Here is a 576716-nt window from a genome sequence, read left to right as displayed (position 1 = left end):
GTAATTAAACCATTACTTAAAAAGCCATCACTTGAGCCAGCTATCTTAGCTAATTATAGGCCAATCTCCAACCTTCCTTTTCTCTCAAAAATTCTTGAAAGGGTAGTTGTAAAACAGCTAACTGATCATCTGCAGAGGAATGGTCTATTTGAAGAGTTTCAGTCCGGTTTTAGAATTCATCATAGTACAGAAACAGCATTAGTGAAGGTTACAAATGATCTTCTTATGGCCTCAGACAGTGGACTCATCTCTGTGCTTGTTCTGTTAGACCTCAGTGCTGCTTTTGATACTGTTGACCATAAAATTTTATTACAGAGATTAGAGCATGCCATAGGTATTAAAGGCACTGCACTGTGGTGGTTTGATTCATATTTATCTAATAGATTACAATTTGTTCATGTAAATGGGGAATCTTTTTCACAGACTAAGGTTAATTATGGCGTTCCACAAGGTTCTGTGCTAGGACCAATTTTATTCACTTTATACATGCTTCCCTTAGGCAGTATTATTAGACGGCATTGCTTAAATTTTCATTGTTACGCAGATGATACCCAGCTTTATCTATCCATGAAGCCAGAGGACACACACCAATTAGCTAAACTGCAGGATTGTCTTACAGACATAAAGATATGGATGACCTCCAATTTCCTGCTTTTAAACTCAGATAAAACTGAAGTTATTGTACTTGGCCCCACAAATCTTAGAAACATGGTGTCTAACCAGATCCTTACTCTGGATGGCATTACCCTGACCTCTAGTAATACTGTGAGAAATCTTGGAGTCATTTTTGATCAGGGTATGTCATTCAATGCGCATATTAAACAAATATGTAGGACTGCTTTTTTGCATTTACGCAATCTCTCTAAAATTAGAAAGGTCTTGTCTCAGAGTGATGCTGAAAAACTAATTCATGCATTTATTTCCTCTAGGCTGGACTATTGTAATTCATTATTATCAGGTTGTCCTAAAAGTTCCCTGAAAAGCCTTCAGTTAATTCAAAATGCTGCAACTAGAGTACTAACGGGGACTAGAAGGAGAGAGCATATCTCACCCATATTGGCCTCTCTTCATTGGCTTCCTGTTAATTCTAGAATAGAATTTAAAATTCTTCTTCTTACTTATAAGGTTTTGAATAATCAGGTCCCATCTTATCTTAGGGACCTCATAGTACCATATCACCCCAATAGAGTGCTTCGCTCTCAGACTGCAGGCTTACTTGTAGTTCCTAGGGTTTGTAAGAGTAGAATGGGAGGCAGAGCCATCAGCTTTCAGGCTCCTCTCCTCTGGAACCAGCTCCCAATTCAGATCAGGGAGACAGACACCCTCTCTACTTTTAAGATTAGGCTTAAAACTTTCCTTTTTGCTAAAGCTTATAGTTAGGGCTGGATCAGGTGACCCTGAACCATCCCTTAGTTATGCTGCTATAGACTTAGACTGCTGGGGGGTTCCCATGATGCACTGAGTGTTTCTTTCTCCTTTTGCTCTGTATGCACCACTCTGCATTTAATCATTAGTAACTGATCTCTGCTCCCCTCCACAGCATGTCTTTTTCCTGGTTCTCTCCCTCAGCCCCAACCAGTCCCAGCAGAAGACTGCCCCTCCCTGAGCCTGGTTCTGCTGGAGGTTTCTTCCTGTTAAAAGGGAGTTTTTTCTTCCCACTGTCGCCAAGTGCTTGCTCACAGGGGGTCGTTTTGACCTTTGGGGTTTTTACGTAATTATTGTATGGCCTTGCCTTACAATATAAAGCATCTTGGGGCAACTGTTTGTTGTGATCTGGCGCTATATAAATAAAATTGATTGATTGATTGATTGAAACAGAGTGATTCTTAAGTAGCACCAGTGTAGTGTTACTTTTACGTGAATCTGATTAGTGCAGCGGATAACTGAAAAGAATGCTTCAAATGGTGATGCAAGCACCAAATTTGGCACACATACTCCTTAGACATTATTCTTTTAAAAATGCTGGGTACCCACGTGAACTTTCAATAGGCGGCCAAGAAGGGGTCAATTGAAGTATTACACAGGGGTCAAAATTTAAAAATGCTCCAATCATATTGAAAGGTATTCCATATTATTTGTCTGATCATAAAGATTTCAAAAAGGTATAGTTTGGACTATCTGTGAATGAATGGTCTGGAGCTATGGGGTAAAAACAGCAAGAACACTGAGAAAGGTCAATTTCAGTTTGTACAGGGGTCAAAAGTTAAAGTTGCTCCAGTTTTGGTAAAACGTGGTGCAAAATACTGGTTGAGCTAATATGATTAATAAATGGAATAGTTTTCACTGTGTTGCGTGCTTGGTTTGCAAAGTAAAGGTTAAACAATATCAGCATCCATTGGATTCTATGACATGTGACATATGCTACCCTGTAAAATGATAACTAAGCATGATACATGATGCAAACTATTCCTTTTTAAAACCATATTCACCCAACTAATAATTTGCATCACTTTTTACCAAAATTGGAGCAACTTTAACTTTTGACCCCTGTACAAATTGAAATTGACCTTTGTCACTGTTCTTGCTGTTTTTACCCCATAACTCCGGAACATTCATTCACAGACAGTCCAAACTATACCTTTTTGGAATCTTTATGATCAGACAAATAATATGGAATACCTTTCAATATGACTGGAGCATTTTTAAATTTTGACCTCTGTGTAATACTTCAATTGACCCCTTCTTGGCCGCCTATTGAAAGTTCACGTGGGTACCCGGCATTTTTAAAAGAGTAATGTCTAAGGAGTATGTGTGCCATATTTGGTGCTTGCATCACCATTTGAAGGATCCCTCAGTAAATATTCACTTATCTGCTGCACTAGATGCACGTGATCACAGATTTGTTAATGGTCATTTCCAACCAAAGCCAACGGCTTTCTGCAGATGTGCAGGACAAATCTGGTCTTCAGGCATGGCCGCTGATACCGCAGTCTGTTCGCCGTAGATTCCCGTTACTTTAGATTGATGTTATAAAGTGAAAGCACGTCTAGACTGTAATTGTATACACAAAAATAGCTTGCCCTAATGATGTCAGCCACATGTTTGAGAGTTTGCTTGTTTTTTAACTTTCAACAGCTGGCTGTGACCGCTCAAAGGAGAGGGTTTTACTTTTTTCTTTTCTTTTCTTGGAGAAAAATGTAGTCAAAATTAGGCATTCCACACTGCAAGGATTTACTCACAGGATGACATTGTACAGCAGATCTCCAGAGCTGCACATGGTTCAAATCTTGGTCATTAAACTTTGAGCTATAGAGATCAGGAATGCTGCCTCCTGGCTTCCAAAAAAAAACCCTTCAGGCTACTTAAACATTTATCATTGATCAGAATGGACAAGACAACAAACCTGATCCTCCAGAAATGTTAAATCCATCTTTACAGACTAAACTGTCCTGTGAAAGGTCATTAGAAAGTCAAGTGATCTGGAGGTAAAGATGTTACTTCTTCTGCAGTCATGCTCTGAATAAACCCCTTCCAGCCCAGTCTCACATTTTTTTCCGTGCCCCCGTCACGAAAATGAGGCACTTTTTGTGACACGGTTTTTTATTTGCCATTTATAATCCTCCCATTCTCCTAACTGTAACCATAACCATAGTGTGAGTGTCTACACTCCCCAAACCCTGACCATAACGCCCCCCCAAACCCCCCGTCACCCCACATTTCGTGTCCCCATCACGAAAGGGCCCCATTTTCGAGACACGTTTTTTTTTGTTTTGCTATTTATAATCCTCCCCTTCTCCTAACTCTAACCATAACCATAGCGTATGCGTCTACCCTCCCCTAACGCTAACCATAACCCTAACCCTAACCCTACCCTCCCCTAACCCTAACCATAATTCCCCCCAGGAACCCCGTCACCCCACATTTTGTGTCCCCGTCATGGAAAATGACCCATTTTTGTGTCCCCATCACAAACCCATAGATTAATGTGCTTTTCGTGATGCCGCCATGAACTGCAGAGACTGGGTTTCCCCTCCATCAGATAAAATCCTGAGCAGAATTCTTGGCACCCCTTATTTTAAGGTGCAGAATTTAAAGTACGTTCAGAAGTAAATGGAAAATAACTTTTTTTTTTTTAATAATAGCAATAAAAAAATGATTTCATGCACTGAAATAAAAAAAAAACCTGATCTTTCACGGTCCATTTTCTTTAAACATGTCATTTACCTTTATCATTAAGACATACAACCAGTATTGTATCTGTGATAAATGTGTATGGAGTGGACAGTTCTCTGTGCAAGACTGAGATGAGTGAGGGAAGCCACCAGACAACTTTAAAGGAGTTACAAGCTGAATAAACTGTGCAACGTAGATAAATACTCAATCTAAAAAGCTACCATTGCAATTCCATTCCAATGCCATTATAATTCTTGTCAACTAATTTGCTTCCTGTACCTGTAACAGGTAGCTTATGATGTCCTACTTTGTAAAATTTTAGCTGTCAAATTGTCGCACACTGACAGCATAAAGTGTTGACCGGGGTTTATGACATTACAGAACTGGCACAATAGACTTTTCTCCAAACAACTCCTCAAAATGCAGCCGAGACAGATGCAGACGTGCTACATTTTCTGATCAAAGAATGGACACTAACTCTTTCACCGAGGGAGCAGACGGATATGCATGCTGCTAGCCAACTTAAACAGGCCCCACTGGGAAGAAAAGGGTTTTGCCCCGACTGCCAGTTAACAGTAAGCATGCTAATATGCTAACGGTTAATATGCCAATCACAATTTCACTATTGGTGCAGGGATAGGGCCTAGGCAATGAGTTATTTAACAAAGGTCATGTTTGACCTTTGGGATCAATATGGACAATAAACAGAACTGGAGTTAAAGGGGGAAAAATTTATTTTTAGACGCTAATATGTCACAGGCTAAACAGCTATACAGTGTAATGGTGTGGAGCCAGCTAATACCCTCGAAGTAAATTGCTTCCCATTCCTACTTAATAGGGAAAAAAAATTTATTATAAGTATTTTTTGTAGCGTAGAGAGGATCCATACGGACACACTCATGGGCACATTTACCTCAGCAAATATCAAGAGATCTTTTTACGCTTTTTACGCTTCGTATCTTAGCCTCCTTGTGTTTTGGTGACACCAATGGACACCACAAGTTAGCTGTGAATGATATGTTCATTCTTCTTGGTGGCAACAGTTTTGCTGGGTTAAGGGTACATTCATTGACAATTAATACAGTACTAAGCATTAATTAAGTTAATTAACACAGCTAAATGTGTTAGTCATTTAGTAATCATGTTTAGCATCTTTATCATGATTAAATACGAGGTCTGTCCGTAAAGTATAGGTCCTTTTTGTTTTTTCAAAAACTATATGGATTTCATTCATATGTTTTTACGTCAGACATGCTTGAACCCTCGTGCGCATGCATGAGTTTTTCCACGCCTGTCGGTGACGTCATTCGCCTGTGAGCACTCCTTGTGGGAGGAGTCGTCCAGCCCCTCGTCGGAATTCCTTTGTCTGAGAAGTTGCTGAGAGACTGGCGCTTTGTTTGATCAAAATTTTTTCTAAACCTGTGAGACACATCGAAGTGGACACGGTTCGAAAAATTAAGCTGGTCTTCAGTGAAAATTTTAACAGCTGATGAGAGATTTTGAGGTGATTCTGTCGCTTTAAGGACTTTTCACGGTGCGAGACGTCGCGCAGCGCTCTCAGGCAGCGTCATCAGCCTGTTTCAAGCTTAAAACTTCCACATTTCAGGCTCTGTTGATCCAGGACGTCGTGAGAGAACAGAGAAGTTTCAGAAGAAGTCGGTTTCAGCATTTTATCCGGATATTCCACTGTTAAAGGAGATTTTTTTAATGAAAGACGTGCGGGCGGATTGCAGCGTCGGCTCGCAGCCGCCGCGACGCTCCGCCACAGAAAAAACACCTCTGTTGGAAGCCTTGAGGACAAGTTGGAACATCTCCAGCTGATAAACAATTTCTCATATACTCACTCCACTGAAAGCCATTACAAATGGTTATCAACACGGAGGTGTTTTTCCTGTGCCGCCGCGCCGCATCGGCTGCGTCCCGACGCGCGGACCCGTCCGCACGTCTTTCATTAAAAAAATCTCCTTTAACAGTGGAATATCCGGATAAAATGCTGAAACCGACTTCTTCTGAAACTTCTCTGTTCTCTCACGACGTCCTGGATCAATAGAGCCTGAAATGTGGAGGTTTTAAGCTTGAAACAGGCTGATGACGCTGCCTGAGAGCGCTGCGCGACGTCTCGCACCGTGAAAAGTCCTTAAAGCGACAGAATCACCTCAAAATCTCTCATCAGCTGTTAAAATTTTCACTGAAAACCAGCTTAATTTTTCGAACCATGTCCACTTCGATGTGTCTCACAGGTTTAGAAAACATTTTGATCAAACAAAGCGCCAGTCTCTCAGCAACTTCTCAGACAAAGGAATTCCGACGAGGGGCTGGACGACTCCTCCCACAAGGAGTGCTCACAGGCGAATGACATCACTGACAGGCATGGAAAAACTCACGCATGCGCACGAGGGTGCAAGCATGTCTGACGTAAAAACATATGAATGAAATACATAACAGTTTTTGAAAAAAATAAAAAGGACCTATACTTTACGGACAGCCCTCGTATATGCATCAATACATTAGTTAAAAGGAACACCCTTAATAAATCATTAATAAGTGGTTAAGCCCTAATCCAGTTAGTGCTTATAATTAATCTATCCTTATTGTAACATGTAAGCGTTTAATGATACAACAATGCCTTTAAACTGAATTGAAAAACTGGATTCTGAAAACTGGTTTTGAATGATTACGCCCTATAATTGAGTTATATCACAAATACGTTGCACACTTCCTGGTTAATGGTCTTTGTCTGTTAATTAAATTGTGCACAGCAGCATGCATAATTTCATTCTCCATCCTTAATACCCCCCCAATCACTTATGTCACAGCCCGAGAACTGATGAACTAAACTGCTTCTGAGTTGACTATAATTAAAGTGGATTGTTGGATAATTAGTTTGGTATAATTTCCAGGACGGCACTGATCTGATTCTCACCTTTGAACTGGAGGGCTCACCACCAGTCTGACCTGCTCTGCTGGATCTACGTATGGGGTCAGCAGCCTGGAAAGGTCATTGTACTTTGATTCATACTTTGATTCATCTTTGATTTCAGAGGTTGTCTGCAGCGTTTTAACATATGAGCATTCATCAGTCTTGTTGTCATGTGTAGGTTTTGTAAATGCTATTAACAGGTTATTACACTGATAATACCTTGCTGTTCAGATGCTGAGGCTTCATTGTTTTAAACGGGTAATTTTCATCCACACACTGAATTATTCCATGTTTATTCTTTGCAGAGAGTGACATAGTCAACATTTTTCCAGACGCTTTTTTCTGTCACTTTGCAAGAACGTTTTGTTACTCACTGTCAGTTATCATTGTCTTTAAGATATCCTTTGATTTTGCTTTTTGTAATGAAAACCCTAAAAAATAAAATAAAAGTTAAGCCAGCACTCAGCAAAGTGTTTTTACTATTGAAGTACATGCAGACACTGACATGGTGACATTACATGTGCACTTTTAATGCAGAACACAGGTTGTTGCAGTTCCTCGTAGTTTCGGTTCTGAGGTTTAAAAAATGTCATTCAGCCAACAACAGCATATTTCTTTTAAATCAGCTGTTCGTGGACATGAGCCACAGTGACTGCACAGGTAGCTACTAATGAGGTGTTGTCACAGTAACCCCGTGAGTCTGTCTCGCTCTTGTTTGCATTGGACTGTATATCCAGGAACACCTTCTCAGAAGTTTACATTGTGGCTATATTTAGGCTGGATGTATAAGGTCACAACAGTGAGCTCTTGACACCTGGCTTCTAGAGAATTCTAAGTTTGAAATTCATACGAAGCGACAATGCATCACGGCACATCCGCTGTCGCTGTTATTAGCCATTCACATTCTGACAAACAACACACTATTGCAGAAAGAGTGCATCCACATTAAGAAAATCTGTGCATGCATTAGCCATTTCACAGAAATTGGATCCTGGAATCCTTTCACTCTTTTGAAATATGTTGTATTCTGAGAAAACACAAGGATAACGCCACATCTGGACAACAGCAAGAACAGCTACTCATCTGTTTCTGAGGCTTAGCTCAGGGGCCATGGTTAGCAGCACAGGAAAGACGTTTCTTTGAAACTAAAGAGGATGAAGGATCCTGCTTGTATGTTCTTGATTTATGCGTAGCCAGGAGCTCCAAAGGACACAGTGATGTAACAGGAGGGATATGCACCTAGAGGTCCTACAGGCCATGAGAACAGGCCAGTTTGGTTAAGTCAACACTTTAATACGTCCAAACCAAAATCAGCTATGTGACGCAAGGATCGGTCGCCAAGGTGCATTTATTGGGTCCGTTAGAACGATTACTCAATTTTTAGATTGTAATTTGGGGACTTACAAGAGGCATGTGATCTGCCGAGTTCCCCTCTTGGAAAATGTGTTTGTCCATAACTATATTATCATAAAATGCTTCTAATCTAAATGTGAAATAATTTACAATAAAAGGTACTAAACCTTAAACACAAACAACAACTAAATAAACAACCTGTGTGACTATGGCTTACCTTCAAAACATAACGTGATGTTCCACAGACTCTGATATGTGTCTGGTTTTGGTCTACCTGTTACACATGGAGACATTTATTCTTAAAGAAATAAGCACAAAATAAAGTTAAATATGCCAGATGTTTACAATGAATTGTGTGTGTGTGTGTGTGTGTGTGTGTGTGTGTGTGTGTGTGTGTGTGTGTGTGTGTGTGTGTGTGTGTGTGTGTGTGTGTGTGTGTGTGTGTATATATATATATATATATATATATATATATATATATACACACACACACACATATATATATATACATATACACACACATGTGTGTTGTGTGTTCAAAATAATAGCATTGTGTTTATAAAAGTGAGTAAAGCTCAAAATCCTTATGATAGCTTTTATTTCCATGCATTTGATGCATTGGGAACACTGCACATTCTATTCCAAATCAAAACATGAAGAAATATTGATCTTATTTGTTATTACTTTACAGAAAATGAAGAAAAAGGAATATTAGGCTTTTCAATAAATAAATAAATAAATAGCAGTGTCTGCATTTTTCTTGACAAACTCAAACATTTACTGTATAAACTGAAAAATGCTTGAAGATTTAGCTTCCCTGTTAATCACTGAACTAATATTTTGTGGTATAACCACTGGTCTAAGAACTGCTTCACATCTGTGTTGCCTGGAGTTGACCAACTTCTGGCACCTGTGAACAGGTATTTTTTTTAGCCCAGAACAATTTGTCTACATTCCACAATTCCTCTGCAATTCTTGGTTTTGCCTCCAGAAACATCTTTTTTTTTTAATGCCACCCCACAAATTTTCAATTGGATTAAGGTCCCAGGATTGGGCTGGCCACTCCAGAACATTAATCTTGCTGGTCTGGAACCAAGATGCTGCTCACTTTCTGGTGTGTTTGGGGTTGTCGTCTTCTTGAAACACCCATTTCAAGGGCATTTCCTCTTTCACATAAGGCAACATGACCTCTTCAAGTATTTTGATGTATTCAAACTGATCCATGATCCCTGGTAGGTGATAAATACGAAGTCTGTCAATAAAGTATAGGTCCTTTTTATTTTTTTCAAAAACTATATGGATTTCATTCATATGTTTTTACATCAGACATGCTTGAACCCTCGCGCGCATGTGTGAGTTTTTCCACGCCTGTCGGTGACGTCATTCGCCTGTGAGCACTCCTTGTGGGAGGAGTCATCCAGCCCCTCGTCGGAATTCCTTTGTCTGAGAAGTTGCTGAGAGACTGGCGCTTTGTTTGATCAAAATTTTTTCTAAACCTGTGAGACACATCGAAGTGGACACGGTTCGAAAAATTAAGCTGGTTTTCAGTGAAAATTTTAACAGCTGATGAGAGGTTTTGAAGTGATACTGTCGCTTTAAGGACTTCCCACGGAGCGAAACGTCGTGCAGCGCTCTCAGGCGCCGTCGTCAGCTTGTTTCAAGCTGAAAACCTCCACATTTCAGGCTCTGTTGATCCAGGATGTCGTGAGAGAACAGAGAAGTTTCAGAAGAAGTTGGTTTCAGCATTTTATCCGGATATTCCACTGTTAAAGGAGATTTTTTTAATGAAAGACGTGCGGACGGATTGCAGCGTCGGCTCGCAGCTGCCGCGACGCTCCGCCACAGGAAAAACACCTCTGTTGGAAGCCTTAAGGACAAGTTGGAACATGTCCAGCTGTTAAACAATTTCTCATATACTCACTCCACTGAAAGCCATCAAAAGCTGCCTGGATTTTACAAATGGTTATCAACACGGAGGTGTTTTTCCTGTGCCGCCGCACTGCGTCGGCTGCGTCCCGACGCGCGGACCCGTCCGCACGTCTTTCATTAAAAAAAATCTCCTTTAACAGTGGAATATCCGGATAAAATGCTGAAACCGACTTCTTCTGAAACTTCTCTGTTCTCTCACGACGTCCTGGATCAATAGAGCCTGAAATGTGGAGGTTTTCAGCTTGAAACAGGCTGACGACGGCGCCTGAGAGCGCTGCACGACGTCTCGCACCGTGGGAAGTCCTTAAAGCGACAGTATCACCTCAAAATCTCTCATCAGCCGTTAAAATTTTCACTGAAAACCAGCTTAATTTTTCGAACCGTGTCCACTTCGATGTGTCTCACAGGTTTAGAAAAAATTTTGATCAAACAAAGCGCCAGTCTCTCAGCAACTTTTCAGACAAAGGAATTCCGACGCGGGGCTGGACGACTCCTCCCACAAGGAGTGCTCACAGGCAAATGACGTCACCGACAGGCGTGGAAAAACTCATGCATGCGCACGAGGGTTCAAGCATGTCTGACGTAAAATCATATGAATGAAATCCATAGTTTTTGAAAAAAATAAAAAGGACCTATACTTTATTGACAGCCCTCGTAGACCCGCCACCATAGTATGAGAAACATCTCTGCATCATGATGTTTGCTTCACTGTCTTCACAGTGTACTGTGGGTTGAATTCAGTTTTTGGGGGTCATCTGACAAACTGTCTGTGGCCCCTCAGCCCAAAAGGAACATTCTTGCTTTTATCAATCCACAGAATGTTGTGTCAGTTCTTTTTAGTCAAGTCAGTGTGTTGTTTGGTGAATTGTATCCTCCTTAGGATGTCTCATTTTTTTCAACAATGTAACTGTGGGGGCTTCTTGCTCATAGTCTGGCTTCACGTTGGCGTCTTCTAATCATTACAGTACTCACAGAAAACTTCAGACCTTCTTTGAGCACCCTGGAGCTGATCATTGGCTGAGTCTTTGCCATTCTGGCTATTCTTCAATCAATTTCAATGCTGGTTTTCCATTTCCTTCCACATCTTTCTGGCTTTGTTGCCATTTTAAAGCATTTGAGATCATTTTAGCTGAGCAGCCTGTCCTTTTCTGCACTTCTTTATATGTTTTCCCTTCTCCAAACAACTTTTTAATCAAAGTACGCTGTTCTTCTGAACAATGTCTGGAACGACAACCAGCATGTACAACATTTGCTGCCTTCATCCTTAATAAGGGCCACCTGTTTGATGGAAAGAAAAATGCAGATTCTTTTTTTTCCCATCAGCCTCATGCAACTTTTCTTCACTTTCTGTAACATAATAGAAAATTTGATTAATTTTTCTTCATGTTTTGATTTGGGAAAGAGTCTGTAGTGTTCCCAATGCATTTGCGTGAATGGAAATAAAAGCTACTGTATTTTGAGCATTACTTACTTTTTTAAACACACTGCTATCATTTTAAACAGACAGACAGACAGATAGACAGATAGATAGACAGATTTGTAACATGGCAAATAGACTGCACTTATATAGCACTTTTCCATCTGAATCAGAAGTTCAAACAACTTTATAATGATGCCTCACATTCACCCATTCACACACACACTCGAACACCAGTGTCAGGGTGCTGCAACACAAGGCACTCAATTCCACATCAAGATTACCTTGCTCAAGGGCCCTTAGTGATTTTCCGGTATGGTGAGAACAAAGGATCCTCTGGTCTCAAACCTAACCGCCCCGTGCAATCTATGGACGTTCTGAATTAATTTCCACTTACACTTCACATTGTAAAATTGTTAATTTAAACGGTTAGCGGAGGCATTCACTCTGAGTGCTGCTCCATGGATGGATGCAGTCCTTGTCTTCAGTTGTAACAGCAGAGCTCCGATCCTGTGTGAGTTCTGAGAAACGCCTCGCATTGGCAGACTGGCAGCTGACTGCACTCTATAGTTTAATCTTGTTAGGGATTTTCAAAAGTGCTGCGTCCACTCAGATCTGCAGATAGCAGCGGCACACTGCCTTGTGTGCAAAATTACAATTTTTTTTTTGGAGTAAATGCTTCAGCGCCTTGTGATAGAATCACTATGATGACCGCTCCAAGATGGCAGCCGCATTTCTTGCACCTCATCAACCAATGCGGCGTCTGCTCCTCTTTAATAATGTCCAGTGGTGGGCACAGATAACCAAAAAATTAACTTCGATAACAGATAATCAGATAACTGAAACGTTTTTTTTTTCTCCGTTTTATTTACTGTATAAAGGGACCATGTACAATAAAAACATAAATGTTTCCATTTGATGCATTGTACCAGAGTTAGCTTAAAGCTAATTTACATCTGTTTTATCTTTGATAAAGATAAAACAATAAACCACCCAAAAATGTATTGGAAGTTACAGATAACCGATGAATTCCAGTATTCTCTCTGGTACACTTGCAACTACTAACAAGCTGATTTTGAGTTTTAACACCACGATCACTTCTGGTAGCATCAAAAGCGACAACAGACCCAAACAATGAGCCAGCACTTCTGTCTTTGAACATTTTGCTCCCTGCTGAAAGCTCCAGTTTACTACACGGCTTCAGCACAGAAACAAGCTGAGAGGAGCCACGAAGCTCAACTCTCTACTCAATCACAACACTGCTGTCAGGCGGAGGTCTTGGAAAATAAACCAATGCTGAGTTATGGTTTGGTGTATAAATCAAATGAATACTGATAGAATAACTCCACTAATGTCAATTCTGTCATTTGTACAAAGTTAAAATATAACATCTTTTAATGTTGAATAATGCACTAATTCTGAAGTTTTGTAACAAACACAGACAGATTGCAAAGGATTCTGGTAAAATGTGCCTCCGCTAACACTGATTTGGTTGAGTCATTCATTATGTAAACCAACAGGTTAATGTGACGTGTCGTGTGTTGGTGTTTACAGATAAATGTGCTTTTGTAAAATATTCCATTTTTTTATTTGTAAAAACAGGCATTTTCAAAAAAAAAAAGCCAAGTTGTAATTAGATAACCATCTGATATAACCAAATCAAAAATAAATAGAACACTGCCATGATCTACTGGTGCCAGATGATCAGTACTTAAGCTGGGTTTACACTGTGCGAGTTTTGGCCCTTTTTCAGCTGATTTTTTCATTCATGCGAGATTTTTTTGGATCACACTGAATTTCAGGTTAATCGCGTGTCCTGCATCGTTTAGTATACATGGAGTAACGAGCTGCGTTTAACATCTCACGACCACCTCCTGATCGCCGATCGTATGGTCAGATGAAAATCAAACCTGTTTGATATTCTGGTTGGCTGTCGTGAGGGTATCCCGCTGCCAAGAGCTACAAGCATCCAGCCTCTCGCACTGTGCCTGTGCAAACACCGCAGACCTGTCTTGTAATTTTTTTTTTAAACTTTGATGTCTCCCATCGAGTTTTTGTAAAAAATTATATAAAAATTATCAGACAAAAATTTATCGCAAGATAATTAGTCCGATAGTGGTTTAAGATAATCCAATAATGAAACCATTATCTTCAATAATTATCGGTTATTGGATTATCGGAACTGTGCCCATCACTGATAATGTCTATGTTCATCTAGGGTCGGTTTGTGGCTTTTTACGGCTTTTTACAACAATGTTGTCCGCCGGTTTATGGCCTTTTCTCCACAGGGGCTGAATTTTTGTGCCATTTCCGTTTTGTGCCTCCGTCTACCATAGAGTGAGCTTTGTGAATGTGGCACTCCACTCCTATTAAATTATTGATTATGTTTTGAAGCACATAAATAGCAACTCTTTGGACATTAAAGAGGCACTTGTCTCAAAAAATTAGTTTCCGAGCTCAATTTTCTGAATCACAAATTGAACAGGCTAATCATATGCAGATAATTGCCCATAATTACTGTATCATTTTTCATGGCTCTATTTTCTGCATTGTAACACCAACATACAAACATAAATTAAAGTTTTGACAGTTCTGTGTCTCTTTCAACTTGCAAAGTGCGTTGAGGAAGACGGTTCCAATCATGGCTGGAATTACAAGAGGTACAACTCAGACTGTCAAACTGTGAAACAAATGCTCGACTCTGCTAAAGGAAAACATACAGAGCCCACAACATGACTCAGATGTGCAAAAGAAGACTTGTATCTGATCCCCCCAGCCCCCCGTTATATCCTATCCAGGAATTTTGTCCAGTATTGGGCCCGTGCCATTCCAAAATATCAGATGTCACTGTATAATTCACACACTGGTTCAGATTCATATTCCACCAGAACAGCTTCATAAATCTCTGCTGTGTTTGTTCACACAGACAGATCTGTCCTAACTTAGTAAACCACGTGCCACAGCAACTGCTCTTTCCAAGAAACTTTTTTTCCAAGTCACCCGCCCCATTTATAGAGTGAATTAAGAGATGCAAAGTTATCTTGTGTTACAGAACATACTCTATATGCAGCGATATACCAGGTAGTGCTGCCTCGTTGATACCCGGCAGCTGCTATCACATATGTGGTACCACACACTCATCCAAGTGCTTCTGGGTATTAATGGATAGGAGTCATGTTTGTTCATCAGAACTTGCAATCACACATACGCAGGAGCGACGCAGATTCCTCCTCCAAATGTGTCAGCCCACGTAGTGTCCAGATCTTTCCTCACTTTGCAAGCCGTAGTACGGCCCCTGTGACGCCACAAGAGCCCAACTGAATGACATAGAATCCATAGACTGTATATGGGCATTTATGGGGATTGGCTTACTTTTGTAGGCACCCTCAAGTGGCCATTCAAGGAACTGCAGTTTTGGCAATTGTGCATTGGCTTCATTTGTCAGAACCAGCTGAGCCTGTGAAAATATGGGTTTCTAGAGACCTCGAAATGAAATCACCCCGGGTCCAGCGATCTTGGAACCACTACACAAAATGTATGAAAAATGGTGAAAAAGCTCACTTTTTTGTTTGTTTGTTTAACTTTTCATGTCATTTTTACCACTAAATTGCATGTCCCCTACAGAAAGCACGCTGTGCTTTGTAGCGGTTCCAGAATGTAGTGGCTCTGAGATCGTATCGGTATCGTTGTTACAGAGGTCGTTTGTTCCCAAGGTCTCCATTTACCCAAATATGCCATGTGACAAAGGAGTGACAAACATCCCATGTATCCATGTTCACTTCCTGCTCATGCTCTTTACGTTGTTGTTGCATCCAGTGTTGCCAAGTTTTGCAAGACAAACATGAAACCATAGCTAATATTAATAAAATAAGATTTTTGTCTGATTTTCCTAACAAGGAACCAAAAATGCACAACTCACGATTTAGACCATGGGGAGAAGTTAAATAATACACTTCTGAAGGCTGTAACCAACTGGTGCGGTCCTGAACATCTGCGTGGACTTAATAATACTCTAAAAATTTGATGTTCCTCTGTACTCTTAAAAATGTTTTTTATTAGTATGACCTAAGCAGAGGGTCACTCCTTTGAGCCTGGTCTGCTTGAGGTTTCTTCCTCAAAATGATCAGAGGGAGTTTTTCCTTACCACTGTCACCTGTGTGCTTGCTCTAGGGGTTGGTAAGGTTATAGACCTTACATGTGTGAAGCACCTTGAGGCAGCTTTGTTGTGATTTGGTGCTATATAAACAAAATAAATTGAAACTGTACGTCACAAATCATATTTCCAAAAACAATGCACATCACATTTTTGAGATGATGTTCCCTCCTCCCAGGGGAACCATACTGCATACTTTGTAATTAAATAATTAAAACACTTCTTGAAGTAAACTACCTGCCTGCCAGTGTATTTTTAACGTCAGACGTAGCTGCATGTAAAGTGGAAATCTTGCATTTGAGTTTTGTTGACAATGTTACAGCATCAGGATTGTCTCATATTCTGCTTTTAAAAATGCTGTTTGGTCATATGATTGAACTTCATGGAAACGCTCCCACTGAGCGCACGCTCTGTTAAAAGGCTGCATGTGGCTGCTGTGATGTGGGCCAACACGTGTGACCACCAGTAATGGCGTGTTGGCGGATGACTTCATGGCAGCTCATGAAAAATCCAGTGACGGGCAAACAGCAAAAAGTCCGACCTGGTTGTGAATGGAAGCTGAAAACCAAGACGAAAGAATGTGGGGGGCGCGTCAACACGTCTCCTTCTGATCATCACTAAAACAGCAGCTGAGGAACTTCCTGTCAGTAAAGTGGTGGGTGCGAGTGTTGGTGTTGCGCGCCACATTCAGCGTTAGTCTGGTCCTGAACTTTTTTAAATCATGTGGGCTCTGGAGCCGCTTCAAATAAACAAGAACAGAGTTACTGATTAAAAACTAAGCTCACTGCAGGCGTATGGACTGAATGATGGTGTCCCAGTTCACCTTAACAAGTCACTGCAGTGTGATGTTGGACTGAGAGGCTTCTGCTTGCAAAGGTCCTTTAAATCTTTCATTTATGCAAGAAACCTTTTGAAGTGAAAGTAACCTGCGCTGGCCGTGCATTCATTAAAAAAATGCTTTTCTCCTCAAGAGTTCACCAACCGGATACAGAGTCATACACAATGATCATAAGAAGGAACCCTGCGCTGCACGATCAGGCTCTACAAAGAGCTTCAATAAGGACAAAACCCACTTTCCCCCATAAATACCTGAATTCAGCCACTTAATGATGCCTGCACTAATGGCCCCCAACCAAACTAAGTAGCCTCGATTGTCGGTTAATTTATTGGAAACAAGCACCGTGCGGAGATCAAACAGGTCGCTCTCGTTTGTAGCACCTTCGCTGCAATGAATTTGCTGACCCCACAACCTTCTGCATATTTCCGTAAAGGGGCATGAGAGGCCGGAAAAGAGGAGCCCTAAGGGGCAAAAGGGTTTTAGCGCACATCAGGTTTGCGTTTGTACAACATTTGTGCAGCTCAGTAAATCAGCTACTTAAGACATTTTCTAGACTCACACAGTAGCTGAGAAAATGTAACTAGAAGACAGATATCCCGAGTGTTGAAGCTGTGCAGGAGATGTCATGTTTACCCTTGAAAAACGCACTGAAGGTGGAGAATCCATAATGGTAAATGGACTGTATTTATATAGCGCTTTTCCATCTGCATCAGACGCTCAAAGCGCTTTACAATAATGCCTCACATTCAGCCCGATGTGAGGATGCTGCCATACAAGGCACACACCGGGATTAAAGACCTTGCCCTTAGTGATTTTCCAGTCAGGCTGGGATTTGAACTGAGGATCTTCTGGTATCAAGACCAATGCCTTAACCACTATCAATCAATCAATCAATCAATTTTTTAATATAGCGCCAAATCACAACAAACAGTTGCCCCAAGGCGCTTTATATTGTAAGGCAAGGCCATACAATAATTATGTAAAACCCCAACGGTCAAAACGACCCCCTGTGAGCAAGCACTTGGCTACAGTGGGAAGGAAAAACTCCCTTTTAACAGGAAGAAACCTCCAGCAGAACCAGGCTCAGGGAGGGGCAGTCTTCTGCTGGGACTGGTTGGGGCTGAGGGAGAGAACCAGGAAAAAGACATGCTGTGGAGGGGAGCAGAGATCGATCACTAATGATTAAATGCAGAGTGGTGCATACAGAGCAAAAAGAGAAAGAAACAGTGCATCATGGGAACCCCCCAGCAGTCTACGTCTATAGCAGCATAACTAAGGGATGGTTCAGGGTCACCTGATCCAGCCCTAACTATAAGCTTTAGCAAAAAAGAAAGTTTTAAGCCTAATCTTAAAAGTAGAGAGGGTGTCTGTCTCCCTGATCTGAATTGGGAGCTGGTTCCACAGGAGAGGAGCCTGAAAGCTGAAGGCTCTGCCTCCCATTCTACTCTTACAAACCCTAGGAACTACAAGTAAGCCTGCAGTCAGAGCGAAGCGCTCTATTGGGGTGATATGGTACTACGAGGTCCCTAAGATAAGATGGGACCTGATTATTCAAAACCTTATAAGTAAGAAGAAGAATTTTAAATTCTATTCTAGAATTAACAGGAAGCCAATGAAGAGAGGCCAATATGGGTGAGATATGCTCTCTCCTTCTAGTCCCCGTCAGTACTCTAGCTGCAGCATTTGAATTAACTGAAGGCTTTTTAGGGAACTTTTAGGACAACCTGATAATAATGAATTACAATAGTCCAGCCTAGAGGAAATAAATGCATGAATTAGTTTTTCAGCATCACTCTGAAACAAGACCTTTCTGATTTTAGAGATATTGCGTAAATGCAAAAAAGCAGTCCTACATATTTGTTTAATATGCGCTTTGAATGACATATCCTGATCAAAAATGACTCCAAGATTTCTCACAGTATTACTAGAGGTCAGGGTAATGCCATCCACAGTAAGGATCTGGTTAGACACCATGTTTCTAAGATTTGTGGGGCCAAGTACAATAACTTCAGTTTTATCTGAGTTTAAAAGCAGGAAATTAGAGGTCATCCATGTCTTTATGTCTGTAAGACAATCCTGCAGTTTAGCTAATTGGTGTGTGTCCTCTGGCTTCATGGATAGATAAAGCTGGGTATCATCTGCGTAACAATGAAAATTTAAGCAATACCGTCTAATAATACTGCCTAAGGGAAGCATGTATAAAGTGAATAAAATTGGTCCTAGCACAGAACCTTGTGGAACTCCATAATTAACTTTAGTCTGTGAAGAAGATTCCCCATTTACATGAACAAATTGTAATCTATTAGACAATATGATTCAAACCACCGCAGCGCAGTGCCTTTAATACCTATGGCATGCTCTAATCTCTGTAATAAAATTTTATGGTCAACAGTATCAAAAGCAGCACTGAGGTCTAACAGAACAAGCACAGAGATGAGTCCACTGTCCGAGGCCATAAGAAGATCATTTGTAACTTCACTAATGCTGTTTCTGTACTATGAGGAATTCTAAAACCTGACTGAAACTCTTCAAATAGACCATTCCTCTGCAGATGATCAGTTAGCTGTTTTACAACTACCCTTTCAAGAATTTTTGAGAGAAAAGGAAGGTTTGGAGATTGGCCTATAATTAGCTAAGATAGCTGGGTCAAGTGATGGCTTTTTAAGTAATGGTTTAATTACTGCCACCTTAAAAGCCTGTGGTACATAGCCAACTAACAAAGATAGATTGATCATATTTAAGCTCGAAGCATTAAATAATGGTAGGGCTTCCTTGAGCAGCCTGGTAGGAATGGGGTCTAATAAACATGTTGATGGTTTGGATGAAGTAACTAATGAAAATAACTCAGACAGAACAATCGGAGAGGAAAGAGTCTAACCAAATACAGGCATCACTGAAAGCAGCCAAAGATAACGATACGTCTTTGGGATGGTTATGAGTAATTTTTTCTCTAATAGTTAAAGTTTTGTTAGCAAAGAAAGTCATGAAGTCATTACTAGTTAAAGTTAATGGAATACTCAGCTCAATAGAGCTCTGACTCTTTGTCAGCCTGGCTACAGTGCTGAAAAGAAACCTGGGGTTGTTCTTATTTTCTTCAATTAGTGATGAGTAGAAAGATGTCCTAGCTTTACGGAGGGCTTTTTTTATAGAGCAACAGACTCTTTTTCCAGGCTAAGTGAAGATCTTCTAAATTAGTGAGACGCCATTTCCTCTCCAACTTACGGGTTATCTGCTTTAAGCTTCGAGTTTGTGAGTTATACCACGGAGTCAGGCACTTCTGATTTAAAGCTCTCTTTTTTAGAGGAGCTACAGCATCCAAAGTTATCTTCAATGAGGATGTAAAACTATTGACGAGATACTCTATCTCACTTACAGAGTTTAGGTAGCTACTCTGCACTGTGTTGGTATATGGCATTAGAGAACATAAAGAAGGAATCATATCCTTAAACCTAGACTTTAAAAAATAAAATTGCTTACTCTACATTAATATACGTGCTTCTCATAGGATTGTCTGGCCTGAGGGAACTGATTCTGCAACAAATAATGGACTAACAGCAACCAACCAATTGTAACTTTCAAATTTTTTAAAATTCAAATCATAAAAATAATTGTGAGCCATTGTAGCTCTCAAAAGACACTTTTTATAAATCATATGGGGGTTGGTAAGGTTAGACCTTACTTGTGTGACGCCCCTTGAGGCAACCTTGTTCATCATATAAATGGAAAAAAAATTGAAATTGACAGATAATTTATTTTAACCATCTGGGACCATGGAAGTGCCAACGCATCCAAATCATTTTTTCATTATGTTTCATTATGTTTCTATTAATATCTCAACTTAATATCTAACTTCATGAAGTTACAAATTGTTAGGTCTCGAACCAAGTGTGTTGCGAGATGATATTATTCACAGGCAATCAAAGAAGCGCAAGAAGCTCACTTGGTACTGCATCGTGTGCCCCTCTCTGTGCCTGAATGACTGCTCTTTTTTTGTCTCTGAGCTTCTTAAAATTTACCAGTGAACACTCACAAAATTGCTAAGGATCTACACTCAAAAATATAAATGCAACACTTTTGGTTTTGCTCCCATTTTGTATGAGATGAACTCAAAGATCTAAAACTTTTTCCACATACACAATATCACCATTTCCTTCAAATATTGTTCACAAACCAGTCTAAATCTGTGATAGTGAGCACTTCTCCTTTGCTGAGATAATCCATCCCATCTCACAGGTGTGCCATATCAAGATGCTGATTAGATACCATGATTAGTGCACAGGTGTGCCTTAGACTGCCCACAATAAAAGGCCACTCTGAAAGGTGCAGTTTTATCACACAGCACAATGCCACAGATGTCGCAAGATTTGAGGGAGCGTGCAATTGGCATGCTGACAGCAGGAATGTCAACTAGAGCTGTTGCTCGTGTATTGAATGTTCATTTCTCTACCATAAGCCATCTCCAAAGGCGTTTCAGAGAATTTGGCAGTACATCCAACCAGCCTCGCAACCGCAGACCACGTGTAACCACACCAGCCCAGGACCTCCACATCCAGCATGTTCACCTCCAAGATCGTCTGAGACCAGCCACTCGGACAGCTGCTGAAACAATCGGTTTGCATAACCAAAGAATTTCTGCACAAACTGTCAGAAACCGTCTCAGGAAAGCTCATCTGCATACTCGTCGTCCTCATCGGGGTCTCGACCTGACTCCAGTTCGTCGTCGTAACCGACTTGAGTGGGCAAATGCTCACATTCGCTGGCGTTTGTCACGTTGGAGAGGTGTTCTCTTCACGGATGAATCCCGGTTCACACTGTTCAGGGCAGATGGCAGACAGCGTGTGTGGCGTCGTGTGGGTACACAATTCTTGGAAGCTGAAAATGTCCCAGTTCTTGCATGGCCGGCATATTCACCGGACATGTCACCCATTGAGCATGTTTGGGATGCTCTGGACCGGCGTATACGACAGCGTGTACCAGTTCCTGCCAATATCCAGCAACTTCGCACAGCCATTGAAGAGGAGTGGACCAACATTCCACAGGCCACAATTGACAACCTGATCAACTCTATGCGAAGGAGATGTGTTGCACTGCATGAGGCAAATGGTGGTCACACCAGATACTGACTGGTATTCCCCCCACAATAAAACAAAACTGCACCTTTCAGAGTGGCCTTTTATTGTGGGCAGTCTAAGGCACACCTGTGCACTAATCATGGTGTCTAATCAGCATCTTGATATGGCACACCTGTGAGGTGGGATGGATTATCTCAGCAAAGGAGAAGTGCTCACTATCACAGGTTTAGACTGGTTTGTGAACAATATTTGAGGGAAATGGTGATATTGTGTATGTGGAAAAAGTTTTAGATCTTTGATTTCATCGCATACAAAATGGGAGCAAAACCAAAACTGTTGCATTTATATTTTTGTTGAGTGTACCTACCAACTCCTCTTATTGAGATTTGTTTGTCATCGTCAATTAGGCTGTTGTGCTTCTAGTATCAGACTAACCTTGATGTTTCACATGACTGGTGATACCTTCTTCTTCTTCTTCTTCTTTGTCTTTCGGCTGTTCCCGTTAGGGGTCGCCACAGCAGATCGATCGTTTCCATCTCACCCTGTCCTCTGTATCTTCCTCTGTCACACCACCCACCTGCATGTCCTCTCTCAGCACATCCATGAACCTCCTCTTTGGTCTCCCTCTTCTCCTCCTGCCTGGTGGCTCCATCCTCATCATCCTTCTCCCTATATACCCTGGGTCCCTCCTCTGCACATGTCCAAACCATCTCAATCTCGCCTCTCTGACTTTGTCTCCAAACCGTCCCACCTGAGCTGTCCCTCTGATATGTTCATTCCTAATCTTGTCCATTCTTGTCACTCCCAAAGAGAACCTCAACATCTTCAGCTCTGCCACCTCCAGCTCTGCCTCCTGTCTTTTTGTTAGTGCCACTGTCTCTAAACCATACAACATAGCTGGTCTCACTACTGTTTTGTAAACTTTCCCCTTCACTCTTGCTGATATTCTTCGGTCACAAATCACTCCTGCCACCTTTCTCCACCCACTCCACCCTGCCTGCACTCTCTTCTTCACCTCTCTACCACACTCTCCATTACTTTGAACAGTTGACCCCAAATATTTAAACTCATCTACTTTCACCACTTCTACTCCTTGTAACTGCACTATTCCACTGGGCTCCCTCTCATTCACACACATGTACTCAGTCTTGCTTCTACTGACTTTCATTCCCCTTCTCTCCAAAGCATATCTCCACTTCTCCAGACTAGACTCAACTTGCTCTCTACTCTCACTACAGATCACAATGTCATCTGCAAACATCATAGTCCATGGGGACTCCTGTCTGATGTCATCTGTCAACCTGTCCATCACCACTGCAAACAAGAAAGGACTCAGAGCTGATCCTTGGTGTAATCCCACCTCCACCTTGAAGCAGTCTGTCATTCCGACTGCACATCTCACCGCTGTCACACTATTCTTGTACATGTCCTGCACTACCCTAACATACTTCTCTGCCACTCCAGACTTCCTCATACAATGCCACAACTCTTCTCTTGGCACCCTATCATAAGCTTTTTCTAAGTCCACAAACACACAATGTAACTCTTTCTGTCCTTCTCTGTACAGTATTCTCAGAGCAAACATTGCATCTGTAGTGCTCTTTCTCGGCATGAAACCATATTGCTGCTCACAGATCTTCACCTGTTTTCTAAGCCTAGCTTCTACTACTCTTTCCCATAACTTCATGCTGTGGCTGATCAGCTTTATGCCTCTGTAGTTACTGCAGCTCTGCACATCACCCTTGTTCTTGAAAATAGGAACCAGCACACTTCGTCTCCACTCCTCAGGCATCCTCTCACTTTCCAAGATTTTATTAAACAATCTGGTTAGAAACTCTACTGCCATCTCTCCTAGACATTTCCATGCCTCCATTGGAATGTCATCTGGACCAACTGCCTTTCCACTCTTCATCCTCTTCATAGCAGCCCTCACTTTGTCCTTGCTAATCTCCTTTACTTCCTGATTTACTCTCACCACATCATCCAGCCTTTTCTCTCGCTCATTTTCTTTATTCATCAACTCTTCAAAATATTCCCTCTGGCCAATCGGTACAAGTCCTTTTCTCCTTCCTTACTATTCAACTTCTTGTACAGCTCGCAATATGCCTTTTCCTTTGCTTTTGCCACTTCTCTTCTCGCCTTACGCCGCATCTCCTTGTACTCCTGTCTACTTTCTTCATCTCTCCGACTATCCCAAAACGTTTTCGCCAACCTCTTTCTCCTTATGCTTTCCTGGACATCTTCATTCCACCACCAAGTCTCCTTGTCTTCCTTCCACTGTCCAGATGTCATACCAGTACTGCCCTAGTTGTCTCCCTCACCACATCTGCAGTACTTTTCCAGTTGTCCAAAATTGCTTCCCCTCCAACTAGTGCTTCTCTCACCTGCTCGCTAAATTTCACACAACAGTCTTCCTCCTTCAGCTTCCACCATCTGATCCTTTGTTGAGCTCTCACTCTCTTCTTCTTCTTTACCTCTAAAGTCATCCTACAAACAACCATCCTATGCTGTCTAGTGACACTCTCTCCTGCTACCACCTTACAGTCTGTGACTTCTTTTAGCTTGCATCTCCTATAAAGAATGTAGTCCACCTGTGTGCACCTTCCTCCACCCTTATATGTTACCCTGTGCTCCTCCCTTTTCTTAAAGTAGGTATTCACCACAGCCATTTCCATCCTTTTTGCAAAATCAACTACCATCTGTCCTTCCCCATTCCTATCCTTGATACCATATCTACCCATTACTTCCTCATCACCTCTGTTCCCTTCACCAACATGCCCATTGAAGTCTGCTCCTATCACCACTCTTTCATGCTTGGGCACACTCTCCACCACCTCACACTCCAGAAATCTTCTTTCTCCTTCATCTCACAACCTACCTGTGGGGCATATGCACTGATGATATTCATCATCACCCCTTCAATTTCCAACTTCACACTCATCACCCTGTCAGACACTCGCTTAACCTCCAACACACTTTTAACATACTCTTCCTTTAAAATGACCCCAACACCATTTCTCTTCCTGTCCTCACCATGGTACAACAACTTGTACCCACCGCCAATGCTCCTGCTCTTACTTCCCTTCCACTTGGTCTCTTGCACACACAATATGTCTACCTTTCTCCTCTCCATCATATCAGCCAGCTCTCTCCCTTTACCAGTCATACTACCAACATTCAAAGTCCCCACTCTCATTTCCACCCTTCTAGTTTTCTTCTTCTCCCGCTGTTCGTGGCAATGTTTTCCTCCTCTTCTTCGTCGTCTTCGCCCAGCAGTAGCCCAATTTCCACCGGCACCCTGTTGGGCAATAGCACCGGTGGTGGATGTTGTTAACCCGGGCCGCGACCGATCCGGTATGGGAATTCGATTCTGAGTCTGCATAGTTGGGTTGGCTTGTTTTACACCGGATGCCCTTCCTGACGCAACCCTCCTCATTTATCCGGGCTTGGGACCGGCACTCAGAATGTACTGGCTGCACACCCCATGTGGCTGAGTTGTGACTGGTGATACCTATAGATGGCTTAATATTCATCTTGGCAAATTATTCTAATTATTATTAGAATAACTAACTACTATTAACTAACTACATACTAACTAACATACTACATACTACTACTACATACTAACTATAACTAACTACAAACTAACTACTATTCTAATTATTATTCTATTCTACCAAAGCATGTTTATGTTAAAGAAGCTTCTCATTAATCCAGGTTTGAGATATCTAGAAATTCACTTAAAAACAACTGCACTTCTTGTTTCTTTACATTCCCATCTATCAAATATGGGGAAAAATGTCCAAGCATAGAACTGAACTTAACTGCATTCCAGAATGACCTTTTAGTAGCTTCTGAACAAACTAACAAAGGGTTTGTGTCCACCTGGTTAATGCTATGTGTTACAAATAATAGTTATCACAGATTTTACTGACATGAATAAACGTACCTTATGACTTGGCATCTGTACCGTTACTTAGCCAGGTGGCGGGAATGAGAAAAGCCAAGGTCTTACTGTAATTTCCTTTAAATGGCTCCTCCAACCAACATAAGAGCTAGAAAACAAAGCCAAAGCACAAATTCAGCAACAAATTAAATGCAAAAATAACGATCACTGTGGCCTTACAACTGTAAGCTAGCTACAGTTTATGACAAACTGTAGCTAGCTTACCAAGTTATGCTACTGCAGCAACAGCAACCATACAAACAAAAATATATTATTTTACACCTACATTAAAATCACTTAATGACACTTTGAAAAGAAAACCCACTAGCAGAAAGAATTCAACATCTCTGTAAAACTTTTAACCATTAAGGTGGTTGAGTTAACATGACCTTTACCTTCAGTATTTTGGAAACAAGTTCTTCTTTTTGTTGCGTATTTACAATTGGCAAGCCAGTTTAAATTTGTATTACTGCCTCCTACTGGCCTGGAGTGCAGAATGGTGCAAAACTCATGTCAGTCTTGCATCAAGAAGCAAATTATTGCTAACCTTAAAATCCTTTACAGGCAGCATGAAATCATTTGTTGGCATTTTGAAGGAAACTGAATTTTAGAAGTATTTGCCATTGCCACGACCAAAATCTCCTATCATCTGTCACTGATGTCGAGCAGTGAATTATACACCTGAGTTTTGGTTTGATCTCTGTGTTGTTGTTCTTCTCCACATTGTTCTGTGTCTGGTCATATTCTCCGTGTTATGTCTCTCGAATTATTCTGTGTTATCAGGCTAATTCTCCCTAGTTGTAACTATTCTGTTGCTTTTGCTTTGATGTTTCTTCCATGTTAATTTTGTATAGCTTAACTTCTTGTTTCTTGTCTTACGGGTCTTTGCACATCATTGTTTAATGGGGAGCAGCACGGTGGCTTAGTGGTTAGCACTGTTGCCTCACAGTGAGAAAGTCATGGGTTCAATTCCCGCCTGGGGCCCTTCTGTGTGGAGTTTGCGTGTTCTCCCCATGTTTGCATGGGTTTCCTCCGGGTGCTCCAGTTTCCTCCCACATCCGAAGACATGCGGGTTAGGTGGATTGGAATCTTTTAAAAAAAAATTGTCCATAGGTGTGCAAGTGGGTGTGAATGTGTTTGTTTGACTTTCGGAGACATCGTTTAACCAGCGTTCAGCTTCGATCGGTCAGCCGCTCCACAAGGCATCATAACAACGGATTGGTTAGCAGCTCCGTGAGGCGTCATAACATCCGATCAGTCAGCCGCTCCGTGAGGTGTCATAACAACCTGGAGTGACTACTTACCTGGCGGGTGGGCACCCACAGTCGAAGTTTGCTATTCGCTCGGCTGCTATCTCTCTCTGGCCGGTGTTGGGGTTCAGCACTCCCCTCACCAGGATCACACTGACGAACAGTCTCTGAAAGAAGCTCTGCAGCAGAAGCTAGTCAATCTTCTGTTTTTTGCTCAGACTCGCAGACTGAGTGTTTCGCTTTTTACTTTTCGCTTTTTTGGAGAACACACAATGCTTCACAAACACGGTAACTGGCCCTGTTTGTAATGATGCCAAACACGTGAGTGAGAGGCTCACTTACCGGAAGTCTCGGCAGCACAACTTGAAAATTGTCCATTGCTTACTCACCTTTAACTGTCGTTAGAGTGTTCCCTCATCATCAGATTGCATGCATTGATCCTGTTCTCTCGCGTTATTGTTCCAGTTGGTTTCCTCCAGTGTTTTTGCCTTTCTGTTACTGACCTTTTGCCTGTTTTTGGATAACCCTCTCCTGTCTCCCTTTGAAAGACTTGTCACTGCACCTGTTGGACTGATCACCTGTGTGTCTGACCTGCTGCCTGTTTGTCTGCTGCTCAAGAGTGCCAGCAATTTTATAAATGAGCTTCTGTGCTCAATAAGCCTGTTTTTACTTTCCTTCTGTTGTGGTTCTCTGCACTGGGGTCCACTCTTCTGAACTGTTGCCATGTTTGTTTTGGGGTTTTCATTGCCCTCTAGTGGGTGTTTTGCTCTATGGATGTGGGCAGTGACAGTTACATGGTTTAAAACACAAGGATCGATTTATGTGTTTATAAATGCATTCTGCACAGCTGTGCTTTGCATTTAGCCGTGTTAAGCTGTCAACAAATTATACCAAACTGTTAAGCGACAAACACACTCCTCTGCACAATTCAGACAACATGGATATGCAAAATATTTTGACAGTTTCAGTGTAATACTAAGCATCATCATCTCTATTGCAGTTTTCTCGTAAAGGTGGCATCTTTTTAATTCTCTAAATGCATTTATATACTGTATATACGTATATAAAAAAATACTATGTGACAGATAAATGACTACAAAAACAGATAGAATTAATGCATTAAACATTGTAAACCAATTTCTTATTTTTGTACTTTGTAGCACAATTATGTTAACATCAAAACAATAAAATGATTCAGCTTTTAATATCCTCACAAAAATCCCAACTTCAAAATACACAACATTCCGTTTGGGTGCAGATTGATGGTGTAACCACATCTGTTACTGCACCATCTGGACAACAATACTGTATTTTTCTGGCATCCTGCTAAGGGTTCTATAAAAATATGACAATATGATAATAAGATAAGTACAGGGATTTACCTAATTATTAACCACACTCCCTGATTTATATTCCAACCGATCTGTTTGCTTCTATGCACCAAAAATAGAAGACAGTAAAACACCAAAAATTGTTGCTGACTTTTTAGCACTCTTCATGTTTTCTTAATTTCCCATTCGTTTTTCCAAACAGGATCAAACAAACGCTAAGAGTTTGTGAATGCCAAATATGATGTGCAGCGGAAACTCAGCGTAGTGGGATTCAAGGAAGCTGCTGAGTGTTTGATTTCCGAGTGGGATCCTGTAGAAAGGTCCCTGATGGCTGGCAGAAGGAGATTGATTGTGACGTACTGGGGTACTGTGTGCTGTCTAATAGAAATACTGTTTAATGTGGAAGAAGTCAAGGTTAAAAGGCTCGTGCCACCGTGGGAGCACCTGACAAGAAGCCTCTGCGGTGCCTCACAGACAACAGAGCGGCGCTCACCGTCTTTAAACATCGTTGAGCTGTCATTTACGGCGCACTGCCCCACAGGCTCAAACCATGAATGCAAAATAGAAGGAAATTCACCACATCTCTGCCTTTGCGGAATAATTCTGCTTAAATATTTATATTTGCAAATCTTTGCTGTCACCTGCACATGATGATCCAACAACTAACCAACAACGTTTTGTTTTTAGAAAACCTGGTTGAAATATCACACTATAATTTGACAAATGTTTGCCTGTTTGTTCCCCTTCCAGGTCTTTGGCCCCATTTCCACCATGGATGGTTTTGGCAAAAGTCAAGGTCATTGGAGTGAAACGTAAAAATTCTTATTTGCATGCCAATGCATCGAGGGGTTCTGGAATTGCCCAGATGGGATCAACTTTACCCGTGGTTAATCATTTGAGTAACTGAGGTCAATGGTCAAAATTTAAGTTTGTCACTCTGATTTACACTAAATTTGGCAGACATTTAGAGGTGGATTTCAGAATTCCTCAGGCAAGGTCAAATGTGCTAAAAGTGTATATGATCTTTGGAGTGATTTTTTTTTCTAATATCTTGACGTGGTGTACTTGGTACTGCAGATTAATAAATATATGCTAAAATACCCTCGGCTATATGAGAATATAAACAGGAAACAGAATGTGACCTTTTGACCTCTTAAAATAGGTCAAGGTTAGCCATCTTTGAACTTGTCCAAGATCTGTGACCCAAGAATTTTCCCTGTGAATTTGAAGACCCAGTAGGACAGGACTTATGCTGAGCACAGACAGACGGACGATCAGACAGACAGACAGACAGACGGACGGATGGACGGACGCAAGGCCTTCGCAATACCCGATGGCCACATTTTGGCCAAATGAATGAATGAGCATGAAAACTGGTATGAAGGTATCGGGTCTGAAGCAATAAAACTCTGATCCATATTTGTATGTGCGCTGACAAATAGACACGGTTTTATCTCATCTCCACTGTCAATAAAACCCAACCACAAAAAAACACAAGGAATACCCCGGAGAGGTCGAGATCAGTCCTGTACCTTAAGACCCACTGAGCAAATGGACATTACCAGAAAAAAAGTACTCTAACACAACAACAGCAGGTAGTTGTTCCACAGTCAGGCTGGAAAGAAAATACCGCCGGCAGGCCTCAACACACATCAAGCATACCTAAACAAGCATCATCCGCCGCTGCGACCCGACGCATTGAGCGAGCCAAGTGGATGATGCCTTCTCGACTGTACGCTCTCTCCATTTGCCTGGCTGAACATCTTACAGTGAACGGCGCTGCTCATTGACCTGAAAGAGTTCATAAATCACCCTGATACCTTCCAGACGTGGAACTCCGTGATGTTAAAAAAGTCACGAAATGGACCCTTCTCTAGTTTTCTTTATAGAAACACACTTTCAAACATGGATTGCTACTGTATTGTGATGGGAAGACAGTTACAGCAGAGAACAATAATAAGATTTCGTGCTCAGTGATAGTATTCTATTAAACTGAGCTACTCGGTGATGAGATGGATGGATGGTTGTGGGGTGGGGGGTGGGGATATGACATTTTTCCTGAGAAAGGTAATTTACTGTCGCTGAAAGATGGCATGTTTCACTGTAAACATTATTCTGAGGTGAAGTTGATTTAAAAGCTCAAATGTGTTTCCTTTTTGTTTGTTTTTTATCATTCTCAGCACAGCTCCACCAGATGGCCTAGAGGCTAAGGTAAGCTGCTAACTGTTTAACTGTCCATTTAAAAAAGTTTCTTTACATTAACTGAAGTGATCATACGCACCATTTACCGCCGTATGGATCCTCTTCCCTCTGCCAGACGCTCCCAATGACATTTTGCGCCTGTTCAACTGCGAGATAAAGCGATTTACCGTGAGCGTTTTTAGCGGACGTTGTTAACTTATGTAGATTTTTTCATTTTTAATTTCTGCATTTTCCTCCAAATTGCAGCATTGGAGTATGTTGCACTTGGGCTCATTTTGTTGGCACAATTTCAAATGACATGAATATATTGTAATGCTTTTGAGAATAGCAGCTATAAAATGCCCTCGGAGGGGGCGGGGCCAACTTGTGGGCCACACTGGTTTCAAGGGCTCAATTGTCTTTAAGATTAATTAACCTAATCATTATTATTTGTATATAAAGTGATAATTTTCGATTGGCTCACACCAGTCAATCCTACACATCCAGTACATCCAGCATGCACGGCAGAAGGTCACGCAGCCTGCAAACAGGCCAAGTCTGAACTAAGCTTGTGTTAATGACCCGCAGCACAATTAACACTCTGCAGCTCAGCAGGTCACTGCGGGGATTCGGAGGTGTTTATTGGCTGTTGGCTTTGCTTCTTTAGCGGACCCTGTTGTGTCCAGCTGATCATCTTCCAGACAGGAGCTGGAGGCTGGAGGTGCTCCAGTCTGACACATGCAGATTACAGTGGAGCCCAGCAGACATAGAAGGAGCCTGACACACACACAGCAGCACAGAGGCACCGACAACACACCAGCGAGGGGAAACGGCAGCACAAAGTCATGCTGAAGTGCTGTTTTCATCTTCATACAAGGCACATGGAATATTGGTATATATGTATCGTTTATGGTTAATTAAGGTTGTGGTGTCATGTTCAAAATCTTACATTCCACCACTTAAAGAAATACAAACACATCTGACCAACATTAATAAACAAAAATAATGTATTTTACAATTATTTTAGGTTTATTGGAGAGCCATTTTAACTGGGTGTAATGTCACACTCTGCTTCTCTTCAAAGAAACAAAGAGCAAGTAAAAATTCAGTTTTTATTTATTTATTTATTTATTTTAGGGGTGTAACAATTCACCAATATGATTGGGAAATCATTACAGTAAATTATACTAGCGCATTGCCTGTGGGGATCCATGGGCTCTAGATTGGGTAGTGTTTATAAAATAGGTAGCTGACATTATTCAAGGGTGGTAATAAATTATGTGAAGTATCTGTAATGACTTGGAATGGTCTATTGTTCACTGTTATTACATTATATCCATAATTTCTCAAAAAATATTAGTCCTATCAACATTCTGTTTTGGTGGCATTCATCCTCGATCCAAAAGACATAAGCGTGGCAAACAGCAAATGACAGCTCTCCCCAGTTTCTCCGTGTTCAAAGGTACATACAAGTACACAGAGGCCACTTGTAAATAATTTAGTTAGTAAGATGTCCCTTTGTAAAATATCTCTACGTCATTAATAAATAACAGAACAGGAATGATGTGTCAGGAAAGAAGGAGTGCCGTTGTAAATCCTGTGTACATATACATGTGTGTATATTTTTATGTTCTGGTTAGGTTTAGTTTCTGGGTCAATCTGGAGTTGTCTGAGTATGTAGGAAATTTTTACGTAAAGTAAGTGTGTATGTTAACTTTGTAAAAAGGGGCATTTTACTGGTGCTTTGCCATAGAGTTATAATGTAACTGTGTTTTTCCCACTTACAAAATGGCAAGACAGTATGTCCACATTGTGAGCGTCAACATGGCAGGACAACATGCTTCAGCACAGCAGCAAAAACCTTTCGAAGATCCTTGTTTTTTATTCTAAGGTAAGCACTTTTGTCTTATTGTAATTTATCATGGAAAATCAACATATGTACACTCAATGGTAAAATGGACTGCATTTATATAGTGCTTTTCCATCTGCATCAGACGCTCAAAGCGCTTTACAAATAATGCCTCATATTCACCCCGATGTGAGGGTGCTGCCATACAAGGTACTCACTACACACTGGGAGCAACTAGGTGATTAAGGACCTTGCCCAAAGGCCCTTAGTAATTCTGGTCAGGCTGGGATTTAAACCGAGGATACTCTGGTCGAAAGCCCAACGCTTAACCACTAGACCAACACTGTTATGTGTCGACGTGGGTTGAGGAGCGGACCTGCGTCTGACGGAACCCAGCGCTAAAACAACCAGAAAGCGGTTCCAATAACAAAACAATTTATTTTCCCCCTTTGGTGCATAACAAAGTGTACAAACAAAAACTGCGTCGGTCTGGCGGAGTGAAGGACGGCACGCTCTCCAGCGCCCAAAAGGATCGAAGCCCGGCGCTTCTGGACCCACGTTCACCGCCAAACACCCCCCAGGTGGACACGACAAACCGACTCTGCGAAGGATAGAAAAGGTGAGGTAAGTCAGCAGCTACAACTAATATCCTTCAAAAGGCACACACTATCAGCAACACATTCAGGTCCGAATTCAAGCTTTATGTAAATGAGCAGCTTCTCACAACAGGTGGAGGATCATCAGTCCGCATGCCACGGCAGTGAGAAGCGAGCTGCACAACTCTCATCAAAGTTCAAATATACTGCGTAACAAAATACCAAGTTACTGTTAACAATTATTCAGATAATCAATCACCTCTGATGTGTGCTGACAGCATGTGTCCCTCATCCTTCCTCCTTCACAGGCACGATGTGTCAAACCCAGGCGCGGTCCTCAGCGTCTCACAAACAAACATCACAAGGTCGAGTTCCCGGCAATTCTGCTTGAATCACACATGACTTAAATGCAGAACGCCATCTCATTATCTGCTTCAGCTGAAAGTCTTTAAGGTTGCACGTGAGCACCATCCACAGGTGCTGCACATCATGTTGATGAGGGTGAAGGACTCTTCTGCCAGCACCTTCTCCACAGACAATAAATCAGTTTGCATACCACCTGGAGAGCAAAGAAAAGAAAAGAACACCAAAATGTCCAGCCACACCCCCCCCAACACACAACAGTACCCCCCCTTTAACGGGAAGCCTCCCGGCGACCGAACAGACCAGGTCCGAGAACAGCACCTCCCTCCGGGGTCCTCGTCAGGAAGCAGACAGCGTAACGCTCCCAAGGTCCACCACAGACAACAGGACAGGGCACCGCAGCTGGAAGGCCGGCTGGCATCAACAAAAACCCCAAAACAGTCCCTAGTACAATCCAACATACAAGAAAAAACATAAAACCCACCAAAACACCTCCCCAGGGGACCGTCCCATCCAACCCCGGGAAGAAAAGAAAAACTCCCAAATGCAAAAACCCAACACAGCCCCACAAACACAATACAAACATAAATGCACAAAGAAAAATAACAAACAACCCCCCCAGAACGACCTGCAGAGCCCAACACCCCCCAGAAGGCCTTTACCGCCAGTTCCAGGAGAAATAGCCAAAGCCGGAATCCCACAGAGGTCCCCAGGTACACATGGAGCAAATGGCGCCCCCCAGAGGACCGTACCATCAAACCCCAGGAGGCACCCTCCCCACAACCCAGGAACCCCAGACCCGGCCACACTTGGCTAGGCGGCCCCACAAGCCAATTCCCCCCCAGAGGACCGTCCCATCAACCCTGGAGGTGGAACCTGGAAGGAAACAAAAAACATCAAACTCCAACCTCCGGAGGACTACCTTAAACAACCCTGGGGGCAAATAAAACAACCGATAAACCCTGTTACCTTCCCCGGCACCCCGAAAGACCCCAGGTCCCTCCCAGAGCCCCTCGGCGGCTCAATTTTTGCGAACGGCACAAAACATCAAGCCGGGGAAGGGAACAGGAAAAACTAACCCGGCCCCAACACCAAGGCGCAGCGGAAAACCGGAAATACGTCCGGTGTCTCAACCCGACCATACCCCAGCCTATCGGGAGGGATGGAACTACCGAAATGGCGAACGGCAACAGATCGGCCCACCCCTCCGACTGAGGTATGTTCCCGCTGCACCACACCCCGGCAACACCAATGACGAACGGTACAAAGGCCCACCGAGGCTGGAGTGAAACCGGGCCCTAACTAAACCAGAAAAAACACCCCTAACAACCCCCCCCTAGGTGCAGAGGTCTTCTGAGAACGCTCAGCATGACCAACCTGCACCACCCCACAACCCACAAGACAAACGGTCTTGGGGCGAGTGAGGTTGGGGTTAGGGAAGTAGGGAAATAATAAAAACAACAAAACAAAACGACCCCAAACCCAAACAAAAAATACCTAAAGACATAAAAAAACCAACGATCAAGTGAGTCCAGACGGGCTTCGAACCGCCTGTCGTTCACTCCACCAGACATGCCTCTGACTCCCCAAACAAGTTAAAACCCCTTTCAGAGAAAAAAAAAAACATTAGCCCATACCATTTTTTTTTTTTTTTTTTTTGTGTGTATTATTTCGCCTGTCCCAGAACACCTGGAGAGACGTCACCACTATTTTTCTTGACGCTTCTATGACAGGGCAATATAGCGGCTTCAGCTCGTCCGAGCTGCATGGGCTCATCTGCAAGAGGAGCCAGAGGTCCCGTCGGAGGAGTCTCAGTGGGGCGAAGAAGAGGCAGCCCAGATCTGTGTCGGGGAAAACCCCGAGACAAAAAACCCGTTCTGATGGCCGCCCTCTCTCGCGTCCACGCTCCTTCATCCGATCATCTAGACGAATCACCAACGATATTAGCTCATCTAAATCATTTGGCTCGTCACGGACTACTAGCTCGTCTTTTAATGGATCATTTAAACCAACCACAAACACTCCGCTTAATGCTGCGGCATTCCAACTGGACTGAGCAGGAAAAATTTGGAAATCCACAGAATAATCCGCCGCACTCCGCCTCCCCTGCCTGAGATTCAGCAACCCCTGGGCAACGGTATGAGCAAAAACCAGAGAACATTGCATCAAAAGTGGAGCACAAGCTTCAACGTTTCCCGCATAAGGCTCCGGACGACAAATAATCAATTCGGAAGCCGAATCTCTGGGTGACGGAGTTATCTGCACCGGTATTGATGGTGCCGCAGCTGGAGCAGCAGGAAGCGGAACGGCTTGCGCTGCAAGCTCCGTAACGCGGACATCTGTTTGTTTAATTTGGTTTGTGAGATGCTGTAATTGCTCCCATATTTTCTCCAAGTGTTCTTGAACTCTTTCGGCGAATGGAACCGCCTCTGCCGCTGGGTCCATTATGGAATGGCCGGGAACTACTGTTATGTGCCGACGCGGGTTGAGGAGCGGACCTGCGTCTGACGGAACCCAGCGCTAAAACAACCAGAAAGCGGTTCCAATAACAAAACAATTTATTTTCCCCCTTTGGTGCATAACAAAGTGTACAAACAAAAACTGCGTCGGTCTGGCGGAGTGAAGGATGGCACTCTCTCCAGCGCCCAAAAGGATCGAAGCCCGGCGCTTCTGGACCCATGTTCACCGCCAAACACCCCCCAGGTGGACACGACAAACCGACTCTGCGAAAGATAGAAAAGGTGAGGTAAGTCAGCAGCTACAACTAATATCCTTCAAAAGGCACACACTATCAGCAACACATTCAGGTCCGAATTCAAGCTTTATGTAAATGAGCAGCTTCTCACAACAGGTGGAGGATCATCAGTCCGCATGCCACGGCAGTGAGAAGCGAGCTGCACAACTCTCATCAAAGTTCAAATATACTGCGTAACAAAATACCAAGTTACTGTTAACAATTATTCAGATAATCAATCACCTCTGATGTGTGCTGACAGCATGTGTCCCTCACCCTTCCTCCTTCACAGGCACGATGTGTCAAACCCAGGCGCGGTCCTCAGCGTCTCACAAACGAACATCACAAGGTCGAGTTCCCGGCAATTCTGCTTGAATCACACATGACTTAAATGCAGAACGCCATCTCATTATCTGCTTCAGCTGAAAGTCTTTAAGGTTGCACGTGAGCACCATCCACAGGTGCTGCACATCATGTTGATGAGGGTGAAGGACTCTTCTGCCAGCACCTTCTCCACAGACAATAAATCAGTTTGCATACCACCTGGAGAGCAAAGAAAAGAAAAGAACACCAAAATGTCCAGCCACACCCCCCCAACACACAACAATCACCTCCCCTCAATAATGAATTGCATTGAACTGGACTGAATCGAAATGCTCCATAATAACGAGCATCAGACGCTCAAAGCGCTTTACAAATAATGCCTCACATTCACCCCGATGTGAGATTGCTGCCATACAAGGTACTCACTACACACCGGGAGCAACTAGGTGATTAAGGACCTTGCCCAAAGGCCCTTAGTAATTCTGGTCAGGCTGGGATTTGAACCGAGGATACTCTGGTTTCAAGCCCAATGCTTAACCACTAGACCATCACCTCCCCTCAATAATGAATTGCATTGAACTGGACTGAATCGAAACGCTCCATAATAAAAAGTATTAATCCTGCATCATGGTAACAGTAAATGGACTGCATTTACATAGCACTTTTCCATCTGAGTCAGGAGCTAAAAATTCTTTACAATGATGCACCACATTCACACGTACATGTCAGGGTGCTGCCATGCAAGGCGCTCACTACACACTGGGAGAAACGGGGATTAAAGACCTTGCCCAAGTGTCCTGAGTGATTTTTACTCAAGGCCAAAATATGGCCATTGGGTATTGCGAAGGGCTTGCATCCGTCCATATGTGTTTAGCATGAGTCCAGTCCTATTACTGCCCTAGGATCTTCAAATTCACAGGGAGCATTCTTGGGACACAGACCTTGGACAAGTTCAAAGATGGCTAACCTTGACCTATTTCAAGGGGTCAAAAGGTCATATTCTGTTTCCTATAGGGCCCCGCCGTCTCGTTTGAACCCTGCATGATATTGCAAGATTTGAGCACTTATGGGGACCTCCGCTCCCGTTGCGCAATATATACACAGCATAACTTCACACGGATAAATGGTGTACTGTTTTGTTTTTGGCTGCAATCACCGAAGGAGACGTGAAAAGTGCAGTTTTTTGGTTCCCAGTGGAGAAGGAAAGACAAGGCAAATGGGAGACATCGTGTCGGTAAGTGTTAGCCTACACAGCTAACCATTCTCTCGCCTGCACAATCGCCTCGACATGTTTGAGCTCCGGGTCATGAACAAACCGCATCTCATGTCCACTTTCCCAACGTATCGTCACTTTTTCTTTGCATTTACACTTTGCGTGTAAATTGCACAAAAACCCATTGAAAATGCAGTGGGTTTTTTTCCCCCCGGAAGTAGAGAAATTACATCACATTTGTCATATTTTATCCCTTTAGCGCCCGCCCTCAAACAAGAATGCGGTGCCCAATTTCTATACTCGTACAGCTGAGTGTATTTTAGCATTGCGTTATATTCCAACCTGTTGTGGGTTTGAATTGAGGATCTTATGGTTTCAAGCATCCACCACTTAACCACTGGATCTTATGCTTTGTATCATAACTTATCTAGACACGTATCACATTAGTGTACAAGAGACGCACACCCCTACTTTTGTCCCTTAATAACTCCTGGTGTTTTATTTATTTGCAGAACCACAGAGGAGGGACCGATTGTAATTTTCAGATCGTGCATCTGTCCCTTAAGATTTCCTCCAGGTTTGCATCATTCATCATGAGAAGCAGGTTAGTAAACAGATCGTTCATAACAGCCTCCAGATAGCTGAGATCAGTTTTCCTCCCGTGTGTTGTGTGCAGGCACAGAATGTGCCAGACCTCGTGAAACAGGTGCACCTTGTCAAAGCCAGATTTTCGACGCACTGTCTCCTAGCAACTACACCATAAGAGGAGAGCTCTACCAGTTTGCCGGCTACTATTCACCACATTGTCCTCTATCTGTTCGACTGTTTGGCAGAAACTAGGCCAACGGTTCTGGTGCACTACACCGAGTTGGTACTGCTGAAAGGAACAGAGAGAGCAAATGTGCATTTTTATGATAAGTAAGCGTGCACGTGGTGTTCTTCCTGGTGATCACCCGCACGCTGAGTAGAGTTTGTCCACGTCAGTTATCCTGCAGGATGCTTGTGGCTGATGTCTCCGCTATGCAGCGAGCACACTCACTGGTGTACGATTATCAGATTTGCAGTCAGTTGCACTGTTCTGATTCCAAACTGTCTTCACTACAAATACAGAGCATTTATTTATACCAAACACAAAACATCCACACGTGGAAATGTTACTGTTTCAAGCGAACCAACAATTACGAGCTGACAGCACTGAAAAACAAGCTGTCAATCTGACTTCTGCAGATTTTTTTTTAATTCCTGCAGTTTCATCAATTGACACAATTTGTACTTTTTTTATTAAATGAAAACAATTTGTAAGACAAAACATCTGTTTGCTTCAACATGTTATTTCAGTGTATGGTGGTCGGGAGAGGCCAACTAAACGCAACACGAGCAAAAGCAGAAAAACATAAACAACAGATACTTGCATTAAAAAAATCTTGAAAATTTAGAGAATGCAAACAAATATAATCTGCAGTACATGCAACAATTTAAATTGCTAATGTGTTTGCTGCTAATTTACACAATGCACCCACAAACCCAGGCACTTCACAAATAGCAACAACACAATGGGACAACACAAAACAGGTTATTGCCCCGAAGACTTTTAGTGACTATAAAGTTATATAAAAAAGGCCGGGGTGGTAGCCAAGCACTTGTTTCCAGTACGGAAGGTTCTTACTTCAAACCCACCCATGCCTCTTTTCCATGTAATATGGAGTTACGTCAGGAGGGGTGTCCAGCGTAAAACCTGTGCCACATCAACATGCAGATTCACCTCAGGTCTGCTGCGGTGGCCTCGAGTGAAAACAAGGGAGCAGCTGAAGGGACTGACTCAAGATAATGGATTTTTCAATGACTTGTTCTATTCTTAGATGTTTTCAGGTTCAATTCAGTTTATTCATATGGCACCAAATTACAATATAAGTCACCCCAGGATGCTACACCCAAGTAAAGTTTAAACCTTACCCACCCCCTGAACAAGTACACTGGCAGTGGTCAGGAAAAACTCCCTTAACTGATTTGATTATAAATTCTAAAAAATGAACTGCTGTCTCAGAGAAAAATTGATGTAAAAATTTGCATAGATTTTTTTTTAAAGTTATTTCAACTTTCAACTGAGACAACACTTCTCTAGTTAAGTTGAAATAACAAAATATGTAAATTGTTACATCACTTTTTCTCATTGAGACAGCAGTTCATTTTTTAGAATGTAGGAAAAAACATCAAGCAGACCAGACTCAGTGTGGTGACCATCTGCTTTGGCCATACTACCAGAAACAAAAATAAATAAATAAAGCAAATCACAACAAAGAATTGTCAAACATGCAAAGAGAGAAATGTTGCAGCAAGCAACCATAAATATATAGTGTCCGGTGTTCACAATAATCGATGCCTCAAAAGACAACCAAGAGGTGAAGAGCAGTCGCAGTGATATGGACTCACCTTTTCACTTGGGACAAAAGCAAGTGAAAAAGTACATGAATTTGGAGTTCATACTTCTGCTTACAAAAGGTATGAGCTCCAAGTCCACAATCAAGTTGTGGTGACTTGGAAAAGTCTGGCATCGCCAAACGTAATGCAAGTCACAGTGTGTATAGGCTATTATTTTAAAATGTTTCTTAACATTTACTGAGGTGAACATGAACGTCCACAGAGGTCTTCTCTATGCTACCAGAGGCTTTAATGACATTTTTACCTCTTTAGTGGCTACAAGAAGCAGAATAACTGAAGGCTTTTAGCTTGCCCAATAGAGTTAAATTTTGCAGCTTTTCAGTCTTTGACAGTGTCAGCATTGTAATTCCGCATTCCATCTACCTTGGAAGTGATAAATCACAAATGCGACTGACATCACATCCAAGGTCAACGTGTTCCAGTTTCTACAGAACAATGCAAGTTGTAAAATAAGCTGAATACCTCCATGATTTTGGAGTATAGAGTGCAGCAAAAATATGTGCTCCACTAATGAGACCTCATGGAAGAGGACAGATGGGGCAGATGTGATATTAATGTTTTAATTTAGTGTTTGATTGTAGCGCAGCAAATCCAGTCATTTGTACTTAGCAATATCTCCAGAGTTAGTTATCTCCAGCATGAGTTGACAAATAACACATAACACAGTATTTCATACATAAAAATATTATAGCAACATCAATCAATCAATCAATCAATTTTTTTTTTATATAGCGCCAAATCACAACAAACAGTTGCCCCAAGGTGCTTTATATTGTAAGGCAAGGCCATACAATAATTATGTAAAACCCCAACGGTCAAAACGACCCCCTGTGAGCAAGCACTTGGCTACAGTGGGAAGGAAAAACTCCCTTTTAACAGGAAGAAACCTCCAGCAGAACCAGGCTCAGGGAGGGGCAGTCTTCTGCTGGGACTGGTTGGGGCTGAGGGAGAGAACCAGGAAAAAGACATGCTGTGGAGGGGAGCAGAGATCGATCACTAATGATTAAATGCAGAGTGGTGCATACAGAGCAAAAAGAGAAAGAAACAGTGCATCATGGGAACCCCCCAGCAGTCTACGTCTATAGCAGCAGACACTTCTTCGCGCACAATTTATTAAATCTGTCACAAAAACAGACAAAAAAAACCAAAAACCTGGTACCCAGCTGCATGCTTTTTCAGTACTTTACTTGTTCTGAAATACTTTTTTTTCTTCTATGATACAATAAAATTGTACAGTCCAGACACAATAGACAGAAAAATCAACAGCAGTTAAAGTACATGCTAAATGAGCTACACAACAATCACCGGTGTTAAATTAATGCTACAAAGTGTCTATACAGTAGTGTTCAGAATAATAGTAGTGCTATGTGACTAAAAAGATTAATCCAGGTTTTGAGTATATTTCTTATTGTTACATGGGAAACAAGGTACCAGTAGATTCAGTAGATTCTCACAAATCCAACAAGACCAAGCATTCATGATATGCACACTCTTAAGGCTATGAAATTGGGCTATTAGTAAAAAAAAAGTAGAAAAAGGGGGTGTTCACAAGAATAGTAGTTTGGCATTCAGTCAGTGAGTTTGTCAATTGTGTGGAACAAACAGGTGTGAATCAGGTGTCCCCTATTTAAGGATGAAGCCAGCACCTGTTGAACATGCTTTTCTCTTTGAAAGCCTGAGGAAAATGGGACGTTCAAGACATTGCTCAGAAGAACAGCATAGTTTGATTAAAAAGTTGATTGGAGAGGGGGAAAGTATACGCAGGTGCAAAGAATTATAGGCTGTTAATCTACAATGATCACCAATGCTTTAAAATGGACAAAAAAACAGAGATGTGTGGAAGAAAACGGAAAACAACCATCAAAATGGATAGAAGACTGGCATCCAGAATGGCAAAGGCTCACCCACTGATCAGCTGCAGGATGATCAAAGACAGTCTGGAGTTACCTGTAAGTGCTGTGACAGTTAGAAGATGCCTGTGTGAAGCTAATTTATTTGCAAGAATCCCCCACAAAGTTCCTCTGTTAAATAAAAGACATGTGCAGAAGAGGTTACAATTTGCCAAAGAACACATCAACTGGCCTAAAGAGAAATGGAGGAATATTTTGTGGACTGATGAGAGTAAAATTGTTCTTTTTGGGTCCGAGGGCCGCAGACGGTTTGTGAGACGACCCCCAAACTCTGAATTCAAGCCACAGTTCACAGTTAAGACAGTGAAGCATGATGGTGCAAGCATCATGATATGGGCATGTTTCTTCTACTATGGTGTTGGGCCTATATATCGCATACCAGGTATCATGGATCAGTTTGGATATGTCAAAATACTTGAAAAGGTCATGTTGCCTTATGCTGAAGAGGACATGCCCTTGAAATGGGTGTTTCATCAAGGCAATGACCCCAAGCACAGTAGTAAACAAGCAAATATATGTTCCAAACCAACAAAATTAATGCCTCGCAGATGTGAAGAAATCATGAAAAACTGTGGTTATACAACTAAATACTAGTTTAGTGATTCACAGGATTGCTAAAAAAAGCAGTTTGAACATAATAGTTTTGAATTTGTAGCATCAACAGCAGATGCTACTATTATTGTGAACTTTTTTTTTACTAATAGCCCAATTTCATAGCCTTAAGAGTGTGCATATCATGAATGCTTGGTCTTGTTGGATTTGTGAGAATCTACTGAATCTACTGGTACCTTGATTCCCATGTAACAATAAGAAATATACTCAAAACCTGGATCAATCTTTTTAGTCACATAGCACTACTATTATTCTGAACACTACTGTATATCTAAATATTTAAAAAGAACTACTGTATGTGTCCACTCTTATCAGTGTCAGATTTAATGTTGTGAAAATGTAGGTACACGGACCCACAACAGGGGGCGTAAATGAACGGACAATGGAATAAGCCAAAATACAACAATTTAATGTTGTGAATGTGCACAACAGAACAACAGACAACACAATTAAGAATAGCAGTCAATAATTCACGGTGACGTGTAGGCAGGCTCGAGGATAGAAGACGCCTGTCCAGAGAAGAGCCGGATTCCACACGTCTTCCACTGCCAACAGATCTGGAGCACTCCGGAGCCACCAAGCACTGAGTCCCCAGGTGGCCACTGCCTCCGGCTGTCAGATCTGGTACTGCTGGCAGAAAAAACAGACAGGTGATGGTGGTGCTGGTGCTTATGATGAATGACAGCAGCCACTCCCGGTTGCTCCGGCGCCCTCTCGTGCCTGAAGCCCACACTTCAGGCAGGGTGCCCTCTGGTGGTGGGCCAGCAGTACCTCCTCTTCAGCGTCCCACACAACAGGACCCCCCCCTCAACCAAGCAGTGAAGGCGGATAAGATTTGCTGCAGCTCACCTACCACGCCTCCTGCTGACGCCTGTGCACCCTGCGTTTCCATTGGTGGTTCACTCGATGGTTGACGCCCCTCGGGATCCATGACGCTAGCCGAGAAATCCTGTTGTGAAAGTGTAGGTACACGGACCCACAACAGGGGGCGTAAATGAACGGACAATGGAATAAGCCAAAATACAACAATTTAATGTTGTGAATGTGCACAACAGAACAACAGACAACACAATTTAGAATAGCAGTCAATAATTCACGGTGACGTGTGGGCAGGCTCGAGGATAGAAGACGCCTGTCCAGAGAAGAGCCGGATTCCACACGTCTTCCACTGCCAACGGATCTGGAGCACTTGGGAGCCACCAAGCGCTGAGTCCCCAGGTGGCCACTGCCTCCGGCTGTCAGATCTGGTACTGCTGGCAGAAAAAACAGACAGGTGATGGTGGGTGCGTGCACACCCAGCAAACAGTCAGAAATGGGTGGGAAACACCTCCACCTCTTAATCACAGTTTTACAGAGTAATGTGCAGATCCTGTCGGTAGGTTCGTCACCTCCAACTGAGGAGCGGAGTACGGCAACGCCCCACACACGACTATTCCGTACAAACAGGTACGTCTGCAACAGTACTATTACACACAGAAGCAAAAGACGTTACTACTGATGTGTTGGCTCAGGCTGAGTAGTTTACCTGTTAGGTAGAACGATTTCTTGGCAGCGAGGTGAAGATGCTGCCTGGCCTTTATGGTGATGTGGTTGGTGATGATGAGTGACAGCTGGTGTTGATGATGAATGACAGCTGCCACTCCCGATTGCTCCGGCGCCCTCTCGTGCCTGAAGCCCGCACTTCAGGCAGGGCGCCCTCTGGTGGTGGGCCAGCAGTACCTCCTCTTCAGCGGCCCACACAACATGTAATACATACAACATAATGACTGAAACTACAGATTTTGTTTATTTCTGTTTAAGTCAAGAGATCAAGGATCTAGTGTCCAGTTTCATGTTTATTTACTTTAAGACTCAAAATATTGTTGACATAGAAAACCTGTAAAGCCTGCTTTTAGTACACAGAAAATTCACAAGAAGTATTGATAAGGGAATTGATAATGAATTGAATCGATAAGCGGAATTGATAATGGCATCGATAGATAAAATCTTATCAATACCCATCCCTAGACCTAAATGACATGGTGAGATGCTGAAGAGCTTTGCTCATTCATGTCCATGACATATACATATTACTTCAAGTAATGAATCTCATAACGAAGCCCGGGAGTCAGTGCTTTGACAGTTTAATCTCATCATATCAAACACATTTTTGTGTTTTTTTTTTTTTCCTTTGAACAGCTTTTATTTTTACTACAAACAATAACATTAGGTCACAGCTAACTGTCCCTGACTCTACTGTCTGCCCTAGTACTAAAAAGTGCTGGTTCCTGACACAGTTGGACAAGGCCAATGCACAGTTCAAACATTTTACAGATGCCAGGCTGCAAGTCCGTTTTCTGTTGCAGTGCCAGCTGTTTTTCCATGTGTGACCGGTTGACTTAATTTTGTGGCAGGGATGGCGGTGGGATTCAAACACCTGATTGCTCGCACTCTACCAGGTCAGCCAAAGGGGAATTCTCTGCTAGCCAAGCTAGCAGGAACATCTTTTCAATCTGGACTTCACCTTGCTACACATGCTTGGAATTTAATGGTAGTTGTGGAAACCAAAGGCAAAACCAGAAAAATTGGAAGGACCCACTCGTTTCCTTCCTCTAGTCTAGGGTACTGAAATTAGGGACCGATTCATGTTGTGTAAATCAGTATTTGATAGTACTGATGGGATTCGGGCATCTAACCCTAAAAAAAAACTATAAGCCATGGCATATCTTGTGCTACTGCTACACACATACATACACTACACACACACACACACATTATATATCAATCAACTTCAATCAATCAACTTTTTTCTTATATAGCGCCAAATCACAACAAACAGTTGCCCCAAGGCGCTCCATATTGTAAGGCAAGGCCATACAATAGTTATGAAAAACCCCAACGGTCAAAACGACCCCCTATGAGCAAGCACTTGGCAACAGTGGGAAGGAAAAACTCCCTTTTAACAGGAAGAAACCTCCAGCAGAACCAGGCTCAGGGAGGGGCAGTCTTCTGCTGAGACTGGTTGGGGCTGAGGGAGAGAACCAGGAAAAAGACATGCCGTGAAGGGGGGCAGAGATATATATATATATATATATATATATATATATATATATATATATATATATATATATATATATATATATATACACGTGTGTGTGTATGTGTGTGTGTGTATGCATGCATACTAGCTGATATGTTATTTGATTCAGAGACTGGAATGAAAACTTCATCTTCAGACTTCAGACTTCAGACAACTTTATTGATCCCAAAAAAGGGCAATTACGTTTACACTCCAATTACCTCAGACAAGGTACAGCAATTAATCCACAATTATTACTTGTTTACCTTAATAATGGCACACATCAAAATTAAAGACAACACATATACATTTGACATTGTTTATGTGCACTAAACTTGAAGCAGTCCGTCATCCGAATTGAGGCAAAGTGGGTGAAGGCCGCTGCACTGTAGTCGCGCTGCCGCTAGCTTGGGGGGAATTTCATCAACAAATTGGAGTCCACCTGGGGTAAATTCAGTTGACTGGATGATTTGGAAAAACACATACCTGTCTACATATAAGGTCCCACAGTTGACAGTGAATTGTCTGTAGACCTCTGAGACAGGATTGTCTCGAGGCACCAATCTGGGGAAGGGTACAGAAACATTTCTGCTGCTTTGAAGGTCCCAGTGAGCACAGTGGCCTCAATCATCTGTAAATGGAAGAAGTTCAGATCCACCAGGAATCTTCCTCGAGCTGGCTGCCCATCTAAACTGAGGGATTGCGGGAGAAGGGCCTTTGTCTGGGAGGTGACCAAGAACCCCAGGGAGAACCTTCCAGAAGGACAACCATCTCTACAGTAATCCACCAATCAGGCCTGTATGGTAGAGTTGCCAGACAGAAGCCACTCCTTAGTAAAAGGCACATGGCAGCCCACCTGGAGTTTGCCAAAAGGCAACTAAAGGACTCTCAGACCATGAGAAATAAAATTCTCTGGTCTGATGAGATTGAACTCTTTGGCATGAATGCCAGGCGACATGTTTGGAGAAAACCAGGCACCACCCCTACAGTGAAGCATGGTGGTGGCAAACATCCCCATGGCATCATGCTGTGGGGATGTTTTTCATCAGCAGGAAGTGGGAGACTAGTCAGGATTGAGGGAAAGATGAATGCAGTAAAGTACAGAGACATCCTGGATGAAACCCTGCTCCAGAGCGCTCTTGACCTCAGACTGGGGCGACGGTTCATCTTTCAGCAGGACAATGACCCTAATCACACACCCAAGTTATCAAAGGAGTGTCTTCAGGACAACTCTGTGAATGTCCTTGTGTGGCCCAGCCAGAGCCCAGATGTGAATCTGATTGAACATCTCTGAAGAGATCTGAAAATGGCTGTGCACCGACGCTCCCCATCCAACTTGATGGAGTTTGAGAGGTGCCGCAAAGAAGAATGGACAAAATTGCCCAATGATAGGTGCACCAAGCTTGTAGCATCATATTCAAGATGTAAGGCTGTAATTGTTGTCAAAGGTACATCAACAAAGTACTGAGCAAAGGGTGTGAATACGTACGTACACGTGATTTCTTATTTTTTTATTTTTAAGAAATTTGCAAAAATTAAAAAAAAGCATTCATGTTGTCATTATGGGGTGTTGTGAGTAGAAAAAATGAATTTACTCCAGTTTGGAATAAGGCTATAACATAATAAGCAAAATGTGGAAAGAGTGAAGCGCTGTCAGTACTTTCTGGATGTACTGTATGCTGTCTACACTTCAAACTGTATTTCAAAATTCCTCTCTTATTTTCCTGTAAATATTTTTTGATTACTCTGCACTCTGGCAAATATGCATTACTTCATCCAAGCAAATGTGATTTGGAAATACAACTGACCTGTCTAATCAAATAAAAGCACATGTATCAGCTTGTGATGCTGACTATGGCTTTAAATCACAAACTCTGAATTTCTGACATTTCTAGTACCACAAGGAAAACATCCCTTAAAATCCTGAATATATGAAAGCAGCACAGATGTCTGACAGAATTTCCTATGAAGTAACAATGCTGTTGTTACTGCTGTGTTATGCATTGCAAACATCATTATGTGAACTATTTTAGATTCTAAAAGTGTGGACCAGCTCTCACACAAATGAGGCAGTCCTCATTATACCATGAAATGTTATCCATTGTCACAGCTGTTATTATCGAGGTCAGTGGTGGATGGTGAACGCCGGCCTTCCTTTCTCATTGTGGGCCTTCCCAGCAGAGATTAGGGGCCGGGGCCAGTGAATGGAAGCGAAAGGTAGCTTCTTTTTTCTTTCTGGATGCTTTCACTCATCATGAATGAGTGTAATTCTGGGAAATGTGCCCCTTGAACAGCAGAGGAAACCCCTAAATCCTGCAGAGCTCCTGAGGGAATCCGTCTTTGACAAACGACTCCCCCCCACCACCACCACCAAACCGCAACACCGCCACATGGGAAACGGAGCCCGTAGGTCAGGTCAGTGAGCGACTGATAAAGAGGCGAAGGCGTGATCTTCGCTTGTTGCTGTAGCGCTTTCTGTCCATGTCGTCATCCCAAAAATGACGGCGCAGGTAATTTATCTGCTTATGCTCTCAAATATGAGGTATTGGTGTAGATTTAAGTCAGACACACAAAAGGTCACTGCAGGTTATTTACAGCTGTGTCAAACGGTCATAAACCCCTGGAGCGCCCGCACAGGAGAGAAGAACGATAAAACAATTCATAGTTCAAGCAGATTCCCACATGCAAAGGTCAAACATCAAACGGCTGCTGATTGACACTGACAGATGCTGTCAATCCTAAGGAGGGGAAGGAGGGGGTTAGTAGTAGTGGGTAGGAGGAAGGATTTTGGGAGTCAGGAAAGGAACAGACAGCTGACTGGGTCCGGTACTCTCCACAGCTGAGCCTGGGGCCCAGGCAGTGGCCCCTGGGACTCAGCTTTGATGAGGAAAGCCCATCGAGGAAAGGAGATGAGGTCTGTCCACGCACTTAGAGCCATTCCTTAAGCTGAACGGAAGCCATTAGCTAAATCTCCACAGAATTGGCATGACGCTAACAGAAGAAAAAAAAATTGTGTGTATGTGTGTGTGTGTGTGTGGGCGGGGTGGGGGGGGGCAGGGGTGCTTACAGTCCCTCAGCTAACAGACAGCTGTGCTGAAAGTATAGCAATGACAGGCACCTCTGTATCTACAAACACAATGCACGACTGTTGCACATTATCACAAATATTCAACAACCGTTTGCAGTTACAAAGCAGATTTCCGCGACATCCAGTAGCATTATCTGCGGGAGCATGCCTGTCGCTGCTTGACTCAGTGGGTTTCAGTTCATCAGCCCAATCGAAGAAACCTGTTCACTGTGAGGAACTTGCAGCTCCCCTCTATCGGCGGAAGACAAAAACCTTTCTCACTCCCGTGTTAAAGCTCAGAGACATACTTCATTTGGGCATCAAAGGATGTTGGGGGACTCAAACGCTCAAGCTTTCATCCCCACTCTGCTGGTTAAGTGAGATTTAAGTGAATGATGGGAACGAGCTTGATGTACAGCAGCTCTATATTTTGTGAATCCTGCTTGAGAAAAAACCCAGTACTGACCTCGGCGGAAGCAGAGTTGGTCTCTCTTTGAAGCTCTCCCCTGACAGGCGCGTTAACACCTGTACATGTTTTACGTCCAAACACCATCTTACCTTCTCATGATTCTCTCAAATAGCATAGGTCATGTGAGATACATGAGGGCCTGGACACAATAACCCTTCGACACACTGACCTCCGCCGCTCTGCACAACTCCGCTGTGCCAACCACCCTGAAGGGTATCCGAGCACTCACATCTGTTTTCAGGTTCTGTTTAATAAAGTTGGACAGGAGCAGATTCTGCGTCTCCCGAGAGGCTTCTTGTTGTGTCTTGGGGATATTCCAGCATCCACAATCCATAAAACGAGGCAGGGTCGACGTAACGCAGTGATTCAAGTAACTGAGTGTCATACGGTCAGTGCAGGTGTGACTAAAGAAACTAGGACACTTTCTCCTTCTACAGCTCTTTGTGGAGCCAGTTAATGGTTGTCATGGAGGTATTCTACTGGAATCCTTTGTGAGAGTTTTGCATTCAGTTTTCAATTTCAATTTATTTTCATTTATATAGCACCAAATGACAGCAAAGTTGCTTCAAGGCACTTGCCTCAAGTAAGGTCTAACCTTACCAACCCCCAGAGCAAGCACACAGGCCACAGTGGTAAGGACAAACTCCCACTGAGAGCATTCCCGCTCAATACTTTTGAAATTCTCACCATATTTTTGTCTTCCCTTGCAAAGATTTTGCATTCATTCACAATACCTACCTGTGTATGTGTATAACATGTGTATACATACCTACTACATTTTTCCACCCTGGTAAAATGTTAATGTCTCAAAATTGTCTTCTGCTGAAGGGCACGACATTCCTTTCATGGGATGTATGTTGCAGAAGAGAATCAGAGGATGGCTTTTGCTCAGAGAACAATAGGACCCACATAGATATCATACACGTGTCTGTGCTTTTGCCAGATCGATGAACAGAACCACTGTGTGCCCCAAGGAGCTGCGGTGTGCTTCACGGAGCTGTACTAATCTCCTTTCCCTCCTCCTGCACACAGCCACTGCACATTGCTGTGTATGATTACTGACCAAAACAGAAAACAATCTGCATTGTATTTTATGTCAGTCTTTAATTGTAGCCTGCATCAAAATAACTGAGCAACCAAATCCATATTCAAGCAGCAATTATTAATTTCAAGGTGCATTAAAAAATTTAAAACTATCATCTGTAAAATTAAAGTAAAAGAGGCATATTAGCTCCAATTTGCAAAAATTACATCTGATTATTCATGTTTTATGGATCACGATGTGTCCCGATGTAACAAATTTTTAAAACATGTCTAACCCTCTGGGGCCGACGCCGTCGTATACAACGGCTAAGACCAAGCTTTACTAAATTATAAATAATTTGAATTATATGAGATAGAAATGTACTTTTTTTTTTGCTGAAAACCCTTACCAAAAAGTAGTACATGCAAGTATGTTTCAAGTATACTTCCAGTTTACTTTTTATATACTTATCAGTACTATTTTTGGTAAGGGACGTTAACTCCGCGGACTTTCGAGCCAGCCATCAGCCATCTTTGTACTCCTCATAGAAGCTGTGTGATGACGTGCGCAATGTGAGTGTCCAATCGGAATTGGTTCACCATCACATGGTTTTCCAAAAATCAAATCGTAGAGCAGATTTACCTCACGTGAAAAGTCAAAGATCGTTTTCAGGAGTGATATGTTACTAGTTGGCCTGTTTGAATAGCCCCCTGGGTGCTCCAATGAGTATATACTATTAGTACATACTCAGTGTGCCCTGCGCCATTACGCACAGCGATCAGTGAAAGCAGGAGCACACGGAAAGCCACTGATGACAATCTCATGTGCTCAAACAAAGCACATTCACATGCAAAATAGTTTGCATGTGAATGTTACTGGATAGCTCTGTTGCTTTCTCTGCGTAAAACACTGTTTACCATATCAATGGACAACAAAACGCATAGACTATTTTGTATATATTGTTCAAAATGTGCATTTGTGTTTATTGTTTGAAACTTTTTGTTGTACAGCCTTTCACACAAGACCTCAAATTACCTTTATAAAGTGTCAAAACAGTTGTGTATTATAGCTGTCAGGCGTGGCACAAACCAAGCAGGACACAAATGCAAAACGCTCACAAACAGACTGGTGTAAGAAAAAGGTTTAATTACAAGCTGGGATTTGGTACACAGGAGGTCCAGTAGCGATGGCAAAGGTACAGACAGACGTGAGGCTGAGGCTTGGTCCAAAAACAGGCTGTGGTCAAAAAACACGGTGTGGAGGTAATCAGAGGCAAAGACAAGTACAAGGTCGAGAGCAAAACAAAGTCAGATACCGGCAGGCTGAATACAAGGCAAAACAAGGCAAGGACATGAGTGCTGGAAAGTGAAATCATTCAACAATCGAGCAAGGGACTGTGAGACTGTGAGGGCTTAAATAACTGGTGATGTAATTAGTGGAACAAGACACAGGTGTCAGGGAAGGTTCTGGTATGGGGGCGTGACCAGGGAAGCCAAAGGTAAGTGCAAGAGAGTGAAGGCAGGAAAACACAGTGGAGTGATGAAAGTAACAAAGACACGTGAGCAAGTGCAAGAGCGGGAGTGAGTGAAAATACAAAGCAGACAAACAAAGTGTGAGACAAAAACACAATGGCTGGTGCAGTGATATGGAGTGGGAACATATTTGGGCTGGCATGAAAGAAACGTAGAACAATGAACAGAGCTAAAACAGAATCATATAAATAATACCTGACAGAACTAAGATGGCAGTAAACAAAGAAATCAATTATCGTAACTATAACCGGAGGGAGATGGATCAAAATATAAAAGTGAATGCAATAAACAATGGTGAGATGACAATATAAACTAAGACTGAATAATGAACAGAATGACAGTCTATAAGACTATAAGATATAAATAAAAGGACTTAACAGATAAATAATAAATGGAACATAATCAGAGATAAATAATGACCAATACCTGTGACAAAAGCAAAATACCAAAAATGTGATAAACCGAACTGTAGACCAAAGCATAAATGAACAGAAACAAACTAGGACTGAAGTGACTAAGTGAACATGAATGACAAATACCAGGATAACAGAAACAAAACTAATGATAACATAAGCATGACAACCTGACATGAACATGAAGCAAGATCAGACATAACCTAAGCGGGACTATACATAACTAAAAGACAAAAGGCTCAGAACATGTAAGAGGAAAAAAACAAAGTCCAGGATCAGAACAGCTGGCCCAAACGGGCCAGATCATGACAACAGCTTGCTGTGTGTTTTGAATAAATGTCTGTGGAAAATAATTTTTCGCTTTATTTTTCCTTGCCTATTTTTTATTGTAAACCTTTAACATATGTATTCTGAAAGCACAGGTTGTCCTGAAAAAAAGAGACATAAAACTTGATTGTGGGATGCAGGGAGAACTGTTAACAGCAATGAAAAAACATTTCTGCCAGGCGAGTGAACTGTCCAAAAAATGCCTTCAGACCCCAGAGGGCTAAAACTTTCCTAATTGCTCACAGTGTTCTAAAATGGTGCTTTTACCATAGATCACCGTATTTTCTGGAGTATAAATTTGGGAGGCCCTGTGACTTAATATAGTCCGGAGTGAGTTATATTCCAAAAACTTGCAAGTTTGTTGTTAGTAATTATAATGGCTATTTATGTAGAACTTCCCCAAGATTCAAAACACTAAACAAAATAAACCCTAATAATAAAAGAATAAATGTCAGTAATTTAAAAAATACACTGCAACAATGCACAAAAATCCCAAATTAAAGAGCTCATAACACAGAAAAAGGTGCAAAGGTGTGAATTATATATGGGTTTTTTTTCCTCTTCAGGAGGCATTTTTTTTGACAGGTGCAACTTATACTCTGGAAAATACGGTACACGTGTTTTCAGGCCTCTGTGATACCCTCGACTGGGTATCTGGGGTTTGTTGTTGTTGTTTGTTTTTGCTTTTGTTTGCTTTGTCTTTATCCGAATTATGGCCACGGAGGCTGTCTGAATAAAAAATGATTCAAATCCATCAATATAAATGAAAAATTACAATTTGAATGATGTATGTTTAGTTGGAATATCGAAAAATTTTAAATTACACAATGATAAATTTTCATTGTTCTGGAGAATCTAACTGCTTTGGTAATATTTACATACAGCCAAACACAGCAACTCATGCTTCCAAGATTGAACATACTGCCATCTGGACATTGGATATTGTACCAATTCTGTTTTTGTTTTTTGCACCCACCCCCACCCAATGGGCATGTGCTGAAAAATAATGCAAACAGTTATTATTGGTGACAACATAAAGGTAAGGGACAGAGATGGGCTTCAGGTTTTGGTCATGTGTGAGTCCACCCGTCATCAAATTCCGTTAGTGTAACTGTATTTGCAGAAAACAAAGTGTGACTACAGACCTAACAATGGAACTTTTCCCAGCATGCAGCGGGTGGAAGATAAGGAAGCCTTGTGTTAATGAGCGTGCAGCCCCCAGTAGGGCCATGGATGAATAATAAATCAAGCACTTCAGAGAACGTGTCCCACAGAGGAAGCAGTGGTTCATCAAGGTGATGTCATCCTCACTGACGTGACTGTGAAGGGTCGGTAATGCACGACCTCAGCACGTCTTGGTCACACCATAAGGGAATGAGTCTGTGCCGATTGGACCGTGTGATAAAGGTGAAAACGCTGTTGTGAAAACGCTGTTGTGGCAACAGCGTCCGTTAGCATCAGGGAAGCATTTTGTTTTCAAAACAGAAACAGCAGGTGGTTCCTCACAGGTGCATGTGAGCTCAAATGATGCGAGAAATGCTTAGATTACCTCACAATCATGAAGAAAAAAAATCATCTGGGTAACTGCTTTGTTCATTATAGAGGCAGAAACATGCATCAAACATTTTGGGAATTGATTAAACCCACATTACAATCAAATGCATAAGTGTTTTGGAAGTAAAATATCACATTATGAATTCATGTCAGATTAGGCATTTCTGCTATATTGTGCAAAATTACTTTTATTGACCTGTAAAACTTAAAACTACAGTTTGTAGAATTTAAGGCCCCGTCACACTGAGCACGAATGAAGCTGAATCAGGCCAAATGGGTAAAAAAAAAAAAAGCCAAATTTCGAAGCGCAGTTCAGAGGGATAGACGTCCGGGCAGTCATGTATGAATGCCGTTCGAATACCCAGAATGTGTGCCAAAGCCACCTCAAATGATACTGCCTCACACATGAGCAGCAAAGCGATCAGATAATGTGAGCTCATGGAGGAGCTGGGCGTTCCGCTGTCCAGTTGGATGTCGTGATGCCGGTATTTGGTTAGACTCTTTCTCTCTGATTGTTCTGTCTGAGTTATTTTCATTAGTTACTTCATCCAAACCATCAACATGTCTATTAGACCCCATTCCTACCAGGCTGCTCAAGGAAGCCCTACCATTATTTAATGCTTCGATCTTAAATATGATCAATCTGTCTTTATTAGTTGGCTATGTACCACAGGGTTTTAAGGTGGCAGTAATTAAACCATTACTTAATCAATCAATTCAATCAATTTTTTTTTTATATAGCGCCAAATCACAACAAACAGTTGCCCCAAGGCGCTTTATATTGTAAGGCAAGGCCATACAATAATTATATAAAACCCCAACGGTCAAAACGACCCCCTGTGAGCAAGCACTTGGCTACAGTGGGAAGGAAAAACTCCCTTTTAACAGGAAGAAACCTCCAGCAGAACCAGGCTCAGGGAGGGGCAGTCTTCTGCTGGGACTGGTTGGGGCTGAGGGAGAGAACCAGGAAAAAGACATGCTGTGGAGGGGAGCAGAGATCGATCACTAATGATTAAATGCAGAGTGGTGCATACAGAGCAAAAAGAGAAAGAAACAGTGCATCATGGGAACCCCCCAGCAGTCTACGTCTATAGCAGCATAACTAAGGGATGGTTCAGGGTTACCTGATCCAGCCCTAACTATAAGCTTTAGCAAAAAGGAAAGTTTTAAGCCTAATCTTAAAAGTAGAGAGGGTGTCTGTCTCCCTGATCTGAATTGGGAGCTGGTTCCACAGGAGAGGAGCCTGAAAGCTGAAGGCTCTGCCTCCCATTCTACTCTTACAAACCCTAGGAACTACAAGTAAGCCTGCAGTCTGAGAGCGAAGCGCTCTATTGGGGTGATATGGTACTACGAGGTCCCTAAGATAAGATGGGACCTGATTATTCAAAACCTTATAAGTAAGAAGAAGAATTTTAAATTCTATTCTAGAATTAACAGGAAGCCAATGAAGAGAGGCCAATATGGGTGAGATATGCTCTCTCCTTCTAGTCCCCGTTAGTATTCTAGCTGCAGCATTTTGAATTAACTGAAGGCTTTTTAGGGAACTTTTAGGACAACCTGATAATAATGAATTACAATAGTCCAGCCTAGAGGAAATAAATGCATGAATTAGTTTTTCAGCATCACTCTGAGACAAGACCTTTCTAATTTTATTAGATATTGCATAAATGCAAAAAAAACAGTCCTACATATTTGTTTAATATGCGCTTTGAATGACATATCCTGATCAAAAATGACTCCAAGATTTCTCACAGTATTACTAGAGGTCAGGGTAATGCCATCCAAAGTAAGGATCTGCTTAGACACCATGTTTCTAAGATTTGTGGGGCCAAGTACAATAACTTCAGTTTTATCTGAGTTTAAAAGCACGAAATTAGAGGTCATCCATGTCGTTATGTCTGTAAGACAATCCTGCAGTTTAGCTAATTGGTGTGTGTCCTCTGGCTTCATGGATAGATAAAGCTGGGTATCATCTGCGTAACAATGAAAATTTAAGCAATACCGTCTAATAATACTACCTAAGGGAAGCATGTATAAAGTGAATAAAATTGGTCCTAGCACAGAACCTTGTGGAACTCCATAATTAACTTTAGTCTGTGAAGAAGATTCCCCATTTACATGAACAAATTGTAATCTATTAGACAAATATGATTCAAACCACCGCAGCGCAGTGCCTTTAATACCTATGGCATGCTCTAATCTCTGTAATAAAATTTTATGGTCAACAGTATCAAAAGCAGCACTGAGGTCTAACAGAACAAGCACAGAGATGAGTCCACTGTCCGAGGCCATAAGAAGATCATTTGTAACCTTCACTAATGCTGTTTCTGTACTATGATGAATTCTAAAACCTGACTGAAACTCTTCAAATAGACCATTCCTCTGCAGATGATCAGTTAGCTGTTTTACAACTACCCTTTCAAGAATTTTTGAGAGAAAAGGAAGGTTGGAGATTGGCCTATAATTAGCTAAGATAGCTGGGTCAAGTGATGGCTTTTTAAGTAATGGTTTAATTACTGCCACCTTAAAAGCCTGTGGTACATAGCCAACTAACAAAGATAGATTGATCATATTTAAGATCGAAGCATTAAATAATGGTAGGGCTTCCTTGAGCAGCCTGGTAGGAATGGGGTCTAATAGACATGTTGATGGTTTGGATGAAGTAACTAATGAAAATAACTCAGACAAAACAATCGGAGAGAAAGAGTCTAACCACATACCGGCATCACTGAAAGCAGCCAAAGATAACGATACGTCTTTGGGATGGTTATGAGTAATTTTTTCTCTAATAGTTAAAATTTTGTTAGCAAAGAAAGTCATGAAGTCATTACTAGTTAAAGTTAATGGAATACTCAGCTCAATAGAGCTCTGACTCTTTGTCAGCCTGGCTACAGTGCTGAAAAGAAACCTGGGGTTGTTCTTATTTTCTTCAATTAGTGATGAGTAGAAAGATGCCCTAGCTTTACGGAGGGCTTTTTTATAGAGCAACAGACTCTTTTTCCAGGCTAAGTGAAGATCTTCTAAATTAGGGAGACGCCATTTCCTCTCCAACGTACGGGTTATCTGCTTTAAGCTACGAGTTTGTGAGTTATACCATGGAGTCAGGCACTTCTGATTTAAAGCTCTCTTTTTCAGAGGAGCTACAGCATCCAAAGTTGTCTTCAATGAGGATGTAAAACTATTGACGAGATACTCTATCTCACTTACAGAGTTTAGGTAGCTACTCTGCACTGTGTTGGTATATGGCATTACAGAACATAAAGAAGGAATCATATCCTTAAACCTAGTTACAGCGCTTTCTGAAAGACTTCTAGTGTAATGAAACTTATTCCCCACTGCTGGGTAGTCCATCAGAGTAAATGTAAATGTTATTAAGAAATGATCAGACAGAAGGGAGTTTTCAGGGAATACTGTTAAGTCTTCTATTTCCATACCATAAGTCAGAACAAGATCTAAGATATGATTAAAGTGGTGGGTGGACTCATTTACATTTTGAGCAAAGCCAATAGAGTCTAGCTTAAAAAGCCATCACTTGACCCAGCTATCTTAGATAATTATAGGCCAATCTCCAACCTTCCTTTTCTCTCAAAAATTCTTGAAAGGGTAGTTGTAAAACAGCTAACTGATCATCTGCAGAGGAATGGTCTATTTGAAGAGTTTCAGTCAGGTTTTAGAATTCATCATAGTACAGAAACAGCATTAGTGAAGGTTACAAATGATCTTCTTATGGCCTCAGACAGTGGACTCATCTCTGTGCTTGTTCTGTTAGACCTCAGTGCTGCTTTTGATACTGTTGACCATAAAATTTTATTACAGAGATTAGAGCATGCCATAGGTATTAAAGGCACTGCGCTGCGGTGGTTTGAATCATATTTATCTAATAGATTACAATTTGTTCATGTAAATGGGGAATCTGTTTCACAGACTAAGGTTAATTATGGAGTTCCACAAGGTTCTGTGCTAGGACCAATTTTATTCACTTTATACATGCTTCCCTTAGGCAGTATTATTAGACGGCATTGCTTAAATTTTCATTGTTATGCAGATGATACCCAGCTTTATCTATCCATGAAGCCAGAGGACACACACCAATTAGCTAAACTGCAGGATTGTCTTACAGACATAAAGACATGGATGACCTCTAATTTCCTGCTTTTAAACTCAGATAAAACTGAAGTTATTGTACTTGGCCCCACAAATCTTAGAAACATGGTGTCTAACCAGATCCTTACTCTGGATGGCATTACCCTGACCTCTAGTAATACTGTGAGAAATCTCGGAGTCATTTTTTTCAGGATATGTCATTCAAAGCGCATATTAAACAAATATGTAGGACTGCTTTTTTGCATTTACGCAATATCTCTAAAATTAGAAAGCTCTTGTCTCAGAGTGATGCTGAAAAACTAATTCATGCATTTATTTCCTCTAGGCTGGACTATTGTAATTCATTATTATCGGGTTGTCCTAAAAGTTCCCTGAAAAGCCTTCAGTTAATTCAAAATGCTGCAGCTAGAGTACTAACGGGGACTAGAAGGAGAGAGCATATCTCACCCATATTGGCCTCTCTTCATTGGCTTCCTGTTAATTCTAGAATAGAATTTAAAATTCTTCTTCTTACTTATAAGGTTTTGCATAATCAGGTCCCATCTTATCTTAGGGAACTCATAGTACCATATCACCGCAATAGAGCGCTTCGCTCTCAGACTGCAGGCTTACTTGTAGTTCCTAGGGTTTGTAAGAGTAGAATGGGAGGCAGAGCCTTCAGCTTTCAGGCTCCTCTCCTGTGGAACCAGCTCCCAATTCAGATCACCCTCTCTACTTTTAAGATTAGGCTTAAAACTTTCCTTTTTGCTAAAGATTATAGTTAGGGCTGGATCAGGTGACCCTGAACCATCCCTTAGTTATGCTGCTATAGACTTAGACTGCTGGGGGGTTCCCATGATGTACTGAGTGTTTCTTTCTCTTTTTGCTCTGTATGCACCACTCTGCATTTAATCATTAGTGATTGATCTCTGCTCCCCTCCACAGCATGTCTTTTTCCTGGTTCTCTCCCTCAGCCCCAACCAGTCCCAGCAGAAGACTGCCCCTCCCTGAGCCTGGTTCTGCTGGAGGTTTCTTCCTGTTAAAAGGGAGTTTTATATATATATATATATATATACGAGGTCTGTGAGAAAAGTATCGGACCTTTTTATTTTATGCAAAAAATATATGGATTTGATTCATATGTTTTTACGTCAGCCAAGCTTGAACCTTTGTGCGCATGCGTGAGTTTTTTTATGGCAGGCTTTGAGTGAGCACTGGTCCACCCCTCTCGTCGTTTTTTCATTGTGAGGAAATGGCGGAATGATTTGGGCTTTGTTCCATCAGAATTTTTCAGGCAGCTGGAAACCATTCGGAAAATTCACATGGCTTTCAGTGAAAATTTTATGGGCTTCACAGAGATTAAGGAGTGTTACTACCACTTTAAGGACGGCCCACAATGGCGCACGGTACGCCAGCGCTCCGAGCCGCGATCGACAGGCAGAAACCACCAGATCATTTCTAAACGGATGGCTGTGTGGATCCGGGACCGTCGTGTGCAATTTCTCTGGTTATCACAAGAGCTGGACATCAGCCATTTTATGGCAGATTTCACTTTTAACAAGAGATTTTGTCATGGAAAGCCATGCGCGTCATGACGGAGCCGCTGATGGAGCGAGACAAAGAACGCCTCCATTTTGGAGTGTCAGAAGACAAGTTGGGACATGCCTATCTCAGCTTTCAGTGGCTTACCAGTCGAGTGAGTATAAGAGAAATTGTGGAGAGCTGGGCATGTCCCAACTTGTCCTCTGACACTCCAAAACGGAGGTGTTCTTTGTCTCGCTCCATCAACGAATCCGTCGTGATGCGCGAAGCCTCTGTGCGGCTTTCCATGACAAAATCTCTTGTTAAAAGTGAAATCTGCCAGAAAATGGCTGATGTCCAGCTCTTGTGATAATCAGAGAAACTGCACACGATGGTCCCGGATCCACACAGCCATCCGTTTAGAAATGATGTGGTGGTTTCTGCCTGTCAATCGCGGCTCGGAGCGCGGCACACCGTGTGCCATTGTGGGCCATCCTTAAAGTGGTAGTAGCACTCCTTAATCTCTGTGAAGCCCATAAAATTTTCACCGAAAGCCATGTGAATTTTCCGAATGGCTTCCAGCTGCCTGTCTCTAACAGTTTATGAAAAAATTCTGATGGAACAAAGCCCAAATCATTCCGCCATTTCCTCGCAATGAAAAAACGACGAGAGGGGTGGACCAGTGCTCACTCAAAGCCTGCCCACAGGCGAATGACGCAACCAACAGGCGTGAAAAAAACGCACGCATGCGCACGAAGGTTCAGGCTTGGCTGACGTAAAAACATATGAATCAAATCCATATTTTTTTGCATAAAATAAAAAGGTTGGATACTTTATATGTATGTATATATATGTATATGTATATACATACATACATATATATATATATATATATATACGAGGGCTGTCAATAAAGTAAGGGTCCTTTTTATTTTTTTCAAAAACTATATGGATTTCATTCATATATTTTTACGTCAGACATGCTTGAACCCTCGTGCGCATGCGTGAGTTTTTCCACGCCTGTCGGTGACGTCATTCGCCTGTGAGCACTCCTTGTTGGAGGAGTCATCCAGCCCCTCGTCAGAATTCCTTTGTCTGAGAAGTTGCTGAGAGACTGGCGCTTTGTTTGATCAAAATTTTTTCTAAACCTGTGAGACACATCGAAGTGCACACGGTTCGAAAAATTAAGCTGGTTTTCAGTGAAAATTTTAACGGCTGATGAGAGATTTTGAGGTGATACTGTCGCTTTAAGGACTTCCCACGGAGCGAGACGTCATGCAGCGCTCTCAGGCGCCGTCGTCAGCCTGTTTCAAGCTGAAAACCTCCACATTTCAGGCTCTATTGATCCAGGACGTCGTGAGAGAACAGAGAAGTTTCAGAAGAAGTTGGTTTCAGCATTTTATCCGGATATTCCACTGTTAAAGGAGATTTTTTTAATGAAAGACGTGCGGACGGATTGCAGCGTCGGCTCGCAGCCGCCGCGACACTGCGCCACAGGAAAAACACCTCTGTTGGAAGCCTTAAGGACAAGTTGGAACATGTCCAGCTGTTAAACAATTTCTCATATACTCACTCCACTGAAAGCCATCAAAAGCCGCCTGGATTTTACAAATGGTTATCAACACGGAGGTGTTTTTCCTGTGCCGCCGCACCGCGCCAGCTGCGTCCCGACGCACGGACCCGTCCGCACGTCTTTCATTAAAAAAATCTCCTTTAACAGTGGAATATATGTATATATATGTATATATATGTATATATATATATATATATATATATATATATATATATAGATATATATAGATATATAGATATATATAGATATATATATATACACTCAACAAAAATATAAACGCAACACTTTTGGTTTTGCTCCCATTTTGTATGAGATGAACTCAAAGATCTAAAACTTTTTCCACATACACAATGGGCCTCATGTATCAACGTTGCGTACGTCGATATTTGAGCGTATATGGGGTGTACACCAAAACGGCTGCGCTACTTGGCATTTATCAATGTGGTCGTTGGCGTACGCTGTGCTGAAAATATACACCAGGTCGAGAGGTGGCATAAATTATACACCAAAATGAGCCAGCACTGGAATCCACATAAAAATGAAGATGATCAACATGATAAACAGTGCCATTATACAAATCAATGCATATGTTACATAAATAACACTTTCCTGATTATACTACATAATAATCAATACAAATCCCACCTTTGCAGGATTGTTATGGAGCACGATCCGTGGCCACCGCGCTGACTGCAAAGACAGCGCTGCTCGCCCTTTTCTCCAGACTTCGAGCCTGGAGCCAGAGCAGCGCTGAGCTTAACTTCATGTGGTGTGATCGTTTTAGACTATGAAATTGATCATAACAACTGTAGTTTCGTCATTCCCTTAATTCGCTCGTGCTGCAACCAGGTTTTGTCGTCTCCATTCGGTTGTCACAATAAAATAAATACAGAAATACATTTAAAAAATAAAGAAATCTGACAGATTAGGCATGTCTTATTAATTGAGCGAGCAAATATCCACATGTCAAGAATTACTGACATGTAAAAAGAGAATACAGTGGGTCCCTCGCTATAATGCCGTTCACCTGTCGTGGCCTCGGAGTCTCGCGGAGTTTTTAGTCCAATTTTGCATGCCTTTTTTTTTTTAGTGTTCTGTGTTCTGCATATCTGTTTATAACAATCTTGTTGCCCAGAAGAAAAAAGAGCGCCAACAACTACTCATAACTGTGTTTGTCACTCAGAAACAAACACCTGCTGCAGCCAGGTGTGAGTGGGAAAAGGCGCGGCGTCAGGACGCAGAGGCCCGATCTGTGAAATACTGGTGAGTCACTACTAATAATTTCTTATGTGTCCGACCTCGTTCGTTGATCGTTAAAATTAATTTGTTAGTTCTAAATGCCATCATAATTATTTATAGGAAAATGTTCTATTTTTATTTCTCAAACAAATGTTTGGGCCTGAAAACAGTTTGGTATTATTTTCCTACTAAAGTTTGAACTTTGAGAGTGTTTACACACAAGAGAAAAGTGAGAAAATGTTCATCCCTGATTGAGAAAGTGTATAAACTGTGTAGTGAGGGGTTTTACAGCTTTGAAACATCTATAATAATTGTAAAAAATAACGCTGACTATGTCGCGGTTTCGCGTATTACGGGCTATTTTTTAGAACGTAACTCCAGCGATTAATGAGGGACCACTGTAACACTTTACTGATTATATACTACAAAACAATTGATGCGACGGCCGCTTTTGATGCTCTATTGGCACGCGTCGTGATTGGTGAAGTTCTTTTTCATTGCCGTCTTTCTGGCTTCTATGTCGTAAAATGAGGGTGTGTCTGAAGTGGAGTCTGAATATTTATGGGCGTGTTTATTATAATTACGATCGTTTCCACCCGCCACATTTATCAAGATCACGTCAGGCGTACGCCAGAAATGGGCAGGTGCGCACTGCTTGATACATGTCACGGTGACTTTGGTGTATTTCAAGTTTACGCTGTAAATTTATGCCACAGGTGCGCAACATTGATACATGAGGCCCAACATCACCATTTCCCTCAAATATTGTTCACAAACCAGTCTAAATCTGTGATAGTGAGCACTTCTCCTTTGCTGAGATAATCCATCCCACCTCACAGGTGTGCCATATCAAGATGCTGATTAGACACCATGATTAGTGCACAGGTGTGCCTTAGACTGCCCACAATAAAAGGCCACTCTGAAAGGTGCAGTTTTATCACACAGCACAATGCCACAGATGTCGCAAGATTTGAGGGAGCGTGCAGTTGGCATGCTGACAGCAGGAATGTCAACCAGAGCTGTTGCTCATGTATTGAATGTTCATTTCTCTACCATAAGCCGTCTCCAAAGGCGCTTCAGAGAATTTGGCAGTACATCCAACCAGCCTCACAACCACAGACCACGTGTAACCACACCAGCCCAGGACCTCCACATCCAGCATGTTCACCTCCAAGATCGTGTGAGACCAGCCACTCGGACAGCTGCTGAAACAATCGGTTTGCATAACCAAAGAATTTCTGCACAAACTGTCAGAAACCGTCTCAGGGAAGCTCATCTGCATGCTCGTCGTCCTCATCGGGGTCTCGACCTGACTCCAGTTCGTCATCGTAACCGACTTGAGTGGGCAAATGCTCACATTCACTGGCGTTTGGCACGTTGGAGAGGTGTTCTCTTCACGGATGAATCCCGGTTCACACTGTTCAGGGCAGATGGCAGACAGCGTGTGTGGCGTTGTGTGGGTGAGCGGTTTTCTGATGTTATTGATGGCATTTTGAATGCACAGAGATACCGTGACGAGATCCTGAGGCCCATTGTTGTGCCATACATCCAAGAACATCACCTCATGTTGCAGCAGGATAATGCACAGCCCCATGTTGCAAGGATCTGTACACAATTCTTGGAAGCTGAAAATGTCCCAGTTCTTGCATGGCCGGCATACTCACCGGACATGTCACCCATTGAGCATGTTTGGGATGCTCTGGACCGGTGTATACGACAGCATGTACCAGTTCCTGCCAACATCCAGCAACTTCGCACAGCCACTGAAGAGGAATGGACCAACATTCCACAGGCCACAATTGACAACCTGATCAACTCTATGCGAAGGAGATGTGTTGCACTGCATGAGGCAAATGGTGGTCACACCAGATACTGACTGGTATCCCCCCCCAATAAAACAAAACTGCACCTTTCAGAGTGGCCTTTTATTGTGGGCAGTCTAAGGCACACCTGTGCACTAATCATGGTGTCTAATCAGGATCTTGGTATGGCACACCTGTGAGGTGGGATGGATTATCTCAGCAAAGGAGAAGTGCTCACTATCACAGATTTCGACTGGTTTGTGAACAATATTTGAGGGAAATGGTGATATTGTGTATGTGGAAAAAGTTTTAGATCTTTGAGTTCATCTCATACAAAATGGGAGCAAAACCAAAAGTGTTGCGTTTATATTTTTGTTGAGTATATATGTGTGTGTGTCACCTAGAAAAGGTGCAGAAATCAATGACTGCAGGATATCTGACATAGTCTCTGGAATTGAATGCAATTATTTACTTTTAGCTGCTGATTCTCTGGTGTCCTCTGCAAGAATAATAAGGTCAAGGACACCCCAAGCTGATGCTGATGACTTTGAGCCAGGCGGGAGGCTCATGGTTCGGGGCAGCAGTGAGGGGAGATCTGACTTAGTGTGAATCAATCAATCAATCAATTTTATTTATATAGCGCCAAATCACAACAAACAGTTGCCCCAAGGCGCTTTATATTGTAAGGCAAAGCCATACAATAATTATGTAAAAACCCCAACGGTCAAAAACGACCCCCTGTGAGCAAGCACTTGGCGACAGTGGGAAGGAAAAACTCCCTTTTAACAGGAAGAAACCTCCAGCAGAACCAGGCTCAGGGAGGGGCAGTCTTCTGCTGGGACTGGTTGGGGCTGAGGGAGAGAACCAGGAAAAAGACATGCTGTGGAGGGGAGCAGAGATCAATCACTAATGATTAAATGCAGAGTGGTGCATACAGAGCAAAAAGAGAAAGAAACACTCAGTGCATCATGGGAACCCCCCAGCAGTCTAAGTCTATAGCAGCATAACTAAGGGATGGTTCCGGGTCACCTGATCCAGCCCTAACTATAAGCTTTAGCAAAAAGGAAAGTTTTAAGCCTAATCTTAAAAGTAGAGAGGGTGTCTGTCTCCCTGATCTGAATTGGGAGCTGGTTCCACAGGAGAGGAGCCTGAAAGCTGAAGGCTCTGCCTCCCATTCTACTCTTACAAACCCTAGGAACTACAAGTAAGCCTGCAGTCTGAGAGCGAAGCGCTCTATTGGGGTGATATGGTACTACGAGGTCCCTAAGATAAGATGGGACCTGATTATTCAAAACCTTATAAGTAAGAAGAAGAATTTTAAATTCTATTCTAGAATTAACAGGAAGCCAATGAAGAGAGGCCAATATGGGTGAGATATGCTCTCTCCTTCTAGTCCCCGTTAGTACTCTAGCTGCAGCATTTTGAATTAACTGAAGGCTTTTTAGGGAACTTTTAGGACAACCTGATAATAATGAATTACAATAGTCCAGCCTAGAGGAAATAAATGCATGAATTAGTTTTTCAGCATCACTCTGAGACAAGACCTTTCTAATTTTATTAGATATTGCATAAATGCAAAAAAAACAGTCCTACATATTTGTTTAATATGCGCTTTGAATGACATATCCTGATCAAAAATGACTCCAAGATTGCTCACAGTATTACTAGAGGTCAGGGTAATGCCATCCAAAGTAAGGATCTGCTTAGACACCATGTTTCTAAGATTTGTGGGGCCAAGTACAATAACTTCAGTTTTATCTGAGTTTAAAAGCACGAAATTAGAGGTCATCCATGTCGTTATGTCTGTAAGACAATCCTGCAGTTTAGCTAATTGGTGTGTGTCCTCTGGCTTCATGGATAGATAAAGCTGGGTATCATCTGCGTAACAATGAAAATTTAAGCAATGCCGTCTAATAATACTACCTAAGGGAAGCATGTATAAAGTGAATAAAATTGGTCCTAGCACAGAACCTTGTGGAACTCCATAATTAACTTTAGTCTGTGAAGAAGATTCCCCATTTACATGAACAAATTGTAATCTATTAGACAAATATGATTCAAACCACCGCAGCGCAGTGCCTTTAATACCTATGGCATGCTCTAATCTCTGTAATAAAATTTTATGGTCAACAGTATCAAAAGCAGCACTGAGGTCTAACAGAACAAGCACAGAGATGAGTCCACTGTCCGAGGCCATAAGAAGATCATTTGTAACCTTCACTAATGCTGTTTCTGTACTATGATGAATTCTAAAACCTGACTGAAACTCTTCAAATAGACCATTCCTCTGCAGATGATCAGTTAGCTGTTTTACAACTACCCTTTCAAGAATTTTTGAGAGAAAAGGAAGGTTGGAGATTGGCCTATAATTAGCTAAGATAGCTGGGTCAAGTGATGGCTTTTTAAGTAATGGTTTAATTACTGCCACCTTAAAAGCCTGTGGTACATAGCCAACTAACAAAGATAGATTGATCATATTTAAGATCGAAGCATTAAATAATGGTAGGGCTTCCTTGAGCAGCCTGGTAGGAATGGGGTCTAATAGACATGTTGATGGTTTGGATGAAGTAACTAATGAAAATAACTCAGACAAAACAATCGGAGAGAAAGAGTCTAACCACATACCGGCATCACTGAAAGCAGCCAAAGATAACGATACGTCTTTGGGATGGTTATGAGTAATTTTTTCTCTAATAGTTAAAATTTTGTTAGCAAAGAAAGTCATGAAGTCATTACTAGTTAAAGTTAATGGAATACTCAGCTCAATAGAGCTCTGACTCTTTGTCAGCCTGGCTACAGTGCTGAAAAGAAACCTGGGGTTGTTCTTATTTTCTTCAATTAGTGATGAGTAGAAAGATGCCCTAGCTTTACGGAGGGCTTTTTTATAGAGCAACAGACTCTTTTTCCAGGCTAAGTGAAGATCTTCTAAATTAGGGAGAGGCCATTTCCTCTCCAACGTACGGGTTATCTGCTTTAAGCTACGAGTTTGTGAGTTATACCATGGAGTCAGGCACTTCTGATTTAAAGCTCTCTTTTTCAGAGGAGCTACAGCATCCAAAGTTGTCTTCAATGAGGATGTAAAACTATTGACGAGATACTCTATCTCACTTACAGAGTTTAGGTAGCTACTCTGCACTGTGTTGGTATATGGCATTACAGAACATAAAGAAGGAATCATATCCTTAAACCTAGTTACAGCGCTTTCTGAAAGACTTCTAGTGTAATGAAACTTATTCCCCACTGCTGGGTAGTCCATCAGAGTAAATGTAAATGTTATTAAGAAATGATCAGACAGAAGGGAGTTTTCAGGGAATACTGTTAAGTCTTCTATTTCCATACCATAAGTCAGAACAAGATCTAAGATATGATTAAAGTGGTGGGTGGACTCATTTACATTTTGAGCAAAGCCAATAGAGTCTAACTTAAAAAGCCATCACTTGACCCAGCTATCTTAGATAATTATAGGCCAATCTCCAACCTTCCTTTTCTCTCAAAAATTCTTGAAAGGGTAGTTGTAAAACAGCTAACTGATCATCTGCAGAGGAATGGTCTATTTGAAGAGTTTCAGTCAGGTTTTAGAATTCATCATAGTACAGAAACAGCATTAGTGAAGGTTACAAATGATCTTCTTATGGCCTCAGACAGTGGACTCATCTCTGTGCTTGTTCTGTTAGACCTCAGTGCTGCTTTTGATACTGTTGACCATAAAATTTTATTACAGAGATTAGAGCATGCCATAGGTATTAAAGGCACTGCGCTGCGGTGGTTTGAATCATATTTATCTAATAGATTACAATTTGTTCATGTAAATGGGGAATCTGTTTCACAGACTAAGGTTAATTATGGAGTTCCACAAGGTTCTGTGCTAGGACCAATTTTATTCACTTTATACATGCTTCCCTTAGGCAGTATTATTAGACGGCATTGCTTAAATTTTCATTGTTATGCAGATGATACCCAGCTTTATCTATCCATGAAGCCAGAGGACACACACCAATTAGCTAAACTGCAGGATTGTCTTACAGACATAAAGACATGGATGACCTCTAATTTCCTGCTTTTAAACTCAGATAAAACTGAAGTTATTGTACTTGGCCCCACAAATCTTAGAAACATGGTGTCTAACCAGATCCTTACTCTGGATGGCATTACCCTGACCTCTAGTAATACTGTGAGAAATCTCGGAGTCATTTTTTTCAGGATATGTCATTCAAAGCGCATATTAAACAAATATGTAGGACTGCTTTTTTGCATTTACGCAATATCTCTAAAATTAGAAAGCTCTTGTCTCAGAGTGATGCTGAAAAACTAATTCATGCATTTATTTCCTCTAGGCTGGACTATTGTAATTCATTATTATCGGGTTGTCCTAAAAGTTCCCTGAAAAGCCTTCAGTTAATTCAAAATGCTGCAGCTAGAGTACTAACGGGGACTAGAAGGAGAGAGCATATCTCACCCATATTGGCCTCTCTTCATTGGCTTCCTGTTAATTCTAGAATAGAATTTAAAATTCTTCTTCTTACTTATAAGGTTTTGCATAATCAGGTCCCATCTTATCTTAGGGAACTCATAGTACCATATCACCGCAATAGAGCGCTTCGCTCTCAGACTGCAGGCTTACTTGTAGTTCCTAGGGTTTGTAAGAGTAGAATGGGAGGCAGAGCCTTCAGCTTTCAGGCTCCTCTCCTGTGGAACCAGCTCCCAATTCAGATCACCCTCTCTACTTTTAAGATTAGGCTTAAAACTTTCCTTTTTGCTAAAGATTATAGTTAGGGCTGGATCAGGTGACCCTGAACCATCCCTTAGTTATGCTGCTATAGACTTAGACTGCTGGGGGGTTCCCATGATGTACTGAGTGTTTCTTTCTCTTTTTGCTCTGTATGCACCACTCTGCATTTAATGATTAGTGATTGATCTCTGCTCCCCTCCACAGCATGTCTTTTTCCTGGTTCTCTCCCTCAGCCCCAACCAGTCCCAGCAGAAGACTGCCCCTCCCTGAGCCTGGTTCTGCTGGAGGTTTCTTCCTGTTAAAAGGGAGTTTTATATATATATATATATATATACGAGGTCTGTGAGAAAAGTATCGGACCTTTTTATTTTATGCAAAAAATATATGGATTTGATTCATATGTTTTTACGTCAGCCAAGCTTGAACCTTTGTGCGCATGGTCCACCCCTCTCGTCGTTTTTTCATTGTGAGGAAATGGCGGAATGATTTGGGCTTTGTTCCATCAGAATTTTTCAGGCAGCTGGAAACCATTCGGAAAATTCACATGGCTTTCAGTGAAAATTTTATGGGCTTCACAGAGATTAAGGAGTGTTACTACCACTTTAAGGACGGCCCACAATGGCGCACGGTACGCCAGCGCTCCGAGCCGCGATCGACAGGCAGAAACCACCAGATCATTTCTAAACGGATGGCTGTGTGGATCCGGGACCGTCGTGTGCAATTTCTCTGGTTATCACAAGAGCTGGACATCAGCCATTTTATGGCAGATTTCACTTTTAACAAGAGATTTTGTCATGGAAAGCCATGCGCGTCATGACGGAGCCGCTGATGGAGCGAGACAAAGAACGCCTCCATTTTGGAGTGTCAGAAGACAAGTTGGGACATGCCTATCTCAGCTTTCAGTGGCTTACCAGTCGAGTGAGTATAAGAGAAATTGTGGAGAGCTGGGCATGTCCCAACTTGTCCTCTGACACTCCAAAACGGAGGTGTTCTTTGTCTCGCTCCATCAACGAATCCGTCGTGATGCGCGAAGCCTCTGTGCGGCTTTCCATGACAAAATCTCTTGTTAAAAGTGAAATCTGCCAGAAAATGGCTGATGTCCAGCTCTTGTGATAATCAGAGAAACTGCACACGATGGTCCCGGATCCACACAGCCATCCGTTTAGAAATGATGTGGTGGTTTCTGCCTGTCAATCGCGGCTCGGAGCGCGGCACACCGTGTGCCATTGTGGGCCATCCTTAAAGTGGTAGTAGCACTCCTTAATCTCTGTGAAGCCCATAAAATTTTCACCGAAAGCCATGTGAATTTTCCGAATGGCTTCCAGCTGCCTGTCTCTAACAGTTTATGAAAAAATTCTGATGGAACAAAGCCCAAATCATTCCGCCATTTCCTCGCAATGAAAAAACGACGAGAGGGGTGGACCAGTGCTCACTCAAAGCCTGCCCACAGGCGAATGACGCAACCAACAGGCGTGAAAAAAACGCACGCATGCGCACGAAGGTTCAGGCTTGGCTGACGTAAAAACATATGAATCAAATCCATATTTTTTTGCATAAAATAAAAAGGTTGGATACTTTATATGTATGTATATATATGTATATGTATATACATACATATATATATATATATATATATATATATATATATATATATATATATATATATATATATATATATATATATATATATATATATATATATATATACGAGGGCTGTCAATAAAGTAAGGGTCCTTTTTATTTTTTTCAAAAACTATATGGATTTCATTCATATATTTTTACGTCAGACATGCTTGAACCCTCGTGCGCATGCGTGAGTTTTTCCACGCCTGTCGGTGACGTCATTCGCCTGTGAGCACTCCTTGTTGGAGGAGTCATCCAGCCCCTCGTCAGAATTCCTTTGTCTGAGAAGTTGCTGAGAGACTGGCGCTTTGTTTGATCAAAATTTTTTCTAAACCTGTGAGACACATCGAAGTGGACACGGTTCGAAAAATTAAGCTGGTTTTCAGTGAAAATTTTAACGGCTGATGAGAGATTTTGAGGTGATACTGTCGCTTTAAGGACTTCCCACGGAGCGAGACGTCATGCAGCGCTCTCAGGCGCCGTCGTCAGCCTGTTTCAAGCTGAAAACCTCCACATTTCAGGCTCTATTGATCCAGGACGTCGTGAGAGAACAGAGAAGTTTCAGAAGAAGTTGGTTTCAGCATTTTATCCGGATATTCCACTGTTAAAGGAGATTTTTTTAATGAAAGACGTGCGGACGGATTGCAGCGTCGGCTCGCAGCCGCCGCGACACTGCGCCACAGGAAAAACACCTCTGTTGGAAGCCTTAAGGACAAGTTGGAACATGTCCAGCTGTTAAACAATTTCTCATATACTCACTCCACTGAAAGCCATCAAAAGCCGCCTGGATTTTACAAATGGTTATCAACACGGAGGTGTTTTTCCTGTGCCGCCGCACCGCGCCAGCTGCGTCCCGACGCACGGACCCGTCCGCACGGACCCGTCCGCACATCTTTCATTAAAAAAATCTCCTTTAACAGTGGAATATATGTATATATATATATGTATATATATATATATATATATATCTATATATATATATATATATATATATATCTATATATAGATATATATAGATATATATAGATATATAGATATATATATAGATATATATATATACACTCAACAAAAATATAAACGCAACACTTTTGGTTTTGCTCCCATTTTGTATGAGATGAACTCAAAGATCTAAAACTTTTTCCACATACACAATGGGCCTCATGTATCAACGTTGCGTACGTCGATATTTGAGCGTATATGGGGTGTACACCAAAACGGCTGCGCTACTTGGCATTTATCAATGTGGTCGTTGGCGTACGCTGTGCTGAAAATATACACCAGGTCGAGAGGTGGCATAAATTATACACCAAAATGAGCCAGCACTGGAATCCACATAAAAATGAAGATGATCAACATGATAAAGAGTGCCATTATACAAATCAATGCATATGTTACATAAATAACACTTTCCTGATTATACTACATAATAATCAATACAAATCCCACCTTTGCAGGATTGTTATGGAGCACGATCCGTGGCCACCGCGCTGACTGCAAAGACAGCGCTGCTCGCCCTTTTCTCCAGACTTCGAGCCTGGAGCCAGAGCAGCGCTGAGCTTAACTTCATGTGGTGTGATCGTTTTAGACTATGAAATTGATCATAACAACTGTAGTTTCGTCATTCCCTTAATTCGCTCGTGCTGCAACCAGGTTTTGTCGTCTCCATTCGGTTGTCACAATAAAATAAATACAGAAATACATTTAAAAAATAAATAAATCTGACAGATTAGGCATGTCTTATTAATTGAGCGAGCAAATATCCACGTCAAGAATTACTGACATGTAAAAAGAGAATACAGTGGGTCCCTCGCTATAATGCCGTTCACCTGTCGTGGCCTCGGAGTCTCGCGGAGTTTTTAGTCCAATTTTGCATGCCTTTTTTTTTTAGTGTTCTGTGTTCTGCATATCTGTTTATAACAATCTTGTTGCCCAGAAGAAAAAAGAGCGCCAACAACTACTCATAACTGTGTTTGTCACTCAGAAACAAACACCTGCTGCAGCCAGGTGTGAGTGGGAAAAGGCGCGGCGTCAGGACGCAGAGGCCCGATCTGTGAAATACTGGTGAGTCACTACTAATAATTTCTTATGTGTCCGACCTCGTTCGTTGATCGTTAAAATTAATTTGTTAGTTCTAAATGCCATCATAATTATTTATAGGAAAATGTTCTATTTTATTTCTCAAACAAATGTTTGGGCCTGAAAACAGTTTGGTATTATTTTCCTACTAAGGTTTGAACTTTGAGAGTGTTTACACACAAGAGAAAAGTGAGAAAATGTTCGTCCCTGATTGAGAAAGTGTATAAACTGTGTAGTGAGGGGTTTTACAGCTTTGAAACGTCTATAATAATTGTAAAAAATAACGCTGACTATGTCGCGGTTTCGCGTATTACGGGCTATTTTTTAGAACGTAACTCCAGCGATTAATGAGGGACCACTGTAACACTTTACTGATTATATACTACAAAACAATTGATGCGACGGCCGCTTTTGATGCTCTATTGGCACGCGTCGTGATTGGTGAAGTTCTTTTTCATTGCCGTCTTTCTGGCTTCTATGTCGTAAAATGAGGGTGTGTCTGAAGTGGAGTCTGAATATTTATGGGCGTGTTTATTATAATTACGATCGTTTCCACCCGCCACATTTATCAAGATCACGTCAGGCGTACGCCAGAAATGGGCAGGTGCGCACTGCTTGATACATGTCACGGTGACTTTGGTGTATTTCAAGTTTACGCTGTAAATTTATGCCACAGGTGCGCAACATTGATACATGAGGCCCAACATCACCATTTCCCTCAAATATTGTTCACAAACCAGTCTAAATCTGTGATAGTGAGCACTTCTCCTTTGCTGAGATAATCCATCCCACCTCACAGGTGTGCCATATCAAGATGCTGATTAGACACCATGATTAGTGCACAGGTGTGCCTTAGACTGCCCACAATAAAAGGCCACTCTGAAAGGTGCAGTTTTATCACACAGCACAATGCCACAGATGTCGCAAGATTTGAGGGAGCGTGCAGTTGGCATGCTGACAGCAGGAATGTCAACCAGAGCTGTTGCTCATGTATTGAATGTTCATTTCTCTACCATAAGCCGTCTCCAAAGGCGCTTCAGAGAATTTGGCAGTACATCCAACCAGCCTCACAACCACAGACCACGTGTAACCACACCAGCCCAGGACCTCCACATCCAGCATGTTCACCTCCAAGATCGTGTGAGACCAGCCACTCGGACAGCTGCTGAAACAATCGGTTTGCATAACCAAAGAATTTCTGCACAAACTGTCAGAAACCGTCTCAGGGAAGCTCATCTGCATGCTCGTCGTCCTCATCGGGGTCTCGACCTGACTCCAGTTCGTCATCGTAACCGACTTGAGTGGGCAAATGCTCACATTCACTGGCGTTTGGCACGTTGGAGAGGTGTTCTCTTCACGGATGAATCCCGGTTCACACTGTTCAGGGCAGATGGCAGACAGCGTGTGTGGCGTTGTGTGGGTGAGCGGTTTTCTGATGTTATTGATGGCATTTTGAATGCACAGAGATACCGTGACGAGATCCTGAGGCCCATTGTTGTGCCATACATCCAAGAACATCACCTCATGTTGCAGCAGGATAATGCACAGCCCCATGTTGCAAGGATCTGTACACAATTCTTGGAAGCTGAAAATGTCCCAGTTCTTGCATGGCCGGCATACTCACCGGACATGTCACCCATTGAGCATGTTTGGGATGCTCTGGACCGGTGTATACGACAGCATGTACCAGTTCCTGCCAACATCCAGCAACTTCGCACAGCCACTGAAGAGGAATGGCCCAACATTCCACAGGCCACAATTGACAACCTGATCAACTCTATGCGAAGGAGATGTGTTGCACTGCATGAGGCAAATGGTGGTCACACCAGATACTGACTGGTATCCCCCCCCAATAAAACAAAACTGCACCTTTCAGAGTGGCCTTTTATTGTGGGCAGTCTAAGGCACACCTGTGCACTAATCATGGTGTCTAATCAGGATCTTGGTATGGCACACCTGTGAGGTGGGATGGATTATCTCAGCAAAGGAGAAGTGCTCACTATCACAGATTTCGACTGGTTTGTGAACAATATTTGAGGGAAATGGTGATATTGTGTATGTGGAAAAAGTTTTAGATCTTTGAGTTCATCTCATACAAAATGGGAGCAAAACCAAAAGTGTTGCGTTTATATTTTTGTTGAGTATATATGTGTGTGTGTCACCTAGAAAAGGTGCAGAAATCAATGACTGCAGGATATCTGACATAGTCTCTGGAATTGAATGCAATTATTTACTTTTAGCTGCTGATTCTCTGGTGTCCTCTGCAAGAATAATAAGGTCAAGGACACCCCAAGCTGATGCTGATGACTTTGAGCCAGGCGGGAGGCTCATGGTTCGGGGCAGCAGTGAGGGGAGATCTGACTTAGTGTGAATCAATCAATCAATCAATTTTATTTATATAGCGCCAAATCACAACAAACAGTTGCCCCAAGGCGCTTTATATTGTAAGGCAAAGCCATACAATAATTATGTAAAAACCCCAACGGTCAAAAACGACCCCCTGTGAGCAAGCACTTGGCGACAGTGGGAAGGAAAAACTCCCTTTTAACAGGAAGAAACCTCCAGCAGAACCAGGCTCAGGGAGGGGCAGTCTTCTGCTGGGACTGGTTGGGGCTGAGGGAGAGAACCAGGAAAAAGACATGCTGTGGAGGGGAGCAGAGATCAATCACTAATGATTAAATGCAGAGTGGTGCATACAGAGCAAAAAGAGAAAGAAACACTCAGTGCATCATGGGAACCCCCCAGCAGTCTAAGTCTATAGCAGCATAACTAAGGGATGGTTCCGGGTCACCTGATCCAGCCCTAACTATAAGCTTTAGCAAAAAGGAAAGTTTTAAGCCTAATCTTAAAAGTAGAGAGGGTGTCTGTCTCCCTGATCTGAATTGGGAGCTGGTTCCACAGGAGAGGAACCTGAAAGCTGAAGGCTCTGCCTCCCATTCTACTCTTACAAACCCTAGGAACTACAAGTAAGCCTGCAGTCTGAGAGCGAAGCGCTCTATTGGGGTGATATGGTACTACGAGGTCCCTAAGATAAGATGGGACCTGATTATTCAAAACCTTATAAGTAAGAAGAAGAATTTTAAATTCTATTCTAGAATTAACAGGAAGCCAATGAAGAGAGGCCAATATGGGTGAGATATGCTCTCTCCTTCTAGTCCCCGTTAGTACTCTAGCTGCAGCATTTTGAATTAACTGAAGGCTTTTAGGGAACTTTTAGGACAACCTGATAATAATGAATTACAATAGTCCAGCCTAGAGGAAATAAATGCATGAATTAGTTTTTCAGCATCACTCTGAGACAAGACCTTTCTAATTTTATTAGATATTGCATAAATGCAAAAAAAACAGTCCTACATATTTGTTTAATATGCGCTTTGAATGACATATCCTGATCAAAAATGACTCCAAGATTTCTCACAGTATTACTAGAGGTCAGGGTAATGCCATCCAAAGTAAGGATCTGCTTAGACACCATGTTTCTAAGATTTGTGGGGCCAAGTACAATAACTTCAGTTTTATCTGAGTTTAAAAGCACGAAATTAGAGGTCATCCATGTCGTTATGTCTGTAAGACAATCCTGCAGTTTAGCTAATTGGTGTGTGTCCTCTGGCTTCATGGATAGATAAAGCTGGGTATCATCTGCGTAACAATGAAAATTTAAGCAATGCCGTCTAATAATACTACCTAAGGGAAGCATGTATAAAGTGAATAAAATTGGTCCTAGCACAGAACCTTGTGGAACTCCATAATTAACTTTAGTCTGTGAAGAAGATTCCCCATTTACATGAACAAATTGTAATCTATTAGACAAATATGATTCAAACCACCGCAGCGCAGTGCCTTTAATACCTATGGCATGCTCTAATCTCTGTAATAAAATTTTATGGTCAACAGTATCAAAAGCAGCACTGAGGTCTAACAGAACAAGCACAGAGATGAGTCCACTGTCCGAGGCCATAAGAAGATCATTTGTAACCTTCACTAATGCTGTTTCTGTACTATGATGAATTCTAAAACCTGACTGAAACTCTTCAAATAGACCATTCCTCTGCAGATGATCAGTTAGCTGTTTTACAACTACCCTTTCAAGAATTTTTGAGAGAAAAGGAAGGTTGGAGATTGGCCTATAATTAGCTAAGATAGCTGGGTCAAGTGATGGCTTTTTAAGTAATGGTTTAATTACTGCCACCTTAAAAGCCTGTGGTACATAGCCAACTAACAAAGATAGATTGATCATATTTAAGATCGAAGCATTAAATAATGGTAGGGCTTCCTTGAGCAGCCTGGTAGGAATGGGGTCTAATAGACATGTTGATGGTTTGGATGAAGTAACTAATGAAAATAACTCAGACAAAACAATCGGAGAGAAAGAGTCTAACCACATACCGGCATCACTGAAAGCAGCCAAAGATAACGATACGTCTTTGGGATGGTTATGAGTAATTTTTTCTCTAATAGTTAAAATTTTGTTAGCAAAGAAAGTCATGAAGTCATTACTAGTTAAAGTTAATGGAATACTCAGCTCAATAGAGCTCTGACTCTTTGTCAGCCTGGCTACAGTGCTGAAAAGAAACCTGGGGTTGTTCTTATTTTCTTCAATTAGTGATGAGTAGAAAGATGCCCTAGCTTTACGGAGGGCTTTTTTATAGAGCAACAGACTCTTTTTCCAGGCTAAGTGAAGATCTTCTAAATTAGGGAGAGGCCATTTCCTCTCCAACGTACGGGTTATCTGCTTTAAGCTACGAGTTTGTGAGTTATACCATGGAGTCAGGCACTTCTGATTTAAAGCTCTCTTTTTCAGAGGAGCTACAGCATCCAAAGTTGTCTTCAATGAGGATGTAAAACTATTGACGAGATACTCTATCTCACTTACAGAGTTTAGGTAGCTACTCTGCACTGTGTTGGTATATGGCATTACAGAACATAAAGAAGGAATCATATCCTTAAACCTAGTTACAGCGCTTTCTGAAAGACTTCTAGTGTAATGAAACTTATTCCCCACTGCTGGGTAGTCCATCAGAGTAAATGTAAATGTTATTAAGAAATGATCAGACAGAAGGGAGTTTTCAGGGAATACTGTTAAGTCTTCTATTTCCATACCATAAGTCAGAACAAGATCTAAGATATGATTAAAGTGGTGGGTGGACTCATTTACATTTTGAGCAAAGCCAATAGAGTCTAACTTAAAAAGCCATCACTTGACCCAGCTATCTTAGATAATTATAGGCCAATCTCCAACCTTCCTTTTCTCTCAAAAATTCTTGAAAGGGTAGTTGTAAAACAGCTAACTGATCATCTGCAGAGGAATGGTCTATTTGAAGAGTTTCAGTCAGGTTTTAGAATTCATCATAGTACAGAAACAGCATTAGTGAAGGTTACAAATGATCTTCTTATGGCCTCAGACAGTGGACTCATCTCTGTGCTTGTTCTGTTAGACCTCAGTGCTGCTTTTGATACTGTTGACCATAAAATTTTATTACAGAGATTAGAGCATGCCATAGGTATTAAAGGCACTGCGCTGCGGTGGTTTGAATCATATTTATCTAATAGATTACAATTTGTTCATGTAAATGGGGAATCTGTTTCACAGACTAAGGTTAATTATGGAGTTCCACAAGGTTCTGTGCTAGGACCAATTTTATTCACTTTATACATGCTTCCCTTAGGCAGTATTATTAGACGGCATTGCTTAAATTTTCATTGTTATGCAGATGATACCCAGCTTTATCTATCCATGAAGCCAGAGGACACACACCAATTAGCTAAACTGCAGGATTGTCTTACAGACATAAAGACATGGATGACCTCTAATTTCCTGCTTTTAAACTCAGATAAAACTGAAGTTATTGTACTTGGCCCCACAAATCTTAGAAACATGGTGTCTAACCAGATCCTTACTCTGGATGGCATTACCCTGACCTCTAGTAATACTGTGAGAAATCTCGGAGTCATTTTTTTCAGGATATGTCATTCAAAGCGCATATTAAACAAATATGTAGGACTGCTTTTTTGCATTTACGCAATATCTCTAAAATTAGAAAGCTCTTGTCTCAGAGTGATGCTGAAAACTAATTCATGCATTTATTTCCTCTAGGCTGGACTATTGTAATTCATTATTATCGGGTTGTCCTAAAAGTTCCCTGAAAAGCCTTCAGTTAATTCAAAATGCTGCAGCTAGAGTACTAACGGGGACTAGAAGGAGAGAGCATATCTCACCCATATTGGCCTCTCTTCATTGGCTTCCTGTTAATTCTAGAATAGAATTTAAAATTCTTCTTCTTACTTATAAGGTTTTGCATAATCAGGTCCCATCTTATCTTAGGGAACTCATAGTACCATATCACCGCAATAGAGCGCTTCGCTCTCAGACTGCAGGCTTACTTGTAGTTCCTAGGGTTTGTAAGAGTAGAATGGGAGGCAGAGCCTTCAGCTTTCAGGCTCCTCTCCTGTGGAACCAGCTCCCAATTCAGATCACCCTCTCTACTTTTAAGATTAGGCTTAAAACTTTCCTTTTTGCTAAAGATTATAGTTAGGGCTGGATCAGGTGACCCTGAACCATCCCTTAGTTATGCTGCTATAGACTTAGACTGCTGGGGGGTTCCCATGATGTACTGAGTGTTTCTTTCTCTTTTTGCTCTGTATGCACCACTCTGCATTTAATGATTAGTGATTGATCTCTGCTCCCCTCCACAGCATGTCTTTTTCCTGGTTCTCTCCCTCAGCCCCAACCAGTCCCAGCAGAAGACTGCCCCTCCCTGAGCCTGGTTCTGCTGGAGGTTTCTTCCTGTTAAAAGGGAGTTTTATATATATATATATATATACGAGGTCTGTGAGAAAAGTATCGGACCTTTTTATTTTATGCAAAAAATATATGGATTTGATTCATATGTTTTTACGTCAGCCAAGCTTGAACCTTTGTGCGCATGGTCCACCCCTCTCGTCGTTTTTTCATTGTGAGGAAATGGCGGAATGATTTGGGCTTTGTTCCATCAGAATTTTTCAGGCAGCTGGAAACCATTCGGAAAATTCACATGGCTTTCAGTGAAAATTTTATGGGCTTCACAGAGATTAAGGAGTGTTACTACCACTTTAAGGACGGCCCACAATGGCGCACGGTACGCCAGCGCTCCGAGCCGCGATCGACAGGCAGAAACCACCAGATCATTTCTAAACGGATGGCTGTGTGGATCCGGGACCGTCGTGTGCAATTTCTCTGGTTATCACAAGAGCTGGACATCAGCCATTTTATGGCAGATTTCACTTTTAACAAGAGATTTTGTCATGGAAAGCCATGCGCGTCATGACGGAGCCGCTGATGGAGCGAGACAAAGAACGCCTCCATTTTGGAGTGTCAGAAGACAAGTTGGGACATGCCTATCTCAGCTTTCAGTGGCTTACCAGTCGAGTGAGTATAAGAGAAATTGTGGAGAGCTGGGCATGTCCCAACTTGTCCTCTGACACTCCAAAACGGAGGTGTTCTTTGTCTCGCTCCATCAACGAATCCGTCGTGATGCGCGAAGCCTCTGTGCGGCTTTCCATGACAAAATCTCTTGTTAAAAGTGAAATCTGCCAGAAAATGGCTGATGTCCAGCTCTTGTGATAATCAGAGAAACTGCACACGATGGTCCCGGATCCACACAGCCATCCGTTTAGAAATGATGTGGTGGTTTCTGCCTGTCAATCGCGGCTCGGAGCGCGGCACACCGTGTGCCATTGTGGGCCATCCTTAAAGTGGTAGTAGCACTCCTTAATCTCTGTGAAGCCCATAAAATTTTCACCGAAAGCCATGTGAATTTTCCGAATGGCTTCCAGCTGCCTGTCTCTAACAGTTTCTGAAAAAATTCTGATGGAACAAAGCCCAAATCATTCCGCCATTTCCTCGCAATGAAAAAACGACGAGAGGGGTGGACCAGTGCTCACTCAAAGCCTGCCCACAGGCGAATGACGCAACCAACAGGCGTGAAAAAAACGCACGCATGCGCACGAAGGTTCAGGCTTGGCTGACGTAAAAACATATGAATCAAATCCATATTTTTTTGCATAAAATAAAAAGGTTGGATACTTTATATGTATGTATATATATGTATATGTATATACATACATATATATATATATATATATATATATATATATATATATATATATATATATATATATATATATATATATATATATACGAGGGCTGTCAATAAAGTAAGGGTCCTTTTTATTTTTTTCAAAAACTATATGGATTTCATTCATATATTTTTACGTCAGACATGCTTGAACCCTCGGGCGCATGCGTGAGTTTTTCCACGCCTGTCGGTGACGTCATTCGCCTGTGAGCACTCCTTGTTGGAGGAGTCATCCAGCCCCTCGTCAGAATTCCTTTGTCTGAGAAGTTGCTGAGAGACTGGCGCTTTGTTTGATCAAAATTTTTTCTAAACCTGTGAGACACATCGAAGTGGACACGGTTCGAAAAATTAAGCTGGTTTTCAGTGAAAATTTTAACGGCTGATGAGAGATTTTGAGGTGATACTGTCGCTTTAAGGACTTCCCACGGAGCGAGACGTCATGCAGCGCTCTCAGGCGCCGTCGTCAGCCTGTTTCAAGCTGAAAACCTCCACATTTCAGGCTCTATTGATCCAGGACGTCGTGAGAGAACAGAGAAGTTTCAGAAGAAGTTGGTTTCAGCATTTTATCCGGATATTCCACTGTTAAAGGAGATTTTTTTAATGAAAGACGTGCGGACGGATTGCAGCGTCGGCTCGCAGCCGCCGCGACACTGCGCCACAGGAAAAACACCTCTGTTGGAAGCCTTAAGGACAAGTTGGAACATGTCCAGCTGTTAAACAATTTCTCATATACTCACTCCACTGAAAGCCATCAAAAGCCGCCTGGATTTTACAAATGGTTATCAACACGGAGGTGTTTTTCCTGTGCCGCCGCACCGCGCCAGCTGCGTCCCGACGCACGGACCCGTCCGCACGGACCCGTCCGCACATCTTTCATTAAAAAAATCTCCTTTAACAGTGGAATATATGTATATATATATATATATGTATATATATATATATATATATATCTATATATATATATATATATATATATCTATATATAGATATATATAGATATATATAGATATATATATATATATATAGATATATATATATACACTCAACAAAAATATAAACGCAACACTTTTGGTTTTGCTCCCATTTTGTATGAGATGAACTCAAAGATCTAAAACTTTTTCCACATACACAATGGGCCTCATGTATCAACGTTGCGTACGTCGATATTTGAGCGTATATGGGGTGTACACCAAAACGGCTGCGCTACTTGGCATTTATCAATGTGGTCGTTGGCGTACGCTGTGCTGAAAATATACACCAGGTCGAGAGGTGGCATAAATTATACACCAAAATGAGCCAGCACTGGAATCCACATAAAAATGAAGATGATCAACATGATAAACAGTGCCATTATACAAATCAATGCATATGTTACATAAATAACACTTTCCTGATTATACTACATAATAATCAATACAAATCCCACCTTTGCAGGATTGTTATGGAGCACGATCCGTGGCCACCGCGCTGACTGCAAAGACAGCGCTGCTCGCCCTTTTCTCCAGACTTCGAGCCTGGAGCCAGAGCAGCGCTGAGCTTAACTTCATGTGGTGTGATCGTTTTAGACTATGAAATTGATCATAACAACTGTAGTTTCGTCATTCCCTTAATTCGCTCGTGCTGCAACCAGGTTTTGTCGTCTCCATTCGGTTGTCACAATAAAATAAATACAGAAATACATTTAAAAAATAAAGAAATCTGACAGATTAGGCATGTCTTATTAATTGAGCGAGCAAATATCCACGTCAAGAATTACTGACATGTAAAAAGAGAATACAGTGGGTCCCTCGCTATAATGCCGTTCACCTGTCGTGGCCTCGGAGTCTCGCGGAGTTTTTAGTCCAATTTTGCATGCCTTTTTTTTTTTAGTGTTCTGTGTTCTGCATATCTGTTTATAACAATCTTGTTGCCCAGAAGAAAAAAGAGCGCCAACAACTACTCATAACTGTGTTTGTCACTCAGAAACAAACACCTGCTGCAGCCAGGTGTGAGTGGGAAAAGGCGCGGCGTCAGGACGCAGAGGCCCGATCTGTGAAATACTGGTGAGTCACTACTAATAATTTCTTATGTGTCCGACCTCGTTCGTTGATCGTTAAAATTAATTTGTTAGTTCTAAATGCCATCATAATTATTTATAGGAAAATGTTCTATTTTTATTTCTCAAACAAATGTTTGGGCCTGAAAACAGTTTGGTATTATTTTCCTACTAAGGTTTGAACTTTGAGAGTGTTTACACACAAGAGAAAAGTGAGAAAATGTTCATCCCTGATTGAGAAAGTGTATAAACTGTGTAGTGAGGGGTTTTACAGCTTTGAAACGTCTATAATAATTGTAAAAAATAACGCTGACTATGTCGCGGTTTCGCGTATCACGGGCTATTTTTTAGAACGTAACTCCAGCGATTAATGAGGGACCACTGTAACACTTTACTGATTATATACTACAAAACAATTGATGCGACGGCCGCTTTTGATGCTCTATTGGCACGCGTCGTGATTGGTGAAGTTCTTTTTCATTGCCGTCTTTCTGGCTTCTATGTCGTAAAATGAGGGTGTGTCTGAAGTGGAGTCTGAATATTTATGGGCGTGTTTATTATAATTACGATCGTTTCCACCCGCCACATTTATCAAGATCACGTCAGGCGTACGCCAGAAATGGGCAGGTGCGCACTGCTTGATACATGTCACGGTGACTTTGGTGTATTTCAAGTTTACGCTGTAAATTTATGCCACAGGTGCGCAACATTGATACATGAGGCCCAACATCACCATTTCCCTCAAATATTGTTCACAAACCAGTCTAAATCTGTGATAGTGAGCACTTCTCCTTTGCTGAGATAATCCATCCCACCTCACAGGTGTGCCATATCAAGATGCTGATTAGACACCATGATTAGTGCACAGGTGTGCCTTAGACTGCCCACAATAAAAGGCCACTCTGAAAGGTGCAGTTTTATCACACAGCACAATGCCACAGATGTTGCAAGATTTGAGGGAGCGTGCAGTTGGCATGCTGACAGCAGGAATGTCAACCAGAGCTGTTGCTCATGTATTGAATGTTCATTTCTCTACCATAAGCCGTCTCCAAAGGCGCTTCAGAGAATTTGGCAGTACATCCAACCAGCCTCACAACCACAGACCACGTGTAACCACACCAGCCCAGGACCTCCACATCCAGCATGTTCACCTCCAAGATCGTGTGAGACCAGCCACTCGGACAGCTGCTGAAACAATCGGTTTGCATAACCAAAGAATTTCTGCACAAACTGTCAGAAACCGTCTCAGGGAAGCTCATCTGCATGCTCGTCGTCCTCATCGGGGTCTCGACCTGACTCCAGTTCGTCATCGTAACCGACTTGAGTGGGCAAATGCTCACATTCACTGGCGTTTGGCACGTTGGAGAGGTGTTCTCTTCACGGATGAATCCCGGTTCACACTGTTCAGGGCAGATGGCAGACAGCGTGTGTGGCGTTGTGTGGGTGAGCGGTTTTCTGATGTTATTGATGGCATTTTGAATGCACAGAGATACCGTGACGAGATCCTGAGGCCCATTGTTGTGCCATACATCCAAGAACATCACCTCATGTTGCAGCAGGATAATGCACAGCCCCATGTTGCAAGGATCTGTACACAATTCTTGGAAGCTGAAAATGTCCCAGTTCTTGCATGGCCGGCATACTCACCGGACATGTCACCCATTGAGCATGTTTGGGATGCTCTGGACCGGTGTATACGACAGCATGTACCAGTTCCTGCCAACATCCAGCAACTTCGCACAGCCACTGAAGAGGAATGGACCAACATTCCACAGGCCACAATTGACAACCTGATCAACTCTATGCGAAGGAGATGTGTTGCACTGCATGAGGCAAATGGTGGTCACACCAGATACTGACTGGTATCCCCCCCCAATAAAACAAAACTGCACCTTTCAGAGTGGCCTTTTATTGTGGGCAGTCTAAGGCACACCTGTGCACTAATCATGGTGTCTAATCAGGATCTTGGTATGGCACACCTGTGAGGTGGGATGGATTATCTCAGCAAAGGAGAAGTGCTCACTATCACAGATTTCGACTGGTTTGTGAACAATATTTGAGGGAAATGGTGATATTGTGTATGTGGAAAAAGTTTTAGATCTTTGAGTTCATCTCATACAAAATGGGAGCAAAACCAAAAGTGTTGCGTTTATATTTTTGTTGAGTATATATGTGTGTGTGTCACCTAGAAAAGGTGCAGAAATCAATGACTGCAGGATATCTGACATAGTCTCTGGAATTGAATGCAATTATTTACTTTTAGCTGCTGATTCTCTGGTGTCCTCTGCAAGAATAATAAGGTCAAGGACACCCCAAGCTGATGCTGATGACTTTGAGCCAGGCGGGAGGCTCATGGTTCGGGGCAGCAGCTATCTTAGATAATTATAGGCCAATCTCCAACCTTCCTTTTCTCTCAAAAATTCTTGAAAGGGTAGTTGTAAAACAGCTAACTGATCATCTGCAGAGGAATGGTCTATTTGAAGAGTTTCAGTCAGGTTTTAGAATTCATCATAGTACAGAAACAGCATTAGTGAAGGTTACAAATGATCTTCTTATGGCCTCAGACAGTGGACTCATCTCTGTGCTTGTTCTGTTAGACCTCAGTGCTGCTTTTGATACTGTTGACCATAAATTTTATTACAGAGATTAGAGCATGCCATAGGTATTAAAGGCACTGCGCTGCGGTGGTTTGAATCATATTTATCTAATAGATTACAATTTGTTCATGTAAATGGGGAATCTGTTTCACAGACTAAGGTTAATTATGGAGTTCCACAAGGTTCTGTGCTAGGACCAATTTTATTCACTTTATACATGCTTCCCTTAGGCAGTGTTATTAGACGGCATTGCTTAAATTTTCATTGTTATGCAGATGATACCCAGCTTTATCTATCCATGAAGCCAGAGGACACACACCAATTAGCTAAACTGCAGGATTGTCTTACAGACATAAAGACATGGATGACCTCTAATTTCCTGCTTTTAAACTCAGATAAAACTGAAGTTATTGTACTTGGCCCCACAAATCTTAGAAACATGGTGTCTAACCAGATCCTTACTCTGGATGGCATTACCCTGACCTCTAGTAATACTGTGAGAAATCTCGGAGTCATTTTTTTCAGGATATGTCATTCAAAGCGCATATTAAACAAATATGTAGGACTGCTTTTTTGCATTTACGCAATATCTCTAAAATTAGAAAGCTCTTGTCTCAGAGTGATGCTGAAAAACTAATTCATGCATTTATTTCCTCTAGGCTGGACTATTGTAATTCATTATTATCGGGTTGTCCTAAAAGTTCCCTGAAAAGCCTTCAGTTAATTCAAAATGCTGCAGCTAGAGTACTAACGGGGACTAGAAGGAGAGAGCATATCTCACCCATATTGGCCTCTCTTCATTGGCTTCCTGTTAATTCTAGAATAGAATTTAAAATTCTTCTTCTTACTTATAAGGTTTTGCATAATCAGGTCCCATCTTATCTTAGGGAACTCATAGTACCATATCACCGCAATAGAGCGCTTCGCTCTCAGACTGCAGGCTTACTTGTAGTTCCTAGGGTTTGTAAGAGTAGAATGGGAGGCAGAGCCTTCAGCTTTCAGGCTCCTCTCCTGTGGAACCAGCTCCCAATTCAGATCACCCTCTCTACTTTTAAGATTAGGCTTAAAACTTTCCTTTTTGCTAAAGATTATAGTTAGGGCTGGATCAGGTGACCCTGAACCATCCCTTAGTTATGCTGCTATAGACTTAGACTGCTGGGGGGTTCCCATGATGTACTGAGTGTTTCTTTCTCTTTTTGCTCTGTATGCACCACTCTGCATTTAATCATTAGTGATTGATCTCTGCTCCCCTCCACAGCATGTCTTTTTCCTGGTTCTCTCCCTCAGCCCCAACCAGTCCCAGCAGAAGACTGCCCCTCCCTGAGCCTGGTTCTGCTGGAGGTTTCTTCCTGTTAAAAGGGAGTTTTATATATATATATATATATATACGAGGTCTGTGAGAAAAGTATCGGACCTTTTTATTTTATGCAAAAAATATATGGATTTGATTCATATGTTTTTACGTCAGCCAAGCTTGAACCTTTGTGCGCATGGTCCACCCCTCTCGTCGTTTTTTCATTGTGAGGAAATGGCGGAATGATTTGGGCTTTGTTCCATCAGAATTTTTCAGGCAGCTGGAAACCATTCGGAAAATTCACATGGCTTTCAGTGAAAATTTTATGGGCTTCACAGAGATTAAGGAGTGTTACTACCACTTTAAGGACGGCCCACAATGGCGCACGGTACGCCAGCGCTCCGAGCCGCGATCGACAGGCAGAAACCACCAGATCATTTCTAAACGGATGGCTGTGTGGATCCGGGACCGTCGTGTGCAATTTCTCTGGTTATCACAAGAGCTGGACATCAGCCATTTTATGGCAGATTTCACTTTTAACAAGAGATTTTGTCATGGAAAGCCATGCGCGTCATGACGGAGCCGCTGATGGAGCGAGACAAAGAACGCCTCCATTTTGGAGTGTCAGAAGACAAGTTGGGACATGCCTATCTCAGCTTTCAGTGGCTTACCAGTCGAGTGAGTATAAGAGAAATTGTGGAGAGCTGGGCATGTCCCAACTTGTCCTCTGACACTCCAAAACGGAGGTGTTCTTTGTCTCGCTCCATCAACGAATCCGTCGTGATGCGCGAAGCCTCTGTGCGGCTTTCCATGACAAAATCTCTTGTTAAAAGTGAAATCTGCCAGAAAATGGCTGATGTCCAGCTCTTGTGATAATCAGAGAAACTGCACACGATGGTCCCGGATCCACACAGCCATCCGTTTAGAAATGATGTGGTGGTTTCTGCCTGTCAATCGCGGCTCGGAGCGCGGCACACCGTGTGCCATTGTGGGCCATCCTTAAAGTGGTAGTAGCACTCCTTAATCTCTGTGAAGCCCATAAAATTTTCACCGAAAGCCATGTGAATTTTCCGAATGGCTTCCAGCTGCCTGTCTCTAACAGTTTCTGAAAAAATTCTGATGGAACAAAGCCCAAATCATTCCGCCATTTCCTCGCAATGAAAAAACGACGAGAGGGGTGGACCAGTGCTCACTCAAAGCCTGCCCACAGGCGAATGACGCAACCAACAGGCGTGAAAAAAACGCACGCATGCGCACGAAGGTTCAGGCTTGGCTGACGTAAAAACATATGAATCAAATCCATATTTTTTTGCATAAAATAAAAAGGTTGGATACTTTATATGTATGTATATATATGTATATGTATATACATACATATATATATATATATATATATATATATATATAATATATATATATATATATACGAGGGCTGTCAATAAAGTAAGGGTCCTTTTTATTTTTTTCAAAAACTATATGGATTTCATTCATATATTTTTACGTCAGACATGCTTGAACCCTCGTGCGCATGCGTGAGTTTTTCCACGCCTGTCGGTGACGTCATTCGCCTGTGAGCACTCCTTGTTGGAGGAGTCATCCAGCCCCTCGTCAGAATTCCTTTGTCTGAGAAGTTGCTGAGAGACTGGCGCTTTGTTTGATCAAAATTTTTTCTAAACCTGTGAGACACATCGAAGTGGACACGGTTCGAAAAATTAAGCTGGTTTTCAGTGAAAATTTTAACGGCTGATGAGAGATTTTGAGGTGATACTGTCGCTTTAAGGACTTCCCACGGAGCGAGACGTCATGCAGCGCTCTCAGGCGCCGTCGTCAGCCTGTTTCAAGCTGAAAACCTCCACATTTCAGGCTCTATTGATCCAGGACGTCGTGAGAGAACAGAGAAGTTTCAGAAGAAGTTGGTTTCAGCATTTTATCCGGATATTCCACTGTTAAAGGAGATTTTTTTAATGAAAGACGTGCGGACGGATTGCAGCGTCGGCTCGCAGCCGCCGCGACACTGCGCCACAGGAAAAACACCTCTGTTGGAAGCCTTAAGGACAAGTTGGAACATGTCCAGCTGTTAAACAATTTCTCATATACTCACTCCACTGAAAGCCATCAAAAGCCGCCTGGATTTTACAAATGGTTATCAACACGGAGGTGTTTTTCCTGTGCCGCCGCACCGCGCCAGCTGCGTCCCGACGCACGGACCCGTCCGCACGGACCCGTCCGCACGTCTTTCATTAAAAAAATCTCCTTTAACAGTGGAATATATGTATATATGTATATATATGTATATATATATATATATATATATATATATATATATATATATAGATATAGATATATCTATATATAGATATATATATATATATATATATATATATATATATATATAGATATATATATATACACTCAACAAAAATATAAACGCAACACTTTTGGTTTTGCTCCCATTTTGTATGAGATGAACTCAAAGATCTAAAACTTTTTCCACATACACAATGGGCCTCATGTATCAACGTTGCGTACGTCGATATTTGAGCGTATATGGGGTGTACACCAAAACGGCTGCGCTACTTGGCATTTATCAATGTGGTCGTTGGCGTACGCTGTGCTGAAAATATACACCAGGTCGAGAGGTGGCATAAATTATACACCAAAATGAGCCAGCACTGGAATCCACATAAAAATGAAGATGATCAACATGATAAACAGTGCCATTATACAAATCAATGCATATGTTACATAAATAACACTTTCCTGATTATACTACATAATAATCAATACAAATCCCACCTTTGCAGGATTGTTATGGAGCACGATCCGTGGCCACCGCGCTGACTGCAAAGACAGCGCTGCTCGCCCTTTTCTCCAGACTTCGAGCCTGGAGCCAGAGCAGCGCTGAGCTTAACTTCATGTGGTGTGATCGTTTTAGACTATGAAATTGATCATAACAACTGTAGTTTCATCATTCCCTTAATTCGCTCGTGCTGCAACCAGGTTTTGTCGTCTCCATTCGGTTGTCACAATAAAATAAATACAGAAATACATTTAAAAAATAAAGAAATCTGACAGATTAGGCATGTCTTATTAATTGAGCGAGCAAATATCCACGTCAAGAATTACTGACATGTAAAAAGAGAATACAGTGGGTCCCTCGCTATAATGCCGTTCACCTGTCGTGGCCTCGGAGTCTCGCGGAGTTTTTAGTCCAATTTTGCATGCCTTTTTTTGTTTTAGTGTTCTGTGTTCTGCATATCTGTTTATAACAATCTTGTTGCCCAGAAGAAAAAAGAGCGCCAACAACTACTCATAACTGTGTTTGTCACTCAGAAACAAACACCTGCTGCAGCCAGGTGTGAGTGGGAAAAGGCGCGGCGTCAGGACGCAGAGGCCCGATCTGTGAAATACTGGTGAGTCACTACTAATAATTTCTTATGTGTCCGACCTCGTTCGTTGATCGTTAAAATTAATTTGTTAGTTCTAAATGCCATCATAATTATTTATAGGAAAATGTTCTATTTTTATTTCTCAAACAAATGTTTGGGCCTGAAAACAGTTTGGTATTATTTTCCTACTAAGGTTTGAACTTTGAGAGTGTTTACACACAAGAGAAAAGTGAGAAAATGTTCATCCCTGATTGAGAAAGTGTATAAACTGTGTAGTGAGGGGTTTTACAGCTTTGAAACGTCTATAATAATTGTAAAAAATAACGCTGACTATGTCGCGGTTTCGCGTATTACGGGCTATTTTTTAGAACGTAACTCCAGCGATTAATGAGGGACCACTGTAACACTTTACTGATTATATACTACAAAACAATTGATGCGACGGCCGCTTTTGATGCTCTATTGGCACGCGTCGTGATTGGTGAAGTTCTTTTTCATTGCCGTCTTTCTGGCTTCTATGTCGTAAAATGAGGGTGTGTCTGAAGTGGAGTCTGAATATTTATGGGCGTGTTTATTATAATTACGATCGTTTCCACCCGCCACATTTATCAAGATCACGTCAGGCGTACGCCAGAAATGGGCAGGTGAGCACTGCTTGATACATGTCACGGTGACTTTGGTGTATTTCAAGTTTACGCTGTAAATTTATGCCACAGGTGCGCAACATTGATACATGAGGCCCAACATCACCATTTCCCTCAAATATTGTTCACAAACCAGTCTAAATCTGTGATAGTGAGCACTTCTCCTTTGCTGAGATAATCCATCCCACCTCACAGGTGTGCCATATCAAGATGCTGATTAGACACCATGATTAGTGCACAGGTGTGCCTTAGACTGCCCACAATAAAAGGCCACTCTGAAAGGTGCAGTTTTATCACACAGCACAATGCCACAGATGTCGCAAGATTTGAGGGAGCGTGCAGTTGGCATGCTGACAGCAGGAATGTCAACCAGAGCTGTTGCTCATGTATTGAATGTTCATTTCTCTACCATAAGCCGTCTCCAAAGGCGCTTCAGAGAATTTGGCAGTACATCCAACCAGCCTCACAACCACAGACCACGTGTAACCACACCAGCCCAGGACCTCCACATCCAGCATGTTCACCTCCAAGATCGTGTGAGACCAGCCACTCGGACAGCTGCTGAAACAATCGGTTTGCATAACCAAAGAATTTCTGCACAAACTGTCAGAAACCGTCTCAGGGAAGCTCATCTGCATGCTCGTCGTCCTCATCGGGGTCTCGACCTGACTCCAGTTCGTCATCGTAACCGACTTGAGTGGGCAAATGCTCACATTCACTGGCGTTTGGCACGTTGGAGAGGTGTTCTCTTCACGGATGAATCCCGGTTCACACTGTTCAGGGCAGATGGCAGACAGCGTGTGTGGCGTTGTGTGGGTGAGCGGTTTTCTGATGTTATTGATGGCATTTTGAATGCACAGAGATACCGTGACGAGATCCTGAGGCCCATTGTTGTGCCATACATCCAAGAACATCACCTCATGTTGCAGCAGGATAATGCACAGCCCCATGTTGCAAGGATCTGTACACAATTCTTGGAAGCTGAAAATGTCCCAGTTCTTGCATGGCCGGCATACTCACCGGACATGTCACCCATTGAGCATGTTTGGGATGCTCTGGACCGGTGTATACGACAGCATGTACCAGTTCCTGCCAACATCCAGCAACTTCGCACAGCCACTGAAGAGGAATGGCCCAACATTCCACAGGCCACAATTGACAACCTGATCAACTCTATGCGAAGGAGATGTGTTGCACTGCATGAGGCAAATGGTGGTCACACCAGATACTGACTGGTATCCCCCCCCAATAAAACAAAACTGCACCTTTCAGAGTGGCCTTTTATTGTGGGCAGTCTAAGGCACACCTGTGCACTAATCATGGTGTCTAATCAGGATCTTGGTATGGCACACCTGTGAGGTGGGATGGATTATCTCAGCAAAGGAGAAGTGCTCACTATCACAGATTTCGACTGGTTTGTGAACAATATTTGAGGGAAATGGTGATATTGTGTATGTGGAAAAAGTTTTAGATCTTTGAGTTCATCTCATACAAAATGGGAGCAAAACCAAAAGTGTTGCGTTTATATTTTTGTTGAGTATATATGTGTGTGTGTCACCTAGAAAAGGTGCAGAAATCAATGACTGCAGGATATCTGACATAGTCTCTGGAATTGAATGCAATTATTTACTTTTAGCTGCTGATTCTCTGGTGTCCTCTGCAAGAATAATAAGGTCAAGGACACCCCAAGCTGATGCTGATGACTTTGAGCCAGGCGGGAGGCTCATGGTTCGGGGCAGCAGTGAGGGGAGATCTGACTTAGTGTGAATCAATCAATCAATCAATTTTATTTATATAGCGCCAAATCACAACAAACAGTTGCCCCAAGGCGCTTTATATTGTAAGGCAAAGCCATACAATAATTATGTAAAAACCCCAACGGTCAAAAACGACCCCCTGTGAGCAAGCACTTGGCGACAGTGGGAAGGAAAAACTCCCTTTTAACAGGAAGAAACCTCCAGCAGAACCAGGCTCAGGGAGGGGCAGTCTTCTGCTGGGACTGGTTGGGGCTGAGGGAGAGAACCAGGAAAAAGACATGCTGTGGAGGGGAGCAGAGATCAATCACTAATGATTAAATGCAGAGTGGTGCATACAGAGCAAAAAGAGAAAGAAACACTCAGTGCATCATGGGAACCCCCCAGCAGTCTAAGTCTATAGCAGCATAACTAAGGGATGGTTCCGGGTCACCTGATCCAGCCCTAACTATAAGCTTTAGCAAAAAGGAAAGTTTTAAGCCTAATCTTAAAAGTAGAGAGGGTGTCTGTCTCCCTGATCTGAATTGGGAGCTGGTTCCACAGGAGAGGAACCTGAAAGCTGAAGGCTCTGCCTCCCATTCTACTCTTACAAACCCTAGGAACTACAAGTAAGCCTGCAGTCTGAGAGCGAAGCGCTCTATTGGGGTGATATGGTACTACGAGGTCCCTAAGATAAGATGGGACCTGATTATTCAAAACCTTATAAGTAAGAAAAAGAATTTTAAATTCTATTCTAGAATTAACAGGAAGCCAATGAAGAGAGGCCAATATGGGTGAGATATGCTCTCTCCTTCTAGTCCCTGTTAGTACTCTAGCTGCAGCATTTTGAATTAACTGAAGGCTTTTCAGGGAACTTTTAGGACAACCTGATAATAATGAATTACAATAGTCCAGCCTAGAGGAAATAAATGCATGAATTAGTTTTTCAGCATCACTCTGAGACAAGACCTTTCTAATTTTAGAGATATTGCGTAAATGCAAAAAAGCAGTCCTACATATTTGTTTGAATAAAACATGTTGTGGCATGTTGGTAGTGATGATCGAGAAGCCCATCCTTACATTATTCATGCAGTGTAGCAGGAAAGGAAGAGGGGCTGGAGGAAGGCGGGGGGCAAGAAGTGTTGCACAAGAGGAAGAAAAAAGGGGAAGAAAAAGGGAGGATGATGTTGTGTAGAGGAAGATGTGAACACGTTGATCATCCAGCATGAGGTCGAACACAGTCACAGTGAGCTTTATCTTAACAATTATGGCTTTTCACATCCAGTGTGTCCGGAAAGAATTCACGGTGCTTCACTTTCTCCACCTTTTGTTATGTTACAGCCTTATTTTAAAATGGAGTTTCTAAAGCGCCTTGGGGCAACTGTTTGTTGTGATTTGGCGCTATATAAATAAAATTGATTTGATTTGATTTGATTTAAAGGACTTATATCACTATATAAGACACACTATATAAGACTGAGCTGGTTTGCTTGATTATAGTTTGTATATGCATCAGCATATATTTAGTAATTTTGAAGAAATCTTTATAATCAAGTGTTTTTTCATTAGATTTTAAGTTGATTCACTATGCCCTGTGAATTAGTGTCCGGGGCACAGTGAATCAAAAAATTAAAATTGATTTTAAACACCTATAAATTACACTTGGAGAGAAATAAATAACACAGCCTTATAAACAATAACTGTCAGGGATTTGGCCGGGTCAGGGCGCTGAGCCCTTGTTTTTCCCCTTTTTGTGGTTTTCCGTCTACTTCAGCTTGGATTTGTCAGTAATTATTTTCATCATGAGTTATTTTGTTATGTTTTTCTTATCACTTTGTTACTTTCCATACTTTAGCCATTGTCCAGTTCTGTTCTAGTTTTGTTCAGCCGGTTTGTGTTTTCATTGTTTATCATTTAGCTTTCATCTGTTTTCTGTTATACTTATATCGGGTTTTGATTTCTGTTTATTAGTCTGTTCCTGTTTAATTCGGCTTTTGTATTGATTTCCTGATCAGTTCTAGTTGCTTTTGTACTCTTGCTCATGTTTGATTTTGGTGCCTGTTATTGTATGATATTCTGGCCATGATTTCCAATTTTGCTCTGTTCTGTTTTTGCCATTTGTTTCCACTTCGCACCTCCCATCATGTCTTCGTTCCTTGTCTCACGCCCAGTTACTTATTTTCACTCCACGTCCTGCACCTGCCCCATGTCTTTGTTTCCCACCTTGTTTATTTTTGCTTTGTGTTTTCATTCACTCCCACTCTTGTACTAGCTCACGTGTCTTTGTCTATTACTTCACTCCACTCTGTGCTTTCCTTCCTTCACTATCTTGTACTCTGCACAACCTTTGGCTCCCCCGGTCACGCTGCCTTCCAGAGACTTCCACGCACCTGCTTCACATCACCCTAATTTGTTTGCTCCTTATTTAAACCATCACAGTCTCACAGTTCACTGCCAGTTTGTTGTCTCGTACACATTCCAGCGCCTTTGTCAGTTCTGAGTTTTGCTTTGCCGTGTATCGTACCTCTGCTCTGTTTTCCTTGACCATGCTTTTTGCCTTGTCCTGGATGTCTGTGTTTGCTCGTGCCTCTGATCCCTGCTCAACCATGACTGTGTTTTTGCCTGATCCTGATTGTACCTCTGCTCCGCTGCTCGATCACATGTGTACCGAACCAGAGCCTGGAATAAAGACCATGTTTTCTCCTACACCTAAGCTTAGTCCGGGAGTTTGCATTGCGGGTCCAGCCACCATAGTAACGGGCCCCTGCCCGCTCCGACAATAACTTGCTGTATTAAATCCACCAGTGGCGGCGCCAAGGGGGGAGCATGGGGGGGGGCTTAAGCTCCCCAATAATGAGCCAAGCACCCCTCAGCCCCTCCAATAATTCTGCCAATAATGTAAATAACGACTGACATATTTGTGGATCTCAACTGCAGTTTTGCACTGAGAATGTCTCAATATTGCGTAACTGAGCAAAGTGATAAATGCAATCATTCTAAGTGATTGTTCTAATCATTCTAAGTAAGTGAAACATATACCTTGGTATTTCTAAAGCAATTTACTATAAATTGTTCATTTTGACGACATTTTGTGGAGGCCCTCCAGTGATGTTCATCAGTGAAATCACCTGCTGGAGTTGGTGGCTACAAAGAAAACCTGCACCCTCTTGGCTCTTTGTGGAATCAGTTTGACACCTATGCGAATGTTACATACGTCCGACTTTTTGTCCTATATTGAATTTTCTTTAAAAAAAAAATGTCGAAAACGTGAGCAAAAAACATGTATCATCACAAGTGATCTAAGGATTTGTGTAGACTAATAGCTCAAGCTATGTTTAACAGAACATCAATACCTATGTGGCGTTGGAACTCTTACTGCCCGCTGTAATGTGCCTTGGAGTGATGGGGATGAGATGCGGTTTTCTTCAGCAGCGGTGGTGCTATTGTGGCCCTGCTGACCCCCGGGGACGGGGGCTCACCTCTCATCAGAGCTGAATCAGTGTTTTGGCTCTGCAGAGAAGACGGCTGTAAATGTGTTGCAGTCAGCAGCTCTTCTTCAGTCAGAGGCCCACAGAGAGCTGCAAGCCAAAGTTGATGCTGCTGCACCACCTGCAGGATCAGTTCCACATCCTCTGCATGCTGCAAACCGGCCTCACTGGCTTTTTGCCACATGCATGTTTGGGTGATTCTTAGACTACGGGCACTTATTATGTCCTTTGATCATATTGTATGAAAAACAGAAAAAAGGGGAAATTTCACACTTTTATAGTTATCTTTACAATGAAAGTGTGTTAAGAAATTTGTTCTGGTAGTCTATGATGACTTTTTCACCTTTTTTCAGCATCATTATTTGCAAATATTGCCGTTTTGTGCTTGTCCCACACCCAGACTTTTGATCTTCAATGATAAAAATGAATGGTAAAGAAACGTTTTTTTCACTATTGCCGTAATTTCCACCACAACACTGTAATGTCCCTTTAAACAGTTTGTATGAAAGATTGTTTGGGTAGTTTCTATGGAGATAAACAGTGACATCAGAGCACATGTATATAGCTCCAAATCGCAACAAACAGTTGCCCCAAGGCACTTTATATTGTAAGGCAATGGTGTGGTGGAAATTACATTTACAAGGCCAATAGTGCCCGTCGTTAAAGAATCACCCACAATCGTTCGTATTGATGTGTACTCGACAATACTTGTTATACTCATATATCATCTGATACAAAACAGTAGGTAATAGGAAGAACTGCTGTTCCATTTGAATTTTGGCCACGGCTGTAAATAATCATTTTCTCAATTTTGTAACTGAGGCTGAAATCAGGGACAAAACATTGATAAGGGAGACCAGAACAGTATAAACAACACTTGAAATTCAGTCTCTGTGACCTTTAAAATTCATCAAAATAGGTCAAAATGAGAGATATAGTAACGTAAATATTCAACAAGACAGCGAATATTATTATTACTTCTCAGCTTAGGGGCAGCAAGTTAAAAATAAATGAATAAAATTGGTGTGACATTTCTTTGTAGTACTAATGTATGATAACTGTGAGGCATTAGCAGCAGCGGCGTAACTGGTGTTAGATTACCGGTTTGATTACAGTAATCTGAACACTCAGTAACAGCTGAAGCGCCTGGTTAAAGACACCGCAGTGAGCCAGCTGATGGGCACGCTGTCCAAAGGCCACCCATTGCTGCCCTATAACATGAATACACTCACGTAGTCACATTTATAATTCTGTGGAGATTCTTTCCAGGAATATTGTGAAGCTAGAAGAATTTTCTGCACAGCTCTAACCAGATTATAGACAGATCACGTGGTCAGAGTCATTGGGTTGTCAATAAATGTCTGTCTTTGTTTATATGAATTTAGTTTAATTACCGGTTACTTTTCCATACTAGGGTTTTTGTTTATTTTGTTTGTTTTGTTCTTGTCTAGGTCTGCATCCACCACACTACAGAACCACCTTGGGTCCTAGTTGGCAACCATCCAGATAGACAACTGGTCCATCCCTACCTCCCAAAAGCAGCAAACCATTTCTCACAGTCAGGTGAAATATAGGTGTCCTCTTGGTTTTCTCCAGCCACAGGGGTCCTCGACAGTGCAGAGCGTTGCATGCTGGATCGTGCCCAGAGAAATGTGCCACATGGAAAAATTTTTTTAAATGATGTTCGCTCACAGTGCAAGTGATACTCCTCATGTGAGTCTCCCTATAACCCACTCATTTGACACAGTAATTCCAGCAGTACCCAAAGATCATTTGAAAAGACCCAGTACCAAAGACATCTTGGTTAGGAACCTACTACACAACCCTTACTGTAGTACATAATAGAAGTAGGCAAGTGAGTAGTAGGGACACAACGAGGCTGTACTACACCACCACCATTTCACCAATGGCAGACTTCTTAAATAGTTCCTGATGTATATTAGTTGAATGCCACGGCCCCTTGAACAATGCTACTGTTCTCATGTATGTCTGAAATTTTCTTAGAATTTTGTTCTTTTTCATTAATCAATCAATCAATCAATTTTATTTATATAGCGCCAAATCACAAGAAACAGTTGCCCCAAGGCGCTTTATATTGTAAGGCAAGGCCATACAATAATTACGTAAAAACCCCAACGGTCAAAACGACCCCCTGTGAGCATGCACTTGGCGACAGTGGGAAGGAAATTAACCAGGCTCCTGTTGCCTCATGGGATAATGTAGTGTAATGTGTTTGTACACCATGGACGTAGTAGATCATCCAGGTACCGCTCAGCTACTGCTAAATGCCAAATGCCTGCTGAGTACTCAGAAAGGCTACAGATTGTGACATTCTGCTTTTTGCCTATTATACAGTAAATTACGAGTATACAAATTTATCGTTGCACTTTCATTCTCCTGCAAAGGTATTGACATCATCATCACCAAACACATCTGTCCAGTGACCTCACAACTCCAAAAGCTCTTCCCAGGAGTCTCCTGCTCTCCTAGGGCGAAGATCCAGGGTCTTGAATGCCACTGCCGAGTGTCTCTACAAGGTCAACACTTTTGCCGCACAGAGATACACTGGTGGTCAAAAACAGAACCCTGGATCTTAGTCTTGATCTGGGACAACTACAAAACCAGAAGTTCTTAGAGTGATTGTTTTAGTTATCACATCTCTTTGTGAACCTTCTCTACTACTTAAGGAGAAATGTTTAGAATTTTGACTAAATTTCAAGATCCAGTTTATTAATACAAGCGGATGTCTATCCAGATCAAACAAAGCTGTCATCATAGGTGAGTAGAGCGCTCAGAGGCTGGACTGCTGCAGTTGTTAAACAGTAAATGTATCATTTAAGAGGTTACCGCATGCCGAGATTGTGGGTGTGTGTTACCCATTGATATAATTACAGAACACACCTCACAGTTCAGCACAGTTGGCCAAAAGCTACATCCGACCTTAAAGTGGTGTCAGGGTCTCCAACATTTCCACATCATGCTACTGAAGTGTTTCAATTATAAAACAATCCGTAACTGATTCACCACTGCTTTCATAACTTTGGTGAGGCCACACCAGTGGATTTCACGCACAGCCAGAACGCTCATTTGAATGTTCTGTCGGATATTACTCAGTCACAGGATGGATGGAGACAAACCTCCAATCTGGAGACTGTAACCACAGATGCACAGTCATCACGACTTGGAGCCATGATTTATGGCCGCAGGGAAAGACAGAAAACGGCCTGCAGGGCCTCCGTCGGAGGAAATTGCAATAGGCAGGATGTATCAATAACTGCAACTGGAAGTGAATGAGGGAACAGCAGTTTCGTAGGCACGTGCAAAAAGCTAGAGGCTGACCTCCAACAAGCTTTGAGATCATTGCTGATTTTGAATCGGAACACAGCTTGTCCAATTGGGAGGGGAAAAATGCTCAGAATTAGAAAGCAGCCAAATGACATTTCAGTGTTGATTTGTAATCTAGAATGTGTTCATTCCCTTGTAACACTGATTTTAAAATTTCAGTTATTTGTGAAGAAATTAATTTAATATAGGCGTTCTGAATCTGGAGCATTGTGCAAAGGTTTTAGGCACCCCAAGTGTTTCGGGGGGGAAAATCTTTATTTTAATGTTCATAAAAGATTGAAATGAATTTCCAAATGATAGTTTTCCAGTTTATTTATTACTTTGGAGGTTTACAGCATGATGATATCACAAAGACACGAAACAAGTGATAATAGTGAACTGATAAACATGAAAATGTCATAGTTCACCCAAAAGAATTTCATTTTAAAGCTAAAGAGTAGTCACAGGAGATGTTTAGTTTTGAATCGTTCGTACACTTTATTGTGAATTGTTTGATATTTATCTTGCTTTTAAATCATGTTTGTAGAATTTTTGATTGATTAAATTTATTTAAATATTTCCACAAATTGCTCAGTACTGCTCATGTCACATTTTAAATATAGCTAGTTTATCAATGGCACACAACTATACAAACATATCTTTTTTTAAAGTGATCTAAATATGATAATATTACATGTGTAATTATTTGTATTAATTGCTAAGATCTTCGGGGCATACAAGACTATTACTAACATATTAACACATAACGTATGGTTTCATTCAAAAGAAATTTAAAATCACTTTTCAAATTAAAAGATTGTTTAATAATTTGATGAGCCAAAATTGTTAAAAAAAAAACTTGCTGATTGATCACTCTACACATCTTGTAATATGGCTATAAGTTTGAGACAGTTAACCCTAAATAAATGCAGCTTTAAATATAATGCAATGCTAAAATACCCGCGGCGATATGAGCATTGTCTTCTTTATAATTTGCAGTTGTTTAATTGGTATCCCAGTGGAAAGGATATACGTATAAGCCTATAGAAGACATGTGATGGCCACTGGGTAAAAATGACGATGATGATAATGATAAACCTAAAACTTTTTAAACTAATGACACGTGTCTATTTCAGCCTGACTCTACATGGCTTCAGCATCTTGGTGAGCTGTTGTTTACCAGTTGCCATGTGTGAACGCCTGCTGTGGTGACCTACAGTAGGAGGTCAGCGAGGTACAACATACACATCATCATTTCTGATGTCAACAAGGAGGTAACATGCATGTCAGCTTCTTAAAAAGTTGTGAAGATGAAAAGATAGCATGCACATGACACTCCTGAGTCCTCATTTATCAACTGTTCTTAATGCATAGATTTTTGCTTAAACTGCGCACAAACATTTCTATGCAAGGTATTTAATTTACTAACTTGCACTTAGTAAGTCTTGGGAAGGCCCTGAGGCCTGTTGGCACCGGTGCTCATCTCTAGATTCCATAGCGTAAAATGGGTGAGTCTCCAACTCACATTGGATAGGACGCGAGTCCACTGCAGGTTACTTCCCCGGCTAAGGCCAGTACCCCTAGGTGGGTGGACTGGGACAATGTAGATTAAGTGTCTTGTCCAAGGACACAGACAGATACCATGAGGAGGATTTAAACCTAGGTCTACATAATTGACAGGTCAGCTCATTACCCACTAAGCTACCTGCTCTACACTTATACATATACGAGGTCTGTGAGAAAAGTAACAGACCTTATTATTTTTTTTCAAAAACTATATGGATTTGAATCACGTGTGATTACATCAGACATGCTTGAACCCTCGTGGGCATGCGAGAGTTTTTTCACGCCTGTCGGTTACGTCATTCGCCTGTGGGCAGTCTTTGAGTGAGGAGTGGCCCACCCTCTCGTCGATTTTTTCATTGTTTAGGAATGGCTCAGAGACTGCTGCTTTGTTTGATAATTTTTTCAAAACCTGTAAGGCACAACTGAGTGGACACCATTCGATAAATTCAGCTGGTTTTCAGTGAAAATTTTAACGGCTGACGAGAGATTTTGGAGTTTTACTGTCGCCGTAAGGACGGCCCACGGCGCCTGACGGCGATCTGTGCTCTGAGGCGGCGGCGTCTCGCTGTTTCAAGCTGAAAACTTCCTAATTTCAGGCTCTGTGGACCCAAGACGTTGTGAGATAACAGAGAACTTTCAGAAGAATTCAGGATCAGGAGTTTATCCAGACATTCCACTGTTAAAGGAGATTTTGTAATGAAAGAACGTGCGGGCAGATTCGCATGTCGGGCCGGACCCGACCGCGGGGGGTCGCCACAGGAAAAACACCTCCGTTGGAAACCTTAACGGACAAGTTGGAACATGCCCAAGCTGTTAAACAATTTCTCAGATACTCACTTGTTGAAAGCCATCAAAAGCCACCTGAATTTTACAAATGGTTTTCAACACGGAGGTGTTTTTCATGTCGCGGCGCAGACGGATTTGCCACGTCGTCACGGCTCCAACTCGGCAAATTCGTCCGCACGTTCTTTCATTACAAAATCTCCTTTAACAGTGGAATGTCCGGGTAAACTCCTGATGCCGGCTTCTTCTGAAACTTCTCTGTTCTCTGACGACGTCCTGGGTGAACAGAGCTTTAAATTAGGATGTTTTCAGCTCGAAACAGCCAGACGGACGCCACCTCCGACTGCGCTGTGCCGATCTGCTTTGTGGGCTGTGCTTAAAGTGAAAGAAACTCCACAATCTCTCATCAGCCGTTAAACTTTACACCGAAAACCAGCTGAATTTCTCGAATAGTGTCCACACGGATATCCCTCGCCGGTCCTGAAAAAATTTGATAAAACAACACGCGCCGTCTCCCTGCAGCTTCTCAGACAAAGAGATTCCGACGGGAGGAGGAGTCCACACCTCACTCAAAGCCTGCCCACAGGCGAATGACGTCACCGACAGGCATGACAAAACTCACGCATGCGCACGAGGGTTCAAGCTTGTCTGACGTAAAAACATATGAATCAAATCCATTTTTTTTTTGAAAAAAATAAAAAGGACCGTTTTTTACACACAGCTCTGACCATGTGTATGCACAGCATCTAGTGGAAAAACAGGGAAACTGCAAATAGAAAGCGTTGTTACATCACAGCATGTAACATGATCCACATTTGTTCTTCATTCCCTCAAACAGGTAAGTACACAATTAGTAATTACTGCGTCTGGTTAGAAACGAACGTGTAGCCTCATTGGTGTCAAAACCTACAAAAGACACCTGTGTGAACTAGCATTGTTCATACAACACAATGTAGAACCTTTTTGACACACAGTTTGATAAATGATTACCCAGGGTTTTTTGTTTGTTTGTAGCTGTCATTAACACCTCCTCTTAGTTGAACTGCTCATAAATCAAATAAATCAACAGAGTCAAAGTAGCAAGACGGCACCTGGAGAAAATATTCTTTAATTTGCATATTCTTGCAAAGAGTCATACAAATATAAAAATGAAAAAACATTCCTCGGCAAAGGCAGTGATTAGGTCAGCATGAAAACCTGTTTATCATATGAACTGTCACACTAACTGGGTTGTTTGTGCAGGTTAACTCTGAAAATAACATAATCAGTGATTAGAAAAGTGCTGTTGCTGTCATTTTTAAATGAACAAACACCAGGGTTTAATGTAATTATAAGTGATGTGATCTCTGTTGTATTATGTTAACTGAAATGATTCATCCGTTCAACTTTGATTATTTTCATATCAAATTCATAATGTAAATTTTTTTTAATCTTTTGTTCATGATTCAATATATTTTGCTTATACATATTTGAAACTTACAAAGATGTCACTATGACTATTGGAAAGACAGAGATGGAAGCTGAGGCAAAAATGATACAAATGTGAACAATTTATTTTAATAACTATCCAATCCCTCACTCTAAAAAATGAAACATGGGGGTTTTAAATTTAATTAATATTATTATTTTCAATATAATTGCAATTGTTAATTTGAGGGATTTTTTATTTGATTTAATTAATTTCAACTACAGTTTTGTTTTGGACTTAATTGACAATGTTATGTGGAAAAAGTTACCATAACTTTATCAATTAAATTCAACATTTTATTTCTTAGAGTGCTTGCTGCTCTTTTTAGATATCTTATTGTTAAAAAAAAAAAAAAAAAAATCACGTTTCTTTAAAAAAAAAAATTAATAAGTGAGGTGAGTAGTTTTGGAAACCTTCATTTCTGTATTTTATATTTTCACTTCATGATCAGGCTGTGGAGATGGCACATTGAGATTTGTAGCTTTTAATAATAAGAAGCGTGATTTGAGCTCATAAATCAAATAAAATTAACAAACAAAGAAGTGGGAGGTCCTGTTTTGTGGGAACTATATTTTCACCTGCTGTTGTACAATTAATATTACCACCTTGTTTGTTGCTGTATTTTTGCTTTCTTTGAGAATATTTTAGAGGAACTTGGTTTGGGTCTTTTGCTTGCTCTTGCACTCGTGTGTGACATCAATTTTACCGATTCCGAATTTCTGATTAAAAACAAAAAACAAACAAAAAGCATTGATGATTTAAACAAGCAGTCGGATCCATCCGGCAGATCAAGATTACGACACGCTTGTTTCAGCTTTGCTGGATTCTCAATGAGCCGTTAATATTTTGACATGACTGATTAACTAAGACCCCCAGATTAAAGCAACGTACAAGAGGAAGTGGGATTTTGTGTGTGTGTGTGGGGGGGGAGTGTTCTGCATCTGTCAGTATTTGTGTGAGGGGTGGTCTCACAGAATAGCCGTTGACTTTCTCAGAAAAGTGAACTTGTCTCACCTATGAGACAGATGAACAATGCATTAGCGCCTTGCGGTTTATGGGGGGTTTTGCTGGAATACAAGAAGAAAGTCTTTACTCGGAAATAACTGACAATTGTGCGGCTTTACTGTGGCAATTATTAGTTGAAACATTCTGAAATAAGTCACTGAAAGAGTGTTTTTGTTGAAAATGAGCATTTCTAAGCAGACATGGGTGCAGATTTGTCCACAGAGAGTCAATAATAAGGGCGTTCAAAGTATTTTATCATTTAAAAAAAGCAGATTTTCAACCATAAAGCAATACTTATATGATTACTTCGGTATGTTATTATTGTTGTTCCTATCAGTCAACATAAAATACCATCATCAGTCACATCAGCTTATTTCAAAAACAGCATAATTTGTGACATTTTATGTGCTGAAAATACATTAAAATGTACGCTGACAATTAAAATACTGACTGAAATATAACTCACCAAAATATGCGTATGTCGCGGACATGAACGAGCGAGGCTCGTCAGCATCTCACCAAGTCATTTAGGTTCTTCAGACTTTATTTTGAATAAATGCTTTAGGGCAGCATTAGCATGACAAAAACCTTTCAGCCTTTTTAAACATTTTTCTTTATTTGCCTCTCACATACTTGAAAAAGCTCCTCACCATCAAACCATGTCCTTTAGGTCCTTCAGACGTTTTTCAGTAAAATGGTTCTTGGGAGCATGAGCATGACTAAAACCTTTTAGCTTCTGGGGGAAGGGGGGGCATCCAGACCCCCCGCCTTTTAAGCATTTTCCTTATTTTGCCTTTCAGCTTCTGGAGGGGCTCTGTCCCCCATACTCTACACCTTTTTAAGCATTTTTCTTTTTTTGCTTTTCAGCTGACCCCCCTCATTACAGCCCTCTTAACCCCCTGCCACTTTAAGCATTTTTTAAATGTAGATGTAAATTAATATTCAAAGTTTTCAGCTAGTTGACAGTAGGGCTGTACAATATGGCCAAATTATCGTATCTCAATATTGTCATATAAATTGTCATGTAAATGTCACTAATATACATGCTGTCCATATTCTTGAGCCGCTTAGGTGGGTAGAGAGAGTTCCCATGGAATAAAAAAGCTTTTCAACCTACCATTCCTGATTCTCAAGACCTGGCACTTAAGTGGCTCTACTCTCTCTCTATGCTAGATATTTAGATGTACCTTAGTAAACACTAGTAGAGTTCCACCTTAGATCTGTAAAGTATAATAGAAGATATACTTCACTGAATTTTCATACCAGGTCTGTTAGAAAATTTTCTGACCTTATTATTTTTTTCCAAAAACTATATGGATTTGAATCATGTGCGCTTGCATCAGCCAAGCTTGGACCTTCGTGCGCATGCGTGAGTTTTTTCACGTCTGTCGGTTGCGTCATTCGCCTGTGGGCAGGCTTTGAGTGAGCACTGGTCCACCCCCCTCATCGGATTTTCATTGTTAGGGAAATGGCTGAGTGACTGCTGCTTTGCTCCATGAAAATTTTTTCAGAAACTGTGTGAGACAGCCAGGTGGAAACCGTTCGGAAAATTCAGATGGCTTTCGGTGAAGATTCTATCTGCGTCACACAGATTAAGGAGGATTACAACCGGTTTAAAGACGGTGCGCAATGGCGGAGGGCGCACTATGCTCCGAGCGGCCATCGACAGGCTGAAACGACCAGATCATTTCCAAAGTGAAGGCTGTGTTGATCCGGGACGTCGTGTGACCACCAGAGAAATCGCAGAAAATGTGGACATCAGCACTTTTGAAATGAAAGACGTACGGGACGGAGCCGCTCATGGCGCACAACAAAAAACACCTCCGTGTTGGAAACCATTCGTAAGATGCAGACGGCTTTCGGTGGCTTTTCAGTCGAGTGAGTATCCAAGAAATTGTGTAACAGCTGGGCATGTCACAACATGTCCTGTGAGCGGAGGAATTCGCCACAGAGTCGCTAATGGCGCGGGACAAAAGCACCTCTGTGTTGGTCTCACAGGACATGTTGTAACATGCCCAGCTCTTGCACCATTCGGAAGATTCAGACGGCTTTCGGTGGCTTTTCAGTCGTGTGACTATCCGAGAAATTGTGGACGAGCTGGACATGCCACAACATGTCCTGTGAGGCTTCATCATGGCGTTGCTTTTTGTTCTCCGCCATTAGTGGCTCGGTTCCGACGTGCGAATTCCTCCGCACATCTTTTCATGACAAAAACTCCTGTAACAGTGGAATGTGCCGACAAAGTGCTATGTCCACATCTTCTGCCATTTCTCTGGTAGTCAGACGACGTCCCGGATCAACACAGCGTTCACTTTGGAAATGATCTGGTCGTTTCAGCCTGTCTATCGCGCGTGGAGCGCAGCGCGCCCTCCGCCATTGTGTGCCGTCTTTAAACTGGTTGTAACACTCCTTAATCTGTGTGATCCCCATAGAATTGTCCTTGAAAGCCGTCTGAATCTTCCTAATGGTTTCCTCCTGGCTGTCTCTCACAGTTTCTGGAAAAATTTGATGCAGCAAAGCTCCAAATCATTCAGACATTTTCCTCACAATGAAAATCCGACAAGGGGGGGTGGACCACTGCTCACTCAAAGCGTGCTCACAGGCGAATGACGCAACCGACAGGCGTGAAAAAACTCACGCATGCGCACGAAGGTTCAAGCTTGGCTGATGCAAGCGCACGATTCAAATCCATATAGTTTTTGCAAAAAATAAAAAGGTCGGATAGTTTTCTAACAGACCTCGTATAGTGCAGCAGATAAGAGAATATTTAGAGTGGAATCCTGCAAATGGTGATACAAGCATCAAATTTGGCACAAATAATCCATAGACATTAACTCTTAAAAAAAACTGATTGGCCACTTGAATTTTCAAGAGGCAGCCAGGTAGGGGTCAATTGAAGAATTACACAGGTGCAAAATCAGAGGCAACTTGTTCCAGAAAGGGCCAAGAGGGTGCAGGTTTTCTTTGCAGCCACTGACTCCACCAGGTGATTTCACTGATTAATATCACTTTAAGCAGATGGAATCAGTCACTAAGAATGAGATGGATAGTTGCGATGTATGAATGTAAAAATCAGCTTGAGTAAGGGTAGGGACCAGATGTATCATGTTCCAAAGCATGACAGTGCACTTTTTACACAACTTTTCTTTTTCTTTTTTTTTTAGATATTTTATATGCTCGTACCGAGCTGAACTGTGCTTTTACCGGATGACATGGAAGACAGTGCACTATGAAGCAAACTTTCTTTTGTGAGATTTCTGTGGTTAACATGCACAGTGTGTCCCTTTCCCACACTGCCATGTGAAAGAAACGACATGAAACATGTATTTCATCGAAAACATGAAATTCATGTACACGCAAACTTTATTTCCTTGGAATAACAACTTCCAAATAACAAAATGACAAGAATCCAATAACACGATAAATTCAGCAGTCATAAAATGATGAAGTACTAATGGTAGAAAACGAAACATGGCATAACCCTTCTGTCACCCCATTTTAGATGAAAAAATTTAACCAAAACAAAGAGTAACAGGAATGAAGTACCAGTACATTACCAGTTAAATACAACACCTAAACAGAAAAAAACTTTTAATCATAGAATAAGGTACCACACAAATCAACATAGCAACATAAGCAAATCCTCTTCAACCTATATTCAACTGAATACACCACAAAGACAAGATATTTAATGTTGATAAACTTTATTGTTTTTGTGTAAATATTTGCTCATTTTGAAATGGATGCCTGCAATACATTTCAAAAAAGCTGGGACAGTGGTATGTTTACCACTGCATTACATCACGTTTCCTTCTAACAGCACTCAATAAGTGTTTGAGAACTGAGGACACTAATTGTGAGTGTCATCTCCAAAAGTCTCAGCCATTCACAAGCTATGATGGGGGAGGATCACCACTTTGTGAACAACTGCATAAAAAAATTGTCCAACAGTTTAAGAATAATTTTTCTAAATGTTCAATTGCAAGGAATTTAGGGATTCTATCATCTACAGTCCATAATATAATCAGAAGATTCAGAGAATCTGGAGAACTTTCTACACGTAAGCGGCAAGGCCGAAAACCAACACTGAATGCCTGTGACCTACGATCCCTCAGGCGGCACTGCATTAAAAACCAACATCATTGTGTAAAGGATCTTACCACGTGAGCTCAGGAAGACTTCAGGAAATCATTGTCAGTTAACAGTTAGTCGCTACATCTACAAGTGCAAGTTAAAACTCTACCATAGATGGACATAGAATTCTAATTCTAACTTCAGAAGGAGCTTCTGAAACTGCTGGTACCGTCTCAGCTCAACTAGACTCTACCCAGTCCCCCCCCCCCATCAGTGAAACCTGGTACCTAACACTCTGTAATATTTGGTACCTCTGTCAAGGTTACAACAAAGCTGAGTTGATACCAAAAAGTGATGTGAAAGCACTAGAGATGATTGGATAGAAAGAATTATGGTAAATGGACTACATTTATATAGTGCTTTTCCATCTGAATCAGAAGCTCAAAGTGCTTTACAATGGTGCCTCACATTCACCCACTCACACACACACATCAGGGTGCTGCCATGCAAGGTACTCACTACACAACATGAGCAACTCGGCGGATTAGGGCCCTTGCCCAGGAGCCCTTAGTGATTTTCCAGCATGACGGGGGTTTGAACTGAGAATCCTCTGGTTGCAAGCCCACCCCTTAACAACTAAACCAGTGGTGGGCAATCATGTGCCATGAAGGCCCAAGACACTGCAGGTTTTCCTTGAAACCAATCAGCTCAGCACATTCCTCAATGGGGCTAAGGAAAGGAGAGTATGGGGGCAAGTACACAGTGAGGAACTGTGGATGGGCCTGAAATGATGCCTGCACCAGATGAGTGTGGTGGAACCTGACATTGTCTCACACAATGACTAATTACACCAACAGCTCTACAGACTAGATAGAGATAGCTCATCAATAAATGCAACAAGAAGCTCTTCATTGTATGCGCCAATCGGAGATCTACGCCCTACCACACCATCTTCTGATATAGCCGCACACATACTGATGTTGGCCCCATGTCATCCAAGTTGTATGGTTGCCCGTTGGCCATTTAAATTTTGCCCTCTCCTCCTTGTCTTGGCCAGGTTGAAGTCTGCCTCATCCACAAAAACAAATTTGTGATGATTTTGATCCGTATCCAGGGCCATCACCCTCTATGTACAAAAACACATGTTGGAAAGAGAATTAAATGGTAAATGGACTGCATTTATATAGCGCTTTTCCATCTACATCAGACGCTCAAAGTGCTTCAAAATAATGCCTCACATTCACCCCAGTGTGAGGGTGCTGCCATACAAGGTACTCACTACACACCGGGAGCAACTAGGAGATTAAGGACCTTGCCCAAGGGCCCTTAGTGATTTTCCGGTGAGGCTGGGATTTGAACCGAGGAACCTCTGGTCTCAAGCCCAACATTTTAACCATGAGACCATCATCATCAAGAGTAGCCTACAGTACTGTAATGTTTACTGTAGTGCATGCTGAAGACCTACCAGTTCTCACTGCGGAAAGTTCTAATGATTGAGGTTGATCTTCTAAGGTTTGGTTGGTTCTCGCTGCCTCAATCATTGTCATGCCACGATTAATGACATGATCTACAATCATTGCTCTAATCTCATTGGAGACTCTTCGCCATTGCTGTCTTGGTCCTTGTCCTCGACCCTGTTCCCTCACACCTCTCAAATGGGGCCCATGACCACCTCTCAAAAGGGGTGCTTGGCCCCTGCTATTCCTTTGACCACATCTTCCTCCTCCTACTTGACCTCTATGCTGCCCACCTGCCTGCTCCATGTTGTATCACTACAGATGTTGTTGTGGATGCCACTTATTTATACCCATACCACAAGGTCAGATCAATCATCAGTAACGAAGTGGTGTCAATCATTGTCATGAAAGTGTCATCCTGACACTTTCATGATCTGAACATGCTCATCCTCAGTTTCCATAAGACTATGTTTTAAGAGTAATGCAGCAGTTACTTGTCATTTTGAGCAGTTATATCAATTGATAGTTAGATTATCATCATTAAATGAATGGACTGTCATCTCAAATGTAATGTGTGAATTGCATTTTGAAATGGTTATACTTTAATGTTGTGTCATTTTGAACAGGTGATTATAGTTCAATGGACAAATGATCTTTGGTTTATGTGAATTGTATCCAAGACATTGGCAAAAGTGTTAAGGTTTTGAAAAAAGTGCATTTTGATCAATGGTTGTGAGTTTTGTATCTACAGTTGTGAAAAATGACATCAAGGTTTTGAAACTAGTGTCAAAGTGATTGACAAAAACTGTAAGTAATGTAGCTTATATTGTATAATTGGTGAAGATGCCACAGCAGTTTGACATAACACTGCTATGAGGACTAACTCCAGAATATAGGATTTCTACCATGGAAAACTGAATATGCAAAATAAAATAATAACAATAAATATATAATTATTAATTATTTTGATGACAGATGCAAAAACAAGTTGTGCAAAGGATGAAAGTCCATTTGGGGCTTATCCAAACACACTGCTATTTAAATGGTGGGAAATACTGGTGCACATCAGGTGCTGGTGCAAAGGGGCTGGATTTACCCTTTCATTAGGCATGGGTGAATTGTAATCTGCAGCACTTGCCCATTCCTTTAAACTGGATGGCGCCACAAGGAAACGGATGCAATGAAAGGATTTCTGGTGCGTTAACGGATTACCAGCCAACATGTCAGAGCACACAGTGGCCACCAATGATCCTTGTGGTGAAGCAGTAAAACACAAACATGAGGTATAGTTTTTCACTAAATTTTATTTAAAGTGCTTTTCAATTTGTTTTTGTCATGTATTTCATGCATTCGTCATAGAGCTCTCATAAACTAAGTAAAAATCTAATTTTTCTTCCTTCACCTACAACAACACACTGCAACAGACAATGCTGGACCTTAGACCAGGTTTTAGGTGCACTGAGTTGCAAACACTTTCTGGCAATGGATGATATCCAAGAACTGGCTCTGTGCCTGACCACACCTCATTTCTAAACCAACACGCCAAGTGCATGCACACAAACACACATAATATTGTATTTATTGCATACAAGATTGGTTGTTTCCAGAGGAATACACTTTAATCCTACTAAGATTACTGAAACTGCTTCAAGGGTTATCGCAAATATAGTGATTCACTAACTGATCAGCATTGATTCAGTGCACAATAAATTAATTCATGTAATATCCATCCCAGCAGCCCAGTGATGCTGCAGAGTAGGGATCCGCCCATTCCCTCGTTCCTTTTATTGACCCTCAGAATTGCTGCAGTGCCCACCCAAGAGCAGCCCCCTTCTCACTGAAACTCCACAGGAAGGACGAGCAAAAAGGTTACAAGACTAAAAATAAAGCAAGAGCTTAGTTACACTGATCTTTCTGAGTGAACAAACAGTAAATCTTTAATGTCAAGTGAAGCTGAGAAGACTCCAGTTATTTTGTTTACATCTTTTCCCGATGTGTGTGTGATGTTAACATGCAGCACGCTACGACCCTGAACATGACAATTTAATCATTTGAGTTTTGACAAGGGGGGATGATGACTGCTGCTAAAGTTTCATAAAATATACCAACATTGGTTGCAACCAGATCTGCCCTTTTGTTTTTAAGCATTTTATACCAACAGCATAATGTCCTCAGCATGAAATTCCATGAAGAATAAATTTGGTTGCCCCAGTCAGCCAAAAATCCAAAACCAGATTTTTTTTTATTATTATTATTTTTACACAACCACGGGCAGGGATTAGTTTTAGCGTGTGGGCTCCATTTCCAGTATCATCTTACTCTGAATGGATCTAGAGCTGGAACAAGTTTTTAATGGAGAATTTATTTTCCAACACTGAATTTAAATGATTTTCATTGAGGAAACTGGAAGACATTTGACGAAATAGGAAGTATTCAAAATACGATTCTCATTTGGTGCAACTGGAGAAAAAAAAAAAGATGCTAGCACTTAGGAAAACAGCAATGATGGCGCTAGATTAACACGGGTGGCAAGTTGACACACTGAGGATGAGAATTTTTTTTTGTTTTCCCCCTTTGAATGAAAATCCTACTGAGGCTGTTGCTGTCTATCCCGTCAACTGTACCTAGGTGCAATGCCTAATCCTGACATTAAAGGGTTTTGGAGCCCCCAAAGGGCCATGGTGGGAATTATTATTTAATTTAGAGGTGAGAATTTAGCTTTAGAGCTAGTGTTTGGTTCTCTTGTAATAGCTTTTGCATTCCCATGCAAGCCAGTAGCTTCGCATTTCAAAATATTGCAACATCTCAAGTGAGCGATTTTGTCGGAGATCCTCAAGGATCATTTTTCAGTTTGCTCCGAGTGTAATTATAATCCTTGTGGTTCTTTATGTGAGAATCTGTAGTATGATCTCTTGATCATACTACAATTGTCAATTGTCTTCCGGGGGCCAGAGCAGGCGACACTGAAGGAAATTTGAAACTGCTGGCTAAGGCTAAGCGTAAATTTGGTAAGATTGTAATTCACGTCGGCAGTAATGACACTCGGTTACGCCAATCGGAGGTCACTAAAATTAACATTAAATCGGTGTGTAACTTTGCAAAAACAATGTCGGACTCTGTAGTTTTCTCTGGGCCCCTCCCCAATCAGACCGGGAGTGACATGTTTAGCCGCATGTTCTCCTTGAATTGCTGGCTGTCTGAGTGGTGTCCAAAAAATGAGGTGGGCTTCATAGATAATTGGCAAAGCTTCTGGGGAAAACCTGGTCTTGTTAGGAGAGACGGCATCCATCCCACTTTGGATGGAGCAGCTCTCATTTCTAGAAATCTGGCCAATTTTCTTAAATCCTCCAAACCGTGACTATCCAGGGTTGGGACCAGGAAGCAGAGTTGTAGTCTTACACACCTCTCTGCAGCTTCTCTCCCCCTGCCATCCCCTCATTACCCCATCCCCATAGAGACGGTGCCTGCTCCCAGACCACCAATAACCAGCAAAAATCTATTTAAGCATAAAAATTCAAAAAGAAAAAATAATATAGCACCTTCAACTGCACCACAGACTAAAACAGTTAAATGTGGTCTATTAAACATTAGGTCTCTCTCTTCTAAGTCCCTGTTGGTAAATGATATAATAATTGATCAACATATTGATTTATTCTGCCTTACAGAAACCTGGTTACAGCAGGATGAATATGTTAGTTTAAATGAGTCAACACCCCCGAGTCACACTAACTGTCAGAATGCTCGTAGCACGGGCCAGGGTGGAGGATTAGCAGCAATCTTCCATTCCAACTTATTAATTAATCAAAAACCCAGACAGAGCTTTAATTCATTTGAAAGCTTGACTCTTAGTCTTGTCCATCCAAATTGGAAGTCCCAAAAACCAGTTTTATTTGTTATTATCTATCATCCACCTGGTCGTTACTGTGAGTTTCTCTGTGAATTTTCAGACCTTTTGTCTGACTTAGTGCTTAGCTCAGATAAGATAATTATAGTGGGTGATTTTAACATCCACACAGATGCTGAGAATGACAGCCTCAACACTGCATTTAATCTATTATTAGACTCTATTGGCTTTGCTCAAAAAGTAAATGAGTCCACCCACCACTTTAATCATATCTTAGATCTTGTTCTGACTTATGGTATGGAAATAGAAGACTTAACAGTATTCCCTGAAAACTCCCTTCTGTCTGATCATTTCTTAATAACATTTACATTTACTCTGATGGACTACCCAGCAGTGGGGAATAAGTTTCATTACACTAGAAGTCTTTCAGAAAGCGCTGTAACTAGGTTTAAGGATATGATTCCTTCTTTATGTTCTCTAATGCCATATACCAACACAGTGCAGAGTAGCTACCTAAACTCTGTAAGTGAGATAGAGTATCTCGTCAATAGTTTTACATCCTCATTGAAGACAACTTTGGATGCTGTAGCTCCTCTAAAAAAGAGAGCTTTAAATCAGAAGTGCCTGACTCCGTGGTATAACTCACAAACTCGTAGCTTAAAGCAGATAACCCGTAAGTTGGAGAGGAAATGGCGTCTCACTAATTTAGAAGATCTTCACTTAGCCTGGAAAAAGAGTCTGTTGCTCTATAAAAAAGCCCTCCGTAAAGCTAGGACATCTTTCTACTCATCACTAATTGAAGAAAATAAGAACAACCCCAGGTTTCTTTTCAGCACTGTAGCCAGGCTGACAAAGAGTCAGAGCTCTATTGAGCTGAGTATTCCATTAACTTTAACTAGTAATGACTTCATGACTTTCTTTGCTAACAAAATTTTAACTATTAGAGAAAAACTTACTCATAACCATCCCAAAGACGTATCGTTATCTTTGGCTGCTTTCAGTGATGCCGGTATTTGGTTAGACTCTTTCTCTCCAATTGTTCTGTCTGAGTTATTTTCATTAGTTACTTCATCCAAACCATCAACATGTTTATTAGACCCCATTCCTACCAGGCTGCTCAAGGAAGCCCTACCATTATTTAATGCTTCGATCTTAAATATGATCAATCTATCTTTGTTAGTTGGCTATGTACCACAGGCTTTTAAGGTGGCAGTAATTAAACCATTACTTAAAAAGCCATCACTTGACCCAGCTATCTTAGCTAATTATAGGCCAATCTCCAACCTTCCTTTGCTCTCAAAAATTCTTGAAAGGGTAGTTGTAAAACAGCTAACTGATCATCTGCAGAGGAATGGTCTATTTGAAGAGTTTCAGTCAGGTTTTAGAATTCATCATAGTACAGAAACAGCATTAGTGAAGGTTACAAATGATCTTCTTATGGCCTCGGACAGTGGACTCATCTCTGTGCTTGTTCTGTTAGACCTCAGTGCTGCTTTTGATACTGTTGACCATAAAATTTTATTACAGAGATTAGAGCATGCCATAGGTATTAAAGGCACTGCGCTGCGGTGGTTTGAATCATATTTGTCTAATAGATTACAATTTGTTCATGTAAATGGGGAATCTTCTTACAGACTAAAGTTAATTATGGAGTTCCACAAGGTTCTGTGCTAGGACCAATTTTATTCACTTTATACATGCTTCCCTTAGGCAGTATTATTAGACGGTATTGCTTAAATTTTCATTGTTACGCAGATGATACCCAGCTTTATCTATCCATGAAGCCAGAGGACACACACCAATTAGCTAAACTGCAGGATTGTCTTACAGACATAAGACATGGATGACCTCTAATTTCCTGCTTTTAAACTCAGATAAAACTGAAGTTATTGTACTTGGCCCCACAAATCTTAGAAACATGGTGTCTAACCAGATCCTTACTCTGGATGGCATTACCCTGACCTCTAGTAATACTGTGAGAAATCTTGGAGTCATTTTTGATCAGGATATGTCATTCAAAGCGCATATTAAACAAATATGTAGGACTGCTTTTTTGCATTTACGCAATATCTCTAAAATCAGAAAGGTCTTGTCTCAGAGTGATGCTGAAAAACTAATTCATGCATTTATTTCCTCTAGGCTGGACTATTGTAATTCATTATTATCAGGTTGTCCTAAAAGTTCCCTAAAAAGCCTTCAGTTAATTCAAAATGCTGCAGCTAGAGTACTGACGGGGACTAGAAGGAGAGAGCATATCTCACCCATATTGGCCTCTCTTCATTGGCTTCCTGTTAATTCTAGAATAGAATTTAAAATTCTTCTTCTTACTTATAAGGTTTTTAATAATCAGGTCCCATCTTATCTTAGGGAACTCGTAGTATCATATCACCCCAATAGAGCGCTTCGCTCTCAGACTGCAGGCTTACTTGTAGTTCCTAGGGTTTGTAAGAGTAGAATGGGAGGCAGAGCCTTCAGCTTTCAGGCTCCTCTCCTGTGGAACCAGCTCCCAATTCAGATCAGGGAGACAGACACCCTCTCTACTTTTAAGATTAGGCTTAAAACTTTCCTTTTTGCTAAAGCTTATAGTTAGGGCTGGATCAGGTGACCCTGAACCATCCCTTAGTTATGCTGCTATAGACGTAGACTGCTGGGGGGTTCCCATGATGCACTGAGTGTTTCTTTCTCTTTTTGCTCTGTATGCACCACTCTGCATTTAATCATTAGTGATCGATCTCTGCTCCCCTCCACAGCATGTCTTTTTCCTGGTTCTCTCCCTCAGCCCCAACCAGTCCCAGCAGAAGACTGCCCCTCCCTGAGCCGGTTCTGCTGGAGGTTTCTTCCTGTTAAAGGGAGTTTTTCCTTCCCACTGTCGCCAAGTGCTTGCTCACAGGGGGTCGTTTTGACCGTTGGGGTTTTACATAATTATTGTATGGCCTTGCCTTACAATATAAAGCGCCTTGGGGCAACTGTTTGTTGTGATTTGGCGCTATATAAAAAAATTGATTGATCCAAAGTGCCTTACCCTTCCCAGATGAGGTGCTGCACAATGCAGCAGCACAGACTACATGTATGAACCACTTTCACACCAGTTATTTTGGGTGAATCACTCAAAAAAACAAAGACAACAGGCACTTGCTCTCGTCTTTATGAGGAACTATTGAGCTGATTTTCGTGCCCAAAATCTTAGTGCATTGTGAGAAAATTGTGATGCTTTTATAAAGATTGCGAAGGCACTGCATACCAACTACTTCCCTTCTCAGTGAGCCACAGTGCAGTAAGTGATGATGAATAAAATTAACAGCATCTACTGCATTACTGTAATGATTTTATGAAACAGCCCTCTTATTACGCTAAGAAATCTTTTTAGTTTTCTCTCACTGCACACAGACAGAACGCCAGGTTTTGTCAACCCACGTTCTATTTTATGCACCGTGGGGGTTACCTTTTCATTCAGGACAAAAACTATTTGTGCAATATTAACTTAGAACTCACACCGCCATGGACTAACTGGCTATGAAGATCCCTATGATGGTAAACATGCTTTTCAGGTAAAAAAAGCTTTTCAACCTACCATCCCTGGTTCTCAAGACCAGGCACCTAAGTGGCTCTAGTCTTCTTTTTTACACATTTAGATATATTTTAGTATACACTAGTAGAGTTCTACCTTAGATTTGGAATGTTTAATAGAAGATATACCTTACTGAATTTTCATGTGCATGTTGTTTACCTTAATAAAGAAACTTTTTTAAATGATTAAGTTAGCCACTTACCTTAGCCTAGCTGTCCTCCTGGAGCTACTCTCCATTGCAGCATTATAAATTAACTGCTGATGGAAACCTTGTTCTGTAAGAGACAGCCCCTCATCAGTCAACTTGTAATGACAGTGCTGAGACGTATCTTCAAAAAGAAAAAAGGCAGGCTAAAAGACACCAACTGTACAATCAGTCCTCATAGGTTTTCATACATTCAGTGAGGTAAATGTGCATGTTTATCTCATTGGGATAGTCTCTGTGTTACTGGACGTTTGACATTTCCACCAGTTCAGTGGCAGCAACAAGCGGTTTTGCGTTTGTATCTTGCCCTGTGCCATAACATACATTAGCCGGTTAGCCTGCAGTGGCATTTCCATTGTAAATCAGTAATACATAGATTTAGCTTTTGCCCCAAGTGGAAAGATGACCCCTAAAATGTCTAAAAAATATTCTCTTTAAGCAGTGACAATTTAAAGGTGCGCTGTGGTAACAGGAAATGGATCTAGGTTTAAGTAGTGTAGGCAATAAGTTTAAGCAGACAGAATACACCAACTAATGCCACTGGTTTAAAATTAATACATTTATTGAAGATAACAGAAGCTCTAAATTGAGTTCTAACAAAACAACTTCTGCCTGGATTAGCATTAGCTGATATGGTGAGCTGCCTACACATTTGGGAAGAATGTTCCCCCTTCAGCCACCAGGGGCACACCTACCATTGTGAGGTACTAATCAATCAATCAATCAATTAATTTTATTTATATAGCGCCAAATCACAACAGTTGCCCCAAGGCGCTTTATATTGTAAGGCAAGGCCATACAATAATTACGTAAAAACCCCAACGGTCAAAACGACCCCCCTGTGAGCAAGCACTTGGCGACAGTGGGAAGGAAAAACTCCCTTTTAACAGGAAGAAACCTCCAGCAGAACCAGGCTCAGGGAGGGGCAGTCTTCTGCTGGGACTGGTTGGGGCTGAGGGAGAGCGCAATAGAGGTGTCACAATGTCATACCAGCCTTATGATCTTTACGTGCCTTAACTAAAGCACTCCTTCTGCTGAATCACCTCTAAATTATTTACACATTATTCACTTTGCGTGTTTTTAGGAATCCGCTAGCTTAGCGTAGCTACTAGCTCTTAGCCGATTTAGCATGGCGGCTTCTCCTGTCTCTCCCGCACTTTTCTGCTCTGGGTGTGAAATGTTTAGTTATTCCTCGGCCTCCTTTAGCAGTAACGGTACTTGTAATAAGTGTAGCTTATTCGTAGCTTTGGAGGCCAGGCTGGGCGAATTGGAGACTCGGCTCCGCACCGTGGAAATTTCTACAGCTAGCCAGGCCCCTGTAGTCGGTGCGGACCAAGGTAGCTTAGCCGCCGTTAGTTACCCCCTGGCAGATCCCGAGCAGCCGGGAAAGCAGGCTGACTGGGTGACTGTGAGGAGGAAGCGTAGCCCTAAACAGAAGCCCCGTGTACACCGCCAACCCGTTCACATCTCTAACCGTTTTTCCCCACTCGACGACACACCCGCCGAGGATCAAACTCTGGTTATTGGCGACTCTGTTTTGCGAAATGTGAAGTTAGCGACACCAGCAACCATAGTCAATTGTCTTCCGGGGGCCAGAGCAGGCGACATTGAAGGAAATTTGAAACTGCTGGCTAAGGCTAAGCGTAAATTTGGTAAGATTGTAATTCACGTCGGCAGTAATGACACCCGGTTATGCCAATCGGAGGTCACTAAAATTAACATTAAATCGGTGTGTAACTTTGCAAAAACAATGTCGGACTCTGTAGTTTCTCTGGGCCCCTCCCCAATCAGACCGGGAGTGACATGTTTAGCCGCATGTTCTCCTTGAATTGCTGGCTGTCTGAGTGGTGTCCAAAAAATGAGGTGGGCTTCATAGATAATTGGCAAAGCTTCTGGGGAAAACCTGGTCTTGTTAGGAGAGACGGCATCCATCCCACTTTGGATGGAGCAGCTCTCATTTCTAGAAATCTGGCCAATTTTCTTAAATCCTCCAAACCGTGACTATCCAGGGTTGGGACCAGGAAGCAGAGTTGTAGTCTTACACACCTCTCTGCAGCTTCTCTCCCCCTGCCATCCCCTCATTACCCCATCCCCGTAGAGACGGTGCCTGCTCCCAGACTACCAATAACCAGCAAAAATCTATTTAAGCATAAAAATTCAAAAAGAAAAAATAATATAGCACCTTCAACTGCACCACAGACTAAAACAGTTAAATGTGGTCTATTAAACATTAGGTCTCTCTCTTCTAAGTCCCTGTTGGTAAATGATATAATAATTGATCAACATATTGATTTATTCTGCCTTACAGAAACCTGGTTACAGCAGGATGAATATGTTAGTTTAAATGAGTCAACACCCCTGAGTCACACTAACTGTCAGAATGCTCGTAGCACGGGCCGGGGCGGAGGATTAGCAGCAATCTTCCATTCCAGCTTATTAATTAATCAAAAACCCAGACAGAGCTTTAATTCATTTGAAAGCTTGACTCTTAGTCTTGTCCATCCAAATTGGAAGTCCCAAAAACCAGTTTTATTTATTATCTATCGTCCACCTGGTCGTTACTGTGAGTTTCTCTGTGAATTTTCAGACCTTTTGTCTGACTTAGTGCTTAGCTCAGATAAGATCATTATAGTGGGTGATTTTAACAACCACACAGATGCTGAGAATGACAGCCTCAACACTGCATTTAATCTATTATTAGACTCTATTGGCTTTGCTCAAAAAGTAAATGAGTCCACCCACCACTTTAATCATATCTTAGATCTTGTTCTGACTTATGGTATGGAAATAGAAGACTTAACAGTATTCCCTGAAAACTCCCTTCTGTCTGATCATTTCTTAATAACATTTACATTTACTCTGATGGACTACCCAGCAGTGGGGAATAAGTTTCATTACACTAGAAGTCTTTCAGAAAGCGCTGTAACTAGGTTTAAGGATATGATTCCTTCTTTATGTTCTCTAATGCCATATACCAACACAGTGCAGAGTAGCTACCTAAACTCTGTAAGTGAGATAGAGTATCTCGTCAATAGTTTTACATCCTCATTGAAGACAACTTTGGATGCTGTAGCTCCTCTAAAAAAGAGAGCTTTAAATCAGAAGTGCCTGACTCCGTGGTATAACTCACAAACTCGTAGCTTAAAGCAGATAACCCGTAAGTTGGAGAGGAAATGGCGTCTCACTAATTTAGAAGATCTTCACTTAGCCTGGAAAAAGAGTCTGTTGCCCTATAAAAAAGCCCTCCGTAAAGCTAGGGCATCTTTCTACTCATCACTAATTGAAGAAAATAAGAACAACCCCAGGTTTCTTTTCAGCACTGTAGCCAGGCTGACAAAGAGTCAGAGCTCTATTGAGCCGAGTATTCCTTTAACTAGTAATGACTTCATGACTTTCTTTGCTAATAAAATTTTAACTATTAGAGAAAAAATTACTCATAACCATCCCAAAGACGTATCGTTATCTTTGGCTGCTTTCAGTGATGCCGGTATTTGGTTAGACTCTTTCTCTCCGATTGTTCTGAGTTATCTTCATTAGTTACTTCCTTCAAACCATCAACATGTCTATTAGACCCCATTCCTACCAGGCTGCTCAAGGAAGCCCTACCATTAAGTAATGCTTCGATCTTAAATATGATCAATCTATCTTTATTAGTTGGCTATGTACCACAGGCTTTTAAGGTGGCAGTAATTAAACCATTACTTAAAAAGCCATCACTTGACCCAGCTATCTTAGCTAATTATAGGCCAATCGCCAACCTTCCTTTTCTCTCAAAAATTCTTGAAAGGGTAGTTGTAAAACAGCTAACTGATCATCTGCAGAGGAATGGTCTATTTGAAGAGTTTCAGTCAGGTTTTAGAATTCATCATAGTACAGAAACAGCATTAGTGAAGATTACAAATGATCTTCTTATGGCCTCAGACAGTGGACTCATTTCTGTGCTTGTTCTGTTAGACCTCAGTGCTGCTTTTGATACTGTTGACCATAAAATTTTATTACAGAGATTAGGGCATGCCATAGGTATTAAAGGCACTGCGCTGCGGTGGTTTGAATCATATTTGTCTAACAGATTACAATTTGTTCATGTAAATGGGGAATCTTCTTCACAGACTAAGGTTAATTATGGAGTTCCACAAGGTTCTGTGCTAGGACCAATTTTATTCACTTTATACGTTTCCCTTAGGCAGTATTAGAAGGCATTGCTTAAATTTTCATTGTTACACAGATGATACCCAGCTTTATCTATCCATGAAGCCAGAGGACACACACCAATTAGCTAAACTGCAGGATTGTCTTACAGACATAAAGACATGGATGACCTCTAATTTCCTGCTTTTAAACTCAGATAAAACTGAAGTTATTGTACTTGGCCCCACAAATCTTAGAAACATGGTGTCTAACCAGATCCTTACTCTGGATGGCATTACCCTGACCTGTAGTAATACTGTGAGAAATCTTGGAGTCATTTTTGATCAGGATATGTCATTCAACGCACATATTAAACAAATATGTAGGACTGCTTTTTTGCATTTGCGCAATATCTCTAAAATTAGAAAGGTCTTGTCTCAGAGTGATGCTGAAAAACTAATTCATGCATTTATTCCCTCTAGGCTGGACTATTGTAATTCATTATCAGGTTGTCCTAAAAGTTCCCTGAAAAGCCTTCAGTTAATTAAAAATGCTGCAGCTAGAGTATTGACAGGGACTAGAAGGAGAGAGCATATCTCACCCATATTGGCCTCTCTTCATTGGCTTCCTGTTAATTCCAGAACAGAATTTAAAATTCTTCTTCTTACTTATAAGGTTTTGAATAATCAGGTCCCATCTTATCTTAGGGACCTCATAGTACCATATCATCCCAATAGAGCGCTTTGCTCTCAGACTGCAGGCTTACTTGTAGTTCCTAGGGTTTGTAAGAGTAGAATGGGAGGCAGAGCCTTCAGCTTTCAGGCTCCTCTCCTGTGGAACCAGCTCCCAATTCAGATCAGGGAGACTGACACCCTCTCTACTTTTAAGATTAGGCTTAAAACTTTCCTTTTTGCTAAAGCTTATACAACCCCTGGCAAAAATTATGGAATCACCGGCCTCGGAGGATGTTCATTCAGTTGTTTAATTTTGTAGAAAAAAAAACAGATCACAGACATGACACAAAACTAAAGTCATTTCAAATGGCAACTTTCTGGCTTTAAGAAACACTATAAGAAATCAAGAAAAAAAGATTGTGGCAGTCAGTAACGGTTACTTTTTTAGACCAAGCAGAGGAAAAAAATATGGAATCACTCAATTCTGAGGAAAAAATTATGGAATCACCCTGTAAATTTTCATCCCCAAAACTAACACCTGCATCATATCAGATCTGCTCGTTAGTCTGCATCTAAAAAGGAGTGAACACACCTTGGAGAGCTGTTGCACCAAATGGACTGACATGAATCATGGCTCCAACACGAGAGATGTCAATTGAAACAAAGGAGAGGATTATCAAACTCTTAAGAGGGTAAATCATCACGCAATGTTGCAAAAGATGTTGGTTGTTCACAGTCAGCTGTGTCTAAACTCTGGCCCAAATACAAACAACATGGGAAGGTTGTTAAAGGCAAACATACTGGTAGACCAAGGAAGACATCAAAGCGTCAAGACAGAAAACTTAAAGCAATGTCTCAAAAATCGAAAAATGTACAACAAAACAAATGAGGAACGAATGGGAGGAAACTGGAGTCAACGTCTGTGACCGAACTGTGAGAAACCGCCTAAAGGAAATGGGATTTACATACAGAAAAGCTAAACGAAAGGCATCATTAACACCTAAACAGAAAAAAACAAGGTTACAATGGGCTAAGGAAAAGCAATTGTGGACTGTGGATGACTGGATGAAAGTCATATTCAGTGATGAATCTCGAATCTGCATTGGGCAAAGTGATGATGCTGGAACTTTTGTTTGGTGCCTTTCCAATGAGATTTATAAAGATGACTGCCTGAAGAGAACATGTAAATTTCCACAGTCATTGAAGATATAGGGCTGCATGTCAGGTAAAGGCACTGGGGAGATGGCTGTCATTACATCATCAATAAATGCACAAGTTTATGTTGATATTTTGGACAATTGAAAGGATGTTTGGGGATGATGAAATCATTTTTCAAGATGATAATGCATCTTGCCATAGAGCAAAAACTGCAAAAACATTCCTTGCAAAAAGACACATAGGGTCAATGTCATGGCATAGGGTCAATGTCAATGAGCAGATCTGATTTGATGCAGGTGTTAATTTGGGGGATGAAAATTTACAGGGTGATTCCATAATTTTTTCCTCAGAACTGAGTGATTCCATATTTTTTTCCTCTGCTTGGTCTAAAAAAGTAACCGCTACTGACTGCCACAATCTTTTTTTCTTGATTTCTTATAGTGTTTCTTAAAGCCAGAAAGTTGCCATTTGAAATGACTTTAGTTTTGTGTCATGTCTGTGATCTGCTTTTTTTCTACAAAATTAAACAACTGAATGAACATCCTCCGAGGCCAGTGATTCCATAATTTTTGCCAGGGGTTGTAGTTAGGGCTGAATCAGGTGACCCTGAACCATCCCTTAGTTATGCTGCTATAGACTTAGACTGCTGGGGGGTTCCCATGATGCACTGAGTGTTTCTTTCTCTTTTTGCTCTGTATGCATCACTCTGCATTTAATCATTAGTGATTGATCTCTGCTCCCCTCCACAGCATGTCTTTTTCCTGGTTCTCTCCCTCAGCCCCAACCAGTCCCAGCAGAAGACTGCCCCTCCCTGAGCCTGGTTCTGCTGCAGGTTTCTTCATGTTAAAAGGGAGTTTTTCCTTCCCACTGTTGCCAAGTGCTTGCTCACAGGGGGTCGTTTTGACCATTGGGGTTTTTCCGTAATTATTGTATGGCCTTGCCTTACAATATAAAGCGCCTTGGGGCAACTGTTTGTTGTGATTTGGCGCTATATAAATAAAACTGATTTGACACACTGTGCAGTTGTTTGTATACCTCGAAACAGCAAAACTATGTTAAGTGCATAGGTTACCATGTGGAGCACATCAATGACAGTGTAGAATATACTTTTTAACAAAATGTCTCCCCGGGGATGAGTTTAACATTGGACAGGAACTCAGTGTAACACCTGTGCACACTACAGGCTATGCTGCTACTTAACACAAAGACGGTTAAAATCCAAAAATAAGCAAGACTGACAAACTTGCAGTGGGCAACTTATCAGATGTTATTTTACACAGTCTGGGCAAGAGAAACAGTCATATGGACACAGATTGCTGACAGCATTGGATTCAAAAAAGATTTTATTAAAGAAGACTTGACGTTTCAGGCAACGTGCCCTTTGTCAGACCGTAGCGAAATTTGCCAAAATGTTACGGCTTGTTTAATAAAATCTTTTTTGTATTGGAGCGCTGTGGCTGTGCGGATCATTTGGTTTCTATTTTTCATGCAAATTTTCTTGGTCCAGCACACCCTTTTTTGTGTTTTGGATGTGTGCCTCTTCATTGCATGACACAGCATTGGAAACATTTTCTTTTTTAGATCAGATGCTTAACTTGGGATTTTTGTGCATTGTTGTAGTGTACTTTTATTATTAGCATTTATTTTGTTTAGTCCATCAATCCCTGGGAAAGGTCTATATAAATAATTGTTAACGTGATTTTTTTTTTGTGTGTACGTCGCACAGGAGTGTATGTTGCAGGACCTCATTCTGATAAATACGGTAAACTGCTTTAACTTATTTCAATTCACATCTGAAGATTTATCAGTGCGACGGCTCTTATGGCATTTAGCCGGACTTTGTAATCTAAACTCTTGTCCAATGCATGACATCAAACCTGACGAGCAGTTATAGAAAACAAGAGTTCTCCTTTTAATTTCTGCAGCCACAGCACTGTGCATTTACAGTACACACTGCCCATTTTAAATTGATTTGCACACAGTTTTAAGTTCTCAAATTAAAAATAAGACAAATGTGAAAAAGACATTAAAACCTATAAAAATATATATTAAAAAAAACCAAACAGTACTCATAATCTCATGTCGACAGGTACCATTTCAATAACCAAACATTTAATGCACATTTGAGCAAATTAAACTGAACCATTATTTTTTTTTTAAATAGGGGAAAAGTTATTTTCATCATGCAGAGGATGGAATATTAAATAAGGAATCAAAAAATAATATATACTTCTCTATATATCTCTTAAATTTTAAAGTCAAAGCACTCCCATCACTTTTGTAGGAAAGGAACGCAATAATTTCAAAAAGAAAAATCACCACCAGAGGATCCACGATTCATTCACTGGCTGCCATTGTTGAATGGCATTTCCCCAAAACATCACATCAGACTAACATCCTTTTGGCACACACTGGCACACACACACACACACACACACACACACACACAAAAAAAACACGTTCAGAGTGGCAGCAGTAGCATTTTGCATCATCAAAGAGAGGGTAGAGCCACAGCTCTTATTTCAATTAAAAAATAAACAGCAAAAAGACATTCTGTGCATTGACATCAGTCGGGAGAGCGACGTCTCCGCAGCAGGTGTGAGGAGGCAAGTGGTTGTAGCAGCTCAGTCTTACTGCAGCATGCTCTTGATTGTCTTGTTGGTCGTTTCATCATTCAGATGTTTGGTTGTATACCTGAAACACAGACAGGCATGAAGCATCTAGACAAACATTTTCTCCAGTCACAGCACCTGCTCACAGTTATTAGAAAAAATAAAATCTGTGGACCAGATGATTTGATGCAACCTCAGCTCCACACAGAAAGAACACGCATCACATCCACAAAAGCCTATAACTTCTTTACAGATGTCATGGCTGTCTTGGTGGCTTCCCTCACTACCCTTCTTGCACAGTCACTCAGTTTTTGAGAGCTGAGGTACCTGTGTTGCCATAGATGACATTCCCTCACAATTAAAATCATGCACTTCATCTGAATCTCCCAAAGTTACCCTATATTTAACAAAGTCAGTCCCGTGGTTCTCAAGGACCCGCTGAAGACAGCAGAGGTACGTGCTCTAAAATTCACTCGCTCATCTTCAACCGCTTTTCCGGGTTCGGGTCACGGGGGCAACAGCTCCAGCAGGGGACCCCAGACTTCCCTTTCCTGTGCAACATTGGCCACCTGTGACCGGGGGATCCTGAGGCGTTCCCAGGCCAGTGTGGAGATATAATCAGCTCCCTTTTCTTCATAACAGTACGGTAGAGCGAATGCAATACCGCCCCTGCTGCGCCGATTCTCCAGCCAATCTCACACTCCATCGTCCCCTCACTCGTGAACAAGACCCCGAGGTACTTGAACTCCTTCACTTGGGGCAAGGCTGTATTACCTACTCGGAGTAGGCAATCCATCAGTTTCCTGCTGAGAACCATGGCCTCAGATTTAGAGGTGCTGATCTTCATCCCAGCCACTTCACACTCGGTTGCAAACTGATCCAGTGAGTGTTGGAGGTCACCGGCCAATGAAGCCAACAGGACCACATCATCTGCAAAAAGCAGTGATGAGACCCTGAGCCCACCAAACTGGAAACCCTCCTCTCCCGACTGCGCCTCGATATCCTGTCCATGAATATTACAAACAGGATTGGTGACAAGGCACAGCCTTGTGAATGAATTCGACTTACTGCCGAGCACCCAAACACAGCTCTAGCTTTGCGAGTACAGAGATTGGATGGCCCTGAGAAGGGACCCCCTCACTCCATACTCCTGCAGCACCTCCCACCTCTCCCGGGTACCCGATCATACGGCTTCTCCAAGTCCACAAAACACATGTAGACTGGATGGGCATACTCCCAGGCACCCTCCAGGATCCTTGTGAGAATAAGGAACTGGTCGGTTGTTCCACGACCAGGACGGAACCCGCATTGTTCCTCTTCAATCAGCGGTTCGACTATCGGCCGAACCCTCCTTTCCAGCACCCTGGAGTAGACTTTACCAGGGAGGCTGAGTAGTGTGATGCCCCTGTAGTTGGCACACACTCTCTGGTCCCCCTTTTTAAATATTAGGACCACCACCCCAGTGTGCCACTCCTTAGTTTGCCAGACCTCAACGTAATGTTGAAGAGACATCTCATCCAAGACAATCCCTCCACACCCAGAGCCTTCAGCATTTCTGGACAGATCTCAGCAACCCTGGGGGCCTTGCCACTGCAGAGTTGTTTGACTACCTTTCCCATCTAAATTATATATTCAAAGTGAAGTTTCTGTGGGCATAAGGAAAAGTACACACTTCAATGAGGCTCCGTCTTGTCTGAAGGCAGCAGGTCAGACCTTACCTGAGAGCGTTGAGAAGACCATCTACACTGTTAGGAGGTTGATCTTTGAGGACTTTGATGCAGCCTTTCATCTGAGGACCAGAGACAGCTTGTTAGAGTCACAAAAAAAAGCTGTGAAACTGCTTCATGTCACAAGCACGACTTCACTCACGTCTATTTTTGATGACTTGGCGAAAGCACCAACAGGATGGACGTAATCGTAGAGGATAATAACGCCGACCATCACCCGGAGACAGAAGGACACAGTCTCCTCACTGGTGAAACGACTGCGGTACTCCCTGGAAGGACATGGAGCAGGATTTTTTTTTTAGACATGAGGAGCCTTTGCCACTTCAAAAAATCAGCAGGAAGTCACTTACGGCGTTTCCAACATGACTTTACAAACAGTGGCCATCGTGCCCAAACAGTCAGTGGTGTTCTCGATCGGCAGGTTCTTGTTCTTTAAAAAGAGAAACCAATAAAGAATTAACACATTTTCAAAGTCCACAAGATGCTCACCTACAGTGCATCCACAAAGTATTCACAGCGTGTCACTTTTTCCACATTTTATGTTACAGCCTTTTTACAAAATGGATGAAATTCATTTTTTCCCTCAAAGATTCTACACACAATACCCCATAATGACAATGTGAAAAAACTTTGTGTTTGTTTTTGTAGATTTTTGCAAAATTCATAAAACAAAAACTAAGAACTCACATGTTCATGAGTATTCACAGCTTTTGCCATGAAGTTCAAAACTGAGCTAGGGTGCATTCTGTTTCCATTGATCATCCTTGAGATGTTTCTACAGCTTAACTGGAGTCCACCTGGGGTAAACTCAGTTGATTGGACATAATTTGGAAAGACACACACTTGTCTATGTATACGGTCCCACAGTTGACAGTGCATGTCAGAGCACAAGCAAAGCATGAAGTCAAAGGAATTATCTGTAGACCTCAGAGACAGGACTGTCTCGAGGCACAAATCTGGGGAAGGGTACAGAAACATTTCTGCTGCTTTGAAGATCCAATGAGCACAGTGGCCTCCATTATCCATAAAAAGTTCAGATCCACCAGGTCTCTTCCTAGAGCTGGTTACCTGTCTAAAATGAGCGATTGGGGAGAAGGGCCTTAGTCAGGGAGGTGACCAAGAACCTGATGGTCACTATCAGAGCTCCTGGAGACAGGAGAACCTTCTATAAGGACAACCATCTCTGCAGCAATCCACCAATCAGGCCTGTATGGTAGAGTGGTCAGACGAAAGCCACTCCATGGTAAAAGGCACATGGCAGCCCGCCTGGAGTTTGCCAAAAGGCACCTGAAGGACTCTCAGACCATGAGAAACAAAATTCTCTAGTCTGATGAGACAAAGATTGAACTCTTTGGCGTGAATGGCAGGCATATGTTTGGAGGACACCATCCCTATAGTGAAACATGGTGGTGGAAGCATCATGCTGTGGAGATGTTTTTCAGCAGCAGGAACTGGGAGACTAGTCAGGATTGAGAGAATGATGAATGCAGAAGTGTACAGACATCCTGGATGAAAACCTGCTCCAGAGCGCTCCTGACCTCAGACTGGGGCAAAGGTTCATCTTTCAGCAGAATGACCCTCAGCACACAACAAAGATAACAAAGGAGTGGCTTCAGGACAACCCTGTGAATGTCCTGAGTGGCCCAGCCAGAGCCCAGACATGAATCTGATTGAACATCACTGGAGAGATCTGGAAATGGCTGTGCACCAACACTCCCCAACTTGATGGAGCTTGAGAGGTGCTCCAAAGAGGAATGGACAAAACTGTCCAAAGATAGGTGCACCAAGCTTGTGGCATCATATTCAAGAAGACTTGAGGCTGTAATTGTTGCCAAAGGTGCATCAACAAAGTATTGAATAATGGGTGTGAATACTTATGTACATGTGATTTCTTAGTTAATTTTTAATAAATATGCAAAACTTTCATGTCATGAGAGGTTGTGAGAAGAATTTTGAGGGGGGACAAATTAATTTACTCCATTTTGGAATAAGGCTGCAACATAAAATGTGGAGAAAGTGAAGTGCTGTGAATACTTTCTGGATGCACCGTACTTTACCCTCTTTGATTTACCTCTGACACAAACTTTGTTGTGCCATCGCTCAACGTCTTCAGCATGGGCGTGGCATCAGCGTAGAAAAGCGATATCCGATTGGCCAGTTCATTGTTGACTTCATTCTCACCTTCTGCCTAAAATTTATGAAGGCGGGTGGGGGTGGGAGAACAAACCGCAGGTTCGGATCAGCAACCAAAAGGAACCACAATGGGACTCTATTTCATCTACACTCAATTTAAAATAAATTAATGAAATATAAAAGGCACATAAATGTGTAGGGGAGTCCAGTTTGTTTTAATCATATTTACAAGTAAACAGCATCCTTTCTAGCCTATTAGCTTAAAAAAAAGATAGCGACTGCAGAGCCCAGTGGAGAAACCATAGTTTGCTATATTACAGCAATCTGAGTATGACCTTGAATAAATGGATAGAAAGTCCTACATCAATTTGGTGGCAATTATTAACGACATTTACATAAATATCACTGAATTAATCTAAATTTTAACATGCATCAGTTTCCTGAAGGTCTTAAATGTCTCACCAACAGAACTAAAGTTGATTTCCATCATGAACACAAAAACTGCAAGAACTCAATGTTTAAATATGTTAATCTCGAATCACAGTTGTGGACGCTTACAAACATGTTGACTGGAAACTTTCAAACTAAAACTTTTCTTACATCACATATTCCCTTTTAATCAATGTGTATGTCATTTTATTTCTACATTAAAATGAAGTTGTAATTTATTTGTTATTAGGTTTTTCAGGGTTAAATGTTTAAATACACCAAAGTGACAGCTTCACAACAGTATGGACCATTCCAGAAGATTCTACAAGTTCAAATTTATACACATTTAATATTAGGACACAGCTTCATGGAATTACTTGTAAAAGCTTCTGACTGACTAATTGCCATAAATCCTTAATAATGAGGTGGTGGGGGGGGGGGGGGTGCTGTGCATCATCCACCTTCATTTAAAAAATAAAAAAAGCACAACTTATGCAGATTTTAGAAAATTCTTTTAGGCAAAAAATAAAAAGGGGTCACTGTTTTTGTTTTGTTTTTTTGGGGGGGGGGGTTACATTTTTTGCAAGCATTAGTGCAATGTTTATTCTGCACTTGACACTTCTGCTGCAAATGCCTTTTTTCCTTGTTATTCTATGCATCTAACTATACATCCTCTTTTTAATTCACATTATTAGCAACGGAACAAGTGTCAGGCTCACTACATCTAAATTCTGGGTCTGTTAGTGAAGCACATGGCTAGCTGCCGTCAACCACTTTAGCAATCGCCTTGCTTCCCTGTTGATTAACTGCTGGTGAATTAATGCCTCAGGTGTAATAATTTCTAGCCAACCAATTCTGCTCTTTTTCTCTCTGAGGCACTGACAACACCAATGACTGATCCTGGCCCTGCACCCCAGGGTGCTGGACTGACTTTGTGATGCCACGTCTGCTGTACCACTGACTGGAGATCCTGGCCTGCAGCCTACTGGTGGTGGACATGGGCACCTATATATTAGAGACCTAAGATGGACTCTACTGTATTTTCAATTAAGGACTCTGTTTTTGTTGGTCTTCTGTTTCGTTTGTTTGTAAAATCTGTAAAAACCTTGTTACTGTTAGAATGGCCTAAGCAGTGGGTCACCCCTCTGTGACTGGTCTGCTTGAGGTTTTTTCCTCATTATCACCAGAGGGAGTTTTGCCTTACTACTGTTGCCTGTGTGCTTGCTCAGGGGATTGGTAAGGTTAGAACTTACTCATGTGAAGCGCCTTGAGGCAACTTTGTTGTGATCTGGCCCTATACAAATAAAATAACTGAATCACTAGGCGCAGTGGGCAGCCACAGTCCGGCACCCGGGGACCAACTCAAGAAGCAGACAGACTGCCTTAGTCTTGGTCAGGAGCAAAGAAAGGAGCAGATCCTAAACAGGAAACGGGAGTGCCTGCAGGAAACCCATGCAGACACAGGGAGAACATGCAAACTCCACAGAAAGGACCAGGAGAGAAGTGATCCCAAGACTTGTTGCTGTGAGGCAACCGTGCTAAGCACTAATCCACCTTGCCACCACTGAGGGCTTTAACAATTGCAAGTTTGTTAGCACATATATATGTATATATTACACCATTTTGTGAAAAAGAATGTCATCATCTACCAGACTGAGGCTTTGGATATGAAATGGAACCTCAACTATCTCTGTGAAAGAGATAAGTTTATTCATTCCCTACAACAAACCTAAACATGTCCTGCAGGTGGCAGTGCCCAGCATGTGGCAGAAAGGCCTATGGTATATTCCAGTCACAAAAAGTTATTTTTGCGATTGCTCGGTGTATCAAAATTAGTCAACATCTAATCTGTTTATGCTCATTATATGCCCTTGATGATGGTATTTATTGCCTTGAGTTATCGTGCCACATGATGTGCGATATGGTGAGGGGAAAGAATGCTCCCTCGCTGCGAGGAACGGCTCCTCTCCATTTGATGGTTTATTAGAGCATTGAAAATGTTTCCTTTTATGACTGTCACCTCAGTGTCTTCAAAGGAATTTTTGCCTGTGAACTTGAATATTTATGTTTCAGAGATTGATGTTCTTTGGAAACTACCAGATATATGAAATACTACTTCATTTTGGGCATGACATTAAACTGCATCTCAGTGTAGGCCAGCCTGCAGTTAACACTTTTGTTGGCAGGACTTGGTGCAGAAACTTCAGAATGCGAAACTGGAAAAGTAGATGTTGATTCTGTCCTCTGCTTTCCACTGGACAATGGCACACATTGTGATGCCATGAAAAGCACATGGGAAAGCCACTTAGATCCTCATGCCTTTGCGGTTTGAACCTAGCAGAGGGTGACAAGTGTTGCCGTGCCGAGCTGTCCTGAGTGGCTTATGTGCTGCTGTCACGGGAGCTGGGAAAGTGCAGCATTTCAGTGGGTACTTTCTCTGAAACATCTAGTAGGTAGATAATGCTGGTCTGATCACTCCGGTGGTTGGTGTATGGAGATAGTGGTAGTTGCGATGCTGCCCCACCTTTGCCAACAAGCACATTATGAGGGTCAGGTTTTAGAGCCTCTTGCCTCGTATACATTCGGTGAGGTCACTGATGTGACACTGCTCTGGTCATGGGTCACTTCAATGTGACCACAAGCACTGGCAGGGCAGGTTATCAGGACTGCATCAAACCCAGGGGATGTGGTTATTGTGCTGAAAATGACTTGGTACTTCTCAACTTTGTAACAAAGTCAGGAACTACAAGTTTCCAGAGTCTAGTGTCAGTGTCCAGAGTGACACCGACCATGAATACGGTACTGTAACACCACAGTTAAGGAGACTGATAATGTTGTGGGAAGAAGCTCCTGTAGAAATGTAGTCTAAAGATGTCTATGCTAACTGCTAACATATGAGCACCATGAAATCCAGAAATCCCTGAGGGAAACTTCCTTTTTAAAAAGGCACCTAACCTGCTGATGATGCAGTTATACTCCTTATCATACAGAAGAGCAACGTGATGTGCTCACCGGTACGTTGTTGATCCGCATGCGGCTCAGGGTTCTCCTGTAGTAGCTGAAATCATTCTGAATGGCAGGATTTGTCATCTGCAAGAGATAAAGAGATAAAAACAGATCCACTCTTAACTGGATGAGAATTCAGCTGGTTTTCGGTAAAAATTTTAACTGCTGATGAGAGATTTTGGTGTGGTAGTGTCGCTTTAAGGACGGCCCACGGCGCCTGAAGGCGATCTGCGCTTCGAGGCGGCAGCGTCTCGCCGTTTCAAGTTGAAAACTTCCACATTTAAGGCTCTGTTGACCCAGTAAGTCGTCAGAGAACAGAGAACTTTCAGAAGAAGTCGGCATGAGGAGTTTATTCGGACATTCCATTGTTAACGGACATTTTGTAATGAAAGAACGTGCGGGCAGAGTCGCATGTCGGGCCGGACCCGACCGCGACAGGAAAAACACCTCCGTTGGAAACCTTAACGGGCAAGTTGGAACATGCCCAAGCTGTTAAACAATTTCTCAGTTACTCAGTTGTTGAAAGCCATCAAAAGCCGCCTGAATTTTACAAATGGTTTTCAACACGGAGGTGTTTTTCCTGTCGCAGAAACGACTCGGCAAATTTGCGCACACGTCTTTCATTAAAAAATGTCCTTAAACAGTGGAATGTCTGCATAAAGTCCTCACGCCGGCCTCTTCTGAATCTTCTCTGTTCTCTCACGAAGTCCTGGGTGAATTAAGCCTTAAATTAGGATGTTTTCAGCTCGAAACAGGCCGACGACGGCGCCTGGAAGCGCTGCGCGACGTCCCGCTCCATGGAAAGTCCTTACAGCGACAGAAACACCCCATAATCTCTCATCAGCCATTAAACTTTTCACCGAAAACCAGCTTAATTTCTCGAATAGTGTCCACTCGGATATTCCTCACAGGTCCAGAAAAATTTTTGATAAAGCAACGCGCGCCGTCTCGAGCAGCGTGTGAAACAAAGGAATTCAGCCGAGAGGGCGGGACCACATCTCACTCAAGGCCTGCCCACAGGGAAATGACGTCACCGACACGCATGAAAAAACTCACGTATGCGCATGAGGGTTCAAGCATGATTGGTGCAATCGCACGTCATTCAAATCCATATAGTTTAAAAAAAAACATAAAAGGGTCGGTTTATTATCTAAGAGACCTCGTACAGCCACATCCCTGCTTCCCTGGAAAATTTGGTTCTTCCTTCCAGCTGAGTTACGCATCTTTCTATCAGCTAAGACACACACACACACACACACACACACACACACACACACACACACACACACACACACACACACACACACACACACACACACACACACACACACACACACACGCTCACATTAGGCATGAAGGTTGGTCCTCAGATGAAAACCTCAGGAGTCAGTCATCAATACTTCCAGAAAAGTATGTCATCTGGTTTTCAACATGAAGCAAACTGACAACTCCCATAGAAACCAGAGGCCTCCTCCCCTCCACACCCCACATGGATAGCAGTGAGGGTTTACTGGCTAATTATCCTCATTCCTATATTAGGAACACGATCGTCAAAGATGGACTGGGCTCACCAGGGGTTCCTGGCACCCTGTCCGCCAGGAGAACCAGGCTGCAGTGCTGCACACACAAACTAGGTCAGACACCCGTGGATGAACAGGCCTGGCACGCCACCTTGTACTCACCACCTTCAAGGAAATTTTTTTTTTTTCTTAAGCCTGCCAGTCTGGGTGGTGGGCACTAATTGGGACACTGCCGCAAACTGCCTGAGGGTTTCAGGGAGCGTTTTTAAGTTATTCTTATATCAGAGGGCTGAGAGTGCAGCCAGGTCACACGCTGTCTACCCAGATGAGTGGTGGTGCCGTTATGTTTTTGACAATGGGGCATTCATCCGACACCCAAGCGTGATTCCTGGTTGATTCAGAGTCGTGCAGCAGCAATTTGTCTGATTTTAAGCCAGAGATGTTCTTGAAGATTCCTCCCTCTGCCACACAAAGGCACCCTAAGCAGAGGACAACAACATTTTGCAGACCTCTTTCCCCACAATAATCCTCGTTAGCACCTCCTCTGACTGTGTTCCAAGCAGTGGGTCAGCATCAGGATTCTAATTAAAGGCTGAACATGGACTTGCTGGTTGTAGGTTAAAACTGCAGACTACTAAAAATCAATAGGTGGGTATCAGCAGCATGATGGGCTGTTAAAAGGTTCGGCACGCATCACAGAGAAGGTGCAGTTTACGACAACCTTTAGAGAAAGTGAGGATTAAAGGAGGAGTGTCTTACTTTAAGCTCATCAAAGCGCAGTGTGAAGTGCAGGATTTCTGCGAACTGCTTGGCCAGTGCCTGCTCCCGCTCCAGGTGCTGAGTGGCGTCGTCGCACGTCTCGCTGGTCAGAGCTCCCAGGAGGCTGTGCAGCGCCGCCTCTGTGGAGGAAAAACCATTTCAGTGTTCAAAGTTTGCCCACACGATCCCATCCCCAGTGGAAAACTGATGACGAGTCGGCTACTCTGTGGAATAGTTTGTGTGCATGGACAGCAGCCAGTGCCGGAAATTATTTGTCAGTGTTCACTTTTTTGTCACCTGCTGAACAGCGCTACCTATTCTGGAAAAGAAAAGGTGGAAAGTCATGAGAAAGACAAAATATTCACCACAGTGCAGCGACAAAAATTCAAGTGCGTCAGGACACCAGCGACATGTTTTTTTTTATTTTTCATAAGACTCTTAAGCCAGCTGAAGGCTCCTGATTAGGGCAGGCGCAGATAAAGGGGCACTGGTGGTTCTAAAAGGACCCGGGGACAGTCTGGGGGGGTCGTGGACGTTGCACTGGGGCGCAAAGGGGCCGTCCTGCTCAAATGCAAATGAGACATGGAACTAATTATCACATTGGCATAAAAGAGGCGAGGCGCAGGATTTCATTCAACATGGATTACACTCATTGTTTTGACAGCAAGTAAACTCAAAGCCTGTGCCATGCTTCAACATACCACCGACAATTAAGCCTGCATGATGTGCACAGCCTTGGAACACACTGCAGTAATATTACAGGAACACCCACGCCATATTAACTATAATTAAACGTTTAACAACCCCTGGGGATTTTTATTTTTCAGTATTTTGGCCTGTGTAAAGTGTTACTCACAGCAAGTATAAAAGCATCTCAACAGAGTAGGAAGGCCAGTGGGATAAGGAGCTGGGTCCTGGGTTAGATTACCGGTCACTGTAATTTCGTGACTGTAGGAATTACAGGCAACATAGTGTCTTAGTAGTTAGCACTGATTGCTTGCCACCTGGTCCTTTCTGTGTGGCGTTTGCATGTTCTCCCCGTGTTTGCGAGGCCCCTCCTTTGAGTTTGGTCTGCTTGAGGTTTCTTCCTCAGAGGGAGTTTTTCCTTACCACTGCTGCTCTGGAGGTTAGTAAGGTTAGACCTTCCTTGTGTGAAGTGCCTTGAGGCAACTCTGTTATTTGGCACTATATAAATGAAAATAAATTGAATAAATCCAAAGACATGCGGGTTAGGTGGATTGGAAACTTTAAACTGACCACATGTGTGAATGTTTGTTTGCCTACATGTGGCCCTGCCACAGACTGGCGTCCTGTCCAGGGTCTACCCCTCCTCACACCCTATGACTGCTGGGACAGGCTCCAGGCCCCTGTGACCCTTAATTGGAGCAAGCAGGTATAGAAAGTGGATGGATGTACGAATTATGGCAGCACCTGACTGTGACTTACTTTTAACTGGGACACCAGGGTCACAAAATGCTCACATGTGAACTTGTCTGAGATTTTGGTCCAGAGAGTGTACATGTCCATTACAACATATGGAGGTACGACTGAGAAGTTTTGAGTCTGACCCAGAAAAAGTCATGGTTCTCCATCTTTTGCATTCTGAGAAAGCAACATTTCTCAAGCATGTGTGAAATTTTGACTCACTGGGTGCAATGTTGTAGACAGAGAACCAAACCCCACTTTTTCTGGGTCAGGATCAAAACCTCTCAGTCTCCCGCCACTCCTCTGTACCACCTGGTAGCCTTAACATATTGTGCTGATGGGCAGTTGGACAAAAAGAAGCTTCAGTAATGAGAACAACCAAGTGAGCAGAAGAGCTGATGCAATGAAGCTGCACTGTCCCGCTGAGTTCTTTAGACATATTTATCACCAGTGAGTTTTATAGCTGGTATATGACAATGAGCACGTTCAACATGAGTCAGGAAAAGGCAGCAGTGCACTTAAGATAAATGTAAAGGGTTTTGTTTAAGACTGACGGTGAGATGGCAGGGTAGCGTCATAAATCCAATGCATTTGCCATTCGGTAATGACTCCCATCTGCTCAGGGCAACATTTGCAGCAAAGCAGCTGATTAAAAATGGTCTTAGTCGTGCACTTTTTGACCCCCGTACTGCCAGTCAAAACAGAAGACGGGGCTGCACTAAGAGATGAGCTGTGCACGAACTGCTAGGGGGTGCCTGCTGTCACCAGGCCACACGAGTAATACGCAGGCATATTATTTGCAAAGAGGACAGGGACAAAGTCTAGTGAAAGAAAAAAAAAAATACACCAGACTGAATCAGATGGTTTCACATCCGACTAGTCAGGAATCTTCATATGTAGTACAAGATGTTTTGGGCATCACTGTAAGAACGTCTACCTGGATTATAAGAGCGATGGTGCAGGTGAAATGCGTCATTGCATCTTATTTGGCAAGATTCTTGCATTAGCCTCAACCATCTTCCAGCCGCAGTTCCTAGTGACTCACTCCACCAGGCAGCAGCAGAGCTCTTTCAGCTTCGTATCTGGCAAGAGGCTGCGGTAGGCGAATACCGGCCCTGAAACCGAAAGTCAAGGCAGTGAAATAAAGCAGCAGCCGAGGCAAGAAGGTGACCTACTTCATTATGTAACAGTTATAGCCGGCTGCCGCCACCGCCGCCTACTACCTCGAGAGACTACCTTAGCCGCAGCCTCCGGGATTACGGGCTTGAAACCAATGAGGCATGACAGGCTGAACCCCCCCACACACACACACACACACCAGCCTCGGGGTCATAAGACGATCAGGGTGCGCTAGGCTTACTCCACTATCCCCACCCGCCTCGACCCGTATGCATGCTAATTAAACAACCTATAGCCCCTCAGAGGTCAGTGCATCGTGCAACGCAAGGTGCATGTTGACGAATGCAGAGCTGTGGGGGAATCTGGAGCATGCACGGGGTTCGCCGCATTTCTGTTGATGTTTACAGCTCAACAGTCAATATCACAAATGCACACGTAAACAATTAAGGTCATGAGGAGGTAGGGCCAGAGAAGCAATAAGTTTAATAAAAGAACATTTTATAACGAGGACATCTGTTTTTGTGCTCAGTCGTGTCAGGGAAATGATTTCAGCAATGCTCGCTTACAAAATTTTTGCTCAGCAAAACCCAACAGGACACCCAAACTCGTCTTACTTCAAATCGCGTGTGTACAGCTGATTTTTCCTGCCCTACATAGTAACACTCATGTTCACAGGACTAATACATACCTAATCTCTGAGAGAACTCGTAGAATTTCTTCAACTTCCCCACTAAGGGAACCACAGCAGCCCAAGCCTGCTCCTGTAAGGCCTCATCACCTGGGTTCTGAATCGCCTGAGGATTCAAACACACAAAGTATGTTGTAGGCAGGTTTAACAGGTTATGTGAAGGTTTAACAATATTGTGATTTATGGAGTAAATTCATGGTGGAAATTTTTATTGGCATACATGTCCTGAATTTCCAGGTGAAATCAAGTTTGGTCAGTCACTGGGGTCAGAGTTGATGTCATTGGTGTCAAAAGTTCAAAACTGATTGAAACAAACTTGACATGCATGAAGGTGGATTCTGTAATTACCTAGGCACAGTCAAATCACCAAAGGTCAATCATCGAGGTCAAGGTCATGGCTATCAGTTTTTGTTGGCCTACTCCTCCCAAGTACACTGGCCAATTTCTATCCAACTTGGCCAATGTCAACCCTGCAATTGCCTTTAAAAGGTTGATTTAAGCAAAAATCAAGGTCATTGGAGTCAATGTCAATTGACCTGAAATGGACCTTTGGCACAGATACGGAGGTGCATTTTAGGTTTACCCTGGAAAAGTTAGCCAAAGGCCAAGACTGGGGGCAAAAATCACTGGGATAAAAGATCAGATTTTAAGCAGGCAATTAATTATGTCAATTACCAAGAAATTCTATCCAAAACAAGGTGACCCCAACCTTGTTGATGCTATACTTTACCCGTCTGCCAGAGCCCTCCATGCCCACGGCTACTACTGCCTAATTAAAGTGTTTAAAAGGTTTAGATTCAGTTTACAGGAAATACCTTCATTCCTGATAATGTAACTTCTTAATAAGACCCTGAACCCCTCCCGCATAAGTAACAGTATAACTGCTACTGCTGGGTATTGTTCAGAAAATTTCACAACCAGAACCAGGGCTGATGTAAATGATACTTTTTCTGACAGTTCTTTTTTGCAAGACTATTTTAACAGGAAAATCACAGTATAATCGTTTGCTTAACAGCAGTCAAAGCAGTTTCATAACAAAAATTGTTTGCTTCAACAGCTTGGTATTTTGCCACTTGACATAAAAAAACATTTACCACAACTTCAGCATGTGTTAACATCACACAAATGATTTAAAAGCTGGCAGTGAACTAATACAGTATTAGCGTTGACAAAAACAACACACACATGCAAGTCAATTCCCCCAGCATAGTGTTTATCCTCCATGTACTGTATCTGACATGTTTGACTAATGTTACGTAGATCTCACACAAGTATCCTTACACTCGTGCACAGGCGCTGAGATTTACACCCTCACTATTAAATGACAAGGAACTATTTTCATCTTCAGTCATAGTGGAGCATGTTAGCCTTTTCTGCAACTCGACCTGCACAGCCTCAGATTGCCATCAGGTGGAGGAGGATATATGTACCTCTCTGATCGCCTGTCCTGCTCCCTTGTATGCCTGCAGCTCGTCCAGGATGTCTCTGGCATCCTTCAGCACCATGTCCACCTGCTCCCAGACCTCTCTCTCTGCATCTGTGGGCTGAGCATCTGCAAGGGACAACGGCAAGGTTAACGGAGCAAATCAGCTTTGGATCTCATCCATATTCAGCGGCTCAACTTGCGGCAAACAGGCAGCACTATGAAATCTAGTAAATCCTCCAACATGCTGGAAATTTTAATAATACACAGCTGAAATCTCACTGCAATAATTACATCCTTTTATTCATTCCTCCATTGAGTTTTTGACACTTTCTGGGATTAGAGAAGAAGAATGTTGCAAAATAGGAGACAATTAAAAACACTGGTGTAAACCCTCAAGGACAAAAAAATAAATAAAAGACCAGAAAGTAGTAAGGAGGAGATAATGCAACACTGAGCTTTTCCAGCAGCTCAACCAAATAGCAGGCACATACATGCTTGCAAAATATTGCATATGAAAAGTTACAATTGTTATTTTAAAACTCAAACACTGTGAGGAACAGTTTATGACCTATTTCAATTCAATTTATTTAATTTATATAGCGCCAAATCACAACAAAGATGCCTCAAGACAATTCACACGAGTAAGGTCTAACCTTAAAAACCCCCTAGAGCAAGCACATAAGCAACAATGGTAATGAAAAACTCCCTCTGATGATATGAGGAAGAAGCCTCAAGCAGACCAGACTCAAAGGGGCGGCCCTCTGTTTGGGTCATGCTACAGACACGCTTGACAATACAAATATACAGGAAATTTTGGGAGTCCATGCTGGTGTCCAGGACAGGAAGCTGACTGGGGAGGGAAGGAGCAGGGGGTTTGGGTCCACAGATTCAGTCTATTTCATGACCATTACAGATGAAGACACCCACTCCCACTTCTGGATGGAGCCGCACCTCGGACAGAGGAAAAACAAACAAAGATATATAATGAATATTATATACCGGTATGTATGTGTACACACACACACACACCAGTATATAATATTCATTATATATGTTTGGTTTTTTTTGTTTGTTTGTTTTTTCCTCTGTCCGAGGTGCGGCTCCATCCAGAAGTGGGAGTGGGTGTCTTCATCTGTAATGGTCATGAAATAGACAATCTCTGTGTGTGTGTGTGTGTGTGTGTGTGTGTGTGTGTGTATATATATATATATATATATATATATATATAAAAAATGATCCTGGGCAGATGGCCAGTCTTCTAAAAAAAAAAAAAAAAAAAAAAAAACACTTTTTTCTTCAGGGTTTCTTTGCCTTTTCGTAGGATTAATAGGGTCAGTCTTTCTGTCATGTCAGTGAATCTGCAAAAAAAACCCAAACCTCGCATGAAACTATCCCGTCATTCATGGTCTTTGCATCATTTTGCTCAGGATTGTGCATCGTATTAACTTTGACTAGTACTGCCATTTCACCCGTAAGCTTTCAGAACACGGACACAAATAAAGACTAAATCAGAGTGCGGCGAGAAGGCTCAGTCTTTATCCATATAGAATGGTGAACATAAATAATCCTTTCTGCTTGAACTGGAAAGAGGAGACTGTACGGGGATACTAGTCCACCTTGAGGGTGCACTGCTCCCCTTCAAGGTTACGACAGCAAACCAAACATTTTTCGTGATCTACAAATCCCTGAAGGTGGATTTATAACACTGTAGAATTTAGCGCGAGTGTGTCATGAATACATGTATCACAAGTCTAAATCATCAAATGCAAATGTGCCTCTGTGTCTGTATACGAGGTCTATTAGATAATAAACCGACCCTTTTATTTATTTTTTTTTAACTATATGGATTTGAATGACGTGTGATTACACCAATCATGCTTGAACCCTCGTGCGCATGCGTGAGTTTTTTCACGCATGTCAGTGACATCATTTCCCTGTGGGCAGGCCTCGAGTGAGATGTGGTCCCGCCCTCTCGGCTGAATTCCTTTGTTTCACACGCTGCTCGAGACGGCGCGCGTTGCTTTATCAAAATTTTTCTGGACCTGTGAGGAATATCCGAGTGGACACTATTCGAGAAATTAAGCAGGTTTTCGGTGAAAAGTTTAACGGCTGATGAGAGATTATGGGGTGTTTCTGTCGGTGTAAGGACTTCCCACGGAGCGGGACGTCGTGCAGCGCTTCCAGGCACCGTCGTCGGCCTGTTTCAACCTGAAAACATCCTAATTTAAAGGCTTAATTCACCCAGGACGTCGTGAGAGAACAGAGAAGATTCAGAAGAGGCCGGCATGAGGACTTTATGCGGACATTCCACTGTTTAAGGACATTTTTTAATGAAAGACGTGTGCGCAAATTCGCCAAGTCGTTTCTGTGATGACTCGGCAAATCTGTGTGCGCCGCGACAGGAAAAACACCTCCGTGTTGAAAACCATTTGTAAAATTCAGGCGGCTTTTGATGGCTTTCAACAAGTGAGTAACTGAGAAATTGTTTAACAGCTTGGGCATGTTCCAACTTGCCCGTTAAGGTTTCCAACGGAGGTGTTTTTCCTGTCACGACCCCCCGCGGTCGGGTCCGGCCCGACATGCGACTCTGCCCGCACGTTCTTTCATTACAAAATGTCCGTTAACAATGGAATGTCCGAATAAACTCCTCATGCCGACTTCTTCTGAAAGTTCTCTGTTCTCTGACGACTTACTGGGTCAACAGAGCCTGAAATGTGGATGTTTTCAACTTGAAATGGCGAGACGCTGCCGCCTCAAAGCGCAGATCGCCGTCAGGCGCCGTGGGCCGTCCTTACGGCGACACTACCAGACCAAAATCTCTCATCAGCCGTTAAAATTTTTACCGAAAACCAGATGAATTTATCGAATGGTGTCCACTCAGTTGTGCCTTACAGTTTTGAAAAAATTTTGATCAAACAAAGCAGCAGTCTGAGCCATTCCTAAACAATGAAAAAAAAAAAAAAAAAAAAAAATCGACGAGAGGGTGGGCCACTCCTCACTCAAAGACTGCCCACAGGCGAATGACGTAACCGACAGGCGTGAAAAAACTCTCGCATGCCCACGAGGGTTCAAGCATGTCTGATGTAATCACACGTGATTCAAAGCCATATGGTTTTTGAAAAAAATAATAAGGTCCGATACTTTTCTAATAGACCTCGTATAGAAATCCTTCAATCCATCTCGTGATGATCATGTCGTAGGAGTTTTACCTGTGTTCAAAACCATGCGATAAGACCCACTCTACCATACGACACTCTTGTCTGTACATTCTTGTCATTACACACGCTGCTGTTGTGTTCTCGTACAGCCGGCTTTCTAAAGAGAAACCTAATCGACAGAAGATTATAAAAAGCACTGCCAACAGAAACACTTGCAACGGGTTTGTAAGCCACAGTTACAAGTGCCAGATTGTTCATAATGTGTGCCGAAGATTCAGCCAGCTAAGTTGCCCTTCAAACCACCCCCAACCATGCCATTTTCAGGAATTATTTTAATGAAGGTTTTGGCTAAAAATAAATACATGGATTTTGTTTGCTATAATACTGCAATATTCTTCCATATGCAAGCACTCAGAAAGAAGAGAACAGCATGATGCACTGTTTTCTGCTAAAGGTACGACTGACTAAGGCTGCCACGCAAGATGCTACCACACAAAAATCATCAAACCGTGTTGAGCGGCCCTAGGCTTCACAGGCTCAACTTCAGTTCTGTGTATTTCAGGAAGGCGCTCCAGTGCGACTCGGCCCTGATTGATATTCTACATGTGTCCCGACACGGGGAGACAGGTTGATGAACAAGTAGAAGCTCGTGTAAAACCAGATTGCAGTACTTTGCCTCTGGGAAGAGTGCAGCGTGAAAGTGTGGGAGAGGCAATTTAGGCGATTATAGTTTTCATGCTAAAACATTCATTCATTCATTCATTCGGCCACCATCAGGAAATGCAGCAATTAAAAAAAAAAAAAAAAAAGACAAAAACTCACTTTCAAAGTCGAGAAAAAAATTGGGCTCCTGTGCGAGATCTGTGCATGTCAAAACTTTCAGTAGGTTCCCCATGTTCCAATACCTGTTGAGAAAAAGAGTAGGGGAGAATGAATAAGTGAGACAATTCAACACAAGTGTGCTGGAGGAGATTGAGCAAGCAGGTGGTGGGGTGCAGTGCGAGTGACACCCACGCGTACAGTGAATCCACGGTGCCTTGCTTTTTTTTTATTTTGTTGCGCTTCGCTGCTTGGGTGCCTCTGCGCAGCGAGAAGCCTGATGCCCCAGATGTATCCACTGTTCACAGTACCAGCGCTCCCCTTGGACCCGGCGAGTTTCCTTGCCAACCAGATGTCAAGCCAACATGCACAGAAGCGTACCAAAAATAAAAATTGTTTTCTGCTTTATTAATCTTCTTCCTAGCAAACTTGAGCATTTACAGGCACAAACCTCCTCAGAGGAAATCACATATAATCTGCACTGTGACCAGAAAAATACACCTGTTCATTACGGTGCACTCCAGTGTGTAACAACAGTGATATTTCACTATACCGTAAGCGGCTGTCTGCTGAATCATCATCGCACAATAACCTGACAAACGTGTTTGATCCTTTAGCTGATCTCCACTAAACTTTATATGAAGATGACACACTGTTCCACAATTGACGTTAAAGCGTATGTTTTGGGAAAGGCCTTGATCACTGGGGCCCAAAGGTCAAAATCACAACTCTAGGCCCCCATTCCCATTTGCACCAAACTTGGCACACCAGTTGGGTTCCGGAATTGTCCAATAAGGTCAAATTTGACAAAGGTCAATCGTTAGAATCAAGGTCACGTCTGCCTGTTGGCTTACTCCTTCCAAATTGTTTTGCTGCGTTTTACCAAACTTGCACGTCAATGAAGGCTGGCCATTAAGTAGCAGTTTAAAATAAATAAATATAATTTTGTTAAAGGTCAAGAAATCTGATATTAAACCTTCTGAGACCCATTTTGGTTCACCTGGCAAAGGCCAATCAATTCTAGTAATTTGTGTGAAGGTCAAGGTCATCAGGGTCAAATATAAGATAGCCATAGCTGTCATTGTCTTCATGCCCACGGCTACATTACCTAGTGTCATAAAGGAAAAAAAAAACCCAACAAACTAACTTCACTGTAAAACATACACCACAAAAACATCTACATTTGATGAAAAGTGACGGCCTCGTTGGAGACCTCGCTCCTGTGTTCCTCTCATGTCTAGAAAGCACATAGCCAATCTCTGTCAACAGCCATATGGCACGTCAGAGGGTCTGTAGCAGTCTGCACTGAGGAGACAACGGCGGCCTCCATCGGCAGAGACGCCGTTAACTCTCAGCGACAGAAGAGACAGGATGTGCTCCAAACGGATCCAGGCAAAGTGAACGCTAAAGAGTAACAAAGTCAAACTTCGGCAGGCAGATGTCATCCGAGAGATGTGTGATGAGTGAAAGGTTTAAGTGACTGCTGAAGGGGCCGGTGGTGGCATAGAATGTTGCGAGACAGCACACAGCCAGAAAAAGCAGAGTGTGCACTTTCGAATGGGGGGAGGCTCATACATGCTGATGATAAACAGTTTGTGCAGTTTTCGAATATTACTTTCAGTGGAAGAAGTGGCAGCTGATAGTTCACAGCATATCCAACAAAGATGCTGCCTCAAATAGTGCAAAATGAGGGAGGTCTTCAAACCATTCTGAACATGGCTGCTGGAGCTTCAAGCAGAACAGAGAGATTTCATGACATCGCACCCAAGGTTGCTTGGTGTGACTCCAAGTACAGATTTAGCTTCTCAAGTACTGGACAGATGTGCCCGGTTTAATCTCACAGAATTCAATGAGCCAATCATTGATAATAGACTTGTAATGATATCAGGGTTCTCCCCAGACAATTGAACAACAGTGCCACGCTGTTATACCGTGGCGTCATCTCGCAATGTTTTTTTGATTGGACAATTTATTCATCCATCTTCAAAGCCATTTAAAGCTATCAATCGCGATTCACCTTTCTGCTGATTAAAGTCGCTAACCGTGACTCGTCTATTGTTGCAGGCCATTTCACACTGGACAGCTTTTATCTGTTCCTTATTAACCTAAATGGTAAATGGACTGCATTTATATAGTGCTTTTCGCATTTATATTGCGTCAGATGCTCAAAGTCCTTTACAAATAATGCGTCACATTCACCCTGATGTGAAGTGCTGCCATACAAGGTACTCGCTACACACCGGGAGCAACTAGGGGATTAAGGACCTTGTCCAAGGGCCCTTAATGATAGGCTGGGATTTGAACAGAGAATCCTCTGGTCTCAAACCCAACGCTTTAACCACTAGACCATCACCTCCCCTAACATGCCTTTTTTGTGGAGTACCAATGATCATTCTCCGGCATGAACTGGACTGTTAATATCTCCCACTTCGCCGGTTCGTAAACTAAAGTTACAGTCCCTGGTGTAAATGAAAAACAATATCTTTCACGCTCCATTTTTCTGGGACTTCACCGATTAAGGTCTTTTCCTCCAAATGTTGTAGTTTTCTGCCTCTGCCACTGTCCATTAACGTCTGATACTGACTGCGCGTCTCTCCTCTGGGCTGCAAGCTCGACTGATTGATGAGAAGCTCCCTCTCTGGTAGAGGCGACTACCCGACTACTGGCCCGGTTCTGAATGTCCAGGTGTTCACTTGCTTTGGGCCGTCTGCTGGGGCATGTTTGAAGTTGCCGGTTGCCATAGAAAAATCACGAACACATACAAACTCTCTTACTAGGAGAAAACAACAGTAATGTGGTCATGACGACACGCTGTGTGCTAACTCCACACCAACGAAATTATCCTGGTACATTATTTTGCAAGTGAAAACTCTCCATGTCTGTTGATAATCCCCAACAATGTAAAAGCATGTGTGAAATGCATGCATTTACCAATGCGGAAATAGCACTGCTGTTGCCACGGCAACCATGCAACAATGACAATGATCTGGACAACCTCCTTGATTGATTTATTTTATTTAATAAGTTCAATTTAAGTACATAATATAATTGTAAATACATTAAAAATATGGATGACAAGAAAGTGAAAGTACTTATTTCCATTGTGGTCCATTATCATTTCTACTGAAGGAGATGAGGCAGAAACATTCAGCTTTAACTCAGCTTGCAACAACTGAGGGCCAAGATGAATAAAATAATTGATGAGCATTCTTTAATCATCTATATTAATGTACATGTAACCATTTTAGTTTCAATAAATGTTGTGAGCTCATGATTTGGGTATTATTGTGAGTTTCAGTACACAATTGTCCAATATTTTGGAAACATGGTATGTAAAAAGGTAAAAATATTGTGGTTTAATTAAGTTAATTCCAGAGCCATTTGGTATATTAATAAATGACTGACTGTGTAGATTGTTATGTATTGTGCAATAAATAACATTCTATCATAAGAAGAACTTTGTGTTGGAGATTTTCCTTATGTCTCTAAAGTTGTATATTTAGAGGATATAAGGCTGAAGTTGTAGGAAATGGCCTCAATTTGTACTTGAAACAGTCAACATGCTTGAGCTTCCTTGGCAACAACACCGCTATACTAAAAATCTTTGGTTAGCACCCTGAACTTGTTACCAAGCTACAACCCCTGGCAAAAATTATGGAATCACCGGCCTCGGAGGATGTTCATTCAGTTGTTTAATTTTGTAGAAAAAAAGCAGATCACAGACATGACACAAAAATAAGTCATTTCAAATGGCAACTTTCTGGCTTTAAGAAACACTATAAGAAATCAGGACAAAAAAAAAAAATTGTGGCAGTCAGTACCGGTTACTTTTTTAGACCAAGCAGAGGGGAAAAAATATGGAATCACTCAATTCTGAGGAATAAATTATGGAATCACCCTGTAAATTTTCACCCCCAAAACTAACACCTGCATCAAATCAGATCTGCTCCTTAGTCTGCATCTAAAAAGGAGTGATCACACCTTGGAGAGCTGTTGCACCAAGTGGACTGACATGAATCATGGCTCCAACACGAGAGATGTCAATTGAAACAAAGGAGAGGATTATCAAACTCTTAAAAGAGGGTAAATCATCACACAATGTTGCAAAAGATGTTGGTTGTTCACAGTCAGCTGTGTCTAAACTCTGGACCAGATACAAACAACATGGGAAGGTTGTTAAAGGCAAACATACTGGTAGACCAAGGAAGACGTCAAAGCGTCAAGACAGAAAATTTAAAGCAATATGTCTCAAAAATCGAAAATGCACAACAAAACAAATGAGGATCGAATGGAAGGAAACTGGAGTCAACATCTGTGACCGAACTGTAAGAAACCGCCTAAAGGAAATGGGATTTACATACAGAAAAGCTAAACCAAAGCCGTCATTAACACCTAAACAGAAAAAAAACAAGGTTACAATGGGCTCAGGAAAAGCAATCGTGGACTGTGGATGACTGGATGAAAGTCATATTCAGCGATGAATCTCGTATCTGCACTGGGCAAGGTGATGATGCTGGAACTTTTGTTTGGTGCCGTTCCAATGAGATTTATAAAGATGACTGCCTGAAGAGAACATGTAAATTTCCACAGTCATTGATGATATGGAGCTGCATGTCAGGTAAAGGCACTGGGGAGATGGCTGTCATTACATCAACAAATGCACAAGTTTACGTTGATATTTTGGACACTTTTCTTATCCCATCAATTGAAAGGATGTTTGGGGATGATGAAATAATTTTTCAAGATGATAATGCATCTTGCCATAGAGCAAAAACTGTGAAAACAATGCAAAAAGACACATAGGGTCAATGTCATGGCCTGCAAATAGTCCGGATCTTAATCCAATTGAAAATCTTTGGTGGAAGTTGAAGAAAATGATCCATGACAAGGCTCCAACCTGCAAAGCTGATCTGGCAACAGCAATCAGAGAAAGTTGGAGCCAGATTGATGAAGAGTACTGTTTGTCCCTCTGCTTGGTCTAAAAAAGTAACCGTTACTGACTGCCACAATTTTTTTTCCTGATTTCTTATACAACCCCTGGCAAAAATTATGGAATCACCGGCCTCGGAGGATGTTCATTCAGTTGTTTAATTTTGTAGAAAAAAAGCAGATCACAGACATGACACAAAACTAAAGTCATTTCAAATGGCATCTTTCTGGCTTTAAGAAACACTATAAGAAATCAGGAAAAAAATTGTGGCAGTCAGTAACGGTTACTTTTTTAGACCAAGCAGAGGGAAAAAATATGGAATCACTCAATTCTGAGGAAAAAATTATGGAATCATGAAAAACAAAAGAACGCTCCAACACATCACTAGTATTTTGTTGCACCACCTCTGGCTTTTATAACAGCTTGCAGTCTCTGAGGCATGGACCTAATGAGTGACAAACAGTACTCTTCATCAATCTGGCTCCAACTTTCTCTGATTGATGTTGCCAGATCAGCTTTGCAGGTTGGAGCCTTGTCATGGACCATTTTCTTCAACTTCCACCAAAGATTTTCAATTGGATTAAGATCCGGACTATTTGCAGGCCATGACATTGACCCTATGTGTCTTTTTGCAGGGAATGTTTTCACAGTTTTTGCTCTATGGCAAGATGCATTATCATCTTGAAAAATTATTTCATCATCCCCAAACATCCTTTCAATTGATGGGATAAGAAAAGTGTCCAAAATATCAACGTAAACTTGTGCATTTGTTGATGTAATGACAGCCATCTCCCCAGTGCCTTTACCTGACATGCAGCTCCATATCATCAATGACTGTGGAAATTTACATGTTCTCTTCAGGCAGTCATCTTTATAAATCTCATTGGAACGGCACCAAACAAAAGTTCCAGCATCATCACCTTGCCCAGTGCAGATACGAGATTCATCGCTGAATATGACTTTCATCCAGTCATCCACAGTCCACGATTGCTTTTCCTGAGCCCATTGTAACCTTGTTTTTTTCTGTTTAGGTGTTAATGACGGCTTTGGTTTAGCTTTTCTGTATGTAAATCCCATTTCCTTTAGGCGGTTTCTTACAGTTCGGTCACAGATGTTGACTCCAGTTTCCTTCCATTCGATCCTCATTTGTTTTGTTGTGCATTTTCGATTTTTGAGACATATTGCTTTAAATTTTCTGTCTTGACGCTTTGACGTCTTCCTTGGTCTACCAGTATGTTTGCCTTTAACAACCTTCCCATGTTGTTTGTATCTGGTCCAGAGTTTAGACACAGCTGACTGTGAACAACCAACATCTTTTGCAACATTGTGTGATGATTTACCCTCTTTTAAGAGTTTGATAATCCTCTCCTTTGTTTCAATTGACATCTCTCGTGTTGGAGCCATGATTCATGTCAGTCCACTTGGTGCAACAGCTCTCCAAGGTGTGATCACTCCTTTTTAGATGCAGACTAAGGAGCAGATCTGATTTGATGCAGGTGTTAGTTTTGGGGATGAAAATTTACAGGGTGATTCCATAATTTATTCCTCAGAATTGAGTGATTCCATTTTTTTTTCCCTCTGCTTGGTCTAAAAAAGTAACCGTTACTGACTGCCACAATTTTTTTTCTTGATTTCTTATAGTGTTTCTTAAAGCCAGAAAGTTGCCATTTGAAATGACTTTAGTTTTGTGTCATGTCTGTGATCTGTTTTTTTTCTACGAAATTAAACAACTGAATGAACATCCTCCGAGGCCGGTGATTCCATAATTTTTGCCAGGGGTTGTATAATGTAAAAGAAGAGCAGGCTAAGGTAAGACGCTAACTGTATAATCAATCAGTTTGAGAGGTTTCTACATTTAGTGAGGTAAACATGCACATGTGCACATCAGTAGGGATCCTCTCCATGCTGCCAGACACTAATGATATTTTTTCCTAATCAGTGTGATAAGAAACTTTAAGGGTTTTTACTTGCCACATGTTATTTCTATACTAGATTAGCACATGATGGTGTTCATTATTTTTTTTATCAATACTGGACAGATTAGGAAAATATTTTTTTGTCCTGAGTGATGTAAAACATCTAAAGTAATGACCAGCTAATTGTTGTGTTAATATGACTATGATCACTAAAAGTGAACTTGTCCTTTAAAAGAAACACACTGACATCAAGAGGCGCCAAAAAAGTCCAATTAATAGTAGCAATAAATGATATTTATAAACCAGGGTAAGTAATTTACCAGCATTTTTAATGTAATTTTGCTGAATATATAATAGAAGGAAAGACTTCTTCTCAGTTTAAATACTGACCAACATTCACTACAACAAATCAGATCAACAAATTGAATTACCTTAAAAAATAAATAAATAAAATGCTGAAGTACAACTAGGCCAAAATTCAAGTACCTTGGCCAGAAACTGATCAGAAACTGCCTAATCTATAAGATGCCGGTCCACGGCCAATGGATTTGAAATACGTAGCCCAATTAAGAGGAGCTATGATGGGGGGGAGGTCTTTTCTAGACTTTTCCCTAAAATCTGACCGAATCCCAAAAGTCAGTCATTTATTAATAACAACAAATAAACTTGGAGAGGACAAGTTTTTACCGACTTTGGTTTTTATTTGGAACTTCTCTGTCACATAGGGACAGAGTTACAGCTTAAAAATATAAAAGAGGAATGTTTTGTAGTAACTGGCACTGTAGTACTTTCTGTCACTGAGCCAAACTCACTGATCACCTGCAAAGACCCACCTGCCACGTAGTCTCATTGCATCCCGCTAATGACCTGAATGGCACCTCACCGGCTGTCAGAGAGCAGCACCTGATCCAGCTTCAGGAGCTGCCTCAGACTTCACCCTGACGGGAGGACGTGGGCACTGCCCATCATCCTCCTCTGGTCCTCTACTGCCACCTTGCTGTCGCTCAGTCGGAGGCCAGCTGGCGCTGCCTGGCAACCTACAGTCGCAGTGACACTCCCTCATGCCGCTCAAAATGAGGTCATTTTAAGGACGGGATTTAGGTGGCCGCATTTTTAACTTGGGAAGCAAGTTTCCCAGCAAATTAAGAAAGTAAAAGAAAGAAAAGTTTAAATTAGTACATTTTTGTTTTAACCTTTTTTCCCCTTTTTAATCCCTGAGCAAATGTATTTTTTTTTTAAATAAATCTTAAAGTACACAGTGAGAGAATGCTGACACTTTACATAAACGGTAGCTAATGTTGGATTAAGACAATAAGTATTAACGGCTGTATCCGGCTGCTTAATGCCAGCATGAGGAGGAAACGCAGACACTTCAGAGAAAGATGGCGGAACTGAAGCCGCCCCTCCCTGAGTGGATTTACAGAGATACCTTGCAGTGCTGGCATGTTCTGGGCACGGCGGAGCACGACGATGACAGGCGTGTTGTTGTTTTGAACCCCCCCACTGAGCGATCGCGTGCTCTTGGTGAGGGAGGCAGGGCTGCTTCTAAGGCTGAGGGCAGAATCTGACAGCCAGGAGCCCGCGCTGCTCTCCCATTGGCTCAGCCAATCTATCCAATAGCTCCCTGTATCCATGGAGTAAAAAAAAAAAAGAAAAAAAAAAGGTGCCATTGAAAACATTTGAGCGGCCAATCGGATGGCAGCTCTGAGAAGCGAGTACAGTAGTAGTAAGATTTAAGAGCGGATGAATATATTAATACAGATGAGGTAATGCGCAAAAAGAGAGCAGATTAGTATGTGAGTCAAATGGAGATTGAGAAATGTTAATAATGCTTAATAATTTAACTGGTGGATTTCTGTGAATCCTGAACACTATTATTGCATCCCCCCCACTATTTAAAATAATAACAACTGCTGAATGAAATGAAATGTCAGGATATCACAATCAGATAATGTCAAATATTGCATATGCAATCAGAAAAATTCCATATCCAATAGGTAGCAAGGCACTAAGCCTATGCATAGTTAAAAAATAAAAAATAAATAAATAACAGCAGGGCCACACCCATGTAGCAAGCCTGACCTCCGCATGGCACCGCCTTGTAGCATTTCCCAGAATGATTCTGCCCTTTAACACAAACACAGCTGAAACTCAGCACTGCGGCAGTGTCTTGTAAAAACATCTCGGGGGGTTATGGTCAGCTAACACAGGTGGGGGGAGGGGGGGCCCCGCTGACATTCCACTACGAGGCTGCAGCATGAGGATCCACGTGCTAAAAAGCTTTACTACGGAAGGGGGAGAGGGGGCAACGCCCTCCCCTTCCCAGCCAGGCACGGCGCATCATGTGGGACCCGTCGCAGAGAGGCTCAGTGCCTCAGGGGTGCATGTGTGTTTATGTCTGACATATTGTGGGTCAGAAAGAGACACACACAGCCCATTTTAGGTTACACGTTTATAATACTAACCGCAGTAATGACAGAGGAGATGTACATTTAATATTGTGAGTGGTTGCACGTGTGGGAGAGGAGGGTGTGGAAGGTGTCACACTGCGGCAGGGGCAGGCAGAACGAGGCAGCTTTAAACTTGAGCTACATTCCCCGGGTGACATGCCACTTCGCATTAGACCACTCGGCCGGACCCGGACCCACCAGAGCTGACTAAGAGCGTCTGGAAACGGGGGGGCCGGGGTGTGCATGCTTGTTCCTCTCCCACCTCCTGTCAATCCTCACCGGCTGACTTAAAATGGCTTCAGGAGTGCAGCGTAAAAGGGGCATGCCATTTGATTGTTTACACGGTGAACGCAGCTACGCCTTTTTAATTGTTGCACCAGAGTAAACATCTGCTAATAGCTCCGCCCAGCCCCTGCCCGATTCTGGGACATCAAAACAAACCTCAGCAACACATCCAGCTGTCTCATTTTACTACTGTTACACCATCAACTAAAAATACTCCCGCTGCTATGGCAACGCTTTCCAAATCCAATCACCACGCCAGGGATGAACCTAAAAATTGTAAATGACCACATGAAAATGACATAGCGGCGGAACAGATGAGGGTGAAAGCAGGAAGCACCTCATCCTCAGCTAAGCCCTTCTTTCTCTGTGGAAGACACCTGAAGAAAGTTGGAAACTATGGCAACAGGCGCATACATACGAGTCAGCTAAAATGCCAACTCCATGGAAATCAGGATGTGTGACGAGGCTCTCAGTGCCGCTCTGTAGTCACACCAACACAAACGGATACAGAGCGTCTAGTTAAAGTCCATGTTAAAATGTCCATAGTTAGAGCAGAAATAAACATGTTTATAGTCTGGTACAAAAAACTCCATATTAATTATTTAAAAATCTTTTTAAAAAATATTTAAGGTTCCGTTTCTCACAGTTGGTGTGTACGTACTTAGGATAAAAATTACAGACCTTTCCATTCTTTGTAGGTGGGAAAACTTGCAAAATTGACAGTGTATCAAATACTTATTTTCCTCACTGCAGCTTACAATCATTTGCTAAAAAGGCAGCTTGTTTTCTCAACTTCATATTGAACTGGCCTCATGTGCATGTATATGGCTTCCATCATGCATAAACCAGGCAGAGCTGACATTTGCCATTTGGTGTGTTTATGTATTTTGGGTCATGGATGAATGCTTTGAACATGGAAAGTTGATGGGACAAATACTGTTTTTAGAAATGAGTAATTTTAGCTAAGAAATTGTGCTGCAATATACCATGGGAGTTCAGGGTTTTAAATGTTATTGTGGTTCATGTTAATTTATCAGTGTTAGTGTTACTGATTTAGGTGTTTTTTTAGTTCAGTTGGTTTAGATAGTTTAATTATGTGACATGTTGCTGGTACCATGAGTGAAATGTGTATTGCATTTAACATCTTCTGCCACCGTGTCTGTGTCTAAAAATGTAAGCACCTGCTTGCAGCAGAATGCAGAAAAGACTAAAACTTAAAACGCACTAGTTTTATTCATTTATTTTAAAAGTTGATCTTTTCCAAGACTTCTGGGGGAAATCCATTGGTATGCTACACAAATTACCAGGCATGACGTACCCTTCTCTCAAAGACTATTTACAATGGACTGCCTTCTATCAGAGAGAACCTGGATGTCTAGTAACTTCCTACTTTTAAACTCTGATAAGACTGAAATGATGGTTCTTGGTCCAGCAAGACATCGGCATCAAGTTGACCAGCTGGCGCTCAGCCTGGGTTTGTGTGTCATACATCATACGGACAAAGTGAGGAATCTTGGGGTAATTTTTGACCTCCACATCAGGGATGTTACTAGGACTGCTTTTTTCCATCTGCGAAATATAGCGAGGATCCACCCCATCCGGTCCATGGCTGATGCTGAGACCCTGATTCATGCTTTTGTTTTTCTAGATTACATTACTGTATTCTATTTTCAGGGTTACCGTAGTCCAGCATTAGGGGTCTTCAGCTGGTATAGAAGGCTGCTGCCAGACTTTTGACATGAAGCAGAAGGTTTGAACATATCACACCCATTTTGGCAACTTTACGCTGGCTTCCTGTCTCTGTGAGAGCAGATTTTAAGGTTTTGTGATTGACTTATAAAGTTGTTCATGGACTGGCTCCGTCTTATCTGGCCAATCTGGTGAAATCGTATGTGCCAGCCTGGGTTTTGCAGTCACAGGATGCGGGACTACTCTGTGTTCCCAGGGTGAAGAAGTAGTCAGTTGGTGAAAGAGGTTTTCTTATCGTGCACCCGCTCTGTGGAATGGTCTTCCTGCAACCGTGAGGCAGTCGGAGTCCGTGGACAATTTTAAGTCAAGACTTAAAGCCTATTTTTATTCTCTTTTTTTATGAATAGCTTTAATTTTTATTTTTTTTTATCTGTTTCATTCTTTTACTTGTGCTTTTAATTATGTATTTGAAATTTTTTAATTTTTACTTATTTATTTTAAATTTTATATTGAACTGTTCTGTGTGTGGTGCCTTGAGGCAGCTTTTGTTGTGATTTGGTGCTTTATAAACTGATTAAATTGAACTTCTCCGTACACGTGTAACTTTGATCACGGACAAACTAAGGACAACTGATGTGCCGTTGTCGTTACCATGAGTGAAAAGAGCATGGCTTCCGATGTCTTCCGCCACCAGTCCTGTCTGTGCTGGTGTAAAATTAAAAGTAACTGATGCAGCAGAATGCAGGAAAAAAAAAAAAAAGCTCTGTGTGCGTGTGACTAGATACAGCCGACATTTGCCATTTGGTATGCTTATGTATTTTGGGTCAAGGATGAACAGCGCCTAAACAGAATGCTGGTAGGTCTAATATTTTCTGAGAAACTATGGATATTAGCTAATGTCGATAATTACATTCTGGACCAACAGACCATTCCAGCAGGCAGTGGTAAATCATCTTTATATTAAACTGTGAGTGCATGCATGAGTAATTTCATTTAGTAAGTTCAATGTATGAATAATTGTAAATACATTAAAAGCATGACACAAGAAAGTGAAAACATTTCCATTGTGGTCCATTTAAAAATCAAATGACAAAATGGAAGTAATAATAATGGTGTGTATATGATAACAAGAACCTAAACAATTTATAAATAAGATACGATTTTACTGATCTCACAGTGGAGAAATTCGCGTTACGTCAGCTCTAAAGAAACACACAAGATGAGTGCGAGTAGAGGAAAATGTGCATCAAACAGCATGTGCAAAGATAAGCAATAATAATAATACTTATAACAATACAATAAAATAAGAAAATGAGGTAGAAATAAAATATATATAAAGTATATATGCATATATAAACATGATTGGAGTTAAAAAATAGGGGCATCTTATTTACAATATGTGAAGTGGCGTTAAGATGTGATAAGGTGACACTAGTGCTGGAATTTGTAAACAAGTTATTGCACATGATTTGTGGACATATTATTGCATATGGTTATTTCACAGTGTTATTGTACAGTCTGACAGCAGCGGGGATGAACGACCTGCGGTATCGTTCCTTCTTGCACTGAGGGTGCCTCAGTCTGTCACTGAAGGAGCTACTCAGCTCCACTACAGTCCGGTACAGAGGCTGAGAGGAGTTGTCCATGATGGATTTGAACTTGGCTAACACCCTCCTCTCAGCCACCTCCTTCAAAGAGTCCAGAGAACAGCCCAGGACAGAGCTGGACTTCCTGACCAGCTTGTTCAGTCTCCTTCTCTCCCGCTCTGTGCTGCCCAAGGCCCAACAGACGACAGCACAGAGGAGAGTAGAGGCTACAACAGAGTCATAGAAGGTCTTAAGCAGAAGCCTGCTCACAGATGGTAAATTAACATTAAAAAAAATAAATAATTAACAGAAAAAAGGGTTGAGTTTCTCTTCTAAAAATTGTTCAAGTCTAAGGTTCTAAAAACATTCTGGACTCACACGCCATTCCAACCCATTATACAAGCTTTGCTTAATTTATTCCCACTCTTGAAAAAATGTAAGTTACCTATTTTATAAACACTAACCAATCTAGCGCCTGTGGATCCCCACGGGCAACACACTAGTTTTATTCATTTATTTTAAAAGTTGACCTTTTCCAAGACTTCTGGGGGGAAATCCATCGGTATGCTACACAAATTACCAGGCATGACGTACCCTTCTCTCAGAGACTATTTACATTGGGCGACCCATCTATTCTGGATTCCCTTCACTCACATGATGCAGAATGGGTTCAGCCGGCTCTGATGGTGGGGTGTAAGCTTATCGCATCACACTGGAAATCTCCTTCTGCTCCACTGGTTGCCTTGTGGCACAAGAAGGTTGATAAAGTAGCTGCATTAGGGAGCCTCTCATTAAACTCCTGGATAGGAAGGAAAGCTTCCATTTGAAGTGGGAGACCCATCTTACCAGTAAAAATGGGGTAGTATACGGTGGTAAGAATGGTTGCTTGTTTTTAGATCCCTTCATTGGGTGAACCCCCCCCCATTTGTTTAAATTTACATTGTGGCTGTTTCTGCTTTGTTTACAAATTTTTTTATTTTAGTTAGCCTTTTTTTTGACCAGGCTAGTCCCATTGAGATCAAGATGTCTTTTACAAAGCAGACCTGGACAATTTTTAAAGTTTCCAATTCACCTACACTGCATGTCTTTGGATGTCAGAGGAAGCCGGAGCACCTGGAAGGAACCCACACAAATCAAATCAATTTTATTTATATAGCGCCAAATCACAACAAACAGTTGCCCCAAGGCGCTTTATATTGTAAGGCAAAGCCATACAATAATTACGGAAAAACCCCAACGGTCAAAACGACCCCCTGTGAGCAAGCACTTGGCGACAGTGGGAAGGAAAAACTCCCTTTTAACAGGAAGAAACCTCCAGCAGAACCACGCTCAGGGAGGGGCAGTCTTCTGCTGGGACTGGTTGGGGCTGAGGAAAAAGACATGCTGTGGAAGCAGAGATCAATCAATGATTAAATGCAGAGTGGTGCATACAGAGCAAAAAGAGAAAGAAACACTCAGTGCATCATGGGAACCCCCCAGCAGTCTAAGTCTATAGCAGCATAACTAAGGGATGGTTCAGGGTCACCTGATCCAGCCCTAACTATAAGCTTTAGCAAAAAGGAAAGTTTTAAGCCTAATCTTAAAAGTAGAGAGGGTGTCTGTCTCCCTGATCCGAATTGGGAGCTGGTTCCAGAGGAGAGGAGCCTGAAAGCTGAAGGCTCTGCCTCCCATTCTACTCTTACAAACCCTACGAACTACAAGTAAGCCTGCAGTCTGAGAGCGAAGCGCTCTATTGGGGTGATATGGTACTATGAGGTCCCCAAGATAAGATGGGACCTGATTATTCAAAACCTTATAAGTAAGAAGAAGAATTTTAAATTCTATTCTACAATTAACAGGAAGCCAATGAAGGGAGGCCAATATGGGTGAGATATGCTCTCTCCTTCTAGTCCATGTCAGCACTCTAGCTACAGCATTTTGAATTAACTGAAGGCTTTTCAGGGAACTTTTAGGACAACCTGATAATAATGAATTACAATAGTCCAGCCTAGAGGAAATAAATGCATAAATTAGTTTTTCAGCATCACTCTGAGACAAGACCTTTCTAATTTTAGAGATATTGCGCAAATGCAAAAAAAGCAGTCCTACATATTTGTTTAATATGCGCATTGAATGACATATCCTGATCAAAAATGACTAAGATTTCTCACAGTATTACTAGAGGACAGGGTAATGCCATCCAGAGTAAGGATCTGGTTAGACACCATGTTTCTAAGATTTGTGGGGCCAAGTATAATAACTTCAGTTGTATCTGAGTTTAAAAGCAGGAAATTAGAGGTCATCCATGTCTTTATGTCTGTAAGACAATTCTGCAGTTTAGCTAATTGGTGTGTGTCCTCTGACCACAAACATGGGGAGAACATGCAAACTCTACAGGTGAGAAATGATCCCATGACTTTCTTGCTGTGAGGCAACAGTGTTAAGCCCCTTTCACACAGGGGTGCCCCCGGTTGCTCCCAGTTGCGCCGTGCGTCATTATGACGACGCTGCGTGGAAGCAACTCAGCGCCGAGACGATGCAGCTTGGCACCACAACAGCGCGAGGGGCCCAAAGGAGGAAGCAAGTCGGGCACTGAAAAATTAAACCTGTTTAATTTTTTTGGCGTCCTGTGCTTGACGCAGAAAGGAAGTGGTTCTAGTGCAAGTCGGGGCAAAGAGGCGTAACTCGGGGCAAAGAGGAGTTACCCGGCGTGACTCGAAGCCAATTTATGATTCCTGCTGTGTTCCATTGTTCCCCCAGTATAAATCACGCAGGATTGTTTTTATCCCGTGTACTTAATGCAGTAAAAACTACATGCTGAAAAAAAAAAAAAGAAAAAAAAAAAAGACCACAGGAAAAAAAAATGCTGATTGCAGCTCAGCTCCTTCTCTGTGTGGAGCTGTCTGGTGAAGAGACGCACTGAGAAGCAGCTGCAGCTTCTTCTCTCACAAATGTGTTTCAATAAAATCCATAAAAGTCCTCCTCACAGACTGATTGCCAGAAATATCCAGTAAAAAGTCTGGACATATCTAGTCCACTCATGGACGTTCGTTCACGCGCGCACATGTGAACAATTAAAAGAAAAAAAAAAACAGTCTGGCTGCAGGCATTAGTTCCTTGTTCTCTGCTCAAACTCTCACATCACAGTTAAAAAAAGGACAAAAAAGGACATAAGTCCTGAGACAGGACATGTCAACATCAAGTAGAACTCCAGACATCTCCACAATTGCTTAAGGACGGTTCACGCGCGCGCATATCTTTCCAAGGAGGAAAGATAAACTATAACAGAACTCAGAGCGCAGCCCTGCAGATGTGCATAGTAGAAGAGAAGTCAGAGTGCACAGTCTGTCTATAGCCAAACTGTGCATTCTGACTTCTCTGTGCAGAGAACCTGCAGGCTGCGTTCTCACCTCCTCTCTGCCCCCTGCTGTGCGCACCTGACGCAGATATTCCTGCGTCATCATGACACCACAGGAAGCAACTGGGAGCAGCCCCGGTGTGAAAGGGGCTTTAATCACTAAATTATCATGCAGCACTCCAAATGTTTGCCTTGTTTGTCATTGCACATTTGCTCACACTGTGATTTGTACCTTTGATTGCATATTTTACAATATTTGTTTTTGCAAAAAGTCATTAAAGTTCAAATCCTTAAAATAAATAAATAAAATGAAAATGTTGACTTTTTTGTCTTGTGACTAATGTCAAACATTGAGTGTCAAAATTTTTTAGATGTCCTTCTCCACCTCAGCGAAAAGTGGACAGTACCTACTCTCTTACTAATCTTAAATTGGTAATAATATGGAGATCTGGGTACCATTCTGGTAAACATGAGATCATAGTCCAAATGGTGGCAGTTTCTTTTGATTTAAGGGCCTTTCACATTGAACGCTCCAAAGCTTCCCAATGCGTCGTAACGCCAGGCCGATGCGTTTCCAACGTGTCGTGACGTCAGACGCGTCGTTTCGGAAGCAGCAAGGGGGCAGAGATTGCGGCTACAGCTTTTTTTGGAGACCACAAATTTCAACTTTAAATAACTTTTTTTGGGGGGGCATTTTTTTCCGTTGATAGATAGATAGATAGATAGATAGATAGATAGATAGATAGATAGAGATAGAGATAGAGATAGAGATAGAGATAGAGATAGAGATAGAGATAGAGATAGAGATAGAGATAGAGATAGAGATAGATAGATAGATAGATAGAGATAGAGATAGATAGATAGAGATAGATAGATAGATAAGATAGATAGATAAGATAGATAAGATAGATAAAACTGTTTAGTGTTTCTTTATATTTAAAGAAATATTTTTGTCCCAATCAGGAACATTTGCTGTGCAGACAACCAAACTTCCATTGATGAGCTGAACACCATGAAGTCCAGTCGAAAGAAAACATCTCTGCTCTTCAAAATAGGACAAAAGTGTCTTCAGCAACACCACCAGAGTTCAAAGCTGCAGAAGAGACCTTCATCTGCTCCCGAGAATCCAGCATAACATCACCTGCTTCTAAATAAAAGGCTCTTTCAACAGCAATTATTTTATTATTTTTTAAAAAGCTGTTTCATTTTATATTTTAACAATAAATGAACGGATCAATAAAAGTGTCCATGAATCAAAGTCCAAAGACATCTGCACAGGTAGAAGCTTTCCACTTATTGCGCTCAAATTCATATTTTAGAAATGACTCTGTCCTGATAACAATATTAAAGGCAATTACATATTTTGACAAAATTACAAGTTGAAATGACCATTAAAAAAAATTCATCATGGAGGCTTATGTCACAGAAATCCTACTTTATAATCACACTGCAGTCATTGTTAAATTATTTCCTGTTGCATTTATAATAAACATTTGTATTTATTTACAGTGTCTGTTTTTCTGGTTGAAATGAGATATAAATAATCTACCAGACTTTAAAAAATGTACAAGTTTTGTTATTTTATTTGTCTAAAAATAAATGTCCAAGGTTCCTTATGTTAAACAAGAAATTATCTAATCTGAAATAACAGGTGGTTTTAATTTACAGATGAAAGGTTTCTAAAGAACCATTTATTGATTTACTTAGCTATTTTAATTACAAGTGTTCTAAACTTTTTTTTTAACAGTAATCAGAAATTCTGAGGTAACAAACAACAAGAAAACATTTCCAAGGATTTTTCTTCAGAAAACTGCTCTATAAATGAACAGTCCTGTGACACGTTTCTGTTTTTGTATAGATCAGTGGTTTCTGCACCGATCCGTTTTGTATAGATCAGTGGTTTCTGCACCGATCCGTTTTGTATAGATCAGTGGTTTCTGCACCGATCCGTTTTGTACAGATCAGTGGTTTCTGCACCGATCCGTTTTGTACAGATCAGTGGTTTCTGCACCGATCCGTTTTGTACAGATCAGTGGTTTCTGCCACTAGTCTTCCGTGTTTTGGCCCGACGCGTCGTTGCTATTGGACAGCGCGAAGCTACGTCACAGCTCAGCGCGTCAAAAGTTGGATTGGATTGAACTTTGACCAACAAGCGGCAATGCGCGCTCCCGTCAGAAGTGGCGTTTTAGCTCAGCTTTTGACACAACGCTTCTGACGCGTCTAAAAAGCAACGCGTCTCATTGAAAATAATGCTTTTTAGACCGATTTTTGACGCTTCTGGCGCATTCAGTGTGAAAGGCCCTTTAATGTTGTGTCATGAGGTGCAAGCTTATAAAACACTGCAGTTTATGCTGGGAGCTCAGGTGTAGAAACACATATGTTCTGGAATGGCACCCAGCAGGCATTCTGGTCATCAGAAGCAGGCCATGACAACACATAACCATTTTCAGCCAACCGCTCAACAATGCAACCTACGAACCATACCTTATCATAAATGCATGAAACGATTTCCTTGGTGTAATTCAGCATTATCTACCTCAGATGCTGGCTGCTCTGTGCCAACAACGGTAAAATCAATGTCAGCTGACATCCAACTCATTTTCAAGGAGTTGGCTGAAATTGCAATAAAAGGAATGGTGGGACTTTGTACCAGTTAACTTGACTGCTTTTTGAATCTTGCTGATCCTGTAGTTTGACAGCGGTAAAATCGACATTTGAAAGAATTTAGATTTTTTTTTTTTTAAATAAGGAGGTGAGAAAACAAGCTGATTTTTTTTTTAGCAAATGATATGTAGAAAGAGTTGCATGACCATAGGTAGTGGCCCACATGTTGAATTTGCCAGTAAAAACAGTATTTTTTTAAGCCAAAACCATTTTTTGAGACCCCAACTTCTAAATTAAGAGGTTTGTAGAGTCAGCTTCCCTCCTGCAGACAGTCCTGTCCTCACATGGAAGGAATCCAGCATCACTAGCCTGTTGAAATGATTGTAGGCTGACACTGGCTCCCTGAAAATAGATTTTCACAAATAAAATATTCACCAGTTTGGAGACCAATAACTCTGAAACTAGAAGAGATGCATCTTTCCCAATTACAGAATCTGAAAGCCTGGGCCCAAATTACCCAAGAAAGCATATTTCAGCCAGAAATCTTTGCTTGTTTCAGAGATACTGGTATCCAAAATTTGGCTACACAGGAACATATGCAACTCTCAAGTGTAAAAAAAAGGGGAAAAAAAAGAAAAAGAAAAAACAGGCACAATACCCTTTTTAAAAGGCCCATAGTTCAGAAACCCTTAAGATTTTCTTTCTAAAACTTTACACGTTCATTACATATAGAGAGGCACCAACACAATTTTTTTTTTAACCAAATCTGAGCCAGTCACCACAGGACCTCTGGTGGAGTTAATATGGAGTGACCAATTAATAAACACTCGAACTGAGGTTAGCCTGTTAGTTTAGGTGGTCAGACTTGGAGAGGTGTGTCCAGGCATCAACCTTTTTACCAATTTTGAGTTCATTGCAACGTAGCATTACAACGTAGTATATATGCAGTCTATGCATATAATGAGGACAAACTGATTAAAACCTGCTGGACTTTGATGCAGCAGATTAATAATAAAAAAAACAAAAAAAAACCACACACAACAACAAAGCTACGATGTCTTTAAAGTTTGTATAATATTCTTTCCACATACCTGCTACCTGCTGGATGCGGCAACCATGGGAAGAAACATGATGGTCAATAAGACAACAAATATGGGACAAAATACACAATTAATAATATTAAATTAAACAAAATTCATTAGTACTGAAAATTACTCATGGTAAACTATAAATACTGCTCCCAATAGTGGTTGGTGTTAGCACAAATATTTTGAAATACCACTTTAAAAATATGGAGACTTATGAACAAGAAAATGCAAATCACTGACCAAATGATCTAGTCTACCACCCCTTTACATATCCTCTGAGGTCAAAACCCCCTAAATCATGCATTTTTCACTCCAAAATGCTGCCTGGCAATGGTATGACATCTCTACCTGGAGGTTCACCATGCCCGAAATACCTCACTTTCCCTGCTGAAATCGAGTGACCACTTTGGCCTCATGAAGGTAAGGGGGGTACTATTTTGGATAATTAAACGTTGCGGTGTATAATCCCCTTAAAAGTATGGGGACGGACGGTTATTATGAACAAGAATGTGAGCATTGATGTCCATAATGTCCGTTTCAGAAACGAACATTATGGACATAAACACTCACATTATTTCATTACTCACAAAATATACAATGTTCCTGAAATATAATTTTTATGTGTGATAAGCGCTGTAACTAGGTTTAAGGATATGATTCCTTCTTTGTTATGTTCTCCAATGCCATATACCAACACAGTGCAGAGTAGCTACCTAAACTCTGTGAGTGAGATTGATTATCTCGTCAATAGCTTTACATCCTCATTGAGCACAACTTGGGATGCTGTAGCTCCTCTGAAAAGGAGAGCCTTAAATCAGAAGTGCCTGACTCCATGGTATAACTCACAAACTCGCAGCTTAAAGCAGATAACCCGTAAGTTGGAGAGGAAATGGCGTCTCACTAATTTAGAAGATCTTCACTTAGCCTGGAAAAAGAGTCTGTTGCTCTATAAAAAAGCCCTCCGTAAAGCTAGGACATCTTACTATTCAGCCGAGTATTCCTTTAACTAGTAATGACTTCATGACTTTCTTTGCTAATAAAATTGTATCTATTAGAGAAAAAATTACTTATAACCATCACAAAGACATATCGTTATCTTTGACTGCTTTCAGTAATGCTGGTATTTGGTTAGACTCTTTCTCTCCGATTGTTCTGTCTGCGTTATTTTCATTATTTACTTCCTCCAAACCATCAACATGTCTATTAGACCCCATTCCTACCAGGCTGCTCAAGGAAGCCCTATCATTAATTAATGCTTCGATCTTAGTTTAGGTTAGGTTTTAGAATTCATCATAGTACAGAAACAGCATTAGTGAAGGTTACAAATGATCTTCTTATGGCCTCAGACAGTGGACTCATCTCTGTGCTCGTCCTGTTAGACCTCAGTGCTGCTTTTGATACTGTTGACCATAAAATTTTATTACAGAGATTAGAGCATGCCATAGGTATTAAAGGCACTGCGCTGCGGTGATTTGAATCATATTTATCTAAAAGATTACAATTTGTTCATGTAAATGGGGAGTCTTCTTCACAGACTAAGGTTAATTATGGAGTTCCACAAGGTTCTGTGCTAGGACCAATTTTATTCACTTTATACATGCTTCCCTTAGGCAGTATTATTAGAAAGCATTGCTTAAATTTTCATTGTTACACAGATGATACCCAGCATTATCTATCCATGAAGCCAGAGGACACACACCAATTAGTTAAACTGCAGGAATGTCTTACAGACAAAGACATGGATGACCTCTAATTTCCTGCTTTTAAATTCAGATAAAACTGAAGTTATTGTACTTGGCCCCACAAATCTTAGAAACATGGTGTCTAACCAGATCCTTACTCTGGATGGCATTACCCTGACCTCCAGTAATACTGTGAGAAATCTTGGAGTCATTTTTGATCAGGACATGTCCTTCAATGCGCATATTAAACAAATATGTAGGACTGCTTTTTTTGCATTTGCGCAATATCTCTAAAATTAGAAAGGTCTTGTCTCAGAGTGATGCTGAAAAACTAATTCATGCATTTATTTCCTCTAGGCTGGACTATTTTAATTCATTATTATCAGGTGTTCAGTAGTTGGACTTCTGTGCTAGACAGTATGTCCATCACGAACACCATGTTCGAGCACAAGGGTGTCCATAAGTGCACGTGGCACCAGGACACCCTGAGCCGAAGGTCGATGATCGACTTTGTAGTCGTATCATCTGACCTTCGGCCACGTGTCTCAGACACTCGAGTAAAGAGAGGGCCAGAGCTGTCAACCGATCACCACCTGGTGGTGAGTTGGATCCGCTGGGAGGGGAGGAAGCCGGTCAGACCTGGCAGGCCCAAACGTATCGTGAGGGTCTGCTGGGAACGACTGGCGGAAACCTCTGTCAGGGAGGTCTTCAACTCCCACCTCCGGGAGAGCTTCTCCCAGATCCCGGGGGAGGTTGGAGACATGGAGTCCGAGTGGACCATGTTCTCCACCTCCATTGCTGATGCGGCCGCTCGTAGCTGTGGTCGCAAGGTCTCTGGTGCCTGTCGCGGCGGCAATCCCCGAACCCGGTGGTGGACACCGGAAGTAAGGGATGCCGTCAAGCTGAAGGAGTCCTACTTATCTTTGTTGGTAGATGGGACTCCAGAGGCAGCTGACAGGTACCGGCAGGCCAAGCGTGCCGCAGCCCGTGCAGTCGCAGAGGCAAAAACTCGGGTCTGGGAGGAGTTTGGGGAGGCTATGGAGGAGGACTATCGGTCGGCCTCGAAGAGATTCTGGCAAACCGTCCGACACCTCAGGAGGAGGAAGCAGCTCTCCACCGGCACTGTTTACGGTGCGGGTGGGGAGCTGTTGACTATGACTGGGGATGTTGTTGGGAGGTGGAAGGAGTACTTCGAGGATCTCCTCAATCCCATCGTCACGTCTTCCGAAGAGGAGGCAGAGACTGGGGACCCAGAGGTGGACTCATCCATTACCCAGGCTGAAGTCACCGAGGTGGTTGGAAAGCTCCTCGGTGGCAAGGCACCTGGGGTGGATGAAATCCGTCCTGAGTACCTTAAGTCTCTGGATGTTGTGGGACTGTCTTGGCTGATACGCCTCTGCAACATCGCGTGGCGATCGGGGACAGTGCCTCTGGATTGGCAGACCGGGGTGGTGGTCCCTCTGTTTAAGAAGGGGGACCGGAGGGTGTGTTCCAACTATAGGGGGATCACACTCCTCAGCCTCCCCGGTAAGGTCTATTCCGGAGTACTGGAGAGGAGAATTCGAACGATGGTCGAACCTCGGATTCAGGAGGAGCAGTGTGGTTTTCGTCCTGGTCGCAGCACACTGGACCAGCTCTACATGCTCCATCGGGTGCTCGAGGGTTCATGTGTTTTGTGGATCTGGAGAAGGCGTTCAACCGTGTCCCTCGGGGCACCCTGTGGGGAGTGCTCCGGGAGTACGGGGTCCGGGGTCCTTTGCTAAGGGCTATCCGGTCCCTGTACGACCGCAGCAGGAGCTTGGTTCGCATTGCTGGTAGTAAGTCAAACCTGTTTCCAGTCCACGTTGGCCTCCGCCAGGGCTGCCCTTTGTCACCCGTTCTGTTCATTATTTTTATGGACAGAATTTCTAGGCGCAGCCAGGGTGTAGAGGGGAACTGGTTTGGGAACCACAGAATCTCGTCTCTGCTGTTTGCGAATGATGTGGTTCTGTTGACTTTGTCAAATCAGGACCTTCAGCGTGCACTGGGGCGGTTTGCAGCCGAGTGTGAGGCGTCTGGGATGAAAATCAGCACCTCCAAATCTGAGGCCATGGTTCTCGACCGGAAAAAGGTGCTTTGCCCTCTTCAGGTCAGTGGAGTGTCCTTGCCTCAAGTGGAGGAGTTTACGTATCTCGGAGTCTTATTCACGAGTGAGGGACGGATGGAGCGTGAGATCGATAGACGGATCGGTGCAGCGTCTGCAGTGATGCGGTCGCTGTATCGGACCATCGTGGTGAAGAGAGAGCTGAGTAGGGGGCAAAGCTCTCAATTTACTGATTGATCTACGTTCCGATCCTCACCTATGGTCATGAGATTTGGCTCATGACCGAAAGAACGAGATCGCGGGTACAAGCGGCCGAGATGAGTTTCCTCCGCAGGGTGGCTGGGCGCTCCCTTAGAGATAGGGTGAGGAGCTCGGTCACTCGGGAGGAGCTCGGAGTCGAGCCGCTGCTCCTCCACGTCGAAAGGAGTCAGTTGAGGTGGCTCAGGCATCTTTTCCGGATGCCCCCTGGACGCCTCGCTGGAGAGGTGTTCCGGGCACGTCCCATTGGGAGGAGGCCCCGGGGAAGACCCAGGACATGCTGGAAGGATTACATCTCTCGGCTGGCTTGGGAACGCCTTGGGGTTCCTCCGGAGGAGCTGGGAGAGGTGTGTGTGGATCGGGAGGTCTGGGCGGCTTTGCCTGAGCTGCTGCCCCCACGACCCGACTCCGGATAAAGCAGAAGAAAATGGATGGATGGATATTATCAGGTTGTCCTAAAAGTTCCTAAAAGGAGAGAGCATATTTCACCCATATTGGCCTCTCTTCATTGGCTTCCTGTTAATTCTAAAATAGAATTTAAAATTCTTCTTCTTACTTATAAGGTTTTGAATAATCAGGTCCCATCTTATCTTGGGGACCTCATAGTACCATATCACCCCAATAGAGCGCTTCGCTCTCAGACTGCAGGCTTACTTGTAGTTCCTAGGGTTTGTAAGAGTAGAATGGGAGGCAGAGCCTTCAGCTTTCAGGCTCCTCTCCTCTGGAACCAGCTCCCAATTCGGATCAGGGAGACAGACACCCTCTCTACTTTTAAGATTAGGCTTAAAACTTTCCTTTTTGCTAAAGCTTATAGTTAGGGCTGGATCAGGTGACCCTGAACCATCCCTTAGTTATGCTGCTATAGACTTAGACTGCTGGGGGGTTCCCATGATGCAGTGAGTGTTTCTTTCTCTTTTTGCTCTGTATGCACCACTCTGCATTTAATCATTAGTGATTGATCTTTGCTCTCTTCCACAGCATGTCTTTTTCCTGATTGTCTCCCCTCAGCCCCAACCAGTCCCAGCAGAAGACTGCCCCTCCCTGAGCCTGGTTCTGCTGGAGGTTTCTTCCTGTTAAAAGGGAGTTTTTCCTTCCCACTGTCGCCAAGTGCTTGCTCACAGGGGGTCGTTTTGACCGTTGGGGTTTTTCTGTAATTATTGTATGGCTTTTGCCTTACAATATAAAGCGCCTTGGGGCAACTGTTTGTTGTGATTTGGTGCTATATAAATAAAATTGATTTGATTTTGATTTGATAAAAGAAAATGCTACTAAAATAGCTTTCTTCATTTGTTTACAGACTTTTTGTCATTGTCAGGAAGCATTTTGGAGTGAAAATTGCATAATTTGGAGGATTTTGAGTTCGTGGGGGGGGGGGGGGGGGGGGTACGTACAAGGCATTTGATCAATGGTTTACATTTTCTTGTTCATAATAACAGACCCCAAATACTACTAACTAATACACACAGTTAACAGCATTTTAAAAAGGAATAGTTTGCACCATCTGTCATGCTTAGTTATCATGTTACAGGGTAACATATGGCACAGGTCATAGAATCCAATGGACATCAACCTTTTTTGACCTTTACTTTGGAAAACAAGCATTCAATATAGTCAAAACTATTCCATTTATTATATTTATATCCATTTATTATTCGCTCAACCAATAATTTGCTTCAGTTTTTAAACCAAAATTGAAGTCACTTTCACTTTTCACCCTGTACAAACTGAAACTGACCTTTGTCACCATTTTTGCCATTTTTACCCCGTAACATTCACTCATAGATAGTCCAACCTATATCATTTTGGAATCCTTATGATCAGACAAATAATGTGGTATAGTTTTCAATATGATTGGAGTCTTCTTAAATTTTAACGCCTGTGTAATTCTTTATTGACCCCTGTTGTTCATTAGAGGTCAGCTCCAGGATGTCTCCATATCTGAAAATAAACGGTTAATTTAGAATGTGTGTGCCAAATTTCATATTTTTGTCACAAACTGAATGATTGTTTTGGTTACCTGCTGCACTACTGATCCAGAAGAGACAGAACTACCTCAGCAGTGGGCGTGGCTTCTTCTATACCACCCCATGCAGTGCTTCTACCAACAACTGGTGGAAATAAAAAGCAGCTGGTATCAAACGTCGTGGTTCTATCCGGAGGAGAATACCATCTCTAGAGGAAAGGAACATCTTATTCCACACTGCATCAGCTGAACCCCAAAACTGATGACCCTCCCAACACTGCCCTTGAGAGTCCTCTGGCTATGATGCATTAAGGGGGAGTACTGACTCACTGTCGCTGGTCATTGCAGCACTTTCCTTAAGGGCAGCTCCCTCCTAAAGTCAGTTCAAACAGATCTCACATTCTTTTTGCAAACAGCCTCAAAGCATCATTACAGGAGTGACCCTTCTGACAGATGCCGGCTCACCCGCGTGACTGCATCCTGAATTCTGACTTTTCGCACTGCTCCCAAAACGTTCAGGGGTGGACTGGTTTACATTACTGGTGGCTCAGATGCATCAAATGTTAATTCAAAGTGAAGAAATGCAGTGCAGCAGAAAACTAAATATTTTGTCTTTGCAAATATTACCAAGGAGACAGAATTTTGGGTGGGGCACAGTGGAACATGCAGCGGTTTTAGAGGGATGAGAGGGTTAGACTGAAGAGGAGCAGCATTTTCATTCTGTGAGAGAAGAGCGCCATCTGGGGGAGAATCATTCACATGGGGGGATGAATGTGGGCCACTCCCCATCCCTTTTAAACCATCAAATACTGACATCAGACATGGTCACGCTTAAAATAAATAAATTGCAGCATTTAATTCCAGCTTGAAAGTACCAACTTAAATTAATGATATGATATTGATACAAAAACATTAAGTGGCCTATTAATCAATGATATTAGTGACCATTTACCAATCTTTATATTAACTAATCTTAATTTAAATATAAAATGTACTGAGAAAATTCTATATTGTAAGCAAATGCAATCAGAAGAAGCTATCACTGCCTTTAAAAATTATTTACTTTTACATGATTGGAATTCTATATATGAAAAGCAAGATGCTAATCTAGCATATTCTGAATTTGTAAACATATTTATCAATATACAACAAAAATTGTCCAATTATACAGTACAGTGGTCCCTCGCTATAACGTGGTTCACCTTTCGCGGCCTTGCAGTTTCGCTGATTTTTTTAGTCCAATTTTGCATACTTTTTTTTTTTTTTTTTTAAACAGTGCATTGTGTTCTGCGCCCTCATCAAGCAGGCCGGTCGTGGCACCACGAAGGGAGAGTACGCGCATTGTGTTCTGTGTGTCTGTTGAAAGAATCTTCTCACCCAGAAGAAAAAAAAAAAGAGAACTACCCATAATTGTGTTCTTCACTCGGAAAAAGACACCTGCACCGAGGTGTCACTCAGTGGAAAAAGACGCGACAGCGGAGCAAGCGGTGCCAGGACAAAGAGGCGCGATCAGAGGAACTGTGAAATACTGGTGAGTCACTATTAATAATTTCTTATGTGTCCAACCTCGTAGGTTGATCGTGAAAATTAAATTCATTAGTTCTAAAAGCCATCATAATTATTTATAGGAAAACGTTCTATTTTTATTTCTCAAACAAATGTTTGGGCCTGAAAACAGGTTGGTCTTATTTTTCTACTAAGGTTTGAACTTTGAGAGTGTTTACACACGAGAGAAAAGTGAGAAAATGTTAATGCCTGTTTGAGAAAAGTGTATAATGTGTAGTGAGGGGTTTTACAGCCTTAAAACGTCTATAGTAATTGTAAAAAATAACGCTGACTACTTTGCGGATTTCGCCTATTGCGGGCTATTTTTAGAACGTAACTCCCGGGATAAACGAGGGACCACTGTTTCATAAAAATAATAAAGATAAAGCCAACCCATGGATAACAAAAGGTCTTCAAAACCCTTGTAAGATGAAAAATGCGCTATATAGAGAATTCATTAAAAGTAAATCAAGAGAGGCTGAGATTAAATATAAGAACTATAAAAACAAATTAACAACGATTATGCGAAACTGTAAAAAAATAAAAAATAAAAAAAAAATAAAAAAAATCACTCATCACTCACCACTTTTCCGGGTTCGGGTCACGGGGGCAACAGCTCCAGCAGGGGACCCCAGACTTCCCCTTCTCGTGCCACATTGACCGCCTCTGACTGGGGGATCCCAAGGCGTTCCCAGGCCAGTGTGGAGACAATCTCTTCACCTAGTCCTGGGTCTTCCCCGGGGTCTCCTCCCAGATGGACGTGCCTGGAACACCTCCCTTGGGAGGCGCCCAGGAGGCATCCTTACCAGATGCCCGAACCACCTCAGCCGGCACCTTTCAACATGAAGGGGCAGGGCCTCTACTCCGAGCCTCCCACGGATGACCGAATTTCTCACCCTATCTCTAAGGGAGACACCAGCCAACCTCTTGAGGAAGCCCATTTCGGCCGCTTGTACCCCCGATCTAGTTCTTTTGGTCATGACCCAACACTCATGATCATAGGTGAGAGTAGGAACGAAGACTGACCAGTAGATCGAGAGCTTCACCTTTTGGATCAGCTCCCTTTTCGTTACAACAGTACGGTAGAGTGAATGCAATACCGCCCCTGCTGCGCCGATTCTCCGGCCAATCTCACGCTCCATCATCCCCTCACTCGTGAACAAGACCCCAAGGTACTTGAACTCCTTCACTTGGGGCAAGGCCGTATTCCCTACTCGGAGTAGGCAATCCATCAGTTTCCTGCTGAGAACCATGGCCTCAGATTTAGAGGTGCTGATCTTCATCCCAGCCGCTTCACACTCGGTTGCAAACTGATCCAGTGAGTGTTGGAGGTCACTGGCCGATGAAGCCAACAGGACCATATCATCTGCAAAAACCAGTTATGAGACCCTGAGCCCACCAAACTGGAAACCCTCCTCCCCGACTGCGCCTCGATATCCTGTCCATGAATATTACAAACAGGATTGGTGACAAGGCACAGCCCTGGCGGAGGCCAACCTCAACCGGAAACAAATTCGACTTACTGCCGAGCACCTAAACACAGCTCTAGCTTTGCGAGTACAGAGATTGGATGGCCCTGAGAAGGGACCCCCTCACTCCATACACCCGCAGCACCTCCCACCTCTCCCGGGTACCCGATCATACGGCTTCTCCAAGTCCACAAAACACATGTAGACTGGATGAGCATACTCCCAGGCACCCTCCAGGATCCTTGTAAGAATAAGGAGCTGGTCGGTTGTTCCACGACCAGGACGGAACCCGCATTGTTCCTCTTCAATCAGCGGTTTGACTATCGGCCGAACCCTCCTTTCCAGCATCCCGGAGTAGACTTTACCAGGGAGGCTGAGTAGTGTGATGCCCCTGTAGTTGGCACACACTCTCTGGTCCCCCTTTTTAAATATGGGGACCACCACCCAAGTTTGTGTGCCGCTATGAACCTGAGAGCTGTTGTCTGGAGCCTTGTACTCCTGGTAGGGTCTCCCATGGCAAATTGGTCTCAGGCGAGAAGCCAGACTAAGAATGGTTCTCAAGACACCATGAAAGAATGAGGCAGAGGAAACGTGACCCGGCCTGGAGGAAGCCCAGGGCCCTCATCTGGAGCCAGGCCTGGATGTAGGGCCTGTCAGCAAGCGCCTGGTGGCTGGGCTTGCCACAGAGCCCAGTTGGGAACAGCACGAAAAAGCAACATGGACTTTCCATCTCCACCCTGTGGGCTCACCACCTGCAGGGGGAACCGCAGGTGTCGGGTGCGCTGTCCTTTGGGTGACAGTGAAAGTCGAGGGCCTTGACAGACCAGACCCGGGCGGCAGGGGCTAGCTCTGGGGGTGTGGAACACCACCTCACTGTAAGGAAAGGAACCGCAGCTTGTGCGGGAGGTGGAGCGATACCAGTTAGATCTGGTGGGTCTCGCCTCCACGCACAGCCTCGGCTCCGGAACCACTCTCCTTGATGGGGTTTAAAAAAAATCATACTTTGAAAAAATACTAAAAGATAATAAAAAAAACAAAGGAAACATGGAAAATTCTGAATAGTATTATATCAAATAAACCCAAATCAAATAGCTATCCTAAATACTTTACTTATAACAACAAAGATGAATATGACATGAGCCAGGTAGTGAATAGTTTCAATAAGTTTTTTGCTAATGTTGGGCCAGATCTGGCAGCTGAAATTCCACACAGCCCATGGGAAAAGTCTCAATTAATTGACAGAAATCCGCACACAATGTTTCTTGGCCCAGTAAATGAAAGGGAAATTATTAATGTAGTTAGTAAATGTAAAAAGTCAGACTATAATGATGTACAGTGGAGGAAATAAGTATTTGACCCCCTGTCAGTTTTACAAAGAATGGAGAGGTCTGTAATTTTTAATCGCAGGTACACTTCAACTGTGAGAGACAGAATCAAAAAAAAAAAAAGAAAGAAAAAAAGAAATCCAGTATATCACATTGTATGATTTTTAAATAATTAATTTGCATTTTATTGCATAAAATAAGTATTTGACCCCCTAGAAAAACAGAGTTTAACAACTGGTACAGAAACATTTGTCTGCCATCACAGAGGTCATACATTTCCTGTAGTTCTTGACCAAGTTTTCACACACTGCAACAGGGATTTTGATCCACTCTTCCATACAGATCTTCTCCTAATCTTTAATATTTGGAGATTCAGCTCCCTCCACAGATTTTCTATTGAGTTTAGGTCTGGAGACTGGCCAGGCCACTCCAGGACCTTGAAATGCTTCTTACGTAGCCCCTCCCTAGTTGCCCTGGCTGTGTGTTTGGGGTCACTGTCATGCTGGAAGACCCAGCCATGACCCATCTTCAATGCTCTTACTGAGGGAAGAAGGTTGTTTGCCAAAAATCTCGCAATACATGACCCCATCCATCCTCCCTTCAATACGGTGCAGACATCCTGTCCCCTTTGCAAAAGAGCACCCCCAGAGTATGATGTTTCCACCCCCATGCTTCACAGTTGGGATAGTTTTCTTGGGGTTGTTCTCATCCTCTAAACATGGTAAGTGGAGTTGATCCAAAAAGCTCTATTCTGGTCTCATCTGACCACATGACCTTCTCCTATGCCTCCTCTGGATCATCCAGATGGTCACTGGTGAACTTCAAACGGGCCTGGGCATGTGCTGGCTTGAGCAGGGGGACCTTGCTGCCCTGCAGGATTTTAAACCATGACAGCATCATGTGTTACTAATGTAATATTTGTGACTGTGGTCCCAGCTCTCTTCAGGTCACTGACCAGGTCCTTCTGTGTAGTTCTGAGCTTTCTCAGAATCATCCTTACTCTACAAAGTGAGATCTTGCATGGAATCCCAGACCAAAGGAGATTGACAGTCATCTTGTGTTTCTTACACTTTCTAATAAATAATCATAACAGTTGTTGTCTACTACAAAGCTGCTTGCCTGTTGTCCTGTTGTCCATCCTAGCCTTGTGCAGGTCTATAGTTTTGTCCCTAGTGTCCTTAGACAGCTCTTTGGTCTTGGCTATGGTGGACAGGTTGGAGTGTGATTGATTGAGTGTGTGAACGGGTGTCTTTTATACAGGTAACAAGTTCAAACAGGTGCAATTAATACAGGTAAAGAGTGCAGAATAAGAGGGCTTCTTAAAGAAAAATTAACAGGTCTGTGAGAGCCAGAATTCTTGCTGGTTGGTAGGGTGTCAAATACAACCCCTGGCAAAAATTATGGAATCACCAGCCTCCGAGGATGTTCATTCAGTTGTTTAATTTTGTAGAAAAAATGCAGATCACAGACATGACACAAAACTAAAGTCATTTCAAATGGCAACTTTCTGGCTTTAAGAAACACTATAAGAAATCAGGGGAAAAAAAAAATTGTGGCAGTCAGTAACGGTTACTTTTTTAGACCAAGTAGAGGAAATATGGAATCACTCAATTCTGAGGAAAAAATTATGGAATCATGAAAAACAAAAGAACGCTCCAATACATCACTAGTATTTTGTTGCACCACCTCTGGCTTTTATAACAGCTTGTTGCCAGATCAGCTTTGCAAGTTGGAGCCTTGTCGTGGACCATTTTCTTCAACTTCCACCAAAGATTTTCAATTGGATTAAGATTGGGACTATTTGCAGGCCATGACATTGACCCTATGTGTCTTTTTGCAAGGAATGTTTTCACAGTTTTTGCTCTATGGCAAGATGCATTATCATCTTGAAAAATGATTTCATCATCCCCAAACATCCTTTCAATTGATGGGATAAGAAAAGTGTCCAAAATATCAACGTAAACTTGTGCATTTATTGATGATGTAATGACAGCCATCTCCCTAGTGCCTTTACATGACATGCAGCCCCATATCATTAATGACTGTGGAAATTTACATGTTCTCTTCAGGCAGTCATCTTTATAAATCTCATTGGAACAGCACCAAACAAAAGTTCCAGCATCATCACCTTGCCCAATGCAGATTCGAGATTCATCACTGAATATGACTTTCATCCAGTCATCCACAGTCCACGATTGCTTTTCCTTAGCCCATTGTAACCTTGTTTTTTTTCTGTTTAGGTGTTAATGATGGCTTTCGTTTAGCTTTTCTGTATGTAAGTCCCATTTCCTTTAGGTGGTTTTTTAAAGTTCGGTCACAGATTTGACCTCAGTTTCCTCCCATTCGTTCCTCATTTGTTTTGTTGTGCATTTTAGATTTTTGAGACATATTGCTTTAAGTTTTCTATCTTGACACTTTGATGTCTTCCTTGGTCTACCAGTATGTTTGCCTTTAACAACCTTCCATTGTTGTTTGTATTTGGTCCAGAGTTTAGACACAGCTGACTGAACAACCAACATCTTTTGCAACACTGCGTGATGATTTACCCTCTTTTAAGAGTTTGATAATCCGCTCCTTTGTTTCAGTTGACATCTCTCGTGTTGGAGCCATGATTCATGTCAGTCCACTTGGTGCAACAGCTCTCCAAGGTGTGATCACTCCTTTTTAGATGCAGACTAACGAGCAGATCTGATTTGATGCAGGTGTTAGTTTTGGGGATGAAAATTTACAGGGTGATTCCATAATTTATTCCTCAGAATTGAATGAGTCCATATTTTTTTCCCTCTGCTTGGTCTAAAAAAAGTAACCGTTACTGACTGCCACAATTTGTTTTCTTGATTTCTTAGTGTTTCTTAAAGCCAGAAAGTTGCCATTTGAAATGACTTTAGTTTTGTGTCATGTCTGTGATCTGCTTTTTTTCTACAAAATTAAAACAACTGAATGAACATCCTCTGAGGCCAGTGATTCCATAGTTTTTGCCAGGGGTTGTACTTATTTTATGCAATAAAATGCAAATTAATTATTTAAAAATCATACAACGTAATTTTCTGGATTTTTTTTTTTTTAGATTCTGTCTCTCACAGTTGAAGTGTACCTACGATAAAAATTACAGACCTCTCCATTCTTTGTAGGTGGGAAAACCTGCAAAACTGACAGGGGGTCAAATACTTATTTTCCCCACTGTACATGTCTTTAGTAAAGCAAATTACTGAAATTGCAAAACCATTAGCACATATTTTCAATAAATCATTTCAAACTGGAATTGTTCCTAACTGTACCAAAGTGGTAAAAGTGATACCTTTATTTAAATCTGGTAGCAAGCATCTTTTTTAGTAATTACAGGCCTGTGTCTCTATTGTCACAATTTTCAAAGATACTGGAAAAACTTTATAATAACAGATTGGATACATTTATAGAACAATACAACTTGCTTAATGAAAGTCAATATAGTTTTAGAGTGAAAAGATCCACTGCACTGGCACTGCTCGATTCAACAGAAGAAATCAATAAACATATAGATCAAAGGGAAATAGTAGCAGGTTTATTCATTGACCTAAGAAAGGCTTTTGATACAATAGATCACAACATATTTCAGAAGATGGAACTGTATGGGATCAGTGGCGTGGATCTGAACTGGATTAAAAGTTACTTACAAAACCGGAAGCAGTTTGTTAAACTCGGGGACTACTGTTCTTCATATCTGGACATCATTTGTGGGCTTCCCCAGGTTGGGACCAAAATGATTTATTTTGTACATCAATGATTTATGCAAGTTTAAGTTTAAGTTTCAGATGTGTTTATAGCAGTTCTCTTTGCAGATGATACAAACCTGTTTTGTTCAGGAGAAAATCTGATTTAGAAATTGAAATGATAAAGTTAAAGAGATGGTTTGATATTAATAAATTATCACTAAATTTGTCTAAAACTAAAATAATGTTATTTGGAAATTATAAAAAAGACATACAAATTCAGTTAAATATACAAGGGGTAAACACAGAACGGGTCAAAGAATAAGTTTTTAGGCGTCATTATTGATGAAAGAATTAACTGGAAAGCTCATATTCGAAAGAAACTATCAAAAAGTAATGCAGTGTTAAATAAAGCAAAGCATGTTCTTGATTGCAAAGCACGACATACTCTGTACTGTTCATTGGTTGCACCCTATCTGAATCACTGTGCTGAAGTTTGGGGCAACAATTATAAAACTACAATGCAACCATTATTCATTCTCCAAAAAAGAGCATTAGGAACAATTCACAACGCAGGTTATTGGGACCACACCAACCCATTGTTCATTAAATCTAAAATATTTAAACGCCACGATATGATTGCGTTTAAGACTATTCAGTTAAAGTATAAAGTGAAAAATAAGCAACTACCCTTTAGAGTTCAAGAATTTTTCACACAGAGAGAAAGAGAGAGGGAAAATATAATCTAAGGGGCTTGTATTATTTTAAAATTGCAGGGGCTCGGACGACCAGGAAAGGTTTCTGTGTCTCCATTTGTGGCCCTAAAATATGGAATAAACTGACGGAGGAACTCAAGTGATGTCCAAATATTATTCAGTTTAAATATCAATATAAATAAATGATGTTCTCTCGATATGTGACTGATGAAGAAAAATGAGTTTGTGTCCTATGAGTTGCAGTGATTGAGCAGTTGAAATAGGGAGTGGGAATAAATGGGTTTTTTGCTTCCCCCCACTCCTTTTGGACTGGACTTAACTGGATGGATGTATAATTTTTTTTTTTTTTTTTTAAATATATGTATGTAAATTTTTATTTCTTTGGTTAATGGGGTAGGCATCTACAACCCCTGGAAAAAATTATGGAATCACCGGCCTCGGAGGATGTTCATTCAGTTGTTTAATTTTGTAGAAAAAAAGCAGATCACAGACATGACACAAAACTAAAGTCATTTCAAATGGCAACTTTCTGGCTTTAAGAAACACTATAAGAAATCAAGAAAAAAAGATTGTGGCAGTCAGTAACGGTTACTTTTTTAGACCAAGCAGAGGAAAAAAATATGGACTCACTCAATTCTGAGGAATAAATTATGGAATCACCCTGTAAATTTTCATCCCCAAAACTAACACCTGCATCAAATCACATCTGCTTGTTAGTCTGCATCTAAAAAGGAGTGATCACACCTTGGAGAGCTGTTGCATCAAGTGGACTGACATGAATCATGGCTTTAACACGAGAGATGTCAGTTGAAACAAAGGAGAGGATTATCAAACTCTTAAAAGAGGGTAAATCATCACGCAATGTTGCAAAAGATGTTGGTTGTTCACAGTCAGCTGTGTCTAAACTCTGGACCAAATACAAACATGGGAAGGTTGTTAAAGGCAAACATACTGGTAGACCAAGGAAGACATCAAAGCGTCAAGACAGAAAACTTAAAGCAATATGTCTCAAAAATTGCACGAAAATGCACAACAAAACAAATGAGGAACGAATGGGAGGAAACTGGAGTCAATGTCTGTGACCGAACTGTAAGAAACCGCCTAAAGGAAATGGGATTTATATACAGAAAAGCTAAATGAAAGCCATCATTAACATGTTTAAAATGAATAACACCAGACCAAAGAGCACTGACCAAGTGGTGAATTTAAACAACTGTATGGGAGGACAGACAACAAAATCACTAAGATTTCTGGAAGTCAAATGACATTTCTGCAACAAACTGCATGTTCAATCAATCAATCAATCAATCAATTTTTTTATATAGCGCCAAATCACAACAAACAGTTGCCCCAAGGCGCTTTATATTGTAAGGCAAGGCCATACAATAATTATGTAAAACCCCAACGGTCAAAACGACCCCCTGTGAGCAAGCACTTGGCTACAGTGGGAAGGAAAAACTCCCTTTTAACAGGAAGAAACCTCCAGCAGAACCAGGCTCAGGGAGGGGCAGTCTTCTGCTGGGACTGGTTGGGGCTGAGGGAGAGAACCAGGAAAAAGACATGCTGTGGAGGGGAGCAGAGATCAATCACTAATGATTAAATGCAGAGTGGTGCATACAGAGCAAAAAGAGAAAGAAACAGTGCATCATGGGAACCCCCCAGCAGTCTACGTCTATAGCAGCATAACTAAGGGATGGTTCAGGGTCACCTGATCCAGCCCTAACTATAAGCTTTAGCAAAAAGGAAAGTTTTAAGCCTAATCTTAAAAGTAGAGAGGGTGTCTGTCTCCCTGATCTGAATTGGGAGCTGGTTCCACAGGAGAGGAGCCTGAAAGCTGAAGGCTCTGCCTCCCATTCTACTCTTACAAACCCTAGGAACTACAAGTAAGCCTGCAGTCTGAGAGCGAAGCGCTCTATTGGGGTGATATGGTACTATGAGGTCCCTAAGATAAGATGGGACCTGATTATTCAAAACCTTATAAGTAAGAAGAAGAACTTTAAATTCTATTCTAGAATTAACAGGAAGCCAATGAAGAGAGGCCAATATGGGTGAGATATGCTCTCTCCTTCTAGTCCCCGTCAGTACTCTAGCTGCAGCATTTTGAATTAACTGAAGGCTTTTTAGGGAACTTTTAGGACAACCTGATAATAATGAATTACAATAGTCCAGCCTAGAGGAAATAAATGCATGAATTAGTTTTTCAGCATCACTCTGAGACAAGACCTTTCTGATTTTAGAGATATTGCGTAAATGCAAAAAAGCAGTCCTACATATTTGTTTAATATGCGCTTTGAATGACATATCCTGATCAAAAATGACTCCAAGATGTTAACACACAAATACATTAATAAAGTCAATATGCACACATACAGGGGTGGGGAAAAAAAAAACAAAAACAAAACCATATCCCATGTGCTACTCTTGGGAGTACATCACAACAACCCTACACTGATGTAAATAATATATAAATAAGCTAACAATGGGAGGTTTCAGCTGACAAACCACTTTATATATTACATCCCCGCAAACAGGTCTCGACTTACATGTGAAGGAGAAACATTCACGGCAGGTCACCAGCAAAGTAACCATTTCTTTGAAATAAAAATCAGGGCATTAACAATTCAGTGTATCGTATGGGTCTATATCTGACAATAACCAAGCCAAGCACAACCAGAATACTTCAGAGAATGACAAGACCATAGACAACATTGAGAATGTGGTTGATGTTTTTAACAAATTCTTTATAAGTGTAGGTCCAGAATCCGCACCTAAAAACAAGGAACCAGAGGGTGGGGCTGATAGTATTATGGGGAACAGAAATCCAAGCACAATCTTTCTAGAAGCAGCTGATGAAAAAGACATCACAGAGATAGCAAGAAATATTAAAAGATAAAACATCCACCGATTGGAATGACAGACATGAATACAGTAAAAACAAATTATTGAAGGAATTGCAAAGCCAGTAACCCACATTTGCAACCTGTCTTTTCAATCTGGTGAATTCCCCCCCAAAAATGAAAACAGCAAAAGTAATACAAAAAAGTAAATGTATGGAGAAAAACATGACATAAAACATAATGATATCAGGTGAGATATGTTGGTCATGTGATCACTGATACGCTGAGTGGTGATGAGGATATTTTTCGTCAGTGTCGTACGCTGTATGTCAGAGCAAACACATTAGTTCGAAAATTTGGCTACTGCTCCGACGAAGTGAAGCTGGCTTTGTTTAAAGCATTTTGTACACCTTTGTATACTGTACATTTGTGGATAAACTATAAGAAAGCGAGCCTTCGGAGACTACAAGTGGCTTATAATGACTCTTTGCGAATTTTACTAAAAAGGCCTCGATGTCCCAGTGCCACGGAAATGTTTGTGACGGCACGTGTGAACACTCTTCAAGCCATCTTAAGAATGATGATGTTTAGGTTCATCTTTCGTTTAAATAATTCTGATAATAAGATTGTTCTTAAACTGATTAACATTTCTTACAGTGCCACACGGTATACGTCACAGATTTGGAAACACTGGTATAAGTGTCTTTTATTCAAGGGTGTTTAATGTCCCTATTTTATTTATTTATTTTTATATTTTTCGTTGTTGTTGTATGTATGGTGTTTTGCTTCTTTTATCTGGACCTTGAGTCTGTAATAAAGTATCTATCTATCTATCTAATACCATTGTTTAAATCTGGAAATGGACACCATTTCACGAACTAAAGACCTTTTTCTTTGCTCTCCCAATTCTCCAAAATATTTGAAAAACTTTATGACAGACTGGACAAACTTACTGAATAAACATCTGCTGACCAAGAACCAATATGGATTCTGAGCACATAGATCAACATCATTGGCAGTCATGCAACAAATAGAGGAAATCACAATTTACTTTGACAACAGAAAACCTGCTTTGGGTGTATTCATTGTTTTAAGTAAAGCTTTTGACACAAATGATCATAATATACTATTAGACAAAATGGAAAGGTATGGTATTAGAAGGATTGGCTTGAGCTGGCTGAAGAAACAGGAAAGAGCATGTACAAATGGGTGAGCACAAATCACAACATATGATTATCACTTGTGGGGTACCACAAGGGCCAATATTAGGACCCAAGCTGTTTATTTTATACATAAACCAGCTGGGGTACCCGGCGCTGCCCGGGTTAACCTGTTTTAGACATAAGCCAAATGCCAATCATTTTAATCAAACAATTGCCCAACATTTGTTTTTGTAATGCTGATGTCTTATAAATATAATAGTTAATGGGCTAAAGTTTGCCCAGCAGAACTATGAGGTGGACTCCCCAAACTAAGTGGAAATACTTGGGTAAAAGACAAACATATTTGAAGTCCTTCATGCAGACTGTTTTGCAATCAAATTTATAACAAAATTACACACAAAAGGTAGGTAACAGTAAATGTAAATATCAATGAATCAAAACTGAGGTAATGGTGTATTTCACCGTTTTTACATTGCAATTTTACAAACATAAAATGAATGTATTCGGACAGGAAGGCAAACTGGGTTGTACAGGACAGTCAGGTGCTTAACAGTTGAGAACATAAAGTAGCTGAAGAAAGGGATTAAATAGACAGAAATTTCCAGCACATACAGGTCTGGAAATTTGAATCTGCCTGGTCATACCCACGGCTGGCTATTATGGAGGTAATTTTCAGTTCAACTTTTTAAAAAACCAGTTTGTTCCCCATGTCATAAGGATTCAGAATATATATAGTTTTTAGGGCTACATATTATAGTTTGGGAGTTTATCCCGGACAGACAGACCTAGCCCATTATATTATATATATATATATATATATATATATATATATATATATATATATATATATATATATATAGATAGATAGATAGATAGATAGATAGATACTCAATGTTAAAGTACTAACTTCAAATTTCAAAAACGTGATCAAGACATTAATTATTAGCAACATAATTTTGTGAATTTAATGCAATCAGATTAAATAATAGGCAGAACTCACTTGAATTTCAAATTTCAATGAAGTGCCACACTTGACCAGCTGGAGGCAGTATTGACCCAGTTGGGATCACGGATTTACTGTGGCTGTGATCCACATTAATACAATGACCACACCTCTTCCTGCCTCTTGAGAAGAATCTATCCTGCATACATTTAAAAAAAAGGAAAAAAAAAAACAAAAAAAAACGGGAGGAGCTGTGCATCACGATTAATTTTTAATATATTTACTGTTCTCTCTCGCTCTGTACTGCCACAGGGTGTGTATTCCACGCTTACTGAAATAACTTACCATTCAGGCTATTTTTGTGAAATAGCCTGAAAGGATCTGAGTGTTTGTGCATCACACCAGCATGCCGTTAGCTGACACAGGCAAAACACAGATCTTTCTTGTGAATAACACGAAGGTAACGATCATATATGAACCACATCAGTAGTCAAAAGGAAGAGAGGAAGGAAAGGGGGGGAGCATTCAAGCAGCACAACTAAACCAGTGGAACATAGCTGTGAGTCATGGCAACAATTGCCTAGAAAATATACAGGAATAAGCAGCACACAAGGAAAAATGAGAGAAGCCTGAAGAGGGTGAATGTAAATAAAGTTGGAGGACAGAGTTATATTCAGGCATGAAAATTCCTTTTAAATCTGAATTGGTGCAAGACTGATGTCCTACCGCAGTGCCAAAGTATGTCATGTACCCATGACAACCGTTGTCATGGGTACAATGGTTCTCACCATCTTTTCAAAATGGCTGCTTTTGTTTTTTAAAGATAGTGCAGTCTTTAATTCCCAATTATCATGATCAATATAAGCACAGACTGCACCCCCCAAGATCCTCACATAAAGTTGTGATGGATGAAACAAATACATATTCATTTATTTTCTGCCACTTATCTGGGTCACGGTGGCAGTCGGCCAAGCAATAAGTAAACTGAAGCAAACAGCTCATAAATCAAGGAGAAAAAAAGAAGGAAAAAAAAAACTACTTGCAAAAAGATGAAAAGTTTTTTTGCCTCAGTTTGAAAAACATCATAACCAGACAGGGCACATGAGGGTTTTCTGTGTTTTAACCCCCTACCACCCACCTCATTTTGGCTTGTCAGTATCTCACAAATAAAAAGTGAGATTTCCTATCGATGGGACATATAGACTTAGAAGGGGTTAATGTATAATACAACAGCTTTTTCAGCAGTTAAACATGGAGGGCCTCAAGGTGTTATATTGGGCCCTTTGTCATTTTCTCCATACATGGCATCCCTTGATCAGATCATTTGCAGTTATGGACTAATTGACATAATTTTGCTAAGGATACTCAGCTTGCAAACCTGGAGGATCATTTGGCACAACTGAAAGTCACAATGTTTTATAACAACAACCTTTATTTAACCAGGTAGAAAACCCATTGAGAAGGAAACCTCTTTTACAAGGGTGACCTAGCCAAGAAAGGCACACATCATAATGGACAGGCTAACATCAACATGAGAACATTGGCAATAAATAAAATACAATCCTCTTGGTCATAATAACACTGTAACGATGTAAAGTCTCAAACAGATTAGAAACATAGGCATTCCATAAAAGAATGGCATTTGCGATTACTATGAAATTATTATTACTAAATGATATGTTAAGGTGCTGCTGCCAACAACATTGAAAACACTGAATGTTGTCATAACTGTTAAAGCCTTATAAACCATCTTGTACATGGCACTATCAGTATACTGGCCAGTTTCTCTCACTAATATAAGAAGACCATCTGTGGGTTGCAGGGCTCTCACTTACTGGCCAGTGTTCTTATGGAATAGCCGCCCACATACGATAAGCCAGCCAATCTCCAAACGCACTCACGAACCTTCGTGTATAATTATCCATTTTGTATTACTGGTTGCGCTCTACCAGATTTTTGGTTGATTTTGCTGCTTGTTTTAATTCCTCTCATTTTTGAAACGCAACTGATTCTGCAGAGGTTTTTTGTTTGTTTGTTTTAAAATCATGATTTATCAGTTTCTACACATTTTGATTTTGACACCAACACTGGCATGACAGCTAAAGCCTACACTGAAATATAACAGGCAAAGTGTTCTGATAGGAGGAAACTGATGCCAAATGAGGCTTCTGAGAAATACAATTTCAGCAGCATGTTTATTTATTAATAGTTACTTCATGCTTTCCCTTTTTTTTAGAAACTACAAACCACATTAAATGTAGCAGAAGGAGAAGTGACAGCGCATGTGTTATGTGCAGACACCGAGTAGTGACCCAGTGCCCTGTAGTAATATAAACACTGACTTTAGGCAACAGGATGCAGGAGCACCGACATTACTGGACTTTTTTGCACCCCAAAATGCACTTCATTTCCTCCACCACTGTTGCACGTACTCCCATAGCACATCCACACTAGAACAGGCAAAGGTACACTGCAGGCCATCTTATTTAAAGTGACATTTTATTAATGTGGACCAAATTAAATAACACCTTTACTTTTAAAAACCTTGCATCTCCTCATATTGCTGCTATATTCCATTCAGCTACTTTCAACAAAGAGAAATCAACTCAGGTGCAGTGGTGGGCACTAGAGGTGGGCGATACCGGGAATTTTGGTATTGATCCGATACCAAGTAAATACAGGCCCAGTATCGCCGATAGATACCGATACTTTTTCATATTTAAGCTTCACAGAGCCAAAATATCCAAAAGACCTAGGACAGAATTTCGCTAAACATTGTACGTGACAACAAAATACTTTATTATCACAATCAACATTTGTTTAAAAAAATATTACTCAACACAACTTAAAACTAAATCTCCTGAGGTAGAGGGCTGACAAACCACAATACAAGGGTGCACTGCTCCGTGTTGTTATGACACAGCACAGCGCTGCTCTGACAGAGAGTAGACTTTGATGAATCTGCGTGCGCAGCAGTCAGTGCGTGCGGGAGAGAAAAAAAAGCTTGAGTATCGATCTTTTTACACGAGAATCGTTCAATATCAATACCAGCATTGGTATCGATATTATCGATATTAGGATCGAGCCGCCCATCTCTAGTGGGCACAGTTCTGCTAATCTGGTAACCGCTAATTATCAAAGATAATGTTTTCATTATCAGATTAGCTTTTCAGATAACTTTGAAAACTGTTAACGGACTAATTATCTTCCGTTAAGTTTTGGTCTGATAATTTTTAGACCGCTAACATATTTTTGCAACGTGGTAAACAAAGCTGAATAGTTACAAACATCTATGAAATCTAAAATCAGTTAAGTACCTACCTGATAAATGTTTTATAGTAGATGCACAGTTCTATCCGCCGTAAACAGAGGAGAGCTGGTTCTAGAAGAAACCGCTCTATCCTCTGCAGGCAAAGAAGAACTGGTCACAAAATGAAGAAAAAAAAAAGGCTCATTTCTTCTGACCCCATACTGATACACTGGCAATATCACCCAAGTCATCCAGAGGCACACAGTTTTAACCTATGGTTATTTAATAAGTTATTTAAATTAACGTCAACGTCTGAAGTTTTATAAAGTGAAAATATCAGATATATGTTTTAGTTTTAAAGTAATGAACTCATTTTGAAGGTTTTAGTGTGGACATGCTGTGCCCAGGTGCATTATGGGTACCTCAGTACATTCACGACAGAAGAAATGCATTTGAGACGCTCTGATCAGGCTCCACACGGACAACAGCATTAAACTCTTTGTATATTGTGCCTAAAACTCACGTGAATATATTCTCTGGGTTTATAGATGTTGTTATTGTGTTTGTTTTATGTAAAAATGCCAGAAGAAGCTAAAGTTTCTTCTGCATTATTTTCCAATTGGAATCATTGCAATCAATTCCTGTTTGCTCTTTAACGTCTTTGTTCCAGAGTAATATATATATATATATATATATATATATATAGATAGATAGATAGATGTCTGAAATTCACTTTGTGTTTATTAAATTCCACGCATCATAAATGTAGCAGACAGATTATCTGGAATTTTGTTTTGGCAAGTTTTCACAGTCTATACTGCCATCTACTGGCCAGTAGTGTTCATGGCAGTATTGTGTCCAGTAGTTGGCAGTGTTCTATTTATTTTGATACCGGTTATATCAGACCGTTATCTAATTACAACTTGCCTTTTTTTTGAAAATGCCTTTTTTTTAAAAAAAAAAAAAAAAAAAAAAAAAAAGGCATATTTTACAAAAGCACATTTATCTGTACACCAACATACGACACACCTCGCATTAACGTGTTGGTTTACATAGAATGAATGAGTCAACCAATCAGTGTTAGCGGAGGCACATTTTACCCATAATCCTTTGCCATCTGTCTGTGTTTGTTACAAAACTTCAGAATTAGTGCATTATTCAACATTAAAAGATATGTTATATTTTAACTTTGTACAAATGACAGAATTGACATTAATGGAGTTATTCTATCAGTATCAATTTTATTTATAAACCAAACCATAAGTCAGCACTGCTTTATTTTCCAAGACCTCCGCCTCACAACAACACTGTTATTGAGTAGTGAGTTGAGTTTCGCTGCTCCTCTCAACTGCTTCACTGCTGTAAGCTATGTAGTAAACAGGAGCTTCCAGCAGGGGGCAGGACACACAAAGACAGAAGTGCTGACATCGTTTGGGTCTGTAGTCACCTTTGATGCGACCAGAAACGAATGTGGTGTTAAAACTCAAAATCAGCTTGTTAGTAGTTGCAAGTGTACTGGAGACAATACTGGTAGTTATTGGTTATCTGTAGCTTCCGATAAATTTTTGGGTGGTTTATCGTTTTAGCTTTATAAAAGGTAACTTTTCAGTTAGGCGATTATCTGTTATCGAAGCTAATTTTTTGGTTAGCTGTGCCCACCACTGCTCAGGTGATTGCCGGCCGCTAGCTGGTGATCACCTGAGTATTTTCTCTGCTTTCCTGTTGCTTAAGGCTGATAAATTATATCTTAGGAGTAGTTTTTCTGGCCAATTGATTCTGCTTTCTTTTCTCTATATCCAAGGTGCAGATGATGTCGCTGGATTTGATGACTGCATATTCTCTGAAACATACGTGAAAGTGGAATGGACTCCACCACGGGAACAGGCCCACTGAATAGCATCACTGCTGGATAACCCCTGCCTCTGGACTGGATGCCCGCATGGACTTCTCATGAAATGCATCTTCTTTTGTTGCATTACATTCTCTTTTGTAAAACTGTTCTGCAAAATCTTGTAATTGTTAGAATGGCCTAAGCAGGGTGTCACCCCTTCAAGTCTGGTCTGCTTGAGGTTTCTTCCTCAAATCATCAGAGGGAGTTTTTCCTTACCACTGTCACCTGTGTGCTTGCTCTAGGGCTTGGTAAGATTAGACCTAACTTGAGTGAAGTGCCTTGAGGCAGCTCTGTTGTGATTTGGCGCTATATAAACTAAATATTTTGAATAGAATCTCGAGGCAGACTGTATTTCTACAATTTTAAAATTGAATTTTATGACTAACCACCCGACCTTTTTAAATTTATTAAATGCCACACTGTGTTTGGAACAGAACACAAACATAATAAAAACGAAGTAACTCCCGTCGGCTGCTCCCTTGTTTGCACTTGGGGTTGCCACAGCAAATCCGAGGTGGATCTGCATGTTGAATTGGCACAAGTTTTACACCGGATGCCCTTCCTGACGCAACTCCACATTACATGGAGAAATGTGGCAGGGGTGAGGTTTGAACCAGGAACCTTTCACAGTGAAACCAAGCACACTAATCACTTGGCCACCACCCCTGCTAGAGCACAAAAGTAATAACCTTTTGATTAATACAACTGCCACAAAAATAATAACATAGTAGCATTTATTTACTTTCTTGAAATCAGCAGTTTCTCAACCATCCAGCCAGTCTAAAGGGGACCAAAAGCTCCCACTGCTAATTTGAGAGGAGATAATGTTACACCATTTATTGGTCTACACAATATTTAGTAAACCTAAAATGGCTGCCAAGATGGTTCACATTATGAAGACATTCCAAAACGCTTCCTCCTAATTTTATTTTATTTTGTGTGTGTGGGGGGGGGGGGGGGGGGGAATTAAGTTAATTTAATATTGAGATCTCAAGTTGTATTTGAGATATAAGCAACAACTTTGAGGTCCTGAATCAAGATCATGTGTGTCTCTTGCAGTGTTGGTGGACTTGCATTAAAAAGAGAACAACTCCCCCCCCCAACAAAACAAAACAAAAACATGCACATCTCAAAATGCCAAATTATCATCATTTTGAAGGTCAAGATCAAAACAAAGTGTGACGTGTAAAAATACAGGGGCCTTCTCTCTCCATAATCGCTTTTGTATCTGTAGTGATCTGGGAGCACTCACGGTCTGGAGATTTCATGGCAAATGACAGCCCAACTTCAATTTTATGACACACGCGTATAATATGGTGCAGCAGGAACTTAAATGAGGCGGTCAGACTACAGTCACATGTTGTAGAAAAACAGTCCTTGGGTCATCGAAGAGATTATTCCATTTGGAGGCAGACCCTGATGTGAATCAAATCTTCACTTTTTTCCAATTCCTGGACTTTCCAGATGTGGCCTCATAACATCATAAAGCTCTGTAAGTAGCATGGTAACAGAAAATCTCATTCTGCATTATGATGTCACAAAGACCAACAGATCCAACTTTAAAAAACAAAGTCTGTCAGTCAGTGGAGGCAACAACGGCTGGCCAATATTAGTCCAGAGGTATGCACTCTGGCATGGAGCTTGAGAGGTGCTGCAAGGAGGAATGAGCAAAACTGCAGCAAAGATAGGTGCACCAACCTTGTGGCATCAGATTCAAGATGGGAGACTGGATTTGCTGCCAAAGGTGCATGAACAAAGTATTGAGCAAAGGGTGTAAATACTTCATGTATCATGAATCTATCTATTCATACTATCATGTCAGATGGGAACTGGTGTACTTCCCATAAGGTTCCTGTCATGTAAGATCAGAGACACAAGCAGAACATTAGAGTGAAAAATATGAAATAATTGAAAAGTCAAAAGATAATTTGTAACATCAAGACAGCACCAGGTTTCACATGTGAAAGGTCTTTGGAATGAAGTCTTACCAGCAGTGGAGCTGTGCGGCTGTTAGTCAGGAGCAGGGAGGCCCAGCCTGGCAGGTGGCGCCGGGGTAGCAGTCCTCCAGCTGAGGTCAGCCGCTGAAACAAAACCAGATAACAGTTTTAAGTTCCTTCATAAATGACAATTAACAAAAAAAACTAGAAGCAAAAAAGTAGTTATGTTCTATCCTTGTGAAACATTGGCAACTTACAGAGGTTTTGCAAAAAATGGAACATGCGCGTGCACACACACACACACACACACACACACACACACCACTTCCTATTGTGAAACACTTCCTCTGATTGAGTTAGACTTCAGCTTTCTACAAGGCTGCCTGCTTCCTTCTCTAAATGCTTCAACAATTTAACGTAAAACCATTTCAAGCAAAAACACTACACAAGCACTTTGACACCAAAGAGTCAACCCATGAGAGTTGGCATGAGCCAAGCTCATTTGAGAAATTGTGGGGGTGCAGGAGACGAGATGAGCAGACGTTTAGGACCAAAGCACTTTCATCCTCACAGACCTGCATGCAAATACACTGCAGTAGTGTGGAAGTGACGGCCAAGCGTGAGTGTGATCCGACTTCCAACCCACATAAAAAAAAAAAAAAACAATGAGCTGGGGGGGGACCAAACAGTGCGTGTAGCATGATCAACTAAGACACTGTGAATAGAAGGCAGAAAGAGCCAAACGACAAGGTAATTATTTAGAGAGCAGACCAGCAGTCTGAAAACGTGGGAAAAAAAAAAAAGAAGTTGTCAACGCTGTAAAATTTAAGCTTCAAAACTTTAAACAAATCAGTCTTTGTATTTCGACTGATGCTGGTAGATCATATCTTCATTGTATGATCCTGTCTCATATTGAATATTGCTGCACAATATGGTCATTTGCTGGTATGACAGTACTAAAACCTTTAGAGCAACTTTATAAAATAGCCATCAAAGTGTTTGCCAAAAAGCCATATTCCACTCATTACTGTGAAATTCTAGAGAAATACCATCTTTTAAGTTTTAACAACTTCATAATGTTTAAGCATGCTTGTCTCATTTACAAAACTCTCCATGGCCTAGCCCCTCCTCCTCTGGAGGAATTCATTGGACAGAGAGAGCATAACCTCAGGCGGAGGTCTGCTTCTAGAGGGGACTATGAGGTGCCCTTCAGACGAACTGCCATGGGACAAAACACCATTTCTGTGAAGGGTTGTACAAACTGGAACAGCCTTCCAACAACTATACGAGACTTTACCACACTGAGTGCTTTTAAAAATGAGCTTAAAAATGGCTCAAAAACAATCAAACTTGTCAACACAGGTGAGATGTATTGTACACAATTCCACGGTTTGTATTTATTCATTTGTTGTCATTATTGTTTGTTGTTGTGTGTCTGAGGACTACAGAGGGAAAGTAGCTTTTAGCTAAATCTGGCATGTTTGGGTGATTCTTTAACTACGGGCACTATTGGCCTTGTAAATGTAATTTCCACCACACCATTGCCTTACAATATAAAGCACCTTGGGGCAACTGTTTGTTGTGATTTGGCGCTATATACATGTGCTCTGATGTCACTGTTTATCTCCATAGAAACTACCCAAACAATCTTTCATACAAACTGTTTAAAGGGACAGTGTTGTGGTGGAAATTACGGCAATAGTGTGGGACAACTACATTTTGTTTAAAAAAATCACAACAGTTGTATGACATTGAATACCCCAATTATGTTTTGATTATTTTACTGATATTTTATTCAGAGATATTTTAAAACATTAGAAAAACGTTTCTTTACCATTCATTTTTATCATTGAAGATCAAAAGTCTGGGTGTGGGACAAGCACAAAATGGCAATATTTGCATATAATGATGCTGAAAAAAGGTGAAAAAGTCATCATAGACTACTAGAACAAATTTCTTAACACACTTTCATTGTAACGATAACTATAAAAGTGTGAAATTTCCCCTTTTTTCTGTTTTTCATACAATATGATCAAAGGACATAATAAGTGCCCGTAGTCTAAGAATCACCCATTTACACTATGGCATGAAAATGTACAAAGTGTTCATTAATGTGCATTGTCCTCATTAAATAGACAATAAAAAAAAAATATATATATATAAGATACCAGCACCAAGAATTGTTAGATATTTGAGTAAAAAAAAATAAACTGCATTTAGACAGCGCTTTTCCTTCTGCAGTAGTCCACATCCCAATGTCACCATGCTGCAATGCAAGGTGCTCAAATGCACAACAGGAGTGACTCAGGGATGAAGGACCTCATGATGATGGAGCAGCAACTTCATGTTCTGATGGACAATTTTCTCAGTCTGAAGCCTTGAATCTGAAAGAGGTAACACTTCATCGAGACACCACACCTACAGCCAGGGATCAAAAAAGTCAAGCAAAACTGCTTCTGCTTCTTTATGATGGAAATTTACGTTACAAAGGAACTTCGGATAACATAAAGCAGGCAACAACAAACAAACCTAGCTCCCAAAACTTCCATGTATCACAAGCTAAAACCAGATGGAAGAGAGAGAAAAAGAAAACCAAAAACACCACACCAATAGAGCAGCGCAGTCTCCTGTGTGATATCACAGGATTTGACCACTTCCCAAACACAACATAACTTTACAGGGAAAATTTGTGTACAGTTTTGTTTTCGGCTGCAAATGATCAAAGCAGTTGCGAAAAGTGCAGGCTTTTTTCTTCATTTCCCAGTGGAAAATGGAAGACGAAGCAAACGGAAGAGGTCATGTCTGTAAGTATTAGCCTACACAGCCAGCCAAGGTAGCTGTGTTCTCTTGCCTGCACAACTGGGTCATAAACAAACCGCAATACATGTCCACTTTCCACCGCACTGTCACTTTTTCTTTGGATTTTCACTCTGTCGTGTAATTTCCCCAAGAACTCAAAGAGGGCTGTCCCCGGATGTAGGATTATTGCGCCATATTTTAACCCTTTAGCGCCCACCCTCAAACAAGACTGCGCTGCCCAATACACTACACCTGAGACCAGCCGAGCGCACAATCATTACAATAGTCACATTCTGACTATGTATTCAAGCTATTTCCCATCATGAATTGAGTACCAACAAGACTGGTTACAAATCATATATCAGAGAATTAGACAGCAATTTAAAGTGCCAGTTAGTTTGCTGAACATCTGACTTGTTCCAGGCTCTCAAATGCGAATTTCCACCATTCTGATTTGAACTAGTTTTAAGCGGTTCCATACAAAACACAAAGTGATTCATGATTTGATTCATGATTGGGCCAGACTGCGTAGGTTGGCAATACGTGCTACCGACAGAATCTGTCAACTTCAGGTGCACATTAATAATAAAAAAAACGTGTTCATTTCAACAAGAAGAGATAAAACTTGCATTAATATTCAGGTTGCCAAGTTAAATTCATACTGAATTTAACTCGGCAATGCGGTGAGCAAGAGATCAGAGCCGAGGACAGATTAGACTGTGTGTGTGTGTGGCGAAATTCCTCATTGGACTCAGTGGAGTCCCTGTGGAATTAAATTAGTTTTTCCACTTTGCACACAGATCAGTTACACAGAGCTGTGATGTTTGAACTCAGATGTTCAAATGAGCTGTGGAGCAGCTGGTCTTCAGTCCTTCCTCCTCTTCCAGGTGGATTTAATGACTGTAATGTGCAATTAAAAATTAATGATGTAACCAGACCCCGGCCTTCAGGTCCGTATACACCACAGTCTATGCATTACAGCTACCCTTATTAATAAAGACTTTTATAAAGGGCAGCTAGCAAACAGTTTCGGGTTTTCCATTAAGAGTAAGGGCTCTAATTTGATGGTGGATGCAAAAAAATGAGTTGCAGAGTCAGTTGCAAGTCCATTTGAGGCGTGGCTGAGCAAAAGTTGGTATTTAAGTGGTGGAAAATTCCAGCGGAAAAGGATTGAATTTACTGCATTTATCTATCGTGTGACTATAATATTAACCCATCAGAGTGAGGCCTGTTCTTTCCTTCTATCCTTAACATAGTATGCTATGTGCACAATGCTGTGGTAGTGGGGAAGCGGACACACGGGAAGCGATTTCTTTCGTTTTAATGAATCAGTGTCAATCTGTCAGGACAGCAGCCACCAAAGCTCTCCAAGGTAAGGTTTTGTATCCCCCCCATGAGTGTTAACTCTTAGTTCATTTAGTGATCATTTTCAATTCACTTTTATTGTGGGTCTATAAAAATATTTCAAAATTTGCCATCCTTAATTTGGAATAACTACTATAAAGTTTTAACATAATTCCCAGTCACACATTTTATCCATTCAGTAATTCCAGTTTTGCTTCCTTCATTGTGTTGTACAGTTTATCACTTAATGTCCATCACACAGCATCATCCATCGATCGCCCAGTGGATGTTAGCTGGTTAGTTGATGCTCACATGAAGGCGGGTGCAGCACAGTGACAAGCACACAACATCCCTGTGGTAAATTCAATCACAGCTGTTGTTCCATAATCCACCCAGCACATATCTATATTATGTAGGCAAACAACAAGTTGCTATATTTTCTGGAGTATAAGTTGCAGCTGTTAAAAAAAAAAAAGCCTCTTGAAAAGGAAAAACCCATATACACTCAAAAATATAAACGCAACACTTTTGGTTTTGCTCCCATTTTGTATGAGATGAACTCAAAGATCAAACTTTTTCCACATACACAATATCACCATTTCCCTCAAATATTGTTCACAAACCAGTCTAAATCTGTGATAGTGAGCACTTCTCCTTTGCTGAGATAATCCATCCCACCTCACAGGTGTGCCATATCAAGATGCTGATTAGACACCATGATTAGTGCACAGGTGTGCCTTAGACTGTCCACAATAAAAGGCCACTCTGAAAGGTGCAGTTTTGTTTTATTGGGGGGGGGGGGGGACCACCATTTGCCTCATGCAGTGCAACATATCTCCTTCGCATAGAGTTGATCAGGTTGTCAATTGTGGCCTGTGGAATGTTGGTCCACTCCTCTTCAATGGCTGTGCGAAGTTGCTGAATATTGGCAGGAACTGGTACACGCTGTCGTATACGCCGGTCCAGAGCATCCCAAACATGCTCAATGGGTGACATGTCCGGTGAGTATGCCGGCCATGCAAGAACTGGGACATTTTCAGCTTCCAAGAATTGTGTACAGATCCTTGCAACATGGGGCCGTGCATTATCCTGCTGCAACATGAGGTGATGTTCTTGGATGTATGGCACAACAATGGGCCTCAGGATCTCGTCACGGTATCTCTGTGCATTCAAAATGCCATCAATAAAATGCATCTGTGTTCTTCGTCCATAACAGACGGCTGCCCATACCATAACCCCACCGCCACCATGGGCCACTCGATCCACAACATTGACATCAGAAAACCGCTCACCCACACGACCCCACACACGCTGTCTGCCATCTGCCCTGAACAGTGTGAACCGGGATTCATCCGTGAAGAGAACACCTCTCCAACGTGCCAAACGCCAGCGAATGTGAGCATTTGCCCACTCAAGTCGGTTACGACGACGAACTGGAGTCAGGTCGAGACCCCGATGAGGACGACGAGCATGCAGATGAGCTTCCCTGAGACGGTTTCTGACAGTTTGTGCAGAAATTCTTTGGTTATGCAAACCAATTGTTTCAGCAGCTCTCCGAGTGGCTGGTCTCAGATGATCTTGGAGGTGAACATGTTGGATGTGGAGGTCCTTGGCTGGTGTGGTTACACGTGGTCTGCGGTTGTGAGGCTGGTTGGATGTACTGCCAAATTCTCTGAAACGCCAGAAATCCTGTCAGCATCTGGTGTGATCACCGTTTGCCTCACGCAGTGCAACTCTTCTTCACATTGAGTTGATCAGGTTGTTGATTGCGTCCTGTGTAATGTTGGTCCAGTCTTCATTAATTGTGCAAAGTTGCTGGATATTGGCAGGAACTGGAACACTGTCGTACACACCAATCCAGAGCATCCCAAACATACTCAAATTCAAATTTATTAATTTAGATAGCACCAATTCACGATGAAATCGTCTCAAGGCGCTTCACACAACATAATAAAAACAGAAAAAACTGAATAAAAAAATTTTAAAAACAATAAAAAGACAACCATAAAAGAATACAAGAATAAAAACACATCGTAACACTAATGATAAAACAAGGAAAACAAATGAGTCTAGACATGATTTAAGAGTCTCCACAGTATCTGACTGCCGTATGTGTGCCGGGAGATCGTTCTACAGAGCTGAGGCACGGTAGGAGAAAGCTCTGTGACCCACAGACTTTTTATTCACCCTGGGAACATATAGAAGTCCTGCACCCTGAGAATGCAGGGCCCGAGCTGGTACATAGGGGCTCACCAGGTCAGCCAGATAGGGAGGTGCAAGTCCATGAACAATCTTATACACTAATAACAGTACCTTAAAATCCGATCTTGCAGCGACTGGAAGCCAGTGTAGGGATGCCAAAACGGGCGTAATGTGGTCGAATTTCCTGCTTTGTGTCAAAAATCTGGCAGCAGCATTTTGAACCAGTTGAAGACCCCTAATCCTGTACTGCAGTAAACCAGAAACTAGAGCATTACAATAGTCCAATCTAGAAGAGACAAAGGCATGAATCAAAGTCTCAGCATCAGCCATAGACAGGATGGGACGAATCTTCGTTATATTTCGCAAATGGAAGAAAGCAGTCCTCGTAATGTCTCTAATATGGAGGTCAAAAGACAACATAGGATCAAAAATTACCCCAAGATTCCTCACTTTATCCGTATGATGTATAACACATGAACCTAAGCTAAGTGCTAGCTGATCAAATTGATGCCGATACCTCGTTGGACCAAGAACCATCACTTCAGTCTTATCAGAATTGAAAAGTAGGAAGTTACTAGACATCCAACTTTTCACTAATGCAAGGCAATCTTCCAAAGATTTTATCTGAATGAGATTACCAGCAGCTATCGGCATGTACAATTGGGTGTCATCAGCATAGCAATGAAAGGCGATCACAAAACACCGCAGTATATTCCCAAGGGGTGCTACATAAAGCGAAAAAAGCAGAGGGCCTAAAACGGATCCCTGTGGAACCCCAAACTTCATATCCCTAAGATCAGAAGAAGTGCCATTGCACAACACACGGTAAGAATAACTAGACAGGTATGACGTCAACCATGCAAGGGCAGTTCCTGTAATCCCAAATTGATTCTCCAGTCTGTCGAGTAAAATATGATGATCCACAGTATCAAACGCAGCACTAAGATCCAACAGCACTAAGACTGTAGTGGTATCTGAGTCCATTGCTCGCAAAGGTCATTCACAACTTTTAGTTAAGTGCTGCCTCTGTGGAGTGATATTTTCTAAAAGCAGACTGCAATGGCTGAGAAAGATTATTCTCAGTGAGGTAGTCCACGAGCTGTCGTGAGACCACTTTTTCCAGGATTTTAGAACAAAATGATTGATATGATATCGGTCTATAATTTTTCAATACAATAGGGTCGAGATTACATTTCTTCAGCAATGGTTTAATCACTGCAGACTTGAAACATTTAGGAACAGATCCAGAAGTTAATGAGAGATTTATCATTTCCAGCACAGTCGGCCCAAAAATGGGCCGCAGACCCTTAAACAGTTTTGTTGGTATGGGATCAAATAAGCAGGTTGTGCTTTTTGTAGATATCACGAGCTTCGTCAGCGCGCCTAGCGAGATACCATCAACATCTGTAAATCTGGGTAAAACCTCAGTGGGACCATCCACCTCCATAGCAGTATGCGGTGGTTGGACCAAGGCTTGCTGAGATATGCTCAACCTAATATCCTCAATTTTCTTCTCGAAATAGTCCAAGAAGTCCTGTGCTGAAAAGGGAGAGTGAATAAGAGGTGGCCATCCATGAATGAGAAAAGCTACAGTTTCAAACAAAAACTTTGTGTTATGTTTGTTTTTATTGATCAAATCAGAATAATAGGCTCACTTTGTAGCCAGGAGTGCATGCTTAGAATCTAAGACAGCATCACGCCATGCAAGGTGGAACACCTCTAATTTGGAACACCATTTCCGTTCAATACCTCAAAGCCTTCTGTCTAAGGTCACGCAAGTAATGCTGCATTTACACATAACGACAACAAGTCACAAATGCCACGAAGTACACATTCTTGGCCGCTGATCACGAATGTGGTGATTCGGGGCAGAGGCATCAGGTGTCCTCAGGAACTGCTGCAGCCTGTTACCACACGTTACAATTAATGGCACATGTTGCCGGAGAATTATCAGGAACCATTACGCACGGTCAAGAATAGTGTTCCGCGTTGTTGCGCGCTATTGCGCGTAACAGCGCATCGTTACATTCTGTCACGTTGTGAACGAGGTGAGTTGTCTCCACACACACATACCCATATTCATATCGCTCCAGTTTTTCAGAAGAACTTTGTGACTGCATGCGTAGTTGGGCTCTGTGCCATGGAGTGGCGCAGAGAGGAGGATAGAGCCAGATGTGTGGCTTCAAGCAGCAGGTGGAACACCTGCAGGAGCACACTGAAGAGCACTGAAATTAGACTTTTAGCCGGCTTGGTGTCAGCAATCAAACTGAATGTGATGCAGCGGGGTTTAATTGTGCGCGCGCTTCTTCCTCTGCCGGACTGGAGGAGGTGCAGAGATGTCTGGCTGCACGTGAGTCTCCTCTCGCTCCTCTGGTTGCTCAGACTCGTTCTCCCGCTCATCGGTTACAACAGCAGTTGGAACACCTGCAGGAGCGTCCTGAGGAGCTTCAGCAGGAACTGTGGAACGACATTTGGAGCCGAGTTTAATTGTGTGCACGTGACAGAAGACTGATTCGCCGTGGCGCACAGTGAAATGTGACGCCGCGTTACAAGTCATGTCAAAACTTGACAGTTTCCGTGTCACTTCGTTATAACGCGTGACAGTTTGGGCTCCAAGAACCATCACAGGAACCACTACAAATGTTGTCACGTTCTATTAAGGATCACTACTCATCAAGACGGATCAATACGCTCAGTTGCGACCTCCACGACGTGAGACAAAATGACGGTGGTGTGTGACATTCGTGGAAGATTTTTTGACAGCCAAAAACATGCTCCACGAATATCAAGAATATCACACACTATTAAGAAACCTATTCAGATGCGTTAAGTCACATTAAGAATGTCAGGAATGTGTCATGAATGACAGAAAAATGACATTCGTAACGCGTCTTGGTTATGTGCAATGATGGGCACACTTCCAATAATCCGATTACAGATAATTATCGAAGATAATGTTTTCATTATCGGATTATCTTTTTAGATAACTTTAAAAACCATTATCGGATCAATTATCTTCCAATTAATTTTTGTCCGATAACTTTTAAACCGATAAACAAAATAAACAAATCTGAACAGCGAGAAGCATTTTTAAAATTTAATTTCAGTTCAGCACCCACCTGTTAAAAGTTTTGTAACAGATGCACAGTTACAACCTCTGCAAACAGAAAAGAGATGCTTGTATGAAAAGCATCTCAATCCTCTGCAGACAAAGGAGAAACAGCAAAAAAAAAAAACACATTTCCTTTAACACCATACTGATATGCTGGCAATATCACTTAAGTCATCCAGAGGCATAGATTTTTAACTTATGGTTCAAATTTTAACCAAACTAATTTTGGACAAGTTATTTAAAATTACTGTCATGTCTGAAGTTTTAGAAAGTGAAAATATCAGATATATGTTTTAGTTTTAAAGTAATGTGCTAATTTTTAAGGTTTTGTGAGCACATGCTCTGCCCCGCAGTGCATTATGGGTACGATGATGTAATCTCAGTACATCATGATAGGACAAATGCATTTCAGACACTCTGTTCAGGCTCCACGGACAACAGCATTAAACTCTAGTGCCTAAAACTCTCTTGAATATATTCTCTCCGTTTATACACTCAACAAAAATATAAACGCAACACTTTTGGTTTTGCTCCCATTTTGTATGACATGAACTGAAAGATCTAAAACTTTTTCCACATACACAATATCACCATTTCCCTCAAATATTGTTCATAAACCAGGCTAAATCTGTGATAGTGAGCAGTTCTCCTTTGCTGAGATAATCCATCCCACCTCACAGGTGTGCCATACCAAGATGCTGATTAGACACCATGATTAGTGCACAGGTGTGCCTTAGACTGCCCACAATAAAAGGCCACTCTGAAAGGTGCAGTTTTATCACACAGCACAATGCCACAGATGTCGCAAGATTTGAGGGAGCGTGCAATTGGCATGCTGACAGCAGGAATGTCAACCAGAGCTGTTGCTCGTGTACTGAATGTTCATTTCTCTACCATAAGCCGTCTCCAAAGGCGTTTCAGAGAATTTGGCAGTACATCCAACCAGCCTCACAACCGCAGACCACGTGTAACCACACCAGCCCAGGACCTCCACATCCAGCATGTTCACCTCCAAGATCGTCTGAGACCACCCACTCGGACAGCTGCTGAAACAATCGGTTTGCATAACCAAAGAATTTCTGCACAAACTGTCAGAAACCGTCTCAGGGAAGCTCATCTGCATGCTCGTCGTCCTCATCGGGGTCTCGACCTGACTCCAGTTCGTCGTCGCAACTTCGCACAGCCATTGAAGAGGAGTGGACCAACATTCCACAGGCCACAATTGACAACCTGATCAACTCTATGTGAAGGAGATGTGTTGCATTGCATGAGGCAAATGGTGGTCACACCAGATACTGACTGGTATCCCCCGCCCCCAATAAAACAAAACTGCACCTTTCAGAGCGGCCTTTTATTGTGGACAGTCTAAGGCACACCTGTGCACTAATCATGGTGTCTCAATCAGCATATGGCACACCTGTGAGGTGGGATGGATTATCTCAGCAAAGGAGAAGTGCTCACTATCACAGATTTAGACTGGTTTGTGAACAATATTTGAGGGAAATAGTGATATTGTGTATGTGGAAAAAGTTTTAGATCTTTGAGTTCATCTCATACAAAATGGGAGCAAAACCAAAAGTGTTGCGTTTATATTTTTGTTGAGTATAGATGTTGGTTTTATATTTGCGTTTGTTGTAAGTTTGTTTTCTGTTGTTTATAAATTCATCTTCGTCCGTCACTCTGACAAGGACCGCTACTTGTCATCCATCAGGTTGAGTCGGATGTTTCCGCAAGTGGCTGTACAGGCCCATTCTGGCACGGAATTGTTGGCCGCAGTGTGGATATGGGGTCAGAGTGGTGTTCTGTAGGGGTTGACTGCACGTTTCTTCCTTTACCAGCCTTTTCTGCTGGGCAGCAGCTTTGCGTGCATCCTCTGCTATAATTTTGCGTCTGTGGTCGATTGCTAGCAGATTGTTCGCAAGTGTCAGTCTTTATGTTAAACGCCTTCAAAGATGCCTTTAGAGAGTCCATATACCGCTTTTTCTGGCCACCACATGATTGTGTGCCATTCTCAAGTTCACCATAGAACAGTTTCTTGGGCAACTGATGGTCTGGCATCCGAACTAAATGTCAAATCAAATCAATTTTATTTATATAGCGCCAAATCACAACAAACAGTTGCCCCAAGGCGCTTTATATTGTAAGGCAAAGCCATACAATAATTACGGAAAAACCCCAACGGTCAAAACGACCCCCTGTGAGCAAGCACTTGGCGACAGTGGGAAGGAAAAACTCCTTTTTAACAGGAAGAAACCTCCAGCAGAACCACGCTCAGGGAGGGGCAGTCTTCTGCTGGGACTGGTTGGGGCTGAGGGAGAGAACCAGGAAAAAGACATGCTGTGGAGGGGAGCAGAGATCAATCACTAATGATTGAATGCAAAGTGGTGCATACAGAGCAAAAAGAGAAAGAAACACTCAGTGCATCATGGGAACCCCCCAGCAGTCTAAGTCTATAGCAGCATAACTAAGGGATGGTTCAGGGTCACCCAATCCAGCCCTAACTATAAGCTTTAGCAAAAAGGAAAGTTTTAAGCCTAATCTTAAAAGTAGAGAGGGTGTCTGTCTCCCTGATCCGAATTGGGAGCTGGTTCCAGAAGAGAGGAGCCTGAAAGCTGAAGGCTCTGCCTCCCATTCTACTCTTACAAACCCTAGGAACTACAAGTAAGCCTGCAGTCTGAGAGCGAAGCGCTCTATTGGGGTGATATGGTACTATGGAGGTCCCTAAGATAAGATGGGACCTGATTATTCAAAACCTTATAAGTAAGAAGAAGAATTTTAAATTCTATTCTAGAATTAACAGGAAGCCAATGAAGAGAGGCCAATATGGGTGAGATATGCTCTCTCCTTCCAGTCCCCGTTAGTACTCTAGCTGCAGCATTTTGAAATAACTGAAGGCTTTTCAGGGAACTTTTAGGACAACCTGATAATAATGAATTACAATAGTCCAGCCTAGAGGAAATAAATGCATGAATTAGTTTTTCAGCATCACTCTGAGACAAGACCTTTCTAATTTTAGAGATATTGCGCAAATGCAAAAAAGCAGTCCTACATATTTGTTTAATATGCGCATTGAATGACATATCCTGATCAAAAATGACTCCAAGATTTCTCACAGTATTACTAGAGGTCAGGGTAATGCCATCCAGAGTAAGGATCTGGTTAGACACCATGTTTCTAAGATTTGTGGGGCCAAGTACAATAACTTCAGTTTTATCTGAGTTTAAAAGCAGGAAATTAGAGGTCATCCATGTCTTTATGTCTGTAAGACAATCCTGCAGTTTAGCTAATTGATGTGTGTCCTCTGGCGTCATGGATAGATAAAGCTGGGTATCATCTGCGTAACAATGAAAATTTAAGCAATGCTGTCTAATAATACTGCCTAAGGGAAGCATGTATAAAGTGAATAAAATTGGTCCTAGCACAGAACCTTGTGGAACTCCATAATTAACCTTAGTCTGTGAAGAAGATTCCCCATTTATATAAACAAATTGTAATCTAGTAGATAAATATGATTCAAACCACCGCAGCGCAGTGCCTTTAATACCTATGGCATGCTCTAATCTCTGTAATGAAATTTTATGGTCAGCAGTATCAAAAGCAGCACTGAGGTCTAACAGAACAAGCACAGAGATGAGTCCACTGTCTGAAGCCATAAGAAGATCATTTGTAACCTTCACTAATGCTGTTTCTGTACTATGATGAATTCTAAACCCTGACTGAAACTCTTCAAATAGACCATTCCTCTGCAGATGATCAGTTAGCTGTTTAAGATCGAAGCATTAATTAATGGTAGGGCTTCCTTGAGCAGCCTGGTAGGAATGGGGTCTAATAGACATGTTGATGGTTTGGAGGAAGTAACTAATGAAAATAACTCAGACAGAACAATCAGAGAGAAAGCGTCTAACCAAATACCGGCATCACTGAAAGTAGCCAAAGAGAACGATATGTCTTTGGGACGTTACTGTGAGTTTCTCTGTGAATTTTCAGAAGTTTTGTCTGACTTAGTGCTTAGCTCAGATAAGATAATTATAGTGGGCGATTTTAACATCCACACAGATGCTGAGAATGACAGCCTCAACAATGCATTTAATCTATTATTAGACTCAATCGGCTTTGCTCAAAATGTAAATGAGTCCACCCACCACTTTAATCATATCTTAGATCTTGTTCTGACTTATGGTATGGAAATTGAAGACTTAACAGTATTCCCTGAAAACTCCCTTCTGTCTGATCATTTCTTAACATTTACATTTACTCTGATGGACTACCCAGCAGTGGGGAATAAGTTTCATTACACTAGAAGTCTTTCAGAAAGCGCTGTAACTAGGTTTAAGGATATGATTCCTTCTTTATATTCTCTAATGCCATATACCAACACAGTGCAGAGTAGCTACCTAAACTCTGTAAGTGAGATAGAGTATCTTGTCAATAGTTTTACATCCTCATTGAAGACAACTTTGGATGCTGTAGCTCCTCTGAAAAAGAGAGCTTTAAATCAGAAGTGCCTGACTCCGTGGTATAACTCACAAACTCGCAGCTTAAAGCAGATAACCCGTAAGTTGGAGAGGAAATGGCGTCTCACTAATTTAGAAGATCTTCACTTAGCCTGGAAAAAGAGTCTGTTGCTCTATAAAAAAGCCCTCCGTAAAGCTAGGACATCTTACTATTCATCACTAATTGAAGAAAATAAGAACAACCCCAGGTTTCTTTTCAGCACTGTAGCCAGGCTGACAAAGAGTCAGAGCTCTATTGAGCCGAGTATTCCTTTAACTAGTAATGACTTCATGACTTTCTTTGCTAATAAAATGTTATCTATTAGAGAAAAAATTACTTATAACCATCCCAAAGACATATCGTTATCTTTGACTGCTTTCAGTAATGCTGGTATTTGGTTAGACTCTTTCTCTCCGATTGTTCTGTCTGAGTTATTTTCATTATTTACTTCCTCCAAACCATCAACATGTCTATTAGACCCCATTCCTACCAGACTGCTCAAGGAAGCCCTATCATTAATTAATGCTTCGATCTTAAATATGATCAATCTATCTTTATTAGTTGGCTATGTACCACAGGCTTTTAAGGTGGCAGTAATTAAACCATTACTTAAAAAGCCATCACTTGACCCAGCTATCTTAGCTAATTATAGGCCAATCTCCAACCTTCCTTTTCTCTCAAAAATTCTTGAAAGGGTAGTTGTAAAACAGCTAACTGATCATCTGCAGAGGAATGGTCTATTTGAAGAGTTTCAGTCAGGTTTTACAATTCATCATAGTACATAAACAGCATCAGACAGTGGACTCATCTCTGTGTTTGTTCTGTTAGACCTCAGTGCTGCTTTTGATACTGCTGACCATAAAATTTTATTACAGAGATTAGAGCATGCCATAGGTATTAAAGGCACTGCCGTGGTTTGAATCATATTTATCTAATAGATTACAATTTGTTCATGTAAATGGGGAATCTTCTTCACAGACTAAGGTTAATTATGGAGTTCCACAAGGTTCTGTGCTAGGACCAATTTTATTCACTTTATACATGCTTCCCTTAGGCAGTATTATTGGACGGCATTGCTTAAATTTTCATTGTTACGCAGATGATACCTAGCTTTATCTATCCATGAAGCCAGAGGACACACACCAATTAGCTAAACTGCAGGATTGTCTTACAGACATAAGGACATGGATGACCTCTAATTTCCTGCTTTTAAACTCAGATAAAACTGAAGTTATTGTACTTGGCCCCACAAATCTTAGAAACATGGTGTCTAACCAGATCCTTACTCTGGATGGCATTACCCTGACCTCTAGTAATACTGTGAGAAATCTTGGAGTCATTTTTGATCAGGATATGTCATTCAAAGCGCATATTAAACAAATATGTAAGACTGCTTTTTTGCATTTACGCAATATCTCAAATTAGAAAGGTCTTGTCTCAGAGTGATGCTGAAAAACTAATTCATGCATTTATTTCCTCTAGGCTGGACTATTGTAATTCATTATTATCAGGTTGTCCTAAAAGGTACCTGAAAAGCCTTCAGTTAATTCAAAATGCTGCAGCTAGAGTACTGACGGGGACTAGAAGGAGAGAGCATATCTCACCCATATTGGCCTCTCTTCATTGGCTTCCTGTTAATTCTAGAATAGAATTTAAAATTCTTCTTCTTACTTATAAGGTTTTGAATAATCAGGTCCCATCTTATCTTAGGGACCTCCATAGTACCATATCACCCCAATAGAGCGCTTCGCTCTCAGACTGCAGGTTTACTTGTAGTTCCTAGGGTTTGTAAGAGTAGAATGGGAGGCAGAGCCTTCAGCTTTCAGGCTCCTCTCCTGTGGAACCAGCTCCCAATTCAGATCAGGGAGACAGACACCCTCTCTACTTTTAAGATTAGGCTTAAAACTTTCCTTTTTGCTAAAGCTTATAGTTAGGGCTGGATCGGGTGACCCTGAACCATCCCTTAGTTATGCTGCTATAGACTTAGACTGCTGGGGGGTTCCCATGATGCACTGAGTGTTTCTTTCTCTTTTTGCTCTGTATGCACCACTCTGCATTTAATCATTAGTGATTGATCTCTGCTCCCCTCCACAGCATGTCTTTTTCCTGGTTCTCTCCCTCAGCCCCAACCAGTCTCAGCAGAAGACTGCCCCTCCCTGAGCCTGGTTCTGCTGGAGGTTTCTTCCTGTTAAAAGGGAATTTTTCCTTCCCACTGTCGCCAAGTGCTTGCTCACAGGGGGTCGTTTTGACCATTGGGGTTTTTACGTAATTATTGTATGGCCTTGCCTTACAATATAAAGCGCCTTGGGGCAATTGTTTGTTGTGATTTGGCGCTATATAAATAAAATTGATTGAATTGATTGATAAGCCAATGTCACAGGACGGAAGAGAGAAAGTTGAGAGAAATGTTGGATTGCACCAGCAGTCAAAACCACACAATGGAAAAGCAGCACTCACAGGCATCAAAACCAACACTCCCTGTCAGAGGGCCCAAACTCAATGCTGCTGTTCTCTGCTCACGTGATGGAATAACAGTCAGCATGTCTTCATCAACAAATAACTGGAATGGCCCTCAGAGTGCATTCCTCCGCCAACACTTAAACTGCTGAGAGTTGAGTTGCTTCAACAGGTACCCATTCTTTTCAGTTTTGTTTTTTTTTTTGTTTTTTTAAATGGAGACTATGGAAAAATAAACCCATATCCACCCACTATTCAAATCTGCTTCAAAATTCACCTTTATACATCTCTGTAAATATTAGTGAAAATTTTGCTCCTTTTATAATAACAGCCTTCGTGAACAAAATATTGTTGGCAATCACCGCACAGCGAAGGCTCCAACAGCATGAACTTTTCTTTTCTTTACTCAGCAACTACAGTCATTTCCACAAGCATCAGCTTCTGAACAAGAGCAGACTTGTAATGTACGAGTGTGCATGAGCAGTAGTCTGCAAGTCATTTCTCTTCAGAGACTGGTATCATGTGTCTAATACTATAACTGAGCTGGAAGACAATCATTTTGAGCTATGCTAGACTGAGAAGCATTTTTACACTGAATTCAAACATTTCAATACATTAATCAATAACAAATTACTTGCATTCTGCTTTTCATAACCGTTTATACAGTTCATGATATGAAAATCTTCCAAGCTTAAAAAAAAAAAAAAAAAAAAAAGCAACGTGTAGTGATGCCTGAAACACGTGCCTGCTGCCTGGAGTGTCACAATACTACATGACGGCAGTTAAATCACCATGCTACAACAATGACTCAACCAGACGAAGATTACAACCAAACAAGAAAATCCACTAACAAGTGAAAAGACAATCAAGACTGAGAACATCTATGGCAACCCTACAACAGGAGCTAAACGGGTCCTGCTGGTGTCTGAGGAGGGAAGTTCTTGCTTCACCTTTGGACGTTTGAAGGCATCACTGAAGGCTACACAATGAAATCAAAACAAATTTATATACCACCAAATCACAACAAAGCTGCCTCAAGGTGTTTCACATGGGTCCAACCTTACCAATGCCCCTGAGCAAGCACACAGGTGACAATGGTAAGGAAAAACTCTCTGGCGTGGAGAAATGGATACCCCATGTCAAATTGATTTCACAACTAGGGCTGCTCGATTATGGGGAAGAGAGAAAAAAAAAAAAAAAAAAAAAAAATCAGTATCAGGTAGATACTGAAATCACGATTATTCAAACGATTTTTTTTTACTTACACAATGCATTTATTCAGCATTTCTCTCTCTCTAAAAAATAATAAAAAAAATTGTTATAGACAATGTGCGCAAAACCTCCAACTTGAAAATGTACTGTACCTTACCTGTATAAAACATAAAATGAATAAAACAAATATTAAAAATATCATATTATATTATTTTTCTGTTTTCCTCTCCCTTCCCTGTTGTCATTGACCAGTTGGTCAGTGTCTTTGGGCATCTCCCTGACTTGCTACTACAACCCCTGGCAAGAATTATGGAATCACCGGCCTCGGAGGATGTTCATTCAGTTGTTTCATTTTGTAGAAAAAAAAAGCAGATTACAGACATGACACAAAACTAAAGTCATTTCAAATGGCAACTTTCTGGCTTTAAGAAACACTATAAGAAATCAAGAAAAAAGATTGTGGCAGTCAGTAATGGTTACTTTTTTTAGACCAAGCAGAGGAAAAAAATTATGGAATCACCCTGTAAATTTTCATCCCCCAAACTAACACCTGCATCAAATCAGATCTGCTCGTTGACATTGACCCTATGCCATGACATTGACCCTATGTGTCTTTTTGCAAGGAATGTTTTCGCAGTTTTTGCTCTATGGCAAGATGCATTATCATCTTGAAAAATGATTTCATCATCCCCAAACATTCTTTCAATTGTCCAAAATATCAATGTAAACTTGTGCATTTATTGATGATGTAATGACAGCCATCTCCCCAGTGCCTTTACCTGACATGCAGCCCCATATCATCAATGACTGTGGAAATTTACATGTTCTCTTCAGGCAGTCATCATTATAAATCTCATTGGAACGGCACCAAACAGAAGTTCCAGCATCATCACCTTGCCCAATGCAGATTCGAGATTCATCACTGAATATGACTTTCATCCAGTCATCCACAGTCCACGATTGCTTTTCCTTAGCCCACGATTACTTTTCCTTAGCCCATTGTAACCTTGTTTTTTTCTGTTTAGGTGTTAATGATGGCTTTCGTTTAGCTTTTCTGTATGTAAATCCCATTTCCTTTAGGCGGTTTCTTACAGTTCGGTCACAGACGTTGACTCCAGTTTCCTCCCATTCGTTCCTCATTTGTTCTGTTGTGCATTTTTCGATTTTTGAGACATATTGCTTTAAGTTTTCTGTCTTGACGCTTTGATGTCTTCCTTGGTCTACCAGGATGTTTGCCTTTAACAACCTTCCCATGTTGTTTGTATTTGGTCCAGAGTTTAGACACAGCTGACTGTGAATAACCAACATCTTTTGCAACATTGCATGATGATTTACTCTTAAGAGTTTGATAATCCTCTCCTTTGTTTCAATTGACATCTCTCGTGTTGGAGCCATGATTCATGTCAGTCCATTTGGTGCAACAGCTCTCCAAGGTGTGTTCACTCCTTTTTAGATGCGGACTAACGAGCAGATCTGATATGATGCAGGTGTTAGTTTTGGGGATGAAAATTTACAGGTCGATTCCATAATTATTTCCTCAGAATTGAGTGATTCCATATTTTTTTCCTCTGCTTGGTCTAAAAAAGTAACCGTTACTGACTGCCACAATCTTTTTTTTTTTCCTGATTTCTTATAGTGTTTCTTAAAGCCAGAAAGTTGCCATTTGAAATGACTTTAGTTTTGTGTCATGTCTGTGATCTGCTTTTTTTCTACAAAATTAAACAACTGAATGAACATCCTCCGAGGCTGGTGATTCCATAATTTTTGCCAGGGGTTGTAGGACATAGTGCGGCTGCATTGTTTTTGTTTCAATTTATGTTCATTAGTTTGTGTTTTTGTCATCATTCCCTTGACCATGTCTCCTTATCTCCTTTTGGAGAAATTTATCTGTTCATTTATTGTTAAAATATAAAATGAAACAGCTTTTTTTTAAAATAATAACATAGTTGCTGTTGAAAGAGCCTTTTATTTAGAAGCAGGTGATGTTATGCTGAATTCTCGGGACCAGATGAAGGTCTCTTCTGCAGCTTTGAACTCTGGTGGTGTTGCTGAAGACACTTTTGTCCTATTTTGAAGAGCAGAGATGTTTTCTTTCAACTGGACGTGGTGTTCAGCTCATCAATGGAGGTTTGGTTATCTGCACAGCAAATGTTCCTGATTAGGACAAATAAAAATATTTCTTTAAATATAAAGAAATACTAAACAGTTTATATATAAAAAAGGAAAAAAAAAAAGAAAAAAAAAAAAAAGGGGAAAACGATGGAAAAAAAAAACGCCTGAAAAAATAAGTTATTTAAAGTTAAGCTTTTGTGGTGTCTGAAAAAAGGTGTAGCTTTATTTGGTAAAAATAAAAAAGACTGAACCATTTACAAATTAAAGCGTTCACTCAGATCAACTGTGCTAAAAGGCTAAGCTAATGTTAACCGATCATTAAACCTTCACAGCAGTTCAGTAAACATCACATTTTTTTTTTTTTTACATTATTCTCACCTCGATAAAGCTGCAGAACTAAACTCCGTTGGGCAAACTGGAACTTCGCATATATCCAAAAAGTGGGAGATTTCGGACTGAGTGGGTTTGCTCCATCACCTCGGCTGCCTGCCTCGCTCTGCCCAGGAATGATGCCTGAAGGCCGGCTTCTCCATGCGGATTGGCTCGTTGTCGTGGTTCAATCGATATCCCACCAAGTCGTCAGTCCTCCTTCAGTCGGTATCACTCCGAAAAGTAGCTGAAAAAAAAAAAAAAAAAAAAAAAGCTTCTCCCAGCAGGGTGATGGGAGAATCGTTCTACTGCTGTTTTTTAAAGCTTTTTTGTGGTTCAGGTGACGCAAATTCAAGAAGGCGATCACTGAACTTTTTTCAGGTTGTGGAAACAGCCAGAGTGTGACGTAGCAATCCCGCTTCCGAAGTGACGCGTCTGACGTCATGCGTCTTGGGACACGTTGACGGATTGGCCTGATGAAAGGCCCTTAAATCGTTTCACTCGATTATACGAGTTTGGAGATCGTTTGATACAAATATCGATATCGCGAACGAAATTCGGTTAATTGCACAGCCCTATTCACAACCTACATGTTTGTTTGATAAGACTGCTAACCTCAAGAGCAAAATCATTTCCATATTCATGGCTCCCCTAACCCGAACAGGCCAGACTCTAAAGCTAGAACTCCAAACAGACCCACTTACTTGGAATTTAATAAGAACCACTGGTGTGTCCGTGTGCACACACAAAATAAGGTTCATATGTAATTCAACACTGAAACAATTATTGTACTTGTGTGCACTATAATGGAGTTAAAATGATCAAGATGTGCTTGTAGTGTAGATGCTCATCTTTAATTCATGGAGTTTTAAAAAATAAATAAAAATTACATTTAGTATTTGTTTACAGTCTTTTGCACACGCACACACACACACACACACACACACCCCCTCCCTTTTCAGCTCGTTGTCACAGTTGCACTGTGCACCATTTCCTCACAGCCATAGAAGCTTATACGTTGTTTAGAGTTGTCATGGGTGTCTTGGTAGCTTCCCTCACGAGTCTCTTGTCTTGCATGATTTTTGAGAACTTCCTACACCACACAGATTTACATGACATCCAAGACACATTTAGGAACTTGGAAAGTTGTCACATTTGTTGTACATCATGTTGTTGGTGGATAGTTTCCACACTTTGCTGCGCTTTCTCATGACTCCAGCACACACAGATTTCATGGAGCAGTACACTGGCACTACATCAGACTCGCTTGTTGGTTGCTAGTTTCACAAGCTGATGTTTGTGAAACCAACATCCTTAAACAGGCTATTTCCTTGACACACAACACGCTGCAGATTTCATAGTGCTGCGGCACAGAGCAGAATTCAGCAAAACGAAACAATGTCGCCACAACTGAATTGTTTTTCTTTCAATCACCTCGTTACAGCGCTGCAGAAACATTTGGCAGATCGTACACTGAAAGAAAATTGTGAATAAGTACCATCCAAATATTAGGCCACAAACGTTTTTGTCGTTTCCCCAATTTTCTAACCTCAAACTTGGTAACTAAATACAACCCCAAATCAGAAAAAAAAAATAAAATAAAAATTGTGACTGTATTGGGGGGGGGACAAGAGAACCACAGCGATTCTTACATTTACTCACTCACTCATCTTCAACCGCTTATCCAGGACCGGGTTGTGGGGGCAACGGCTCCAGCAGGGGGACCTCAGATTTCCCTTTCTCGAGCCACATTGACCACCTCTGACTGGTGGATCCCGAGACGTTCCCAGGCCAATGTGGAGATATAATCTCTCCACCTGGTTCTGGGTCTTTCCCAGGGTCTCCTCCCAGATGGAAGTGCCTGGAACACCTCCCCAGGGAGGCACCCAGGGGGCATCCTTACCAGATGCCCAAACCACCTAAGATGGCTCCTCTCAGCGTGAAGGAGCAGCAGCTCTACTTCGAGCTCCTCACGGCTGACCAAGCTTTTCACCTTATCTCACACCAGCCGAAGCCCATTTCGGCCACTTGTACCCGCGATCTAGTTCTTTCGTTCATGACCCAATCCTCATGGCCATAGGTGAGAGTAGGAACGAAGACTGACCAGTAGATCAAGAGCTTCGCCTTTTGGCTCAGTTCCTTTTCATCACAACAGTACAGTAGAAGCATCTGGTCTGCTCTGTGTAAGCCTGATCCCATCAGATCTCAGAAGCTAAGCAGAGTAGGATCTGGTTAGTACTTGGATGGGAGACCTCTTTGGAACACCAGCAGCTGTGTGTGTTTCTCCAGGTAAAACTGGAGTTGCATCAGGAAGGGCATCCGGCATAAAACTTGTGCCAATTACCAATGTGGGTCTGGCTGTATCCGCTGTGGTGACCCCGAACAAAAACCAGGAGCAGCCAAATGAACAACAATAACAGTACAGTAGAACAAATGCAATACCGCCGCTGCTGCGTCGATTCTCCGGCCAATCTCACGCTCTATTGTCCCCTCACTCATGAACAAGACCCTGAGGTATCTGAACTCCTTCACTTGGGGCATTTACTTTGACTTGTATTTGATTGCAGACTAGGGTTGTCCTTATTTTGTAAAGTTTTAAAATTTAATACTCTGACCCCCTGAATAGGTTCCAATTGATGAAAAAGCATGCTGTGTAAAAATTTTTTTGTATAAATTAATTTTTTGAGGTAGCTTCAAAGCATTGAAATTTTGCTATTTTCTGCTATATAAATAAACTAAAGCTTACTGGTACCCCAACCCATCCCAAACATCATATAAAAAGTCCTGATGAATCCTCCTGGTGCTCACTTAGAAATTCAAACTGCCCTCCACAGGTAATTTCAAGCTTTAGTTAGTATAATGGTATATAACATGAAAATAGCAAAATTTCAATGCCTTTGAGCTACCTCTAAAAATTAATTTATACAGACAAAATTTTATACAGCATGCTTTCTCACCAATTAGAACCTACTCAGGGAGTCAGAGTATTAAATTTCAAAACATTGCAGGCTGATGCTAACCTTTTCCAGAAGCAGCATTGAGGTCTCTGGTCTCAGGAGCTTCTGGGATGGATCATCACACAGTGGAAACATGAATTATGGTCAGACAATGACAGATGTATATTAACTAGGGCTGTCACGATTAGTCGACTAGTCACGATTACATCAACTAATTTAATAATCAATGTCATCATTTATTTTTTACACTTTGTTTTTCCCTTTCAAAACTGCTGCTATATCTTCTGCTGCCTTTCTGTCCTTGACCCACATGCGCAGTAGTGGTAGTCCGGGTTAGCTATGATGTCACCGGAAATGTTATGCCCAAACAATATCATGGATCGCTGGCAACGAAGCTCAAACATTTGGGAACATTTTAACCAAATTAAAGAGAAAAACATGCAATACAAAATCTGCAAGGCAGAATTTGCCTTCCACGGAAGTACAACGGCAATGCAGAAGCGCCTGAGAATGAAGCACGTTGTGGCTGATTCTGACGAAGAGGGACAGTCATCTCGATAAGCTTAGTGGCTAGTTAGCCATTAACATTTTTAAGTGTCTATAGTGAGCTACAGAACCGATTCTGTTCATTACCTTTATGGAACTGGGGGAGGTCTGGGAAGCTTTGCTTGAGCTGCTGCCCCCGCAACCCAACTCCAGATAAAGCGGAAGAAAATGGATGGATGGATAGTGAGCTACTTACATTGAAAGCTGTAAACGTTAACATTAACAATGATTTCATTAGCCTTAGCACACATACGTCATGTGTTTGCTGTAATATTATAACAGCAATGTCATTGGATAATGATAATGTTTTATAACGCTATGTTACAGAGCAAAAAAAAAAAGAAAAAAAAAAATTCCTTTTCAATGGATGATTCTGGTACCAAGCCAACAACATGCACATGTCTGCAAGCAAATAACAGTTGCATGATGGTGTGATAAGCCACAATTTCCAAATGATCTGATTAGTCGAGCAATCGCAAAAACAATTGATGACTTGCTGATCATCAAAATAATAGTTTGTGGCGGCCCAAATATTAATAAATGATACGAGAGCACCGTGCTTGTAGAGTGCAAACCACCGCCATTCGATGTGGAGGAGCAGCCTGGCACTCTAGATCAGAGCCAGATCAAACTTACCTTTCCACAGAGATTGCTCATCTGCACCTTACCTTACTAACACATGAGTGACAGAAGCATTTTTTATTGATATAATACAAAATATAGATCAAATGGTCTTTTCATCAATTTTAAATTCAAATATCCTCTCGCCTAAATCCACAATACGGATCAGACTTAGTCTGTTCATTGAGAGTGCCAGTTTGGATCTCACTTTTGATTGAGAAATAATGTAAGATATACATTAAATTGGGTTTTCAGTGTGAAATGTAAATGGACACAAAATCTGTAATCTGGATCAAACTTTGTCAGTTGATAAGGATACCATCCTACATAATGCTCTCAAATATAAAAGAAATTTGATTCTTTTTGACAGTTATGAATTTTTGAAAATTCATTAAATGTTAAAGATAGGGATTTTTCCTTCATTAAAAAAATCTCCTTTAACAGTGGAATATCCGGATAAAACGCTGAAACCGACTTCTTCTGAAACTTCTCTGTTCTCTCACGACGTCCTGGATCAATAGAGCCTGAAATGTGGAGGTTTTAAGCTTGAAACAGGCTGATGACGCCGCCTGAGAGCGCAGCGCGACGTCTCGCACCGTGAAAAGTCCTTAAAGCGACAGTATCACCTCAAAATCTCTCATCAGCCGTTAAAAGTTTCACTGAAAACCAGCTTAACTTTTCGAACCATGTCCACTTCGATGTGTCTCACAGGTTTAGAAAAAATTTTGATCAAACAAAGCGCCAGTCTCTCAGCAACTTCTCAGACAAAGGAATTCCGACAAGGGGCTGGACGACTCCTCCCACAAGGAGTGCTCACAGGCGAATGACGTCACCGACAGGCATGGAAAAACTCACGCATGCGCACGAGAGTTCAAGCATGTCTGACGTAAAAACATATGAATGAAATCCATATAGTTTTTGAAAAAAATAAAAAGGACCTATACTTTACGGACAGCCCTCGTATGTATATGTATATGTATATATATATATATATATATATATATATATATATATATATATATATATATATATATATATATATATATATATATACACACACACATACATACATACATACATATGAGGTCTATTAGATAATAAACCGACCCTTTTATTTATTTATTTTTTTTAACTATATGGATTTGAATGACGTGCGAATACACCAATCATGCTTGAACCCTCGTGCGCATGCGTGAGTTTTTTCACGCGTGTTGGTGACGTCATTTCCCTGTGGGCAGGCCTTGAGTGAGATGTGGTCCCGCCCTCTCGGCTGAATTCCTTTGTTTCACACACTGCTCGAGACGGCGCGCGTTGCTTTATCAAAATTTTTTCTGGACCTGTGAGGAATATCCGAGTGGACACTATTCGAGAAATTAAGCTGGTTTTCGGTGAAAAGTTTAACAGCTAATGAGAGATTATGGGGTGTTTCTGTCGGTGTAAGGACTTCCCACACAGCGGGACGTCGTGTAGCGCTTCCAGGCGCCGTCGTCGGCCTGTTTCGACCTGAAAACATTCTAATTTAAGGCTTAATTCACCCAGGACGTAGTGAGAGAACAGAGAAGATACAGAAGAGGCCGGCATGAGGACTTTATGCGGACATTCCACTGTTTAAGGACATTTTGTAATGAAAGACGTGCGCGCAAATTCGCCGAGTCGTTTCCGTGACGACTCGGCAAATCTGTGTGTGCCGTGACAGGAAAAACACCTCCGTGTTGAAAACCATTTGTAAAATTCAGGCGGCTTTTGATGGCTTTCAACAAGTGAGTAACTGAGAAATTGTTTAACAGCTTGGGCATGTTCCAACTTGCCCGCTAAGGTTTCCAACGGAGGTGTTTTTCCTGTCGCGACCCCCCGCGGTCGGGTCCGGCCCGACATGTGACTCTGCCCACACATTCTTTCATTACAAAATGTCCATTAACAATGGAATGTCCGAATAAACTCCTCATGCCGACTTCTTCTGAAAGTTCTCTGACGACTTCCTGGGTCAACAGAGCCTGAAATGTGGAAGTTTTCAACTTGAAACGGCGAGACGCTGCCGCCTCGAAGCGCAGATCACTGTCAGGCGCCGTGGGCCGTCCTTACGGCGACACTACCAGACCAAAATCTCTCATCAGCCGTTAAAATTTTTACCGAAAACCAGCTGAATTTATCGAATGGTGTCCACTCAGTTGTGCCTTACAGTTTTGAAAAAAATTTGATCAAACAAAGCAGCAGTCTGAGCCATTCCTAAACAATGAAAAAAAGAAAAAAAAAAAAAAAAAAAAAAAAAAAAAAAAAAAAATCGACGAGAGGGTGGGCCACTCCTCACTCAAAGACTGCCCACAGGCGAATGACGTAACCGACAGGCGTGAAAAAACTCTCGCATGCCCACGAGGGTTCAAGCATGTCTGATGTAATCACACGTGATTCAAATCCATATGGTTTTTGAAAAAAAATAATAAGGTCAGATACTTTTCTAATAGACCTTGTACAATACATTTTTTGTTTTTTTAATTTGCATTTTCCGTATCATCACAACTTATTTCTGATTTGGGGTTGTACGATGTTATGCGAAAGAGGAATGTTTTAGCATTGTTGGGTTTTGCATCTCGACACAGGACCTCAATTCAACAACAGTTTAACACTTTCATAGCTGATAAAAATTATACCATCATCTTTACAATTAGCAGATGCATCTCCAGATTCTAGTCAAAATACACTGAACCCAATTCAGTCATCTCAAGCAAAACAGAAATACAGCAGCATTTAAGCAAAACTATTACTGCTACTCTTGCAAACACGTCTCCGTAGCATCAGTGCATCAAAGCAGGTTGAATGTGCAAACGCAGTGAGAGCAAGAGCTGCAGGACGAATTGAACATGCACCACTGCACAACCAACTTACATTTGTCTCACATTTCAAACAGCTTCCTGGACATTTCACTTCCACTTTCAGAACCTATATAGAGAGCAGGCAGAATGGAAACAACATTTTCCAAGCTATGGCAGACAAAAGATGGAAAAAAAAACCCCAACAAAAATTAACATCAAGTGAGAAATGACAATGACTCCATCAGTACTTGCATCAAATTTGGAAGCGGTTAGTGGTCTTACTTAAAAACTAACACATTTACAGCAAAGTTGATGAAAGAGTCAGTCTGGTTTGAAGTGTAAGCCAACAAATTTCGATGTGGATACACATGAAATAACAGAACAAGGAGAACTTTAATGTTTTAAGAATTGCCAGATGGGGTGTATTTGGGCCTCAAGAACATTAGACTCAAAAGTGTACCATGTAGTTAGTACTAGACTTCGATTTGTAACAGGATCAAAATGTTACGTGTCAGAGTTTTATGATGTAGAGTTGTCAGGAAGGACATCTCATGCAAAACTTGTGCCAATTCATGCAGATCCACCTCGGATTTGCTGTGGCGACCCCGAGTGCAAACAAGGGAGCAGCCGAAGGGACTTACTTGTTGTAAGACCAAAATAAATCACTGAGAAAACTCTGATGATGATCTAGAAATTTGTTTCCACTTAATTTAACATTCTTGTCAATAGCATATTAGGTAGATCAGTGGGATAAGGAGTTGGGCTACCAATACGTAGACCTGGGTTCATTTCCTGGACACACTACCCATCTGTGTCTTTGACTTTAGTATTGTTCCAGCCCATCCAGCTGTACTAGACTTGGTTGGAGAAGCAACCTGCAAATGGAGAAGTATCCTGTTCAGGGAGAGTTAGACTTTCATCCACTTCATACTGTGGAATCTGGGGATAAATACTGACACCAGTGGGCAACACGGCCTGCACAGATAGACAATAACGCCCCCTCCAAAAATAAATAAATAAAATCAATCTGCTGCAGCCAAGTGAAGTGTGGGCATAACCTTGACCATCTCCAGAAGCCGCAGTCCTCAACACTAAGACACCCTTGTGCTGGATCATACACAGAAGTGTCAAAATGTCCTTCCTCTAAAGAGACTTGGTACCAAAGCCATTCATTATCTTCTGTCACTGGTTGGCATCCAAGTCTCACAACCATACAGCAAGACAGGAAGTACCAAGACTCAAAAGAACTGGACCTTTATTCTCCTGCTAAGATATCAGCATCACCAAACAATGGACATTTTGAAACTGAAGATGTGAATATGAAATACATGACCCCAGGCACAACAGAGAGACAGAGCTAATAGATTGTGGCTGACATAAGTTTTAGTCAATTGCCACCGATACGGTACTGTATGCAAATTGCTATAGGGCACACACTGGTATTTAAACTACTCAGTGTCATGGTTCATGCACAATCCTAACACCAAATTTTTACTTTGAACTCATCGGTTGCATCCTGCACAGCTTCAATGCCACAATGTCCCTCTTTATCTTGCAATAGTCACAATGATTTGTTACTGGATGGCACAAAAAGTGGAGGAATATGGCATCATATCAACAGCTTCTTCAGAAGTTTGTTTTGGGTTTTTTTTTGTCATACCTCACATCCTCATGGAGCTCCATAAGAATCAGCAGTCAGTCTGCAAAACCACTATAACAATACTGTTGGACCCCACCCATTTAATAACATCCACACTACTGGTGTAAGAGATCACGGATCCCTGATCTGTATGGACCGCATGCAGGTGAACGATGAATTATGTGCAATGTTTACATAAGTGTGAATTTTTTTCCGTAAATGGTGACACATTTTTAAAAAGTGATAACTGCATTCATTTTGATGTATTTGTGCCAAATTACAGTCATCAGAGGGCGGCACATGAACTTCTTGAAAGCAGCCTGTTAAAAGGATCTCTGTGTGGGGCTGTGGAGTGAAGGTTTTCCACACTGATTTCCTGATAAGCTACAATGACAATTCGCTGTGGACCCTTTTGACTGATAGACGAAAACTCTGATCAAATCCAATAAAAATCAGCCCAACAAAGGTGTTTTTTGAGGAGTCGGTTAAGCTTGACTCACTAAAAAAGTGTGTGCGTGCCGTCGCTTCATCTGCGAGGTGGAGCGAGCAGCCAGAGGATCAACACACAGTATTACAGGGATGGGAGGTGGGAAAGGACCCAACCCCACAAAAATCCCTTAAGGGTCTTCTTTTGTAATAGTGCACCAGATAGGCAAAATGATTGTGCATTTTGTGACTAAAGTATGAAATTTAGCACACATATTCTAAATTACCTAATGCTTATTTTCAGATGTGGAGGCATCCTGAAGCTGACCTACAGGGGTCAGTGAAGAATTACACAGGGGTCAAAATTTTAAAATGTTCAAATCATATTGAAAGGTATACCAAATTATGTGTCTGATCATTAACGATTTCAAAAAGGTATAGTTTAGACTATCCTTGACTAAATGTTGTGGAGTTACAGGGTAAAAACAGCAAAAACGATGACAAAGGTCAATTTCAGTTTGCACAGGGGTCAAAAGTTAAAGTTGTGCCAATAAACTGATGCAAATTATTGACCGAGCTACTAGGATTAATACATGGAATAGTTTTTCTGTGTTGAATGCTTGGTATCCAAAGTAGAGGTCAACAAGGTCAATAACTTGCATCACTTAGAATAAGTGTGCCAAATTTGGTGCTTTAGTCGGAAAATGAACAATTGTTATGGAAAGTTTAGCTAAGCTGTACCACTATATAGCAATTTTGGAGACATTTTTTGCACATAACAACAACAACAATGAAATTCTACTACTGTGAAAAAATATCTTATTTCATAATATACTATTATCATCATCTTACTATTTGTAATATTTTAAGAATAAAGTAAGTTTGCCTACAACCCAAGAGTTTCACACACACTATGTAGTCCTTACATAACATTATAACACATTGTTTATTAAGCAAAGTAACTCATAGAATAGTTAGACTAAGTTTGTAAAAGAATATAATTCAGATATTTTCACCAAAGCAAGCTCTGAGGTAATGTTAAATGTGCAAAATGGCAACAATTATAGTTGTCTGTAAACAAATGGTAAGTTGGGAGGTCTACTCATGTTCGGGTCCAAAAAACAAGTGTTTTATCTGAGAAAAATTGATACAAAAAAATGATCCTGTACAGACACACACAAACACAAATGTCCAATTACCATTTCACTTTATTTTTTATAAAAATTTTAATTTCCCAGTACAAATCAGTACCATAGTCTCTCACTAAACGTCAGCTGCTTCGAATTACCTGGTTTGAAAATGCTGCAGACTCTATGCTCAAAATTGAAATTTTTGGTTAGTCCCATAATAACGGTTTTGGAAACAAACTGAGAAAATAATTTGATTTACGGTATATGGCAACCAGAAACCAATATAACACAATGAGCACCCCACTAGATAAATCATTCATATTACAAGTTTCATTCATTCACACACACACACACACACACACACACAATATATATATATATACACACACACACACACACACACACACACACACACAATATATATATATATACACACACACACACACACACACACACACACACACACACACACACACACGTGTGTGTGTGTGTGTGTGTATTCAATGCCTCAGCATCAAATAAAGGAAAACAGTTAGTTAACAGCGCAGCAATGTAGTCTGTGGCGGAATGAAAAAAAAAAGAGCATGTAAAAAAGACCATTACCGCTACTTTTATAAATGTGAAAGTTAACAGTTAATCGAAAACGTACTGTGCAATCACAAAAGTATTATTTTTTTTTCACCATATCTCATTTTCACAGTTAACAAACTTGACTCGTGGTTTGATTTCGCCGATATACAATCACATCAGAAATAAACCAGACTGAAAGGCAGCCGGCGGCAAATACACGAGAGAGAGAGAGTGGTTGAGAAAATACGAAACGGACAACAAAAAAAAGAAGTTACATTGTTCGTTTATTTGTCTTACCTTGATACTCGTACAGAATCACGTCGGACACCACGCTACAAGCCAGAAGAAAAACGATTTGCTACCGCTATTTCCGGGTTGGTTATTGAGCGTCAAACAAGAAGGGGAGTTCGGTTTGTTCCACCTCTGAGCGCGGAGGAGGATTCACGCGCATCTTCCTTAATAAGTGATAACAGCCCCGCCCGGGCGAGAGCCGCCGGTGCCGTGTTCCCGATGTTTCGGTGGATTAACGCTGAGCTGACCTATTTTGTGTGCTACTACAGCATTAATTAGAATTTCGGACACAGTACACTTGAAATTGAAGTGCAAGGTTCCTTGATCAATTATAAAGCATTTTCAAGTTCCAGGAGGCGCTATTGTACGAGTTTAAGGTTAAGTTTAAGGAAAATGTGGAAATACATTTGTGTCAATTGTTCAAGCAGGGTCTCAAAGTAGCAGCCCGAGGGCCACATAAGGACAGGGGTTAACAGCCGCTACGTTCTTCATTATGTATGCCAGTTTATTCTAAATTTGTGTTATTACCACTGTTATAACAATAATAAGAACAATATGAATCACGGGTTTTTTATATACCACCTTCAGTTAAAAAAAAAATCTTCAAAGTGCTTTACAAAATAAAACATCAAGGCAGAACAGTTTAAAAAATAGACACCCATGAGAAAAAAATTTAAATTAAAACCAAATGCAAACATATCAAAGAGTCCAGTGAGATAAAAAGCATAAATAAATTGTACACAACACAAATACCTTTTAAGATCAACCTTTTAAAAAATTCAAATGAAGTGGGCCTATTGTTAGATGTTTTGGGTTCAGGTTTTCACTCAGGACAAAAGGGATTTTAATCATTTCAGTATTTAATTTGATGTGCTGGGGAGCATGCCAGTGCAGGTACACATGTGCGTATTTACCTTGGTAAATAAAAAGAAAATTTTCAAAACAACTGCTTCAAAAGGTAGCTACTTACTTTAGCATTCCTCTGTGGTGACTTTCTACTAAGCCCCAACCAGCTGAACACTGATGACCGCTGCGTTCTTGTTGTTTACCAACAAAGTTGTGACCTCTGTTTACCAAATTTTGTTCTACTATTTAGATAATTTTTAATGTACACATGAACCATTTGAATGTCTGTCCATATTTATTTGAACCAAGACAAAGCAGATTGCTGTCTTCCCGCAACATGGACATGTGCACTACAATACTGTAATTATTGGTGTATACAGTGAGGAAAATAAGTATTTGAACACCCTGTGATTTTGCAAGTTCGCCCACTTAGAAATCATGGAGGGGTCTGAAATTTTCATCTTAGGTGCATGTCCACTGTGAGAGACATAATAAAAAAAAAAACAAAATCCGGAAATCACAATGTATAATTTTTAAATCATTTATTTGTATGTTACTGCTGCAAATAAGTATTTGAACACCTGTGTTCAGGTTTGGAGTTTCAGCTCCCTCGAAAGATTTTCTATTGAGTTCAGGTCTGGAGACTGGCCAGGCCACTCCAGGACCTTGAAATGCTTCTTACGGAGCCCCTCCTTAGTTGCCCTGGCTGTGTGTTTGGGGTCATTGTCATGCTGGAAGACCAAGCCATGACCCATCTTCAATGCTCTTACTGAGGGAAGGAGGTTGTTTGCCAAAATCTCGCAATACATGACCCCATCCATCCTCCCTTCAATATGGTGCAGTCGTCCTGTCCCCTTTGCAGAAGAGCACCCCCAGAGTATGATGTTTCCACCCCCATGCTTCACGGTTGGGATGGTTTTCTTGGGCTTGTTCTCATCCTCTAAACATGGTAAGTGGAGTTGATTCCAAAAAGCTCTATTCTGGTCTCATCTGACCACATGACCTTCTCCCATGCCTCCTCTGGATCATCCAGATGGTCACTGGTGAACTTCAAACGGGCCTGGACATGTGCTGGCTTGAGCAGGGGGACCTTACTGCCCTGCAGGATTTTAAACCATGACAGCATCATGTGTTACTAATGTAATCTTTGTGACTGTGGTCCCAGCTCTCTTCAGGTCATTGACCAGGTCCTCCTGTGTAGTTCTGAGCTTTCTCAGAATCATCCTTACCCCACAAAGTGAGATCTTGCATGGAATCCCAGACCGAGGGAGATTGACAGTCATCTTGTGTTTCTTCCACTTTCTAATAAATAATCATAACAGTTGTTGTCTTCTACCAAGCTGCTTGTCTGTTGTCCTGTAGTCCATCCCAGCCTTGTGCAGGTCTACAGTTTTGTCCCTGGTGTCCTTAGACAGCTCTTTGGTCTTGGCTATGGTGGACAGGTTGGAGTGTGATTGATTGAGTGTGTGAACAGGTGTCTTTTATACAGGTAACAAGTTCAAACAGGTAAAGAGTGCAGAATAAGAGGGCTTCTTAAAGAAAAATTAACAGGTCTGTGTGAGCCAGAATTCTTGCTGGTTGGTAGGTGTTCAAATACTTATTTGCAGCAGTAACATACAAATAAATTATTAAAAAATCATACATTGTGATTTCCAGATTTTTTTTTTTTTTTTTTTTTTTTTTTTTAGATTATGTCGCTCAAAGTGGACATGCACCTAAGATGAAAATTTCAGACCCCTCCATGATGTCTAAGTGGGAGAACGTGGAAAATAGCAGGGTGTTCAAATACTTATTTTCCTCACTGTATGCCACTACTATTCTAGAAATGTGAAACATTCTTCTGGAAGTGGCAGTTAGATTCTAAAGCACAAAACCCGCAGATGTGTGGAAAACTGGTTATAAAAATGATGATTCAGTTGTGTTACGTGAAAGGTTTCCAATATGCATTCCATTACTTTGGCTTTGTATGTACCACAATTTATATCATGTTGTTTCAATGTGAGCTTTGTAAAATGCATAATTTTAGATATTTTATTCTAAAGAAGCCATTATTTTTTTTATTTAATAAAAAAAAAAAAAATTCTACATACGTATGTAGCCTATTAAAATGTGTAAGAAGTCAAGGATTTCTTAAAGCTTTCATGCCACTGTAAATACGCTGTGGTATAATTTCCCTTCATCATTTATTGCCTATAGCTGTATTATCACAAATAAAAGTGTTTAACCATTCATAACATGCCCCCCACCCCTGCCAGTGTTGCAGCCACTGGATTAAAAGTCACTATGTGGGAGTCAGTCAGTCACTCTCAGTGCTGCCAGAGAAAAGTTACGTTATTAGTTACTTTTTTAGTTATTTTAACACAGTTACGTTATTAGCAGCTGCGGACAACTTGAAAAGTAACCATTAGTTACTTTGCTGATTACTCAATCTTAAGGATAACCAATCTTAAGAGCAAACAAGTTAGATTACTAGTTACTTTGTTAGTTACATTCAGCAGATGGCAACAAGTTGTCCACAGCTGCTAATGAAGCAATTGTGTAAACTTCCTGTATAGTGTAACTGTATAAAGTAACTAATAACGTAACCTTTCAAAGTTACTGTGGTAACACTGGTCACTCATGTCATATTTCGCTTCTGAGTGTGATTACTTGAGTTGTACTGGCCCAAGCATAGTGACTCCCAAGACACCTATGGGTTTGGGGTCAAAAGGTCAAAGGTTAGTGTGATTGGAACATAGTTTGTAAAAATCCTGGGAGCACAGTTTTTAACGGCCTGATTGTCACCAAATGTGGTATGTGTGTTAGGTATATCGACTCCAAGAATCATGTTGGCTTTGAGGTCAAAGCGTCACTGTAGTGTACTTTGTAAAAAATCTTATACAGGCAATAACGCCCTTCTTAACTTCCGGCTTGTCACTAAATTTGGTGTGTGCCTTAGACACAGTGACCCCCAAGAAAACGATTGAGTTTGTGGTTAAAAATCACTGAACAGTACAGCAGAAAAGTGTCGCTTGTAAATCTGGTGACCTTATCCTTTGCCCAGAGCGTCATGGGTTAGTGCAGACTATTTGCTTGTCTTTTTTTTTTTTTTTTGCATGTTGCACATTGTTAATGATGATAGCCTTTCGTTCTCAAGTGCATAGTTTCCTTTCTCACAGCTACAGGAACACAAAATTTCACAAGTGCTGGTCAGTTTAAGATTTAAATATCTTCCATCCATCTTTTGTTTTTCCTTCATTGTTTGTGGCCTCTCATACATTCATGGAGAGAGGATATTATTGAAGCTGTGTAAAGACTCCACACCTGGGTCTTATTTGACATCATTAGCAGCAACTGCTTTTAAAGGACAACTGACTGCCACATTGTGTTGCTGATCACTAACTGAAACTTTTCTTTAACCACTTATTGCAGTCAAGACTTGCCCACACCAAGCATTCAGAGCCAATCAAGTAGAGCGCCTGTGTTCAATCACACGCCAGGTGTGTGAGGGTGGAAGCCTATAAAAGACACTCCAAAGGCAAACCCAACAACATTTTGGTTGAAGAAATTGGAGAAGTTACACATACTACTCCGCAGTTTTTGGAGGATTCACCAAACTAGAAGCATGGGAAAAGAGAAGATTCATGTGAACGTGGTGATCATTGGGCATGTGGACAGCGGGAAGTCAACCACCACTGGCCACCTTCTCTATAAATGTGGTGGCATCGACCAGCGGAAGATTGAGAAGTTTGAGGAAACTGCAGCACAGGTGAGGAAGAAAAATGTTTGGAGAAAAAGTTTAAATTATTAAGCCAACTGAGATGTGTTTGGGTTTCTAGATGGGGAAGAGTTCTTTCAAGTTTGCCTGGGTGTTGGACAAACTGAAAGCTGAACGTGAGCGAGGCATCACTATTGATATATCACTGCTGAAATTCAGCACACAAAAATACTCCATGACTATAATTGACGCTCCGGGTCATCGGGACTTCATAAAAAACATGATTACTGGGACGTCGCAGGTATGCACCAATGCAACTTGATCTTCTGCTCTACAACCCTCCTTTTTAGATACCACACTCTCTGGATTTCTATGTTACAGGCTGACGTTGCCCTTCTGGTGGTCTCTGCTGCTAAAGGAGAGTTTGAGGCTGGTGTTTCTAGATGTGGTCAGACCAGAGAGCACGCCTTGCTGGCTTACACGCTAGGTGTCAAACAAATTATCATCTGTGTGAACAAGATGGATCTGACCGAACCAACCTACAGTCAGATACGCTTTAATGAGGTGGTGCAAGGTGTGAAGGTCTTTCTCAAGAAAATTGGCTATGACCTGTCTATGGTCCCGTTTGTTCCAATTTCGGGCTGGACTGGGGAGAACATGATTGCTGACACTCAGAAGGTAATGTTTTAAACTTAAATTATTGGATGACTCTCACCTTGTCTGGTCAGACTAAGTGCCCCAACTGATATGGGGCACAATGCCACCTCTACAACTCTGTCACAATGTTCCTTTTCATTGCAGTTTGAATGTCGTATGTAGTCTTGTGGGGGGAACACAGGACCATATCAGTAGAAACTCTTGATTTCGTTATATATAAGAAATTTAGTGTGGTTCCATGGTTCACTCCCTTGAACTGAACTACATTTGCATAAAAATGCATTGATACAAGGAAACAATCTATAACATTTTGCCCTGATTATGCAGTTGCAGCACTGGCTCTATTTAGGTGGTGTAAAGGTTTTTCATTAATTTGAAAAATTCTCACCATTTTATTCATAAACATTAATTTGTATATTGATGATCAATGCAATGAACTCCCATTGCATGGTGGAAGTTCTTAACACAAGATATACTAAAGCAAAATTAACAACTTGAGACCCTTCTTGAAAGTTTAACAAATTTGTACAAAGTTCTCCATGGGTAGGAGTGCTGTTTTAGTTTAGCAAAATTCCCTATATATTCTGGAGCTTCAGCATTCTAGTGGCCAACACAAGTGTAGCTGAGCGACGTGCTACTGGCTATCAACTTGTAACGCTGGCCTGTTTCTCTAGATGTCTTGGTACCAAGGCTGGAAAGTCAGAGGACGGGATGGGAATTTAAGTGGAAGGACCCTTTTGGAAGTCCTAGATTCCATCCAGCCACCTGTACGCACAGTCAACAAGCCCTTACGGTTACCACTACAGGATGTTTACAAAATTGGAGGTCTGTACTATCATTTTTAAGGCTAAATTCTTTGAGATAGGACTTGTCCATGTGAAAAATGAGATTTGAGTGCCTTGACATTCATTTAGGAGTTGGCACTGTACCAGTTGGCAAGATTGAAACTGGCATCCTTAAACCTGGTATGACACTGATGTTCTCACCTGCCAAGCTCACTGCTGAAGTGAAATCCATCGAAATGCACCACCAGGGGCTGGAGACAGCTTTGCCAGGACACAACGTCGGCTTCAACATAAAGAATGTGTCTGTAAAGAACCTACGGCGTGGTGACGTGGCTGGCAATGCCCAACAGGATCCGCCATCTGATGTCAGAAGCTTTGAAGCTCAGGTGGGTACGCTGAAATCTGAAACTTCAGTGTGAATGTACGCAGTACTAACACTATTCATTCTGCAGGTGATCATCCTGAACCACCCAGGGAAGATTAAAGTGGGTTATTCTCCAGTCCTGGACTGCCACACTGCTCATGTGACATGTCGCTTTGCTGAGCTGCGGGAGAAGCTGGACCGCCGCACAGGCAAGAAGCTGCAGGACGAACCGCAGCTGCTGGTGTCTGGAGATGCCGCTACAGTCAAACTGGTTCCCATCAAGCCAATGTGTGTGGAGAGCTTCTTCACATACCCTCCTTTAGGTACACTCTAGTTTTCCAGAAATATTAAACATGGGCAGTAATTGTGTGGTCAAACTGTAACTCTGTTGCTCCACAGGTCGCTTTGCAGCAAGAGACCTGAAGCAGACGGTTGCTGTAGGAGTCATCAAGTCTGTGGAGAAGGACCAAGGTTCAAAAATCAAAGTTAAAGTTTAAACAAGTTTGAACAAATATTCTGGAATGGCTCTTATTTTGATCCAAGTAATTTAAGTTGTCTTAAATTTTTCTAAGTTTGAGTATTGTACAAGGTGCAGAACTAAACTGTGCATTTTGGTTGTTCATAAGTGAAATGGCAAAATAAAAGCTTGGAAGAATTTACATTTGGGCTGATGTAAACTGGTTTTTTAAAAAAATGTTCAGTCTTCCTAAAATTTCAGCATGTAAAGTTGTGGTCTGATGCTGGAATGCCAATACTCTACAGAAGCCCTTAACCCTCAAGACAAGTGAGTGAAAAAGGCTATAAGGTTTTGAAGTGGTACAAATGGGGGAAAACAGCATATTGCAAAGTATCTCACTGTTGGTGACAGCAGGCTGCCTACTGTGAGTTTGACTCTTCCACCTCACTGACCTGAGGGGCTGATGTGAATCAACTGAACATAGGATCAAGCTTGCATTTGTCAAAACTACATTTTCTTCCCAACCCTTGTTTAAAGTAATGGCTTAAAACTTTTCCAGTCACAGCAGTGTTACTGGGGTTACCAGGTAACACAATGTTCAAAATCCTAATGTTAAAACTAGACAGTGATGCAAAGTTTGCAGAAATACCAATTTGGGCATTATAGAGGCACTACTGCAACTGGCCAATTTTAATTTAATTACTATCACTTAAGGGGACACTTACAATCCAGCCTCTGTACAGCAGTGTTCAGAATAATAGTGCTATGTGACTAAAAATTAATCCAGGTTTTGAGTATTTCTTGTTACATGGGAAACAAGGTACCAGTAGATCCTCACAAATCCAACAAGACCAAGCATTCATGATATGCACACTCTTAAGGCTATGAAATTGGGCTATTAGTAAAAAAGTAGAAAAGCGGGTGTTCACAATAATAGTAGCATCTGCTGTTGACGCTACAAACTCAAATATGTTCAAACTGCTTTTTTTTTTTTAGCAATCCTGTGAATCATTAAACTAGTACTTAGTTGTATAACCAGTTTTTCATGATTTCTTCACATCTGCGAGGCATTAATTTTGTTGGTTTGGAACCAAGATTTTGTTCGTTTACTAGTGTGCTTGGGGTCATTGTCTTGTTGAAACACCCATTTCAAGGGCATGTCCTCTTCAGCATAAGGCAACATGACCTCTTCAAGTATTGACATATCCAAACTGATCCATGATACCTGGTATGTGATATATATATTAGGCCCAACACCACAGGAGAAACATGCCCATATCATGATGCTTGCACCACCATGCAGGTAGTGTCTTCACTGTGAACTGTGGCTTGAATTCAGAGTTTAGGGGTCATCTCTCAAACTGTCTGCGGCCCTTGGACCCAAAAAGAACAATTTTACTCATCAGTCCACAAAATATTCCATTTCTCTTTAGGCCAGTTGATGTGTTCTTTGGCAAATTGTAATCTCTTCTGCACGTCTTATTTAATAGAGGGACAGTGCGAGGGATTCTTGCAAATTAGCTTCACACAGGCGTCTTCTGTCACAGCACTTACAGGTAACTCCAGACTGTCTTTGATCATCCTGGAGCTGATCAATGGGTGAGCCTTTGCCATTCTGGTTATTCTATCCATTTTGATGGTTTTCCGTTTTCTTCCATGCGCCTTTTTTTTTGTCCATTTTAAAGCATTGGAGATCATTGCAAATTAACAGCCTGTAGTTTTTTTGCACCTGTTTTTCCTCTCTCCAATCAACTTTTTAATCAAACTACGCTGTTCTAAACAATGTCTTGAACGTCCCATTTTCCTCAGGCTTTCAAAGAGAAAAGCATGTTCAACAGGTGCTGGCTTTATCCTTAAATAGGGGACACCTGATACACACCTATTCCACAAAATTGACAAACTGACTGAATGCCACACTATTATTGTGAACACCCCCTTTTTTTTTTTTTACTAATAGCCCAATTTCATAGCCTTAAGCGTGTGCATATCATGAATGCTTGGTCTTGTTGGATTTGTGAGAATCTACTGGTACCTTGTTTCCCCATGTAACATACTCAAAACCTGGATTAATCTTTTTAGTCACATAGCACTATTCTGAACACTACTGTAAATGGCCTGTACAAGTGTATGGTGGCTGTTATAACCAACTGGATTACACAGGTGAACTAAAATGCTCAACTACAGGAAAACTAAATTTGACCAATGATTCCAAAAAGGTATAGGTTGGACTAACTGAAGAGTTCTGGGGTAAAACTGGAAAATGGGGATAGATCAAAAGCTAAAGCTGTTCCAGTTTTGGTTGGAGACTAATAATTGTCAACCATTCCATTTGTTTGTACTGGCTTAAAGTAACTGTCATAAGGCTGTCAGTCTGAGGTGCTGCACTATAATGGAACTAAGCATAATTAATGCTGCACACAAATCCTTAGAACCTTCTCCCATGCATAACTTGCATCTCTTTAAAAAAAACTTAACCCCTGTACAAACTTTAGCCTTTGTCACCATTTTCACACTAACTCTACTATAATGCAATACAGACGGTGGATTGTTTGGGCTGGTATCAAAAACCTGCTTGGCCTCTGGATTAAGTTAACTGGACAGTTCCAAACCTTTACACTTGGGTGGAATTTTGCATCAAAGTTTAGATTTTGATGTTGAACTGGGCAAATGGGCAGCAGTGCCCACCACATCTAGACTTTAGAAATTAAAATTGAAAGCTTAAAGCTTGATAATTCAAATTGGACAGTGGAGCATGTCTGCTTCAGATACATTCAATCAGTCCTTTCTGGAGGAGTTTGTGGACTTGTTTCAAAATGTAATCAGTGAACTGTTCAACTTGTGGTTTATTTTAATTACTGGCTATATAAACTGAGAAGCCACAACAGATCAAGGTTTCAAGTACAGCACTTTTAATGATACAATGGGTTGACTGCTTTAACATGAAGAAATGCAAGCCAGTGAGGACCAGATGAAGCTGTTGGGCTTCGGTAAAGGCCACCCTTCAGCCAAAACATGTCTGGTTCCAAGGCAAACCTGGAATTTTACATAACTGCATGATACTAAACCCCAAACTAAAATGTCAAGCTCATGAGTACAAACACTGACAAGACGGTCGTGAATACAGGAGGGTTGCACACTTGAGTTTCCTAGCCTTTCAGTAAGTCATTATTGCTAAGATGTCCTCATGAGTTGTGGTTAATAGTGGCTTCAACAGCAGGATGCCTTCTGTCGTCCTGCTTTAATAGTGGCTCTTCAAACCCTGAGGTGACCGTCTTGAACGCAGCACTAAATTCCAGTCATTGTTACACCATGCAAGGGTGTAGAGTTCATATAAGGTGGACAGTGTAACAAGGAGGAAAAAAAAAAAATCAGTGGACCACAGGTTTTAATATTCCACCACACGGTAGCAGCAGGTTTCTAAACTGTATTACCACCAGCAGGTGGACACGCACAGCAAGCAGACACTTTAGAGTCTCCATGTTTTGGAGGGAAGATCAGTGGGAGACTCTTGGTGGCAAAACGGGGATGCAAGACAAGTAGTGACGTGACCTATTTCACATTCCGTTCATGTCATTTTGCAGAAGCTGATAAAGGAGGGCCGGTAAAATTAATACAGATAAAATTCAGACTACTGGCTGGATGTTTAATCTGACAGGTAGAGGAATGGTACATGTTTTGTACAATAAAACATGTATATACACTCACACACAAATATATATATTTACATACATATATACACAGTAACAGCATAAACATAGATTCTAGGTAAGTGCTAGAGATTTGATTGGCTAGGACACAGCCGCGCTATAACGTTAAGATAATACTGGTAGAGGAAGGATACACACATTCTTTGTACAGCATGGATGAAACATCCACGGCTTGATGAGCCTTCTTGGGTTTCTTTTTGTTTTTTTTGTCCTTAGAGCACTTGTCTTGTTACAAGTGGTATTATAATGGCTATTTACAGGCTCCTCAATTTAGGGAGAGGCGTAGTGCAAGTCTTTCTGGTTGTCAGTCACTCAGGATGTGCACAAAAGACATGGGAAACACACCCTTTCTTTCCGGATCTCCTTCAATGTGTCCGATCTAGAATGTAAGAAAAAAGAAAATATGTAAGAAATAACACAATTCAGCACTTAATGGATGTTTCACACACTTTGTTATTGATGTAAGAGGATACAGATGTCCTAGTGCGATGTCAGAATCAGAACGAGGGACCTTTCAGGCATTTTATGAAGGACTGGTATCGTCATAAACCAAGGTTTGTCTGCCGCAACTGTGTTCCTTCACACAATGCTGCAAAATTTACACATGAGCATTCCAGTTTAATTTTTCAGCACAGTGTTTAAATGCTGTTGTACTTAAAAACCAAATATAATTACAGTGCATGCAGGTGTCTTGTTGCGGCCAAATTAGAAAAAAAAAATTGGTAGAACGATTTCAGGTCAACAAAGGAAAATGTTTTGAGTAATTACATGAGTCCAAGTCAAAAGATGGGCCAAATGTTTAAATATATGGGATATTTAGAAGATTATTTCGAATAATTAAAGATATACCTATGGTTCGTATGAAAAACTAATATGAAGTCATATCTTTCTATTGGTCACTTGACCTTGGGTGACTGTGAAAGGTCAAACTCAATGTCATAACTGTTTACCACTGAAGTCAATATGGATTAAATGTGACTGAAGGGTTAGTCAAGGATAAAGTGGTTTAATTTGGGACAGAACTGATGAAATGTCAAGTTGACACATAACCATATATTATGGTACCACTGAAAGAGGAATGAATTTTCACAACTCTGTTGTTGCGTTTTGTTGTAGAATTTTAAGCTGTTTCATCAGAGACCTTTAAAGAAAATGTTGAATACACTTCTTTGTCTCAGTCAGGTTGTTTCAGATATTAGAATTGCTGCAATAATCATATAAAGAATTTATCAGCGTTAAAAGTTTGATGCAAGTTTCAGTTTGTAACTGAATAAATCTACAGAGCTTCAGGAACCTTCAACGTAAAATTATTTTACACAGACACGAACTCTACGTGAAGTATTTCTAATCTGTGTACTTATGATATATAGTTGCATAAATGCACTTGCCCATATTTAAAATGCTGCACTATCATTTTCTTGGTTATTGATTATCACGCAGCACATGTAGCAACAAGGGCATCTTGTGTGTGCATATTTGCACGTCCACTGTGTAATGGTCCAACTCAGACTCCTCCGAGCCCAGAGACGTTGACACCGGTTCTGGACAAGGTTAACAAAAAGCTCTTTTTGCACAGTAAAGTTTTAAGTGGCATTTTTGAATGCAATTAAAGTGGAAGTGTGTGTGGTGTAGCATTAAAGCTGGACTCACCCACCACTCCTGGTCCTCTTCTCCTGTAACTATGATCACCTCTCCTTCAACGAATGTCAGCTCGTCATCATTGTCAGCCTGGCAGTCATAGATTGTCTTCACTCGGCGGGCTTTGCTCTTCCCCTGCACATTCAAATTGCAAAAGTATTATCACTGTTGGGAATGACTTCCTTTTAATCTTCAAGAAACTGAACAGAACTGTTGCAAGTGGGAATACTGTTCATAATACTGTAAAAGATTTGTAAGTATCTGATTGTTTATAGAATACTGCAGGTGAACTCAGGCCTGGGAACATGCACTGCTGCTGATGCATGTCACCGCATCCTCCACACTAAGCAATAGCCCTGGGTCTTGATCGGCAACCACCAAGGGAGAAAACTGGTCCATCCCTACCACCCAAATTAGCCATCTTTCTATGACACACGGGTGTCCCCTTGGTCTTTTCCTGTTGTTGGTCAGTATTGAGGTCAGTGGTTGGGAGTCTTAGTCTCAGAACTATACAATATCCTGGAAGCACCAGGACTCAAGACTTGGACATCCATTATCCTGCTAAGAGAGAGATCTCTGTCCAGGAACTTGAAGGCTCCATAGGCTATTTCCATGATGTCTCTCAAACTCATAGTCCAAGCTTCCAGAGAAATGAACGTTGCTGCTAAAGATAAGTGTATCTTTCAACAACTTTGACATTTTTACCATGGCATGTACAGCTCTGACAGCTGAGACCATGGTCAAACAAGGTAGTATAACAGATAAGTATAACAGATGGTTCAAAGTATTCTTTTTAAAAAGCCCTATTATCTCAACTAATAGTTTGAATCAATTTTTTTTCCCCCAATACCAAAATCTGAGTAACTTTATCTTTTGACCCTGGTGCAAACTGAAATTGGCCCTTGTCATAATTTTTTGCTACTTTTACCCTATAACTCACTAACAATCAGTCATCGATAGTCCACACTACAGTACCTTTTTCAAATCATTATCAGACAAATAATGTAGCATGCTTTTCAGTATGACTGGAGTATTTTTTTTTTTATATCGTCCTTCATTCACACCTACCTGGTGGCAGCTGCCACCCTGGAATGGCCACCATTTATTTTTGTGTAGGCCATGGTATACTGAGGCTGTATAGTAAGTGTTCTTTCATCCCCTTAAGTGGTACTGAAAACCATGGACTACAGAGAACTACAATGGAGATTCACAGTGGCTCAATCACAGCTGTTGCCAGCTTGCTCTGTTTTGTTTGTTGTGCCATTACATTTTACACAAAGGTGCACATATATGACAAGAGCAGCTACTGCAGTGCTGATGGCACATGTAAGCACGCACATGTGAAGCAGGATAATGAGCTTTTTCTGCTATACAACACTTAAAAAGTAAAAAAAACCCTTATATCTGTAACAAAAGTTAAATAGTTATTAAAAAAGAGAGCTTGTATGTACCGTGTTGATCTTCCTCGGAAGAGGCACAGGCATCTCTGCAGTTCCTGCCAAGGTTCCATTGGCATCCTCAATGGGCTGTTGAGAAGGGGTCATTATATTTGCTTGCTGATTGGCTGGCGGTGAGTCTTGAAGCTGAGGCTGAGGTGGAGGCTGAGGTTGAGGTTTTGGTGTGGACTCTCCAGGAGGCGGCCTTGGAGCAGACTCAATTGTTCCAGGTTTTGGGGGGATGTCTGCAAGATGAGGCTTGGGAGGGAGATCTTTGAGCTGGGGTTTGGGTGGTAAGTCTCCCAAATGGGGTTTAGGAGGAAGGTCGGAGAGTTGTGGCTTTGGAGGAAGTTCTCCAGGTTTAGGGGGTAGTTCAGAGGGCTGTGGCTTTGGAGGCAGTTCTCCCAGCTGAGGCCTGTCTAGCAGGGGCGCCTTTTGTGGAGTTTCAGATCCTGGTGGGGACTTCTGGAAGACCTCTGGAGGAAGGCTAGGCTTATCCATAGATGGGTGGTGTATGGTGTCAATTTTCCGCAATGCCACTGTGGAGACCAGTGTAGAGTTACTGGATGATACCTTCATAGAGCCTTACACATTAAAATAAATTGAAAAGTAAAGACTTTACCTTTCTGAGGTAGTTTGGGAAGAACCCTTGGGCCAAGTGTAGACTTTGTGTTACTTGAAGTAGTGCTGTCAAAAAACATTCAGATTCAATGAAACTGAACTTAAAGAAGCCGGTCCCTCAGCAACTCAAAAATACATTAATATGAAATAAATCTTTTTTTTAATGCATGTTTGACTAAACAGTCCTTCAGAGTTCACTGAGGTCTTCCATCCGCTGTACCTTTGCTGCTGTGGAATGCCTTCAAACTTATTAGACACAGGTGACATCTTGGTGACGGGTGGAGGGGTGGAGTCACTTCCTGCAACAATTGACATCGATGACGACAAACAGATTATTCACCGCCGTGACACAGCATGAACTAATGAAGAAATTATTTTGACAAAATGTAAAATAAAATAAACATGCTGTGATGGCTGTAATAAAAAAATTAAGAAAATAAAAAAATAAGAGGGGTGCTTCATCTGGCTGAGCTTTCCATGAGCCCCTTTTTTTTTTTTTTTTGAAAATTTGGGTTGCTGTGCAATTAAGTATTACCGTTTCATTAACAGTTGGACATGATGTGTGATATGGAATCAGCAGAATCCTAAGGAGCCCAAACACACATTATAACAAACCCTGATGAGGCTGATGGACACAAAACTGTAGGTAGCTTCTAAAACGATGTGGGTGTCTTTGAATTCTTCAGTTTCCAGTTGGTGGATCGAAGATCAATTTAACTTTGAGAGGAGCTCAAACACAGTTTATCTAATAATTTTTATTAAAAAATAAAGTCTTACCCAGAGTCAAACAAACTCATAAACGTCTCTATCAAGTCTGAACATCTTAAAATACAAGCTTTGCATAGTGCTGTTTCTTCCGTTGTAGATATATATATAAATAGATAGACAGATAGAGAGAGAGAAATCTTCACATTGCTTCAAGGTTTTATCCTGCCCAAGCTGGTAGTATACAAATTCTTAAGGTTCTTTTATGTGGTGAGTGATCTCAAAAAGAATCGGACATGAAACGGACTTCAAAGTTTAGATGTTGTAGTGAAAGGTGCCTACACTGATTACAGAATAATCTAGCAGCACTGGGGTCTTCAAACAAACGACATGCACCATTTGGACAAAGAGCCCAGATCTTGTCCCTCCACTAACTTTTATTACTGAGTCAAGGCCCCCATTTGGGCGGTCCTTAGCTTGTTGTGAATCAGTGGCTATGTGACTGGCTGCAAAGTGAACTGAAGTAGGCGAGTATAAGCGAGTGTCGTGCTCACATTGCATTCAAGGCGGTATGTAAAAATTTATGATGTACGTTGTATGTCGGTCGGCGTTGTCACGCAACAAATCAGTGTTCCGTCATGCTGTCCAAATAGATGCGAATACTTTGGCTTTATTAATTAGACAGCTATAAAAAACAGTTAGGCTAAGATCAGACTGGAGTACCAAATGCAAGGACATTTACGATGTGTGTCGGCCATTTTAAAAAGCAGTTAGGTTAAGATCAGATAGATACAAGGACATTTTGGATGTACGTCGGCCATTTTGTGATATGCATTATGGAATACTGACAAAATAATGAATGTTTATGAGTTCAATGGTACAACTATTTCATGAGGCCGAGTTGAATGGTACGTTCCAGCTTTCACCAAATTAAATATTCGTTCCATTCAAAGAATGTAAAAACATTCATTATTTGTTTCATATAACGGCTAAAATAGATCCTTGTCATTTGATATTTTATTCATTTATAAACAAGAGAAAAGGGACTTACATTTTTATGTGCTTCACTGGTCCTTTGTCATCAACAGTCCAATATGAACTTAAAATAGGAGTCCAAAATTGTTCTCAGTTAACTTGGAAAAAAGTTAGATAGTTCAAAAATACAGTGTGGCGAAAAAGTATTTAGTCAGCCCTGATTGTGCAAGTTCTCTGACTTAGAAAGATGAGATAGGTCTGTAATTTTCATCATAGGTAAACTTCAACTATGAGAGACAAAATTCGAAAAAAAAAAAAAAAAAAAAGAAAAGAAAATCCAGGAAATCAAATTGTAGGATTTTTAAAGAATTTATTTGTAAATTATGGTGGAAAATAAGTTGGGGTTTTTTCACCCACAAACAAGCAAGATTTTTGGCTCTCTCAGACCTGTAACTCCAAACTCAACCATGGCCAAAACCAAAGAGCTGTTGAAGGACACCAGGAAGAACATTGTAGACCTGCACCAGGCTGGGAAGAGTGAATCTATATTGACAATAGTCAAGCAGGTTGGTGTGAATAAATCAACTGTGGGAGCAATTGTAAGAAAATGGAAGACATACAAGACCATTGATAATCTCCCTCAATCTGGGGCTCCACGCAAGATCTAATCCCGTGGGGTCAAAATGATCATGAGAACGGTGAGCAAAAGTCCCAGGACCTGATGAATGACCTGCAGAGAGCTGGCACCAAAGTAACAAAGACTACACACTACACACTACGCAGAGAGGGACTCAAATCCTGCAGTGCCAGGCGTGTCTCCCTGCTTAAGACAGTACATGTTGAGGCCTGTCTGAAGTTTGCCAGAGAGCATATGGATGATCCATGAGAGGATTGGGAGAATATCATGTGGTCAGATGAAACCAAAATGGAACTTTTTGGTAAAAACTCAACTCATTGTTTTTGGAGGAAGAAGAATGCTGAATTTCATCCCAAGAACACCATATCTACTGTGAAGCATGGGGGTGGAAACATCATGCTTTGGGGATGTTTTTCTGCAAAGGGGACAGGACGACTGATCCGTGTTAAGGGAAGAATGAACGGGCCCATGTATCGTGAGATTTTAAGCCAAAACCTTCTTCCATCAGTGAGAGCATTGAAGATGCAACGTGGCTGGGTCTTCCAGCATGACAATAATCCCCAAACGCACTGCTCAGGCAACGAAGGAGTGGCTCCATAAAAAGCATTTCAAGGTCCTGAATTGGCCAAGCCAGTCTCCAGACCTCAATCCCATAGAAAATTTGTTGACGGAGTTGAAAGCCCATGTTGCCCAGCAACAGCCCCAAAACATCACTACTCTTGAGGAGATCTGCATGGAGGAATGGGCCAAAATACCAGCTACAGTGTGTGCAAACCTGGTGAAGATTTACAGGAAATGTTGACCTCGGTCATTGCCAACAAAGATTATGTTACAAAGTATTAAGCTGAACTTTTGTTATTGACCAAATACACTCAACAAAAATATAAACGCAACACTTTTGGTTTTGCTCCCATTTTGTATTAGATGAACTCAAAGATCTAAAACTTTTTCCACATACACAATATCACCATTTCCCTCAAATATTGTTCACAAACCAGTCTAAATCTGTGATAGTGAGCACTTCTCCTTTGCTGAGATAATCCATCCCACCTCACAGGTGTGCCACATCAAGATGCTGATTAGACACCATGATTAGTGCACAGGTCTGCCTTAGACTGCCCACAATAAAAGGCCACAATGAAAGGTGCAGTTTTGTTTTATTGGGGGAGGATACCAGTCAGTATCTGGTGTGACCACCATTTGCCTCATGCAGTGCAATACATCTCCTTCGCATAGAGTTGATCAGGTTGTCAATTGTGGTCTTTGGAATGTTGGTCCACTCCTCTTCAATGGCTGTGCGAAGTTGCTGGATATTGGCAGGAACTGGTACACGCTGTCGTATACGGCGGTCCAGAGCATCCCAAACATGCTCAATGGGTGACATGTCCGGTGAGTATGCCGGCCATGGAAGAACTGGGACATTTTCAGCTTCCAAGAACTGTGTACAGATCCTTGCAACATGGGGCCGTGCATTATCCTGCTGCAACATGAGGTGATGTTCTTGGATGTACGCCACAACAATAGGCCTCAGGATCTCGTCACGGTATCTCTGTGCATTCAAAATGCCATCAATAAAATGCACCTGTGTTCTTCGTCCATAACAGACGCCTGCCCATACCATAACCCCACCGCCACCATGAGCCACTCGATCCACAACACTGACATCAGAAAACTGATCACCCACACGACACCACACACGCTGTCTGCCATCTGCCCTGAACAGTGTGAATCGGGATTCATCTGTGAAGAGAACACCTCTCCAACGTGCCAAACGCCAGTGAATGTGAGCATTTGCCCACTCAAGTCAGTTACGACAACGAACTGGAGTCAGGTCGAGACCCCGATGAGGACGACGAGCATGCAGATGAGCTTCCCTGAGACGGTTTCTGACAGTTTGTGCAGAAATTCTTTGGTTATGCAAACTGATTGTTTCAGCAGCTGTCCGAGTGGCTAGTCTCAGACGATCTTGGAGGTGAACATGCTGGATGTGGAGGTCCTGGGCTGGTGTGGTTACGCGTGGTCTGCGGTTGTGAGGCTGGTTGGATGTACTGCCAAATTCTCTGAAACGCCTTTGGAGACGGCTTATGGTAGAGAAATTAACATTCAATACACGAGCAACAGCTCTGGTTGACATTCCTGCTGTCAGCATGCCAATTGCACGCTCCCTCAAATCTTGCGACATCTGTGGCATTGTGCTGTGTGATAAAACTGCACCTTTCAGAGTGGCCATTTATTGTGGGCAGTCTAAGGCACACCTGTGCAATAATCATGGTGTCTAATCAGCATCTTGATATGGCACACCTGTGAGGTGGGATGGATTATCTCAGCAAAGGAGAAGTGCTCACTATCACAGATTTAGACTGGTTTGTGAACAATATTTGAGGGAAATGGTGATATTGTGTATGTGGAAAAAGTTTTAGATCTTTGAGTTCATCTCATACAAAATGGGAGGAAAACCAAAAGTGTTGCGTTTATATTTTTGTTGAGTGTACTTATTTTCCACCATAATTTACAAATAAATTCTTTAAAAATCCTACAAGGTTATTTCCTGGATTTTTTTTTTTTTCTCATTTTGTCTCTCACAGTTGACGTGTACCTATGATGAAAATTACAGACCTCTCTCATCTTTTTAAGTAGGGGAACTTGCACAATCAGGAGCTGACTAAATACTTTTTTACCCCACTGATGATGTAGTCCGTGATGCCGTGCACTGACTTTGTGTACGTCCAAAGAAAAGAAAAAAAAAGAAAAAAAAAAAAAGACTTCAGTCCAGTGAAAAATCACGTCTGAAATTTGTTCAACTTTTCATCCTAACGTCATCGTCTTCATGCCTCCAGACGGCTTACAACGTAGTGGATTTGGGTTTTTTGTGTGTGTGTTAGAAGAATTAGCACCATCAATTAGCATCTTCAAATCATCATCTGTCAGCAAAACAAACTCCGTCACGTTATTTAAACGCCGTCCCCACTAGTGGGTGGTGGTCGCAGCGTGCAATGGTACAAAACGTATGGAACCAAATTTGCACAATAAATGGAACCAAATTGCACGTTATATGCAACGCAACAGAAATAGGATGAATAATCCATGTCACGTGACAAACAAAGCACCAATCAAATGACAAGGATCCACTCAACTGTTATACAACAGAAAATAACTAATTCTGTGTATATGCCATTGTCTGCACAACATGATTTTTAAAAAGAAAAGAAGAATAAACAGAAGCGCTTAACATATTTAAAGCCGAACTCTTTGGTTGAGCAGATTGTTTCGAGCTTACGTCAACCGCTAATGTCCGCTCCTTACATGTCCTTATCCATCCTGTTTGTGTCAAATCTGAAACAACTTCTGATGCTTCATTTTATTTTATTTTATTTATTTTTAAAATGTGAGGCATTTTCTTAAGCTATAGTGCATAAGATTTATGGGTGTTTATCAGCAGAAACTGAGTACAGCATTGTTAGCCAGCTGTTCATTAGCGTAGTTTTACCCGAAACTAGCAATCAATGTGTTTTCATCAGATCAGAAGAAATTCTTCATATCTACATGGGAAATTTTGTGAAGCAAATACGAAGATGAAGTGTGATATCTTTGTTTTTGATTATAGTGCAAAATTTTTATAACTTGGAGTTGAGGTTAAAAATTTGCTCTAGAGAAACACTTCTACATCGGAGTAGAGTTGCTCCTTGCTTCACTGTGCATTCCAGAAAAATAAAGATCATAACTAGTGTGTCAACTCTGGGCAAGACTACCTCAACAACACCAATAACAAAGACGTTTTCTAAAAAAGGGATGACACTGGTCATATAACCTTTTACTCGTATCCATTTTCACACTTTTCTATCAAAATAAGGCAGCGGGCCATGAAGTTATTTTGATTAAGAAGGAGCGTCCCTTTAAGCATGACTTAAAAGATAAGCTGCCATTTTGACAACACTAGCCATATTAAAACATTGTAAGCAATCAAGCCTCTGAAATCTCTAATCACCTTTGACAAAGAGTTAGCTTGGGAGAAACTTTTTTTTTTTGAAAACTTAGTTTTTGAAGGAATGAATGAGAGAGAATGGGGATGCCCTTATGGTAGTTACAAAAACACATCATTCATCACTTGCTGCTCAACATAGCAACAAAATAACGCTAGCAACCAATTTTGTAATCGCCAACATATTAGTGGTATAATGATGTTTGAAGAAATACAATCTGTGAAGTGTATTTTTCCGACCAACCCAGCCTCAATATTGGAATACTGTTGCAGTCAGTTTCTTCACTGCTGATGCTACTGGTAGATCTTACATTGCCAGTTCTTTTTTGTTAACTTTATTATTAACATATTAGCCATGTAGTATAGCGCTTATATATATATATATATATATATATATATATATATATATATATATATATATATATATATATATATATATATATATATATATATATATATATATATATAGTAATCATAATGACTGTTTATATTGAACTTTTCCAAGAATCAAAACACTAAAGAAAATAAAATCCAGTAATAAAAGAATAAATGCCAGTAATAAAAAATACACTACAACATTGCACATAAATCCCAAATTAAAGCGCTGATAACACAGAAAAAGGTGCAACTTGTACTCCGGAAAATACAGTGAATAATCTTATATAAACTGTAACAAAATGCAGAATTTAGGAGCTAGCTAACATTAGCATTCAATTGTAGACACTTGGCAACCTAATTCACACAGACAGTCTGACGGTAAGAAAGTAAAGCGTGTTAAACACGTTAGATAATTCTGAACATGAATCTACTACAGTATCATCTAGTTTGTGACACGCACTGGACCATAGACTTAAATTAAGTGAGACAGCCTGATGAGACTCATAACTACAGTATGGTCCACTTTAGGGGTAACTGACATCGTATTACAACACAATGCCAGCCATGAATATGGGAAATATACTGTAGCATTTACAGTTTCAGGTTAAGAACTATATATAAACGTTTTCTACCCTCAAACTCACACTCATTCATCTTCAGCCGCTTACTCCAATTAAGGGTTGCGGGGGACTGGAGCCTATCCCAGCAGTCATAGAGCGCGAGCCGGTGTCAAAACCCCCAGTAGCCCCTATAATTCGAACCATGGTTGTAATTAGCCATTGGCTTCCTATTCAGCAATTTATCAAAGACTGAATTTCTGTAATATGAGACAATCTTCAGTTGAGTCGAGCACTCAGAGGCTTGTTTGCTAACAATGTTTCAATACAAGTAAGATGGAAAAAACAAAAACCGAAAGTCAGTGAACGTGTCCTTTTTTTCTTGTGTGGAACCAGCCCAACTGTTCAGTGTGCTTGCATCTCACCCCCAGTTATGCCCCCTTTACTGTGTGGACTGTGAGAGAGCGGGCTGGGTGGGTCAGACAGGGTGCGTTTGTGTCCAGGAGGGGGGGGCGGAGGTCTCTTCTTGGACAGGGTGGAGCTGCCTCCTGGTATGAGTGTAGAGGAAGGGCCAGATGGGGGCAGAGCTGGAGAAGCGATACATAAAACACATGAGGTGATGATGAACCCACCTGCACTGCCCTTCCATTCAATCATTACCTTACTTCAAAACTCACAGTCGGTAAAGGAGGCTAGAGGACAGTGATGCACAGGTGAGGAGACGAGGAGATGAAAAATATGGTACAAAGTAGCGTTTCGCTGTCAGGTGTAACTTTTGCAAACCATAATGATGAGGCCCAATTAAACCTTAATGTAATGTGTAAACAAGTACAATAGTTAACCTAACCTGTGGTACTGAGCCCAACATCGAACCTGAGCAAGGTTTTAGTAATAATCTACAGTCGCAAGTTTGAAAATGGTAGAAGATCTTCTCGAAGTCTCACATAACAAGGTTTCAGAAGCTCTGGACCCTGGTGGCCAAAATGCAAACTGGAATATTCACTTCACCAAATTTGTTTGAGTACTTGGAGAGATGAGCTCGCATAAAAAGTTTCACCACAATCCATGAAGTCATTGTGGCTATAGCCAAGACAAGTTATAGAAAATCTGCCCCCTGGTGGGCAGAACATGGACTGAATCTTAACTAACACTGAAGGTGTCTGAGGTTGATGATACATAAAGTTTTTGTCAAGATATTTCATACACAACATTTCAGAGACTACATTACTGGCCACAATCAGGATCAAAAAATACCCAACATCGAACCTGTCTGAGGTCTTAGTGAGCTGAACTTGAGTACCCAGTTTCACGTTAATAAACTTAGGCCCAACCCCAACACTCTTCCTTCGTCAGTTCGTAGGGAAAGGGTAAAGTGGTAGGGAGAGTATTGGGATTGGGTCTAACTCTTTGTCAAGATATTGTGTGCATGGTATTTAAGAGGCTGCCCCCTGGTAGCCACAATTACAATCAAAATGCATCCAAGGTCGAACCTGTCCAGAGTCTTAGCAAGCTGACCTTGTGTACCACATTTCATCTTCACACAAGGCTTTGCCAAGATATCAGACATGAGATGTTTCAGACACACTGCCCCTGTGGCCACAATTAAAATCAAAACAAGCCCACTGTCGAACCTGTCAGAGGTCCTAATGTGCTGAACTTTTGTACCAAGTTTCAGCATAACAGATTGTTTGTTAAGATATCGCGCACGTAGACAGTTGCACAAAAGCAGTAAAGCAGTTCCTCCACCTGCGCTGTCTTCGGTGACGCATGGTAAAACAAATGACTTCATGAGAACAGAAAATAACAAAAAGCAGCACTACAATTTGGGGTGTGGACGGATCTCTTGGTGAATCTGCAGGGTCACCTTGTTCTACGCTGATTCTGGAGAACCTTATAAAAGCCACTAAGGATACAGAATAAAGGTGAATAAAATAACCTAACAGAGAGCTCAGCCAGAGAAGAGTCAGCTGTGCTAAAACTTTACAGCTCAAAAACGGTGGCACGCCATCTCAACATGATTAAAAAAATCATGTCGGCACATTATGCATCGTCCACATCATCCCTTTGTTAGATTGTTTTTTTATTTAATCACTGCCACCCTTAGAATCTGAGCTGTAAAGGAAGAAACAACTGAGGGATAAATGAGGCACACAGCCGAGTAAGGGGGAGAAAATAAAACCAGGATATTCACTGATGTATGGTCGAGTGCCAGCCAGTGTGGCGTAGTGCGAATGAGAGCCAAGGAATGCCAAGTGTGGAGCTGAAAGAATAGAGAACAAAAAAGAGAAAGAAAGAACGAGATGAGGAGTGTGGGAGAGAAACTACAGTGTGTTAGTCTTAAAATGCTACTCCCACACACGGGAAAATAAGATGAAATCATATCAGTGGCAAGCAAAGCAAAAAAGGAGAAATGGCACAAAGGTGGCTTTGTGGGTCATATTTTTTTTGTTCCCATCACCCACAGCTACGCTAAAGCATCATCAGTTACTATGTTACTGTATAAGCATCATCACCACAATCAGCCATCGTACTACTCAGGCCTTTGATCTTATTTTTGAATAAAACAAAGTTAAAATGTCTACTTGTTTCCAATGTTTTTTTTTTAATAATAATTTTCGGTATTAATAACAAAATGAAAATGGTTCCCAGAGTGTGTATGTCTACCAATGTCTAGTATTCCCCATCTTCCAATGCAAAAAAAGAAGAAAAGCCTTTTTGTTCGCACCCCTTTATCATAGACACGCCCCAAATTTCCAAATTGGACACAATTTGTTTTAGGCTCCATTTTTTCAAATAATTCAAATCCCATATTTAAAGCTGTTATCCCAAATCAAATTTAAGTCATGAAAAGGATTTTCTTCAGCACCTCTATAATTTTTGTTCCTTAGTATCACAATTTTCTATCGTCAATATGACCACAATTCGCCTCCTCTGGAAATGTCTCAGGACGTTAAGCCACTGGGAAACTAAGTTGGGTGACTGCAGCGAGGCCGATACTATCTGAGGAGAAAAAGACACTGTGGGACACATGTAATACAACGTCACACTGGAAACAGGTAACATTTCACAAAACATGCAAACTTGCTTGTTTTAACAAAAATAAGAAAAATGCAGAACAATGGGATTAAACGACTTGTTATGGTGGATGCTAACATTTTGCAACGTGTGCGTTTTCAATCAGGAACTCTTGTCTGTAAACATTCACACCCTCCTAAAAGAGAGAAGTGCTATTTTTTTTTAATCCAAAGACTGCAGAGACAGCAAGTCCACAGTATACTTTCTGCATACTGTATTGCAGCTAATGATAAAGTGCGGTGCCCCCGTCTGTGTACCCGATGCGACTTCACTCACTCACACACACACACACACACACAACACACACACACACACACACACACACACACACACACACACACACACACACACACACACACACACCCTCCTGCAGCCATGCTTTCCTGAAGGTTTATTATGTAACTTAACGACACCCGTGTCCCGCCCTTTGATCTTCACGGTGACAAATTGCATCCCGTTGTAAAGTGTGTTCATGTTCTGACAGTACAAAAATGAAGCTTTCCAGAAAAGTGATTACAAATCATTCCGTTGCACCCAATCCTGCGCTGCATGTAATCAAACATTTACAGATGTGATAAAGTACAACTGCACAGCCTATCTCCACTCTGCAGGGAGGCAGACACACAACCTTCACAACGCCTTTTTCATTACACGCACACATTTGCGGAACGCAGATTAGTGGCACACGGTTTACTTGCTGTCATGTTTAGAAGTTTTTAACTGTATTGTCTCATGGGAGCAGGGAGGTCTGGCAGGTCTAACCTTTGCCCTGGTTCCGGGGCGGTAGCGGTGGCCCGTCGGCCACGGGGGACGAGGTGAGGTCGGTGGAGGCGCTGTACATCTGATTGGTGAAGGCGCTGTAGGACAAACGCTGCTGTTTGTCCCTCTGGCTGATGAAGCCCGGCAGGGAGAGCTTGTCGTGCGGGGAGAGGCTGGAGGAGTGGCAGAAGCTCTGAGGCCTCGGCGAGCGGTCCTTCTTGATGGGACTAGGCTGGAGACAGATACACGACAGGTGTGATTCTGCAGGACTAAACGCACTGTCTGCTGTAAATGTGATTCATTTTACTAGAAAATCTGCACTAAACATAAAACTCTCATTTCGTCGGCATTTTAAAACCAACGAGGTGAGTTTACTGTGACTGACATGCGGGGGTGCAGCCAGAAATTCATTTTCTACAGTCCACTGACTGTCCAAACACTGAATTTCTGAAGCAATTGATTCATTAAAGTTTTATGTGTTTTAAAACAATTTTGTGAACCAAGGGTTTCATTTAGTTTTTAAAACTAAATGAAAAGTTATTTGCAGAACCAAGGAGTCCCCGACCACTAGATGTCACTACAACAAGGTTTTAAGCATTTCAGAACAATAAGACTTAGTCTCGGTTTTATTGTCATTCCGTTAAAAAAAAAAAAAAAAATCACAGATATTGTCACAGAACAAATATCAATGCACAGCATGAATAAATGAAATCACACAATAAAAGAATACCAGTCAAAGGTGTGTGATAGTGATAAATTGGGTTTAAAAACCCTATCAATAACTGTCTCTGTAGCTGTGTAAACACAAAAATAAATAAATAAATAAATAAAGAACACGGGATATTGCACAAATGAAGATGCTACAAGGATAAAGTTGCTACCAGATGCTAAAGTGTCCTGCATTCTATATTGCATAGTTCTTTCTATCAATTTATATTTAACCGTCTTATGGTGGTTGGGTAAAAGCTGTCCCTGAATCTGCATGTTTTGCAACTCAGGCTATGGTACAGTCTACCTGAGGGCAAGAGAGAAAACAGATTGTTAAAGGGATGTGAAGTGTCCCTAATTATCCTTCTTGCCCTGGACAAGCAGCACCATTCTGCCAGTGCACCATTGATTGGCAGCCTGGCCCTAATAATCAATCAATCAATCAATCAATCAATTTTATTTATATGGCGCCAAATCACAACAAACAGTTGCCCCAAGGCTCTTTATATTGTAAGGCAAGGCCATACAATAATTACGTAAAAACCCCAATGGTCAAAACGACCCCCTGTGAGCAAGCACTTGGCGACAGTGGGAAGGAAAAACTCCCTTTTAACAGGAAGAAACCTCCAGCAGAACCAGGCTCAGGGAGGGGCAGTCTTCTGCTGGGACTGGATGGGGCTGAGGGAGAGAACCAGGAAAAAGACATGCTGTGGAGGGGAGCAGAGATCAATCACTAATGATTAAATGCAGAGTGGTGCATACAGAGCAAAAAAAGAAAGAAACACTCAGTGCATCATGGGAACCCCCCAGCAGTCTAAGTCTATAGCAGCATAACTAAGGGATGGTTCAGGGTCACCTGATCCAGCCCTAACTATAAGCTTTAGCAAAAAGGAAAGTTTTAAGCCTAATCTTAAAAGTAGAGAGGGTGTCTGTCTCCCTGATCCGAATTGGGAGCTGGTTCCACAGGAGAGGAGCCTGAAAGCTGAAGGCTCTGCCTCCCATTGTACTCTTACAAACCCTAGGAACTACAAGTAAGCCTGCAGTCTGAGAGCGAAGCGCTCTATTGGGGTGATATGGTACTATGAGGTCCCTAAGATAAGATGGGACCTGATTATTCAAAACCTTATAAGTAAGAAGAAGAATTTTAAATTCTATTCTAGAATTAACAGGAAGCCAATGAAGAGAGGCCAATATGGGTGAGATATGCTCTCTCCTTCTAGTCCCCGTCAGTACTCTAGCTGCAGCATTTTGAATTAACTGAAGGCTTTTCAGGGACTTTTAGGACAACCTGATAATAATGAATTACAATAGTCCAGCCTAGAGAAAATAAATGCATGAATTAGTTTTTCAGCATCACTCTGAGACAAGACCTTTCTAATTTTAGAGATATTGCGTAAATGCAAAAAAGCAGTCTTACATATTTGTTTAATATGCGCTTTGAATGACATATCCTGATCAAAAATGGCTCCAAGATTTCTCACAGTATTACTAGAGGTCAGGGTAATGCCATCCAGAGTAAGGATCTGGTTAGACACCATGTTTCTAAGATTTGTGGGGCCAAGTACAATAACTTCAGTTTTATCTGAGTTTAAAAGCAGGAAATTAGAGGTCATCCATGTCCTTATGTCTGTAAGACAATCCTGCAGTTTAGCTAATTGGTGTGTATCCTCTGGCTTCATGGATAGATAAAGCTGGGTATCATCTGCGTAACAATGAAAATTTAAGCAATGCCGTCTAATAATACTGCCTAAGGGAAGCATGTATAAAATGAATAAAATTGGTCCTAGCACAGAACCTTGTGGAACTCCATAATTAACCTTAGTCTGTGAAGAAGATTCCCCATTTACATGAACAAATTGTAATCTATTAGATAAATATGATTCAAACCACCGCAGCGCAGTGCCTTTAATACCTATGGCATGCTCTAATCTCTGTAATAAAATTTTATGGTCAACAGTATCAAAAGCAGCACTGAGGTCTAACAGAACAAACACAGAGATGAGTCCACTGTCTGAGGCCATAAGACGATCATTTGTAACCTTCACTAATGCTGTTTCTGTACTATGATGAATTCTAAAACCTGACTGAAACTCTTCAAATAGACCATTCCTCTGCAGATGATCAGTTAGCTGTTTTACAACTACCCTTTCAAGAATTTTTGAGAGAAAAGGAAGGTTGGAGATTGGCCTATAATTAGCTAAGATGGCTGGGTCAAGTGATGGCTTTTTAAGTAATGGTTTAATTACTGCCACCTTAAAGCCTGTGGTACATAGCCAACTAATAAAGATAGATTGATCATTTTTAAGATCGAAGCATTAAATAATGGTAGGGCTTCCTTGAGCAGCCTGGTAGGAATGGGGTCTAATAGACATGTTGATGGTTTGGATGAAGTAACTAATGAAAATAACTCAGACAGAACAATCTGAGAGAAAGAGTCTAATCAAATACCGGCATCACTGAAAGCAGCCAAAGATAACGATATGTCTTTGGGATGGTTATGAGTAATTTTTTCTCTAATAGTTAAAATTTTATTAGCAAAGAAAGTCATGAAGTCATTACTAGTTAAAGTTAAAGGAATACTCGGCTCAATAGAGCTCTGACTCTTTGTCAGCCTGGCTACAGTGCTGAAAAGAAACCTGGGGTTGTTCTTATTTTCTTCAATTAGTGATGAGTAGTAAGATGTCCTAGCTTTATGGAGGGCTTTTTTATAGAGCAACAGACTCTTTTTCCAGGCTAAGTGAAGATCTTCTAAATTAGTGAGATGCCATTTCCTCTCCAACTTACGGGTTATCTGCTTTAAGCTGCGAGTTTGTGAGTTATACCACGGAGTCAGGCACTTCTGATTTAAAGCTCTCTTTTTCAGAGGAGCTACAGCATCCAAAGTTGTCTCAATGAGGATGTAAAACTATTGACGAGATACTCTATCTCACTTACAGAGTTTAGGTAGCTACTCTGCACTGTGTTGGTATATGGCATTAGAGAACATAAAGAAGGAATCATATCCTTAAACCTAGTTACAGTGCTTTCTGAAAGACTTCTAGTGTAATGAAACTTATTCCTCACTGCTGGGTAGTTCATCAGGGTAAATGTAAATGTTATTAAGAAATGATCAGACAGAGGGAGTTTTCAGGGAATACTGTTAAGTCTTCAATTTCCATACCATAAGTCAGAACAAGATCTAAGATATGATTAAAGTGGTGGGTGGACTCATTTACATTTTGAGCAAAGCCAATTGAGTCTAATAATAGATTAAATGCAGTGTTGAGGCTGTCATTCTCAGCATCTGTGTGGATGTTAAAATCGCCCACTATAATTATCTTATCTGAGCTAAGCACTAAGTCAGACAAAAGTTCTGAAAATTCACAGAGAAAACTCACAGTAACGACCAGGTGGGACGATAGATAATAACAAATAAAACTGGTTTTTGGGACTTCCAATTTGGATGGACAAGACTAAGAGACAAGCTTTCAAATGAATTAAAGCTCTGTCTGGGTTTTTGATTAATTAATAAGCTGGAATGGAAGATTGCTGCTAATCCTCCACCTCGGCCCGTGCTATGAGCGTTCTGGCAGTTAGTGTGACTTGGGGGTGTTGACTCATTTAAACTAACATATTCATCCTGCTGTAACCAGGTTTCTGTAAGGCAGAATAAATCAATATGTTGATCAATTATTATATCATTACTAACAGGGACTTAGAAGAGAGAGACCTAATGTTTAATAAACCACATTTAACTGTTTTAGTCTGTGGTGCAGTTGAAGGTGCTATATTATTTTTTCTTTTTGAATTTTTATGCTTAAATAGATTTTTGCTGGTTATTGGTGGTCTGGGAGCAGGCACCGTCTCTACGGGGATGGGGTAATGAGGGGATGGCAGGGGGAGAGAAGCTGCAGAGAGGTGTGTAAGACTACAACTCTGCTTCCTGGTCCCACCCTGGATAGTCACGGTTTGGGGATTTAAGAAAATTGGCCAGATTTCTAGAAATGAGAGCTGCTCCATCCAAAGTGGGATGGATGCCGTCTCTCCTAACAAGACCAGGTTTTCCCCAGAAGCTTTGCCAATTATCTATGAAGCCCACCTCATTTTTTGGACACCACTCAGACAGCCAGCAATTCAAGGAGAACATGCGGCTAAACATGTCACTCCTGGTCCGATTGGGGAGGGGCCCAGAGAAAACTACAGAGTCCGACATTGTTTTTGCAAAGTTACACACCGATTCAATGTTAATAATCAATCTCCTCTGTTGCCTTAAGGACCCTCCCCAGTGCCTTGCTGTCTGCAAGGCTGCTACTTTCATGCCACAGAGAGATGCTACTGGTACAATAGAGAGTGCACTAGTCTCTATTATTCCTCTATAGAATAAGTAGTTTCTGTGGCAGTTGTTTAATTGTGTTAAACGCATTTCAAAACACTGAATAATTTTATAAAATGTAATATTTTGTCTGCAAAGCTGCTACTTTCATGCCACAGAGAGATGCTACTGGTACAATAGAGAGTGTACTAGTCTCTATTATTCCTTTATAGAATAAGTAGTGTGGCAGTTGTTTAAATGTGTTAAATGCATTTCAAAACACTAATTTTATAAAATGTAATATTTTGCCATTTTGAAACACAATCATTTTCTGAAACAATCAGCTCATTAATGATTTTGAGCCTTTTGAAATAGTGACTCCTAAACAACTGTTTCATCCATTGAGCATTTTGAAACACCGAATTGCTTTCAAAAAGTTTTTCCTTCCACATGTTAGAGTGTTTCAAAAGTGTTGAATATTTCAGGAAAAGAACAAAATCACATCCCCTTTGCTAATGCGGTCTGAAACTTTAACCCTCAAAGGATGAGCAGCATATCACTTAATTTGTATGAACCAATTCGGTTTAATGTACTCCCAAATACCATTAGGAGGTGAAAACAGACCAAACAGATACTGCATGAGTTAGGTAGGATCAATACAGGCACAGGTCTGACCTTCAGTAACAGTCTAATAAAAAACAGTTATTTCTAGTCTTTAACTGTGCTTTTTTATTAATTTGTGAGGAAGTCTTATTTGCAGAATTATACATAGGTGTTTCAACACAGTGGATCCAGAATGGACTGCCTGTTGACTTGGCACAAGTTTTACAGCAGATGCCCTTCCTGATACAGTTCCAGATATAGAGGATGAGGCATTGGGTGGACTTGAACCAAGGACCTTCTGTTTGGAGGAAGAAGTAAGTCCTATACAGGCCCTGAAGCCCATACGTGATTATTGCCAGATAGTGCAGCATCATGCAAATTATAGCCAATTAGGATGCCAGTTCATCGCAGGTTACTTCCACAGCCAAGAGACCCATATGAAAAAAAGCTATAAAATTAAATAAAATATTAGATATAGTCATACAGTATATGACTATATCTATCTATCGTTATCTTTGGCTGCTTTCAGTGATGCCGGTATTTGGTTAGACTCTTTCTCTCCGATTGTTCTGTCTGAGTTATTTTCATTAGTTACTTCATCCAAACCATCAACATGTTTATTAGACCCCATTCCTACCAGGCTGCTCAAGGAAGCCCTACCATTATTTAATGCTTCCATCTTAAATATGATCAATCTATCTTTGTTAGTTGGCTATGTACCACAGGCTTTTAAGGTGGCAGTAATTAAACCATTACTTAAAAAGCCATCACTTGACCCAGCTATCTTAGCTAATTATAGGCCAATCTCCAACCTTCCTTTTCTCTCAAAAATTCTTGAAAGGGTAGTTGTAAAACAGCTAACTGATCATCTGCAGAGGAATGGTCTATTTGAAGAGTTTCAGTCAGGTTTTAGAATTCATCATAGTACAGAAACAGCATTAGTGAAGGTTACAAATGATCTTCTTATGGCCTCGGACAGTGGACTCATCTCTGTGCTTGTTCTGTTAGACCTCAGTGCTGCTTTTGATACTGTTGACCATAAAATTTTATTACAGAGATTAGAGCATGCCATGGGTATTAAAGGCACTGCGCTGCGGTGGTTTGAATCATGTTTGTCTAATAGATTACAATTTGTTCATGTAAATGGGGAATCTTCTTCACAGACTAAAGTTAATTATGGAGTTCCACAAGGTTCTGTGCTAGGACCAATTTTATTCACTTTATACATGCTTCCCTTAGGCAGTATTATTAGACGGTATTGCTTAAATTTTCATTGTTACGCAGATGATACCCAGCTTTATCTATCCATGAAGCCAGAGGACACACACCAATTAGCTAAACTGCAGGATTGTCTTACAGACATAAAGACATGGATGACCTCTAATTTCCTGCTTTTAAACTCAGATAAAACTGAAGTTATTGTACTTGGCCCCACAAATCTTAGAAACATGGTGTCTAACCAGATCCTTACTCTGGATGGCATTACCCTGACCTCTAGTAATACTGTGAGAAATCTTGGAGTCATTTTTGATCATGTCATTCAAAGCGCATATTAAACAAATATGTAAGACTGCTTTTTTGCATTTACGCAATATCTCTAAAATTAGAAAGGTCTTGTCTCAGAGTGATGCTGAAAAACTAATTCATGCATTTATTTCCTCTAGGCTGGACTATTGTAATTCATTATTATCAGGTTGTCCTAAAAGTTCCATGAAAAGCCTTCAGTTAATTCAAAATGCTGCAGCTAGAGTACTGACGGGGACTAGAAGGAGAGAGCATATCTCACCCATATTGGCCTCTCTTCATTGGCTTCCTGTTAATTCTAGAATAGAATTTAAAATTCTTCTTCTTACTTATAAGGTTTTGAATAATCAGGTCCCATCTTATCTTAGGGACCTCATAGTACCATATCACCCCAATAGAGCGCTTCGCTCTCAGACTGCAGGCTTACTTGTAGTTCCTAGGGTTTGTAAGAGTACAATGGGAGGCAGAGCCTTCAGCTTTCAGGCTCCTCTCCTGTGGAACCAGCTCCCAATTCAGATCAGGGAGACAGACACCCTCTCTACTTTTAAGATTAGGCTTAAAACTTTCCTTTTTGCTAAAGCTTATAGTTAGGGCTGGATCAGGTGACCCTGAACCATCCCTTAGTTATGCTGCTATAGACATAGACTGCTGGGGGGTTCCCATGATGCACTGTTTCTTTCTCTTTTTGCTCTGTATGCACCACTCTGCATTTAATCATTAGTGATCGATCTCTGCTCCCCTCCACAGCATGTCTTTTTCCTGGTTCTCTCCCTCAGCCCCAACCAGTCCCAGCAGAGGACTGCCCCTCCCTGAGCCTGGTTCTGCTGGAGGTTTCTTCCTGTTAAAAGGGAGTTTTTCCTTCCCACTGTAGCCAAGTGCTTGCTCACAGGGGGTCGTTTTGACCGTTGGGGTTTTACATAATTATTGTATGGCCTTGCCTTGCAATACAAAGCGCCTTGGGGCAACTGTTTGTTGTGATTTGGCGCTATATAAAAAAAATTGATTGATTGATTGATATACAATTTAAGAAAAATCCCTGCTAGATTATTTTTAAACCAGTTACATGGAACAGTGTATATGAACAAAAGAGGAGACTGTTTATTTTGTGATCTAGCTCAGGACAGATGGACATTTGATCATATCTAGTATTCCCCATGTGGGCCTCTTGTCCAGTGAGTCATAATTAAAAAAAGGATACATGATCCATAAATGTCAGAAAGTACTGTATGTATCTGTTGAAGAGGTGGTTGATATCAAATCTCAACCAAGTGATTGGGATCCATTTTCAAACCTTGTCATCCAGGTCATCATCGCTTTCATCCATCTCTTCCAATCTCAGGCTCCATTCGTACTCCACATGAATGTGAGGGTTGAATTTCCCCTCTGCAGCCTGCACAAGCTGAAAAACCCATCATCAGTTCAGCACATGTTGCAAAAAACAAACTGGACAGGTCCATTTTGTAATTTTGCCTATTTATATATTTTACAACACCACAATACAGTTGAAATAAAACAATCTCAATTTGCTTGTTATGTAGCCTTTCAGAGGGTTGACCAAAAAAGACAGACTAGTGAGGGAAGCCGCCAAAATATCCAGATAACCCTGAATGAATTATAGGCTGTAAGTGGAGAAACTGTGCATAGTGCAACTTTTGCCTCTTTGAATCACCAGTTACAGCTATCACCAGTTACAGCTATGTATTAGATAGTCACAGCTATCTAATAAAAAGATTAATTAATTATTCCTGCTCTCGTTTCTCAGAAGGCACATGAGACTCAGGCCTAGATTTGAGCAGCTTCCCTGTTTGGAAATCCTTACTGTTGCACCAGAGAGGATTTCCTAAGAGAGGACTCTAATCATGGCTACAGAAGCCTATAACTGCTTCACAACAGTCATGGATGTCTTGGTGGCTTCCCTCACTTGTCTTGTAGTTACTCAGTTTATGCAAATGAAGTCCAGACATATTCCTTAACTTGGAAATGCTCATGTATCCACTTACTGATTTGTCTCAAGAAATTTGGATTTAAAAGTAATGACTTACTTGGCCAATAACGTTATATTCAGTTTGTCCAAATACGTTTGGCTTCCGAAAATGAAGGGATTGCTTATAAAAATGTCTGCTATTCTTAAATGGTTACTGCAACATTTTTGTTAAACCGCTTGAATCAAAGCCAAAAGTCTGCACTAAAGCAACATCTCGATTGTTTCATTTTAACTCCACTGTTGTGGTTTACAGACACAAAATTACAAAGACTGTGTCCCTGTCCAGCTACTCTGATTCCAAACCAATTATTGTTGTTATTTTATTCAGCGCTGCATCTCTGTGTGCGTTCATATTAGCCTTAATAATAAACATGCATCAATAATTATTTCCACTTGGCTGTCACTGCTGCCTGAGGCTGGAGACAAATGTTTGACTGCCATCTAGTGTCAGGATGCATCTAAACCGAAAAGTCTAGCTGCAATGCAGTGTGGGTAAATTACATGATGAGGCATATATAGTCTTTCAATTTAGGAACCTTCATAGACAAGTAACATTTACTGTGATGTCCAAAAGTGACAGCGGTTCTGTTCCTAACCGTGATGAACACTTACTGCCTCCTCACACTGACTGTTCCTCAGTCGCCTGGCAACATCCAGCGCCGTCTCTCCATTCTGATTGGCTGAGGATTTGACATAAGCAGCGGTCACATACTGACACAAACATTCAGAAGACGAGGAGAATCGACGTGGACATGTGACTCACTGATGTCAGTCGCTGGCTTTCCCCTCAGGAGTAACTTCAGGCACTCGGGCTTCTCGTACATGCAGCAGTAATGCAGTGCGGTGTTCCCCCACTCCGTCTGCTTATCCAGGTTACCGCTGGTTACATGTAACAACACACAGACAGCACATTTCTCACAGCACTGTGATATATATATATAATATATAAATAATCTGTTCTTGAAAGCCTGAAGGGAGGAGTCATATGTATGATAAAAATTAGGATCAGGCTAAAAAAAAACAAAAAACTAACAAAACACTCTGGTGATGGTGGCAGAGAACGCTGGACAAACTGCTGCACAATATGGATGATGCCAGTCACCCTCTGTACACTGTCACCAGCAACCGGAGGAGCCTCTTCAGCCACAGAGTGATCTTTCCCAAGTGCAGGACCAACAGACTGAAAAACTCTCACTCCTCACTCAGTGTGAGGAGGAGTAACAGGAAGACAGAGGTCAGGAAGGAGAGGAGCAGTAGTAGCCAGTAGGTAGCGGTATTTATATTTGTATTTACATTTTTCAAATTTTTTTTTTTACTTCTACTTTCGATGTCCTTAGTAACCTGTGTGCTGCTATACAATGCCGCTGGAACCTTAACGTTCCTGAGGGAGGCTTCCCAATCTAATCTAATCATCTAATTCATGACAAAAATGACAATACAGATTTTCCTTCCATATACTTGCAAAAAAAGGTATTATGTAATAGGGCAAGAAAATGCTAGAAAAGTGGGCATGACTAAACTCCAAATAATGTATCAAGGTCAAAATTAAAAGGGGGGGCTTAGCTACTCTTGTACCAAATTTCTGCTCAATATCTCTAAAACTGCTGACCAATGGTTCTAGGTGACATTTTCAATATAGTCACCATGGCAGCCATATTTGAAGTCGGATTGCAAAGCCGCAAATAAACTTTGGTGCCCTCATTGATAGAAACATTCAAAACAAGTTTCAGCTTCATTGGTTCATTGGTTTCTGAGAAGACAATTTTTAAAGTGACACCTGAAAAAGTGGGAGTGATCATAGTCCAGGGGTCACATCAAGGTCAATATTGAAACTTTTGCAAAACCTGTCAGATATGTTTTTAGGCTTGATGATTACTATCAATATAGAAAATGTTACCTTAGTTGTTCCATAAATGGCTGACAAATGGCTATATATGAGATTTTCAAATATTTTTTGAAATCAGATCAGAATGCTTCGAACAAACTTTAGGACTAATAATGTTGGAGAAATTAGGGATATTAACTAACAACAGTAAACAATGGATGTTGCAATGCACCATTGGAGTTCAGGGTTTTGGGGTTTTAAATGTTGTTATTGTGGTTCATATTAATTTAACAGTGTTATTGATTTATGGTTTGTTTTTGTAATTCAATTGGTTTAGTCAGTTTACTTAAGTGTCATGTTGCCCTTACCATGAGGAGGAAGTGTAGTGCGTTTGATGTCTTCTGCCGTCTCTGTGGGTGTGTAAAAATAAAAGCACCTGCTTAGGGCAGAATCCATAAAAGACAAGAAGCTCTGGCCTGGTTTTTGTTCTTCCGCGCGGTTCGCCACAATATATTAAAAGAGAAGTGGCATCTGTGTATGTGTACGCGCGTGTGTATAACTTAGATCACAGACAAACTGGGGAAAGCTGACATTTGCCTTTTGGTGTGCTTATGTATTTTGGGTCAAGGATGACCCAAAAAAAAGTACTGGAGTGCATGGCTCCATACTGTGCATTAGATCTATTCTGTGCAACAGTCTAATGACTAGAAGGTCATATTGTTATGGATGAATGGACTAAAACTCAAAGATTTCATATGATTTTTGACATAAATCACTTTCAATCTGTTTATTTATTTAATTAAAAAATTCCACTTCTCTTTCGTATATACGAGGTCTGTCCAAAAAGTAACGGACCTTTTTATTTTTTTCAAAAACTATATGGATTTGAATCACGTACGATTACATCAGCCAAACTTGAACCCTTGTGCGCATGCTTGAGTTTTTTCACGCCTGTCGGTTGTGTCATTCGCCTGTGAGCAGGCTTTGAGTGAACACTGGTCCACCCCTCCCGTTGGAATTCCTTTGTCTGAGAACTTGCTGAGAGACTGACGCTTTGCTTGATCAAAATTTTTTCAGAAACTGTGAGACACATCCAAGTGGACACCATTCGAGAAATTCAGATGGTTTTCGGTGAAAATTTTAACGGCGGATGAGAGATTAAGGAGTGTTACTATCGCTTTAAGGATGGCCCACGGAGCGCCGCGCCCCGAGCCGCCGTCGTCAGCCTGTTTCAAGCTGAAAACTTCCAAATTTAAGGCTCTGTTGACCCAGGACGTCGTGAGAGAGCAAAGAAGTTTCAGAAGAGGTCGGGATCAGCAGTTTATCCAGACATTCCACTGTTAAAGGAGATTTTGTAATGAAAGACGTGCGGACGGATTCGCAGCAGCTCATCGCGCGGCAGCTCATCGCGCGGCGGCACAGGAAAAGACCTCCGTTTTGGAAACCATTCATAAGATTCAGGCGGCTTTCGATGGCTTTCAGTTGAGTGAGTATCCGAGAAATTGTTTAACAGCTGGGCATGTTCCAACTTGTCCTGTAAGGCTTCCAATGGAGGTGTTTCTCTGTGCCGCCGCGCTAATCTGTCCGCACGTCTTTCATTACAAAATCTCCTTTAACAGTGGAATGTCTGGATAAACTGCTGATCCCGACCTCTTCTGAAACTCCTCTGCTCTCTCACGACGTCCTGGGTCAACAGAGCCTTAAATTTGGAAGTTTTCAACTTGAAACAGGCTGGCGACGGCGGCTCGGGGCGTGGCGCGCCGTCCGGCGCCATGGGCCGTCCTTAAAGCGATAGTAACACTCCTTAATCTCTCATCAGCCATTAAAATTTTCACCGAAAACCATTTGAATTTCTCGAATGGTGTCCACTTGGATTTGTCTCACAGTTTCTGAAAAAATTTTGATCAAGCAAAGCGTCAGTCTGTCAGCAAGTTCTCAGACAAAGGAATTCCGACGGGAGGGGTGGACTAGTGCTCACTCAAAGCCTGCCCACAGGTGAATGACGCAACCGACAGGCGTGAAAAAACTCACGCATGCGCACAAGGGTTCAAGCTTGGCTGACGTAATCGCACGTGATTCAAATCCATATAGTTTTTGAAAAAAATAAAAAGGTCCGTTACTTTTTGGACAGACCTCGTATATATATATATATATATATATATATATATATATATATATATATATATATATATGCAGTGGTGAGCACAGTTCCGATAATCCGATAACTGTTATTTATCGAAGATAATGTGTTCATTATCGGATTATCTTTTCAGATAACTTTGAAAACCATTATCGGACTAATTATCTTCCGATAAATTTTTGTCTGATAATTTTTAGACCGTTAACGTGGTAAACAAAGCTGAACAGCTACAAACATTTACAAAATTTAAAATCAGTTGAGCACCTACCTGCTAAATGTTTTGTAGCAGATGTGTAGTTCTACCCTCTGCAAACAGAGAAGAGCTGCTTCTAGAAGAAACCACTCTATCCTCTGCAGGCAAATGAGAACTGGTCACACAAAAAAAAAAAACTCATTTCTTTTAACGCCATACTGATACGCAGGCAATATCACCCAAGTCATCCAGAGGCATACATTTTTAACTTATGGTTCAAATTTTAATCAAACTAATTTCGGACAAGTTATTTAAATTAACGTCACGTCTGAAGTTTTATAAAGTGAAACTATCAGATACATGTTTTAGTTTTAAAGTAATGCACTAATTTGTAAGGTTTTAGTGTGGACATTCTGTGTCCAGGTGCATTATGGGTAAGACAGGGTAATCTCAGTACGTTCCCGACATGAGAAATGCATTTGAGACACTCTGATCAGGCTCCACGGACAACAGCATTAAACTCTTGTGCCTAAAACTCTCATGAATATATTCTCTGGGTTTCTAGACATTATTGTGTTTGCGTTTATTAAATTCCACGCATCTTAAACGTAGCAACACAGATTATCTGGAATTTTGTTTTGGCAAGTTTTCAAGGTCTCTATTGCCATCTTGGCCAGTAGTGTTCACGGCAGCATTTGCCCTGAAGCTGGGCTGATATTTTCAGTCACTGTACTCGGTTCCAGCTCAAACTGTACGACAGAACCGCACGGTGTAAAAGTTCAGAGCACACGATTTATGTTCTCACACACATTGTACGTTCAAAAATCACACGTCGGACTCGTGTTTCCAGAAGCAAAACATAAACAGAAGCTTTTTTTTTAATTTACAAAAACTCTCGACGGGAGACATCAAAGTTTAAAAAAAAAATAAATTACAAGACAGGTCTGCGGTGTTTGCACAGGCACAGTGTGAGAGGTTGGACGCTTGTAGCGCTTCAGCAGTGGGATACCCTCACGACGGCCGACCAGAATATCAAACAGGTTTGATTTTCATCTGACCATACGATTGCCGATCAGGAGGTGGTGAGATGTTAAACGCAGCTCGTTACTCAATGTATACCAAATGATGCAGGACGCGCGATTAACCTCAAATTCGGTGCAATCCAAAAAATTCTCATACGAATGAAAAATCAGCTGAAAAAGGGCCAAAACTCGCACTGGCACCAGTAGATCATGGCAGTGTTCTATTTATTTTGACACCGGTTATATCAGACGGTTATCTAATTACAACTTGGCTTTTTTTTTTTTGAAAATGCCTTTTTTTTACAAATAAAAAATGGCATATTTTACAAAAGCATATTTATCTGTAAACAACACATGACAAACCTCACATTAACGTGTTGTTTACATAATGAATGAGTCAACCAATCAGTGTTAGCGGAGGCACATTTTACCCAGAGTTCTTTGCCATGTGTCTGTGATTGTTACAAAACTTCAGAATTAGTGCATTAGTCAACATTACAAAATATGTTATATTTTAACTTTGTACAAATGACAGAATTGACATTAATGGAGTTATTCTATCAGTATTCATTTTATTTATACGCCAAACCATAACTCAACACTGCTTTATTTTCCAAGACCTCTGTCTGACGGCAGTGCTGTGATTGAGTAGAGAGTTGAGCTTTGTGGCTCCTCTCAGCTGTGCTGGAAGCCATGTAGTAAACAGGAGCTTCCAGCAGGGGGCAGGACGCACAAAGACAGAAGTGCTGACTCATTGTTTGCATCTGTTGTCACCTTTGATGCTTTCAGAAGCATCCACACAAGCAAAATCAGCTTGTTTGTAGTTGCAAGTGTACCGGAGACAATACTGGAATTTATTGGTTATCTGTAACTTCCAATACATTTTTAGGGGGTTTATTGTTTTAGCTTTATCAAAGATAACTTTTCAGTTATCTGATTATCTGTTATCGAAGTAAATTTTTTTTGGTTATCTGTGCCCACCACTTATATATATATATGTGTGTCTTTTTTTTAACAGTGAGCAACCTTAAAGGGGAGGGGGTAAAATGAACAAGATCTAATAACTTGTTTCCAGCCATGAGGCGAATCTTTCCACACATCCTGCAAAAATCTGTCTACAACTTCAGGTTTTCCTGCTAGAAAACAAAAATATAAACCGTAAATATTGGTGGAAATGATGATGCAAAGATAAAATTTGAAAAAAGAAAAACAAAAAACAACAAAAAACTAGGCTTCAATTTTGAAGTCAAAGTGCCAAATACATAAATAAAATAAAACAAAAACAACAAACACTTCACGGTGTCTGCAAATAATGTGTTTTTTTTTGTGCAGTTCAGGACAAGACATAAAAGCTAAATGATAATGAACAAGCACGACATCGTATAAGCAGCACTATTCAATTACTGGGGGGGGGTGTTCTTCACCTCTATGGAAGTGGCAGAAGCAGTCAGAGCCGCGGTGGGTAAACAAGTGCAAAGACGAATAAATTAAAGCACAGAACAAGTGCGTGACCCATTTCTGTTTGCCTTGTGGGAATCTAAGCTGAGCAGCGCTAAGCTTCCCCTTGCAGATCCTCTGCTTGAACAGACACTGGGTAGCAGCACAGGACGGACTGCCCCCCCGCCCCCCCAAAAAAATTTCTGATAGTGCACGTTTACACAAAACTGTGGGAATCACAATATGACGACACTGTAACGCACCGATGTGTCTCGTGAAATGTTAGCAGTGAATTTAAGTTATGTGTGTGTGTGTGTGTGTGTGTGTCCTTGGAAAACAATCCAAAACCGATACAGATTATAGCGGAAGAAACTTGCAAGTGCTAATTTACCTGTTCTGCACAAGGAAGTCCACCAGGTGCAGCGAGGTCTGGTCAGCAGTCCGTACTGAGTAGTGCAGCGCCGTCTCCCCAACTTCCTGCAGGGGGCCGTCAAACACAACAAAGACACTGTGAGAGACACAATACAAGCATCCATTCTGCATTCTCACTCCGTCTTTCTCTCACTCAGCATTTAAACAAGCTGCAGTAAACAAAATGGCTCCTAAAAATAATTTTTCTGCAGCCATGACACTGACGTACGCCTGGTTGAAGAGGACGTGCTGCAAACTCACGCAGCTCAAAGGATGGAACCAGAGAGTATTCATTTATTTGTTTTAAATGAAGTGCAGGGCCAAAGGAATGAATGTGTATTTTCTGGTGTTATGCGGCGCAGCGTGTGCAGGGTGGAGGATAGCACGCAGTGGCGTTTTATCTGCGTGTTCGGTCAGTGGGGTGGACTGTGAGTGTGCCGCCCACAGAGATGCAGCCATTCAGATGTACTGACAGAAGCAGATCAGATAACAGTGAGTCAGACTTCATATTGCAGGCTGCAGCAGCTCCTTCTGTCACCAAGTCAAATCCTCTTATTCTACTGCTGTAAAGTGCATTTTTCATTCCAGACTTCTCCGTTATGAAACAGTGACCCGTTAAAGTCACATTACATCTGATCACCCATGCTGTTTTCGGTGCAATCTCCTCTGCATTACTCCTGCTGAAGCCCTGACTGGTGGTGCAAAAAATAATAATAAAAAAGCACAGACACAAACGGAAAGGAGATTAAAGCACAGAATAAGAAGCAGACAACAAATGTGCTACTGCAGATTTCATCATCTGAGTAAAAATGGATTATGAGATGATGCAGGACAATGCAATGTGGTTCAGGCTGCAGGATGTCACCACCTGCTGGTGAAGTTACTGCGATGACTCAGAATTTTCCAGTGGTTCCACCCAATTTCTACCCACCAAATACACAGTGCACCAAAAGGCGGTGGTGATGCGTCAGCAGTAGTGATCCAGAGACGATCAAACCACAGATGAGGATGAACCGCTGCGGCAGTTCGTCCATAAGCCTGGAAAGCAGTTTTCTTTTTCTTCCCCCCCCCCCCTTTTTTTTTTTTTTTACAGAAAAACACAACAAACAGATCACATAATGAACATTTTGACATAGAGAGTGGAATGTAGATGAAAAAATAAATAAATAACATATAAGAAAAAACAAAAGAATAATAAGGCATCCAGGTGATCATGTGTACAGGTCCCATTTGTTCCAGAGTTTGTGGAAAATGTCCAAGTTTAGGTTGAGCCCAAAAGTTATTTTTTCCATCTGCCTGATTCCAATGACTATGTCAGTCCAGTCTTTGATAGTCGGAGCCGTTTGGGTCATCCATTTCTTCGTGATAACTTTCTTTCCCGCTGTCAACAGTATATTCCATAAATATTTGTTTATTTTGTTCATTGTCTGAGTTTTCAGGCCCAGGTACATAGTTTTGAAGTCTCGCGGAATGGTGGTGTTATAGATACGTTGTAGTGCATTATTAATCTCCATCCAGTATTTTTGAATTACAGGACATTCCCAAAACACATGATAGTGGTGAGCCATTTGGCATCCACATCCTCTCCAGCACTGACTGTTTCCTTGTGAGTAGTGAATACTTTGACATGGTGTTAAAAAAAAGCGTGATACACTTTTCCAGCCAAACTCCTTCCAAGTATGAGAGTTGGTGGTCCTCCATTGAGATGCACATATCATTTCCCATTCCTCATTTGTTAAAGCAAAATTACCTTCATTTTCCCATTTATTTTGAATGTAGATAGTAGAATGATTGTCCAGTTTATTTATGGAGTTATATAATTCAGATATTATCCCCCTCGAAAGTTCTGATTTATATGCCTTAAAAAAAAGCTCAATTAGGGGATTACGGTCCTTGTTGCTTTGTTTAATTTCTAGGTTATAGTAGTTTCTTATTTGTAAGTACCTGTAAAAATCGTTATTTACTAAGCCAAAGGATTCTTTTATCTTTTCAAAGCTTTCTATGTAATTTTCTTTAACAATTTGATAAAACATTTTTAGGCCTTTCCCTATCCAGAACTTAAATCTTGAATCTGTTTTATTTGGCACAAAATTTGTATCATAAGCAAACCAGCTTATGATTTTCACATCCTTATTAAGTTTGTGTGTTCTAATTAGTTTTTTCCAAGTATGAAGTACTGAATATATCCAGGGATTCTCAATCTGTTCAATCTGGCCCAGTTGTTTTTCATCTGCCATCAGAGCCTGCACATGAACATCCGGTAATATATTACATTCAATGTTTTTCCATTGAGCTTCGTATTTTGGGTCACACCAATATATCAGAGCTCTGATTTGGGCTGAGATGAAGTAATTCTTTAAACAGGGTAAACCCCAGCCACCTTTATTTTTTGGTAATTGTAGAGTTTTAAATCGAATACGGGGTTTTTTACCCTGCCAAATGAATCTTGAAATTGTTTTGTCCCACTCATCGAAGAAATTGGAAGGGTCTGGAACAGGTAGAGAAATCTGGGGAGGACGTTCATTTTTATAATTTCATCCTTTGGCTTAGACTCAAGTAAGGGATAAGATTCCATTTTTCCAAATCTTTCTTAATGTTGTTAAAAAGAGGTGGAAAGCAGTTTTCAAAGGCTTTTTGGCCATGACGGCGTGAGATGTCAATGTGCAGTAGCAATTCAGGAAGTGGTTTACATTAGACAAATACGATGCTAAAGTACCTACAAACATTCTATTTTCACAACTGTTAATGAGGCATGAAGCTGATGTCCACTCAAGAAGCCTGTGTCCTACTTCAACATGAACTACAAATCTGTGAATGAGCTGATAAATGATACCTCATGCTATACAATCCTGGCTGCTTGCATCTATTATATATTAGCTCTGGGAGCATCACCACCTCCACCACACTATGGAAGCACCTCAGGTCCAGGATGGTGACCACCTGAGCTGAGCGAAAACTAATTCCGCTTTCTTCAGATCGACCCTGATATATCTCGAAGCATTAGAAAACATTTGGTTCACCACTATTTTCCTGGAACTGTTGAACCTTGGAACACCTAAAACTACCTGCCGGTGTCGCCGACCGAACGGTCCCCCGTAAAAATCGGTGTGTCTCCCCCTGCCTTCATTGCGCACGCGTCATTTCGGCGCATCAGCAGCAATTCACCGATTATTCACCTCGTTTCTGCTTAAAACTGACTTTAGAATGATTTAAGAGGTTTTACTTTGTCATCTGATGGTTAATAATCACATTATTCCCTTTGATCACTTTAGATGTAGAGTCAGATTCAGAAAGCCAGACTCAGATGTGCTGCTGTGGTGATCGCTTTCCCCGTCTTTTATTATGAAATAATGCTGAATTTATGTGGACAATGATTATTGTACATAAGCTTCAGATATCCGTTGCTGAGATAGATGATGACTGGAGTGCAGTTTTATGCAGAAACAAGGTGATAATGGGTGAGGTGACTGCTGATGCTCCGAACGATGCATGTGCAGTGAAGGCAGTGGCGAGGGGGGGGCGTTCGATCAGCAATACTGGAGCACAAGTCAGACATTGTGTTCCTTTGATTTGATCAAGTGTAAGAGCACATTAGGGTGGAGTCCTAAACAATCCACAGGATCACCAACAAGCAAATCCGAGCATTTCACAAACGTCTTAGAGTCATTTCTTGGACCAAAGATGTGATAAACTCAATGAATCAATTAACAAAAACTACAGTGCAAAAAAAAAAAAACACATAACCAAACTTTGGCACAGACTCAATTTTAAAGAACACTGGTCCAGGGAATAAAAAAAAAATAACAAAACACCCTGGTACCATCCCTCGTGTACAGCTTTCATCTCTGAGCTCAGACTCACCGGTCCGGCTTCTGGGAGGGGCTCCATAGCTCCACCCCCTCTGCGTAGACCTGAATGAGAGCCAGCAGGTCCCTGGACTGGACAGCCTCGCAGAGCTCGATCATTTTAGCCTGCCGCTGACGTGCACGTCTTTCTTGCATACTTGTGGTCCACATATTTAGGCGTTGATGAACTCCTTCCTTACAGTCCTGTTGGGGCAAGAGAAAACCCACTGTTGGCTTTGTTTTGTCTACAGTGGGATGTGTTAAGAGGACAGCGGTTCTTACTCACATGTCACTGGAGGGAGTGGGCTTTGGCGAGGGGGAAGGGAGGTTTCCCTCCATGATCTCATTGAAACTACTGTTCCCTACATTCTTGGCAAGCTGAAAGAGAGAAAAGACAGATTCAAGTTACAGTAAACGTTCACAACGTGGTCACATGTCCAGTGAGATCCTGGTCCAAGTACATTGCAACCGAGGGATCAAATTCACCTCTTTTCCACATGTTTGGTTCCCTTCATTATTTGTATATATCACGAGAGATAAAAATAATACAGGTGTGGACTACTGACTCAAGACTTTTTTTCTTTGCTTCTCTCCCTCAATATGACTCACCAAGAGTTCTGAGGTTCCTAGCTTGTCCAGCTCCATGGACTGAATACGTGAGATGTGGACCCCATCTCCCGGTGAATGCCAGAGCATTCATGCAGGTCAGGATACCCAGGTTGGTGGACAGCCACTTGGGGTCTATAAGCACACACAAAATAATGACAAAATTTAACTTCACATAGCAAAAACCTGCTGTTGGGGTGGGGTGTGTGCATGTGTAGGGGTGTCTGTATGTGGGATTGTGTCAGATAGGCACTTGGGGTTTGTATTTTTGTGCTACATTTTTACATTTAAAAAGTGCTCTAAAGATAGGGTTTGATTGAATGATTGATTGATCCTCACAGCAATCATCTATTAGCTGCAGGTGAAACATGAGAATACCCTTCACCTTCTCCAGCCACTGTGGTCCTCAACAATGAGGTCCTGGATCTTGCTCAAGGCACTACGTAGCCATCAGTGGTGGGCACACTTCCGACAATCCGATAACAGATAATTATCGAAGATGTTTTCATTATCGGATTATCTTTTTAGATAAATTTAAAAACCATCATCGGACTAATTATCTTCCGATGAATTACCATCCGATAACTTTTAGACCGATAACTTACTAAACTAAGTTGAACAGTGAAAAACATTTTTAAAACTGTTAAAGCTGTTGAGACCTACCTGTTAAAAGTTTCCTAATAGGCATGTTGTTCTACCCTCTGCAAACAGAAACCACTCTATCGTCTGTAAGCAAAGGAGAACTGGTGACCAAAAAAAAAGTCATTTCCTTTAACACCATACTAATATAATCGCAATGTCACCAAGTCATCCAGAGGCATACATGTTTAACTTATGGTTCAAATTTTAACCACTCATTTTAGACAAGTTATTTAAAATTGTCATGTCTGAAGTTTATAAAGTGAAAATATCAGATATATGTTTTCGTTGAAAAGTAATGTGCTCATTTTTAAGGTTTTGTGAGCACATGCTGTGCCAGGCAGCAATGCATTATGGGTAGCATAAGGTAATCTCAGACGTTCACGACAGGACAAATGCATTTCAGACACACTCTGTTCAGGGTCCACAGATAACAGCATTAAACTCTAGTGCCTAAAACTCTCGGAAATATATTCTCTGGGTTTATAGACGTTAGTGTATTTGCGTTTGTTAAATTCCACGCATCTTAAATGTAGCAGACACGGATTATCTGGAATTTTGTTTGACATTTTTTCAAAGCCGCTACTGCCATCTACTGGCCAGGAGTGTTCATGGCAGTATTAAATGTCTGGGTACATGGCTGCTCTCAAAGTGTTGGTATTGTCCATTGTCCAGGCACTTTTTGTGTGCATATATTTGTCAACGTTGTATTCTAAAACTACGGTTAGAAGTAATTCCGACTCCTTATCGGTCCACACCAACGAGGTTGGCGCCATGTTTTTAGTTTTTGTGGAAGTGACGACAAGAGAATAAGGCTCCTGATTGGATAGAATTTTAATCAGTACCGCCACCCAAAGGTTTGGCAGACTAATTACAACACATTATACGGTTCGATGTGGATGGATTTTTTTTTTTAAACGACGTAGTGTGGATGAAGTTTTTTCCCCAAACTGAAAGGGTAAGATATTCGGTTTTACAAATACCAGACAACGTGTGTACATGGCCTTATGTCTGTGAAAGGCACTATATAAATAAATTTACTTACTTACTAATATTGAGTGCACGTTTTACAACATCATAAAAGTTTTAAAACATGCAATTGCGATGACACTTCCAGGGCTCCATAAAAATGCCTGTTTTTACAAATAAAAATGGAATATTTTACAAAAGCACATTTATCTTTAAACCAACACACGACACACGTCACATTAACGTGTTGGTTTACATAATGGATTACTGAAGCAATCACTGTTTAGCACTTTTACCCAGAATGCTTTGCGGTCTGTGTTTGTTACAAAACCTCAGAATTAGTGCCTTATTCAACATTAAAAGATATATGTTATATTTTAACTTTGTACAAATGACAGAATTGACATTAATGGAGTTATTCTATCAGTATTTTAAAAAAAAACACAAGTTAGTATGACTTTATTTTTCAAGACCTCTGCCTGACCGGAGTGTTGAAACTGATAGGGAGCTGGCCTTATGGCTGTTCTCTGTGTGTCTCTGTGGTGGGAGTGCTGTTGTAAACAAGAGCTTCCAGCAGGGGCAGAATGTTGAAAGAAAAATGATTATGATTAGTAAAGAGTTGATTTCGTGGGTGCTCTCAGGATTTGTCTGTGCTGCTTCCTGCAGGGGGCAGCATGGCCAAACATTCTTGCTTATTCTTTAGGTCTTTTACCGCTTTTGATGCTTTCAAAAGCGATCGTGTTAAAAATCATTTTCAGCTCTTTAGTAACTGCAAATGTCCCATAGACAACACTGTAATTTATCGGTTATCGATTATCTGTAACTTCTGATACATTTTTGGGTGGTTTATTGGTTTATCTTTATCAAAGATAACTTTTCAGTTATCTTATTATGTGTTATCGAAGTTAATTTTTTGGTTATCTGTGCCCACCACTGGTAGCCATAACGTAGTCATTGCTGAGGTTCCCTCACAATGCAAGACGTACACTTCATTTGCAATTCCATAAATAACTGCTCATCTGATAAAATCACTCCAGGATTACACCAACGACTCTGGAGAAACCTGATATTTTATAAGTGAAAAGTGCAAACAGTGGTGTTTGGATCAGGATTTTACATGTTTCTTTAGCCTCTGACTTTGATGCTGTGCACTGAGCCGGCATTCGGGTCATCCTGTGAAGCTGAAGTCACCTGAAATCAGATATTTTTTGGCTTCCTTGTGACAACACACACTGATTATAATATCATCAACTTCAGTCTTAGAGAATTTCTAATCATTCAGAAGTTTCTACAAATAAGTCCATAAATTTCTGAAATCTTCAATGTTGTTTAAAGAGTCAGTTGTTTTGTTGTATGTAAACTGATGACCCGGTAAAAATCTGGCACAGTGGATAAAAATGGAAATAAACTTGCATTGTTTTAAATAACTTTATACATAAATGGAGATATTGTGTTTGGCTTAATAATGGACAACCTGAGCGTGTCTAATTACTAAAAGTTAGGGTTTATAAATAATAACAATGGCTGCAATTCAATTAATTTGAAAGCTACAGTGTGTAGGATTTACAGTAGTGTCATCTAGTGGTGAGGTTGCAGATTGCATTCCGTGTCCACTGGTGTCCATTTTGTTTCCCCTTCACATTCGGTCATTTTTTTGGCCAAAGGGATTCATGCTCCTGTGCCTTCTCTTTGGATAAGCAATATGTATGAACCTCAATTTTAAACACTGAGTGTTCCTAAAGTGGCTAGTTTGCACGAGCAACCAGGAGCCAGTGTATCAGGCAAAAACTACTACTTCCTGTTGAAAGTAAATACAATTTTTTTTCTCTTTCTTTTTTTAATTTGATCAGCCCTAGCATGAAGTTATGGGAAACAGTAGTAGAAGCTAGGCTTAGAAAACAGGTGAAGACCTGTGAGCAGCAATATTTCATGCAGAGAACCAGCACTGCGGATGCAATGTTTGCTCTGAGAACACTGATGGAAAAGGCCAGAGGGACTTACATGTCATATGGTATGGTTCTGTACTGGATTTGGCCAAACACACCAGCCACCCTACCCTGTGTATTGCTATACAATGCTGCTGGAACCTCAATTTCCCTGAGGAAGTCTTCCCAAGGGATCAATAAAGTTCTAGCTAATCTAATCTCTAATCAAATCCTTACAAGATAAACGCCTGTCATTAGATTCTATATTTATCTCTCTTTTATGGAGAAACAATTAGCTCCTTGGTTACTACCTCAAATTCTATGCTTGGCACACTTTCAGTTATGACTGGTCAAGCTAAGCTTTGTCACAAAATAGAGTTGTAGCAAATAGCAAATGTTCGTCTTTGAAACAACTGATTAATTAGGGCTGATTAATTAGGAATTAAGGCTGATATTCACAACTAAACCACATTTTGATTAGTTTAAGTCCACTGTGGTGGCACAGAGAGCCACAGCAGTGAACCTGGCGATGCAGTGCGACCTCTCCAGCTGATTAGGAAGTCGCCCTAACAAGGAGCGAAATCCTCAGAGAATATCAATAGAGATGCCCCGTCCTCCTCCTCCGACTAGAGGGAATAAAGAGCTGACCTTTTGAAAGTTATTAAGATGACCTTTCAGCCGTTATCAGGGCTGAGAGTGACGAGCATGAACCTGTATTTTTGACATGACTGCTGCAAGGACTCAGCAGGCAAAATCACAGACAACACAAACTGTGTCCTCTCACTGCAGACTGCAGGGGTCAGCGCAACATTTCTGTCTTATGTAACGACGTGACATAACAATGCCATTTCTCTAAGCACAGAAATGTTATTCTCCCCTCACAGCGCAAGTCATCCTGCCTGTGAGCTTCTCTGTGTGAGTTTGTGTTGACAGTAGAGGGGGTGTGCATGAGTGCCTGAATGTGCACACTGCCGAGTGCTGAGTCTTTGCTTCCTAGCACAGGGAGGGGGGTGGGCTCAGGATTGGGTTGTGTCCTGAATGCCAACAATGCCGGTGTTGGAGACCGAACGGTCCGCCCCTAAAAATCAGCCCGCCTTTTGCATCTGCGCATGCGTCATTTCTGACCACAGCAGCACGTCTGAACCAGAGCCTCTTCACCCAAAGCAATCAAATGGATTAATGGGATTATTAACCATCAGATGATAAAGGTAAAACCTCTTAAATCATTCTAAAGTCAGCTTTAAGCAGAACTGAGGCCGTTTTAAGCAGAAACAAGGTGAAAATCTGTGACGCTTTGAAATGTTCAATGCGCAGTGAACGCATCAGCTAGCAGCTCGTTTAGCTGCGGTGCACTGATCGCTTCCACCACCTTTTATGATGAAATAATGCTGAATTTATGTGGAAATGATTGTAGTGCTAAAGCTTCAGATATCTGTCGCTGAGATAGATGACGACTGGAGTGCAGTTTGAAGCAGAAACGAGGTGTTAATCCGTGAACCGTGTCATCGGGGGGACCAATTTTTAGGGGGACCGTTCGGTCTGTGACACCGGCGTGCACACAAAAGTGTGTTTGACAAAAGGCCACTAAAGGCTTTGCACAATAGCTCACTGAGTTACCGTCAGTTGCTGAATAGAAGGATGCCGGGACGCGACACTGTAGAACGATGAAGATTAGTGCGCGGAGATGAGTGAAAGTTCATTCCTGGGATCGCAAAGTGCTGAACTGCCGTCATGACAAGGTGAAAGTTGACTAAGCACAAAGCAGAAAGAAACACAAACACAAACACACACACACACACACACACAGTCAGCGGTGTTACACACCTGCAGCTCCGCAGTCGCAGCACACTTCGTTGCCTGGCATTCGCAGCACGTCTTCGATGATGGCTTTAGTCAGGTCCTCCAAACCGCCCTCTCCTCCGCTGCTCTGCTCCCCTCGAAACGCCATGTTCAGTGCCTCCTCCTTGCTGTTGGTTAGCACGGAGATCCAGCTGTACACAGGGAACATCAATGTAATACATGAGCAACTAAACACATGCAAAACCCAGTGCAAGGGGGGAAAAAAGAGATTAAACTATGCGGTGGAGGCGGGAGTTGCCAGGTTTATTATCATCTGTTATAAAACAACGTAAGAAAATGTTCCTGTCACCTTTTATGATGAATACGTTAAATGATTATGATGCCGCTGATTGCTCCATAACTGCAAAAGTTCGAAAAATAATTTATCTGCAAGCTCCAGATGCATTTTTAATAGTTTCAATAAAGACGTGTAGGAAAAGCAAAAGCAGCACTTGTTAGAGCGCAACTACTCAAACTCAAGTAATCACGTTGTTTTTAATTTGTTGGATGTAAAAAAAAAGTGGCAGTGAAACATTATTAAAAAGAATTCAATGTTTCTCAAATGTGATCTCAAAATTAGCTGGAAAAAAAAAAAAAAAAAAACTCACTGTTCGTATGAGGAAGTGTTACATCCTTTACAAACAACGCACCAGCTTAAAAATCTGATAAATCGGGTTCACTATATTCAGGTACTAGCTGTCCTTGCAATCTTGTGGAAATGCAAAACTATATACATATTTTTTGAAACATGCCTACAATAGCCAATCAGAAAATGGATGATTATTCCATTTTCCTGGAAGCCACAATGACAGTACAGCAGACAGGCAAAATAATTTTGCATTTAGTGACAAAAGCATGAAATTTTGATACACATATAGCCAAAGGTATTCCACATAAAACTGGATATTAAGCCCTCATGCATTTTCAATATGTCACCTATGGCAGCCAATTTTCAAAATGAAAACTGAAAAATGTTTGTCGTATTGACAAATATACCACATTACTGTATTTGTCTGATCACACTGATTCCAACAACAGTCATCAGGAGATGACAAATTTGCACCTCAGATGGATATTAGGGCATGGGAGATTCCACTGAATTTGGGAGGTGATCTGGATCCGGATTGATGGACGACAGAAATCTCGGATTGCTCTTGTTTGATCTGCAGTGTCAATTTCAAGGTCAAAATATGTGTCAAAAGGTGATCACCCCAAAATTGAGCCAAATGTTTGAAATAATTCCCACTGTCTTCCCCCGTTCCAAAGGTACTTTCTTTGTCCAGATTGGAAATTGGCTCAGAAGTTATGGCCTTTTGAAAATTGGTGGCCACACCCTCTTTAAATGGGGAGCAAAATTTACCCCCCCCCCCCCCCCCCCCACACACACACACAAAAAAAAATAAAAATAAAAATAAACAAATAAATAAATAAATAAAATGTCCCCTATGTTGGAAACAATTCATCAGGTTCACCTGAAATTTTAGATTTGAGGTTTGGGGGTCCAAAACCAACACATGTTCTCAATTTCATGAAAATCTTAGGAGGTGAGGTTTAGCCCACTGGGATCTTTCCTCCCCAATATCTCAGCATCTAGATGAGCTAGGATCCTGAGTCCAGTGACTAAATACACATTTTCAGAGCCAAGGAATGCAACGGGGCTCATTATAAAAATGTTTATGTGGACAAAGTCACATTTTTACAAATCTAAGTTGGCTGCCATGGTGGCTTCTGGCAAAATTGAATCATCCATTTTCTGGTCAGCTGCTGTATGCACTTTCCATAAATGTATAGTTTTACTCATCTCCACAAAATTATAATGAAATTACATCACGAACCTGACTAGTATGGTGAGACACAAAAGGTGGTTTCATCTCTAAACACATGCTTACATCTTAAAGAAATTTTACCAAAATGATTTTGTCTTATATGACGTGTCATGAGGTATTTTGAATGTAAAAATCAGACAAATGTACTTGGGAAGACTGGATTTTTGCAGTGTAAGCGGGCGCTGTGGCCTTGGTGTGCCTCTCGTTTTAATCCAGCTTTCATATGTGCATCATCTGCTAATTGTAAAACATTTGTCTTCTAATTAAAAACACCTCTCCGTTTAATAAAAAAAACTAGTTCAAAGAAAAACTAACATAAAAACCCAACTGTGGTGGAGCAAACTTAAATGACGTCTCATGTTTTTTAACATCCCAGCTAGTGAGACAACATAAAAGTACTCATGATTGTAAGTGTCTCTGCACACGTGCTAATAATTCGTGATCGCTGATGTATTTTATTCCTCTCACTCTGAGCGTTAGCAGGTGGATTTCCGGAAAACGTTTCACTTGGCAATTCTCTGCATTTTACAGTGTGTGACATCCTAATTAGCGAAACAGAAACATCTCAGTGACTGACAGACAGAGGGGAAAAGAACCTGCTCCGTCCAAAAACGAGGCTTTTGAGCTGCTGATCGAAGGCAATGGCTCGGATTTACAGAGAGGAGATGACACGCTTCACCCCAAAACGCTTTAACTTTTTCAGGGTTGTCGGATTTTGGAGCCTAAAGTTTGGAGATATGCTGTTTGTGTGGATGCTGGTTTACTGAAGCTGTGGACATGGACGCGGGACATCTGACACTGTTTTTAACAGACTGCCTGGACACAGTGGATTTGTTACATTGGAAAAAGTCAGAATACATTATTTCCAGGAGTACATGGACGTTATTTTATGTGCCACGATCGAGAGAGAGGCAGAGCTGCAGCCTGCGATCTCAGATTGCGCCTTTCTTTGATCGCTGGAAGTTTACATTTAGAAATTAATCCACAACACGATAGTGAACGTGGCATGTTCTCTTTTTGTGTATTGTGGCTAGATTTCTTTCTTTTTTTTTTTTTTTTTACTGTGCTAGAGTGTAAATTGTTGCTGTGTATGTGTGCTGCGAAGCTTGCTGTGTGTGCACGTGCACGCACGCCCGCTGTGCAGCTAACGAGATGCTCGCTTTCCCCCAGCTGCAGATGTTGTTTTTTTTTTTTTTAGATTTTATTGATAACACTCAGAATTAATTGTGCACAAAGCTGAACCTGGAGCAGAGATGGTTAGTGACATGCTGCGTTTATGGCTGCAGGTGCACATTAACCTCCTTGGAGCCGCAGATTTTACTGTGACTCCATCAAAATTAACAGTTATCACTTAAAAATTAGTCATCATAACACAACGTCACACTTGTGTCAACTGTGGAATTAATCTGTGCCTCTATTCTTAATGTTAGCAGCTACATTCCATGGAAGCGCATGCTTGGACGCTTCTAGTTGGAACGTTACTTGTCGAAAACACCCGAGTACCGTATTTTCCGGACTATAAGTCGCACTTTTTTACATGTTTTGGCCGGGGGTGCGACCTATACTCCGGTGCGACTTATAAATGAAAAATATACCGGTAGGATCTCAATTAATTTACTGTAACAAAACAATTTTACGTGACAGAGTCGATCTATGTTTTAAAATGGCCACCGGAAAAGGAAATGCAATGCATCATGGGCACTGTAGTATGACGGCCATCCTATAGTTCACGCTGGTCGCGATAACCAATCAGAGAACAGAACTTTGGATGCGTATTCCTCACCTCACCCACAGCGTGTGAAGCTGACGAACTCGGTGCTTGCTGTTATTCCGGCTTGGCGAACAGAACAGCTTCAACCCTTGGATATCAATGTGAGCAGAGTGTTTAAGTTGACGCTGAGAGCTGCGTGGGAGCATTGGGTGAGCGACGGTGGAGGATTAGCGTGTGCACTTGGAAGGAGCTGGCGTCGATGATTGTGAAAAGCGTTTGAAGCAGACGAACATGGTGTTTATTCCGGGACGGCTAACAAGACAGCTTCAACCCTTGGATATCACTGTGAGCAGAGTTGACGCTGAGAGCTGCATGGGAGCACTGAGCGACGGCGGAGGATTAGCGTCTCCACTTGGAAGGAGCTGGATCGACACCGCTGGGTGGTCATGAGCTGCGCAGGTAGGCGCTGCATGGTTCGGCTCGCAATGTGGTCCGCAAAATACAAACATATCCGTAGGTAAAATGCAGCTCACGAGAGGGCACTCAAGGCTTGTGTAACTGTTCCTGCGACTTCTGACTACCATAGAAAAATAAAAATTTTAAAGTTACTGATAACATAACAAGACAACGGAGAAGGCCCGAAAAAATGCCACCAAAAAGAAAATCATGCTCTGCAGATTACAAGTTGCGACTGGTGAAATATGCATCCGAAAACAGTAGCCGTCACAATATTATCATCTGAACTTTTCATGTTAACATACCTGTATGTCCATGGGACTTATAGTCCAGTGGACCTTATTTATGGTTTATTTTTCTTATAATGGATAAAGTGGCTGGTGCGACTTATACTCCGGTGCGACTTATTTATGGTTTGTTTTTCTTTATAATGGATAAAGTGGCTGGTGCGACTTATACTCCGGTGCGACTTATTTATGGTTTGTTTTTCTTTATAATGGATAAAGTGGCTGGTGCGACTTATACTCCGGTGCGACTTATAGTCCGGAAAATACGGTACTCACGAGTACTTTCTTTTCGGATGTCTCCATAGCTGTTTGTTGCGAATGCTGTATACTTTGAAACAGGTGACAGAAGTGCACAAAGTAATCCCGGTGCATCATTGGATGGTCACTAACAGCCTAAATCTAAATTGTTATGATTTTGGTGCGATATGTCCTTTAAACTTTTCTAGTTTGTGATTTGTCTCTCTTTTGTTAGATGAGGATTATCAATCATCTTATTTTGGCTGCATCTCAACTGTCTGCATATCTGATATGTATTTCTTAAAAAAAAAACAAAAAAAAAAAACAATGCTGCACTGTGTAAGTAAAAAAAAACTTCATGCAAGCAGGAAACACTGCGGCTGCCTTTTTAAACACAACCGCTGAGATTTCAAAGCTATCTGCTCCGCCGCTCTGCTGTCAGAACCGACCTGCGCGCCCACGCCGTGCTCTGCTTGAAGTCAGCACTTCCTCTGTCACTGTCACTCAAACCCATCTCCCCCCGTCAGGGTCAAGACAGAAACCCACGTTTGCTGTTCACTTTGTAAGTGTGAAAATACATTAGTATTTCATACAGGCGTGTGCGTAGGTAAGCACATGCTGAGTTAAAGCTGTATTATCGTCACTGTAATAACGACGACAATAATTAGCAGCCAGTGGGCACGTTGATGCACAAACTGCAAACCTAAGAAATGGTAAAAATGAAAGAGAAAATCCCAGGCTGCCCCGTGCGCGAGTGGAAGTGCGTGACAGGACAGGCAGCATATTCACATGGCAGTGGGGGTGGGGTGGGGGTTCATTCGTCAGAAAGAGAGAGACAAAAAAACGCAGAACAAATGTCTCACAAATCAGCATGACAGACTGAGTGCTGCAGACTCTGTCATTTTTCCTCACGCAGCCCGAGAAGATTCAGATGTTTTGTCGAACTACCGCAAATGTTTTGAATTTATTTGGGAAACCAAACATCTTTAATGATCCATATGCATCATCTGAACAACACGCATGCTGAAGGTCATGAATACTTTAGTGTCTCTCACCCCATGTTAACAACTCTAGAATTATCCAACATTTTGTACAAAAAAAGTGAAACATTCTAAAGTGCAGTGCATTATGCACTATTTATGTAGCGTGAGAGCAGCCAAAAAAAAAAGAAAAAAGAAAAAAGGAGGATTTGATAGAAAAGGGCTGAGTGGAGAAAAAATGTTCAGCAGCTAGCTTGTGTGGACAATAAATCAAATGTAACACATGCTATCACCTTGTACATCTTCATGTTAAAATGGCATATAACAAGGACAAACCGAATACAATTTGGTGAATATTGAAGCACCACATTGAGCAAAAAAAAAAAATAAAATAAAAAAAAACTAATTATTTAGCCTATGTAATATCCCCATGTTCTCCTCTGCTGGAGACAAGAATTTCCATGCGCTAATGACTTATGCGCATCGGGGGGATACAACATAATAGGAAAGTAACATTGGAATTAAATGATGAGTAGAATGTGCAGGGTTCTCACCAGGATTTTTTCACAGCATAGGGGGAATTTACTGGGGCCTAGCCGCACGACGAGCAGTGCAGGCGCGAGTACTGTAGCAGGGTCTGGGGGCATACCCCCCAGAAGGCTTTGAAATTTATAACCCTTTGAAACACTATTTCCTGCATTTTGAGGGTCACTTTGTGCTGCTAACTGAGATGTTAAATAATGTGCGACATGTCCTTTAAAAAAGGGGAAACCCCCCAGAAAAGCCCCCCCCCATGCTGATTAAGTCACAACATAAGGGCCCCCTTTGCTCAAATGCACTAGTGAGCACCCTGATGTGTAAATGCTTACCATCTATTGTTAATGAGTTATCACAATAATCACAATATGTAGTAAAAAAAAAAGAAAAAACCCACAATCCTAAGTTATCTACAGTAATTCTTTGAGGTATCTATAGTGTATATGTATCACTAATCTAATGAAAAGAGTAATCACTTCATCCTTGATAAACATGAAAACTTGAAATTCTACAGACAATTAAACAGTGGACCCCCCCGCAGATGACGGATATATTATTGTTATATTATGGATGCATGTTTCTAGCTTCCTAACATGGGAAACAAGAGCATGAGTTTACAACGACCTGAATTACAGCAGACCACAAATCCCACTGCTGCCCTTGACAACCCAGAGTCTATACCGCTTTTCACTCTTCCCCAACACAACGCATCACATCTTTAGTGTTAAACAACTGACACAGCAGCTAAAAAAAAGGAGGAATTACTGAAAAAAAGGAATTTTCAGTGGAACGGGATCAGACAGGAGAAGTCCATTGTGTTGTGGTAGTCTGCTGTAGATCAGGTAAACCTAAAAAGGCTCAGTAATACGATAAATCCGCTACTGTCAGGGAGCAAAAACAAGAGGATCATGTGTGTGTTTCTGCAGGTACTCACATGACAAACTCTTGTTCATCCTCAGCTTGGAAATGATATGTCCGGTTATCTGCAGAATACAAACGTGTGACGTCGGCAAGAAAATTTCTTACATTACACCATTTGATAACTGAAGGCAACACACGGCAGCTTTTTTCCTTTTACATTAGGGGTATTTTAATCTTCATTTCAGAAATGGCATAGAAAAATTAACACAAATCTAATTAAAATGAATTCCCCATAAACAAAAATGAAATGCTGATTTAAAAACTTGACTCAAGGATCCCAGCCTTATGGGATTTTGATTTGTAGGTTGGGTTTTGCAGCCAAAAATTCCCGTTATGGGTGTGATGGATGCTCTTTTCAGGAAAAACAACCTGTTTCTGTTTGCCTGTTTCTTTAAAGCTACAGTGTGTAGGCTTTAGCATCAGCTAGTGGTGAGTTTGCACACTGCATCAACTGCGACCGTCATTATGTTTTTGCTTCTTTTTGCCAATGGACATTCATGCTCCTTTGACTTCTCTTGTGCTTCTCTTTATTTTACGAAATTGTAGGTTCTCAAACTTGTTAGCCTGCACTAGCAACCTGTAGACAGTATACAGGGGAGCAACCACTGATTCCTCATGTTGTTTTTTTTCCATGATTCCGGCCTCCCTGCAAAATGTAAAAGGCGGAGTAACTGCGTCCCTTTGGAGCTCTACTGTATCAACATGGCGTCCTCCATGAGGGGGCACATTCCCATGTAGATATGAAAGGCTCATTCTAAGTTTATGAAAACACATTGATTCCTTGTTTGACTTAATTATACACTAATAAAAACATGGTTATGAATCTTGTATTCAATTTTTGCTAATAAACACGGCAAATTCTTACACACTGTAGCTTTAAAGAAGCTACACTGAGACACACTCCCTCTGCTTTGAGGCACACCCCGGCTACTTTGAGACACTTTGAGGGGTGTTTTTGAGATATAGACCTCCATGACATATATCCAAAATGAGACATTTCATGACTAAACTTTGTTTGTTGTTCCCCTTTGAACATAGAATTGTGAAACATAATGAAACCGCAACCATACTTAGCGGAACATTATGACACCTTTAAAAGCTGAAGTTGCCAGACAATTATCAGAAAAGCATTTCCCGAAAACCATTGTGGCATACTGTGTCAAATAATTTGATGCAACACTTACGAGAAATGAGATCGAAGCACTTTCTGTCCTCAGCGCTGGGTTTGACCTGGCAAGTCAGCAGGTTGAGTTTGACCGGCTGCCTATTAGACTGTAACCACAAACAGACTAGTGTCACAATGGCAGCTGGAAGGGTCAAACACAAAACATTTCCTCACAGTATTGCATGATACACCAGAAACGAGGATGGACAAATCAAGCCGCTGGAACAGTCTGCAGGTTTTCACACCAACGAGTCAACTCAGCAGGTGAGTTCGCTGATTCGCGATCCTTAAAGTGTTGCATCAGGATAATATCTGCTGAGATCGTCAGCAGCGGAAGAACAAAACAAAGATGAGCTCCATGAAAACTGCTGTGTAACACAGAGTCACTGTCGAAGCTATAAAATGAGTCACCAATGTTTCTTTCAAAGGGGCCGAGGTGACATCTTCAAATGTTTAGCGGTACAGAAAACCAAACAGTTTATGGCACAAACCAGAAAAATGTAATGCATTTTTAAGATGTTGGAACGAGAAAACATTTTTCAATTTTACTTGATAATTACTAAAACTCTCTTTGCATATTGTGCACATACGAGGTCTATTAGAAAAGTATCCGACCTTATTATTTTTTTCAAAAACCATATGGATTTGAATCACGTGTGATTACATCAGACATGCTTGAACCCTCGTGGGCATGCGAGAGTTTTTTCACGCCTGTCGGTTACGTCATTCGCCTGTGGGCAATCTTTGAGTGAGGAGTCGTCCACCCGCTCGTCGATTTTTTTTTCATTGTTTAGGAATGGCTCAGAGACTGTTGCTTTGTTTGATAAAATTTTTTTCAAAACTGTAAGGCACAACTGAGTGGACACCATTCAATAAATTCAGCTGGTTTTCGGTAAAAATTTTAACGGCTGATGAGAGATTTTGGTCTGCAAGTGTCGCTTTAAGGACGGCCCACGGCGCCTGACGGCGATCTGCGCTTCGAGGCGGCAGCGTCTCGCCGTTTCAAGTTGAAAACTTCCACATTTCAGGCTCTGTTGACGCAGTAAGTCGTCAGAGAACAGAGAACTTTCAGAAGAAGTCGGCATGAGGAGTTTATTCGGACATTCCATTGTTAACGGTCATTTTGTAATGAAAGAACGTGCGGGCAGAGTCGCATGTCGGGCTGGACCCGACCGCGGCGGGTCGCGGCAGGAAAAACACCTCCGTTGGAAATCTTAACGGGCAAGTTGGAACATGCCCAAGCTGTTAAACAATTTCTCAGTTACTCACTTGTTGAAAGCCATTAAAAGCCGCCTGAATTCTACAAATGGTTTTCAACACGGAGGTGTTTTTCCTGTCGCGGCGCACACAGATTTGCCGAGTCGTCACGGAAACAACTCGGCGAATTTGCGCGTACGTCTTTCATTAAAAAAATGTCCTTAAACAGTGGAATGTCCGCATAAATTCCTCATGCCGGCCTCTTCTGAATCTTCTCTGTTCTCTCACGATGTCCTGGGTGAATTAAGCCTTAAATTAGGATGTTTTCAGCTCGAAACAGGCCGACGACATCGCCTGGAAGCGCTGCAGGACGTCCCACTCCGTGGGAAGTCCTTACACCGACAGAAACACCCCATAATCTCTCATCAGCCGTTAAACTTTTCACAGAAAACCAGCTTAATTTCTCGAATAGTGTCCACTCGGATATTCGTCACGGGTCCAGAAAAATTTTTGATAAAGCAACGCGCGCCGTCTCGAGCAGCGTGTGAAACAAAGGAATTCAGCCGAGAGGGCGGGACCACATCTCACTCAAGGCCTGCCCACAGGGAAATGACGTCACCGACACGCGTGAAAAAACTCACGCATGCGCACGAGGGTTCAAGCATGATTGGTGTAATCGCATGTCATTCAAATCCATATAGTTAAAAAAAAAAATAAAAGGGTCGGTTTATTATCTAAGAGACCTCGTACTTTGTGCAACAGGTAGCAATCAGGTACTAGAAGGTCCACTAATGTTAAATCTTTTAAGGTTAATTCTAAAAAATAATTACTGACTGTCAGTGTTGTATAGTAACGAAGTAAAAATATTTCACTACTGTACGAGGTCTGTTAGAAGAGTATCGGACCTTTTTATTTTTTGCAAAAACTATATGGATTTGAATCGTGCGCTTGCATCAGCCACGTTTGAACCTTCGTGCGCATGCGTGAGTTTTTTTCACGCCTGTCGAATGCGTCATTCGCCTGTGGGCAGGCTTTGAGTGAGCAGTGGTCCACCCCTCTCGTCGGATTTTCATTGTCAGGAAAATGTCTGAATGGCTGGAGCAGCGCTGCATCAAATTTTTCAAGAAACTGTGTGAGACAGCCAGGTGGAAACCATTCGGAAAAATCAGATGGCTTTCGGTGAAAATCCTATGGGCATCACACAGATTAAGGAGCATTACAACCAGATTAAAGACGGCCCACAGCGGCTGAGGGCGCGCCGCGCTTTGAGCACCCATCGACAGGCTGAAATGACCAGATCATTTCCAAAGTGTTGTGTTGTGTTGATCCGGGACATCATGTGACTACCAGAGAAATGGCAGAAAAGGTGGACATCAGCCATTTTTCGTCAGATTCCACTGTTACAGGAGATTTTGTAATGAAAGATGTGCGGAGGAATTCGCGCGTCGGGACGAAGCCACAATGGTGTTAGGTCTTCCACCATTCAGAAGATTCAGGCGGCTTTCGGTGGCTTTTTAGTCGAGAGAGTATCTGAGAAATTGTGGAGAGCTGGGCATGTCACAACATGTCTCGTGAGACTTCCAACACGGACTTGCTTTTGTTCTCCGCCATTGCGGCTTCGTCCCGACGCGCGAATGCCTCCGCACGTCTTTCATTACAAAATCTCCTGTAACAGTGGAATCTGACAAAAACGGCTGATGTCCACCTTTTCTGCCATTTCTCTGGTAGTCAGATGACGTCCCGGATCAACACAGCCTTCACTTTGGAAATGATCTGGTCGTTTCAGCCTGTCGGTGGCCGCTCGAAGCGCGGCGCGCCCTCAGCTGCTGTGGGCCGTCTTTAATCCGGTTGTAATGTTCCTTAATCTGTGTGATGCCCATGGGATTTTCACCAAAAGCCATCTGATTTTTCCGAATGGTTTCCACCTGGCTGTCTCACACAGTTTCTTGAAAAATTTGATGCAGCGCTGCTCCAGCCGTTCAGACATTTTCCTGACAATGAAAATCCGACGAGAGGGGTGGACCACTGCTCACTCAAAGCCTGCCCACAGGCGAATGACACAACCGACAGGCGTGAAAAAAACTCACGCATGCACACGAAGGTTTAAGCTTGGCTGATGCAAGCGCACATGATTCAAATCCATATAGTTTTTGCAAAAAATAAAAAGGTCCGATACTTTTCTAACAGACCTCGTACTTAAGTACGTTTTGGGAGACTTTGTACTTTGCTTGAGTTTTTTTTAAAATTCAGCTTACTTTCACTTTTACTTCACTACATTTCCGACCTTAATTGCATACTTCTACTCCGATACATTTTCTATGCGCCATGCTGTTACTTGTTACAAAACAAACAAACAAATAAACAAACAAACACACACACGCGTGTTTTCACCCAGAGACACCAGTGATTACTAGTGACTGCAACAAAGTCAGGCTGATTTGTCATGAGGCATGTCCGGTAGGCTTTTTTGCAGTTGTGCACTTGGGGAGTGTTTGTCAGGAAAATGATCATTTCTCTAAATTGATTACAGACCAGCAGCGGGTCTATAATCAACTTTTCTGCAGCGCAGCTTTGCTCTGACCCTTGAAGCAATCGAAGCAGTGATTCGCAGGTCAAAGCAGTGCTTCGATCTACGATTCGTGGATTTTATTTCGCTTTATCCTAATTTTTTCCCGCTAAAACCCTGAAGAGCATATGTCTGTGAATAATATTTAATAATTTTATGTTAAACCGACCTGTTATGGTCTTCTGAAACAGTTGATAGATGTATTTTAGAACTTAAGAACGGGATAGATGCTAACGCGTTAGCATGTCTATGGTGTTTTCAATGTTAAAGGTAGCATTAAGCTGTTCGCATCAACACGTTTGTGTTGATTTGTGTTCGTTGTCGTAAGAGTCAAATTGTAATTTTTTTAAATTTATTTTTATTCATATATTATAGCAACAACAATAATAGTCTACATAATAGACAATAATAGTCAATAATAATAGACTAATAATGTTACAATACAATTTTAGAGAAAGAGACAAAAAGAACCTAATGAAACAAAACAACAGAAAAGATAAAACCATGTAACAATGAAAATAAATAAATACATATAGAAATAAATAACTGTTTCCTGTGAACACCTAGTGAGTAGCCTACTCTTGTTTACAACCCCTGGCAAAAATTATGGACTCACTGGCCTCGGAGGATTTTCATTCAGTTGTTTAATTTTGTAGAAAAAAAGCATATCACAGACATGACACAAAACTAAAGTCATTTCAAATGGCAACTTTCTGGCTTTAAGAAACACTATAAGAAATCAGGAAAAAAAATTGTGGCAGTCAGTAACGGTTACTTTTTTAGACCAAGGAGAGGGACAAAATATGGAATCACTCAATTCTGTGGAAAAAATTATGGAATCATGAAAAACAAAAGAACACTCCAACACATCACTAGTATTTTGTTGCACCACCTCTGGCTTTTATAACAGCTTGCAGTCTCTGAGGCATGGACTTAATGAGTGACAAACAGTACTCTTCATCAATCTGGCTCCAACTTTCTCTGATTGCTGTTGCCAGATCAGCTTTGCAGGTTGGAGCCTTGTCATGGATCATTTTCTTCAACTTCCACCAAAGATTTTCAATTGGATTAAGATCCGGACTATTTGCAGGCCATGACATTGACCCTATTTGTCTTTTTGCAAGGAATGTTTTCACAGTTTTTGCTCTACGGCAAGATGCATTATCATCTTGAAAAATGATTTCATCATCCCCAAACATCCTTTCAATTGATGGGATAAGAAAAGTGTCCAAAATATCAATGTAAACTTGTGCATTTATTGATGATGTAATGACAGCCATCTCCCCAATGCCTTTACCTGACATGCAGCCCCCCCTTACCAAAAAGTAGTACATGCAAGTATGTTTCAAGTATACTTCCAGTTTACTTTTTATATACTTATCAGTACTATTTTTTGGTAAGGGCCATGTCATCAATGACTGTGGAAATTTACATGTTCTCTTCAGGCAGTCATCTTTACTAATCTCATTGGAACGGCACCAAACACAAGTTCCAGCATCATCACCTTGCCCAATGCAGATTCGAGATTCATCACTGAATATGACTTTCAACCAGTCATCCACAGTCCACGATTGCTTTTCCTTAGCCCATTGTAACCTTGTTTTTTTCTGTTTAGGTGTTAATGATGGCTTTCGTTTAACTTTTCTGTACGTAAATCCCATTTCCTTTAGGTGGTTTCTTACAGTTCGGTCACAGACGTTGACTCCAGTTTCCTCCAGTTTCCTCCCATTCGTTCCTCATTTGTTTTGTTGTGCATTTTCGATTTTTGAGACATACTGCTTTAAGTTTTCTGTCTTGACGCTTTGATGTCTTCCTTGGTCTACCAGTATGTTTGCCTTTAACAACCTTCCCATGTTTGTATTTGGTCCAGAGTTTAGACACAGCTGACTGTGAACAACCAACATATTTTGCAACATTGTGTGATGATTTACTCTCTTTTAAGAGTTTGATAATCCTCTCCTTTGTTTCAATTGACATCTCTCGTGTTGGAGCCATGATTCATGTCAGTCCACTTGGTGCAACAGCTCTCCAAGGTGTAGATCACTCCTTTTTAGATGCAGAGTAATGAGCAGATCTGATTTGATGCAGGTGTTAGTTTTGGGGATGAAAATTTACAGGGTGATTCCATAATTTATTCCTCAGAATTGAGTGAGTCCATATTTTTTTCCCTCTGCTTGGTCTAAAAAAGTAACCATTACTGACTGCCACAATTTTTTTTCCTGATTTCTTATAGTGTTTCTTAAAGCCAGAAAGTTGCCATTTGAAATGACACTGAGTTTTGTGTCATGTCTGTGATCTGCTTTTTTTCCTACAAAATTAAACAACTGAATGAACATCCTCCGAGGCCGGTGATTCCATAATTATTGCCAGGGGTTGTAGGTTTTGAAACCTTGTTTCTGAAGTGTTTTTGTGTGATGTGCACAATTTTCAGTATTCTGACTAATACTACCAGTCATTTACAAGCCTAGATAAAATTTTATATAAGAAAAAAAAAATCAGTTCGTTTTTGATTATTAACATTTACTTGTACTTTCAATACTTGAGTACATTTAGTTGTACATTACTTGTCATACTTAAGTACAACAAATACTAGATACTTTAAGACTTTTACTTGAGTAGCATTTCAATCGGATACTTGAACTTCTATAAAAGTGATTTTTTTAATGGGTATCTGTACTTTTACTTAAGTGTGATTTTCCGGTATTTTATACAACACTGCTGACTGCTGTTTAAAACTCATGTATGGCTTCATCTTATTTATGTTTGTTGGTTTGCGAGAAAAAAAAATTGTTGTGATGATGTTAAATTTTCTTTTGATTGTGTTTTTTTTAAGTTTGTATTGTGAAGAGCACTTATGTGAAAGAGCTGTCTAAATTAACTTTCTTAAAATTCTCATTAGTTAATTTATTCTGTAAATCCAATCAAGTGACTGAATGACGCGTCACTATTGCTTTGATATTAATAAGTGTAATGTATAAACCAGTGGCTCCCAACAGGTCAAATCATAACTTTTTCTGCAACAACTCACAACCAGCTCAACCATACGAATCTCAAACTGCAAAAAATTTAAATGGATTTTCTTAATGTGTATGGACAGATCTAGTTATTTATATTTGTTGGTTTGTACAAAATGGGCTTTTTTTGCACTGTGGAGACCACTTTGAAATTTTCTGTCCGAAAGTGCTATATAATATTTTATATTAGCATTAATAATTAATTAATTTGTTTGTTTGTAAACCCAACCAAGTGTCTGACTGGCCCATTTTGCATGCGCCATTACTTTGAAATTAACCCGTATTATGGTACGAACCAGTAGCTCCCAACAGGACAAATCATAACTTGCATATTCTTTCTTTAACAATAATTTGTGCAAATTGTAATTTATTGGCTGTAATTGGTTCAAACAGCTGAACCATCTGAGTTTCAACCCAAAAAAGATTCTTTGGATTTTCTATCCAATAAATAAAAATCTTAAAATTAAACTAAGAATTTCAAATTTTTCATGTCAAACAGCCATTTTCATGGTTGTTCACAAACAAACATGGCTATTCACAAACAAACAAACAAACAAACGCTACTTTGTTCAATATTAACATTTTGGACAATTCAACTTCAGAATTGACCAGTATATACTGGTAGATTATTCAGAAGTACAAAATTTTCAATTCAATTCAATTTATTCAACACCAAATCACAATAAAGCGACCACAAGGCGCTTCACAAAGTTACCTTTGTGACCTCACCAACTCCCCTGAGCAAGTACCTAGGTGACAGTGGCAAGAAAAAAAACTCCCTCTGCCATTTTTTGAGGAAGAAACCTCAAGCAGACAAGACTCAGAGGGGTGGCCCACAGCTTAGGCCATTCTAACAGCAACAGAGATCAAATAAACAAAAGCACACACAACGACTCAAATACGCAAAATAAAATCCAATTCAGATCAGGTTCAAAAGCCCCAACTGTAGGTTGTTGTAAATGTTCTAAACAACACCCACTTTGGCATGAGACATGGGTGAATATGTACAGTAAGCGTAATTTAAATCTTTCTGAAGAACTTAATAGCAGGAATCTCCCTATAAGATATTAAATCATAGTAACGAACGCCAGCACTGTCCATTAAGACGTGTAACTGTGGCTGCACACCGTGACAATGGGCCCAGTTGGCACATGTATGGTGACTACTGTCTCCCACTGGTGCCCGGCCAGATGAGGGGCGAGGGGCACGAGTTAATGAAATGCTAACAGGCTGTGATGAGTCTTGGACCTTGGCTGGCCTGCTGGCAACCTGCCATGTCAGCTCGAGTTCAGCTGCCACATGGGCAGAGGAAGGAAGGACCTGGGTGGGGGGGAGCACTTGGAGTGCAGGTATAACGCCTCCAGACAGAGACTTCAGAATGCAGATAGGTTAAAGGTTTAGTCTGATCTTTGTAGGTAGCATCTGCCTCAAGCCTTTTATAGACACAAACAACAACATGTTGCGAGATACGCCTGAGCAAAGGTTCAGTTAAAATGGACTGCTTTTATATAGCGCTTTTCCATCTGCATCAGACGCTCAAAGCGCTTTACAATTATGCCTCACATTCACCCCGATGTCAGGGTGCTGCCATACACGGCGCTCACTACACACCGGGAGCAATAGGGGATTAAAGGCCTTGCCCAAGGGTCCTGAGGGATTTGAACCCATGATCTTCTGGACTCAAGCCCAACACCTTAACCACTAGACCATCACATCCCCCTCAGTTCAAACACAAAATACTATCAAATAAGAACACTGTGGCCATGTTACGCAGAGCTTGAGCAACAGTTCAGTCTGTTCAAGAAATAAATCTCCAAACGTTAACAGACGTACAAGTTCAACCAGCAAAACTGCCCCAAATATCGTCTGGACCTTCAACTCAAAACAGTTTTACAAGGTTAAACACAATACCTTAAAGAGACAATCTGAAAGCACTCCAACAATTAAAAACTACACAATCTTGGTGTAAAACTCAGCTTTAACAATGCAGCTAATCAGATTAATATTATTATTTACAAGTGCCATTAATGGCCCATACTAGTCATTGAGTCCAAATAATTTGCACCCATTTTTACACAAACATAGCTGAAGAGTAAATTGACATCATTTTTCTGCAGTACCTCCAGCCTGAATCTGGTTTCAGTTTATTCCAGTGAGTCATTAACCCGGCCTGAGATAAATCACCATGAAATAGACAAACTTGCCTGTTGATGTGGGTCTTTTCTTTTGTTTTGTTTTATGTCAGACAATTTTAGCCTAAGAACCTGTGATGGGCTTTGTGTGTGTGTGTGTGAGAGAGAAATGAACAGAAAATCAGCTTTTTTTTGCCTGTTGTGCAACATTCTACAAGTTTAGTGAATACATTTTTTTGAAAGGCAGAAAATTACTTAAATTTGATAATTATTTTCAACATATTTTAAAGGTTTATTGCCTCTGGGCTTTTTAGGATTTAAGTCATAAAAATAATTTTCTTTGGCACCACTATTGTTTAATTACTTAGCATTTAAATAAGGTATTCATAATATGATATTGTCAGTGTGACAAAAATTCATGCTGTCTGGAAATTAAAAAAAGAAAATTTCTTCCCCTGAAGGGAAGAAATTCCAGCAAACAGACGTCATGAACTACACTTGGTAGTGACATCAGATTATATGGGAGCTTCCCCCAACTTGGCGAGGGTTGCTGGAAAGCACACAGCGGCAGCTAATCGGAATAAAGAAAGGCAGCGTGACGTCAGTTGCAACAAAATAAACCAAGATGGCGGGAAAAAAAACCCTGCTCCAAAAGTGCTTATTTATGTATAAATCTGTTTCTCATATACCTTGATAAAGGATAGCAAGAAATAAACACCTGCAAATCTAAAGCTGCAGTTTTTGAAACCAGATAACACCTCTGAAGTGATTTACAAGACATCTTACAAATGACAGCGTACACACACCGGGAACCCACATCACGCAAGTGTGTCAGGTCAAAGGTTATCTCAAAATATAACATGTGCACATGCTTCCTCCTGCAGATGGCGTTAAAAGAAGACATTCGCTATGGAATCCCCCCCCCCACACACATACATACATTAACCTACATTATGCAAAATTTTGTCAGTTTTGTAAAATTTGAGAGGCAGCACAGCTTTAATTTAATTATTTATTAAGCTACATGGTCAAATTATAATCACAATTTGCTGCTCTGCCTTGAATTAGGTCCACTACACAAAAGTAATTTTAATTTATTTTTTTATTTTTTAATTGGCTTCGGTAACTCATGCTGGCCATTTCTCACTATTTTACAAACATTTCCTATCCTAAACAATATATGATCCACGGGCAAAAAGAAATAGATTAAATCCATAATAAATCATTAATAATGTGTGTGCTAGTCTCCTCTGTCCAGGACTTCTTTTTTTCCTGTTTGAATTTTCATTGAAGGTTATAATTTAAATGCAATATAGAGTTACTGCACAACATTATACAGTTCTTCAGTTTTATAATCTACATGTTTGAATACGTCACAAAGAACCGTGTGTGCTACGGAAATGCCAACATATACAGTATACTTATGCTCGCTTAGAGATGAGTCACCCAGGCGCAGTGGAGATGGAGAGGGAGGGCAGGTTGCTATGACAACCCATCTATGTCAATACTACGCTGCCAGCTTCCAGATTAAAAGAGCCCACACAACCGCCCTGCGTGATATCCTCCCTTTGATCCACACAGCTACACATGGGGTCAGGCACTACGTACGAACATGCGCATTTATCTGATTATCTGTGTGCATGTGTGCACATTTATCCTCAGCAGCTCTACTCACCGTGGCATGAGAGATGGTGAGGATGCCGCCCTTCACCGAGCACTGTCTCCTCTGCCACACCTTCCTCAGCCTGCAAAGGCCAACAAATCAGAGAAGGGGAATTTGCTGTCAAATCTGAGTTAACACTTAAATTATAAACGAACATGAATGCCAAACTGCAGTACTTTAAAAGGCGTAGTCCTTTTCAATTACTTATTAAATTCACCTGGTCTGCAAACTATTTAGAATTTTGACCCATGTGGGTTAAAATACAGTGACAAGATGTCATAACACTTTCTTACATGGCTGGCAAATTTTATCAGCGGCAGCGTCATGAAGATGAAAAATGCTGTAGACCTTCAATGATAATCAAAAGCACCCCCTCCAAAAAAAAAAAAAAAAAAAAACATAAAATTGAAGGCAAAATAAAGTGATGGGCAGAGCTAATAACACAGGTGAGCAAAGATCCTACTGGGAAGAAACTCTCGATATAATCTGGAAATGTATCACACAAAAAGATTTGCTGGATACCTGCTGGACAGGGAAGATGACACTCACTCATCTACTGTGTGAGTCGTCAATATGAATGTTAAGCACATTTTCAACACGCTTGGTAGTAATATACTTGGGGCTGATTGTCTTCAGGTTATTACATTTTGAGGCACATTGGTCAAAGAAGGTCAAGGTTGCCAAAAATATAGTCAGAAAAACACATTTTCCAGGATACCTCCACAACCAATGGGGCTAGAAAGATAATGAAAAGCTTATATCAATCACTAAATCACTTGTAATCAAATGGTTTGAGTGGTGTCAAGTCATGAAATTACATCATAATAATTGTAAAACAACAGAAAAACAAATTTTCCAAAACTCAATAACCCAAAGGGTTCGAGAGCTGATATCGATCAGCCAATCATTTAGCTTTCTGTGAAAGAAGTGATGCCATGATGATGTCGCTAAAACATCATGAGATGATGTCACTGTAGTTTGTCAAACATTATGTGCACGTGTGGGGCATGCATTGTCCCATTTATTTTCTTATGAATTTTCAATTAATGAGGAGATGTACACTCAGGCCTTTTTGGAAATGATATGACTATTTTTATTTGCATAAAAAAAAAAAAAAAAAAACTACAGTGCCAAGGGCCCCGTGGGTTACCGGTTTAATTAAAGCCCAAGTCAAAATAGTCATTTTCAGCATAAAAATGGCCACCATTTCCAAACAAACGAATGTACGCAAATAATTTTTGGGAGGGGACAATGTCAATGACCAATATTGTGCCCTTGTTAAATTAAAAGAAAAGTTATCAAACAATTTTTGACAAAATCTGGTCTAAATACCCAAATTGGCTGTTTTCAGTATAAAAATGTCCGCCATTTCCAAACGAACAAATCTATAACTATAATTTTCTGACGTGAAATATGTCAATGACCCATATTATGTCCTTGACAAATTAGAAAAAAAAGTTATCAGTTTTAGAGAAAATCGCCTGTAAGTGCTCAAAATGGCTATTTTCGCAATAAAAAATGGCCGTATTTCCAAATGAACAAATCTACGGATATGATTTTCAGACCCGAACAATGTCAATGTCCTATATTACTTCCTTGCGAAATGAGAAAAAAAAAGTGAGACAGTTTTTGAGATACTGCAATAAATGGACGATGCCGATGACTACGATAGATGTGGCGCCTTGACATACAGCCTACAGCCTATCAGCTGCTTAAACCCCCCCACCAAAAAGGAGAGCGCACTGTAGCATGTCTTCGATCATTTCACTTGGACTTGAAACTTCAACCCAATGCATAAGAACACAACAGCAGTTACAAATAACAGCTACGTGCAGCTTACCCATCACTCTTCTTCAGCAAGTATCCTTTCTTTTCGCTCCCAAACTCCTTGTTTCCCTGCAGCTGGTGCATGCTGTAGCCACCTTGCTTACTCTGCGAGTCCTATACGTGGACAGATACAAACAAATACCAGTCTTAATCTCACTATGTGGACAGCACACATTATGTAAGGCATGCATAGACAAAAAAGTTCAGTAAATTTATCCTCCAAACATCTGAGCACAGTGAAGGAAAAGCACGACCAGAAATTAAGGCAACCTGTAAGGCATGCTGTTAAACTGGTCCAAAGCACTCGACTGCTATCATCATGCTCAACATGCACCTCAACTTACTCTTCTAGACTGATTCAGACAAGCAGGAAGCAGGGAGGGAGATAGATAGATAGAGGTGTAATAATCCATCTCAGGTGCAGGTGGTTAGTGTGAAAGAGTGCATCACCTGCCTGAGCTCCAAAATAAAAGCAGACTCCCATTTTTTGTTATCACTTTCTAAAGGCAGTGCTAACCAAGTGTGCCATTAAGAGATGTGCAAATTAAATATGAAGACTTTAAACACAGTGACATGCAATAAATAGATAAATTAATTAATGAAAAGTGGACTGACAGTGAAATATGCGATATTAAGTGTACAGCCACGGCAGCCCGAGTTGGTCAGTAAGTCAGCTAGATCAGCATTTAGGTAACAACTCAGTTTGGGGCAGCCTGGCAAAAACTGAACCTGAAACAGGTTGAGATTTGGCATTGTGAAGACGGGTGGGACTAGTCTACCTCCTTCTGGTCCAGCTGGAGGGAGGACTTGATCAGATCTCGCAGGGCAGTGAGCTGTTTCTTCTCCTCATCCTGAGTTTGTTTGATCTGAGGAGAGGAAAGGTTAGGTGAGAAACAGCAGTGACAAAGTAAAGAAAGTCCCATCACAGTCGGTAATCATGCAAGTACTTGAAATCTAAACAAACGGCCTCATTCTGAAAGAAAATGACATTGTGCAGTTACAAATTTGACAAAAATATTAGCCTCCCTCAACCTTCTCAAACAATTCTTAAGAAGCAATTAATAATATTTAAAAAAACAAGAAAAAAACTCAACCATTGTTATATTTTATTCAACTTATCAAACCTATGTCCAATTATTATCCCCCACCCGCCTGGACAAAGTGTCGGCAGGGGTTATACTCGAGCCACAATATCTCCAATTCCCTTGGGCCCAAAATAACCAAACTTGGCACATGGATAGTCCCAGTGAGGGGAGCGATCACCATAGCAACAGTCACCTGATTTGCATGGTAATTGGGGTCTGTGAGTCCGTTGTGGTCCTCATTATCTCACTGAACTTACTGAGCCTTACGTGCCGACACATTCTGCAGTCTCAAGATGCTGCTGGCCTGATGAAGGTAAAGTATCAATATGCAGGATCGTGAGTGTGAACACATTAAGCAGCAACTTTATGGAACAACCTACCAGCTGATAATAAGCAAATGCTGGAATTTTTTTTGTCTTTTCAGTGAAGGCATAAAACATCTTTTTTTCTAGTATTATGAGTTGGTTCTAATATCATTTTATTTAATACCTCTTTGTGCAATCCATAATGTGCTGGGGGGTTTATTTTAATAGCTTCTGACTGATTTAATTCTGTTTAAAATGTAAAGCAATTTGCATCTTTTTTTAAAAAACGCTTACAAATAAATCCGATTTGATTACTTGAACTAGGCACACAAAACTTTGACACAACCTATAACTGACTCCAAGGTATCTCTAGATGACCAAGGACCTCACCATTTAGGTCAATGGGTCAACCTGTGTAAACTTTTACCCAGAGCTGGCTGGAGGATCTGCCAGTTCATAGATTCTTGTATTCAGCTTTGCACAAATTAATGTAAAATACATGTTAGAAATCTGAAATCTAATCTCTATAATCTGTAAGGAAAAGCACATTTCTGCAATTTGATACACAGAAAGATTTGCATATGTACAGAAGTAGAAGTATGCCCTATATAGACTCTGAGGCCTGTTGGTGCCAGTGATTATCGATGGATTCTGTGGCATAAAGTGGACGGGAGTCTGTAACACCAAACCCCCGGAAAGTACACCATTCCAACACAGGTTACACCCACAAAGCCAGGGCCAGTACCCACTTACAGCTGAGTGGGCTCGTCCAAGGACACACACAGATAAACTGAGTGGATAAGAAGCTGCCTGCCAATATGTACCCTAGATCACACGTACGTGGAGCATAAACAAGGTTTATCTGTCTGAAAAATGACAGCCACCAAGAGAGCAGGAGAGTAAATTTCAATTTGTTTCATTCTATATGGTGCCAAGTCACAACAAAGCTGCCTCAAGGCGCTTCGCACGAGTAAGGTCTAACCTTACCAACCCCTAGAGCAGAGGTCTCAAACTGAGTCCAGAAAGGGGTGAGATAGGCTGCAGGTTTTCTTTTCAACCACCCACTCCACCAGGTGACTTCACTGATTAACCGATTCCACCTGCTCACATTGATGTTAATCAGTGAAATCACTTGGTGGAGCAGGTGGCTGGCTGCAAAGAAAACCTGCAGCCTCTCGGCCCTTTCTGGAATGAGTTTGAGACCTCTGCCCTAGAGCAAGCACACAGGCGACAGCGGTAAAGAAAAACTCCCTCAGATGATACAAGGACGAGAGGTGTAAAAAAGTATTTACATTGTAGAGATCAGCTGCCAGTTTCTCTATGTACTGCTTCAGCTTATCTGCTGTCTTCAAGCCATCTTGGAAAAAACTGTGGAGAGAGAGAGAGAGAGAGAGAGAGAGAGAGAGAGAGAGAGAGAGACACTCAAAACAATAAATCTGACAGGTCCATACTTAATGACAATCTGTAGTCAGCAAATGTCACATATTACAATGTTCTCTGGACTACTGTGCAGGACACAGAGAGAAAAAGAGAGAGATGGTGAGAAAGAAAATGGTGCAGTTTATGTTTAATGTATAGTCCGGGTCGTCCCGCTGCCTGTTCAGTCTTGGCACGGCAACCTTGGCTGTCCGTGTCCTCGGCAGATCTGCAGAGGCACTGAGAACATCCTGAAATCCATTTCAGATGTGTCGGCGGACAAAATGCAATAAATATAAAATATTAACTGTTATAAGAGAAATAACCCATTCCATTTCAGTGATAAGGTTCCAAGGCAGGATTTAAATATCAGTTTACTGCTTGTGCAAAGGTGAGAGTGACTGATTGGTTGTTCGAATTAGCCAGAAAAATAATAATATATAGAATAAACTTCAAGTATGCTTTGGCTTAGGTCAAAGGGCAGCTGTGACACACATTTGGAGATCTGCCAAACGGGGACAAGTAGGTTCATTTGGACCTGAACAGCTTTTAGGATTCAGGTAGATCTATGATAAAAATAATGTATTCACACTTTAACACTGATCTGCAACAGAAAACCAAATTAGAAGGCACTGCATCCTACAGGAGGAAAGTGATGTTCTAGAAACCTCTGCATTACAATTCAACTTATTTGTATAGCGCCAAATCACAACAAAGCTGCCTCAAGGTGCTTCACATGAGTAAGATCTAACCTTACCAACCCCCCCAGAGCAAGCACACAGGCGACAGTCAAGGAAAAACTCTCTTTGGTGATATGATGAAGAAACCTCAAGCAGACGAGACCCAAAGGGGCGACCGATTAACAGTTACAAGGTTTGTACAGATTGTACAAAAGTTGGTTTACATACAAATGAAACAGAAGAGCAACGAAAACAGTCCTTAATTGAAAACACAGTAGAGTCCATCTTGGGTCTTTAATATAGAATGTCCAGCACTGGTAGACTGCAGGCCAGGACCTCAATGCACAGATAGATTACAGACATTATCCAGTGTTGGCATCACTCACTCACTCACTCACTCATCGTCAACGGCTTACCTCCACATTAAGCATCACAGGGGGGCTGGAGCCTATCCCAGCAAACATAGAGCGGTGACAGGGGTACACCCTGGACAGGACGCCAGTCTGTCATACGGCCACATATAGACAAATAAACACATTCACACCTGCACACACACCTACAGACAATTTAAAGTTCCAATCCACCTAACCTGCATGTCTTTGGATGTGGAGGAAGCCAGAGCACCCGGAGGGAACCCACGCAAACACGGGGGAGAACATGCAAACTCCACACAGAAAGGCCACAGGTGAAAATTGATCTTATGACACTCTTAATGTACGAGGGTAGGCTGAAAAGTTCTAAGGCTGACTATGATGCAGTTGTTGAATTGAACAAATTCAGGGTTATTTTTCTACATAGTCTCCCTGTAACTCCACACACTTCTTCCAGCGGTGCTTGAGTGCTTCGATTCCCTTGGCAAAGAAGCTTTCATCTTAAGAGTCAAATAGTCCTCAACGGCAGCCATCACCTCATCATTGCTCCGATAGTGCTTCCAAGCCAAGTTTTTTTTCAGGTTTGGGAACAGATGAAAGTCCGAGGGTGCCAAGTCAGGGGAGTATGGTGGGTAATCTACCAGTTCGAATCCACACTCGTGGATAGTGGCCATGGCCACTGTTGACCTTGTGAGCTGGGGCATTGTCTTGATGGAACAGCACCCCTTTCGTCAGCTTTCCTGGTCGCTTCTTTTGATAGCCTCGCGTAACTGTCTCAGTAGGTTAGAATAGTAATGTTCATTTATGGTTTGTCCCTTTTCAAGATAGTCCACGAACACAATTCCCTTGGCATCCCAGAAAACTGAAACCATGACCTTCCCCGCATGACCTTGGGTGTTTTCACTGCACTGATTGTTTTTTTGTCTCTGGTTCAAAGTGGTGAACCCAATACTCATCCTGGGTAAGAAAACGTTCCATGTAATTGGCTGGATCCTCTTGAAATTGCGCCAAGTTTGCCTTCGACATGACTAGCCTGGTGCGTTTCTAATCAGGCGTCAGAAGACGTGGCACCCACCGAGCTGACACCTTTGACATTCCAAGTTCTTCATGCAGAATGTGTTCAATTCTCTCACGGGATATTCCCACAGCATCTGCTAGCTGATTAATCGTCGATTGTCTGTCGTCCATCACCATTTCATGAACAAGGTCAATGTTTTTCTGGGTTGTGGCTGTGCAGGCCGCCCAGACTTGGGTCGTCTTCAAGGCTCTCTCTGCCCCTCTTAAATTCAGCTGCCCACTTCTGCACTGTAGATATGGAGGGAGCTTCATCCCCTAATGCAGCAACCATATCCACATGAATGTCCTTGGGCTTTAACTCCTTCTTATGCAGGTACAGAAGAGTTGAACTTAATGCATGCCAAGTTTTATTGAAATGGCATCTCTCCTTCTTGGTGAGCCTTAGAACTTTTCAGCCTACCGTCGTAAGGCATAGTGCTACGTGTTAGCATTTTGAAAAAAAATTCACGAACTTTAAAAGGTTGGTCCTGAAAATAATTATTAAAGTCTGGGCCCAAACAGAATAAAAGTGCAGAGCATAACAAAACTGGAAATTTGAGACATGTAATGTACTTTGCTGTTGCATTAAAAGCAATGTACATATTATTAAAACATGACAGTCACAAAAATAAAGGGTCGATCCGTTATCGGAGATATGAATCAAGTTGAGAGCAGTTTGCTGGCCACTGGCTAATGAGTGCACTCTAATGAGTGCTGCTCCATATATACTCAACAAAAATATAAACGCAACACTTGTGGTTTTGCTCCCATTATTGTATGAGATTAACTCAACGATCTAAAACTTTTTCCACATACACAATATCACCATTTCCCTCAATACTGTTCACAAACCATCTAAATCTGTGATAGTGAGCACTTCTCCTTTGCTGAGAGAATCCATCCCACCTCACAGGTGTGCCATACCAAGATGCTGATTAGACACCATGATTAGTGCACAGGTGTGCCTCAGACTGTCCACAATAAAAGGCCACTCTGAAAGGTGCAGTTTTGTTTATTGGGGGGGGATACCAGTCAGTATCTGGTGTGACCACCATTTGCCTCATGCAGTGCAACACATCTCCTTCACATCATCCGTGAAGAGAACACCTCTCCAATGTGCCAAACGGCAGCGAATGTGAGCATTTGCCCACTCAAGTTGGTTACGACGACGAACTGGAGTCAGGTCAAGACCCCGATGAGGACGACGAGCATGCAGATGAGCTTCCCTGAGACAGTTTCTGACAGTTTGTGCAGAAATTCTTTGGTTATGCAAACCGATGTTCCAGCAGCTGTCCGAGTGGCTGGTCTCAGATGATCTTGGAGGGTGAACATGCTGGATGTGGAGGTCCTGGGCTGGTGTGGTTACACGTGGTCTGCGGTTGTGAGGCTGGTTGGATGTACTGCCAAATTCTCTGAAACGCCTTTGGAGACGGCTTATGGTAGAGAAATGAACATCAATACACGAGCAACAGTTCTGGTTGACATTCCTGCTGTCAGCATGCCAATTGCACGCTCCTTCAAATCTTGCGATATCTGTGGCATTGTGCTGTGTGATAAAACTGCACCTTTCAGAGGTGGCCTTTTATTGTGGACAGTCTAAGGCACACCTGGGCACTAATCATGGTGTCTAATCAGCATCTTGGTATGGCACACCTGTGAGGTGGGATGGATTATCTCAACAAAGGAGAAGTGCTCACTATCACAGATTTAGACTGGTTTGTGAACAATATTTGAGAGAAATGGTAATATTGTGTATGTGGAAAAGTTTTAGATCTTTGAGTTCATCTCATACAAAATGGGAGCAAAACCAAAAGTGTTGCGTTTTATATTTTGTTGAGTGTAAGAAGTCACATTTCATCTGACCGTGCAGTTCTGAAAAGTCTTATTTAATCCAGTTCCCTCAAAGTTTTCCATTCATCAAGGCACAATTAGATGATATTGACAAAAAATTGCATAATTTGTCATTTGTGACGTGGAATTTCTTGTTCTCACACTTTGCAATGATTTGTGATTACAGCAGAGGAAGAGCCCAGTTATTATTGGCACTAAAGACCTCACCAATCACAATCTCTCTTTAAGATACAGAGCTACAGATTACAGAATATAGCCGCCTTTTCCTTGATGCATTTTCACACATTCCTCATTTGCTGCCACGCACCGACAGTGTAGCTTCTGGTTAGAGTGCGCGCTTACAGTGTGGATTAAAGTGGTACTTACTTGCACTGTGCGTGGTAATACTTAATCAGGTTCTGCAGGAGGTCCACTCCTTTCTTGGTCTTAATCTCATTTACTTTGATCAGGTACTGCAAAGTCAAAGAGAGGCGCAGAGAGTTCAGTCGTGAGGTAAAATTCAGGGTTTGTTTGCATAAACACTATTAACACAGAGTGAAGGTTTGTGGTTTACTGAAGACACCCATGAATCTTTTGATAATCACATCTGAGTCACAGACTGTATAATAGTGCATCCGGAAAGCATTCAGAGCGCTTCACTTTTTCCACATTTTGTTATGTTACAGCCTTATTCCAAAATGGATGAAATAAATTATTTTCCTCAAAATTCTACACACAATACCCAATAACGACAATCCAAAAAAAAGCTTTTGGTGATATTTTTGCAAATTGATAAAAAAAAAAAAACTAAGAATTTGCATGTAAATAAGTATTCACAGTATTCAGTTGATTGAACATGGTTTGGAAAGACACACACCTGTCTCAAGGTCAAGGTCAACTGTATTGTCCCATTGGGAAATTTGTCTTGGGCAGTGCACTACATCATTACTTCCCAGGGCAGAGAACAATTAAAAAGGACACAAACCTTATATGTCTACGTACATATAAGGTCCCACAGTTGACAGTACATGTCAGAGCACAAACCAAGCATGAAGTCAAAGAAATTGACTTTAGACCTCCAAGATAGGATTGCCTTCCGGCAACAAATCTGGAGAAGAATACAGAAACATTTCCGCTGCTTTTAAGGTCCCAATGAGCACAGTAGTCTCCATTATCTGTAAATGGAAGACTTTGAACCCACTAGGACTCTTCCTAGAACTGGCAGCCCGTCTAAACTGAGTGATTGAGGGTGAAGGGCCTTAGTCAGGGAGGTGACCAAGAACCCGATGGTCACTCTGCCAGAGCTCCAGCATTCTTCTGTGGAGAGAGGAGAACCTTCCAGAAAGACAACCATCTTTGCAGCAATCCACCAATCAGGCCTGAATGGTAGAGTGACCACACAGAAGCCACTCCTTAGTAAAAGGCACATGGCAGCCCACCTGGAGTTTGAAAAAAAAAGGCAACTAAAGGACTCTCAGACCATGAGAAATAAAATTCTCTGGTCTGATGAGACAAAGATTGAACTCTTTGGTGTGAATGCCAGATGTCAATTTGAAGGAAACCAGGTACCATCCCTACAGTGAAACATGATGGTGACAGCATCATGCTGTGAGGATGTTTTTCAGCAGCAGGAACTGGGAGACTAGTCAGGATTGAGGGAAAGATGAATGCAGCAATGTACAGAGACATCCTGGATGAAAACCTGCTCCAGAGCACTCTTGACCTCAGACTGGGGTGACGGTTCATCCTTCAACAGGACAATGACCCTACACACACAGCCAAGATATCAAAGGAGTGGATTCAGGACAACTCTGTGAATGTGCTTGAGTGGCCCAGCCAGAGCCAAGACCTGAATCTGACTGAACACCTCTGGAGAGATCTGAAAATGGCTGTGCACCGACACGCCCCATCCAACCTGATGGAGCTTGAGAGGTGCTGCAAAGAGGAATGGGGAAAAGTGCCCAAAGATAGGTGTGCCAAGCTTCTGGCATCATATTCAAGAAGAGGTGAAGCTGAAATTACTTACAAAGGTGCATCAACAAAGTACTGGGCAAAGGGTGTGAATACTTATGTAGGAATGATTTCTTAGTTTTTTTTTTTTTTTTAAATAAATGTACAAATATTAAAAACAAAAAACTTTTTCATGTTGTCATTATGGGGTGTTGTGAGTAGAATTTTAAAAGAAAAATGAATGTAATCCATTTTGGAATAAGGCTGTAACATACCAAAATGTGGAAAAAAGTGAACCACTGTGAATGTTTTCTGGATGCACTGTGTAGCATCTATAACCATGGCACTATCAGTGTAGCTCATGTCATCAAGCTATCAATAACTGTTTATTAGTGCTAACATTGCTAATGTACAAATGAAATACTACAATTTCACTCAACTTTAATACTGGAGTCCCGACTGCTTAGATGGTCTGTGAGCACAATTAACCATAAAGGAATCCATATTATTTCAGACATTTATAATTAAATGCTTCGAAAGAACAAACACTGTCTAGTCCACAGCGATTAGCATTCTGTTAGCATTCTGCTAACAGCTACACCTGGCACACAAGCTTGCACTCCAAGCGACCGCACCCCGAATTATTCAGGACTTTATGTCTTAAAACAGCTAAATGTAGATGTTCTTGAAAATGCACCTTTCGTTCTACAGTTGTCATAAACTGAGAAACTAGCTATGGATACCAAAAGCAGTTTTGTACAAGGGTGTAAACGTGTTTAATTCTACTGTAAAATATGCAATTTGAGCAATTAGGAGAATTTACGAGGTCTGTTAGAAAAGTATCCGACCTTATTATTTTTTTTTCAAAACCATATGGATTTGAATCACGTGTGATTACATCAGACATGTTTGAACCCTCGTGGGCATGCGAGAGTTTTTTCACGCCTGTCGGTTACGTCATTCGCCTGTGGGCAGTCTTTGAGTGAGGAGTGGCCCACCCTCTCGTCGATTTTTTCATTGCTTAGGAATGGCTCAGACTGCTGCTTTGTTTGATCAAAATGTTTTCAAAACTGTAAGGCACAACAGAGTGGACACCATTCGATAAATTCAGCTGGTTTTCGGTAAAAATTTTAACGGCTGATGAGAGATTTTGGTCTGGTAGTGTCGCTTTAAGGACGGCCCACGACGCCTGACGGCGATCTGCGCTTCGAGGCGGCAGCGTCTCGCCGTTTCAAGTTGAAAACTTCCACATTTCAGGCTCTGTTGACCCAGGAAGTCGTCAGAGAACAGAGAACTTTCAGAAGAAGTCGGCATGAGGATTTTATTTCGGACATTCATTGTTAACGGACATTTTGTAATGAAAGAACGTGCGGGCAGAGTCGCATGTCGGCCGGACCCGACCGCGGGGGGTCGCGACAGGAAAACACACCTCCGTTGAAACCTTAACGGGCAAGTTGGAACATGCCCAAGCTGTTAAAACAATTTCTCAGTTACTCACTTGTTGAAAGCCATCAAAAGCCGCCTGAATTTTACAAATGGTTTTCAACACGGAGGTGTTTCTCCTGTCGCGGCGCACGCAGATTCGCCGAGTCGTCACGGGAAACGACTCTTGCGAATTTGCGCGCACGTCTTTCATTAAAAAATGTCCTTAAACAGTGAAATGTCCGCATAAAGTCCTCATGCCGGCCTCTTCCGAATCTTCTCTGTTCTCTCACGACGTCCTGGGTGAATTAAGCCTTAAATTAGGATGTTTTCAGGTCGAAACAGGCCGATGACGGCGCCTGGAAGCGCTGCGTGACGTCCCGCTCCGTGGAAAGTCCTTACAGGCGACAGAAACACCCCATAATCTCTCATCAGCCGTTAAACTTTTCACCGAAAACCTGCTAAATTTCTCGAATAGTGTCCACTCGGATATTCCTCACAGGTCCAGAAAAAACTTTGATAAAGCAACGCGCGCCATCTCGAGCAGCGTGTGAAACAAAGGAATTCAGCCGAGAGGGCGGGACCACATCTCACTCAAGACCTGCCCACAGGGAAATGACGTCACCGACACGCGTGAAAAAACCCACACATGCGCACGAGGGTTCAAGCATGATTGGTGTAATCGCACGTCATTCAAATCCATATAGTTAAAAAAAAATAATAAAAGTGTCGGTTTCTTATCTAATAGACCTCGTATTTGCTTTTGGGGCCAGCCACAAGTGGTCATTCAAGGAACTTCAGGTTTCAGCCCTTCCTCATTGGCTTCATTTTTCAACACTGGACTTTGCTGCTTGGTTTGAGTGGACATATGCTTTAGGATTAGTATAGGAAGCAGAAGCTAAAGCAGCTGTAATACAGCGGCAGTAGGCCAGAGACAAAAAAAACTTATCAGCGTGGACAACAGCTGAGCACTTTCCCTCTGCCTCTACTGAAATAGAGCCCCAGAGCACTGAGAAATATTTGACTTCAGCGTCTATTATAAAGTAAATGGCTTCAAGGCGAAGTGCTTAGTTGACTGCGTGCTCCATCAAGGCGTCTGAGGATGCAAAACAAATAAGTGTCCAACAACAATAGAATCAAAGATAATCCCAGCTAATCCCACGGAGTCCGAATCCACAGAGGTTTACAGATTCACCGCTGCATGAAAGAGGGCATTCCGATCCCCTGCAGAATTTAATCTATTACACAATATCTCTGTGAGGCTTCAGATGCTGTTGCACACTTTGAAGTCATGAAGTGTGGCTGTGCATTCCTGTGTGTTTACATGCACACATAGTCCCTTTTGTTTGGCCTGCCAGGACGTGATCGGTAGGTGATTATCCACATTTGTGTCTGTCTTTGCGGGTCTGTGTTGTTTTTTTTTTTTTTTTTTTTTGCAGAGAGCTGCAGCATCCAAGTGTTTGGACTCTTGTGTGAATCAGCTGGTGATTGCTGTGTCTGGACACAACAATGCAGTTCACTGAGCCCTGCCTTTCCACACATCTTTACGGCGTAGGACAAAAGCGTGAGGGAGTGTGAGCATCCTGTAATCTGGTGATTGAGTAACACGGAGGAGAGGGCGGGAGAAAGAGACAAAGGGGGGGAGAGAGAGAGAGCAGCACACAGGGAGGTAAAGATGGGATGAATAGAGTGGACAACTGACTGCGGCAGCATCCGGCACACACCAATGGCATGTGGCTATTTCAAGCCACGATTTAAAAAACCTCCGGAGATTGTAATTATTCTGTCTGGTCTTTTTAATAGTTAGACAGCCTTCAAGAGCTCATATTTTTAAAACTGGCACCCCAACAAAAGGATAAGTGCAACACAAGTATGACATTACATACAGTGAGTGAAATTGAGCCAAATATTTCTGATATACAGGAGGCATTAAAGTTACAATATAGATAGGTTTGAATACTGTTCTCAATGAGGATTTAACCCTAAACACAACAAACCCCGCCAACAGGTTTGAAAGCTACAGTCCCTCGTGGTGAGGTTGCAACCTGCCATTCCAGGTCACCATTTCGTTTCCCTTCAGGTCTTCACTTCTTTAACAGATATGAGATTTTCAAATTTCAAAGAGTCTTTGAACTAATCACGTGCACCGAAATGCTTCCATGGCAACAAATAACAAAAATATCAGAAGAGCAGGGCTGGTATGATTTCAATAAGCTGATTAAAATCATGATTTAAATCGCTGTAAAAAAATAAATAAATCAAAAAAAAAATCATTGATTTTTTTTTTTAGAAATCAGTACTTAAAACATTACTGAAATATGAAATCAATACCATTAATTATTGACACTTGTACACGTTGTATGTGCACCTTTATGTTTTAACATGTCAATAAAGATGATAAATACTGATATTATTTGCAGTCTCATTTAGAAGAGTGAAATAAATAAAAATTAAAAAAGTCTATTTAAATCAATAAAAGTTGATTTAAATTGGAAAAATAAAAATCATGGCTTTTTTCTAAAAGGTCATGATTGTTAATTTTTTCGACTTAGATGAATAAAACTCGATTTCAATTTTTAAACAAATAAAATTCATGACTTTTTACAAAAAAAGTAAAAAAAAAAAAAATTAACTAGCCCTGCAAAATAGTGAGGTCTCAAAGTCATATTATTATACAAGTTTCATTTCAAATCTTACCAAAAATAAACCATCTGCTCTGCCCAGATTCTGTTAAAACTACATTTCTCTGTTCCTCACTGCAAATGTGAAGTCTTGAATGACTTGGTGGAGACCAAGAGTCATGTGACAAAGAGATAGTAGATTTCAACTTCTGTGGGGGGGGGGAAAAAAAAAAATAAAAAAAAATAAAAAAAAATCACAGCATTTTAACTGAGCATTTTTTTTACATTGTGTCATACTGCACAAAAGACATTTTTGAGTACTGTGTACGTCGAGTGAAAATTGTGTGCTCTTTTCATTGCAGGTGCAATGGAAACTCAATACAAAGCGAATATAAATGTGACAAGAGTGAAAAAAATTCTTAGGGTCACGTGTCTAATGACATTTTTTTTCAGAAGTGAAAGTTTCACTGCAGCATGAATCCCATCTTTCAAAACAAATACATCATGAACAGTGGGGGGGTTACATGTGCAAGTCCACACCGGAGTATAAAATGCACTTATTTTCTATACATACGAGGTCTATTAGAAAGTATCCGACCTTATTATTTTAAAAAAAAAACCATATGGATTTGAATCACGTGTGATTGCGTCAGACAAGCTTGAACCCTCGCGCGCATGCGTGAGTTTTTTCATGCCTGTCGGTTTGCGTCATTCGCCTGTGAGCAGCTTTGAGTGAGGTGTGGTCCACCCTGTCTACGGATTTTATTGCGAATAAATGTCTGAACGATTTGGAGCTTTGCTGCATCAATTTTTTTCCAGAAACTGTGAGAGACCTCCAGGTGACACCGTTCGAAAAATTAATATGGCTTTCAGGGACGATGTTATGGGATTAAACAGATTAAGGAGTGTTACTGCTGCTTTAAGGACGGCCCACAACTGCTGACAGCGCGGCGCGCTCCCAGCCCCCATCGACAGGCTCACACCCCGCTGAAACAACCAGATCATTTCCAACGTGAAGGCTTTGTTGATCCGGGACCTCGTCTGACTTTCACAAAAAGGCAGAAGATGTGGACATCAGCACTTTTTCAGTACATTCCACTGTTACAGGAGTTTTTTTCATGGAAAGAAAAGCGGAGGGACGCGCCACGGAGTCGTTCATTACGCGGGACAAAACCACCTCGGTGTTGATCTCACAGGACGGCTTTCAGGTGGATTTCAGACGGATTCCGGTTGCTTTCCAGTCGTGTGAATATCCGATTGTGATTGTGCATGAGCTGGACATGCCAGAACATGTCCCGTGAGGCTTCATCACGGCGTTGCTTTGCGCCGAGCGGCTGCACCGCGACGCGCGGTGGAGCCGCTTCTCTTTCCATGACAAAAACTCCTGTAACAGTGAAATGTGCCGTTCATTTTTAAATTGGACGCCGTCTTGATCCGGTATGTCATCTGACTAGGACAGGAATTGTGAAAAGATGTGGACATCAGCACTTTTTCGGCACATTTACACAGACGTGCGGAGGAGTTCCGCGCGTCACAGTTTCTGGAAAAAAAATGATGCAGCAAAGCTCCAAATCGTTCAGACATTTATTCGCAATAAAAATCCGCCGAGAGGGTGGACCACACCTCACTCAAAGCCTGCTCACAGGCGAATGACGCAACCGACAGGCATGAAAAAACTCACGCATGCGCACGAGGGTTCAAGGTTGTCTGACGCAATCACATGATTCAAATCCATATGGTTTTTTAAAAAAAATAAGGTCGGATACTTTTCTAATAGACCTCGTATTTCACAAGAATTCAAGAAAAAACATTTTGTAACAATCTTGAAAGACTATTCAATCATATACTAGTCTGAAAAAACGTAGGCTAAATATCCTAATGTGTTTCTTGTTTCTACTTTACTGAGAAAAAATACCAGTGATTTTTAGATACTGTTACACCACAATTTTTTTACATGCAAGTCGCAGGAACTGTCCTGCAACCTATTTATATAACATACATACAAACCTCATAATGAAGCACATTTAATGTGTTTAGGGTAAGATGGTCCAACCACAGAGGTCTTCATCCATTATTTAAAAAGTAACAGACATAAGCATTGGTTCAGCAGGTCCAAAATGTCTCTAGCATGCCCTAGCGGCTGGTTGTTAGACAGGTCATGTAACCCTGCCTGCAATATGGAAGTTAGCAAGACGCTGAACATAATTAATTAATTAATTAAACTCATACCTAAAATAACCTCCATTTCAATTTATTTTTGTACCCTTTGCGCCAAGTACCACTTTTTTGTACAGTGAACCGACTTGATTATTCCATTCTTGGGCAGTAGCTAAGAGGAGGTATAACGTTGGTAAAGAAGTCCTTCAGAGCCGAATTCAGATCAGCAGGACAAGAAACAAAGGGACTGCAGAGAGGTTTGCACAGAATAACTCAGACAACCAACAGCACTGCAACAACTGTTAGTCCATTATGTAATTTGAGTATAAAATCCGAACAGAATAAAACAGTGAACGAGGCGTAGGTGTCACCACCCACCACCAGAGGCTTTTGGCAAAGCAGAGTGAGTTCTAACAGTTTGTTCCGATCCTCTCTGGCATGGACAGACCTCGCGTTTGTTTTACACTTAATCCTGACTGTCATTTTCTTTAAGTACAGGCTGTGAGCACCAACACTGATGATGATGAAACTCTGTCAAAACCGTGCACAAGGTTCCACAACCACGGAAACATCTGAAAAACACTTAATTTTACTGCAAATACCATCACTAAGAACGTGTCAAGCAACGCTTTCCTGTTCTGTTTTCATTATTAATTATCTAGTGAAAGATTCTCTGTGACAGCCTGACAATAAGGAGATGCTCTGCCACTGCAAACACCAACAGCACCTTAATGATTCAGAAAATCAGGTACAGTAATTTATTCTGAGTTGGAGTAATCCTACAGAAGAGTCGCATAAATACGATAAATTAATTGAAGACCCCAGACAGGGGAAAAAAAATAAAATAAAATTCTAGCTTGAAATTTAGTTTGCAATTGCGCATCAAAGGGTTGTTTCCAAAAATAATACAGAATGATTTAGAATTAAACTACTGTCACAATTATTCATACAACATCAGACAAGGAAAACATTTGACTTTGTTTTTGGATCAAGCCAGTGACTTTTTAAATCTGGGTTAAAACAGACAAACAAAAAGCCCTGCATACTTCATCAACATGCATCTGGGAGGAAAACATTTGCACCAATAACATTCATCACTACAACCAAGTCAGCAAGTACACACAATGAGTGTGGCTGCCGAAACGTCAAACGTTCTTTATCCTTTAAGGTGGTCAAAATCAGGACCACCGCCTCTTTTAAACCGTCTCACCCAGGAATGAGGAAACTGACAGAAACCTTAAGGGCAACATCTATCCTGCATTCCTTTCCAGCACTATTTGTGCACGTCTGCCAAAATGAAGGCAAAGTGCTGATGAATTGGAACTAGGGGGCGGTATATCTACATAGACAGTGTAACACACCGTTTTTACTCTCACGTTGCTGTAAGTACGGTGCTTCTGGTCAATGCAAAAAAATAATAAATAAAATAAAAAATAAGGCGTCCTTCCAACGGGTAATGGCACATTTCTCTGGTGCACAAAGAGTTTGAACTGCAACAATATGAAACATTCAAAAACAGACAATTTCAGATGCTACACCAACAGGCTGAAAACTCCTACTTCTTCTACGAGGTCTATTAGAAAAGTATCCGACTTATTATTTTTTTTCAAAAACCATATGGATTTGAATCACGTGTGATACATCAGACATGCTTGAACCCTCGTGGGCATGCGAGAGGTTTTTTTCATGCCTGCGGTTACGTCATTCGCCTGTGGGCAGTCTTTGAGTGAGGAGTCGCCCACCCTCTCGTCGATTTTTCATTGTTTAGGAATGGCTCAGAGACTGCTGCTTTGTTTGATCAAAATTTTTTCAAAACTGTAAGGCACAACTGAGTGGACACCATTCGATGAATTCAGCTGCTTTTCGGTAAAAATTTTAATGGCTGATGAGAGATTTTGGTCTGGTAGTGTCGCCGTAAGGACGGCCCACGGCGCCTGACAGCGATCTGCGCTTCAAGGCGGCAGCGTCTCGCCATTTCAAGTTGAAAACTTACACCCTTACACCGACAGAAACACCCCATAATCTCTCATCAGCCGTTAAACTTTTCACTGAAAACCAGCTTAATTTCTCGAATGGTGTCCACTCGGATATTCCTCACAGGTCCAGAAAAAAGTCTGATAAAGCAATGCGCGCCATCTCGAGCAGCGTGTGAAACAAAGGAATTCAGCCGAGAGGGCGGGACCACATCTCACTCAAGGCCTACCCACAGGGAAATGACGTCACCGATGCGTGAAAAAACTCACGCATGCGCACGAGGGTTCAAGCATGATTGGTGTAATCGCATGTCAATCAAATCCATATAGTTTGTTTTTTTTATAAAACTGCCGGTTAGTTTGATAAGATACCTCGTACACTGCAATTTCTGGTACTGTGTGCAGCGTTGCCCCCAGTGGTGATCTGTAAAGGTAAGCAGACAGCGGCTGTGTGCGTTGGCATACACGTTATCAATATGCAGCAGCTCAGTAGTAAAAAATTAGGCCTAATTTTGTAGAAGGAAATCCTATACAATGGGGGGGATAAAAACAAAAATGAAAATGCCAGAAAGTTTTGGCAAGAAATTAGACAATCTTGTATGCAATTATGTTGCCAAGCCACAAAAAGCTTGAGCAGGGCCTGAATTGAGATTGCTATCAAGACAGATAACATTCAACTGTCAACAAGAGACGATTGATCACAAAGCTGCCCCCTGGAGGCTCAACTTCATAATCATCCAGCTTCATACAAAGCACATGGACAGTTGTGTGAACAATGACACTTGTGATGCATACTGTGTGTCACATCATGGAGAGGAACTGAAGGAGGAACTCTGGTGTCTAACTTCAGGTGTCCACCTTAAAATGATCTACGAATGAGGATTTTTTTGTTTTGTTTTGTTTAACTACCTCACACATCTGGAGCTGGAAGAGGCGGCGTTCCTTCTCCATCTCCTCAGCGATCTCAGCCCCGGTGATCTCAGTGCGAATCATCCCGTGCTGCTTGGCGTGCTCCCGCTTCTCCTTCTCTATCTTTGTACTGACACAGCAGGGAGGAAAAAGTCAGTTCTGTCTTTGACCTTGTCCAGGACTGGCTCAGTTTGTGTTAGACAAAGTGCACTGCACAACAACTTTTACGAAACTCTTGGAGGTTTGCACTTCATCACCAATGATTGTTCCAATATTCAGCACATTGTAAAGAGTATTGGAATGGTTTCACCCAATTTCAGTTTTGGCTGACATTTTCCTATTTGGATTTCCTTCCCAACAATAATCTGTACATTTTGTACGGCATGTCTTTTCTCAAGCGGTAGAACCCTCCCAGAGGTGTACACCCCCATGCAAAGATTCTGCTCCGCCCCGCCCCCACGCCCCAACCGTAAATTATCTACTCACAACTTGGCTTCATAGTCTTTCCAGGCTTTGTCAAAGGGCTTCTTTATGTCCTGCAAAAACACAGAAGGACCATCAGCAGCAAGCTACAAAAGGGTCGCCATGGGGACAAAGTTATTCATAGAGTTGGATCACTACCAAAGGTCTGGCGAGTGCCAAACAACTGACCACACCCTTACTTATGCCCTGGGTTCATGACCCAGTTTCATGACAGTTGCGTCAAGCACGGGCGCTGTTTACTCCTGCGAGTTTTACAGTGTGATTGTTTCAATGGTGTTCATCTCCCCCACGTCTCTAGCAGCTCTGTCATTCACACATGCAGTGACCGTGGGAGGTGAATGGCCAATTATGGTGACGATCGAGGCATTTCTGTGCCATAACCCACTGCTGAGCCAGGAGGGGCCAGGAAAACAAAGCAAAAGGTAGAGAAAGAGTTCTACAGAAAACCTTACCCCTTTCACGCCTTTTAAATCGCCCTTCAGGAGCGAGTCCAAGGTGAAGATCACATTGTGGCTGAGGCTCTGGAGCTAAAAGGGGGCAAAAGAGAGAAGCAACACTGGGAGTTTAATTTGCCTGACGTCATTAAACAACATCAACTAAGCAAAACCTGCAGTGCCACAGTGAAAACAAGAACAATATATTGGATAAGGCTGCAGTGTGCTCCCCTAATGTATTGGGGGAGCGCCCCCCCCCCCCAATTAAAAAAAAAAAATTCGACTCACCCACATACGTGATTGGTGTGCCGCTGTGAAGTTTGCAACTAAGTTCACCGCGGCACACCAAGCGTGCAGAATGCATCTTTAACACATTGCTTTCATGAAAAGATGCACTGAATTCAAACGCTGTGCTGTCGGGTCAAATTCCAAGATGTAATAATACGCTGCATTTTCTCCTGAATGGAGCTGGACCAAGCACACAGTCAGTTACAGGGTACCACACAGGGCTTGCAGTGTGTTGACTGCTCTTGCTTGCCTCTACTGGTGGTTGGCTCTCACTGCGGTATTGTATCACTTCATGTTCCGGAGCACAGTGGTGTTTTGCTGTATCTGTTAGCTGTTTAATCTGCGCAGTTAGATTGATCTAGTTAACTAGATAACGATTTGTTTCACAGTGTAATCTTCACGTGCCTTAACTAAAGCACTCCCTCTGCTGAATCACCTCTAAATTATTTACACATTATTCACTTCGTGTGTTTTTAGGAATCCCGCTAGCTTAGTGCAGCTACTAGCTCTTAGCCGGTTTAGCATGGTGGCTTCTCCTGTCTCTCCCGCACTTTTCTGCTCTGGGTGTGAAATGTTTAGTTATTCCTCGGCCTCCTTTAGCAGTAATGGTACTTGTAATAAGTGTAGCTTATTCGTAGCTTTGGAGGCCAGGCTGGGCGAATTGGAGACTCGGCTCCGCACCTTGGAAAATCCTACAGCTAGCCAGGCCCCTGTAGTCGGTGCGGACCAAGGTAGCTTAGCCGCCGTTAGTTCCCTTCCAGCAGATCCCGAGCAGCCGGGAAAGCAGGCCGACTGGGTGACTGTGAGAAGGAAGCGTAGCCCTAAACAGAAGCCCCGTGTACACCGCCAAACCGTTCACATTTCTAACCGTTTTTCCCCACTCGGCGACACACCCACCGAGGATCAAACTCTGGTTATTGGCGACTCTGTTTTGAGAAATGTGAAGTTAGCTGGCTAAGGCTAAGCATAAATTTGTTAAGATTGTAATTCACGTCGGCAGTAATGACACCCGGTTACGCCAATCGGAGGTCACTAAAATTAACATTGAATCGGTGTGTAACTTTGCAAAACAATGTCGGACTCTGTAGTTTTCTCTGGGCCCCTCCCCAATCGGACCGGGAGTGACATGTTTAGCCGCATGTTCTCTTTGAATTGCTGGCTGTCTGAGTGGTGTCCAAAAAATTAGGTGGGCTTCATAGATAATTGGCAAAGCTTCTGGGGAAAACCTGGTCTTGTTAGGAGAGATGGCATCCATCCCACTTTGGATGGAGCAGCTCTCATTTCTAGAAATCTGGCCAATTTTCTTAAATCCTCCAAACCGTGACTATCCAGGGTTGGGACCAGGAAGCAGAGTTGTAGTCTTACACACCTCTCTGCAGCTTCTCTCCCCCTGCCATCCCCTCATTACCCCACACTAACTGCCAGAACGCTCGTAGCACGGGCCGAGGCAGAAGATTAGCAGCAATCTTCCATTCCATCTTATTAATTAATCAAAAACCCAGACAGAGCTTTCATTTGAAAGCTTGACTCTTAGTCTTGTCCACCCAAATTGGAAGTCCCAAAAACCAGTTTTATTTGTTATTATCTATCGTCCACCTGGTCGTTACTGTGAGTTTCTCTGTGAATTTTCAGACCTTTTGTCTGACTTAGTGCTTGGTCAGATAAGATAATTATAGTGGGCGATTTTAACATCCACACAGATGCTGAGAATGACAGCCTCAACACTGCATTTAATCTATTATTAGACTCAACTGGCTTTGCTCAAAATGTAAATGAGTCCACCCACCACTTTAATCTCTTAGATCTTGTTCTGACTTATGGTATGGAAATTGAAGACTTAACAGTATTCCCTGAAAACTCCCTTCTGTCTGATCATTTCTTAATAACATTTACATTTACTCTGATGGACTACCCAGCAGTGGGGAATAAGTTTCATTACACTAGAAGTCATTCAACTCAGCCACATGGGGTGTGCAGCCAATACATTCTGAGTGCTGGTCCCAAGCCCGGATAAATGAGGAGGGTTGCGTCAGGAAGGGCATCCGGCATAAAACAAGCCAACCCAACTATGCAGACTCAGAATCGAATTCTCATACCGGATCGGTCGCAGCCCGGATTAACAACGTCCGCCACTGGTGCTATTGCCCAACAGGGTGCCGGTGGAAATCGGGCTACTGCTGGGCGAAGATGACGAAGAAGAGGAGGAAAACGTTGCCACGAACAGCGGGAGAAGAAGAAAACTAGAAGGGTGGAAATGAGAGTGGAGACTTTGAATGTTGGTAGTATGACTAGTAAAGGGAGAGAGCTGGCTGATATGATGGAGAGGAGAAAGGTAGACATATTGTGTGTGCAAGAGACCAAGTAGAAGGGAAGTAAGAGCAGGAGCATCGGCGGTGGGTACAAGTTGTTGTACCATGGTGAGGACAGGAAGAGAAATGGTGTTGGGGTCATTTTAAAGGAAGAGTATGTTAAAAGTGTGTTGGAGGTTAAGCGAGTGTCTGACAGGGTGATGAGTGTGAAGTTGGAAATTGAAGGGGTGATGATGAATATCATCAGTGCATATGCCCCACAGGTAGGTTGTGAGATGAAGGAGAAAGAAGATTTCTGGAGTGTGTTAGATGAGGTGGTGGAGAGTGTGCCCAAGCATGAAAGAGTGGTGATAGGAGCAGACTTCAATGGGCATGTTGGTGAAGGGAACAGAGGTGATGAGGAAGTAATGGGTAGATATGGTATCAAGGATAGGAATGGGGAAGGACAGATAGTAGTTGATTTTGCAAAAAGGATGGAAATGGCTGGGGTGAATACCTACTATAAGAAAAGGGAGGAGCACAGGGTAACATATAAGAGTGGAGGAAGGTGCACACAGGTGGACTACATTCTTTATAGGAGATGCAAGCTAAAAGAAATCACAGACTGTAAGGTGGTAGCAGGAGAGAGTGTCACTAGACAGCATAGGATGGTTGTTTGTAGGATGACTTTAGAGGTAAAGAAGAAGAAGAGAGCGAGAGCTCAACAAAGGATCAGATGGTGGAAGCTGAAGGAGGAAGACTGTTGTGTGAAATTTAGCGAGCAGGTGAGAGAAGCACTAGTTGGAGGGGAAGCAATTTTGGACATCTGGAAGAGTACTGCAGATGTGGTGAGGGAGACAGCTAGGGCAGTACTGGGTATGACATCTGGACAGTGGAAGGAAGACAAGGAGACTTGGTGGTGGAATGAAGAGGTCCAGGAAAGCATAAGGAGAAAGAGGTTGGCGAAAAAGCTTTGGGATAGTCGGAGAGATGAAGAAAGTAGACAGGAGTACAAGGAGATGCGGCGAAAGGCGAGAAGAGAAGTGGCAAAAGCAAAGGAAAAGGCATAATGCAAGCTGTACAAGAAGTTGAATAGTAAGGAAGGAGAAAAGGACTTGTACCAATTGGCCAGACAAAGGGACAGAGCTGGAAAGGATGTGCAGCAGGTTAGGGTGGTAAAAGATGCACATGGTAATGTGCTGACAAGTGAGGAGTGTGTGCTGAGAAGGTGGAGGGAATATTTTGAAGAGTTGATGAATAAAGAAAATGAGCGAGAGAAAAGGCTGGATGATGTGGTGAGAGTAAATCAGGAAGTACAAGAGATTAGCAAGGAAGAAGTGAGGGCTGCTATGAAGAGGATGAAGAGTGGAAAGGCAGTTGGTCCAGATGACATTCCAATGGAGGCATGGAAATGTCTAGCAGAGATGGCAGTAGAGTTTCTAACCAGATTGTTTAATAAAATCTTGGAAAGTGAGAGGATGCCTGAGGAGTGGAGACGAAGTGTGCTGGTTCCTATTTTCAAGAACAAGGGTGATGTGCAGAGCTGCAGTAACTACAGAGGCATAAAGCTGATCAGCCACAGCATGAAGTTAATCAATCAATCAATCAATCAATTTTATTTATATAGCACCAAATCACAACAAACAGTTGCCCCAAGGCGCTTTATATTGTAAGGCAAGGCCATACAATAATTACGTAAAAACCCCAACGGTCAAAACGACCCCCTGTGAGCAAGCACTTGGCGACAGTGGGAAGGAAAAACTCCCTTTTAACAGGAAGAAACCTCCAGCAGAACCAGGCTCAGGGAGGGGCAGTCTTCTGCTGGGACTGGTTGGGGCTGAGGGAGAGAACCAGGAAAAAGACATGCTGTGGAGGGGAGCAGAGATCAACCACTAATGATTAAATGCAGAGTGGTGCATACAGAGCAAAAAGAGAAAGAAACACTCAGTGCATCATGGGAACCCCCCAGCAGTCTAAGTCTATAGCAGCATAACTAAGGGATGGTTCAGAGTCACATGGTGTCTAACCAGATCCTTACTCTGGATGGCATTACCCTGACCTCTAGTAATACTGTGAGAAATCTTGGGAGTCATTTTTGATCAGGATATGTCATTCAATGCGCATATTAAACAAATATGTAGGACTGCTTTTTTGCATTTGCGCAATATCTCTAAAATTAGAAAGGTCTTGTCTCAGAGTGATGCTGAAAAACTAATTCATGCATTTATTTCCTCTAGGCTGGACTATTGTAATTCATTATTATCAGGTTGTCCTAAAAGTTCCCTGAAAAGCCTTCAGTTAATTCAAAATGCTGCAGCTGGAGTACTGACGGGGACTAGAAGGAGAGAGCATATCTCACCCATATTGGCCTCTCTTCATTGGCTTCCTGTTAATTCTAGAATAGAATTTAAAATTCTTCTTCTTACTTATAAGGTTTTGAATAATCAGGTCCCATCTTATCTTAGGGACCTCATAGTACCATATCACCCCAATAGAGCGCTTCGCTCTCAGACTGCAGGCTTACTTGTAGTTCGTAGGGTTTGTAAGAGTAGAATGGGAGGCAGAGCCTTCAGCTTTCAGGCTCCTCTCCTGTGGAACCAGCTCCCAATTCAGATCAGGGAGACAGACACCCTCTCTACTTTTAAGATTAGGCTTAAAACTTTCCTTTTTGCTAAAGCTTATAGTTAGGGCTGGATCAGGTGACCCTGAACCATCCCTTAGTTATGCTGCTATAGACTTAGACTGCTGGGGGGTTCCCATGATGCACTGAGTGTTTCTTTCTCTTTTTGCTCTGTATGCACCACTCTGCATTTAATCATTAGTGATTGATCTCTGCTCCCCTCCACAGCATGTCTTTTTCCTGGTTCTCTCCCTCAGCCCCAACCAGTCCCAGCAGAAAACTGCCCCTCCCTGAGCCTGGTTCTGCTGGAGGTTTCTTCCTGTTAAAAGGGAGTTTTTCCTTCCCACTGTCGCCAAGTGATTGCTCACAGGGGGTCGTTTTGACCGTTGGGGTTTTTACGTAATTATTATATGGCCTTGCCTTACAATATAAAGCGCCTTGGGGCAACTGTTTGTTGTGATTTGGCGCTATATAAATAAAATTGATTTGATTTGATTTACCTTGTTAATCACGCAACACTTCTGAACCAGTAGGCGAAGAGAAAAAAATAAAAATAGTATTTCTACTTCACAATATTTTAAAAAAATAATTCCCTGTGTTAAAAATATTTGAAGGATATGAATATTATTTTTCAAAGCAATAGAATGCTGCTCATAGTGGACACTGTGGGTTTTTGACTTACTACGTAAAAGTAATACAGTCTGAACATCAGAAATTTAAAAATAAAGTAATTGTGATGGACATATTTGTTTTATTTCTTAAGGCGGTGGTATGGCAGCACATTTGTCATTTTGCAGTTTATAGAAATAAAGAAAAATTCTTCAGTTATAGTTTGTCTGCAGCTCATTCTGTTAAAAAAATTACAAAATTGTATTGTGGACTCTGTGATGAATTGTGAGTTGAGGGGATCCTTACATCCATATCTGTACCTAAGACCACCCCCCTCCCGCCACCTCAAAAGCGATCAACCTAGGGGAAAGACTGGGACACATGATTGATTTCGAACAATTCCATCTGGGAGGAAGCTGTTTTAATCAGTTACTGATCCAGAAGGACACTTTAAGTTGCAAATATGACAAGTGACTGTCCAAGAATAAAATTTCATTTCAGAAAATTTGGGCTTGCAATGAACTATATAAAGATATACCATATATGTATATAAAAGGTGAGAGAGAGTTGCACTGTACATGTCTAAAATTCACAGTTACTAATCACAAATTGATTTTAAAGTAACAGATGCGACTACATTAATACATGGACCCATGAAGTGATCTAAATGTGCTGTAAACCGGTCGATGGCTAAAGTTTAATGTTATGAATTAGCAGAGGTGGGACGAAGTCACCATCAAGTCACTCTCAAGTCATCAATCAGCAAGTCCCAAGTCAAGTCTTAAGTCACTGACTTTAGACTTGACGATTGGTGACTTGAGAATGACTTTGTCCTACCTCTGTGAATTAGTTAAGCTATTACATTGCTACTTCCATGTCTTCAAACTCTTCTAAGAGTTCAAAGGTCAGTGCAAGGCTCTTGCAGAACGAGTTACAGAAATGTTAGCTTTGCCTGTAAAGTGAAAACAAAGATCTACATGCCTGATAGTGTTAGGCGCTATAACGGCTAAATGTACCCATCTAGACTTTACACTTGGGTCGCCATTTGTTAACTGTGTCATACAGGTTCAGAAATGGAAAGTTATACTATGCAGACAGGCTAAAAACATTTGCGTTCTTCTTCTAGGCTTCTTCTGTGCTGTGCGCTACTATATATAGTGCTGCCCCCTAGTGGTCAATATAAGGTGAACAGAGGCAGTGCCAATATGCTGAAAAAAACTTGAAGATCCCTAGTTTTTCATGAAATATATATTAGAAGGTAAGCAAAGTTACTTTTGGTTTATTGTTATAGAATCGCTCCACACGAAAAAGTACTATCTTTGAACTGTATTGTATCATTTTATAAGGGAGCAAATCACACTCCTAATTAGACGTTTTGCTCAGTATATTTTAAAATACCACAATAATGAAGGGGGAATTTTTTACCAATTATTGCAAATCCATTTATGCTGTAACGGACTGAAGAAATCAGCAAACAGTCACTGCATGGCTGCCAAAAATAACAAACATTCAAGTTGGTCAGTTGTGGACTTGGCAAAAGCTTAATGCTTCCAACTGTCCAGGTTGCCTTGGCTATGCTGAGCGGCTCTAACCGTTAGGATCAGCAAGGTAATTTACAAAAGAGCTAAGCATTAAGTCCCTCTTGCCGTAAGCCAACTCCACACAAGCACACAGCAGCAGTCGCGGAAGTAAACAACGCTTAATGGCCGTTAATGTGCTTCTTAAGTGCCGTCTTGCATATGGTCAATGTCAGAATCAATCTTCCACTGGCCAGTTGCCGGTGTGCTCTAACATCCCATCCTGGAAAATGTCAACTTTTCTTTCGCCAACTATAAGCGGAGAATGAGGCGGAAAAGATGCAGTCCTGTAATTACAGAAAAACAACAGCTTTAGGCTGCTTCCATTAGGTGGTGTTGTGGGAGATCATCTGCCTCCATCTTACCCTGTCCTCTGCCATCTTCTGTCATGCCAACCACCTGCATGTCCTCCTCTATCATGTCCATAAACCACTTCTCCTCCTGCCAGGCAGCTCAATCATCAGCATCCTTATACCCCACATCCCTCCAATGCACATGTTCAAACCAACTCGATCTTGCATCTCTCATGTCGATTCCACACCATTCAACCATCACTGTCCCTCTGATGCACTCATTTCTAATTGTGTCCATAATACTAGCTCCCAGGGAAAATTTGCAGCTTCTTTACCTTTGACATCTCCAGGTTTGCCTCCTCTCTTTTTTTGTCAGTGCCACCATACAAAAAACCTCATTTCACTACTGTTTGCTTTCACTCTTATTTTTCTTTACCCATTCCACCCTGACTGCATTCTCTTCTTCGCTTTTTTAACCACACTGTCCATTACTTCAGCCAACCTCACCTTTACCATCTCTACTCCTTGCAATGGCACCATTCTGCCACCCTCCTTCTCATACGCGCACATGTACACTGTTTTCCTGCAATTTCTATTCCTCTTCTCTTCAGTGCTCACCCACACCTCTCCAGGTTTACTTCAACCTAGGGTTGGGCGATATGAGCTAAAATTATTATTGTGGCATAATAATGGTGACGGTACTATATCACAGCAGTACTGGTTTTGCACTGTATGACCTCTTTAATTAATAAGTATCTTATTTAAGCAAGAGTTTCATCTGAACCAAGTTCGGTTTCAAGTCTGCTCCTTCAAAGTTAAAACCTTGATGAAAAACCTCATGATTCAATGATTTTTATAGTTTTGTATGTTTAAAAGGTCTGTTTAATTAATTATCGTTAAGGCTTAAACGAGTTGGTAGCGCACATAAAACAAACAGTTTAACCATTTTCATGACTGGTATGTCTTCGTGTTAAAATGACTTTATAGCAAATTATAATAAAAGTGTTTAACAGGTGTTCTGATTCACCAGACTCTGGTTCTCATCACCGCTGCAGCACTGATCTAAGCTGTGCCGAAATCAGTATTGATCTCCAAATTAATGGATGTTTGATATTATTTTTCATTATTAAATCAGCATTATTTTTCATTGACATCATTAAAAATGTTCTGGTGAGGGTTCTGTACTATTATAGAGGAAAAAACCTGATTTATCATGGCCTTGATGGTTTAGCGCAATCCATATCGTGGTGCACAGCAATGATGACTATTACATAGTTGTACCACTAACCCCTAGTTCAATCTTCTTCATACTCCCACAACAGAACACAATGTCATTTACAAACTTCAGGATTCAAGCCTGATTATCAATCTGCCACTTTGACACTGGACAAACCTCACAGCTATCACACCATCCTCAAGCATATCCTGCACCACCTTCACATACTTGTCTGACACTCCCACCTTCCTCATACAATACCACAACTTCTTCTCTAGGCACTTCAGACGTGGAATGCAACTCCTTCTAGCTTTTGCCATCTACACTGTCAAAGCAATCATATTTGTGGCGCTCCTTCTCAGCATCAAACCACAATGAGCCTCACAAAACAACAAACTGCTACAATCTGCAGATAAAGTCTCCACATTTAATCCAGTTATACACACAGAACATCGAGGACAAGCACAGGTCATTAATACTGATTTGTAGTGCACACAAACACCAGCAGGCTTTAGGGGCATTGTTACTGAAACCTTCACTAAATCAAACAGAATAGAACACACAGAATCAAAGGTGCACAAACAAAAGTACTTAGATAATTTCATTTCCAGAGACCACAGGTTGTGCTGACTAGCAGGTATTTTAAAAAAGGCTTTCAGAATGGACAAAGACACGCAAGCAGTTGCTTCTGCCACCGCAGAGTATATTTACAGAGTTTAATCTCGCCGTCAACTGCACAGGAAGACAGAGATAGAGCGAGGGTGCTGCCTATTCTTCAAACAACAATCGCTAATACAACTATTCAGCAGAATGTTGAGGGGAATCCACAGCTTCATCTGGGAAAAAAAAAAAAAAAAAAAAAAATCTGACACACTGAGGTAGATACATTCACAAGATCTGACGGTAACAACAGCGCTGAGAGTGTTGATCATTTTCATACACAAGCTCAGAGACGCATGATGATTCATTGATTGCTTCAGCAGAGACGCCTCCTATTATTCATTTAGGATTTTCAGTGACTATGTACTTCATTTCCTAACCCCTTGAACTAATGTAAATATAATACGAATCTTAGCCTTAAACCCAAAATCCCTTAAAATGATACAATCAAGAGAATACACAAAAACACGTCATGGTGCCCCCGCATGGCATGTTTAGTCTGCTGGCATGTTGGACTCACCAAGTTCTTCAGGAGAGTAGACAGCTCCTTAGTGAGGGAGGAGAACTTGACAAAGGCTGTTCCAGATCAGGATTGTCCCGGCTAATAAAGTTGCTCCCAAATTTGTCCAATGCCTGGGCGTAGTTCTCCTCATTCTGAACGTGGTCTGTTTGGAAAAGAGAGCAGAAAGAAACATAAGCTTGTATATTACCAGCCTCATGGTTGATTAGCATGAACCATTTGGACTTCAAGACTTCTCAGGATTTATAGCAGGTGCAGTTTCAGTAATAAAAGCTTTCTGTGACTTAGTAGTAAACACTTTCTGATGTTTGATTACTGACAACCACTTAGCATTAGCACATGCAGTCACATGTTAGCATATACGCTCAAACTAGCCATAGTTAATGCTAGCATAACTGAATGAGCTAGTGATTAGTATTGCAGCTCATTAAGAATAAATAAAACATCTCAAATTTTCAATGACGGAATAAAATCTAAAATTACTCAAAAAATATTTATGCTTGTTTTTAAAATGTAACCAGAAGTAGTGAAACAAAGTCTCACGACTATTTACTACACAAGCGTGCTGACTACTGATCACTTCACTATATCATACTTTTAATCATAACAGATATTTAAAATAAAAAACAAAACTACTACATTATATCAAAGTATCTTTATACACAATATTTTTTGTTCCACTTTTTTTCCCACCACTAATATGAACAGGTTACATGGTGAACATGTTCTAGAGCAATCGGTGTGCAACCCAATTATTTTTATAGTTTGCCTTTGTGATTTTGTTATTGTTATTGTCAATGCAAAACAGACAGCAACAGGAAATGGCACTCTATAGATGAAAGGGACACTTTGTATCCATTGGGCCCAAAGGTATTCTTGGACTGAAAGGAGGAGTGAGTGTGTTAACACAGAAATTCAGTTTTAGATTTTGTTATTATAAGATAGTTGGTTGGTAAGTGTGGAAGTGCAAGAAAGTTTTAGATGGAGAAGGGTGGACCAATGATTGAATGAAATAGTGAATGAGGCTGTAATTATGTAATTTGCAGAATTATTAATTATGTTAATTGTAGAAAGGCCCAACCCAGGGACAAGAGTTGTGAATTAGCTGGGGCAGACACTGTATGATATTTCAATGTTGTACTTGGCTCCAGCTCAAACTGTGCGACAAAACTGCAGGGTGTAAAAGTCAGAGCGCACGACTTATGTTCTCACACTCTCCGGGCCTGGATGCTCTGATGCGATCTGTACTACTCATATTGTACATTCCAAAAACCACACGTCGGACTCGTGTTCTCCGGAAGCAAAATGTAACAAAAGTGTTTTTTTTTTTTTCCTAACCAATGGGAGACATCAAAGTAAAAAAAAAAAAAAAAACCCACAATATAAGAGTTTAAATGAGTTGAAGAATAAGGGGGAAAAAAGAAACAGAAGCTGCTCTCCCAAAGAGATGATCACTGTTTACGCTCTCTCCGGTGTTAGCACATGCACAGCGTGAGAGGTTGGGGTAAATCAGCGCGTAGACGCTTGTAGCGAGGGCCAACCAGAATATCAAACAGGTTTGACTTTCATCCGACCATACAATTGCCGATCAGGAGGTGGTCGTGAGAGGTTAAATGCAGCTCGTTACTCCATGAAAATTCAGTAAGGTATATCTTATATATTATATTCCAATTCTAAGGTGGAACTATGCCAGTATACAAAGGTATATCTAAATATCTAAAAAGGAAGAGTAAAATAGGAGAATAAACAAGAGTAGAGTAGAGCCACTTAGGTACCTGGTCTTGAGAACCAGGGATGGTATACTAGATGATGCAGGACGCACAATTAAGCTGAAACTCGGCGCGATCCAAAAAATTCCTGCACGAGTGAAAAATCGGCTGAAAAAAAAGGCCAAAACTGGCACAGTGTAAGCCAGCTTTAGCTGTAGCTATAAACTCTTTGTGCATCACATCAGTTGCAAACACTTCTTACTCTATGTATGATTGCATTGTCCCTGTCAAATAAACAAAATGAATACCATGGTTGCCTTTATCTTCCAACAGCAACCTCGGCTTTGATGACATTCAGTGAAAACCTTGCAATAATACATGTAGTTGCCCCCCAACTCCCAGCCAAAATCCTTTCACAACTTAATCTTGGTGAAACCACTGCAATGAGATGCGATATCCTCCACCACCTGGGTTTGTTTGCAGCTGTGTGACAATAGGAAAGTCCAAGCACAAGGCCTCATTTTGACGTCAATGGGCTGTGTCCCAAAGTGGCGATGTCATGCCTCCACAATTTGTATTCAAGCCCATCAGAAAATATCTGAGAATTCAGCAACAAAAATCAGGAGGATTGTAAAGTAGGTGCTATTCTTTATGTTTTACTTTTTTTTTGGCCCAAATCTCACTCAGCGCGATGAAAGCAGGTTTAATTTGAGGAACTGAGGCATTATTGGATTGGGAATTGATAGGCTTATCAATATCAATGCCATTATCAATTCTATTTATCGTTCTTTTCTAATTCATGGCCAATTTCCATATGGACAAAGAGTTTGACATCACAACGTGCCAGTCTGTGTGACGTAGAACTGTCACAAAACATGCTGCCATCGATGAGAGGAAATGAGAAGGTCTGAGCTGTAAAATCCTGATAGACCGAGTAATTTGGAACCGGTTCTCAAACCCCATCTACTGGTATTGACATTACTATGCAAGTTTTTGAGTGTCTAGAGTGTATAGATACTGAGTAAATATATATGTGACAGATTTATTTATATAGATGTTATTCTACAGCTGAACATATGCTGACCGGGGTGGAATACATATCTTTGACATCCCAATCTTTAAAAAAAAAATCATTTATTTATGATGACGATAATAATTTGATTATTATTATTAGTATACCCTGTTTCACACCGGGCCTGTGTAGAGTTGCACTGTGCTGCATATAGAGTATGCTGGAATTGCTGTATCATGAAAAAAATGTTGTGCCCAGGGGGAAGCTTGGCCCGCCTCTTCTTCCGTGATTTTGAAGCTTCACTGCCAGCAAACTTCAGCTGGATGAATAAAATCTAGCAATGCAGCTATGTACTGCTAAAAAACCTAAAAGGATTTTTTTGCCGGACTGGTGTAGATTAGCGTACAAATACGCAGGCATGGTGTACAGTAGCGGACTGTTGCGTAGACTTGTGTCCCATCTATGGCTGATGCTGAGAACCTGATTCATGCATTGTTTCTTCTAGATTGGACTACTGCAATGTTCTATTTTCTGGTTTACTGCAGTCCAGCATTAGGGGTCTCCAAATGGTTTAAAATGCTGTTGCCAGACTTTTGACAGGAAGCAGAAAGTTTGACCACATTACACCCATTTTGGCATCTCTTCACTGGCTTTCTGTCCCTGTGAGATCAGATTTTAAGGTTCTGCTACTAACCTATAACCTATTGTTCACAGACTGGCGCCTCCCTACTTCGCTGACCTAATTAAACCCTACGTACTGGCCTGGGCTCTGTGTTCTCAGGGTGCAGAACTACTTTGTATCCCGAGGGTGAATAAAAAGTCTGCGGGTCACAGAGCTTTCTGTTATCATGCTCCTGTTCTGTGGAATGATCTCCCTGCATCAATAAAACAGTCAGATTCTGTAGAGACTTTCAAGTCCAGATTTAAGACGCACTTATTTTCCCTTTTGTATGACTAGCATACTGGCATAGTATGTTACTGTGCTTATTACCCTTTTAAATTCATTTTATTAGTAAATGGAACGGGCCGCAGCTTAAGCTTTATCTAAATTCTGAGTCTTTTAGTGAAGCTTAGGGCTAGTGGCCGGTGATCACCTTAGTATTTCTTCTGTTTTTCTTGTTGCTTAATGCTGGCAAATGATACTGTACTTATTGTATTTCTGATGCCTGATTCAGTTTTTCCCTCTCTGAGGTGCAGCTCCAGCCAGAAGTGGGCGTGAGCGTCGTCTTCTGCAAGCCTCCTGTCCTGTACACCAGCATGGACTCCCAAAATTTCCTGTATATTTGTATTGTCAAGTGTGTCGGTAGCATGGCCCAAGCAGAGGGTCACCCCTTTGAGTCTGGTCTGCTTGAGGTTTCTTCCTCAAATCATCAGAGGGAGTTTTTCCTTACCACTGTCACCTGTGTGCTTGCTCTAGGGGTTAGTAAGCTTTGACCTTACTTGTGTGAAGCGCCTTGAGGCACCTTTGTTGTGATTTGGCGCTATGTAAATGAAATAAATTGAAACTGAATTGTAGAGCACTGCGTCCACTGCTCTACGTGAAATGTTGGTGAAAAAAATTAAACATGTTAAATTTTTAGTGTCCATTTCGCGGACCCCTTTGCGTCCCACAGCGTATTGCTACGTAGGGCTGCATGAACTCAGCCCTGCGTATTCGGTACGCCACATTATGCAATTCTACGCAACACCGGTGTGAAAGGAGCTTTAGACTACAATAACAAGAAGTCCAGATCTTAATGAGAATCGTATTCGATGGAAAGGCAAATTAAAAGAAACAGTTAAAAAACATTACCTGCTTTATATAATAATTTATAATAAATAAATAAACAAACAAATAAATAAGAGTTGGCAATCATGACTCCACATCTGTGCATGTATATACCAAACAAACTCCAGTAAAGAAACTCATGTAATTTCATTTATATAGCGCCAAATCACAAGAAAGTTGCCTCAAGGTGCTTTACACAAGTAAGGTCTAACCTTACTTACCAATAAATATAATAAAAAGAGAAGCATAATTGCACCACATTACGCACTTTTACCTTTCGCCTCATTCTATCCCTTGGACAAGACTAACACGAATAGGTGGTTCATAGACGTTAAAGAACTTGTTTGTTTGTTCTTGAGCACCAGGTAAAAGAAGCGCACTGAGAGTGGAGGCAGGTGAGAAAAGCATCCCATGCATTTTTAAGTTTTATTTACACTGGCAAGTCCACTCTAGCGAGAGAGAGAGAGAGAGAGAGAGAGAGAGAGAGAGAGAGAGAGAGAGAGCGAGAGTGAGAGAGAAGCCATGTACTACTGGAGCTCCCATCAACCTCTGAAGGACGACTCCCAGCTGTTTTCGAAGTTCTTCTTCGAAAATGCTCACAATGGCAATGAGGTAAACGGGTCATTTTGTGGGACAATCATCTGAAACTGTCAATTTAAAGGGAGGAGGCTCCTTTCAAAAAGGATTCAGTGGAAAATTACTGACATGTCGGAGCAACAAGCAAAACAAACTCAGGTGTCTGTTTCCAGAACAGCCTGGACACGTAAAGGTCCCCGAATAACTTCGTTATTCAAGAAATCACAAATATTACAATCTTTTTTTAATTTTTCTACCTTTATCTTTTTGGCTTGTATGCTGGTTAAAGTGGAGTAACGTTGTACAAAAATCAAATCACATTTCAGTTAAATATGTTGGCATTTAAACAACCTCAAAGTCTTAACCATGCATGTAGAAAGTCCTCTAAAAGCAAAATTTAGAGTTTAAACAGTTTGTTCTTCTGTGACATATGCCACACCCACATGGTCTGGGTGAGGGGGGTGAGGCATGCAGCAGGTCCTTTCCATTTAAAGCAACAGGCATTGTTTCTTATCTAAACACCTACCAAGGATTCATAACATGTTTGCTTTTATACCTTTCAGAAGGATTACATAAAAACTAGCAAGCCAATTTTCATAAAAGTTGGTGGAGAGGTGAAAACAGTGTTGTGGTCAAGACCACCTAAAATGAGTCATGACCAGGACCAGAGTGTACTGAGACCGAAAGAAAATAGTCTTTGAGGCGTTAACACCAAGTCCAGACCAAGACCCAGGCAAGACAACACTGAGTCAAGACCAGGACTAGCGCAAGTCTCCACACAGCGTGGTGGTGTATTTTTGGGAGCTGATGTGGATCAAGGGGTGAATGCAGGATTCCTTCCCCACATACAAATTCAAATTTATTAATTTATATAGCACCAATTCACGATGAGATCGTCTCAAGGCGCTTCACACAACATAATAAAAACAGAAAAACTGAATTAAAAATTTAAAAACACAATAAAGAGACAAAACCATAAAAGAATACAAGAATAAAAACACATAACACTAATGATAAAACAAGGAAAACAAATGAGTCTTTAAACGTGATTTAAAAGTCTCCACAGTATCCGACTGCCATATGTGTGCCGGGAGATCGTTCCACAGAGCTGGGGCACGGTAGGAGAAAGCTCTGTGACCGACAGACTTTTTATTCACCTTGGGAACACACAAAAGTCCTGCACCCTAAGAACGCAGGGCCCGAGCTGGTACATAGGGGCTTACCAGGTCAGCCAGATAGGGAGGTGTAAGTCCATGAACAATCTTATAAACTAATAACAGTACCTTAAAATCCGATCTTACAGCGACTGGAAGCCAGTGTAGGGACGCTAAAACAGGCGTAATGTGGTCAAATTTTCTGCTTTGTGTCAAAAGTCTGGCAGCAGCATTGTGAACCAGTTGAAGACCCCTAATCCTGGACTGCGGTAAACCATTAAATAGAGTATTACAATAGTCCAATCTAGAAGAGACAAATGCATGAATCAAAGTCTCAGCATCAGCCACAGACAGGATGGGACGAATCTTCGCTATATTCCACAAATGGAACAAAAGCATTCCTCATAATGTCTCTAATGTGAAGGGCAAAAGACAACATAGGATCAAAAATTACCCCAAGATTCCTCAATTTATCCGTATGATGTATAACACACGAACCTAAGTGTCAGCTAAGTGAAGCTAAGTGTCAGCTAATCAAACTGATGCCGATACCTCGCTGGACCAAGAACTATCACTTCAGTCTTACCAGAATTTAAACATAGAAAGTTACTCAACATCCAACTTCTCACTGATGCAAGGCAATCTTCCAAAGATTTTATGTGAATGAGATTACCAGCAGTTATCGGCATGTACAATTGAGTGTCATCAGCGTAGCAATGAAAGGCAATCCCAAAACGCCGCAGTATATTCCCAAGGGGTGCTACATAAATGGAAAAAACCAGGGGGCCTAAAACGGATCCCTGTGGAACCCCAAACTTCATATCCCTAAGATCAGAAGAGGTGCCACTGCACAACACACAGTAAGAACAACTGGACAGGTATGATGTCAACCATGCAAGGGCAGTTCCCGTAATCCCAAAATGATTCTCCATCCTGTCAAGTAGAATATGATGATCCACAATATCAAACGCAGCACTAAGATCCAACAGCACCAAGACTGTAGTGGTATCCAAGTCCATTGCTCGCAAAAGGTCATTCACAACTTTAGTAAGTGCTGTCTCTGTGGAGTGATATTTTCTAAAAGCAAACTGCAACGGCTCAAAAAGATTATTCTCAGTGAGGCAGTCCACGAGCTGTCACAAAACCACTTTTTCTAGGATTTTTGTTAATAGATTTATAATTTCCAGCGCAGTCGGCCCAAGAATGGGCCACAAGTCCTTAAACAGTTTTGTTGGTATGAGATCAAATAAGCAGGTTGTGCTTTTTGTAGATGTCACGAGCTTCGTCAGCGCACCTAGCGAGATACCATCAAAATCTGTAAATCTGGGTAACACCTCAGTGGGACCATCCACCTCCATAGCAGTATGCGGTGGTTGGACCAAGACCTGCTGAGATATGCTCAACCTAATATCCTCAATTTTCTTCTCAAAATCGTCCAAGACATCCTGTGCTGAAAAGGGAGAGTGAATAACAGGTGGCCGTCCAAGAATGAGAAAAGCTACAGTTTCAAACAAAACTGAGTTATGCTTGTTTTTATTGATCAAATCAGAATAATAGGCCCGCTTTGTAGCCAGGAGTGCATGCTTATAATCTAAGACAGCATCATGCCATGCAAGGTGGAACACCTGTAATTTGGAACTACGCCATTTCCATTCCAAACCTCTAGCTTTTTGCCTAAGGTCACGCAAGTAATCACTGAACCAAAGCGACTGGGCCTTTGGAAGGCGTGACCTTAAAAAAAGGAGGTGCAACCTTATCTAGTGTAGCCTTGAGCGCTGAATTCAAGCCATCCACAAGACTATCCACTGACTGAACATTCCCCAACCCTGAAGCCAAAATTTCAGGCAATGTAGCTTCGAGTTCAGTCATAGTTGAGGGATTAATGTGTCGCCGCAGAAGTAGACAAGGCTTTCGCTCCACTAAACGCAACAACGTCAATGTAAACCTAATAAATGAGTGGTCACAGACCACTGAGGCAAGAGGCAAAATGTCGATGTTCGTGACAGCAAGGCCACATGCGAGAACCAAATCAAGGGTATTTCCACTAATGTGCGTCAAGTATGTATTGCTGGAATCCTAACGCATGCACAAGTTCCACAAATGATTTGCAAAGGGGATCAGGGGGCTTATTTATATGAATGTTCACCAACAATCAAAATGTTGTCCGCATTAGCTGACAGGCTAGAGATAAATGCACCAAATTCATCTAAGAATTCAGAATATGGGCCAGGAGGTCTATAAACAGTGACAAAATAGCATGACTGATTTCCATACTTCTGACCCTGACAATATGTAGCATCAGGGGCAGAGCAGAGTCAGATGCGCAAACAAATTATATTTATGACCCCCAACAGTCAATAAGGTAAACCTAGATTTATAAATAAAAGCAACACCCCTGCCTTGCTTCACACCACGAGACACATGACTAAATGTATACGCTGGTGGGCAGGCCTCATTCAGAGGAAGAACAGCTGTGGGTTTGAACCAGGTTTCACATAACCCAATCATGTCCAAGTGATGATCCATAATTAGATCGTTAATCAACAAGGATTTTGAGGACAATGATCTGATGTTAATGAGACCCAAACTGAAGACTTCCGTGGGGTTGACAGACTGACACCTTTGAATAGGCCGGAGTAGCTTAAAATCCACTCCACATTTTCCATCCAGCACCCGGAGAGTGTCAAAAACTGCTGTCGTCACATCAGGACTACAAGTCCCAGAAGCTGCAGCGCTCTGATGACGTGAGCGCTGAGCACCGATGTGCTCAGCTGACCAGATAACCGGCACAGACGACCCAGTCCAATGGAATACAAACTTTCTCCGGGAGCCTCTGTGGACGCAGCAAGGTCGGCGGAGGAAACCAAGCTCTCTGATGGCGAGAATATCCCAAGGGACACTGTTGTTGTTCAGGTTCCGTAGCTCAGCTGCAGAGTAGCTTAGCATCGCGCTAGCCGAGGGAGTGAAGTGCAGTGTCATGCAGCGCAAAAAAGGCACTAAACAATCAAAAATGGTTAAAAATGCACACTGAAGCACCAGGAACCACGTCAAGTACATACCCAAAGGAAAAGTTACACTCAAGCCAGCAAAAACCAAGTTAAAAAGGAGAAAACGAGAAAAACCAGATGAGCCACGAACACACACCATCATCTCCTACTCAACAAAATCATTCAGATTCATAATTCCGACACCATTCTGCGTGATAAGGAATTAAACTAAACTCAAATAAAATTTGACATACATACAACATACGCACCCTCCCCCCACCCCCAAAACCTCAGGAAATATCACATAGATCACAATGGAAAATATCTATGAATGTGTACGAGTTAGTGTGACTCGGGATGAATGTTTGGATGCAGTGGAACAAAATATGTTTTCATGGGGGAGATTTGACTAAAAATCACTTTATGTAGTATTCCCACAGTTACTTTGAAACGTTACTTTATTAGTTACTTTATACAGTTACTTCATTATCAGCTTCATGCAGTTACTGTATTTGCAGCTGCCAACAACTTGGAACTAACAAGTAATGTAACTAAAAAAGTAACTAGTAACCTATCTTGATTACTTTTAAGATTGAGTACTCAGCACAGTAACTATTAGTTACTGTGTTGAGTACTCAGTCTTAAAAATAACCAAGTTAGATTACTAGTTACTTAATTAGTTACAATCAGCAGCTGTCGACAAGTTGTATGCAGCTGCTAATGAAGTAACTGTAAAAAGCAACTAATAAAGCAACTTTGGCAACAAACAAGGCTAGAAACACATAACACAGGAGACGAGCTGACTTACTTTGGTTGAGTGCCTAAGTGGTATGGCTAAAAGATTTTGAATATATTGAATATATTAAAGACACTTGATTACCTGTATTAGTCAAGTGAAGTGTTGCAGGACGAGGGTTGGGTACCTTTCACATTTGAACAGATACCAGATTTTGTTTTTCGATACTTTAACAGCTCTGAAATAATAAATTAATAAAAATAAAATTGATGATCCAGACACAATAAAGGAAAATCGACAGTGGTTGAGTGTTGCCTTGGGCTTGGTCTGTATATCTATAATTTTCATTACCAACGTTAACTTTGCAAAGTACTGGTTCATGACACAGTGGGGCTAGGCTAATGCAGACTTCAAACACTGCACAGATGTCGGGCTGCAAGTCCATTTCTGCTGCAGGTGTTTTTTTCATGCTTGGAATTTAGTGGCAGTTGTGGAAAAACTGTATCCTCAGTACCGATTGCATAAACCACACAGTACAAAAACTAGGAGGTCTCGCTCTCCTCTAAATGAAATTTGACACCAACTGCCTTTGTGTGAATCTGTACTATGGTACCAAGCACTGTGCCCAACCCTGTGCAGCCCCTCATTATCTTTTAGAGTAGCTCACCTTGTCCTGAATTGTAAATGGCCTTGACTGATTTCTTCACTTTCTGCAGGGAGGTTCGATCCTGGTCCAAAGCCTGAGAAAAGAGGACAAAAACATTTGAACTGGTTTCAAAGGATAAGGATGTCCAGGAAACTTTCACCTACGGGTACTTCACATTTTTACACTATTAGTTTTAAATGTTGCACCAAACCAGAAAAAGTTAGGGCATAAAAACAATAATATTTGCTCAATAATTCAAAGCCTACATACTTCATAAAGCTAATGTTGACAGAGTGTTCATAAAACAGTTCGTGACCTGAATGTGGCATAAATCATTATTTCTACACTGTCAGAGTGGGAGCAACTTGTTCTCCAGTGTGCACAATATAAAGAGGCAGCACATGCAACTTTATCAAAGGTTGGCTCTTACACAGTATTGGGGGGGAAAAAAAAAATTAAATTACAAGTAAGAGTTGACTATCTGCACTACACAGATAGTCAAATGCTTCACCTCAGGGAGCTTTGGTAGACACTGCTAAATGTTAAAATAGTGCTAAACATAACACGCGAGGGGGGAAAGTAAAATGTCTTAAAGCATCTTTAATCTTAAATCTGAAGCAATCAAGTTTTATGCTCTATAATATACGGTTGTGTTCAAAATAATAGAAGTGTGTTTAAAAATGTGAATAAAGCTCGAAATCCTTATAATAGCTTTTATTTCCATACATGCAAATGCATTGGGAAAACTGCACATTCAATTCCAAATCAAAACATGAAGAAAAATTAATCAAATTTGTTATTACGTCACAAAAAGTGAAGAAAAAGGAATGAAAAAGACTGTTCAAAAAATATCAGTATCTGTATTTTTCAATATGTGTTGTCAACAACAACAACAACAACAAGCTAACAACAGCTTTAAATATTTTTTTTCCAATTATTTTTTATTGAGTTTTCCATTTGAGGGAAGGGTACAGAAAAAAGAAACAAGGTTGTTGCCGATATCAAACAGCGGACATATTCAGAATGCGATGAACTTTTTTACAGTAGACAATGTCTACATTAAGACAGTGGGTTGGGGGGCAAGTTCCCCTTCCCTGACACACAATAGCTCACTCGATCTAACTCATTCACACCACAAGAGATGGAATGGACAGACACACAAAGGGGGGGAGGGGGATAAAACTGGAATAATAACTAATACTCATAATTTAAAGGAAAAAGAGGTCAGTAACTCAGTATTTCATTGGTTTTCAGCATCAATATGTAAGGTATCTATATGACGTAAAAAAGGCTGCCAGGTTTTATGAAAGGCCTGTATAGAGCCCATAAAGGGAGAATCTGATCCTCTCAAGTCTCACACATTTTAAAATTTCTTGAATCCATCCATTATATGTGGGTGAGGATGAGTGATTCCATTTAAGCAGAATAAGCTTCCTTGCTAGTAAAGTGGTGAAAGCAATAATGTGTTTTGAGGATATGGACCTGCCTGGGGCTGGAGGCAATCCAAAAAGAGCGACAAGGGGGTCAGGGCTCATTGTACAATGAAGGGCCTTTCCTAATGTATCGAAGATGGCACGCCAAAAGTCAATAAGTCTGGGGCATGACCAAAACATGTCCATGTGATCAGCTGGAGACAGTTGACACCTGTAGCAAGAGTTGACTCTGTCTGGGTAGATTTTAGCTAATCTTGCATTAGTGAAATGGCTCCTGTGCAAGATCTTACACTGTAAAAGTTAGCTTTGAATAAATTTTAAGCCACACAATATTCAATACTTGTTCTTTTTTTTGAAGCTCCATCTAAACTAACTGGTAATGATTTGAACTGGCCTCATTTGAAAGTTTCAACTAAATATCAAAAACCAGCTTTTACTAGATTTGTTTGGGTAATTCAATTCAAAGAACTTTATTTTTCCATTAGGAATGTCCTATGTGAAGATTATCAATGCATATCCATATCACTTACACACCCACACACAACATAACACAGAGAAATTACTTGTGGAGAAAAAAATGTATTTACAGACATCTCAGTTTCATTTAAACAATTTCTCATTTTAAAGTCTACACACACACCCAATCAAAAAAATACATGACAGATTAATCAATACAGAAATAAATATTGCAGTATTTTCCGGAGTATGTCATCTTTTTTTTTTAACTAGTTTGTGAGTTCTGAGTTCATTTTTAGTGATTTTTTTCCAAATATGCTAATGGTCTGATTTCAACTTTTTTACATGTGAATATTTTCTGATTTATTTGACTACTTTCTTGACTCGTATCTGGCAGTAAACTCTGGGCTGTGGGTGACACAAGGCAATTGAAGGCATCATCTTTGCATCTGGAAAACTGCCATTTTTCACCATTTTATGAACCCAACTAACTGATTAATTACTTGATTATTTTCTCAATCAATTACGAAAATAATCACTAGGTGTAGCCCTTGTGCAATTAATACAAAAATACATTAAACTTGTCCATCATCAGCTCAAAAAATTTAATAAAAAAAATGTAATCTTTTAAAATTGTGCAATGAATTGAATAGCTGATTGTTGTTTGGTAGAACCAGACCAACCGGGCCTGCACTTCTCTCTCTCAATCTGAACGACATATCAAGCTGCAGTTACAACGAGGCCAAGTATTAATCTCCGCTGTGGACTAAAAATCCCCAAGACGTTTCCCAGCACGCATGGCAGTAAAATGACACAAAAAGCCAAACTACACGTCTAATTGACGTGTGTTAACAAGCAAAACCACCTTCCCCCGGTTCATTCTCTGCAGGAAAAACTGATAATTGGGCAGATCGTTAAACTCAAATACAGCCACTGAGGAAAAACTGGGTGCAAGCAAACAAATACAACACCACCAGTTATATTGATTTCAAATATGAGTTTGTGTTGGTGGCGTTCAAAGGACGCCTTTACTAGGATGTGGAATAAATAACGCTACCATGATTTTTTAATACTAGAAAATAAAAACCAGACACGTTCACTTACTAGTTATAACTCACAACTAAATGAAGCCGTGCGCTGAATCTACGTAGGCGGTTTTGCACGTCTTTTCCCTGATTACGACAGCAGTGGTTTACCGCCATGGGGAACTTCACAGCAGGGGGTTGGGCCCTTTGATTCAAAGGACATAGGAAAAGCATCTGCTGCCCACTCGCCCCCACACTCATTATTTCGCCCCATGCCCGTTTGGCTAAACTGTATCCCAAAATGAAGCTTTCATAAACATGCCCTCATGCATTTGTGTCTGTTATTATCTTTATAAGTGCTGAAAAGGAATGTCTTAAAAAGCTTGACTTAAAAACACAATTTCATGGTAATGTCAATGTCAGTCTATTCAGAACAAAGTGACTTGTCTCTTACGCTCTGCTGACAAAACACATTCCTGACAATTATTATGCATTTCCCAGCATGCCATTGTGTCCAACCAACAGTGGGTAGCTTTAACTCCAAGTCTTTGTATTAGTCTCTCACACACACACACACACACACACACACACACACACACACACACACACACACACACACACACACACACACTTACCTCCACCAAGGCAACAATGTTTTAACCCAGTTTAATGCAGGCTTTGTCAACAGTCTAACTTAAAAAATTGGACAGATTTTAATTAAAATTAGGGGAAATGTAAAGAAAGGGATCAGGAATAGTTGATTACATTTTCAGGCAGTTTAGAATTGCAAGTAACATTTCCACTTACTGCACATTATCAATTAGGGGTGTAGAGCAGGTAGTGGAGTGGATAAGGAGCTGGTCTACTAATATGTAGACCTAGGTTTGAATCCTGTTCATGCCATCTGTCTAAGTCCTTGGACAGGACACATAATCTAAATTGTCTCAGTGCCCCCAGCTGTAAACGAGTGCCAGTCTTGGCTGGGGAAGTAGCCTGTGTCAGACTGGCGGCCTGTCTAGTGGAATCTGGTGACCAATGACCCCCAGGGCAAATATAGGGCTATGGCAAAGTATCCACTATGGGTGTATCAAGTTACTCATATGAATCAAGTAGTAGATGTGACTTCACTGGTATGTGGACCCCCAGATCAAGCTAAAAGTACTGTCAACCTTTGAAGTTATCAAACGGTTGACTCAAGCTGTTATGCTGCCGTTTCAGAATCTTAAGACTTTCGTAAAACATCAAGGGTCACCGCCTGACTCTCGCGAGCCTGGTCATAATTAAGTAAGCATTAGCATGACAGATAAGCTCATGAGACACACAGTAAAACCTGTGCATGTACAGGTAAGACAATACAGAGAATAAAAACCCTTTTCCCAGCCATAACGCAGCAATGTCTAAGGTAATCATAGTAGCACTTATGGGTGATTCTTTAACTACGGGCACTATTGGCCTTGTAAATGTAATTTCCACCACACCATTGCCTTACAATATAAAGCGCCTTGGGGCAACTGTTTGGTGTGATTTGGCGCTATATACATGTGCTCTGATGTCACTGTTTATCTCCATAGAGACTACCCAAACAATCTTTCATACAAACTGTTTAAAGGGACTTACAGTTTTGTGGTGGAAATTACGGCAATAGTGTGGGACAACAGTTGTATGACATTGAATACCCCAATTATGTTTTGATTATTTTACTGATATTTCATTCAGAGAAATTTTAAAACATTAGAAAAAACGTTTCTTTACCATTCATTTTTATCATTGAAGATCAAAAGTCTGGGTGTGGGACAAGCACAAAATGGCAATATTTGCATATAATGATGCTGAAAAAAGGTGAAAAAGTCATCATAGACTACTAGAACAAATTTCTTAACACACTTTCATTGTAAAGATAACTATAAAAGTGTGAAATTTCCCCTTTTTTCTGTTTTTCATACAATATGATCAAAGGACATAAGTGCCCGTAGTCTAAGAATCACCTATATATATTAGGGATATGTAGTTCTGAAATTACACATTTCATCTTACTTTGTTTTTCTTGTCATAAAAAAAGAAAAACATACTTCAGATTTCCTCATCTTTTATGAAATAACTATAGATGAAGACAAAATTATTAGCCCCCTATGAAATTTAACATTTTCTTCAAAATGTTCCCGTTTATATATATATATATATATATATATATATATATATATATATATATATATATATATATATATATATATATATATATATAAAGAGCATTTGCACACAGAAACAAAATTGTTTCAGAAAAACCAAAACCACCAGGGTCAAAATTATTAGCCCCCTTCAGAACTGAGCTTTTTGTTGAACCGCAGCACAAACCACTGTTGTGCAATGATGTGCTTTATCTTTGTAAGGCTCAAAGCTTGTAAAATCAAGTTAAAAACTGAGGGTTATCTTTAAATGTACACACAGTATAAAAACCAAAGAGGGTTTGAGCTGTCGCTTGAGGAAAAAAATAATGCAAAACAAATTAATTTAGACTTGAGAAAAATAATTGTTGATGCTCACAAAACAGGAGAAGGATATGCAAAATTATCATAGCATTTCCAAGTGTCAAGAACTGGAGTGAGAAGTATCATCAAGAAATTTAAAGACAGCTACACAGACTCTGGAAAGAAAACTCATGAGAGATGTGTCTGAAGACCCCAGAACAACTGCCAAGACAACTAGTGAATGACTTAGCCAAGTCGGAATTGTAGTTTCAATGAAGACCATCACTAGAGCCCTGCACATGAATGGACTGTGAAGTTGCAGACCAAGAAAAATTCCACTTCTCCAGAAGAGACACTTTCAAGCCAGAAGTATGCTAAGGACAACCTACAGAAAGTTTATGCATACTAGAAGCGTGTCCTTTAATCAGATAAGATGAAGCTAGAGCTCTTTCGCCATAGAGACGTTGCTTATATTTGGCGAAAGAAGGGACATATCAGGATTCTGCCTGTCGTGATTATTACTACATGAACTTATCGTACAATGTGTGGACATAATTGCTCATTTTTCTGAGCTTGATATTGCCCCTTGTGTTTGTTTGCCTAAGTATGTCAGGAACATTTTAGCTACATAATGATAGAATAAACAGCACTATAAGACGTAGGCACAGTAGCTAAGCTGAAGGAAGACGATGAAATACACTGAAACATGTTTAGATATTATTTAGGGGCACAGTTTTGTTATGCTGGAGAGTTACTGTGGATGGGGAAGAGACTGCTCTGCCCCCAACAACTGTATAATTCAGGCAAAAAGTTTTGAAGAATGGGTCCAAATAAGGTTGGGATTCAAAGCTGCACACCATAACTAAGGTGGGAAGGTTTTGGATTCAAGTCAAATGAAGAGTATGTCAAGGATTTACAGCTCTATTGTTTTTAAGTGTAATTTTTTTTTTTAGAGCCCAGGAGTCAATATACTCTTTATATACTGTTTTAGTTGTGTGTGTTTGTGTTTATTTGGGATATTTCTTTTATATGTGTGTGTGTGTGTGTGTGTGTGTGTATACACCTTCAATTCCACACACTCACTCATCTTCAACTGCTTCATCCAATTGAGGGTTGCGGGGGTCTGGAGCCTATCCCAGCAATCATAGAGCACAAGACGGGGTACACCCTGGACAGGATGCCAGTCTGTTGCAGGGCCACATATAGACAAACATATTCACACCTGCACACACACCTACGGACAATTTAAAGTTTCCAAGCTGGAAGCTGAAGCACCTGGAGGGAACCCACACAAACACGGGGAGAACATGCAAACTCCACATAGAAAGGCCACAGGTGGGAATTGAACACATGACTTTCTCGCTGTGCGGCAACAGTGCTAACCACTAAGCCACCGTGCTGCCCCCTTCAATTCCATTGCCTGAATATTCTTAAGAACAAATAGCTCAGTTATCTTTGAAATCAGTGTACTTGCATCATGAGTGGCATAAAATAGTATCAACCTGCCAATATATTTTACTGTAATTATTTATGGGATAATATACTGTCCAACAGAAATTGTAACTGACAGGCGGCCTAACTAGGATATTTTTAACAACATGGACATTAAGATGGGAAAATTGCACCTAAATAGTCAGTGGTTCTATCTCAGCAAATATTTAACCCCCCATTTTAAAATAAGTGTTTTTTTAAGCATGTTGCGAGTTTTCTTTAAAAAAAAAAAATGCTTGAACTTACTTCAATTCTGAGCAGGATTTCCTTCTAGTAAAGAACATAGCTCCAACTCAACTAAATTAAATTATATTGCTGTACTTTGTTTGAGTAGGAGCCACATATACTGGAAGGAACAGTATATGAATAATAAAGAACTTTATTAATCCTGATGGAAATTGTTTACAAAATACAAAATTGAATTCAAAAATTCATTCAATTAGGTTGTCCTCTTTTTTTTCCAAGTTATAAATTGACAGCTATAATTTGTAAAAGTTTCAAGAATGTATTGTGATTTTCTTATGGGGACTGGTATAGGCTGTGTGTGTGTGTGTGTGTGTGTGTGTTGGGTTTGAGGGGGGAGTTATTAGCCAAACTGGTGTTTGTGGAGCTCACGGTGATGCAGCTGGCATCACCTCCTAAGCGTTACCCATAATCCTCTCTGTCTATGTTCTTGAATATTCAGTTTAATGGTAACATACGTTTATGCTCCTTAAAGGCGTTATTACTGGTTAAAGCGTTGGGCTTGAGACCCAAAGGATCCTCAGTTCAAATCCCAGCCTGACCGGAAAAAAATCACTAAGGGCCCTTGGGCAAGGTCCTTAATCCCCACGTTGCTCCCGGTGTGTAGTGAGCGCCTTGTATGGCAGCACCCTCACATCGGGGTGAATGTGAATGTTATTGTAAAGCGTTTGAGCGTCTGATGCAGATGGAAAAGTGCTATATAGATGCAGTCCATTTAGAAACTGACATAATTGTATCAATGTTGCTCTGGAAAACAAGTAAAATAATAAAGCACATTTTACTTTTACTTACTGTTCTGTTCAGAAAAAGCCATAGAATTTTTTTTTTTTTTTTTGGGGGGGGGGGGGGGTAGTAGACAAAAACAACATCATATCAGATGCCTTTAAAACAAAAACCAGAGCCTGACTCCACAAATATGGAGCCTGAGATGTCAAGGGCCAAAGACAGGAGGTCAAAGGGTGCAGCTGTGCACAGTGCTTTAGTAAATACCACATTATCAGTGAACAGCACGGAGACAGAAAATAAAAAGGAATCTCAGGTCATCAATAAAAACTCAAAAAACAGTTTAATACCAAACTCCAGGAGACCGTGGGGGAAATCCTGGTATTTTCTTCCTGTTTACACATTTTTCCAGAAACAAATGTGAAAAATGAATCAGTGCAGTGGCACAATTAACTGGTTATGTCACAAAAGGACTATTTGGAAAATGGAAGTCAGACTGTCTAATTTCTCTGAAATGATGTGAAGCATGTGACAAGATTTTGCACAAGAGGCCGTCTCAGGAACTATTTCATCATTTGAAAATGAGCGAGGCTTGACGAGTGAAGAGCGAAAGTGACTAAGTGGGATTCCTCCCCTCAGCTTCAAACTGTTTAGCAGGAGCATGACAATGAAACCATTTTAATCAACAAAGACAACCCTAGAAAATACTACAACAAAATGAAGTGTCATTTGGCATGTTTGCTGAGCTCTTAGAAATCATGGAGGGATCTGAAATTTTCATCTTAGGTGCCTGTCCACTGTGAGAGACATACTGTAGTGTTCAGAATAATAGTAGTGCTATGTGACTAAAAGATTAATCCAGGTTTTGAGTATATTTCTTATTGTTACATGAGAAACAAGGTACCAGTAGATTCAGTAGATTCTCACAAATGCAACAAGACCAAGCATTCATGATATGCATACTCTTAAGGCTATGAAACTGGGCTATTAGTAAAAAAAAAAGTAGAAAAGGGGGCGTTCACAATAATAGTAGCATCTGCTGTTGATGCTACAAACTCAAAACTATTATGTTCAAACTGTTTTTTTAGCAATCCTGTGAATCATTAAACTAGTATTTAGTTGTAGAACCACAGTTTTTCATGATATCTTCACATCTGAGGCATGGAGTCAACCAACTTGTGGCACCTTTCAGCTGTTATTCCACTCCAAGATTCTTTAACAACATTCCACAATTCATTCACATTTCTTGGTTTTGCTTCAGAAACAGCTTTTAGGTCCAGGGATTGGGCAGGCCACTCCAAAACATTAATTTTGTTGGTTTGGAACCAAGATTTTGCTTGTTTACTAGTGTGCTTGGGGTCATTGTCTTGTTGAAACACCCATTTCAAGGGCATGTCCTCTTCAGCATAAGGCAACATTACCTCTTCAAGTATTTTGACATATCCAAACTGATCCATGATACCTGGTATGCGATATATAGGCCCAACACCATAGTAGGAGAAACATGCCCATATCATGATGCTTGCACCACCATGCTTCACTGTCTTAACTGTGAACTGTGGCTTGAATTCAGAATTTGGGGGTCGTCTCACAAACTGTCTGCAGCCCTTGGACCCAAAAAGAACAATTTTACTCTCATCAGTCCACAAAATATTCCTCCATTTCTCTTTAGGCCAGTTGATGTGTTCTTTGGCAAATTGTAACCTCTTCTGCACATGTCTTTTATTTAACAGAGGGCCTTTGCAGGGAATTCTTGCAAATAAATTAGCTTCACACGGGCGTCTTCTAACTGTCACAGCACTTACAGGTAACTCCAGACTGTCTTTAATCATCCTGGAGCTGATCAATGGGTGAGCCTTTGCCATTCTGGTTATTATTCTATCCATTTTGATGGTTGTTTTCCGTTTTCTTTCACACGTCTCTGGTTTTTTGTCCATTTTAAAGCATTGGAGATCATTGTAGAGGAACAGCCTATAATTTTTTTGCACCTGCGTATAAGTTTTCCCCTCTCTAATCAACTTTTTAATTTAACTACACTGTTCTTCTGAACAGTGTCTTGAACATCCCATTTTCCTCAGGCTTTCAAAGAGAAAAGCATGTTCAACAGGTGCTGGGTTCATCCTTAAATAGGGGACACCTGATTCACACCTGTTTGTTCCACAAAACTGACGAACTCACTGACTGAATGCCAAACTACTATTATTGTGAAGACCCCCTTTTCTACTTTTTTTTACTAATAGCCCAATTTCATAGCCTTAAGAGTGTGCATATCATGAATGCTTTGTCTTGTTGGATTTGTGAGAATCTACTGAATCTACTGGTACCTTGTTTCCCATGTAACAATAAGAAATATATTCAAAACCTGGATTAATCTTTTTAGTGACATAGCACTACTATTGTTCTGAACACTATTGTAATCTAAAAAAAAAAAAAAATCCGGAAATCACAAAGTATGATTTTTTAATAATTTAGTTGTATGTTACTGCTGCAAATAAGTATTTGAACCACTACCAACCAGCAAGAATTCTGGCTCACACAGACCTGTTATTTTTTCTTTAAGAAGCCCTCTTATTCTGCACTCTACCTGTATTAAGTGCGCCTGTTTGAACTTGTTACCTGTATAAAAGACACCTGTTCACACACTCAATCAATCACACTCCAACCTGTCCACCATAACCAAGACCAAAGAGCTGTCTAAGGACACCAGGGACAAAACTGTAGACCTGTACAAGGCTGGGATGGACTACAGGACAACAGGCAAGCAGCTTGGTAGAAGACAACAACTGTTATGATTATTTATTAGAAAGTGGAAGAAACACAAGATGACTGTCAATTTCCCTCGGTCTGGGATTCCATGCAAGATCTCACTTTGTAGGGTAAGGGTGATTCTGAGAAAGCTCAGAACTACACAGGAGGACCTGGTCAATGACCTGAAGAGAGCTGGGACCACAGTCACAAAGATTACATTAGTAACACATATTGCTGTCATGGTTTAAAATCCTGCAGGGCAGCAAGGTCCCCCTGCTCAAGCCAGCACATGTCCAGGCCTGTTTGAAGTTCACCAGTGATCATCTGGATGATCCAGAGGAGGCATGGGAGAAGGTCATGTGGTCAGATGAGACCAGAATAGAGCTTTTTGGAATCAACTCCATTTACCATGTTCAGAGGATGAGAACAACCCCACGAAAACCATCCCAACCATGAAGCATGGGGGTGGAAACATCATACTCTGGGGTGCTCTTCTGCAAAGGGGACAGGACGACTGCACCGTATTGAAGGGAGGATGGATGGGGTCATGTATTGTGAGATTCTGGCAAACAACCTCCTTCCCTCAGTAAGAGCATTGAAGATGGGTCATGGCTGGGTCTTCCAGCATAACAATGACCCCAAACACACAGCCAGGGTAACTAAGGAGGGGCTCTGTAAGAAGCATTTCAAGGTCCTGGAGTGGCCTGGCCAGTCTCCAGACCTAAACTCAATAGAAAATCTTTGGAGGGAACTGAAACTCCAAACCTGAAAGATATGGAGAAGATCTGTATGGATGAGTGGACCAAAATCCCTGCTGCAGTGGGTGCAAACCTGGTGGAAAAACTACAGGAAACGTTTGACCTCTGTAATTGCAAACAAAGGCTACTGTACCAAATATTAACATTGATTTTCACAGGTGTTCAAATACTTATTTGCAGCAGTAACATACAAATAAATTATTAAAAAATCATTCATTGTGATTTCCAGATTTTTTTTTTTTTTTAGATTATGTCTCTCTCAGTGGATGTGCACCTAAGATGAAAATTTCAGACCCCTCCATGATTTCTAAGTGTGAGAACTTGCAAAATCGCAGGGTGTTCAAATACTTATTTTCCTCACTATATATATTTGATAATCAGGTACACAGTTTTTGTAACTTTGTCTTTGTACATCACCACAATGGAGTTAAAGTGAAAAAAAAAATCATTTGCAGACAAGGAAATTGATCAACTCTAGGCTCAAGTTTTCCATGTGCCTTTTCCAAATACGTATGGACCTGATTCAGTGGTGTAACGAGCCAACACTGAGTCCTGCTGGATTATCAAGGCAGCGGCCCCAAACCAGAACGCATAGTGATGTAATGTCAATAACAAACACAGACACCACCACAACAAACAATCCTCAAAGTCATAAACATTAAGCTGAAAAGTAAAAACAACACGTGAGCAACAAGTTGACCACTTACATTTTTAATTATGGCGCCTAAATAACATTTTCGATCTCACGTGGCCCTCGATCAAAAACCGCTTGGTACAAATCAGTAATTTGTTTGACATGTAGACTTGATAATTCCTTTTTATCACTTTAATGTTTTGATTTATACAATATATCATTACGAGCACGTTACCTGAAACTGAAATTAAAACTTTATCTTCACCAACAAAGCTATCACCTCCCACCTACTGTTAGGGCACAACGAAGCTGCCTCAAGAAGAGACAGTGTCTATTGTTACTACTACTATTACTACTACTGTTACTTGCAAAACATGAATAGGTAAAATGTTCAAAGAAAAAAAAGAAGATACAAAAGTATGACACCAACCTTTTAGCACATCTGCTACGGATGATGCAGCACAAAAGTGTCTCTCCCCTTAACAGCTACTACTACTACTATTACACTCAATAGCCTATGTTACTCCCTGTATGTCAAAGTATATCTATGCCAAGTTTGGTTCAATTCCGAGGTGATGGTTGGACAGGAGAGGGACACACACTTGTCTTGTAGTATATGGATTTCAATAGAGTATTTGATATTGTTCATAAGAATTTGTGTAGAAACTCTAAAAATGTGACAAATGACGCCAACATACCAAAGGCTATCTTAGCGTCAGACTTCCTGGTGTGGTCGTATCCTCCCGTAGCAGTCCCGCTGCTTCCCCTGCAGCCGTCCTTCCACAGGAAGAAGGAAGCAGCCATGCTCGTCAGTGTCCTGTCACAGGTCAGCAGCGCTCTGTCTGTTTAAGGATGAATAAAAACAACTCACACCGGCCGTCCGGGAAGTGTTTGCCATGCTTGGCTGAAATTCCTGCTTTGTCACATAAGCCACCAGCAGTCTCCACTGCTCCTCGGACATTATTCATCTCACTGGGAGGCAGCTGTGCATTTACCAGAGAGATGTGATCTGTCCGTCTTGCACGTTGGTTCAAAATTCTGCACTGTGGATATTTTTGGAATCTGCTCTTTCTAACCTACCCGCTTCCTGTCAGCGGTGCGGTGCCACTCAACTGTGCTACTTTATCGGAGTTTACTCCTCACCCAAGTGCTGGAGTGGACAAAGGGCTTCTCAGAATGAGCCAGATGCCAACTACTTCTTAAAAGAGGAATAAAGAGGAACAAAAAAAAAATATCATGATAGCATTTCCCTTATGTCACTCTGCTTTTGAGGAAGCCCTGCATCGGGTAAATTCTCCTAGAGCTGGTAACAACGTGGACACATACTACAGCAACAATGTACATAACAATGAGTGGGTTCGTCCATCCCACCACAAAATCATAAGCACAAAATCAGAGCATTTGTTGGTTTTTGGTTTATTGCTTATCGCAATAAACCAAAAACCAACAAATGCTCTGATTTTGTGCATCTCCATCTTCAAAGGTCATGTAGTGATTAAAATCTGGTGAACCTTGATGCACCAGATCAGGGGTGGCCAAGTTCGGTCCTCGAGAGCCACATTCCTGACACTCTTAGTTGTCTCCCTGCTCCAACACACCTGAATCCAATGAAAGACTCGTTAGCAGACCTTTAATGAGCCTTTCATTGGATTCAAGTGTGCTGTAGCAGGGAGACAACTAAGTGTCAGGAATGTGGCTCTTGAGGACCGAACCTGGCCACCCCTGCACCAGATGATTCAAAACACCAACTTTGCTCAGCTGGTGTATTATCCTATAGCTGTGTCTGCCATCTGCTGGATGCAGCACTCGCCTTCACAACAGCCAACATCACTGAGCAACTAGCAGACGAAACGTGTGAGTGGTTACGATACCAAACTTTTCTTCTGTGCTGCAAATTACTCACGGCACACTCAAAACACTTTTCTAAAGAATTGTGTTTTGAACACTGTTCCAAAATCCACGTGAAAACAAATGCACTATGACGTGCTGCCACCTGCTGAACAGTTCAGGAATGTGCATCCATATGAAATTATTTTATATTTACAGGCTGCAGCCAGCACAGGCTCCCTAAGTGAACAAGCACATAGGGTTTAATGATTTATTTAAGTGAACTCTAAGACCACATAATATTTCAAATTAACTGTAGAATTTTTTTAATCTGCTGACTTTTCATCCAAATAATAAGAACCTGGCCAATCAATCACATTTGCAGCCAATCGTCCAATTACGTTTGTGCCCTAAAAATGCCGCAATTCCTACACCGTTCACCTGAATCTGATGTGTGTATGCTTAGATTAAATCCACGTCTAATCACCATGAAAAACAGCAAGTTTGCCAGCAGCTTAGCTATCCTAGCCTCATCAATCCAACATCATGGTAATCCAGCTAGTTTGCTTGGCTACTTAGCATGTTATAGTGCTTCAAAACTGCAGTATGTAAGACTTGGTGTCTGGTGGTGTGGCTGCAGTCCGCATTTATGCCGTCACTGGTCACGTTTTTGTTTCCCCTTCACGAGTTTCCTTCTTTGGCGACAAGGATTCCCTCCCCCTAAATCCTACACACTGTAGCTTTAAAGCAGGCTTGCTGCGCATGTGTACAAGTAAATAATGCAAGCTATCAAAGAGTCCACTGGATAACTTTAGGTGGTGATGGTGTTGGAGAATTTACCAAATAATTTAGTAAGATATCACCACTACACCAAGCTCTCAGCACTGCCCATTTCACTCAACCCGGTCTCTAATGTGATCGTCCACTAAGAGTGACAGGATGAATCACTCTCCACAGCAACCGTGTGGTTTCCTTCTGCGTGCTTATGCATAAGTGCATTATCATTTCCCTTCTGGCACACACTTGCATGACAGCTACTATAAAAAAAAAAAAAAAAAAACAAACACTAAAATATATGCATGCGAGTTTATGCAGACTGCAGCAACTAAGGTGCCAAGCTCTAGATTGCCCAGAATGAGCTTTGCTTCCATTTGTGTCCGAATGAGAAAGACCCAGAAAAGATAACACAATTTGTTTGTCTGTCTCAATATATGTGGCATGAGTCAAGCAGGAAGGGTGGGGGAGCAGTTTTCATTGGCAGGAAGCAAATGCACATCCCTTTCTCTGGGCCTGCAGCCGGAGAGGCCTTCAGCTCTGCAAATGGAATGGGAAAAATGAGAGGATGTAACATTTCCAAAAGCAGCTGAGGTCAGATGGTCTACTTCTCACACACTGCGCTGCAGAGCCTGATCGACTGCCCGTGGTTTTGGTTTAAGAGGTGTATCAGGATGACCATGTGGCCAACAAACTGAAACGGAAAAAATCAAAAGAATCACAAGCAATAGCGTCTTTATCAGTTTTTAACATGAGGTTTTACAGCAAAGATCGTAATGCCTGATCAGCATATTGTGTTTCCTGAATGAAATGACTTGGAGGAAACAGATGATGAAAATATTTAAGCACAAGAATCCACTGGGAGGTTCAACTGCAGTAATATCATAACTGTTTTAAGACCTACTTTGCGGCAGTCCCCAAGTCATCTTTCAAAATTCTAAATGCCATTTCAGATATGTTTCTACAAAAGTCATGCAGACTATTATGTGTAGCCCCAAATAAAGTTGCCGGTAAAGTTCCTTCATGGCTCAAATCTGCATGAGCACAGTCACACTGCGGAAACAGCCTTCACAGTATTATAACACAACAACGCAATGTGTGTTTGCTCAGGGTACAAGAGCCAAACCATGAAGACAACGAAGGGTGGACCAAATGAAAAGCAGAGGCATGGAGATGCTTAAAAGAGATGGCAGTGGAGTATTTAAAAACAAATTTTTGAACAAATTCTCAGAAAATGAGAGGATACAAAGGAGTGGAGAAGAAATGTACTGGTACAGATTTTTAAGAACAATAGGCATAAAGTTGACAAACTGAAGGAGCAACAGAAGCATGGCTGGAGAGAGAGGGTAAGATCTGTGAGGACCAATATGTTTTCATGCAGATACGTAAAGTACCATAGACAGGATATTGGCATTGAGTGTGCTGATGCAGAAGTATAGAGAAGGTCAGATGGAGATGCATTGTGTGTGTGAATTTAGAGAAAGGTTATAATCATTGACATACAGCTTGGAGACACATTTGAATGGTAGTGGATAATCAATTTAATTCATTTAATTTATTTTCATTTATATAGGGCCAAATGACAACAAAGATGCCTTAAGGCACTTCACACAAGTACGGTCTAAGCTTACCAATAACCAGAGCAAGCACACAGTCAACAGTGTTAAGGAAAACCTCCATCTGATGATTTGAGGAAGAAACCTCAAGCAGACCAGACTCAAAGGGGTGACCTTCTGCTTGGGCCATGCTACCGACACAATTAACAATACAAATATACAGGAAATTTTGGGAGTGCAGGTGGCTGGTGCACAGGACTGGAGGCTTGCAGAAGAAGACACCCACTCCCATCTCTGGATGGAGCCGCACCTCAAACAGAGAGAAAAATAGAATCAGGCATCAGAAAGACAACAAATACAGTACAATCTGTCAGCATTACGCAACAAGAAAAACAGAAGAAATACTAAGGTGATCGCCAGCCACTAGCCTTAAGCTTCAGCTAAAGTTGAGGCCGTGGCCCGCTCCGTTTCCTAATAAAATGAATTTAAAACAGTAAAAAGCATAGTAATATACTATGCCAGTATGCTAGACATACAAAAGGAAAAATAAGTGCGTCTTAAGTCTGGACTTGAAAGTCTCTACAGAATCTGACTGTTTTATTGATGCAGGGAGATCATTCCACAGAACAGTGGAACAATAAGAGAAAGCTCAATGACCTGCAGACTTTTTATTCACCCTAGGGACACACAGTAGTCCTGCACCCTGAGAACGAAAGCCTGGGCCGGTACGTAGGGTGTAAGTAGGTCAGCTAAGTAGGCAGAGGCCAGTCCGTGAACAATTTTTTTAGGTTAGTAACAGAACCTTAAAATCTGATCTCACAGGGGCAGGAAGCCACTGAAGAGATGCCAAAATGGGTGTAATGTGGTCAAACTTTCTGCTTCCTGTCAAAAGTCTGGCAGCAGCATTTTAAATCACTTGGAGACCCCTAATGCTGTACTGTGGCAAACCAGAAATAGAACACTGCAGTAGTCCAATATTGAAGAGACAAACACATGAGCAGCATCAGCATCAGCCATAGACAAGATGGGGCAAATCTTCGCTATATTTCGCAGGTGGAAGAAAGTAGTCCTCGTAATATCTCTATTGTGGAGGTCAAAGGACAACATAGGATAAAAAAAAATTACCCCAGGGTTCCTCACTTTGTCAGTGTGATGTATGACACACGAGCCTAGGCTAAGCATTAGCTGATCAAATTAATGCCAATGTCTCACTGGACAAAGAACCATCATTTCGGTCTTATCAGAGTTTTAAAGTAGGAAATTGCTAGACATCCAGCTTCTCACTGATGCAAGGCAAACTTCTAAGGATTTTATGTGGATGAGATTACCAGCACTTATTGGCATGTGTAACTGAGTATCATCAGCATAACAATGAAATGTAATCCCAAAACGCCACAATATGTGCCCAAGGGGTGCTATATAAAAGGGAGAAAAGCAGGGGGCCTATGACAGACCCCTGGGGAACTTTAAATTTCATGTCACTAAGGTTAGAGGAAGTGTTATTGTACAAAACACAGTGAGAACGACTGGTCAGGTATGATGTCAACCATGCAAGGGCATTACCACTAATCCCAAAATGATTCTCCAGCCTATCGAGTAGAATATGATGATCCATGGTATCAAATGCAGCACTAAGGCAGCACCACAACTGTAGTGGTGTCCAAATCCAGTGCAAGCAGAAGATCATTCACCACTTTAGTGAGAGCTGTCTCTGCGGAATGGTATTTAATCAAAGCAGACTGCAGTGGCTCAAAATATTATTCTCTGTAAAGTGGTCCACAAGCTGCTGTGAAACCACCTTTCCCAGAATTTTAGAGCAAAATTATAGATTTGATATCGGCCTTTAGTTCAATCCCTGCATGACGGCACTCATAGGTTTCCTACAGATACCCAGAAAAAACATTTGAAGGCCAAAAACTGCTGTTCTGGAGGTTGCTATGTTGGCAGCACCTACTCTGCCTATGTCACAACCAATCTGTATTTGGAGAACAAGCTGGAGCACTGGGCAACACCCTGTATGCCCTGGGTGGGACATATGAAGCAGGAACACGCCTCCAACTTAAGAGTCACCGAGTGACCAACAAGCTAAGCTAACTGTAATTTGGATGGGTTAAATGCAGAGTACAAATTTCATTGTATAGCCACCTTGACACTTGCACAAATTTGATCTCCACACTAGCATGCAATCTTGCGTACCAAAAAATAAACCCATTGTAAACTGTGCAAGGCTGCGTGCCAGTGCGCAAAGAAAATTTTGAAATGTTCCAAAGTTCTGGCACGCATTAAATTTCGTGCCACTTGCGTGAACTAATCGTGAACATTGCACAACCTATTCGTAAACATTGCGTGTCAATATGTGCCATTGCACACAGGGCCTCGCATAGTTTATGAGTTTACTCATTGGCACGCAAGACTGGGTGCCAGTGCAGGGATCAAACTCACGTAAGTGTCAAGGTGGCTTTTCAAGAGTACCATCTAATGATACGCATTGGTACAATGAATTGCGTGCCAGTGCAGGGTTCATATTTGTGCACGTGTCAAGGTGGCTTATGAAAAGACCCTTCTTCCTCCAATAACAGGCTAGCTTCAGTTTGAGTATTTATTAAATCCTATTTTTGGGAACCGCACTTTAGTACTTGAATGGGAGACATCTTAGAAGACCAGGGACAGTGTTCTTCTCCAGGTGAAATTGGAGTTGCATCACAAAGGGTATCCAATGCAAAAATTGCACCAAATCCCAGTGAGGATCTGTACTGGACACACAGCCCCCGCAGAGCTTGGCTCAGTCAACAACAGAGCCGTCACATCGCTAATTTTGCATAACTTTATGCCTTAAAATGTCTTAACGTTATTAAAATAAACAAATAAATACATTTAAACACCCCCCCCACCCCGTACAGTTGTCATTGAGGGAGAAGCTACATATAAAGACCAAAACTGTTCTTTGCACCATGTTGTAAAACCAACATGTTTATTTCTGCTCTAAAATTATACATTTTAACATGGGCTTCAGAACCTGCTCCTTTCTGGAGCCAGCTTCATGCTGCAAAGTGAAGGAAGTGCAACTGTTTCTTCTTCCGGGAATACCTTTGTTCGGACTGTCGAGGCTTACTGCTTGGTTATAATAGGGTGTTAAGAAAGGACTTGTGTTATTTGAATGAGGAAGTCAAGAGTGGCACAGAAGTATGTGAGGGTGGTATAGGATGTGTAGAAGGGCAGTGTGACTCGCAGTGAAGTCATACAAAAATTGTGTTACATGCACTGTATGTCTGTATTTTTTAATTTGATGCAACGGAGACGACGCACATCTAAAACACATAAAAGGCATGCTGGATCAAGAAAAATTGTACCAAAAAGAGAAACTGAAAGATCTGAACAACCACAGCACTTCCATACAAAAAAGGCTTTATTTAACAAAAAAAGGTATGGGAACGCTGTTGCTGTATTTTTTAATTTCACAATATGAAAGCCTTTTGTCTCATTGTTATTGTTCAATAACTTTTAACATTTAAAATGGTTGCTATTATACAAAACTGGTTTATTTCTACTTATTTCTTCAGACATTTTAAATTCTCTTCTTAAAATAGAAAGGTTACAAAAATTTTCAAAGTAATATATTTGATAAAAATAAAGGTGCATTTACACATAAGGAAGACGTGTTACGAATGTCATTTTTCTGTCATTCGTGACACATTCCTGACATTCTTAATGTGACTTAATGCATCTGAATAGGTTTCTTAATAGTGCGTGTTGGTGCGTGATATTCTTGATATTCGTGGAGCATGTTTTTGCCTGTCAAAAAATCTTCCACGAATGTCACACACCACCCTCATTTCGTCTCACGTCGTGGAGGTCGCAACTGAGCGTACTGATCCGTCTTGATGAGTATTGATCCTTAATAGAACGTGACAACGTTCGTAGTGGTTCCTGTGATGGTTCTTGGAGCCCAAACTGTCACATGTTACGCCACGATGAATCAGTTTTCTGTCACGTGCGCACAATTAAACTCGGCTCCAAATGTCGTTCCACAGTTCCTGCTGAAGCTCCTCAGGACGCTCCTGCAGGTATTCCACCTGCTGTTGTAACCGATGAGCGGGAGAACGAGTCTGAGCAACCAGAGGAACGAGAGGAGACTCACGTGCAGCCAGACATCTCTGCACCTCCTCCAGTCCGGCAGAGGAAGAAGCATGCGCACAATTAAACCCTGCTGCACAACATTCAGTTTGATTGCTGACACCAAGTCGGCTAAAAGTCAAATTTCAGTGCTCTTCAGCGAGCTCCTGCAGGTGTTCCACCTGCTGCATGTGCCTGATGTTTGAGAAAATGCGCCAGACGAGAGCCGCATGAAGCCACACATCTGACTCTGTCCTCCTCCTCCTCTCTGCGCCACTCCATGGCACAGAGCCCAACTACGCATGCAATCACAAAGTTCTTCTGAAAAACTGGAGCGATCTGAATTCGGTTGGATGAATATGGGTGTGTGTGTGTGTGGAGACAATTCACCTCGTTCACAACGTGACAGAACTTAACGATGCGGTTACGCGCAATAGCGCGGAACACTATTCTTGACCGTGCGTAATGGTTCCTGATAATTCTCCGGCAACATGCCATTAATCGTAACGTGTGGTAACAGGTTGCAGCAGTTCCTGAAGACACCTGACGCCTCTGCCCCGAATAATCACATTCATGATCAGCGGCCAAGAATGTGTACTTCGTGGCATTCGTGACTTGTCGTCATTATGTGTAAATGCAGCATAAGGGTTTAATTGGTATCCCATTGCAAAGTGTGTACACACACACACACATATATATACACATACACATATATAAAATTGATTATGCATATATTGTTAATTACATTCATTATTAAGATACTATTGTCTTTGGTACAACAATCAATCCCTCTAACAATCAATCAAACAATCATAAACAATATTTACATTTTAATGGCATCTGCAGGAGGACGTGCGTGTGCACATACATGAACTTTTGACAAGAGCAGAAGTTAGCTTTGAGTTAGCGGACGTTCGCATGCACGCTGATGTCAAAGGAATGTCGTGTAAATCACTCCAGAGGTGTTATCAGGTGAGAAATACAGTGTTTTCAGTTTTAGATGCATTTATTTATCGCTAGCTTTTACATAATACATGAGAAAGGGGTTATACTTACACACAAACGAAGCGGCGTTTGCAGCTAACTACCAGCCTGTGACATCATACTGCTAAGGTCTGCAAAATGTCGTAAATCATTTCAGATATGTTACTGGGTTTCAAAAATAGCGTTTTCAGTTTTTGAAGTGTTTATTTTTCACTAGATTTTACATAATATATGAGAATATGGTATATAAACACAAAGTGGTTTCGCAGCGCCAGACAGAGGCCAACCACTGACATCACAGTGCCGCTCTACTCTGATTGGCTGTCTCCCCCGCCACTCAATAAAACAAAAACGGAACAGAATGAAACATAATGTGACTTTTTTTAACCTCTTATAATACCTCTTAAAATCGGTCAAGATTAGCCATCTTTGAACTTGGTCAAGGTTTGTGTCCCAAGAATGTTCTTAGGACTCTTTAGGACTGAACTTATGCTGAGCACAGACAGACGGATGGATGGACACAAAGTCTTCTCAATACCCGATAACCATATTGATGGCCTCGGGTAAAAATGCAATTTGTAGTTAAAGGCTTACAGTATGGAAAACAACTGAATCGTTTTCCATTCTAAATTACTAATATACTTCTTCCAATTGTGGTCTTCCCCTGCTCATGTCTTTGGTTGATCAGGGATGTCAATACAAGCCAGAGCTTCTCCCGTTGTGTATTTACGCTGCTTGTTGGAGCTGGTAATGGGTCACAAAGTATCTGTTTGCTGTGAAAAATGACCTGCTCAGTTGGACTGTGGCGAGTGTTGAAGCCACGCATTGGATAAAGCCCGCACTGAAGCAGAACATCATGCAGCGGTGTGAAATTCACACTTCATTCAACACCTTTCCTCCATGACACTTGATCTCAGGGAGCCCACCTCTTGTTAAGTGCAATGTGCACGTTTTCACAATCGCACCTACACAGTGCTGCATGAGACTGTGTGCACCTTCCCTCAAACCAGCAGCACGTATTTATCTGTATACTGTTTACCTCGTGGGAGGTTATTAGTCATATGAAACAGATGTTACATTAATGTAGCAACAGCCAACAGGAGAATAATGAGAGCATCTCACATCTGATGAAAAAATGTCAGCTGGCCTCTGTGTTGATGTGAAAACAAAGAGCAGCAGAGCAGCGCTATCAGGCAGATCCAGGTCCAAATCTAAATTCCATCCCTTTGTAATGGACTGAGAAAACAAGTTAGTTCCAGCATTCTGGCCTCCATCGCCGATGATACAAATATTCTACAGAGGGTTGGGTTTTACCATCACTGAGCCCTTGATATATATTTTTTTATTTGTGATGAAATTAGCAGGGCTGGTAAAGAAATCAACTTTATGATTTTTTTTTTTTTTTTTTTTTTTTTAAATCGACCTTAATTAATTTAAATTGATTTTTTAAATGTTTATTTATTTCACTCTTCTAAATGACACGATACAAAAATATCTATCTAAAATCTTTATTGACATGTTAAAACATAAAGGTGCACATACAACATGGACAAGGTTATTCCATACTAAATATACTCAACAAAAATATAAACGCAACACTTTTGGTTTTGCTCCCATTTTGTATGAGATGAACTCAAAGATCTCAAACTTTTTCCACATACACAATATCACCATTTCCCTCAAATATTGTTCACAAACCAGTCTAAATCTGTGATAGTGAGCACTTCTCCTTTGCTGAGATAATCCATCCCACCTCACAGGTGTGCCATATCAAGATGCTGATTAGACACCATGATTAGTGCACAGGTGTGCCTTAGACTGCCCACAATAAAAGGCCACTCTGAAGGTGCAGTTTTGTTTTATTGGGGGGGGGGGGGATACCAGTCAGTATCTGGTGTGACCACCATTTGCCTCATGCAGTGCAACACATCTCCTTCGCATAGAGTTGATCAGGTTGTCAATATTGGCCTGTGGAATGTTGGTCCACTCCTCTTCAATGGCTGTGCGAAGTTGCGACGACGAACTGGAGTCAGGTCGAGACCCCGATGAGGATGACGAGCATGCAGATGAGCTTCCCTGAGACGGTTTCTGACAGTTTGTGCAGAAATTCTTTGGTTATGCACACCAATTGTTTCAGGAAGCTTTCTGAGTAGCTGGTCTCAGACGATCTTGGAGGTGAACATGCTGGATGTGGAGGTCCTGGGCTGGTGTGGTTACACGTGGTCTGCAGTTGTGAGGCTGGTTGGATGTACTGCCAAATTCTCTGAAACGCCTTTGGAGATGGCTTATGGTAGAGAAATGAACATTCAATACACGAGCAACAGCTCTGGTTGACATTCCTGCTGTCAGCATGCCAATTGCACGCTCCCTCAAATCTTGCGACATCTGTGGCATTGTGCTGTGTGATAAAACTGCACCTTTCAGAGTGGCCTTTTATTGTGGGCAGTCTAAGGCACACCTGTGCACTAATCATGGTGTCTAATCAGCATCTTGATATGGCACACCTGTGAGGTGGGATGGATTATCTCAGCAAAGGAGAAGTGCTCACTATCACAGATTTAGACTGGTTTGTGAACAATATTTGAGGGAAATGGTGATATTGTGTATGTGGAAAAAGTTTTAGATCTTTGAGTTCATCTCATACAAAATGGGAGCAAAAACAAAAGTGTTGCATTTATATTTTTGTTGAGTGTATAATGACTATTATTAAATGTCCCAGTATCTAAATGGAAATTCTCGGTTTGGAAAGTGTTATTGTTCAATATTGGAAAGCATTTTAGTCCTATTTGGCACTTATTTAGCCATATGCAATGTTCAGGTTGCAACTTTCAGGCTTTCTTCTTATCATAAGAAGCAGTGACAGGCAGAGCCTCCATTCATGTATGATTGAGCATGAACCTGCTGGAGACCATCCTCTAATTAGCCCACCTGTGATCTTACTAGGAAATTACTCACTTGAGATCATTTGTCCAAGTAACCATAATTACCATTAATTAATGGTACTGATTTCATATTTTTGTGATGTTTTCAGTACTGATTTCAAAAAAAAAAAATAATTGATGCTCTTTTTTTTTTAAACAATGATTTAAATCATACCGGCCCTGCTGCTGGAAACGATCCTCTAAGTATCTCACCTGTGATCTTTCCAGGAAATTACTGACTTGAGATTCTCAGTCATTTGTCCAAACAACCATAATTATCATTAATTAACAGTACTGATTTCATATTTCGGTGATGTTTTAAGTACTGATCTCTTTAAAAAAAATTGATTTTTTTACAATGATTTAAATAATCTGATTTAAATCATACCAGCCGTAGAAATTAGGACATTTTACTGAAATTGGCATACCAATGTACATGATATTGGCAATGCTCGTGCATCAACACACCCCCTCTTCAGGCAGAATTTGGCGTGAACAGCCCTGGGCCCACAGATGGGAGAATGGGATAATATCAGTGTGTTTAAAAAAAAGTGAGTAAAGCTCAAAATCCTTATAATAGCCTTTTATTCCCACACACAGAAATCCATTGGTAACACTGCACGTTCTGTTCCAAATCAAAACATGAAGAAAAAAGTCTCAAATGTGTTATTACTTTACAGAAAGTGAAGAAAAGGAATATTCGGCTGTTCAAAAAAAATAATAGTGCCTGCATTTTTTTTCTGTGACCCTTACAGGTGGCCCTTATTTAAGGATGAAGGCAGCAAATGTTGTACATGCTGGTTGTTGTGCATTTCTCTCTGAAAATCTGAATAAAATTGGTTGTTCCAGACATTGTTCAGAAGAACAGTGTACTTTGACTAGCTAGGACCATTTTAGTACCAGGTAAATTATGTGATCGCGACTCATAGCCCCATGTTTTGTACCACTAAAACATTATTGGCAAACCCTATTTTAACTAATTTTGAGTGGTTTTAGATGTACTGAAAGCAAGAATAATGAATAAAAAATTATATTTATGTTGTATCAAAGTTCTTTTTTGCATGTTTCTGTCAAAGTCTAAGTTAACAAATTAAATAACATTGAAAATATTAAAAACACTAATATTTAATGGACATAGCATTTACTCTCTTCTTCAAAAATGACAGTTTTTAATGGAATGAAGCAGGCAGTTTTTCTGTCATCCTGACAGTTTAGTTTTTTGTTTTGTTTTTTCAAAATTTCTGAGTGGGATTGTATGACATTTCTTTTTAAACAATATAACACCTAATTGCCTTGTTTGAACAAGAGCTGAACCTGGACTGATTTGTCAAATCTGCTCTTTTTTCAAACTGAGCTTTTTGGCAACACAAAGCCTTTCAACTGTAAAATAAACTGTAAATTTCTGAATGTATCATCAAATACGGACACAGAAAGTCCTCTGGATTAATTAATGTAGAATTTTCATAGCGGATTTTATTTCTTCAGCTCAGAGCGCAGCAGAGACGCTGTTTTCAGCTGCTGCACTTCACAGCTCTGTGGCACAGAACACACTGACTCTCTGATCTCTGCTGTTTGCGATCTGATACAAAGAAAATTAGAAATATATTTCTTATTACTTTAATTATTGGTTTAAAATTGCAAAACTATGACTCTATAAGCTTGAAATACGATTGAATTGGTGCATTTTCAGCAACATTTCAGTTCATTTTTCAGAAATTGTGTGCTGGGTGCACAGCCGATTTGAACCTGAGAGCCGGGTGGAAATTTGCAGTGCCGGGCAGGGCCGCCCACCATGGATAGAACTCTGGTTCACAGGTGCCAGAAGTTGGACGACTCCATGCAACACAGATGTGAAGCAGTTCTCAGATAGTGGTTATACAACTAAATATTAGTTCAGTGATTCACAGGGAAGCTAAAACTTCAAGCATTTTTCAGTTTATACAGTAAATGTTTGAGTTTTTAAAGAAAAATTCAGACATTGCTATTTTTTGGAACAACCTAATATTCTTTTTTCTTCATTTCTGTAAAGTAAAAACAAATGTAATAATTTTTTCTTCATGTTTTGATTTGCAATAGAACGTGCAGTGTTCCCAATGCATTTGCATTTGTGTGTATGGAAATAAAAGCTGCTATAAGGATTTTGAGCTTTACTCACTTGTTAAAACACACAGCTATTATTTTGGAAACAATTGTATATAGGCCCATTGGTGCAGGTGCTTATGCTGGGATTCCAGAGCATGAATCAGAGTTGACAATGATATGCCAGTCTAACACAGGTTACTTCCTCAGTCAAGGCTGGTACCCATTTACAGCAGGGTGGTCCACAGATAGGTAGCATAACCAAGAATCAAACCCAGGCCTACCTACCTGCATTGGTATCCCAACTCCTTATCCCACCCACTAAGCTGTCTGCTCCACACATACTACTCTACATAAGTAAGTCCCTTCAGTTCCTCCCTTGTTTTCACTCGGGGTCACGACAGCAGATTCCAAGTGGATCTGCATGTTGAATTGGCACAAGTTTTGTGCCGGATGCCCTTCCTGACGCAACTCCATTTACATGGAGAAATGTGGCAGGGGTGGGGTTTGAAATGGGATCCTTCCACACTGAAACCAATCACACTAACCATTTGGCCACCACCCCTGGTCCCACATTCCACACTCTAAATCTGGTTGTGAAAAGGTTACTCAAGTACAAAAGTACTGGCATCAAAATATAAAGTACCAAACGTGAAGGTAATCCTGTTCCAGATCAAATGATTTATGACAATCAAGAATAAGATGATAAAAATGATTAGGAAGCAGTAGTAGTAATAGTAATAAGTCCTACAGTGCATCCAGAATCTATTCACAGTGCTTCACTTTTTCCACATTTTGTTATGCTACAGCCTTATTCCAAAATGGATGAAACTCATTTTTTTCCTCACAATTCTATAAACAATACCCCATAAATGTTTTGGGGTTTTTTTGTTGTTGTTGTTTTTGCTTTTTTTTTTTTTTTTTACATTTTTGCAAATGTATTAAAACATTAAAAGCTAAGAAATCACATGTACATACGTAGGCTATTCACAGCTTCTGCCATGAAGCTCAAAATTGAGTTCAGGTGCATCCTGTTTCCACTGATCATCCTTGACATGTTTCTACAACTTAACTGGAGTCCACCTGGGGTAAATTCAGTTGATTGGACATATTTTGGAAAGGCACACACCTGTCTACATATAAAGTTCCACAGTTGACAGTGCATGTCAGAACACAAACCAAGCATGAAGTCAAAGGAATTGTCTGTAGACCTCTGAAACAGGATTGTCTTCAGGCACAAATCTCGGAAAGAGTACAGAAACATTTCTGCTGCTTTGAACATCCCAATAAGCACAGTGGCCTCCATCATCTCTAAATGGAAGAAGTTCAGATCCACTAGGACTCTTCCTAGAGCTGACCACTCGTCAAACTGAGTGACCTGGTGAGAAGGGCCTTAGTCAGGGAGGTGACCAAGAACCCAATGGTCACTGTCAGAGCTCCAGCATTCCTCTGTCGTGAGAGGAGAACCTTCCAGATGGACAACCATCTCTGCAGCAATCCACCAATTAGGCCTATATGGTAGAGCAGACCTGGGCAAACCGCGGCCCAGGGGCCACATGCGGCCCTTTGCATGTCTCTGTCTGGCCCTCATGAGGTCTGTGATTATTATTACAGATATTAAAAATGTCAAGCTTGTGTGTTGCAAATCATGAGAGGTTTATTTAGGTATATTTAAATATTTACATATTATTACAATAATAAAAATTACCTATAAAAGCTATTAAATAGGTAATTTTTTGTAAAATTTGTAATGGGAGACAACCGAGTTATCGATGGTGTGGCCCTCGGACATAATTCAGGTTCCCTATGTGGCCCCTTGTAAAAATCAATTGCCCACCCCTGTGGTAGAGTGAGCAGACGGCAGCCACTCCTTAGTAAAAAGGGCATGGCAGCCCGCGTGGAGTTTGCCAAAAGGCACCTGAAGGACTCTCAGACTATGAGAAACAAAATTCTGTGGTCTGATGAGACAAAGACTGAACTCTTTGGTGTGAATGTCAGGCATCATGTTTGGAGGAAACCAGGCACCATCCCTACAGTGACATATTGTGGTGTCAAATTTTTTTTTCATATTGTCATTATGGGGTGTTGTGAGTAGAATTTTGAGGAAAAAACAAATTTACTCCATTCTGGGAAAAGGCTGTAACATAACAAAATGTGGAAAAATTGAAGCACTGTGAATATTTTCCACATGAACTGTATAAAGGCCTCAAGGCCTATCTGCTAATAACCTCAGCACCACAACTACAAGTCACTATCTTTGGTGAAACATATTAGATATCCATTTCAGATCACAGCTCTTCCTTTAACCCTTTAATATCCTCACATTTTTTCAACAGAATGTAGTAAAGCGAGTTGACCATTACAGGGTTATGTTTCACTTCACAAACAGGGCCACAAAAATAATCATCTGCTTCCCCACAAACAGGCAGCAGATCAGTGATGTGCCTTTTTAAAATCACTGATATTTTACTTGTCATTGACCAGTCGACACGGCTGCTAATTCCTTGTCCTACAAACCACCCACCCGTATTGTTAATCTAAAGAATGTGCTCTTTGACAAATACGCACAATCAGAGGCAGCAGAATTTTTCCAGGATCTGAGTAATGCTTCTGCAAGCTGCGTAGTCATGAGTCCTTGGCCAAAGTCACAGCCGTGGATTCTGCACAGTGCATTATGGCGTTCCTTGAACTTTACCACAGACGAGTCTCAAATTTCGCGGTTGACACTGCTGCATTAAAAAAATAAATAAATAATGATTAAAAATTAATAAATTGATCATTAAAAAAAATAAAAATCATGACTCCACAGGTCTACCCACTCTTATTCGTCAGCTGGATACTCAGACATTGAAGGAAAACTACATCAGCACTGAAATGCCCACACAAAGGTCATTTTGAGGAAGACATTCCTACAGTGATAAATCACAAGACCACATCATCAGTGCACTCAGCATCACAGGCTGACAATGCATTCAAAAGTGAAGCTTCCAACAGGAAATATTTCTTGTTCTCTCTCTAAAGTAAGAACCAAGCTGAACAAAGGTTTGACTGAAACCATTCTTCAAGAAGCTCGGGATGTTTCCACACCTACCCTGTTTGGTTCAGATTTTCAAACGTTTCAGTTCAATCCAAGAGATGTGAAAGATGCCCTGGACCAAAATCAAACCAAACTGCCAAAGGAGATCTTTACCCAGATAAATGTGTAAAATGGTATGGTTCATTTACAGTGTGAAGTCATTATATAGTAAGTTCAAAGCTGGCTTTAGTTACTCAATTTATGAGAAGAAGTAAGTCCTATATAGACCCCGAGGCCCGTCGCTGCTCATCACCAGATTCCGTAACAATGACAGTCTATAACTTCTGGACGGGACTCTAGTCTGACACAGGCCACTTTCCCAGCTAAAGCTGGTTCTTATTACAGCTGGGTGGACTGAGACAATGCAGATTAAGTGTCTTGTCCAAGGACACAGACAGGTAGCATGAGCGTAATTCAAACCCAGGGCTACATATTGGCAGGCCAGCTCTCCATCTATTAAGTTAACTGCTCTATGTTTTCTCCTAAACCGGACATGCTGCACTTCAGTGGATTAACTTCCACTCTTCTTTTCCTTTCCTGTTGTCAAAGGCAATTTTTGCGTGAGGCCATTCATTTGGTGAACTGGAAGTAGTTTTATGTATTGCATGTAAGGTTGTTGCTGATGGCAATAATACCATAACAGGTCAGCTCTGGGAACATGCAGTAGTGCTGCATTTTACTGTGAGTTCAAGCTGAGCGAGGGACACATCATGAGGTACACTGGTGCCATGACGCAGATGGGAATGATGTTTGAGGAGGTTAGTGAAAACCTCACTCCCCCAAAAGCAAAAGACCTTCTCGTGATGAGTTTTAGCCTTGTGTTTGCACTGATGGCCATTTTTCAGCATTTTCTCCGATGTCAAACAATTACCGGTAGTTATTGACTTAAAATGGGTTACCAGAGAGTTCCAGAGGGTGGTCAACATTCAGGACCCAAGGTGGTTCCATAGTGTAGCGAATATGGTGAAGTGCAACAACAGTACGTGTCCAGATTGGACTTGCTTTTAACTGCCACCAATATACATTTAAATGGACTGTAGTTATATAGCACTTTTCCATCTGCAGACGCTCAAAGCGCTTTACAATTATGACTCACATTCACACAAACACACACTGATGTCAGGGTGCTGCCATGCAAGGTGCTCACTACACACCGGAGCAACTTGGGGATTAAGGACCTTGCCTAAGGGCTTTGAACTGAGGATCCTCTGGTCTCACGCCCAATGCTTTAACCAATAGACCATCACCTCCGTTCATTTGTTCATTTCCCATTCAAACCTTTCAGAGCAATGTGGCAGGAGCTTTGAAAACTTCCCACATAACACTGGTATTAAACAACACGAAGAAGTGAAGTAAACCACTTTAAGGATGTTTGTAGACGGCCCCTGTGACATCAGCAAACATTTAGCTGGTCTAAAACCTGTACTATTCAATAAAGTGCAGCCATGCCAATATCTTATTGGCATTAAAAAACAAATGGGCACGTGTAGAGATGCACAACTACAGTCTAGCACCAATCTCTAAAGATAATCAACATTGTTAGGATTACCACAGTTGCTTTTATTAAATCTACAATAAAGTTCACAAATGTATCTACAGTAGATGAAGTAGTAATAAGTCAGAATCACACCAGCCCTCCTTTGCCGAGTGGCCAAAGCAATATTAGTTTTGGCGATTACTACTCTGGTAAAGGTAGGGGAAAAAAAAGAATCACAAATGTATAGCCAAGCAGATCCTGACCTACACCGTCTACAACGAGTATATTAAACAAATAAGCATCCAAAGGTTACTTTTCCCTCTTTAATACACTCTCTCTTAATACCGACCACCTCGAAGAATTCTTTCTAGTTTGTCTACCACAGCAGGAGGTGAGATTGTGTTTGTCGGCTTGTTTGCCGTCTGTGGCTGAAATTTGATAATCGGCCTGTGGGACACAGCTGTTGGCCTACCTTCCTGCCACAGCTGCACAGCGTATATCATCAAGAGCTATTAGCCAGAAGCAGATTAGCCCCCAACCAGACCATTTTCTGGCACTCTGATCCCACACTCTTATCCTGATTTAAGCAGGGGAGAGTGAGGCATGTTCCCCATTATCTGCAGGCTTTCTCCCTGTGCAATATGGGAAGTCTCCATCTGCAGCCCTCATCACCACCAACACAGCAACACAAGTGCAATGGACCTTTTATGACTTTTATGACCAATTAATGAATTTCAATCAATATAGCAAAATTGTGGAATAGTGGAATATTTTTGAGCAATGTCAACCACCATTATAAACATAAAAAAATCCAAGTTTTGCTACTTTATCAGTAATTTGGGAAACATCAAAGCAATATATAAGTTGGGTTTAAAAATGTGTAACATGTACTTCACCTATATATGATTATCTTATTACCAAATGGCCTTAACTGCTACTTTTATACCACAAAGTACCAGAATTAACTAAAAGAAAGCTTCCTTGGACTTGTAGTATTTCATGGCCATTTGCTGGGATCAGGAGAAGCTGGGGGAATTTGCATGTGTCCATTCAGCACTTGCAAGACCCTGCAAGCTCCACTTGTTACCTCTGATACCATCACACAGCAGCTAGGCCTAGGATTTGAGAATGATACCTCTGTCAAAATAGCCAAAGTCTGCATGAATCCAATCAATTTGTGGGTAAAGGCATGATTGTGCTGCACAGCGCTGTTTAGTAGGCATTAGCTAAAGTCTCCAAACTAAAGACCGAAACCTTCACATCCTGTTGTGTCAGGAAGCAATTTACAAATGTTGGGTGTCAAAAAAAAAGAAAGAAAAAAAAAGATGAAATATTTCTTATAACACATCCTACACCTGGATCCCTATATACATAAATTAATTCCATCCAGTGCCATTTGGAATAACAGCTACCCCTCCCACAAATGGAAATAAATGTCCTCATTCAACTATTTTTATCCTATTTTTATCCCATTCAAATACAGAACAACATCAAAGTTTTTAAAGTGACGGGCTTGACATATTGAGCCTGAAGAGGTGGTTACATAAAAAGCAAAAAATATAAAAGGCCTCTGCCTATCAGGTCAAGCTCAGCCATGCTTGAATGGAATGACTGTGAAAAGTCAACATTTTTCTGGTGCCGCCCATGTGATGTGCTGGGAGACGCGCTCTGAAAGGAATGCCAGTGCACTCAGGGTTTCCCTTGTGCTGCTGCTATGGGTCAGTGTGGTTGAAGAAAGCAAATCCAATGATGCAAAGTGCCATCTGTGGCGGAGAGAGAGAGAGACAGAGAGAAGTGCCCCAGAACAAAACACTGAAAGCAGTAAAATATAATCATTTTATATAATGGCATCAATCAAGTTATGTTGCATTTACTCGTATAGTTGGTTGAGATGCTGTGTATCAAACCCCAAGTGTTCTAAATTTAAAAGACTTAAAACAGAGAAAACACCTACTTTTCAGAAGAATCTTTTCTTCAGCTTTGGAAAAGCCTCCAGCGCAGGGGTGCCCAAGTTCGGTCCTGGAAATCTACCTTCCTTAGTTGTCTCCCTGCTCTAACACACCTGAATCCAATGAAGGACTCATTAGCAGGCTTTTAATGAGCCTTTCATTGGATTCAGGTGTGTTAGAGCAAGGAGACAACTAAGAGTGACAGGAAGGTAGATCTCAAGGACCGAACTTGGGCACCCCTGCTCCAGTGTGTTCACACAATGACTCAAAAACAATAAATTAAGGCTGAGATGACACACTTCTTTCCCCAATACTACAGTACCAGTCAAACATTTGGACGCCATGGGAAAGTGTGTCCAACCACCACCACCCCCCCCCCACCCCCAAGTCGGCTGTGGCTGCATCACATGGTTTCAGCACTGGTATCGAAACAAAAAAATCCAAATCACAGCCAACACTGTTCATATCATAAATGAAGAGAAAAATAAACAGGAAACAAACTGTACACCAACAATTAAAATGCCACAAACACAGTTTGGCAATTACCCCCGAGAGTTGTCACCAAAACGAAAGTTTCCGGTCGGCTACTGTCTCCTGCAGCGAGTCCAAGCAGGTTCATCTTCAACATGTTTGATTTGACTGTAGAGTAGGTAGTTCAGTGGTTAAGGAGCTACTATTTTGGTCTATCAATATGCAGACCTGGGTCCAATTCCCACTCATGCTACCCGTTTATGTTCTTGGACAAGGACACTGTCCATCTCAGTCCACTCAGCTGGACATGGTTACCAGGATTAGCTGAGGAAATAACCTGAGTCAGGGGAGGAGTCGAACACTCTCATCGGAATATGGAGATAAACACCGGCACCAACAGACCTCAGGGCCAACATCAGGCTTGTGACTAACTCTCTTTATTTTCATTTATACGAGGTCTATTAGAAAAGTATCCGACTTTATTATTTTTTTCAAAAACCATATGGATTTGAATCACGTGTGATTGCATCAGACAAGCTTGAACCTTCATGCGCATGCGTGAGTTTTTTCACGCCTGACGGTTGCGTCATTCACCTGTGAGCAGGCTTTGAGTGAGGAGTGGTCCACCCCACTTGTCGTTTTTTTCCATTGTTTAGGAATGGCTCAGAGACTGCCGCTTTGCTTCATCAAAATTTTTTCAGAAACTGTGAGGGACATCAAAGTGGACACCATTCGAGAAATTCAGATGGTTTTTGGTGAAAATTTTATGGGCTTCAAAGAGATTACGGAGTGTTACTGTTGCTTTAAGGACGGCCCAGAGCGACTGGTGGTGCACCGCGCTCCGAAGCCGCCATCGACAGGCTGAGCGCCCATTTCATTTCTAAACGGATGGCTGTATGGATCCGTGACCATCGTGTGCAATTTCTCTGGTCATCACAAGAGCTGGACATCAACCATTTTCCCGCAGATTTCGCTTTTAACAAGAGATTTTGTCATGGAAAGCCGAGGGGAGGCTTCGCGCGTCACGACAGATTCGCTACTGGAACGAGACAAAACCACCTCAGTTTTGGTCTCACAGGACGGCTTTGAGATGGCATTCAGACAGCTGTCGGTGGTTTTTCCATTGAGTGATTATCTAAGAAACTGTGGATGTGCCTGGACATGCCAGAACATGTCCTGTGAGGCTTCATCACGGCGTTGCTCTGCGCCATGCGGCACCGCCGTGACGCGCAAAGCCTCCTCTCCTCTTTCCATGACAAAAACTCCTGTAACAGTGGAATGTGCCGTTCATTTCCAAACTGGACGCAGTGTTTTATCTGGGATGTCATCTGACTAGCACAGGAATTGTGAAAAGACGTGGACATCAGCACTTTTTCGGCACATTGAGACAGACGTGCGGAGGAATGCCGCATGGCGCAAAGCAACGCCGTGATGAAGCCTCACAGGAAATGTTCTGGCATGTCCAGGCACATCCACAGTTTCTTAGATAATCACTCAATCCGGCTCTTGTGATAATCAGAGAAATTGCACACGATGGTCACGGATCCATATAGCCATCCGTTTAGAAATGAAATGGTCGCTAAGCCTGTCGATGGCGGATTCGGAGCGCGGCGCACCACCAGTCGCTCTGGGCCATCCTTAAAGCAACAGTAACACTACGTTATCTCTTTGAAGCCCATAAAATTTTCACAAAAACCATCTGAAATTCTCGAATGGTGTCCACTTTGATGTCCCTCACAGTTTCTGAAAAAATTTTGATCAAGCAAAGCGGCAGTCTCTGAGCCATTCCTAAACAATGAAAAAAACGACGAGAGGGGTGGACCACTCCTCACTCAAAGCCTGCTCACAGGCGAATGACGCAACCGACAGGCGTGAAAAAACTCACGCATGCGCACGAAGGTTCAAGCTTGGCTGACGCAATCACACGTGATTCAAATCCATATGGTTTTTGAAAAAAATAATAAGGTCGGATACTTTTCTAATAGACCTCGTATAGCGCCAAATCACAACAAACTTGCCTCAAGACGCTTCACACAAGTAAAGTCTGACCTTACCAACCCCCAGAGCAAGCACACAGGAGACAGCGGTAAGGAAAAACTCCCTCTGATGATTTGAGGAAAAAACCTCAAGCAGACCAGACTCAGAGGGGCGATCCTCTGTGGTGAAGACGCTGGCAAGTCCAGAATACTATTGGCTCATTATCAACTCATCAATGATTGATGTCAAGAGGAGAATTAAGACAATATGATACCGTAACTACTTCTGATAGCACCTCCCTATGACACAGTGGAAGCATGCAGAGAATGACAAGTCTCCTGTGGCTCAACCCCCCCTCCCACCACCATCACCACCACCTCAAGTTACAGCATTAAATATTCAAGGTGTACCTTTGCATAATTCACCTCCTCAACATACTGAGGAAATGACTTGGACAAAAAGAGAGACTCTAGATCAACTTTATGGTTCCTTTTTCGGCCAAGGCTATTTTATTTCTGTACACTGTCTCTATGCTAGATATTTTGGTGAACATATGTTCTCCACCAAACTGTTCCAAGGCCATCCTTCCTTTGTTTAAAGGCTGAAGAGCACCGTGCTCTTCTTTGGTGCCAGCGTACTGCTCTTCCTCATCATGTGATCTCTGCAAAAATAAAAATTCCAGAGCAGCTACTGGAGCCCAGCGCACATGGCGGCCCATCCAACAGATGTTTTTCGTTTGCACTGCACTCTCTGGGTTCAGAGGCGTGGAGCCAGTGAGGTGATTCATGATGTGGGCCTTTCCTTGTTATAGTGCACAGACAGAAAATCTGCTCTGCTGTGTCGAACATAAACACAGGCCCAGTTCTCGGAGTGAAGATTTTCTATTATTATTACTACTATTATGCTGTAACAAATTTGGAAAGAGTTGAATTCATAAAGACTGATGGCACAAACGGTAAGCCCTGTTAAAGAAATGCTCTCTGGCCATCATCCGGCTCGACCGAATGACTGCATGCTTAAACAATGATCCAGAAAATTAGGCAACAGCTACTTTACTGAGACCTGGGTAATCACTGAAGTTATTTATCAAGGAGAAAAAAAAATTCCAAAATGCAGGTGTTTCCAAGTTTGTTTGTTTGACAAATGTGAGAATTTCCTGCTTTTCAGTTTTGATTCTCTAAAGTAAATATCTCTGGATGATGGACAAAACTACGGTCCTTTCCTGCAAACATGGCTACAGCAGAGCTGTTTACATTATCCACCTACTCCGCTTTAATTTCTGAACCAGTTTGAGAAACTGAACAGCCCACTTGGAAAAGTGATGCAATGCGTTCAAGATCAAAACAAAGAGTCCAACTGCTTTCACCTCAAGTTCTAAGCCCTACACAGTATAGGCTCCAAGGTCTACTTGTGCCAGTGCTCATCCCTGGATTCCATAGCATGAAGCAGATGAGAGTCTATGACACCCCCTGGATGAGACATCAGTCCATCACCGGTTACTTCCCCAATCTAAGCTGGTACCCATTTACATCTGGGTAGACTGGGACAATGTAGATAAAGTGTCTTGTCCAAGAACACATATGTAGGTAGTGTGATTGGGCATTTAACCTAGGTTTTCATATTCTTACCCCAGGTCCTATCCACTGAGCTATCCAATTTCCCTGAGGGAGTTTTCCCAAGGGATCAATAACGTTCTATCTCATCTAATCTAATCTATCTGCTCTTGCATTAACTTCAACTTTTAGATGATGTCATCAGAATGACTGATACCCCTTCAGACTGACTGACACTGCTCAATGCAAAGTCTGGATCAACTGTCATTGTGCTAATGGCCACGCCCTCAACCTGGTTCAGACCCCAATATGTACAATCAACTTTATTTGAGTGGGCAACACTATCTGAGTGTGCATAAAAAAACTGCTGTCACACTAGAGACCCCAAAGATTTCCACTGAGCACCAAAGTGCCAAAAGTGACATTCCGTCACATTAAAAGCAATACTCCCCACCTGAGTATTCCTAAGTAACCATTCGGTTGACACAAAGATATTCAAGTGGTACCCAAGGATCCTCCGATAAGACAAAGTGCAAGAGACATCTAGTCATTACCTCAGGTCACTGGTTAGCATCTAATGCTGCGTTTACACATAACAACGACAAGTCACGAATGCCACGAAATACACATTCTTGGCCGCTGATCACGAATGTGATGATTTGGGGCAGAGGCGTCAGGTGTCCTCAGGGACTGCTGCAACCTGTTACCACACATTACGATTAATGGCACGTGTTGCTGGAGAATTATCAGGAACCATTACGCACAGTCAAGAATAGTGTTCCACGTTGTTGCGCACTATTGTGTGTAACAGCGCATCGTTAAGTTCTGTCAGGTTGTGAACGAGGTGAATTGTCTCCACACACACACACACACCCACCCACACACACACACCCATATTCATCCAACCTGCAGGAGCGCGCTGAAGAGCACTGAAATTACAACCCCTGGCAATAATTATGGAATCACCGGCCTCGGAGGATGTTCATTCAGTTGTTTAATTTTGTAGAAAAAAAGCACTTCACAGACATGACACAAAACTAAAGTCATTTCAAATGGCAACTTTCTGGCTTTAAGAAACACTATAAGAAATCAGGAAAAATAATTGTGGCAGTCAGTAACGGTTACTTTTTTAGACCAAGCAGAGGGAAAAAAATATGGACTCACTCAATTATGAGGAATAAATTATGGAATCACCCTGTAAATTTTCATCCCCAAAACTAACACCTGCATCAAATCAGATCTGCTCGTTAGTCTGCATCTAAAAAGGAGTGATCACACCTTGGAGAGCTGTTGCACCAAGTGGACTGACATGAATCATGGCTCCGACACGAGAGATGTCAATTGAAACAAAGGAGAGGATTATCAAACTCTTAAAAGAGGGTAAATCATCATGCAATGTTGCAAAAGATGTTGGTTGTTCACAGTCAGCTGTGTCTAAGCTCTGGACCAAATACAAACAACATGGGAAGGTTGTTAAAGGCAAACATACCGGTAGACCAAGGAAGACATCAAAGCGTCAAGACAGAAAACTTAATGTCTCAAAAATCGAAAATGCACAACAAAACAAATGAGGAACGAATGGGAGGAAACTGGAGTCAACGTCTGTGACCAAACTGTAAGAAACCGCCTAAAGGAAATGGGATTTACATACAGAAAAGCTAAACGAAATCCATTATTAACACCTAAACAGAAAAAAAACAAGGTTACAATGGGCTAAGGAAAAGCAATCGTGGACTGTGGATGACTGGATGAAAGTCATATTCAGTGATGAATCTTGAATCTGCATTGGGCAAGGTGATGATGCTGGAACTTTTGCTTGGTGCTGTTCCAATGAGATTTATAAAGATGACTGCCTGAAGAGAACATGTAAATTTCCACAGTCATTGATGATATGGGGCTGCATGTCAGGTAAAGGCACTGGGGAGATGGCTGTCATTACATCATCAATAAATGCACAAGTTTTTGTTGATATTTTGGCCACTTTCCTTATCCCATCAATTGAAAGGATGTTTGGGGATGATGAAATCATTTTTCAAGATGATAATGCATCTTGCCATAGAGCAAAAACTGTGAAAACATTCCTTGCAAAAAGACACATAGGGTCAATGTCATGGCCTGCAAATAGTCCGGATCTTAATCCAATTGAAAATCTTTGGTGGAAGTTGAAGAAAATGGTCCATGAAAAGGCTCCAACCTGCAAAGCTGATCTGGCAACAGCAATGAGAGAAAGTTGGAGCCAGATTGATGAAGAGTACTGTTTGTCACTCATTAAGTCCATGCCTCAGAGACTGCAAGCTGTTATAAAAGCCAGAGGTGGTGCAACAAAATACTAGTGATGCGTTGGAGCGTTCTTTTGTTTTCATGATTCCATAATTTTTTCCTCAGAATTGAGTGATTCCATATTTTTTCCCTCTGCTTGGTCTAAAAAAGTAACCGTTACTGACTGCCACAATTATTTTTCCTGATTTCTTATAGTGTTTCTTAAAGCCAGAAAGTTGCCATTTATAATTACTTTAGTTTTGTGTCATGTCTGTGATCTGCTTTTTTTCTACAAAATTAAACAACTGAATGAACATCCTCCGAGGCCGGGTATTCCATAATTTTTGCCGGGGGTTGTAGTCTTTTAGCCGACTTGGTGTCAGCAATCAAACTGAATGCGGTGCAGCAGGGTTTAATTGTGCGCGCGCTTCTTCCTCTGCCGGACTGGAGGAGGTGCAGATATGTCTGGCTGCACGCGAGTCTCCTCTCGCTCCTCTGGTTGCTCTGGTTCAGACTCGCTCTCCCGCTCATCGGTTACAACAGCAGGTGTAACACCTGCAGGAAGTGTCCTGAGGAGCTTCAGCAAGAACTGTGGAATGACATTTGGAGCCAAGTTTAATTCTGCGCATGTGACAGAAAACTGATTCATTGTGGCGCGCAGTAAAATGTGACGCCGCGTTACAAGTCCTGTCACAACTTGACAGTTTCCGTGTCACGTCGTAATAACGCGTGACAGTTTGGGTTCCAAGAACCATCACAGGAACCACTACGAACGTAGTCACGTTCTATTAAGGATCACTACTCATCAAGACGGATCAATACGCTCAGTTGCGTCCTCCACAACGTGAGACGAAATGAGGGTGACATTCGTGGAAGATTTTTTGACAGGCAAAAACATGCTCCACGAATATCAACAATATCACGCACCAACACGCACTATTAAGAAACCTATTCAGATGCGTTAAGTCACATTAAGAATGTCAGGAATGTGTCACGAATGACAGAAAAATGACATTCGTAACGCGTCTTGCTCATATGTAAACGCACCTTAAGTCTCACAACCATAGAGTAAAACAAGACTTACCAGGACCATAAAGACTTGGATTTTCATTCTTCTACAAAGGTATTTGCATTGCAAAATTCCTCATGATTTCATAAAGTCTTCCCTGGCATATCTTCGATATTCGAGGTCCCAGAAACATGAACGTCGCTGTTGAGATTAAGTGAATGTCTCTATAGGTTTGACACTTTTACCGCATACAGATACACTTCTGATGGCTGGGTTCAGGAAGTCAGTAAAAGCCTGGATCCCAACCTTAATCAAAGATGATCACAAAACCAGACAAACAAACAGTCTTGATTCCTCATTCATCTTCTCAAATGCTGTAATTAGGGTATCCACTGCTTTCACAAAGATCACAGCATCGTCCGCAAAAAACAATACCAGTAAACCTTTCCTTTCCTGAAGCCACTGTTTTCCAGAACCCCACCCAACCTCCTGGCTATGCATTCTGGTGAGGCCGGTGTTGAGTCAGCTGTCTGGGCTGCTCTCTGGGACATCCTGAGAATTCATGGGATCTCCACCGAGTTACTGGACATCACAGCCAGCCTACACATAGATACTGTGATAATGATAAGAAATGAATAAATTATTAGATTTTTAAGGTTATGGAATCTAGACTTGGTTGAGTCCTTGATGAATTTGACTTTTTGTAAGTTTTTGAACTACACATGCAAACACACGCACCACACAGATATACATACTGGATCGATCGCACAAGTACAATGAAAGCAATATGCGCAATTATACAGTTGTATGTAAAAGTTTGGGCACTCCTGATGATTTCCTTGATTTTCCTTTATAAATCATTGATTGTTTGGATCAGCAATTTCAGTTAAATATATCATATAGCAGACAAACACAGTGATATTTGAGAAGTGAAATGAAGTTTATAGGATTTACAGAAAGTGCACAATAACTCTTTAAACAAACTTAGGCAGGTGCATAAATATGGGCACCCCAACAGAAAAGATACATCAATATTTGGTAGATCCTCCTTTTTCAGGAATAACAGCCTCTAAATGCTTCCTATAGCTTCAAATGAGAGTCTAGATAATGGTTGAAGGTATTTTTTACCATTCGTCTCAGGTTTGCTGTTTTCCGAGCATGGACAGCCCGCTTAAAATCACACCACAGATTTTCAATAATATTCAAGTCTGGGGACTGAGATGGCCATTCCAGAACATTGTACTTGCTCCTCTGCATGAATGCCTTAGTAGATTCTGAGCAGTGTTTAGGGTTGTTGTCTTGTTGAAAGATCCAGCCCGGCACAACTTTGTCAATGATTCATGAACATTGTTCTCAAGAATCTGCTGATATTGACTGGAATCCATGTGACCCTCAACTTTAACAAGATTCCCAGTACCTGCACTGGCCACACAGCATGATGGAACCACCTCCAAATTTTACTGTAGGCAGCAAGTGTTTTTCTTGGAATGCTGTGTTCTTTTTGAGCCATGCATACCACCCCTTGTTATGTCCAAATAACTCAATTTTAGTTTCATCAGTCCACAGCACCTTATTCCAAAATGAAGCTGGCTTGTCCAAATGTGCTTTAGCGACTCTGTTTGTGGCGTGTATACAGAAAAGGGTTCCTCTGCATTACTCTCTTATCCAGCATCTCCTTGTGCAAAGTGCACGGCATAGTTGAATGATGCATAGAGACATTATCTGCAGCAAGATCATGTTGTAGGTCTTTGGAGATGGTCTGTGGGTTGATTATGACGGTTCTCACCAACCTTCGCTTCAGCTTATCTGAGATTTTTCTTGGCCTGCTACTTTGGGCCTTAACTAGTACTGCGCCTGCAGTCTTACATTTCCTCACTATGTTCCTCACAGTGGACACTGACAGCTGAAATCTCTGAGATAGCTTTTTGCATCCTTCCCCTAAACCATGATGTTGAACAATCTTTGTTTTCAGGTCATTTGAGAGTTGTTTAGAGGCTCCCATGTTGCCACTGATTAGAAGAGATGCAAAGAGGGGAAACATTTGCAAATGGCCACCTTAAATACCCTTTCTCGTGACTGGATTCACCTGTGTAAGGAGGTCAAGGGTCAATGAGCTTACCAAACCAATTTTGTGTTACAATAATTAGTGATAAATGTATTCAAGTCAATAAAATGACAAGGGTGCCCAAATTTATGCACCTGCCCAATTTTGTTTAAATAATTATTGCACACTTTCTGTAAATACTAGAAACTTCATTTCACTTCTCAAATATCAGTGTGTTCATCTGCTATATGATATATTTAACTATTAGGGAAACTATTTAACTTCTCATCCAGACAACCAATGATTTATAAAAGGAAAATCCTGAAAATTATTAGGGGTGCCCAAGCTTTTGCATGCAACTGTAATTGCTCTAGTTTTAAATGAAAGCAGAAAAACAGCACAAAAGAGAAGTTTGGCATCATTGGAGACAGGCCTGCCTCAGATCCACTGGCCTCACGTTCTGCATTTCTGCTTCCCACGATGCACCAAACAGAACAAATCTGAAATCAGACCCATCTTTTAAATGAGGTCACGGAAGGAACAATGACATCAGAGGGCGACGGTTACAAACCATGAATGCTGATCACTTTGTGCAACATCAATCAGTCACTTGTAAATGTATTCCGGGTAATCGCTATAATCCTGAAACAGTATTACATTGTGATCTGGCTGCCTGGGACTAGACAAGCCCTCCCTCTCTTTCTCTCTCACTGCATCACTCTGTCGCACACAGCTACAGCCTGGCAGCATTTTCTGAAGCTGGGAGTTATGTAATCGTCAACGCAGCGAGCTGCAGGCAATCCTTCTATTCCTCTCCAAAGTCATCCTCCCCCTCTGTGTGGCAAGCAAGAGCAGCAGATCCACAAAACCCAAAAGATGAGAGTCCACCTACACGTAGCAGATCTGAGAGGCTTCGTCTTGTGCTCCGGCTAACCCTTTCTTTCTCCGTTTGATTTAAGAACTATCACAAAAAAATAAGTAAAAATAAATAAATAAATAAATAGTACAAGCTTATTATCAATCACGCACAAACAACATTTCATCCACTAAATGAAACTGTGCACATCTGCCAGGCTGCAGGCGGAGTTCTTTCATAAAGTGCATTTGTTATGTCACATTTTCTATAAATGGACTTTTTCAAGCTTATGTATTTTGGGTCAAGGATGAACACTGCCAAAATGCCAAAACGTTGATAGGACTAATATTTTTGGGGAAACTACAGATATAAGCTAACAACAGTGAACAATGGATGTTGATAATTACATTCTGGATTCGTATGCCCTTCCAGCAGGGGGCGGTATATCATCTATATATTAAAAGAAAAGTGGCCTCTGTGTATATGTTGTGTACCTTCTAACACAGAGAAACTGGGGAGAGCTGGCATTTGCTGTTTGGTATGCTTATGCATTTTCGGTCAACGATGAACGCCGCCAAAACGGAATGTTGATAGGACTAATATTTTTGGGGAAGCTACAGATATTATGTAATAACACTGAACAATGGACATTGATAATTACATTCTGGACTCACATGCCATTCCAAATCATGATAGAAACTTTGCATAATTTATTACCACCCTCAAAAAATGTCAGATACCTATTTTATAAACACTACCCAATCTAGAACCCATGGATCCCCATGGACAACATGCTAGTCTATTTTATCCCTCATTAGGGTTCAATTAGAATTCTGATTTGTCAACATGGGCTCTACTTTTAGATGTTTCTGGGTTCAACTCAGGACACAAATGATGATAACTTTTCCAGTATTGAGTTAGATCGCCAACAAAGTCAAGAGCTGAACTGCTATACAATGCAAACATGGGCTAACTAAAAACCTCAAAGTAGATAGCTTCTTGTCGCCACTGAAGAGGCAAAAATGCCATTAGACATGTCTGGCAGCACGGATATGATCCCTGTGGAAGTAGGCTAAGCTAACTTGCTGTTAGCTTAGCCTTTTTCTGGTTTGGTGATGCTGTTCGCCACCAAGTCCATATAAGGCGAATGTCGATGATGGACTCGTTCCTGTCATTTACTAATGAAGGAGAGGAAGGATGTAGGAAACTGGCTTCACCGCGCCAGAATGAGGCTATGTAGCTTAAGTTAAGTCGCTGCCAGCAGTCGGTCATTTAAAAAAAAGTTTAGCATTTATAGGTAAGTGTGCATACATTCACTTCTATAAAGAGCCTTTTCATGCTACCGGAAACATCTAATAAGAGTTTTACCTCTTCAATGGCAATAAGAAGCAGTCTGACTTGAGGTTTTTAGCTAGCCCCATAGGCTTACATTGTGTAGCTGCCTAGCCTTTGACTATATGGTGTATTCACATTAGCTATGAGTAGTAGATGCTCAACCTGATGTTTCATTGCTTTCAATCAGATGATTTCAGAACATTCCGCCACCCTGTGCTGTGAGTGCAGCAGCCGTGCACCGTGACAACACTTCCAGTCAAAAGTTAAAAATTTTCTACTTTTACCACCTGCCGTAATGACAAAGACCAACCAGATGTTTTATCTTGAATGATTAGAAAAGAGGGTTCACAAGAGATGGACACTTTAAGCTCAGAGAATCACCCAGTTTTAATCAAGTAAATGTGAATAATTTGTGAAATTTACAAAGAGAAGTTCAACTATACCATCACAAAAAAATTTACTTTTTAAACAACATGAGAGCCAGAGCTTCCTTTTTTAAGCGTAACACTGCGCAAAATGCTAAGCCTCAGATGTTTCTTTCAATTCAGTAAAAATTACATCACCAGTTGTCAGCCACTGGAGATGACAGTAATTCTGCTTTAACATCCAATTACAGGTGAATCCCGTTAATTCTCATTTCAGTTACTAGTGGTCAATTTGTAGACCCCGAAAATTTAGACCACTGTATAAAAAAACATTTTTGTCAAATTTGACCGTATTTGGGAGGGGTGAGTGTGGGTATAAATTCGCACCCACCCCACACGAGAGGAACTGGCACAGGCCTTGGGCATGAGGGGCAGGCACGTGTATAAATTCCAGTCCAATCTGAACCAAATTAGATCATTCTTTCATTATCACAGCATCCACATCATATCCAGTCATTTCTACAAATATTTTCAAGCAAGCACTTTCTGGCTGTTAAAGCACGCACGTTTTAAAGTGCGCAAGTGGGCATAATGTCCAACCTTACCAAAAAATAGTACTTATAAGTATATAAAAAGTAAACTAGAAGTATACTTGAAACATACTTGCATATACTACTTTTTGGTAAGGGCAGTCGTGGGAAGGATCTAAAGAGCAAGGTCACATCCAGATCCGCAATCGAAAAACTTTGAATCATCCAGAATCGTCCGCAGTGACAAAGCCCTCATCACTGAAGTGCAACAGCCTGAGGAGGAAGATGAAGAAATCACCATTATCCAGGTAGGAATCACAGTTCAAATGGTCAAAACTATTGTAATAGGGAAAGGAGAAGTAACAGGAAGACAGAGGTTAGGAATGAAAGGAACAGTAGTAGCCAGTAAACCAGTATGTCTGGTATTTATATTGTGTATTTAGATTTATATTTGCAAACCGCTTTTCTTTTTTACTTTCACTTTTGATTTGCTTCTTACCCTGTGTGCTGCTATACAATGCTGCTGGAACCTCAATTTCCCTGAGAGAGTCTTCCCAAGGTATCAATAAAGTTCCATCTAATCTAATCTAACGGGATTACCTATATTCTACTGTCAACATCATCATTTTTGTCCAGAACACCCAGAATATCTTTTTTTTTTTTTTTTTTTTTTTTAAGGGTATCTGGCATAAAAGAGTGAAAAAACAAAGGAAGGGACTTACTAATGGGTACCTTCCTCAACAACACACTGCAGATAATTTAGTACAGTGGTGTCCAAGGTGCTTCCAGAAAGGGCCGAGGGGGTGCAGGTTTCTTTGCAGCCACTGACTTCAGTAGGTGATTTCACTGAGTACCATCACTTTGAACAGGTGGGATGAGTTCATCAGTGAAATCACATCCTGAAGTCAGTGACTGCAAAGAAAACCTGCACCCTCTCTGCCCTTTCTGGAATACTTTGGACACCACTGATTTAGAACAACATAACAAATAGTGTGTTAGTAATCTCAATCTTTCAGAGTTGCTTATAATGACTACAGTGTTAAACGTTTTTACTCTGAGCTGATTGTATCAGTGTTGATTCTATTCTCTACAGGTGTTATTTTATTCTGTAAAAGTGTCGGTTTTCATCTTTGTCCAAAAGTTGAGTCAGAAATAAGAACCTCCCCCCCCCCAAAAAAAAAACCTTTCTCGTTATGAGTTCTGGATGCCAAAACCCAACCTGATGCTTTTGGCACTTTTAATGTTGCCATAAATCCTGCCTAAAAATTCAGAGTTTAAATTTTTTTTTTAGAGTTTTAAAATAAAATAGTATTGAAGTACTCTTTACAGCATTGAAAATTACACTGTTGAGAGTTACAAATTTCAAGTCTGGCAGCGCCGCATATTTAATTCTGTGGACGGTGTCAAATTTAGTCTAAAAGGTTTGGTGCGAGATATAAACACATTGTAAAATTCAGCTCCGTCAGAATTGATTTTTTGGCCTTCATGAAAAGAAACAAACCCACTCTACAGAATATGTTTGCAACTACTGCTGAAAACAATAATCCAGCAATTCCAAAATTTGTTCAAAGACGTGCAATTCAGCTACAGTTTGACAAACTTCACATGGGAGATTCAAGCCTACATCTGAACAGTTTCATTTTTGTTCCATAACTTTACTTTGGACATAAAAAAAAAAAATCTAATTAATCAAAATTAAAAATTCATTTGTGTGCTCATTAAATTTTTTGTGTGTGTTTCAGTTGCACATGGTTATCCGGTTGTTAAGCGCTGACGTACCGCATCACGTGATAAATCTGTTTCCGGGTCCAAAGACCTCCAAGTTTACAATTAAAGTTACGTCTGTTTGATCCTTTTAAGGATTTACAGTTTAAATTGTGTTTGTGTTTACACTGTGCGCAAACCTCCGTCCCTCCTTTCTCCGCCTCCACCTCCGTTAACCGCATTCGTCTGGTTCTATGGTCAGAACACTTAATAAAACTTTTTTTCTTTTACTTTACATATTTTATTATGCACAGGTAAAATATATGTTTGTTTGTTAATAAAAATTATTTATTACAATAAACAGGACGTTAAAGTGCAAACTTCACTTTCTCCCCGAACGATATGAACAGGAAGCGATCGCAGCTCGCAGCAACTCCCATTGAAAATAATAGAGAAACAACCTGAGCGTCTGACATTTTTACATAAAACAAACGCAGTAACATCTAAAAACCCAGTTAATATATCGAGGAGAGTTTTAAGCACAATATGCAAAGACTTTTATGTTGCGATGTTAATGGTGTTGTCCGTGTGCAACGGTGTAAGTGCAGCCTGATCAGATCATCTCAGTGCAGTTCTCAATGTTAATGACAGTGCGCCTTTTTTGTTTGGAGCCGGAAGTTGAAAATCACGATGCGTTATGTCACACTTAACAACCGAATTGCAGTTTGCAACAGCAGATCCTCCACATTGGGATTTGGCACATGTTTTACATGGGACCCTTCCTGACGCCACTCCAATTCGACAAGGAGAAAGACATCATCTGAAGATATTTCAAATTCTGTACTTATAATTCAGGAGAGCCAATAATTCTGAGCTGGACTGTGACTCGGCACATGTATGTAATTTGGTGTACATAGACAACAGTGGAGGGTTTATTTTTGCGAGAACCTCTCTGTGTGTTTGTAGTTCACAGGTTGCGATTACTTTTGTGGAGTGATGAATTTAAGGTTATGGAAAATTTGTGAATCGATCTGCTTCAAGACGTTTCTTTTCGGCTCTTCTTTAATGTCTGTTAACCTCAGGAGATGTTTACCACAACTGGACTTATTGTTGGTCTTCAAGAAGCTTTGCTTCATCAGAACTGAAGAAAAAAAAAAAAAAAAAACGAAACCAAAGCCAACTCGTTGGTGGCTTTATCCATCAACACCAAGAAGAAAGGCTCATATGATGGATACATCCTGGAAAAATAGCTGGCATGTGGGAGAATGCTGCATTCAATGCAACCTGGGAACTTATGAAATTCTGACTGGGATGAGGAAAAAATAAACGATGACCCCACCAGAGGTCAGAATTCATACTCATGAAAGCGTTCTCAACTTCGACTTCTTGATTTGATTCTATTCCCCAAAGCAGATGCTGACATAGTAAACACAACCCAACACATCATGGCCAAAACAATCAAATCTGGAGTTTAAAATTCCCAACTTCAAATGTGCACTAATGGAGAAGATGTCTGGGCCTACGTTGGACCTTATAGAGTCTTTCAGGTACCCATCATCCTATGCGCATGTGCATGGGGGTGATTCTGGCTCAACTCGCCCGTTATAAACAAAATTTTTGTCATCGCTTGTCACACACAAGGATTTTGCCAGCATGAAATGCAGCCACCAACGGCATTCAAATATAAGTTAATGTATGCAAAGATTTTTATTTTTTATTTTAATCAAATCCCATGATGGATCACACCCAGATTACATGCCATGGATATTCCCATTCCAGAAGATCCTTCTCCCCCAACAACTCAGAGGAAACAATGAATCTCAGTGATAATATGTTATCACGGGATTGAAACCCCCCCAAGCGCGCGCAAAGAATCATGGCACCCTGAAGTCGAGAATAATGCTGGAGGAACAGCTGGTACGTGCTGCATCCAGGTCCGAACATACTGCATAATTTTTACCCCGTGAATAAATGGAAAGAAAGAAAGAAAACTGACAGAATGAGGAGGTGATGGTCTAGTGGTTAAGGCGTTGGGCTTGAGATCAGAACATCCTTGGTTCAAATCCTAGCCTGACTGGAAAATCACTAAGGGCTCTTGGGCAAGGTCTTTAATCCCCTATCGCTCCTGGTGTGTAGTGAGCATCTTGTATGGCAGCACCATCAGGGTGAATGTGACGCATTATCTGTAAAGCACTTTGAGCATCTGATACAGATGGAAAAGCGCTTTATAAATACAGTCCATTTACAGAATGGCGTCTTATGTTGTTTCTGGTTTTTAGTTCCTGAAAACATTGCACTTTTTTGTAAGGAAATTTACTCAAGATTGTTTTGGGCTAAGATAGACATATTTTTTTTGGTCACACTTAAAATAGTTGTCCTCTTTAAACTTGTCATAACTTATTTAATTTTTTTTTGGGGGGGAGGGGGGGCATTTATTGCATTATAAAAATATATGCAAGTAGAGCACTGCACTCTTAGAGTGCAAAGCTCCGCCAACACTAGTTTCCAATTCCACAAATTTTTATCTTGGAAAAAAGTTTCAAGATCAAAGTCCTGTTCGAAGTGGGTTTCCATTCACTGTTTCACAATTGTGAATCTTGCGCCATCCTGCGGTCCGCGACTCACGCGAGAGGTCAGTTTCAGCAGAGTTCCAGTTCAAGGCACAATGTAAACAAACCTCGTGAAGTATGGACAACAAGACAACATCGGGGCACAGCAGAAGTCCATCACAGGTGCTACACCTCCTCTAGATAACCCTCTCAACTTGGGAAACGTGTCATCATATCGCACGTGAACTTGCTGGATCGACGCCATCCACATCGTTACCAGCCATTGCTTACATGTGCTGTGAGATGCCGGAACCCTGCTGGCACCGCAGTGCATCCTGGGAAGTGCACGGGGCTGCCAGTGGGATTATGGGAAACATTAAAGTACCGAATAAGCTAAAATATAATACAGAATATAGATCAAAAGGGCATTTCAATGTTAAAATCAAATATCTACTAAATCCGCAATACGAGTCAGATGCGTATAAAACAGTCTATTCATTGAGCGCACCAGTTTGCACCTCACTGTCACAAATGAGTGATTTGAGGCATTTTTGATTGAGATTATAATGCAAAATGTACACCAAATGGGCTTTTCAATATTAAATTCAAATGTCCACAAAATGCACAATCTACATCAGATCCAGATCAAACTTTGTCAGGTCATAGTGCGTGCCAGTCTGCACCTCACTTTCAAATATGAGACTGATCAGGACACATTTCATTAAGATATAATGTAAAATATACATTAAATGGGGTTTTCAATGTAAAATTGAAATGGCCACAAAATCTGTAATCTGGATCAGATCCAGATCAAACTTTGTGAGGTCATAAAGGATACCATCCCACATAACGCTGTCAAATTTGAATTAAATTTGTTCTCTTTTGACAGAGTTATGAATTTTGAAACATTTTCCTAACTTTGACCTATGACCTTGGAAATTTAATCACTTCTTGCATATCAGGATATTAATCCTCTGTAAAAATTCCACAATGATATATGAAAAATTGTGGGCTCCAGGCAGCTCACAGACAGACAAACAGGGCAAAAACAACCTCCTCCAACTTCATTAACGAAAAATGAACAAACTACAATTTTGCAATGGACTTTAAAAAAAAACACTTAACAGCTAATAAAAATTTTAATTAAATAAGAAAGAAAATCCAACCTAATTTTAGACACTTTCTTTTAAAACAAGCTATCTGACAATATATGGGGTTTCAGTTGTATTTTTTGTGCTAGAAATAATCATTTTAAATACCTTTCAGTTTTGGCCTGTTGCACAAAGAAGACGGTGACCTGTGCACGTTTAGAATTTTTAATTACCATACAGATGTGTTTATATGCACAGAGTGCACGCCATTTTTCAGGGATGTTTAAACCTGTCACCCACCAGCAGCTGCACGCATGCAGCCCGGCTGTTAAAATGCTGCTGCTGCTGAGCCCCAACAAACCGGTGGAACAAACCTCAGTGTTTACGGTGGGGATTTTTAGGTTTTGTTTGTTTGTTTTGTTGTGCATCTTGCACGCGTGCACGGTGCAGCCAGGCCTCACCTCCTCCAGCACGTTCACCGTGTTCCTGCAGCTCTGCAGCCGGGTGGTGAAACTGGACGTGGTCGGGGAATTATAATCCTCTGTCGTCTCCGAGAGAAACTCGGACACCGATATTTGATCCGGCATCCTTCGGCGGCGGGATGGGAGAGGGGGGGCGGGGGGAAACCCACGGGAGGGTTCGGTGATTAAAAACAAAAAAAAAAGCTCAGGAAGTCAAAACCATGTACAAATAAAAAAATTTAAAAAAGAGGAAAAAAGCACTGAAGGCACGGAACGCAGGGGGAGCTGTGGTGTCACCGGGTTTTTCCTCACGAAACTGAAAAAAAAAACAAAAAACTATGGTGTCTGGTCGCCGATCCCCCCGCGGCCCACAGCAGGAGGGATTCTCCGGATTTTCCGCAGCCTGTGTGCCCTGTGTGCGGCTGCAGGGTGTATAAATAGTGCGTCTAAGTGGAGCTCGGCGGAGAGAGAATAGCGGATGCCCTCATTATGCTCTACAGATGTTCACCGAGCCGCCCGTCGTCCGAAAGCCCGCAGCTAGCAGCCCGTGTGTCACATTTAGCATCGTCCCGCAGTCTGCCGAGGTCGCCTGGAACCGCAGCGGGCTTCGGTTCAATCTTCTTTCGCTGTACTTTGAGATTTCCAGAGGTTTTTTTTGTTCCGCTTAAACGCTGCCGCAGACTTACTTGTCCGCTGCGCTCGCGCTCTCTCTCTCTCTCTCTCTCTCTCTCTCTCTCTCTTTCTCTTTCTCTCTCTCTCCCCCTTTCTCTCTCTCTCTCTCCCTTTCTCTCTTTGCTGCTCGGCTGCGATCAAGCTGCTGCGCAAAGGTGGCGGCAGAAGCTAACGAGGGAATGGGAGCGACTTCCGGTTTTCAAAATAAAACATAAAAATTCATAATTCATTTTGTGTAAAATATTTGTATACATGATTGCATATAATGACACATCATAACAAAACATAACATTCAATAAAAACAACTATCAATCAAAATCAGGTAACATTCGTTATACTAAAATACAGATCATAATTTGCTTTAAAAATATCTGTACTAAGAATAATACATGATTACATATAATACATCATAACAAATCATAACATTCAATAAAAACAGCTATCAAAAATCAAAATCTGGTGGCATTCGTTATACTATAATACAAATCATAATTTGCTTTAAAAATATCTGTACTTGGGGATAAGACCACTTCAGGTGGCAAACTATTCCAGATCTTTACTGCTCGGTTACTAAAGAATTATTTCCTCACATTTAATCTAGATCTATTAACTTCCAAGCACCATTTATGCCCTCTAAGGCCAGTATACCTTCTCAATTCAAAAAATACCGTGGGGTCAACATTCTCAAAACCATGCAAAATTTTGTATATTTCAATCAAATCACCTCGAGTTCGTCTGTGTTCAAGACTTGTGAGACCAAGTTGCAAGAGCCTATCCTCATAAGGCAAATTTTTAAATTCTGGAACAAAACAGAAAATTTTGTGACCCCGCGTAGTCAGAATTTTTTCGAGGGGAGGTGAGGGGGGCGGGGGTGAAAGTTTATGGCTTTTATTGAATAAAATACGCATCACAATTGCAGCCAAACACAATATAACCACTAGGGGCCATTGGCAGCCACAGTCCAGTGCTCAGCGACAATCCCAAATTTATCTAAAGTCTGGGTCTTTTAGTGAAGGTTAGGGCGAGTGGCTGGCGATCACCTTTGTATTTCTTCTGTTTTTCTTGTTGCGCAATGCTGACAAATGATACTGTATTTGTTGTCTTTCTGCTGCCCGATTCTGTTTTTTTTTTCTCTCTCTGTTTGAGGTGCGGCGCCATCCAGAGATGGGATTAGTGTCTTCTTCTGCATGCCTCCTGTCCTGTCCACCAGCATGGACTCCCAAAATTTCTCAAAATTTCCTGTATATTCATATTGTCAATTGTGTCGGTAGCATGGCCAAAGCAGAAGGTCACCCCTTTGAGTTTGGTCTGCTTGAGGTTTCTTCCTCAAGTCATCAAAGGCAGTTTGTCCTTATCACTGTTGCCTGTGTGCTTGCTCTAGGAGCTGGTAACATCAGACCTTACTTGTGTGAAAAGCCTTGAGGCAACTTTGTTGTTATTTGGCGCTATATAAATGAAAGGAAATGAAAAAATGTAAAGATGCTACCTGGGTCAGGGAGCAGAGAAAGAACCAGACCCATATTTTGAAATTGAAAATGTAAATGGAAAATGAAAATGTCTTGGACAAAATTATATAGACAGAGTTTGGTTGAGGAAACATGTAGGCTATTTAATAAATAAAAATAATATTTTTAAAAAGTCAGCTGCACCATAGTTTCATGAGATGTGACAGTGGTTACACTGCTGCCGCTGCTGTGGTATCACAGAAGTGCCACAGGCTGCCAAAGGAGTGCCACTGAAGTGTCAAAGGCTGCCAATGGAGTGGCACAGTCTGACACAAGAATTAAATAGAATTTAATTTATTTAGTACAATTCAATCCACATACCAAAGTATATATATATATATATATATATATACATACATACATGGATAACACAATAAAGTGAACAAAAATTATTTCCATTGTGGTACATACATAAAACAAATAATTAAAAGCATATAAACAATAAAAATAAATAGAAGATGAATGAACAATTGTAACATTTTAATATAGGTTAATAATACAAGTACACATAGCTAATATAAAAAAGCTAACATTTGTAGTATAACACCAGCGACTTAATGATGATGCTGATAATAATAATAATAATAATAATAATAATAATAATATACATGCTACAAAAGTTATAATAAGAAATTAAATTAAACATTTAATTTCACGCAGTTATACAGTATCAACGAATGAGTAAATCAAATGATTCCTTTCATTTATTATACTGAGCTGAAATAAACTGACTTAATGGAATGGTTCATTTGCATCCCTGTAAAATCAATGCCATATCAAGCCATCTGTGCACAAAGTTAACAAAAAAAGTTCAGCTCCCATTCAGTGCTTTATGAAGCCATTAGTATTTAAAAGAAACAGAGGACAAAAAACAAACAAACAAACAAAAAAAGACCAGCTCTATTTCATGGCACCCATTTCCGTTAGATCGTGCCCATTTCAGGTAGCTTGACTCACCTCACACTCCCCCTGGATGACGGAGACGAGGAGCCGATCTGCGCATGCGCGATGAAACTGCAGAAAAAGCAAAGTGCTGCTGAACTAAAGGATAAAAGTTTAAAACAGAAAGAAAATACAAAGCAACGCTAACAGGACAACTATTTCACTATAATTGCCAATTTAAAAAAAATTGTGTTCTTGAGTCATATTTAGGTCGCTCCCTTCAGTGTTATCAGTCAAAACAGCTGCTTTCAATTAGAATGTTTGTTATAAAGCTAATGTTGTTCATAATAACCCCAAAATCATGTAAAGTTTACATTTCCATATTTCCTCTTTATGATCCATCTAAATACTAATATACAGGGATTGAATCAGTGTGTAACAGACAGCAAAAGTATCTGAGTGGATGAGGAGCCGGACCTGGGTTCGAATCCCACTCATGTCATTTGTCTGTGTCCTTGGACAAAGCACTTAATCTGCGTTGTTTCAGTCCATCCAGCTGTAAAAAAAAAAAAAGGCACTGGTCTTGGCAGGGTAAGTAAGTATGAGATATCACTGTGAAGTGCTTTGAGGATCAGCCTTTCTCAGAGAGTAGTCTGTGGTCCATTAGCGACCCCTAATGGTCCCTGAGTATATTGGTAAAATATCACATTTTAAAATAATATTGTATTATTATATTGTAACTTAAAAGTGGTTCAGAAACTGTTTGAAAATGACTCCAAAGTGTAGCTACTTCATAGTAGCATATACGAGTATGTATTATTTTAATGAATAACTCATCAATCCAAAAGTTGGAGCTGCCTGTTTTATGACGCTAGAATGTCTGACTGTTTAGGTTGTAATTTGTCATATACTGTTGGAAATGTAAGAAGACAGGCAGTACAGTGGCTTAGTGGTTAGCACTGTTGCCTCACAGCCAGGAGGTCATGGGATCGATTCCTTCCTGTGGCCTTTCTGTGTGGAGTTTGCACACTTGGTCTGAAAAAATGTGAGAAACACTGTGCTCAGTGGAGAAGTCCAGTCCTTCAAAAAGCAGTTAAAGCATGGAATAATATCAACATTATTACATATACAGATAGGATTAGATCCAACTCAGTCCCTTCACTAAAAAAAATTAAATTTAGTTTCTGCAGCATTTCACAATGAACAGCTTCCAGTTGGAGATAAAAAGAAAACAGAAACCCACAATTATGTGGAAAATCCATAACATAAAATAAGCAAATAAATACATAGAATAAAATAAATACAATTGAAAAGCCACCATATGAATTCCAAATTGGCTAAATGATATCACATTTCCAATGAGTTTAAAAAAGAGTTCGTTTTCAACTTCTTAAAGTTTGAGCAAACTTTGTCATCATTCCAAATATTGTAATATAAATGATATTCCAGCCTTTGAATTAAAAAAAAATATCTCAGGTTGAAAATGATGAGTATTTATGGCTAATAATTCAAATCTTGGAAGAAAAGTGTTGCATCAGAATTTTGCAGAGCCCAAGAAAATTAATCTTAGTTTTTTTTTTTCAGACCATCAATCCAAAAGCCAAAGTTATCTAATTTGTAAAGATAAAAAATGTGTGTGTGTGTGTATGTATGTATAAACAGATAGATAGATAGATAGATAGATAGATAGATAGATAGATAGATAGATAGATAGATAGATAGATAGATAGATAGATAGATAGATAGATAGATAGATAGATAGATAGATAGATAGATAGATAGATAGATAGATAGATAGATAGATAGATAGATAGATAGAACATATATGAAAGATAACATTATACAAAGGTAATATCATTTTTTTAAAACTAAATATAACAGCCTGTGATACTGAATAACACTTGCTATAATTTTATCACTCTTTTTAAAAGTGATATTATATTAAAACAGAGGAATACAACAAAACAAAACAAAACACCATATGTATCTTAAAGTACACAATCATAAGTCATACACGTTTGCATTACACGACCTCTTTGAAACCCACGTATGGAGCGCCACCTCCCGGTCATTCTCGGAAGCATTTATTCTGTCTTTGTAGATAGATAGATAGATAGATAGATAGATAGATAGATAGATAGATAGATAGATAGATAGATAGATAGATAGATAGATAGATAGATAGATAGATAGATAGATAGATAGATAGATGTAATTATTATTTTTCTCTATTTTAAAAATATCCATGATAAGATTTTCCAAATAAACGTCATATAATTTATGTAGTGTATAAGATATTTCACAGTTTATCATATCTTTTGTATTATTTGGCAAAGAAAACAGTCATATCAAAGACAAGCACAAAAGAGCAAATGTTCAAGATTTTCAGTATCACTTAAAATAAAATGTTTAAATTCAGGATGCACGGAACCAATATTTTCAGCAATTGTCATTAAATAATAGTTTTCTTCTTCTTCTTATAATAATAATAATAATAATAATAATAATAATAATAATAATAATAATAATAATAATAATAATAATAATAATAATAATGTGACAAGTGACAAGTGACAAAGTTTTTTATTCGGCACACAAAATATTCAAATAGAAAAAAATGAACAATTCCACAAACAAACACAGACAAAACTAGTGAGTCCGAAAGGGTGTGGGCTGAAGCAAAGCTTATTAGCGCCCACCCCTGCTAGTACAAGTCCAACAATTCTAATCAGTCATATTTACAAAAATATAAATTCACTACTACATGTCGACACACAGACATACACATCAATATACTATTCACTTATAATTATATTTATATAGTACCAGATCATAAGAAAGTCGAATCAAGGCACTTTATGCCAGTAAGGACTAACCTTACCAACCCCCAGAGCAAGCACTAGGCAACTGTGGTGAGGAAAAACTCCCTATAAGGAAGAAACCTCAAGCAGACCAGGCTCTTGGGGGTGACCCTCTGCTTGGGCTGTGCCATATATACCTATATACATACGTATATACTTTACAAACATAAATATATACATACATATACACAGTCACTTATATACATATACATATACACCTACCCATATCTATATATCTACATACGCATATACATACCCACACATTCAAATATACAATAAGTCCCACTTATAAATTGAACATTCCATATAAATCAAATTATATTTGCTTCTTTATGATACTTAGACATAATGTTCTTTTTGAATAGTTTCTTAAATCTCACTAAGGTACTACTCATTCTAACCTCTGTTGAACATTTGTTCCATTTCCTCACCCCAACCACAGACACACAAAAACCTTTTACATTAGTTCTTACTGGTGGTTTCATAAAAATTGCACAACCTCTTAAACTATATCTGGATTCCCTCAATCGGAACAGACTCTGGACATGTCTCGGTAAGGCTTGGTTTTTCGCTCGAAATAAAGTTTGAATTGTAATGTAATCGACTAAATCAATGAATTTTAATAAATTTAAAGACACAAATAGAGAATGAGTTGGTTCACGATATTGTTTATTGCAGATGATTCGTATGGCTCGTTTTTGCAAAAGGAATATTGGATTGGTGTTTGATTTGTAAGTGTTTCCCCATGACTCAACACAATATGTCATATATGGTACCATCAGAGAATGATATAAAGTAAGTAACCCTTCTTGCGGCAGTAGGTCTTTGGCTTTATACAAAATGGCTATAGTTTTTGACAATTTTGATTTCACATAATTTATATGTGGTTTCCAGCTAAGTTTATTATCAATTATAACACCTAAAAATTTATTCTCTGTTACTAACTCAATTTCCTTATTGTTTATAGTTAAATTTTTACATTTGGGTGCCTGTTTATTTCCAAATATAATACATTTAGTTTTCCCAAGGTTGAGTGACAACTTATTAGCGTCAAACCAAACCTTAAATTTTTCCAGTTCTTTCTCCACTATGTCCAGAAGCTGTTCAAGATTTTCACCGCTACAGAACACAGTTGTATCATCCGCAAAAAGGACACATCTCAGTGAACTCGACACCCAACTTATATCATTTATATAGATTAGAAACAACAAAGGACCCAGCACTGAGCCCTGCGGCACCCCACATGTGACATCCCTGAGTTCAGAATTTGTATTATTGAATTGAACATACTGAAATCTGCCTTGTAAATAACTAGCTATCCATTCATATGCCAGACCTCTGATTCCATATTTCTGCAGTTTACTTAATAGTATTCCATGGTTAATTGTGTCAAACGCTTTCTGTAAATAAAAAAAAAAAACACCTATTGTATATTGTTTATTGTCAATTGCAGTTGCTATACTTTCCACAAAGTCCATCAAAGCATGTGATGTAGTTCGAGACCTTCTGAATCCATATTGTTCTTCACAAATGATATTATGCTTCAGTAAATAATCATTTAATCTTTTAGCAAATATTTTTTCCAAAATTTTGGAAAATTGTGGCAGGAGTGATATAGGTCTATAATATAATAATAATAATAATAATAATAATAATAATAATAATAATAATAATAATAATAATAATAATAATAATAATAAACAGAGCAGCACTTCTATTACTTCAAATCTAACAAGTTACAGACACATGTGCATTATTATTATTACTGGGATCAAAATGTTTGAAGTGTAAGTTTTGGACAAAATATTGCAAAAAGCAAACAAAACAAAACAAAACAAAACAAAACCCCGTCATTCTCCTGATCGCACACCCAGAACTTGAATATCACCGAAGGTCTTTTTCCTCTTCTTCCAATTGTCATAACAATACAAATAGATACTAATATTTATTGTTTACAATCGAATATGACAACAAAAGCGACCTTGTAAGGGAAGTAAAGATTTAGTTTGAAAAAAGTGTTTTATTTTGAAAAGAAAGAGTAGGATATACTGCTTTTGCTTGTAGTGACTTGACGCTCAGACTGGGAAGTTGGTAAAAGGCTTGTTTACGGTATTTTGTTTCATTTCGGAGAAACGATTTACAGCTTTGAAATTACTTATAGTCATAGAATACTTGGGTATTGTCATTTGTTGTACGTTGCCTTCAGTTTTTGCGTGCGAGAGCGGTGATCACAATCTGAATGGCCGAGGGCTACTCAGGTAAACACAATATCATCTAATAACAACACAATTTAAAAGAGGAATAAATAACAGTCATCCGTAACGTCGAGATTTTTTTGCTTGTTATGACTTGACAAAGTAGCGTTAGCTAGCTGTCTCGGGTAATGCCGTGTCACGCGCCACACATTTAGCTTGCTAACATTAGCTTTTAGCATTGTCGTCTGGTTGGAGAGAGTCGCGTAACTTTGAAGCCCAACGTCATTTTTTTCAGTATGCGTCAGAAAACCGTTATTTCTTACGGGCCTTTGTCGGTCTAATTGTACGTATATTGTTTTGTTTGTCCAGATTGTTCCGTTTAATGATGCAGATCAGCTTAATTTGTTAGAAATAGAGGTGGCCGGATCGATCCTAATATCGAAACCAACGCTGGTATTAATATTGAACAATCCTTGTGTAAAAAGATCAATACTCAAGCTTTTTTCCCCTCTTGCACGCACTGATTGCTGCACAGGCAGATTCATCAAAGTCTACTCTGTAAGAGCAGCACTGCGCTGTCACACAACATGGAGCAGCACAACCTTGTATAGTGGTTTGTCAGACCTCTACCTCAGGAGATTTTGTTTTAAGTTGTGTTGATATTTTTTAAACAAAAATGTTGATTGTGATAATAAAGTATTTTGTTGTCACATACAATATTTGGCGAAATTCTATCCTAGGTCTTTTGGATCCTTTGGATCTATGAAGCTTAAATATGAAAAAGTATCGGTATCGATATCAGCGATACTGGGCCTGTATTTACTTGGTATCGGATCAATACCAAAATTCCTGGTATCGCCCACCTCTAGTCTGCAGGCTTACTTGTAGTTCCTAGGGTTTGTAAGAGTAGAATGGGAGGCAGAGCCTTCAGCTTTCAGGCTCCTCTCCTCTGGAACCAGCTCCCAATTTGGATCAGGGAGACAGACACCCTCTCTACTTTTAAGATTAGGCTTAAAACTTTCCTTTTTGCTAAAGCTTATAGTTAGGGCTGGATCAGGTGACCCTGAACCATCCCTTAGTTATGCTGCTATAGACTTAGACTGCTGGGGGGGTTCCCATGATGCACTGAGTGTTTCTTTCTCTTTTTGCTCTGTATGCACCACTCTGCATTTAATCATTAGTGATTGATCTCTGCTCCCCTCCACAGCATGTCTTTTTCCTGGTTCTCTCCCTCAGCCCCAACCAGTCCCAGCAGAAAACTGCCCCTCCCTGAGCCTGCTGGAGGTTTCTTCCTGTTAAAAGGGAGTTTTTCCTTCCCACTGTCGCCAAGTGCTTGCTCACAGGGGGTCGTTTTGACCGTTGGGGTTTTTCCGTAATTATTGTATGGCTTTGCCTTACACTATAAAGCGCCTTGGGGCAACTGTTTGTTGTGATTTGGCGCTATATAAATAAAATTGATTTGATTTGATTGTCAGAAACCTGCATTTTTTTTTTTCTTTTTACACAAAAATAAAAAGCCCACCTACTGCAGTTCATTGTTGCCAGACTTGTAGTGAGAAACAAGCGGCCTCCTTAAAGTATTACATTTATTTTCTAGTTACCAGGTACATTACAATAACGGGATTAATTATCCTGAAAACGTTCTAGAAATTTGGGATCTTCTGGCTGCAGGAATTAAATTCAAGGAATCACCACTTTATTTGCACAACCTTTCACAAATAAAATGTTTTTTTTTATTACAATCTTGTCATGTTTTGTATTAATTGAAGTTGTCATAATAAGCCTTTTCAGCATTACCAGTACGCATGCGTGGCGCGCTTCCAGTCGGCGGGTAATGGGACAAACAAAACCATGTGCACAGCTGTCAGTGCTTATTATTTTTATTACATTTATTATGCTTACTTTTGATGAGAAATGCCATTCACCGCACAAAGTAGTGAGTGATATTACGTTGATTACGCATCTGCCGTCAAGCACATGCATTTGTTTGTCCCAATGCCTTCCCATCAGCCCGAGATGCTGAAAAGGCTTATATTTCAAACTCAGTTACATTTTTGTTTTAGGAGCCCTACACTGTTACCAGCGCAAAGGAAAAGTGCTTATGTGCTCTGATCTCTAATTAGTAAAGCATATACAGATTGAACTCCAACTCAGTCCCAACTTGAGTGATATTTGGGCCTGATCTGGCACTTGTCTAAGATTATGTTTTAGGTCGTTAGACTTGAAGAAACCTGTGACGAAGATCTCTACCAGGAACACCCATAACTGAGGAATGCCAGCTTGTATTATAGAGAGCTGCAGATTTTACCAGCTTTTATGATTTAGTTGAACTTGAAGCTGTAAGTTTTGGCTTTTTATTTTAATTTGAATATGTTGTATTTGACATGTCATATGTGGTTTAAATAGCTGATTGAAGATCCACATGTGAGGAAGTTGGACCCAGAAAAAAAAATTGTTTCAGCACCAATTGCACAATAGAAGTTTATGATTGTTGTGATATACACTCAACAAAAATATAAATGCAACACTTTTGGTTTTGCTCCCATTTTGTATGAGATGAACTCAAAGATCTAAAACTTTTTCCACATACACAATATCACCATTTCCCTCAAATATTGTTCACAAACCAGTCTAAATCTGTGATAGTGAGCACTTCTCCTTTGCTGAGATAATCCATCCCACCTCACAGGTGTGCCATACCAAGATGCTGATTAGACACCATGATTAGTGCACAGGTGTGCCTTAGACTGCCCACAATAAAAGGCCACTCTGAAAGGTGCAGTTTTATCACACAGCACAATGCCACAGATGTCGCAAGATTTGAGGGAGCGTGCAATTGGCATGCTGACAGCAAGAATGTCAACCAGAGCTGCTGCTGGTGTATTGAATGTTCATGTCTCTACCATAAGCCGTCTCCAAAGGCGTTTCAGAGAATTTGGCAGTACATCCAACCAGCCTCACAACCGCAGACCACGTGTAACCACACCAGCCCAGGACCTCCACATCCAGCATGTTCACCTCCAAGATTGTCTGAGACCAGCCACTCGGACAGCTGCTGGAACAATCGGTTTGCATAACCAAAGAATTTGTGCACAAACTGTCAGAAACCGTCTCAGGGAAGCTCATCTGCATGCTCGTCGTCCTCATCGGGGTCTCGACCTGACTCCAGTTCGTCGTCGTAACCGACTTGAGTGGGCAAATGCTCACATTCGCTGGCGTTTGGCACGTTGGAGAGGTGTTCTCTTCACGGATGATGCGAAGGAGATGTGTTGCACTGCATGAGGCAAATGGTGGTCACACCAGATACTGACTGGTATCCCCCCCCCAATAAAACAAAACTGCACCTTTCAGAGTGGCATTTTATTGTGGACAGTCTAAGGCACACCTGTGCACTAATCATGGTGTCTAATCAGCATCTTGATATGGCACACCTGTGAGGTGGGATGGATTATCTCAGCAAAGAAGTGCTCACTATCACAGATTTAGACTGGTTTGTGAACAATATTTGAGGGAAATGGTGATATTGTGTATATTGAAAAAGTTTTAGATCTTTGAGTTCATCTCATACAAAATAGGAGCAAAACCAAAAGTGTTGCGTTTATATTTTTGTTGAGTATACTTACTACTTTGTTTTACAGACCCTACAGATCTTAAATCAGATGGATCACCACATCAAAACCCTAATCAGCACCCGTCCAGAAGGGGTTGGTTCAGATGCAACAGTGACAGAACTCTGAGTAGTAATAATTATGATCCCTCTCAGCAGTATGAACATTTTCACCGGGGGTTCAAACCCAATTTTGGCAACAAACATTCAAGTCATGCTGCATTTCACCACCCTTCCCAACTAGGAGAGAATGGAGCTAGAGGTCGAGGTAGAGGCCGGGGCAGGAGAGATGGGAATAGAAGTTTCAATGGCAGTTTTGATGAGTCAAGAAGACCATGGTGGAAAGATACTGGCAACAGCAGAAGTGTGGATGTCTGCCAGCCAGCAGCCATAGGAGGGCCCGATGGACCCAGCTGGCGGAGAGACGTGGGCCAGAGTTTGGAAGCTACTAATGAAAACCAAGACTCGAGGGCCAAAAGATACCAAAAATTTAGCCAGACGCAGAGACAAGTAGAACAAGTGGAGAAGGATCAACAACTAAATGATAAAATTGCAGTAGAGGGACTGAGGTCAAAAAATGAAAACTTTCCTTCAGAGATGAAGAGCAGAACAGGCCCTGACCCTCATCGCGATGACCAGCAGAAGAAACGCAGTGAGCCAAAACGACGCCAGGGGCTGATCAAAATGTCAAAACCACCATCTCAAGAAGAAATGCTTTCAGAGAACGGAGCCACTGCCCTGGGTGACTCTGGAAACGACAGATTGTTTCAGAATCCTGCCTTGAAAGCTGGGAGAGGTAAGGGACGAAATGCACCCCTGCAGGTCACAGGTCATAGAAAACCAGCTCATCAAAACCACAGGTCCAGCCAGAAGAAATTGGACAAGATGCCAGAGAGCAAAGAGACACAGACAGGTCAGTCTGTAGCTTTGCGTAAGATGCTTTTCCTATTCCAGCACCAAGCTTTTAATTAAATTTAGTGAAGCGGCATTGGTAATATGTAGTGAAACACTCACATCTGAGAGATGATTTTATCACCTCAAAACTTGGCCTGCGTGTATGTACGAGTATGTTGGTCGCTCTTAAACAGTTTTTCTTGGGTGACCAAATTTAGGTTTACTGTGTCCCAATGATGCAACTTTTTTTTCTTTTTTTTTTTTTTCTTTTGCCTAATCACATCTTTGAAGGCTTTTATTTTTCACCAGAAGTGAACGGAGAAGCTTTTCCTGTACAGATGTGTGAATTCAAACCTCATCAGCACAGCATGATTTTACTCATATGGACCTCCCAGAGAATCCTTTAAGTTAAAGAAATAAAAGTTATTAATGCTGTCCACTGCTGTCCCCTGACCCTTTGACTTCTCCTCTCGGCAGGGTGTCTAATTGAGCAGCTTTCTGAGGAGAAGTACGAGTGCATGGTGTGCTGCGATGTGATCCGGCTCATGGCGCCCGTGTGGAACTGCCAGAGTTGCTTCCACGTTTTCCATCTGAACTGCATCAAGAAATGGGCTCGATCCCCGGCCTCTCAGGCAGATGGTACAAACACAAGGCAGGGTTTCACATTACCACTTGTCTGATTGTCTGCTACGTTGTCTGAGAAGCACTAATTTGTAGTTTAAAGTGGTCAGATTCTTTATTTTGTCCCAGTTATTAACACAGAATTTGTTGTGAGACACTGTTGTACTTCTCATTTCATGACAATACAACTTTGTCTTCGGCCTTCTTCGGAACATTTCTCCAACTGGGAAAGCAGAAAAACAACATACCGCTGTGTACTTACAGAACCGCTGCTGGAGTGCGTTCATAGCATCTTTGGGAAGATGGATGTTGGCATGAATTATTTATAGAACATTACGCAATGAACAACACAAAGTGGTGATGGCAAGATGATGCTTCAGCACTTGAGTGAGCCTCCCGGCCAGCTGCTTCACCAAAGGCATCACTATGTCAAGCCTCATTGAACAGCTCACTGGAAACTGACATCTACTGGTCAAATAGTGTATTGCACATTAACAATATTGTCATTATTGATCAGTACTAGATAGATTATATAAGATGGATAAATAGACAGATAGCGCTGTCAAGTTTTTTTTTATATTAACAGAATTTAATTGTTTTAATTTAAATTTTATGGATTCATTTTTAATGTTATTATTGTGGATCTCACATCATTGGCACTTGAGCCATGTCATTTTTCCCCCGACAGGATGAGCAAAAAAAAAAAAATATATATATAAACATGGCAGTTGTTGAACGGCTTAATGTCAAAAGCTGCAGCATGCTGATTCACTGTTGCCCTGGTGACTAGTTCACTGGTGCAGCCGTACCTGATTGCTTCTGTACTGTGTAAATGATGTGTATTTGTACTGACATGAAGTTTTTCTGCAGATTCAGCAGAAGGTTGGCGTTGTCCAGCCTGTCAGAATGTTGCATTCAAACACCCGACCTCCTACACCTGCTTCTGTGGTGAGTATTTGTTTTATGCAGTAAGATATTTTAAAAATAGTTGTCTTTTGTAGGATTGTATATCTTAATCCTTGATTAATGTTTTCATGCTGAAATTAATCCTGGTTTAATGTAATTAGTCATTAAGGCAAATCCATCTACCTATCCTTTTGTGCAGTGCACTATCACACACCAGAGGAGTGCATGCATGGACTTATTTTTATTTTTTTTAACTGATGCACTGAGAGACTTTGATTGGGGTTGAGGATGTTGCAGGGTTTTAACATTGGATTTTGAAGACAGCTGATTAGCACTAGTACTGTATATCATCTCCCACTTTTACTTTTACCACTTTCTACCATTGGCACCATGGGTCAGGTTTGTCATCAACTGCAAACAAAAACAAGATCCTGAACCTCTTTACTCCTTACGGTTGACAGGTAAAGTGACGAACCCCGAGTGGCGGCGCAGTGAGATTCCCCACAGCTGCGGTGACATGTGCGGCAAGAAAAGGAGCAGCATGGACTGTAACCACCCTTGTAACATGTGAGTCTTATAAATCATAAGGGGGTGGTGGTGAGAGAAAACATTTTGCATGATTGCAAACTTTAAAATTCACAAATTTTAGCTACGGAGAAACAATAATATAGAAATAATGAATGTTGATGAGTTCAATGGTATGAATATTTTATGAGGTGAAAGATGGAATGAAATATTCATTCAGTTGAAAGAATGAAAAAATATTCATTATTTGTTTTATATAATGGCTAAAATGAATCCTTGTCATTTGATATTTTATTAATTTATAAACAGAAAAGGGACTTACATTTTGGTGTTCCACTGGTGCTTAATAGTCCAAGACGAACTTTAAATTGGAGTCCAAAATTGCGACGATTTAGGCTATGATGCCATCCACTGACTTCGTGTAATCGTGAAAAATCACGTCAGAAATGTATCCAGCTTTTCATCCTAACAGCTCTTCATGCCTCCAGCAGGGCTGTGAAAACTCCGCGGATTTCATCATGGGGAGGAGGGGGGTGTTAGTGTTCTACTCTTAAATCGTGATTGTCACTGATTTTTTTAAAATGCTTATCGCAAAGCGTTCTTTTGTTTTTTTATGACATGGTGCAAGTTTTATAAGTCTGCGGACACTGATCTGTGTGTTACAGATACAAATCAGTTTCCTCGCATCCGCAGAGTTTCGAGGAGAATAAATGCCACTCAAAACCTGGCTGTTACGACAGTTGACGTAAAGAGGGACTGGTTGGTTGCTGCGGTAACACTGTGTGGTTCGTGCGCGATGCTTAAGCTAAACGTAGCATGTGGACATCGCAAACTTTTAGAGCTTTCAAGTTTTTAAAACAAGAATTGTGCAGCATGTCTGTGTCACGGACCGACGTCGGACAGCGAGAAGATGGCGAGAAAGACGGTTTGAAAAAGTCTGATAAGGACAAGAATCTGTGGAATTGTCACTGGCTTCATGAACACACCTGAAAGGTAAAAGAAATGGGAAAAGTGAACTGTATCCTCAGGAAACACTGTAAGAATTTTTCTCTCCCTGGAAAATAAACATTCTGCTTTTCAAACAGGATTTTAGACAAGATTATGCGACTTTTTTTCTTTCATTAATCTAGACTTTCTTTCATTGGAAAAAAAAATGTGGCTTTGAATGGATTTACTTGAATTTACACAAGAATGTAAATGAGTTTTTATTAATGTGGACTTTTTTCATGGGAAAAAGTCAATGTGGATTTGAGTGGATTTACAGGAATTTACACAAGAATGTGTCTTTTTTACAATAAGGTATGCTATTGATACTTTACCATGATTTTCAAAATATTCTACAAGCTTTAGCTGTGGTTTTTGAAATGCTTAAACGGTCTTTTCAGTCTTCATGAATTTCATGTAGTTTAATTGATCTGAGTTCATGCATAATTTGGTTTACAATTAAAAGGAAAATCATTCCAGGTCCTTCTTCCACGTCATATTCTGTTATTTCAACATTATCACTGACAGTTCAAGTGAAAGGTTGGATATAGGATCATTTAACTGTGCACTTACTTTGAGATTTGTTCTTCCAGGACAGGCTGAAAATGTATCATTAGATAAAAATTTAATTTGGTTTCTGGGGCTCCACAGGGCCCTAGACCCCGGCTCCTGGGGGGGTGTAATGGAATCCATTACAAATCCATTACAGTGTAATGGAGTTTTTTTTTTTTTTTGCTATAAGAATTAGCAGCATCATTTAGCTCCTTCAAATCACTGTCCGCCAGCAAAACAAATTCCGTTATGTTTAGCTGTAGTGTGAGTATGCACAGTGGTCGGGACGTGCAATAGCACATTTCATTCTTCTTCTTTGTCTTTCGGCTGTTCCCGTTAGGGGTCGCCACAGCAGATCAATCGTTTCTATCTCACCCTGTCCTCTGTATCTTCCTCTGTCACACCAACCACCTGCATGTCCTCTCTCAGCACATCCATGAACCTCCTCTTTGGTCTCCCTCTTCTCCTCCTGCCTGGTGGCTCCATACTCAGCATCCTTCTCCCTGTATACCCTGGGTCCCTCCTCTGCACATGTCCAAACCATCTCAATCTCACCTCTCTGACTTTGTCTCCAAACCGTCCCACCTGAGCTGTCCTTCTGATATGTTCATTCATAATCTTGTCCATTCTTGTCACTCTCAAAGAGAATCTCAACATCTTCAGCTCTGCCACCTCCAGCTCTGCCTCCTGTCTTTTTGTTAGTGCCACTGTCTCTAAACCATACAACATAGCTGGTCTCACTACTGTTTTGTAAACTTTCCCCTTCACTCTTGCTGATATTCTTCGGTCACAAATCACTCCTGCCACCTTTCTCCACCCACTCCACCCTGCCTGCACTCTCTTCTTCACCTCTCTACCACACTCTCCATTACTTTGAACAATTGACCCCAAATATTTAAACTCATCTACTTTCACCACTTCTACTCCTTGTAACTGCAGTATTCCACTGGGCTCCCTCTCGTTCACACACATACTCAGTCTTGCTTCTATTGACTTTCATTCCCCTTCTCTCCAAAGCATATCTCCACTTCTCCAGACTAGACTCAACTTGCTCTCTACTCTCACTACAGATCACAATGTCATCTGCAAACATCATAGTCCATGGGGACTCCTGTCTGATCTCATCTGTCCACCTGTCCATCACCACTGCAAACAAGAAAGGACTCAGAGCTGATCCTTGGTGTAATCCCACCTCCACCTTGTATGAGTCTGTCATTCCGACTGCGCATCTCACCGCTGTCACACTATTCTTGTACATGTCCTGCACTACCCTAACATACTTCTCTGCCACTCCAGACTTCCTCATACAATGCCACAACTCTTCTCTTGGCACCCTATCATAAGCTTTTTCTAAGTCCACAAACACACAATGTAACTCTTTCTGTCCTTCTCTGTACTTTTCCAACAGTATTCTCAGAGCAAACATTGCATCTGTGGTGCTCTTTCTCGGCATGAAACCATATTGCTGCTCACAGATCTTCACCTGTTTTCTAAGCCTAGCTTCTACTACTCTTTCCCATAACTTCATGCTGTGGCTGATCAGCTTTATGCCTCTGTAGTTACTGCAGCTCTGCACATCACCCTTGTTCTTGAAAATAGGAACCAGCACACTTCGTCTCCACTCCTCAGGCATCCTCTCACTTTCTAAGATTTTATTAAACAATCTGGTTAGAAACTCTCCTGCCATCTCTCCTAGACATTTCCATGCCTCCATTGGAATGTCATCTGGACCAACTGCCTTTCCACTCTTCATCCTCTTCATAGCAGCCCTCACTTCTTCCTTGCTAATCTCTTGTACTTCCTGATTTACTCTCACCACATCTTCCAGCCTTTTCTCTCGCTCATTTTCTTTATTCATCAGCTCTTCAAAATATTCCCTCCACCTTCTCAGCACACACTCCTCACTTGTCAGCACATTACCATGTGCATCTTTTACCACCCTAACCTGCTGCACATCCTTTCCAGCTCTGTCCCTTTGTCTGGCCAATCGGTACAAGTCCTTTTCTCCTTCCTTAATATTCAACTTCTTGTACAGCTCGCAATATGCCTTTTCCTTTGCTTTTGCCACTTCTCTTCTCGTCTTACGCCGCATCTCCTTGTACTCCTGTCTACTTTCTTCATCTCTCCGACTATCCCAAAACTTTTTCACCAACTTCTTTCTCCTTATGCTTTCCTGGACCTCTTCATTCCACCCCCAAGTCTCCTTGTCTTCCTTCCACTGTCCAGATGTCATACCCAGTACTGCCCTAGCTGTCTCCCTCACCACATCTGCAGTACTTTTCCAGTTGTCCAAAAGTGCTTCTCTCACCTGCTCGCTAAATTTCACACAACAGTCTTCCTCTTTCAGCTTCCACCATCTGATCCTTTGTTGAGCTCTCACTCTCTTTTTCTTCTTTACCTCTAAAGTCATCCTACAAACAACCATCCTATGCTGTCTAGTGACACTCTCCCCTGCTACCACCTTACAGTCTGTGATTTCTTTTAGCTTGCATCTCCTATAAAGAATGTAGTCCACCTGTGTGCACCTTCCTCCACTCTTATATGTTACCCTGTGCTCCTCCCTTTTCTTAAAGTAGGTATTCACCACAGCCATTTCCATCCTTTTTGCAAAATCAACTACCATCTGTCCTTCCCCATTCCTATCCCTGATACCATATCTACCCATTACTTCCTGATCACCTCTGTTCCCTTCATCAACATGCCCATTGAAGTCTGCTCCTGTCACCACTCTTTCATGCTTGGGCACACTCTCCACCACCTCATCTAATACACTCCAGAAATCTTCTTTCTCCTTCATCTCACAACCTACCTACCATATGCACTGATATTCATCATCACCCCTTCAATTTCCAACTTCACACTCATCACCCTGTCAGACACTCGCTTAACCTCCAACACACTTTTAACATACTCTTCCTTTAAAATGACCCAAACACCACTTCTCTTCCTGTCCTCACCATGGTACAACAACTTGTACCCACCGCCGATGCTCCTGCTCTTACTTCCCTTCCACTTGGTCTCTTGCACACACAATATGTCTACCTTTCTCCTCTCCGTCATATCAGCCAGCTCTCTCCCTTTACCAGTCATACTGCCAACATTCAAAGTCCCCACTCTCATTTCCACCCTTCTAGTTTTCTTCTTCTCCCGCTGTTCGTGGCAACGTTTTCCTCCTCTTCTTCGTCGTCTTTGCCCAGCAGTAGCCCAATTTCCACCGGCACCCTGTTGGGCAATAGCACCGGTGGCGGACGTTGTTAACCCGGGCTGCGACCGATCCGGGATGGGAATTCGATTCTGAGTCTGCATAGTTGGGTTGGCTTGTTTTACGCCGGATGCCCTTCCTGACGCAACCCTCCTTATTTATCCGGGCTTGGGACCGGCACTCAGAATGTACTGGCTGCACACCCCATGTGGCTGAGTTGCAATAGCACATTTCATATCGCACCATAATTGCACACTGAAAAAGAACTTTTACATAGTCAGTGAAACACAACCACAAATGGTATGAATAATCCATGTCACGTGACATACCAGCCACCATCCACATGACAAGCATCCACTCAGCCATTAAATGTGTCAAATATATTTGTTGTTTCTGTCACTAATTTACATGTTGTTTTGCACTTATTTTTTAAACAGTATCTTTTGTCTCTTCAGCTTATGTCACCCTGGACCTTGTCCACAGTGTCCTGCTTTTATAACGAAGAGCTGCGTCTGTGGACGGACCAGGTACCTACCAACCTTAAATCATATTACCAAGTCCAAAACGTTAAACCAGAACTGAGCAGTATTTGTGGACCTGAACCCACCCTGCAAAAACGTATATTGAAAAAACCCACATGTGACAGGGAATTGGGACATTTAGAAATGAGAGCGAAAACACACACTGAGAGTGGGAGGTTGCACCAAAATCATTTAGAATATATACTTTGTATCCAGTTTTTCATGTGTGGATACACAGACCTGTGACCCCCAGCAGTACAAGATCCTCCCCATACTCAGGCTGAATTTGTAAATCTGTGGTCTCGTAATTGTGTGTGTGTGTGTCACAAATGTCAGATCAGATACATGCACATACAAATGTGAATAATAATAATAAAGAAAACAGTGGGTCTCCTTTTTTCTTTTTTTTTTTATAAAGGTGCACATGAAAACTTGTTTTCTGGATGTTAAAGTGCATGTGTGTAAATTTAATTGTTGTGCCTGCAGATTGTAGTTATGACCTTTCCTTTGCAGTCAGCCAATGCGTTGTGGGCAGGCTGCAGCGCTGCGCTGCACCAATGTTTGCCGAGGTTTACTCAACTGTGGCGAACACACCTGCACCCAGGTGTGCCACAGCGGCTCATGTCAGCCCTGTCAGCTCCTACTTCAGCAAGGTGAGTCTCTGTTCATCTGGATCGCTCCGCACAGTGTTGCGTCTGCTGCAGTTTCCTTTTTGTCTTGTCTGTCTTCGCACCCTGTAAGAAAAAAGCACTAAAATTCCTTCTGTTAACTTTTTAAACACACTTAATTCATTCTACATTCTTATTTCTGCAGCTTGCTACTGCGGCATCTCCTCTCGTAATGTCCTGTGTGGTACAGAAAAGGAAGGATTTGACGGTTCGGGAAATTTCTCCTGTCAAAATCTGTGTGGGAAGTAAGTTGTAATTAATCTCTAATCCCGGAGAGAAACTTCTCATCAAAGCCGGAGTGTGTAATTTGCTGTGTGTTTATGGTTTCAGGATGTTGGAATGTGAAGCCCACCAGTGTGAGCAGGTGTGCCACCGGGGACTGTGCCAGCCATGTCCACTGTCTCCACAGCTGGTGAAGACATGTCCCTGTGGGCAAACGCCGCTGACTAAACTGCTGGAGCTGGGTTACCCGGAACGGAAAACCTGTACTGATCCCATCCCTTCCTGTGGCAAGACGTGCAACAAACCTCTGGCCTGTGGCTCCAGTGGTAAGGAAGAGAAAAGTGTCCTAAAGGACACTTAAAGTCTGCCTTCTGGCACTCGATTGGCTGAAGACACCTGATGAGGTCTGAAATGGTTCCTGAATGAAGTCAGATAATGAGTATTAGTCCAGTAACCATGTTTGTGACTAAAATGCAAAAGGCTAACTGGTTTTTGCATTGTTTGATGAATGGAAGCGCACTGCTGCCACACCTGAAACTTTTGACCAGTATTGCGTTATAACACAATTTCTCTCGCAATACAATGTGGAACATGTTTTGCAATGATTTGTCTCATATGAAATTTTTCACATTCTGAGGTTTATTTTTCATGTTATAGAGATTTTTACATTATTGCAACATACAGATTGTCTTGTTAAAACACATTTATATATTTCATATATGTTTGTATAGTAGAATATATTTATATTCTTTATAATATAAAGTATATAAATACATATATTTCATCTTATAATGACAAATAGTCACGTAAAGTAAAACTTTTTGCAAATTTATGACGTGCAAACTTTTCGTGTTGTAACTAGAAACTTTTCGTGCTGTTAAGAAGTACAAAAGTTTTGTTCTGTAATATGAAATTTTTGCACTAGTGGGACGTACAAACTTCACGACGTAATGTGTTTTTCCACATTGTTCAAAGTTCAAGCTCTTTGTGTTGTAATGTTAAACTTTTCACGTTAGATGTGCAAAATTGTTGCACTGAAAATTTCCACAGTTTCGATGTGCAAACTTTTAGCATTATTTCAAAGTGCATTGTATTGCATTGTAGAAATGTGTAGATTGCACTGACAATTTGTATATTGTACTGTTGCTGTTGGAACAAACTGGACCATAGAGGTTTAACCCGGAAGTTTTGTTAAATTGTTTTGGTGTGAAGAAACTTAATTTCAGCTCTCAGCCACTCCAAAGAATAGCAGCCTGTATATGTGATATTGATCCCTTTTTCCAGATGCAAGAGTCCCCACTTTATTTTCTTGTGAAATAATCTGGTAGAATACTGTTAACAGTAGTTGCAGCCATTAGTTGATTAGTTTTGATTAAAGTAGGTAGAGGTTAACACCAGTTTAATTAATATAATCTTCCCAACATGCTCTTGCAAACAGCATAAGATCTAGATTGTAATAGTCCAGATTGTCCCCTCTGTGTGTTGTTTCAGGCACCATTCATATGTGTGACAAGCTGTGCCATGAGGGTGACTGTGGGCCCTGCCCTCTGACCTCTACGGTCAGATGCAGATGTGGCTTCAAAACCAAGGTGCGCCAAAAGACAACTTCAGTCTTTGTTTTCCGTTATACTGCCACAGTCACTTGTTGAAATGGATTACACTGAGTTTGAAATTCGTCTTTATTTTCAGGAGGTTCCATGTGCTGCAATCACTCAAGAAGGTACGATTGAAGAACATTCAGATGAAATTAAATAAATGTTGGATTGGTCACATTCAGCATCACTTGAGTGGGGTTTTTTTGGGGGGTCCAAATTGTGTCTTCTAGATGAGCTTGTCTTTACTTGCGAGAAGCGCTGCAGCAAGAAACGCTCTTGTGGACGACATAAGTGCGGCGAGCTGTGTTGTGTGGTGAGTACTGTGCGGGCTCTTGTCAGTGTTGTGTGTTTATGGTTTCTTTCTCTGTCTGGTCAACCCACAGCTGATTAGCCACTTCTGTTTTCTCATGGCTTCTTTGTGGCTACACGCACCTGACGCGACTAATTGGTTGAGTGTCGACCGACACCTCCCAAGTAATTTGGATCCAGTAGTCTGATCAAATGCAGTTGTCAGTCTTGGCATCATCCATACATGGAGTAGATTAAATCGTTGTTATGAAAATGTTGAAATGAGGTGTTGATCATTTGTTTGATATGAAAGCAGAAAGATGAGGTAGTGTAGTGTTTATTTAAAAAAAACAAAAAAAAAAGGTTCTAGTTGTGGTTCTCACAAATGCTTGTGCTTATACCATTTCAGGCACATGGGTGCGTTGTTGGATTGTTTGTGAATTTAGTTTATTTTGGGTCTGTGTTTGCCGAAAAAATTAATTTCATTCATTCAGTAGTCCAGTCAAGTTATTCAGTTTAAGGCTCCAACCCACCACTAATTGCAAAAAAAAAAAAGTTTATGTGGGACTCTCCTCTGATATACCCGAGGAATAACATGACAATACACTGGTTCCTTTGACATTCCTACCTAATGAACATAAATTTGAATATTTGGGCCATTCCACCCCTTCTATTCTCTATTTTTAATATGCTATTCCTGGGGTATATCAGAGGAGAATCCCACTTTTTTTTTTTCTTTTTCTTTTTTTGCAATTAGTGGTGGGTCAAGTCTCAATATGACTTGACTACAAGAGCTACTCTGAATTAAGATTCATCACCCAGAATCCATCCGATAAATGTCTTTCAGAGTTGAGCACGCCCACTAGTGGTGGCCATGAGGGGCTGTGCACTCACCCACAGTTACTCTAATCTCTTTGCAAGGAAAGCCCTTTTAAAAAAATCTGAGTATGAACTCTATGTTCACTTGCATCAGAACTTTGGGTCTGATGTTTTTGCATCTGTAATTCATTATTTTATTCTATGAAAGCTGGATGCTTCTTGAATTATAGTGACTTTTAAGACTACTTTTGGTCACGTGGAATCTTAGCATTTGGCATCCAATTTCTGTACAATGCTATGATTTAAATAATAGAAGACACTACTTGTACATAATATAAAATGTGGTGTTCTGGACCTAAATGAAACTTTTGTCTGCTGATAATTAGTATTTGTTTGAGAATCCCACACCCTTCAGTTAGTGATAATGCATGTAAATTGCAATTTGGAGGGCAAATTAATGATTACTTGGCTGATCTCAAGAGTACTGCAGACTGATACACGAGATCAGCCTAAGAATTTCTAACTGTTTTGACTTTTTCTTCAGGCACCACTGTTGAGATTAAATGTTGTATTAGTTCTCCCCGCAGTCTAGATAAAGTTTTGTTTTTGTTTATCCAGTGCACAGAACACAAATGTCCCCTCATCTGTGGCCACAAGCTGAACTGTGGCCTTCACCGCTGCCAAGAACCTTGTCACCGTGGAAACTGTGAACCCTGCTGGCAGTCCAGTAAGTCCTGTTCCAACACCGCTGTTTTTTTATGAAGTTTCAACAAGTACCACATTGTTATTTTGGGCTTTAAAAAAAGCATGTGGCTTTTGCATCATGTTTTTTTCCCCCTTTGTGGTATTATTGTTGGCGTTATTGCGATATAATTGTCTCTTTTATGGTACAGCTCATATCCTGTGTGGCAGTGACATGATTTTCTTTATTTGTAGGTTTCGATGAGCTGACGTGTCACTGTGGGCTCAGTGTCTTGTACCCACCTATTGCCTGTGGAACCAAGCCACCAGAGTGCAAGAACCCGTGCACCAGACGGCATGAGTGTGACCATCCAGGTTAAAAACAAAAAAAACAAAAATCACATTGTGGTTGGTGCATGTAAATTAGAATTTTTTTTTTTTTAACATCCATCTCAAACGTCTTTAGTGTTTCACAACTGCCACAGTGACGAGTCGTGTCCACCATGCACATACCTCACGCAAAAATGGTGCATGGGAAAGCACGAGGTAACTCAGGAGAGCACTCGCCGTTTTATTGGACATTTTTCTCTGTCAGCTTAGTGCTTACAAAATGTTTCCATCGACCCACAGCAACGCAGCAACATCCCCTGTCACCTGCAAGATATTTCTTGTGGCCTGACCTGTAACAAGACACTGCCGTGTGAAATGCACCGCTGCAGGCGTATCTGCCACCGGGGTGAGTGTCTGACCGGAGGGACCTGCAACCAGCCGTGCACGCTGCCTCGCCCAGACTGTGGCCACCTGTGCGCTGCTCCCTGCCACAAAGGTGACGTCTGCCCAAAAACCACCTGCATGGCCAAGGTATAGCTCCCTGCCAACAACGAATATAATAAAAATGTAAAAAGGAGCATGTGCTCTCCGCTAATCTTTCAGGCCTCTCTCAGGTAACACTACAGTGCGACTGTGGTCGAAGAAAAGAAACTGTTGCATGCACAGAGGCAGCCAGTTCGTATCAAAGGTTAGTTTTTGTGCATGCTCAAGGTTACATGAGGGCCGGCTGAAAAGATCTGCCTCAAACGTGATGATTTCAAGAATGAGCAAGATATCAAAGTGAAACTGGTATGAGTTTTTTTTTTTTTTTTTTTTTTTTTTTTTCCCCCCCCCTTGCAATTTCAGGCATGCACAGAATTGCCTTTAACATAACACGTGCACAGTAGGGGTGACATACATGGATGTATGTTTGAAATGGTGTGCTGCTGTTGAATTCCTCACAGCAGAGGGTTGTCCGCCCATGGACATTCATGGACACATGAGTCAAGAGATGGGCGAGAAGTTTGAAGGGTGAAAATCCAGCCACAACGAGTTGCCATGACCATGTTTTTTTGGACTGTGATGCTATAGTCCTCACAGAACTTTTGGAACACAGCAACACTAAACTCTAACCGATATGTTGACACTGCAAAAGCTGCGCACACGATTGAAACGGGTTTGTCCTAGAAATGGCGTAGTTTTTCAGCATGGCAGTGCTCGAGTGGACAAACACAGGATGCATTGCAGCAGCTCAATTCTTAACACACCTGCTGTATAGTCCGGATCTTGTTCTCTCTGACTTTTTCCTGTTTCCCAAACTGAAAGAAGAACTGAAGGGACACAGTTAAACTAATGACGCAGAGGTGCGAGCAGCTGTACGTTGCTGGTGCCCAGAGAAGAAACCTGATTTCTTCACAGACTGGATGCAAAAACATGTCTGGCATCGGCGAACATGTGTGGAAAGAGGACGACTACTTGGAAAACTCATGACACTGCCTGATAGAGAACATTCTAAGCTTTAAGAAGATTTTTGTGTATCGTCCTTGTTCTTGAAATATTCACGTAGGAGGCATAATTTTTCAGCTAAGCCCTGTAATGTCAGAAACAGATGGCATTAACTCGCTGCTTGATTTCTGTGCTGTAGGTACACGGCCATCGCTGTGGCCAGTAAACTATCTGACATGCAGCTCGGTGAATCTTTGGACATGGGTCCTCTGCTCACTAAGAAGGAGCTAAAACAGACCAGGTAGCATAATGAAGACAAATGTGATTTACATCCGCATCTGCTGAAATAAATCTATAATCTTTACAGAAATTACTTTTATTGTTGACGTGTGTGTTTTAAATCCTCCCACATTACACTTGGTGTGTAGAATGAATTTTGTTGTTGTCCAACGATCTGGTTTCTCTCAGGCTGGAATGTGACCAAGAGTGTGCCATATTGGAGAGAAACCGCCGCTTAGCTGAAGCTTTACAAATTGACACGGCCTCTGACCCCTTCAAAACTCGTTCCACATCCATTTACAGCGACAGTCTCAAAGACGACGCCAGGTCAGCCTGTTACACAGCAAGGCTGCCCAATGTCATGGTTTTCTTGACGTGGTTATTACTCATTTGTGTAGTTTGCACCTGCAGGTAGTAACTAGATTATCCACCACATCTTCCCCTCTGTTGTCTTTCAGGAGTGACCTGAAGTTTGTCACAGAAGTAGAGGAGGAGATCAAGAATCTTGTTGAGCTCACCAATAAGGTGAAAAAAGTGCATCCCGTATTTTTCTGATCTGACTTTTTTTTTTTTTAAGGTTCACTGATTGAAGATTACTCGTGGAGCTAAAACATGAATCCGCATCTTGATTTGGTTCAGATTTTAGCCAGCTGCCCTTCCTAACATAAATACATAAGTACATGAAGGAGAATCTGCTCATTGTAAAAATGTCATATTTTGGGGGGGGTATGAGTCTGTTTTTGTTACTAGTTTGAGCGGTCCTGTGACTTATATACTGGGAAAAAAATCACGCATTTGGTATTAATAAAAATTATGACAGCTTGTATAGGAGTTTCACAGGAATCAAAGCACAAAAAAAACTTATAATAAAAGAATAAATGTCAACAATAAAAAGAATACAACAATAGTGCTACCCCCCCCCCCAAAAAAAATGTAAGAGCTCATAATATAGAAAAAAGGTGGAACTTATATGTGGGTTTACTGCTTCAAAAGACATTTTATAGCATGTGCAACTTATACCCCGGTGCGACGTATACCCTGGAAAATGCAGTATTCAGAACGGTAAGATGTTCTTTCAGCCATGTCACCTACTTGGTGTGTTAATCATGAATGTGTAAGTGCCCCTAGAAAGTAAAATTGGAGTATCCTGAAAGGATATAATAATAACATTGTAGTGGCATAATTTGGCCACAAGAGGACTCAGGATTGCACTTTTCAGATTGCAGTAAATGTATGGAAAAATTGTGAAATGTCTAAAATGTTAGCCATGCTGTTGGTACATTAGCATGGTAATGCTGACAAATCAAAGACATGCTTCTCATTTTAAGTCCTTGATGGATTGGTGGGATTTCCAGGGAAAGCAGCCAAAGAGGAGCCACTGTTTCCCGCCAATGAACAGAGAACACAGAAAAATCATCCATGACTTAGCTGAGGTCTATGGCGTGGAGAGCATCAGCTATGACAGCGAGCCCAAACGCAACGTGATCATTACAGCTCACAAGTAAGACTGGTGATTTAACTTTGTCCAGATGTGTTAATGTGCAGTGTTCATCTGAATCTGTGGACTCAGTGTGTGTTTTTGGTTTTTCCTCAGAGGAAAATCAGCCTGTCCAAATTCAACGCTGACGTCCCTCATCGTGAAAGAGACAACGTCGAGGGCCCCTCCTCCCATCGCTCACATCAAACAGCACAGCAAGTGAGTCTTCTTCTGAGGTTAATCCTGACAATAGGTGCACACCCCAGAGGTTTTCCTCAGCATCCTCCCTGTTCAGGATGTTTATTTCAGATTTCACCGGCTGTTTATTGTTTTGTTCTTCACTGTCCTTTTAGGGCCGTCAGTGGAGGTTCTTGGTCGAAGATGGTTAAAGAGGAGCCTGTGATAGATTATTTTGATGTCCAGGACTAACACACAGCCAAGCAAGGAAACTTCTGGATTTGCTCCAAAATGATAATCCATACTGATCAAACATATTTCTACTTAGGATTCATTCTTCCAACCTTTTTTCTGCAATTTAAGTCAAATAAAAATATGTTTGAACAGATTTCTGTGTTCTGAGGCCCATTGGTGCCGGAGCAGATGAGAGTAGGACTCTCCCTAGATGGGGCACCTGCCTGTTGCAGGTTACCCCCCCCAGCCAAACCCGGTACCCATTTCCTGCTCAGTGAACCGAGAAGTGGTCTGACCGGGATTGAATCCAGGTCAACAAATTGATAGCCCAGCTCCTGTCCCAGTGAACTTACTGCGGTGTATTTGAAAGGGTCCCACCCTACAATTATATATGGCTTATTTTACATCAATCAAACCATGTCCCCTACTAGTCCAAAATGTATACAATATTTTACAACCCCAAATCAAAAAGTTTGGACATTGTGCAAAATGGGGACAAAAAGTTATTCTTATATTTACTTTGATTTCTGTTTCATTGGAGACTGTATAAAACAAGTATTTCATGTTTTATGTGGCCTATGTAATTTCATTTGTTCATATAAATCCATTACTGTATTCAAGTCCTGTAACACATTCCAATAAAAACTTGGATGGTAAAGTATTTATCACTTTGTGATGTTGCCATTCCTTCTCATAACACTTAAAACCTTTTTGGAATTAAGGATGCCAAGTGATGATGTGTTTCAGGTGTTATTTTGTCCCGTTCTTCCTGCAAACTCATCTTCAGGTGTGCAACACTATGGACACATCGTTGTTGCATTTCTTTTTTTTTGTTTGTTTTTTTTCCAAAACTCTCCATACATTCTCTGTTGAGAACAAGTCAGGATTGCAGGCAGGCCAGTCCAGCATCAGTACCTTCAACTACAGAAATGCTTTTGCATTGTGTGCAGAATGTGGTTTTGCTTTCACTTGTTGAAAAAATGCATGGACATCCCTGAAAAATGTCATCTTCAAGGCAGTGTATGTTGTTGTGAAATCTCTACATTAATGCTGCCGTCACAGAGAGTGTAAATTATGAGGGGCGACAGAGGTTTTGAGCTTGACCCAGAATAAGTAGGGCATGGTTCTCCATCTGCATTCTGAGAAACCAACCAGTGACCCAAAGTTTCAAACATTCTTGAGAAATGTTGGTTTCTAAGAACGCAAAAAAAAGAAAAAAAAAAGGAGAACCACATCCTACTTTATTTGGGTCAGGCTAAAAACTTCTCAATCATCCCTCGTACCATTGCTAAGGGCACTGACACAACCCCACAGCATGACAGACCCTGGTTTTTGGACTTGTTGCTGATAAGTCTGGATGGTCCTTTTTCTTTCTGGTCTGAAGCACACAACGATTTTGCTCCCCCCCAAAAAAGAACCTGGAATACTGTTTTGACCACAATACACAGTTCCACTGTGATGGTATCAGTATGGTTTTGAGCCTAGAGAAGTTTTTGCTGCTCCTGGAGCAAGCTGTTTTTGCACAGGTAGCACTTGACAAAGGTTTCATAAAGGAATCCCTTGCCCACGTGGTTATATCACTTATTGATGAATGACTTCTCGATGCAGTGTCATCTGAGGTATTGGTGACCTTTACGCAGTGAAATTCCTCCAAATTCCTTCAATTGTTTAATGATATGTACTGTAGAGGGGGAAATATGCAGATCCTTTCCCATCTTTGCTCCTCAAACATTTGACCCCTGTGTACTGTTTTTGTACCAAATCATGATTGCAATGGCCTGTTTGAAATAATGTCATTTTTTCTCTCTCTCTCTTTATTAGCCCTAAATTGTCACCAGCTTTTTTTAAAGAATGGGTTGCAGGCATGAAGTACAGGAATAGCTATGAAATAAAATTAAGTTGACCACACAAAACATGAAGTACCTTGGATATGAATGGTATGCAATGAAATGGAAGTCAAAATCGATGGATCACTTCTGGGTTTATTTGCATTTTCCATACTGTGCCAACTTTTCTTACTTGGGGTGGTTTGTTGATCATCAAAATATGTTGAAGGGACTGCAGCAGAACATCTACTTGGTGTTGAGTAGAGCTCTTCACCTCAATGACTGAGAATCCATATGGATGTTGGGAATAAAATCGGAGCCTATGCTGTAGAATGTTCCATGAAAATTCTTCACCAGTAAAACCTTAAGGTGGTTTAACTTCAGCTTCATCACCTCTGGTTTTCAGATGTTTTGCTCACAGTAACTTGAGCAGGTCTTAAAATTTCTCAGGAACTCCTCAGAAACTAAGGCATGCTGAGAAATTGTGGATTATGTTACCATATTTTATCATTAAATTGCTGTTATTCTTTTGTGTACTTAATTAAATTAGGATGTCCCAGTAGAATGCATCTTTGCTTGTTCAGGCAGGCACATAAAGTATAGATCTTTCATAAGTGATTTGCAAAGCATGGTTGCTAGTTGTGTCCTGGTGGCCACTAAGGCATCTGACACTTGTAACCAACAACTTGTGTGAGTTAATGATTCCTTGAGCATAATTTAGTAAGTTTCTGTGAGTGAGTTGTACTTCGGGTGCAGTATCACCACGAATTCCACTGGTGAAGATGTAAAGTCCCTAAAAATCAGTGCCACACTGTGGCATCATGAATCGGCTAATGTTTTTCAAAATAAACCAAGTTTGGGCTTCTGCTAACATATGTCACAGAAGTTGAAAACAAGCTGTTTCAGGTCCTAATTTTGCATAAGCAGTAGTATTTCTACAGTCATTACTGACAGTGGTTTTTGCAGTCTTGATATTAGCAACGTATGAAGTGTACAATATTAGTGGGGTAATGTTGGGGAAAGCACAAGTACGCTTTAAGCAAGTTTAATTTTAGACAGGTTGGGTAATGTTGGGGAAAGCACAAGTACGCTTTAAGCAAGTTTAATTTTAGACAGGTTGGCTAATGTTGGATTTTATCCATTCATCTTGGTTACAGCAGGATGAATATGTTAGTTTAAATGAGTCAACACCCCCGAGTCACACTGTCAGAATGCTCGTAGCACGGGCCGGGGCGGAGGATTAGCAGCAATCTTCCATTCCAGCTTATTAATTAATCAAAAACCTAGACAGAGCTTTAATTCATTTGAAAGCTTGTCTCTTAGTCTTGTCCATCCAAATTGGAAGTCCCAAAAACCAGTTTTATTTGTTATTATCTATCGTCCACCTGGTCGTTACTGTGAGTTTCTCTGTGAATTTTCAGACCTTTTGTCTGACTTAGTGCTTAGCTCAGATAAGACAAATTATAGTGGGCGATTTTAACATCCACACAGATGCTGTGAATGACAGCCTCAACACTGCATTTAATCTATTATTAGACTCTATCGGCTTTGCTCAAAAAGTAAATGAGTCCACCCACCACTTTAATCATATTTTAGATCTTGTTCTGACTTATGGTATGGAAATAGAAGACTTAACAGTATTCCCTGAAAACTCCCTTTTGTCTGATCATTTTTTAATAACATTTACATTTACCCTGATGGACTACCCTGCAGTGGGGAATAAGTTTCATTACACTAGAAGTCTTTCAGAAAGCGCTGTAACTAGGTTTAAGGATATGATTCCTTCTTTATGTTCTCTAATGTCATATACCAACATAGAGCAGAGTAGCTACCTAAACTCTGTAAGGGAGTTAGAGTATCTTGTCAATAGTTTTACATCCTCATTGAAGACAACTTTGGATGCTGTAGCTCCTCTGAAAAAGAGAGCTTTAAATCAGAAGTGTCTGACTCTGTGGTATAACTCACAAACTCGTAGCTTAAAGCAGATAACCCGTAAGTTGGAGAGGAAATGGCGTCTCACTAATTTAGAAGATCTTCACTTAGCCTGGAAAAAGAGTTTGTTGCTCTATAAGAAAGCCCTTCGTGAAGCTAGGACATCTTTCTACTCATCACTAATTGAAGAAAATAAGAACAACCCCAGGTTTCTTTTCAGCACTGTAGCCAGGCTGACAAAGAGTCAGAGCTCTATTGAGCTGAGTATTCCATTAACTTTAACTAGTAATGACTTCATGACTTTCTTTGCTAACAAAATTTTGACTATTAGAGAAAAAATTACTCATAACCATCCCAAAGATGTATCGTTATCTTTGGCTGCTTTCAGTGATGCCGGTATTTGGTTAGATTCTTTCTCTCCGATTGTTCTGTCTGAGTTATTTTCATTAGTTACTTCATCCAAACCATCAACATGCTTATTAGACCCCATTCCTGCCAGGCTGCTCAAGGAAGTCCTACCATTATTTAATGCTTCAATCTTAAATATGATCAATCTATCTTTGTTAGTTGGTTATGTACCACAGGCCTTTAAGGTGGCAGTAATTAAACCATTACTTAAAAAGCCATCACTTGACCCAGCTATCTTAGCTAATTATAGGCCAATCTCCAACCTTCCTTTTCTCTCAAAGATTCTTGAGAGGGTAGTTGTAAAACAGCTAACTGATCACCTGCAGAGGAATGGGCTATTTGAAGAGTTTCAGTCAGGTTTTAGAATTCATCATAGTACAGAAACAGCATTAGTGAAGGTTACAAATGATCTTCTTATGGCTTCGGACAGTGGACTTATCTCTGTGCTTGTTCTGTTGGACCTCAGTGCTGCTTTTGATACTGTTGACCATAAAATTTTATTACAGAGATTAGAGCATGTCATAGGTATTAAAGGCATTGCGCTGCGGTGGTTTGAATCATATTTGTCTAATAGATTACAGTTTGTTCATGTAAATGGGGAATCTTCTTCACAGACTAAAGTTAATTATGGAGTTCCACAAGGTTCTGTGCTAGGACCAATTTTATTCACTTTATACATGCTTCCCTTGGGCAGTATTATTAGACGGTATTGATTAAATTTTCATTGTTACGCAGATGATACCCAGCTTTATCTATCCATGAAGCCAGAGGATACACACCAATTAGCTAAACTGCAGGATTGTCTTACAGACATAAAGACATGGATGACCTCTAATTTCCTGCTTTTAAACTCAGATAAAACTGAAGTTATTGTACTTGGCCCCACAAATCTTAGAAGCATGGTGTCTAACCAGATCGTTACTCTGGATGGCATTTCCCTGATCTCTAGTAATACTGTGAGAAATCTTGGAGTTATTTTTAATCAGGATATGTCATTCAAAGCGCATATTAAACAAATATGTAGGACTGCCTTTTTGCATTTACGCAATATCTCTAAAATCAGAAAGGTCTTGTCTCAGAGTGATGCTGAAAAACTAATTCATGCATTTATTTCCTCTAGGCTGGACTACTGTAATTCATTATTATCAGGTTGTCCTAAAAGTTCCCTAAAAAGCCTTCAGTTGGTTCAGAATGCTGCAGCTAGAGTACTGACGGGGACTAGCAGGAGAGAGCATATCTCACCCGTGTTGGCCTCCCTTCATTGGCTTCCTGTTAATGCTAGAATTTAAAATTCTTCTTCTTACTTATAAGGTTTTGAATAATCAGGTCCCATCTTATCTTAGGGACCTCGTAGTACCATATTACCCCATTAGAGCGCTTCGCTCTCAGACTGCGGGCTTACTTGTAGTTCCTAGGGTTTGTAAGAGTAGAATGGGAGGCAGAGCCTTCAGCTTTCAGGCTCCTCTCCTGTGGAACCAGCTCCCAATTCAGATCAGGGAGACAGATACCCTCTCTACTTTTAAGATTAGGCTTAAAACTTTCCTTTTCGCTAAGGCTTATAGTTAGGGCTGGATCGGGTGACCCTGGACCATCCCTTGGTTATGTTGCTTTAGACGTAGACTGTGGGGGGGGTTCCCATGATGTACTGTTTCTTTCTCTTTTTGCTCCGTATGCATCACTCTGCATTTAATCATTAGTGATCGATCTCTTTTTCCTGGTTCTTTCCCTCAGCCCCAACCAGTCTCAGCAGAAGACTGCCCCTCCCTGAGCCTGGTTCTGCTGGAGGTTTCTTCCTGTTAAAAGGGAGTTTTTCCTTCCCACTGTGGCCAAGTGCTTGCTCATAGGGGGTCGTTTTGACCGTTGGGGTTTTTCATAATTATTGTATGGCCTTGCCTTGCAATGTGGAGCGCCTTGGGGCAACTGTTTGTTGTGATTTGGTGCTATATAAGAAAAAAGTTGATTGATTGATTGATCTGCAGACATTCGCATTTTAAACCCCTAAAGAACGGGCGTTTAACAGGTAGGGACTTGGCACATTTTAAACGCTAAGAGATCTTTCATGAATATGACAATAAGGTTGTCAAAGATTGAGACTGTCAGCAAACCCAAACTAGTTCTCAACTTGTTCAGTGCATTTGTAGTGAAACATTTTGGGAAAGAACAAACAACCCTGAGCAAAGAGAACAGCACCAAACCAGAACTCTTCCAACGATTTTGCACGTATCTACTGTCCAAGTTGCTTTATGGATAATCGCAAAACATGGCAGATTTAAATGTTTGCTTTAAGGCTGTATGAAATCTTATTACATAATTATCCAGAAAGGAATATGGGAAATATGTATGGTATTGCAGTAGAGGTGGGCGGCTCGATCCTAATATCGATACCAACACTGGTATTTTCTCTCCCGCATGCACTGACTGCTGCACACGCAGATTCATCAAAGACTATTCTCTGTCTGTAAGAGCAGCGCTGCACTGTCGCACAACACGGAGCAGCGCACCCTTGTATTGTGGTTTGTCAGCCCTCTACCTCAGATTTTGTTTTGTGTTGAGTGATATTTTTTTTTTAAACAAAAATGTTGATTGTGATGATAAAGTATTCTGTTGTCACGTACAATGTTTGGTGAAATTCTATCCTAGGTCTTTTGGATCCTTTGGATCTATGAAGCTTAAATATGAAAAAGTATTGGTATCAGTATCGATATCGGAGATACTGGGCCTGTATTTACTTGGTATTGGATCAATACCAAAATTCCCGCTATCGCCCACCTCTAATTTGCAGTTGCAGGTAAGAGGAGTTGAGGTTAAAATGGTAGGCTTTAGGATCCTTATTTCAAATCCTCGTCAGACTGGAAAAGTCAGTAAGGACCCTTGGGCGAGGTCCTTAACCCCATCGTTGGTCCCCGTGTCCAGGTGAGCGCCTTGTGTAGTGGCTGCACTCTGTATTGTTATTATGACTCCGCCCATTCGCCCCCTCAGGACGGGAACTCACGATCCTCGACATGGAAGTTGGACACTCTAACCAGAAGGCTAAAACCTAAGGCTCTGGCCTTTTGACCAGAGAATCATTTTGAGCTATTGGGAGTGAGGTTTAATAACTACACATACACAGCGACACCTGCTGGCCTCCGCTACACTTGCAGACATTCATGTGTGAACTGCATCTGCTTCAGATGGAAAAGGGCAATAGAAATGCAGTCTAAGAGCTGTTGTTTTTACATCATGGGGGTTCAGACCACTGTACCCCCCCCTACAATGGGCTGTGATCCGACCAAAAAAAAAAACAAAAAAACCATCACCACTGACGACACATCAATTTAATTATTATTTTAAATGTCATTAAAATGAAGTGGTCAGTTGGTGTCATGCAGAATTATTTCTTGTATGATTTATTTTTCCAGGAGAGCACATCAAATTTAGTTCTTTTCATTTCTTACCCTGGTTTTAATGCATTGCATCCTGAGAGTTTTAAAAAAACAAACAAATAAAACAGTCTCGAACCTGAATTCTATCCAAATTTCTCCCTCCCCCCCCCCCCTTTTTCCACACAAACATCTCTCGGTGATAATTTGCACACGCTCCCTGCCTCCCGCTCCTTATTATCACTACATGGACTCTCCAGCAGGAGTCGCTGCCGCGCTCCTCTCGCTCACCGCCGCCACCAATCCGGGTTCTGGCTCCGTCCCCGGCTCGGCGTCCCACAGGCCAGCAGCGCTACCAGCCGCCTCTCCGCGCCGCTGATGGGGGAGTGATCGGTGCCGTGTGAAGCCGTGACGAAGTTGAGGAGTGAGGCAGCCGCAGTGATGGAGAGGAAGGTACGGATGCTTCCCGCCGCCTCGCGCCACATTAGCACGTTTGTTTTATTTCACGTCACTTTGGCTCGCCGAGTCTCCGCCGCATCCACCATTAAAACTCTTCGGCTCTTTATCCTGTGGGCGCGTTGGGTGTGCGCTCGGCTTTCTCTGGCTTTAAATATTCAAAATAAGCACAATAGTAAAGGTGGCGGGGCGTCTTTTTTTTTTTTATATGCCGAATCGGCGGCGCGTGGTGCACGATGTATTTGGGAGGAGGATGTTGCTGGTTGGAGATATTTAACCGGAGCTTTCAGGCTGTCTGCATCATCACTCAGCTCCTCCACCCCCTCCCCGCGTGTTCCAGCCCACGCAGACACCAGTGGCGTGTTAACCTTGACTGGTGTGTGTGCCTGTGTGTGTGTGTGTGGGGGGCAGACACTTGAGGGGGCGCACGGTGAAGCCCCGCGGCCATCCTGTGCCTCCTTTTATTATACACGCCTTTAATTCAGTTCTAGGCACACACCCCCCCCCTTCCTCCCCCCTTCTGTGATTCAGGGCAATGGTGCCTCATGTGGACAAGTTCAGGTCTCAACTCTGACGGTGTTGTGGATGTTTGCTGGAAAAGTTTCAGTTCTGCAGAAGCAGGAAAGGAATCTTGAAGTGTGTGTGATTGTTGCCAGATCCGCTAGTGATCCGGAGGAATATCTCATTTTAAGTCTTCAGCCGTATATAGCAGTGAAACCTGTAAGTCTGTTTTTTGCTGTCTTTTGATTTCATATTTTACAAATGGCATCATGTCTTGGAAAAAAAATCACTATTTATTTATTTATTTTTTTCCCCTTACATGGTTGGAATGTCATCCCTCATGTCACAGGCGGCTTCAATATTGGGTAGCCACCACCAAGAATTTCAAAATATGTTTTCTGCTTAATTTTCACACCACTACTAAAGTTCTCCCTCAGTTTCCATAGCACTTGTGTTTTTTGGGGCCCTATCTTGATCGTAGAGTGCACAGCACTTGTACATTCGGAGCATGTCCAACTCCACTTTTCTATTTGCGTTGTGCATAATATCTGCGCACAGTAAGGCGCCACTGATGCTCAACATTAAATACATGTACGGGGGGAGCCTTGTCTCTGCATTCTGTACTTGTTTTGTTTGTGTCTGTTTTCTGAACACTTATAAATCATAGACTGTGTATGTTTGTATGTAAATACAGTATATACATACATAACTGGACAAACGCTACGTGATGTGATCCGTTGCTTTTCTGTAGAGACTCAGAAATCCCAACAGCCCTAAAAGTGCACCTCCGGGAGTCACGTTGTTAGCAGTACTTACTACATCACAGTCACAATCCATAAACTGATTAAAAAGTTGGAGCATGTGCAAGACCCCTGTGACCTGGGTGGGACAAGTGAAGCCTGGCCACTTCTGTCAGTTCTCCCAATTTGTGTTCTTGAACAAGCTAAGCAAACAGGCTAACCTTGGTTCGGGTGTTTATGAAATCATATTTTTGGAGACTGAGCTGTGGTTGCCATAACAGTTAGTTAAAAAAAATTATGACCTGCCTATTTTTGCCGTTATGGCGGATTAACTGGACCTAACATCTTCAAGCTACAGATAGCTGTTAAATGTGCTAATGGCCCAGTCACAGGGCACTCGACGATTCCTGAAGGAAGGTAAAAAATAAAAAAAAGTCACAATTCGTTGAGAAAAGGTGGACGAAAGAGCTTTATCACCGAACAGTCTGCAAAGCAAGAGCACGAAAGAGGAACTTAACAAAACTGAAGCTCACGATCTCAACGTTTTAACAAGACATGCCTGGAGCCACAGCTGGAGCAGTGTGTGTCTGCATCTCTGAGTTCCAGGACTCAGCGCTGGGACGGAGCTCATAGCACCTGAGTCCTGGATAAACTGCAAACAGAAGTTGTGGAGATCTGTGTGCATGTCAGTGGACCACCTGCTCTGTTTCCTGTTCCAGAACAAAAGAGGGATCATCTCCATCATCATCAGAATCCACACTCTGTCGACACGCTGTGCGCTCCGTCTTGCTCCAGTTTAAAAAAAAAAAAAGTGTGCTGTATCACTGTATTATGTTCTAAGCCATATATATTGATTTATAACAGAAAACTGTCAAAAGGGAGAATAAATATAAAAATATAAGTGTAAAGATGATTGAATATATCAGAGCAGTAAATTAATCAGTGCGTGTGAACATGCGCATTGACTCACATGTGCGTTTATTCCACCAGCTGATCCACAACGTGAATTCTTCCTTCCAGAACAGCTCATTATATAATCATTTTCATTCAACTACCGGTTGCCACATGTACAGAAGGACTGGATTATCATTCCTACACTCATATTATTATATTTAATACAAATTAATAAGCGCACGCAGGAGCTGCTGCGCTGCTGCTAATGCTGCATTCAAGTACCGTCGGAAATTACACATCTTTCTTGTTTCAAATTCAACAGTTGCTTGTGGCAAAATAATTAATTGTATCCACACAAAATATTTATTCTGGCCTATGTAAGGTGCCTGAACTCATTGAAGCTGACCCCCCACACAGATAAAAAAAAATAATCCAAACAAGCAGGCTGAGTTTGCTCTGTAATTTCCGACGGTACATGAAGCAGCAGCAGCCTCAGTGCTCAGAAACTGGCTTCTGCATGGTGTGAAAACATTCAGCTGCTCCAACGAAGTCAAATTAAACAATAACGTTACAAAAACTAAACAAACGATTAAAAAACGTCAAGAACGACAGCAAAACGAAACTTAGATGAATTGAGGTATTCGTTGCCCTTCGTTCAAATTTTTCAACAGTTTATAAATCCTGACGAAGCTCCAGCTGCAGGAACGAAGCTGCGCGAAGGTTAAATGATGCCAACGAAAGTCAACGAAAGTCCAGGTTTCTTGTTTCGTCAGGGCTTCATCACCCTTCGTTAAGTGCCGTGTGACTGGGCCATAACACTGTTAGCATGCAAAATTAAATGATGAAAATTTCACTCAACAGAAATACTGGAGCGCAGGCATCTTAGATGATCCGTTCAGACAATTAACCACACCACGGGGCATATTATTACTGATACTTGTAATAAAATGCTCAGAACTGACAAATAATCCTCCGCAACAACTAACAACCCCAGCCAGTGGCCTTTGTGCAGCTGGTGCTCTGCTCAGTGGTACAGAGTAGTTGTCAATAAAAATGACCACACCCCTAATTATGCATAACTTTATGGCTTAAAATGTCTTAAACTAAGTTGTTAGAAAAGGTCCACCCACTCTACAGTTGTCATGGAGAAACTAGCTACAGAGACAAAGCTGTTTTTGTACCAGGCTCTAAACATGTTTTTCTTGACTGTACAATTGGACATTTTAACATGGGTGTCATTGTTGTGATTCCATCCACTTTGTGCAATGCACCAGTTCCACTGGCAGTAAAGAAGCCTCAGAACATGATCCCACCATGCTTAAGTTTGTAAAGTGTTCTTGTGGTTGAATATCTCAGCTTTACTCTTTTAAACATATCTTCAGTCATTGTACCAAAACAGAGTCTTTGTCTCATCAGACCATGTGATCGGGTGCACATTTTAATCAAGCTTGAAGAAAGTATTGCTTTGTTGGACTTCTGTCCAACAAAGAAGCCTCTTAGTCCATTTAAGATGGTACGCAGTGACACTGATCTGTCCAGCAGCTTCTGCTTTGTGACCTGTGCCTTGGTGGTTCCTGAGTCCAACCATCCCAATCATGTTTATTTTACCTCAAAAGACGTTTTAATATGGGCTTCTATGGCAAGGCTACTTTCTTGAGCCAGCCTCGAGTGGTCTTTCAAGAAACTGCAACTTTTTCCATCTTCTAGGATGTATGGAAGTATTTGGGGCAGTGACTGTTAACATAATTTGAAAAGGCATGATGGCCTCCAGGAAGGGGCCTGTTCCCATGGTGATATAACGTGCGTATGGAAATAACATTAATTCAATGTTGCAGGTAATTAAACAGATGTTTATAAATATTATACAGTGGAACCTCAGTTTTTGAATGGCTCTCTTTATGAACAAATCGGTTCATGAACATATTTTTGAACGAAAAATGTATCACCTTTCGAACACTGCAGGAACACCTCTGTCACAGTAGGTGGCAGTAATGCACTGTGTTGGTTGCAGTCCACCAATAAACTCAAAAGAAGAAGCAGCAGCAAGAAAGTCTGTCTTCATTTATTTATTAAATCATATTTTTGGGGACTGTGCAGTGGTTCTCCTGATGGTTTACTTTGTTGTTATGAGCCACGTTTTTTTTTTTTTTTTTACTTTACAGTAATCACACATTAAGTGGAGCTAATGGGCAAAGCTACACTTTCAGCACCTGTCGTTGCCCGACAGGTGCTGAAAGTGCTAATATTGTTAGCATACATTATTAAAATCCGACCAGAGTTTCACTGCAACAGAGGCGTTCAGAAGTTCAGTTACCTGATGTTCTTATGGTCTCTTCTGTACAGGTAAGGTGAAATTAAATTGTCTATTTTAGTATAATTACTTTGCAGTATTTTGTAGAAGATGCTATGCATATTCTGTGTATTTTGTCTGCCTTTTACGCATGAAATGCAGTTAAAAAGGTAAAAACAGTGTTGTTGGGGCCAGGAACTGATTTATTATTAACATTTTCTTATGAGAAAATTGGTTTTGGTTTAAGAACAACTAGGTTTAAGAACACCATGTAGGAACCAATTAAGTTCTAAGGTTTAACAAATCTCACTTTTGTGAGAAACAATGAAGCATAATTTTAATAAACTTGTTTTTCTTCTTCATATTTGTAGCTTTAAACAATGAAGCATAATTTTAATAAACTTGTTTTTTTTTTCTTCAAATTTGTAGCTTTAATATATTAGTTTTTCTTTTTTTCATGAACCATGTGGATGTTTGGCAGCACCGTTGCTTATTTTACTTATCCCGTCGTCACATTCTTGTTTCACTGTGCGAACCTACAGCCAGACTCTAAAAACTAACAGCAGGAACGAGCCCAGGAACACTGAATAGTTTTAGTCAGCATGTGGTTTTTGACAAGGCGTTCATACTTTACCCATAAATCTGTTCTCGTTGCCTTTTCGAGGCCTCTCGGATCTGTTTACATGCACAGAAGTCTTTTGGACTTCTTGGTGACTCAGCTGATTTCTCTTGCACTTCAGACCAAATGAAAAATGAATCTGAGCGTGCAGGTGGATAACAGAAAGAGCCGCAGGAACAATTGTGTATTTTTAGAAAACTGCTGCATTCGTGTTTCATAGATTGTGATTTCATCTGATACGCCCAGGAGTCATTCCATTAGTTTTTCCACTGTGCAAAGACTTTTTTTTTTCCCCCAGCAGTGACGTATATTAAATTTCCAAGCATAATGTCTCAGGAATGTTTCAGCTCTTCTGCTTTCACTCAGTTTTACTTTGCATTGATGTGGGTCTCAAACTGGCGGCCCGTGAGCCAATAATTTACAGTCTGTGGCATACCTTATTATAGTACATGTTATTAACTACAGGACTTGTCATTTTCTTCTACACTTTCAACTGAAAAGAAGTGTGGGCATAAATTCCATTATATTATATTCCATCCATGTTGTGTAATGCACCAGTTCCATTGGCAGCAAAAGGGCCTCAAAACATGATACCTCCACATTTAACAGTTGGTAAAGTGTTCTAGGGGTTGAATATCTCACCTTTGCATTGTGATCAAACACAGTCTTTGTCTCATCTGACCATATGGGCAGTTGAAAACTTTAGTCAAGCTTGAAGAAGGTATTTCTTTTGGAACAGGGGCCTCTTTGTTGAACTGAAGCCTCTTAGGGGGCTATTTACACAGGGTGCTGTTCCACTACGATCGCCCACCATCCAAAAAAGTGCAAAAACAGGATGAAACAGCAAAATCTGGCTTATCTCCTAACAGGCTGTCTTACAAAATGCAGACTTGGAAACCCACCCGAAAACTAAAGAAAGCAGCTGTGCCCTCAGCCAGGCATGAGCAAGCTGTTCAACTTTGAACAAAACCCACAATAAATGCTGCTTTGGCTTAAAGTTTTTACCATGATGGAGCACGATCAAAGACGTTTCAAGCTGTAATCACTATGGATAACCTGTTGAGGTGTCCTTCTCACATAGTGCGAATTTGGTCAAATTACAGCAAAACAGCGCAAAACAATTCGAATGAATAAACCACGAAAACATTGTGCCGATGGACAGGCATGTACGATCCTGCTGCGAAGGTGTCGTGCACACTCATGCATGAACACAGTGCGAGCAACTGGAGTCTGTGTAACCACATTGCACCGCTGCTGTGGAATAAATAAAAAATAAAAACCAGCTGGTACCTGTGGAACCACCCCATCGTGCCGCACCTGTGGAAAACAAACAAACAAAAAAAAAAACCATACATGCCACCCACGGGATTCGTACCTGGAGTTTATTGATTGCCAGCCCAAAACTTGACCACTGTGCTACTATCATTGGCCTGTAAACGGTGCGAGAAAATGCCTGAAATCAACAAAGATGGGTGTATTTAAAAAAATAATAAAGACACACACCATAAAAAACGCCCTCTTATCAAGTATGAACCGTCTGTTCCTCTGTAAATGACCCATGGTCACAGACGTACAGTCATGAAATGACATTAATGAAGCAGTGCACTGTTATTATGTCCACATCTACTGGTTCGGTTTGTCCAGCTGGCCCCGCGCGCATGTCCATTTGGAACAGAGCTCACGTGGGTCACGTGACAGTTAGATCGCCCACTGCGCGCTGTGGGCGGACACACCCCCTGTCAGTTCAGCGCACACACCAACACACCATCTGTACATCAATATATCAGGCAAGTGCACCACATGTTTACAGATATGGGGGGGGGGGGCGCAACACACATGTGATTCACATGCACGCCACGTGTGTGAGGGGGGAGCTGACACTCTGGTACCTCACGTGTTGCTGTTTTACAAAGCCAAACTCGTGGGGCACAAATTTCACATCCAGCTCGACAATGATCATCTGCTGACTGTTTTCTTGATGATAGTGCGAATGGCCACACATTTTCTAAGTGCCACACGAGCGGTGTTAGATGTTCATGTGTGTCAGCTGGAATTTGGCCGACACCTGCCGCGAGAGGGACTGATGGGCTCATACAGTGCACACTGTTTTTCAACCGCTGGTGTGCGCAAATAGTTGTAGCAACAGGTGTACGAGGCAGCTACGAATTTACATGTTTTGCATACGATTCCTGCTTCATGCGCACGTCGACCAAATTCGCACTATGTGTGAAGGGCCCTTAAAGAAGTTTGAACAAGATTGAAGCCATTAATACTACAAATACCCCAAAGATACTGCATACTATCAGCGATTTCTAGAATTGCTATGAAATTTTGAAAACAGTTCAGAAACTGGATCCCAATTTCAAATCTGATGCTGGTGATGGCCGAAACCACGATGTATAAAAAGTTTGTTCAAGATTGACAAAGATAGATCAAGAAGTTACTGTGATGCTTCAAAACGTGCCCTGATTTGCTATTTAGGATTAAACGGGAAGGAACGACAGTCTGTAGAATAGCCCTCTTAGTTCTCACAAGACTGTACAGAGTGACACTAATGGTCCAGCAGCTTCCGGTTTATGGCCTATGCCTTGATGCTTTTAGAGTCTGACCATCTCAATCAGTTGCTCTCAGCTGAGGATAACTAATGGGGCTTTTCTAGACCTTGGTGGGAAATGTACAGTTTTATTGGGAGGCTACACATCCATTATTGTGTATATCCTTTATTTTACCAGAGAAGTCTCACTGACATTAAAATCTCTTCTGCAAGAGAGACTTGGCCAAGAAAGCAGAATAACAGTAATTACAACATGAATACAAACAAACACCATAAAAGAATAAAAGCACTAATATTCAGTCAATTCACAATAAAATCAAGATTTTAAAAAAAGGGATGTACAGTCTTACAAGAAAACTCTAAAAACATTTGCACTGACCAAGTGTTTATTTTTCTTTTCTCAATTCTTTAAAATTGATTTAAATTCCCCCATTCTAATTAATCCTGGCAGTTTCAGCTCCTCCTGTAAATTATTCCAGGAGAAAGGAGGAGCATAGTTGAAAGTTTTTTGCCAAGTTCAGTTCTAACTCTGAACAATAGCACGTGGGTGCAGGTAATGAGGATTTACAAACCATGTATGAAGGCATCAAACCAATGAGAGATTTGTAGACAAAAGTCATCCAATGAGTAAATCTGCAAACATACAGAGCAGGCAAACTAGTGGCATCATACAAAGCACAGTGATGAACACGATTTCCCAAACCACAAATGAAATGCAGCACACAATGGTACACAGTATCCAACTTCTTTAGGCATTGATGAGATGCATTCATAAGAAACAAGTCACCATAGTCCACCAAAGAAGGAAATGTTCCAGGAATCAAGCATTTCCTTGCCTTCAGGGAAAAACAGGACTTGTTTCTGAACAACAAACCTAGTAAGTCCCTTTGGCTGCTCCCTTGTTTGCACTCGGGGTCGCCACAGCAAATCCAAGATGGATCTGCATGTTGAATTGGCACAGGTTTTACACCTGATGCCCTTCCTGACGCAACTGGAGAAATGGAGAAATGTGGCAGGGGTGGGATTTTAACCCAGAGCCTTCTGCACTGAAACCAAGGGCATTAACCAAAACCTAATTTAAGTTTAAAGTTTGAGACAAGATTTTCAATATGAAAGTGGAATGACAAGTTCTGATCAAGTATAATTCTGAAATATTTGCAAGATGTGACAGTTTCAATATCAAGCTCCTGAGCAGTTGAGATTTTAAAAAGATTGGGTGTTGTTAATTTGCTATATGAGAAAAGAACAAATTTTAACTTATCTGGTTTGAACACCAGTTTACGCACAGTTAAATTAGACAAAACAACAATGGAGGCCAACTGCAAGAATTCTAGAGTTTGAGCAATGGAAGGGAAAGAACAATAGATAACTGTCATCTGCATAAAAATGGAAGCAGTGTTTGATAAGTTGTCATAAATATTATAGTGAAAAGCAGAGGTCCAAGTATGGAACCCTGAGGTAGACCTTTTCAACACTGGGAAGCAGGAAGGGGAGCAGCTGTCAAACTGGACACATTGTGTTCTAGCTAACAAGTAGCACACTCAGATAAGCCAATATTTCGAAGTCTATCTGCCAAGATGTTGTGATCCACAGTGTTTAAAGCTTTTGACAGATCACTAAAAAGAACAGCACAATGCTTTATGCAGTCAGAGGTTTACTTTTTCCACAGTTTATGTTATAGCGTTATTCCAAAATGCAGTAAATTCAGTTTTTCCCTCAAAATTCTACTCATGTCTGTGTTTCTCATGTCACAGACGTCATGGCCAGTGTTTTTTAAGTTTTGCAAACTTATTAAAAATAAAAACTAAATTGCATGTACATAAGTATTCACATCCCTTGCTCATTACTTTGTTGATGCACCTTTGGCAGCAATTATAGCCTCAAGTTTTCTTGAATACGATGCCACAAGCGTGGCGCACTTATCTTTGGCCAGTTTTGCCCATTCCTCTTAGCAGCACCTCTCAAGCTTCATTTTAGTCTTGTGTCAATTAAATTTGTGATGAGATAATATTCCTAAGTTTGGCAATGGCTGCACTCCAACAGGAAGCTGTATGACTGATAATGCAACAGGGGGGAAAAAAAAGCAGCACTATGCACAGTTTCTCCGATCACAACCACAAATGCCTGTAACTCCATAGTTATCTGCATGTCTTGGTGGCTTCCCTGACTAGTCTCCTTCTTGCATGGTTGCTCAATTTTTGAGAACTACATATAAATTTAACATACTATTTGTATTTCTTAATTATTGTTATAAATTAAGTTTAAGCCACAATCAGTGACTTGGAAGTGTTTGTACGTCCATGATGATTTACATTAACTATAAGCATTATTACAATTCATCTTTCTTTTATTGTTTCAGTTCAGTTCCATTGTGATGGTGGATAGAGGCAAAATTACAAAAATGGTGCAAGTGTGGAAGTACTTTTTCACATAATTTCACTTTATCACAATTTTTCACACACCTGTCAGATAGAAATAAGTTAAATCTATCTGACTGTTGAATAGTTGCAATAGAAGAAAACATGCTTCCATCTTTAAGTTTATTGGTTCACAAAAACGGCAAAAAAGGTCCTTAAGTTTCTTCTCTGGTGCAGCAGTCAAAAAAATCCAGTCCAGTGAAGTCAGACTGGAGGGCGGGTGACTTGAACCTTGCCCATGTGTAGGGCCTTGGGCGACTTATGTTGTGATTTGGAGCTGTGTAAATAAACTGAATTAACTTGCACGCAGAGAACAAAAGGTCAGGCAAATGTCATAATCTCAAATATTTCTGTTGAACAGCTCAGAGTTTTTAACAGACCGTAAAGACATCAAATGGGGGGCGGGGGAGGCCATGCAAATGTTTCAGTCCATGTTGGACCGTCCCCAGTGCAAAAGGAACAGTGCATGCTGAGACACCTTATACAGTATATGTGGAATCTGCTATTGAACCTAATCAAGGAGCAACAGCTTAATTGATCGCCAATCACCGATGGACCCAATTACCAACAGATCAGGGCACTGCAAACACAAGAGAATGAAATAACATTGAAACACAAAGATGTTCTCATACAGAAAGTGATAAATAAACAGATTTTTTAAAATGCTGAAAATAGGATACACTGTTACAAAAGGAAACCAGGTCAAATCCAATTCTTTGTTTAAGTAACTAGCTTATAATGTTAGAAGGTTTATATACACTAAGCAGAATTTCGTCCAATTTTCCACCGTGATGATTGGGAGCAATTACATCAAAACCACAGAATGTCACATCAGAAACTGAATGACTGTCGTCTGTGAAATACTTCTAGTGCAGCGGATAAGAGAATACGTGTATTTAGAGGGGAATCCTGCAAATGGTGATAAAAGCATCAAATTTGGCAGAAATACTCCTCAGACAATCCTCTTTTGAAAAAAATGATTGGCCACTTGAATTTTCAATCGGTGGTCAGGTAGGGGTCAATTGAAGAATTACACAGAGGTCAAAATTAAAATATGCTCCAGTCATGTTGAAAAATATTACATATTATTTGCCTGATCATGAAGATTCCAAAAAGGTATAGTTTGGACTGTCTGTGACTGAATTCCATGGAGTTACGGGATAAAAACAGCAAGAATGGTGACAAAGGTCAGTTTCATTTTGTACAGAGGTCAAAAGTTAAAGTTGTTCCAATATTTGGTAAAACGTGATGCAAATTACTAGTTGAATTAACACGGTTCTAAAAAGGAATAGTTTGGACCATGTATCATCCTTACTTATCATGTTACGGGGTAACATATGTCACATGTCATAGAATCCAATAGACATAGACCTTGTTTGACCTTTTACTTTGGAGACCAAGCATTCAACGCTATTCCATTTATTAATCCTGTTAGCTCAACCAATAATTTGCATCAGTTTTTACCAAAATTGGAGCAACTTTAACTTTTGACCCCTGTACAAAATGACATTGACCTTTGTCACCATTCTTGCTGTTTTTATCTCGTAACTCCATAGAATTCAGTCACAGATAGTACAAACTATACCTTTTTGGAATCTTTATGATCAGGCAAATAATGTGGAATATTTTTGAATATGATTGGAGCATCTTTTAATTTTGACCTCTGTGTAATTCTTCAATTGACCCCTACCTGACCACCGATTGAAAAGTCAAGTGGCCAGTCGTTTTTTCAAAAGAGGAGTGTCTAAGGAGCATTTCTGCCGAATTTGATGCTTTTATCACCATTTGCATGATCGCTTCACTTATCTGCTGCACTATTTACAACGGCTGATTTATGATCATCTCAGTAAATTGCACTTTTGTGTTAGTTAATTCTGAATCAAAGTGGTTTATTGCTTTTTCTGACATTGGATGGCACCTTTGCTACAAACAGCGTACATGCACGTGTACATAAAGCTCCCTCGAACTTTTAAATGTGAAATTTAAAACCATGTGATTCCAGTTCATTCCCTCATGTTTTAATGTTTCAACACCAAATCAACTGAAACATTTTGAAGCATTTTCTTTGATTCAGTTGGTGATGTACTGAGGCCTCATCTATCAAAAAAATAAACTAGAGCTGTGATGGTTTCCTTTTGATACACACTTCAGAACCGTGTTCAGAACAGGTTTTCAAATACTTTGGGACAGTGTTTCTAGTTAGTGTCACTAATTTGCAGAACTGACAAAAAAGGGTCCCCGCCCATAAAATAAATAAATAAAGCATCTTTCTTTTCAATGTTGAAATATTTAAAATTACCAAAAATATTTGATTATTTTAAAAATGTAATCAGATGTAACAAAATTTAAAATTGCATGTTCAGACATCTGTCCTACTTTGACATTATATATTTATTTTTTCTTATTGCTTCTCTCCTTTTGCTCAGGTTCATCACACCTGATCCAGTACAGATCTTCATGTTGATTTGGTACAATTTTTATCAAATCAGTTTTATTGATATAGCGCCAAATCACAACAACAGTTGCCCCAAGGCGCTTTATATTGCAAGGCAAAAGCCATACAATAATTACAGAAAAACCCCAACGGTCAAAACGACCGCCTATGAGCAAGCACTTGGCGACAGTGGGAAGGAAAAACTCCCTTTTAACAGGAAGAAACCTCCAGCAGAACCAGGCTCAGGGAGGGGCAGTCTTCTGCTGGGACTGGTGGGGGCTGAGGGAGAGAATCAGGAAAAAGACATGCTGTGGAAGACAGCAGAGATCAATCACTAATGATTAAATGCAAAGTGGTGCATACAGAGCAAAAAGAGAAAGAAACACTCAGTGCATCATGGGAACCCCCCAGCAGTCTAAGTCTATAGCAGCATAACTAAGGGATGGTTCAGGGTCACCTGATCCAGCCCTAACTATAAGCTTTAGCAAAAAGGAAAGTTTTAAGCCTAATCTTAAAAGTAGAGAGGGTGTCTGTCTCCCTGATCCGAATTGGGAGCTGGTTCCACAGGAGAGGAGCCTGAAAGATGAAGGCTCTGCCTCCCATTCTACTCTTACAAACCCTAGGAACTACAAGTAAGCCTGCAGTCTGAGAGTGAAGCGCTCTATTGGGGTGATATGGTACTAAGAGGTCCCTAAGATAAGATGGGACCTGATTATTCAAAACCTTATAAGTAAGAAGAAGAATTTTAAATTCTATTCTAGAATTAACAGGAAGCCAATGAAGAGAGGCCAATATGGGTGAGATATGCTCTCTCCTTCTAGTCCCTGTCAGTACTCTAGCTGCAGCGTTTTGAATTAACTGAAGGCTTTTCAGGGAACTTTTAGGACAACCTGATAATAATGAATTACAATAGTCCAGCCTAGAGGAAATAAATGCATGAATTAGTTTTTCAGTATCACTCTGAGACAAGACCTTTCTAATTTTAGAGATATTGCGCAAATGTAAAAAAGCAGTCCTACATATTTGCTTAATATGCGCATTGAAGGACATATCCTGATCAAAAATGACTCCAAGATTTCTCACAGTATTACTAGAGGTCAGGGTAATGCCATCCAGAGTAAGGATCTGGTTAGACACCGTGTTTCTAAGATTTGTGGGGCCAAGTACAATAACTTCAGTTTTATCTGAATTTAAAAGCAGGAAATTAGAGGTCATCCATGTCTTTATGTCTGTAAGACATCCCTGCAGTTTAACTAATTGGTGTGTGTCCTCTGGCTTCATGGATAGATAAAGCTGGGTATCATCTGCGTAACACTGAAATTTTATGACAGAAGTTTTGTCATTTTGCATTTTTTCATTTCAAAGTGAGCCATGGCTTTCTTAAATTTGGGAGTTGTATTGCCTAGTGTGTCTGTATAGTATTTGCCCACATATTTCTTTTGATCCAGTCTCTGGAACAATGTGCAAAACATGTTTCAGAATGAAAGGGAATACCAGCCACATATTGTATCTGGTGTTCAATTCTGGTTTTAATTTACGGTTCTGTTGTATATTTTGTCTGGAATTTGTCCATGTAGTGGGCATTGTGTTTCTCCCCACAGTTGGTAGCTCGTTAGGTGGGCAGAGAGCAGTCTAATGCTCATGAAACACACAAACTACATTTGAGCTTTAAACACAGTTGTTTGTAATATTTCTACAATTTATTCATCATCCACTAATGGTCCGTAACACATTAGCTGAATGAATTTTTTTACCCCCCCATATACCTTTGCAAATGCCTGATCCAAGACCCAGAAATGAATGGAAAAAGTTTGTTAGCTTCTGTTCGAAAATCGTCACTCGTCCCTGGTGCAGATATGTCTGACTCTAAATTGATTTATCCATCAATGTATTGGAATGTCTTTGTGCTGTGCTATTTTATCATAATTCGCTTCTGCTTGCAATGACCTAATCTGTTGCTAATTGGTGCCATGGTGCTCCATCAATCTGCTGCTCATTCATTAGGTTCACCTGCAGATTCCACATACAGTGTATCTGAAAAGTATTCACAGCACATCACTTTTTTCCACATTTTGTTGTTAAAGCCTTATTCCAAAATGGATGAAATTCATTTTTTCCCCAAAATTCTACACACATTACCCAATAATGACGATGTGAAAAAGCTTTTTTGAGATTTTTGCAAATTTATTAAAAATAAAAAAGAAATCTCATGTACCTAAGTATTCACAGCCTTTGCCATGAAGCTCAAAATTGAGTTCATATGCGTCATTGTTTCTACAGCTTAATTGGACTCCACCTGGGGTAAATTCAGTTGATTGGACATGATTTGGAAAGTCACACACCTGTCTACATATAAGGTCCCACAGTTGACAGTGCATGTCAGAGCACAAACAAAGCATGAAGTCAAAGGAATTGCCTGTAGACCTCTGAGACAGGATTGTCTTGAGGCACAAATCTGGGGAAGGGTACAGAAACTGCTGCTGTTGCTTTGTAGGTCCCAATGAGCACAGTGACCTCCATCATCCATAAATGGAAGAAGTCAGATCCACCAGGACTCTTCCTAGAGCTGACTGCCATCTAAACTGAGTGATTGGGGAGAATGGCCTTAGTCAGGGAGGTGACCAAGAACCTGATGGCCACTCTGTCAGAGCTCCAGCATTCCTCTGTGGAGAGAGAAGAACCTTCCAGGAGGACAACCATCTCTGCAGCATTCCACCAATGAGGCTTGTATGGTAGAGTGGCCAGACTGAAGCCACTCCTTAGTAAAAAGCCCATGACAGTCCACCTGGAGTTTCCCAAAAGACACCTGAATGATTCTCAGACCATAAGAAAAAAAATTCTCTGGTCTGATGAGACAAAGATTGAAATCTTTGGCGTGAATGTCAGGTGCCATGTTTGGAGGAAACAAGGCACCATCCCTACAGTGAAGCATGGTGGTGGCAGCATCATGCAGTGGGGATATTTTTTAGTAGCAGGAACTGGGAGACTAGTCAGGATTGAGGGAAAGATGAATGCAGCAATATACAGAGTAGAGCATGACACGGGAGTGGATTTTCACTCCCTTCCCATCCCGCTCCCAGAAAAAAAAATCCCATTCTGTCCCAATCCTGGACTGGAGTAAAAAAAATAAATCCCATCCCATCCCACTCCTGTAAAGATGACTCCCAATCCCATCCCGCTCCCACTCAAAATCAGTCCCTCTCCCATCCCACTCCCGTATGTCTTGCGCCGTGATGATCAATCAGGGACTGGATATGTAGTGATGTGGAGATGTCTGGAGTTTGAGTGAAGATGTAAACAGTTCCTGTATCTGGTAGCAGCCTGTGAGCAAGACTTATGTCTCTTTTGTCCTTTATTTCACAATTATGACAGAGTTTTTGGAGCGAGCAGCAGCCCCACAGCAGGGGGAGCGGAGTTTCTTTCTACTTTTATTTTACGTGCGTGCGCAAGCGAATCGTCTGTGGAGAATATTTTATTAATTAACTACACAGATGTATAATAAAACAAATGGTGACTGGTTTCTAAACACAATTATGACAGAGTTTTTTGATGGAAGAGCGAGCTGCAGCAAGCAGCAGAGTTTTTTTTTTTTTTTAATTGTTTACATGTGCGCGCGTGAATGGGATGGGAGGTCCTCAAGTTGGGTCCTGCAGAGGCGGAAGGACCGCTGAAAGCAGCCGTTATCCAGACACAGCTCCTGCAGCAAATAATGATACTCCCTGAATTCGGAGCTTTCCACAACAACTCACTCCGTGTGATCAAGGTCCCTCATGTTAACTTGACTGACAACCGGAGCCGGCAAGCAGAATGGAAGCTCCTCCTATTTGATGACGCACCAGGGCGAATTTTCACAGCAAAAGCAGAGCGACACACCGGGCGAAGGAGGCGCATCCGTTGCCACGCGACCCCCGCGAATTTGTAGCGTCTGATCGCGCCCGGTGTGAACGCATTGTGGTTGTTTTAAATAGATGAAAATCATCATCTATTTTTCATTTTTATTCCCGTCCCATCCCAATCACGGGATTGATAAAATTTTGACTCCCATCCCGCGGGAATCCCGCAGGAATCACGTGACCCACGGGAATTCCCGAAAAATGTCATCCTCTAATACAGAGACATCCTGGATGAAAACCTGCCAAACCAAAAATGACCCTAAGCACACAGTCAAGATATCAAAGGAGTGGCTTCAGGACAACTCTGTGAATGTCCTTGAGTGGCCCAGCCAGAGCCCAGACATGAATCCGATTGAACATCTCTGGAGAGACCTGAAAATAGATGTGCACCGACGCTCCCCATCCAACCTGATGGAGCTTGAGAAGAATGCAAAGAGGAATGGGCAAAACTGCCCAAAGATAGGTGGGCCGATCACTGGCATCACATTCAAGAAGCCTTGAGGCTATAATTGCTGCCAAAGGTGCATCAAAAAGGTATTGAGCAAAAGCTGTGAATACTTATATACACATGATTTCTTAATTTTTTATTTTTAATAAATTTGCAACAATTAAAAAAAAATTCATGTTGTCATTATGGGGTGTTGTGTGGAAAAGTCTGAGAGAAAAAAAAAAGAATTTACTCTATTTTGTAATAAACCTGTAACATAACAAAATGTGGAAAAAAGTGAAGTGCTGTGAATACTTTCCGGATGCACCGTATAAGGCATCCCAGCATGCATTGCTCCTTTTGCACTGGGGGATGTCCAACATGAGCATAAACATCTGTGTGGCTTTGTGCATATGTTATTTTTGCTGTCGGTAAAGCTGGTAGTGTGTCACAAAATTCCCAAATGCAAATGATGTAGGAAGGGGAGGTGGTGGCGTAATGGTTTACACGTTGGTCTGGGATGCCAGCGATCTGGGTTCCCTTCCCAGTTGCAGCCAAGCTCCTAACTAGCACCTTGAACAGATGTGCTGGAGAGGAAGGAGAGACACATTCTGTGGGCCCTTTTGGAAATAAGCTGCTGATAAAGTGCTTTTGTTGGCTACCCACGTTAAATAATGAACCTCTTCTTCGACATGAATAATTTGGACATCCCAATCCCAACTCGTTTTACTGCTGATAGTCCAAGTGGACCCCATCTCACACCCTGCGACTGCTGGGATAAGCTCCAGCCCCCCATGACCCTTGATTGAAGTATGCAGGAAAATGAATGAGTAGTCCAAGTGGCCCAACTAGGAGAAGCAGATCAGTTGTGCTCTGCTCAGTTTGTCTTCAGGACATCTGCACACAGTGACATAGATTTGAAGCAGCATCACTAATGCAGGCTCTCCGTGAACAGGATGGAGTCTTTGAACCCGGCTGCTGGCACAGATGTTCCCGGCAGAATAGAAATGATCGATGTTATTCGTGTGCACGGAGCTGTGACACCTCCTGAGGTCTGATTCAGAATCGGCTCCTTTTACAGAGTGTTGAATGCTTGACCTGTCTTTTTAAGGAAAACCTCACAGGATCCTATCGTGCACGCCACAGCGAGTTATGTTTTACATTTATTTTGGAGGACTCGTTTAGGTCAGTCAGTTGTTTGTCAGTGTTTCACTGAGTCTACGGCTTTAGTGTTTCCAGTAACTTATCAAATTTGATTTTTCACACCAACATTTAGAAGCACAAGGACGCATGCCTCTGGGATCATTTCTGAAATAATGGATCACCCAGCGAAATGTTTTCTGCCTTTGTGTTTCATGTTATTGGCAGGGGAAAAACAGACAATGGAGCACTTCCTTTTTTGGCCGGTTAGGAATTTGCTGCTCCAGTGACTGTTACCCAGGAAACAAACGAGATTAAAGTGAAACCCGAGCGCAATTATTGATAAGTGGTTATCTTCAGTTGTATTGTCACAATTTTGTTTTAAGGTTATTGATGGTTTTTTGTTTGTTTTTACTTGATTCAACAAAATAAATAAATACAAAATGACATATTATTCAGTTAAATACAGTACACAACATTCTAAATCAGCTGAAAATTAATATTCAAACAAAATGCAAAATTAAAAGATGAATTAATTTGATTTCAGGGGGTTTCTTCAGTTTTATTTACTTATTTGTAATGTTCTAAAAACTTGCTGCTTTTTTAAATTGTTGCTTTCATACTGGAATAGTAATGCAGTGTTTATCAGTACAACAGGGCTGTAACCACATCCACTCTGGGAGGTGGGGGGTGGGTGCCAGTGGTCCATTTTAGTGTTTCAGACATTATAAAACACTGAAGTAATTGTTTCATATAGTATCTTGAAACGGTAGATTCCTGTGAGAGGCAGATGTTTCTTTAATGTTTGAAGCATTTAGTGTTTTGAGCATTTTTAATTATTTTTTTTTTATTATTGAAACGGTAGTTGTTGGAACATTTTGAGAAGATGGATCAGTTTCTGAAGCAATTGTCATTTTGTGTTTTAAGTGTTTAAACAGTTACTTTAAATGAACTTTCATGAATTTTTTATTGAGTCGTCTGAAGTAATTGGTTCATTTGTTTTTGTTTTTCTTTTCAGTATTTTGAGTATCTGAGGAACAGCACGTTTTTGAAACCATTGGTTTATATGGTGGTTGTTTTGTTTTTTTTTAAGCATTTTTAAATGAATGATCACTTTCTGAAGTAACCATTATTTTGAAACGATTGATTACTTTTTGAAGCAGATGGTTTTTATAGCCCTTTCAATCTGCAGTATTTGGTTAATTTAGCGTTCCGCACATTTTCGAAGCTGCAAAATTTTCACAAGCAATTGTCATTTAGTGTTTTGAGCATTTTGAGAGAGACCTCTTTTTAAACTGTTATTTTATTTGGTATGTGTTTATTATTTAGCATTTTGTGTTGGCAGATCACTTTCAGAAGTAATTGGTTCATTTTGTGTTCACTGACATTTTGAAATAGAATAGTTTTCCAAAGAAATTATCTCATTTACTGTAATGAACATTTTAAAATGGTTGTTTTAAAACTTTTTTAAAACTAAAAGTTTTTAAAAACTTGTTCATTTGGGCTTTTGTGCACTTTGAAATGAAGAATAATGTTTATGAAGCAGTTGGTTCAGTTATTGTTTTATATTTTTGAAACAGGATGTTTTGAAGAAATGCTTCTGCCAGTGTTTTGACCATTTAAGCATTGTGAAAAGATAAATCCTTTTTTGAAAGTGGTTAATTTTATTTTGTGTTCTAAACATTTTGATGTTGTTCTCAGAAGCAATTGTCATGTGATGATTTCAGCCTGTAAAAAACAAGCATTTTTTAAAAACAATTCGTCTTTGCAGTCTTTCAAGTGTTATCAGATGGTGAATCTTTTTTTAAAGCAGTTGGTTAATTTTGTGTTCCAAGCGTGCAGTTATTCCTTGCAGTGTGTTGAGCATTTTGAGATCTTGAATCATTTTCTGAAGTAGTTACTTCTTTTGGTTCACAGTTTTCGGAAACATTTGTTTCTCTCTGTCAATAAAGGTGGAACATTTCAGGAGGTGCTTAAACCTGAAATCCACCCCCTGCTATGCCCATGCAGTACAACATACAGTACAGTATGCATTACAGCATGCAGTATTGTAATTAGTACAACATGCAGTATAGTGTGCAGTACTCTGTACAGAGGTGCAGTTGTGTCATATTTTGCTGTTTCTTTCATTCTTTGTGTCAAATTCTTCTGAGGTCCCGAGCTTGACTTTGAGACAGTGTCTGCGATATAATATAATATAATAACAGTTCGAGTGGCTGGTTGACCCATTTAGATGTTTGCCGCTCGGTTCTGCTGTAAGCTGTGATGCAACCAAACATTTAAAACCAGCACTAATGGAATTTAAAACATGCAGCAGCATCTGTTTGGATAAGTTGATTTTTGAGGCATTAAAAAGTCTTTTTTTGTATAGTCAAGTATTTGGACAGTGATGCAATTTTTGAAATTTGGCTTCTGAACACCACCAAAATTCTGGGGAAAAAACAACACAGAGAGAGAGATCTGTTTCCAAATGATGTATTTTATTCAAATTTTCAGATATATTTGCTGAATGCGACACTTCAGTGCCCTGTCTTTGCTCTTAGATGTTTATGGCCGTGGCTTCTCTGTAGAATACTCCACATTGGAAAAATAATTTAATATCTTTATCTCTGAAGTTCCAGTGAACGCTGGTGTTGTTCTGGCAGTCATAGGTGCCGACTTCTTCCCGACCTTTGGATGTCGGAGGGCACATGAGCTCTGCAGATGTTTTCATGGCCTATCTTTGCATCTGATGTCCGTGTCTTGGGTTTGAAATCACCTCGAGTCTTGGCCTCGTTCTGTCTGTTCTCATTCCTATCCTGAAAGATTGGCGCCAATGCAGATCTCACTTGAGGTTTTCTATGTAACCATATCAAGATTATTCCCGTGGAACTTTCTGACATGTTTGGTTTAGTTTGGGGAGTGGGGTGGGGTGGGGGGTTCTGAGTGGTGTTTCACAGTCTCAGATGGGGGTCATGAGGTCGATCACAGGCTGAAGTTGCCTATGCCGCCTTTTTGCTCTTAGTTCCTCTCTGCATTCGCCAGCTGCTGCTGCTCCAGTTTCGAAGTCACTGTGGTACGGGTTGCTCTCACGTGACTGGCTGATAGCTTTGGATAGGAGGCAGATTATACTGTTGTCATGGCTACAGCAAACAGGAAATGCCCCGAAGCAGGTGATGCTGCAGGGTTGTTTCGGTGCTTTGCTGGAGGCCGCAGGGAGACTCCGCTCATTAAGAAGTTGTTGCACGATCTTTCCATCTGCTTCCACAATGTCCCCCCCCCCCCTTTTTTTGATGCTGTTTTCTTTCTTTCTTTCTTTCTTTTTATTTAGGGCACTGATTGGGGCTCTGCCAAGGACCTCAATCACAAATGCTGTCTGGTTCCAGACGCTTTTTCCCAAACTGAAATCCAAGGTCGACCCTAAACATCTTATCCTCGGCTGCTTAGTTGAGGCGCTTAGCATTCGTTGGGAATCAAACTATCGGTATCGACAGCATTGAGCTGCTTTGTGCAGCCTCACCCAGATATTTGTTGTGAGCGCCACTTTGATCACTAAATATTCGCAGATGCACCATTATTTTTAGCCAGCATGGGAGACTCCTTTTCTTTACATATGCCATGCTGCTGGACATCTGTCCTGAAATGTACTTCCCTTTTAATCCCCCAAAGCGAAGGTGCAGGACTGCATGCATTTGTCACGTCCCTTTGATGGCGCCTGATGGCCATTGAGCGGTTTTCCTGGAGCTGTGGCCTTTAAGCAGCTTGAGCCGGGTTTTGTCTGCAGCTCTTAAACCGAAGAAAGAAAGAGGGGCCCAGCAGAAGGAGGGAATCTGACTCATTTCATGTCCTCGCCACAGTCTCTACTCCCCCTAGTGCACCCCGTCTGTCTGGGGCAGGTTCTTGGTTTCTGCTATGTAAACTGTGCCACTAGGAAACATGGTATTATTTTTTTTCTTTAAATGTGAAAGGAACACAGACAAAGATACTAAATCTAACACTGTATGAATCAGTCAGCTCAGCCTGCTGTTGTTGCACAGCATCATCGATCACATAAACCGCCACCCACCATGCTCCTTTAAAAATAATTATAAATGTGGCTGCACGCTCTCGCTGGATTTGCACTGTTACTCTGCTTTGGGATCTTTCGCGGCTCGTGTATTCCCTACACACAGTGAACTGATGATGATGATGCCAGTCTTGCAGCATGAAAAACAGACCAGTTTGTAATGCACGCTGCATTTTGTTATGGCTCCCTCTCCTGGCTGAAAAGGAGAAGTGAAGAATTTCAAAATGTGAAGGTGCTTTCTCTGAGCTGGGCTGCTTTAAAAGCTTTTTCCTTCGCCTGGACTGCAGTGAACGAGGAACCTCCCCTCACCCTCTGTTGTCGTTTGCTCCCCCTGTTGGTTGTAAATAATACTGCTGCCTCTCCCTTTACCCCCTGTTAGCCCCCCTCTACCCCCTGTCTGCTCCACACTGGGACATTACCATTTGGTGAGAGTGACTGGCTTTGGTGAGGGAGACGGCGGGGGTCCAACAAGGGGTATTCCTGCGCTCGAGGCCCTGTTTCGCATCGCCAGAGCTGCTGCTGCTCTTTGTTACCGCTACACGCCTACATGCCGTTACTGGAGGAACAAGATTTGGCACAGTCTCTCAATCTGGTGTAGATAAGCCCAGCGTGCTGAGTTTTTGACCTTGCAGCCAGTCACTGCACACTCCTTATTTGTGCATAACCGATATTTCAAGTCTGTGTTACGTAATATGTTGATCTAGTGGATCGTATAGAAGTGGATTGACATTGGCTGGCTGTGGAGGTCACACAGATGGCCACTGTGAGAGTTTATCAGACAGAAATTTGGTCTACTAACGCTATTTAAAGCAGGGAAAATGACACCAGTAGTACACTCATGCCAACAGCAGGTAGCACTACCGAGCAGATAAATAAAGCCTGATCAGTGCTGTGTGGGAGGGTCATCAACGTTTGTCAATCAATAAGTCCATTTTGATAATCAGGACAGGGCAGGTAGTTTTGAAGGGAATACGTGGGCATTAATGAAATGTCAGTGGAAATTTTTTTTTTTAACTCGTCTGATTTTGTAATGTGCGTAAGATATTGCTCAGATGAGGCTTAAGGAGTTTCAGGAAAATCTGCAGGTTGGTGCTCCTGACCTGTGGTCTTCATGTCTCATTAACCAACAGTCACGAGAGAGATAAAAATTCTTTGCCTTTTGTTTTTAACATGCATTAATCATAAGTAGAAAGAAAGATTGAGGCAACACGTACCTTTTGCTGCCTCATTTTCTATGAACATTAAAGGAGTCATATTGCACATAACCAGTTTTTATTTATTTTTTACAGTTTCATATGGTCAGAGTTTAGTGTTTTATAGTACATTCCTAAAGTCCCACAAGTCAATGATTGTGCATGTCGAAATTCTCCCCAAAACTAAATTTAGGCCATGAAATGTCTCATTTTAGATGACTGTGACCTATGTAACAAAGGCCCACATCTGGATTCCTGCTTGCTCTGTGATACACACCCACATGGTCATTTCAAGAAGATGTCTCAACTTCTGAGGGAGAGGAAGTGTGGCAAGCAGCATTTCCTCTCAAATTTAAAGCAACAGGTATCAAAATGCGCCATATGTTGTAAGTAGGTGATTGGGAGTGTGTGGTGTATTCTTGTTCATGAATTTTAATATGTATTTTTAAGACACGTGTTAGCTTTGTGAATATGTATACAATATCACCCCTTATAGAGAGGTGGTTTGACATTGTTCTTGTGTTTTGATATGGGCAAGTGATTGATATGTTAAAAAACACTCCAGTTTGACTTCCAGGGCAAAAAAAAAAAAATGGAGGCTGTGACTTTGACATCGCATAGAGACATGTTTCATGTTAATTCTCTGAAAGGTGTTTTATTTTTGTGTTGTCACACTTACATTTGCTCATGTAACTGCTGACGAGGTGGTGTCAAGACCTCTGATCATGATTTTAGTTTTGCAGTTGAAGCACATTAGCAGGAGCTTTAGTGAGCCTTGACTGTGCTTTTATAATAAAAACCCAACCGCACCCAGTACAGTTTTGACTGGTAGTGAAACTCTGCAGAGTTGCATTTAGTTTCATTAACTGACAGAGCAGGATAGAGGTAATGTGATCACTTCTGCCACATTAACATTAATACACATTAACTGAAATACCAAAGTACAGATTTTGACGAGATGATGTACACAGATGGCTCTTGGGCTCGGAAAAAGTTTTTATGTGTTTGTTTGTGTTGTATCTTTTGCCTTTTTCCCAGTGTTTTCATAATCGCTTCATGATGTCACAAAGTAATCTGTATAAATATGCTACACAAAGACCTACAATCCCCAGTTAAAGCTCCATCTCTGTTGTCAGTAATTTTTGTTTATAATTATTATTAGTGGCCAAGTGGTTAAGTGTGCTTATTTCCAGAGCGGAAGGTTCGCGGTTCAAAGCCACCCCTGCCCCTTCTCTGTGTAGTGTGGAGTTGTCAGGAATGGCGTCTGGCGTAATACTTGTACCAAATCAACTGGCAGGTCCATGTACCTAACTAGCTGAGGTGACCCCGAGTGTTCCTGCATTGATTTCCTTCAGGTGTCAACATTTGCTGAGTGTCCTATTTCTTTGTGTTACTGAAAAAGCACATGTTCATTAATTGTAACTATTTCTATAAGGTTTTCCCAGGAATTGAGGCATAAAATACATTACAAAAATAAAAGAATAAACCGTAATAATAAAAGTACACTACAACAGTACACAAAAATCGAACAAAGCCTGCGTGATGTCATCCATAGATTTTCTATAGAGACTTGGATTAGCTAATATGAAGCCCATGTCAGGGCCATGGTCTGGGTGTTGCCTTGTTGACAGCAGCAGCAAGATGAACTTGTTAATGCATAAAAGGGTGGAGCATAGGTGGCTCCGTGTGTGAAAAAGAAGCCTGAACATGCCCCTCTCTGAGTACAGAAGATAGAGACCGATTGATCCGCACAGCCACAGCGCTCTCATACAGAAAAAGCTTTAGTTAGCGAAACGTAACGTTTCGGGCGACCTGCCCTTTGTCAGACAGCATGCCGGACGAAGGGCAGGTTGCCCGAAACGTTACGTTTCGCTAACTAAAGCTTTTTCTGTATCGGTGCGCTGTGGCTGTGTGGATCACTCGGTCTCTATCTTTTGTACAATTTGTCATGGTCCTGCATGCCTTTTTATGTGTTTTGGATGCACGTGTGATTATGAACCAGCTAAGCTAACAGGCTAACCGTGGTTTGAGCATTTATTAAATTAGATTTTTGGGGACTGTAAAGTGGTTTTCCGAAAGATTTGCTTTGGTGTAGACATTAGAATTTATGAGCAGCTGATTTTCTCGGTAATGATGCATCAACTGCGCTTAATGGATCAGGCTACTGATAGCTGCTAAAAGCGCTAACACCGTTAGTATACAACATTAAATAAGACGAGAGTTTCATTTAGCGTGAATATTGCTGCAGGGACATTTTAGAAGATCTGTTAGGACGTTTCACCACACAATAAGACATATTCCAGGTGTTCGTAATAAAACACTGAAACAACAGACACAGCCTTCCATAATAGCTAGCAGCTACATGAAGCAGCCTCTGAGCTAAAGACACTACGAGAGGCAGATGCACTTGCCTGAGCCATGGTTGCTCAAAGCGACCACACCCCTAACTTTACATAACTTTATGGTGTATAACATCTTAAACCAGGAAGTTATTAAAAAAAGAATTCACCTCCCTCTTTTACAGTTGTCATGGAGGAGGAAACTATCTATAGAGACCAAAACCGCTTTTTGTACCAGGCTGTAAACATGTTTATTTCTGCTCTAAATTTGGACATTTTAACATGGACTCCTATGGGAATGTGCTCTGTTTTGGAGCTAGCCTTAAGTGGCCAGTCAAGGATCTGAATTTTTTTTTTCTTATGGGAGGGCCTCATTGGAGTTTACCACTTGGCTACACTGAGCTCTTGTCCGTGGTTATACTCACCTCCAGGGAAACACTGTGTTATAAAGTGAGTTCCACATACAAAAAAACAAGACGTGCTTTTTTCCACTCGTCTTCACTTTGCCTTTTTTGACTGGTGTGTCTTGTGCACTGGACAACATGGTAATTGAAAGATACAACAGCCTTTTGGCATTTTGCACAGCTTGTATTGAAACAAGAAACCCTGACTCTGATGGTTCCTTAAAAACCTTTTGGTGACACTTCTGCTTAATTCCTCGCTGTAATATCACACAAATTATTCACATTTACCTGATTAAAACCAGCTTACTCTCTGCACTTAAATATTTATTTTCTCACTACTCCTTTTTTATTGTTAAAGATAAAACATTCAGGTTTGTCCTTGTTGTTATGGCAATCTGTAAAAGTTTGAATTTTTTCAGCTTTTGGCAGTAAGTGCCATTGCAGTGCACGGGTGCCACACTCTCAGCCAGTGCTGGTGGAATTTTCCATTGTCGTTACATTGAGAAAATTTAATTTACAATGGAACACCCGGTTTACCATCTGCTGTTTACAGCCAACATATGCTGACATGTACTTAGAGATAAGATGTCTTGTAAATCACCTCAGAGGTATTATCTGGTTACAGAAACAGAGTTTTTAGATTTAATTGTTTATTTCTTTCTAATCTTTACAAATATGAGGAAACATGCCAAACGTATTAGTCTTATACAGAAATGCAACTGTCTGGGAGTGTATTCTGGCATTTTGTATATTTTTTTCGGTATTCATCAATGTACGTTACGCTTCCCTAACCCTGATTGGGAGTTGCTGCGTGTCATCGCTAAGTTTTTGCATAGACATCTTTTCTATTTTTCCCCCACCTAGCTTGTGACATGGTCACCTCTTGTTGCTGTAGAACACCCAGTCTGATTGGAAATGAATGCCAGCTTTTTGCTTTGCCTCTGCCTCTTGTAGTTAATGTGACCAAGGGCTAAGATTGAACTCCTAGATGAGAAATATATCTGTTACACTTGTTGAGGTGCAATAGTCAGTATCGTACTTTCCGGAGTATAAGTCACACCTGTAAAAAAAATGTGTCTTGAAGAGAAAATTCGCACCTTTTTCTGTGTTATGAGCTCTTTAATTTGAGATTTTTGTGTATTGCTGTAGTGTAGTGTTTTAGTTTATTCTTTTATTATTGGATATTATTTTGTTTAGCACTTTGATTGTCGGGAAAGTCCTATATAAATAGTTCTTATACTTACTGTTATTCATAACAAACTTGTTATTTATCTGTATACAAGTCAGACCAGAGTATACATTGTAAGGCCTCCAAAACTAGATAAACAAAAAGTGACTTATATTTTGGTACTCTCGGTTGGCTATGATTGCAGTTAGCCTACTTGGATAAATGGTGTGATGTGTATATATATATGTGTATATATGTATATATATGTTTGTGTTTATATATATGTGTGTGTATATATATGTGTATATATGTATATATATGTTTGTGTTTATATATATGTGTGTGTATATATATGTGTGTGTATATATATGTGTATATATATATATATATTGTTTTTTTTTTTTTAATCGTTGTGATGACAACTTATCGATTATCAGCCTTAAACCTGAATGTTACGTTTTTGTTTTTGTTTTTTTGGTTTTTTTTGTATAGGTGTGGTGGCCAAGTGGTTAGTGCACTTGGTTTCAGTGTGGAAGGTTCCCGGTTCAAACCCCACCCCTGCTACATTTCTCCCTGTAATGTGGAGTTGCGTCACGAACGGCATCTGGTGTAAAATTTGTGCCAAATCAACATGCAGATCCTCATTTGATCTGCTGTGGTGACCCCAAGTGAAAGAACAAGGGCGCAGCCGAAAGGACTTACTTTTTACGTAAGCTAATGTGATGTATGTGTGCTCAGATTTTATGTCACTTCTAAATCGGTGCCGCTTTAGGGCCACCCCAGTCAAATAAGTCTGCACACTCTGTTGCGGGAGTTGTTGATACAAGGTAACTTGTGGCCGCTCTGTACTACTTCTGGCATGGAGTGGCATAATTATAACACTGCAGTTCATGTAATTTAATGAGGGATAAACACAACTTGTTGTTGTTAAAGCTGATCAGATTGATACATGTATATAGATTCACACTTCTTGTCTTTTTGGTACCATCCACCAAACCCCCTTTGCATCTGGCCCATTTCGCCTCCTTTTGTCATTCAAATAACCTCATGAATATTTCACTCGGCTGATGTGATGGCTGTAAGGACGGAGGGAAGAGGCGAGCGAGACAAGGCGGTTGAGTCACGGAAACATGAAAGAGTCATAATCTTCGACGTGGCGTGGTTTAGTCAGAGTAATGATCTGTGTGGTGGCGGGTGAACCTCGGGCTTGTGTATCATTAGAGAGTGAGACATGTCACATCACAACCCGGAGCGCGCACACAAACTGTCAGGCTGTATAATTCTGCTGTGCATCAATAACTCCTTTATTCCTCACGTCACATTTTTTCCGTCCTTCAGAGAAGGACCTTGTAGCCGTTTTTGGGAGGGGTTTTGAGGAAAAAAAACGCTATAAGAAAGCAGTCTGCAAGTAATCTCTGGCAACAAAACCTAATTACACGTGTGAAGTGACACAGTCACCTTGCTCTTTGGCGTAACATTGTAGCTGTGCAGCACTCGCAGTCTGAATGCCTCCGGGCCGACGAGTGGGTGAAAGGTAAAGCTAATGAGGCAAGAGGAGGAAATACTTGTAACCTATGAATGCACCGCGGCCGAAACAGGAAACCAAGGTGATCTTGACGTGACCTTGTTCATCTTGTGAAGTAACTTTTTTTTTTCTTTTTTTTTTTTGGTCCACATTATCACGTCAGTTGTGACAAATATAATGCGCCCAACTTTTTTCTCACTGATCAATTTTTGTCACTTCAGTAGCTTTGCTTTAGTTGATAAGAATCTAGAGGGGCACTTGTTCATTTAATAGGGAACTGTAGTCTTGTTTAAGGGTGGGCAATAAAGGGGTTAAATGAAAAATCATATGCTTCCTGGGATACCCCCGTATCATTATTCACATTAAATCTCACTAATACTTACCGACACAACCTCTCCCATTTGCCTTGTCTTCTCATCTCCACTGGGAACTGAGGAAAAGAAAACGGAGTTTTCGCGACTGCTTCCGTGATTGCAGCCCAAAACAAAACAGTACATCATTTTTCTATTGCAAGTGATGCTGTGTTTGTGCAGGCTGTCCCCAGAAGTGGTCAAATCCCACGATGTCACACAAGGGTTCTAACAAGACTGCAGTGCCCAATAGAACGCAATCTTTCATAAAGACTCAAAAACCAAACCAGAACGGTAGAAATTCTTCTAAATCTGCCTCAGAAATATTGATATGCGGTGTTGGTCAGATACAATCTTTTTTTTTTTTTTTTTTCCTTTGGCATGATTTCTTAAAATCAGTTTGTGCACTGTTACATGGACCCACCCTAAAATTTCATGGTTTCTAGTTTCTACTAAGTGTGAGGACAAATTGTCGTGTGTGTGCCTCTGTGCATGCGATTATATTTCGATTTACTACCTTAATCACATTGGGGGAAACTTAAAAAAAAATTTCAGCAGCTGGGATGCCATAAAATACTGTAATACCTGAAATAACTATCACATTATTTTACATTCTAAATGTAGTATTGTAATTTATGTATTGTAATTTTATTGTCATTTGTTGTACTTTTAAAATACAGGAAAAAGCAATAAAATAAATGGAAACAAATTGTAAAATTACAACCTTTTTTGCATACATAATAGAAAATACAAGTAAGTAAGTCCCTTTGGCTGCTCCCTTGTTTGCACTCGGGGTCGCTACAGCAAATCCAAGGTGGATCTGCATGTTGAATTGGCACAGGTTTTACGCCGGATGCCCTTCCTGATGCAACTCCACATTACATGGAGAAATGTGGCAGAGGTGGGATTTGAACCTGGAGCCTTCTGAACTGAAACCAAGCGCATTAACCACTTAGCCACCATCCCTGCATAATAGAAAATACAAGGGACCCATCAAAATTTTTACTTTTTACAATTTAGTTCACAGTCTTGCTAAATAGTTGTCCAGGTGACTAAATTGTTCAATGATTTAGAATAATGTTTGTAATTGTACAGCTGTACTTCAAAAAACAAAACAAACAAACAAAACTCTTTTTTAATTGTAATTCAGTCGACACAGATTGAATAAAATCATGAGTGAAATTACTTAAAGGATCAATCTTGCACAGAATTGTTTCAGTCCTATTTTCTCGTGAGCCCAGTTTGCTGTTGTGACTTCATGAAAATAGTGTTGTTCATTTTTAGTTTTCTACTAACAGAACTAACAACATACTGTAAAGAAGTTGAGTTTTGAGATATGTGATTAAAGTTAGTGACTTAGTTTGGTTAGTTTCTGCGTAAGATGTCACAATTCTGGGAACTACATGGAAAGAATCTTTGTGGTTCTATTTAATGAACTATACTTATTTAAATTCTCATTACAAAATTTTCATATACAGGCCACATTAATACACTGGTGGCATGTCATAGAAGTACTTTTTCAGGGAGAGTTCCAAAACATTGTGTTTTTGTCTTTTCAGCTATCTGTCATTGTGAGCACTGGGCTGTGTAAATGTTTCACTGCGACATTTCTGTTTCAATATGGTCTGTCAATCTTGTACCCCCCCCCCCCCCCCCCGTCTTGCTGGAATGATCGTAGCACATGGTCACCTCATTCAGTCTGGCCTGCTTGAGGTTTCTTATAAAGTTCTTTTAGCTTCTCCCATGCGCTTGCTCATGGGGTGGATTAGATCTCGGCCTTACTTGTGTTTTGCACTTTGAGATAACCTACCTTGTGATTTAGCACTGTAGCATAAATACATGGAATTGTATCTGATTAATTATTATTTTTTTTTCCTTTTGCTTTAATAATCATAAAGATATTGGTCTGTCTTGAAGTTCGTCCGTGCCCATCAGGCAATAGGACACTGTTCTGTTGGCAATCGTCTCTGCTGTATTATTTAGACATGACACTACTTATTTTTGCATTTATATTTCATAGACCTTTATATTAGTGTTCATTATTGAATGTTTTTGTGGTGGAAATTGTGGGCCCCCCTGTGGTTTGGGGCCCCTGGACTTCAGTTCAGGTCGGACCATGCATTAACCCGGCCCTTCCAGCAATCTTTAGTCGTTTTAGATTTCATTTCTTTCCCTTTTATTTATTTTGGGATACTTCCTAAAATGTTGAGTTTTCTAATTATGGTGAAACAAGCTTTGTCTTGATTATCATACTTTGAGCTGCATTTCTAAAGTGAAACATTCTTTACAAATGATGATGATGCTGATGATTGACAGATAGATGTGGGTTTAAAAAAATGGATCCATCCTCCTTATCATCATCCTTGTCATACCTCTCCATCATACATGACTGATTTTTGTGTGCACACATGCAGCACTGTCCCTTTAAGAGCAGTGGTGCTTTTTTTTTTTTTTTTTTTAAGAATGAATCCAGACTCTGGGCTCTGTGCTGACCGTGGCCTATAGTTTGGTCACCAGGGGAGGAAACTGCAGCAGAGGGCCGGCTAACTGATCCGAACCTCCTCCGTCCCTGTTACGGCCGAACAGCCGGCATGCCGTGCCCAATGCCCTTATCTACCAATGGAATGCAACAGCTGTGCGTGGGAGCGGTGGGATAGGCTGGCTGAAACCCCCCTGGTAGACCCCCACTCCCCCACCACCACCCACCGCCTCAGAGCGACATGCCGGGCTCCTGAAAGGCAGCTCAACTAAAAAGTGAGCGAGACACACACTGAGAGACTCAGCAAGGCTGCTGCACATTCAAAACAGAGGAGAGAGAGCGAGCGAGAGAGAGAGAGAAAGTCAGGGACAGGCAGTGCTGAAAAGGAGAGCACAAAGAGAAGGAAAGTGGAGCAGGGGAGGGGAACCGGAGGCTGGGAGAAGGGAGAGAGAGGCTGGGAGAGGGAAAGACAAAAGAAGGAGAGGGAGACATAGCAGGGTGAACGGAGGGGACTGAGCAAATGGCTACGGAGGAGACGGCGGGGGGAGCCAGGAAAGCCACCAAGAGCAAACTGTTTGAGTTCCTGGTCCATGGAGTGGTGAGTGACGCTGTCCGTCATTCTGCTGAAGGGAGCTGGGCTCTGGCATGCATCTGTGTATGTGTGTGAGAAAGATAGCTGGGTAAAAGTGGCCATGTGAAGGTTATTTCCAGCCCCCCCTGGATCCCAGCCTGTGGAGAGAGAGAGAGAGAGAGAGAGAGAGAGGGAGAGAGGGAGGAAGGAAGACCAAGGCAGCGATGGCTTGAACGAGCAAGAAGTGGAACAGCAAGGATGGATGTAGCCGCGGAGGAGAGGGATGGAGAGCAGAGGATTTGTAAGAGCAAATTTGTAGAAATAGAAGCTAAGCAACGGCGGTGGCGGCGGGAGGCAGCTCCCCCTTTGGCGAGCAGAGGAGCGCACTGAGCATGCTTCTCTGGGAGTCACAGACAGGGAGGGAAATGACAAGTCCACTCAAAACAATCAGGAGTGGGCTTCCACACGGGCTGGTGGAAGCATTTGAACCCGAAAGGTCATGAGACAGACAAACAGAGTATCGTAGAAGGATGGGGGGGGGGGGGGGGGGGGCAGTCGTGGAAATCACGCAGAACAATCAGCGCATTCATGTTAAGCGACAGTAACGTGAAATATTAATTGTTGATTGAGGTTAGAGGTTAGGCACCTTTTATTACAAAGCTCCTGAAAGCACAACGGAGGTGAAGGCATTATTAAAGCAGTGGACCCATGGCCACATGCTCACATTTTTGGGACGTCTCAATCCATTCAAAAATATTAGTGTTGCGCCAGATACGGGTTTTTGTCTACGGTTTGTATTGGCTTTGTGAAATCTAGTACATTTCTGAAGTTGACGTGTGAACCAGAAGTTGGAAACAAGTGACAAAACTGTGATAAGGGGTGTGTATGTATACTAAAAAATGAGGATATATTTTTAAAAATGCTTAAAATTTAAAGGCCTTCTGGCATTTAATGACCTGGAACCAGACTCGCCCACACCCTTCCTTGTCACAATGTAGATTTGTGATGTCAGCAATGACACAGCATTTTATAGCGATGCTTGGTGTGATTATATTTATGTGTGAAATAGCACCACAATGCAACTTATCCAATTTCATATGAAGCAAAATGATCATTTGGACTCCATTTATGGCACATGGTAAAGCCCCATTCCAGTGTACGTGATTGGTGACCACGATGCCACCATAACTATCAAATCATGGTCCTTCCCCTGGATTGTCTTGGTGACATCTTGGACATTCTCTTTTAAAGTCCATTTCCAGGCCAATAATTTTGGCCATGTCCATGAATACACCACATCATAGTTGTTGTGGTGTATCTTGACCACATCCTTTTCACTCATAAGACTTCTAAATGACAACACCATGACCCAATTACAAAGTAGAAGGCAATCATGATTTAACCAAGAACCGCCGTGATTTAGCATGACACCATCAAGACTCTCTTGTATGACTATCCTGTCACTAAATATCCAAGAATGCCCAAGATTGCCTTCAAGATAATTCGGTAACAGTCTGAATTATGGCAGAATGGCGACAGAAAGAGGATCTGTAAATATTCCTCAATATTTTTAAACATTCATGGTGACATCTTGTACAGCCACATCTTATCAAGGGTGTTCAAGAGTCAGCTAGACCAGCCAAGACTAGCCATAGGACCTGCCACATTGTGATAGTTGTACTCGTGTCTTAGTTAACAATTGTGTATTTGGAAAAGGGACTTAAGTCACGATGGTACAAGATGGTACAACACTTTTAGCACAGCTGCTTTAAATTGTTTAAAATGGTCATGAACTGTCACAGAATATTTTCAAATCCTCTTGTTGTTGTCTGCCATGTTGAAGGCAGTCCTGGACATTCATGGATATTTGTGTGAAACTGGGTTTTTATGCTACGTGTGGCAGTATGAATATTATTTTTTCCCTCATAGCTCCATCTTTTTCCCTCATAGCTCCTGTCTTTGTGTTCTTTGTGTCCTTGGTTCAGTTGTGATGATTTCTTTTTTTGCTTCATAATAAGTATTGGTATTGTTGTAGAAAATTTTCCTGAATTGATTTTTATACAGGACATAGTCAAGATTCAGGGAGGGGTGGTGGCCAAGTGGTTAGTGCCCATGGTTAGTGCCAGTGCAGTAGGTTCCAGGTTCAAATCCTATCCCTGCCCATTCTCCATATAATGTGGAGTTGTCAGGAAAGTCATTTGATGTAAAACCTGTGCCAATTCAACATGCAGATCCACCTAGGATTTGCTGTGGCGAATGGAAGCCGGCGAGGCTTACTTTTACATGTTCAAGATTCAACAGGACAGCTTTGACGTAGTGTATTCATGACCAGTCATGATCGATGCTGTGTAGGTATGCTGTGGCCATAATGCAATCACTCAAGGATCCTATACAGTCCTAGGCCATCAGTTTGAGATGCCTTGATTAAGGTTTTGATGCTAATGTCAAAAACATTGAAACCTTTACAGTATTGATTGGTCACCAATAATATATCAAGTAATACATACTTTCGTGTTTGTTCAGTATTTAGTATTTTCTGTTTTCAAGGGAATCACTCATCCTTAAACTGCAGGAGCAATCAGAGAGTACATCCCTTTGGCAATCCATATAACAGTAACTACAATGGGGACGTGATACTCTAGGTTAAAGAAGTGTGCTCGAGACCAGAGGTTCTCCTGTCTAAAGCCCCATCTGACCTGCAAGGTCAAGGTCCTTAATCTCCAAGTTGCTCCTGGTGTGCAATAGCGCTCCGTGAAGATACTAAAAATAGCCTTCGACGTCAAGCATGACGTCACCAAGTACCCGGATCTCAGGCAAGTGGAGCTCACAGAATATGGCGGATACATACTGTGTTGTTGTTCGATTTGCGTGGAGTAAACATGGTTTCTAAAAAACATTGCTGTTACGGGACGTGTAACAGTGACAGCCTGTATGCTGACAAGCCACATATGCAAGGTGTGTGGTTCATGACGTTTCCAAAGCCAACAATTCAGGGTGGAAAGTGCGATCGTTGGGCTCAATTGTGTGGCAGAGTTAAAGAAACGTGGACAAACACGGTGGAAGTGGCTATTGTTTGCTGCTTTGTTTGCCTGACATATGGGACTTTCGCAGTTTCCCAGGTAGCTGTGACGTCATCTTCGCGGAGCACTATTGAACGCCTTGTAAGGCAGCATGTTGACATCTGTGTGTGTGGGTACGTGAATGGGACGCATCATTGCAAAGTGCTTTGAGCAGTGAATTCACCCCTCCAACCTATAAGATCTAATTTATAATGTGGATTACGTAGAAAAAAAATCCTGGCTGTGCCATAGCACCCTAATCCATACCAAGAGATATTTCCTTGGCCTATATGCCACCCCACCACCAAGTTTTATCTACGATGGTTAATAGGGTTTTTAAGTAATGCTAATGATGATCCAAACAACAGAAACCGATGAAAGCTTCTTTGATGCAGTAACGATCAATATTGCTGCATCTAAAGATAATTTTCCTCATCTATTTTTACAAACAGTTGTAACTGCTTGTTTTTATTAAGGGTCATGGAGGAGCTGGAGCCTATCCTAGCAGTCACTGGGAGAGAGGCGGGGTACACCCTGGACACGACGCCAGTCTATCGCAGGGCCACATATACACAAACAAACTCATTCACACATATGGCCAATTTATTAGCCTCCAATCCACCTAACCAGCATGTCTTTGGAAGAGGGATGAAGCTGGAGCACCTAAAAAAAAAAAACCCCACAGGAACAACATGCAAATGTCACAATCAAAGGACCAAGTGGGAAGTGATCCCAGGACCTTCTTGTTGTGAGGCAACTATGCTGACCACTAAGCCATGGTGCCACCTGCAGTTGATTCATTGATGCTAAAATACTTGATTAGCAAAAATTATAATTTCCATTTTCCACTCACCAAATCATGTTCAGATGACTTTCTTTGTCAGATCAATAGTCCAAGGCCCAGTATATTCTGTTCATGCCAAACTCGTCACATTTTGAGACAAAAGGGATCTTTTTGACTGAACATCTAGGTTGAGTAGCACCATTGCATCACTGTGACACTCACGGTCAACACTATCCCTAAACTAAAATTTGACTATAACTAAAACAGACTGTTTCCTGATGATGCAGGAGTGGAGAAAATAGTTCTGTTCTTTATAATCAGTAAATCAAGTTGATGTGGCTGTCATAGCGAGGGCACTCCATCTAGAAGAGTTGTTGAAATAAATGTTTTATCGTATATGTGCAAAATTGTGCACATAAAAACATAAATATACAAACATAGAATGTGAAAACTCTGTGTAACTCTGTGGGACATATTGCAGTTCTTCTGCAAGTTTCTGCTTACCTTCACTTTCACAAATGCCGTTTGGTGGTGTTGTCATCCTCTCGTGCATGAGTTTGACCAATCAGTATTGAGCCCCGCCCAATGGCATTTCAAGGCTGCTCTTAAGTACACACCTCGCCCCAACAGAGGTTGCGAAAAATTACTTTTTGGTGCAATCCCTGTGTTGTTGGACCCCCTAAATTGGCCTGCAGGTTTTGCTGCGGAAACGCACCTAATGTTTGATCTAATTGGTTTGAGACTGTTATGGTGTCATGGCCCACTCAGGACCATCCTTTTATCACAAAGTTTTATGAAAATTGGTTCATTAACATCACCACAATCCTGTTAACGATCTAACAAAGAAACAGCCAAAGCAAACTCAAATTTGTGTAATGATAGCGAGATTTCTGGGAGGAACAGCAAGATCTCATATCTAGTGCGAGACTTCGCCATCAGAATATTTATCAAAATGACTTTATCAAAATGATTCTTTTTGTTGCTTCTTTGTTACAGCGCTAGCAAGCAATGTTACCTCCAAGTCTGGATTTTTACACTTAACTCCACTTTATTCACCGCTGATGGTCGCCACGTTGACAGCAGGTAGATTTATTTCCACGACAAGGTGAGGCATTGTCTCTCTGACAGGAGCGGTCATTACAGTGGCTTCAGTGGCAAAGCCTTACACAGAGAGACAGACTTTAGGAAACAATGGAGCGAGTGATTGATGAGGCAGACGAGTGTGTCCTCTCAACAGACCAATTAACCTTGATGAGACTCTGGCTGCTTGAAGCCAAATATTTCCCGCTGCTTATTTTCACTCACGCATGCATCTATCCTCTTGCAGAGATTTAAAAAGTCTTGTTTAAAATAGTCGCGGCAGGTTGCTTTCCACGCGTGCTGCAGAATGGAGAAATATTTTCGTCCATGAGGTATGTGGATGATTCCCCGCGCTTTGTTCGATTGTGGCCAGATGCTTCTTTTTTTTTTTCTCTCGCTCTCAGTTGCAAAGTTGGAGGATTAAAGACTGCTTCAACTTTCTGTTTTATCATACATGTGCAAAATTGTGCACATAAAAACATAAATATACAAACATAGAATGTGAAAACGTTGTGGTAAGCAAAGGTCGTAATGTTCCAGCCTCCCAGTGGTTGTGGGGGAGAGGGTTTGGCTGAGGTCTGGTTTTTGGACTGATGGGTGGGATGTAGTCTCGTCCTCTCATTATCTACCTTACCTCCCGTGCTGATTTACTTCTCTGGCTCATGCATATACGTGGAGGTCAGTGAGGGCCACAGTGACAAGAAAAGCCTGTTATCACAGTGTTGGAAAATCAGATAAACAACCCGATAACCCTAAACATCAAGGGACGTGATCTGCTTGATCTGTAGATTCTGAGTTTGTGTATGTGTCTCTAAGAGGTATCACTAAAATGTTGGGGATTAAGTTGATTTAAACAATTAATCAAGTCAAAAAAACAATCAAAACCCATCACTGCAAGTCAATGCAATTAGTCAAAGTAATCACTTCTTTTAATAATGAATTATTTAAATGTTCCATGAAGCAGCACCTCCAAATATTCATTAGCTCAAGTCTCTCCATTGTGGTGACTTGGAGCTTTCTTGTTGGGTAGGCCTACTTTGAAACGTGCAGTACATTTGGAATTTCTGAATTTCTGTGTGATGAAATTCATCTGGGCTTTTTGTGTTTGAACTTCTCACTTTTCTTCTTTAATTTCTTTTTTATTTCTTTAATATGTCTAAAACAGGCAAAAACCTATAAAGCCCTTAGTGAAAATCTGAATCCAGGTATAAACTCACTGTGTACCCCCTTTTTAATGTACTGCCATCGATACCTGTCTGATATTTGTGGACTGGTTTGCAGGCTATAATGTAGCAAAACTTTGATAACATGGCAAAGACATTATATTAGGTTGGCGGCAAAGTATGTAGAGAGTATGTTATGGGGAGAGAGCAACTTGCACAATATTAATGACATGCAAATTAATAACACTTGTTTTGTTTAAGAATGTTTTATTAAACTGTTTTTTTTATCCCCCCCGGTATGAAATACAGGGAGACAGGAGGATATAGCGATCAGCATGTCCCTCCGTCCATCCGTTTATTTTCACTTGTTAGCGCGATATCTCAAGAACCAATTAACCAATTGTATTAATGTCTATCATAAGAGTGTACTTGGGTGATCCCTGTCACCAGACAATGACAATGACCTTGGGGTCATTTTCAAGGTCACAGCAAGATATTGCCATTGCCACCCTTGTTAGAGCGAAATCTCAAGAACCAGTTCACCAATTTCATTTCTACTTAGCAAAAGGATGTACTTGGGTGATCCCCGACACAAGTCGATTACAGTGACCTTGGGGTCAATTTCAAGGTCACAGTGAGATATTCAAGATATTGCCATTGCCACCTTTGTTAGTGCAATATCTCAAGAACCCATTTCATTTTTATTTATCATAAGGATGTACAAGGGTGATTCCCCATCACTTTGTACTACTGATTTGTAGGGAACGGTGAGACATGTCATGTCCTGATAACTCACATAATAATTACTAACATTCCAATGTGACTTACAACCATTATGATTTTTAAGAAATCAATGCAACCAGTCTGCTCTGTCTAAGACTGATCCCATCAGATCTCAGGAGCTAAGTACAGTGGGTCCAGGGCCCGGTTTCGTAATGCAGTCTAATCTTTTAGTCTACTAAACTTAGTCGACTAAGGTTAGTTGTTCAACATTAGCCATCTAACCTCTCTTTCACATCGACAGCTAAATTTGTAGATTAGCCATCTAATGTTAATCAACGATTTTCACGGGCGTAAGTGGCCTGACCAGTGCTGTTGCCAAGAAACGACTCTCATGTGCAAGAGTTATGTTTACTTCCGGGTTGGTTGTCTACTACAAACATGGCCCAGTCCGCTGCCCAAAAGGAGAAGCGCTCCTGGCTGGCACCCGTAAACATCTCCAATGGATAATTCCGATCCTGGAACACCCACTCCCGCCACAAGGCTCTCCTTCCTTCCTGCTCCATCACGTGGTGGTGCACGATAGCCGCCATTTTTGAGGTAAGACACTGCAGCAGGTTAAAAATTTGAGTCAGCTAATTTGAAACTTTAGCCGACTAAGCGCTTTGTGCAATGACTAACATCAAAAGATTAGTTGACTGAGTTTAGTCAACTAAACAAGAGTAGACTGCTTTATGAAACCAAGCCCTGGTTAGTACTTGGATGGGAGATCTCTTTGGAAGACCAGGGGCTGTGTATGCTTCTCCAGTTACACTGGAATGGTGTCAGAAATGGCATCCAGCATAGAATTTGTGCAAAATCCCGATGTGGGTTTGTGCTGGATTTGCTGTGGTGACCCCAAAGAAAACTGAAGCAGCCGAAAGTCCACCAACAACAACATGATTTCTAAGAAATTGCCCCTTCTCAAAATTTGAAAATTGTGATCTTAAGTGATTATAACAGCAGTATATCCTCAAGGTTTATGACAGTAGATGTCTGGTCTCCATAACCAAGTGAAACTGATTTTTGTTGTTAAATTAGCCTGCGTTTATATGGAGATCAAAGGATCACACCTCCTTTGAAGTAGGTTTTAGAGTCAAAATCAAAGACCAGTTTAGTTTTTACATATTTTGAAGGAAGGCTTTTGGACAATTTGATAACCTTTGTCAGTTATATTTTGTGACATTACACTTTTAGACACATTTCAAATACATGTTTTTGTTTTTGCCAGCAAAAATGGACTGAAGGTCTGTGTTCTCCAGGACAGGTTTTTAAACATGATGCGTCTAAGACATTCCAACCTTACCTGAAGTATATGTTTTAAAAATTTGAACTTTTTTATAATGGATTTTGGAGAGACCGTATACACGGTGTGCCAGGAAGCTAGCTTTGGAGAGTTAGCAACTTGTCGAAAGCTAATAAGCTTGTTCCTTCAATTGACTCTTGCTTGCCTCTACTGGTGGTTGGCTCTCACTGCGGTATTGTATCATTTCCTGTTCTGGAGCACAGCGGTGTTTTTCTGTATCTGTTAGCTGTTTAATCTGCGCAGTTAGATTGGTCTAGTTATCTAGATTACGATTTGTTTCCCAGTGTAATCTTTACGTGCCTTAACTAAAGCACTCCTTCTGCTGAATCACCTCTAAATTATTTACACATTATTCACTTTGCGTGTTTTTAGGAATCCGCTAGCTTAGCGTAGCTACTAGCTCTTAGCCGATTTAGCATGGCGGCTTCTCCTGTCTCTCCCACACTTTTCTGCTCTGGGTGTGAAATGTTTAGTTATTCCTCGGCCTCCTTTAGCAGTAATGGTACTTGTAATAAGTGTAGCTTATTCGTAGCTTTGGAGGCCAGGCTGGGCGAATTGGAGACTCGGCTCCGCACCGTGGAAAATCCTACAGCTAGCAAGGCCCCTGTAGTCGGTGCGGACCAAGGTAGCTTAGCCGCCGTTAGTTCCCCCCTGGCAGATCCCGAGCAGCCGGGAAAGCAGGCTGACTGGGTGACTGTGAGGAGGAAGCGTAGCCCTAAACAGAAGCCCCGTGTACACCGCCAACCCGTTCACATCTCTAACCGTTTTTCCCCACTCGACGACACACCCGCCGAGGATCAAACTCTGGTTATTGGCGACTCTGTTTTGAGAAATGTGAAGTTAGCGACACCAGCAACCATAGTCAATTGTCTTCCGGGGGCCAGAGCAGGCGACATTGAAGGAAATTTGAAACTGCTGGCTAAGGCTAAGCGTAAATTTGGTAAGATTGTAATTCACGTCGGCAGTAATGACACCCGGTTACGCCAATCGGAGGTCTCTAAAATTAACATTAAATCGGTGTGTAACTTTGCAAAAACAATGTCGGACTCCGTAGTTTTCTCTGGACCCCTCCCCAATCGGACCGGGAGTGACATGTTTAGCCGCATGTTCTCCTTGAATTGCTGGTTGTCTGAGTGGTGTCCAAAAAATGAGGTGGGCTTCGTAGATAATTGGCAAAGCTTCTGGGGAAAACCTGGTCTTGTTAGGAGAGACGGCATCCATCCCACTTTGGATGGAGCAGCTCTCATTTCTAGAAATCTGGCCAATTTTCTTAAATCCTCCAAACCGTGACTATCCAGGGTTGGGACCAGGAAGCAGAGTTGTAGTCTTACACACCTCTCTGCAGCTTCTCTCCCCCTGCCATCCCCTCATTACCCCATCCCCGTAGAGACGGTGCCTGCTCCCAGACTACCAATAACCAGCAAAAATCTATTTAAGCATAAAAATTCAAAAAGAAAAAATAATATAGCACCTTCAACTGCACCACAGACTAAAACAGTTAAATGTGGTCTATTAAACATTAGGTCTCTCTCTTCTAAGTCCCTGTTGGTAAATGATATAATAATTGATCAACATATTGATTTATTCTGCCTAACAGAAACCTGGTTACAGCAGGATGAATATGTTAGTTTAAATGAGTCAACACCCCCGAGTCACACTAACTGTCAGAATGCTCGTAGCACGGGCCGGGGTGGAGGATTAGCAGCAATCTTCCATTCCAGCTTATTAATTAATCCAAAACCCAGACAGAGCTTTAATTCATTGAAAGCTTGTCTCTTAGTCTTGTCCATCCAAATTGGAAGTCCCAAAAACCAGTTTTATTTGTTATTATCTATCGTCCACCCGGTCGTTACTGTGAGTTTCTCTGTGAATTTTCAGACCTTTTGTCTGACTTAGTGCTTAGCTCAGATAAGATAATTATAGTGGGCGATTTTAACATCCACACAGATGCTGAGAATGACAGCCTCAACACTGCATTTAATCTATTATTAGACTCTATTGGCTTTGCTCAAAAAGTAAATGAGTCCACCCACCACTTTAATCATATCTTAGATCTTGTTCTGACTTATGGTATGGAAATAGAAGACTTAACAGTATTCCCTGAAAACTCCCTTCTGTCTGATCATTTCTTAATAACATTTACATTTACTCTGATGGACTACCCAGCAGTGGGGAATAAGTTTCATTACACTAGAAGTCTTTCAGAAAGCGCTGTAACTAGGTTTAAGGATATGATTCCTTCTTTATGTTCTCTAATGCCATATACCAACACAGTGCAGAGTAGCTACCTAAACTCTTTAAGGGAGATAGAGTATCTCGTCAATAGTTTTACATCCTCATTGAAGACAACTTTGGATGCTGTAGCTCCTCTGAAAAAGAGAGCTTTAAATCAGAAGTGTCTGACTCCGTGGTATAACTCACAAACTCGTAGCTTAAAGCAGATAACCCGTAAGTTGGAGAGGAAATGGCGTCTCACTAATTTAGAAGATCTTCACTTAGCCTGGAAAAAGAGTCTGTTGCTCTATAAAAAAGCCCTCCGTAAAGCTAGGACATCTTTCTACTCATCACTAATTGAAGAAAATAAGAACAACCCCAGGTTTCTTTTCAGCACTGTAGCCAGGCTGACAGAGTCAGAGCTCTATTGAGCTGAGTATTCCATTAACTTTAACTAGTAATGACTTCATGACTTTCTTTGCTAACAAAATTTTAACTATTAGAGATAAAATTACTCATAACCATCCCAAAGACGTATCGTTATCTTTGGCTGCTTTCAGTGATGCCGGTATTTGGTTAGACTATTTCTCTCCGATTGTTCTGTCTGAGTTATTCTCATTAGTTACTTCATCCAAACCATCAACATGTTTATTAGACCCCATTCCTACCAGGCTGCTCAAGGAAGCCCTACCATTATTTAATGCTTCGATCTTAAATATGATCAATCTATCTTTGTTAGTTGGCTATGTACCACAGGCTTTTAAGGTGGCAGTAATTAAACCATTACTTAAAAAGCCATCACTTGACCCAGCTATCTTAGCTAATTATAGGCCAATCTCCAACCTTCCTTTTCTCTCAAAAATTCTTGAAAGGGTAGTTGTAAAACAGCTAACTGATCATCTGCAGAGGAATGGTCTATTTGAAGAGTTTCAGTCAGGTTTTAGAATTCATCATAGTACAGAAACAGCATTAGTGAAGGTTACAAATGATCTTCTTATGGCCTCGGACAGTGGACTCATCTCTGTGCTTGTTCTGTTAGACCTCAGTGCTGCTTTTGATACTGTTGACCATAAAATTTTATTACAGAGATTAGAGCATGCCATAGGTATTAAAGGCACTGCGCTGCGGTGGTTTGAATCATATTTGTCTAATAGATTACAATTTGTTCATGTAAATGGGGAATCTTCTTCACAGACTAAAGTTAATTATGGAGTTCCACAAGGTTCTGTGCTAGGACCAATTTTATTCACTTTATACATGCTTCCCTTAGGCAGTATTATTAGACGGTATTGCTTAAATTTTCATTGTTACGCAGATGATACCCAGCTTTATCTATCCATGAAGCCAGAGGACACACACCAATTAGCTAAACTGCAGGATTGTCTTACAGACATAAAGACATGGATGACCTCTAATTTCCTGCTTTTAAACTCAGATAAAACTGAAGTTATTGTACTTGGCCCCACAAATCTTAGAAACATGGTGTCTAACCAGATCCTTACTCTGGATGGCATTACCCTGACCTCTAGTAATACTGTGAGAAATCTTGGAGTCATTTTTGATCAGGATATGTCATTCAAAGCGCATATTAAACAAATATGTAGGACTGCCTTTTGCATTTACGCAATATCTCTAAAATCAGAAAGGTCTTGTCTCAGAGTGATGCTGAAAAACTAATTCATGCATTTATTTCCTCTAGGCTGGACTATTGTAATTCATTATTATCAGGTTGTCCTAAAAGTTCCCTAAAAAAGCCTTCAGTTAATTCAAAATGCTGCAGCTAGAGTACTGACGGGGACTAGAAGGAGAGAGCATATCTCACCCATATTGGCCTCTCTTCATTGGCTTCCTGTTAATTCTAGAATAGAATTTAAAATTCTTCTTCTTACTTATAGGGTTTTGAATAATCAGGTCCCATCTTATCTTAGGGACCTCGTAGTACCATATCACCCCAATAGAGCGCTTCGCTCTCAGACTGCAGGCTTACTTGTAGTTCCTAGGGTTTGTAAGAGTAGAATGGGAGGCAGAGCCTTCAGCTTTCAGGCTCCTCTCCTGTGGAACCAGCTCCCAATTCAGATCAGGGAGACAGACACCCTCTCTACTTTTAAGATTAGGCTTAAAACTTTCCTTTTTGCTAAAGCTTATAGTTAGGGCTGGATCAGGTGACCCTGAACCATCCCTTAGTTATGCTGCTATAGACGTAGACTGCTGGGGGGTTCCCATGATGCACTGTTTCTTTCTCTTTTTGCTCTGTATGCACCACTCTGCATTTAATCATTAGTGATCGATCTCTGCTCCCCTCCACAGCATGTCTTTTTCCTGGTTCTCTCCCTCAGCCCCAACCAGTCCCAGCAGAGGACTGCCCCTCCCTGAGCCTGGTTCTGCTGGAGGTTTCTTCCTGTTAAAAGGGAGTTTTTCCTTCCCACTGTAGCCAAGTGCTTGCTCACAGGGGGTCGTTTTGACCGTTGGGGTTTTACATAATTATTGTATGGCCTTGCCTTACAATATAAAGCGCCTTGGGGCAACTGTTTGTTGTGATTTGGCGCTATATAAAAAAAATTGATTGATTGATTGACATTGAAGTTATGTAATTGAAAGGTAAAGAGAGTAGTTTTGCAAGTTTAACACATTGTGCATATAAGTTGCCTCTTGTAACTTGTAGCCTCAGCTGTACATATGACACTGTGACATGCAGGAGCATCATGTGTATGGAAGTGGTTCCTAAAAGCTCACTCTCCATAAACACTAAAAATCTTCTGTGCCGTCCGGCATCCTGGTGGACCTCTGGCTCGACATATGGGTTGACTCTAGGATAATGGAGCATTCATACCGTTTCACTCTGAGCTATGGCGCCCCGTGGAAAAGTCTAGAAAGTCTTGAGGCGGTGCACGGGAGCTGTCATTGCTGTTTATTATTGAACTGTGAAGTATTTATGTGACTGGTACCCAAGAGTGTTTGAGTTGTCGGTTGCAGAAATGTTGCTGCACCCTGTCACGCCACTGTAAAGGTGGAGGTTTGGGGCGGGGGCAGGGGGTAATGATCAATGCTAACCTCATATGTCCTGTCATTTGCATGGTAACCAAAGAACCGTCTACATCAGAGCCTTGTCTGTTTAGTAGAGTGTGGGTTAAATTTGGGCCCTTCAAATCCCGTAGATACCAACAGACTTCTCAGATATCCATCCACATGGTAGATTCAATTGCTGGCTGGCTAGATGGAGCGTTGGATTCAGCTCAGCGGGTCAGATTATGGAGTACCGTTCATTGCATATGGATTTAGGGGAAGTCTTTGTTGTAGAAATTAATCTTCACATTATCTGTTATATAAAAGGCTCTAAAAAGTTCCCCAGAGAGCCTGGCGTACCAGCAAATGTCTGGTCCTAGTTCTAGCCCCGTCTGGGCTTTTAAAGAGTCCGGTCTGTTTGTTTATCTGTGACGGGCTGTTGTGGACAGATAAAGATACAGTCTGTTTAGAATCCAAAAGGTGATCCCGTTTGAGCCAGAGGCCTGTAAGGCTGACCATATGTTGTTTTATCCTGGCTCCCCGATGGCCCCCTGTTTGGAGACCCTTCATCTTTCTCGGACCCCTAGCAGCCCTTCCCCCTCAAACTCCCAACCAGAGTGACAGCAACGCCTGCTGGGGCTTTTTATCACAGGATCTCTGCCTGGTCAGCGTGTCAAACGCAGCTCTATGAGTTCTTAACCGTCCAGATAATTCAGTATTTTGACACAGTTTGTGCTCCCCACTGTTTATTGTTTTGTTCTCTGATTCTGGGTTTTTTTTTTCACGTGTGTTTGTGGACGGTCTAAAGATCATGTCTGATTCTTGCGCATGCAGGAGTGATTAGTGTGGAAGTGCTAAACACTGAACTGAATAGAAATATATGAGTATTTCAAAAACACTTGTTCCCATTTTAATAATCTTCCACTCTGTTACCATTGTGTTGGTTTATATAGTAGACATTTTAGCGTATTTCCCACTAATACAACATACATTTATTGCACATTTTGTTGAGAAATGTTATAGTTAGATTAGATAGAACTTTATTGATCCCTTGGGAAGCCTCACTCAGGAAAATTGAGGTTCCAGCAGCATTATATAGCAGCACAAAGGGTAAGAAGCACACAAAAGTGTATCAAAAGTGAAAAAAAGAAAAGCAGTTTGCAATATAAATACTAGGGATAGACCGATAATCGGCTCAGCCGATATTGGCTGTAGTATCGAGTATCGGCCATGCTGATTATCTGCATCGGCCAATAATTGGCCGGGAGCAATTATCGGCCCAGCCGATTATCAATCTATCCTTACAGAGCACCTAGAGGGATTTTCGGCCAATGCCGATTATCAGCCCAAACGATATCGGTCTATCCCTAATAAATACATAATATAAATACCAGACATACTGATCAGTACTGGTTTACTGGCTACTACTGTTTGTGATTTCATGAACGCCCCCTGCCTTTTGTATGTAGCATTCAGAAGCCACTTTTTTCTGTTAAAGTGTATGCCACATATTTCTAAATTCTTAGTACTTTGAAATTTGGGGTATTTCAGGATTTAATGTCAGTAGTGCCACACATTGTCCATCTGTCCATCTCTACCTGTTGAAGGTAACCTTCTATCTGCTGCAGCCAGGTGAAGCATGCTTCTCCGGCCGCTAAGGTCCTCATCACTGAGGCACGTGCGTGCTGGATCACGCCCAGAGGAGCACTGTCATTATGTAACTGTTTTGTTCACATTCTGACCATGTCGCTTAAATTTTGTACAACTCTGTAATGAAAACCGCCTACTGACATATTTGCATTTGTGCAGCATTTGAAGGAAAAGTGAGGAGTTTGTCATCAGATTGTACTATCTTGTTTTATGTTCAGCCTGCTGGCAGGATGTCAGTGGCTCTTTTTGTCTCGGATCATAAAATGAGGCGGCGGCAGCTGTTGCCACGTGAGTGACGCGCACAGGTGAGACTTCCCAGTTGTTCCCAGGCGTCAAGATGGATTTGTGGGACTGTGGACTCTGACAGTGTTTGCATTATCTAGGAGGTGTGTGTGTGTATGTGTGTGTGTGTGTGTGTGTGTGTGTGTGTGTGTGTGTGTGTGTACACTGAAAAATACTCAATCTACATTCAAGCTGCAGATTAAAGTTTTCTGACAAGATGGAAAATAAGAGCAAGACATGAAAATTCTATCTCCGGTTTTGGACATTTTCATAAAAAACGAGTCACATTGCTGCATCAATTGTCTGTTAATTCTTCAGATAATTCTTGAAAGACACTGATGTCAGATTGTTGTGCTTGACTTGAGAAGATGACAGCTTTGGGGCTCAATAGCTGACATAATGACAGCAAACTAACAGAAGCAGTAAGACAGACTAATTGTGAAAAATTCTGCCAGACATCTATTTAAAGTTTGGTGAGACAGAAATTGCTGCGTGACCTCACAAAATTGTGCAAAGCATGTTAATGTTTGTCAGTGTTGATACTAAAACGGAACAGGAGGCATATGTAGTGCAGCACTCTTCCAGCGTGCATTCCTCTGCCAGATCTGGTGCTCTATCTGAATTTGGATCGGATTGTGGTCAGTAAGTTACATGATGGACATATTCTTCCGGTTTTATCAGGATATGTGCATCGCTTGTTCTTTCCTGACAAAAATGGCCAAAATCAGTCTGTTCATTATGTTTAACAGGCACTCAGAGAGTGCACGCTTCTGCTGGGGTCATAATAAACTAAACTATGTTAGATGGTTTTTATACAAATGTTCACCCGCATACAGGTTTGGCCTCCATTGATGTATTTGAAAGTTCAGAGAAGGGCAACAAAATTGGTGAATTTGCAAGCTGTTTTTTTTTTTTTTTTTTTTTACACAGAGAACTTGCCAAGGGTTAAGAGGTCATGTGTTTATGTTTGAAGTCCATTTGCTCTTTTGCAACAGTTTGTGGAATGGTTTGCCTGCTGTACACTTAGCTAATGCTCTAAGTTTCAGTTTCTTTAAAATTATATATGGTGCATGTTAGTCAGACCAATGTGCATTTTTTTTTTGTTTTTTTTTTTTGGCTGGGGGGGTGTGGTACCATACCAATATAGGGTAGTAAGTCCCTCAGGCTTTTCCCTGGTGTTGCCACAGCAGAACCAAGGTGGCTGCATGTTGATTTGGCACAAGTTTTACACCGGATGCCTTTCCTAATGCATTACATGTAGAAGGGCCGGGTGGTCTTGAACCAGGAACCTTCTGCATCGAAAAACAAGCTCACCAACCGCTTGGCCACTACCCCTGCATGGCCAATAATGATACTAATATTTAGTAATATAAAATTTACAATACAGATTGATATAACGGCTGAATAGATCCTTGTCATTTGATTGGTGGTGAAGCCAGAAGCATATCGCTGTTTGTACACAGCAATAACTACTAAGAACTAACAGGATGATAAGGGCAAAATGTGCGAGCTGCTGCTTCTGAGCTCAATCAGGCAGTGTGCACCATGCCGTCATTGGATGAGAGCTGAAGAACTCACTGAGATCCTGGGGGGGGGGGGGGGGGGGGGGGATGATGTGCATGTATTTTGTTATTTTGGTTTCTTTCTGAAAAAAATTGTAAGTTTTGTTCTTGTTGAAATATTTTTTTAAGCTCAGTTCTGAGTTTATGTTGTCTTGAGAGAGTCTTTTAATTTAAATAATTTTTTTCCCCAAAGATTGACATAATACTTTTCTTGTTTCTTCTGTTGGTCTGTGTCTTGATGGTTTCTCAGTTTCTTGGTCCCTGTCTTGATTTGTGATACATGCATAACTGTCTTTTATTTAGCAGTGGTTTGTTGCTATCTTAAAATAAAAAAGTGACATATAGAATTGTGATATAATCAGTATTTTACTACAATATTTTTGAATCATGACACTGTGACAATCTAAGTATTATGCCACCACAGCTTGACACCCCCCCCCCCCCCCCCCATGGTCCTATGTCCAAATTCTGTTTCCCATCTACAAATAAGAGATAGAACAATAATATTAATTTGTTACTGAGTTATTGAAGCCATTTTTGCTGTGCCCCCAAATTATTAACTGTAGTACGCCACATTGTCATGTGGCGTACATTTTCTAACATTTCCCCTGTGGGTGCAGAAACCCACAGGGGGAATGTTAGACCATTGAGGTCCGGCATTCCCACAATATTCTCAACCTCAAAAACACAACATTCTTGAGGTTTTCCAATTTGATTTTAAAACTCTGCACAGCACAGAGTCAGCTCTTTTAAGAGTTTTTAATGATATTTTTATAGCTACTGTCTCTGGTGACTCTGTTATTCTCATGCTTTAGATTTAACTGCTGCATTTGACACAGTGGACCATAAAATCCTGATCTCTAGCTTGGAGCAGTGGGTGGGCATCAGGGGCATTGCGCTGGAGTGGTTCAGGTCGTACTTGGCACACCAAAGTTTCTGTGTCAGCCTTGGCGACTCTGTGTCCTCCTCTGCTCTTCACTTGTGTGGGGTCCCACAAGGCTCAGTTCTAGGCCTCCTCTTCTCACTCTATATCCTCCCACTTGTTTCTTTACTTAGGAAGCATAGTATTCCTTTCCACTGTTATGCGGATGACTGTCCAATGTATATGCCTCTTAAAAAATGATGCACACTCTGACCCTTCATTACTCAAGTGGCTTGATGACATAAATGCCTGAATGGCTCTGGCTCTTTTTAAATTTTAATGATAAGAAGACTGAAGTGATGGTTTTTGGTGACACCACTGGGACCTTCCTACTAGATCTGGGTTCCATATATCAAATCCAAATCAAATCAATTTTATTTATATAGCGCCAAATCACAACAAACAGTTGCCCCAAGGCGCTTTATATTGTAAGGCAAAGCCATACAATAATTACGGAAAAACCCCAACGGTCAAAACGACCCCCTGTGAGCAAGCACTTGGCGACAGTGGGAAGGAAAAACTCCCTTATAACAGGAAGAAACCTCCAGCAGAACCAGGCTCAGGGAGGGGCAGTCTTCTGCTGGGACTGGTTGGGGCTGAAGGAGAGAACCAGGAAAAAGACATGCTGTGGAGGGGAGCAGAGATCAATCACTAATGTGATTGATATGTGGTGCATACAGAGCAAAAAGAGAAAGAAACACTCAGTGCATCATGGGAACCCCCCAGCAGTCTAAGTCTATAGCAGCATAACTAAAGGATGGTTCAGGGTCACCTGATCCAGCCCTAACTATAAGCTTTAGCAAAAAGGAAAGTTTTAAGCCTAATCTTAAAAGTAGAGAGGGTGTCTGTCTCCCTGATCCGAATTGGGAGCTGGTTCCAGAGGAGAGGAGCCTGAAAGCTGAAGGCTCTGCCTCCCATTCTACTCTTACAAACCCTAGGAACTACAAGTAAGCCTGCAGTCTGAGAGTGAAGTGCTCTATTGGGGTGATATGGTACTATGAGGTCCCTAAGATAAGATGGGACCTGATTATTCAAAACCTTATAAGTAAGAAGAAGAATTTTAAATTCTATTCTAGAATTAACAGGAAGCCAATGAAGAGAGGCCAATATGGGTGACATATGCTCTCTCCTTCTAGTCCCTGTCAGTACTCTAGCTGCAGCATTTTGAATTAACTGAAGGCTTTTCAGGGAACTTTTAGGACAGCCTGATAATAATGAATTACAATAGTCCAGCCTAGAGGAAATAAATGCATGAATTAGTTTTTCAGCATCACTGAGACAAGACCTTTCTAATTTTAGAGATATTGCGCAAATGCAAAAAAGCAGTCCTACATATTTGTTTAATATGCACATTGAATGACATATCCTGATCAAAAATGACTCCAAGATTTCTCACAGTATTACTAGAGGTCAGGGTAATGCCATCCAGAGTAAGGATCTGGTTAGACACCATGTTTCTAAGATTTGTGGGGCCAAGTACAATAACTTCAGTTTTATCTGAGTTTAAAAGCAGGAAATTAGAGGTCATCCATGTCTTTATGTCTGTAAGACAATCCTGCAGTTTAGCTAATTGGTGTGCGTCCTCTGGCTTCATGGATAGATAAAGCTGGGTATCATCTGCGTAACAATGAAAATTTAAGCAATGCTGTCTAATAATACTGCCTAAGGGAAGCATGTATATAGTGAATAAAATTGGTCCTAGCACAGAACCTTGTGGAACTCCATAATTAACCTTAGTTTGTGAAGAAGATTCTCCATTTACATTAACAAATTGTAATCTATTAGATAAATATGATTCAAACCACCACAGCACAGTGCCTTTAATACCTATGGCATGCTCTAATCTCTGTAATAAAATTTTATGGTCAACAGTATCAAAAGCAGCACTGAGGTCTATATGAAATCAGCCATCACAAAACTAGGGGTTAAAGAACGAATTCAAAATTTGATGTCAGGGCAGTTGTTAAATCGAGCTTTTTCCACCTGAGACAGCTGCCCAAAATAAAGCAAATTCTTTCGAGGCAACACTTTGAGACAGTAATCCATGCCTTTGTTACTATTCGCCTGGATTAATGTAATGCACTGTAAGTGGGGGTTAATGCGTCCTCCATCACCTGTCTTCAGATGGTACAAAACGCTGCTGCACATATTTTAACTGGCACACATAATTATGAGCACATTTCCTCCATTTTAGCCTCACTGCATTGGCTGCCCATGCATTTTAGGATTCATTTTTAAATTCTTTATTTGTTTTTAAATCCCTGAATGCACTTGCTCTGCCCTACATCTCTGAGCTCCTACACCCTTATAAACACACCCGCTCTCTCAGGTCAGCTGTTACTGCATGTGTCAAAAACTAAGCAGACGCTCAGAGGGGACCATGCATTTGCTGTTGCAGCTCCAAAATTATGGAACGACCTGCCTCAGAAGATTAGACAGCCCTCATCTCTGTCTGCTTCTAAATCTTTTCTGAAAAACCATCTCTTCTCCTTGGCCTTTGACACCTATTAAGGGCCCCTTTACACATAACACGATTGAAGCCAACTAGCACACGGAAGCATTGCATGCCGTTCGTGAAAAATCTGAACCGCCTCAAATGCCTCGTACACCTGTCGCTACAATCATTCGCACACGCAAGCGGCCGAAAGACAGCGAATCCCCTGCACGTGATCATTAGACCCCCCTCTCGGCAGGTGTCGGCCAAATTCCAGGTGTCGCACATGAACGCCTAACACCGCTCACTGGACACTTAGAAAAGGTGTGGCTATTCGTGCACCTGGTACGATAGTAGACAGCAGGTGATCACATTCAACCTGTCTGTGAAAATTGTCAAAGTGCAACACGAGTGTGGTGTCGCCTAGCAACACCCATGTGTATTGCTAGGTGACGTCACACCTAGCAACACACACAAATGGTGTGTGGAGTGTGTCGTTCCCCCCCACCACCACCAACACACGCACACACAATGAATCCAGCATTGTCAGCTGTGGCTGAAGGTCCCGGAGTGCGGTCTCTCTCCGGCGCAGTGCGCTGCTGAAACAGCTGACCACTGTGTTATATTGTATGGCCTTGCCTTACAATATAAAGCGCCTTGGGGCAACTGTTTGTTGTGATTTGGCGCTATATAAAAAAAATTGATTGATTGATTGATTGATTGTGTCCTGCAACTCAGCTGGAGAACATGCAGTGCACGTGTGTGCGGGCGCTCACACATCATGAGGACCAGCCAGCATCTGAGCATACGGCACGGTGTGAAGCCGCCCGGCCAGCTGATGCCACTTCCACCACATAAATTGTAATTTACATGAGAGACTGGTTAAATCAAACACATAAGGGTAAAGGCGTGAACTCATTCTTGTGTGATCATTTTGCTCATACGCTTTGCTGGACATACAGCGTCTGTCAGCTGACCGCAGACTGACTAACAGCTGGACGTGACCGTGCATGCAAGGTGTCAAATTTAAAACACAGACATCAGACAGACGCAGGATAAACACGTAATAATACATACATTAACTTAAAATCACAGAACAAAGCAACAGAGAGTGAGCCTTTTTATCTGTGACCTGCCGAGGTCCGCTGACAGAGGTGGGCGTGTGCCCCTGCGACATGCAGCTGTTAAAATATCTATGCTCGCAAGTCATAGCTGGGGAACACCTGTACTGGCTTGTAAGATATTAAGTCATATAACTACAGCGTGAAGCGCGGTCATCGGCATGCTGTCCTCACATGGAAATAAATTAAAACATATACTGCTTCAGCTGACCACTGCATCAGCACACCACAATGCTGCTGAATATTGTACCATGCAGGAAATCACCCCACGGGACGCCCTCGTGAGGCGCGTATCACTTCGGGATTTCCCCCCATTGTAATAATTAAAACACAGATCACATTTGCAGCGCATCACTGCGCGTTGGGCAACGCCATGTCGGCTGCATGTCTTCATGATGCGGGAGCTGGCTCTTCATGACACGAGAGCCAGCTGGCTCGAGCACATCAGGTAATTAATGTAAAACATAAAAGGGAGAACAGTAATCCACGTCATTTCATTACTCCCTGGTGTGCATCTAGGCGGAGACTAAATCCGCTTTTTATAACAGGAAATAAGTATTATAAATTGTGGTGTTTTATTTTTTCCTCCGCTGCTGTGTGCGCGACTTTCCACCTGCACGCACTGTGTTCTTGCGTGCGAACACGAGCGTGCACAAAACCATCGCCATGGTACCATGCACGCCTGTCCGACTCTGCGTCCCTCCCGAAAGCAGGTGGAATGTTTCATAGTTCCTCATTTTGTTTTTGGTTCGCGGATCTTCTTCCGTTTTCTGCACCTTTCGTGTTATATGTGAAGGGGCCCTAAGACCTTAACTTCATTCATTTGTTTGATTTTATCTTATGATTGTTATTTTTACTCATGTTTTATGTCTTTTAATTATTATAATTGTATTTTGTTTACAATTGTATGTGAATTATGTCTTTTATGACATTTTTTATTTATTCTTCTGTACAGCACTTTGGCTGACTGTGGTTTTAAAGCGCTTAACAAATTTGGTTGGTAATGTATTTCAAACTGATGAGTGCACATCCAATCATCAGTTTCAGTCATTTTCATTAAATGCATTTTAAATTTTAGTTTGTGTTCAGTGTTTTTGAGTTTCTGTTCTTTAACCGTCATTGTCAGCCATGATGTGGGCTTTTATGAACATTTTGTAGATTTTTTTGTCTCATGAATAAAATGAATTACAATTGTGTCTAATGAGGCAGGGCAGCTTTCCTAGTGAGAGGGTCCCTGGTTCAGTGTCACCTGTGCCCCATTCTTCTTGTACATCTGGAGTTGCATAAAGAAGGGCATCTAGTGTAACACTTGTCCAAATCGACATGCGGCTCCATACGAGAGCCAGTGTGCCGATGCAAAACAAGACAAAAGAAATCTCTCTCATGATGTCATAAAGCAAGAATGGTTAAGAGATGACTCAGAGGAAAAACTTGCTGCAAGTAGATCCACCTTATACCTTTTTTTTCCCTGAACCGATCATGATATCCTCACAGTATTTTGTCAAAGGACTTGCATTACATTTTGAGCTGCATAAACAACACCCCACCCCCACCTCCTCCCCCCAATGTCAGAATAATTAACTCCTTGATCTCCACCACATTTTAATGGGTTGGTTTTCTTACATTATCATAGCTGCCAAGTGATGATGAAGCATAACCTCCTCTGCAAAGTTGAGAATGGTAAAATATTCGATGCATTTGCTGTTTAGGAGCCAGTTGGTATTTTGCTGTTCCATCCTTATTGTGAAGGATTTGTGCATTTTTAACACTTTGATAGATGCTGACTTCGCTTAACTATTCTGTCTTGTGCTTTAAGTTTGCATTCAGAATTCTGAGAATGTGCAGATTTATGAAATCTGCATCAGGAAGTGACGTTGCAGATCTGCTTAAACATTTTGTCACATCATGTGGCTGTTGTCTGTTAGAAACAGAAAATCCTAGACCTTGCATCATTGTCATTCTTTGCTCTGCTGTCTCGCCAGCGTCCTGGCATGCCGTCTGGAGCGAGGATGCCCCACCAGGGAGCTCCCATGGGTCCCCCCGGCCCACCGTATGGAGGGAGCCCAGCGGTGCGGCCTGGTCTTTCCACCCCGGTGATGGAACCTAGCCGTAAGAGACCTGCCCCCTCCCAACAGGTCCAACAGCAGCAGCAGCAGCAGCAACAACAACAGCAGCAGCAGCAGGCCGTCCAGAACCGGGCCAGAAAGTGAGTCTGCCTTATTCTGCCTCCCTACATCCTGCATGGTGTGAACTAATCCTTATGTGTCTACCTTTGGCTTTGGCTACTCACATTCATCCCAACAGGTGTGGCTGAACAAAAGAATTAGAGTTTTCTTAATTTCCAGTCCTTCAGAATTTATCATTAAAGTAGGAACAGATCAGAGAGATACAAAAGAATAAAATTGATTAAAATGCCATATTTTCTGGATTACAAATTGCAGTTTTTGTTTTTTAATTACCGTATTCGTCAGTCAGAGGGCCCAGGATCAAGCATCAGCTCAGCCCTTTTTTTGAAGAAAGCTGGATAAATGGCCACCGAAAATTAAAATAGATTACAAGGAACCAAAGGTGGGACAAAGTCACTGTCAAGTCATTCTCAAGTCATCAGTCTGCAAGTCCCAAGTCAAGGTCAGGTTTATTTATAAAGCACATTTACAAACAGTCAACACTGCCCCAAAGTGCTGTACAATAAAAGGAATTAAAATTATATCAAGTTAAATACAAAAACAAAATAAATCAACAAAACAGACAAAAATGTGGCAGTGTTCAGCTCATCTTGTATTAAAAGCCAGTGCAAAAAGATATGTCTTTAAAAGAGTTTTAAAAGAGTCAATTGAAGGAGCCAGTAGGACATTCAATGGCAGAGAGTTCCAGAGCTTAGGCCCCGCAACAGCAAAGGCTCTGTCTCCCCTGGTCCTTAGCTTAGATTTGGGACAGACCAATAAACTCTGGTCCGCGGAGCGCAGAGCTCTTCCTGGAGTGTGCAATGACAACATATCAGATAAATAAAATGGGGCTTGACCGTGAATTGATTTAAAAACAAGCAACAAAATCTTAAAATCAATTCTAAAAGCAACAGGCACCAGTGCAGTGAAGCTAAAACAGGAGAAATGTGTTGGTGCCGTTTGGCTCCAGTGAGCAGACGTGCAGCTGCATTTTGCACCATCTGGAGACGATGCAGAGACGACTGATTAAGACCAACATACAAAGAATTGCAGTAATCTAAACGAGACGTGATCAAGGCATGCACAACCTGTTCCAGCTGATTTGGGGGCAGGTAACGCTTGATTTTACTTAAAAGTCTAAGCTGGAAGAAACTTGTTTTGACCACTGTGTTGATCTGCTTCTCGAAGTCAAGTCTCAAGTCAGCTTGTAAACAATTGTTCATTTTGACTTGAGACTTGACTTGGGACTTGCTGATTTATGACTTGCAAGCAGTGGTGGGCACAGCTAACCAAAAAATTTGCTTCGATAACAGATAATCAGCTAACTGAAAAGTTATCTTTTATAAAGCTAAACCGATAAACCGCCCAAAAATTTATCAGAAGCTACAGATAACCGATAACTTCCAGTATTGTCTCCGGTACACTTGCAACTACTAACAAGCTGATTTTGAGTTTTAACACCACAATCACTTCTGGTAGCATCAAAGGTGACTACAGACCCAAACAATCAGTCAGCACTTCTATCTTTGAGCACTCTGCCCACTGCTGGAAGCTCCGGTTTATTACATGGCTTCCAGCAGCGAAGCAGTTGAGAGGAGCAGCAAAGCTCAACTCTCTACTCAATAACAGCGTTGCCGTGAGGTGGAGGTCTTGGAAAATAAAGCAGTACTGACTTATGGTTTGGTTTATAAATAAAATTAATACTGATAGAATAACTCCATTAATGTCAATTCTGTCATTTGTACAAAGTTAAAATACAACATATATCTTTTAATGTTGAATAATGCATTAATTCTGAAGTTTTGTAACAAACAAAGACAGATGGCAAAGGATTATGGGTAAAATGTGCCTCCAATAACAATGAATGGTTGACTCATTCATTCTATGTAAACCAGGTGTGCCGTGTGTTGGTGTGTACAGATAAATGTGCTTTTGTAAAATATGCCATTTTTTTATTTGTAATAAAAAAAGGGCATTTTCCAAAAAAAAAAAGCCAAGTTGTAATTAGATAACCGTCTGATATAACCGGTCTCAAAATAAATAGAACACTACTGGCCAGTAGATGGCAGTAGAGACTGTGAAAACTTGCCAAAACAAAATTCCAGATAATCCGTGTCTGCTACGTTTAAGATGCATGGAATTTAATAAACGCAAACTGAATTTCAGACATGTTATATATATATATTACTCTGGAACAAAGACGACAGAGAGTGTTTGTCATAAACAGCCTCAAATAGCAAACAGGAATTGTTTGTAGTGATTCCATTTGAAAATAATGGAGCAACCTGAGCTGCTACTGACATTTTTACATAAAACAAACACAATAACAACATCTATAAACCCAGAGAATATATTACGAGAGTTTTAGGCACAATATAAAAGAGTTTAATGCTGTTGTCCATGTTGAGCCTGATCAGAGCGTCTCAAATGCATTTCTTCTGTCATGAATGTACTGAGGTACCCATGATGCACCTTGTCACAGCATGTCCACACTAAAACCTTTAAAATTAGTGCATTACTTTAAAACTAAAACATATATCTGATATTTTCACTTTATAAAACTTCAAACGTGACGTTAATTTAAATAACTTGTCCGAAATTAGTTTGGTTAAAATTTTAACCATAAGTTAAAACTGTATGACTCTGGATGACTTGGGTGATACTGCCACCGTGTCAGTATGGGGTCAAAAGAAATGCGCCTTTTTTTTCTTTTTTGTGACCATGTCTCCTTTGCCTGCAGAGGATAGAGCGGTTTCTTCTAGAACCAGCTCTCCTCTGTTTATGGAGGATAGAACTGCGCATCTACTACAAAACATTTAACAGGTAGGTGCTCAACTGATTTTAGATTTCATAGATGTTTGTAACTATTCAGCTTTGTTTGCCATGTTTGCAAAAATATGTTAGCGGTCTAAAAATTATCGGACCAAAACTTATCGGAAGATAATTAGTCCGATGATGGTTTTCAGAGTTATCTGAAAAGCTAATCCGATAATGAAAATCTTTGATAATTAGCGGTTAGTGGATTAGCGGAACTGTGCCCACCACTGCTTGCAAGTGATTGATCGTGACTTTGTCTCACCTCTGCAAGGAACACATTTATCTAATGAGAAAAGGACAGAAAACAAACATAAACAGGTGAGTTATTTGTGATTTATTTTGTATTTGTAATGAAATCAGACATTTTACTGAAATGGGCATTATGACGAACATAATTTTGGTCATGCTCGTGCATCAGCCCATGCCCTCTTCAGGCAGAATTTCATGTGGAGAGCCCTGGACGCTACGACAAGCAAATACGGTAGTTTGAAACTCTTGCGACTTATTCTCCGATGTGACTTATATCCAGAAAAATCACACGTTATTTGTTATGTTGCTATTAATAATAACTTTATATAGGGCTTTCTCAGGAATCAGTGCACTAAACAAAAGAAATGCCCAAAATAGAAGTACAGTACAACAGTGCCTCAAAATCCCACATTAAAGACCTGACCATTTTTTTTATTGTACTGTTTCCGATGCTGTGGGATCAGTGTTCATCTGCATCAAATAATATTCTATATGCTGTCAATCAAATGTGTATTTGTCCATCTTGCTTAGTTCTTATGTTAAGTAACAGCACATGCTGTGGTGTGCACGTCCTGCTGAGTTTCTTTATACTCTGGAATGTACACTAATCTTTAAAGCTGTACGGCCTTTCAAAATTTACTTTCTACTGAAATCCAAGCATTATAGTATCGGTTTATTTTTAACCTTGTTGCAAAATTACAGCTTATTTTAAAGACGACAACGTACTTACCTGGGGATGGTTCCATAAAAATATTTTCTTTCCCTTTTAACACTGTCAGCAGGAGGTCATGCATGTGTCCGTACATGTGGTTTTGTAATTACCATTTTACATCTATAAAATGTCTTGTAAATCACTTCATTGGTATTATTTGGTTACAAAAATAACACTTTTATATATGGAAGTGTTTATTTCTTAATATCTTTTACAAAATATATGAGAAACAAATAAGTCATTTTGGACCATTGTCCATGATGCTGGATTATTTTATTTGAGGGAGCAGCCAACAGACATCACTATTCATCTCTACGCTGATTGGCTGCTGCCATGTGCTTCCCAGCATCCTTTGCACAACTCTGCAGAAGCCCCCACGTGATCTATGACGTCTCTATCATAGACTGTTATCAGGCTCAGAGACGCACTCATGTTGGACACAAATGCAGGACTCACACTCAGGTGGTCGGCATTCAGAGTTCTTTTACTGGACTGACATGCGTAGTTTGGTACACAAAAACACAGTCAGAGAGCAGCAACAGTAACCAAAGCATCGGGCGAAACGCGGAGACCAAAAAACAGGCAGGGAATTTCAAAAACACGCTAAGGCAGTCAGGACACAAAAACTCAGAGGACAACCTGGAAGCGAAGGCACAAGGCACAATGATCTGCCGAAATAGAAGGAAGGGAGATTTAAATAAAGCAAGTGATCAGCTGGTGATGCAGAACAGGTGCGGGCAAGCAGGGCGGGGGAAAAAACTGAAGTGGCACACCCACCACCAAGCACCCAGGTGACACAGAACGCAGACACAAAACCCCAAGCAGAAAAAAATAACAGAAAAGACATAAAGCAAAAGCAACAATAATACAAATCAAGACCACAGAAATACCAGTCTGACAACTGTATGGGCCGTGACCATAAGTAGTTCAAGGCCGTCTGTTCTTTTGAAATTGTCCCCTTCAGGGGAAATATTGATAAATGTTTTCCAGACAGTCCCAATTTTGATCGTATTGGCAATGTTATACAACCCCTGGCAAAAATTATGGAATCACCGGCCTCGGAGGATGTTCATTCAGTTGTTTAATTTTGTAGAAAAAAAGCAGATCACAGACATGACAAAACTAAAGTCATTTCAAATGGCAACTTCCTGGCTTTAAGAAACACTGTAAGAAATCAGAAAAAAAAAAAATTGTGGCAGTCAGTAACGGTTACTTTTTTAGACCAAGCAGAGGGAAAAAAATATGGAATCACTCAGTTCTGAGGAAAAAATTATGGAATCATGAAAAACAAAAGAATGCTCCAACACATCACTAGTATTTTGTTGCACCACCTCTGGCTTTTATAACAGCTTGCAGTCTCTGAGGCATGGACTTAATGAGTGACAAACAGTACTCTTCATCAATCTGGCTCCAACTTTCTCTCATTGCTGTTGCCAGATCAGCTTTGCAGGTTGGAGCCTTGTCATGGACCATTTTCTTCAACTTCCACCAAAGATTTTCAATTGGATTAAGATCCGGACTATTTGCAGGCCATGACATTGACCCTATGTGTCTTTTTGCAAGGAATGTTTTCACAGTTTTTGCTCTATGGCAAGATGCATTATCATCTTGAAAAATGATTTCATCATCCCCAAACATCCTTTCAATTGATTGGATAAGAAAAGTGTCCAAAATATCAACGTAAACTTGTGCATTTATTGATGATATAATGACGGCCATCTCCCCAGTGCCTTTACCTGACATGCAGCCCCATATCATCAATGACTGTGGAAATTTACATGTTCTCTTCAGGCAGTCATCTTTATAAATCTCATTGGAACGGCACCAAACAAACGTTCCAGCATCATCACCTTGCCCAATGCAGATTCGAGATTCATCACTGAATATGACTTTCATCCAGTCATCCACAGTCCACGATTGCTTTTCCTTAGCCCATTGTAACCTTGTTTTTTTCTGTTTAGGTGTTAATGATGGCTTTCGTTTAGCTTTTCTGTATGTAAATCCCATTTCCTTTAGGCGGTTTCTTACAGTTCGGTCACAGACGTTGACTCGAGTTTCCTCCCATTCGTTCCTCATTTGTTTTGTTGTGCATTTTTGGTTTTTGAGACATATTGCTTTAAGTTTTCTGTCTTGACGCTTTGATGTCTTCCTTGGTCTACCAGTATGTTTGCATTTAACAACCTTCCCATGTTGTTTGTATTTGGTCCAGAGTTTGGACACAGCTGACTGTGAACAACCAACATCTTTTGCAACATTGCGTGATGATTTACCCTCTTTTAAGAGTTTGATAATCCTCTCCTTTGTTTCAATTGACATCTCTCGTGTTGGAGCCATGATTCATGTCAGTCCACTTGGTGCAACAGCTCTCCAAGGTGTGATCACTCCGTTTTAGATGCAGACTAACGAGCAGATCTGATTTGATGCAGGTGTTAGTTTTGGGGATGAAAATTTACAGGGTGATTCCATAATTTATTCGTCAGAATTGAGTGATTCCATATTTTTTCCCTCTGCTTGGTCTAAAAAAGTAACCGTTACTGACTGCCACAATTTTTTTTCCTGATTTCTTATAGTGTTTCTTAAAGCCAGAAAGTTGCCATTTGAAATAACTTTAGTTTTGTGTCATGTCTGTGATCTGCTTTTTTTTCTACAAAATTAAACGACTGAATGAACATCCTCCGAGGCCGGTGATTCCATAATTTTTGCCAGGGGTTGTATTATGAATCCCCTATTTAAAGGCTAATAAATAAAATTATAATGGTGTAAAAAATGTTATTAATTAAAGCTTGAAAATTTGAAAAGCTGCACAGATTTAACTAAGATTATTCTTTTCATCGCTCAACAGATAATTTTGATGTGATGGTCCATTAAATTTATAAACTTTACTCATGAAAATGTAAATACTGAATTGCTGAACAGTCAGTCAAAAGGGTTATACATTGGGGTCAAAGGCCAAATATGAATTTTGGTTAGATTCAAGAAAAAATGTTGAGTTGGAGTAACTACAGTGTTGGGATCTATGAGTAATTTAATCACAAAATCTGTCTACCCTCATCGGTTGCTGAGATATTAGTGGTAGCTGAATTCAGCTGTTTTTGACTGTTACCATAGTAACAGTTCAGTCCAGTTCTGTTGGAGCTGACAGAAACTTGTCTTGCAAATAATTTGACACTAAAATTAACACCACCGGCTCCTGAGACATGGCATCACATCCACAGATCATTGTACAGGCAGGAGGGAATCTAGTGCACTATGGGTAATATATATATTTTGTATCAGTATGCAGCTCGTGGGGGGGGGAACATTGCAGGGTCTGTAAATTCTTATTATATTCTCAACATGCTGCAGGCATGTAAACTTCCTACATGTTTTGTAAAATGGATATTTCGGGATTGTGGACTGTTGGTTGGATAAACATGTTAAGAAGATGTTGGAATTGTGAAATTAGTTGCAGCCGAACGCTGCAAGACAGCTGCGTCTTTTCAAAATTGGCTCTCAAAAATCACACACAGACCTGAAACTAACCTTCGTGCTTTTGCTTTATTTTCAGCTTTTCTTTTCATTTTCAAGTTTGCATATTGATGTGCTCCCTCTTCCTACTCCACATTCTGCACCGCTGGCCTCGCTCACTGTTCTGTGCATCAACTTTGAGCACTGAGCGAGGCCATTCTCGGCTGCTGCCATCCGCCGTTCTTCACGCCTGACTTTGTCGTGTTTGTGTGGCTTCCATGCAGATCGACCTGCAGGAGCTGCTGATTTTAAAAGCTTCATCTTATCGTGACACAGGTCGGAGCATCGATGTCCTGGTGTGCATGAGGAGATGCGTGTGGCGGGTGGGTCTATCAGAAAGACGATCGATATGCACACTCGGTGGACTTGTGTGTCTCTCGCTTTCATTCTCTTGAGTATCTGCAGGACAATTGATCCACTTACAATTAAGCAGGCTTGTTGAACAGGTCGGGGGGAAGTGTTGCCCTGCATCGGGCCTCAACCCCCAGAGCAGCCGGCTGTGGAGGGTCTGATCAATGCTTCAATGTGAACCATCCAGGTGTCTCGCCATCTCTCTCTTTCACTCTTTGTCACTTGGTGACTGCGTTTGTCTGCAGTCCGAGCTGGACGGAGGATATGCCTCATGTCAGCTGATGGCGGGATAGCTGCGTTTTCAGCATTTTTGAGAACCTGCGGTCCCGTGCCACAGAGGAAATTTTACCTTTATGGCGCGAAAAAGACGACTTTAGTCTTGTTTGCCAAAACTATGCAGTATTACCACTTGGCAACCATGCATATGTTTTTTTTTTTGTTTTGTTTTTTTTTTTGTTTTTTAAGTGGAGGGGTTTACATTATTTCATCATAAACTGATGCACATGCCCTATCTGGTAATACTGACCAAAACAAAAACATCTGCATGAACGCATAACGGGTTTTTTGTTGGCCCACCAACTGCCAAGTTCTAAGAAAATCAGGCCTTAACTTTCTGAATAACCCTGGTATCAAGCTGACACAGGTGATTTATTTAAAAGAAAAGGCAGAGCTTCACAACACACTTGGATTTAAATATAATGCATTGCATGAGTATTCACCACTACATTGAGATTTATTCAGTCAAATCTCAGATTTGTCAGAGGTTTTCCTCCAGGATTTTAGCGTACGTTGCTGCCTTTATGTTACCTGTTATCATAAGAAGCCTCTCACAGCACACAGCAGAGAAGTATCCCTGCAGCACTGCCTCGGTTCACCATTAGGATAGAGTGTGTATGATGATGTCAGTCTCATGTCCGGTATGTTTCAATTTGGGCTTATCAGACTACAGACGGAAACTGTAGCAAAGTCTTGCACATCCATAAATCCACATTAGGATGAGTGATGGATTACTAAGATATAAGAAGTAAGTCCTATATAGGCCCTGGGGCTTGTTGGTGCCATTGCTTATCTTATCTTCTGTAACGTGAATCAAATGAGAGTCCACAAGTCCCCCTGGGTGGGACATCAGTCTGACATAGGTTACTTCCTCGGCCAAGGCTAGTACCCATTTTTACTGCTGGGTGGACTGAGACGATGCAGATTAAGTGTGTTGTCCAAGGACACAGACAGGTAGTGTGAGTGGGGTTCAAACCCAGGTCTACATATTGGCAGGCCAGCTCTTTATCCACTCAGCTAAGCCTTTCAACCTTGCTCAGGCCCACCTTCAAGTGTCCAGTCTGATGGGGAATCAAACCTCAGCGATCCTCTGATCACGTGTCTGTCTTTCTTGGGGCCTCATTTATCAAGCAACAGATTTGTGCTTAAACCGTGTGTATGAACATTTCTACTCGAAGTGTGGAATTTATCGACTTGTACTGAGATTTAGAAATGTGTGCATAAATCTCTGATCATATGTATGCACAGCAGAGGGACTGCAGCTAGAAAGCTTTGCTGCCATCAAAACATGGAACTTGATATTTTCTTTATTTCTGAGAATTAACAAGGATATAATTCTTAATTATGTTGAGCTGGAAACAGTCGTGTTGTCTCACTGGTGTCAAAACCTGCAAAGGACACCTGTATGAACTAAACAAGCAGCTTTTGACTTCACTGTTTAAATTTTAAAAAAGTTATAAAGACCTTTAACCAGCCACAAGCACTTGGTGTTCTGCCTGTTACTACAAGGCATGAACCAAACAGTTTCCCAACTTGGATCTTAATCCTACATTTAATATTTCCTCAGTGCAGAGCTGGACGAGATGTGCCCTACCTGCTGTACAAGCATAAACCAAATAGTGTCTCTTCTGCAATTTTACATTAATTCTTAGCCCATGTCTTTTTCTCTGCTAAAATATTTTGTGGATAGTTTTCATCTTAATAAAGAGAGCAGTGTACTGATGTAACAGGAGCACATTCTGGGACAAGTGGAATGATAAATAATTGCCCACTTAATTCAGTTAATTGGAAAGTTTTATGCTACTTCTTGTAGTGAGTGTGTTCAAGTTTTTTTAAGCCTTTTAAAAGTGTGTCCATAAATGAATTAGATGTCTAAATGTCGCTGTATCGGACCGTCGTGTTGAAGAGAGAGCTGAGTAGGGGGGCAAAGCTCACGATTTACCGATCGATCTACGTTCCAATCCTCACCTATGGTCATGAGATTTGGCTCATGACCGAAAGAACGAGATCACGAGTACAAGCGGCCGAGATGAGTTTCCTCTGCAGGGTGGCTGGGTGCTCCCTTAGAGATAGGGTGAGGAGCTCGGTCACTCGGGAGGTGCTCGGAGTCGAGCCGCTGCTCCTCCACGTCGAAAGGAGTCACTTGAGGTGGCTCGGGCATCTTTTCTGGATGCCCCCTGGACGCCTCGCTGGAGAGGTGTTCCAGGCACGTCCCACTGGGAGGATGCCTCGGGGAAGACTCAGGACACGCTGTGGAGGGACTACATCTCTCAGCTGGCTTGGGAATATCTTGGGGTTCCCCCAGAGGAGCTGAGGGAGGTGTGTGTGGATCGGGAGGTCTGGGCGGCTTTGCTTGAGCTGCTGCCCCGCGACCCGACTCCGGATAAAGCGGAAGAAAATGGATGGATGGATGTCTAAATTAAGAAATGACCTGACACCATGAATGCAGATGGTGGGATGGTCCTGGTCGACAGTCTGACTCCACCTAATGGCACATTGATTTTTATTTATTTTTCATATTTTTCATCTCGATGCCATGAGAGACACAAGCACCTTGATCCTGGTGAGAAACACGAGCAACGAACAGATGTGCCCCTACCATATATGGTGAACTGAGGGCGTTTCTAAATGCAAATTCGCTGGGGGGCACCAGAGTTCTTCAGGGGAGCCCGAGGGATGGCTATCATGAACCGGTTCTTGTTGAGAATTGTTAAGAAATGATTCGACCCACCGACATCATTAGCATTTTTGCTTAACCATTCCCTTATCGGTCCTTCAGAGCAGCCGTTGTTTTTGAGGGTGTTTTATCCGGAAAATGATCACTTCTTTATGCTGATTACAGACCCTGCAGCGGGTCTGTAATCAGCGGGTCTCAAAGCTATTTAAAAATGTCAATCGTGAGTCACTTTTGTGTGGATTAAAGTCACTAACTGGAACTCTTGTCTTGTTGCAGACAATAAACGAGAATTCTCCTCTGTTCCGTTGGCACAGCTCCAAATGCTGCGCCGCTGTCTGCCGAGACAGGGTCCGGTCAGAATTAATAACTTCAAAGCGAATCACCGTTTTAAATCAAATGACACCTCTTTCCAAAATGCAGGCAACATACTAAAACGTTTTTTCCTACCAAAATGACACGTCCTGTGTTCTTTATTCTTATACAGCCGACTATGCTGCAAGAGCTCAGCTCAGAGGTATGGAGTTAGATTTGTGCCATTAATGTCGGAAAGGAAATGCTTTTGAGAAAAACTACAGATTTTATTTTTATTTATGTCCAGAGATGAAGGATCCAGTGACCAATTTCATATTTATTTACTTTAACACTCAATAAAATGATGTTGACATAGAAAACCTGTAAAGCCTATTTTTAGTACACAGAAACTTCACAGGAGGTATTGATAAGGGAATCGATAAAGAATCGGCTCGATAATGGCATCGATAATGGTATCGCTATCGATAAAATCTCATCAATACCCATCCCTTATTATCCATCCATCCATTTTCTTCCTCTTTATCCAAGTCGGGTCGCAGGGGCAGCAGCTCAAGCAAAGCCGCCCAGACCTTCCGATCCACACACACCTCCCCCAGCTCCTCCGGGGGAACCCCAAGGCGTTCCAAAGCCAGCTGAGAGATGTAGTCCCTCCAGCGTGTCCTGGGTCTTCCCCGGGGCCTCCTCCCAATGGGACGTGCCCAGAACACTTCTCCAGCGAGGCGTCCAGGGGGCATCCGGAAAAGATGCCCGAGCCACCTCAACTGACTCCTTTCGATGTGGAGGAGCAGCGGCTCGACTCCGAGCATGTTAAAATGTGCTAGTTATGCCAAAGATGTTTAAAAATACAGAGATATTTAAATGTTTTAAAAAGATGTTTAAAATATGACAAAAGATAAAAATAGATGAATAAACATGTTTAAACACGTTTAAAATGTTTGAAAAGGGTGTAAAATGGTTGAAAGAATAGAAAGTTCTTCAAAAACATGTTTAAATTGTTTACTAAGGCTATAAAATGTACAAATGGACAGTTCCTTGAAAACACACAAATACTTTTAAGATGTGTAAAAGAATAAAAAGAAACATGAATATATTGAAATTGTGTGTATGTGTGCCGGTGGGGGTTGATTTGTTCTCTGAGGGGGAGCTCATTCATCCACAACCCCTGCACTACAGTAAAGAGCAGAATTTTCAAAAATATTATTTCAAGAAAATTATTTTTTTTTTCTTTTATTTGACATAAAACAAAAACATGTAAACACTCTGAGTACTTTTTATAGCTGCTGTAGTTTCAAGCCGTACTAAGTTTAATCTTACTCACTGTTTCTGTTTCTTGTCTGTTATCAGTGTATTGTCTGTCTGTGAGCGTGAAGCGTGATTGTTTTGGTTCACTGAGAAACGTGTCCCTCAGCTGAGTAGGACATCTTGTAGGTCCTCTGTCTGCTGCACTTTGTGCATGCGTGGAATATCCGAATGCCTGCCTTCGTCTGACTTTTAGAGTTTGCACACGCTAACAGACCCTTGACCTTTAACACACACACATCCAACAATTGCAGACAGACAAAACCACCAGCTGCACCCCTCTGACATCCTACTTGTGTGTCTCACCACAACTCTAATCGGACAACCTTCGAATCCTCACCAATTCTTAGGAAGCCAGTTGGATTCCCTGGAGCCAATGAGATGCCGGCGAGGCAGATGGACTTGAGAGAGCCCCAGTCAGATCCCACGCTCGGATCAAAGTAGGAGTTTATTTTGCTGCATGTCCATCTTGTTACGTTTGACTCTTCACCTGAGCTCAGCACTCCCTGAATGAGCCGTTTTGGCCGACCGGGTTTAAGACCTAGAAGTTGAATCCTAACATGTAGTGGTGCATGCTTTGGACTGGAGCATGGCATGATGGCAACAGAATTTGATGGGATGTAGAAGCCAATCTCAGACCTTTTTTAGGTGGATATTGTGATGCCGGTCGTAAATTTTCCTAAGCAGTGCACCCCCCCCCCCAATCCTTCAGTGGCCTTTGCAGCAGGTTTGTTTCAGTTCCTGCATGCTGATGTAACTTACTGCTTCACAGACATTTGCTCTGTTGCAGCAGATTTCTTTTTTCTAGGTGGGTTCAGGTTTCACCCAACTACTGGCACCTACAAAAGAAAAACTGCATGGGTGCTTCACATTTCAAAGAATTCCAAAGATAAAGTAAAGAGCCTTTATTATCATTGTACATACATGTATACACTGAAATTTGTCCTTTGCATTTAACTCATCCTAATTGCAGTTCGACAAAATCTAACCACAAGGAGCAGCAGGCAGCCACCGTGCGGCGCCCGGGGACCAACTCCAGATGCGGAGATGTTGCCTTGGTCAGGGGCAGAGAAAGGAGCAGACCCTAAATGAGCATGTTTTTGATTGTGGGAGGAAACTGGAGTGCCTGGAGGAAACCCACGCAGACACGGGGAGAACATGCAAACTCCACACAGAAAGGGCAGGAAGTGATCCCACAACCTTCTTGCTATGAGGCATTAGTGCTAACCACTAAGCCACTAAGCCAATAAATTAAACAAGCCACAACTTGTTTAATTTATTGTATTGGCCTGAATATAAGGTGGGTTATTTTCCTGGAAATACAGTACATCTAAAAAATCTCATGATATCAAATATTGCATCTGTGCATTTTAACACAACTTTTAACAAGATCACCACAAAAACCAGCATTACACACAAATAACCACAATAAATCACAATTATTTACCATTTTTTGCACTTCTCCCAGTTGAAACATGTTGCAGGCATCCATTTCAAAATGAGCAAATATTTGCACAAAAACAATAACGTTTATCAGTTTGAACATTAAATATCTTGTCTTTGTGGTGTATTCAGTTGAATATAGGTTGAAGAGGATTTCCAAATCATTGTATTTTGTTTTTATTTACATTTTACACAATGTCCTAACTTCATTGGCATTGGGGTTGTACAAGGCGGCATGGTGGATTAGTGGTTAGCACTGGTGTCTCACAGCAAAAAGGTTGTGCTTCCCGCCTTTCTGTGTGGAGTTTGCATGTTCTTCCTTTGTTTGTGTGCATTTCCTCCGGGCATTCTAGTTTCCTCCCACAATCAAAAACATGCTTATTTAGGGTCTGCTCCTTTCTCTGCTCTTGACCAAGGCAGCATCTGGAGTTGGTCCCTGGGTGCTAGACTCTGGCTGCCCACTGCTCCTAGTGGTTGGATTGTGTCTAACTGTAATTAGGATGGGTTAAATGCAGAGGGCAAATTTTGTTGTGTATATGTATGTATGTACAATGACAATAGAGGCCCTGCCTTCCTTCTCCTTCTTCCTTCTAAATAGCCATGGTTGGCAGGTTTGCAAACTATTTATTGTATTTCTGCTTTATGCAATCTGGCCTTTTCTCTCTCAATGTGCTTTTCATAACATTTTTAAATAAAAATGTTTTTCAAAAGCAAGTTTTTATCTTAAAGTATTTTTCCAAAAATATGCCTTAAAAAGTTTGGAGGGGGAGGGGGGGCTGGGGATGTCTTATTGTGAATTTCTCCTCTATGAGATCAATAAAGTTTATCTTTATAATCAGGCCTGTAATTTTAAAGAAAACCTAAGTTTTAGAAGAGGAGCCAAAGTTGGCCAGTTTGCACACTATTTATTTTTCGTTTTATGTTTCAGTCTAGACCTCGCTCTCTCTCACTCTCTCAATGTATTTTTCATTAGTGCTGGGTTGAAAATACTGATTCACTGATTTTAAATCGATTCTCATTTTAATTCCCTAAGATCGATCATACAACATCCAAAGCTCAATTATTTATTTATTTATTTTAAATATATAGATATATTAGAAGTAGCGTACCTCTGTCAAAGCCATTTAAAGATGGCAATCATGACTACTGGGACTCTTGTCTGTTGAGGGCAAGAAAAGAGAATTGTCCGACGTTTAGCGCACACAGTAGTTTTTTTTTTTTTTCTCATAACGTGCCATTTTCGTGAGACAGCACACGAAGGTTCTCTGGTGTGGACTGTGGGAGAGCTTTTCTCGTAGCCGTGTTCTCCTGCTGCAGGTGAAAAATTCTCTTGCTGCAGGAGAACTTTTCCAATAGTCGTGTTCTCCTGCTGCAGGAGAAGTGTTCTCCTGCTGCAGGACTCAGGAGAACTTTCCACCAGTGCTCGCTGTGTGGCTATGAGAAAAGCTCTAGGGGGGAAAATTCTCCTGCAATGTGCCGCGCTGCAGGTATGAGTTTTGTAGGGGAGACCAGCCCCATTCTAACCTCAGAAAATTTTTAAATTTATAACTCTCTGAAACACTATTGCCTGCATTTTGAGGGCCAAATTTTGTGAAGTAGTATTAATATGTTACATAAGTAGACAGTCACGTAACAGCTCAAAAAATGGTTTTAATAACACTAACCCAAATTGATATCAGATCAAATCAAATCAAAATAATTGATTCAGAATTTTAAGAATCTGAATTGGAATCGAATCGATTCTTGAAATTTGAATCGATGCCCAGCCCTACTTTTCATTGTATTAAATAAAATGATTCAAATAAAAAAGTTTATTTTTCAAAAAGAAGCTTTGGTCTACAGAAAGTATCTTCCAAAATTGTGTCTTGAGGGAAGAAGGGGTCTTGTAATCAGGGCTGTATTACATTCGGGCCAATACAGTAATAAAATAAATAAAAAAACATGAATGGAAAATGAAGTTGTAGTGTAGCATTTTATTTTCAATGACACCAAGTAAGATTTTAGTTAGCAGACTGACACCTGTGTTATGCCTCGATTGCACAACTAAAATATGTATCGATTATCATATAGTGTTGTCACTGCTATGAGTAACATCGAAACCAAGAGAACTGTGTGGACATGCTAACAAGAAGAAAATAAGTTTGCAGTGAGGGAGCATCCCGTCCTCACTCACCGGTTTTGGCTCTTACACCTCATCTCCTCGTCACGTTGTCCTTGGTGTTGCAGCTCCCAAAGGAAAGGTCCATGTGGCAAACCTGCCAGAGGATTTCTAATCCACACAGCACCAGGTTGGCATACAAAAAAGTTCTACCATTTAATTTGAATTAAGGGCAGCGACTGCAACACACAAAATGAACTCAGGTTTGTAAGTATTTGGACAGTAAGACAATGTTTGTAATGTTGTTTCTGTGCATCACCACAATACACATGAAATGAAACAATCATTTCAGCTTTTTGGTTAAAGGGGTAACAAAAATATCACTTACTCATTCTCAAAAATTGGGCAACCACACAAGAAGGAGACTGGAGAGGGAAGCCACCAAGACACCCATGACAACTCTGAAGGAGTTATATTTCATGTCCGTTATGCTGACAAGTAAGAGGCAAAATTCTAAAATGTGTCACTGTCCAAATATTTATGAACCTTATTGTGTGTTCCAAATTCTCTAGACGTCTATAGAGATGTTACTAAAATATGTTTCCCATAAAGGCTTCAACGATGCAGTTTCACTCTGCGGGGATGTTGTATACCTCATTCACATTTTAAGCTCGGCTAAAGTGTTACATCCTCAGAAGTTGATCTTTAAAGTTAATCTGTAGTTTGACTTAATCCCAGCTACTGTATCTGTTAAAATCAAAAGAGGTCACTCTATCTGAGGTTAAAGTCTTCTTCGTCTCTCGCTGTAAAGATGCTGTCAGGCCTGGCCAAGTTTTGCACCATTTCGCACTGTAACGGACCAACTTGCAAATCAACGCACCGTGGTGGTAGATTTCCCCAAGTGGGTCTTACCTGGTTGCGTTTGGCACCAAGTCCTCTCAGGCGGGTACACCAGTCATCAAAAGTTTTTTTTTGTTTTTTTTTTTTTTTTTGCTTTGTTTTGTTTTTTTTTTCCCCAGAGTGCCTTTTCTGGTGCAACTCCACATACCTCCAGTGAAACTTCAAGTACGCTACAAGCAAACTCATCCTCAACTATTAGCATCTCAGGCTAATAACGCTTTCCGTGGTCGGCATGAAAATTGGATGGTGAATTGCACTGAGCTTGAACTGGGACGTTCAGAGCTGAGTCCGAATTTTGAATACGGTTAAACCAGAACAAGTGTAACCAGCCTTTTTTGACTGGTATCACCACTCGGACAAACTCTGTGTCAGACTCTGCCGACTGTGAGAGCTGCTTTACCACAGAAACTTTGTTCAAGCGACCGAGTGGGTTCATTCATGACTCCGGGTATATATTTTTGTGCACCATTTTTCTCATTTTAATTGGAAAAATAGTAAGGAAGGATCGGTCGATCCATGTGGCAAGGATAATCCAAACTTGTGCAGGGTCACTTAGGACCCCGGGAAGATCTGAGATTTTCAACATTATAGCTTCAGATGGTTTTGTAATTTGCCAACTCTAATCTTTATATTTTATTGTTTTGCAGGGAAGCATGGCCAACAGACCGAGAATAGCAAGATTTACAGCTGCACAGGCACTGAGACTGATTCTTGATGCCCAGATTGAGGATGAAAAGGATGATGGAGAAATATATTAGAGAGTGAAATAAATATGAAGAACCCTAAAACAATCATTCCTGTTAAAAGGGAGTTTTTCCTTCCCAGTGTAGCCAAGTGCTTGCTCACAGGGGGTCGTTTTGACCGTTGGGGTTTTACATAATTATTGTATGGCCTTGCCTTACAATATAAAGCGCCTTGGGGCAACTGTTTGTTGTGATTTGGCGCTATATAAAAAAAATTGATTGATTGATATAGAAGTATTTCAATATAAAGTCAGTGAGGTCATAAATAACCCACTCTGTCATATTTGTCACTAAAATACCTTGGTCGCTTGAGGGTTAAGGGACGAGTGCTAAACCTCTAATCATTAAATCATTGTACCGATCATATTAAAAGGTATTTTTATGCTAAAATAAAGTTACTGAGTATGAAGTCCTGCAAATGTTTATTCATAGCAACTATTAACAACTAACCACATCCTAGTAACAAGAAAATAAAAATCATTAAAAGATTTTGTCAAATCATTTATTTTAACTGTAAAATATGATTTATTTTTGAAGGCAAAATTATAGCCACAGTATAAATGATGAATCATGGTATTTATGTATTTTTCCTCAGCAGTTATTGATGTAACTGGCTCCCTGGAATTAAAGAAAAAAAATCCCAAACTGACACCAATTTCCTTTTCAATTTTCACAGCAGATTCAGAAAAGCAGGTCCAGCAGCGTGCAGGTTTCTCTTCCAACTGATCCCCTACGCAGGTGATGTCACCACTCCAAGGGGAGCAGCTATCAACTAAATCACCTTCTGGGGTTCAAATTTGACGGCTCTTCATGGCGCGTTGTAGGAACTCACCGCAGTTGTATTTAGGCCAGAAACATTTTCAGTATTATCTGGTTTCTCTGCAAGTGTGATCCCGTTTTAAACCACACCTAATTTAAGTGACATCACAGTCACTGATCAGCTTTGCCAAAACAGCCAATTATAGACGGCATCGTCTCGTACGCATCATACCTGCTGTTTTATCACCGAGCTTTTCTTCAGTGCTTTGAAAGAATATGAAGGAAAGGAGAACGTAACCTCACGCAAATAAAGCGCACACTTTGCATCCCTGGGCACGTGAATATTTGTAAGACTGTTGGTTCCTAAAATCATCTTGAAGTGTCACTGTGAGTGAATGCATGTCAGGCAGAGATGTGCAGCGTGATGCTCCTTTCTTTTTTTTTTTGGCCTTTATGCACTCTGCATCTCCAGGTAACACACAAACACTCTTGTGTGCACACACACACAGGCATATACACACACAGCTGGGACGCTGGGGTGCTGGATATGGCCCAGCATTTTAGCAGATGGCCTGGGTGCTACGCTATCAGTCACCATAGTAACATGCTCTCTTTTTCCTCTTTCTCTCTGTCTTTCTCTCCCTCTCTGTAGTGCTAAGAGAAGGAAAATGGCAGACAAGATTCTTCCGCAAAGGGTGAGGCTGCATTTTTTTAAAAACATCTTTGTTACTTTTTTGTGTTACTGCCTTGTGTGTACGTGCATGTGTGTGCGCGGAATAGAACAAAAATCCTGATGCAGGTTTTTTTTTTTCTCTCTCTTCTTTCTTTGGGGTGGGGGGGGGGGCGCAGTGGGCCAGATGATTGTGTTATTTACAAATGAGAACAGAGAGTAAACGTGTGCACGATCAGGAGGTTTTAGTTTTTGTGTGTGAGTATGTGTTTTATTCTTGGACTGTGGCTCGCTGATTCAGTTCTGTAATCGTCAGTATGCAGAAGTAGAATCGCACAACGTTTCAGAATCATCCCATGGCCACAGGTGAGAGTCTGTGAGGTTACGGTTTCAGTCTCGCCGTCTCAGCATTTGGCCTGGTGCTGCGACGTCAACCTGCCGTGTCCTGACCATCCCGCCGTCTGAGCCGAGGTCTTATCCCCTGACATAACCCAGACATGGAGATAGCGGCAGGCATGGCAGGGGTGCCGCTCCACAGTAATGAGTCAGGGATAGGGAATGTCTGCCGCACTTCTCCCCATCTGCTCAGCACCTCAGCCTGGTGAAAGGCGGCGAGATGCAGATAGGCGAGGAATGAGAGGCAGCCATTTAGAGAAATCCCCAAAAAAAGACAATGGATTAGGAGGAAGGGAGAAGAAGGAAGTAACTGTGCATGCACGGTTTTGGTAAAGAGCTTGTGATGCCCAGAGGAGCGTGGTCGGGGTTTCTCAATCCAAGCTGGTTGGCTGCACAATCTGCACCTCATTTTTATCCCCCGGCGTCTCCAATGTGCACCTACTGCATAAAACAGCAGCAGTTTAAGAAGCATTTCTTCTCATGTCACAATCTTAAATGTGCAAGAATTTAAAAAGTTTGGATAAATTAAATCTCATGTTGCGGTTGCACTTCAGGAACAACCTCCAATTTGTAAAAGTTTGACCTTTATTGCGAGCAAAGTTATGTTTCTCATATTTGACCTTGACCTCAAAACAGGTCGTGCATTTCAACAAAAGTTGTGAAGGACATATTACTGAAAGGTGCAGCTTTTTGGAGGGGCTAAACTCCCTCAAACCTAAAAATTGATAATGTTATTTTTGAAGTGGATGTATTTTTGTGACCTGATGTAAAACATGCTTTTGACATATTGTTTTTCTGCTGTGTAGCTGCAACATAGTGGACATTTTTCTCTTATTTGACATTAAATTTGTTCTCAAAGGAAGCAGGTCACTATTAAATTTATTATTGGCTCCAATATAAGGCAGTCAGTTTGACAGTCATGCAGGAATTTATTTTACATCACTATATTAATATTTAATAAATATTTAACTTCTTTGTTAATTTGTTCTAGTTACCCTTGTGCTACTCTCTGACAATTCATTAAGGTATATATTCTATTATACATTCCAAATCTAAGGTAGAACTCTACTAGTGTACACTAAAGTATATCTAAAAAAGAAGAGTAGAGCCACTTAGGTGCCTAAGGCGAGAGAGGTAAACCAAAGTTTATATCGATAAGATAATTATGTGTGAGGTTATGTTGAGGTCACCAAACACCATGAAGTGAGGTCATTGTAGTCCAAAACACATTTATTATGTAATGCCTTTCATTCAGCTTGGGACAGATTCTGGTTTAAAAAAAGTTAGTTTTTTTTTTTTTTTTAACTCCCTTTTAAAGCTGAAGGCGAAAGTCCAGATCACAAAATAAGTATGCTGCAAATCTTAGCTCTGTAGTCTTGGTTCTTTGTTATTATTGCTTAAAACTGTACTCAGACGAGAATCAGATGGGTTCAGTTGTAGCCTTCTAGCAAACACGTCTTCTGTGTCTGCATGTCCATGAGACCAGAAACCAGACCTCCTCCTTCCAGCATCTCAGCAGAACAGCCCAATGATAATGATGAAGCATTTCATATGATTTGTTTGGTGTGTCCAAAAAAATCTAACGTTTCAGTCTGATGTCAAATTTGTCTTTCTTCTGAGCAGATCCGCGAGCTGGTCCCTGAGTCTCAGGCTTACATGGATCTGCTAGCATTCGAGCGCAAGCTGGACCAGACCATCATGAGAAAACGTGTGGACATCCAGGAAGCACTGAAGAGACCAATGAAGGTGAATAAAAGAAACCCTGACCCGTGTGGAGCTGCTGCCCCGTAGACCACCAGACGACAAGTGCCAGTCCAGAATATCATCTGTGCATCCAAAAATTTTCATTCCTCAAACATGGTAACACATGTGGCCTAACACTGCTGGCAAATGCAAATATGTAGTCATTTAAATTTTTACCAGCCAACATACCATAGGGTTACTTTATGGAGCCCAAGAAGTGTTATCGACTTTTTTATTACAAAAAATTAATCTGTCATTGTAAAATAGGACTCAAGAATTAATAATTGGGGCGTGTGTGTGTGTGTGTGTGTGTGTGTGTGTGTGTGTGTGTGTGTGTGTGTGTGTGTGTGTGTGTGTGTGTGTGTGTGTGTGTGTGTGTGTGTGTGTGTGTGTGTGTGTTTCAGCCCTTTCACATTTCAAACACACTGCCTTCTATGGCTCAGTCACCTCACCACTGTCTCACTACATTTTGGAGTTGATCCCAAAACCATCTTATTCCTCTGCCATGTCCCACCTCCACACAACCACAACCTGCAAAAAAAAACACCAACTCCTGTTCATCCAAAACCAGTGACCCAAAATCCATAACCAACACGTTGAAGTCCAACTCGGCTGTCAAACAAATGGCGAGTCCAACACCTCCAATCCAAAGTGGTTTTCCTCCCAGCACCTGCCTGCCAGTGTTGTTGCCATAAAGGGCTTTTATTGTGACGCAAATTCAGGAAGTGGCAAACTGGCATACGGCATAACGACATGCCTTGAATGTTACATACGTATGTACAATTTTCTCACTCTCCAAAATTTGGCATGCTCACAAATATCTAGTTATTGATCGTGACCCTACCAAAAGAAGAAAAATTTGGTCAAAAGCATTCATAATTTTTGTATATCAAAAACAAACCAATAAAAGGTGTTTCCTTTCCACCCCAAAGACTTGTGTTTGACTTTCTGGTCACGTGGTGAAAACTCTTGGCCTCGTTTGCTGTTCCGTTGGGCCCGTGGGCTCGGCTGGGGCGCCTGCGGCGGTGGATTTTGATGAGTCATGCTTTGGAACATGCCTTTAAACTCACTCTGTGTCTCTGATGTGCCCTTGTGTCAGCAGCAAAAGCGTAAACTGAGACTTTACATATCCAACACCTTTAATCCAGCCAGGCCTGATGCTGATGACTCCGACGGCAGCATTGCATCATGGGAACTGCGAGTAGAGGGAAAATTGTTGGATGATGTGAGTATTCTTCTTCTTCTTTTTTTTTACGGTTTTTATTGTTCAGTGTTTTGTATAAAATACTCTCTCCATACTTTGATCTGAGTTTGAATCCCTCTTGCGCCACCGTACCGGCCTTGGCTGGGGAAGTAAATGTGAAGCATCATTCTAAAGCACTTTGAGCATCTACTAGATGGAGAAAGCAGGATGGAATTGCAATTGTTCTTCTTTTACTGGAAAATGAAACTTTTTTCAAATGGTCTTTGCTTTCAGACGAACACAGAATGTAACTCTGGTGCATGAATTGAGTGAAAGTTAACTCACTTCTTGTCCTCTGTCCCCTAATCAGTGTATTTATAATAAAAATGTGTCTCTTTGATCCTGGATCTGCTGTGGCTCAGCTTTGGCCTGTAGTCACATTCATTCTCTCATGGCTGCTGTAAAAATGTTGGTTTGGCTCTGAATATAAATGAGTTTTGAAGACTTTTGGGTGAAATTTCAGAGGCAGCAAGAGAACAAGGTATTATGTAAACTTTAGATCAAAAACTGAGCTGTTCTCTGCAGTCCACAGCAACAGGGTCAGTTCTCAGTGGTAAGAAGCATTTAGGTTTCACCGACCACAGATATTTCTGCTTGAGCTCTGAGGAAGTGGACCATGAGAACATTTCATTTCTTGCAAAAGTCACATGACGTCTGTTGTTTTTCTTGAAAAAGAAAATTATATATAAAACAAACGCATAAATGGAAAAGTTAATACTTCTAAATGTTCAATAAATAGCCATGAATAGGAAAGACATGCACTCCTTCATTAGAAATCACCTTTAATATTCAAAACTATGAGGACAGTGCACAAAAAAAGCCTTAAAAAATGTTCATTTTTGATAATCAAGGTAAAAGTTCTAAATAATCATGATACTGGTTTGGAGCCATATCAGAATCAGAATCAAATTTATTGCCAAGTAAGTTTGCACATACAAGGAATTTGATCTGGTGTTACTGGTGCATAAACAATAAGAAAAGAAAAACACTTCTGTAAGAAGTTAAACAGTCAAATAGGCAAAACTACATTCACTGTTAAATATAACGTAATGGAATGGGACAGTGCAAAAACAGGTGATTGGAGTGTACCTTTCAGTGCAGGGATGACCAATCTGTACTTCATGGTAGTGGGGGAGGGAGGCTTTGTTTATGAGTCTAGTTTGAGTCTAGCTGCAGATGGAAAGAAGCTGTTTTTGTGTCTCTGTCCTGATGGACCTGTATGCCGAGGCCTTGAAGGCATACAGGTCCTGTAGGGATGGCAGACTGCAGTCGACCACCTTCTCTGCTGCATGGATGATACGCTGCAGTCTGCTTCTGTCCTTAGCAGTGGCAGCAGCGTACCAGATAGTGATGGAAGAGGAGAGGATGGAGTTAATGATGGCAGTGTAGACCCGTCTTAATTGGATCATATCTAATGAGGATTTTGTAAATATTTTATTATTGTGTCTGTATTGCCTGATGCGTTCTCTGTCTGTGTTAAACAGCCAGGGAAGCAAAAGAAGAAGTTCTCTTCATTTTTTAAGAGCTTGGTGATCGAACTGGACAAAGACCTGTATGGTCCTGACAACCACCTGGTTGAGGTCAGTTCCAAGTTATTAACTTACAAGTTAATTATTATTATTATCTGTGTTGGTTGGCTTTAGTTATACATATGACATGACAGTACGGTTTTACAGAATCCAGTCTAATGTCTTCAGATTGCTAGTGTGTCATCTGCTTATTGTCTCTGTGATGGACAAAAATTCTCCATTTACTTAGAAATATGCCAGATTTATTTGGCCATTCCAAAACTTAAGAATGCCGTAGCCCACATTCAAATCACAGGCCAAAATTTTATCCCAGTGCTTTACAGGAGATATTGAAAAGACTATTCAAAGGAATAGCCACATTCAAAGATCCATGGGAGCTGCGGTAGGTCTCTTGTGTGCATGTGCAGCTTTTGAGATACCCGGATGTAAAAGTTTAGATCCAGGCAGTTTTTGGCTATCCAGAGCTCGGAATGATTCCTAGCATATTTGCATCAAACCATTATGACAAAGAAATGTAACTGAGGCTTCTTGTTTTATAGTTTAAACGTGAACTTTATAATGAATAAATATAAATACAACCACCAACCAACGTTACATTAGGAGTCTATACTGGTTCACGGTGTTATCGAAGTACAGGTGTAAGATGTTCGGTACATGTACCAAATGTACAAGTCGTCCCCATATTTTTGAGATATAAGTGCTGGATGTGGCGAGCCATTAGTCTGCTGTTTTGTGCAGCAGCTCTGAGTTGGAAAACAGTTTGCGTCATTTCTCTGTGTCTCACAGCGCGGTGGCGACACAACAAACAAGAGCAGCACATCCGCGGTGAGTTTTACAAACATATATGCTTGTTGTCAGGGAGCCCTCTGCTGGAACAAACTATGTAATGACACCATTTCCAGCAGCCAAAGTGTTTTTCTGCATTGTATATTTGGTAAAATAAAGGCTTCCATGTTGACCAAAACAACAAACAAACAAAAAACACCAAAACAAAACCAAATAAAAAAAAAAAAACGTTTTTCAGGTTACAAATGAATCATGCTGTGCAGTTTCTTTTGCATTTTCCCCACATTTTTAAATCAATTTTGAGATGAAATTTTGAGAAAATCTGAATTTCTGGACAAAAAGGTTTTGTGTGTGTGTGTGTGTGTGTTAAAGAAGGTGATAATTAACTCCTGGGCCTAAATCTGCATTTGGATAAGTATGCCTTGTTCCTCGTGTAACTTGTAATTTTTCCACCAGGTTTCATTATCGAATCATCCTGCTAACAAATTAAGAAAAACAAACAGATACAGTAACCTTGTTAGAGGATGTAATTAACAGCTTGTGGTCGGCCATGTGGTCTGGGTCTGTGCCGGGGGAGAGACACGAACTGAATCTACTTTTTGTGTGTTATCCGGTTTCTCGTGCACTTTAACTCGGCCGCCCCCTTCTGTGCCCCCGTCAGCTTAATGAAAACTAAAGCAGACGGAGAGCGCGCACGGCCCCGTCTCTTTTTTAAAAAGTGATTTTCAGTAACTGAGGGTTCTTTAAAATTTCTGCATTGCGGGGCTGCTCTAATATGCAGATGTGAGAGCTGCAGAAAACAAGTGCTTTCTGATTAAAAGCAGCCATTTACTGCCCTTCGCTTTGAAACTTCACAGAATGCATTCCAGAAAAGAAAACAAAAGACACTCAGAGTGAAAATTAAGATACCTCAAGGTTTCCACTTTTAAGAGGTTATTGTAACCAGATACTCCAGTGCTTTGAAGGATTTTTTTTTTTTTTTTGTGGAGGAAAAAAATAAAATATTCTACCTTGCGGTACAATCAGATGTGAGCCTGTCACTGGGAAACGTTACTGAGTGCAGCCTGCCAACACACCACAACCCACTGGACACAAAATGATTTAACCGTGTTTCTTTTCAGATTCCAAATGGTCCTCAGTGCAGGTTCAAACACTGAATTATGTGATGAATAATATTTATGATGGATTTACTGCTGTTGTTTCCACAGATTGGTTGGATTTTAAGATATCAAATCTAAAAAAAATATTTAAATATCATTCTTGGTTTCAGTGCTCGTTTTCCGTGCATTAACATTTAAGAGGTGTAGACAAGATTCACACTGTAGAACTCAAGTCTGGGAGCATACGCTGGTGCCGTCCTCCACCACAACACTGAACTACTTTGTGTCCTGGATAGCAACCACCCAGGCAGACAACCAGTCCATCCTTTCCTCTGTTGCAGCCAGATGAAGTGTGGGTGCCCCTGCTGAGTCCTCAACACAGATGCACCTGGATGCTGGATCCTGCACAGAGAGACTCACCACATGGACAAAATGTTGAAGCTGATGACTCCTCATCAAAGTCTCTCAGTAACCACTTGTTTGACACGAAGTTATTCTAGCGGTAGCCAAAGATCCTTTAATGAGACCTGGCACCAAAGACATGTAGTCCACACAATAGCTCGCTGGTTAGCGTCCAAGTCTCACAACCATACAGTAAGACCGGAAGCACCAAGACCCAAACGACTTGAACCTTCATTCTGTCGCAAACATATCAGAGGGATTGTCCATTGTAGGGCGGTGGCCAGGTCCAAACCTGAGGCTGCTCACGTGGATGGCCACCTGGAAGATCCTTTCCCTGAGCAAAGACGACTGGTCCGTGCTTCTGCTCAGGGTCCCCACTGCATATGCCATATGGATCCATGTGTTGATTTGGCACAAGTTTAACACTGGATGCTCTAACTGGTGCAACTCCAGACATACATGGAAAATGGGGCTTGAATGTCAAAATTTTAATTCTTAGAATTACAGGTACACCATCTTAAAATTTCATTATGGTGCATAACATAGTTATGACCTGACAGAAATCAATTTGTGCATATCTAAAATGTGACTAGCGTGCACCCGGTAAAGTGTAACAAAGCCATTTCTTTAACCCCCAGAGCTGGGGGTGTCCAAAACACAAATGCATGGAAATCTATTGGGATCACATCATAGAGCTAGAGGGGCACTTGCTAAACCATATTCATACCAACCCATACTGAAACTGAGCCTCAAGAAAAATGAGATGCATGTGGCATTGATGAAAATTAAAAACAAAAACAAAAAAAAAAACCAAGCAGACAAAAAAAAAGCCTTATCTCAGTGATGTCCTGGATCCATACCAAAATTTCAAGGTTCTGTCTTGGCTGACTGTGCTGGTCCATGATAAAAGCTGGTCCAGAGTTTTTTGAGTAAACCTGATGACAGCCAAACGAATCAACGAGCAGCAGTGTAGCAAATAATTATAAAACGATTCTGGATCTGCTTCAAAATTTAATCAACCTTCTCTTAATCCGAGGCCCATTCAGGTCTTTCTAAGATAATATGCTATCAGTAATGAATTCAAACACCAGTAGTCACACAGTTGCCACAGCGAAGTTATTAAAGTAAACCCCTTTGGCTGCTCCCTTGTTTTCAGTCATGGCTGCCACATGTTGATTTGGCACAGGTTTTACAACAGATGCCCTTCCTGACCCAACTCTATGAAGAAATGTGGCAGGGATGGGGTTTGAACTGGGAACCTTCTGCACTGAAACCAAGCGCACTAACACTCAGCCACCACCCCTGCACTTATTAACGAAGGGTAAAGTTGGAACCTTTTGTGGTGGTGAAGCTCAGCAATAATACAGTAGTGTTCAGAATAATAGTAGTGCTATGTGACTAAAAAGATTAATCCAGGTTTTGAGTATATTTCTTATTGTTACATGGGAAACAAGGTACCAGTAGATTCAGTAGATTCTCACAAATCCAACAAGACCAAGCATTCATGATATGCACACTCTTAAGGCTATGAAATTGGTCTATTAGTAAAAACAAAAAGTAGAAAAGGGGGTGTTCACAATAATAGTAGTGTGGCATTCAGTCAGTGAGTTTGTCAATTTTGTGGAACAAACAGGTGTGAATCAGCTGTCCCCTATTTAAGGATGAAGCCAGCACCTATTGAACATGCTTTTCTCTTTGAAATCCTGAGGAAAATGGGACGTTCAAGACATTGTTCAGAAGAACAGCGTAGTTTGATTGAAAAGTTGATTGGAGAGGGGAAAACCTATACGCAGGTGAAAGAAATTATAGGCTGTTCATCTACAATGTTCTCCAATGGTTTAAAGTGGACAAAAAAACCAGAGACGCATGGAAGAAAATGGAAAACAACCATCAAAATGGATAGAAGAATAACCAGAATGGCAAAGGCTCACCCACTGATCAGCTCCAGGATGATCAAAGACAGTCTGGAGTTACCTGTAAGTGCTGTGACAGTTAGAAGACTCCTGTGTGAAGCTAATTTATTTGAAAGAATCCCCTGCAAAGTCCCTCTGTTAAATTAAAGATGTGTGCAGAAGAGGTTACAGTTTGCCAAAGAACACATCAACTGGCCTAAAGAGAAATGGAGGAATATTTTGTGGACTGATGAGAGTAAAATTGTTATTTTTGGGTCCAAGGGCCGCAGACAGTTTGTGAGACGACCCCCAAACTCTGAATTCAAGCCACAGTTCACAGTGAAGAGAGGGAAGCATGGTGGTGCAAGCATCATGATATGGGCATGTTTCTCCTACTATGGTGTTGGGCCTATATATGACATACCAGGTATCATGGATCAGTTTGGATATGTCAAAATACTTGAAGAGGTCATGTTGCCTTATGCTGAAGAGGACATGCCCTTGAAATGGGTGTTTCAACAAGACAATGACCCCAAGCACACTAGTAACTAAGCAAAATTATGGTTCCAAACCAACAAAATTAATGCCTCGCAGATGTGAAGAAATCATGAAAAACTGTGGTTATACAACTAAATACTAGTTTAGTGATGCACAGGATTGCTAAAAAAGCAGTTTGAACATAATAGTTTTGAGTTTGTAGCGTCAACAGCAGATGCTACTATTATTGTGAACACCCCCTTTTCTACTTTTTTTTACTAATAGCCCAATTTCATAGCCTTAAGAGTGTGCATATCATAAATGTTTGGTCTTGTTGGATTTGTGAGACTCTACTGAATCTACTGGTACCTTGTTTCCCATGTAACAATAAGAAATATACTCAAAACCTGGATTAATCTTTTTAGTCACATAGCACTACTATTATTGTGAACACTATAACTTCAAATGCTTCCACTCAGGTTTGACTCGTCTGTCGTCTGGAGTTTTTAGGAAATGCAAGAGAGTAATTAATCCGGATCTTGTATGCAAACAAATTCGTGATGATGACGATCTTGCGATTTTACACGCTGCTTCTCTCTGAAGAAGTGAGAACTGATCAGCAAGGACGAGCATCTGCAACCTCGAATCTACTGATTCAGAGTCGACTGTGAAAAGTCAAACTTTGGTGGCTTTTGTTTCCGTAGTGGCATCGCACACCCACCACCCAAGAGACAGATGGCTTCCAGGTGAAGCGGCCGGGAGACGTGAGCGTTCGCTGCACCCTGCTGCTGATGCTGGACTACCAGGTGAGGGTGCTACATAGCCTCTGTCACTGTGGGGTTAGTTGTTGCTGCAGACTTAAAGCCTAACACTTATTTTTAAAGCTTAACATCTGCTTCCAGGCCAGTGGAACACGATTAATCAATGAGTTGAAGCATTTTTTTTTTTATATATAATGCGTATCGTCTCCACAGCCTCCCCAGTTTAAACTAGACCCGCGCCTGGCTCGCCTGCTTGGCATCCACACTCAGACTCGCTCATGCATCATTCAGGCGCTCTGGCAGTACGTCAAGACCAACAAACTGCAGGACTCCCACGATAAGGAGTACATCAACTGTGACAAGTACTTCCAGCAGGTGTGAGACTGACTGCAGTTGTTGCTTTGCACAAATAAGTCATCTGATTTCACTGGGACCACACAAGTAACAGGAGATCTATTGACCTCTGCTGTTTATTTAAAGAAATGCAGTAATTCTTACATTGATTTTGATTTCTGTTTCATTGCAGACCAGATGAACCAGTAATTTTATGTTTTCTGCAGGCAACTTCATTTATTATAAATCAGTTCCTGTATTCAAAGCCTGAAAGAGGTTTATTTCATTAAATCATTTAAAAACTGATTTTTACTGCAAAATGCATAAGATATCTAAAATAATTCTGCACTTTGTAGATAAACAGTTTTTTTTGGTTTTTTGTGCATTGAGCCTTTTTCCACGTATGTTTAAAACATTCAATACAGATTTTTGACTGCCCTCGGCTGAAGTTCTCTGAGATCCCACAGCGCCTCACTAACCTCCTTTTACCGCCTGACCCCATCGTCATCAACCATGTCATCAGGTACACTTCCATTATTCCATTAGTACTCTGTCCAGTTAGTACTATGTGTTTTTCCACATTTTCCTGAACAGAACCTGTCATCTTTAGGTCTCTGTTGTTATTTTTCGTCCAAAGACAAAATGTTATGCAATATTTTACTGAAATATAGATTTGTTCAAGCAATTTGGTTTGTTCCTCATTATGACCTCAGAAATTAAATTCAATTTTATTAGATTTTTTTTTTCTTTTTTGCATTTTCCAACAGTATATTTTAAAAACATGCTTGTGTATCATGTTTCATAGAGTGAACTCTCCATCAGAGATTATATTCTAATCCAGGTTCTGATTTGGATCTGCATGTTGTGCTCTCCATGGTGTTAATTTTGTCAGACAGGATGAAATATATTCATCGACCTTTTTTTTTCATGACGAAGATGAGACAATAGTGTGACTGACAACATTATTAATCTGCGTTATTGTTGACCAAAAAAGATGAGACTTAAAATGTTTTGCATGAAATAAAAAACTTAAATAAATCATTGTTTGCCTTTACTTCTGTCTACAAACATTAAACTGCATTCAGAATGTTGCCGTAGCCATCGAGGAAGACAGTTCTATTTCCTTGTGCTACTGCTGCCACCTTGTGGCTGCAACACCAAACTGCATGGAGTGAACAGGTCGTTTGGAAGAAAAGGCTTGACATCTGGTCCCATTTTAAATGTCATGAGACTGAATAGAAAACCAAATGTCTAATTGTATCTGAAGGGAAGCCTAGCATATTTAACATATCGGGGAAAAACATCACAAACCTTCAGTCATTTAATAAGTGTATTTTGTCAGGTAACATTACCTGACACTTGTCTCTCAATTTCCCTGAGGGAGTCTTCCCAAGGGATCCGTAAAGTTCTATCTAATCTAATCTTATTTCAGGTATGTGAAACACTATATTGACTGAAATGGTAATCAGGAATAATCTAATTGTTTTAATCAAAGACTAAAATGTCTTGACTGAAACCAGACTAAAATGACCAGACTTTTAGTCGACTAAAACCTCACTGAATAAAAATGGTATGTGAAGTAAATTACTAAATATGACTAAAACTAAAAAGGTTACATTTGACACAAGATTAAATAATAAAAAAAAAAAACACAGGTGTCAAAATTAACACAAACTCTCGATGGTGATTTGTTCTCATTTCCTCCCGGTTTCCTCTCTTTGTTTGGCCACTGCATCAGCGTGGACCCCAACGACCAGAAAAAGACGGCGTGCTATGACATCGACGTGGAGGTTGAAGATCCGCTGAAGAGTCAGATGAGCAGCTTCCTCCTGTCCACCGCCAACCAGCAGGAAATCGCTTCACTGGACAACAAGGTGAGCTTCTCGATCTGGATTTATTCACACTTTGCTTTATTGATGTGTATCACTGTAAGACAATACTCCATAAAGAATAGAGAATCTATGGGGCCAGTCAAGTGCAGTAATGCCATGATCAGTAAACCCGTTATTTGTACTTTTGGCACTGTAGGCAGGTACCAATTCCTGCCAGGTACCAACTCCATAAAGCTCGTCAGCAGAATGATGCATGAAGGACTCTAAAATCTCCTCATAGATGGCTGGATTGACTTTGGACTTGATAAAACACAGTGGACCAACACCAGCAGATGTCATGGCACCCCAAATTATCACTGAGTGTGGAAACTTCATGTTGGATTTCAAGCAACTTGGACTCTGCACCTCTCCACTCTTCCTCCAGACTCTGGAACCTCCATTGCCAAATGAAATGCAAAATTTACTTTGAGTTGAATAGCAGACTTTGGACTACTGAGCAACAGTTCAGTTCTTTTTCTCCTTAGCCCAGACACTTCTGACATTGTCTCTGGTTCAGGAGTGTCTTGACACTAGGAATGTGACACTTGTAGCTCATTTCCTGGACATGTCTGTGTGCACTGACTCCAGCCTCAGTCCTCTTTGTGAACCTCCCTCAAGTTTTTGAATCAGCTTCGCTTGACAATCTTCTCAAGTCTGTGGTCCTCCCTGTTGCTTGTGCATCTTTTCCAACCACACTTCTTAGTTGCAGTCAATTTTACATAAATATGCTGTGATACAGCACTCTGAACAGCCAGCCCTTTCAGCAATGACGGTCTGTGGCCACCTTGACAATTGCAGGAACTTGATCCCCATACATTCACGCAATTCATCATGCCAGTGCGACCCGCTTTGTACTGCTGGGCACCGCACTTTGTCCTGCTGAATGCCGCACTCTATACAATAATCATTTCGTAGCTCATGACACATTTGCTCTCAGAATCACAGAGAAATTATCTACAGCTGCAGGTTGTCTCTATCATGCTCAGCGGGTGCCAGGCACCTGAAGCGGAAGGACCCACAATGCAGACTCCCAGAGCAGGCTTGGATGTAAAAGAGATCATGGTCTTTAAGTTGGGCTCAGGTTCGGTACACAGGTGATCAATCAGCGTAGCAGAAGCACAAACAGGGTCAGGCAAAAACACAGTCATGGATAAGCAGGGTTCAGAAGCACGAGCAGACACAGACATCAGAGATGAGGTAAAAGGCGCAGTCAAAAATACAAAGCAGGATCAGAATACACGGCAAGCAAAAAACAGGACTGGATACAGAGCTGGTGAGTGTACAAAGACAACAAACGAGCAGGGGCGTGGTGGCTGGGAGGAGATTACATAAGACAGGAGTTAACAAGGTGCAAGTGAGGAACAATCTAGAAAGGGGTGTGGCTAATGAACAAAGATTTAACACTGTGCAAGATGGGGAGGAAGAAAGTGCACAGAGATGTGTGATCAGGTGCCAAGAGTGAGAGTGAAAGAAAACAGCGGACAGAAACAAAGTGAAAGACAGACATGAGGCAGGTGCAGAGATGTGAAGTGCAGGGCAAGAGTGCGGTGATCAGAGAGAGACTGTGATTACAGTGAAACTGGGTGTGAATACATGAGAACTGAAATGAGTGCAGATGAAGACAGGATGAGACAGACAGGTGTAAGTGAGCAATGAAAAGAATTACTGACATGATAACTAATTATTATACAAAGGAAACAAGTAATAACTTGAACAGGACTGAAAAGCAAACCAGAAGATACTAAACACAGAAGATAAACTGCACAAAAACTGATAAGAAATAAAACACTAAGACAAAACTAAACTGGAACAGACTGAGAAATAAACTACAAGACTAAGTGATAACAAAACCTGACATGAAAGCACTACAGATAACAGAAATGTGCACAGCAAAAATAAGCAGATGACAACTAAATTATAAATTAATGAACAATAAATGAAAACACAACTGACTGAAGAAAACTAGAACAGAACGAAAGGCCAAAGTAAAAAGTAACAACATAACAGAGAATAAGCCAGGATGAAAATAAAACTAATAACTCAAAGCTGGGGTAGAAAGAGAACAGAAAGGAGGGGAAAAATGAGTTCAACACCCAGATCAGGCCAAAATCATGACAGTCTCGTGCGCATCATGCGGTGAAGAACGCAGTTGGAATTTTGTCCGAAAGAAAATTATTTATAATATTTATATTGTAATAGATTGGTAAAACTGTTGCATTTTCATTCCTTCTTTATGAGTTATATAACATATCTGTAAATTTATGTTTATTATAGATGTGACATCTCGTCATAATCGTTCAGATGCACTGCGGCAATGAAACGCTTTGACACACAGTGTTCTCGAATAGATTGTGCAACTTTCACGATTAGTTCATGAAATTAGTGCGTGTCAGACGTTTTGAACATTTCAAAAATTTTCTTTGCCCACTGGCACAGAGCCACGCACAGTTTACAACAGTTTACAGGGAGTTTACTCACTGACACACAATCTTGTGTGCCCCTGTGGGAACCAAATTTGTGCAAGTGTCAAGCCACCTTTAGTCTTTTTTGTGAAGGGTGTCAGTGAGTGTCATGCTTGTGATTGTGTGTACTGAACCAGACTGATAGATTCATTGTATTTATACTGCAAAAATAGTGACTTGAAATGAAATATTCTAATATTTTGACATACACATTATCTTTTTTTGTGGGGGGGCTCTATAAGCCATAATTATCAACACTTAAATTAAAAAAATGATTGAGACATTTTAGTTTTAGTGAATCTAGAACAGATACAGTTTTCACTTTCCAAAATACTTGGCAAAAAATTGTGGATTTGTTTTTTGTTTTTTTGTTTTTTTGATGCACCTGTATCTTAATAAATTCAGCATTCTGAGTGAAGGTGCATTATGTTTGAAAAAATGGAACATGTGCAACAGGTTTGAAAGTTTTTAGCCAAGGTGTTTTAAATTGGAGACTCGGCTCCGCACCTTGGAAAATCCTACAGCTAGCCAGGTCCCTGTAGTTGGTGCGGACCAAGGTAGCTTAGCCGCCGTTAGCTGTCCTCCAGCAGATCCCGAGCAGCCGGGAAAGCAGGCCGACTGGGTGACTGTGAGGAAGAAGCGTAGTTCTAAACAGAAGCCCTCTGTACACCACCAACCTGTTCACATTTCTAACCGTTTTTCCCCACTCGGCGACACACCCGCCGAGGATCAAACTCTGGTTATTGGCGACTCTGTTTTGAGAAATGTGAAGTTAGCGACACCAGCAACCATAGTCAGTTGTCTTCCGGGGGCCAGAGCAGGCGACATTGAAGGAAATTTTAAACTGCTGGCTAAGGCTAAGCGTAAATTTGGTAAGATTGTAATTCACGTCGGCAGTAATGACACCCGGTTACGCCAATCGGAGGTCACTAAAATTAACATTGAATCGGTGTGTAACTTTGCAAAAACAATGTCGGACTCTGTAGTTTTCTTTGGGCCCCTCCCCAATCGGACCGGGAGTGACATGTTTAGCCGCATGTTCTCCTTGAATTGCTGGCTGTCTGAGTGGTGTCCAAAAAATGAGGTGGGCTTCATAGATAATTGGCAAAGCTTCTGGGGAAAACCTGGTCTTGTTAGGAGAGATGGCATCCATCCCACTTTGGATGGAGCAGCTCTCATTTCTAGAAATCTGGCCAATTTTCTTAAATCCTCCAAACCGTGACTATCCAGGGTTGGGACCAGGAAGCAGAGTTGTAGTCTTACACACCTCTCTGCAGCTTCTCTCCCCCTGCCATCCCCTCATTACCCCATCCCCGTAGAGACGGTGCCTGCTCCCAGACCACCAATAACCAGCAAAAATCTATTTAAGCATAAAAATTCAAAAAGAAAAAATAATATAGCACCTTCAACTGCACCACAGACTAAAACAGTTAAATGTGGTTTATTAAATATTAGCTCTCTCTCTTCTAAGTCCCTGTTAGTAAACGATATAATAATTGATCAACATATTGATTTATTCTGCCTTACAGAAACCTGGTTACAGCAGGATGAATATGTTAGTTTAAATGAGTCAACACCCCCGAGTCACAGTAACGGCCAGAATGCTCGTAGCACGGGCCAAGGCGGAGGATTAGCAGCAATCTTCCACTCCAGCTTATTAATTAATCAAAAACCCAGACAGAGCTTTAATTCATTTGAAAGCTTGACTCTTAGTCTTGTCCATCCAAAGTGGAAGTCCCAAAAACCAGTTTTATTTGTTGTTATCTATCGTCCACCTGGTCGTTACTGCGAGTTTCTCTGTGATTTTTCAGACCTTTTGTCTGACTTAGTGCTTAGCTCAGATAAGATAATTATAGTGGGCGATTTTAACATCCACACAGATGATGAGAATGACAGTCTCAACACTGCATTTAATCTATTGTTAGACTCGATTGGCTTCGCTCAAAATGTAAATGAGTCCACCAACCACTTTAATCATACTTTAGATCTTGTTCTGACTTATGGTATGGAAATTGAAGACTTAACAGTATTCCCTGAAAACCCCTTTCTGTCTGATCATTTCTTAATAACATTTACATTTACTCTGACGGACTACCCAGCAGTGGGGAATAAGTTTCATTACAGTAGAAGTCTTTCAGAAAGCGCTGTAACTAGGTTTAAGGATATGATTCCTTCTTTGTTATGTTCTCCAATGCCATATACCAACACAGTGCAGAGTAGCTACCTAAACTCTGTGAGTGATAGATTATCTCGTCAGTAGTTTTACATCCTCATTGAGGACAACTTTGGATGCTGTAGCTCCTCTGAAAAAGAGAGCCTTAAATCAGAAGTGCCTGACTCAGTGGTATAACTCTCAAACTCGCAGCTTAAAGCAGATAACCCGTAAGTTGGAGGGGAAATGGCGTCTCACTAATTTAGAAGATCTTCACTTAGCCTGGAAAAAGAGTCAGTTGCTCTATAAAAAAGCCCTCCGTAAAGCTAGGACATCTTACTACTCATCACTAATTGAAGAAAATAAGAACAACCCCATGTTTCTTTTCAGCACTGTAGCCAGGCTGACAAAGAGTCAGAGCTCTATTGAGCCGAGTATTCCTTTAACTTTAACTAGTAATGACTTCATGACTTTCTTTGTTAATAAAATTTTAACTATTAGAGAAAAAAATTACTCATAACCATCCCAAAGATATATCGTTATCTTTGGCTGCTTTCAGTGATGCTGGTATTTGGTTAGACTCTTTCTCTCCGATTGTTCTGAGTTATTTTCATTAGTTACTTCCTCTAAACCATCAACATGTCTATTAGACCCCATTCCTACCAGTCTGCTCAAGGAAGCCCTACCATTAATTAATGCTTCAATCTTAAATATGATCAATCTATCTTTATTAGTTGGCTATGTACCACAGGCTTTTAAGGTGTCAGTAATTAAACCATTACTTAAAAAGCCATCACTTGACCCAGCTATCTTAGCTAATTATAGGCCAATCTCCAACCTTCCTTTTCTCTCAAAAATTCTTGAAAGGGTAGTTGTAAAACAGCTAACTGATCATCTGCAGAGGAATGGTCTATTTGAAGAGTTTCAGTCAGGTTTTAGAATTCATCATAGTACAGAAACAGCATTAGTGAAGGTTACAAATGATCTTCTTAAGGCCTCAGACAGTGGACTCATCTCTGTGCTTGTCCTGTTAGACCTCAGTGCTGCTTTTGATACTGTTCAAATCAAATCAATTTTATTTATATAGCGCCAAATCACAACAAACAGTTGCCCCAAGGCGCCTTGTATTGTAAGGCAAGGCCATACAATAATTATGGAAAAACCCCAACGGTCAAAACAACCCCCTGTGAGCAAGCACTTGGCGACAGTGGGAAGGAAAAACTCTCTTTTAACAGGAAGAAACCTCCAGCAGAACCAGGCTCAGGAAGGGGCAGTCTTCTGCTGGGACTGGTTGGGGCTGAGGGAGAGAACCAGGAAAAAGACATGCTGTGGAGGGGAGCAGAGATCAATCACTAATGATTAAATGCACAGTGGTGCATACAGAGCAAAAAGAGAAAGAAACAATCAGTGCATCATGGGAACCCCCCCAGCAGTCTAAGTCTATAGCAGCATAACTAAGGGATGGTTCAGGGTCACCTGATCCAGCCCTAACTATAAGCTTTAGCAAAAAGAAAAGTTTTAAGCTTAATCTTAAAAGTAGAGAGGGTGTCTGTCTCCCTGATCTGAATTGGGAGCTGGTTCCACAGGAGAGGAGCCTGAAAGCTGAAGGCTCTGCCTCCCATTCTACTCTTAGAAACCCTAGGAACTACAAGTAAGCCTGCAGTCTGAGAGCGAAGCGCTCTATTGGGGTGATATGGTACTATGAGGTCCCTAAGATAAGATGGGACCTGATTATTCAAAACCTTATAAGTAAGAAGAAGAATTTTAAATTATATTCTAGAATTAACAGGAAGCCAATGAAGAGAGGCCAATATGGGTGAGATATGCTTTCTCCTTCTAGTCCCTGTCAGTACTCTAGCTGCAGCATTTTGAACTAACTGAAGGCTTTTCAGGGAACTTTTAGGACAACCTGATAATAATGAATTACAATAGTCCAGCCTAGAGGAAATAAATGCATTAATTAGTTTTTCAGCATCACTCTGAGACAAGACCTTTCTGATTTTAGAGATATTGCGCAAATGCAAAAAAGCAGTCCTACATATTTGTTTAATATGCACATTGAATGACATATCCTGATCAAAAATGACTCCAAGATTTCTCACAGTATTACTAGAGGTCAGGGTAATGCCATCCAGAGTAAGGATCTGGTTAGACACCATATTTCTAAGATTTGTGGGGCCAAGTACAATAACTTCAGTTTTATGAGTTTAAAAGCAGGAAATTAGAGGTCATCCATGTCTTTATGTCTGTAAGACAATCCTGCAGTTTAGCTAATTGGTGTGTGTCCTCTGGCTTCATGGATAGATAAAGCTGGGTATCATCTGTGTAACAATGAAAATTTAAGCAATGCCGTCTAATAATACTGCCTAAGGGAAACATGTATAAAGTGAATAAAATTGGTCCTAGCACAGAACCTTGTGGAACTCCATAATTAACCTTAGTCTGTGAAGAAGATTCCCCATTTACATGAACAAATTGTAATCTATTAGATAAATATGATTCAAACCACCGCAGCGCAGTGCCTTTAATACCTATGGCATGCTCTAATCTCTGTAATGAAATTTTATCGTCAACAACAGTATCAAAAGCAGCACTGAGGTCTAACAGAACAAGCACAGAGATGAGGCCATAAGAAGATCATTTGTAACCTTCACTAATGCTGTTTCTGTACTATGATGAATTCTAAAACCTGACTGAAACTCTTCAAATAGACCATTCCTCTGCAGATGATCAGTTAGCTGTTTTACAACTACCCTTTAAAGAATTTTTGAGAGAAAAGGAAGGTTGGATATTGGCCTATAATTAGCTAAGATAGCTGGGTCAAGTGATGGCTTTTTAAGTAATGGTTTAATTACTGCCACCTTAAAAGCCTGTGGTACATAGCCAACTAATAAAGATAGATTGATCATATTTAAGATTGAAGCATTAATTAATGGTAGGGCTTCCTTGAGCAGCCTGGTAGGAATGGGGTCTAATAGACATGTTGATGGTTTGGAGGAAGTAACTAATGAAAATAACTCAGACAGAACAATCGGAGAGAAAGAGTCTAACCAAATACCGGCATCACTGAAAGCAGCCAAAGATAACGATACGTCTTTGGGATGGTTATGAGTAATTTTTTCTCTAATAGTTAAAATTTTATTAGCAAAGAAAGTCATCAAGTCATTACTAGTTAAAGTTAAAGGAATACGCGGCTCAATAGAGCTCTGACTCTTTGTCAGCCTGGCTACAGTGCTGAAGAGAAACCTGGGGTTGTTCTTATTTTCTTCAATTAGTGATGAGTACTAAGATGTCCTAGCTTTACGGATGGCTTTTTTATAGAGCAACAGACTCTTTTTCCAGTCTAAGTGAAGATCTTCTAAATTAGTGAGACGCCATTTCCTCTCCAATTTACGGATTATCTGCTTTAAGCTGCGAGTTTGAGAGTTATACCACGGAGTCAGGCACTTCTGATTTAAAGCTCTCTTTTTCAGAGGAGATACAGCATCCAAAGTTGTCTTCAATGAGGATATAAAACTATTGACGAGCTACTCTATCTCACTTACAGAGTTTAGGTAGCTAGTCTGCACTGTGTTGGTATATGGCATTAGAGAACATAAAGAAGGAATCATATCCTTAAACCTAGTTACAGCGCTTTCTGAAAGACTTCTAGTGTAATGGATCTTATTCCCCACTGCTGGGTAGTCCATCAGAGTAAATGTAAATGTTATTAAGAAATGATCAGACAGAAGGGAGTTTTCAGGGAATACTGTTAAGTCTTCAATTTCCATACCATATGTCAGAACAAGATCTAAGATATGATTAAAGTGGTGGGTGGACTCATTTACATTTTGAGCAAAGCCAATTGAGTCTAATAATAGATTAAATGCAGTGTTGAGGCTGTCATTCTCAGCATCTGTGTGGATGTTAAAATCGCCCACTATAATTATCTTATCTGAGCTAAGCACTAAGTCAGACAAAAGGTCTGAAAATTCACAGAGAAACTCACAGTAACGACCAGGTGGACGATAGATAATAACAAATAAAACTGGTTTTTGGGACTTCCAATTTGGATGGACAAGACTAAGAGTCAAGCTTTCAAATGAATTAAAGCTCTGTCTGGGTTTTTGATTAATTAATAAGCTGGAATGGAAGATTGCTGCTAATCCTCTGCCTCGGCCCATGCTACGAGCATTCTGGCAGTTAGTGTGACTCGGGGGTGTTGACTCATTTAAACTAACATATTCATCCTGCTGTAACCAGGTTTCTGTAAGGCAGAATAATAAGGCAGAATAAATCAATATGTTGATCAATTATTATATCATTTACTAACAGGGACTTAGAAGAGAGAGACCTAATGTTTAATAGACCACATTTAACTGTTTTAGTCTGTGGTGCAGTTGAAGGTGCTATATTAGTTTTTCTTTTTGAATTTTTATGCTTAAATAGATTTCTGCTGGTTATTGGTGGTCTGGGAGCAGGCACCGTCTCTGCGGGGATCGGGTAATGAGGGGACGGCAGGGGGATAGAAGCTGCAGAGAGGTGTGTAAGACTACAACTCTGCTTCCTTGTCCCAACCCTGGATAGTCACGGTTTGGAGGATTTAAGAAAATTGGCCAGTTTTCTAGAAATGAGAGCTGCTCCATCCAAAGTGGGATGGATGCCGTCTCTCCTAACAAGACCAGGTTTTCCCCAGAAGCTTTGCCAATTATCTATGAAGCCCACCTCATTTTTTGGACACCACTCAGACAGCCAGCAATTCAAGGAGAACATGCGGCTAAACATGTCACTCCTGGTCCGATTGGGGAGGGGCCCAGAGAAAACTACAGAGTCCGACATTGTTTTTGCAAAGTTACACACCGATTCAATGTTAATTTTAGTGACCTCCGATTGGCGTAACCAGGTGTCATTACTGCCGACGTGAATTACAATCTTACCAAATTTACGCTTAGCCTTAGCCAGCAGTTTAAAATTTCCTTCAATGTCGCCTGCTCTGGCCCCCGGAAGACAATTGACTATGGTTGCTGGTGTCGCTAACTTCACATTTCTCAAAACAGAGTCGCCAGTAACCAGAGTTTGATCCTCAGCGGGTGTGTCGCCGAGTGGGGAAAAACGGTTAGAAATGTGAACGGGTTGGCGGTGTACACGGGGCTTCTGTTTAGGGCTACGCTTCTTCCTCACAGTCACCCAGTCGGCCTGCTTTCCCAGCTGCTCGGGATCTGCTGGAAGGGAACTAACAGCGGCTAAGCTACCTTGGTCTGCACCGACTACAGGGGCCTGGCTAGCTGTAGAATTTTCCACGGTGCGGAGCCGAGTCTCCAATTCACCCAGCCTGGCCTCCAAAGGTACGAATAAGCTACACTTATTACAAGTACCATTACTGCTAAAGGAGGCCGAGGAATAACTAAACATTTCACACCCAGAGCAGAAAAGTGCGGGAGAGACAGGAGAAGCCGCCATGCTAAATCGGCTAAGATCTAGTAGCTGCGCTAAGCTAGTGGATTCCTAAAAACACACAAAGTGAATAATGTGTAAATAATTTAGAGGTGATTCAGCAGAGGGAGTGCTTTAGTTAAGGCACGTGAAGATTACACTGTGAAACAAATCATTATCTAGTTAACTACATCAATCTAACTGCGCAGATTAAACAGCTAACAGATACAGCAAAACACCGCTGTGCTCCGGAACAGGAAGTGATACAATACCGCAGTGAGAGCCAACCACCAGTAGAGGCAAGCAAGACTGTTGACCATAAAATTTTATTACAGAGATTAGAGCATGCCATAGGTATTAAAGGCACTGCGCTGCGGTGGTTTGAATCATATTTATCTAATAGATTACAATTTGTTCATGTAAATGGGGAGTCTTCTTCACAGACTAAGGTTAATTATGGAGTTCCACAAGGTTCTGTGCTAGGACCAATTTTATTCACTTTATACATGCTTCCCTTAGGCAGTATTATTAGAAAGCATTGCTTAAATTTTCATTGTTACGCAGATGATACCCAGCTTTATCTATCTATGAAGCCAGAGGACACACACCAATTAGCTAAACTGCAGGATTGTCTTACAGACATAAAGACATGGATGACCTCTAATTTCCTGCTTTTAAACTCAGATAAAACTGAAGTTATTGTACTTGGCCCCACAAATCTTAGAAATATGGTGTCTAACCAGATCCTTACTCTGGATGGCATTACCCTGACCTCTAGTAATACTGTGAGAAATCTTGGAGTCATTTGTGATCAGGATATGTCATTCAATGCGCATATTAAACAAATATGTAGGACTGCTTTTTTTTGCATTTGCGCAGTATCTCTAAAATTAGAAAGGTCTTGTCTCAGAGTGATGCTGAAAAACTAATTCATGCATTTATTTCCTCTAGGCTGGACTATTGTAATTAGTTATTATCAGGTTGTCCTAAAAGTTCCCTGAAAAGCCTTCAGTTAATTCAAAATGCTACAGCTAGAGTACTGACAGGGACTAGAAGGAGAGAGCATATTTCACCCATATTGGCCTCTCTTCATTGGCTTCCTGTTAATTCTAGAATATAATTTAAAATTCTTCTTCTTACTTATAAGGTTTTGAATAATCAGGTTTCATCTTATCTTAGGGACCTCATAGTACCATATCACCCCAATAGAGCACTTCGCTCTCAGACTGCAGGCTTACTTGTAGTTCCTAGGGTTTGTAAGAGTAGAATGGGAGGCAGAGCCTTCAGCTTTCAGGCTCCTCTCCTGTGGAACCAGCTCCCAATTCGGATCAGGGAGACAGACACCCTCTCTACTTTTAAGATTAGGCTTAAAACTTTCCTTTTTGCTAAAGCTTATAGTTAGGGCTGGATCAGGTGACCCTGAACCATCCCTTAGTTATGCTGCTATAGACTTAGACTGCTGGGGGGTTCCCATGATGCACTGAGTGTTTCTTTCTCTTTTTGCTCTGTATGCACCACTCTGCATTTAATCATTAGTGATTGATCTCTGCTCCCTTCCACAACATGTCTTTCCTGATTCTCTCCCTCAGCCCCAACCAGTCCCAGCAGAAGACTGCTCCTCCCTGAGCCTGGTTCTGCTGGAGGTTTCTTCCTGTTAAAAGGGAGTTTTTCCTTCCCACTGTCGCCAAGTGCTTGCTCACAGGGGGTCGTTTTGACCGTTGGGGTTTTTCCGTAATTATTGTATGGCTTTGCCTTACAATATAAAGCGCCTTGGGGCAACTGTTTGTTGTGATTTGGCGCTATATAAATAAAATTGATTTGATTTGATTTAAACTATGCGTGTGCCTTACTAGGATATAAATCCATAATTTGCATAATTTGCATCTCAAATCTGTCATTGTTGCCTGATACTTTTATTCCCTGCAGGAGATTACATTCTCCATGTCAGTGTGGACTTTTTGTTTATTTATTGTACTGTTGTCCTTCCAGATCCATGAGACCATTGAGTCCATCAACCAGCTCAAGATCCAGAGGGATTTCATGCTGAGTTTCTCCAGAGATCCCAAAGGCTACATCCAGGACTGGCTGAAGTCCCAGAGCCGTGACCTCAAGGTCTGGTTCTCTTACAGTGCTGCACTGAACCTCAGAAAGAGGTCTATATGTTTGAGTAACTGTCCAACGAATTACAGCCATATTTTTCTTAACCCTTGGACTCTATGGATCATGAAATGGATGGTTGTGGAAAAAAACTGTTTCAAGCTCTTTTTGCTTGCATTTGTGTGTGTGGGTTTTCATTTTTTAACGATCTTTGAAAAACCTCAAAAAATTGAATTGTCATTTTTAAGCAGTATGTGTCATAAAGGTGTCAAAATGACCCTAATTTCATGAAATATGGCATGAATGTAGGTTTAACAAATACATACCTAAACATATTAAAAAACTACCATGAAAACACTTTTTTTTCTGAATTAACCTGTTAAGAGCCGGCTTCACATTTGTTACCTGAGTGCAGCTTTTTATTTGGAGCTAGTAAGAGTGATGAAGTGAGAAATAAAATGCAGGTTTCCCATTTCTGCCTTTCAGACATAATAATAATCTGTATGTTGTTTAGCCCTTTATAAATCTTCGACCCTAACATAGAGACTTTATGAGTGATGATCCGCCAGAGAAGACATCTCATTTTCTAGGCAAAAACAAATGCGTGATTTGTTTCAAACCCTTTGGGACCAGGAAAGGAAAAAACTTGTGTGGTGAAGAATCCTACAACAGAAGGCAAAACAACTATTTCTGCTGTTGCTCAGACACAGAGTGAAGTTTATGCAGAAACCAATCCATACGAAGACGACCTGAAGTCAGGAAAGCTGAACTTCTCACTTTATGAGTCATTCCTGCAAGTACTTCAATAGATGTACTTCAAATGATGCACCTAATCAAGACTAGGGATGGGTATTGATAAGATATTATCTATCAATGCCATTATTGACCGATTCCTTATCGATTCCCTTATCAATACCTCCTGTGAAGTTTCTGTACTAAAAGTAGGCTTTACAGGTTTTCTATGTCAACATTTTAGTGAGTCTTAAAGTAAATAAATATGAAATTGGTCACTGATCCTTGATCTCTGGACATAAATAAAATCTGTACATGGTGGATCGTTGATAGAAATAAACAAAATCTGTAGTTTTTGTCAAAAGCATTTCCTTTCAGGTTTTAATGAGACAAATGTTAACTCCATAGCCTCTGAGCTGAGGTCATCAACATCAATGTAATTCCTAAAGAACGGAGGACGTCTCATTTTGGGAGACAAAAACGGTTTTGGTCTTTTATAGTTTGTTGTCTATATTGTCTATATTACAGCATTTGGAAAGAGATTTCATTTGAATTAAAACGGCGATTCGCTTTGAAGTTATCAATTCCGACCAAAATCTTTCTTTCCAACTTTACTCGGCAGAGCTGCACAGTGTTTGGAGCTGTGCAGTTAATCCCACAAAACAGGAACGGAACAGAAGACGATTCTCGTTTCTTGCCCGCAACAAGACAAGAATCCCAGTTAGTGATTTTAATCCGCACAAAGGTGACTCACAATTGACATCTTTCAATGGCTTTGACGGGGTTAATGAAGAAATTGCGGACTTACAGCTTCTGTAGTAGTAGTGGGTGTGCAATCAACGTACAGAAATAATAATTTTCCTGATAAACACCCTCAAAAACAAGAGCTGCTCCTGCGTAATGTGAACTGAAAGATGGATAAGGGAATCGTTAAGCAAAAAGGCTATTGATGTTGGTGGATTGAATCATGTCTTAACGATACTTAACCAGAACCGGTTTTCGATATCTACCCCTAATTAAGACTGACAAACCTTGTAATGCCCCACCACAACAGAAAATGCAAAAAAAAAAAAAAAATAATAATCCACATCATCTTGTACCTCACCAATGAGGTACAAGATGATGTACCTTGATGAGCCTTGATACTCCAGATAATTAAAAAAAACAACTGTGTGTTGCCAATGTGATATCGCAAAGATGTGTCTGCTGCCTGTTGGATGGCTAGTGGATGTTAAATAAATGGTTGAAATTACAAACAGCTGAGGCTGAATAGGTGGAGGTTGTCTTCTGAGCAACGGACACATCATGCATTTGCTGCTGCGCTCTGCCCAGCTAGCAGTTTGAGATAGCAACCACAGGAAGACACATGATGTCCACTGTGTGGGCAAATACGGGACAAAATATACAACAGAACAAAAAAACGTAATTTAAAAAAAAGGATAGAACGTATGCCTGGGGAGGGTACCAAAACTTTTTGTCTGTGCTGCAAATTAGTGACTATAGTAAATGTTCAGTTTGTAGTGTGAGACGCTCCCACTGTTAACAATTGTCTTCTCACTGGCTGTAGTTGATGACTGATGTGGTGGGAAACCCTGAAGAGGAGAGGAGGGCGGAGTTTTACCATGAGCCCTGGTCTCAGGAAGCCGTCAGCCGCTATTTCTACTGCAAGGTGACAAAATAGCGTAAAGTGTCATTTACATTCATGTCATCTTGTCACTGCTTATCAGGTGATGTCTTTATGCTTTTTCCTTTCTTTTTTTTTTTTTTTTGCCCTGAACAGATCCAGCAGAGGAGGCAGGAGCTGGAACAGGCATTAGCTGTCCGTAACACCTAAGTAAAGCCCCTCCGGAACTCCGGCTGATATAAGAGTGACGTGTACGTTTGAATAGAACATGGGCGTGGGAGTGTCAATGCTGTCGTGTGAAAACCTCATACCTTTAAAATGTGGACACAATGACTTTCATTGTGGAGAATCACACCTTCCTTACTCTTACTGTTGGACCCGCCTCCTTCAAATAAATAAATTGCAGCCATTTAGACCGCGACAGTAATTGTAAATTGCTTGGACTCATGAGGATTTCCCCAATGAGGAGAAATACTTGTATACAATCAAAATGTAAGATTCCATGTGAATATTTTACATTAGACTCCGTTGTGGTGAAGTAACATGAATTTGTTCACTACCAATGACACATAAGATTTTGTAAATTACTGCTGTATTGACTGAGCTGCTTCAAAAACATTTCACTACAGTTTGCATTTAGTTTTAAGACAAAACTTGATAGTAGAAATGCATTCCTTTCAAGTAAATAACTTATTTAGGTAGCAACGTAGCTTGCTAACTAGCCTAGCCCAGTTCTTGGCTCGCTACGCCTGCTAGCTTGACTAGTTAGCAAGTGCCCATCTCCAAAACAAACTTGTTTGGCTTCTTTAACTGATACCATTAGCATGCTGCCCAGTTAGCGATTTTTATAATTTGACCTCTTAATTATTTATATATCATGATGAACGCTATACTGAAAACACAATAGCATTAAGGCTAAACTAAGGGTACCTTTGATTTTCCACTAAATTGACAAAAATTTATTTTGTTTTGAAATCCACTTCTTAGAAACCACCTTTACTTCTGCAGTATATTGCAAATTTACAGCTAATTTTATTACTGGTAAAATATTTATTTTTAACTTTCAGACCTCAGATTACCTTAGACAGTCTGACCATGTAAAACGTTAGTCTTCCCGGTGAATCATGTAAAAACACTCTCCCTGTAACTGATGCTAATTTTGAGGACTGACACAATAGACCGGTGTGAATGTTGTTTTATCTGTCCAGCAGATATCCAGCAAAAGATTTTATCATGTGTTCTTCCCAGCAGAATATCTGGTCATCTATATTTACTAGCTGTGTATATTGCTTTCTTCTGTCTATAGTTTTAGTGGGGGTTTTTGGGGGGCATGGGGAGCACATTGTCACAGTTGAAGTGGTATAATGCAATCTGGAACCTCACCACTAGATGACACTAAATCCTACACACTGTAGCTTTAACTAATCCAATCTTCTTCCAGATCTGTGTGCAGCTATGTTTCTCTCAAATATCCCTACAGGTCCTGCTCTGACCTGGATTCATTACTTTTTAACCATTTATATCTTTGGAGAACCAGTTTTAAAAGTATTAACAAACGAGTGTTTAATATTAATATGTAAACCAAGCCACGGGGTTTAGATTTGGTTTGGGACAATAAATAATTCATCATCATTTTCCCACTTCACAGGATTTATAGAAATTATTGCATATAAAAATATCATAACCTGTTTAAAACTGTTGCAACCTTTTGGGGAAAAAAAAAATTGCAAATATATCACTTTTTAAAATAAAAAATAATGCAACTGTAGTAAATATAAGCTCTGTGAAAGCCTGTGGGAAGTGATTAATGAACGTGTGTGGATTTGTAAGACATGCGAGGTTAGACAGTTGCCCCAAATCATACTATTCGAATGAATGAATGTTTATCCCAGAATCTGTAATTGAACATACCACAAAACGACCTCTTTTGTCATAGCATCTGTAAATCCAGTTTTTTTTTGTTTTGTTTTTTTACACCTGAAAGTTTTTTTTTTTTGTTGTGCAGCAGTGCCACGTGTGCCGTTTCCAAACAAGAACAATGCCAGGACGGGGGAAAACTAGAATTTTGAGGTTGATATTTTGCCTTTGAATGATGAACATTTACAATATGCAGGAAATAAAAGGGGAGGGATTGTGGGGGGGGGGGAAAGTCAATTTTTTAACCATACACCAATAGATATCAGTTCATTATTGTTGACACAAAGTAAGAACTGTAACTGTAACTTAAACACAGTTTGGAAAAATGTTCGAGCCCGAACTTGATGATCCAACTCTACATTGCCACTTAGAGGGGGCGGAATCTGACTGTAAAATACAGCTCAGAGGTTTAATTTATTTGCTTAATTAGTCATGGGTATGCTTTGCTTAACATGAAATACACCAGAGTCTGTCATCCTTTGTCTGTGGCTCATGGCGCTGTATCAATTGAAAGGTTTTCTGGACCATTAACGAATTGGGTCACTGTGCTCCAGTGGAGAGAAGCCACCAAAGCTCCCTGAGGTGAAGTAGTGACACAGGAAGGTGATGTCTTGTGTTTTTCCATTAGTGTTTAATTTTGTTTGATAGTTGTTTCATTGGGCCTCATGTACCAACGTTGCGTACGGCGATATTTGAGCGTATATGGGGTGTACGCCAAAATGGCTGCGCTACTTGGCATTTATCACTGTGATCGTTGACGTACGGTGCGCTGAAAATATACACCAAGTCGAGAGGAACCAGCACTGGAATCCACATAAAAATGAAAATGATCAACATGATAAACAGTGCCATTACACAAATCAATGCATATGTTACATAAATAACACTTTCTTGATTATACTACATAATAATTAATACAAATCCCGCTTTTGCGGGATTGTTGGTCTATGGAGCACGATCTGTGGCCACAGTGCTGACCGCAAAGAAAGCGCTGCTCGCCTTTTTCTCCAGACTTCGAGCCTGGAGCCAGAGCAGCGCTGAGCTTAACTTTATGTGGTGTGATCGCTTTAGACAATGAAATTGATAATTACAACTGTAGTGTTGTCATTCCCTTCGCCTGTGCTGCAATCAGGTTTTGTTTTCTCCATTCGTTTAACATAAAATAAATAAAGAAATAAATTTAAAAAATAAAGAAATCTGAAAAATAAGGCGTCTTATTAATTGAGCTGGCAAAATATCCACGTCAAGAATTACTGACGTAAAAAGAGAATAACACTTTTTTAATTATACTACAAAACAATACGACGGCCGCTTTTAACGCTCTATTGGCACGCGTCGTGATTGGTGAGGTTCGTTTTCTTTGCCGTCTTCCTGGCTTCTATGTCGTGAAATGAGGGTGTGTCTGAAGCGGAGTCTGAATATTTATTTATTTATATTGTTTTCACCCGCCACATTTATCAAGGTCACGTCAGGCGTACGCCGGAAATGGGCAGGTGCGCACTGCTTGATACATGTCACGGCAACTTTTGTGTACTTCAAATTTACACCGGAAATTTACGCCACAAGCGCGGAATGTTGATACATGAGGCCCATTGTATGCACAAGAAGAGTGCATGCATCGTTAACCTGCTTTATGTAAGGCGTGTCTGAGTATTTCTCCATGTACATACCAGAATGACTCGGTGCTTGACTTTAAGCCAGGTTTCGGTGCTCTGTGGGCCCTGAGCATGTTACATTTTTAAACCAGCACACCAATGGATGCGCAAATGAGTCCAATGCTAGTCGCTGCTTACACGTCCTGAGCATTGGTCACACTTCATTTGTGCCGGGTGGCAGATGGGACCCTCGTTTTTAAGAATGGGTCATAGTTGGCTAAAGAGGAGGTTTTCACACGACAGCAAACAGGTGCATCCATGGAACTCAGCCACCTGTTGCATATTTCATCCATGCAGGACTGTGAGGACGTTGTTCCTAAGTGCTTGTACGCTTAGCAGTTGACCCCTCGGACCACATGATTACACCGTTGTCCTCGTCACTGCTGTTTGCTGTCTAAATATGTCACTAATGAAGTCAACTGGCTGCAGCATGCGTTGCTCCACATCTCAAAGAGACAAACATGATGTAACAGAATGACACCATCTCGCGCTCCCCAGTTGTCACAGTGCTTCTCAGCTCCGTTTGGACCCATTCAGTGATTCTGTTATTACAGGTTTCAGTGTGTTTGCATCTTCAGACTGATTAGTGACACCAGCAAAGTCGAGATTAGCGAGAGGCGTTGGCGTGCGGGAATCATGCCAACGCCAGCTATAATCCAGAGGTTTGGATTTCATTCATTTCACACATTGGGTTGAATTGTTATTTGAAGCCACCAGTTTTGTCTAGTTTTAGTGTTATATGCTAACAGTAGAAACTAACTGAACTTAAAGTACAGAATTATCTTCTAAACTAGTTCAACAGGTCAGTATGTTTGTTTAAAAAAAAGTGTTTTTAATTTAGAAGAAGTGTTGATTGTTATAATTCTTCACATAAATGTTCATCACAAAAAACCTGACATAGGCTGTGTTCACATTGCAGGCTGAAGTGGCATGGACTAATTATTCCTGGCTTTTCGTGTGAAAAATCACAAGTATTGATTTTCACGTGAATTATAATTCAACAGTAACTAGTGACGCGAGGAAGTTTCTTTTTATGGAATCGGCTGTTTTGGATCTGGTCACATAAAAGATCTGTGTTTTTTGTTTTGGCTTTTCATTTTATCATTCATTTTCAGGCTATTTGGAAGCTTTTGTTGCTAAAGTCATCTTGTTCATTTTGACTGTTTTCTGTTGATTGTTCTGATCTTGGATCAGTTCCTCATTTGGTTTGCCGTTAGTGATGATAAAAGTAGTTTTACACAGCCAGCTCTTTAAGATAAGTTCATTTGGCTCTAAATTTGCTCACATTTCTGTGTCATTTATGCACTCGTTCACCACTTCTTCCTGCAGGAAAGACGCCTTTTGTCTCATTCGGTTCGTGTCGTTAAGCATTCACTGAAACTTCGTGCTCCGTACGGTGCAAAAGAAGAGTTAAATAAATGGTTAGAACTGAACACTAAGGCGAGTGATGTGAATGCAGCCACGTACTGATACGTGTTGGTACTTGAGAAACACGTTGGCGGGTTTGGGAGTCGTTCTTCTTTGTCGTATTGTGTCATACGTGAGTGAGTTTGTCCTGAAGTTGTTACCAAAGGCTGCAACAGGAAGAAGAGTACATAATCGCTGCAAACTGGCAATAATCCAGACCTGGGTTTAATCAGAGTTGCAAAAACTTACTTGATTCTTTTATTATTATTATTATTATGAGTACAAGATGTTCCCTTTTATTAAACTGCCACAATTTGTGCAATTTGAGAATAAGAAAATTCTGATGAGTGAGCTTTTGGTCGTGTGTGTGAATTGTGCTTTGTAGCAAACGTCACTGAAGCTATCCTGAACCTGAACTTTACAGGGGTCATAGTTTGAAAATGTTTTTAATCCCCTTTTATGGTTGGGGTTTTGTGTTAAGCATGCTAAAAAAAAAAAACACTTTTATAAATGTGTATGTAGAAACAACACTGCTGTTAAAAGTTTGGTTTTAAATGGCTATGGGTACAGTTCCGTGACGTATGTCACAGGACTCCATGTCTGAACTGAGATGTCAACATGGACTGAGAGACAGACACAAATAGGGGCGTGCCAATTCAAAAAAGCAGTTCTCACACATGGCTGAGCTCAGCACAAAGTTCTCCAGACTGGCATTTTTTTTTACAGCTCATGAATGGCTCAGTGTACCGCTGGGCCAAGTTGAAAAATTTCGGTTCGACCCGTACCGGTTTGAGCGTGTTCAAAGTTTTCGGTAATTCCGCTGGACTCCCGGCTGCCACGGCACGTGCTTGGCTGAAGGTGGTCTGGCCCAGATGCTGCAATTTTCACACCAAGCAGAGGAAGAGTTAACTCAAAAGGATGAGTTTCTTATTTAATTTTGCAACATTCTGGCTGTGTCCTTTGAGTTTTTAGGATAGTTTTTTTGTTGTTGCTTCTGTTAGCTTGATGAAAATGTGCAACAAGACCCCTTTAAAAAGTTTTATTGTGAAGTTGTAGTCCCTTTTGATTTTTCACTGAATTTACTTTGTGTTCCTTGAAAAAATCTTGAGTAAACTGAAGAAAGGCAGAAGTGAGCCCCCTCTCCCCAATCTATAATGTTGCCACAGAAAGTGTTATGGCGTGTTGTTTCTGTATTTTAACCCCACATGGTCAAAATTCCAAGTATCTTACAGTCGAGATGAGTTTTGATCATATTGGTGATATAAAAATGTGAGTTCTTTATTTGTATACCAAGAAGTAAACCCATAATGCTGAATATAAATCCTGTTTGACCTGTAAATCATAAGAAATCTAAAGGGACTCCAGCTTTAATCAACATTTTGCCCAGGTTTGGAAATCTGCCACTTTTTGCAAACCCTTTGTTACATGAATTTGTATTTTTTTTTTTTTTTTTTTTTACAGATGTGAATGTAAATATGTCTTTCCCCGCTAGAGGGTCACCTGTACGGTACATAACTGTGTGTTTTACGTGGAGCATCATGGGAGCACGTTGGTGTTCCTCTGTGTACTGTCTGGAACCCCCCCCATTACTACCGCTTGAAGAGACTGAAGCTGTAACTGAGTATGACCTTTGACCCCTTCCCGAGTGTCACCGTATTATCCGCAGCAGTCTCACTGTTTATCTGAAACGACACTCGACTTGTAAGTATATGTTGTGATGTCAGATTTTCTCAGCTGGAACCTTCTTTGCACTGTGCTGTAATTCTAATCCCAGCATACACGACGTGATTGGACGACTGCACCGCGACCTATGCATGCTCCATGCACACCATTTAATACATTTAAACCTGTAACCTGTAAATATATGAAGGTGGCTAAGCAGTGTGCGTGGTAAGCACCCAGCCTCGCCACAGTTGGTTTGGCTGAAATGCCTTCTGGAACTTTTTTTTTCCCAAAAATGATACAGTATGCCCTACCAGCAACTTACTGTTGGTGTGATTATTATTATTATTATTGTTGTTTTTAGAATTGTTTTTACTAGACCAAGATTTTAAGTTATATTAACTGCACTCTGTAGAGATAAAAGTAGTCCTAAAATCCTGTCTAGGTTTTGTTTTTTGTACTGCCAGGGCATTGACATTGTTCTCAGTCTCACTGGTTCACTTGCACCCTCTGGTGGAGGAAACTAGAAGCTGTAACCCCCAGGCGGCCTCAGTTTGAGCGCTCTGGTGTCAGAATATTTGACAAAATGTTATCATGCTGCTGTCTGTGGTGCTCTGAGAGCTTTCTCCCGCGCCGTGCATGTGTCTCTGAGGAGTGGGAGCTGCTGTTTGCACCAACACAAAGACGTCTACGTTATACTGTGTATCCGCGACAAACCGATTTGGTTCTACGAAAAGAGACGGAAAAACATAAAGGGAAAACAGCTGTGACACTACAAGACAGCCTGGATGTAAATAAAGAAGCGCTTGCCAAAGTTTGTAAATGCCACAGTGTCTAAAGTGTTTTTATTTTCACCTTCTTGATGTAGACATGGGTGGCTCCAGGGTGATGTTTCTTGGGGCTGTAACTCCCCCACCACAACCTTTAAGAATTTCAGCAAGCCCCATAAAACCTTCCACAACATTAACATTTAGAATTTTCAGCCTATTTGTCACACCACCATTCTCTAACTGATACTACCACCGGTTTCCAATCTAGCCATGAAATTATTAGTTGTAGTTCTGTCTGTTGTCTTGCATGTGAATTTACAATGTGTATGTAGCATACAAGCTTTACAATGTAAGGATCCTCTGGAGTCGCCACTGGATGTGTCTGAAAACATGCAGCGCCAGAAGATTCCCTCATGTTAAACTGTAAGACTACAAGCATAGGGGAGGTGATGGTCTAGTGGTTAAGGTGTTGGGTTTGAGTCCAGAAGATCATGGGTTCAAATCCCCACCTGACTGGAAAATTACTAAGGGCCCTTGGGCAAGGCCTTTAATCCCCTATTGCTCCCGGTGTGTAGTGAGCGCCTTGTATGACAGCACCCTGACCGTCTGATGCAGATGGAAAAGCGCTATATACACTCAACAAAAATATAAACGCAACACTTTTGGTTTTGCTCCCATTTTGTATGAGATGAACTCTAAAACTTTTTCCACATACACAATATCACCATTTCCCTCAAATATTGTTCACAAACCAGTCTAAATCTGTGATAGTGAGCACTTCTCCTTTGCTGAGATAATCCATCCCACCTCACAGGTGTGCCATATCAATCAATCAATCAACTTTTTTCTTATATAGCGCCAAATCACAACAAACAGTTGCCCCAAGGCGCTCCGATATCAAGATGCTGATTAGACACCATGATTAGTGCACAGGTGTGCCTTAGACTGTCCACAATAAAAGGCCACTCTGAAAGGTGCAGTTTTGTTTTATTGGGGGGGATACCAGTCAGTATCTGGTGTGACCACCATTTGCCTCATGCAGTGCAACATCTTCTTCGCATAGAGTTGATCTGGTTGTCAATTGTGGCCTGTGGAATGTTGGTCCACTCCTCTTCAATGGCTGTGCGAAGTTGCTGGATATTGGCAGGAACTGGTACACGCTGTCGTATATGCCGGTCCAGAACATCCCAAACATGCTCAATGGGTGACATGTCCGGTGAGTATGCCGGCCATGCAAGAACTGGGACATTTTCAGCTTCCAAGAATTGTGTACAGATCCTTGCAACATGGGGCCGTGCATTATCCTGCTGCAACATGAGGTAATGTTCTTGGATGTATGGCACAATAATGGGCCTCAGGATCTCGTCACAGTATCTCTGTGCATTCAAAATGCCATCAATAAAATGCACCTGTGTTCTTTGTCCATAACAGATGCCTGCCCATACCATAACCCCACCGCCACCATGGGCCACTCGATCCACAACATTGACATCAGAAAACCGCTCACCCACACAACGCCACACACGCTGTCTGCCATCTGCCCGGGATTCATCCATGAAGAGAACACCTCTCTAACGTGCCAAACGCCAGCGAATGTGAGCATTTGCCCACTCAAGTCGGTTACGACGACGAACTGGAGTCAGGTCAAGACCCCGATGAGGACGACGAGCATGCAGATGAGCTTCCCTGAGATGGTTTCTAACAGTTTGTGCAGAAATTCTTAGGTTATGCAAACCGATTGTTTCAGCGGCTGTCCGAGTGGCTGGTCTCAGACGATCTTGGAGGTGAACATGCTGGATGTGGAGGTCCTGGGCTGGTGTGGTTACACGTGGTCTGCGGTTGTGAGGCTGGTTGGATGTACTGCCAAATTCTCTGAAACGCCTTTGGAGACAGCTTGTGGTAGAGAAATGAACATTCAATACACGAGCAACAGCTCTGGTAGACATTTCTGCTGTTAGCATGCCAATTGCACGCTCCCTCAAATCTTACGACATCTGTGGCATTGTGCTGTGTGATAAAACTGCACCTTTCAGAGTGGCCTTTTATTGTGGACAGTCTAAGGCACACCTGTGCACTAATCATGGTGTCTAATCAGCATCTTGATATGGCACACCTGTGAGGTGGGATGGATTATCTCAGCAAAGGAGAAGTGCTCACTATCACAGATTTAGACTGGTTTGTGAACAATATTTGAGGGAAATGGTGATATTGTGTATGTGGAAAAAGTTTTAGATCTTTGAGTTCATCTCATACAAAATGGGAGCAAAAGTGTTGCATTTATATTTTTGTTGAGTGTAAATGCAGTCCATTTAATTATTGCAGCAGCATAGCAGAGCTAAAGGTGTCGACTTTCATCTTTAATTTCAAGGTATTTACACTTAGCCCACTCAAAATCAATTCAAGGTCAGCGGTGTTATATAAAATCCCCGGAGTGAGTTGTAATCTGTTCCTGTGGTCGCCATCTGTGGAGATGTAAACCACAGAAATGTCGAATTCAGGAATATCAGAAAATGAAAATCTTTCACCATATTCAAGAAATACACATTTAGAACATTTGGCCAGATCAAGAACACCATCAAGAAGTAGTCTTATTTGTCACAGTCCATTAAAAACAGGCAGCGGGAGCCTTAGTGGTGAAACTCGTACAAATCCTTTCTATGTGCTTGTGCGGAACCAAAACAATCATAACTTTATGCTTTATTTTTGTGATTTGGTGTATTTCTGTATGCAAACATCCTGCATCCAGCAGGTGGCAGGAGTGTACAGGACATTAAACAGTTTTTTAGATTAACCTGGTGCATCAAATTTCACCAAATCTGAAAAGGTTGTGTGTTTCTAATTTGTTGAGTTAAAAGGTGACAGCATTTAGTGCTGTTATGTTAACAGACAGCAGAAGGCAGACTTCTTTAACTATTCAGTCAAAATGTCTTTTATGGGGCACATACCTTGGCTCAGAATGACTACAAATAAACTCAGCAGTGACTCCAGTAGCTTGACTAAATACAAATGTCTGGATAAAATTCTGCACTTGGAGCAACTCAAATGTGCTGTGACAAAAAACAAAAAAAAAGTTTAAATATTTACCTCACTAACTCTTACACTGTGATTACAAACTTTCCAGACTTTTAAGCTTTTTTTTTTTTTTTGCTCATATGCTGAGCTCCAGATATTGTGAAAACTCTTGACTTAAAATGTATTTGGAATGTTGACATCCTGTAACATACCGATTGCTTAAGAGCACTGTGGTGTGCTGCGACATCGTGTCGACTCTGCTCGTGGGTCACGTTTCCTGCCAGAGGAAGGTGGATGTCAGACGTAGTAAAACAAGCTGTTTTATTTTTCAATGATCTGACTGCAGGGAAGTAGTTGGAGAATTTTCCACATAAAAAAACTGCTATAGTGCTTTTTGTTTGTTTGTTTTTTAACTTGTGCCTGTTTCTTCATTTTATGCACAAATCCTAACCTGGTGTGTTTAAATAATAATAATAATAAAAAAAACTCCACAGTGTGGGACTGAATCTCTGGGGGACACACGCCAGGATGAGAAGGTGCGCTGTGCCGGGTGTGACTCCCACCTCACAGACCCTCTTTCATTCTGCTCCTGTTATTCTCCTGAGTCACCACCCCTCTCAGGCACTCGTTTTCAGGGAGGGGAGGTGAAGGCTGTGAAGTAACCCATTCAGCTCAGTCTACACCATCATGGTTAGGGAGGTGCAACCCTCCCTCTGGGCGCCGGCTTTGCTTCTTTCCCCAAAAGACGCATGTGTGCAGAATACCAACTCCAGGGTGGCCTGAGCCAGGGCAGAGAATGACTGACTTAATATGAGGAGATGGGGTGGGGCAGGAGGCTTCAGAACAAACCACAGTAAAGCTTTGAGACCCGATGACGACAGGGCTCGGTTCTGAACCCTTCTCTCTCCACCGTGCTGATTTTTCTTCTTCAGCTCTACCGAACACGAGAGTAAGGGTTTGAACAAGCTAAACACAGCTGAGTAGAAAAGCACCCTTTAATTAATACTTCTTAAAAACAGCAACGACTTAAAGAAAAAGGCAGACGATGGCTTTTGGTTGATTCCAGTATCATCATCCTCAATCTTCTAACCTCAAGACTTACGGCTCAATTTTTTCCTTTCTCTCACCGTAAACTTATTAACATCATTAAACAATGAAGGTTCTCTGGGTTTTTTAAGTCTTGAACTTTGCTCGCCTTCTGTAATAACGTCGTGGTATAAGTTACATTTCCTCATTTGAGGAGTTGTGGGAGGAGGTGCCCCCGGTGACTCACTGTTTCCTGTCAGTGAGACATGACAGCATTTTCTTTCATTTTTTTTTTTTAAGTTGTTGACTCACAAATGAAATTCTGTTTGGCTTTCTGGGTGGAGTACCGAGCAGAGACGCCAGCTTTCACCTGCAGTATACAAGCGTATGTATGTTTCAGTGCCCTTGAGCAAGAGACTGCGGCTTGTTGACTTGTCACTGACTTCTCTCCTCTGAAACGAGCGCCTCACATTGTTCATTCTCCTTGAGCACTTCTTAGTTCCCCTGTACATATACCACGTGTCAATACTGCAGTCTGACCACTAGGTGCTGTTGGCCTGCTCTTGTTCAAACAGAGCCATTGCCAGATGGGAGCGTGACCCCAAACCCTCCAGGTTGCTGAGCACGCAGCGGTGGTAGATGTCCTCGCTGAAGCGTGGGTTGCAAGCTCGTCGCACATATTTCTGGACCAGTGCAGGCTCTACTGCTCGGAACACGTGTAGTCCTGAGTAGCGGACAAATATATCGTAGACATCCATGCTCTCCAGCAGCTCCTCGTTGTCCAAGATGCTAGCCGCCATCTTGGTTCGCGCCGTCATGTAGTCAGCATTGTAAAAGCAGGCCTCGTCAAACACGTGGCGGTCAAAGTGGCCGTCTCTCAGTGACTCAGAGGAGAAAGAAGAGGCGGCGGAGGGCTGCTGGTCTCGGTAGACAACAGCAGGGTTGTACTCTTGGAAGTGGATGGGGAAGAAGACCTGCCAGTTGCTGATGGCGTTCATTCTACAGCGATTCAGAAAGTCGCCGTTGACCTCTGTCCACACGCTGGCCAGGAAAAACAGCGTGTCTACCGGATGCTTCTTAGAAATTATGTCCATTAGCTTCACCTGTGAAGGCACCTCTGTTTTGACGCTGATCCAGGGGATCTTTACATCCCCGTAGCGCTTCTCCACCTCACCGATCATGGCTTTGATACCAGCAAAGACATCGGTCTGGCTGACTCGCTGAGCATCGAAGGGATCGTAGATGAACAAAAATGTCAGCAAAACATTGTCGTGTGTGTCCAGAGTGTTCATCACGTACATGTCGAGGAAATTACCAACATAGTCCTGATCCTGGGCAGTGACGGGCAAGATGAGCTGCACCCGCGTTGCCTCTGTCACGTAAGGCATGGGGATGATCTCAACTGCACTGAGAGGTCGCAACAGGTTCACCCGTTTTGCAATGACTTGGCTGTGGCCCTTCTGAGTGTAGGCCTCAAGTGCAAGATCCAGCACATACTCCATACCGCGCGTGGGGTCAAAGCGCCTGTAGCCATTCAGGAGACGCCGCTTGAGGAAACGCAGTTGCGGCTGATAGCGCTCATTGAGGCGCTCCACTGCGATCTCCAGGATGGCATTCACATCGGCACGGTCAGCCCCCCTCATCTCACACTTTGGGGAGCTGTCGACGCACGAGTAAATGTGTTCCTCTGTGAAATACTCCCAGTTTATGACCTCAAAACGTGTCTTCGGTTTGAAGGGAGAAGTGATTCCGACAGGCCATGTGACTCCGGCCTTACCCTCTGGTGTCAAGTCACTCAGGTTGTTGATCTGCATCTATTGAGCACAAAGAACAAATAAATGCAAACTAGGGTAGTCCATAAAAATGGTCAAAATTTTTTTTTCAAAAAACTTCAAGTCTCACCCTCTAAATTTGTTGTACCTAACATAAAAACACATCATGTACAATTTCATAAAACTCTAATAATTTTTACTGGTAGCACACAGCCCTTAAAGATTTTGCTCGCAATAACTTTGTCATATAGTATGGTCATTTCCACATATTTCCAAATTATTTCTGTCAGTTTAATATTGATATGTCAGGACAGAAATTATGGCAATACATTGGAAAATCAAATCTTTTCATATCCCATAAAATAGTTAACACTAAAACATGAATTGTGAGATGCAGTTCTTCTCGTACATGTATCATGCTCCTACAATACCTACATACTGGGGTAGGGAAGATTTTGTAACAATCAAACATTGCATTTTCATTTTATTGATGAAATACTGTTTCATTATTGATAAATTTAAATAAGTCTATGCTTTATATATTTCCACATATATTTTGATCTAGCTCCAAACAATAATATTCTTTATGCCTTGCAGTACTTAATATTCAAAAAGGTATGAATCAGCACAAGAACCAATTATACAGCTGTGTACATCCTTTACATGATAATGATATTTAAGTTGCTTGCATCATGACCAAGACTTGTTGCCGTTTCAGTCAGAATATAGGTGGCACTTCTGTCTGTTGTTTTGGTCCTATCCAATGCTGCTGCAAGTCCTGGTGTTACAACAGCTTTAATTTTACTGGCTTTTTGTGGCACTGGCATAACAAATTCATCTGGACTTTCTGTGTTCTCTTCACTCTGGCTGGAGACAGTGTCAGGTAGTGAGACATTAGATGGTCCAGGCTCCTCCAGTTTCTCTTTGTATTTTGCTTCTGCAGCTTTCCTTTTTTCTGCTCTTTGTTCTTTGGCAGTTTGTATTTTATCTATGCCTGTCATGCATCCGCTACCTTTCTCTCGCTGAGCAAGTAGGAACTGTCTGTCATCTTCAAACTTTATCATTGTTAGGACATCCTGATGTGCCATGTCAAACAAGTCCTCCAAAGATTCACAAAACAGTTTCATCTTTCTTCTGCTTGTCTGTATTGCGATTCTTGGTCTTTTTCAATGTTTTCCATTTTCCGAACACCTTTTCTAACTTTGTGATCAGATGCTGCTTTGCCCTCAGTGGGATTCTAGCTCTCTCCCAAAAAGGAATTGCCATGTCTATAGAGGTCACAGCAGCATCATGGACAGTTTTCTTCAAATCAGTGTGTTTGAAGAAAAATACCTTGAGTATTTGCCCATTTGAGGGCAATTTGTTTCCCTTTATTTCAGTCGGTGGAACCAATAAGGTATACAAATGTTCTACTTCTAGCAGCTGACATGTTTTACTGAAGTTTCCACTTAATGGTTAAGCATGTTAAGTCAGCAAGTGTCTCTTTTTACATTTATCTCATGTTAGATTCACTATCACCAAAGATCTGAAAGAAAAGAAGCTGTGAATTGAAGCAAAATTTTCAGCTTGTAGCCTAAAATAACATTTTTGAAAGTATGTTGTTTGTGAGAAATATTTAAACCCAGGTATAGTTTTAAATTGAATATAAAATTATACTTTAGTTACACTCAGGTGGTTAACTTCTATCCTCTTTATAAGTGATGTGATTAGATACTGGATAATGGATAACCTATTGCACGGGCACTCGGGCAGCAATAAAAAAAAAAAGTAGTGGCCTTGGCACCCAATCCAATATAGGCCAAGGCAAGTCACCTCATTTCTAACGTGTGGCATCGGCCACACCTGCTCCTAATTTCCACAATGCATTTGATAATATTTATTGCCTGCAAAAACATCAGAAATGTCAAAGTGGCAGCATGGTGTGCTACACAAGCACATCAAAGTTGGCTTTTGTATTGATCTGGAGCATTAAAGTCTATCAAATTTTAATCACTTCATCCTCATATACACCTTTATTATACCTCAATATCATCAGAGGGAGTTTTTCCTTACCACTGTCGCCTGTGCGCTTGCTCTAGTCTAGGGGTTGGTAAGGTTGGTAAAGCGCCTTGAGGCAGCTTTGTTGTGATTTGGCGCTGTATGAACAAAATAACGTCAAGTGAATTGAAATTGAATTTGGTGATTTACAAGTGTATCTGTTTTTGTCTGTGTTTAGTTTTCATTCCTCACTTCCAGTTTTGATAGCTCCCTGTCTGTTTTCACTTTCTTTACTCCTGCGTTAGTGCACACCAGTTATTTTCTGAGTTTTCCCTTGTACATAAAAGCCTCTCTCATGCGTCTCATTGTGCCAGTACGCCTTACGCATTTGCCAAGTTGATTTTCATTCCACTTTCCTAGTGATCTCTCATTGCCGACCAGTGTTTTATTCTAGTGCCTGAACCCTTTCTGCCTCCTTACTTCTTGGACACCTTCTCCTTGCTGATGGTCATCTTTGATTTTAACTTTGGCTTCTTGAAACTACACTGATTAAAGAACCGTGTACCTAACTTTTGTCGTCATCTCTATAACTAGAATGTAACATTCTCATCCCTGATAAATCACCTCATTCCTTGTCTTGGCAAATATTATATCAGTCAAGAATTCCTACCTTGGCTGAAAACTGGGTGTGGTAAACTTTTAAGGAGCTCATTGCTGCAGCGGGGCTATCAAACAAGAACTGTCTGGCACATCACAAACCTGCAGCTGCTGTATTTGGACATATGTCCATTCCAGCTCCATCTGGCTGAAGCGTTTATGGAGGCGGTACATCAGATTTGGTTCTGATACAGGATGGACTGTGAAGGCGTTTTTGAACTGCGTGCTGTCTTCACGCTCAGGATCTGCATTTTTCCCGAGCTCAAAGTAACGATAGCTCATTTCCTGTGTGTCACACAAACAATGATTAAAAAAAAATGTTACTGGGCTCATTCAGTCAGTAAACCTGTGTAAAAATATGTGAAACCATGCCACCACGCTTGTATTCATGTGTCATGACCGTGTACTTACCTGGTGGACCTCCACACAGCTGAGACCTAAGTAATCAATAATACAGCGGCCCAGCCACTCATCAGGCCTCACGCTCAGGATGTCATTACGACACATGTCAAGGTGTGGCTGCAAACGTGCCAGCAGACTGCGTGACAACAGGTAGCCGTAGCCACCGTGACAGTAGCGTGCCTTCTCCTCCCCGCCAATGAACTCCTCAGCCCTTCCCATATACAGGTCCTGACCGGCACTGAGATGACCCACCAGCTCCGACAGACGATTTGCCTGCATGTAGGTGTCATCCTGGGCGATGAGGAACCAGTCATAGTCTGAGCCATAATGCTGATGGAGGTGACGCACTGTCTCGTACATCAGCCATACTGGACGGTCGTCGCCATGGGCGACAACAGTCATGCCATGGGGTAACTTGGGGCTACGCAGGCCTGTGAAGAAGAAGGTGCGATGGAAATGGTGGGCAACTGTGCGGTTCACGGCCACAGCCAGCGTGTTCAGGGTCGCCCGAGAGGTCAGCACGCCCACCAGAAGTTGCTCTTTGATGCCCAGTTCAGTGTGAATGTACCGAGTTCTGGAGAGACAAACGTGCACAACAAGAGGAATGAGAGGGTTTCCAAGGACAGAATATTAAAAAACAAAACAACAACAGGACAACAACAGACAGGACTGATGTTTACACAAATTGAAACAAGAGGAAAAATTATGAAATGCAAATTAATCGTGCACAAGGTGTGTGAAGCCTGAGTTTTCCCACACAGATGTACTGCTCACTATCTACAGAGCTGATACACCGAACATCACTCAGCGCATTCCAGTTACTGTAGGAGCAATTTAGAAGTAAGCCTGTTAAAAATAAATCCCTGGGAATTAAATGATCTCAACAGCTTCTTAAAAGCATTCAGTTAAGAAATAAAGCAAAATGATGCCTGGAACTGACTGACTGAATAATTCCTGACAACTATTACGATAATCACTTATCAAGAAAAAAACAAACAAACATGAGGGTCAATTGAGAAATTTTGAGCCTGACCCAGAAAACATAAGGTGTCTATCTCTATCTTTGACATTCTGAGAAACCAACATTTGTAGAGAATGTATGAAGTTATGACTCACTGGGTGCAATGTTGAGAAATGTCAGTGTCTCAGGATGCAAAAGATGGAGAACCACGCCCTACTTTTCTGGGTCTGGCTCAAAATTTCTCTCCCCCCTCGTACAATTCATCCACATTGTTGAAAAAGAGAGACTGCAGCTACAGTAGTGTTCAGAATAATAGTAGTGCTATGTGACTAAAAAGATTAATCCAGGTTTTGAGTATATTTCTTATTGTTACATGGGAAACAAGGTACCAGTAGATTCAGTAGATTCTCACAAATCCAACAAGACCAAGCATTCATGATATGTACACTCTTAAGGCTATGAAATTGGGCTATTAGTAAAAAAAAAAAAAGTAGAAAAGGGGGTGTTCACAATAATAGCAGCATCTGCTGTTGACGCTACAAACTCAAAACTATTATGTTCAAACTGCTTTTTTAGCAATCCTGTGAATCACTAAACTAGTATTTAGTTGCATAACCACAGTTTTTCACGACTTCTTCACATCTGCGAGGCATTAATTTTGTTGGTTTGGAACCAAGATTTTGCTCGTTTACTATTGTGTTTGGGGTCATTGTCTTGTTGAAACACCCATTTCAAGGGCATGTCCTCTTCAGCATAAGGCAACATGACCTCTTCAAGTATTTTGACATATCCAAACTGATCCATGATACCTGGTATCATGGATCAATATCGCAATATCTCTAAAATTAGAAAGGTCTTGTCTCAGAGTGATGCTGAAAAACTAATTCATGCATTTATTTCCTCTAGGCTGGACTATTGTAATTCATTATTATCAGGTTGTCCTAAAAGTTCCCTGGAAAGCCTTCAGTTAATTCAAAATGCTGCAGCTAGAGTACTGACAGGGACTAGGAGAGAGCATATTTCACCCATATTGGCCTCTCTTCACTGGCTTCCTGTTAATTCTAGAATAGAATTTAAAATTCTTCTTCTTACTTATAAGGTTTTGAATAATCAGGTCCCATCTTATCTTAGGGACCTCTTAGTACCATATCACCCCAATAGAGTGCTTCGCTCTCAGACTGCAGGCTTACTTGTAGTTCCTAGGGTTTGTAAGAGTAGAATGGGAGGCAGAGCCTTCAGCTTTCAGGCTCCTCTCCTGTGAAACCAGCTCCCAATTCGGATCAGGGAGACAGACACCCTCTCTACTTTTAAGATTAGGCTTAAAACTTTCCTTTTTGCTAAAGCCTATAGTTAGGGCTGGAACAGGTGACCCTGAACCATCCCTTAGTTATGCTGCTATAGACTTAGACTCCTGGGGGGAGGGGGTTCCCATGATGCACTGAGTGTTTCTTTCTCTTTTTGCTCTGTATGCACCACTCTGCATTTAATCATTAGTGATTGATCGCTGCTCTCTTCCACAGCGTGTCTTTTTCCTGATTCTCTCCCCTCAGCCCCAACCAGTCCCAGCAAAAGACTGCCCCTCCCTGAGCCTGGTTCTGCTCGAGGTTTCTTCCTGTTAAAAGGGAGTTTTTCCTTCCCACTGTCACCAAGTGCTTGCTCACAGGGGGTCGTTTTGACCGTTGGGGTTTTTCTGTAATTATTGTATGGCTTTTGCCTTACAATATAAAGTGCCTTGGGGCAACTGTTTCTTGCTCCACATGACACAAAACTAAAGTCATTTCAAATGGCAACTTTCTGGCTTTAAGAAACACTAAGAAATCAGGAAAAAAAATTGTGGCAGTCAGTAACAGTTACTTTTGTAGACCAAGCAGAGGGAAAAAAATATGGACTCACTCAATTCTGAGGAAAGAATTATGGAATCACCCTGTAAATTCAGGCTTTCAAAGAGAAAAACATGTTCAACAGGTGCTAGCTTCATCCTTAAATAGGGGACACCTGATTCACACCTGTTTGTTCCACAAAACTGACAAACTCACTGACTGAATGCCACACTACTATTATTGTGAACACCCCCATTCTACTTTTTTTTTTACTAATTGCCCAATTTCATATCCTTAAGAGTGTGCATATCATGAATGCTTGGTCTTGTTGGATTTGTGAGAATCTACTGAATCTACTTGTACCTTGTTTCCAATGTAACAATAAGAAATATACTCTTTTTATCTATCTTTTTAGTCACACAGCACTACTATTATTCTGAACACTACTGAATATCACAACAAATTGAGCATCTTTGGGTTTCGGACAAAATGATACCTGAAATCATAACTTTGAGCTCCAGGAAACCACAATGGCCATTTTCAAAATAGAAAGGCTTCTTTGAGTGTAATGGTATGCTTCAGTGTCTCAAACATGGATGCTCGCAATAGTCAATGTAATATTTTCCATAGTTTGAGCACACATAAACTTCACAGTTTAGTGTCAATGTCTGTTGTTTGACTATAGTCCAATTCTGGGTGTCCATGACAACTGCCACAGAAAATTTCAGGCCTCTACGTCCATTATTTGCTGAGATATTCTACCTTGAACATGGCTCCAGAACTGACGGCCATAATTTTTGTCTGAAAAACAGCAGACCCCACGCACACTAAATTGGCCATATCTCAGAAACTACTTGGCCCACAGGCCTCAAACTTCAGATTTGTTGTTCTGAATAGTCTGGGAATATTTGATTAAAATTTGAAGAAAATCTGAGACAAAGTGCGTGAGGCCCTCGTTGAACTGACATGGAATGACCCTCATCAACATCAGCTTCAGGTGGTAATGTGAACACAACGAAGAACAGGTCCTAGACTCACCTGAGGACTTTCTTGTGTGGTTTGTTTGGATCTTTGTGATAGGGAATGATACGCGGTTGGAACTCGTCATTCCCACCTCCATCCCTGGACTCCCGCTGAGCCTCTCCTCTGGCCAGGTAAAGCCTCCCATTGTCCAGTCCATCTCTGCAAGAATTATCCACATCCCCTTGTGTCCAGGACACCATCAACAGGCTCAGACTACATCCTAGCGACAGCCCGAGGATCAGGGGCAAAGCAGGCCTGAACAGGGCCAAAAATGAGGACAGGCGCATATCTGACAAATCCGAAGCAGTCCTAAGAGTTTACATTCAAATGTTCAACTCGAAATGCCCTTTGGACTTGGTTAGACTGCCAAAAAGGTGCTGTGCACCTATTTGTCTCTATACTATTCACAGATTATGCGGTAATTTAATGTTCTACTCTACAGAACTATTTTAATGTGACATTACTTTGTGATCATTCTTGAGCCTAATATTTTGAACACTATTATTTAATTTGCATTACTGTACAATTTTTTAACCAGTGATCAAACTTAGTTTATGTGGCATATTGTCTCTTCCCGCTTTATCCACATAGTTCATAATCACTTTAATAAGCAAAGATACTTGCTTAATTAAGAAAATAAATAATAGTTACAGAAAATAATGTCTTTACTATAAATAAGGTGTTATTTTACCCTGTATTAAATAAATATGGGCTGTGTACACCTAGCATTACAATATAAGCTTTCTTACATTAAAAATTACATCTAAATAGTCCAGGTTTTTTTCTATTTAAGTCTGTCGTCCGGCTGAAGTGCTTTACATTAGTTACTGTCAAATAGTTAAACGAGCTGCTAACTTTAATTAGCTGAACTAATGTTAGCTAACACTACATTCAAAGTGAGCTAACACTACACGACACGACCAGGTAAAGTTAACGCTTTATGACTAATTAATAATATTAATATGCTTTAAAAAAAACACGAAGGCAGAGAGGCTTTAAAAAAATAATACCGCTCTGTTTACTTTAACCTCAGCGCTACCTCACAGGAACAAACGCCAAAAATCACGCTAGCACGTTAGCATCAAGTCCGTTGTTCAGAGTCCAGATGTCTTCATTTCTCCAGCCCTGATTCAAATCCATACATCCAGATTTTCGTTGTTAATGTAACCGAATAGTCCGCTTTGACCACACACGTCGCCCATTTTTTTCCCACTCTTCCGGCTTCACCGGAGAGAAGAAATGTGCTGCTTCCCCCTCTCAACGTAACATTACCGCTCGTCCTGCAGCATCACCTCCCAGGCTGAGCGCTTAAAGCCACGCAAAACATACAGCAACAGCACAACACTCACGATTTAACATGCTAATCTTGCTTTCCCCCAGTATTATCACTAAAGTAGAAAGCGATTTTCGTCCAATATGTTAAAAAAATAGTTCATCAGAGGTGGTTGGCTCAACACCCCCTGCTCTAAATAAGCTCATTATTTGCCATCCATCCATCCATTTTCTTCCGCTTTATCCGGAGCCGGGTCGCAGGGGCAGCAGCTCAAGCAAAACCGCCCAGACCTCCCGATCCACACACCTCCCCCAGCTCCTCCGGGGGAACCCCAAGGCGTTCCCAAGCCAGCCGAGAGATGTAGTCCCTCCAGCGTGTCCTGGGTCTTCCCCGGGGCCTCCTCCCGATGGGACATGCCCGGAACACCTCTCCAGCGAGGCATCCAGGGGGCATCCGGAAAAGATGCCCAGGCCACCTCAACTGGCTCCTTTCAATTTGGAGGAGCAGCGGCTCGACTCCGAGCTCCTCCCGAGTGACCGAGCTACTCACCCTATCTCTAAGGGAACGCCCAGCCACCCTGCGGAGGAAACTCATCTCGGCTGCTTGTACTCGCAATCTCGTTCTTTGGGTCATGAGCCAAATCTCATGACCATAGGTGAGGATCGGAACGTAGATCGATCGGTAAATCGAGAGCTTTGCCCCCCTACTCAGCTCTCTCTTCACCACGACGGTCCGATACAGCGACCGCATCACTGCAGATGCTGCACCGATCCGTCTGTTGATCTCACGCTCCATCCGTCCCTCACTCGTGAGCAAGACCCCGAGATACTTAAACTCCTCCACTTGAGGCAAGGACACTCCACTGACCTGAAGAGGGCAAAGCACCATGTACACCAATAGATATGTAAAGGGGACGCTGTGTGGGTGCAAAGGAAGAGTAGTTAAGGGCACAGGTATGAGCAGCCCACCTCTCTCATTCCGCTACTGGTCCTCAACATGGATAGTCCGCGGGCCAACATGGGTATATGTTCACACACACACACACATTTTTAAGAGAATATGAATGACAATGCAAAAACTTTTTTCACTCAAGGTTAGTGGTTGGGTGAAGCCATTTATTGTCAAACAACTGTTTCCTCTTTTTAAATCAAAATGACAAGAGAACTACCCAAATGCCCCTGATCCAAAGTTTACATACCCCTCTTCTTAACCCTTTAACATCAATGACAGCTTGGAGCCTTTTGTGGTAGTTTTGGACGAGGCTCTCTGATGGTAAAGCTGCCACTGAATATGTCTTGGACTTTATTTACATTAATTACAAAGAAATACAAACAGTATGGCACTTTATGGTAAATGACCACCAGTTGTTTACAAGCTGACTTGACACTTGACTTGGGACTTGCTGATTCATGACTTGAGAGTGACTTTATGGTGACTTCGTCCCACCTCTGTCTGTAACCTTAAATACCTCAGTGAGGAATTTTCGTGTTTTTGCCTTAAGAAAAATAGTGATTATAGGTATGTCTACGTATTTGTTGTGTGAAACCAGGTAGTACATCCCAAAATTTTCAATGTTCACATCCGATTTCCTTAACGGGACACTCTAAGGCTTCAGAAAGTATAGGTTCGTAGAGCTGTGTGTGTGTGTGTGTGTGTGTGGGGGGGGAGGGGGGTTGCACATATACCCATGTTGGTCCGCGGACAATCCATGTTGGGGACCAGTAGCGGAATGAGAGAGGTGGGCTGCTCATACCTGTGCCCTTAACTACTCTTCCTATGCACCCACACAGCATCCCCTTTACATATCTATTGGTGTACATGGCAAATAATGAGCTTATTTAGAGCAGGGGGTGTTGAGCCACCCAGCACCCCCCCCCCCCCCCATGGCTATGTCTCTGCAGGTTGATGACTTGAAAATGACTTGACAGTGACCTCTGGTTACAGGTTATGGAAATGTTGTAGTTCAGATGCAATAGCACAATAGCAATATTCTTAGTGTAAAACAATGTTAAAATGTTGAAGTATTAAAGCATTATTAACTGAGTGTGAGGTCTGTACAGGACAATATCAGACCGAGGTGAACTCGGTCCGTACAAAAAGGACCAAGGTCTGATATTCCCGTACAGACTGAGCAAGCAAGGTTGATAATTCATTTATTGTATGGCTTGTTATGTGGGCCGCTGAAGAGGAGGTACTGCTGGCCCACCACCAGAGGGCGCCCTGCCTGAAATGCAGGCTTCAGACAAGAGGGGACGTCGGAGCGACCGGGAGTGACAGCTGTCACTCATCAACAGCACCAGCTGTCACTCATCATTACCACATCACCATAAAAGCCGGGCAGCAGCTCCACCTCGCTGCAGAGATATCATCTACTACTTAGGTAATATTCTCTGCTGTGACTTACGTCTGATTTGTTTTGCAGCCGTTTTTCCTGTGGTGCACTCTGCTGGGTTGGCGTATAGTGAGAGAAGCGACGTCTTCGCCTCTCACTCCATCCAGATAAGTGGTAACAGGAGCTGCTAGTGTGTTCCTACTTCGGAGGTGGAGGTGCTCCCTCCCGGAGGAACTGTATCTGTGTGTGAGGACTGTCTCTGCTTCCTGCCAGCAGTACCAGGTCTGACAGCTGGAGACGGTGGCCACCTGGAGATTCAGGACTTGTCGGCTCCGGTGTTCTTCGGATCCGTTGGTGGTGGAAGCCGTGTGGGACCCGGCTCTTCTCTGGACGGACGTCTTCTATCCTCGACCCTGCCCACACGTCACTTTTCGTATAATTGACTATCATTCTCAAACTGCATTTGTCTGTATTCCGTTGTGCACAATTTGCAACATTAAATTGTTATATTTTGGCTTATCCATTCATTCATTTACGTCCCCTGTTGTGGGTCCGTGTCACTACACTTTCCCAACAGGATATCTTGGCCAACGTCATGGATCCCGAGGGGCGTCAACCATCGGATGAACCACCAATGGAAACGCTAGGTGCACAGGCGCCAGCAGGAGGCTGCAGCAAATCTTAACCACCTTCACTGCTCGGTTGGACTTGGTATAAAGTGAATAAAATTGGTCCTAGCACAGAACCTTGTGGAACTCCATAATTAACTTTAGTCTGTGAAGAAGATTCCCCATTTACATGAACAAACTGTAATCTATTAGACAAATATGATTCAAACCACCGCAGCGCAATGCCTTTAATACCTATGACATGCTCTAATCTCTGTAATAAAATTTTATGGTCAACAGTATCAAAAGCAGCACTGAGGTCCAACAGAACAAGCACAGAGATAAGTCCACTGTCCGAAGCCATAGCTGTTTTACAACTACCCTCTCAAGAATCTTTGAGAGAAAAGGAAGGTTGGAGATTGGCCTATAATTAGCTAAGATAGCTGGGTCAAGTGATGGCTTTTTAAGTAATGGTTTAATTACTGCCACCTTAAAGGCCTGTGGTACATAACCAACTAACAAAGATAGATTGATCATATTTAAGATTGAAGCATTAAATAATGGTAGGACTTCCTTGAGCAGCCTGGCAGGAATGGGGTCTAATAAGCATGTTGATGGTTTGGATGAAGTAACTAATGAAAATAACTCAAACAGAACAATCGGAGAGAAAGAGTCTAACCAAATACCGGCATCACTGAAAGCAGCCAAAGATAACGATACATCTTTGGGATGGTTATGAGTAATTTTTTCTCTAATAGTCAAAATTTTGTTAGCAAAGAAAGTCATGAAGTCATTACTAGTTAAAGTTAATGGAATACTCAGCTCAATAGAGCTCTGACTCTTTGTCAGCCTGGCTACAGTGCTGAAAAGAAACCTGGGGTTGTTCTTATTTTCTTCAATTAGTGATGAGTAGAAAGATGTCCTAGCTTCACGAAGGGCTTTCTTATAGAGCAACAAACTCTTTTTCCAGGCTAAGTGAAGATCTTCTAAATTAGTGAGACGCCATTTCCTCTCCAACTTACGGGTTATCTGCTTTAAGCTACGAGTTTGTGAGTTATACCACGGAGTCAGACACTTCTGATTTAAAGCTCTCTTTTTCAGAGGAGCTACAGCATCCAAAGTTGTCTTCAATGAGGATGTAAAACTATTGACAAGATACTCTAACTCCCTTACAGAGTTTAGGTAGCTACTCTGCTCTGTGTTGGTATATGACATTAGAGAACATAAAGAAGGAATCATATCCTTAAACCTAGTTACAGCGCTTTCTGAAAGACTTCTAGTGTAATGAAACTTATTCCCCACTGCAGGGTAGTCCATCAGGGTAAATGTAAATGTTATTAAAAAATGATCAGACAAAAGGGAGTTTTCAGGGAATACTGTTAAGTCTTCTATTTCCATACCATAAGTCAGAACAAGATCTAAAATATGATTAAAGTGGTGGGTGGACTCATTTACTTTTTGAGCAAAGCCGATAGAGTCTAATAATAGATTAAATGCAGTGTTGAGGCTGTCATTCTCAGCATCTGTGTGGATGTTAAAATCGCCCACTATAATTATCTTATCTGAGCTAAGCACTAAGTCAGACAAAAGGTCTGAAAATTCACAGAGAAACTCACAGTAACGACCAGGTGGACGATAGATAATAACAAATAAAACTGGTTTTTGGGACTTCCAATTTGGATGGACAAGACTAAGAGACAAGCTTTCAAATGAATTAAAGCTCTGTCTAGGTTTTTGATTAATTAATAAGCTGGAATGGAAGATTGCTGCTAATCCTCCGCCCCGGCCCGTGCTACGAGCATTCTGACAGTTAGTGTGACTCGGGGGTGTTGACTCATTTAAACTAACATATTCATCCTGCTGTAACCAAGTTTCTGTTAGGCAGAATAAATCAATACGTTGATCAATTATTATATCATTTACCAACAGGGACTTAGAAGAAAGAGACCTAATGTTTAATAGACCACATTTAACTGTTTTAGTCTGTGGTGCAATTGAAGGTGCTATATTATTTTAACTTTTTGAATTTTTATGCTTAAATAGATTTTTGCTAGTTATTGGTGGTCTGGGAGCAGGCACCGTCTCTACGGGGATGGGGTAATAGGGGGATGGCAGGGGGAGAGAAGCTGCAGAGAGGTGTATAAGACCACAGCTCTGCCTCCTGGTCCCAACGCTAGACAGTCACAGTTGCTGTCTAGCGACAGTTGTTCTGCAGCGGTTGCTGGAGAACCGGCTGTTTGTAAAAGGCGAGAAGTGCGAGTTCCACCGCACTTCTTTGTCCTTCCTGGGGTTCATAATCTCCTCCAACTCCGTCGCCCCTGATCCGGCCAAGGTTGCGGCGGTGAGAGACTGGCCCCAACCAACAAGCCGTAGGAAGCTGCAACAGTTCCTTGTCTTTGCAAATTTCTACAGGAGGTTCATTAAGGATTACAGTCAGGTGGTTAGTCCCTTGACAGCCCTGACCTCCTCCAAAGTCCCCTTCACCTGGTCGGATCGGTGCGAAGCCGCGTTTAGGGAGTTGAAACGCCGGTTCTCTACTGCGCCAGTTCTGGTGCAGCCCGATCCTAACCGCCAATTTATAGTTGAAGTGGATCCCTCTGACTCAGGTATTGGAGCCGTGCTGTCCCAGAGCAGGGAGTCCGATAAGGTCCAGAACCAGAGATCGGATGCCTTGTCCCGGGTACATGAAGAGGAGGTCAAAACTGCGCTGTCGGATCCACTGGAGCCCATCCTGCCTGAGTCCACTATCGTGGCCACCCTCACCTGGGACGTGGAGAAGATCATCCAGGAGGCCCTGGCACGAAGCCCAGACCCGGGAACTGGACCAAAGGACAAACTATACGTCCCACCAGAGGCCAGGGCTGCGGTCCTAGACTTCTGTCACGGTTCCAAGCTCTCCTGTCACCCAGGGGTGCGAAGAACCATGGCAGTGGTCCAACAGCGTTCTGGTGGGTGTCTATGGAAGCCGACATCCGGGCCTGCACCACCTGCGCCAGGGGAAAAGCCGACCACCAACGGGCACAGGGACTCCTCCAGCTGTTACCTGTGCCTCACCGCCCCTGGTCCCACATCGGCCTGGACTTCGTCACGGGCCTCCCGCCGTCCCAGGGCATGACCACCATCTTCACGATAGTGGACCGGTTCTCCAAGGTGGCCCACTTCGTGGCCCTCCCGAAGCTCCCGATGGCCCAGGAGACAGCAGACCTCCTGGTCCACCATGCCGTACATCTGCATGGGATTCCATCTGACGTTGTCACCGACCGTGGTCCCCAGTTCTCCTCGTAAGTCTGGAGGCATTTCTGTAGGGAACTGGGGGCCACCGTAAGCCTCTCGTCTGGGTACCATCCCCAGATGAACGGACAGGCAGAGCGGACCAACCAGGAGTTGGAGCAGGCTCTCCGCTGTGTGACCTCCGCGCACCCGACGGCCTGGAGCAACCATCTGGCCTGGATCGAGTACGCTCACAATAGCCAAATTTCATCTGCCACCGGCCTCTCCCCATTTGAGGTATGTTTGGGGTACCAGCCCCCATTGTTTCCGCTCGTGGAGGGAGAGGTCGGGGTGCCCTCGGTTGGACCGTTTCCCAACCTCAAAGTCCTCAGTCCGGCCTGTCTTTCATGTGTCACGGATCAAGCCCTACCACACTTCACCACTCTGCACCCACGGACCGGCGCCTCCTGCCCGGATCATCGACGGTGAGCCGGCATCGACAGTACGCCGGCTCCTGGACGTCCGTCGGAAGGCCCGGGGGTTCCAGTACTTGGTGGACTGGGAGGGGTATGGACCTGAGGAATGCTCCTGGGTGAAGAGGAGCTTCATCCTGGACCCGGCCCCCCTGGCCGACTTCTACACCCGACACCCCGACAAGCCTGGCGCCTCCTGGCGCCCGTTGAGGGGGGGGTCCTGTTATGTGGGCCACTGAAGAGGAGGTACTGCTGGCCCACCACCAGAGGGCACCCTGCCTGAAGTGCGGGCTTCAGGCACAAGAGGGCATCGGAGCAACCAGGAGTGACAGCTGTCACTCATCAACAGCACCAGCTGTCACTCATCATCACCACATCACCATAAAAGCCGGGCAGCAACTCCACCTCGCTGCCGAGATATCATCTACTACTTAGGTAATATTCTCTGCTGTATCCCTACTGTGACTTACGTCTGATCTGTTTTGCAGCCATTTTTTTCCTGTGGTGCACTCTGCTGGGTTGGCGTGTAGTGAGAGAAGCGACGTCTTCGCCTCTCACTCCATCCAGATAAGTGGTAACAGGAGCTGCTAGTGTGTTCCTACTTCAGAGGTGGAGGTGCTCCCTCCCGGAGGAACTGTATCTGTGTGTGAGGATTTACTGGGTGTGTATCCACACACCCACCATTAACTGTCTCTGCTTCCTGCCAGCAGTACCAGGTCTGACAGCTGGAGACGGTGGCCACCTGGAGATTCAGGACTTGTCGGCTCCGGTGTTCTTCAGATCCGTTGGCAGTGGAAGCCGTGTGGGACTCGGCTCTTCTCTGGACAGACGTCTTCTATCCTCGAGCCTGCCCACACGTCACTTTTCGTATAATTGACTATCATTCTCAAACTGCATTTGTCTGTATTCAGTTGTGCACAATTTGCAACATTAAATTGTTATATTTTGGCTTATCCATTGTCCGTTCATTTACGCCCCCTGTTGTGGGTCCGTGTCACTACACTTTCCCAACATGGTTGTTCGGAGCTGTGTTTTCATCTTGTTGGTCTTCATTTTGCATGTCCACTTTGAGCTCATTTGCGGTTAATTTTTCATTTGTCAGTGTAATAAACTTCACTCGGAGAATGGTCCTCTTCGTCACTCATAATTTCTTTGTTCGCTTTTTGTTTTGTTTTATTTCACACCATGAAAATTGGAAACAAATTTGCAAATCAGATATGCGATTCAGACCGATTGTCAACGGTGTAATATGGGAAAATATCAGACCGGAAATCAGCCAATCAGAACATGCATACTGTTGTATCCATATAATAATTGAATGTATTACCTCTTTTTATGAGACACATAGAGGTACCCAATAATTGTCTAGTTTCATACTTATAAAAATGTTTTTTTTTTCTTATATAGAAAACTATGACTCCCACAAATATGTATAACATGCATCAGAATTCATGGAATGAAATTGAATTAATATGCACAATACATACTGCATTGTTTTCTGAATGTTTTTTGTGCTTTGAAGGAGGGACAGATCAAGAGTACAAGCGGCCGAGATGAGTTTCCTCCGCAGGGTGGCTGGGCGCTCCTTTAGAGATAGGGTGAGGAGCTCTGTCACTCAGGAGGGGCTTGGAGTCGAGCCGCTGCTCCTCCACATCGAAAGGAGCCAGCTGAGGTGGCTCGGGCCTCTTTTTCAGATGCCCCCTGGACGCCTCGCTGGAGAGGTGTTCCGGGCACGTCCCATCGGGAGGAGGCCCAGGGGAAGACCTAGATCACGCTGGAGGGGCTACGTCTCTCAGCTGGCTTGGGAACACCTCGGGGTTCCTCCGGAGGAGCTGGGGGAGGTGTGTGTGGATCGGAAGGTCTGGGCGGCTTTGCTTGAGCTGCTGCCCCCACGATCCGACCTAGGATAAGCGGAAGAAAATGGATGGATGGAAGGAGAGACAGTCTCTTTGGAGGCCCGTGGTCTTGTATTGGACATTATCACATATCTTCCCTATACTTCTAAACCAGCCCTCATGAGCTACAAGAAAAAATAGGATGAATAAATCATACACTTGTCCTATCAATTTTACTGCCCTGGAAACTGTGGCAATAAAATCAGGGCAACACAAATCTTAAAACGGCGATACAACAAAAAGACACTGAAAATACCAGGCTTTGTATCGCCCTGCTTTTCATCTAATCAGGAGCCCCCATTTCTCTGCCCCCACCAATGACACACCCCCATTTTGTGCAGGATTCTGATACAGGATCCAGATCATTTCATTCAGCTAAAATGTCTGATCAAGGTGAGAGAGTTTTAGTCTCTCTAGCAGGGAGAATTCTACAACTTGAGTCTCATATTGAAGTTGTAAGACACCAAGAAGTTAGTGCAGAGGACACTCATGACTTAATAGAGAGACATAAAAACAAGAACACCACCAGGAAAACGGAGAGTGATGTGAACTTGTTTACTGAATGGCTTAGTGGAACCAAGAAGGAGAAGAGAGGACTCCTTGTTCTTTCTCCGGTAGAACTTGACAAATGAACTTGACAATAATTATATGGTTCTTGTTCTTTATTTTTGTTGTAATATGTGATAAATATCGTAACTTGGCCCCTCGTATCAGCCCTTGTCCTTTGTACTCGGGCTGATACAGATACATTAACATTGGGGCATGATACAGGGCGTGATACATAAACACATAAATACAAGCAGGATGGCACTCTGTGGTAAATCTGTAAAAAGAAACTGCACATAGTGCATGTTTTGTTGGGAAGGTGTCGTAGCACGGACCCACAACAGTGGGCGCAAATGAACGGACAATGAATTAAGCCAAAAAGTAACAGTTTAATGTTGTGATGATACACAACGAAATACACAGAATTAGCAAAGTCAATTGACACCAGGTGACGTGTGGGCAGGCTCGAAGATAGAAGACCCCCGACGAGAGAGAAGCCGCGTCCCACACGGCTTCCACCACCAATGGTCTGAAGAACACCGGAGCCGCCAAGTCCCGAGTCCCCAGGTGGCCTCTGTCTTCGGCTGTCGACCCTGGTACTGCTGGCAGAAAGCAGAGACAAGATGAATGAGTGTGAGTCCGCACACTCAGTAATCCACAGTCTGCACACAGTTAGGAGGGAGCACCTCCACCTCCAATCACACACTCGTGCAGCTCCTGGTTAACCACTTATCTGGTTTGGGGTGTGAGGCGAAGCCGTCGCTGTCACACCAAACGCCAATCCCACAGACAAGGCAAAACACCAGGAAAATGGCTGCAACAGAAGTTCAGATTATTACACAACGTATTAGTCAGCAGAGAAATTACCTCTTCAGTAGTCGATTTCTCGGCGAGGAGGTGGAGCTGCAGTCCGGCCTTTATGGTGATGATGATGATGAACGAGTGACAGCTGGTGCAGAGGATGAATGACAGCTGTCACTTCTTCTGGGTCTGGCGCCCTCTCGTGCTTGGAGCCCGCACTCCAAGCAGGGCGCCCTCTGGTGGTGGTGGGCCAGCAGTACCTCCTCTTCAGCGGCCCACATAACAGGACCCCCCCCTCAACGGGCGCCTCCTGGCATCCGACCAGGCTTGTCCGGATGTCTCGTGTAGAAATCAGCCAGGAGGGCCGGGTCCAGGATGAAGCTCCTCTTCACCCAGGAGCGTTCTTCAGGTCCATACCCCTCCCAGTCCACCAGATATTGGAATCCCCGGCCCTTACGACGGACGTCCAGGAGCCTGCGGACTGTCCAGGCAGGCTCCCCGTCAATGAGCCGGGCAGGAGGCGGCGTAGGTCCTGGAGCACAGAGGGGCGAGGTGTGGTGTGGCTTCAGACAGGAAACATGAAAAACAGGGTGAATCCGCAGTGAAGCCGGGAGTTGGAGCTTCACTGCGGCTGGGTTGATGATCTTGAGGATACGAAATGGACCAATGAACCTGTCTTTCAGTTTTGGGGAGTCAACACAAAGAGGGATGTCCTTGGTCGAGAGCCACACCTCCTGCCCGGGCTGGTATGTGGGGGCCGGGGAACGCCGGCGGTCCGCATGGGTCTTGGCCCTCGTCCGGGCCTTTAACAGGGCAGAGCGGGCGGTCCGCCACACCCGGCGGCACCTCCTGAGGTGGGCCTGGACCGAGGGCACACCAACCTCTCCCTCCACCAGCGGGAACAATGGGGGCTGGTACCCCAAACATGCCTCAAAAGGGGAGAGGCCGGTAGCAGACGAGACTTGGCTGTTATGGGCATACTCGATCCAGGCCAGATGGTGACTCCAGGCCGCCGGGTGCGCGGAGGTGACGCAGCGAAGGGCCTGTTCCAACTCCTGGTTAGCCGGCTCTGCCTGGCCGTTTGTCTGGGGGTGGTACCCGGACGAGAGACTCACGGTGGCCCCCAGCTCCTTACAGAAACTCTTCCACACCTGTGAAGAGAACTGGGGACCACGATCTGATACAATGTCCGATGGTATCCCATGCAGCCGCATGACGTGGTGGACCAGGAGGTCTGCCGTCTCCTGGGCCGTCAGGAGCTTCGGGAGTGCCACGAAGTGGGCCGCCTTGGAGAACGGGTCCACTATCGTGAGAATAACGGTGTTGCCCTGGGACGGCGGGAGGCCCGTGATGAAGTCCAGGCCGATGTGAGACCAGGGGCGATGAGGCACCGGCAGGGGTTGGAGGAGTCCCGAGGTCCTCCGATGGTCTGCCTTGCCCCTGGCGCAGATGGTACAGGCCTGGACGTAGTCCCGGACGTCGGTTTCCAGGGACGCCCACCAGAAGCGCTGCTGGACTACTGCCACGGTCCTACGCACTCCGGGATGACAGGACAGCTTGGACCCGTGACAGAAGTCCAATACGGCAGCTCTTGCTTCTGGTGGGACGTACATTCTGTTCTTGGGGCCGGTCCCCGGGACTGGGCTCCTTGCCAGGGCCTCCCGGACGGTCTTCTCCACGTCCCAGGTGAGGGAGGCCACGACAGTGGACTCGGGGATGATGGTCTCGGTGGGGTTCGACAGCCCCGCTTTGGCTTCTTCTTCGTGCACCCGGGACAATGCATCTGATTTTTGGTTTTTGGTCCCGGGGCGGTACGTGATCCGGAGGTCAAAGCGCCCGAAGAACAGAGACCAGCGGGCTTGCCTGGGGTTCAGCCACTTGGCGGTCCGGATGTACTCCAGGTTCCAATGGTCCGTGAAAACCGTGAAAGGCAACGATGCCCCCTCCAGCAGGTGTCTCCACTCTTCAAGAGCCTCCTTCACCGCGAGGAGCTCCCGATTGCTGACGTCATAGTTCCGTTCAGCTGGGGTCAACCTGCGGGAAAAATAGGCACAAGGATGGAGAACCTTATCAGCCTCCACGCTCTGGGACAGCACGGCTCCTATCCCTGAGTCAGAGGCGTCCACTTCCACTATGTACTGGCGATCAGGATCAGGCTGCACCAGAACTGGTGCAGTCGAGAACCGGCGTTTCAACTCCTGGAACGCGGCTTCGCACCGATCCGACCAGGTGAAGGGGACCTTGGTGGAGGTCAGGGCAGTCATGGGGCTAACTACCTGACTGTAGCCTTTAATGAACCTCCTGTAGAAATTTGCAAAGCCGAGGAACTGCTGCAATTTCCTGCGGCTTGTTGGTTGGGGCCAATCTCTCACCGCCGCAACCTTGGCCGGATCAGGGGCGACGGAGTTGAAGGAGATGATGAACCCCAGGAAGGACAAAGAAGTGCGGTGGAACTCACACTTCTCGCCCTTCACAAACAGCCGGTTCTCCAACAACCGCTGTAGGACCTGACGTACATGCTGGACATGGGTCTCAGGGTCCGGGGAAAAGATGAGTATATCGTCCAGATATACGAAGATGAACCGATGCAGGAAGTCCCGCAAGACGTCATTTACCAAAGCATGACCAGGTACTCAAAGTGACCTAATGGGGTGTTGAATGCCGTCTTCCATTCGTCTCCCTTCCGGATCCGAACCAGGTGGTACGCGTTTCTAAGATCCAATTTAGTGAAAATTTGGGCTCCATGCAGGGGCGTGAACTGTTGTGGCTGGGGTGCCTGGCGTGCCTGGCTGGCTTTTGTTTGTCTTCTGTTTTCTGTCTTCTGTTTTTCCTTCCAGGTGGCATGCGTTCAGGACTGAGTGGCTGTGTGGCTGAGTTATCAGGACCTCACCCTGATCACCTGAAGCTTGTTATGTGCAGCTCGTCAGGACTCACAGCTGTAGTGCATCTTTATGGATTGGGGCATGGTTGCATTTAAGTCTGGAGTACACAGTGTGTATTTGCAGAGACTCGACCTTGTGACCAGACGGGTGAGATCGTCGTCTAGAGAGCCATCTCATCATCATGGATGCAGAGACCGTACCAGGTTTGATGCCATGGTCTGTGAAAGAGGAGGGGGTGAGGTCTCACGCTCGTCAGCACACTTCCTGAGGTACTTTAGGTTTTGTGACTAACATGAGTACAGTCAGTAAATGTGGTGTCCTTCACACCTTATTATATTGAGCTGTTATGTTAGTCGTTTAATCAGCTTCCACTGCAGTGGAGAATTGAACTGGGTGTTCCATGCCTGCAGGGTGGGAAGCTGATTGGTGATTAAGCCAGGAAGTGTTTGCTGTTTATGTACACCTTTGAGTGGTCTCTCTGTGTGTGGAGTGGTGGACTCACATGATGGCTTCTTCTTTCACAGACTCGGTTGGTCGCGGCCACCTGGGGGGTGTCGGCGGGGTCCTTGGGTCCGAACTGTTCTGGCTCCGGACCGTTTGTGCTGCTGGGAGCGCACCGTCATTCTACCTCGCCAGACCGCGCACTGATTTGTTATTATTTAGCACTCACTGTTATGTTATTAAATTCTGTTATCCTTTGTACCGTACTCTGCTTATTTTATACTGGGTCCTACTTCAAACGCTGGTCGGTTCTCCGCCCGCGTCCGACACATAACAGTGAACACTGAATCCAACAGAGGTAACGGGTATCGGTTGCGAACCGTGATCTCGTTCAGCCCTCTGTAATCAATGCATGGACGGAGTCCGCCGTCCTTTTTGCCCACAAAAAAGAAACCAGCACCCATCGGGGAGGTGGAGTTCCAGATCAGCCCGGCAGCTAAAGAGTCCCGGATGTAGGTCTCCATTGATTCGCGTTCCAGACGTGAGAGGTTGTACAACCTACTGGACGGGTACTCAGCGCCCGGGACCAAATCAATGGCACAATCGTACGGTCGGTGCGGGGGAAGAGTGAGCGCCAGATCTTTGCTGAAAACGTCAGCAAGATCATGGCACTCCTTTGGCACCGCCGATAGATTGGGGGGGACTTTGACCTCCTCATTAGCCGTCGTGCCGGGAGGAACCGAGGATCCTAAACACTCTCGGTGGCAGGTTTCGCTCCACTGCGTCACAACCCCGGACGGCCAATCTATCCGGGGATTGTGCTTCACCATCCATGGAAATCCCAAAATCACTCGGGAGGTAGAAGGTGTTACATGGAACACGATCTCCTCCCTGTGATTTCCAGACACAACCAAGGTCACTGGCTGTGTCTGATGTGTGATTAATGGAAGCAGGGTGCCATCTAGTGCTCGCACCTGCAATGGTGCCGGCAGAGCCACCAGGGGGAGCCCTACTTCCTTTGCCCATCTGCTATCCAGCAGATTCCCTTCCGACCCCATGTCTACCAGTGCTGGGGCGTGAAGGGTTAAATCCCCACAAAGGATCGTTACTGGGATTCGTGCAGATTTGCGGGGTTTCCCCGCGTGCGTGTTATGGCCCACCCTTAGCCCAGTTTCTAAGGACGGGCGTTGTAGTTTGACCGTTTGGGGCAGTCCTTCTGCCGGTGCTCACAAGAGCCGCAGACAAAACACTCCCCGCGGGCCAGCCTCCTTTGTCTGATGTTTGTCTTCACTTTGGCCCTGCTCGTGTCCATAGCCTCCTCAGCAGGGGGAGCTGTAGCCACACGGAGCTCTCTGGCAGTGAAGCATAGGGATGACGTCACCTTTTCGGAACTGGAAGGGGGAGGGACGGCTCGTGCCCGGTCATGCCCCCCGGCCTGCTCCCGACGATGCTCGTTTAAACGGTTGTCTAAGCGTATAACCAAATCGACAAGCCCGTCAAAATCCCGCGGTTCCTCCTTAGCCAGCAGGTGCTCCTTCAGGACCGGAGACAGTCCATTTACGAAGGCGGCGCGGAGCACAACGTTATTCCAGCCGGACCTCGCTGCCGCGATGCGGAAGTCGACTGCATACTCGGCTGCGCTACGGCGCCCCTGTCTCATTGACAGCAGCACGCTCGAAGCGGTCTCGCCTCTGTTGGGATGGTCAAACACTTGTTTGAACTCCCGTACAAACCCAGTATAAGACGTTAGGAGCCGTGAATTCTGCTCCCAAAGCGCCGTAGCCCAGGCACGTGCCTCTCCTCGAAGCAGATTAATAACATAAGCCACCCGGCTGGCGTCTGACGCGTACATGACAGGGCGCTGTGAAAAGACGAGCGAACACTGCATGAGGAAGTCTGCGCACGTCTCAACACAGCCCCCATACGGTTCCGGAGGGCTTATGTATGCTTCAGGGGACGGTGGGGGGGGTCGTTGAACGACCAGTGGAACGTCTGTTACAGGCCCAGGACCAGCCAGAGGAGTGGCTGCAGCAGTGCCCTGATCGCGCGCTTCCACCCTGGCGGTGAGAGCCTCCACCCTCCGGTTAAGGAGAACATTCTGCTTGGTCACTAAATCTAACCGAGCCGTGAAGGCGGTTAAGATCTGCTGCAACTCACTCAACACGCCTCCCGCTGACGCCTGCGCTCCTGGCTCTTCCATTGGCCGTTCAAGCTCGGGTTGACGCCCCTCGGAATCCATAACGATGGCCAAGAAATCCTGTTGGGAAGGTGTCGTAGCACGGACCCACAACAGGGGGTGCAAATGAACGGACAATGAATTAAGCCAAAAAGTAACAATTTAATGTTGTGATGATACACAACGAAATACACAGAATTAGCAAAGTCAATTGACACCAGGTGACGTGTGGGCAGGCTCGAAGATAGAAGACCCCCGACGAGAGAGAAGCCGCGTCCCACACGGCTTCCACCACCAATGGTCTGAAGAACACCGGAGCCACCAAGTCCCGAGTCCCCAGGTGGCCTCTGTCTTCGGCTGTCGACCCTGGTACTGCTGGCAGAAAGCAGAGACAAGATGAATGAGTGTGAGTCCGCACACTCAGTAATCCACAGTCTGCACACAGTTAGGAGGGAGCACCTCCACCTCCAATCACACACTCGTGCAGCTCCTGGTTAACCACTTATCTGGTTTGAGGTGTGAGGTGAAGCCGTTGCTGTCACACCAAACGCCAATCCCACAGACAAGGCAAAACACCAGGAAAACGGCTGCAACAGAAGTTCAGATTATTACACAACGTATTAGTCAGCAGAGAAATTACCTCTTCAGTAGTCGATTTCTCGGCGAGGAGGTGGAGCTGCAGTCCGGCCTTTATGGTGATGATGATGATGAACGAGTGACAGCTGGTGCAGAGGATGAATGACAGCTGTCACTTCTGGGTCTGGCGCCCTCTCGTGCTTGGAGCCCGCACTCTAAGCAGGGCGCCCTCTGGTGGTGGTGGGCCAGCAGTACCTCCTCTTCAGCGGCCCACATAACATGTTTTGCATTTCACTCAGGGTCCTCACAGCAGATCCCAGGTGGGTCTGCATGTTGATTTGGCACAGGTCTTACACCAGGTACCCTTCCTGACACAGCTCCACATTACATGGAGAAATGTGGCAGGGTGGGGTTTGAACCAGGACTCTTGTGCACTAAGCCAAGGGCACTAACCACTTGGCCACTACCCCTGCCCACCTGATCACATTATGATCTCTCATAATATACTCTCCTTCCAATATAATCTATACATAGATCTGCTGTTCATCTGTCCCCTTCCTCTTATTTGAGGGTCTGGACCCAAACACCATCTATCGACTGTGAAAAGGTGGCAACTGAGTGATGGATTTCTAAATCTGAACAGTGTGTGCTGATTGGCTGAGAGCTTCATCTTCAGCCACATTGCAAATGAGTTGTCATACAAGCACAGCAGACTGAGAGGAATTTATTATTTTGGCCATAGAAAAAGCAAGAATTCATCATCAGATGCCATATAATTTAAAATAACCCCAGTTCTGATGTGTAATACGATTTACAGCTTTGAAGGTGGCTCCAAGGTTGTGAAAGGTTGCTGAATGATTTCTGCTGATAATACTAACAGTAAATATCTATCTATCTATCTATCTATCTATCTATCTATCTATCTATCTATCTATCTATCTATCTATCTATCTATCTATCTATCTATCTATCTATCTATCTATCTATCTATCTATCTATCTATCTATCTATAATCAAATGCTTGCACTTGCTGTTTGGAGTTAACAACGTCCTGCAATTGGTCACTGTTTCCTGTACTCCACATCGCCATCTGGTGGTCACAATCATCTCAGGCTGGACAAGGAGAAAGGTGAGACGATATGATGACGTGTATCACAGATCTTAACCCTAACCTCAAATTTAACCTCACCTGAATGGAGTTTTCTAAATTGTGATCCTTTGGAGTGACTGTGTCTATTAAAATACAAGTCCACCTTGTAATTTAATACAAGATTTTTTAAAAACATTTTTTAAAGCAAGATTGTTGAATGTTCATCCTGTCAGGTGTTTTTTTTTGTTTGTTTGTTTGTTTTTTGTCTCTCTGTTGCAGTTTTTATTTATTCATTTATTTATTTTTAAACTTTTTTTCATTCAAAATCTTTATTTGAGATTTCTACATACAAAAATATACAAACATAGAAATACAGGCAATTAACACATAACAGAACACATAAACATCAATGTAACATACAAATATCAGGTATTATCAATAAAAACTAAGCAAAGAAACAGATATAAAAGGGTGTAAGGCACAGGAAAGTGTATTGTCACTTTTCTTGTTATATGTTAGTTCCATAGTGTTTATGTACACATTAAAGTCTACCAGAAATATTTGAAAACTCAGCAGGGATTTGGAGATTCTCATTTTGTGTAAGTAAAATTTGCCTGTTAGCAACATAAGATTAATTACAAAGGAAAAATACATTATTACATACAAATCTTGTAATGATATCCTTCAGACCAACTGTGATGGCATGTCCAGTGTTTTCATAGATATATTTTGCAAAATCCCTCCAACACTTATAAATCAAAAAAATAAATAAATGTGTAATTGTCTCTAATTCAATCCCACAAATTCTGGGCCCTAGGTACTAGCCATATTGAAGACCCCCCCCCCACACACACACTGTTAAGTTCTTTTTTATTAACGCAAACACCAAATTTCTAATGCGTAGTCAAACCAGGTCTAAATCATGTATACCTTAGATCACACCTGGGAGTCAGAACCCTTTTTAAAGTTGGGGGAGCAATATTGAGTTGGAGGGTCTGGGGGACCAAATTGCACCATTTTCTAGAAAAATGGTGCAATTTGGTGCATTCCCGTCTGTTAAAATGCACAGGAATGCACCAAATTGCACCATTTTTCTAGAAAATGGTGCAATTTCATCCTCCAGACACCCCAACTCAATATAGCTAGCTTTCAAGCTCACCTCTCTTTTCAAAGAATTTGGTTAGCAGCTGCTTTCCCAAATTTAGTTTTCTTTCCCTGTCCTTTTTTCTCTTCTTTTGTTGAAATCCAGACTTAGATTTTTTAGGAAAGACATTTTATTTCAGGGCTGCAACTAACGATTATTTACTAATTAGTTCATCGGTCGATTATTTTTTCGATTAATTGTTTTTTTGTTTTTTTGTTTACTTACATGTGAGTTTTGCCATTATTTCTTTAAGTGAGTTATTATTAAAAGGCCTTTATCACGCAACATCAACGTTTGACCTTGTAACAAAGTAAAAATGATGATATATTTGTTGTGTGGGCCGCCAGAAGAGGAGGTATTGCTGGCCCACCACCAGAGGGCGCCCAGGCACGAGAGGGCGCTGCCGCCACGGACACAGCCGGGGGTGACAGCTGTCACTCATTATCTCCTGACAGCTGTCACTCATTCATGCTTCATAATCTCACTCCATAAAACCCGGACGTCATCTCCACCTCATCGCCGAGATATCGTCAAACCGTTCAGGTAGTATTCTCAGCCTTGAAAGTGAACTGTGTATCAGTCTGAACTCTTTTTTGCAGCCGTTTTCCTGTGGTGTTCCGTGTCTGTGAGACCGGCGTTCTGTGTGACCAGCAACGGCTCGGCTGCACACCTCTACCAGATAAGTGGGTAGACAGGAGCTGCACGAGTGTGTGTTAGAGGTGGAGGTGGCATTCCCACCGTTGTTACTACTGGGTGTGCACACACCCATATCTTATTGTCTCTGCTCCCTGCCAGCAGTACCAGATCCGACCTTTGAAGACGGTGGCCACCTGGGGACTCGGGACTTGGCGGCTCCAGTATTCTCTGGGTTCGGTGGCGGAGGAAATCGTGTGGTTCTGGTTCATCTCAGGACAGACGTCTTCTATCCTCGAGCCTGCCCACACGTCACCCTTGTGATTGACTGTCTGTAAAATTTCACATTCCTCTGTGTTGTGCTCATTCACAACAGTAAAGTGTTCATATTTGACTCTTTCATTGTCTGTTCATTTGCGCCCCCTGTTGTGGGTCCATGTCACTACACTTTCCCCAACAGGATATCTCGGCCAGCGTCATGGATCCCGAGGGGCGTCACCCATCTGTTGGACAGCCAATGGAAGAGCAGGGTGCACAGGCGTCTGCAGGAGGCATGCTCGGTGAGTTGCAGCAAATCCTCACCGCCTTTACCGCTCGGCTGGATTTGATGACCGAGCAAAACGTCATCCTTAATCGCAGGATGGAGGCTCTCACTGCACAGGTGGAAGCGCGCGATCAGAGCGCTGCTGCGGCTCCTCCTCCTGCCGACCCTGTGCCCAATATTAACGTTCCACTGGTCGTTCAACGAACCCCCCCACCATCCCCTGAAGCATACATAAGTCCCCCAGAGCCGTACGGGGGTTGTGTGGAGACGTGCGCGGACTTTCTGATGCAGTGTTCGCTCGTCTTTGCACAACGGCCCGTGATGTACGCGTCTGACGCCAGCAAGGTGGCTTATGTTATTAACTTGCTTCGTGGTGAGGCACGCGCTTGGGCTACAGCGCTTTGGGAGCAAAACTCACGGCTCCTTACCTCTTATACTGGGTTTGTGAGGGAGTTCAGAACAGTGTTTGATCACCCTAACAGAGGAGAGACCGCTTCAACAGTGCTGCTGTCAATGCGACAGGGGTGCCGGAGCGCAGCCGAATATGCAGTCGACTTCCGCATCGCGGCTGCGAGGTCCGGCTGGAATAACGTTGCGCTCCGCGCCGCCTTCATAAACGGACTGTCATCAGTCCTGAAGGAGCACCTGGTAGCTAAGGAAGAACCGCGGGATTTAGATGGACTTATCGATCTCGTTATACGGTTAGACAATCGGTTGGAGGAACGCCGTCGGGAGCGAGACGAAGGACGTGGCCGGGCGCCGTCCCTCTCCCTTCCGGGTTCGAAAAGGTTCCGCCCTCCCCACGCTCCACAGCCTCAACGCTCCGTGTGGCTACAGCTCCCCCTGCTGACGAAGCTATGGACACGAGCAGGGCCACATTTAGACCACCTAACAGACAGAGGAGGCTAGCCCGCGGGGAGTGTTTTGTCTGCGGTTCTAATGAGCACCTGCAGAGAGACTGCCCCAAGTGGTTAAACACCAACGCCCGCCCCTAGAAACTGGGCTAAGGGTGGGCCAAGACATTCACGTGGGACATACACATATTTCCATACGACTCCCAGTTACAATCCTAAGCGGGGATTTAACCCTTCAAGCCCCAGCACTGGTGGACACGGGGTCAGAAGGGAATCTGCTGGACAGCAGATGGGCAAGGGAGGTAGGGCTCCCTCTGGTGGCGCTTCCTTCACCATTGCAGGTGCGGGTACTAGATGGCACCCTTCTCCCTTTAATCATGCACAAGACACAACCTGTAACTCTGGTGGTGTCTGGAAATCATCGGGAGGAGATGGAGTTTTTTGTGACTCCTTCTACCTCCCGCATGATTTTGGGCTTCCCATGGATATTGAAGCACAATCCCCGGATCGATTGGCTGTCTGGGGTGGTGGTTCAGTGGAGCGAAACCTGCCATCGGGTGTGTTTAGGATCCTCGGTTCCTCCCGGTTTACATGCTAAGGAGGAGGTCAAAGTCCCTCCCAATCTGACGGCGGTGCCGGTTGAGTACCACGATCTTGCTGATGTCTTCAGCAAGGATCTGGCACTCGCCCTTCCCCCGCACCGTCCGTACGATTGTGCCATTGAGCTGATTCCAGGCGTTGAGTTCCTGTCCAGCAGGCTGTACAACCTCTCACGACCTGAGCGTGAATCAATGGAGACCTACATCCGGGACTCATTAGCTGCCGGGCTGATCCGGAACTCCACCTCCCCGATGGGTGCAGGTTTCTTTTTTGTGGGCAAGAAGGATGGCGGACTCCGTCCATGCATTGATTACAGGGGGCTGAATGAGATTACGGTTCGTAACCGATACCCGTTGCCGTTGTTGGATTCCGTGTTCACCCCCCTGCATGGAGCCAAAATCTTTACTAAGCTGGATCTTAGGAATGCGTATCACCTGGTTCGGATCCGGAAGGGAGACGAATGGAAGACGGCATTTAACACCCCGTTAGGTCACTTTGAGTACCTGGTCATGCCGTTCGGCCTCACCAACGCCCCCGCGATGTTCCAAGCCTTGGTTAACGACGTCTTGCGGGACTTCCTGCACCGATTCGTCTCCGTATATCTGGACGATATTCTCATCTTTTCTCCGGATCCTGAGACCCATGTCCAGCATGTACGTCAGGTCCTGCAGCGGTTGTTAGAGAACCGACTGTTTGTGAAGGGCGAGAAGTGCGAGTTTCACCGCACTTCTTTGTCCTTCCTGGGGTTTATCATCTCCTCTAACTCCGTCGCCCCTGATCCAGCCAAGGTTGCGGCGGTGAGAGATTGGCCCCAACCAACAAGCCGTAGGAAGCTGCAACAGTTCCTCGGCTTCGCTAATTTCTATAGGAGGTTCATTAAGGGCTACAATCAGGTAGTTAGCCCCCTGACAGCCCTGACCTCTCCAAAAGTCCCCTTCACCTGGTCGGATCGGTGCGAAGCCGCGTTCAAGGAGTTGAAACGACGGTCCTCTACTGCGCCAGTTTTGGTGCAGCCCGACCCTAGCCGCCAGTTTGTGGTTGAAGTGGACGTCTCTGACTCAGGGATAGGAGCCGTGCTATCCCAGAGCGGAGAGACCGATAAGGTTCTTCACCCATGTGCCTACTTTTCTCGCAGGTTGACCCCGGCTGAACGGAACTATGACGTCGGCAATCGAGAACTCCTTGCGGTGAAAGAGGCTCTTGAGGAGTGGAGACACCTGTTGGAGGGAGCGTCTGTGCCATTCACGGTTTTCACTGACCATTGGAACCTGGAGTATATCAGGACCGGAAAGCGGCTGAACCCCAGGCAAGCCCGCTGGTCACTGTTCTTCGGGCGTTTTGACTTCCGGATCACCTATCGCCCCGGGACCAAGAACCAGAGATCGGATGCCTTGTCCCGGGTACATGAAGAGGAGGTCAAAACTGCGCTGTCGGATCCACTGGAGCCCATCCTGCCTGAGTCCACTATCGTGGCCACCCTCACCTGGGACGTGGAGAAGATCATCCAGGAGGCCCTGGCACGAAGCCCGGACCCGGGAACTGGACCAAAGGACAAACTATACGTCCCACCAGAGGCCAGGGCTGCGGTCCTAGACTTCTGTCACGGTTCCAAGCTCTCCTGTCATCCGGGGGTGCGAAGGACCGTGGCAGTTGCCCGGCAGCGCTTCTGGTGAGCGTCTATGGAGGCCGACGTCCCGGAGTACATCCAGGCCTGCACCACCTGCGCCAGGGGCAAGGCTGACCACAGGAAGTCCCAAGGACTGCTCCAACCGCTTCCTGTGCCTCATCGCCCCTGGTCCCACATCGGCCTGGATTTTGTCACGGGCCTCCCACCGTCCCAGGGCAACACCACCATCCTCACGATAGTGGACCAATTCTCCAAGGCGGCCCACTTCGTGGCCCTCCCGAAGCTCCCTACGGCCCAGGAGACAGCGGACCTCCTGGTCCACCACATCGTCCGTCTGCATGGGATCCCTACTGACGTAGTCTCGGATCGTGGTCCCCAGTTTTCCTCTCACGTCTGGAGGAGTTTCTGCAGGGAACTGGGGGCCACCGTGGGCCTCTCATCCGGGTACCATCCACAGACGAACGGACAGGCATAACGGGCCAACCAGGAGTTGGAACAGACCCTCCGCTGTGTGACATCCACGCACCTGACGGCCTGGAGCAACCAGCTGGCCTGGATCGAGTATGCGCATAACAGCCAGGTGTCTTCTGCCACCGGCCTCTCCCCGTTTGAGGTGTGTTTGGGGTACCAGTCCCCATTATTTCCTGTGGTTGAGGGAGAGGTCGGTGTGCCCTCGGTCCGGGCCCACCTTCGGAGGTGCCGTCGGGTGTGGCGCACCGCCCGTTCTGCCTTTTTGAAGGCCCGGACGAGGGCCAAGACCCATGCAGACCACCAGCGGTCCCCGGCCCCTGCATACCAGCCCGGGCAGGAGGTGTGGTTGTCGACAAAGGACATCCCGCTTCAGGTACAGTCACTGAAATTAATGGACAGGTTCATCGGACCCTTCCGCATCCTCAAGGTCCTTAGCCCTGCCGCAGTGAAGCTCCAGCTCCCAGCTTCACTGCGGATCCACCCGGTGTTCCACATCTCCAAGATCAAACCGCACCACACCTCACCCCTCTGTGCTCCCGGTCATTATCTCCTGACAGCTGTCACTCATTCATGCTTCATCATCTCACTCCATAAAACCCGGACGTCATCTCCACCTCATCGCCGAGATATCGTCAAACCGTTCAGGTAGTATTCTCAGCCTTGAAAGTGAACTGTGTATCAGTCTGAACTCTTTTTTGCAGCCGTTTTCCTGTGGTGTTCCGTGTCTGTGAGACCGACGTTTGGTGTGACCAGCAACGGCTCTGCTGCACACCTCTACCAGATAAGTGGGTAGACAGGAGCTGCACGAGTGTGTGTTAGAGGTGGAGGTGGCATTCCCACCGTTGTTGCTACTGGGTGTGCACACACCCATATCTTATTGTCTCTGCTCCCTGCCAGCAGTACCAGATCCGACCTTCGAAGACGGTGGCCACCTGGGGACTCGGGACTTGGCGGCTCCAGTATTCTCCGGGTTCGGTGGCGGAGGAAATCGTGTGGTTCTGGTTCATCTCAGGACAGACGTCTTCTATCCTCAAGCCTGCCCACACGTCACCCTTGTGATTGACTGTCTGTAAAATTTCACATTCCTGTGTTGTGCTCATTCACAACAGTAAAGTGTTCATATTTGACTCTTTCATTGTCCGTTCATTTACGCCCCCTGTTGTGGGTCCGTGTCACTACACTTTCACAACATCCACCTTCTTAATTTTCCGGTAAACCAGTGCTATGGCCGCTCCACACAGCAGAAACCCCCTGCACCCCCTGTTGTGGGTCCGTGTCACTACACTTTCCCCAACAATATTCTCGTCAAAAACATACCTGGAGTAGTGTTTTGTTTTATTTTGCACATACATACATCACTGACACACCACAAAGAGATTTCTATCAGGTTTCACCTGATTATGAGCATTTTTAGAACTAATTTTAGCAACTATCTCAACCACTGACAACTTATTACAGTAAGAGTCCACAAAAATATTTTAAAGGCCTGACGAAAGTGTAATATGTAATATTTAATAAGATATTTTCATGAAAAAAGACACAAATGTGCAGTTTACTGCATTTTATTTTTTTCTTGTGTAAAAACACAGCTTAGATGTGGTTTGACCAAAACAAATTATCATTAAACTTAAATAAAACAGGGGTGAAGTGGATGTTTAAGAGTCACTAGGTGTTCACAGGAAACAGTTATTTCTATATTTATTTATGTTCATTGTTAGTTGGTTTAATCATTTCTGTTTTGTTTTATCAGATTTTTTTGTCCATTTCTCTAAAACTGTATTGTGGCATTATTAGTTATTATTACTATTGTTGTTGTTGCTATTATTATTATTAATATATAAATAAAAATAAATGAATAAAATATTACAATTTGTAATACATTTGACTCTTTTACGACAACAAACGCTGAGCCATGAATTATTATACAGAAAACAAACGTGTTGACAGCTGCAACAGCTTAATGCTAACTTTAACATTGAAAACACCATAGACATGCTAACGTGTTAGCATCAGTCCCGTTTTTAAGTTATAAAATACATCTATCAACTGTTTCAGAAGTCCATAACAGGTCAGATTAACATAAAAAGGTAAATATTACTCACAGACATATGCTCTTTTGGGTTTTAGTGGGGAAAAATTAAGATTAAGCGAAATAACACACTGAATCAAAAAAACACCAGATCAAAGCACTGCTTCGATCTGTGAATCACTGCTTCGATTGGTTCAAGGTTCAAAGCAAAGCCGCACTGCGGAAACGGTTGATTTATATTGAAGAAATGAAACATTTGCAGTAAAACAAAGTTATTTAACAACTAATTGATGACTAAATTAGTTGACAACTATTTTACTAATCGATTAAATCGATTAGTTGTTTCAGCACTACTAAACACCTCTTTCTGTGAGATCCCGTTTGGTGTGTGTGTGTGTGTGTGTGTGTGTGTGTTGTGTGTGTGTGTGTGTGTGTGTGTGTGTGTGTGTGTGTGTGTGTGTGTGTGTGTGTGGCAGAGTGCCACCTGTGCGCCTGGACTAAACCATTGTATAACTGTGCAGGGGTGGGAAGGGCCCTCAGAGATCTTTCAGTATTATTGTTAGAGCAGAATTATGTTTTGCAACATTTATACATTCATTCTACACTCAACAAAAATATGAACGCAACACTTTTGGTTTTGCTCCCATTTTGTATGAGATGAACTCAAAGATCTAAAACTTTTTCCACATACACAATATCACCATTTCCCTCAAATATTGTTCACAAACCAGTCTAAAATCTGTGATAGTGAGCACTTCTCCTTTGCTGAGATAATCCATCCCACTTCACAGGTGTGCCATATCAAGATGCTGATTAGACACCATGATTAGTGCACAGGTGTGCCTTAGACTGCCCACAATAAAAGGCCACTCTGAAAGGTGCAGTTTTATCACACAGCACAATGCCACAGATGTCGCAAGACTTGAGAGTGTGCAATTGGCATGCTGACAGCAGGAATGTCAACCAGAGCTGTTGCTCGTGTATTGAATGTTCATTTCTCTACCATAAGCCGTCTCCAAAGGCGTTCAGAGAATTTGGCAGTACATCCAACCAGCCTCACAACCGCAGACCACGTGTAACCACACCAGCCCAGGACCTCCACATCCAGCATGTTAACCTCCAAGATCGTCTAAGACCAGCCACTCGGACAGCTGCTGAAACAATCGGTTTGCATAACCAAAGAATTTCTGCACAAACTGTCAGAAACCGTCTCAGGGAAGCTCATCTGCATGCTCGTCGTCCTCATCAGGGTCTCAACCTGACTCCAGTTCGTCATCGTAACCAACTTGAGTGGGCAAATGCTCACATTCGCTGGCGTTTGGCACGTTGGAGAGGTGTTCTCTTCACGGATGAATCCCGGTTCACACTGTCCAGGGCAGATGGCAGACAGCATGTGTGGCGTCATGTGGGTGAGCGGTTTTCTGATGTCAATGTTGTGGATCGAGTGGCCCATGGTGGCGGTGGGGTTATGGTATGGGCAGGCGTCTGTTACGGATGAAGAACACAGGTGCATTTTATTGATGGCATTTTGAATGCACAGAGATACTGTGACGAGATCCTGAGGCCCATTGTTGTGCCATACATCCAAGAACATCACCTCATGTTGCAGCAGGATAATGCACGGCCCCATGTTGCAAGGATCTGTACACAATTCTTGGAAGCTGAAAATGTCCCAGTTCTTGCATGGCCGGCATACTCACCGGACATGTCACCCATTGAGCATGTTTGGGATGCTCTGGACCGGCGTATACGACAGCGTGTACCAGTTCCTGCCAATATCCAGCAACTTCGCACAGCCATTGAAGAGGAGTGGACCAACATTCCACAGGCCACAATTGACAACCTGATCAAATCTATGCGAAGATGTGTTGCACTGCATGAGGCAAATGGTGGTCACACCAGATACTGACTGGTATTCCCCCCCCCCCCCCCCCCAATAAAACAAAACTGCACCTTTCAGAGTGGCCTTTTATTGTGGGCAGTCTAAGGCACACCTGTGCACTAATCATGGTGTCTAATCAGCATCTTGATATGGCACACCTGTGAGGTGGGATGTATTATCTCAGCAAAGGAGAAGTGCTCACTATCACAGATTTAGACTAGTTTGTGAACAATATTTGAGGGAAATGGTGATATTGTATATGGGGAAAAAGTTTTAGATCTTTGAGTTCATCTGATACAAAATGGGAGCAAAACCAAAAGTGTTGCGTTTATATTTTTGTTGAGTGTAATTACTCGTATATTCTTTTACAACATGAATTGTATGGACATTAATAACATGCAACACAAAAATGTATTTAATGCCAGTTTTTTTTGCGCCCCCCCCAAATGCTCTGGGCCCTGGGTACATAGTACCCTTTACCCCCCCCCCCCCCCAGTCCAACGCCCCTGAACCTGGAAATTGTGTTATTACAAGGATACATGTTGTGTAGTATTTTAAACTGAAGTTCTCTTATTTTATTTGAAATGCAAAACTGGAAGGGGCACAACCATGTTTTACACCAATTTATATCGCATAATTGTGATTTTTTTTTTTTTTGCCTTTTTTGCCTTCTTGCTCTCGGTTGGGACGGTCGCATTTTTCTTTCCTCCTCCCTCCCCAACTTTCCTGCTACTGTAGCGTGTTTGTCTGTGAGGCTGCTAGTCCTGCTCCTCTGGAAACGGCAAAATGGATCTAATCAAGTGGTCTCTGAACGCAATTGATAATATTTTTTCTACAAGACACTCCGGAGCGGAGGACCCGACCTGTCCTGCCGGGACACATGTGGCGGGTTACGTGCTGGACAGCTGGCGGAGGTGGCAAGTCATGTGCCTGTACATGTTGTCTGTGGAGGACGTTGAAGATGTTTACTTATTTGGAGCTGTGGTGACCGGGTTTCTGCTGTGTGGAGCGGCCATAGCACTGGTTTACCGGAAAATTAAGAAGGTGGATGTTGTGAAAGTGTAGTGACACGGACCCACAACAGGGGGCGTAAATGAACGGACAATGAAAGAGTCAAATATGAACACTTTACTGTTGTGAAAAGCACAACCAAACACAGCAGATTACAGAATATGTACAATAGTGAATTAGCAAAGGTGACGTGTGGGCAAGCTCGAGGATAGAGGACGTCTGTCCTGAGAAGAACCGGAATCACACGATTTCCTCCGCCACCGAACCTGGAGAATACTGGAGCCGCCAAATCCCGAACACCCCAGGTGGCCACTGTCTCAGCGTGTCGGATCTGGTACTGCTGGCGAGGAGCAGAGACAATCAGATGTGGGTGTGTGAACACCCAGTAACAACAACGGTGGGAATTCCACCTCCACCTCTAACACACACTCGTGCAGCATCTGTCTATTCACTTATCTGGATATGCAGGCTGAGAAGGTTACCTCCTAAGGTAGACGATATCTTGGCAACGAGGTGGAGATGACGTCCGGTCTTTATGGAGTGGGATGATGAAGTGTAGATGGGTGACAGCTGTCAAGAGATAATGAGTGACAGCTGTCACCCCCGGCTGTGTCCGTGGCGGCAGCGCCCTCTCGTGCCTGAAGCCCGCACTTCATGCAGGGCGCCCACTGGTGGTGGGCCAGCAGTACCTCCTCTTCTGGCGGCCCACACAACAGTGGAGGCGGCATTAATTGGCTCGTCCAGGCTGCCCCGCATGATCGATTCGATTGGAAGAGCAGTGTCAGCTCAGTCGGCGGGTGTTAACCGCACGTTGGAATCCATCTCGGGGAGAATGGCTGCACTGGAAAACCGCTTTGATCGTCAGTAATGACCACAACTCTTCTCCTCTATTCCGATGTATTTGGGAGCCACTCTGAAGTTTCAGACAGTGGAATCTTTCAGGCGTCTCTTAATCTGGATATCTATTTGGTTTCCAAACACCAGCTGCCCTTCAAGGCCGCTGGGATAAAATCCTCCCCCCGAAGAACACTCCTGATGCCTCGCTCCTCATCTTACCCTGCCTCTCTTGTCTTTCCCTCTCCCAGTCCTGTGATGTTGACTGTGGGACCTTGGACTCTGGTGGATTGATTCAGGACTGGGATCCCCCCCCAGGATGGACAGATAAGGCCTGTTGATGGCGCCAAGAGCGGCCTCCGGGCTGTCTGTCTGAATACTGGACACATTCAAGTCTCGGCTGTTGTCTGCTGTGATTGTTTACTGTTGTTTACTGTTTTTCTGTGACTGTTTTCTGTGCTTATGGGGTTTTTTGCTTCAGTGGTGCTGTGTGTGTTCAACACAGCAGCAGTGGAGTTTTTTTCTTTGCCAACTTTCCTTTTGTGTGCTTTTAGGTGTGTTTATGTACCGGACCGGCTTATGTGTGTTGTTGTTTGTTAAGTGTGTCCTGAAGCCGGTCAAGGTTTGCTCAGCCCTGCTCGTGACTCAGGGCAGGGACATACATCTAGAGCTGGGTCCCCGGGCGCCGTAAAGGCGACCTCTGCTCCTAACTGGCAATTAGGATGGGTTAAATGCAGTAAACACATTTCATTGTGCAGGGAACATGTTCCTATGTGCATATGACAATAAACTCCTTTGAATCCTTGAATTCCAGAATAATTTTCCTTTGGGGAAGCTCTTGTTATAGCTCTGAAGTGTATTCCTAACATGTGTGTTTGTACATTTTCTATCAATCCCCCCAATCGTAAGAGAAGGTGTTTGAATCTCAATCTTTGATAAATTAGATGACACTTCATTAATTCAAGCATACTCTGAGGAATGGCCTTTACAACAGAAGCAAATTCTTTGTATTTGACCAGAAAGGATTTTGTTTTTAAGAAATTTTCATAGCTATAAAGATTGCCATTACCTTCAAATAAATCTGAAACAAAAATGATTCCCCTTTCAATCTGATGTTCCAGGCAACCTGGGGTCCCCAAGAGAAAAACACAGGAATAATGTGACTGAACTAACTTTTATTGGCATTCATGTTGAAGAAGACTTTCTTACATGCATCCAGGCACTTTGGAATGAAATATCACTCTAGGAGAATATGCTTTAAGAACCAAAAATTGAAAGCAACATCGGGAAAATCAAGACTTCTATCAATACTTTCTGATAACCATGAAACCTTAACCCATAGAAGATCAATTATATGGCAATTACATCTAGAAAATGTTAATTAAAATGCCCTCACAGCACACATGCAACCTGATTACAAACTGTGAACCTTACTTTCATCGTCATCAGTAGAAGTTAATGGAATAATGCAAAAAATGCAAAATTATGCAAAAAACGTCTGGATAATGCTAATTAAAAATGTCCTTATAGCACACATGTACCACACATATAAGAAATGTTATCTACTGTAAGAATAACTCACCTTCTCTCTCACTCACTCTGTTTCCATGCACTCATCACACATGATGCTTGGCAGTGAGTTTTGCACATAACTTCCACATGCACTGCATGTTTGGTGTATTTTCTTGTCAGCCTCTCTTGGACACACAATGGAACATCATACACAGTTTCAAAACACATTTGCTTATGGTCAGATATCAAATAATCCTGGGGTCCGTGTGGACTCCCAAAAGAAAAATTAAATTTTCAAAAATATTCCTTGATATTTTTTTCAAAAACATAATGGATTTATTAAGTGGACATATAGTGTGAGGAATACATTAAGGAATTTGGTAGGAAACCAGTTAAAAATACATTTTCTACAGCATTTTACCCCTCTGGGGTCCCTGTGGACCCTAGATGTGTTGATTAGAGTTTAAAAAAAATGTGTGGAACAAAATACCAAAGGGATATCAGTTACTCCAAACATTTCTTAAGCCTTTTGATTTTAAAAGTGGAATTTATTTGAAAGAAATCCAGAAGGTCCAACTCACCCTTTTTGAGATGGTGGTGTTTGTTTTTCCAAACAAAATGTACAAACAAACTTACTGATCTATTTACAGAGTGAATCATATTCATAATGTGGGATAAACAAACTTTGACACACCTTCAGCTTTTGACAGTAACACCCCCCCTCCCCAAAATGCAAAGGTCTCTTTGTAGCCACATATTAAAGATGGATTTTGCTTTTTTGATTCTAAGGGGGAAGTTTAATTGCTATCTCTGGGTGAGATTTTTTTTTGTGATGTGAATCCCTAAATATTTAGCAGATTGCTTGACAGGAATATTAAACAAAAAATTGTTCAGCGGTCTCATAGAGACATAATATTTCAAATTTGTTGATATTAAGTTTAAGGCCTGAGGCATCTGAAAATTCCTGAGTAGTTTGCATTGCAGCTTGTATTTGTGACTCATCTTTAAGAAATAAAACAGTGTCGTCCGGTAGCTGGGAAATCTTTAAGTCTCGTTCAAAGATAGTTAAACCATGTGAAATGTTCAAAAATAAAAGTTCTGCAACAGTAATAAATAAAAAACAACAAATAGGACAACCTTGGGGTACACGTCTTCATAGAGAAAAGCTTTTAGACGTTGTGGGATGCAAGATATCTGAGCTTGTGCTGTTCATCCTGTCAGTGAGGTGAATTCGTGACACCGTATGACGTCAACTCAACGTCACGCAGGTCTGCCACGGCCTCTCCACTCCCGGCATAGGGGTGGAGACACCTTTAGCCCCGCCCTTGTTAGCCGTATATGGTCTGTCTGGCCACTCGGCGGGCGGTTACATCTACCCGGCAAAAAGCGAACACAAGCTGTTCGCGTGCTCTGTCCTGATATCACGAGCTCATTATCTAGGTAAGGGTTATGTTCTGGACTGGTAAAGAAATAACAGCTAAATTTGAGACTTGGATAGCTGTAGATGTAATAATCACACAGCAGTGGTTGATTTTATTTTATTTTTTTGGGTCGCCTTCAGACCTTGTCGTAGTTTGCTAATGGCTAAGGCTAGCTGGGCCCTGTATCATGCTAGCACCTCAGGCCTATCAGTTTCATGCTTAGTTTAGCCCAGGAGCTAGTTTAGTTAAATAGGGGAAAGCACAACCTTTGTTGTTATGAACGACATGGTCTGTCTTCGTGTGTGACATCTTTTTTTAATGGGCTAACGCGACTACTTAAATTTCGTCCATGATTAGTTGATCGAAAAATGACGAATTCATTAATATTGGCTACCGGCTGCTAGCAGGGCTGACAGGGTTCATAATGTAAAGAGCCCAATGTGCGAGCAGGTGGGACTGGAAAATAAGCATTTAGCCTCTACGATAACAAATCTAAGTGTCCGGTTTATTAGACTTATATCTGAGAAAAATCGAGATAAGCAAATGACATAAATTGTGACTAAAAGTGTAAAAAAAAATACCTGGTTGTCATTTAACAAGCAGAGACCGTTCATTCTGGTTTCACATTCTCTAATGTGAGACTATATTTTGTCACTGACAATCGAAAGGTTGGATTTTGGAGCCTTGGACAAAACAAAAAATTTGTCCCTTTGTGTGTTTTTCATCTTTGCCTTCCTCTCCTCCAGGTGATGGATGGAGGTTATATGAAAATTCAGTAAGGTATGTCTTCTATAATACATTACAATTCTAAGATAGAACTTTACTAGTGTATACTAAGATACAGACGGTTGCCCTTTTTTTAAAGTCCCGCTATACGGAGCCATAATGCAACTGATGTCCCTTTAATTGTGTATTATTGTATTGGGTATTTGGATGTTATTTAGCTGAAAAAGTCTGGGTGGTGTAGCACTTCTACTTAAAGTGTGAAGCCACATTATGTGTGGTGTAAACATTTGCCAGAAATGGATCACTTTTGCCGGTTCCGGATCACGACACTCTGCATCACTTTGGGGGCATTCCTGGCGTCTGGCTGGAGCCCTTCTAATGCAGAATGATACACACTGTGCCCCAGAATGTGTTTTGAACACAGAATGATAGAAATTATACTTATTAAATGAGAATTTACTTCGTTTCAAAAAGCGCCGTTATACGTTTTTACGAGCAAACAATGAAGTGTGGAGGTGAGATTTCTCCTGAATTAAAAAGTAAAAACCCCCACATTCATGTCCATTCGTGATTTTGAGATTATCCCCAAAGTCCACATGACTCACAACTACAGACACGAGGCTGCTGCTTCAGTGATCCGCAACCGGCAGATTTTCGCGTCGGAGATAAATGCACGCAGCAATTAAACAGCAAGACATAACACACTGACATTTTCTACCCAAGTAAGTATTTTCCCACTCTAGAACCAAACACACAGAATGGCTAACTCACCTTTGTTACGTTTTATAGATCGTTACTTTAAAACTTGCAGGAATGAGTGAGTCAGAAAAAGTGCGCACACCGCAGACACCGGGATGTTTTGATTCCTCTGCTGATCACAAGGATGGCTGGATCCGGTCGAGGTTGTGGTCGTTTGTAGACAAAACAAGTCTTTCCATTGGTACCAAGTATTGGCTTATTCGTACTGATTACAAGAAACGGCGGCGCAAAAACTACAGCAGTGATCCGGAACTGGGCAAGTGACTGTATATCTAAAAAAAAAAAAAAAAAGATGAGTAGAATAAAAGAGTAGAGTAGAGCCACTTAGGTGCCTGGTCTTGAGAACCAGGGATGGTAGGTTGAAAAGCTTTTTTTAACCCATGGGAACTCTCCCTACCCACCCATGCGGCTCAAGAAAATATAGCTGTATGATCACCTCAGTCATTTATCTGATAATTTTATCCAAAAAAATTACAAGTGAGGAATCAAAAGCAAACTACAGCTGGAAGGGATACTTCAGGATAACAGTAATTACTATTTTAAGGTTTAAAGGAAACTTCAACATAATGAAGAATGCCAGCTTTATATGCACACAAAAACCAACAATTGATGGTTCAAATATGTAAGTAGGCACCAGAGTTTGAAATAGTAATGAAAGACAGAGAAAGGAAGTGCATGGTGATTGCGAGTTATTCTCGAGGTCGACTTTACCCCAGCGCCCTCTAGTGGCCATTTTTGGAAAACATTGCAGAACTCAGAACAAATATAATTTGGTTACTTTTCCAAAGGGGTCAGACTTGTCAATAAAGACAATTTAATGTACAGTGGTTCGTTTCAGGTCAGCTTGGTGTATAAATCTCATCGTTCCAGGCAATGATAGCTATCAGCTGGCTGATAGAAGGAAGCTAGAGATGAAGCCAAACCAGTTGATTTCAGTAGAAAACATACAGCCTGGGCTTGTTTTCACCGAGTGACCAGTTGCAAAAGTATGAATTCTTGCATTTGGATCGGCCACTTTGCTGGAAGTGACGTGGCGCCAACTTCGAGAATACACATTAAGGTTGTTAAAGATGTGAGGAGAGGACGTGCACACAGAAAGGTGGGTTTTCAAGAGCTTT

General features: G+C 41.5%; 6 protein-coding genes and 1 long non-coding RNA gene across 14 annotated transcripts; 4 read left to right on the top strand and 3 right to left on the bottom strand.

The window, feature by feature from the left end:
- Nucleotides 1-125064: 125064 nt before the first annotated feature.
- On the bottom strand, nt 125065-221855 carry fam49bb (family with sequence similarity 49 member Bb). 3 transcript variants are annotated; one of them, XR_004559710.1, is made up of 13 exons: nt 221736-221855; nt 190690-190782; nt 144006-144088; nt 140030-140151; nt 138600-138705; nt 135368-135507; nt 133095-133172; nt 129592-129708; nt 127871-127950; nt 127663-127789; nt 127512-127582; nt 125624-125875; nt 125065-125592 (listed from the first exon to the last, which is right to left on the bottom strand). XR_004559710.1 is itself a non-coding variant. In XM_034167284.1 (12 exons), exons 3-12 carry the CDS (start codon nt 144076-144078, stop codon nt 125812-125814), a joined length of 978 nt encoding a protein of 325 aa, XP_034023175.1. In that variant the 5' UTR covers nt 144079-144088; nt 190690-190782; nt 221736-221855; the 3' UTR covers nt 125065-125811. The 3 variants fall into 3 exon arrangements, 1 of the variants encoding a protein (XP_034023175.1); XR_004559711.1 differs by having other exon boundaries at nt 125628-125875; XM_034167284.1 differs by having other exon boundaries at nt 125065-125875.
- Nucleotides 221856-226173: 4318 nt separating this feature from the next.
- Nucleotides 226174-228733, top strand: si:dkey-37o8.1 (uncharacterized protein LOC407641 homolog). The gene is made up of 7 exons (XM_034167272.1): nt 226174-226323; nt 226394-226573; nt 226654-226950; nt 227604-227754; nt 227844-228100; nt 228167-228401; nt 228478-228733. Exons 1-7 carry the CDS (start codon nt 226180-226182, stop codon nt 228573-228575), a joined length of 1362 nt encoding a protein of 453 aa, XP_034023163.1. The 5' UTR covers nt 226174-226179; the 3' UTR covers nt 228576-228733.
- A 2688-nt stretch (nt 228734-231421) lies between these two features.
- Nucleotides 231422-383947, bottom strand: asap1b (ArfGAP with SH3 domain, ankyrin repeat and PH domain 1b). The gene is given in 36 exon segments (XM_034167262.1): nt 231422-232621; nt 233893-234015; nt 235332-235855; nt 235939-236003; nt 236158-236236; nt 243594-243755; nt 245360-245428; nt 247006-247234; nt 255420-255527; nt 256725-256792; nt 256876-256991; nt 263121-263206; nt 267002-267027; nt 267030-267114; nt 267116-267160; nt 267162-267189; nt 267272-267363; nt 267595-267653; nt 267656-267685; nt 267688-267726; nt 272949-273115; nt 279932-279980; nt 281103-281190; nt 291668-291737; nt 293496-293596; nt 293827-293835; nt 294262-294348; nt 296165-296240; nt 300613-300698; nt 311258-311387; nt 311744-311793; nt 312193-312267; nt 322246-322310; nt 322313-322390; nt 332855-332927; nt 383770-383947. Coding segments are annotated over 36 exon segments (3438 nt in total). The 5' UTR covers nt 383896-383947; the 3' UTR covers nt 231422-232546.
- A 7783-nt stretch (nt 383948-391730) lies between these two features.
- nfx1 (nuclear transcription factor, X-box binding 1) lies at nt 391731-411949 on the top strand. The gene is made up of 23 exons (XM_034167249.1): nt 391731-391947; nt 395523-396404; nt 396863-397024; nt 397877-397954; nt 398374-398479; nt 403631-403702; nt 404210-404349; nt 404510-404609; nt 404695-404912; nt 406078-406175; nt 406276-406306; nt 406412-406494; nt 407907-408015; nt 408225-408344; nt 408436-408515; nt 408600-408830; nt 408914-408987; nt 409924-410025; nt 410193-410330; nt 410462-410528; nt 411359-411504; nt 411598-411699; nt 411834-411949. The coding sequence occupies exons 1-23, from the start codon at nt 391929-391931 to the stop codon at nt 411907-411909; spliced, it is 3234 nt and encodes a 1077-aa protein (XP_034023140.1). The 5' UTR covers nt 391731-391928; the 3' UTR covers nt 411910-411949.
- Nucleotides 411950-419719: 7770 nt separating this feature from the next.
- Nucleotides 419720-523327, top strand: LOC117507349 (SWI/SNF-related matrix-associated actin-dependent regulator of chromatin subfamily D member 3). Of its 6 annotated transcripts, none has more exons than XM_034167216.1 (14): nt 419720-419872; nt 475180-475403; nt 487913-488002; nt 494158-494200; nt 496195-496317; nt 497414-497539; nt 499042-499137; nt 504448-504549; nt 504718-504879; nt 505263-505360; nt 506576-506711; nt 518724-518846; nt 521131-521232; nt 521344-523327. In XM_034167216.1, the coding sequence occupies exons 1-14, from the start codon at nt 419861-419863 to the stop codon at nt 521395-521397; spliced, it is 1491 nt and encodes a 496-aa protein (XP_034023107.1). In that variant the 5' UTR covers nt 419720-419860; the 3' UTR covers nt 521398-523327. The 6 variants fall into 6 exon arrangements, with proteins under 6 accessions (XP_034023107.1, XP_034023098.1, XP_034023090.1 ...); XM_034167207.1 differs by lacking the exon at nt 419720-419872 and adding an exon at nt 451638-451885 and having other exon boundaries at nt 497417-497539; XM_034167199.1 differs by lacking the exon at nt 419720-419872 and adding an exon at nt 451641-451885.
- A 3145-nt stretch (nt 523328-526472) lies between these two features.
- On the top strand, nt 526473-528656 carry LOC117507388. Its single transcript, XR_004559705.1, has 2 exons — nt 526473-528416; nt 528450-528656. It is a non-coding gene; the product is annotated as an uncharacterized LOC117507388 (long non-coding RNA).
- Nucleotides 528657-532591: 3935 nt separating this feature from the next.
- Nucleotides 532592-542025, bottom strand: chpf2 (chondroitin polymerizing factor 2). The gene is made up of 4 exons (XM_034167188.1): nt 541264-542025; nt 537454-538018; nt 537145-537327; nt 532592-534450 (listed from the first exon to the last, which is right to left on the bottom strand). Exons 1-4 carry the CDS (start codon nt 541533-541535, stop codon nt 533179-533181), a joined length of 2292 nt encoding a protein of 763 aa, XP_034023079.1. The 5' UTR covers nt 541536-542025; the 3' UTR covers nt 532592-533178.
- Between the last annotated feature and the right edge of the window lie 34691 nt (nt 542026-576716).

This window comes from Thalassophryne amazonica, chromosome 1 (assembly GCF_902500255.1).
Source record: "Thalassophryne amazonica chromosome 1, fThaAma1.1, whole genome shotgun sequence".
Classification (NCBI taxonomy): Eukaryota; Metazoa; Chordata; class Actinopteri; order Batrachoidiformes; family Batrachoididae; genus Thalassophryne; species Thalassophryne amazonica.
Note: the sequence above shows the minus strand (reverse complement) of the source record. Positions and strands in the feature narration are given on the sequence as shown.

Bases quoted from the DNA above. Each gene is read 5' to 3' on its own strand.
- nfx1 (XM_034167249.1), top strand. The intron at 403,703-404,209 runs GTACCTACCAAC...TTTCCTTTGCAG, and splicing joins TGCGTCTGTGGACGGACCAG to TCAGCCAATGCGTTGTGGGC. The intron at 404,610-404,694 runs GTAAGTTGTAAT...TTATGGTTTCAG, and splicing joins TGTCAAAATCTGTGTGGGAA to GATGTTGGAATGTGAAGCCC.
- fam49bb (XM_034167284.1), bottom strand. From the start codon at position 144,078: ATGGGGAACCTACTGAAAGTTTTGACATGCACAGATCTCGCACAGGAG. The intron at 140,152-144,005 runs GTGAGTTTTTGT...TGTCCCTTGCAG, and splicing joins TTTTTTTCTCGACTTTGAAA to ATGCTCAGCCCACAGATGCA. The intron at 127,790-127,870 runs GTAAGTGACTTC...ATGTCCTTCCAG, and splicing joins AAAGTCATGTTGGAAACGCC to GGAGTACCGCAGTCGTTTCA.
- LOC117507349 (XM_034167199.1), top strand. From the start codon at position 451,808: ATGGCTACGGAGGAGACGGCGGGGGGAGCCAGGAAAGCCACCAAGAGC. The intron at 451,886-475,179 runs GTGAGTGACGCT...CTGTCTCGCCAG, and splicing joins AGTTCCTGGTCCATGGAGTG to CGTCCTGGCATGCCGTCTGG. The intron at 475,404-487,912 runs GTGAGTCTGCCT...ACCAATTCTTAG, and splicing joins GTCCAGAACCGGGCCAGAAA to GAAGCCAGTTGGATTCCCTG.
- si:dkey-37o8.1 (XM_034167272.1), top strand. From the start codon at position 226,180: ATGGGAAAAGAGAAGATTCATGTGAACGTGGTGATCATTGGGCATGTG. The intron at 226,324-226,393 runs GTGAGGAAGAAA...TTGGGTTTCTAG, and splicing joins TTGAGGAAACTGCAGCACAG to ATGGGGAAGAGTTCTTTCAA. The intron at 226,951-227,603 runs GTAATGTTTTAA...CTGTTTCTCTAG, and splicing joins TGATTGCTGACACTCAGAAG to ATGTCTTGGTACCAAGGCTG.
- chpf2 (XM_034167188.1), bottom strand. From the start codon at position 541,535: ATGCGCCTGTCCTCATTTTTGGCCCTGTTCAGGCCTGCTTTGCCCCTG. The intron at 538,019-541,263 runs GTGAGTCTAGGA...TTGTCTCTCCAG, and splicing joins CCACACAAGAAAGTCCTCAG to AACTCGGTACATTCACACTG. The intron at 537,328-537,453 runs GTAAGTACACGG...TGTGACACACAG, and splicing joins GCTGTGTGGAGGTCCACCAG to GAAATGAGCTATCGTTACTT.